At 41.8% G+C, this 461652-nt stretch overlaps 19 protein-coding genes, 1 long non-coding RNA gene, 1 other non-coding gene and 2 pseudogenes across 64 annotated transcripts in view; 10 read left to right on the forward strand and 13 right to left on the reverse strand.

Moving 5' to 3' along the window:
• LOC131136569 (sodium/potassium/calcium exchanger 3-like) overlaps positions 1–14539 on the forward strand; it is a 23400-nt gene extending 8861 nt beyond the window's left edge. For 2 of the 4 annotated variants that reach the window (XM_058083600.2, XM_058083621.2), the window contains exons 3-16: positions 1734–1810; positions 3855–3929; positions 4532–4616; positions 4692–4795; positions 7735–7809; positions 9120–9145; positions 9230–9283; positions 9365–9495; positions 9663–9823; positions 9915–10173; positions 10246–10412; positions 10495–10609; positions 11572–11637; positions 12392–14539. In XM_058083600.2, coding sequence (XP_057939583.2) covers positions 1734–1810; positions 3855–3929; positions 4532–4616; positions 4692–4795; positions 7735–7809; positions 9120–9145; positions 9230–9283; positions 9365–9495; positions 9663–9823; positions 9915–10173; positions 10246–10412; positions 10495–10609; positions 11572–11637; positions 12392–12681 — 1685 coding nt within the window. In that variant the 3' untranslated portion in view covers positions 12682–14539. Of the gene's footprint in view, positions 1–1733; positions 1811–3854; positions 3930–4531; positions 4617–4691; positions 4796–7734; positions 7810–9119; positions 9146–9229; positions 9284–9364; positions 9496–9662; positions 9824–9914; positions 10174–10245; positions 10413–10494; positions 10763–10864; positions 10986–11571; positions 11638–12391 lie in introns of those variants that run through there. The other 2 variants (XM_058083591.2, XR_009131763.2) reach the window with 2 other exon arrangements.
• A 1889-nt stretch (positions 14540–16428) lies between these two features.
• On the forward strand, positions 16429–74878 carry LOC131136562 (ras and Rab interactor 2-like). 3 transcript variants are annotated; one of them, XM_058083556.2, is made up of 13 exons: positions 16429–16647; positions 22080–22218; positions 39605–39699; positions 39956–40154; positions 41234–41348; positions 46005–46077; positions 46251–46342; positions 50832–52127; positions 55594–55676; positions 56779–57004; positions 57152–57283; positions 69769–69932; positions 72292–74873. In XM_058083556.2, exons 2-13 carry the CDS (start codon positions 22150–22152, stop codon positions 72598–72600), a joined length of 2853 nt encoding a protein of 950 aa, XP_057939539.2. In that variant the 5' UTR covers positions 16429–16647; positions 22080–22149; the 3' UTR covers positions 72601–74873. The 3 variants fall into 3 exon arrangements, with proteins under 3 accessions (XP_057939539.2, XP_057939549.2, XP_057939560.2); XM_058083566.2 differs by having other exon boundaries at positions 69769–69959; positions 72292–72437; XM_058083577.2 differs by lacking the exons at positions 39605–39699; positions 39956–40154 and having other exon boundaries at positions 72292–74878.
• LOC131101702 (small nucleolar RNA U3) lies at positions 26073–26279 on the reverse strand. Its single transcript, XR_009119279.2, has one exon. It is a non-coding gene; the product is annotated as a small nucleolar RNA U3 (small nucleolar RNA).
• LOC131108656 (uncharacterized) lies at positions 30452–34649 on the reverse strand. Of its 2 annotated transcripts, XR_013628122.1 has the most exons (5): positions 34597–34649; positions 34456–34514; positions 34093–34198; positions 31530–31657; positions 30452–30940 (listed from the first exon to the last, which is right to left on the reverse strand). It is a non-coding gene; the product is annotated as an uncharacterized LOC131108656 (long non-coding RNA). The 2 variants fall into 2 exon arrangements; XR_013628121.1 differs by having other exon boundaries at positions 34456–34638.
• LOC131101715 (small nucleolar RNA U3) lies at positions 35912–36106 on the forward strand (annotated as a pseudogene).
• LOC131136548 (potassium voltage-gated channel subfamily KQT member 5-like) lies at positions 73268–187667 on the reverse strand. Of its 4 annotated transcripts, none has more exons than XM_058083514.2 (15): positions 187124–187667; positions 117132–117222; positions 116627–116753; positions 114097–114272; positions 111358–111483; positions 106724–106834; positions 104994–105089; positions 100976–101070; positions 96528–96554; positions 91636–91859; positions 87770–87881; positions 83951–84082; positions 81082–81189; positions 79971–80097; positions 73268–79861 (listed from the first exon to the last, which is right to left on the reverse strand). In XM_058083514.2, the coding sequence occupies exons 1-15, from the start codon at positions 187462–187464 to the stop codon at positions 78620–78622; spliced, it is 3135 nt and encodes a 1044-aa protein (XP_057939497.2). In that variant the 5' UTR covers positions 187465–187667; the 3' UTR covers positions 73268–78619. The 4 variants fall into 4 exon arrangements, with proteins under 4 accessions (XP_057939497.2, XP_057939507.2, XP_057939526.2 ...); XM_058083524.2 differs by having other exon boundaries at positions 87770–87878; positions 187124–187585; XM_058083543.2 differs by lacking the exon at positions 81082–81189 and having other exon boundaries at positions 87770–87878.
• On the forward strand, positions 118769–127761 carry LOC131136588 (uncharacterized; annotated as a pseudogene).
• A 5317-nt stretch (positions 187668–192984) lies between the features above and the next one.
• Positions 192985–260413, reverse strand: rims1b (regulating synaptic membrane exocytosis 1b). Of its 27 annotated transcripts, XM_078793444.1 has the most exons (34): positions 259822–260413; positions 238408–238621; positions 235157–235177; positions 227804–228108; positions 225221–226044; positions 222681–222721; positions 222402–222512; positions 220828–220927; positions 218452–218575; positions 218009–218055; positions 217783–217898; positions 217398–217528; positions 216933–217104; positions 216567–216720; positions 216376–216432; positions 214594–214747; positions 214118–214234; positions 213667–213729; positions 213232–213309; positions 208792–208911; positions 208065–208151; positions 206983–207060; positions 206571–206636; positions 205846–205959; positions 205169–205275; positions 204961–205064; positions 203534–203694; positions 203207–203359; positions 201393–201610; positions 198563–198707; positions 197840–197952; positions 197217–197318; positions 196241–196380; positions 192985–196153 (listed from the first exon to the last, which is right to left on the reverse strand). In XM_078793444.1, the coding sequence occupies exons 1-34, from the start codon at positions 259986–259988 to the stop codon at positions 195935–195937; spliced, it is 4923 nt and encodes a 1640-aa protein (XP_078649570.1). In that variant the 5' UTR covers positions 259989–260413; the 3' UTR covers positions 192985–195934. The 27 variants fall into 27 exon arrangements, with proteins under 27 accessions (XP_078649570.1, XP_078649557.1, XP_078649556.1 ...); XM_078793431.1 differs by lacking the exon at positions 206983–207060 and having other exon boundaries at positions 205169–205278; positions 217783–217895; XM_078793430.1 differs by lacking the exon at positions 206983–207060.
• A 3089-nt stretch (positions 260414–263502) lies between these two features.
• krt97 (keratin 97) lies at positions 263503–266957 on the reverse strand. Its single transcript, XM_058091691.2, has 8 exons — positions 266487–266957; positions 266313–266395; positions 265572–265728; positions 264559–264723; positions 264341–264466; positions 264019–264239; positions 263865–263893; positions 263503–263790 (listed from the first exon to the last, which is right to left on the reverse strand). The coding sequence occupies exons 1-8, from the start codon at positions 266877–266879 to the stop codon at positions 263684–263686; spliced, it is 1281 nt and encodes a 426-aa protein (XP_057947674.2). The 5' UTR covers positions 266880–266957; the 3' UTR covers positions 263503–263683.
• Positions 266958–274662: 7705 nt separating this feature from the next.
• Positions 274663–295592, forward strand: krt222 (keratin 222). 2 transcript variants are annotated; one of them, XM_058089255.2, is made up of 10 exons: positions 274663–275059; positions 275142–275354; positions 277447–277529; positions 278053–278206; positions 279614–279892; positions 281269–281394; positions 282955–283175; positions 288701–288930; positions 289222–289324; positions 292358–295592. In XM_058089255.2, the coding sequence occupies exons 2-10, from the start codon at positions 275157–275159 to the stop codon at positions 292566–292568; spliced, it is 1605 nt and encodes a 534-aa protein (XP_057945238.2). In that variant the 5' UTR covers positions 274663–275059; positions 275142–275156; the 3' UTR covers positions 292569–295592. The 2 variants fall into 2 exon arrangements, with proteins under 2 accessions (XP_057945238.2, XP_057945247.2); XM_058089264.2 differs by having other exon boundaries at positions 274663–274953.
• An 815-nt stretch (positions 295593–296407) lies between these two features.
• Positions 296408–308560, reverse strand: LOC131139542 (tensin-4-like). Its single transcript, XM_058089243.2, has 13 exons — positions 308512–308560; positions 306343–306616; positions 305192–305468; positions 304510–304793; positions 304335–304430; positions 303718–303825; positions 302709–302804; positions 300251–300328; positions 300107–300169; positions 299079–299250; positions 298922–298990; positions 298561–298590; positions 296408–298086 (listed from the first exon to the last, which is right to left on the reverse strand). The coding sequence occupies exons 1-13, from the start codon at positions 308548–308550 to the stop codon at positions 297945–297947; spliced, it is 1728 nt and encodes a 575-aa protein (XP_057945226.2). The 5' UTR covers positions 308551–308560; the 3' UTR covers positions 296408–297944.
• Positions 308561–310659: 2099 nt separating this feature from the next.
• Positions 310660–315613, reverse strand: ccr7 (chemokine (C-C motif) receptor 7). Its single transcript, XM_058078465.2, has 3 exons — positions 315603–315613; positions 314522–314571; positions 310660–312739 (listed from the first exon to the last, which is right to left on the reverse strand). Exon 3 carries the CDS (start codon positions 312716–312718, stop codon positions 311693–311695), a length of 1026 nt encoding a protein of 341 aa, XP_057934448.2. The 5' UTR covers positions 312719–312739; positions 314522–314571; positions 315603–315613; the 3' UTR covers positions 310660–311692.
• A 2108-nt stretch (positions 315614–317721) lies between these two features.
• Positions 317722–329652, reverse strand: LOC131125264 (SWI/SNF-related matrix-associated actin-dependent regulator of chromatin subfamily E member 1-like). 3 transcript variants are annotated; one of them, XM_058066655.2, is made up of 11 exons: positions 329485–329652; positions 328831–328879; positions 325054–325097; positions 324754–324858; positions 322439–322519; positions 322012–322143; positions 321632–321803; positions 320176–320348; positions 319996–320097; positions 319196–319412; positions 317722–319093 (listed from the first exon to the last, which is right to left on the reverse strand). In XM_058066655.2, the coding sequence occupies exons 2-11, from the start codon at positions 328835–328837 to the stop codon at positions 318888–318890; spliced, it is 1239 nt and encodes a 412-aa protein (XP_057922638.2). In that variant the 5' UTR covers positions 328838–328879; positions 329485–329652; the 3' UTR covers positions 317722–318887. The 3 variants fall into 3 exon arrangements, with proteins under 3 accessions (XP_057922638.2, XP_057922629.2, XP_057922619.2); XM_058066646.2 differs by having other exon boundaries at positions 319166–319412; positions 324760–324858; positions 329485–329651; XM_058066636.2 differs by having other exon boundaries at positions 319166–319412; positions 329485–329651.
• A 5876-nt stretch (positions 329653–335528) lies between these two features.
• Positions 335529–359411, reverse strand: LOC131125276 (insulin-like growth factor-binding protein 4). The gene is made up of 4 exons (XM_058066668.2): positions 358783–359411; positions 341985–342148; positions 340206–340331; positions 335529–337586 (listed from the first exon to the last, which is right to left on the reverse strand). The coding sequence occupies exons 1-4, from the start codon at positions 359138–359140 to the stop codon at positions 337449–337451; spliced, it is 786 nt and encodes a 261-aa protein (XP_057922651.2). The 5' UTR covers positions 359141–359411; the 3' UTR covers positions 335529–337448.
• A 591-nt stretch (positions 359412–360002) lies between these two features.
• Positions 360003–375112, forward strand: LOC131125259 (zinc finger protein Aiolos-like). The gene is made up of 9 exons (XM_078793453.1): positions 360003–360085; positions 361390–361500; positions 362139–362206; positions 362297–362383; positions 364926–365318; positions 368132–368299; positions 368588–368695; positions 370171–370281; positions 373557–375112. Exons 1-9 carry the CDS (start codon positions 360057–360059, stop codon positions 374156–374158), a joined length of 1677 nt encoding a protein of 558 aa, XP_078649579.1. The 5' UTR covers positions 360003–360056; the 3' UTR covers positions 374159–375112.
• Positions 375113–375882: 770 nt separating this feature from the next.
• On the forward strand, positions 375883–399529 carry LOC131122301 (protein AF-17-like). Of its 5 annotated transcripts, none has more exons than XM_058065375.2 (20): positions 375883–376020; positions 380292–380371; positions 380450–380504; positions 380573–380682; positions 383507–383610; positions 384891–384984; positions 385632–385736; positions 386923–387012; positions 387910–388057; positions 388365–389144; positions 390733–390917; positions 391092–391191; positions 391311–391377; positions 391724–391860; positions 392704–392901; positions 393089–393165; positions 393295–393659; positions 395854–395944; positions 396145–396339; positions 398106–399529. In XM_058065375.2, the coding sequence occupies exons 4-20, from the start codon at positions 380635–380637 to the stop codon at positions 398139–398141; spliced, it is 2820 nt and encodes a 939-aa protein (XP_057921358.2). In that variant the 5' UTR covers positions 375883–376020; positions 380292–380371; positions 380450–380504; positions 380573–380634; the 3' UTR covers positions 398142–399529. The 5 variants fall into 5 exon arrangements, with proteins under 5 accessions (XP_057921358.2, XP_078649580.1, XP_057921357.2 ...); XM_058065372.2 differs by lacking the exon at positions 375883–376020 and adding an exon at positions 376532–376926; XM_078793454.1 differs by lacking the exons at positions 375883–376020; positions 386923–387012 and adding an exon at positions 376527–376926.
• A 2827-nt stretch (positions 399530–402356) lies between these two features.
• LOC131122374 (CDGSH iron-sulfur domain-containing protein 3, mitochondrial-like) lies at positions 402357–404654 on the forward strand. The gene is made up of 3 exons (XM_058065380.2): positions 402357–402454; positions 403932–404048; positions 404244–404654. Exons 1-3 carry the CDS (start codon positions 402446–402448, stop codon positions 404436–404438), a joined length of 321 nt encoding a protein of 106 aa, XP_057921363.1. The 5' UTR covers positions 402357–402445; the 3' UTR covers positions 404439–404654.
• A 145-nt stretch (positions 404655–404799) lies between these two features.
• LOC131122400 (CDGSH iron-sulfur domain-containing protein 3, mitochondrial-like) lies at positions 404800–406538 on the forward strand. The gene is made up of 3 exons (XM_058065381.2): positions 404800–405475; positions 405911–406027; positions 406131–406538. Exons 1-3 carry the CDS (start codon positions 405389–405391, stop codon positions 406314–406316), a joined length of 390 nt encoding a protein of 129 aa, XP_057921364.2. The 5' UTR covers positions 404800–405388; the 3' UTR covers positions 406317–406538.
• A 1528-nt stretch (positions 406539–408066) lies between these two features.
• LOC131122358 (polycomb group RING finger protein 2-like) lies at positions 408067–417200 on the reverse strand. The gene is made up of 9 exons (XM_058065377.2): positions 417044–417200; positions 416390–416517; positions 414650–414746; positions 414518–414573; positions 414321–414450; positions 412059–412098; positions 411875–411973; positions 410283–410363; positions 408067–409182 (listed from the first exon to the last, which is right to left on the reverse strand). The coding sequence occupies exons 2-9, from the start codon at positions 416505–416507 to the stop codon at positions 408799–408801; spliced, it is 1005 nt and encodes a 334-aa protein (XP_057921360.2). The 5' UTR covers positions 416508–416517; positions 417044–417200; the 3' UTR covers positions 408067–408798.
• A 1377-nt stretch (positions 417201–418577) lies between these two features.
• LOC131131492 (phosphatidylinositol 5-phosphate 4-kinase type-2 beta) lies at positions 418578–431090 on the forward strand. Its single transcript, XM_058076242.2, has 10 exons — positions 418578–419171; positions 422412–422509; positions 423822–423918; positions 424010–424162; positions 424260–424406; positions 425139–425177; positions 425328–425441; positions 428860–429121; positions 429188–429291; positions 430317–431090. Exons 1-10 carry the CDS (start codon positions 419028–419030, stop codon positions 430395–430397), a joined length of 1239 nt encoding a protein of 412 aa, XP_057932225.2. The 5' UTR covers positions 418578–419027; the 3' UTR covers positions 430398–431090.
• Positions 431091–431160: 70 nt separating this feature from the next.
• psmb3 (proteasome 20S subunit beta 3) lies at positions 431161–433488 on the reverse strand. Its single transcript, XM_058076231.2, has 6 exons — positions 433349–433488; positions 432546–432730; positions 432354–432461; positions 431739–431916; positions 431567–431661; positions 431161–431292 (listed from the first exon to the last, which is right to left on the reverse strand). The coding sequence occupies exons 1-6, from the start codon at positions 433349–433351 to the stop codon at positions 431244–431246; spliced, it is 618 nt and encodes a 205-aa protein (XP_057932214.1). The 5' UTR covers positions 433352–433488; the 3' UTR covers positions 431161–431243.
• Positions 433489–434768: 1280 nt separating this feature from the next.
• cwc25 (CWC25 spliceosome associated protein) lies at positions 434769–443823 on the reverse strand. Its single transcript, XM_058076218.2, has 9 exons — positions 443658–443823; positions 443191–443363; positions 442869–443105; positions 437283–437352; positions 436193–436317; positions 435972–436044; positions 435717–435904; positions 435477–435644; positions 434769–435395 (listed from the first exon to the last, which is right to left on the reverse strand). The coding sequence occupies exons 1-9, from the start codon at positions 443673–443675 to the stop codon at positions 435284–435286; spliced, it is 1164 nt and encodes a 387-aa protein (XP_057932201.2). The 5' UTR covers positions 443676–443823; the 3' UTR covers positions 434769–435283.
• Positions 443824–445133: 1310 nt separating this feature from the next.
• On the reverse strand, positions 445134–455144 carry sp6 (Sp6 transcription factor). Of its 2 annotated transcripts, none has more exons than XM_058091748.2 (2): positions 454936–455144; positions 445134–448268 (listed from the first exon to the last, which is right to left on the reverse strand). In XM_058091748.2, exon 2 carries the CDS (start codon positions 448174–448176, stop codon positions 447268–447270), a length of 909 nt encoding a protein of 302 aa, XP_057947731.2. In that variant the 5' UTR covers positions 448177–448268; positions 454936–455144; the 3' UTR covers positions 445134–447267. The 2 variants fall into 2 exon arrangements, with proteins under 2 accessions (XP_057947731.2, XP_078649208.1); XM_078793082.1 differs by lacking the exon at positions 454936–455144 and adding an exon at positions 448448–448548.
• Positions 455145–461652: the final 6508 nt, after the last annotated feature.

Here is a 461652-nt window from a genome sequence, read left to right on the forward strand (position 1 = left end):
ACCCTGGACTGGTCGCCAGCCAATCACAGTGCACATATAGACAAACAACCATTCACTCTCACATTCATACCTATGGACAATTTGGAGTCGGAATGTGGGAGGAAACCGGAGTACCCGGAGAAAACCCATGCGTGCACGGGGAGAACATGCAAACTCCACACAGAGATGGCCGAGGGTGGAATTGAACCCTGGTCTCCTAGCTGTGAGGTCTTGACTGCCGTGCCGCCCTAAATTCAAATTATAGTGTTGAATATTTTTAGGGGGTCTGTCAATTTTGTTAAAAGCCGAAAGAAACAAACAAACAAAAACAAGCAACAATATATCACAACAAAGACAAAGAAAGAAATAACACAAAACAGTGGAACTTGTGTTCCAGTTTCTATGATTCTATGACAACTCAGTGTGCATTTTGCTGCATCCAAAGCATGTGCTTGAAGTCAGCACACAATGTAGCTACCATTGAATTGAGGAAGACTATATGCAAATGAGCTGACCTCTGCCTGGAGATATTACAGCTGGCTGGGAACGCCTTTGGGTTGGTGGAACTGGAAGAGGCGGCCAGGAACTGGGAAGTCTGGACTTTCCTACTGAGATACCTTCATGTAGGAAAATAGAATGGAATGGACTATGAAGAGGGCTGCACGGCGGGAGAGTGGTTAGCGCGCAGACCTCACAGCTAGAAGGTCTAGGAGACCCGAGTCTCACCGGGTCTAGAAGATCTGAGTTCAATCCCACCCTCGGCCATCTCTGTGTGGAGTCTGCATGTTCTCCATGTGATTGCGTGGGTTTTCTCTGGGTACTCCCACGTTCCAAAAACATGCTAGGTTAATTGGCCACTCCAAATTGTCCATAGGTACATATGTGAGTGTGAATGGTTGTTTGTCTATATGTCTATATTTGCCCTGTGATTGGCTGGCCACCAGTCCAGGGTGTACCCTGCCTCTCGCCTGAAGACAGCTGGGATAGACTCCAGCACCCCCGTGACCCTCATGAGGATAAGCGGTAGAAAATGAATGAATGAATGAATGAAGACTCGGGTTTCACTGACTCAAGGGCATTCGACAAAGACTCGTGTTTCACCGACTCATGAGTGCTCAACGAAGACTCCCATTTCACTGACTCACATGTACGTGACAGAGACTCCAGTTTGGCTGACACACGTTTACTCGACGGATACTTGAGTTTCACTTATTCAAGGGTGCTCGACCAAGGTTCACTGAGTTGTGGGTACTTTACGAATATATGAGTTTCACTGACAAGAAAGGTAAGTTTCTGTGTATGATTACCTGATTCACTTTGGTGAGTGAACTCGAGTCAGTGAAAAGGAATCCCAAATTTCTTGTTAGTACTTGTTGCTATTTCTTCCCTGATCTGCATCACTGCCTTTCTTTTCCGCATTGACCGTCAGAGGACTGATGTTGTAAATCTAGTTCATCTCACCGCATCCAAACGCCAGCAAAGAGCACTGGCTTGCATGCAGGGATGTGATCGTCAAGAATGATGTTTGAGACAACTTTTTGAAGTTCACGCCACACATGAGGTGGCTTACAGGCGCTGCACGAGCACACAAATAAAACTGAAGTCAGCTAATAGGACAGAGGGAAGAAACTGGATCAGCCCCTCAAAGCCGGGGCACTTGATTTTAAAATGATGACATGGGAGTCTGAACCATACCCCTACATAACCATACACCTTTCCTATGTGTAACCTGGCTGAATGTTTCTTTCTTGCAGCTTTGCAGGAGTTCCCCGCAGACCTGTTCACCAACAGAGAGAGAACAGAAGGAGCGGTGGCCTTGCATGTCCTGTGTGTAAGTTAACCATGCATCTGTATAATTCAAGAGTCAGCTTTTATCAATTTATGAGAGCAGTACTTTCACATTTTTAAAATTAAGGCAGGTGTTATGCAATTAAGGAGAAGAGACACGAGGGATAGGCTTTCAAACTAAGGCCCCGTTTTCACAGAAATGTTTTCAGGTTAATATTAAAAAGCATTGTTGGAATGCACAATTAAATGCAATGACTCACAGGTAGCACAAAAGTAAATTTTACATGGTATAAAACATATTTTGCAGCAGTCTTTCAAAATCCGGTGGACCAAGAACTAATTGCATACAATAAAAAGAAAAGGTATCATAATAACAACTCAATGAATCAACAAATTGTAGAAAATCTGTAGACTTTAAAGCTACACATTACACTTTATCTTGTATTAATGTATTATTATTTCATATGGTATCGTCTGTATTTATTTATTCACTACAATGTTTCTGGGGGTTTTAGCCCACATAGTGTGTATTCTGTAAGTAATGTACATGGCGGTTTTTACTCCTTCAGTATTATTATTATTGAAATGATTTATTTATTTAATGAATTATATTGTTACCAAATAAACCTACCTATGATTAAATAGGTAGGTACCCTATTAAACCCTATTAAACATTATTTTCTCCCCCATTTAAGAATGGGACCACAGGATGTGAACAGAGAAACTTCATTGGCCAGTTGAGATTGTTAATTCCTTGCCTCCGAATGAAGTTATTGTATAACTGAAGCACAAAAAAGTGCACATAGAGTATGTTCACATAGCGGTACAAGATGCCATATTATTTTAAAAAATGCAACTATACAGAACAGTTAGCAATTTTTTTTTGCTAGCTCAAGGCTAACAGCTAATGGGCAACCCCACAGATTAGCTAATGGAATTTGTGATGATATTAGCTTTCAACAAGAGGGATTTGACCAGAAAAGACTTGGCATAAAAAAATATTTGTTGTGCCTAGAATTAGGGCCACAGTGAGAACAAAAAAATCAGAGATTTTGAGAATAAATTAATAAGTATATGAGAATGGAGTGGGTGGGGTAAGGAGGGCGGAAGTGGGAGCCTCATGTGTGGGTAATGGGCTACTGAGAACGGCTAATCTGTTTTTGCTCAACTGTTCTGTTTTGCTGCCACGTTATAAATAAACGCTTTCCTTCCTTTTGATGGTAGTTGCCGGGCCAAGAGAAACGAGAGCTATGCTCTATTTTCCTTCTGACACGTATGATACAATGACACGTAATCTTCTGACTTTATTCTTTATATCTGACTTTATTTATTATAATATTACAAGTATTTCTCATAAATTTACGAGAATATAGTTTAAAGAGTTGAATTCACTAACTTTAACAACAAAAATGCTCAGTTAAGAGAGTCTGTGCGATGCGCCAGCTTGGTGTTGGCTCACCTCTGCGCATCCCTTCCTGTACATTTTCGATGGTGCTTCCAAGCACTTGCCTTGTGTAGACTCCAGCAATGTTACGACTTTATTGTTGAGTTTTTCTCATAAGTTTCTTCGATTTCTTTCTCCCGTCAATGTAGCCCTAAGACTCTGTTGTAATGTGTATAGTTATTTACAGGTATAATTTATGAAGTTCTTTGGAAACAAAGTTATGCCTGATGACTTCTGAATACTAGGCCAGTATGCTGCTCTGCACTTGCTATCTACGGAAGCCTGCTGGTCGAAATGCAAACTCACAAAGAAGTGATGCAACAAATGTTAAGGAAACATGCTTACCAGGAGAAAGACTCTTCTGTCTTCAATGGCTACACTTCATTCAACGTGCAGTCGGACCTACAATGCATTATTTATCATTTTTCAGGAAACATTCTAACGTTAAATTCAACCAAAGAGAAAGTCAAAAGATTAAAAAGTCTTCAGATAAAATATCAGTCGCGAGTGCAAAACAGTTCCAGTCACTGATTCAGTTAAAGCTTTGAGACTTGGAGACTAAGATGCTTAAATAACATTTGGCAACACAGCCAAGTTTACTGATCCTTGTGTAACTTCTATCACTCTTTTTCTCTCTTCACAGACCATTTACATGTTCTGTGCTCTCGCTTTGGTCTGTGATGACTACTTTGTCCCCTCCCTGGAGAAGATATGTGAGGTACAGGATGGATGTGTACATGAGAAATATACTGTCCAGAGTGGTTGTTGTTACTTGTAGCCATAGATGGTTTGACAGTAGAGCTGTCTACATAAACACTCACATTAAATCAGATTTGAGAAAAAGTGTTGTCGATCCTTGGAATAGCCTTAATGCGAAAAAAGCTCAGGAATAGCACAGATCATTTTTCTTCGGTCAAAAGGGGACAAGATGCGCAATACTACAAGACGCATGCAATATTGTGCACTAATAGACAAATTCATGCAAGCCGAGGCAAAAATTGGGTGTAACTTTTTTACATTAACCCAAAAACACCAATTTGTCAAAAACAGTAAATGATCCAAAAGTCAGGCCCAAATCACCCGCAGCTACATTTGTTTGTTTGCTCTCGCAAAAATGATCGACAGTGGCAACTATGTACACAGAACCCCCCCAAATAAGACTGGAACAACTCCACAAAGTCATACAAACTGCAGTTACACACCAGAATAGAACCTGCCGTTTAGTGAACACTATCACAAAGTCAGAGGAACACATGCATCTCAGTCCAAGCTGCTCACATGGACAATAACAGTAACAGGTAGAGAATGGGTCTCTTGCAGCGTCTCCATCTAAGTGAGGACGTGGCAGGTGCAACCTTCATGGCCGCTGGCAGCTCAGCTCCTGAGCTCTTCACATCCATCATAGGTACAGTATGATGGTATTCAATCATGTACATTGGCATGTACATGAAACAATGCGTGCTGACCTTCTTCTCCCCAGGGGTGTTCATTACCAAAGGTGATGTTGGTGTGGGGACCATTGTGGGCTCAGCCGTCTTTAACATACTCTGCATTATTGGTGTGTGTGGCTTTTTTGCAGGACAGGTAGGATGTCATTGCTTTCAAAAAAATCTTTTTATACTCTTTGAACTTATTTCATGGTTATAGGTACACATTAAGGGTGTGGAAAATAATCGATATTAAACCATACATCATGCGCATGCGTGCGATGCGAGCGCATTGGCACATTCACTAGTTATGGATGCAATTGACGGTTGAAATCGAGATTCATCGCAATGCGTTTGTGGGTATCGGTAAAATCTGATGCAAGCGTTGTTTTATTAATGTTCAACTTCACTCCATATGCTGTTCCCCAGGTGCAATGAATGCACCATCATTATTTGGCGTTTTGTATTGAATACGGACGGAAGTCGTGAGGCACAGACAACTACTAGTAAAACAGCATGGACGTTCGCACGCAAGCAGCAGCGAGGAAGTTTCTATATTTAAAACCCCCCACTCCCCGCAACGTTTAAATGGTATGTTTGGAAACACTGCGGATTCTTAAAGAACAACGGAAAGCTCGACAAAACGTCCGTCATTTGCTAAGAATGCCGCGTTAAGAAGCCGTACAACGGCAGCACTGCAAACATGCAGACCCCCTTAAAAAGGGGACACCACAACACGGACAATTCTACCGTCGCCCCCTGTCTAGTTCCTCGTTGGACACCGGGGAAGAACCAAGCAAATCAGGTCAGAACAAGTGGATCTTCCTCTGCTTTCCAAATTGCCGCCACCCCCCGGAACGAGTGTTCAGCACAGCAGGTGACATTAGAACAGCAGGGCTTCTTCCTGAATTGTGAAACAATTTTAAAAGGGTATAAGTTGTTTTCCACTTTCTGCTCCTCGCTACTGTATTAGCCTAGCTGCTAGTGCATTCATATTAGCAGTATGTTTTGCAGACAGGAATATAAACAAACATTGATTGCACTGGTGAAAGTGTCACTTTAACTTTGTTGATGCAGTGTACTGTATTTTATACAGCAGTAATTATTGTTTAGTTGTTTTACTCCACCACTGAACCACTGCTATTGTAATTGCATAAAGATGCGAAAGTGCGAGGAAAGTTGTTTTTGAAAGGTGGTTGCCGTTTTAAGATGGCAAAAAGAATGATCAAGAAGTGGTGCCTAGTAAAAAAGACAAACAGCCCTTTAGTTGAATTTACTGCCAAGTGTCTAGAAGGAATAAAGCCAAATCCTTTGTGTATGACCATACTGAATTCTGTTTTTTCCCTTCGCTTATTTGCATCATGTTGAATTGCATCATATCGCAACAAATTGCACCATATCATATCAAGTTGCATTGATTTGAACTAAATGATTATCGTATATATTGCATCACATCGTATCGTATCGTGAAGAGGGTAAATCGTATTGCATTGTGTATCGCCAGAAAATTCCATGTATGGTTAAAGTATGGTATCGCTGGCAGTGCATGGAGATCTGTATCGAATCGTCCTCGGAGATTCACACCCCTAGTACACATACGTACGTATATATCTAAAAAAAAAAAAAAAGACTCCAAAAATGTAAATGGAACTATTCACGAGCATCACTGAAAGATGCAAGACAAAAGGCCTACTGTGTCTCTCTCAAATATTGTTCACAAATCTGTCTACATCTCTCAGTGAGCACTTAGTCACTTGATCAACCTCCATTTCTGCAGAACAGCTTTAAATTGTTGACCTGTTTTGTGGTTCCATAGTTTGATTTCACATACTGAAATGCTATGGCTTTTTAACGTAGTCCTAGCATATGTGTTTCAAATTTAGTTCTTCTCTGAGATCATATTTCTCCTCTCTGTACGTAGAGAAGTATTATTGGTTATCTTTAGCTGTATGCATTATTTTAGCTGTTTGAAGATGAACTATATCAGCAAGTTAAAGTATTTTAGAAATAAGGAGTTAGTATGTTCTCTGTAGGCGGCATTATGAATTATCCTTACTACCCTTTTAGTTATCTAGTTATTAGCCCATATTTCCACACAATATGTAAGATATGGTAGAACGAGAGAGCAATAAAGAGTGTGGAGTGATTTAAAATAAAGAACAGGCCGAATAGGTGTAAGATATGCTAACAGAATGGTTATTCAGCTACACCAAAGATAAACATGAACAGAAAAGGTGTTCCAGTGTTTATGTAACAAACAATTTTTTCATTTATAAGGAATCATACTTTGCTGAAATATATGTAACACGGTCGGGTCTGGAACCAATCAACTGTAATAAAGGACAGCCAAATTCTCTGAAACACCTTTAGAGACAGTTTATGGTGGAAACATGACCATTCAATTCACAGGCAAGAGTTCTGCTGGATATGCCTATTGCAGACTTCAACTTTTGCATGATCTGTGGAATTGTGCTATGTGATGAAACGCCACACTTTGGAGTCGCCTTTTTTTAAAGTGCACCTGTGCAATAATCATGCTGTGTAATCAGCATCTTGATATGTGTCAGACCTCTGAGGTGGATGGATTATCTCAGATCACCAAGACAAATTTAGACAGATTTTTGACCAATGTTTTAGAGAGATAGGTTGGCCTTTGGTGTACATAGAAAAAAAAGAATTTTTGAGTTCTGTCCATGAAAGATGGATGATGTATCAGCATGATTCAACAATATGTAGACTCAGACAGTATAGAGCCTCTGCTCCCTCAATCCATCTGACATGTGCCGGAGCCTTGCATTCAAATGAGCAGAGTTAGTACACGGATAAGCTCTTTCCTCTGACAAATACACACACACATACATGACTTCAAAGAGTGATGCAATCCCAGATTGCACATTATGTAATCATAGTGAGATAATGAGGCAGAGAACTGGTGATATGACAAGGCTAGGAGAGATGTTAGTGAATTCATCCTACAGTCAATGGACAAAGATTAACGTCAGGCATTTTTCCGCAAAGCACAGTGAGAATCTAATAAGAGTAAATATTTGAATGCAGTTTTTATACTGTTGTATCTGTTTGATGTGCTCCCTGCAGGCTGTGAAGCTCTCTCATTGGGCTGTCCTTCGTGATTCTGTTTACTATACCTTTTCTGTTATCGCCCTCATTGCGGTAAGAGACTCATTTTGACACCCTACACCGTGTGCATGAAAATATGAGAATATAGTAAAAACTCACAAGTATGCACCTTACTAATTGTCTATTTTCTATACAACATGCATATGACATGACAGCCTTCCAGCTGGCATTTAAAATAAATTGAAAATTTATATCCTCTATGGCTGCACGGTGACCAAGTGGTTAGCGCACAGGCCTCACAGCTAGGAGGCCTGAGTTCGAGTCCAGTCTCGGCCATCTTTGTGTGGAGTCTGCATGTTCTCCCCGTGCATGCGTGGGGTTTCTCTGGGGACTCCGGTTCCCTCCCCCATTCCAAAAACATGTGAGGTTAATTGGCCACTCCAAATTGTCCATAGGTATGAATGTGGGTGCGAAAGGTTGTTTGTCTATATGTGCCCTGTGATTGGCTGGCCACCAATTCAGGGTGTACCCCGCCTCTCGCCCGAAGACAGCTGGGATAGGCTCCAGCACCCCTCGTGCCCCTTGTGAGGATAAGCGGTAGAAAATTAATGAATGAATATCCTGTGTGCTAAGGGTGTCCAAACTGTGGATTGGGGCCATTTTCAGCTTTTTTTTTAATCTGTCCGTGGCATATTGTAAAATTACAGTGGATCCCTGCATACTTGCGAGTCAGAAGTGCTTTTTTTGTAAAAAAAAATCTATATTAAAAGAAAAAGAAACGGCACACAACTCTGATGCTTTCAAGGACCAACAAATAAAGTGTGAAATTTAAACACTTGATGAAAAAACATTATCAGTGAAGCATGAATACATGGACACATATCTGTTACTATTATTTTTTAATTATTACTGTTTTACTAGTGAATAAGATGTGTTTTCTCACAGGAAAAATAACATCATTATTTCCTGAGGAAAAATCTGAATTTGCGAGGATCCAATATATATTTGAAATAATATAATTAATCAAGTTAAAAAGTATTTAATATACTTTATATTATATAAAGTGGTCCAATTCAGAGTAAAATATGACTATTATTTAATACATTGGTGTCCTGGTGTGTCCTGGCATTTTTTGGGAGGGGTCAGTTAAAGAACAAAAATAACCTATAACCCAAAGCTGACATGCATGCTGTTTTTATTTACTTACATAACATAGCACATATAACATAGAAATAGCCCCGTGCCTTTTTATTTTTCAGCAGGTTTGGACACCCCTGATTGAATGGGTCAGGCTTCACAGGGTTCTATGAACAATACCAAACCTAACAATAACTGGTCCTCCTCCCAAGTGGGGACGTGCTTCCCACCTAATGCTCTCTGTCTGTACTGTCTTATCTTTCTAGTTCATCTATGATGAGAAGGTGTGCTGGTGAGAGAAAAATCAGTGTACTTTTTAAATCAGATTGAAAATGAGTGAACAAACTTGACTTATCATACGTGCTTGTGTGTCAAGGTGGGAGTCTCTGGTCCTGGTTCTGATGTATGCTATCTACATCCTCATCATGAAGTGAGTCCCCTTCTAATGTTTTACATCCTGTTAATGTCTGCAGATCATTCAGTCAAAACTTGGCCTGTCTTTGGAAATCAGGTTTAACAACAAGGTGCAGTGTTACCTCAACCAACAGAAGAAGAGCTCGGTGAAGCTGGTCAATGGCTTAACAGGAAGCGCTGACCTGGCAGATGTGACTTGTGATGCGACAGCAGTCCTGCTCAAGACAGGTAAGAAGAGAGATGTTTGTCTTTGCACTGGAACCTGTCTATGTGCCGTTTAACAATCAATATAGCCACTTGTTTGACTCTGATACTCTTGTATAAATAAATAAACCATGGGCTACAGTATTCCATACCCGTGCACCAGCTGGGGTAAGTGTTTCATGTCTTCCCAGCTAACATCCAAAGTAAGCCATCTGTGGTGATGGTGGATGAGCTTCTGTCTGCATACCCGCACCAACTGACTTTCTCCGAAGCTGGCATGAGGATCATGATCACCAGCCACTTCACCCCGAGAACCCGCCTCACCATGGCCTCCCGGATGCTTATCAATGAGGTATAAGTCCGCTTGCTTGACTATGAAAGGCAGTATTACTAAATAGCCAGGTGCCTCAACGTGGTTTATCATCATGTCTAATCCCTGCCAGAGACGAAGACTAATCAACACCACAGAGACCCGGGTCAACTGCATCACAAATGGTGACTCTGATTCAGCCGCCCAGGGAAGGTGGGGCTTGGAGAACGGCGTCAGCAGCGCCGAGCCAGGGTTTAACGGGAGGTGGACACTTGAGCAACTGGGGTCTGCAATGGAGAATGAAAGTGAGGATAATGACAACAATGGGAATGACGGGGAGGGAGAGGCAGATGATGGGAACGAAGGACCGCTGGTGCCGTTCAAAGCTCCAGGTACAGCACAGATGGTATAAAAACACCAGCCTTTTTGGTGAATTTCGATCCTTTCTGTCTGTTTTTCTCCAGACGGTGTGTGTAACAAGCTAAAGTGGTTAACCATGTGGCCATTGTCCTTGCTTCTGTTCTTCACTGTGCCCAACTGTGCCAAACGGCGCTGGGAGAACTGGTTTTTAGTCTCCTTCTTCACTGCGACCATCTGGATTGCTGGTCTGTCTTACATCATGGTCTGGATGGTCAGTCCTGGCAGCCTTACATGCCGAAAGCATTTGAGTGGCACATTTGTCAGCCTTTTGTGACCATCCCTACTGGTTTCAGGTGACCGTGATTGGCTTCACTCTTGGCATCCCTGATGTCATCATGGGCATCACCTTCCTGGCAGCAGGCACCAGTGTCCCAGACTGCATGGCCAGTGTAATAGTTGCTCGTCAGGGTATGTCCACATAAAGAGACGATACACACATACTGTCCATGGCTCACAAAAAGAAGTCCACCAAAGAGTGGCTCACAGTAAAATTCAAAGAGAAGCACCTGCTAGGATCCCAATTTGATGAGAGATGTTGTGAGTTCAGTTTTGACCTTACCAGTAAGACAAAGTCTAACCATTCTTTCTTGAAGAGGTTGCATGAGTACAGTTAGTAGAATGGTACACACACCTTGACAGTGTTACTTTACCTTACCTTCACAGGTCTGGGAGACATGGCCATCTCCAACTCCATAGGCAGCAATGTGTTTGACATCCTAGTGGGCCTGGGCCTGCCTTGGGCACTGCAAACACTCTGCATAGACTACGGCTCCATCGTGAGTGCCTGTCAAACCCCCAGAGTAGGACCAGAAGAGAACAAAGCTGTAAAGCGATGTTGCACCATTTATCACTGAAACAGAATTCTCTGTGTTCAGACGAGTTTGCCTTATATGTCAGAAGACACCAACAAATATGTAAATGAGATATAAAAATCGTGCATGTGGTAAGAAGTATGATGACACACTATAATATGTCTTAGTGTAAAAAATGGCGCAAAAGTGCGTGCCCTTACATGTCTTATTTCTATTTTAGTTCACTCATTTTTATGTGTGAATTTTGGCAGAACATATTAAACATTTGCTTAAATATGCAGATATTTGACCAATAATAGGCTGTATTCAAACACGAAACAGCATGACTTATTCATTTATTTTTGAAAAATGGTTTGGTGAAGCTCACCGCGATGTGGCGAGGGACAACTGCTGCCATCAGCATGACAGTGTGGCGTCTTCCATCATTTGGTCATATCAAACTTGTCTGAACACTAAAGGTACCTTTTCGGGCTAAGAAATGTAATATTAGGCCGTAACTGACTGAAATAAAAGATGACAAATGTCTGCTTTTGTTGAATGACACTCTCGTCTCTTCAGGTCCATCTGAACAGCAGGGGACTCATCTTCTCTGTCGGACTCTTACTGGCCTCAGTCTTCTTCACAGTAAGTCAACATTATCATTTATGCTCTTACATGACCTGGTCTGAGTCATAGAGAGAACAGATGAAATGCATTGTCAGGAAAATATGCTTAGTTATTGAACTTAAAAAGGTTTTGTGTCCATGATTCAATTTGGTTTAACTAATATTTAGTTCTAATTATGCACTCCCATACATAGGTACGTACGTAGTACGTACGTGTTCAAGCATAAGGGTGTCCACACTTGCCACCAGGACCCCCTGGACCGCAGTTTGATGATGGACTTTGTTGTTGTGTTGTCGGACTTGTGGCCATGTGTTCTTGCCGCTTGGGTGAAAGGAGATGCAGAGCTGTCAACCGATCACCACCCGCTGTTGGAGGATGCCAGTCAGACTTCGTAGACCTGGCGAGCCCCTTAAGGCCCTGTATGCTGTGGGGATTACTTTGTTCACACGAGTGTTCATTGGGGGCGGTGCCTCTGGATTGGCAGTGTGGGGTGGTGGTCCCTTCCTGGGAAGGTCTATTCTGGGGTTCTGGAGAGGAGGCTCCTCTGTAGAGTTGAATCTTGGATTCAGGAGGAGCAGTGTGGTTTTCGTCCTGGTCGTGGAAATGTGAACCCACTCTTGTCTTCGCCGACAGCTGCTCTGTGCCATTTGTTGCTTTTTCTTTAACCTAAACTGAAATGGAGAGATTCATAAATGGACTTGGCTTTTATGGTTTGGAGCAGTTTAATTCATTGACCAATCTATACGATTTTCCTTGTCTTTCCCTCTTGCAGGTCCTGGGAGTCCATTTGAACAAATGGACTCTGGACTGGAAATTGGGCTTGGTGTGCCTGGTGATGTACGCCATCTTTCTCTGTTTCTCTGTCCTCATCGAGTTCAACGTCTTCATCTTTGTCAACCTTCCTATGTGCCAAGACATCCACTGACGTCTGGGCTTTCTACTCCTCTGTGGACGGGAGGAGGGAACTCACTTTGCTTTCTTCTTTGTCTTGGCACCGTCAGACAAAGTCGCACTTTCTCCCTTGAGGAAGATTGCGTTGCCAGTGATTTATGGATGATGTAATCCACGCCAAAGAGGACCAGAAGCTCTGGGGGTCCTGGACAGGACGCGTAAAAATCAGCAGAGATGACTTATAATTGTTTTTATTGCACCAAAGGTTTGGCATAACTGAACTTAACTGGACTTCTGCTTGTGAAGAAGCTGCTACTGTACTTAAACTGATATTTTACAATGTGAAGTTTGGTCTGGTTCATACTCTTTTGAAGTTTTATATTGACATCCACACATGCACATAAAACCACCTTCATTAAGGTATTCCTCATGAAAAATCAAACCTATTTCTCTGTATATATTAAAACCAATATTAGCAGAAATACTCTTATGCAAGGATTGGAAGACGTGGGGCCATACTGCAGATTTTGGTATTGATGCAATACCAACTAAATACAGGGCCAGTATTGCAGATACAGGTATTTGTACTTTTTACTGAAAAATGTTCAAAGTCATTGAATGATTTTGTGATTTTGCCTTTAATTTGTTGATCATAATTCAAATTCTTAATAAAACACAAGACACAAGATTTTAGGCAAACAATTTTTTTTTTTTTTAGCAACGAACGTTGTTGATGAACAATGAAACAACAATGCAATGAATGCAACAATGTAAGTTGAACAACAACACTATTTATTTGATATTTGGATGGATCTTTCGTCCCTATCAAGTGGCCATCCGATTGCTGTGATGATGTTTTACTTGAGCCCAGTTTAGTGGTTTCTCCCTTGTTCATATGAAGACAAGCTGTACGAGGCACAATACAGCTCCAGCTTTGCGCTGACACAAAGACTATATGTGTTTTAAAATATGTGTACTGATTATGTATATCTGCAGGGAAATCTCTGTAGCGTCAAACTTGACATCTACAGTAGCTACCACGTGATTCACTGGATATTCGTTATTCTGTCACTGATAGCATAAACTGGAACGTTGTTGCACCGTATTGTGTAAAATTGCTGACATTTTTTTTGGTTTAGTTCTGTGAAACAACAGTTCACAGTAATCCCTCTAGGTGTCAGTAATGTTATATTGATGAGACCATTGATTGGCACTTTTGTATCCTAGTATTCATATCAGTCCAGAATTGATGCCGCTGAGATTATTATTTTTAGATTATCAGATGAGATTATTTTCTTGGTCATAGTTTTAGAAAACAATGTTGCTAAGTTTAAATCTCTGCTTTAAATGTATAAAATATATATTGTAATAGTAATAATTATAATAAATTGTAGTAATAATAATGTAAATACAAAGTGGCTTGGTTGCTGCATGTATTGGTCCAGCAGAGGGCGCTATCTCACTAGTCAATCCACTCAACATTTTCCAGCAGGAAGATGCTCTGACAAAATGTGATGTTAATGTGTAAAGCTTGAATGGCAAATGCTAACTGTGAGAGGCGTATTGTGGCGTTTAGAGTATCAAAAATATGGACTTCCCCCCCATTTTTATGAGTATATTCATTATTAGCCATTTTCACCTTTCACACAGATATAGTCTACATCCTCCTTGCGAACCAATGCAGTAAAATTCACAGTTGCGCTGGTCACCTTTGAGAGAAAAGGCGCATGCTTCTTTTTGTGTGTAATTTCTATGCATTTTCTAACTAAATGCAGAGTACTGTTGTGATGAATGTGTAGATTTCAAAGGGAGATGCTCTGATAAAGACAAGAAGCAGCTATATTTACAGTATTTTCAATGCACTTCTACAGCTATTTATGGATCATTCATGTTGTTAATGCTCTTTGTAATTCCACTATTTTGTTGGCACAAGTTTATAGCCAAAATCCTAAAGTCTTCCTGCAATAAACAAAGTTGCATACACTTGGACCACTAAAGTTGTGTTTTATTTGTGAAGAAGGTCGGTCATGGTCATTTGAAATTCCATGCAGGAGGTATGACTTCATAATTTTGAAATGAATAAAAATAAATGTTTCAAACTTGACTTTAAAAGAGCAAGGCTGTCATTTCTAAGCAGGTGTTTTTTTTTTAAAACTATTAAAAAAAAAAAAAGTAAACAAAACAAAATGCAAAATACCATTGCTCTAAAATGAGTAAGAACCCACTTCAAATGTACTGAAACGTGTCCTTCACAGTTTCAAACTCAAAAAAATCCTCAATGACCTAAATTGGGGGGTTTGGTCATGTGACTTTTCCAATATGTCTTCTCCAAAATGTTTTTTTAATGTATATTTTAATTATTCTTATTTATTTAATTATTTTTTAATTTAATTATATTACAAATATAATAATTGTATATTTATGTGTATTTTATTACAATAATAATTATAAATTATTTATATTTTTATATGATATTTATTTATTTATTTATTATTTTTTTATTTATATTTTATTTTATATTATATTTTTATAATTAGAATTATAAATATGATAAGAATAATCACAGGAACATAAAAGTGCAATTCTACAGAACAATATCAACATTGCTTGAATTCTCCAAAATGGTTGTGTGTCGGTAAACTAGCTAATTTCCGAAAGCTTTTCATTACATTAAAGTTTGTTTTAAACCCATTTCATCATGCTTTAATTGGGTGTCAACTCGTACAATTCTTAATAACCGTAATCTATATTTCTTGAGTTTATGAATTTAAAATGAGCTAAATATTGCTATCGGGATTTTAGCTATGCAAACTAAGCGTGACGTTTTCTCACAGTTCGATTGATTGAGTTGAGTTTGAGTTAAGTTGATAAGTCATGTTTGATGACGTCGGGTGTGCCGAGTTTTGCATGCCTGCCGACCGGCGCCCAAATTTCCGTTCCAGAAGAGTAAAAGTTGGATTTTCTGGTCAAGAGTCACATTGTCCTACACTGATTTACAACAAAAAATTGTCATAACATAGATTTTGAATTAATATATTGTGGCACTCAAGAGTCCTATGACAGGCAAACCCTTTTTTTTATTTATTGCTTTTTCTTTTTTTCTTAGTGCGGGTAAAGGTAAGCTCACATTCAACAACAACACAGACTGCAAGATTCCACCATATATAATCGCTCAGCATAGCAGTCTCAGTGATGGTGCGACAACAAGAAAACCTAAAAACATCACATAGCAATGCAACAGATAAATAAAACATACTACACGCTTACTGGTTGAGTTGAACAATAACAACTATGTGACTTTAAACTAGCAACTGAAGAGCTATTTACATAAACGGTGCCGCAAAGCACGCGGCGCTCCAATATGTTGTTCAATTCAATGGACATTTGTGGTGTTAAGCAAGTAACATCGCTGGCGTCCATTAGTAGTATTTTAAGGGAAATACGTCATGTTGTGGCTGCAGGGCCTCACAGCTAGGAGACACGAGTTCAATTCCACCCTCGGCCATCTCTGTGTGGCCATCTTCTCCCCGTGCATGCGTGGGTTTTCTTCTGGTACTCCGGTTTCCTCCCACATTCCAAAACACCATGCTAGGTTAATTGGCGATTCCAAATTGTCTATATGTGCCCTGTGATTGGCTGGCCACCAGTCCAGGGTGTACCCCGCCTCTCGTCCGAAGACAGCTGGGATAGGCTCCAGCACCCCCGCGACCCTGGTGAGGATAAGCGGTAGAAAATAAATGAGTGAAACATCATGTGCTCCATCTCAATTTTCCTTGACTACCTCGACTACACTAGTGTTACCATCTTTCGCCACCAGAAGTCAGAAGAGGACAATACAAGAACCGCACTAAGGCTTTAATAAGTAAAAAAAAAAAAATCACGCACGTATACGTCACTTTTTCTTTGTGTGCAAAAAGACGTAAAAACCCACAGTCGTCAATCAGCAAGCAACACTTACAACACTTACTTACTATCACTGACAAACAACACAAATACACACTTGGGTGAGGAAGCCTACTGGAAAATATGCAAGTTGTGTAAACAGGAGTGTGAACTGCTGAAGTTCCGAGACGTCCATTGTTTTCATGAAACGAAGACACACAGGACAACATTCGACGTTTAAAGACCGCTTTAAAGGTGAGGGACACTTTTTTGGACACAATTTTACCTGTCGGCAACATTTATGCCAAAAGTGTGATGGAGTCCAAAGTGTATTTTGTTTAATGTGATGTCACAGTATAAACTCACAATGTTTACTGTTGTTGCTTTCACATGGTGTATCATGTAGAAAGATGAATATTTGCTAGTGTGATTCTAGGATTTAGCTCATGACGTGCAGCAGCATCCATTGAAAAGTGACAGTTTTATGTTGTAAAACAACTCTTATTTATGGCCAGATGACAAAAGAAAAAGTCAAATTCCCTATTTGATGAAACTGAAAAAGCATAACCATCCTATTTAGTTTTTAATCCAGTGGAGGATAATGATGTCAAATTGCAGCACCCAGTTTGATTTTTGTTGGCCCACAGGGAAAAAGTATTATACAAGAAAATTAAACCTGAAACATGTTGAAAATGTTGTACGTTACAAAATATCACACTAACAATAATCATTGTTGAAATCTATCTAACAATTTCACATATCTTGGTCTACTCTAGAGTGTTTTTACAGTGTGTTTGACCCTCCTTGAAGCTTGATGATAGCATTCTCCGATTTCAGATCAACGTTTGCAATAAAAACACAATTATTAGTTTAGATTCAGCTCCAGAACCTTCCCTTTTCTCTCTTCAATTGCCATTGTTCACTTTTGACGCTATCCAGGTTTAAGGCTCACACATTTATAAACACATTTAAAGTATAAAATGTATTGCTACTCACCACTAATGAATGATAATGTAAGATGAAACATAGAACATATGTAGGTAACACAGGTAAGTTTCAGGCAAATATCAGTTCCCAACTAGAAAAGGGCGAAAACCAGCAAAGTTGCAACTGAACTATGTGCGTTCAAAAGCGTGCACATGTGTGTGCCCATGCATTAAAATGTCCTCAGCCTTTAAAAACATTTTTAAAAACATGTAACTACGTCTTTGCTAGTGAATGGGTTCATGTACTTTTGGAAACCCTTTTGGAAACCCGGCCAAATGTCAAGCGTGAACTAGTGAGGGATTGCTGTATTTCAGTTTGGTCAGCATGGGTGAGCTTTCTTGTGCCACCAAAGTAATTGTGCTGTTGACTTTTGGAAAGTACAGTGTGCGGCGGTATTGGCATGCCCCAGCTGCTCCCTTTCCATTCCACTCCACCACCAACATGTCAACTTGCCAAGCGTTTCAGCCCTGTCGGGTCCTGTCAGGACTCCCCACCCCCGGCCCCTTCTTTGTCAGCGATTGGAATAAATGAGCTGATTTGTCATTTAAGCTCCACTGGAATCTCTTAAGAAGGCCAATTTTGCTTTTCTGTGAGGTGCCCACTTCTATAGTGTTGTGTAACGGGAACTACTGCAATAACAACCATTAAAAACAAACTTTGCACAGCTGTCACTATCACAAATCATGATGCAACAGATTAATATCTATGTTCTACGTTCTTGGTGTCTAATGTGCCTCATATTGTAATGTTCAGCAAATAGCTAGCTAGCCTGGACTGTGGTCCTGTGTCTTAATTCCATTTGACCGATAGAAGAGTCAACCAGTTCACTGTTATGGAAGAGAATATAATGGAAGATAATATCCATTCACTGATATTATCTTTTCTCTGAGCAGACTTTCAACTATAGTAAAATTTGTGTATCTGCTGTATATTACAACATTTTACAGAGATGTAGGGAAGGCTGACTGTATTTGTTGTTGAAGAAAAAAACATCTGTTCAGAGTCAAATACCACCCAATCAAAATGCCTTTCCTGTCTAACCAAAACAACATGGACTAGCCAGTTCAGCTGAAAGTCGGTCAGAAACGCTCACCACATTCTGCTCTGTGGTCCACACTCACATCCTGTATGTAGTACTGTCAAAGTATCTGTTGGACAATCTTGGCATCTAAATGTTGTGTGTGTGTGCATAAAGAACACATGGCTGCACTCTTAAAGGACACTGTCGCTTGAATTGGACCAGTATGTCTGTGTCCATGCATGTGGATGTGTGTATATTAGGGGTGTAACAGTGTAACATGATCACGGTAATCATTCAACATTTTAACAATCAGTCTAAAGCTGCTGGGAGTTTTGCGCGTAGGCCACACAGCTAGCAGACCTGAGTTTGATTCCACCCTATGGCATCTCTGTGTGGAGTTTGCACGTTCTTCCATTTTCTCCGGGGACTCCGGTTTCCTCCCCCATTCCAAAAACATGCTACGTTAATTGGCCACTCCAAATTGTCCATAGGTATGAATGTGGGTGGGAATGGTTGTTTGTCTATATGTGCCCTGTGATTGGCTGGCCACCAGTGCAGCTGGGATAGGCTCCAACAGCCCCGCAACCCTCGTAAGGATAAGCGGTAGAAAATGAAAGAACAATCAGTTTCCATTTTCACATTTTTGTCCCCGTACTAGTACCACCCTTTTCAGCTGCTTAAAACCATCCATCCATTTTGTATTCCGTTCATCCTCACCCTCCCAATCGCAGACTTTAAACCATTCCAAAATCGTTCCAGCTCATGAACTCGTTCAATACCAAAGACAAGTTTATAAATTTTTCTAAACCTGAATGCCTGATCCCAACAAGGTATTTATACGTCTTGTATGATTTTTGCTCGAGAGGCTAAAAGAGGTGATGACGCAACTCCCCACAAATGCATTTGGCTTCAGAGCACTTTTAAGTCATAAAGGCAGCCACCAGATGGCAGAAGTGCATTTGATAAGAGCCTGGCAGAGATGATGTGGAAACATGTGTGCCAGGAAGGAGTGTAGCGTCCAGAAGGTTATGCATTGTAGGGAAATTTTAACGCATGTGCGCACACGCACGTGCATAATTCTGATCCAAATGGAAAAATTGTAAATAAATGAAATAAGTGCAAGTAAATAACAAAATGAATAGTTATTTAGAAATTGTTATCAAATGTTATTTTGATGTTTAACCAAAATTTTTTTGTTGTTAATGTTGGTATATTTGTTTATGTCTCAAAAGCAAAAAATATTTCTGTCAAAGACAAAGTCTTGGAATGTGTCTTTACACAAAAAGCTGTTTTCTCACTTTTCTAGTCGGGAACTGATATTTTCTTGAAACTTCCTGCTGATTACTAAAGAAAGGAAAAGGGTCGTTTGTTCAGATGAAAATCAGGAGTCTAATCCTTCTCTTGGTATGTTCCATTTTTATACAGTATAGCCATACAACACAATAATCTGTGTGCCTTGAAAGATCAGTCAAAATGGCCGGTACTGACTTTTGACAAATGGCTGGGATTGTTGGCTGTCTCTCATGACTTTTGTTGAAATCCCACATTTTTTATTATTCACTATTTTCCTTTGAATGAATGGACAATTTCAATGTCGCCCCAATCGGTAACACGGTACACGTAACATTCTGCTTATTTTGTGCACGGTGGCATGCAATCATCTCCCAATCTCATGGTTGCTGGTTCTCTCATCAGTTCAGCTTCAGCATTCACATTCCCACACAATTTCTACTGAAATCTAATTTTTTAGTCAGGTTCCTTATTGGTTGAAATGAATCACATTTGATGCAGTTCGCATTTGACATGATTGTGGCGATATCAAAACAAGTTAGTTCAGCTCTAGCCATGTAGGCGTTCACACTCACGTTCTATGAACATGGAAACTCCACACAGAGGTGCCTGAGTGGGGAATTGAACCCGGGTTCGGCTCCAGTCTCCCAGCTGTGTGGCCTGCGCACTAACCACTCGGTCACCATGCAGCCCGTTTAATAACATTTGTCCGAAAAAACAATCAGCAGTACTGGCAACACGGTACATGCATATTTTACAAGTTCACACTTTAGTGAGAAATGCACATTATGGGGTGACCTTTTTTTCTCTCTGGTTCAGAGAGGTTTTCTCTTCTGGCAGGAAGGGGTGGACTGACCTAATGATTTCAGCCTGGCTAGAGAGAAAGAGATGGGGGAGGAGGGCACGGCCCAAGTTAAAACATCTAAACCTTCATCCAAACAAAACAGAACCTCAGGGAATGTACTGGGAACAGTACAGGGAACATTCTGTGTAAAATATTGTGGTTCAGCATTTCAAATTGCTGGTGACACATAGTCATCATCTCCAAGTTTGGGGGCACAATAACGATAATAATAGTGGAATTCACTTCAACTAAAAGAAAAATGCATCCTCATTAAAGCTGACTCATACATTTAAAAAAGAGTGTGTGTGTGTGTGTGTATTTTTGCACCCCTTACACACCCCTTATATAGGATTTCAGTACAAAGTACTTACTATACAGTTGCTTTTATACACAGTGTTTATCTTCAGTCTTGACCCAATGAAATTCCCGGGCGAGGGCCACTGCAGTGTACATGTCTTAAACACATTTACACAATCTTGCTCTCTTTTTGCTTTTGTTGGCAGCCAATTAAGCCGTGCTTGACTTTAGTCTTTTTGATAATACACAATAGTTTTAAAGGAGAAATAAGATATAAATAGAGGGAATCTTACCATGCCGTAATAACTACTCATACATAATGTGAGAATGGTCGGCCATCAGCAGGACAATGATCCATAAGACCCAGCAAGTCCATCTCTGAATGGCTGAAGAGAAACCAAATGAAGACTTTGGAGTGGCCTAGTCCAATTCCTGACCTGAATCCTATTGAGATGCTGTGGCATGACCTCCAAAGGCTTCATGCTGGAAAAACCTCCAATGTGGCTGAATGACAACAATTCTGCAAAGATGAGTGGGCCAACATTCCTCCACAGCTGGAAGAGACTAATTGCAAATTATCACAAACACTTGATTGCAGTTGTTGCTGCTTAGGGCGGCCCAACCACTTATTAGCTTTGGGGGTGCAACCACTTTTTCACACCACTGTATGTGTTCATGTCTCACTTAACGATTGCGGATGATGGGCAATATATCCCCCCAAAACGTTGAGTTTTCCATTAATGGGCTTATGTAGTTATTTACCAGTCGTCGTCCAGGAAAGCAGGAATCTGCTGTCATCTCAGTCTGCCTGTTTGGAGAAAATGTCACATCTTTCAAGTCTAATCGATGAGAGGATGGGCAGTTTGAATGAAAGATTTATTGAAGGCCAGGAAGTTCTTGCTCAATATCAAGTGGAGCGCTAACATGTTTTGGAAGGACGATTGGGAAAGAAAGGCAGCTGTGCAGGAAGTGATGCTCACCTAAGTGGAAAAACAATTACAAATCAGGTCATGAAAACAGAATGGGAAGTAGAAAAATGTGGAGTGTACAACCATGAGAATGACCCAAAAGAAACCTGCAATCAGAAGGAAAAGGATGAATTCAGAGGTTGCAAGAAGAAGGCAGGACAGGTTGAGGCAGCAAAGTCTGCAAAAGGCAACGGAGAAAGATGATACAGAGAGAGACCTTAAAACTAGCAAAAGTGGAAATGTCTGTGTGTGCACTGATTTGTGTGTTTTCCACTTCCAGAACTCTGGCCTTTATGTAAACTCACAAGCGGTCATACGGCGGACTCAGACCACATCAAAAGGAAGACAAAATGGCTTCCTGCATGCCAAGAGAGACTCCTCGAAGTGGTCTGATGAACAGGAGCAGCAGCTTCTTCAAGGTAAGGACAGAGAAAAGGGATGGACAACAAAGGAGGTCATTTGGAGGTCAGGTGTACAGAAGACGAAGATTGTACTTCACCAACAGTACTATCTGTAACCAAAGACACAAATTCAATATGTTGCATTTAGGGCATGGAACGACACAGGAACCTGAGGTCAGATGCTTGTTAAGTTTTGGAATGGAATCAATATTTCTGGAAAAATGTGGCCTGACGATTTGCAAGAACTTGGAAATTTGAACCGCCGCTGTGCATGACGTCCCCAATCTTCAACTTGGCAAGCATCACAAGATTAACTCACCAATGCATATGGTTAGGTTTTTGTTTGGCTTTTTGCAGCTGTTTGGCAACACTATAGCAAAAAGCCTCCCATGCGGTAGCCTCTCAGGGATTATGTACATGGCATGTAGCAGAGTGCCCTAATGTCGCTCAACCAGGACATTTTCATTCCTTTTGGGGACAAAAACAGGACATGGAAAGAGAACACTTGGTCACCCTACCTTGGCAAGCCTGCTGGATAATGTTTAGCTTTCAGCTTATGAAATATGGACCAGCCCACCGCACTGCCTGGGCCCGACCCCGCTTGACTTAAGTCTCAATGAGTGGGGAGGCAGGAACCAACATTATTATTATTATTATTATTATTATTATTATTATTATTATTATTATTATCAATTACTTTATTTTAATTACTTTTGGAAGGCATGGGTGATATATGGGGACCGTGTGTTATCGTCCCACTCTGGCTGCGGCTGTTTCCCCGGGGGGGTGAGAGGTGGGGTCTTTGTTGTGCAGCTTGGGCTCTGGATGGGGGAGGTGCGGTGCTGAGGTGGGGGGTTGCCTGCTCTCCCTTTCAGTTGTGGTGGATGTTGGGCGGGTGGATGTTGGGTCTGGCTGTGGGTGTGCGGGCACCGGGGTGGGTGGTAGTTGGAGTGGTGCTCTGTGCAGCGCTGGCCGGGATTGGCGGGGGGCTTGCTTGGGGGCGGGGTGGTGGGCTCTGGGTCGTGGGGGAGCCTTGATCAAGGGTTTGGGGGCAGGTCTGGCCGGTGGCTCACGGGCGACCCCTGCTAATTGCCGATGTCAGGCTGGCCCCCTCTGTCTCCGGTCTTGTGGCGGTCTCGTGGTTGTGCTCTGCCTCATGCGGGTGCCGGTTCTCCTGCGGTCTCTGTGGTGTCACTCCCTGGGCTGCCATGGTGATGGAAGTGTCGCCGGGGCGCGGTCAATGCTGTTCTGGCGGTGTGGGAGCTGCCTCGGGGCGCGTGGTTTGTCCGCGGCTTCTGGTGGTCTGGGGGTGGCGTAGCTGGAACAATCTCTGGTGGGCCCCCCTTCGAGGGGTGGCCGGATGGGCTGGGTGGGGCCTGTGGCTGGTCCTGCAGCCCATGGCTTGCTCCAGGCGGTGCTGTGCTGGCTTGCACCGCTCGGTTGGTCGGTAGTGCGGGGTGGGCGTGTGTGGGCCCCGGTCGTCCCTGCTGCACTGCACCACCTCACATGTAGGACCTCGGTGGGTGATCTGCAATTGGTTGTGCCGGGGGTGAGGGGTTTCCTTGAGGATGCCCATTTGTCCTTGGCATTCCTCTGGCTTGGTCACCCTTCAATTTTAACCGCACCTTAGACACTCTGGGGGGGGGTCTGGGCAGGCATGGGACCCACCATCATCTTTCCTCCATTTTTAATTACTCCATACACAGATATACACCACACACAGGCCTATTTTTAATTGCACAATCTACACAATACCATCATTACACACACAGGCGTGGCGGGCTGGATCGGAGAGCCTTCTGCTTACCCCTGTGATTGGCCCGCTGGCTGCTGGGGCGTGGCGGCTCGCTCGGGGTTCCCTGCTGCAGGATGTTTTGGTCTGGTCTGCATAGCTGACAGGTGACGCTGGGGCTTGACCTATGGGCGCGGTTGGCGCTACCTCCCTTGGGCTGTCCTGGGTCCTGACACAGAGCAAATCTGTTTAGCATGTAAGGGCATTTAGATCAACAATACTATCTGCCCCAATGGCTGGACGGGACAAAAAAAAAAGGATTCCAGTTTCATGAATAAATGGCATAGAAAGCTTGTTTATAACTCTGTAAATATGGTTGTTAACATTATTAGAGCACTTTAGACATGAAATAACAACCCTAAGGCATCTTTACACTTATTACATTACCTAATATAATAGACATAATAATGCACACTTTAGCATTGGGAAAGTTCATTGTTGTTGTAGTATCACTAAAGATGGCATGGCATAATAAAACTGTTCAACGTCAGGCTAGCATTTACCACATAGCACAGCCTCCCCACTAGTTGGCATCCATTATGCTTTGTCCAGTTAGTAGTTTCTTCACACACCCCCAGCCCCTGCCTCTTGCCGAACATAAGCTGTGACAGGCTCCAGCACACCCTCACGACCCTAGTCAGGATAAGCGGCACAGAAAATAGATGAATGGATGGATAGTTTCTCTTTATAGATTTTGCTCTTTAAGAATAATGATTGGTCTGCATCATCGTGGGCATCGGTGGAAGTTGTTAACGTCTGCAAATGTTCCAGGCAGAAAGAAAAATCCAAGAGAGGAAAGTGGCAGTGATGTAAGTCAAAGTGAATGCTGTGAGGCTTTTAATTGACTTTGCAGCTTTTTCCATCCTCACCCGCCCTGTGGAAGCCCTCAGTGTGTGTTTAGTCTGGACCAGACACATATCATCTCTCTGACTGGATCCACGGCCATAATCGCTGGAACCATGCTGAAAATCACTTAGCATTTATACAAGTCTTAATGGAACAGACTTAATGAACATGATAAGTACTGTTCCTTCGTATTATTTAAGGCCTGTGAACTGGAGTCTTGCGTTCATGATGAGCAGGGCACATATTTTTCTCAGCAACAGTAGACATATACAGGACGTGTATATGCAGATGGAGTCCATGTTATCTCACTTACTGTATCTCATGATTGCATCCATTCCTGAGGCCATGTCCACACAAATGGTGGTATGTTCAAGCACCTATTTATTTTTTGTACACACTAACCTTGGGAAGCAACTGCTTGTCATAGAAGTCTTCACAATACACACACTCACCCTCGTTGATACACACACGCTTGGCAAAGTCAGAGTTGCACAACACTTACATTTACATTTTGCCCTGTTGGCAATTAAGGAGGTAGGAGGTAGGAGAGCTTGAAAAAGAAAGAGTAAAGGCAAAATATTTAGGAATGAGCAATTTATTGCCATGACTGTGTGGTTAGCACATAGGCCACAAAATCAGGACCTGGGTTCGAATCTCCGCTTGGCATCTCTGTGTGGAGTTTGCATGTTCTCCCCGTGCATGTGTGGCTTTTCTCTGGGTTCCGGTTTCCGCCCCCATTCCAAAAACATGCTAGGTTAATTGGCCACTCCAAATTGTCCATAGGTATGAATGTGGGTGGGAATGGTTGTATGTCTCTATGTGCTCTGTGATTGGCTGGCTACCAGTCCAGGGTGAACCCCGCGTCTCACCCGAAGACAGCTGGGATAGGCTCCAGCACCCCCGCGAACCTCGTGAGGATAAGCAGTAGAAGACGTTCTCAGGGAAGAACTAAATTTGAAACACGTCTATGTGAGGACAAGGTTAAAAAGCCAATAGCTTTTCAGTATGTGGAATCAAACTGTAGAATGGATTCAGTAAATAACTCAAAAAATGCACAGAAATGAGCAAATTCAAGAAATAATGCAATCAGTTGATGTGTGCTAAAGTAACAAGGAAAAGTCTTTTAAAAAGTAAATATCTAAAACTATGTTAAGGCATCAACAGGAGAACAACACAAAGAAAAGCATTATTATTACAGATTTGTTTCTAACAGTTCTTTTCTCCAACATCATCAACCACTCTGATTCTTTCCAGCAAAGCAAAGCAAAGCAAAGAACAGTCATCAATGACAGACAACATATGATAGAATCATTATTGTCTGTCAGGTTCATGTTCAGGAAGGAATATCACACTTCATCATTAGGGCTAGCGAGACCATACACTTTAGAAACACATTTCTCAAGGCAATAACTATAGAAATGATCCCTGAAAGTACAGTCTTAGTTTCATAACAAATGATGACAGGAATTATTCTATGAGACTACTATTTTCACTAAGGGGATGTACTTATTATTGCTTTATTTTTGCGGTCATTAATTCATTTTCATTGGAAATGCTAATGTTATGCTAAAGTTATGCTAATCTAATGCTAATGAGCAACATTTTCTTGAGCGATTATTAGAGAAATTCATGGCAAAAAAATAAATAACACATACAGCCCTTAAGTGAAAATAGTAGTCTCATAGAATAATTCCTGTCATCATTTGTTGTGAAGCCAAGACTGCAAGATTAATATGGAACATAGTTCCTAATTTTTGTATCACCTGACTCCTTCTGTTTCACAGCAGGAAAGTGAGTTAGTCCAACCAGGAGATTGGGTGCTCATCAGGCGCATCAAAAAGAAGCATTGGCATTCACTAAAGTGGGAAGGTCTATATTAGGTCTTATTGGCAACACTGACAGTGTTAAAAATAGCTGAGAGAATGACATGGTTACATATGACCCATTGTAAAAAGATCCTTTCTGCAGACAGTCCCGACGGGAAAAGTGAGCAAAAGTCTGACAGCAAGGTGGGTGCAGACATTTAGAGTCTGAAAACACCTGACGGTCAGTGAAGCCTTCCAAGACACCAATCCCAGTAGAGGAGGGCGACCTAAGACTTCTGCAGAAATGTTTATTGGAATGAAATACTGAGTGGGAGTATGGTTTTTACCCATGTTTCTGGTAGGAATAGGATTGATTACAAAATTGCTATTTGGACCACTGAATACCACGTAAGAAAAAATCAAACGAAATGTAAATACGGTCGTACAAACACCTTGGATAATTAAACAACTCCATATGTATGACCATAGCTCCGAATACGACCACTGAACTTCAAATACCCATATCATCGTTGAAAGGATGTCCAAACGGACATCAAGTATCAGGGAAGACGTATGCTAGTTATTGGTGGTATGTTACTGGACATGTGTTAGATCTAAGATGGGCCTCATTAATGCATAAGTCTTAGCTTTTTCTCTCTCCCCTCGTTAACCTTTCTCTTTCTCTTTTTATTTCCATCCTATTTATTATTTTGTTTTCATCTTTTTTCCACATTTTTTTTATTTTTATTTTAACTTTTACTTCCCTTTTCTTTATCTGTCCCAGTTATGATGGTAATTCGTAGGGAATTCTAATAACTGGGCTAATTTGTTGTCAGTGAGGTTGTGCCTTGCTGTGGTAAAATCTGAAGCTTCTACCCTGGTGAGAGGGTAGCGGAGAATTCTTGCCTGTTCTTCCACAACAAGTCACCACTTGCAATCCCACTGCTTTAATATGAGAGTGATCTCCAGTGAGACTCACTCTCCATTCACACACTCATTCACACAAACGGAATTTAAATGCGCATAGGACTGCGCCGTCCTCTCCTTTACGGAATTTCTCGGACTCCGCCGTCCATCAGTTACTCGGAATTTAAATGCATAGGACTCTGGCGTCCTTCTCTTTACGGAATTTCTCGGACTCCGCCGTCCATCAGTTACTTGCCATTGACTAGTATTCACAAGGCTTTATACACAGAATTTAAATGCAGAGGACTCAGCCGTCCTGTTCTCTACGGAATTTCTCGGACTCCGCCCTCCCTCAGTTACATGGAATTTAAATGCATAGGACTCTGCCATCCTTCTCTTGACGCGTCACTCACCTACTGTTGTCTTCTTTCTTCGAGGTATGCCGTCAACCGTCGAGGCGAAAGCTAGTCCCGAAAGGGTCTGTATGCCGTGGCCACGGTTTTTCTAGTTGTTGTTTCCTCAGCTGGAATCCTCAGGTATCTTGGCAGCCGGCTCAAAGGACCAAGGAAATGTCAGGTCCAAGCACCTTGACAATGAAAAGGAAGAAAGAAGGTAACAGTTATCAATTTTACTCGCGAGGAGAGCGGTTAGAGGTGGAGTATGCCGAGTACGTCTCTTTGTTGATAACTGTTGCCTTCTTTCTTCTTTTTCATTGTCAAGGTGCTTGGACCTGACACTTAGGTTCAAGGACAATCTATTATCATCAAACCATCTTTTTAGTGTGACCATTTCTTCTGTGACCTTTCCAATGATTTTGTCTGTCCTCCCTCCGGAACAAAAAGCAGTGGTATCATCCGCAAGTCAATTTTCAGTCTCAGATGTATTCAGTCTGCCGCCTGCATACAGTGAAGAAAATAAGTATTTGAACACCCTGCTATTTTGCTATTTCTCCCACTTAGAAATCATGGAGGGGTCTGAAATTTTCATCGTAGGTGCATGTCCACTGTGAGAGAGATAAACTAAAAAGAAAAATCCAGAAATCACAATGCATGATTTTTTAACAATGTATTTGTGTGATACAGCTGCTAATAAGTATTTGAACACCTGAGAAAATGAATGTTAATATTTGGTACAGTAGCCTTTGTTTGCTATTACAGAGGTCAAACGTTTCCTGTAGTTTTTCACCAGGTTTGCACACACTGCAGGAGGGATCTTGGCCCACTCCTCCACACAGATCTTCTCTAGATCAGTCAGGTTTCTGGGCTGTCGCTGAGAAACACGGAGTTTGAGCTCCCTCCAAAGATTTTCGATTGGGTTCAGGTCTGGAGACTGGCTGGGCCATGCTAGAACCTTGATATGCTTCTTACGGAGCCACTCCTTGGTTTTCCTGGCTGTGTGCTTCGGGTCGTTGTCGTGTTGGAAGACCCAGCCACGACCCATCTTCAATGCTCTGACAGAGGGAAGGAGGTTGTTCCCCAAAATCTCACAATACACGGCCCCAGTCATCCTCTCTTTAATGCAGTGCACTCGTCCTGTCCCATGTGCAGAAAAACACCCCCAAAGCATGATGCTACCACCCCCATGCTTCACAGTAGGGATGGTGTTCTTCGGATTGTACTCTTCATTCTTCTTCCTCCAAACACGCTTATTGGAATTATGACCAAAAAGTTCTATTTTGGTCTCATCTGACCATAAAACTTTCTCCCATGACTCCTCTGTATCATCCAAATGGTCATATGCAAACTTAAGACGGGCCTTGACATGTGCTGGTTTAAGCAGGGGAACCTTTCGTGCCATGCATGATTTCACATCATGACGTCTTAGTGTATTACCTACAGTAACCTTGGAAACGGTGGTCCCAGCTCTTTTCAGGTCATTGACCAAGTCCTGTCGTGTAGTTCTGGGCTGATTCCTCACCTTTCTTAGAATCATTGAGACCCCACGAGGTGATATCTTGCATGGGGCTCCACTCCGATTGAGATTGACCGTCATGTTTAGCTTCTTCCATTTTCTAATGATAGCTCCAACAGTGGACCTTTTTTCACCAAGCTGCTTGGTAATTGCTCCGTAGCCCTTTCCAGCCTTGTGGAGGTGTACAATTTTGTCTCTGGTGTCTTTGGACAGCTCTTTGGTCTTCGCCATGTTACAAGTTAAAGTCTTACTGATTGTATGGGGTGGACAGGTGTCTTTATGCAGCTAACGACCTCAAACAGGTGCATCTGATTCAGGATGATACATGGAGTGCAGGTGGACTTCTAATGGGCAGACTAACAGGTCTTTCAGGGTCAGAATTCTAGATGATACACAGGTGTTCAAATACTTATTTGCAGCTGTATCACACAAATAAATTGTTAAAAAATCATGCATTGTGATTTCTGGATTTTTCTTTTTAGTTTATCTCTCTCACAGTGGACATGCACCTACGATGAAAATTTCAGACCCCTCCATGATTTCTAAGTGGGAGAAATAGCAAAATAGCAGGGTGTTCAAATACTTATTTTCTTCACTGTAGATGTAATGATCAGTATGTACAAATTATTTTTAGGGATGTAGTGTGTATATTACATATGCATCTGTCGCTGCCTATTGGTTTTGAGTACATACTCTTAAAAATGGTGGGTTAAAAACAAACCAATTTGGGTATTTTCCCAAGCCAACACTGGTTAAATATTGGAGCGAACACATGCTGGGTTAATGTAACCCAACAAATTGGGTTGGTTCCCTTAATACAACAATTGGGTTGTTCATACAAACCAAGGTCAGGGTTCAGGGTTCATATTACTACACTGCTGGGTTCTTTAAACCCAGCAAGTCGGGTTGCTAATATACAATTATTACTTTAATATTATAATGATACTTATTATTTCTTGATTACATATATTCTCACACCAATAATGTAACAATAAATATTTATTAAAATTCAACATTTACAGAACACAAAAATATAAAAACTCACAGAACATTTCCATAAATTGTCTGCTCTAAAAGCTCCAAAACTTTAGCTTACAATTTTACTAACAAAAAGTATTGAAGAATGACCTTTGAAAGAACAAGAGGGAGAGGAGAGAGATGGGAAGGGCAGTCTACTCGCAAGAAAGTAACTGGGTTTTCTGGAACTTTACAGCTGGGGAAACAGTCCCCTCGAGTTCAAAAACCACGTTCTAGAAAAATTGCCAGGTAGTCGTACACTCATTCGATAGTTTAAGTCAAACACATAAAAACTTTTAAAACCGGTATCCACAGTTGCAAGAGTCGTCTCGGTTTCAACAGCCTTGCCTGAGATTACAGCAAAGGCTTGACAGCACACCATCCCGTCTGCAAGCAGCAGCACAAATGGGTAGGTCCTGGATGATTTGGCTTGCTCCAAATGCTCCACCATGTTAGTTCCGATCTATTATGAGAATTCAAAGAAAAAAGGGATCAGTACATCTCACATCACTATGAAGGAACAACTTACACAAGTTGTGAGAATAGTGCTTCATGAGATGAGTAACATGACCAGACGTTACGCCAGGGGTGGGCAAATATTTTGACTCGTGGGCCGCATTGAGTTAACAAAATTGTCCAGGGGGCCAGAACATGTATTTAACACACACATTTTCCTTGAATGATTTGTCTAATTGTAGCTGTATGTTCTCATGTGGCTTTTTTCAGGAGCACTTTAAACATCAAACTGTCACTAAATTTTACATTTAAAAAAAATGACTAAATAAGACATGTTGCCAGTTTGTATGTTAAAAGTTGAAATACTGAAAAAGCAACTGGCGGGCCGGATTCAAACACTTGGTGGGCCGCATGTGGCCCCCGGGCCGTAGTTTGCCCACCCCTGCGTTACGCTGTCACACATTCCACGAATACAATCTTTTCAAGTTGCCTCTCCTTGGAAAAAGAAACTTGCTTTCCAACTGTGTAAAAGAACAACTGGAGTTATTTCACAATTCATTTATATTTTAATTTCTGTTCAAAGGTAAATTACTTACAGGCTTAACATCAATGAAAGCTCTCTTGGACTCCTCAATACCAGCCCGGACTGATTTTCTGCCCTGTTTGTAAACAGGCGGCGAGAGCAGGACAGGTAGCAGCATCAAGGCGACTTCTCCCCTGGCATCTGTAGGACAATGATGGGTGTCATTACCAGTAATATGAGCCAATGTTTGATTTCACTTTTCCACTCTCAGCCATCTTTGTGTAGAGTTTGCATGTTCTGTCCGTGCATGCGTAGGTTTTCTGTCCATGAAAATTGTGAACAGGATCGGTGACAAAGGGCAGTCTTGGCAGAGACCACCGTTCACCGGAAACAGGCTGGCCTTACTCGCAATGCGAACAAATCTCCTGCCCTGTTTGTATAAGTTTCATAACAAACGATGACAGGATTTTTCTATGAGACAACTATTTTCACTAAGGGGCCATCCATAATTTTCAAAATTTTCACAAGAGTACAAACAGTACTCTTTTGAGCAACCCCCCCCCCCTAAAAAGAGTACAATCCCAAATGAAAAATGTTGATAGGTCCATGACCAACTGACCCAATACAGCCAGGAAATTCGAAAATATCCAATCCAATCCAATAGTGTTCTCTGGCTGTATTTTGGGACTCTGGTCAATCAGTCACTTCCCATCAACATTGTATTGAACATGAACAAGATAAAAAATTATATCAAATGCCTCTTTTTTGTACAGTAAACCTCGGATATATCGGAAATTCGCTCACAACGGACAGATAAAAAAGAACCAATTTTTCTGTCATGCATTTCCAATAAAAATTCATTGCATATATTGGATTTTTTATAACGGATTTCGCCTATTTCGGACAAAATCTCCAGTCCCGTTCCAATTTCCCTCGCATATATCGGATGGCCGCATCGTGGCCTTTGATCCATGTTCACAGCCAAAGCTGAAGATTATAACATCTTTGTATGAATTACAGACATGTACATGAGCATGTCCAACGAAAAAAAAAAAAAATTCTCAAATCTGTAGAAATGCCTTCCTGTTGCTATTAGCGAAGTTTAGAAACCAATTTTCAATAGCCTGTGACGTCATTATCGTTTGCGTTTACGTTTATCGTTTGGTTTCTAAACCTCCCTAATATATATCGGACAAAACCAGTGGGAACAATTGAATCCGATATATCCGAGGTTTACTGTATTTTTCTTTCAAGAAAATACAAATGTATTACAAATTTGGTCTTTTTGTATTGTTCTATCAAATGATACATGTAGAAAAGTCCTGATGCAACAACTGTTTTCCACAGGATTTTTTAAACTAGGGAATACTTCTTGTATACACACATGATTACTCAAGGAGCAGAAGAGTTGCCCCTGGTTTCCAAAAGCCTGAGGAGATAAAATTTTCTTTGAAATGATGGACAACCCTTGAACTCAACTCTATGCGAAGTATGCAATAAAGATGCCACAACTGTTTTGAAAAGGCTTAACAATCACACCTATAGTCTAGTCAGTGTATCACAGGAAGTGAAAATCACATTGATTGTTACTGCACTGTCCACAAAGTCAAATTCACCACCACAGAGTAATTCAGAAAATGGCAATCACAGCCAGGTCCATGCACAAATATAGAAAATAAACACAGAGCTGGCGAATAGATTCAGGATGGTCGGTTTAGTTTTGATCTTCTCCATTTTCGCAATGGCACTCCGGAACAAATCCGCCCTGCTCGATTTGTTCGATTTGGAACCTTTCCAAGCTGCCTGGTCAGCCGCTACAGCGTCCTTCCGCTTTCTTTCCGAACGCACAAAGCAGTAAACATTGATTTATTGTTCGTATGCATTGCTCGGTGAGCGATGAATGGCAGCAGTTCCGGGGTCGGCCATTGTCTGATTGTTGTGTTGGAATGCGAAGCACGCAGCGCTATGTGGAGTATCGCGTGGACTGGTACGCTCTCGCGCTAGCATACGACGACAGGGGACCAGTCTATTCGCGCTAAAATTTGACTGCGTCCCGCGGTTCGAACATACAGACATCGACATTTTCTGGTTTTCAAAAAAGCGTACGTTGATGTCTTAACCCCCTCCCCCCCTCGTACGGTTTGTACGCTCGTGAAAATGTTGAAAATTATGGATGGCCCCTAAGGGGATGTACTTATTATTACTTTTTTTGCGGTCAATTCATTTTCATTAAAAATGCTAATGTTATTGTAGCGTGTACAATGAGCTATTACATTTAACATTAGACACTTTAAATCGTAATTGTAATATCCAGGCTAGAATCAGAAAAATCCAGATTTCGGCTCTGGGAGTGAGATGGAAAAGAGGCGAGCACACAATTTGCAGCAGTGGTGGTACCATATATTATAAAGTGGAAAAACCAGAACAATACAAATTCACAACACTAATTTACAAATACATTTCAATGAGCTCAATTTACAAAACGCATTCATCTCATACTGAGAGTCCCAAAACATACGACAGTCCAGTGGTCCAGTAATCAAGTGTCCAGAGGTTCAGGAGTGGAGGAAAGGAGTGAAGTTTTTATGAAGGCCAAAGAGGGACAAAAGGGAAATGACGGCTGCAAAGCCTCCTACCAGCCCGGTCAGAGCAGAGCAGGTGGGTGACAGCTCATCAGTGAATCTGGGCTTCAAGCTTCCAGGTGTGTTGCCTCAATGCAAGGTTCCTAGCTTGCCATCAAACCTGGCCCATGTAAAATAGGACCAGCAGACGTCAATTCATGTGCACACATTCTAATTACATATATAATACAAGTCGTATCAGAACTTCAATTGTACAATATATTATCATTTATAATAAATAATTGCACTTATGTATTATTCATTATAATCAAACTAGTATTAATCTTACAATCTAATTAATCAATTGAGCAGGCTGACATACAAAAGGTACTAATAAAGGGTGCTAATGCCGTTTAGCAATGACATGTCAACACTCACCAATTCCATAGGATCGAACACTGCTCTTTTTAGTTCAGTGTTGCGTCGGTGGACGGCCCCTATATTCCGACCACGTGTGTAAAATGTTTAGACATTTTCCCCATGTATAAACTTCAACAACGAAACAAAACTTTTAAATACCTGCAGCGATTCTCTCCATGCGTCCCTCACCGCTACCGGTGTTTAGTCCCTTCCGGACTATATATATACGTCACTGATTGGCGGCGCACCGTCACGTGACTTGGTGAGACACCGTCACGTGACCTAATGACGTTGCACCCCGAAACATTGTACGCATGGTAAATTTAATTAATATTTATATTATTTATATAACTTTATTTTCCATCTTAAATACCACCCAAGACCACCCAAACATTTATAGGTTTTCATATTTTAATGAGGATAGCATGCAAACAATGACAGAAGGGGGAGGATTAAATAACTGAACCCTCTGCCTAAGGAGACTTAAAGAGCAATTGAAACCAATTTTTACCAAACAATTTAAGCCAGTCACTGATGAGTGGCTTAAAGCTGCCCTGCCCACTATAAAACACACACTTGGTAAGAATTGTCTTGATGAGAAGCATTGTCTGATGTGCACCATGGTTCGCTCAAAAGACCTGTCTGAAGACCTGCGATCAAGAATTGTTGATTTGTATAAAGCTGGGAAAGGATACAAAACCTCTCTAAAAGTCTGTATGTTCATCAATCGACAGTCAGAGAAGTTGTCTACAAATGGAGAGAGTTTGGCACTGTTAATTCTCTCCCAAGGAGTGGAAAAATGAATTCAAAAGTTTATCAGGATGTTTTGCAGGAAAACCTGAGGCCGTCAGACAGTTGAGGCTAAAAAGAGGATGGATGCTGCAACAAGACAATGATCCAAAACACAGAAGTAAATCAACTTCAGAATGGTTTCAGAAGAACAAAATACACGTTCTGGAGTGGACAAGTCAAAGTCCAGACTTGAAACTCATTGAGATGCTGTGACATGACCTCAAGACAGCGATTCATGCCAGACATCCCAGGAATCTGACTGAACTACAGCAGTTTCGTAAAGAAGAATGGGCCAAGATTAGTCCTGATCGATGTGCCAGACTGATCTGCAGCTACAGGAAGCGTCTGGTTGAAGTTATTGCTGCCAAAGAGGGGGCCACACAATATTAAATGTGATGGTTCAGTTACTTATCCCTCCCTTTTCTGTCATTGTTTGCATGCTATCCGCATTAAAATATGAAAGCCTATAAATGTTTGAGTGGTTTTAAAGCAGACACTGTTTTTTCATCTGTGTGATTTTGACAAAGATCAGATCACATTTGATGGTGATTTTATGCAGAAATGTGAGAAATTCCAAAAGGTTCAGATACTTTTTCATTTACCACTGTAAATAACACATACATCCCCTTCGTGAAAATAGTAGTCTCATAGAATAATTCCTGTCATCATATGTTATGAAGCTAAGATGGTACTTTCAGGGACCATTGCCTTCAGAAATGTGTTTCTAAAGTGTATGGTCTCGCTAACCATGATGATGAGATGTGATATTCCTTCCTGAACATGAACCTGACAGACAATAGTGATTCTATCATATGTTCTCTGTCATTAATGATTATTCTTGCTGAAGCTTTGATGGAAGGCATATGTTCAGAATGGTTTTACTTGTTGTGACTGTAGCACTGTCTGTGAAAAGAATTAATAAATTGATGGACACTGGTTTAGTGCTTACTGTTTGGTGTCAGCATGCCTGAGTCCTTCTATGGTGTAGACTTTTTTAAAACTAACTTGTCCCACATGTAAAGGAAATTAGTGAGAATGTGATTGGCTGATTGACTAGTGCTACTTGTCTCCTTCTTTAAACTCATTGAAATACTGTTATGTGTCCTTGAAAGGAAAGTGCCTTTATTTTAAAGTTCTTAACTTCTGAATTAGAAAACAACGGTCAACATAAATACTTCTGCTTTTCATCCTACTTACATTCTGTGTTTTCATCATTCATATTTATTTTGGAAAAATGAAAAACTCCTCATGTAAATGTCCCCTCCACCACCTCCACCATCATAGGGTGTTTTGACCACTCGTGTTACACGCACCGTACGTTGTCTTAGGGGAAACATATGAATCCTCTAGGCCAGGGGTGGGCAAACTACGGCCCGGGGGCCACTTCCGGCCCGCCAAGTGTTTGAATACGGCCCGCCCAATCTTTCCAAAGTATTTCATTTAAACTCAACATACAACCTGGCATCATGGCCTGAGCCAACCTTTTGATGGTTTTATCAATTTCGTTTTTTGACATGGTCTGTTGTTTACAAAGTGCTCCTGAAAAAAGGGACACAAGCACATAATAACAATTATTATTATTATTAGATTATTAGATTATTATAATTATTATTAGAACTATTATGATTATTATAATTATTATATTAACGCTAATTATTATATTAATTATATATAATATTGTTATATTTGCATATTTTATATAATAATAATATAATAATTATTATTTTAATTTTATTGTAATTATTATAATATTTTATTATTTTTAAAATATTTAAATATAAATATAAAATAATAAATAATAATAGCAGATTGCATGACAATTTTACAGATACAATAATACCAGGTGGACTGTTACGTGTAAAATATATAGTCTGCCCCCCTCCCCCCCGGAAATTTTGTCATATCAATGCGAGTCAAAAAGTTTGCCCACCCCTGCTCTAGGCTGTCCCCTCCTGCGATCCAGAGGTGTGCTTGCTCTCGTGCGCATGTGTTGATTACGCAATGAAATATAACATAATTAAATTATTTAGTTACCACCGTTAATAATTTTTGACATATATATCAGACCAACTACAATAAGGCAACAACCAATTGAACAAAACAGAAAAAGAACAGCAACAGTTGTCTACACATATGTTTCTAACAGTTCCTTTCTCCAACATCATCAACCACTCTGAACATATTCCTTCCATCAAAGCTTCACTATAGAAAATTGATGGAATTTAAACCCAGGAAGTAGGCAGTAGTAATCAAAAGAACATAAACAACCCCCCCAAAAAACATCTCCCCACCCCCTCCAAAAAGTGTTCCAAAAATAATTCAGTAATGAGTAGTTGTGTCATTCTAATTAATCACCTGAAATATTGGTGTGAAATAGTGATTATTTCCTCTACTACAGAGTCCGCTGCTAAATGCAAAGACCACAGAAAGTTCCTTTGCTGTTTAATTGGCTTTTAGTTCTCATAACATCTTGTGTCTGTTTTCACTTGAGTGAGCGAGCACATCATCCTGTGTTTGTACTACGCAGATTTCACAATCACTTGTTTGTGTTGTACTATGGTGTTTTGACCTGACAAAAACCTGGGGAGAGTGTGAGGCTTTAACAAGGCGGGCTCTGTAACTGGACTGGAGAGGAGGGGCTAATGGAACGCCTTAGTGCCAAGATATTGAAATGTCTTGGGAAATACTGCACTCTACTGGCCGAGATATGTAACATATTTTCTTAGACAAACCATACAGTCCAGTAGGATTTCCAATCCATGTTCTTCTGATGATTGCATAAAATGTACAGACATAAATATTGTTCTCCCATTGGAGAAGATTTGATTTTGATTTGGGGAGCAGAGTGGGAGAGTGGACAGGAGGTGATGTCCGGGACTCAGCGTTGAGTTTGATCTTGACACGGGTTACGGCCGCAACGGTAGCATTATTCGGTTGGCGTGTAATATGGCATCCATCTTGTTATTAATACTCTACTTCAATACATGTAGATTCTTATATGGCAACCGGACATGGAGGTTATGTCGCCCGTCTGTGATGTCATCAGCGCCTGACAAATGTTAATGCAAAACACATTTTGATAGTTTTACAATGCTAGCTTTGCATGCATAAAGCAATTCCAAATGCATATAAATGATGATTTAATGTACTTCTACTGAAGACTACTGTTCCCAAAATTTCAGTCATGTTTCTCACCTTCTTTATCGAAACGCTGGCACTTGCAACTTTCTTTGGCTCCATTATGGGTCGCAGTATTGAGGAGAGAAGCACTACTGAGTTCAAGAAACTACTTACGTCAAAACAAGAAGGTGGTGGTGGGTGATCTCGCTGCAACATTGTGTCTTTGGGAACAGTCACATCGTAAATCACGTCTTCAATGAAGGTAAAAGTAGCCTTAAATGTTCATTTAGTAGTATGTCTTTACTATAGTGTTTTGTGTTAATTTTGCCTTCTGAAGCAAATTAATTGTATTTATTTTTCTTTTTTTTCGTTTTTCATTTTTTTCAATTTTTTTATTAATTTTGTTATTTACATTATTTCTTGGGCTGCACGGCGGTCGAGTGGCGCGCAGACCTTACAGCTAGGAGACCCGAGTTCAATCCCACCCTCAGCCATCTCTGTGTTTGCATGTTGTCCTTGTGCATGTGTGGGTTTTCTCCGGGTTCCGGTTTCCTCCCCCATTCCAAAAACATGCTAGGTTAATTGGCCACTCCAAATTGTTCATAGGTATGAATGTGGGTGGGAATGTTTGTTTGTCTATATGTGCCCTGTGATTGGCTGGCCACCAGTCCAGGGTGTACCCCGCCTCTCGCTCGAAGACAGCTGGGATAGGCTCCAGCACCCCCCGCAACACTCGTGAGGATAAGCGGTCGAAAATGAATGAATTATTTCTTGTGGGAATTGTAGATTACAGTCAGACCTTCTGGAACAAATGAATTATGCTAACCATTGTTCCACTGCAAATAGGGCGAGGGTTAGGGTTACGGTTACGGTTAGGGTTCGGCTTTTGGCATCATTTTTCACCTGCCATGAAAATTCCGTCCCTTGGACTAAACTGAATACACAGAATCCTCATACATGTCTGACCTCCCCAAAGCTGAAGGGAAACAAGGTGTTGTCTTTGTCACACTTTAGATGTAAGTGTGCACAATACATTGTGTTGCCTTTTCTGTCTGGGGGAAATCACTCATACAGAAGGCTGACCAACCCTTCTTCTTGTTCCAGGCCTGATCAGTCTGTGTCTCCATCTTACAGTCAGAGTAACACTTTAACAATTCTCTTGGTTTCCTTTATCACTTTTCACCTTTATCGCCCCACCTGCCCGCTACTTTATGCTGGTTCATCAGTCAAATTTTAGCACTCTCTCCTCTTGCAGCTGATTGATGCATTTGCACTGGAGATAGGAGAGTTGAAGAAGGAGATGGTGCCCACCTCTCCAACAGTGGACCAGGACCCATTGGACGTTAAAGGGTAAAGGGCCCCGCTTTTAGCCTTGTTTTTAGCTCTGAATGAGTGTATGGATGTTGTATTTTAATGCATCTTTTACTCTGTTTTTTACTCAACTCTATTTTTCTTCACTGTAAAGCCTCTTTGAGTATTTTGAAAAGCGCTATGCAAATAAAATGTATTATTATTTATTATTATATCGCTTTAAAACATTTTCAAGAACATTTATCAATCTTAATGTGTTGTGAAAGTTCAACCACTCGTCTCTTTTCACTGCCAGACCGGAGAGCAAGGTGAGGGGCATTTACCTGGAGTCTCCCAAATGTGGCAGGGCGAGGTGTGAAAGGGATTTTGGGTATGACTCACTACGGAGGAGGATGAGCGTGTTGGACAGACTGAGTGAAACCCACCCAGTTTGGCTGCTGCGTGCAACCAGTGAAGAAGAGGCCACAAACATCCTGCTCAAACAGCCACCCGGGGTGAGGGCGGCTCACAATCTTAAGGAACAATCTTAAGATGTTCAGCACTGGTTCTCAATACACTGTATTGAATACAGTAAACCCCTGTTTATTGGGGTTTATTGTTTCCAGACCCGACTGTGAATGCCCGCCAAGTAGGATTCCTTATTATGAATGGAATATTTTCATAGTTAGAGCGTAGAAAACCGCTTTACAATCTTCTAAATAAGTTTTTTTAACATGATTAGAGCCCTCTAGATGTTAAATAACACTTATAGTCACCCTTACACTCCTATTACCCAATACAGTAGACAAATAAGAGAAAACACTTCCAGGCTTTTCTACTTCCTGTCCTGTACAGTACATCCTGAAGTGGCTATCGTCTCATCAATGTAAACATTACTGACACCTAGTGACCAGTCTAGAATCCTACATATCATCACAAAGTCTTTGAATCTACTAAAAATCTTCTTCTTCTGAAAGGCTTATGTTTGTATTTTACTTCATTTTACTTCCATTTTATTTACTTCCATCAAAATGCTTAATTTAGGCGAACAAATACATACAATTTGCATAATACATAGGGTACTTTTATTGTAGTAGAAAGAGACAGAATACAAAAAAGTGTCCTTCTTCCTACTGTTTTAAACACTTTCACAAGTTTATTATCCAGGAAATAAATTGGAGCCTAACTAGTTAGCTTGCTAATGTTTATAGCCTTGGCCGTCTCTTGTGTTCCTGCAGTGATGCTGCAGCCTGCGCATTACAGTTGAGGAATGTAGTATAAACAAAGGATACTGGGAGTGTCAATGTGATTATAGGGGTGTTATTTCATGTCTACAGGGCTCTAATAAAGGTATAGATTTTATTTAGAAAGTCATGAGCAGGTTTTTCATGTTCTAGCTACAAAAATGCTTCATTAATATTGAATCCGACTTGTTTAGAAACAAAAATGCGTTAGGGGTACTTGACTGACAAGAGAGGGTATTTCATTTAAAAAAGGGCGAGAACCAATGCTCTAGTTGACATATTTGCTATTTTATGGAGTTTCCTCTGATTGGTGTCTAAATTGTACCATCTTCCATGGCATCCTGGTGCAGGTATTCCTGGTCAGGAAGTCCGTGACTCTGCAGAAGAAGGTCCTTTCTGTGTGTCTGAACGAAGATCAGTCGAGACGTTCCATCAGCCACTTCTCTGTCAAAGAAAGCCAGTATAGTAAGTCATTTATGGAACGAAATAGATCAAAGTGTAAAAACTGTTTATTGGTGGCATACGCTACATACGCTTCATGCAGACGTTTCATACCGTTTTTGAGGGATTGTGCGATGTTCCTCCACTTGTGTCCGAATGTCCATCCAAGCTAGAGTTGCTGGGCTTGCATTTTGCACTAAACAGAACTGAAACTTTTTTTTCTACCTCATATGACACTAAGTGATAATAAATGAATCAGGCCCCGCCTCTGCATTGACTAATCTTTCTAAATATATTTAGCAGGCAATGGTTTCCATATATACCCATAAAAACTAGTAAAACAAAAGTACTGTATTCTTCCTGGCTCACTCAAACTCACGTCTACAAGAAGTGACGTCACACTAGATTAGAAAAAACCCCCAATTAATTACAATTATTAACAGCATGATAAAATTACAATTGATTAATTTTAATTAACAATGCTGTAATAATAATACATTACATGTATTGTGTTTTGAAGAAATAAATGATTTCTTTGTTTCTTTTTTAAAAAGTAATAAAAATAAAATATATATTACATGCATTATTATTTTTGAATGAACTGTTTTTTTATTATTCTCCTTCATGAATCACCACCTTGTCGTGGTGGAGGGGTTTGAGTGATCTAAGGAGGCAAACCAAGGCAAACCGGTCCGAGGTGACGGGACGGATTAAGAGTGATTCAGAAGACCCTTATGAACAACATCAAGAGGAGGAAACGTACCTCGCCCGGATGTGGGATACTGTGTCACGTCTTCGCTTCGGTATTGCGACACGACCCCAAGATGCAGAGAGCAGGAGATCCAAGTGCAGATCGAAAGTCAATTTAATATAAACTGAAATGGTTTACAGCAGCAGGATGCGAGCAAAGACGGTCGGAGTAGCGTGGAGAGCTACAACAAACAATGCAGCCACCAACTAGTGAGCACGCACCTGAACTAAATAGAAGGGTAACACAATTAGCAACAGGTGCGAGTGATAAGGGAACAGAAAAGCAGGCAGACAAAACAGGAAACGCTACCAAAACAAGAGCATGAAAACAGGAACCAAGGCATAGAAATATAAACCAAATAAACTGTCACACAGGCGAGCTTGCGGATCGTGACATACTGGGGCCTCACCCTGGAGCCAGGCTCAGGGGAGGGGCTCGCAGGCAAGCACCTGGTAGTCGGGCCTTCACCCGTGGGGCCCGGCCAGGCCCAGCCCAAAGAAGCCACACGGGATCTCCCCCTCGTAGACCTACCACCTACGGGGGCACGCATAAGGGTCCGGTGCATTGTGTGTTGGGTGGCGGTCAAGGGCGGGTGCCTGGGCGACCTGGTCTTTGGCGGCCACATCTGGTTCTTGGGACATGGTATGTCACTTCTCTGGTGGGGAAAGAACCTGAACTTGTGCGAGAGGTTGCAATATTCCGACTAGACATAGTCGGACTCACCTCGACCCACAGTTTGGGTTCTGGAACCAAACTCCTCGAGAGGGGCTGGACCTTGTTCTACTCTGGAGTTGCTGCAGGGGAGAGGCGACAGCTGGTGAGGGCTTATTAATAGCCCCCCCGGCTTGGTGCCTCTGTGTTGGAGTCAGCCCCGGTGAACGAGGGTCATTTCCCTACGCCTTCAGGCTGGGGAAAGGGTCACCACCTGGTGATGAGTTGGATTAGATGGCATGGGAGGATGCTGGACAGACCTGGAAGACCCAAACGAGTAGTGAGGGTGTGCTGGGAACGTCTGGCAGAGTCTCCCATTCGTCGAGTCTTCAACTCTCACCTCCGGCAGAGCTTCAGCTGCATCCCGAGGGAGGACCGGGATATTGAGTCCGAATGGGCCATATTCCGTGCCTCCATTGCTGAGGCAGCTAACTGGAGCTGCGGCCGCAAGGCGGTCGGTGCCAGTTGTGGCAGCAGGCCCCGAACCCGATGGTGGACACCAGGGGTCAGGGCCGCCGTCAAGCTGAAGAAGGAATCCTATCGAGCATGGATGGCTTGTGGGACTCCGGAAGCTGATGACAGGTACCGTCAGGCCAAACGGCGGCGGTTGTTGAGGAAAAAACTCGGGTGTGGGAGGAATTCGGTGAGGCCATGGAGCAGGACTTGGTCGGCCTCGAAGAGGTTCTGGCAAACCGTCCGGCGGAAGGGAAGGGAAGTTTTTACACCGTTTACAGTGGAGACGGGGGCCTGCTGACCTCAACTGGGGATGTAGTTGGACGGTGGAAGAAATACTTTGAGGCCCTTTTCAATTCCACTGACATACCTTCCATAGAGGACACATACATGGACAGTGCCATCACCATGGCTGGGGTGGTCAAAACGCAGTGGCAAAGCTCCGGGGGTGAACGAGTTCCGCCCAGAATTCCTCAAGGCTCTGGATGTTTTGGCTGGCACGTCTCTTCAACATTGCGTGGAAGTCGGGAACAGTACCTTTGGATTGGCAGATTGGTGGTCCCCCTTTTCAAGAAGGGTGACCGGAGGGTGTGTTCCAACTATAGGGCGATCACACTCCTCAGCCTCCCTGGGAAAGTCTCTTCCAGGGTGCTGGAGAGAAGGGTACGACCGTTGGTCGAACCTTTGTTACAAGAGGTCCAATGCAGTTTTCGTCCTGGTCGTGGAACACTAGACCAGCTCTACACCCTCACGAGGCTGCTTGATGGTGCATGGGAGTTTGCCCAAACAGTCTACATGTGCTTTGTGGACCTGGAAAAGGCATTCGACCGTGTCCCTCGTGGTGTCCTTTGGGGGGTGCTTCGGGAGTACGGGATTCGTGGCACGGTACTACGTGCTATCCGGTCCTTGTACAAACGGGGCAGGAGTCTGGTTCGCATTGCCAGTAGTAAGTCGAGCCTGTTTCCGGTAAACGTTGGCCTCCGCCAAGGCTGCCCTTTGTCACCAAGTCTGTTCACAATATTCATGGACAGAATTTCTAGGCACAGCCAAGGTGTTGAGGGAGTCCGGTTCGGGGGCCTTAGGGGCCATCCATAATTTTCAACATTTTCACGAGCGTACAAACCGTACGAGGGGGGGGAGGGGGTTAAGACATCAACGTACGCTTTTTTGAAAACCAGAAAATGTCGATGTCTGTATGTTCGAACCGCGGGACGCAGTCAAATTTTAGCGCGAATAGACTGGTCCCCTATCGTCGTATGCTAGCGAGAGAGCGTACCAGTCCACGCGATACTCCACGTAGCTCTGCGTGCTTCGCATTCCAACACAACAATCAGACAATGGCCGACCCCGGTGATTTCGATTACCTATTTTTGTTCATCAAAAAGAGAATTACTGCCATTCATCGCTCACCGAGCAATGCATACGAACAATAAATCAATGTTTACTGCTTTGTGCGTTCGGAAAGAAAGCGGAAGGACGCTGTCGCGGCTGGCCAGGCGGCTTGGAAAGGTTCCAAATCGAAGGAATCGAGCAGGGCGGATTTGTTCTGAAGTGCCGTTGCGAAAATGGAGAAGATCAAAACTAAACCGACCATCCTGAATCTATTCGCCAGCTCTGTGTTTATTTTCTATATTTGGGCATGGACCTGGCTGTGATTGCCATTTTCTGAATTACTCTGTGGTGGTGAATTTGACTTTGTGGACAGTGCAGTAACAATCAATGTGATTTTCACTTCCTGTGATACACTGACTAGACTATAGGTGTGATTGTTAAGCCTTTTCTAAACAGTTGTGGCATCTTTATTGCATACTTCGCATAGAGTTGAGTTCAAGGGTAGTGTCCATCATTTCAAAGAAGATTTTATCTCCTCAGGCTTTTGGAAACCAGGGGCAACTCTTCTGAAAAATGGATGGATGGATGGATGGATGGATGGATGATTTTTTATTTGTAACAATGCAGTTTATAATACTTTTCATTCATTGAATTGTAAACAATGAATAATATATATATAAGATATAATTCAATTAGGAAAATAACAACTATATCCTAAACGTATTATTAAATGCAGTATTAATTTTTAAAGAACTGCTTTTTTCATTAAAAGGCATTTAATAATACATTTTATTCAATGAATTTGAAACAATTATTACAACATTTGGCAAATATATAGAGTAAAATTATTCATTCATTCATTCTCTACCGCTTATCCTCACAAGTGTGGCGGGGGTGCTGGAGCCTATCCCAGCTTCCGGTGAGAGGCGGAGTAAAATTATATTAATTAAAAATATTATTAAATGCATTTTTCATTACTTGATTTTTAATTAACAATGAAATTAACAATACATTTAATTCACAGATTGAAACATTTAAGTATACATAATTAATTTTGGAAAATAAAATATTTACTGTATATATTATATTATTAAAATTACTAATAATTGCATTATTTCTTGAAATTGTTTTTTTATAAGAATGCAGGTCTTTCATTCGTTTATTTTCTACCGCTTATCCTCACGAGGGTCGTGGGGGTGCTGGAGCCGATCCCAGCTGTCTTGGGGCAGGTCTCCGGTCTCCTAGCTGTGTGGCCTGTGCGCTAACCACTCACGCTAACTCATTCAAACTATGAAGGATGTCATAGCAGATGTGAACTTTGTCTACTGACATGAATGCACACGTTTACATCTTTATCGCCTCACAAGTTGGCCTCCCACAGGTTATACTGCATTCATGTTGAATAACATCTGCATCTTTTATCCTTTTCTTAGCGTTTTCCCTTGATGGATCTGGGCTCAGTTTTGCAGATATTTTCCACCTGGTGGCCTTCTACTGTATAAGCAGGTACTTAACATCTATTTCTAAATAAAATTTTTTGGTCGAATCAGGCAACACGTTCATGCCATGCACACAAATGTCTACAACAAAAGCACCATGACATCAGGGAAGTACACAAGAGTAAGATATACAGTCCACCCGGATAAATTGCTTTAACACAAGTGCTTTGTTGTCTTTAGGGATGTCTTGCCCTTCCCGCTCAAACTCCCAGAGGCCATTGCATCAGCCAAGACGCAGAAAGACCTGGAGGAGGTGGCTCAGCTTGGACCAGGTAGTTTTAGAACGGCAGCATAGCTTTCTAAATAGTCAGGTTGGGTGTTGCAGCAGTCTGATAAATGACTTAATAAATAGATTGTGTTTACATGCTGGAAGGCTGGGTCGGTCAGACAACCTCGTTTAGATCATATATGTATATGTTATTTGAAGAGATCAGAATAATTGAATGAAACAGTCATAAAAAGAGCAAGTCCTTACTTTATCTCCGTGGTTGTCTGGCACAATGGAAGCTGTTGAAAGGTAGGGAGTGGCGGGCTTATTGGGAGGAGGAAGTATCAGCGGTTTGACCACTACGCAGCTTAGTGACTTATCACTGTCAATTTCATAGGAGCAGGTCCTTTCACATGTTCAAGGATACCATTTTTATCCATCACGATGGCCGGATGTTGATTTCTACACTTTCTGTGTTTTTCAATAATTTCACTTCACTTTTCACTTTCACTTTTCTTGGACACACTGCAATGAGAATAGTCTGATGCCTGATGCTCCAGAGTCACACTAAAGTTTAAATACTAATAATTTACAGGAGTGCGTCTTAACCATGAAACATCGTAAAATGAAGCAGCATAAAATGAGGACCACACAGGCAGCCCAAGAATATTCTACATTTTGATTTTTAGTTACCAGGCGAAGACCTTGTATGCACATGGTACGACAATAATACTAACAGAAATTCAAATCTATCATTTTGGATATAATTGTTTATGTTGTATTTTATTTTTACTTTAGTTGTTCAATGAATCCATCCATATGAATACCAACGGCCCCGTTCCATCCCTGGACACTGAGGGACAGACTTATGATAGCAGCTGTTCAGTAATGCAACAGTTAACTTTTCCATTTTTAGGCTGGAGTTCCTGTCATCACTCGGGCTAATTCTGCATGGGTGCACATGCGTACTCTGCACATGAACTCTTGCCTGTCCTTGTGTATCACTTTTATACTTACAGTCATCAGAAGAAATGAGGGCGGCTCATGGTGTAACCCTTCTTAAATGCACCAAGTGGCGGCACTGTTATTAGATGGTTTTTCAAGAATGACCACATACTTGGGTACACACCTTTAGGGGTCTGACAAGACCATTAAATGGAGGGTTGGGTAGAGTGTAAACGTTCTCAGTCAAGCTTCAAAATGTAAAAAGAAGAAATGGGGTTGAGCATGCTTGATGCCCGTGTGTTTCAAGGAAGCTAGTGGAAATATTGCTCCAGGTGGTGAAGATGGCTTCAGGGAGGGCATCCACTGTCTGGAACTGATGTCCAACTGGATTTAAGGGAAACATGCAGGATGGTTCTTTGTAGTGAGGTTATTCCTCCGGAAGAGTCCTTTATCAGGGGGCCAACTACAGCATTGTGCTGTGGAAAAGCCCAGTCATTGACGAGGGCCTTCAGACATGAGATGCCAGGAAAAAAAACAAAATTTACAGACTTTTCACAGCCTTGTATCTGAGCCATACAGTCATGTGGAAAGGTGATTAATGGCTGAAACTTCTCAACTCTCTCTGTGGCTAATTCATTTTTTGGATGTGTACTTTTGGCTAAGGACAGGAGGTGTGTGCGGGGCCGAAATCCACCTCGGCTCTCACTCTAGCGCTAGAGTGTAGGAGACTGAAAAATAACTTTGTTTTCCAAAGAACTCCTCCTCCTGGCCACACCGTTTTAGCTAGCTTGATTTCTTTTGGTGAAAACGTAGGAATCTTTGTCCCCTTTCCAAACATGTCACTTTTATGTCTGAGAGATGTACGGATTGCCTTTTTAGGCCCCTAGAAGCAACAATAGTCTAAAATTTCTTCAATTGAAGAACAATTGAATTTTGTTTTGAATTTAGTTTTCAATTGAAAACTCTTCAATAGTCTATGTTTTCGACCTGTCCTATTGCGTTCATTTCTCAACCGATTTGCAAGACAAGCAGATCAATGCGAAGCCCCAACCCTCGGGCCACTCATGGTTGTCTTGTGGTGTCAATATCTCGAATAGATTGGCCGCAAGAAGCTTCTGTTCAACATGATGGATTCAGACCTTTCAGTGATTTGTGCCCATTCATCGTCAATATGGCCGCCACCTGCTGCAGTAGAATGGAGTTTACACCTTTTCCCCTCCTACTCCCAGCCCCTCCCTTTGAAAACGACTGTGTGTAGTCATGTGCAATTACAATAGTCACGTATACATGGACCGAAATATTCCAATTCCATTCGGGTTATTTGCTCAAACGGAAAGAATGTAACCTTTGTATACACCTCATTCCGAAAGAATGAATGAATTGAATTCCGAATGAATATATAATCGGATTCACAGGGGTGGAATATTCCTTTCCCTAATCCGATTGAGGTATCTTGTGCCCGCTCAAATGGAAAGCTGTCAGACTGCGTTCTTCTTCTGTTGTTTATTGGCAGTTGGCAAGCAGCTTTCGTGTGCATTAGTGCCATCTGTGGAACAGAATCTAAACCCTTCTATATGCCATTCACAAGTCCAATTTTATTCATTCATTCATTTTCTACCGCTTTTCCTCACGAGGTGCTGGAGCCTATCCCAGCTGTCTTCGGGCGGGTCCTGGACTGGTCGCCAGCCAATCACAGGGCACATATTGACAAACAACCATTCACACTCACATTCATACCTATGGACAATTTGAAGTGGCCAATTAACCTAGCATGTTTTTGGAATGTGGGAGGAAACCGGAGTACCACGCATGCACGGGGAGAACATGCAAACTCCACACAGAGATGGCCAAGGGTGGGAATTGAACTAGCTGTGAGGTCTGTGCGCTAACCACTAGACCACTGTGCCGCCCTCCAATTTTATTAAAAAAGAAAATACATATCTATATAAAACATGTGCGAGCTTATTTATAAAATATTAGCAATATTGAACTTTACTTTTCCTGTTCCCGGGTGCGTTCTTTCAGCGAATGCTGAGATATGACGCAACACGCAGCTCGAGATGTTCTGCGATTTAAAAAAATGGAGGCGAGCAATCGGCACTGGACTGCTGCGGAAAGTTTGTTTTTGATCCAAACTAAATTTCAAGACTGGACAAACGAAAAACTAGCAATACGGAGTTATTCCAACAAGTGAAAGAAAAACTCGAGGAAGTCGGTATCACGTGATGTTGGTGTTTATGCTTTACGCTTATTGCTAGCATGTTAGCATTTAAGCTAATTTACTCATGTCTAAAGGCAAATACACACATTATGCATTATGAATTATGCAGGGAGGTTACAGGACAGCCTTGGCACTTTTGGTACTTGAGGCTCTCTTGCTAGATACTACCATGCTAACTGTTAGCATGTTAGCATTTTAGCTAATTTACTCATGTCTAAAGGCAAATACACACATGGCATTATATAGGGACGTTATAGGATAGCTTTGGCACACCGGTACTTGCGCTCTTGCTAGGTGCTAGCATGATACCATTAACATGTTAGCATTTTAGCTAATTTACTCATGTCTAAAGGCAAATACACACAATGCATGACATAGGGACACTATGGGACTCCCTTAACACTTTTGGGACTTGGTGCTTTCTTGATAGATGCTACCATGCTAACTGTTAGCATGTTAACATTTTAACTTTTTTATGCATATCTAAATGAAAATACACACATGGCAAATGTATGGACACTATGGAATTGCCTTGGCACTTTCTCCACTTAGTGTTATCTTGTAAGGGGTCACCATGCTAAATTTTAGCTATTTTACTCCTGCTTAAAGGCCTACATACACATGGCATAATGGAGGAATGCTTTCTCTGCACTTTAGGTGCTTGCATATTATCTGCTTCTGTGTTAAATTCCTCATGTAATGTACGCGCAGCATTGCATTATTATAATTATATTATATAGAAATTAGCAAATAATGGCCGGAAGTCCATAACCATTTTTGCTCATGACTATAAAACTTGGAAATGGCTGCATTCCGTGTCAAAAGGCTTGTCTTCCAACCCATAAAGGTGCCAAGAACGTCGTTACCTGTATGTAATTTGAAGTGGTGATATAAGAAAGTTAGAAGTTGGTTATTTGCAAGGTAAGCATGAGTAGAAGTGAAAAATTAAAGAGCATTGAATATAAAACAACAACCAACAATCCAGAAAGGACAAGGCAATGTGCTGGAGTTACTATAAACATCTGACAGTGGACAGAGCTGAAAGAGAGCATGGAGGAACTGGAAATGTGTGCGCTGTGTTGTTTGCTGAGTGCCCGCCCACTCTGTGAACACTGGCGACTCCCTCTCTGTGGCTGGATGACGCACCCAGTGGATCAGAGCACAGAGACACAGTACAGAATCACTGTGTCACAGCCACCAGCAAGAAGGGACGAGGAAACTCACATTTAATCCAGACAAAAGCTCAGAAAACTTGACAGAAAACATCCAAACTGGCGGTGAGAAATATATAAGAAGTACTTTCAGATGTGCTAACTCTTTTGGTGAATATTTTATTCACTGGTTAGTTGTGAGTGTTTATGTCCGAGTGTCTCTCTCTGTTTTACAGGTTTTTGGGACTCAGCCCTCTGCAGCCAGCAACACCCCCCCCACCCTCCCTATCGCCCTCTGAGTCGAACCCTCAGCCCCCAAAGGACAAGCAGGAATAGTGAGTACAAGGGGTCGCAGCAGAGCCACTGTGAAAGTGCACCGCCAACATTGCGCCCCCACGCGCCCTCCACGCCACACGAGGGAAGGCATTCCGGTCCGGTCTGCTTTGTACATCCACTTTTTCTCCAGACTCGACAGCACCTCGGTCAGGAAGAAGCTCCACTAGGGGATGTGAGAAAGGTGCCTGTGAAACCAACGAGCAGCAGTGAAGTGAACAAGATCAAAGTTAACCACAAATTAAAACCTCCCCCTCGACCACCCCCGCCTCGCTTGATGCCACGCCGGCGACCCGCTCCACCTCCACCAGGACACCCCACGCCTGTCACCAAAAGCATGCCAGTGGCTGTCTCTGTGGCTCCAAGGCAGCAGCAGCAGGCCCCCACCAGGCGTCCGGCCCCACCTCGACCAACAATGGGCGCCAAATACAGCAGCCCATCCAAAAGTGGAAACTCACCAATCTCTGTTCCCCCAAACCTACCCCCTCCGAGATCTAATAAGCCCGATCCAGAAGCCCAACGGTGCCACATTGCCCTTGATGATGAGACCATCGCTCAGGCCTTGTCTCGAGCCAAGATACCACCTACCATCCCTGATGGTGTTCCACAGGAGGACAACAGTGGGAGTCCAGCCATCCGGAAGGAGAGAGGGCTTCAACGCCTTAGTGACATGAGTGTGTCGACGTCTTCCTCAGATTCACTGGAATATTCCCAGTCACCTGGATTCATGGTAGAGGACTCCAGCGAGGAGGAGGAGGATGATGACGACGACGACGGGGAAGAGGAAGTAGAGGAGGATTATGGGGTGGGCTTAGAGACTGACTTAGAAATGCGTTTGCGTCCATCCTTCAAATCTCGAAGGCGCAGGGTAGGTGTGAGCCTGAGTGGGGGATCATTTATTCTGCCCCGTGCCTTGAAGGGACGCTTCCGCAAGGTGAGCGGGATGCTCACCTCCCTGATGACCCCAGAGAAACGTGCGGTGAAAAAGATAGCTGAGCTGTCCAAGGACAAAAGCTCGTATTTTGGCTCCCTGGTCCAGGACTACATTGGCTTTGTTCAGGAGAATCGTGGCTGTCACACATCAGGGATTGATTTTCTGCAGACGCTCAGGCAGTTTATGACACAGATGAAAGCGTACCTGTGCCAAAGCTCTGAGTTGGACCCTCCGATAGAGTCCCTCATCCCCGAACATCTGATCGGTAAGAGATTCATTCTTCTTTTGAATGGATTAGAGAAAAGAACCACTTGTGGTTGCATGGTGCAGTTTGTGGAGCCGAGTTGTTGCTCCACTGCCACAAGGTGTGCACCCAGCCACCTGCGTAACCATCGTGGACAGACCCTTTAAATTTTTAAAGTCAAAGAAGCAAAAGAAAAACAACCAGCCATGGATGACAAAATGACTTACTAATGCTTGCAAGAAGAAGAACACACACTATACAGGAAATTCATTGTTCAACAGACTAAAGAATCAGAAAGCACATATAAGACTCATAAAAATAAGTTGACTACAATAGAGCGTGTAAGAAGGAATATTACAACCAACTATTAGACAAGCACAAAAACAACATTCGAGCAACCTGGGGCATTCTAAATAGTATTATCAGGAAAAGTAAATTAGAAGAAGGGATTTCGAAACAAAGGCCAAGTGAGGAAAGGAATGAAACAAGAGGAAGGGATCCTAATTCTATGTTTCTGACAGATGTAACAAAAAAGGAAATCGACATGGACATTGTCAAAAATTGTGAAGCAAAAACATCAAGTGATTGTAATGGCATCGAAATGGACACTATAAAAATGGTAGTCAACGAGATCGTAGAATCGTAGAATCTTCAGACCGGACGATTTCCCCAAGAAATGAAAACAGCTAAGGTTGTTCCAATTTTTAAAAATGGCCACTCCAAATTGTCCATATGTATAAATGTGAGTGTGAATGGCTGTTTGTCTATATGTGCCCTGTGGTTGGCTGGCGACCAGTCCAGGGTGTACCCCGCCTCACGCCCGAAGACAGCTGGGATAGGCTCCAGCACCCCCCGCGACCCTCGTGAGGAAAAGCGGTAGAAAATGAATGAATGAATGAGGTGATAAACCAATTTACAAACTATCAGCCAGTCTCCTTACTACCACAATTCTCCCAAATTATTGAGAAGCTATTCAACAACAGGGTGGATAAATCTATTAATGCAAACAAATTACTTTCAGAAAGTAGGTGTGGATACAGAGCTAACATGCCACTGATCAATATTAGGGAGGAAATCCCTAACGCTATAGATCATAGGAAGTGTGCAGCCGCAGTATTCATGGATGTGACAAAAGCCTTTGATACAATCAATCATGACATCCTAATAACTAAATTAGAAAGGTACAGAATAAGAGGATTAGTTCTGAACTGGGTCAAAAGCTACTTAGTGGACAGGAAGCAATACGTAAAGCTAGGGGAATACACATCTGCAAGTTCATATATTACGTGCGGAGTTCCACAGGGGTCAATACTGGGGCCAATACTGTTCAACTATTCAATATCAATGATATCTCCAAAGTACCACTGCTTTTTGTTCTGGTGGGAGTACAGACAAAATCATTAGAAAGGTCAGAGAAGAAATGGTCACACTAAAAAGATGTTTTTTAGTTTGCTGATATAGTTTAGATTGCTGATATAGTTTAGATTGCTGATATAGTTAATCTTTAAATATGGTACCCATTATGTCATTGTATGGTCATATCACCTCGTACTTTGGTATGTGACAAAAACAAACAAACAAACAAGCAAACAAATAAAAAACTTAAACTATATTAGGAAAGCAGGAAGTGAACAAATATAACAGTTACTGATTGTAAAAGTACCAGATGGAGGGGTAGGATTTAATAAGCTTTGCTTCATCCTACTCCTTTTGGACATGAGGAACTGGGAACTGATTATGTGATGCACTCAATTGTAATCTGATGCATGTTCATGAAATATGAAATAAAACTATTACCATTACCATAAATATTTAAATAAATAAGCATATCTGAGAAATGTCACAATTTTTCGCAATTTGTCATGCAGGGGTGACGGTGGGTCTCACAACCGACTCAATTGAGAACCACTGGTATTGCAGTTTTGAAGGCGTCATGCTTGTGACAGTGATTCACTCTGTCTTCACTTCTCTCTATGGTGTCATCATTTAGGAAGTAAACCCTTCTGCCCATGTTTGGGTCCAGGCCTGCCGTTATCGTAGGATTGCAATGACTTCGAGTGTTCCATGTTAATGTGCCTCAAAGTTGGTGTTAAGTTACAGTCATCCCAGCGTGCCATGTCCAGTGACTTCTATTCTTAGCCTGCACTTGTTACCTTAGGCTTTCACCATGTTGCTAAGATCAGAGGATCATTTTTTAAGGCAGACATTATTGAAATAAAGGTTGTCCATGATGTCCGGCGGAAAATAGCTCATTTACAAACTTTACTTCAATTCACAAGGCTTTTTAAGGACTTTCACAAGACCTTGTAAGGATTGGATTAACATACCTACATTATGTGACTGGAAGTTCCTTCACAACAGAGATATGCACTACTTTAAAAAAAAAAAAAGCGACGATCACTCAACATTTTGAAGCGCCTTCACGGATGTTAGCTGTTATCGATTGGCAACAGGCTGCTAAGGTGCCATTTTTTTATGTGACCCATGCTCTAAGAGCATAAGCACCTTTTAGCGTTCAGCGTATGGCCAAGGACAGAATTAGTGCATGTAAACAGGGACTTCACAACTTGATTCATTTGAGGAATCCATAGTGATTATCTGATTAATTGATCACTGTCCACTGGACAGAATGGTTGCAGAGCTAGAGCAGCGGTTTTGCAGTGTAGATTGTGTGTACTTGTGTAAATTTAATGGTGGCCTAAAACAATTGAGTATCTCTACTAAATCTGTCCAAAAGTTGTAAAGTTATATCCCGGTTCTTGTTCCTTTTTTTTTTTTTATGGTTTTTTTTTTTTGAATGTCTACTACATTCATTCATATCCTGTGCATCTCCAGGGGGCTAAGCCCCGCCTGTCCTCAGAACCTAGTGACGCCCCTGACATACAAGTACATTCAAAGTATGTGCCAGGCTGCCTGGCGCCACGATCCAAACCCACAGAACTGGTGCAAAGGAAAACAGAAGTGAAGCTGAGCTTGTTTACCATGCTCCCAGTCACAAAAGGACAGGAGGCAATATGTTCAAACAATGGACCAAATTGTAAGTCAAAGTGTCATTTATGAATAAATGGAAAATCATTTAAAACACAGATTAAACATTGAATCAAACAAAGCTAGCTTTTAAATGCTATCTGTCCGTTGTATTATGGAAGCTTGAAGTTGATGAACCAAAGTTGGATTTGTGTCTATTACTTACTACACAATAACATGTCAGTCAGACCTAGACAATGGCTGCAGCTATACCTCACACCTACTCACACTGAATTCAGTTCATTTGCTGCTTGCCAAATAACCAACATGTCACATTAGTGCTATTGTGCCTTGTTGTTCTCCGTCCATTCTAACAAAAGTACCTTATTCAGACAGCACAATGGCCTCCAGCCAACATTAGGAACATACACTGCACAAATGTTAATACATCATATTCCCAGCTGTAATGAACATGCACATAAAATAACAAAGCATGTGTGTTTTGCTCTCTATTCAACAGATCAAGTGCTGGAAAAGTCCATGCACAAGTGTGTGTTGAAGCCTCTGAAAAGTGTCATTGATGTGGCGTTACATGACTTCCAGGTGAGAGATGAAAAGGATTACCCTTGCGGTATAATGAGACCGTCAAATAGAAATAGGACAGAAGGGTAATTGAAAAGGCTTTCAACTTAAAAGACCTTCCTTTCAGGATATCAGTGTGTAGTTAATCTTCCTAAGGTAGTCTCATTGCAACTTTAGCAATACTACACTATTAATGACATCATAAATTGCTCACAATTGACATCAGTGCAGATTTACTGACTCAAGTGCTTATAGTCTCTCGCTGTAGTAGTAAGTCTTTGTCTAGCAGCTGTGAGTCTGTGAAACTGGAGTCTTCGTCAGTGAGAGTCTAGTCAATGTCGAGGACTCATGAGTCAGTGAAACTCAAGTCTTCAGTGAGTACTTGCAAGTCATTGAACCTCGAGTCTTTGTCCAGTATGAGTCAGACAGTGAAACCCTGGTTTCGAGTCTTTGTTGAGTAATAGTGACTCATTTAAACTCAAACCCATGATCCGGTGAAACTTTAGTCTTTGTCAAACCACGAGTCTGTGAAACTTCAGCCTTCATTGAGCACCCGTGCTGCAGTATTCATCGAGTCAGTGAAATCCAAGGCTTCAGGTAGTACTCGTGACTCCATGAAACATGAGTCCCTATCGAGCACCCGTGAGTCAGTGAAATTGAAGTCTACTTGTGAGTCAGTGAAACGCTTGCCTTTGTCCACCACATGTGGGTCAGTGAAACCCGAGTTCTGAGTCATTCAAACTTGAGTCCTCATAGAGCATCCATTAGTCAGTGAAACTGAAATCATTGTCCACCAGAAAGTCAGTGCGACTTAAGTCTTTGTCAAACACATGAGTCAGTGAATCCTGAGGTTTCAGCAATCACTTCTTGTGTCATTGAAACTCGATTCCCCATAGAGCATCCGTGAGTCAGCAAAACTCAAGTCATTGTCAAACCTTGAGTCAGTGAAACTCAAGCCTTTGTCAACAGCTGTGAGTCAGTGAAACCCGAGTCTTCATCAGTTAATGAGTCTATGAAACTCGGGTATTCGTTGAGCATTTGTGAGTCAGTGAAAATTACGGACTGAGCAACTGAATCTTTTGTTTTGCAAAGTCTGTGATGCAGCATTTTGTGTACTCCTCAGGTGAACAGTGGAGAATGGCAGCAGATGAAGGAGAACCTGGCTCTGGCAAAGACCAAAAGGCCCCAGGAGCTGGGCGTGGATGGTGCCGTGCCCCCTGACCCCGTGGCTATTAAAAGGATTTGCCATAAGTTCCTTTCCATGAGGAAGATGTACTCACCTGAGAAAAAGGTGTCACTGCTGTTACGCGTGTGCAAGCTCATCTACACCATCATGCAGGACAACTCGGGTATGGAGAGCTTTTTGTTGCGAAAATCAACTTGTAACTCAACTGTATTTACTTTCAGCTTCAGAGCGTCAAGTCTGTTGCTCCTCTCCTGACCCGTGTTCCCACCACACATACTTTATTCTGTGCCGACTGTCTCCTTCCTTCCAGGAAGGATGTACGGTGCTGATGACTTCCTGCCCATGTTGACCTACGTGGTGGCGCAGTGTGACATGCCTCAGCTGGACGCGGACATCCAATACATGATGGAGCTGCTGGATCCATATCTGCTTCAAGGAGAAGGTACTTTCCTTTCAAGTTCTCAGCACTACTGCTTTCAATAAACTAGGGCTTTTTAAAATACATAACAGTGAACACACGATTAATGTTTAACTCTTATGTTATTATATATATATATATATATATATATATATATATATATATACATACATACATACATACATACATACATACATACATTACATGCATGTTTATGCAGGGGAAAATCATGCTGTGTATAATAACTTGAAAAGCATTCGGAGATCGCAGGCCTCTGCCAAGAGCCAGAGTTTTCCCCATATTGTGATTTACACATAAATATTAGTGCTACATTTATTTTATTTTTTACATATTTAGATTCCTTGACCATGAAAACATAGCATGGAAGGTTTTGAATGTCTTAAAGAATGCTAACAATGCTACCATGCTTTGCATTGTTAAGTGTTTGCCTACCTCTGAAAATTCCAAAATATTAGTATAATCATGTTAGCGCTAAGTGTCTGCTTAAGTTCATATTCATGAAAATTGCAAAAAAAAACACCACTATTCTCATTTTGGCGTTCTAGCAATGTTAACATGCTAACACCTAGCATAATGGTGTCTACCTACGAAAATGGCCAAAGGTGCTACAATGCTAATGTTAGCATGGTAACACCTATCATGATAGTGTTCATTTAATTGTCTACCCATGAAAAAATAAATGCTAGTATGATAATATTGTCTAGCAAGCATGATAATGGTAAATATTTATACATGTATGTGTCTGCCCATGAAAATAGCAAAAACTGCATACATAGCATAATCGATAACATGCTACTATTAGCATGTTGACACCTAGCATGATAGCCCAATTACCTTTAACTCTCATTGCCATCCTGGTGTCAGTTCATGTCTGATCACTATCATAGCGGAATATTGTAATAAACCCATAATTTCTTGATATTGAAATGTATCATGAGAATGCGATTGCAATCTACTGCCAGGTAATTTTATTTTATTTTAGTACCTGAAGTACTACTGAACAATAGCAGCATGCTGGCACTATGACTCACAAGAAGTCTTGCTCCGTTCGACCGCAGTTTTTATGGAACACTGTCATTCTGTGATGCGTCTAGGTGCTGAACCAATGCACACAGTCAGCAGTTTTCCTGCCTGTTTGGAGGCGAGAAACGGGGATCTTATGACACAAAATCTTGGGACACCCCTAGTAGATCTACAGTAGATGTCTGTTTACCGGTAATGAAATGAATACAACAGGCTATATTTTACTATTTGAGTTTGAGAGCTTGGGCAAAGAGTCCATGAAAGGGAGGAAATTCCAAATCAGTTGGATGTGAATGGGCTGGACCAGGTTCAGAGAAGAAAGGCCGATCCCTTCCGCCAACGTGTTTGCCTTTTATTCTCCCACAAACCTCAATACGTTAGGTGGAAAATACGATGTGATACAATCAAAACGTGTGAAACATGGTGTAATAGAAGCAGCGTTCGTAGTTTAGAAAGAAACAAAGCGACAATTGCCATAACAAACATGTTGAATAAGACATCATATGGTTACATTTGCACAAGAAAGGAGTAGGAAGAAGCAGACCTTTCTATACCTTCTCCACCTTTAGACAAATAATGACATTTTTTTCATATCTTTATAAAATGTTGACTTTTCATCAAAATAGTTTGCTAATTTGCATTTCAGTGTTTCCCACAGGGCTATGATGGATTTGTGGTGGGGATGTGTTAAAAAGTGAGTGAAAAAACAACCAAATTGTTTAGTACTACAAATGTCACTTCTTTTTGTTGTTGGTCTTTTGTAATTTTTAACCCATGTCAATAACAAAACGGGCTCATATCCATTGGAATATGTACGTATCTGTGGAGTTAGCATGCTCTCCATGTTCCATGTGCGTGCGTGGGTTCTCTCTGGGTACTCCTCCCACATTGCAAAAATATCCATGCGAGGATAATTTCAGCCTATAAATTGTCCAGAGGTGTGAATGTGGGGGAGAATGGTTGTTTGTCTATACTATGTGCCTTGTGATTGGCTGGCCACCAGTCCAGGGTGTACCCCAAGACAGCTGGGATAGACGACCTTAGTGAGGACATGCGGTGTAGAAAATGGATGGATGGAATAACAAAACGTAGCCACCAGGGAGGTCTTTTGGAAGGGTGCAAAGGCTTCTTGTAATTTGAGTTTTTGAAAATGGGTATCCATCTGGAGAGGTCTGATTGGCTGCTAAGTATAGCGACAACATAGCAACTGGTCAGGGACAGAGACCATAAAGTGCAGACTAAGGATTATATCGGCCGATATATCGGGCCGATATTTGCGTTCTTTACTTGAATCGGTATCGACCGATACTCACGTGGGTTCTCCGATGTATTTTTCCGCTGCATGGTTTACAGACAGGCATCCGCCAGGCAGCAGTGTGTTGCTTGAGGACCCTGCAACACATGCAGTCGCGGTACCCCTCCCACACTGCAACAGTGGTGTACGTGGTGTACTGAAAACAGTACGTTTTCAACTTTGAATTAGCCTCTAACAGTTAAGTTGAACACTTAGTTGAAATATTGCCACCTGCTTTTGAAATAGGAAACATGAACGCCAAGTGCATGCAATATACGTGCTTGAAAATATAGTTTAGTTTGTGGGTCTGAAAACCAGGAATGCCGCTGAATGCTTCATCTTTAAAAGTGCCTAACGTTGGAATTATGGAGCTGTTGATGTAGTTGTAGGCTAATATGTGCAGCTGTTACCAACACCGCGTTAATGTCAACGTTAGCAATTCAGTCCCATGGTGTTTGGAGGAGTTTCATTCAGCCAACGTCGGGCTGAGGTTAAATGCGTGTCTCACTGCGGAGGAGCAGTCTCGATAGATAAGTTCGATAAAACAAACAACGACAGAAATGTTTTGCACATGGTTGAATATTTATTCCATTTAAAAATGATAATGCCGTTTAAATGTGTGTTTAAGAAAGCTGATTCCTACTGTGTTCAGTGTTTACATTTCAATAAATATTTGTTTAAACTTGAGATCTGTAATATTTGTTATCATTGTCATTTTTTTATGTAAATTGAGGCAGCAAAAGCAGTATCGGCCCAAGCAAAACCGTCCATTGGCAAAGGGTGATGGAAAAAAATCGGTATCGATATCTGTCAGGTTCAAACTCCTGTGACACTTGTAAAAACCCTTAATTACATAAGAGACAGACAACAAAATACAAAGTTTTCTCGCAGCGAGGAGAATGAAACAACATACCCAGTGACATGCCACTCCACTCTCAATATGCCATTCATTCGCCTCTCTTTTTATTTTCTTTAGGTGGTCCCTGATTCGTGGTCGTACAACTGTAAGGGGAGGGGGGAGCAAACAGTTGCACGAGCTGTATTTGTTCGTCTGTGTGTGTGTGCGTGTGTGTATGTGAGAGTAATTACTTTTTGTGCATGTGTTCTTATTTTGGCACATTTTTGTATGATGACCAGGAACATCTTCAAGGTCACTGCTGGTGCTCCCAGGCACCTCCAAGATTAGTGGTGCTGGGAGTTACTGGTCAGGGTCACAGAATGTTCCTGCCTTAAAACACTCAAGACACTTTTTCTATTGTCTACACAAACGGATATAAGAGTGATAACGAACACTATAATAATTGGATTTACATTTTATTCCAACATTAACTAGCACTATAGTAATTGTATTTACATTTTATTCTAACATTTCCCTCCTGTTTATCACACATTTATCTGTTTGCAGTCGCTCCTAGGCTCTCCTCTCGCCTTTCACCTAGCAGGTCATCTATGTCAGAAAATGTGCTTACACCTAAACAGAAGTGTTCTTGTTGTCTGAGTCAAACTACTTGTCTTGGTCAGGAAACAAGTCAGGGGCATGTCCATGATGGCTATCTGAGTCGTCACTGTCATCGCTGCCACTTGCCACCAGTAGGGGGTACATTTCATTTACCTTTGTTGACATTGGTGCCATGGCTGAATCCGCAGTCCGTGTGATCATGACCTTCAGGATAGGGATACAACAACATCTACATAAGGCACACAAAAGAAGCACAGACATCACGTAAGGAGACCATTGCCCCCAAAATGCTCTCCGCAAGTCACCAAACATCTCAGTGTCAACACCAGAGTGTTCCTTCATCTTGGTGTTTAGCACCTTTAAACCAGAAATCGCACGCAACAGCATTCCTGTGGAATCTGTATTGTTGGGGATGAACGTGCAACATTGGTCGCCAAACATGGCGCACACTCCTTGCTGATGTGCCAGCAGTCCATCCAAGGCGATGTGATTATGGAAGGCCATGAGTGACGTGGCATGGAGTTGTTGATCCAATTGCTGTGAGTCTGGCCTTGGTGTTGTTCCCAAACTTCTGTATGTTATAGTGGAGGTAGTTAATCCCATCTACATTTTTGTTAATTGTTATCCATGGGATAATACTTTCAAAACCCGATGCAACCTGATTTACTAGTTTGTACTCGTCTGGTACCCCTCGTGGCACGCCGATGGCATCGATGTAGGTGGGATTGTCTTGCATCATCCAATCAGGGGCTGGAACTTCCCTTTTTGTTTGGAAGTAGTTCGGGAGGTGATGTTTATCTGGAATCAGTAATGTCACTACTGCACATGTTCCGGTCACATTATATACGATGTCATTGAGGTATTCGTCCCCGCACCACCACCACACGTCTGCTCTGGAGTACTTAGTTGAAGGGGGTGTGTTTCCTCCTGCTGTGTTGTAGGTATCTTCATTTATTACATGTATACAATATTTGGACTCAACGTGACCTGCATTTTTTGCGGTACCTTTTAGCTGTACAGAGGTGAAATTTGCTAGGGCTACTTTAGCAGAGAATGGTGGGGGCCTTTTTGTCTTATTGACTACTGGGAATATAGTGTTATATTCTGAACATGATGGTGACAGTGTGGACATTTTTGTCATTACTTCAAGGACGCAAGTAGCATTGATCAGTGCTGGTACAATCCGGAGAAGTGGGGTCATGGTCATACATGCAACACAACTACTGTTTTTAACATAGTTTGCTGCACTTTTTGCTGCTTGTCAATGGTTAGCAACGAGTTGTTGAATGTTCCTGAAAAACCTGTAGCCACTAACATTTTAACAAATCTGAACCGTGCCATCAGAGTGGCAAAGCGTGCCCACAGCCGGAAGATCCAAAGCTTCTTCCAGGACCCCGGCAACACCAGACAACTGTGGCAGGGCATCCAGACTGTCACTGACTACAAAGCCAGACCTGCACCCTGCCAGAATGACATCAGCTTCCTCAATGAGCTAAATAACTTCTTCGGAAGGTTTGAGGCTCTGAACAATAACCCTGCGAGGAAGGCTACCCCCCACCCCGATGAACAGGCAGTCAAGTTTGATACTGCTGCTGTGTGGAGAGTCCTGAGGAAGGTCAACGTGCAGAAAGCTGCAGGCCCCGACGCCATTCCAGGACGGGTGATCAAGGAATGTGCAGACCAGCTGGCCCACGTGCTCACAGACATCTTCAACACCTCACTGGCCCAAGCTGTAGTCCCCCCGTGTTTCAAGTCCGCCACAATAATTCCAGTGCCCAAGAAACCATCTATTACATGTCTGAACGACTTTCGGCCCGTTGCACTCACATCAACCATTATGAAATGTTTCGAAAGGGTGGTTAAGGACCATATCACCTCCATACTCCCCCCATCACTCGACCCTTTCCAATTCGCGTACCAGCCAAACCGCTCCACTGAAGACGCCATCACCACTGCTCTCCACCTGAGCCTGGAGCACCTGGAGAAGAAAAACACCCATGTACGGATGCTGTTCCTGGACTTCAGCTCAGCATTCAACACGATCATCCCCCAGGACCTGGTACGCAAGTTGGAGCCACTGGGCCTCAAGACCTCCCTGTGCAACTGGCTGCTTGACTTCCTCACAGATAGAACCCAGTATGTCAGAGTGGGCAACAACACATCCAGTGTCATCTCCCTGAACACCGGCTCACCCCAGGGATGTGTTCTGAGCCCCCTGTTGTTTACCCTAATGACCCATGACTGTCGCCCCAAGTACAGCAGCAACCATATCCTGAAGTACGCGGACGACACGACAGTTGTGGGCCTCATTCAGGACAACAACGAACTGGCTTACAGGGAGGAAGTGAAACATCTTGTGGATTGGTGCAAGGCGAACAACCTGATCCTGAATGTTGACAAAACAAAGGAGATCATCGTCGACTTCAGGAGATCCAGACCCAGCCACACTCCACTCAGCATCAACGACACAGCCGTAGAAGTTGTGAACACAACCAAGTACTTGGGGGTGCATATCACGGACAACCTCGGCTGGTCACGCCACACCTCCGCTCTGGCGAAGAAGGCACAGCAGCGACTGCACTTCCTGCGGCGGATGAGAAGAGCCTCCCTCTCCCCGCCTATCCTTACCACCTTCTACAGAGGGACCATCGAGAGCCTGCTGACCAACGGCATCTCCGTCTGGTCTGGGAGCTGCAAGGCCTCGGACTGGACGTTACTGCAGAGAGTGGTGAGGACAGCGGAGAAGATCATCGGGACCCCGCTCCCCCCCATTAAGGACATAGCAAACAGCCGGTGTGTATCTAGAGCCCATCGGATCTGCTCTGACCCCACACACCCCCAGCATGGACTGTTCTCTCGCCTGGCGTCTGGGAGAAGGCTCTGCAGCATCCGCTGTAGGACGACCAGGTTCAGAGACAGCTACTTCCCCCTGGCCATCAGACTGCTGAATGCCAAATAAGCCCCTCTACCCTTAATTACATTATTATTATTTATTTAAATTATTTGGGCAATTTACTGTTCACGCTGCACTTTACATTATGTTGTTCATATTTGGTGTCTATTCTATCTATTTATTCTCCACATTATTATTATTATTATTATTATTATTTATTATTACTTATCTTTTGTGTCTGTTATTATATGGGAGCCAGGCAACGACATTTCGTTGGCAATTTCACTACTGTGTTTTTGTGCAATGACAATAAAGGGAGTCTATCTATCTAACATCAACAGTTGTTTCTGTTTTTACTATAGTGATACCTTTCCTCTTCATTATTGGGTTCATTGTTATGATTACATTTGCATAGACACATATCGTTATCCTGAAGAAGGGGTCACTTCCTGGCGCTTGGGGAAATATGTACCATTCTGTGCAATTATGGATCAGGTAACCTGGGTTTAGGCCTCCACTACGGTTATGGAGAGACCCGTGGCTGTTTTAGTTGTAGTCACATTTTTACGCCACTTGGCCGCTGTCCCTGTGGACAACTTGTCCAATCTTCGTCTGGTTCGCCAATCAGGGAACTCCAAGATTGTGATTTTTTGGTTATGTACCAGTTGTGTCACGCTCTGTGTGGGTTTGCCCGTGACAGTTTGGTTATGTTCCCGGTCTAGGTTTTGGTTTCCGTTTTGAACTCTTTATTTTGTATTTAACTTCCTGTTTTGTCCTGTCGTCCTTGGTTGCCGTAATCATTCACACCTGTCCCTAATTTGTGTTTGTATTTAGTTCAGGTGTGTGCATCTCCCCTTTGTGGGATTATTGTTAGTTTGTCCGTCAGCAGTTGAGTTGCTTTTTCTGCCGCTGCTATAGCAAAAATAAATATTATTTACCTGCTATTGGTCCTGCTCTCTGCATCCTGGGGTCGCACCGCAACATCGACATGCCGCGCCGTGACAGAATAATCCCACCAAGTGACGACGACCTCGCGGAGAGCGACTTTCGGACCTGGCAGCTCCTCAAGGCTATGGAGGACGAGGAGATGGCGATGCCGCCATGGGAGATGGAGGACTTGGTGCGCGGTCCGGACGACATGTTCGTCGCTACGGCGTGGTTGTATCCCGGACCCACCGATGACACTCCAGATCCTCCGCGACGCCGCCGCAAGCCGCGGCGCCACAGAGCGAAGCCAAGCTCGTCTTCCCCTCCACGCCAAGTCGAGGTGCACCCGCCCTCATGCCCTGCCGGCTTCGACGAACCCGACGACGATCTCGCGGAGCTCGACGACTGGACCCGGCAGTTTTTCAAGGCGATGGAGCAGGAGTGTGCAAGGTACACCCCGGAGGAACTGGAGACCATGGTGTGGGGGCCGGACGGCACCCTAGTGCCCATGGCGTCGGTGTTCCCGGTACCCGCTGCACACCCTCCGACGCGGCGGCGTCGCCGACGCACGGCACGTCGCCAAGAGGTGTGGCCGCCCTCTTCCGCCTCGCCATGTCACGCCACGGCACAGCTCAATCCTCTCGCTGCTGCCGAGTTGCAGCCCGTCGTGCATTCCCCGACGGCTCCCGTGCCAAGTGGCGAGGCGCCCCGGATTCCTCCAGTGCCCAAGCCACGCAGCCCCAGGGGTTTCCAAGACCCGGCTCCCGTGCCAAGCTGCGTGGCGTCTCAGTTTCTTCCAGTGCCCAAGCCACGCAGCCCCAGGGGTTTCCAAGACCCGGCTCCCGTGCCAAGCTGCGTGGCGTCACAGATTCCTCCAGTTCCCAAGCCACGCAGCCCCAGGGGTTTCCAAGACCCGGCTCCCGTGTTAAGCTGCGTGGCCTCACAGATTCCTCCAGTCCCCAAGCCACGCAGCTTCAAGGTTCCTCAAACCCCGGCTCTTGCACCAAGCTGCGTGACTCCACAGATTCCTCCAGTCCCCAAGCCACGCAGCTTCAAGGTTCCTCAAACCCCGGCTCTCGCACCAAGCTGCGTGACTCCACAGATTCCTCCAGTCCCTAAGCCACGCAGCCCCAGGAGTTTCCAAGACCCGGCTCCCGTGCCAAGCTGCGTGGCATCCCGGATTCCGCCTGTGCCCAAGCCGCGCAGCCACTGGGTTTCCCAAGACCCGGCTCCCGTGCCAAGCTGCGTGGCATCCCGGATCCCGCCCGTGCCCAAGCCGCGCAGCCCGAGGGGTTCTCAAGACCCGGCTCCCATGCCAAGCTGCGCGGCGTCCCTGATCCCGCCCGTGCCCAAGCCGCGCAGCTTCAGGCCCAAACAAGTGGCTGTGGCCGGGACTGCTGACCTGGAGGAGCCAGTGACCCTCCTCCAAGCCTCCCTCCTCCCTGCCCTGGTTTCGGCTCCCTCGGATTACGGCGTCTGGGATCCGCCTTCGAGAGGGGGGGCTAGTACCACCTGCTGGGCTATGGTGGAAGCACAGCCCAGCCTGCCGATGGAAGGGGAGAATGGCGCCACCTGCTGGGGGAGTGAGGAGGCACAGCCCACTCCACCTGTAGGACGAGCAGCAGGGCTTGCTGGAGCAGATGGTCAGGCTCTGGCATGGACGACGCCTGCTGCTTCGCCGTCTCCGCGTCAGGGCCGGACTCCTGCTTCTTTGCCGTCTCCGCGTCAGGGCCGGACTCCTGCTTCTTCGCCATCTCCGCGTCAGGACCGGACTCCTGCTTCTTCGCCATCTCCGCGTCAGGACCGGACTCCTGCTTCTTCGCCATCTCCGCGTCAGGACCGGACACCTGCTTCTTCGCCGTCTCCGCGTCAGGGTCGGACGCCTGCTTCTTCGCCGTCTCCGCGTCAGGGTCGGACGCCTGCTTCTTCGCCGTCTCCGCGTCAGGGCCGGACGCCTGCTTCTTCGCCGTCTCCGCGTCAGGACCGGACTCCTGCTTCTTCGCCGTCTCCGCGTCAGGACCGGACTCCTGCTTCTTCGCCGTCTCCGCGTCAGGACCGGACTCCTGCTTCTTCGCCGTCTCCGCGTCGGGGCCGGACACCTGCATCTTCGCCGTTTCCGCGTCGGGGCCGGACGCCTGCATCCTTGCCGTCTCCGCGTCGGGGCCGGACGGCCTCTAGACTTTCGGCCGGAGACCTGGTTCTACACCCAGGGCGCCCCCCTGAGGATGCCTACCTCGCTCTTGGTCGAGGGCGCCCCCCGGAGGGTGCTTACCGACCCAACCATTCCCTCCGTCACGTGGAGGGGTCCGCCGGGCCTGCCGCCCCGGCCGGCCCCCTGAAGGGTCCCGTCGGCGACCCACCTCCGGTCCCCCCACCACCCTTCCCTCTGAACTGTTTCGGACATCTGGGATCCATCCTTGAGGGGGGTGTACTGTCACGCTCTGTGTGGGTTTGCCCGTGACAGTTTGGTTATGTTCCCGGTCTAGGTTTTGGTTTCCGTTTTGAACTCTTTATTTTGTATTTAACTTCCTGTTTTGTCCTGTCGTCCTTGGTTGCCGTAATCATTCACACCTGTCCCTAATTTGTGTTTGTATTTAGTTCAGGTGTGTGCATCTCCCCTTTGTGGGATTATTGTTAGTTTGTCCGTCAGCAGTTGAGTTGCTTTTTCTGCCGCTGCTATAGCAAAAATAAATATTATTTACCTGCTATTGGTCCTGCTCTCTGCATCCTGGGGTCGCACCGCAACATCGACATGCCGCGCCGTGACAAGTTGTATGCGGGTCCGTAGTCTGTTGCAGGTTGTCCATACTCATTATACAATCAGCTCCACGGGATGGTTATGGTGGTATTGTCACGGCGCGGCATGTCGATGTTGCGGTGCGACCCCAGGATGCAGAGAGCAGGACCAATAGCAGGTAAATAACATTTATTTTTTGCTATAATAGCAGCGGCAGAAAAAGCAACTCAACTGCTGACGGACAAACTAACAATAATCCCACAAAGGGGAGATGCGCACACCTGAACTAAATACAAACACAAATTAGGGACAGGTGTGAATGATTACGGCAACCAAGGACGACAGGACAAAACAGGAAGTTAAATACAAAATAAGAGTTCAAAACGGAAACCAAAACCTAGACCGGGTACATAACCAAACTGTCACGGGCAAACCCACACAGAGCGTGACAGGTATTTTGGTTTGCATGAATAAAGATGTGGTTCTGTGTATCCTGTGTATTGTTGGCCTTGTGTTGCATCTACATCTCTAATACACTCTACAGTGGGTGGTTTACTGCAGTCACTCACTTTCAGCGTGTTGTTATTGTTTTTGTTTGCGGATAGGCGCTCCCATGCAAGTACACTGCAACCTATTAGGAACACCAAGCCTGTTATAATAGCGATCTTAGAACCAGGATGCATTGTTCAGTTTTCTGGCCAAGGGTATGTGCTATAATCTTCACTGCTCGGCACGATGCCCCAGAGTCCAAGACTCTGAAGTCCCTGTGTCACAGACAGGTCTTTACCTTCCTTGTCAGACTCCTGAACAATGACTACTTTACAATGGGTTTGATGTATCCAAGTGTTTCTTTCTGCAATTTTTGTATGCGGTCGGTGTCGTTAATCATACTTGATAAGGCCCTTCCCACTTGGGAGAGTGCCAGTGTTTTCTTTTTACACTTTTAATCAAAACCCAGTCTCCTGGTTTCACAGATGTTGGTGATGCTTGGTTGTCGTCTTCTTCCAGTTCTGTTTGTACACCTTTAAGCCTTTGTAGCAACAGCATTGCCTGAAAAAAAAAACATATCAGTCGATCCCTAGTGCAGACTCACATGCCGAGACACCCATGGCTATTTGAATCAGGTGGTAAGCATGTGCAGGATATGTTTGCAGACAATAGACGTGAATATTTGGGAGATACTGCATATCATTCGGGCTGCATGGTGGACAAGTGGTTAGTGCAGGCCACACAGCTAGGAGACCCGAGTTCGATTCCACCCTCGGCCATCTCTGTGTGGAGTTTGCATGTTCTCACAGTGCATGCATGGGTTTTTTCCAGGTACTCCGGTTTCCTCCCCCGTTCCAAACACATGCTAGTTTAATTGGCCACTCCAAATTGTCCATAGGTATGAATGTGAGTGTGAATGGTTGTTTGTCTATATGTGCCCTGTGATTGGCTGGCCACCAGTCCAGGGTGTACCCCGCCTCTTGCCCGAAGACAGCTGGGATAGGCTCCAGCACGGCCACGACCCATGTGACGATAAGCGGTAGAAAATTAATGGATGGATGTATTGTTGACGGCACGGCGGTCTAGTGGTTAGCGCGCAGACCTCACAGCTAGGAGACCAGGGTTCAATTCCACCCTCGGGCATCTCTGTGTGGAGTTTGCATGTTCTCCCCGTGCATGCGTGGGTTTTCTCCGGGTACTCCGGTTTCCTCCCACATTCCAAAAACATGCTAGGTTAATTGACGATTCCAAATTGTCCATAGGTATGAATGTGAGTGTGAATGGTTGTTTGTCTACGTATATGTGCCCTGTGATTGGCTGGCGACCAGTCCAGGGTGTACCCCGCCTCTCGCCCGAAGACAGCTGGGATAGGCTCCAGCACCCCTGCGACCCTCGTGAGGAAAAAGCGGTAGAAAATGAATGAATGAATGTATTGTTGAATGTTGGAAGAGGTTCTGGGTTTAAATCTCAGATGGGCCTATCCGTAGAATTTGTATGTTCTCCCGTGGACTGCATGGATTTACTCTGGGAACTCTCACAGTCCAAAAACGTGTTAGATTCATGTTAGATTCATCTGACAGTGGTACATTCTGTGTAGACGTTGATATAAGTTATCTGGAGTAGGTTCTGGCTCACCTGTGATCCTTAGCAATCTCTTTTATCCTAGGGGGATACTACCTGACCAGTGCCTACGGTGCCATGGCCCTCATTAAGAACTTCCAGGAAGAGCAAGCAGCAAGGGTGCTGAGCTCTGAGACCAGAAACACGCTACACCAGTGGCACCGCCGCCGCACGGCGCAGCGTTCCGCCCCGACTGTGGACGACTTTCAGGTAGCACACCTGACCTGAGCCCAGGCTGTGAGTTGTAGCAATTTCCAATCCATCCGCTTATTTTCAGGCATTAAAGGTGCACGAAATGTATTGGACAAAAACATTGGGACACCTGCTCATTGTTATTTTTACTACACATAGGAACTGAGATCATAATAAGAGAAAATAAGGCATATATAACACGAATAAGACGCAAAATATAGGCTGACCCGTTGCATTGGGAGAATACCTTGAGTTGTTGTTCCAGTGTTTTCTGGGGTGGCTATTGTCTCATCGATGTAACATCAATGTACTGACACTAGTGAGCATATCATCACAAGGTCTTTGAATGCCTCTTCCGAATGCCTTATATTTGTATTTTACCTCATTTAGCCATTTTTACGCTTGAAGATAATGAATTTAGGCAAACACATATACGTACAGTGCATCCGGAAAGTATTCACAGCGCTTCACTTTTTCTACATTTTGTCATGTTACAGCCTCATTCCAAACTGAATTAAATTAATCTCTTACCTCAAAATTCTACACAAAATACTCCATTATGAGAATGTGAAAAAAGGGTTTTTTGACATGTTTTGAATTTATTAAAAATAGAAAACAAAAAAATCACATTTACATAAGTATTCACAGCCTTTGCCATGAAGCTCAAAATTGAGCTCAGGTGCATCTTTTTTCCACTGATCCTCCTTGAGATCTTTCTACAGCTTAATTGGAGTCCACCTGCAGTAAATTCAGTTGATTGGACATGATTTGTAAATATAATAACTGTCTATATAAGGTCCCACAGTTGACTGTGCATGTCAGAGCACAAACACCAAGCATGAAGTCGAAAGAACTGTCTGTAGACCTGCGAGACAGGATTGTCTTGAGGCACAAATCTGGGGAAGGATACAGAAAAATTTCTGCTGCTTTGAAGGTCCCAATGAGCACAGTGGCCTCCATTATTTGTAAATGGAAGACGTTTGGAACCACCAGGACTCTTCCTAGAGCTGGCCGGCCTTCTAAACTGAGCGATCGGGGAAGAAGGGCCTTAGTCAGGGAGGTGACCAAGGCCCCGATGGTCACTCTGTCAGAGCTCCAGCGTTCCTCTGTGGAGAGAGGAGAGCCTTCCAGAAGGACAACCATCTCTGCAGCAATCCACCAATCAGGCCTGTATGGTAGAGTGGCCAGACGAAAGCCACTCCTTAGTAAAAGGAACATGGCAGCCCGTCTGGAATTTGCCAAAAAGCACCTGAATGACTCTCAGACCATGAGAAACAAAATTCTCTGGTCTGATGAGACAAAGATTGAACTCTTTGGTGTGAATGCCAGGCGCCATGTTTGGAGGAAACCAGGCACTGCTCATCACCAGGCCAATACCATCCCTACAGTGAAGCATGGTGGTGGCAGCATCATGCTGTGGGGATGTTTTTCAGCAGCAGGAACTGGCAGACTAGTCAGGATAGAAGGAAAAATGAATGCAGCAATATATAGAGATATCCTGGATGAAAACCTGCTCCAGAGCGCTCTTGACCTCAGTAGACTGGTCATGTACCTTGGCCATATAGACAGTAGACATTAGCACACAGCCAAGATCTCAAAAGATTGGCTTCAGAACCACTCTGTGAATGTCCTGGAGTGGCCCAGCCAGAGTCCAGACTTGAATCCGATCGAACATCTCTGGAGAGATCTGAAAATGGCTGTGCACAGACGTCTCCCATCCAACCTGATGGAGCTTGAGACTTATTGCAAAGAAGAATGGGCAAAACTGCCTAAAGATAGGTGTGCTAAACTTGTGGGATCGTATTCAAAAAGACTTGAGGCTGTAATTGCTGCCAAAGGTGGATCAACAAAGTATTAAGCAAAGGCTGTGAATACTTATGTAAATGTGATTTTTTTGTTTTCTATTTTTAATAAATTCAAAACATGTCAAAAAAACCTTTTTTCACATTGTCATAATGGAGTATTTTGTGTAGAATTTTGAGGTAAGAGATTAAATTAATACAGTTTGGAATGAGGCTGTAACATGACAAAATGTAGAAAAAGTGAAGCGCTGTGAATACTTTCCGGATGCACTGTATAGTAGTTGACTAATAAGGGGCTGTAGCCAACCACAAAATATTCATTCAATCATTCTGTATCCGTCTGTTCATGGATCCTCTTACTTTATCGATCATTGGTGGTGATTAGCTATACACTTTATATGCTTTATGTTTACAGTAACATTAGAGTATTTGGAAGATTTCCTTTTCAAATCTGTGTTTTTATTTCCCAGGTGAGTGGTTTTCTTAACCACTCACCTGCCCTGCTTGCCCTGTGTGTGTGTGTGAATTTTCCATTTGGTGTTATAATACAATCTTCGGTCTGTTTTCGCCATTAGAACTACCTCCGAGTGGCCCTCCAAGAGGTGGACATCGACTGCACGGCTAAAACCTTGATGGTCCATCCGTACACCACCACGGAGGAGGTCTGCTCCCTCTGTGCTTCCAAATTAAAGGTCCCGCAGCCCGACAACTACGCACTCTTCCTGGTGACGGATGACACCAGCCAGCAACTGGCCCCTGACACACACCCTCAACAAATCAAAGCTGAGCTGCACAGTCGACCCCTAGCGAAGACTTTCCATTTTGTCTACAAAAGACTCCCTTATGGAAATCTTTGCATCTCCAATGTAACACATCATGGATGATTGACTATTTTTCACAAGCGATGCAAAGAATCACTTGATGACATTGGACTGCATTTGAAGAGGATGTGCCAAGTTGTAGGTTGGAATCTGCAAAGTGAGAGGATAATTATGGCAATTGTTGATATGTTAATAATGATAAAATGATAAGTGATAAATGATGATGACTTAAACGATAAGTCATATCATAGGTTATGTGCATGGTGTGATGTGAAGATGGTTAGTGCTATGAGTCTACATGGAGGAGAAAGCTTTTTGGGTTTAGCAGCGTAACTTTTTATGTGACTGCTGTAATCCTAATTGGAATTGGAATTGTAAACTACTGTTTTTTTTTCTGCTGTCATATTCTACAGAGTGACGAGCTAGCTTATATTGTATCAACATGAACCACATAAAACACAATCACGCAGACTGAGGTATTATACCTATAATTTATTTTTCGGCAATTGCTGGTCAATTGCAACTTGCATTTCAATGGATAAATATTTTTTATATTCAAATTGTTCTTTCTACATCTCTAAAGGGGTGAAAATGTGTGTTCCCAGTTAACATTTCTGCACTGTAGATAATACTGATCTGATTTTTTTATTTTTACAACTACAGTAATCCCTCGCCATTTTGTGCTTTGAATTTCTTGGCTGCATTCTATCACGCTTTACTAATACCACACTCATTTTCTAATATATTTTAGCTGATTCCTGGTTGAATACAGCCTTTTATTCGTTTAGATTTTGAAGCTAATTTCACATGTTTTCTGTCTAGAGCAAAAGCATTTCCAAGCATAAAAAGGCTAAACTATATAAAATACAAATAGAAGGCATTTAGAAAACGCATTGTGATTATATGGAGTAATCTACACTGGTCACTAGGTGTCAGTAATGATGAGACAAACAAGCACCAGACCTACGGCAGGTTTGAATGATCTCACAACAACCACATAATCCCAAACACAGGCTGCTGTTAGCGGCAAGCTAAAACTCAACTCGAGACGCCACTTCCTGTCCACCCATCACTCAACTCCCTTGGGGGACACATTTACAGCAATACACGAGCATGAGTCTTTCTCCATTACTAAATGTGACTATAGGGGTGTTATTTAATGTCAAGAAGGCTCTAATTTGTTTATTTCTTTCGGCTTTTTCTAATGTTTTTAACAAATGTATTCACAAGGTCATAAGCAGGTTTTTCTATGCTCTAACTACAAAAATATTTAATTTATAAATAAAGAATCCTACTTAGCAGAAATTCACTTATCACGGTCTGGTCTGGAACCACTTAACCGCAATAAACAAGAGATTACTGAGGTTCTCAAAGGGTGATACGTTTCAATTCAAGGATGCTATTTTCATTATACTATGGAAGTATTTAGGAAACCACAAAAATGCTTATTACAGGACAGAAGTACTTGTAATATCCAAGTAATTATTGTGTTTTGCAAATAAACACCAAATGTCTGAATTCAAGTTGTCAAGTAACGTGATGTTACTTTTGAAAATGTACAAACACAGTCCGTTCTTAGAGAACATGTTTTCAATAAACATGCTCTTAAACAAGCCAACATGTTTAAACGTAGAGTTGGTTCAACACAATACCTATCTAATCGCTAGTGTATTTGTTTTCTTTTTACCAGAATTATGAATATTACACATGTTATGCATTATATTTATGAGTTGACGGAAAAGATGGGGAACATCACACCTTGGTTTTGTCAACATAAAGATTGACAAAGCAAAACGTTTGATGTCTGCCTGTGAATTTTTTCATTTCATTTTTTGTGTAAACATTGGGTGGTGTTTTCCTGAGCTCACAAAACAATATTTAGTGGAAACCCTGGTGGGTGTGGAACATGCTTGTTGAAGCCTCCAGTGTCCTTTTCAGGAGGCACTTGTGTGGCCGACTAAAGTGCGTGGTTACGTCAGACGTTCCTACCGACTGTTGTCATGGGAACTGTCAAACAGAGAGGGATATGTCGCGTTTAATTTCAGGGTCCGTAAAAAAGGACCCAAACTTTTTTTTCAGGGGGTGAACGTTTTTCTTTCCATGTCAAAATATTCTCCAGCCAGTGGCGCCTCCTGTGTTGTTTCCTACCACGTGACACTCCAAACTAAAGAAAAACGCATGCGCATAACTCCATCATCTTCCGCCTTGGGAGACTGGCAAAAACAATATCTGAGGAGAATGGGATGAGTCATGTCAGTGGAAATATTGAGATCGCACATGCCAAGATCACTTTTGTTCACCAGGCGGGGGTGGGTTGATGACACCATCATTCCGAGTACCACTTCCTGTTTGTGATGTAAGGCGGAAATGTGGGCGCTTGTGTGATCCTTAAAGTGGCACTGTGTTTGGTACCTCTAAAGTTGTTGGAAGTGAAAAGCTGAAATTTGTTTTTGCTCCATGATGATTTAATAGCAGTTTGTGCGTGTACATTTTCCCCCACAAAGTTGCCCCAAGGTTGCAGAATTTCATCAGTTGAGAGTAAATGAGTTGACACTGCATTTTAATTTTTTTACTATAAAGAAAAGTCATGCACCAAGGTGAAACAGCAAAAATGATCACTAAATTTAAAAAAAGTTTGAGAAAAATGTACAAAATTGACAGAAGATAGCATAAGCATTAAATAAATTAAAAGAGAGAACACAATCATTAAGATTTTATGCCCAATAGCAAAATTATCTTTGGATTAAAAACAGCAAAAGAAATGTCAAACGTCTCAAATCAATAGAAGAAATAAAAATGAACCTTTTTTTCAAATTTTTCCAATAATCTGTTAAGAAAATAACCGCTTTGGAGATGAGTGACGATGTACCACAAAAGCAAGGCACCAATATCCTGTATGTACAGCGCGACTCAAGCAAACACATTAAACACAAATTCTTCTCAATTCTCCTCCTAACTCGGCATTCTTTCTCTCAAAAACATTTGGATATGACAGCCTCTTCATGCACAATACCTTCAAAAATGGACATACACTCTCGGTCCTTGGGTCACCTAGCAGTCTGGGACACGAAGGCCTTCTCTGCTGGCCTAACCAGAAACCAGAAGCACCGAGCAACATTTCTCTACTACAGTCTCCTTCAAAAGTATTGGAACAGTTTTGCTGTAGACTGGAAAGGTTTGGCTTTGACACCGAAAGATGAACATGAGAAAAAACATTTCAGCTATCATTTCCAGGTATTTACATCTGGATGTGATAAACAACTTAGAAGATTAAGTTGAATTAGAATTATCTGGAAAGGAACGCCACCTTTTTAGGCGAGCAAAAGTATTGGAACAGGCAGACTTAAAAGAAATGAAAGTGAATAAGACTTAATATTTTGTTGTAAATCCTTTGTTTGCAACAACAGCATCAATCCTGTGACATCCTACTGATGTCACCATTCTTCTTTGTGATGCTTGTCAAGGCCTTCACTGCTGCATCTTTCGGTTGTTGTTTGTTTTGGGGGGCTAATCCCTTTAGTCTCCTCCTGAGCTGGTAAAATGTCTGGACATTGACTTGGCCAGTCGAAAACCTCCCACTTCTTGCCCTGATGAACTCCTTTGTTTGTTTGCAGTGTTTTGGGGTCATTATCTTGCCGCATGATGAAGGATCACCCAATCAGTTTGGATCCTTCTTTCTTCAAATTTGCAGACAAAATGTTTCTGCCATTATGGGTTACATCGTCCGTAAGATGAATGAGCCCGTCCCAGAAGAAGCCATGCAAGCCCAGACCATAACGTTGCCCACCAGTTTCACAGATGAGTTTGAATATTTGGGGTCATGAGCAGATGCTTTCTTTCTCCAAACTTTAGCCTTTCCATCACTTTGGTAAGGGTTCACCTTTGTCTAATCAGTCCATAAAACTTTGTCCCAGAATTTTTGAGGCTTGTCTGTGTACTTTTTGCTAAAGAGTGGTTGGCCTCTTTTGGTGCAGGCTCTGTACTTGTGTTCATGAAGTCTTCTGTGACCAGTCAACGCTGATACCTTCACTCCTGCCCTCTTGACGTTGTTGCTGATTTCACCAACACTTGTTTTCGGGTCTTTCTTTGGAGCTCTTGCGATGTTCCCGAGGTCAACTGCTGTTGTTTTCCTTGGTCTAGCCATTGGATGTCTGCTATTTAGTACACCAGTGGTTTATTTCTTCCTCAGGACATTCCAAATGGTTGTACTGGCTACTGCCAATGTTTGATGATCTGATTGATCTTCCATCTTCTCTTAGCTTCACAACTGCTTTTTTTCACCCATAGACAACTCTCTTCTTTTCATGTTTGTTACACCTCTGATGTCTGCAAAGGAAAAACCCAAACCTGAAACTGAGTGTAGACATTCAGTGCTATTTATTGTTGAAATAATCAATGTGGTAGGGCACACCCGGGCATGAAAACACACCTGTCAGTCACATCTTCCAATACTTTTGCTCACCTAAAATGTGGTGTTCCTTTTCTTTTGTTGTTTTGTTGTTTATCACATCCAGATGTAAATACCTGGAAATAAAAGCTGAAATGTTGATCTCCTTTCTCATGTTCGTCGTTTGGCGTCAAAGCTAAACCTTTCCAGTGTACAGCCCAAATAACAGAATTGGCCTCACTGTTCCAATACTTTTGGAGGGGACTCTATCTCTCCAGCGAGTCAACATGAAGTTTGTAGTTAACACGGAACAGAACCGAGGACCACTTTAAAAGCTGGCTCAAACATTCTAGTCTGTGATATGGGTTTTCACTGAGGTGCTTTTCATGTAATACTCAATTAAGAGAAAATATTGTCCTGGCATTCCAAGATGCACCGGATTCGGTACCATGCAAAAGGAAGAGGAGAGTTCGAGCAACATACATGATTGAGGACATGTGCGTTATGACAATATCACATGTACATTCCGCAATGATGCCAATTGCGGTAACCCAAACACATGCTACACTAAACACGTAAACACAGATCAGGTTTTAAACAGGAGACTGTAAACTCGTTGCAAGCCTAAACAGCCAAATATAGAATTTTGACATTTTTGACATTTTAGAGATGTAGACATTGGCTGCTTGACCAACACCACATTAGATTGAATTTAATTGGTCACCTTTTGTCTAAATAATTTCAGTATAAAACATGATTGCATACATTTCCATGGGATGTTTCAATATAATACTAGCATGGTATGGCAGCCTGATTCCGATGTCATGTGACACAGGATGTTGGGATTTTTTTTCACTTATTGAGACAAGATATGAAATGAATGCTCTAAAAGGAATACAGTATCCCTCTTTTATCGTGTTTAACCGGCTCCAGGCCCCACTGTGACGAGTCATTTATCAATTGAATATTTTCGTAGTTACATAGTTCTAAATATGGTTTTGAACATTATAGGGACCGTAGACCTGAAATAACACCTCTACAGTCACCTTTACACTGATTTAGTTGACATAATAAAATTTTTACTTCTTGCGTCCTGCAGTGGCTATTGTCTCATCAATGTAACATTACTGACTCCTAGTGACCACTGTGGACTACTACACATCATCACATCTTTGAATGAGTCTTCTGAATGCCTTATATAAGACCTTATATTGCCTTATATTCAACTATGAAACAGCATAATTTATGAATGTATTTTGGGAAAAAACAGAGATAGAGAGATAGAGAGATAGAGAGATAGAGAGATAGAGAGGTAGGTAGGTAGGTAGGTAGGTAGGAAATTCAAAGCATGAAGTGGCAAGTGATTACTGTACGGAGTATAAACACAATTGCAAAACTGAAAACAAATGTACATGCTGTGAGACACTTTTACTTACGGAAAGATCGGTACAGGAAGTGAGTGTCTTCTGTAATGTCGTGGTTTGGAGCCAAACCAACGAAACAGCAAGTACCTTTGTTTTCAGTGTTGTGATTTTGTTCATGCTTCTCGGCTAATGTTCACATCGGTTCAGCCTGTGCGAAATACAAGCATCAGCATCATAAAAGCACTCCGGTATATGGCACCTTCACCCTCCCATTTAGAAATGACAAAAGCTGTCCTTGTATGAGGTGACACTTCCACGGCTCCTAAAGAGACTATTTTAAGCGTACACGCTGCATTTTCAGTAATTCAGTAGCGGCAGCAGCCGGCGAAGATGAGTGACCGGTGGCCAGGCTGTGGTTGGAGCCCCGTGGTCCTGCTCCTGCCTTGGCTTCTGTTCTCAGGCGTTCTGAGGAGTAGGAAGCAGCCTCGATTGTCCCATGTGACAGGAAATCAAATCCCTGCATCTCCATTTCCCTGTCACTGATAAAAAGGCCTTCTTCCCCCCAACCGGCCGTTCCGTTTCCCCCCATTCTACTCCCTCCACTGAGGTCTTGGCAACTTCTGCGGAATCCAGTGGGTGAGTAACTGATGTTACTGTGGCTTGGAGAAGATCCGCCGCAGTGGGAGTCCTGCACTTTGCCTGGGGCTGTCTGCATCAAGTCCTGCACTGACACAGACTTTCCCAGGCTCGGATCCGCTTGACTAGGACCTGAGCAGCAGCGAGGGGCCGACGGCACCAAGGGCTCCAGTTCAACACTCATATGCCTTCTCCAGGAGCCTTCCTCCTTCAGTCCGTCGTTGCTGTTGGCGCTTCCTGGCAGCTGCTGTCCCAGTGTGACGAGCGCCACGTCTGGGCCAAGTTCCTCCCCGATGCTGTTCTCCTTGATTTGCATTCCGAATCCTCCGCAAAAGTCCTCAATGTCAGGCGGAGTCTCATTGGAGGGTCCTCGCATCAAGCTGCTGAAACCTACGTTCCTGCTTGGAGGAGGTGGTGGCGGGAGCCTCGCCAGGAGGCAAAACCCTGAGTCTGCTCCCCCTCCACCCCCACCACTGCTAATGCTGTTAGGTGTGAGGATGGAGGGAGAGCTCCCCAGTGTTTCATCATTGCCACTTTCAGGCGTAGCGGGCTGATCCTGAAGGTGGTAAAGATGATGAGGATGTGGCAGCGTGGAAGGGCTGAAGGAAGAGGAAGCAGGGCCAGAGGGGGGTGTCGTGGTGGATGTATGGAGGTTGAGCTCATTGGGTGACGCTAAGATGAGATGGAGTTCTCCCTGGGACAAATGGGGGTTGGTAGAGGAGCGTGTGACACAGCCACCAGGCGGTGGTATCGCACTGCCGCTGACCTGACTGGAGCAGGATAGATCCTTGCTGAATACGGAGGACTGGTAGTCAGATATCTGTTCCAGCTCAAACAATGGAAAGGATGAAGGCGTGAGAGCTGTGGACGAGCCCTTGTGCAGGACCTGACGATAGATGTCCAGCAGGGAATCCAGCTTTGACTCGATGGACTGGACCTGGGTCGTGGAGAAATGACCATTTTATGGAAAGTATGTCATAATTGGACTTTTATTGAGTGAAATGTATTGGACATGTGGATTAACGACCAATAGACAAGAAGGGCACCTGTCGCTCCACTTTACAAACACGCCCCAACATGCTCATGTCCTCCAGTAGATCTCCTTCAGACAGCAACTTCTCACGGATCTTCTTGTCCAGATGGATCTGGCCTTTTCCAAGGATTTGGTCTACCCTTAACATCACAAAGGCATAGAACAACAGCATCGGACATCAATTTCATGACAAACTTGGGCTAAAACTAACTTGATTATTTTCTTGTCAATTAATCTGAAGCTTGTTGTTTCGATTAATCGAGTAATCTGCAGAGAAGAGGCAAAAATGCTGATCACTGTTTTCCAAAGTCAAAGCTATGTGTGTGAAGATGCAAACGATAATATGTCTGCTTTCATGGAGCACTAAGGACATTCAAATATTCACAATTGGCAGGCTGAGAGCATAATTGCATTTTTTAATTAAAAAAATGATTACGCCAATTCCGACTCCAAATTGTCCATAGGTATGAATGTGAGTGTGAATGGTTGTTTGTCTATATGTGCCCTGTGATTGGCTGTCCACCAGTCCAGGGTGTACCCCGCCTCTCGCCCGAAGACAGCTGGGATAGGCTACAGCACCCCCCGCTACCCTTGTGAGGAAAAAGCGGTAGAAAATGAATGAATGAAAGATTATGCCAATTCCAAACTAGATGCTGATTAATTGGATAACTGATTAATCATTGATTAATTGTTGCAGGTCTATTAAAAGCACCCCATAAGGCAGTCAATGAAAGATTTTTGTGATGTAAAATATGCACCTTGACTCAACAAAGCTTAGGGGTGTACTCACTTTGACTGCCAGTGGTTTGGACGCATGTTGACTTGGGTCATTTTGATATGACAGTATATGAATGTGGGCTATTGATTATTTGCTATGTGTGTATGTGTACAATTTAAAGAAGCAACAGCAAGAAACCGAACAAAAGCACTGAACAACACTGAGGCCAATCAATCTCTCCTGCGGAAGCTGAGGCGTATGACGACTTTCACGCTCTGGCCGGCAGATGGTAGCAAAGAGCAATGCATAGCCGGATGTCAGATGACAGACTGGGCTCAATTCACTTCCACCCCAAATTCGCTCCTAATCGTTATATATAATATCATTTGACAAGAGGCACTCTGACCCTTGGGTGGAGTTCTTTCTGCCCTGGCTGTAATAGAGGGGCAGGGAGGGGGAGGAAAAGGTCTTGGCTCGGCTGCTCAGGGGCTGTGGGCCTACAATCATGTCCAGCCTGTGAGGTAAGCAAAGGCAACACACACACACAAACACACACAAACACATGTGCATGAGGTATGGGTGCAGATGCATGCATGCATAATACACGCATGAAGAAGCACACCTATTCTATACATGTACAGTCACACTCACAATGATTCAACCCTAATGTAAGTTACAGTACGTTTATTTCAAATATGTGAAAAGCTTCTATAGCTTTATAATTGTGCTAATTACAACCCATCAAATAAAGCTCATTACGTGACTCATTTTGAGTGCTATATGTATCTACAGTATGTACAGTGCATCCGGAAAGTATTCACAGCGCTTCACTTTTTCTACATTTTGTCATGTTACAGCCTCATTCCAAACTGAATTAAATTAATCTCTTACCTCAAAATTCTACACAAAATACTCCATTATGACAATGTGAAAAAAGGTTTTTTTGACATGTTTTGAATTTATTAAAAATAGAAAACAAAAAAATCACATTTACATAAGTATTCACAGCCTTTGCCATGAAGCTCAAAATTGAGCTCAGGTGCATCTTTTTTCCACTGATCATCCTTGAGATCTTTCTACAGCTTAATTGGAGTCCACCTGCAGTAAATTCAGTTGATTGGACATGATTTGGAAATATAATAACTGTCTATATAAGGTCCCACAGTTGACTGTGCATGTCAGAGCACAAACACCAAGCATGAAGTCAAAAGAACTGTATGTAGACCTGCGAGACAGGATTGTCTTGAGGCACAAATCTGGGGAAGGATACAGAAAAATTTCTGCTGCTTTGAAGGTCCCAATGAGCACAGTGGCCTCCATTATTCGTAAATGGAAGACGTTTGGAACCACCAGGACTCTTCCTAGAGCTGGCCGGCCTTCTAAACTGAGCGATCGGGGAAGAAGGGCCTTAGTCGGGGAGGTGACCAAGGCCCCGATGGTCACTCTGTCAGAGCTCCAGCGTTCCTCTGTGGAGAGAGGAGATCCTTCCAGAAGGACAACCATCTCTGCAGCAATCCACCAATCAGGCCTGTATGGTAGAGTGGCCAGACGAAAGCCATCAGACCAGAGAATTTTGTTTCTCATGGTCTGAGAGTCATTCAGGTGCTTTTTGGCAAATTCCAGACGGGCTGCCATGTTCCTTTTACTAAGGAGTGGCTTTCGTCTGGCCACTCTACCAGACAGGACTGATTGGTGGATTGCTGCAGAGATGGTTGTCCTTCTGGAAGGCTCCCCTCTCTCCACAGAGGAACGCTGGAGCTCTGACAGAGTGACCATCGGGGCCTTGGTCACCTCCCTGACTAAGGCCCTTCTTCCCCGATCGCTCAGTTTAGAAGGCCGGCCATCTCTAGGAAGAGTCCTGGTGGTTCCAAACGTCTTCCATTTACGAATAATGGAGGCCACTGTGCTCATTGGGACCTTCAAAGCAGCAGAATTTTTTCTGTATCCTTCCCCAGATTTGTGCCTCAAGACAATCCTGTCTCGCAGGTCTACAGACAGTTCTTTTGACTTCATGCTTGGTGTTTGTGCTCTGACATGCACAGTCAACTGTGGGACCTTATATAGACAGTTATTATATTTCCAAATCATGTCCAATCAACTGAATTTACTGCAGGTGGACTCCAATTAAGCTGTAGAAAGATCTCAAGGATGATCAGTGGAAAAAAGATGCACCTGAGCTCAATTTTGAGCTTCATGGCAAAGGCTGTGAATACTTATGTAAATGTGATTTTTTTGTTTTCTATTTTTAATAAATTCAAAACATGTCAAAAAAACCCTTTTTTCACATTGTCATAATGGAGTATTTTGTGTAGAATTTTGAGGTAAGAGATTAATTTAATACAATTTGGAATGAGGCTGTAACATGACAAAATGTAGAAAAAGTGAAGCGCTGTGAATACTTTCCGGATGCACTGTAAATTGACAAACTTAGTTCATCCATGTCATTGGTATTGGCCGATCTTACTTGTGGATGATCAGTATCGGAATTGGCAGCATAAACCTTGATCAGAGCATCCTTAATATGTATCTATAAACATATGTATATACAATATAACACACACATATGTATATACAGTAGCAGTGACATGCAGTGAGGTTCATGGTTCTTGTTAATACTGGTTGCTCATTAAGAGGATAACACCTAAAGAAGAGAATAATTGGCTTTTCCTTACATTTTTCACATACCAACAGCAGTATACGATGTATGTACCATGTACTAGTATGTGCCTACGCTTCTCCAGGAAAAGCTCTGCTGCTGCTTGTTGTCAAGGTTTTTTGTGGATACGTTAGTGAGCTCCACTCTACAGCCACCTCCACCTGCCTCCCCTGACCGCTTGTCACTTTATACACGAAGGAAATACGTAATTATTTGATCCCCTGTTAACTTTACTCCCTAACAGAACCAGGTACAGTCCAGATTTGTATGGTTGGTTTATTTTAGCCAAACATACAGTAAACTGTAAAGTACTGCATTGTTTAAAAGTGTGTTCACCAACCAGGAAGATATCTGAACCTCACAGACCGGTTCTGTGTTCCATGAGGAACATTTGTCTTTGGGATGGTCGTACCAATCTGCACTCCTCATTGGTCATGGAATCTCTCCCACTGAACCTTCTCCACCACCGTGGGCAGGACCAAAGAGACCGTTAAAATACCAAACTGGGCCAAATCATCAGGGGATCGATACGTATTTCCACCACTGTATTATGAAATAAAGAAAAGAACATTTAACTCATCATGCTAACTATGTTGACAATAAACCAGGTCCTTCCTACCTGGTCTGCAGACTCTTGATGCGACACAACATGTCCAAGTGACCTGCGGAGTACTGCTCGATCACATCTTTAACATCATATGGACGCAATGTTTCCTTAAACTTCTTCTTTGCCACATGGAACTTCATTATCCTGGGGGGGGGGAGAGCTCACATATGGTAAATACAAATAACTTTGAAGGTGTAAATTCAAGCACAATGCAACACGGAAGACTCAATCAAACGTTTTCAACGAGTACGAAATTCAGCTATGAAAATGAAACATCCTGACAACTGCGCAGCTTGCTGTGCCCAATAAAGCTAAGCCTTATTAATTAATTAATTAGAATGACCAAAACTTGTGTGACCATAATTTGTGGCACCCTTCTTGACATCAATGTTTCGTGTTTGGCCCTGTCCACCTTATAAATACATTTTTTAAATTGTTAAGAGTCCTCTAGACATGAAATAACCCCCCTATTGTCACCTTTACACTCCGATTACCCAATATAGTAGACATAAAAACTGAAAATAGAATGTATAAGTCAATAATGAGACTAATATGACTCATACATTAACATTGGGAGAGTTCCTTCCTCCCTTTTCAGTGCCAATGTCTCAGCGTGTAACATTACTGACACAGAGTAACCAGTGCTGCGGCATTATTATAGCACTACCTTGAGCTTTGAATATGCTCATACAGGCACATGAATAATACACTGGGACAAGGCTGAAAGACGGGTCCATTCTTTGTGGCAGCTGCACGTCTCCAGACCGATACGAGAGTCAACAATAGCCCCTAGTGCTGGCAGTAGTAAATACAGTGCATCCGGAAAGTATTCACAGCGCTTCACTTTTTCTACATTTTGTCATGTTACAGCCTCATTCCAAACTATATTAAATTAATCTCTTACCTCAAAATTCTACACAAAATACTCCCTTATGACAATGTGAAAAAAGTTTTTTTGACATGTTTTGAATTTATTAAAAATAGAAAACAAAAAAATCACATTTACATAAGTATTCCCAGCCTTTGCTTAATACTTTGTTGATCCATCTTTGGCAGCAATTACAGCCTCAAGTCTTTTTGAATATGATCCCACAAGTTTAGCACACCTATCTTTAGGCAGTTTTGCCCATTCTTCTTTGCAATAAGTCTCAAGCTCCATCAGGTTGGATGGGAGACGTCTGTGCACAGCCATTTTCAGATCTCTCCAGAGATGTTCGATCGGATTCAAGTCTGGACTCTGGCTGGGCCACTCCAGGACATTCACGGAGTGGTTCTGAAGCCAATCTTTTGAGATCTTGGCTGTGTGCTAATGTCTACTGTCTATATGGTCAAGGTACATGACCAGTCTACTGAGGTCAAGAGCGCTCTGGAGAAGGTTTTCATCCAGGATATCTCTATATATTGCTGCATTCATTTTCCTTCTATCCTGACTAGTCTGCCAGTTCCTGCTGCTGAAAAACATCCCCACAGCATGATGCTGCCACCACCATGCTTCACTGTAGGGATGGTATTGGCCTGGTGATGATCAGTGCCTGGTTTCCTCCAAACATGGCGCCTGGCATTCACACCAAAGAGTTCAATCTTTGTCTCATCAGACCAGAGAATTTTGTTTCTCATGGTCTGAGAGTCATTCAGGTGCTTTTTGGCAAATTCCAGACGGCTGCCATGTTCCTTTTACTAAGGAGTGGCTTTCGTCTAGCCACTCTACCATACAGGCTTGATTGGTGGATTGCTGCAGAGATGGTTGTCCTTCTGGAAGGCTCTCCTCTCTCCACAGAGGAACGCTGGAGCTCTGACAGAGTGACCATCGGGGCCTTGGTCACCTCCCTGACTAAGGCCCTTCTTCCCCGATCGCTCAGTTTAGAAGGCCGGCCAGCTCTAGGAAGAGTCCTGGTGGTTCCAAACGTCTTCCATTTACGAATAATGGAGGCCACTGTGCTCATTGGGACCTTCAAAGCAGCAGAAATTTTTCTGTATCCTTCCCCAGATTTGTGCCTCAAGACAATCCTGTCTCGCAGGTCTACAGGTCTTTTGACTTCATGCTTGGTGTTTGTGCTCTGACATGCACAGTCAACTGTGGGACCTTATATAGACAGTTATTATATTTCCAAATCATGTCCAATCAACTGAATTTACTGCAGGTGGACTCCAATTAAGCTGTAGAAAGATCTCAAGGATGATCAGTGGAAAAAAGATGCACCTGAGCTCAATTTTGAGCTTCATGGCAAAGGCTGTGAATACTTATGTAAATGTGACTTTTTTGTTTTCTATTTTTAATAAATTCAAAAAAAGTCCAAAAAAAAAACTTTTTCACATTGTCATAATGGAGTATTTTGTGTAGAATTTTGAGGTAAGAGATTAAATTAATACAATTTGGAATGAGGCTGTAACATGACAAAATGTGGAAAAAGTGAAGCGCTGTGAATACTTTCCGGATGCACTGTACAATAATAGATATGATTGAGCACTGACAGATTGCACTACATATTATAAATTATATAGTCCTTGTTGAAAATGCTTAATTGAAGCCAAAAATCATTTGCCTGAATAATAGGCCACCTACCTACAACCAAGACATTCCAAAGAAAGAATGTTGGAAACCAGAACGATGTCCATGATGTCCCCAATTTTACGAGACTTCAATTTAGCAAGCGTCACAGGATTAACTGCATATGTTTTGCTTTTATTTTTGGCAACACTTCATCGAAAAAGCCGCCCACACGACAAATTCTCAGGGATTACGTCACATGCAGCAGAGTGCCCTCATGCCATGCAATTTAATGGCCCATTGAAACAATGAAAACTAGGACATCTTCATCACTCTGTAAAGGATGCTTGGTCACCCTACACTACGGGGAATAATAAATAACAACTATGTTAACTAGAAGAATGTAACGTCAGCAAGGCATGCTGGGAAGCACCGCCAGGAACCCTTCATGTTCTCAACTGTTCTTATTAAAGATTGAGAAGTTGTACTGAAGCAAATGTGTTAAAATGGCTAAATGAGGTCAAATACAAATATCAGGAATTTCGAAGACACGCAGTAGGGTGGAGTATTCTACACTGGTCAGTAGGTGTCAGTAATGTTACTGTAGTGTTGGGTGAGAGACACAATTACCAGACTTGCTCAATCGCTGGAACAACAGGTTTATTGCAGGTTTGAATGACCTCACAACAGGCGCAATAATCCTTAATATGGGATTAGTGTCGTAGCCCACGCCAGGCTAAACCTCACCCCCAAACCCCCCATGTCCCTTCCCCCACTCAGCTCCCTGAGTGCTGGAACACATTTACGGCAACACACAACACAACTCGTCTTATAATAAAAACTGTATTCAGATGTTATTCATGTCTCATTTTTAGATGGCCACCCTCTCCAAGGGTTCCATGGTGTAATAGTTAGCGCTCTGGACTCTCGGGAGCACTCCCGGTTCAAATCTTGGTGGAACCGTAATTTCTGGAGTTTTCCCTTGAAGGTATATCTTGTCCTATGCTCCAACTACAAAACTATTCCATTTATGGAAATGCACTTATCACAATGGTTTACTCCGGATGAGTGGGAAAAACATTTTTTGCTTTTGCTCAGCGCTTATTTTGCACACCAGGTGAGGATATGTGTGCTGGATGGGCGCCCCACTAAGAAGGTTAATATGTAAAGTCAATTACAACAGAAGCGGCTTAAAAATAAACAAAATGTCATTGTTAATATTGTATAATATTGACTATAACATACAAATACAAATAAAGACAACCTAAATCTTGTGCTGACTTCAAGCCCCATCTATCAGCAAGGTGGTCAAGGTATATTTTTTATCTTTAGTTATTGCTTACCTGACAGCCCTGATGGCAGACCTGACAGAGGGCAGCAAGTCTTCCACTGAGATATCGCAGTGACAACCCTTGTCATCAAAACCATCCTCTCCGGCCATGTTGGAGTCTGCTACTTGGAAAATAGCATAGAACAACACAAACGTTCCGATATTAACTCATATTATATACTATGGATCTCTGCATGCATGGCTTTTCTCTGAGTACTCCGGTTTCCTCCCCCATTCCAAAACATGTCAGCTTTATTGGCCACGCCAAATTGTCCATAGGTTCGAATGTGGGTGGTGCATTTAGATGGCTGCGTTTCCCAAGGGTTCCATGGCGCAATGGTTAGCACTCTAGACTCTGAATCCAGCAATCTGAGTTCAAATCTCGGTGGAATTTAAGGAATCCTCCTATCCTATTCTCCTGTTCCTAGGTCAGGGGTCAGCAACCTTTACTATGAAAACAGCCCTTTGCCCACTAAAGAAAAATAGCCTGGAGCGGAAAAACACAGGTTTAAAACAATATCTTACAAATAAAAGTACAGTGAGTGTCCGTGTGTAACGGATGCCAACTGGTAGGGAAATGTCAAATGGCTCTGGGAAAGTATGACTTTCCCCCTCCATGTCCATCTGTGTGAGAGAGAAATGAATAGCATCCTGTCTGCTCATTAGTCACTCCAGCTCACTGATTGGTCCTCGTCGGGCCAAAGCCATGAATAGTTGAACATTTTTCAGCTTAGGGGCCATCCATAATTTTCAACATTTTCACGAGCGTACAAACCGTCCGAGGGGGTTAGGGGGTTAAGACATCAACGTACGCTTTTTTGAAAACCAGAAAATGTCGATGTCTGTATGTTCGAACCGCGGGAAGCAGTCAAATTTTTGCGCGAGTAGACTGGTCCCCTGTCGTCGTATGCTAGCGCGAGAGCGTACCAGTCCACGCGATACTCCACGTAGCTCTGCGTGCTTCGCATTCCAACACAACAATCAGACAATGGCCGACCCCGGTGATTTTGATTACCTATTTTCGTTCATCAAAAAGAGAATTACTGCCATTCATCGCTCACCGAGCAATGCATACGAACAATAAATCAATGTTTACTGCTTTGTGCGTTCGGAAAGAAAGCGGAAGGACGCTGTAGCGGCTGGCCAGACGGCTTGGAAAGGTTCCAAATCCAAGGATTCGAGCAGGGCGGATTTGTTCCGAAGTGCCGTTGCGAAAATGGAGAAGATCAAAACTAAACCGACCATCCTGAATCTATTCGCCAGCTCTGTGTTTATTTTATATATTTGGGCATGGACCTGGCTGTGATTGCCATTTTCTGAATTACTCTGTGGTGGTGAATTTGACTTTGTGGACAGTGCAGTAACAATCAATGTGATTTTCACTTCCTGTGATACACTGACTAGACTATAGGTGTGATTGTTAAGCCTTTTCAAAACAGTTGTGGCATCTTTATTGCATACTTCGCATTGAGTTGAGTTCAAGGGTTGTGTCCATCATTTCAAAGAAGATTTGATCTCCTCAGGCTTTTGGAAACCAGGGGCAACTCTTCTGCTCCTTGAGTAATCATGTGTGTATACAAGAAGTATTCCCTTGTTTAAAAAATCCTGTGGAAAACAGTTGTTGCATCAGGACTTTTCTACATGTATCATTTGATAGAAAGAACAATACAAAAAGACCAAATTTGTAATACATTTGTATTTTCTTGAAAGAAAAATAAAAAAAGAGGCATTTGATATAATTTTTTATCTTGTTCGTGTTCAATACAATGTTGATGGGCAGTGACTGATTGACCAGAGTCCCAAAATACAGCCAGAGAACACTATTGGATTGGATTGGATATGTTCGAATTTCCTGGCTGTATTGGGTCAGTTGGTCATGGACCTATCAACATTTTTCATTTGGGATTGTACTCTTTTTAGAGGGGGGGGGGGGGGGGGGGTGCTCAAAAGAGTACTGTTTGTACTCTTTTGAAAATGTTGAAATTTATGGATGGCCCCTGAGTGGAATCGCATCATAAGCCAACGTGTGCATGATGACATGCACAAACAAAGGGTTGCTGACCCCTGTCCGAGGTGAATCTACTTGAATAAAGTTGTAAATTAATGAGAAAAAAAAACATAGATATATGAGAAAAATATAGAATATCATGAGGAAAAATGTATGAATTTATGAGAACTTGTCTTATTTATATCTCGGATGTCTTATGGCTTATAATAATAATATACTCTGATAATGTTAAAAAAAAACTTTAAAAAAATTTAGATGGCCAGTTTGCCCAAGGGTTCCATGGTGTAATGGTTAGCACTCTGCACTCCAGCAATCCGATTTCAAATCTCGGAGGAACCTGTATTCCTGGACTTTACCCCTTGTGGGAATATTGAAGGGTTTTCTTATCCTATTTATTCTCCAACTACAAAAATATTGGAAATGTACTCATCTCTGTATTCACTTTTTGTATTCCTAGGTCAGAGGCAGGGTCCACCATGTCATGACATTACAACAACAAAGTCGTAAATGTATGAGGAAAATAAAGTTGTGAATTTACTAGAATAAAGTTGTACATTTATGAGAAAAAAAATTCTAGATTTACAAGAAAAAAAGGCAGAGTATTACGACAATTTATTTATGTCTTATGTGTCTCATGTGTCTTATTAGAGGGCTCTGATGATGTTAAAAACTGTATTTAAATGGCCTCATTTCCCAAAGGTTCCATGGTGTAATGTTAGCACTCTGGACACTGAATCCAGTTATCCGAGTTCAAATCTCAGTGGAACCTGTATTTCTGGAAGTTTCCCTTGTGGGACGATTGAAGGAATATCTTATCCTATTTATTTCCAACTACAAAAATTTCCATTTGTGGAAATGTACTCATCACAAGGGGTTACTGTAATCGCTTTTTTATATTCCTAGGTCAAAGGCAGAGTACACATTGTCATAATATTACAATAAAGTCGTAAATGTATAAGGAAATAAAGTTGTGAATTTATGAGAAGAAAATCATAGATTTACGAAAAAAAGAGAAAAATGTCACAATTTTATGAGACCTTGTCTCATACAGAGGATACATTTGTAAATTCATAGCCGTCTCACACAATGCAAAGTTGTGTTTTTCTCAAAATGTACAACTTTATTCTCATAATATTACTTTTTTTTCTCATAAATTTTCAACTTTATTCTCAAACTCTCATATTATTTTCATACTCAGTCGAAACAGGCATTGCCTGAGACAGCTATGAACAGTTGGGGACCTTTGGCCTTGGGCAAAGGTAATATTACGACTTTTCCCATAAATATACCACTTGATTCTTGAAATCTCAGATACGTATTTTCCTTCCATGGAGCCCGAATACCCCATCTTTCATTGAAAAGCATAAATAAGGTGACAATACAGATCGAATGTACAGCATATGTATGTACACGTGCCGCTGTTAGAAAGCCCACAACTGTACATGTTTATGTTGTTATGCTTGCTTTTTTTCGATGGTCCTTGGATGCATCATGGTTGTTGTGAGATGCAAAAGTGAAACCGGTGCTTCTTGAACGCAAAAAACGGGGATCTGCTGCAGACTTGCACAATCAATAAGAATACTTTCTGGAATAATCCAGAAAGTCAAAGGAATTGTATGAATATAGCAGACTAGTCAGTGTTGGTTAATTAATGAGATGGCTCCTTGCAAGTAATTAGTGACAGCTGACATTTTGTACGACACAAATAAGCAGAAAGACTTGGAAATACGAATGGGAATAAACCATAAAGGTGTACAGCGGAAGAGAAGTGATTCAGTGTGCAATTGACTTGGCTGTGATATCATTTGTATTGACTGTGACATGCCGTGGGTAATAATAAATAAGAAACAATTAGTGTGACGGCCACTCACCATCAGTGGTGGATCGGGACTGGCTTTTCAGGCGTAGTGAGGGTCTGAAACGCGTGCGGTCATTGAAGCTCCAGCTCTTCTGTACCTTAGTAGGGCTGGTGCCGTCTCCACCAGGATCTGCCACTGGAGAGCGACGGTCATTCACCGAAGATGTCTGCCTGTTCTTGATGCTTTGGCCTCGTGGGCTCGCCATCCTCACCCTCTCCTTGAAACTCAGCTTCTGGCTGTAGAATACAACAGGAATGAATGGTGGTGCAAGGGAGCGCAAGGGTTGAGAGAAGGAATATTAATCCAAACATGAATTGATGTGAAGTGGGTATTTCTCGGGTAAAAATGCTTGTAAGGATGTTGAGGGGGCGAGCTGCACGGGGAAAGACCAGCATGCATTGCAGCAACAAGATGCAGGCTCAGATTGGGTTTGATGTTTCCAATCTGCCATTCCCCTGGGTAATCGTCTTGCTTTAGCCCCTTAAAACCTGGACCATCTTCCCCCCAAAACACCACTGTATACAAAATACATTTAATTGTCTGTAACTACAAGTCTACGCCAAGGTTGTCCTATTTTAAAAATGAAAGGATGCAGGTACCACATCGCTATGCTTCTCGCTTTTCTGATGTGTGCCAGCAGCCAACATTTTCCGTGGGGTTTGTTCATCCTGCTTTCTGTGTCACGAAATAAATTGACGTACCGTAGACTGTTTTAGCTTGTTTCATTGAAGTGGAAAAAGTCGCAAATATGTATGTTTATATGAAGGGATCTCAATTATATTTGCCCTTAAAAAACAAACAAACAAAAAAATCTGATATTAGTCGACTTTGGACAAAATTTAACATATCAAATTGGATGATAAAAATCCTGAGTTGAAGAACAGCATCATTAATTTATCTTGGAAAAACTGTGATAGAGTGAAGCCGTGACATTCGAAGTGCAAAGTGAAGAGGGATTACTATACAACTATCAAGTTGCTGAACACAGGAGTATCACGTTTTCTATAAATAACATAAAAAACGTAAACGCCCCAGGATGACAACACAATATCAAATCTATGAAGTCAGATCAGAAAAGGTGCATATTAGTGTCCAAGTACAGGTGGTCCTCGGCTTATGAAAGAGTCACAATCCTAGACTGTGAGACAACTGACTCTGTATGTAGAACACATGAAGTACATATACATTACAGTAATAATAAAAAACAGTATAAAAAATAGTATGAAAAAGTGTTTACCCCCTTTCTGATGTCACAGTTAAATGTTTCGGACCATTAAATAAAATTAAATATTAGTCAATGACATCCTAAATGAACACAAAATGCATTTGTGAAATGAAACCTTTATGAAATGAAAGTAAATCCAAACCCACATGGCCCCTTACCATCAGTCAAATATGGTGGTAGTGTGATGGTCTGGGCCTGTTTTGCTCCTTCAGGACCAGGAAGACTTACTGTGATAAATTGAAGCATGAATTCTGCTGTCTACCAAAAGATCTTATCTTGAAGGAGAATGTCAGGCTATCTGAAACCAACCTGGGTTGTGTAGCAGGACAATCATCCAAAACACCCAGCAAGTCCACCTCTGAATGGCTGAAGAAAAACCGAATGAAGACTTTGGGGTGGCCTAGTCCAAGTCCTGACCTGAATCCTATGGAGATGCTGTGGCATGACCTTCAAAAGGCTTCATGCTGGAAAAGCCTCCAATGTGGCTGAATGACAACAATTCTGCAAAGATGATGGGCCAACATTCCTCCACAGCTGGAAGAGACTCATTGCAAGTTATCACAAATGCAAAAGGGTCAAATACAAAAGGGTGGCCCAACCAGTTATTAGCTTTGGGGGGAAAACACTTTTTCACACAGGGTCATGTAGACTTGGATTTTTTCTCCCTTAATAATAAAAAGTTTCATTCAAAAACTACATTTTCCGTTCAGGCATGTCATCGATGACTAATATTTAAATTTAAGTGTAAGTCTAACATGCAAAAATATAAGCTATCAGGGAAGGGGCAAACACTGTCAATGAAATTACAATACCAGGCTAGTCTAGAAGGATAGAGCTTCTTGTAACAGTGGACAGACTCCATGACCCCTCTAGCATCCATTCATTCAATCATCTTCATCCTTAATGATGGTCGCGACACTCTGACCAAAAGAGTGGCCAATATTGGCGGGTGTGCCTCATCTCTCACAGCTTTTTATGATTATTTTCACTTCCATGGTGATGGCTTTCCTTTTCGTTGGCGCACCACCACATAGTGAAGTCCAACAGATATCTGTTGCTGCAGGCACCTGTGTGCGCGGTTGTGTTTAAGGTAGCACATCATAACTGAGGACCACCTTGTTAAGAAACCAGCATCCAAAGACTACGAAAACCAACATTTAGTCAGTACCGACTGTTCCAAATGGTACACCTCCTCAGTGGCCTGGGTTCATTACAATGCATTCCACTGAGAAAACAAGGGCAGATAGAAACAAAGGGATGGGTTAAGTGACGCGGAGAGAGTGAACCTGTCACGGTTCGGCTTGAGAGCTTTGCGATGCGACCCCAGAATGCAGAGAGCAGGATCAAATGCAGGTAAATAATATTTATTGTGTACAACAGCAGCAGAAGAAGAAAAAGCAACTCTAGTAGCTGACGGACAAACAACAATGATCCCACATAGGGAGAAGCACACACCTGAACTAAATAGACACTGAAATTAGGGACAGGTGTGGGTGACTATGACAACGGAGGCAGACGAGGCAAAACAGGAAGTCAAACACAAAATAAGAGCGTGCAAGAAGGAAACCAAAGCCCAGACCGGAAACTCAAACCCAAACTGTCACTTGGGAACCCACACAGGTCGTGACCGAACCAACGGCTTGTTGCTGTAAGGCATTTATTTGAATTGTAAAAACCTTCACCCTTTTCACGCTGACGCCTGTTCACCCTTTTTTGCCCGTAGACTGTTATTGGATCCACTGGGAAACTGAGGCGAATAAAGGCATATCTTAATCTTAATCTTAAAGGCGTCAAGCCATTCTTTGAAGGATGTTGTGCAAAGTGGCTATGACGTTTGAAGCAAAACACCACAGTTGCTGGGCCGGTGACATTTACAATAGCAGAAATGAGGCACTTCAGCTCAGAAGAGAGAAATCCACAGCCACATACAGGATGAGAAATAACACTGCAGCTTGGTGACTCACATACTTGATGTTGACGTCCCTCATTCAACTCTATAACTTCACTTGGTGACATTAATCCCTCGTCACTTTGCAACGTCACTATCACGGCCCCCTCCCCTCCAAAAAATCATAACTTGTGCCGTTTTGTTGTATACGCCCAGAAGATGCATTTAAAGACATAGAGATATGTAGTACTCTACACTGGTCACTCGGTGTCAGTAATGTCACTGTAATGTTTGGTGAAACACACAAGCACCAGACTTGATCGCCAGAACACAGGCTTTTATTGCAGGTTTGAATGAGTTCAGTACAAGCACAATAATCCCTAACACAGGCTACTGTTGCAGCTATACCCACGCCACGCTAGGTAGCGACTCGGAGTAGAGCTGCTGCCTCCCAGACGCCTCCGTGATGAGGTGAGCATGCCCACCTGAGAGAAGGCCATGCTAGAGGGATGATATCTCACAGCTGAATGTGTTATTTTCTCTTATTACGTTTAGTATATTGGGTAATGGGTGTTTAATAGTGATTATGGGGGTGTTATTTCATGTCAAGAGGGCTCTAATAATGGAAAAGGTTGTAAACAGATTTTCTATGCGCCATCTATGAAAAAATATTCAATTTCAATATTCAATATTCAAAGGAAATTCACTTATGGTCACATCAGGAACCAATTATCCACATTGCCACAGCTTTATAATAAAAAGGGGGTCCTGGTGTGCCTTTTTTCATGGGTCGCAGAATTCATAGCTGCAGTCATGCCATTGGCTATATGGTATGAAGTACGTTATGGGCATGCACTGCACTGCAAGCCCCCAATGACAGCTGCAGATATATATTTCCAAGAAAAACATAAAATCAGCTTATTCTTACAAAAACACATTTCACTCACTTTTTTCAAGAGAATATGTCTCTCAGGATGAGGCAGCTTCTTTAAGGAGGCTTTCCATGTGAGCATAAATTGTCTGGTGGGTCTCTAGCACGGGCTCATCTGTGAAATATTAGCACGTAGCAGGGTTCCAATTGACACAGCAGTCGCGGGACCCTGTGTCTTCCACCGCTGAGGAAGGCCGGTCATCTATTTTTTAGATTTTGCTTTGCCTTCCGATTGTCACACAAATATGGGCGAGTGTTGACTGACTGTTGCTGCTCCACGAGCTTCGAAAAAAATTCAAGCAATTTCACATGCTACCCCGGCAAGATATTTTTCATAGCATGTGTTTACATCACGCTCACAAATGGCATATACGTTTCACATGGCAGACATGTTGGGTTGGACAGGGGGTATTAGAGCAAAACACTACACTGCACACACAGGGATCAGTAGGAGCAGTACGAGCCATAGGTATCAGGAAGTTAAAGGCCATGGATCAGCATATACCCATCACATGTAAATGTAAATCTGCTGATACTTATCAGTAGCCGACTGATCCAAGTATGCCTACATTTTGTACCTTAAATGTTTGAATAAGCATGGGCTGCATGTTTAGGGGTTAAACCTGGAAAAAAACAGTATTCTTTGTTCACAAATACACAGAAAAAGATAATAAGCATCACATCTCTCCTACAACATACAGTAGAGTATTTACTGACTGCATCTCAAGTTGTTATTGCTCTTCAGCTAAATGGCTTCAATAATACAAATCATAATAATAATACCCACTCCTGTTTTCCTACATAATACTCTTACAATACAAAACTTACTGTATATACTGTACATACTGTATGTCACAAACCTTGTCGTCGATTCTCCTTGTTCTTTTCTGGAGAAAAAGACAAAGATCGTATTAGAGAGATCATCATCATCTGATTTAACAAGTACATTCTTAAAAACTACCACTCACATGCTTGTTCTTGTATTATTACATATTCTGCGTTTCATTAACTTGTTTTAACCCATTTATAAATCTTCAAGTTAAATTAACAAGGGAAGCCAATCCAGTAATCCCTCGTTTATCACAGTTAATTGCTCCAGACCCGACCATGATAAGTCAATTTCCACAAAGTAAGACTCCTTCTGAATATTTCTGTAGTTCTGAGCCAAACAATTACTTGACTTCCAATTCCGTAGTACGCCATGCACGGGTTTGGCTGCCATGATAAGCAGGTAAGAAGATGTCCTCGGCACACTGCTCAGCAATTAATTGTTGTAATAGACGGTCCAAAAGACCAGATTTGCCATTTTTTTTCAACTTGCCGCAATGGTTATTAATGGATCAATGGTTGGTAATGAATGATGCCACTTGGGGTCCTACCCACCACCACTTGCAGGTTTATAGACTAAAACTATGATGGTTCTGATATGTGTGTATGGCCTATTGGGGTGAAACATTTCCATCCACATGTCGGTCACACTTGCATAATGGATTCTTACACACACACACACAAACACACACACACACATATATATATACATACATATATTAAATAACATTCATTTGTGTCATCAAAGGCTGCACGATGGTTGAGTGGTTAGCGTGCAGGCCACACAGCTCGGATACCCGAGTTCGATTCCACCCTCGGCCATCTCTGTGTGGAGTTTACATGTTCTCCCCATGCATGCGTGAGTTTTCTCCGGGTACTCCGGTTTCCTCCCACATTCCAAAAACATGCTAGGTTAATTGGCCACTCCACATTGTCCATAGGTATGAATGTGGGTGGGAATGTTGTTTGTCTATGTGTGCCCTGTGATTGGCTGGCCACCAGTCCAGGGTGTACCTCGCCTCTTGCACCAAGACAGCTGGGATAGGCTCCAGCACCCTCGCGACCCTTGTGAGGATCAGTGGTAGAAAATGAATGAATGAATGAATTTCATCAAAGTGTGCATGCAGTGGATAACTTTGTTTTACACTCAGCCCAGAGCAAGCGTATACTATTTTGTACACTATTTCGTCAGCTCCCTTACTTACCATCATGGCGGACTTTCTGGTGGCATACTACATGGCTTAGTGCTGTAACATTATTAGAGCCCTCCAGACATGAAATAACACCCCTATAGTCACCTTTACACTTGTATTACACAATATAGTAGACATAGTATAAGAAAATAATACATTTAAGACATGAAGATGCTTGTGTGTGTTGCTGTAAATGTGTTCTGGTGCTGGGGGAGCTGAGAAGGGGTCGGACAGGAAGTGACTTCAAGGGTTGAGTGTTAAGTTTTAGCTTGGCGTGGGATTATTGTGCATGTTTTGAGATCATTCAAACCTGAAATAAAAGTCTGTTGTGCCAATCAAGTCATGTGCTTGTGTGTCCCAATTGTGTCCCATTGTGTGACCAATGTAGAGTACTACACATCATCGCAATGTTTTTGAATTTGTCTTCTAAATGCCAGATATCTGTGTTTTTATGCTTGAAAATTTTTAATTGAGGGAAAAATGGTAACATTTGCTTATATACATATATTTTTTTTGCTAATGGAAGGCTGTATTCAACCACAAAAAACCATTGGTGTTTTGTGGAGGAACATTATTGAATATTATCAGTAGTATTATTGAAAGACAAGTTATATGTATTTTTCTGGTCACTATAGGCATCTGTAATAATACATTGATGGGATATGACATGACATGCATCATGAAATAAATGTTCTCCCATTCCACGAGGAAGTGGTAAGTTTTTGGCTTCTTACTTTGTCCTTCTTCTCACTCCGTATAAAAGCCTCTCTTAAGCCTCTCTTTTGACTCCTACTTTGTAGAAATTCACGTATTAATTAGCCGTGATAAACAAAGGGCGACTGTATATAAAGCATTCCATAGACATATTCAAAGGTGTTGTCATATGTAGCATTCTACTCTGGTCACTAGGTGTCAGTATTGTTACATTAGCCACGTTTACATGAGGAGTTTTTCCTCTTTCCGAATGGCATCTTTCCAAATGACCTTTCAGAAAAAAATGGTATGCATGGAAAGGAATATTCCAATCTCCTGTCTACATGTGCCGCTACAATCAAACAGAATAGTCAATGGGGCATGCGCAGTAAAGCGTAAACATCAACATCACGTGATACCCCAAGTTTTTCTCCATATTGCGTTCATCCAGTCTTGAAATTTAGTTTGGATCAAAAACAAACATTCCGCAGCAGTCCAGTGCCGATTGCTTGCCTCCATTTTTAAAACTGAAGAACGTCTGGAGCTGCGTGTAACGTCATATCTGAGCATGTGCTGAAAGAACGCACCCGGGATAAATTTAAACAGGAAAAGATCAAATTCACTCTTGCTAATATTTTGTAATTAAACTCGGGACATGTTTTATATAGATATATATTTTCTTTTGAAAGAAAAACTGGATTTATGAATTAAGTATAGACAGGTTTAGATTCTGTTCCACAGATGGCGGTAATGCACACCTAAGCTGCTTGCCAACCGCCAATAAACAACAGAAGAAGAAAAACACCACGAAGAAGAACGCACCCTGACAACTTTCCGTTTGAGCGGGTACAAGATACCTCAATCGGATTTGGCAAAGGAATATTCCACCCCTGGGAATCCCATTATATGTTCATTCGGATTGACACTTTTCTATGGGAATGAGGTGTATCCAAAGGTTCAATTCTTTCCGTTGAGCAAATAAACCCACTCCATTGGAATATTTGGGTCCATGTATATGTGGCTACTGATGAGATCATAGCCACTACAGGAAGCACTGTACATACCAGGAAATAAAAAAAAAACTCTCACAATGCCAATATGTGTGAGTCTATATTATATCTTATTTATGTCTTATTTTCTCGCATTATGTCAACTATAATGGTTCTTACGGGTTCAAAAGTGACTATTAGGTTGTTGTTGTTGTTAATTATTGTTATTATTATTAGGTTGTTATATCTTATATTATCTATATTATCAAATATAGACCACTAATGTTTAAAAAAAATATTTAGTCGGTCGTAAACATGTTCTATTGTATGAAAACATTCAATTTATAAATATTAAAAAACAAATGACAACAATTTTGATATATTATAATCTTAATATTAAACAACAAATGACATGAATGATGTTTCAGGTCAGGCTATAAAGTGAGCTACATGCTTATTTGTGCAGAAACGTTTGGCATATTAAATGAGTCCACGCAGACGTCAAGCAAGATGCCTGACTGAAATAAAGTGCACTCTGGCAAAGCCGTGAAAGCTACCATCAAAGGTATCCATCATGACTCACAACAGCGCAATGCAGTTTAGTTGACTGACATCATAATTGGCGACATTATGGAGAACGAATGCCGCAATTGCTGTACTGGTTCTCCAAAGTGATGGCTGCTCGTTACAGAGCCTGTAAATTGTGCAGACTGTTTCTGTCTACTTTTAGTGGCTTTATTACATATATTCGTTTTCCATGTCTACTGTTATCAACAAAAACACTTTTTTAGGCTGAAGGTTGTATTCCAAACACAAGAACATTGGATAAAAACAATGTGAAACTATGTGAACATCACAAAGTACATGAAGGCCATTCCACCAAATCAGTAAACACATCCTTCTCTTTTCTGTGTTCGAATGATATAAAGAAAGCTAAAAAGAGGCAGCTAATTAATGCACATAATGGGACACTCCTACTGTATTCCACCGACAAAGCCTGCCATTAAAACACCTCATATCATTTTATATACATGCTGCGACCATGACACATTCTTGATAATGCAATACTTACAGTATTTTGCCACACCCTTAATCTGATTTTTAGGGGTACATATATTTCACATAGCAGCACAAAAAGGACTGCTACACCTAGCATGAACTTTTCCAAATTCCAAAATAAAAACAAAGTCTGCAGTGCTCTGAGCGAGTGTTTGGTGCAACTAGTCACAAGCTGGTGTGATGTCGCCAGGTGTCACTGTGTCGGGAAAGTAGTTCTTTGGCGTAACAATGTAATGATAATAATAACTTATTATTATGTAAACAGAGCATTGTTGGCTTTATAGTTGTGTCCCATTACACGCATTCTTAGCCGCCTCATTTACTCTGTTATAGTATTGTCTTTAAATATAAAGAGAGGTTGTGGATGATGGGCAAAATTTCCCCCAAAAGAGCAGTTTTCATTTAAAAAATGTATTTTACAGTTAATTTCCTGGGGATCCAAATGGCACCGATTGGGTGGGATGGCCCATAAGTAATCTTTAGCAAACAATAGGTACTGTAAATGACACCAAAAGCAGGCAACTTGGTTGCCATGGGTTTACCTACTTTGTGGGACTGCAGGTATGCAAGGCCTTCAAGTGAGGCTTCCAGGTTGCAATGGAAACCGAGTGTTCATCAGCCGCATAGCTACGCCAGACACACTGCATGCAGAATACACAAAACCAAGAGGAGTACAAAGAGAGACACATAACTATAAAGACACATTCAAATAGAAATGTAGAGAGCAGAAAAAAGGGAGTGAATGATCAAAAATAAGAAGTTGATCAGTGAAAACACAACAAGTGTTGGCTTGGGGCCTGTGGGAGGGCAGGAGGTTCTTACACTGCGGCCATGTGGCTTCCAGATATGGCCTTGTGCTGTCAGGGGAGCAATAACGCCACGTAGCCTGGTACACAATGGGAAGGGATAGGATGATGTGAAAATACAGCATCTACCTATCTATCAAATGCGGGGTGGAAGATCGAAGTAGGTCGGGAAAAAGAAGAAATATAGTACTATACTGTACAGCGGATCCCCCGCAAACTCATGGCATCATTCACGGCCCCACACATCTGTAGAATTTTGTTTAAAAAAGTATCTGTCTTCATCAATAAATAGGGTATTTTATGCAGAAAACACATCTCATTCACCTTAAGTTGTTCATAATAAAAAATATGTGTCAATACAGGTCAAATGTACGGTAACACTTACTTAATGAGGATCATACCTACCTAATCACTATTCATTAGTTCCTCATGAGTTCCTCAGTAACTACTCTAAATGGATGTGCCTTAGCCATTAGTTCCTCAGTAACTACTCAAAATGTAGGTGCCTTAGCCATTAATTTCTCATTAGTTCTTCCGTAACTACTCTAAATGATTGTGCCTTAGCCGTTAGTTCCTCATTAGTTCCTCATTAACTACTCTAAATGTATATGCCTTAGCCATTAGTACCTCAGTAACTACTCTAGATGATTGTGCCTGAGCCATTAGTTCCTCATGAGTTCCTCATTAACTACTCTAAATGTATGTGCCTTAGCCATCAGTTCCTCATTAGTTCTTCAGTAACTACTCTAAATGTAGGTGCCTTAGCCATTAGTTCCTCATTAGTTCTTCAGTAACTACTCTAAATGTATGTGCCTTAGCCATTAGTTCCTCATTAGTTCTTCAGTAACTATTTTAAATGTATATGCCTTTGTCATTAGTTCCTCATTAGCTCATCAGTAACTACTCTACTCATTCATTCTTCATTAGTTCTACAAGAACTAATCTAAATGTATGTGCCTTAGCCAACATTTCCTCATTAGTTTTCCATTAGTTCCTCAGTAACTACTCTAAATGGATGTGCTTTAGTCATTAGTTCCTCGGTGACTACTCTACTCATTCATTCTTTATTAGTTCCTAATTAGTTCTCCATTAGTTCCTCAGTAACTACTGTAAATGTATGTTCCTTAGCCGTTGGTTCCTCATTAGTTCTCCATTAGTTCCTCACTAACTACTCTAAATGGATGTGCTATAGCCATTAGTTCCTCATTAGTTCATGAGTAACTACTCTAAATGTAAGTGCCTTAGCCATTAGTTCCTCATTAGTTCTCCATTAGTTCCTCAGTAACTACTCTATATGTTTGTGCTATAGCCATTAGTTCATCATTAATTCTCCATTAGTTCCTCTCTAACTACTGTATTTTTGTGTACCTTGTTGCAAAGAGAGCCCAAATGTACCACTGTTAAAAAAGCCCACGGTTGTCTTATGTTTGTATTTGTCAAGCTTTGAGGTTTCACAGTTTGTTCACTGATCCTTGAACACATCACAAATCCTATTTATTTGTATTTTTTGCCTAAATTAAGCATTTTCAAGCATTAAAATGTATAACCAAAGTAAAATACAAATGTAAGTCATTCAGAAGACTAATTCAATGGACGTTGTGTTGATGTGTGGTATTCTGCATTGGTCACTAGGTGTCAGTAATGTTACTGCAATGCTGGGTGAGACACACAAGCACCAGATTTAATCACCCAAACAACAGGCTTCTTTTGCAGTTTTGAATGATCTCACAACAGGCACAATAATCCCTAACATGAGCTACTGTTGTTGCTGTAATCCACACCAAGCTCAAATTCAATAGCAGTAGCCCTGATGTCACTACCTGTCAACCCCCCCCAAACACTCAGCTCTCCCTCACAAGCAGCACAAGTCTTATTTTGTTCTTAAATTATTTATTTTCTCTTATTATTATGTACTACATAGGATAATACGAGTGTAAAAGGGACTATAGGGGTGTTAGTTCATGAGCCGATGGCTCTAATAATGTTAAAAAACATATTTAAAAGGTCATAAACAGGGTTTCTATGTTTATAACTACAAAAATGTGGTCTGGAAAGAACCAGACAGCCCTCCCAGGCCTCACAAGGTTGACATATTGTTGAATTGAATATAATGCATTGCAGAGACTTGCATTGCAGTGTTAGTCTGGAGATCAGGATTAGTGAAAGGAAAGCTGGAAAGTGAGGTACAGTCAGGTTCATAGTTCTTATAAAATGAAATGCTGTAATGATCGCAAGTATTTCTCAGGCTTTTGCTCACGTGAGTTGTACAATGCTACGTCGAGACGCTAATTGTTGCTGTACCCATTAGTGTCACAACAGATGTGTTGATTCCACAACAGGAGCTATGTGATGCTACAGATATCGTTATCGGCTAATATCGGAATTGAAATTGAGAGTTGGACAATATCAGCATATTGGTAAAAACGCCAATATCGGACATCCGTAGTAGTCAGAGAATTGAGACTTCTCAAGATTCTGTACTTCAAATAAACAAAGAGCAACAAATCTAGGGACGTTTTCTGGTCTTAGTAAACACTTTTGAAGACAAACATGAAAGCGCATATCACTCTTGTTGAAGAGCAGTGGCCGCTGTTGTCCTGCCACCCTCCCATCTGTCTCACAAAAACAAAAAGACCCAACTCTAAACTTAATTTTTGTCTTCGCAATCGAATTACAATAGATAAATGCGTAAGTTTTAATCAGTGATAACACCAGTCAACAAGAAAAATGCTTCCAGAACAAAAGTAGTGAAACTTGTCTTGTTTTAGGTCACTTTTAAAGAAAAAGTCAGAACTGTAGATTGGCTATCATATCCAAGATACAGTATTATTATTATTATTATTAAGATTTAGGATTGAAATTAAAGCAGGGGGACAAAGGAAGCCCAAACTTTTCACCTGTGGTGTACACACAAGACAGAATTAATTCTCAACTTTTTTTTCTCAACTGTGATCCATTTTTTCCCGCCACTACATGCCACGTGCTCCTATGTTAACGACCCCCTGGCATGATGACCAGAGAGCTAAACTGTATAAGGTTCCTCAAATATTGTGACAGGTCAATAACACTCAATAAGTTATTACTTATGTCTATACATATATTTTTTTATCATGCAATAAATATTTTACAATAAAAATAATGTAAAAAATATTTGCAAAAATGAATCATATTTTTAATGACCTCTCATGGCCCACCTGCAGTACCACCACAGCCCAACAGGGGGGCCCACATTTTGAGAATCACTGGTCTGTAGTTCTGACATCAAATGTTTTGTTGTTATTTGCAGAAATCTCTCTCTTAGAAGACAAAAAGCATGCATGTAGAGAAATTCCATGAATTAATTCTTGTAAACGACAAGGCAAATCATTATAAGCAGCAGGTGGCAAACCTTCCGAAGTCCTACATAGCCCTTGACTGCAATAAGTCCCTGAAGATACACTTTTTGCATTCTATCTACGTAGATCTCTTTACATTGAAGTGTGGAGAAGTAAGCGATGAGCACGGGGAAGGGATGGTCCTGCTGCTAAACAGATGCCATTTTGATGTCATGAAATATCTTGAATACATTAGCTAACCAGCATAGTTCAGTTCATCTTATCAAAATACAGGAAATGAGATTAACCACTTTTATTTCGGAAGCAGATCGAGACCAGTGATAAGTCATTGTTTCATTCAGAAACATTTGTGTCAATGTCTTCTGGATCTAACTGCATCATTGGTCACATAGAAAGATACTAGCCTTATGTAATGGAATGTACCTGAATGAGGTAGGCTGCAGGGTTTCTCCTCTTCTCAAAGTGCTTCTGTCTGTGCTGCTCTTGGACCTTCAGAGCAAAACCTGAGCCCAGAATACCCTAGTGTGATATCAAAAGGAGTAAAAAGACAGTCTTTTATGAGCTGGGACTAAAACGCTCAAGTATCACTATAAAATCACAATATTTTGATGATTGGAACGATATAAATGATACATTAAAGGTGTCCTCCTTTTAAATGAACACTTGTCCTTCCTTTCACTGTCGGTGAGACGTAACAAGGCCACTCTAAAAACCCAAATTCATCTTTAGTCATCTTAAATCTTTTAATCCAATGAATGAGAGATCACATAAAAACATAATACAGTACAGTGGACCCTGCGTATTCAACTTTTGATCAAAGCATTATTTTGTTTATTTGTGGGAGAACCCCTTATGTGCTTCTCATCTCCACAATCCGGTCATTTATGCTGCAGAAACCCAACCCATTCATACATTGCTCATCGTTTCTCAATGACAGGAATGCATGATGTAACATTGGCATAGTACGTACACCGACTGTATTGATTGGCTAGCTGGAATTGCGCAGCAAGCAGCAAAAGTGCTCCTTATATAATGTGGAGCAGCTGGACATTTACACCCTTACTCATGCAACACAAACCAATTGGTCAAAAGTCATCAAACACCTACTTCATTCACAGTGCAACACACAAAATAACAGTCAGTGACCGGTAAGTGAATTGATGCGAAGTATGATTCCTTATTTATGGATGGAATATTTTTGTGGGTAATCATAAAAAACCTGTTTACATCCTTCTAAATACAGTTTATTTTAACATTACAGCGCCCTAGACAATGAAATAACACACCTATAGTCATCTAACAATCGCATTAGCCAATATTGTAGACATAATAAGAAAAAATAAGAATTAATATGAAATATGTGTTAGCGCTGGGAGAGTTCCTTGTTGTTCATTTTTAACTTACTTCCTGGGGTGGCTGTTGTCTCATCAATGTAAAATTACTGACATCTAGTGACCAGTGTAGAATACTACATATCATCACAACGTCTTTGAATGTGTCTTCTGAATGTCTTTTGTTTACATTTTACTTAATTTAGCCACTTTTATACTTGGAAATGCTTCATTTAGGCAAAAAGATAACATAAATTGGCTTAAATACTGCTTTTAAAAAAACTAATAATATGCTGTATATCGCATGAAATCAAACTGGCCATATATATTTGGCCAACCATGATTGAGTGAAGCAGCGAAATTTGACATTATGATGGGTCTGTTTTGATTACATGGCCCAGTATGCCTTGCAGATTATGAATTTGTATAAAATGGTGTCAATTATTTTGCATGCATATTAGTGTGTAGGATTTTTATAATTTTGCTAAAATTGTTTGATTTTCCAATCCATTATTTCAGTTTGCAAATCTCTATTTTAGTTTGCAATTCTTTTTTTTTTCTTTCAAATCATCTATTTTTTGTTTGATTGGATAAAGAAAACACACATTTGTTCAATTATCAAATGACTTTATGGTTAATGAGGTGTGTTTTCTGTCGGAAAAACAGCCTATTTTCTGAAGAAAAGATTTTAAAAATAATTAGTTGGCCAAAAATGTGTGCACCCAAAAGTGCAGAATTTCGTGTGTGCGGATCCACTGTCCTGTTGAATGTAATTATAATAAAAATCCATTATTTATCTATTAATTATCTATTAGCACTTACTGCTGGCAAGGCAAAGAAAGAGATGCCGATCAAGGCAAACCCTGCAGACAACATCCGTCCTGTCCAAGTCTGTGGTGTCTTGTCCCCATAGCCAATGGTTGTTAGGGTGATCTGTGAAAACATTGGCGTCCTTGATTTAGGAAAGAAATACATCTCAGCGATCAAACACACTGAATAATGCATGCTTAGACACAATTGTTATAAGTTCAGGTCTAGCCAATTCTCCATTGTGTATGAAACATGTTTAATGTTCCGGGTCATGTGATTGTCATTAGCAGCGTTAACGGTTTATACCGCTTATCCTTGGCTTTTATATCGTTCTGATTCACATCTCCACATTTAGTGATGCTCGGTGTGAGACAGACGGCAGCGAGACAGAGGTGGCTCGGTGGTGCCTCCAGTCGTTAGCTATGGAAGCTAACGTAGCTAGCTAACTTTAGCTGCGACTCTTGGTACCACATTATGTGAACATTGGACGCTGCCGACTCACCGGGAAAGTTGGAACAAATGCTGAACAAAGCATACAAAAAGATCGCTAACCTAAACTCCAGAGGAAGGATTCACTGCTGATGACCCTCAGGACCCGTTTCCCGATGCTGACCAACTGGCTGGAGACCTCTCGAATCTGTGAGTTCGCTCCGCAGAACCCCACCCCCGCGCTCGGGCAAACGGTTCTCTGGGACCCGTCCTCTCCCTGTCGGCGGCCCGCCTGCTCCACTCCAAACAGGGGGACCCCCTGGGCCGAAGTGGCCATCCGCGGGCGGAAGAGGGCTCCGAGCGGGACTCACGGCGGGGCTGCTTCTCCTCCGTTACTGCTCTCCAACAAATACGCGGCTCTGTCCGTGAGTGAGAAGCCAGCGATCCGGGACCCACACTAATAGTCAACATCTATTCCTGTGGCCACAGACACCATGCCCCCGCTGACGAACACCAGAACCTTCCCTCCACTCACTGCCAGCTGCCCTCAGGCTGGTGGGTGTCAAACAGGGAGCCGTCTGCCGGCACCGGTGCCGACCGGCTCCTCAATTAGTGCAAGCAGCTTGTGAGGGATGCGGTGCGCCGCCACTCGTCCCGCTCTTCCCACCTGGCGAGGGATCATACACGGGGCCCTGGTTTGAGTGGTGGGGTGGCTGAGTTGGCTTGCTCCCCTGAAGACCGAGCGGCCGCTCCCACAACCCTGGTCATCGGGGACTCCATTGTGAGGCACGTCCGTATGAGAGAGGCGTTAACTTTGTCGTTCCCCGGAGCCACCGTTACCGACGTAACCGGGAAAATACCTGACATCCTGAACTCCCATCCGCAGGCGAAAAGGATTATTAACCACACAGGTACGAACGACATCGCCAGGCAACAGTCCGAAAACAGGATTTTAGACACCTTTTTAAGTCCATCTCACAGTCCCAAGTGACTGTTTTTATTTCTGGCCCCACTCCCACCTGTGGCATAGGCAGATTCAGCCGTCTGCTGAGTCTCAACACCTGGCTCTCCTCTACCTGCAACTCCCACCACGTCGGCTTCATCAACAACTTTGATGTTTTCTGAGAGAGACGACACCTCTTTGGGCCTGACGGGCTCCATCTTAATAGGGCAGGTGCCCGCATGCTCTCAGCCAACCTGGCATATGGCGTTCAGCATGGTATCATCCCCAAACCCACACCTGTTGCTCTGTCTCACACTGATTGATGTCCCCCAGGTCCATGCTCAGTTCCACCTCTGACCACCATACACACAATACCGGACTTGGACCTCAAATTTACACCAACACCACTTCCATTCCGGTAATCATTACACTGCATCAACACATCAGACACCGCCATACTCGCTCTGTGAACCCTCATATCCTTCGACCACTCAATAGACACCCATACCCGACCTCCATGATCAACAAGCCACCTGTCACTATCAATGTGGCACTTTTTAATGTTCGCTCTCTTTTAAATAGAACTTTTTTAATGAATGATGTGATTTTAGATAATAAGTTAGACTGTCTTCTTTTGACTGAGACATGGCTTGGCTCTGACGCATCTGTTTTCTCACCGAGGCCTGCCCACCAAACTGAATTTTTTTTATTCTACTAGAGAGGGTAGAAGAGGAGGTGGGACGGCATCCATCATAAATGACTCACTGACCTCAAATGGAGTGTCTTTTAACAGTTACAAGTCATTTGAGCACCATGCCTTTACTTTTAGCAGCCCTCCGATTCTGTGTATTACTGTATACAGACCACCCCATCACTCTAGTTCTTTTATCAGCGAATTCTCTGAACTTTTATCAATCATTCACACTTCTTATAACAGGATTTTATTAACTGGTGATTTTAATCTACATGTTGATGATACCTCAGATCCAATATCCAGAGAGTTTTTAAACCTTTTAAATTGTCTTGATTTTAAGCAGCACATCACACAGCCAACTCACAACAGAGGACACACCCTGGACCTGGTCATAACCCATGTCCTGTCCATCGGTGTGTCCTCTGTTGTCTCTGTTGTCTATCTGGCTATGTCCGACCACTACTGTATTTTTTTTAACTTCACCAGTTTTAACCAGGAGGAGGCCCCGGTGAGAGCAGTGAGGAGGTGCTATCTAACTTCTTAAAACGGCAGTGGTGAAACCCCTTCTGAAGAAGAGCAATCTAGACCCCAACGATCTTAACAATTACCGACCTGTATCCAACTTGCCGTTTTTAAGTAAAATTTTAGAAAAATTGTTTTTTTTTTACCAACTTAATGACTTTTCAAACAGAAAGAGCATTTTAGAGAAACACCAGTCTGGCTTTAGGAGGAACCACAGTACCGAGACAGCACTTTTAAAGATTTTAAACGACATCAGGTAGAATTTAGATAACAAAAAGCTCACAGTGTTGGTTCTACTGGATCTAAGCTCTGCTTTTGATACAGTGGACAATCACATTTCATTAAATAGAGTCAGACACCTAGTCGGCCTCTCCGGTACTGTTCTTAACTGGTTTTGTTCTTATCTCACAGACCGATGCTTTTATGTAAGTATGGATACATGTTCCTCAGGAACCCATGAAATTGAATGTGGGGTTCCCCAAGGCTCAATTTTAGGTCCACTCCTTTTTAATCTTTACATGCTTCCCCTTGGGGACGTCATCAGGAAGCACGGCATCAGCTTCCATAGTTATGCTGATGATACACAGCTATACATCACCGTGTCTCCTGATGACTCAGGGCCACTTGATGCCCTTTTTAACTGCACTGTAGACATCAAGTCATGGATGGCAGAGAATTTCCTCCAGCTCAACCAGGACAAAACTGAGGTTTTAGTTATAGGTCCTGAAGGCCAGAGAGAGAAACTTTTACCAAAACTACAGGATCTTAAACTAGCCGAATCAGTAAAAAATTTGGGCGTGATTTTTGACTCTGAGCTAAATTTTATCCCACATATCAAAAATATAGCAAAAATAGGTTTTCATCACCTTAAGAACATAGCCAGAGTCCGCCCGTTTCTCTCTCAGGCCAGTACGAAGGTGCTAATGCATGCTTTTATATCCTGCCGTTTAGATTACTGTAATGCCCTGCTCTCTGGTCTTCCCAAAAAAAGTAATTTAAATCTCCAATTATTACAGAACTCAGACGCACGTGTGCTGATGAGGACCAGAGGGCGTGAGCACATTACACCAGTTTTAAAGTCGCTACATTGGCTCCCTGTCCGCTTCAGGATCGATTTTAAGATTCTCTTACTGGTTTTTAAATGTCTTAACGGCCTTGCACCTTCTTATTTATCTGATCTGCTTTTATCATAACCCCCGCGGACCCTGCGGTCCTCCGGCACTGGCCTTTTAACAATACCAAAACCCAGGACGAAAACCCACAGTGAGGCAGCATTTAGCCACTATGGCCCCCACCTGTGGAACAGCCTGCCGGGGAGCCTCAGGACTACGGAGACTGTTGATATTTTTTTAAAAAAATTAAAGACACACCTTTTTAATCAGGCTTTTAACTAATATTTTTAAACTTTTCTTATGATTTTATCTTTTTAGTCCTATTTTAGCCTTTTAGTTTTTAGCTTTTAACTCCAGTATTTCCTTAGGGGGGTCCTCCACACTGGGGCCTGTGTCGGGTCTGCTGAGGGGGTGCCATCCTTGGGTCCCTTCGACCCGGCCGGCTGGAGGTTCCTCCCTTTAATGTGGGGGTCCGCCCGTCTGTCGGAGTCGGGGGGCCCGGGTGCTGGTCCCCTGATGGCACGGCCTGCGGCTCCTCCCAGTGCGGACGGCCCCAAAGGTGGTTTTCCCTTGATCCTCAGTGCCATGCCATGTCTCCCTACTGTGTGTGATTGTGTGATTGTGTGTGTGTGGGTGTGTGTGTGTGTGTGTGTGTGTGTCTAGTATGGAGGGTGGGAGGGAGGGGCTTTCTTAGCATTTGTTTTTCCTTTTAATTGTGGTAATTGTTTTTAATTCTGTAAAGCACTTTGTGTTGCATGTCTTTGCAGGAAAAGTGCTATACAAATAAAGTTTATTTGATTTGAAAATATAACCCTGTATCCCCGAGTATCATGAGTCAGGGGTTAGAAACGGATGGATAGAAATCCCATTCAGTTTAGAGTAAAATTGGAACTTCTCCTGTTTTTATACAACCCTGGAAAGACAGTTATTTTTTCATAAAACTCACCGTCCCCCACCACAAGGCATCGGCATATGTGGCAAACTGCTTGTTGAACTTATTCTCCACAAGGTAGACCAGGAATGAAGAAAAGATGAGGACCAAGAAACCAATGTACCAGGCAGTGATAAGCTCCTGTGGACAAACACCAAGTATTACGAGACAGTCATCAATAATAATTCAGCCATTCAGGCTGCATGACCGTATTTCCAGTATTTACTGTGTATACAGTATATAGAGTATATAGAGTATATACAGTACAAGAGGTGCAGCAATATGGTTGACCCTTGGTATTTGGCCTATAATTTTGGTGTGTTTTTGTGTGTGTAAAGAGAGCAACTTTTTTCTCCCCAAATTCTGTATTATAATTATGAAATTACGTTTAAAATGAAGCTATAAAAATAAACCCTTGTCCCGGAGGAGTATGTATCAAACCACAAGTTTTGATAGATACTGATTATATGTACTAGGAGTGCAACGGTACAGGTAACCAATGGGATGGTACAGATCTTGCTATTTGGGTATGGGTCTGGTTTCAACCCTTTTTTCGTTTTTGTCCTGTCCAGTCATTTGGGCAGACAGTATTGTTGAACTACATGCCCTTACATGCTAAACAGATTTGCTCTACCAGGGAAAAGTGTAAGTTCCACCTTCCCTGTTTATTTGGTATTTGAGTGTTATTTGGCTTTATTGGGTGTTTTTTTGTTATACAAATTTGGACCGGCCGGGCTGGAGCAGGACTCACCATTGTTGTTGGTTGGAAGGAGATCAAATTATGTCTCCATCTACCTCCGTTGAAATATTTAAGTCAAATGGTGTAATTTTTTCGGCAGACAGGAAAAGCTACATGCTCTTAACTCATTTAATAGTAAAGAAGTAGTTATTCTTCTTTATAAACTCTAACGCCTGATCCCAACAAACTCTTGTACGAGAGGCAAAAACAGATGATGATGCAACTCTCCACTAATGCAAAGTCCAGTGTTGTGCTAGCGTTAGCCATTTAGCATGGAACTACCACAATGATGCACATTAGCACTCAAAGTCATCAAAGCTTACCTTTATGCATTCCCACATAGTATCAGCATTCGGGAGCAAGGTGGTGGTGGTGAAAGAAAAAGGGGGGAAATACATCCAGATACATCCATACATCCCTTTGGGCATCGGAGAACGGTGCAGCGCTGCGTTCAATGACCACCAAAGTAGGACAAATCTACTAATCTAAATAATTCCAGTATTGTAGTAAAATAATATTTACTGTAATATAATGATTATTTCTATGTATTTTAATGTGTTTTAAAAGAGAAATGAAATGACATTGAGTTTGCAATTTGGATGAAATGTTTTATGATTATTGCCCTATGTTTTAGGTATTTGCATTTGTACATTTCATGAAGGAAAGGTGCATTGAGGCAAATCTTTAATAATAATCCTTTCTGAATGTTCCTAAATGGGCTTTTTACTAACAAACATTTAGAATTTAAAACCAGTATCATATATAAACAAATCTGAGCTGACGCAAATAAACAAACACATGTTAGTGTGAGAGGTCTCACTCGCTCACATTTTGTATTTGCTGAACATTTGTGGGCGAGTTTAAGAGCTAATAAGCAAATAATATGAAAATAGTAATAGTAAAATAGAAAAATAGTAATACAAAAATATGCTTGCTGACTGTATTGTTTTAAATAATGGCCCAGAGTTCTGAAATCCTTTCAAATGAACTTTGATGTAATTATCGTTGTAGTTGCACATCGTATCGTTTTGCCACAAAGAGATTTTCCCTACTTATTACAGGTAAAAAGGTATTTTTTTTATCTGCGATTAAATGTGATTAATTCCGAGTTGTAAGTGCAATTCATCGTGATCAAATATTTTAATCGATTGACAGCTCTAATTTTAATGCATGCACACACAGTAGTTCGGTTCCAAATGTGAAAATTAGTTCATGGTTCATGGTGTTATATTTGTAAATAAATTATTATTGTAATGGAAAACAACCACCTTTTTGTTTGTACAGTTGTTTAGATATTCACATCATAAAAGCGAAAAATATTTGTGTAAAAGTGAAATGCTGTTTTTTCCTCTCCTGAAACTTACTTATGTTCTATTGCTTATTACGAAAGAGTGCAGAAAGGCAGAAACAAACCTTTTTTTTTCATTTGACATAATTAAAAGTGGGCCGTGACTTAATGACCATTGGAAAATGTGACTCCCAGGTTGAGACAATTTGAGAACCTCTGATCGCTAACCTTTATATTATGTTCTGCATCTGTCTGTCCAAATATACCTTCAGCAGGGCTAACAGGACACAGAAATGTTCAGCAAAAAAACAAAACATGGCAACTAAAAATGGCTCTTTGATGACTAAAACGTAACGGGCCCCAACTGTAATGCGTTGTTATATTGCGCCATGATTGACTGACTGGTGGAAATGCAGCAAGGATTTTCAAAATTCCTCAAACGTTCCTGTGGTGGAAAAGGGTGCGTGTTTCCATGTGTGTGGCCTGGGTCTGTTCAGTCTGCAACACAATATGGTAAAGGCCCTCTCACTTTTTTACCTTCAAGCTGTTGGATTATAGGAAAATTTATTGGAGCCACTGGGGATTCAGCATCTTGCCAGGGGATATTTTGACATGGTTGCCGTAGGACAGAGAATTGAACCAGCAACCAGCATATACAGAGTTCAAATTGAATTGGCCCTTGAAGTAAAAAAAAGTATAATGCATGACATGACATAAAAAAGCTTACCTTGCTGTGTGCATAGACCACAGATCCTAGCAGCTTCCATGTTCCCCCTCTTCGGTCCATCCGCACCATGCGTAAGATCTGAAGAAATCGAAGGCTACGCAGGACTGAGGTGGCAAAGATGTTGCCCTGGCTGCCTGCCGACACCACTGCCACCGATGCAATCAGCACTATGATGTCTAAAGGATACACGAGAAATGAAAATGCATTCAGAACATTCATGCAATGCATTGACAAAACACGCATGTTGTACACTACCCGAAAAATGTACGTTAACCAAGGTTAACTGTACTACAGTATATAGTGATCCTGGGCTTTCCACTCTACCCAAGACTACATTGAAATAAAATTAATGTTATGATGTGTTCGAAATGATGAATTTCTAATACTGTAAATTCAATGCAATTTTTGAGCTTAAAAATAAATTCAATTCAGACTGCTCGGGCGTTTGGTCAACAGACTACCTGAGTAATGCTGATACAAGTACAGATTTTTCTTCATTTCTTTGCCGTCACACGCTCATATAACGTTAGAAAGTACCCTCCACCCATTTTACAGACACCCCCTTCTTTCCTGTTCCTCTGCCAACCCTTGAGGCATGACAAAAAATGCTGACCCTGTGCTCCATGGATTTTACTGTAATAATCATTGACAAGTTAAGAGTTGGGAAAAGAGTCACCTGAAACAGTTTTTTTTTGCAAGAAAGTGTAAAGAAAACATCATAAAAGTGTGACAGGATGCTGAATATGTTTTGGTCAAGGTTTGGTTACGTTTTTAGATGATTATATACTGGTAAATATTACATATCCAACGATTGGATTAGCTGATGATGAAGTTTCAACAAACTGTGAATTGTATTGCAAACTGCAGTAAAAATAAATAAAAAATTAAAAGGTAAATCATTAGTTTCTATTGATGCAGACTCCCATTGTATGATTAAAGACATACATCCTTTGAAAGTATGTAGAAAGACTTTGTTGATTTTCGTTACAATGAAGGTACAATGAAGGTCTATAAAACAATACCCTAATTTTGTCTTTTGTTGCCCGTATCACAATGTTAAAAATTGAGATGCATTTATTTAGTGTTAATAGACATCATGATTAAACTGTTCATTTCTTGATTCCTTATTTCTTCTGCCAAGGCTTGTCAGTCTAAAAGTGTACATTTCACCTTGTGTGTGTGAGGGTCTGTGGTCCTGATGCTCACCATTTTGCCCTGTGATTGGCGACCAGTTCAGGGTGTACCCGAGTTTCACCTAAGTCAGTGAATTGACTGATTGATTGAAGTGATTTAATGATTAGCGCTACCATGGTTCATCCATCTATTTTGTGCAGCGCCTAAGTCTACCCTGCGTCATGTCTGCCTTTTCAGCACCTGTTGATACCTCATTGGATGGGATACCTGTCAGCATCACTGATTGGTAGAATGCTGTCCCACAGTATGTCTGTATTTTGCGTCATTACATTAGCTTAAAATGGACCAGCTTTTTTTTTGTTTATTTTTTTCAATGCAATTTTAATTGACTTTAAGTGTGGTTCATGCTGCTGCCATGTACAGCAGGACACATGGGTTCAAGTTCCACTGTAGCTCAGGTTTTCGCTTCTTCTTTCGCCCCTGTGTTGTCTTGAACGGACTACCTTTGTTAATGAGGCATTCTTATTGTTCCACGAAAGTGTCTCTGTCTTTAGTCTGCTAGAAACTAACAAACAGTGGCCCCTACTTGTGACAAAACACTTTACATGTTCCATGACTGTAACATTTCACTTATTCTGCAAGGTCGCGCAACTCGGATGGTAGATTGATCGGATGTTGCTCAACACAATGGTTGCCGGGTCGATCGCCAGTCCAATAATTCCACATACACAATAATTTGAACAATCCTTTCAATACAAAATACAGTGATGTTCACACATTTTTCATAGTTCAATATTTTTTGTGACACTATTCACTCTGAAAATAACACTTTGAAACTTAAATGCTGCCTCCTGTTGGTGGAAATTCATGACATGTAACATTCTGCTTATTCACAGTTGTAGAGCGGTGATCTCCCGACTTCATGGCTGTTGGTTCGATCCTCAGGTTCAGGACATTTCAGCCTTCAATGTACATTTTATTTCAGGATTCACATTTCCCGTGACGTTGGTGTCAGGTTAGAACCTCCGTCTTGTGTCAATTCTTTCATTTCAGACATTCTAAATGACGATGATGTAACCATGAACAACATGATGTGTGACCAATGAGCTCTCCTTTCTTCAATCTTTCCAACTCAGCTTTTCAAGATCCACGTCTAAATATTGGAAAACTGAAATGCCGTTGATGCAAGCTCATTGCGTAAATGCATTCTTCTCTTATGAGCGTTGACCACATCTCTCAGTTACACACACAAATTCTCTTTAATGGCATGCAGTGGAATATTACATTCACTTGCTACTGTGCTTGAGAACGATACAGCAGGAATAAAAACAAGGGTGAAGAAACAGTAAGACTGATTTGAGTAATTATATTATTGGGAGAAATGGCCATTACTCACCAATGACGCAGAAAGGCTTTCTGGCAAAGCGGAGTCGCCCCTGCCATCCTCTGTAGCGACAGCAACATCCTGCTGACCAGATGCGGATGATGTACTCCAACCCAAACACCACAATCATGACAAACTCCTGCAGGATGTCGGATAAATAATGTGTAAATAGTCTGAGGAGAAGACACTATTTGCAGCGACAGTCATGAAATTACACATGAAGACAAATACTCTCCATCATTAGACGCGCTTTTTCATCCAAACTTTTTGCCAATCAATCACAGCACACACAGATTTACACACATTCGCACACCGTATGGAAAATCCAGCCAAGTTAACTTGCCCTAACAAAGAGACCTTCACACCACAGGCTCCATTGTGTGGCCTCTCAGTGAACTTAACCTTGTACATTGGAATCATCGTGGACAATTGTAACTGTTTAAGTACATAAAAAAAATCTTTTTTATCTGAATCATGTGTGTTGATGAAGAGAAATGTGCATCAAACCCGTTCTTACCAGAATGAGAAGGCAGTAAGAGGAGAAGTCCTGATGAGCTGGAATGGTAGAGAAGACAGAGAGGACCAGGCAGCTGAAGACCAAGATAAACCTGAAAGAGTGCATCAAACATTTCGGCTACAGTTTCAGTATTTTACTGGAGATTTACTGAGAATATTAAGAAAAATATTAAGATATTTTTTAAGAAAAAAAAACACCACCCAACCTACTTCCCAACCTACTTGACACGGGAGATATGGCTGAAGTCATGCCGGCAAAACAAATGATGTTGGTTTTTTTTTGTTTTTCGGGGGGGGGGGGGGGGGGGGCTTACAACAGTAATTGCTAAAAAATAAAACACATGTAATTGTTAATATAATGAAAATATAATATTAAGAAAATGAAAATGGGAGCGCCACAGTATCAATCTGCCCAGGGCGGAACCGCCACTGTGAACAGCAATGTTTAATTGGGCAGTCTTGCCTCAAGACTGTGTGGCCTCTACGCTAACCACTTGTCCGCCGCACAGACCCATTTGAATATTAATAATCCAAACTGCTTTGGATTTAAATCTGGATTATGCATTTTGCCTGTTAGCGTGTTAGCTTCCGTCACTAGTGAACAGTGGTAATTGCGCTAAGACTGCAAGGGAAACTCAGCTTCTCCTAAAATGTCAAAAAAGTTCTTCATTCTGTTGTTCTGAACTGATCCAGAGACTTTCCTGATCGACTAGTCTGTGTTAAAAATGACTAATGTTGCGTTTGCGACTCTCTTCTGTCATGCGGCAAGCAGTTGAAGCTGTGTAGCCTCTCCCGTCACTCGCAGCGGCCACACAGTAGCCTCGTGCAGCAGCTCCAGCTGCTAGCGAGCTGCACATGGCACAGCAGATACTAGAATTGTGAACACTGACAATTGACAGAGCGTTCTGGAAGTTCTACTAAACAGTGGCTTTTATTGGAAATGTTTATCAGAAACAGGAGAAGGTCAACGTTTAATTCGCAGGAGGGTTTGGAGTTGGAGGAGCGATCAATAGACGTTTTTATGGCCGCCATCAATTCCTCACAGGTTTCTGCCATTCACTGGTAATCATGGAATGTGTCCCCTAAGAAAGCAGAGATCTCTCGTACTCGACCCCCAGACACCATGAGATGGCCAAAGCTCAGTCGAACGCTGAAGGTTGAAATGTTCTGAGTTCAAATGTAGATTTTCCAAGAATCTCAAGATGGTCAATGGTTATTTAGCCCAGCAATTTGGGGACTCCTTGCTTGTTCACATTATTGTTATATTATTTTATTATATTAGTATTATCCACATATTGCAGACTAGAAAGGGTGGGTCTGTGTCCCGCAATACCGTCCGTCTCTGAAAACAGCGCTTTGGGCTATATCCTGTGCGTTACATCATAAAAAGTAGCTTACGCCAACATTGAGGCAGCAAACCAAGTATCCTACTTTAAGACTTTCATTGAGAAGTTCAGACGTTCCATCCAACTCTGGTTAGTGCCATCCTTTAAACCAGGGGTCCCCAAACTACAGCCCGCAGGCCGGATCCGTCCCGCCTCCACCTTTGGTCCGGCCCCCTGAGCAACACCAGCTAAATACCCCTCTCCCCTCCCAGAAAAAAAATCCTTGACTCACCCCGTCAAATAGAGCGGAACAATGGCGAAAAGATTAGGTAAGAGAAAAATTGATTCAGAATGCAGGGTATTTAACCTGCAGTGGACAAACGATTATTTTTTTGTTCAATGCAAAGAAAAAGCGGTTTGTCTCATCTGTCAAGAGACGGTGGCCGTATTTAAAGAATACAATCTGCGCCGACACTATGAATCCCGTCACAAAGACAGGTATGATAGCTATTTATAGTATATTTATTTCATAATTGTGTTGTTAAATATTTCCTGACTTTGTTTTTCTTTGAAGTCCCCAGAGAGTATTTGATTATTTATTTCATAATTGTTTTGTTAAATATTTCCTGACTTAGTTTTTTCTTTGAAGTCCCCAGAGAGAGTATTTGGTTATTATTTATTTCACAAATAGTATAATTTATTTTATTAATAGTGTTATTATTTATTTCCGACTTATTTTTTCCGTGAAGATCCCGGAAAGTGTTATTAATATTTGGTTTTATGTGGCTTTCTGGAAAACAATAAATGTTTATGTTTAGACACCCATGCAATCGTTACATTTTCTGCTACAAACTGACCCCGGCCCCCCATCAGAGCAGGGAAAAGTTATGTGGCCCTCACAGGAAAAAGTTTGGGGACCCCTGCTTTAAACCATGCAAGCATCTTTTAAAAGCAGCGTCATTGAGAATTGTTGGGAACCGGAATTGGAAGAAGGAATCGGTACCAGAATAGTTGACATTCAAACGACCATATTGCTGACATCACGAAAACGGCCAGTACGTTTCCACAGCCACCAGGAGCATTCTGAGGTTTTTTTGGACTGTTTGCTGTGTTGCTACGTCATAATATGGCAGGAAAGGCTACAGGTGGTAAAAGTAACAGTAAAGAAGTATCAACAGTTTTAGGGTGGCTCTGTTGACATTTTCAGACATTGGATGTGAATTTGACTGGAGGACATTATTTTGTGACAAGCATTGTGGAGCTGTCAGCTGAGCAGCAAGCTCTTTGTCAGGAACACACCTACGCCTCTTGCACTTGCACAAGGTTGACAGACCGAAATATAAGAGACAATCAAATCCTTCCAGCCACAGTCTCACTCATGTTTGCATGCAAAATATGCAGCATCTGGTTTGAGAGTATTACAATTCAACACTTTTATTACAGAGAGAAATGTGTGGAAATTCTTACAAAATGAGGATTACATATTGAAGGCTTTTTTCCTCCCTCATTTTATAGACTTCTTGGATGACATTGCACATCGAGATGGTCCTAGCATAACCTCATCAATGATGGTAATTGCATCAGTAATATTTTACTTCAGGTCGTTGATTTAGTTTTGATTGTACTTTTGTTGGATACAAACATCTAAAATACACTCTAAATGACCTTAGCACAAAATACAAATATTTGAAAGAAGTGCATAAATACTAATAACCAACAATCAACATAAAGAGGTACTCCGGTTTCCTCCCACATTCCAAAAACATGCCAGGTTAATTGGCCACTCCAAATTGTCCATAGGTATGAATGTGGGTGGGAATGCTTGTTTGTCTATATGTGCCCTGTGATTGGCTGGCCACCAGTGCAGGGTGTACCCCGCCTCTTGCCCCAAGACAGCTGGGACAGGCTCCGGCACCTCCATGACCCTCGTGAGGATAAGCAGTAGAAAATGGATAAATTAAATGATTGGTTCCAGAACTGACTTTTGCTAAGTAGGATTCCATATTTATAAATCAAATATTTTCATAGTTAAAACTTATAGAAAATCTGTTTACAAGCTTCTATAAAGGGTTTTTATAATTATTAGAGCCCCCTGGACATAGAATAAAATCCCTATTGTCCCTTTTACACCAAATATTACTTATTTTTATGCTTTAAAATGCTTAATTGTGCCAAGTATACGTCAAATTTGGCACAATAATCCTTAACACAGGCTACTCTTCCAGCTGCAACTCACGCCAAGCTAAAACTCAGCTCTGAAGCTCTGACATCACTAAGTCTTTTTTTCTCTTGTCATGGCTACACTGTAACGAATCTTTGTGATTTCAGTTTGGTACTGTATTATTGACAGTGCATTACTGTGATCTATGTTTACAATAAAGTATTGTGATTCTATTCTGGACGATTGTAGTATTGACACTAATTTACTGTAAATGTTTTCACATTAGAGTACTGTAAATTACACACACTTTCACAGTAAAACCAGTTCATAAATAATAAGTAATTTGCTGTTAATCGAATTACTATATTTTACTGCACTTTAACAATAGTTACTGTATTACGAGCCGTGCGTTACTGTGATTATGCAATGTGTTACTGTGAATGATATTCACAATACGTATATGACTGTAAATACGACTGTAAATTGTACCAAAATGGCGCTTTCAACAGTGCTTTGGAGATGTTCACAGTAATTTACATTAAAATTAGTGTAAATTACTGTAGGCTGCAGTGGATTGTGGGAAGAAGACTTTTGGAGGGAAAACAGCAGGACTTATTGTTCCTTTACAGAGCTGCAGTGCTGAATGCCCAGAGAGAGGAAATATATTGAAACTAGTAAGTATATTCTTCCATCTACAGATATGTAGATCTCATTCAGAGAAGTCAACACATGAAAATATAACAAGCTAGATTTGCAGATTGGATTGGATTAGATTTGACTTTTGTAGGTTTGGGTAAATGAGAGAAAGAAAGCTATTGTATAGACATAGCATACTACCTGGAAGTTAAAGTTGCTAGAACTCCTCTTTCAAAATGAACATCATTTATATTTTGTGTACTATTTTACTAGTTATACTGTAACTGTGATAGTCTTTTGTAATGTCAATTGTAATGTCTTTAGTAGGCTATAGCTCAGATGTGTATGATTACTATTAGAAACTCAGCAGCCCAGTGTGTGCTGTAGCTAGTTATATATAACTAGTTATAGCTGCTTATATTTTTGCTGTAGTTTTAATTAACCTTATCTTTTGTTGTCCATATATCATTTAATGTTCATTGTCTTTTATAATTCAGGGAAAGGCGGATCTTCTTACAAAGCTTACACCTTTTTGGTGAGTCAAAGAAGAAAATATATGTGACCATAGTGTGTACGTAACTGACTGCTAATATTAACTTTCATTCATAAAAGTCAACCTCTTGTTTTCTAAATAAGCTAAGATAAGCTAGTCCAAATGGAAAATGATGTGTTATTGCCTGATAATCCTGTCAGCGATGATTCAAGTAGGCCTGACACTGAAGCCAATGATGATAGCTGTGATAATGTACAACTTGATGCAAATCCTGACACATTTCTCACGAACCTGGCACTATTCTACTCGAGGATGCAAGGCAAAATGCTGCTACCAGCCAGCACTATCCAAAGTTTAATTGAGGATTTCCAAGTTGTCCATGACAGCAGTATGGACATAGTATTTTCCAAATTGAAGGATGAATTAACAAAGCAGAATATGCCAGAAAGTCAAATTGACAACATTATAACTGGGCTAAATAAGAATAACCTCATGCGACTGTATAACGAGGGAATGTTTAAATCTGATCAAACCAGGAAGACATATTTCAAGAGAAATTTTAACTATGTAGCACCCACAAAGGTTTATCTTGGTTTAGACTCCAATGGAAAGGATCGCTTTTTGCAATATGTTCCTGTAAAGGAGACGTTGAAGGCCCTATTGAATCACCGGTCTGTTAAAGAAGAGGTTACTGAAGCTCAGAAACAAAAATCAGATGATCCACTTTTACTCAAGGATGTAAGGGACGGCAGAAATTTTAAAGAAAAGATCATCTTTAAGCTGTGCACATCCTCAGTTTCCATTATCTTGTTCCCAGATGCATTTGAAGTGGCCAACCCTCTTGGCTCCGGGCGAAAAAAGCACAAACAACTTGCAGTCTACATGACACTGTCTGAAATCTCTGCTCACAACAGGTCCTCCATAGATCCTATACAGCTCGTGATGCTTTGCAGGGAGGAGGATTTTAAGTTTTTTGGGCAAGCTAAAGTGTTTGCCCCTCTTGTGAGAGATTTGAAGGACCTTGAGGAGTCTGGAATTGAGTTGGATAACAGTCAGATTGTGCAAACGGCAGTGATCGCATTTTGTGGAGATAACCTTGGGTCACACACCATTGGTGGCTTCACAGAAAATTTCAGCAGAATTAAACATTTTTGTCACTATTGTGTTATAGACAGAGACACTTTTACCCAGTGTCCCGCAGAAGTAGGCACTTAACGTACAAAGCAGAGTCACAAGAAGTCTGTGGATTTGCTTGCAATGAACCAGGGCTTAGCTGATGTTGATGGTGTTAAATTTGACTCTTTGTTCAACAGCCTGAAATACTTTCATGTGTGTGACCCGGGGCTCCCTCCATGCTTGGGCCATGACTTATTTGAAGGTGTTGTTTCAACAGATCTGGCTCTTTACATTAAACAGCTTGTCACTGTAGGGAAGCATTTTACGTACACTCAGTTGAATAGGATAATTTCTACTTTTAAGTATGTCCAAAATGATTCCTCCAGTAGACCATGTGAAGTACGTGCAGACAGTGAGAAGTTGGGGGGAAATGCTTCTCAGAACTGTTGTTTTCTCCGTCTACTCCCACTGCTTGTTGGTGACAGGATAAATAATCCTCTGGAAGATGAGGTCTGGCAGTTGTGCTTACAGCTACGAGAGATAGTGGCAATGATAAGTGCTCCAAAAATCCATGCCAACCAAGTAGCATATCTTAAAGTTTTACTGGACGACTATATTCATTCAAGAGCTACCCTCTTTCCAGATAAACCTCTGAAACCAAAACACCATTACTTGCTACACTACCCCGGACTCATACTACATTTTGGTCCACTCATTAGACTTTGGACTCTTCGTTTTGAAAGTAAGCACTGGTATTTTAAACAGTGCGCAAGAAAGCTTCACAATTTCAAAAACCTTAATAGCACACTGGCAGAGAGACATCAACTCCTACAAGCCTATCTTCAGGCTGGCAGCCTTTTCCCACCAATTGTGCAAATAGAGCATGCTGATGAATTTGATGGTCAGTTGTATAATCCTGGCATACAAGAAGCTGTGAGGATGGGAGGCATTAATGAGGGATCTGTAGTGACACCAGTTATCACGTACAAGGGCACCAAATACCACAAATCTATGATTATGGTTGTGGACCACAATGACATGGGATACACCTTTGGAAAAATTTTACTGATTTTGCTCAACTCATCTCAGGTGTATTTTGTGATAGAAAAACATCCCTCAGTACCTTTGGTGGATCTCGGTGTACACTGTCTGCTTGACTCAGGTGTTTCTTACATGTGTGTAAGGTTGGAGAGCCTGGCTGACTATTACCCATTGCCATTGTATAAGAGATTTGATGTTAATCTTGTTTCTTTTCATCACTCTGTTCATTCTAATTAAGAGAGATGGAGCAGTCATTTCATGATGTCATCAGAAAGGCCCTCCCCACACTTCAGGAAAGTGAATTCCAGAAACTGTTCAGCCACTTGGATGCCATTGGCGTGTGGAGCGACACTGATCTGCGGTTTGTTGCAGTAGAAGATGTCATAGAAGCTATTCCACTTATAGCTGCTAAAAGACTGGTACACTACTTAAAGAGTAGTGTGAGTCTTGCTGTATTTCGTTAGCATTACTGTCAATCGTGATATGTTGATTTAATCCACTGTTTAAAAGTTTGGAACAATCACTTATTCTATAAACTTTGCTATTTCCTAATATGCAGGACATCAAGACCAGACTACAAGCCAGCCAAGGAACTCCATTAGCACCCCCAACTCTTCAAGCACAACTCCAGTCTACGTGCCAATACAGATCACTGGGTGGGTCTCATCCTACCAAGTCCCATGGGAAAAGATGCCAGCAAGTTTAAGACAGTCTCTTGCACAGGGGCAGAAACCCAAGATGGGAGATAGATTAGCAATGATAAGAATCATTGTGGATTCAATCCGGGAGGTGTGCTTGAATCCAAAACTAAGCCAATGTTCAGAAATAGCCCAAAGAATCTGTGAAAAGTACCCGGCAAGCTTTGCTGAGATGTTTGATGGAGAGGTTATTGGAAATGGTTATTCCTCTTTGGAGTCTCAAATAAAGGCCAGGGTTTACTATGCCAATCGTGACAACACACTGGTTAGAGTTAGGAAACCTAGACGTCGTTCAGCAGTCATGGATGACAGCCAGTCTGAAACATCCAGCACACAGCCCACTACATCTAAATGTGCGAAAATAGACAGCTACGGATGCATCAACTGGCAACCACTTGACCTCCCTGAAGGTGAGACACCGGCATCTGCAGAAGCAAGGAGAGAAGAGATGGTGAGCCTTTTCTCAATAGAAGGTCCCCGGGCAGCAGAACGTGGCCGAGTGCATGAGCTGATGAAGATGACATAAACCACCCAACGCTATGCTATCAATAGAAACCCTCCACCCAGCATTGTGGAACTCAAGGAACAGTGGCCATTTCTGTTCTTTTCAAGATTTATGTGTGCTCACTTTAGCACATTGACAGGAATTGATGTTGACACCAGACTGCAGGATTCCCTGAATAGCAAAGGAAAGAAGCTGCTATATTTCTTTCAAAGTCAACGTACAAGGTGGACAAAGGATGTCAAGGCAGTCCTGAAAGACATCAGTGAGGTGGGCAACATCAACCATAGTGTTCCATCTCTACTTGTCACAATGGCCTACTTCAAAGAAAAAGAGGATTCACTCTTTCTTCTGGCTGATGTAAGTACATGGAACATGTGAACATGGGTGCTTTGTAAACATATTTGTCAACTGAATATTTATTGCACTTAGGGATAAATTATGGCCTACTTCACATTGTTCTTTCATACACACTTGCCATTAGCTGTTCAGGTCAATACAAGGCAAACCATGGTTTTATTGAATAACTGATGAGAAAGACATTATTATGTTAAATACTATAAAATTATGTTGTCTGATCTTTTGTGTTATTTAGGTGACAACCACCTCAGCAGACGCAGAGGCCAGTCTCTTACTCCCAAGCACACCAAGGTTGCTGGCACTTGGTAAGTGTAAAACTTACAAGTAAAAACCTGGATATACCATAACATGACAGCATGTTAATCTCTACACATGTATTTTAATTATAGATATAATTATTTGTCTACTTTGTCATATGCTAAACCATACACTATAACAATAATTGTTCTACCTGCTGTGTGTGTTATAGGGGACTCTGTTCTGGAGGCGCACAAATGGATGCTGGTCATGGAGGGAGCTGTACATATTCAGCCAGAGGACCTTCCTGACTTTTCCTCAGCAGCAGCTGTCCTAATGGCCTGCTACTGTTTTCAACATAGAGTACCTGTCACGCTGCGCTGTGACATGTGCTTATACCTTGTGTTGCTGTTTGGGGGTACGTCTGGGTTTTGGTGTCATTTGTACCTTTACTGCTCTCCTTGTGCATTTGCAGACGCGGATCTCCCTTGAGTGGGCGGAGCTACCTGACGGGTGCAGCTGTTGCCAATTCGTCCTCATTATCAGCCTCCTTCATTAGGCACTGAGCTGCTGCAGGAGGGTGCTGGATTATTCCTTGGTGGACGTGACAGACCAGCTCCGAACTGTTACCGTGCTCCTGTATCCCTTCAGCACTGCTTACGCCTCTGCCACGCACCCTCCTACCCGTCCGGTAGCCCGCGTGCCTTTCGGACTACTTATTGTTTCTTGAGGTAATTTGTGTTGTGCCTGCTGGCACTAAGTCACGGAGCCCCCTCTTTGTGCTCCGTCGCCTTCAGTTACTTGCGCCTCATTCACTGGACAATTAAAAGACTGTAAAACTGTGATGGAAAATTTTATATTTCACAGGTATAACATAGGTTACACATTGTGTGAATTACTTTACGGCCTTTTGTAGAGCTTCAACGTTTGCATCCGAGCACATCCTGCTGTTCCTTCAAGGATGGTGGCACAGCAGGAGGCTATCTGTAACCTGGGGTTAGGGGCAGTGTCGGAGGAGGTCATTCTTTGATCACAGCTCTACCTTCACGGGACAGGGGACATCAAGAGGTCCCACCAAATGGTTGACCCTAGGAGGTTATCTCACATGGGTGTGACAAACCGTGCCAGAGGAATGGGTGTGTAGGCTAACCCCCATACATGAGGGTGGCATCGGGGGAGTGACATGAATGTCTCTTTTCTATTGTAATGTAATTCATTTACATGCTATGGACTATAAAAGTTCCCGCCAAGAGACCACTCTTTGCCAGACACCTACAGACCACCATGCATACTGTGTGTTGTCTGACCCCTTTGTTTTGCAAAGGTAATAAAAACTGCTAGAGCTATGTATTTATTTCAGGCATTCTCTATCCTACTTAGGATGATAGAAAAAATTTCCACAACAAAAACCTTACCTGAGCCTGCTGTGTCCTGCATCTGGGGATCTAACCGCCGCTCCACGCGGCCTACTCCTGACAGTACCAGGAAGAGGCAGCCAGTACTTTGGAGTTCATTCAGAGGTTAGTCCATCATTTGCCTCTAAAGACTTGTTGGATTGCTGAATGGTTCACCCCCAAATAGTTTTTTTTCTTTTTTCTGATAATTACCCATGCCATGATGGCTTGAGTTCAGGAAACTCGGTCCCCATCCAGAATCAATTTCAGAATCTATTTTGTCATTTACCAAAGCTTTAGCAGAAATACAAGGATGGACATCTTGTATAGATCATTAGGGATACCCCTTCAAGAGTCTGTTCTTTTGTACAGGTGCATTATATTGTGCATGACATGGGACATTTAATGACAATGACACATTATAGTTATTTATATAGTCCATGTGTGTATAATGGTTAATAGATGTCATGCTTATTATCACCCACTAGGATATTTTGCATTTGCTGTGGCTGAGAATATCAGTGATGTAGCAAAAGACTATTTCTTCTGCTTGCAGGTTCTTCCTGAGGATTAACCCTGAAGGCTCAAAGTGAAGAAGACAAAAAGAAAGAACGGGTCTGAATCGCCGAGTGGCCACTTTAATTGGGGAAATTGTAGAGTTTGAATAGAAAAAGTATGATTGATGTTTACAGTTATACACTATACACAGTATGTTTACTGTGGTTTAATTTACAGTACTATTTTTATTACTGTAAAATAAATCACAATAATCATACTGTGAAATATATTACAGTAATTTACTGGCATCGTGCTGCCAGTAAATTACTGTAAATTTACAGGAAAATATTTTACAGTGTACTGTATTGGGCAATATGAGTGTAAAGGTGATTATTGGGGTGTTATTTCATTTCTAGAGGGCACTAATACTGTTCAAAAACTGCATTTAGAAGGTTGTAAACAGGTTTTCTATACTCCATATACCAATGAAATAATGTCCTTAAACCTTAATGAAATAAGGAATCCTACTTTTCACAGTCGGGTCTAGAACGAGTAATAAACTGTAGCCACTTCTGCCCTGTATATCACTTAAGAGGGATACTGAAAAGTGCAGGAATGTCATGAACTAGTCAATTAGTTCACTAATTACATGGAGTGTTCTTCGTTGGCCTTGTTCCCCGTGCGTTGTGATACGCCACTTTACTGGAGGGTACATTGGCTGTGGAGTTTCTCGTTCTGCACTTTTGGCAGGACAATTGGCACTTAACCTTTCAAACAAAAGCGCTACATGAATGCAGGCAAATCTCACACATTCACCGCATGGAGACCTTGCAGAAATCGTGCAATAATTCTCATTCTGGTTTGCATAATGTAATTGATTTATTTGGGAAATGAGTACTAAAAATGTCAGCATGATGGAACAACTTGGCATGTTATCTGCATTCATATGTTTTCAGACATCTGTAGCTTCAGAATAAAGCTTCCTTTTTGATACACTTAGATGGCAGTGCCTGGTCTTAGAACCATAGAGCTGTTTTGACGACCCTTCATTTTCTGCTGAAGTCCTCGGCTACGTTCACACTGTAGGGAATGATGAGACATTTTCTTAACCAAAGGATTCCATATAGGAGATGAAGAAGAAATAGGGATATGGATCTTTTGGAGGACCTGCTGTGATGTCTGTTCCGTGGAGCATGTTTCGGCTGACAAGAAGATCTTTGGTCTACATTGGTGAGCACCTTTATCTTGCATGGTAAGCCACGCATTGATGATGTACAGGTCCAAACTACCTGTATATGAAAACAATCAATCACGTAGTACCTCACTCCATGTTTATCTGGTCCAACCAACGCTACAAAAACAAAAAGGATAAAGTTGATGGCTCAAGTTGATCAGCGGCTCGCTCTCTTAGCTCTCCCTGTCCATTCCCAGGTTATGTTAATGTTATTGTGGTTGTTTCTGTCTTTTCTCTATCCTGTCTCTGTCTGCCCCCTTTAGCATGGACTCCCCAGGCTTTATGAACAAACTAAATTACAACCAGGACAGAAGGACTATTTCAGACTCTCCCATCTTAGAGCATATCTGCAGGATCTCGGCAGATTAACTGTTCAGCCAAAAATGATTTTATGCTCTGCTAATGTCAACAGACATTTCTTGTTTCATCCCCATTCATAGACGGGTTTATGGTTCCAGATTCCTGACTCACGGTTACAGTCCATCACCACGTGATGCCATTCGAGTTGAATTGTTGATATTTTGGAATCTGTGGATTCAACCAAATATGGGAAAACAGATAGAGGCATCCCTCATTGATTGCAGTTAATAATATATATATTGCTAAGTGAATTTCCGCAAAGTAGGATTCAATATTATAACCGGATTATTATACAAAGACTGTTTCAGACTTTGTAAATACTTTGAACATCAATAGAGCCCTGCAATCATTAAATAACACCTCTACAATTACGGCTACACTTCTATTATTCTTTGTTTACACCACATTACGCAGGCTACAGGATCACTACAAAGACATAAGACGGGCGCCGCTCGTATGGTAAGCGACCGAGCTAGCTAGTTAGCTTCCCCAATTTACTTATTCTAAACTTAAGAAAGTGTTTCAAACGGAGTGGGGAAGAACTAAGAAACCAATAACTTACCACTTCCACACGAAAAATGAGGATAACTTTTTTTTCCACTCTATCATGTCAAACATGCCGCACTATGTGCAGTGTGAAGATGCAACAAATGCAACATAACATTAGATTACCAGAATACTGCATATAACTTGTCCTTCATAGACCACAGTGACAATTTATGAACTCATTTTTGAAAAGCGGGATAGAGTGAGGGAGCGATGTCCAACTGCGATGTAGCGCGAGACAACTTTTGTCTGTTCCCAAAGCTCAGTGGTGTGGTGGAATTGGAGACACAGCCTCATTGGGGCTGTAACGCTAACTCTAGTTCTGAAGTCTGCTGTTAGGTTTTCACTTTGTACTGCTACTTTGCTCGTTTGTACATTTGCATTTATTTGCTTTTATCATGTCAAGCGTCTGAGTTGAAAAAGCGCTCTATAAATTAACTGCATGATGATGATCATTGTTAAGAGTTTATTGGCTGTGGCTTTACAGTCTTACAGAAAACGGGGAAAGAGCTACACGTGAGGAATTACCCACTACTTTTTTACGGATTCATTTCCACTCAAACCCAAAACAGGCAGCTTTGCAGAGCATGCCGTCCATCGGACGCACTGTAAGGACTGTGAGCCCATTTGACCTCACTTCTGGAACAAAGGCAATTGAAGAGAGAAGTATAGGATTCTGCTGCGAAATCGACTCTTATCATTACAAAGGTCCCTTTTATAGCATATGTTGATCTGAAGAGAACATTAACACCAAGCTAGCAGGACATGGAAGCTGTAACAATTATGAGCGTATCAATTAATCACAGATTTGTTGGCAGGCTAAGCAATGTTCTTGCTTAAAACGGAGACTGGATTCTCCATGTGCTTCCATTTTAAAGAAATCATTTTCCTATGATTGTTATTATTAGACTCTTCACTGTCTTGTTCTGCTTTTAAAGACATAGTTCCGGAAGGACGGGGGACTTAATAGAAACTGAAAATAATGGTCTTTAAAATACTCTACAAGCAATACAATTTCCTGCCACATATGAATAAATAGTCTAGTCTACATTTACACTGATAAAGACTTTGCAAGAGTTCATCCAATTATCTAGCAGACGGGCTATGAAAGACAAATTAAGCTCCCTATTTGCAAGTTAGTGAGGAAAGAAAAATAAAAATTGGATAAGTGTTAAATAACTGGATAAGTGTATTCGCATAAAGCGGTGTCGCATATGTTTAATGTCTTCCACTCTCTGTCAGCATGTAAAAAGCCTCTGCAAATTAAAAATCCATAACTAGAGCTGTAGGAGGTAAAAGCCCTTGAGCGGCACCACCTCCCACTTTGAAAAAGCTCGACGTAACACGTTGATGGTACCGCATGTTGCTCTCAGTGTTCACGCGGCAAACGTTGCCATAGGAAAATTTAGACTACTTTGGTCCGTAAATGCAGGAGTAGCTCACAAAAATAGTTCCAGTGATTCTGCGGAAGAATACAGTGTGCGCCTCATGTTTTCCTTGCTTTCTTCACCAAAATGCTGGCAATTGTTGCTCTCTTTGGCTCCACTTCAGGTTATTTTGCAAAGATGATCAAAAGAAAAACACACACTTCAGGCAAGAACTCATGGCAAAACATGAAGGTGTCTGTGTTGCTTTAATTTTGTGGCGCAGCGCAAGGTGGCGGTGCGATTTGGTCCAGCGCACCACTTGGGTAATTTGGTAGACTGGACTGCGCCGGGTTGGGTGTGGCGGCGCACCAGGTGAGTAGTGACAATTTTGTGAAAATCTGGCCTATTGGCGCAGGCGAAGCGCAGCCAATGTGAAGTGAGCGTAGAAAAAAAAACTGAGCGTCGTCTTTTTTTCTCTTCGGTTTATTGTCACTTTTTTCCTTGCCTCGGACATCTCCTTTGTTTTTCTTTTGGTTTCTGCCTGAAATCCATCAGCTTTGCACACCCACATTCCCATGTACTTCTTTTCCTGGGTGAGCAGGCAGCCTGTTGATTAGTTCGAGCACCGCTGTGACATAGCTGGAGGCTTGTGTATCGTTCATGCATGAGTACCATGCATGATGGCAACACATGTCCTCCAATACCTCCCCATGCTCCCTATTTGAGAAGCACAAGAGTCTGCATTATGCTTGGGAGACGTAATAAAGATGAGGCAAAAAGTAAAAAAAAAATAGGACAAAAACAACATCCTTCCTGAGCGCACCATCATGTGACAACTCCTTTAACGTCCACCCTGGTTAGCACATTTTTCATTTAACAACCCAATTTTTTAAAATAAATATTTGCCTTGACTTGGCCAAAATATCATCTGGTTTGTTTACACTGCCATCTTGGATCACAAGGCCAAGAGGAAACGTTGCAATACACAATGATTGTGGGCCACGGATGCCATTTTAGGTTGTTTAAATCAGTGCTGTAGAGCGATAAAAAATGGAGCAAACGCATGGACCGCATTTCGGCCATACCGAGACAAGGGTGCTAGACCTCCGACCTTTGTCATCTCAGAGGTTTGTAAATGTGATGAAAGTGGCTCCGGCTGCCCTGGAGATTCAAACCCAACTCAAACTCAACATGTGGTGTTTGGATAATAACTTGAGAAATAAAACACAATCAAATATCGGCTTAGCGCTACATTTTTGGTTCAGATGAATCCTAACCGCCAATAAGAGACATATGTTACAATTTTCAAGAAGGAGATGGGCCCTTCATCTTTATTGCTTTGATTTGAGTATTTCTCTCACACAATCTCCATTATCTCTGTTGTGTCCAGAGCACTCACTGCTAGGATTGAACTGTGTCATTTGCCAGCTTATTGATTTGATTCCACAGTTGAAAATACCCACAGTGACTTTCTCGTTCAACCACTTGACCATGCCGTGCTTAAAATTTAGAGATGACCCACTAGAGATTCTCTACATTGAACCGCTCCATTTGTTTGCTTGCTCTGGTCAGTGGTAAGTCAATAATTCAAAGAGCTCAGATTCCACCACTATGGCATTATAGCTGTGTCCTCATTTTGAGGCAGAACATAGATGTATGCAAACATAGATGTATTTTCATGTTTGTAATTAGCCATACTAGCATGCAATAATTAGCGTTGCATGCACAGGCACACGGCTCCCTCTCGCTCTCTCAACTTCTGCACTCTGCTCGCTCATGTTGTTTTTTCTATGCTTGCTCACATTTCTGCCCTGCGAGCGCACCATTTGGCTCTCAATTCAAACTTCTATTCAAACTTTGTGGAGTGCTGATTTCATGTTGTTGTTCAAAAAGGCTCCAAGGGTCCCTAAAATGCGGCAGACACATGATGTGTATCCTCCATGTGTTGGCCTGGACTATCCTTATTGTTTGTGCTGATTTCATATTCCAACATGGCAACGATACTTTAAAGGAAAACTTTTTGCCCATCGTCCACAATCCTTATTTGAGACATGAACACGTGTCTTTCTCTTTTGTGTGTTGTAAAGATGCAAAAACAGAAAAAGAGCTGAGAATGCACCAAATGGGAATCACCCATTACGTTTATAAAGCCTTCTGAAAAGAACTCTGAAAAACGGCAAAAACGCTCCATTTACATGAAGTGTCCTGCATATTAACCAGTGACAGTGGCATTGCCATTATTATGGACTATTGTATAACTAAGAATAAGAATACGACAGCTTTAGATATCAATGGACTCGTCATTTAAAAAAATACACATGTAGATCTCCATCTCCAACGTCCTCTTAACGCTCAAATCTACACATAAAGTAAATTTAAAAAATAACCATAATGGTGCCAGGGGAGGAAATAATGATGCACAGGCGGCACAAGGTTTGACATGGAAGAGGAGTCAAGATGTATTTTTGATTAACTCGAAATGATTGACTGGAATAGAATTTAAGATGAGGTTCTGCTCAAAGCACCATGGAACCATTACATCCACACTTGGTACATGAATCAGCGTATGATCATAATCAAGGGCTTTTTAAAAGCCTTGTCGATGCCAAAGGTCCCCAAAGTGAAGATATAGAGTTTCAGCGGAAGTGTTTTGAATGTAAAAACAGAATGATCATCAAGCAAAGATGTGCCCTGTGCCACCCGGCTTTGGAGACTTCCACTAAATCAAAAAGCACTTAGCAGACCGGGGGGCAAAGCCAACACAGGCAAAGGAATAAGAAAAAGACATGCAGAGCCAAGTGTCACTCTAAAAATGCATTTACTGGGATCTACACAGAAAAACTCATGTGACCTTCGAATAGCCGCATAGCCAAAGGCTGCATGAACCAACGGAGTTGCAGAGAGTATTTGACCACAAAATAATAAAAGGATTTCTGAATGTTAGTTTTAGACGTTCAGGACACCGGACACAGTCAAAAGCCTTTTCCCAGCACATGTGGACCGGTGGCACATGGACTCACGTGGACCCCCCCAGTACCTTTGCAAGGGTGATGAATAGACTTATAGACTATAGAATAGACTTTTCCAGGGAGAATGGAGTGTGAGCTCCCTATAGTTGGAACACACCCTCCTTGAAAACGGGGACCACCGCGGTTCACCAATGGAGAGGTACTGTTCCCGACTTCCACGCAACATTGAACAGGCGTGTCAACTAAGACAGTCCCATAACATCCAGAGCTTTCAAGAATTCCGGGTGAAGCCTCAGCCATGGTGATGCCTGTCCACGTTTGTGTCCTCAGACTCTTTGGAAGATATGTCAGTGGGACTGAGAAGGGAAAATGAATGAATTTTAGATTTGTTTAAATAATAATAATAAATGCCTTTTATGCAATATTAGCTATGCTATGATTTTAAATACACTACTTTTAAAAATGTACCAGGCACATTAAAATTAAACTAGAAAATTCCTGCAGAAATTTTGATGGGCTTGCCACCTGTGCTGTGAACCTCGGGCCCGGTGTGCCAATGGCCACCATGCTAGCACCTAGCAAGAAAGCCTCAAGTACCGAAAAGGTTGATGCAGTCCCATAGCGTCCCCACATCATGCCATGTGTCTATTTGCCTTTAGACATGAGTAAATTAGCTGAAATGCTGACATGCTAACGGCTACCATGCTAGCACCTAGCAAGACAGCCTCAGGTCCCAAAAAGTTTGGGGCAGTCCCATAGTGTCCCCACATCCACATGTGTGTATTTGCCTTGAGACATGAGTAAATTAGCTAAAATGCTAACATGCTAACAGTCATCATGCTAGCACCGAGCAAGACAGCCTCAAGTCCCAAAAGTGTCCAGGCAGTCCGATAGTGTCCCCACATCATACCATGTGTGTATTTGCCTTTAGACATGAGTAAATTAGCTAAAATGCTAACAGTCATCATGCTAGCACCTAGCAAGACAGCCTCAAGTATAGAAAGTGCCAAGGTTGTCCTATAACATCCCTGCATCATACCATGTGTGTATATTGTATTTTGAAGGGAGGGGCTGTGAGGACAGTGACTTGGCACAAATGACTGAAAAGGCTGAATCGCTCATGTCGAACAGAAGCTTCTTACGGGCAAACGATTCGAGATATTGACACCACAAGATAACCGTGAGCGGCCCGAGGGTCGGGGCTTCGCATAGATCTGATCGTTTTGCATATCGGTTGAGAAACGACCGCAAGAGGACGAGTCGAAAACATAGAAAATAGAAGATTTGGAGAAGGAAAAGATGCCGTCTTTAACATGGGAGTCTATGGGAGAAATTCTGGACTTTAGTCGCTTCTAGGCACCACAGAAGGAAAACCGTACATCTCTCATACATAAGGGTGACATTTTTGGAAAGGGGACAAATATTCCTACATTTTTACCAAAATAAATCAAGCTAGCTAAAACGGTGTGACCAGTAAGAGGAGTTGTGTGCAAAACAAAAAAGTTATCTTTTCGCCTCCCTTGCTACAGGGAGAGTCAGAGTGGGAGACGAGGGCCCTGCGCACACCTCCTTCTAACGAAGGTAGAGCGAAAAATAAACACCCAACGAAAAAACTAATTAGCCACAGAGAGAGTTGAGAAGTTTATCTAAAAAATGAGCTGTTAATCACGTTTCTACGTGGTCGTAGGGCTGAGCTACAAGGCTGTGAAAAGTCTGTAAATTCTCGTTTTCTCTGGAATGTGGCTGTTCTAAAAATAGCACAGGTGTACAGCACAGGTGGCCCATTTTTGAACGTTTTGGTTAATAGCGTCACCATGGTTACACAAAACGTTCCAAAAAATAAATACCACTGTAGTCCCGAGCGTCACGATTCCGGCGGTGTAACATGTGTGGGGGTGCTTCTTGCGGTTTTGGCCTCATTACGCGTGCAAAAATGGGAAGATTAAGATATAATAATAGCTAAATGCATTACTGAGCAAGCCCATAATTAAATGTGGAAATCCCAAAAAGGTTTTGCCAAGTTTATGGAACTTCACCATCAGTCTTTATGTGAACAGTGTTGGAAAACGGTCTCCCTTTACAATAAGGTAGACAAAAATACAGTACTTACTAATGGCTAACACGTATGCATTCAAAGCAGTTATTTAGGAACTCATGAGGAACTAATGAGGAACTTAGGTTTGGTCCTCAATAACTACTGTCATTTTCTTGTAAAATATCACAGAGAAAACATACTTTATATGAGAAATATAAGGAATTCCTGTATTTCATGAACCATCAGACAAAACAGCCTCAGACTTGATGGACTCTGAATAAAGTTCTGCAGAAAGAACTGAGCTGTGATGCTGTGGTGAGAGTGTACAATATTTCTCATACCTTTTGTGCCAAAGTACATCCTGTTCTATGAGGTTGTTGTTGTTGAGGTTGTCAGTTCAAAGGCACACACGTATGACGTACAGAGAATGTGGCAGCACAGCAATTCCGTCCCTCCAGCCGATCTCCTGGCTGCTCCAGACTGCAGAAGTCGTGAAATAAAGGTCGTAGCAGGTTTGGAAAGCTATCCCCTAACATTTTCCATTCATAAAATATCTGGAATCGATTCATTTGGGCTTCCGTCAGTCTTGTTATTTTCTTACGTTTCCTTTTTTATTGGCACTGTAAGTGGCAGGATAAGGAGTTAGCCATATGTTACCGCTTTTATGTTTCAATTGACAAGAGAGACTAAAAATAAAGTGGATTCTGTGTTCCCTCCAAGTGAAAAGCTTTGCAACAAGAACCTTTAACAACATGGAAAAAGTTTAATGTGTCAACACCCAACCAAGGGCCACTGGAAAATTCCATGTTGCTAGGTTTTCCAAAAAAAATAACATTCATGCATGAGATGGTGTTCAAACCCAGAGACACCTGAAAAAGTGCTCCAATGCTTGAGCAGGAAATGTTTGCATTTTTCATCAAATAGACAGATGTTGAGGGACTGTCTTGGCTGGCACGTCGGGAACCGTACCTTTGGATTGGCAGACCGGGGTGGTGGTCCCCCTTTTTAAGAAGGGTGACCGTAGGGTGTGTTCCAACCATAGGGGGATCACACTCCTCAGCCTCCCTGGGAAAGTCTATTCCCGGGTGCTGGAGAGAAGGGTACGACCGTTGGTCGAACCTTTGTTAAAGAGGTCCAATGCGGTTTTTCTTGTCGTGGACCACCAACACTGGACAAGCTCTACACCCTCACGAGGGTGCACGGGAGTTTGCCCAAGTAGTCTACATGTGCTTTGTACACTTGGAAAAGGCATTGGACCGTGTCGCTCGCGGTGTGCTCCAGGAGTACGGGATTGGTGGCGCCACTGCGTGCTATCCGGTCCTTGTACAAACGGGGCAGGAGTCTGGTTCGCATTGCCAGTAGTAAGTCAAGCTTGTTTGAATTTTGGCCTCCGCCAAGGCTGCCATTTGTCACCGATTCTGTTCACAATTTTCATGGACAGAATTTCTAGGCGCAGCCAAGGTGTTGAGGGAGTCCGGTTCGGGGGCCTTAGAATTTCATCTCTGCTATTTGCAGATGATGTGGTTCTTATGGCGTCTTCGGGCTGTGACCTTTAGCGTTTACTGGGACGGTTTGCGTCTGTGTGAAGCGTCTGAGATGAGACTCAGTACCTCCAAATCAGAGGCCATGGTTCTCAGTCAGAAAAGGGTGGAGTGCTCCCTCCGGGTTGGGAATGAGGTCCTGCCCCAGGTGGGGGAGTTAAAGTATCTTGGGGTCTTGTTCACAAGTGAGGGAAGGTGGGAGCGTGAGGTCGACAGACGGATTGGTGCAGCCCTGGCAGTAATGCGGTCGCTGTACCGGACTGTCATGGTGAAACGAGAGCGGAGCCGGAAGGCAAAGCTCTCAATTTACCGGTTGATCTATGTTCCCACCCTCACCTATGGTCATGAGCTTTGGGTCATGACCGAAAGAATGAGATCACAGATACAGGTGGCTGAAATGAGTTTCCTCCGTAGGGTAGCTGGACTCACACTAAGAGATAGGGTGAGGAGCTCAGCCATCCGGGTGGGGCTCAGAGTAGAGCCGCTTCTCCTTCACATCGAGAGGAGTCAGTTGAGGTGGCTCGGGCATCTAGTCCAAATGCCTCCCGGACGCCTCCCTGGTGAGGTGTTGTGGGCATGCCCAGCCGGGAAAAGCCCCCGGGGCAGACCGAGGACACGCTGGAGGGATTATGTCTCACAGCTGGCCTGGGAACACCTTGGTGTCCTCACGGTAGAGCTAGAGGAGATAGCCAGGGACCGTGAAGTCTGGGCTTCCCTACTGAGACTGCTGCCCCCGTGACCCGGACCCGGATAAGCGGAGGAAAATGGATGGATGGATGGATGGATGGATCAAATAGTCAGCTAGTACAGATGCAGGCAAATACACCAGAAGTACCAAAATTATTACTTTTCTTTATTTATGTTGTCTATCTGAAAATAATCTAGTGCATGCGTAGTTCAGCTATAGAAACCCAGTTAATACAATGAATTTGGTGTAAATATGAAACAGAAAACTAGTCAAATGACTGGAATGCCAACAGTTTGCATTTCAGCCATTCTGTTGGTAAAATTTCTTAAAATAATTCATACATACAATATATGTACATCAGCACATTTCCACAGCATTTCAGTCCAGTTTCAGCTCTTCAGTGAGTCGTATGGTCCTCTGTGTCTTTTAGTCCTTTCTTTTTGTTTTCATTGGTTTTAATTTTTATACTTTTATTGCTTTGTTTCTTGTCTTTAATATTTTACTGTCTTACATGTCTTTCTTCTTATTTGATCTTTTAATTCCTGAGTAAATTCTATTTGTAATTTTATTTTACTATTAGTACTACTAGTCTATGCAGCTCTTTGGAATCTCTGTTTATAAAATGTGCTATATAAATAAAGTGGATTGGATCCCTCCCCTGATGTACTGATTACATATTTGCAGCACAGCGGCTGCAACAGAAAGACAGCGATTTGTTGTTTTTCATACCTGAAACTTCCTTGTGTGTGCATGCACCTCCGTATGTTTATTTTTTGTTTTCACAGTTGTTTCACTCAGCTTTTGCATTGACGTCAAGAGTATTCACAGCCTCGCAAATTTGACCCAAATATATGTACCCTCTGTTAAAAAAAAAACTATTTTTTATATGTTTATGTCTATAAGCCTCACTGATATTTTTTGGGGTTGTTTTTTCATCAAGCTTTGCAGTTTCTCACTTTGTTCAGCTGTCCTTGAACGCATCATAGTTGAGTGAGCTTTGAGAAACTAAGGTTTGGAAGCACTAGCTTCCACATTCAATCCAAACTGGCAGCAAGGTGAACACAAGTTAAATATTATAGTTGTTAGTTATTCAATTAGAACAGTGTGTATTATGTGGACGCGACTTGGAAAAACGCCTTCTCTCACCTAAAGCAATATGAAATGCCACATATTTCGTTCCAGCGCTGGACTCCTTCATCAATGGGGAAACTTGACAAAGAGGCCAGAATGAAAAGATACAGTCTTCATAGCAGAGTTCATCGCGCCCCCTAAAAAGTGACACTTGTGTTTGATTTTATTCTTATGTGTAACAAACTGCTGAAAGCGACACCTTTGCAGTGTTTTGGTAACACAGGAGTCCAAGACCGAGGGAGTCTGCTCTCTCTTCCAAACACATTCTCTTCCATCTGTGATTTGTGTGGACTTGTGGTATGTGACATTCCTCACTGCACACCGCTGCTAATTGGGATTAGCCTATCACACGCCAAAACAATACTCCGGTGTTAAGAGTCCGCCAGGTCCGGTGGCCTCTATTCACCAAAGACCCAGTAATCCCTCTGTCTCTGAGAGTAAAGCGCATTAAATCTGACGGAATGGAGTCCTTTATGACCATCGTTGACTCTGGCACCGACTGCAAATCCAGCCATGGCACAGATTCTGGATCTGAGCAGCTGAGGTGGTGGCCACTGGACATCGACTCGTCAATTAACACTGCTTCTGATCCTTCGCCCGTTGGGTTCAATCAAGAGATCAACATTTGTGCTTTTCAATTGAAATTAGCTGTGACACAGTAAACAAATAGGCAGCCAAACAGCAATCATCAGCAAACAATGCGTGTTAGAATCTTCAACCCAGATACTTTCATTCATTAATTTTCTACCGCTTATCCTCATGAGGATAATCCCAGCTATCCCAGCTGTCTTGGGGCGAGAGGCGGGGTCCACCCTGGACTGGTGGCCAGCCAATCACAGGGCACATATAGACAAACAACCATTCCCACCCACATTCATACCTATGGACAATTTGGAGTGGCCAATTAACCTAGCATGTATTTGGAATGGGGGAGGACACCGAAGTACACGGACAACGGGAAGAACATGCAAACGCCTCACATAGATGGCCGGGGGTGGAATTGAACTCGAGTCTCCTCGCTGTGAGGCCTGCGTGCTAATCACTCGTGTGCAAATATTGACCACAACAAAATACTTTTACAACGCCACCCTTCATGCTCCATTTACTGTTTGTATCGGTTTTATTTGATCTTGTTTATGTCACGGCTTTAATAATGTCTTAAAGTCCCTTTGTTGCAATCCAAGGTTGTAAAGTCTACAGTTGGAAAGCTTTATTTAAGAGACCCCGGTGGGACACCAAAATAGATGCATGTTATTGCTTTGCTTGTACGGCGACAGAGAGATCATAATGAAAACGCAATTGCAAAACAGATTCAAACTCAACTAAATAAAAAGTTGGTTCCTTGGGCATGGGTTGCTGGGATTTCTTTTGTTGCGATTCATTGGACAATAGATTTAAAGTGAACCCTATGGTGACTGTAGGCCCGTGCTTTCGACTCCCAATGGCAAAAATCTGCAAGTAATTAATGGCAAAAATTTGGACACATTGCTCCCTCGCTATCCTTTTCCAACCCTCCCACGCAACGCAAAAACATTAGCATTACATTGATTTAAAAATGGTCAGACATTTGACGTGGCCTGCAAGAAGACAGTAGATTTGGTAGAGACCCAGTGTGTCGTCGTTCAACAAACAAACAAAAAACAGTAAAAACATAAGACACAAGTCAACTATTTTTTAACGGTGGTACAGTAGTTTATGCTGTACATTTGACCTGTATTATACTGTACTAATAACTTATTACTGACTATCGCTGAGTGAGATGTGTTTTCGGTGAAAAAAAACACTGAAAGGCCATTTGTGGCCAGCGGCTTTCTTTTTAATCGCTTGTGAGACATTGTACAAAATATAAACATGATCAGTCAGAATAATATAATAATATAATATATATATATATATATATATATATATATATATATAATATATACAGTGAAGAAAATAAGTATTTGAACACCCTGCTATTTTGCTATTTCTCCCACTTAGAAATCATGGAGGGGTCTGAAATTTTCATCGTAGGTGCATGTCCACTGTGAGAGAGATAAACTAAAAAGAAAAATCCAGAAATCACAATGCATGATTTTTTAACAATTTATTTGTGTGATACAGCTGCAAATAAGTATTTGAACACCTGTGTATCATCTAGAATTCTGACCCTGAAAGACCTGTTAGTCTGCCCATTAGAAGTCCACCTGCACTCCATGTATCATCCTGAATCAGATGCACCTGTTTGAGGTCGTTAGCTGCATAAAGACACCTGTCCACCCCATACAATCAGTAAGACTTTAACTTGTAACATGGCGAAGACCAAAGAGCTGTCCAAAGACACCAGAGACAAAATTGTACACCTCCACAAGGCTGGAAAGGGCTACGGAGCAATTACCAAGCAGCTTGGTGAAAAAAGGTCCACTGTTGGAGCTATCATTAGAAAATGGAAGAAGCTAAACATGACGGTCAATCTCAATCGGAGTGGAGCCCCATGCAAGATATCACCTCGTGGGGTCTCAATGATTCTAAGAAAGGTGAGGAATCAGCCCAGAACTACACGACAGGACTTGGTCAATGACCTGAAAAGAGCTGGGACCACCGTTTCCAAGGTTACTGTAGGTAATACACTAAGACGTCATGATGTGAAATCATGCATGGCACGAAAGGTTCCCCTGCTTAAACCAGCACATGTCAAGGCCCGTCTTAAGTTTGCATATGACCATTTGGATGATACAGAGGAGTCATGGGAGAAAGTTTTATGGTCAGATGAGACCAAAATAGAACTTTTTGGTCATAATTCCAATAAGCGTGTTTGGAGGAAGAAGAATGAAGAGTACAATCCGAAGAACACCATCCCTACTGTGAAGCATGGGGGTGGTAGCATCATGCTTTGGGGGTGTTTTTCTGCACATGGGACAGGACGAGTGCACTGCATTAAAGAGAGGATGACTGGGGCCGTGTATTGTGAGATTTTGGGGAACAACCTCCTTCCCTCTGTCAGAGCATTGAAGATGGGTCGTGGCTGGGTCTTCCAACACGACAACGACCCGAAGCACACAGCCAGGAAAACCAAGGAGTGGCTCCGTAAGAAGCATATCAAGGTTCTAGCATGGCCCAGCCAGTCTCCAGACCTGAACCCAATCGAAAATCTTTGGAGGGAGCTCAAACTCCGTGTTTCTCAGCGACAGCCCAGAAACCTGACTGATCTAGAGAAGATCTGTGTGGAGGAGTGGGCCAAGATCCCTCCTGCAGTGTGTGCAAACCTGGTGAAAAACTACAGGAAACGTTTGACCTCTGTAATAGCAAACAAAGGCTACTGTACCAAATATTAACATTCATTTTCTCAGGTGTTCAAATACTTATTAGCAGCTGTATCACACAAATAAATTGTTAAAAAATCATGCATTGTGATTTCTGGATTTTTCTTTTTAGTTTATCTCTCTCACAGTGGACATGCACCTACGATGAAAATTTCAGACCCCTCCATGATTTCTAAGTGGGAGAAATAGCAAAATAGCAGGGTGTTCAAATACTTATTTTCTTCACTGTATATATTATATAATATATATATATATATAATATATATATAATAATATATCAGAATAAAGTCAAAATATTAAGATGAAAAAACGTTGCCATCTAACAAGAAAGAAAACATGATTTTATGAGAATAACAGCGCAATTTTATGAGGAAAAATAACAGGTCTAAAAGCACAAAAATGGCTGAACCACCAGAGTCAGTTATTAAAAATAGGTTGTTAAAAACCTTTAAAGGTGCAGACTCGGTGCTGTAAAAGGCCCTGTAACCTGACTGGAAAGTGTCTAAAACCCCATTCACATCTAAAAAGGTTGCATCTGTGCAAGAACACTTCTTTGAAAATTCTTCGAGATAAAAGGTAGTTTAGAGATTGGCCGATAATTTGATAAGATTGAAGGATCCAGACTAGTTATTTTCAGTAAAGGTTCAACAGTAGGATGGCACGGTACCAGAGGCCAGGCTCCTGTTGATGATGGCACACACAGAAGGACCCACGGTTGGCCACACCTCCCTAAAAAAGCGAGGTGGGACTGGGTCGATGGGAGAAGAAGAAGGCTTAAGACCCTTTACCATCTCCGTAATAAAAGCCAGTGACACCAGTTCAAACTTATTAAAACCTTTAGAGCACTGTGTCAATGTGGGCATATTGAAAGATGGGGGTGATATATTACTTCGTACAGATGCAACCTTGTCCTTAAAAAAATGCTAGAAGTTTTCACACGTCTCATATGATTGTTCCAGTATAGTGTATGGGATGGACTGGGATTTAAAACAGAATCAATGGTTTTAAAAAGAACATGTGGGTTTTTAATATTGTCTGATATCAAGTCTGAGAGGTCGACATTCACGCCAGGCTGCTCGAGTGACATCGTTGAGTCACTCTTCCTGTATAGTTTTGGGGCGCATGGCTTTTAGAGGGGCTAGACTGTCCAAGACAGCACAGGTAGAAGTAAAGCAGTTCATTAGCTGCTTGGCAGCGTCGGAGGTCATACCAGCATGCGACGCCGTGGAGAGCAGAGAGCCAAAGGCAAAGGCCGAGGCCTCGTCAGGCTTGATAAAACGACCAAAGCGAACAGGAGCAGGCAGGGTGGTGTTACAGTGTGCGTCTAAATCAAACCTAACCGGACTGTGGTCCGAGAACACCTAATCTCCTACAGAGACGTTATAAACAGCAATACCATAAGACAAAACGAGGTCTGAAGTGTGTCCATATATTTGTGTAGTTCCTGTTACATTTTGCGTCAAATTAAAAGCTTCCATTAACTCTAAAAAGTCTTAGGCCATAAGCGTAGAAAAGCAGCAAACATAAATATTAAAATCACCCACAATTAAAATTCTGTCATACTTTATCAGCATTGCAGCGAAAGTCAGAAAAGTCCTGAATAAAATCCTTGTTGTGTTTGGGCGGTCCATAAATGACAGCACAAATCACCGGCTCATGTTGCCGCAGTTTGAAGCAGTTCACCTCAAATGACCCAAAGGACACCATTGACAATGGCTTATGGCGCAAAGACGCTTTTAAAATAATAGCAATACCTCATCCACGGCCAGTGGTTCTTGGCGTGTTGATGAAGGTACAATCAGGAGGCCCCAGCTCAGAGAAGGCAGCGGACTCACTGGCATTAATCCAGGTCTCCGTGATGAATAATAAACCCAAACCATGCGATTTGAAGAGGTCCTGGAGGATAAACGTCTTGCTTGAAACTGACCTCGCATTCACCAGTGCACATTTCGTTGGGAACTTAAGTGCCGCTGAAACTGCACGGTTTAGCGGCCGAAGGTTGACGCCGGCAGCGGCCCAATGAGGACGGCGAGGATGCAGTGCACAACGCTCGTTGTGTTGCCCAACGGTTGGCACCAGCCAGGCCCCAACGGAAGCGAGGAAAACAATAATTATAGTCGCTCGGAATATTATGTGGGGACGGTGCCACCTCAGGAGAGAATGCCAGCCAAGCTTTGAGTTTCACCAGTCTTCCACTCCGTGCCCCCCGGCGTCTACGTTTCCAGGGAAGCGACGGCTCTGCCCGCAGCAGAAAGTTTGGCACATTGGACACACATACTGCAATAATGTGCTGGATTTTAACTAATTCATGGCGGTTGTACACCAGCAGAGAGTCTATGGTCCTTAGTACAATTAAAAAAACAACAACAACAAAAGCGATTGCAGTGAGATGAGGGGGATGGCGAGCCAGACACACTATCTTTCCTTAATATGATATTTAGAGGTTATCACATGGTTTGTCTGGTATCAGGCCAGGTATCATGCCCCCAAGTGTCAGTATTCTAGCACGCGGGGGCATGATACTGGGCCTGATACCAGACAAACCATGTGATGATCTTATTATCACATACTATTTAATCATGAGCTTATTATCACGTACTTTTGTTTTTCCATCATGTAACGTGCCAGAGAGTTGAATTTTGATTTGAGAGAATCAGGCTCGTATTCATCTCCATTTTCTTTTCTGATTGATAAAATAATGTAGCGACCTGGGCCCCGTTTCACGAAGCAGGTTCAACCAACTCTGAGTCTAACCCTGAACTCTGAGTTGATCTACTCTGAGACAGGAAACTCTGAGTTACGGGTTTCAGAACAGGTGATTTCATTTGGTTCAATCAACACAGAGTTTGTTCACTGAGTTAAGCACGTGCACCACGACTTTAAAAAGCCCTCATCAATGGAGCCCGGTTCCCTCGATTCACCATCGGTGACCATGTAGTTGGTCTACATTTCTCAACACTTAAGACACCACATAAAAAGTAACTGGTTTTCAGGCAATTTTCACTTGTTTCACGCACATTTTCAATTGAAATAAGTAGAAATAACAAACTTGCTCCACTGACAGATTTTTCAAATTATTTTTTTAAGTGAAATGTGATTGAAACACGTGAACATTGTCTAAAAACAATTTACTTTTAGGTGTGATTCGTTTGGATCAGAAATTAGACATTTTGACAAAAAATAAGACAAATATTGTTGGCATGATTTTGAGTTTTTGCAGTTTGATGCAGTCTGACATTCAATCTACCTGCACATTGATGCTGTGAATGGATTTTCTGTTCACATAGTCTCCTTCATTTTCTGAAGGAGCAACGATGGGAATGTGCATCCCATCGATGCACCCTATCACACCAGGGAATCCTAAAATAAATTAAAATGACAAATCCCAGTGTGAGGTTGCAGCACCATGTCATTAACTGAATATGATTTATAATCATACATTTTAACTGATTTCTACATTCACCTGCAATTCTGTGGAATTCCTCCTTGATGACACCCACGGGTTTATGTCCCGGGAACACAACGAAGGAGTTGATTCATCTTTTTAGTGCTAGGGACACTTTTCTCACAGCTCTGCAGACGGTGGCCTTGCTAATGTTTTCTGCATCACCTATATTATATAAAAAACTTCTGTTGGCAAAAAACCGAAGAGCAACACACAGAATCTGGGTGGATGACAGTGGACGTCCACGGTTGGTGATGTTTTGAATGTCCTGACGGATGAGATTATGGATGGAAGTGATGGATGGTGAAGTGAAGCGGTACCGTTAGAAAAGAAAATTATCTGGAAATGATAGCGTGTCCAATCTCGGCCTGTGGATAACTTCCCTACGAATGCGGAGCTCTCTTATGAGTAGTAGTGCCTCTTCGTCTACGGGGTCTTCTACAAACGGACATGCCATGGTTCAAAAAACAATGCGACACACAGCACACCTTGAAGAAAAACGACCAAACTGGCTTTAAACACGCGCGACAATGAATGAATCACACCGTGTGTGTCACGGTTGGCTTGCGAGCTTAGCGATGCGACCCCAGGATGCAGAGAGCAGGACCAAAAAATGTAGGTAAAAGGAATTTAATGGCATTTAAGGAACGTAGACAGCACCTACGGCAAACCAAACACAAAGACACTGAAGCCACAAACGAAAAGAGCACACACCTGAACTAAATAGGGAGTGGAAATTAGAGACAGGTGTGTGAACTGAGTCAGAGAGCAGAAGGGAACAAGAAAGGAAGTTGAACCAAAATAAGGGCATGAAAACCGAACTGAGGCAAAGAAGGAAACTAAAGGAGCTGTCACGAGAGGGTGACGCCCACATCGTGACAGTGTGTAGCGTAAGAGGGCGGAGACAGAAAGAAACTCGAGGTTCATTGAAGAAAACCCGGTCCTGACCAGGTTATGTTTACAGAGTCTGTTGCCGTAGTAACTGACACCGAGGTTAAGTTACCTCTCTCTGTGAAACAGGTTGGAGTTACTCCTCTGTCTCTGGTTTGACTTACCTCCCTTTGTGAAACGGAAAACTCAGAGTTTCCCTCATTTCAGGGTTAACATAGTTTTCGCTAAACCTGCTTTGTGAAACGGGGCCCTGTTCATGTTGACATGTTGTGCTCTTGAGTTTCTGACTGTTCCGGGTGACTGTGAATGCACCAGGGGTGGGGGCGTGTCGTGGTGAGGAAGCACTGTTGCGTTGCTAGCGGTGGTTGCAACGGCGTGGTTACGGCCGACAGTAGCCAGTATTGTTGGGTAATAAAAGCTTGTTAGCGATCACAGTCGTGTCCTTTCCATAGCGTCGGCAACGACGTTACAATAAACATAGACACGTATTTGTCGAACTCAGGCGGGGGAATACTTTCTACCAGTCTTCGTTCGTTCTTGCAGTTGCAGTCGCCCTTGGTTTTCCGACTTGTATTTGCATTTTTAGTTTTTTCGATCATTTAAAGAGTGTCCTCCTCATTAATGGTGATAAAACGTTCCATTTCTAATATTGTGTTTGCTATTTTCCCTATTTGTCTTTCGCCGGGAGTGTCAACCGCTGACATGTTGACAGAGCACAGACGGCAGCAAAACAAACACTGTGTGTTCACGCTCGTGCGATGTTGTCTGATTGGTTGTTACACGGGCACGATACCAGAGCAGCGCGCTCTGAGTGGACAGCTATGGGGGCTGATACTGACATGGTTAAACTCTATAGTTTATCAGTATCACTGCCCTGGGCTTTGACACAGTATCAATTCGGCCTTTTCCCGTATCGTTCATGGGTGGTTTCTAGGGTACAGGGCCAATTAATACTGTAGTATGTGATAAGATGCAATTCAACATGATGTAAATAAGCAAAGGGAAAAATGGAATTCAGTATGGTCCTACAAAAAGTATTTGACTTTATTCCTTCAATTCAACTAACGTGCTGTTTGTTTTTATATTTAGGGACGGCCAAATAGCTCCTGGACAATTTGGGGGTTAAATATAAAAAATTCCTCTCTGCTGCTTGCGTGTGAACGTCCATGCTGCTTTACTAGTAGTTGTCTGTGCCTCACGGCTTCCATCCGTATTCAATACAAAACGCCAAATAATGATGGTGCATTCATTGCGCCTGGGGAACAGCATAAGGGGTGAAGTTGAACATTAATAAAACGGTGCTTGCATCGGATTTTACCAATACCCACAAACACATCGCGATGAATCTTGATTTCCCGTCAATTGCATCCATACAGTGAATGAGCCGATGCACTCGCATCGCGTGCTTGCGCATTGATTTTTCACACCCTTACATATTAAGAAAAAGATTAATTGCTGACCAAAAACAGTCGGTAAATTGGGTAATTGATTAACCATCAATTAATCAATCAACTTGTTTCAGCTCTAACCCAATTACACACTTAAGCAAAACAACGATTAATCTTCAGATTAATCCACCGAGAACATGATTGTTAGTTGCAGGCCTAGCATCATGTAAATAAACACTGTAATGTATGAATTTATTATCCTGAATATGTATGCCAATATGTCAGCGTACTTTTCAAGGACTTATACTGTAGGTCGCTAATTTAGCTTAATTTAATGACTTGGAGTGACTTGACTTTTGTGCCTCATTTTTCTCTTTTGTGATCACCACAGACACTGCTTGCTTTTTCAGTACATAATGTTTTCCTGGAAAATACTGAGGCAGCGCAGTTATTAAAACATCAAATTCAAGTTTCAAGTCGCGTTTGGGCATGACAGTACCCCTCATAACTCATCTTTTACCTCTATCATCAGCTTTTTTTCCAGCCTTCATTTTCATTAAGACCGCCTTAGATTTCCCATCGGTAGCTCCGGTTGCAATGTTGCTAAATACCCACTAGCAACTCCAGACTCAAATCTGCTTCATTCAACAACGATCAATCAAAAATGATTGCATTTGCTGAAGGATAAATGCCACACTCTTATGAAACCTCTTTCATTTACGCCACAAGTGGTTGTTTACACAAAGAAGTTGTTTTTAAACAATTTGATCAATGATGTCCTGTCCTGGTGCATGTACATTGTGAGTAATGGTGATGTGATGACAAAAGTTCTGATACAAAACAACTGTTTCAATACAGGATTATTACCAATTATTCTCATCCAGACGACTTGGTTTTATGACTAGACTCCAAAGGACTTGACAAAGCATCACACACCAATGTCTAGAATTCAAGAGGAAGGAGCCAAGGAAATGAGAGCAATTTACAAGTTCTATCAGACTGCAGCCTAATAGCTTTGCCCCCCCACATCCTGCTAGGTGTCTTGGGTCAGTTATGAGACCTCTGATTTTCTCTTTAAGTGTCCTCTTCTTACTAAGTCGGTCTGCATGCACTTAGTCCGGCTTTGACGGCCAGTTTGATGTCACACGGCAGTCCTGATGTTTATTTTAGTCTTACCTTTGAACATTGAGTTTACTTGTTTGTGAACCCAAATTCAATTCCTTATATGGGCTGCCTTAAATGAGCGTTTCCTACAGTGTTTCCTCATCCATCCATCTTCTACCGCTTATCCGAGGTCGGGTTGCGGGGGCAGCAGTCTAAGCAGGGAAGACCAGACTCTCCCTGGCCACTTTGTACAGCTCTTCCCAGCCGATCCTCTGGCGTTCCCAGGCCAGTTGAGGGACACGAAGGAGTCCGGGGTCTTCCCCGAGGCCTCCTACTGGTCCGATGTGCCAAGAACACCTCCCCACGAAGGCGTCCAGGATGCCACCTGATGTGCAGGTTGTGACGACAGGTGAGGCAAGGAATGTATATCGACTGGTAAATTGAGAGCTTTGCCTTTGGGCTCAGATCCCTCTTTATGGTTTCACAGCGTTTTCTACAGTATGACAATTACTAACAATCAGGCCCAATGCCTGATGCTTGGCCAGGGGTTTGACTTGGAAGAAAGACAGTAGGCTGGGGGAAATGTGCTGGAAGTGGAACGCTACAGAGAGCAGCAAGAAGAGATGATGCTTTGGCCAGACCACTGGGGCCTCTTACTGTGTGTGTCCGTGTCAGGGAAGGTAAAAACAACAAGAGAAAAAAGGAGCAGCCATCTGCTGCATTCAGTGTGTGCAGGGCAGACTGAAAGTTGAAGACTTTCCATCCAAACACGAGAGAAAGAAAGAGTGGGCTAGTGTCTGCCAGCAAGAGCAGCACACTCTTTTTCCACAAGGGAGAAGTTATGGCGTGATTTGCATGTCATCCAAAACCAACTCAATTTGGCAGGAAATGAGAGCGTATGCGTGTGTGTGTGTGTGTGTGTGTGTAAGACTGTCTAGTTCGCCGGGTCTACCTCACTGACGGCACACATTCACACACACGCACAGCGTTCATTCTCCCTTCGCAAAAAGTATTGTGATGCTGGTGGCGAAGAAGACACATTCAGCAAGTGGTGGCCCAAACGCATCAAAGCCTGGCTGGCAGAGTCTTTATTTTATATCTTCACAGCTGCCGCCACCGCCTATAATTTGATCCTCGCCAGTGAAGGGCTTTCATTCAACATTACTCTTCAGTTGTTCTTGGCATGCATGGTGGTCAGCACGCAGAGACGCAATGCAGCGGCACAGCGGCACAGCGGCATACGCGGTTCATGTTGACACAGCAAATAAATACGTTCAGATTGGATTATCTTTGCTAATGTGACTGCTAACCAGCAGGCTGTGGAGCTGCCAAATACAACAGTGCTTCATTCTAGAATTTATGGACCATGGCCAGTTGAGTGCTCTCTTGCTGCGTCTTAATATCACTCAATCGCATTAAACTTGCTGCCAGAGTGCCTCCGTCTGCGTGGCGGCGGGTGTAGACAGGTGGGAGGACCAAAGACCAAGACGGCGAATAAGACAAAACATCAGCCAAGGAGCTCCATTCATGAAACAATAAAAAGCTGAGAGAGGGAAGCAGTTGACAGAAGCCAATGGAGAATTCGGGGGTGCGAGATTGTGCACTGCTATAGCAATGTTTCTGTTTCACCACCCCTCCTTATTTTCCGTCTGAGTAACAAGGTTCTTTGGTGGTGAGACCACCGACGTGTTTCCATTCGGTCGTCTCGTCGTCTGCCTTGCTGCTTATCAGCCTGTCTGACTGACTGGAGATTTCCACTATCTCCTTGGTCCTCGGTCCTAACTATCTGTCATCTAGCTACAGCTAGCTCCATCCATCATCAAGTCTGTCCGTCTGTGTCGTGTGACTCATGTAAGGACAGAAGACACAACCGAAGGCGTTGCCTTGGTTTGTGTACAATAATAATTCATACACTGCATGAGGCCAACTGTATTCTTTATGTATTTGTATTACAAAAAGTCCTCGTTAGCATCCTATTAGCTTGCAAATACATGGAAACAGGAACCAGAAGTCACCCGTCTATCAGCGGTTGATTCTGTAGTCCTTTGCTAAATATTGCTCCATAAATGCTATTTGTAGTTTTTCTATTAGTTTTTACTATAAATAATCTTCGGGCAAGAGGCGGGGTACACCCTGGACTGGTGGACAGCCAATCCCAGGGACATGTTTGTCACATATAGACAAACAACCATTCACACTCAAATTCGTACCTATGGACAATTGGAGTGGCCAATTAACCTAGCATTTTTTTTGGAATGGGGGAGGAAACCGGAGTACCCGGAGAGAAAACCCACGCATGCACGGGAGAACATGCAAACTCCACGCCGAGATGGCCGAGGGTGGGATCAGGATCTCCTAGCTGTGAGGTCTATGCGCTAACCACTCCTCCAGCGTGCAGCCCTCCTTCATACATTTTATTTCATTTTTTGTGTCCATCAAAAACTCAGGCATGGTGAAAATATATGAGGGTACAGAACATGACCCCCAACAGTATAACTCCCTGAAATATTCAAATATTCGGTGGAATATTCGGTCAAAAAAGTCTCAAGAACCCATGCCTACATTTCTACCGGAAGACACCCAATTTCATTTCTAGTGGCCATTTTTGGCGACATCCAGGGGTCGTTCTTTGATGCACTCCTCCTCAGAGTTTGTCCAAATTAGCCCGAATCAGAATTAGGGCGAATTGACAGATGGTCACTGATTAATAGTTAAGGATTTGGGCCAAGCATGGCAGCTCTGATCCTAAATACTGGAATTCTTCTTGAGATGCTCCAATTGCTGTCAGGCTCAAGTTGCATTGTGGCGCGGGGGTTGCAGTTTCAATGTAAATTATTTTTCTTGTCATCCGTGGTCACCCCACTGATCATCCAGATATTTCAGGTATCAACTTATTGCCACCCCTATGTAATTAATGGTCTCACCCCATGAAACGTTTCTGGCTCCGCCACTGCACTAAAGAATAGAGAAGAAAAAGAATAGTGCCTGGAAATGCATGACTTACATAGAGATACAAACATAACGCATTTGTATGTATGCAGTCTATGTTTCTTGCATAAAAAAATAGAGTCACTGCCAAAGAAAGCAATACATTTTGGCCATAAGCCTGGGCCACATTCTTCAAGCAAAATGTGTTTTGTACAGTTATTAAAACAACATCAAATGTGCCTTGAAAACAAGGGCACACAGCCGACACACGCAACACACACGTCTGCCTAGGTGGAAAAAGCAAGAAAAAAAAAAGCTGCCATCGGTCTGGAGTCAGCGGCAGTGACTCCATTATGCTTTGGTCGATGGAGAAAGGGCAACTTGAAAAGCAACTCAAGTGGAAAGACTTTGTCAGGTCCAAAATTAGCTCATTATTACCCTCACGGGAGGAAGACTTCACATGCTGAATCAAAATCAGAAAAATATGGACCATAGAAAAAGTTTCCAATAGCAAAAGAAGACGTCATGCTTGCTAAGCTATGTCCAGTATATAAACCTAATGGCTGTTAATAATGGCTGTTTGATGCACTTCTACAGCATGTCACGTATTAGAGGTGTCTTCTTCAAGATTCAACATTGGGACATTTATTAAACAGGGCAGCTTTTATTGCATATGTATATGCTTAACAACTATGACTTATTTCAGCTTCGATAGCTTTAGTGTGTCTCATTGGCCCCGCCCGCTGGCTTTGACTAATTACCTTGTGAATTTAATCTTGTTAGGAGCAGCGCCATGACATTCCTAAACCAAAACCAGGTAAACAGATAACAGTTTTTAGATAAACACTAAAGGCCTGAGTTTGTGAAAATCTTCCCTGGCATTGATTTTCCAAAGGCTCAGTTTTAAGTCCGCCAAGTCCACATGTGGATGATTAGACCAAAGAAAATATAATGACGATAATCACGATGAATTATTCATTCATTCATTCATTTTCTACCGCTTTTCCTCACGAGGGTCGCGGGGTGCTGGAGCCTATCCCAGCTGTCTTCGGGCGAGAGGCGGGGTACACCCTGGACTGGTCGCCAGCCAATCACAGGGCACATATAGACAAACAACCATTCACACTCACATTCATACCTATGGACAATTTGGAGTCGCCAATTAACCTAGCATGTTTTTGGAATGTGGGAGGAAACCGGAGTACCCGGAGAAAACCCACGCATGCACGGGGAGACATGCAAACTCCACACAGAGATGGCCGAGGGTGGGAATTGAACCCTGGTCTCCTAGCTGTGAGGTCTGCACGCTAACCACTAGACCGCCATGCCGCAATCACGATGAAGGAAATTCCTTATTGATATATGGAATATTTTTGTAGTTAGAGCATAGCTAACCTCTCTACGACCTTATAAATTCAGTTTGCAATATTATTGGAGGCCTGTAGACATAAACTGACACTTCTACAGTGAATCAGCATTAGTGCTCCAATAACAGAAGCAGTAGCAGAGAACAGCTTACTTTAATTGTCTCTGAGGTGGAACAGCTGACTGTCGTAACTTGGCTTCAGAGCATGAATAACACAGATTGGGGGGGCTGAAAGAGGGATTTGCATCCATGGCCAGGGGTTGAGTCTTTGACGCAACTCCAACATGAAGCAACAACTGTCACATTGGATCAGACATCCGATAAGAATGTGTAACATTCAGTATCGGAATCCTCGGCTTTGGTTATTTTGCCGCAAAAGAAAAGTAAAGACTTGAGGTGAGAAACACTGGTGAATTTAAAAAATAACTCAAAGGTGGTCTCTATGTTGATCATAGAGACATCATGTCTTTTGCAACAATGACATCTTCAATGAAGGTAATAGTAACCTTCAATGTTCATTTATCCCCTTCATTCATACCTTTTTATGTATTTATATGCATTAAGAATTGTTTTCTGGATGTAAAACTGTACAGTAGTCCCCTGTCACAATGCTAATATAAGGCAGAAAATACATTATATTGATACTGATATGTAGGATTCTACACTGGTCACTAGGTGTCAGTAATGCACTGAAATACCAGACTTGATCGCTAGAACCACAGGCTTTTATGGCAGCTTTGAATTATGTCATAACAGGCACAATAATCCAGAATAAAAATCATGACTAAAAACATGGGTTATTGTTGCAGCTGAAACTCAACTCTGAACCCTCAACGTCACTTCCTGTCCATCTTGCCACTCAGTTCCTTTAGGGGACACATTTATAGCAGCACTTATTTTCTGTTATTACTTTATAGCAACTATATTGGGTAATAGGAGTGTAAAGGTGACTTCCGGGGTGTTATTTCATGTCTAAGGGCCTCTGATAATGTTAAAATCATACTGAAACAGGTTTTCTATGCTCTAACTACAAAAATATCATTGTATGTGTTATCCGAAACACACAGAAATGATGCTACAGCATTTCCCTTCTAGTGTGCCAAATGCATATTTAGCCTGATAAAGATGCAGTAGTGAATGTTCAATTTAGCTAAAATGAGCATAAATGTAATAGTTTATACCATTAGTATGGAATTATTCATTCTTTGGATTTCCAATACAATTGTTGTTTGGATGCTGCAAGAGTGACATGAGTAATACCTCCCCTACCTACTTGACATTGCCAACTACTCACTAGGTATGTGTGATGAAACTCTGCACGAGATGTGAATGGTGGTAACCAGAACGGAAAACCAGTCCACGGTGCTTCATTGCAGTGCTGAATGATGGCAGACTCAGCCACCAGCAACAAGTGTACATAATGTCTTGTCAGAGCCTGACAAAGGTAAAGCTGACCTTGAATCAAACTGCAGAAACACACTAACGTCTAGTACAGGGGTGGGCAAACTACGGCCCGGGGGCCACATCCGGCCCGCCAAGTGTTTGAATACGGCCCGCCCAATCTTTCCAAAGTATTTAATTTAACATACAACCTGGCATCATGGCCTGAGCCAACCTTTTGATGGTTTTATCAATTTTGTTTTTTGACATGGTGTGTTGTTTACAAAGTGCTCCTCAAAAAGGGACACAAGCACATAATAATAATAATTATTATTATTATTATTAATATTAGATTATTATTAGATTATTAGATTATTATTAGATTATTATTAGATTATTAGATTATTATAATTATTATTAGAACTATTATGATTATTATAATTATTATATTAATGCTAATTATTATATTAATTATATATAATATTATTGTTATGTTTGCATATTTTACATAATAATAATAATATAATAATTATTATTTTAATTTTATTGTAATTATTACAATATTTTATTATTTGTAAAATATTTAAATATAAATATAAAATAATAAATAATAATAGCAGATTGCATTACAGTTTTACAGATACAATAATACCAGGTGGACTGTTACGTGTAAAATATATAGTCTGCCCCCCCGTAAATTTTGTCATATCAATGCGGCCCCCGAGTCAAAAAGTTTGCCCACCCCTGGTCTAGTAAAAACTCACCAAGCATTGGCCTGAGCATGAGTCCACTTTATAACGACCAGTTGGAAATCTTGACAGATAAATTCATTGGAACCAACCGTTGGAGCGATTTTAGTTTCCTTCAGCAGCGAACCAAGTGACTTTGGGTGAGACTGGCCTGGACTGGTCACTAGTTCATCACATGGCACAATTTCCAGTATCCAATTAGCTACCAACTTGCATGTTTCTGGAATATGGGCTCAAACTGTCACGTCCATTTCCATGAGTGAGATTGGCCGATGCAGCTGCTGATACCAACTATGTTCCTCATCACCGAAATGCAACCAGAACACGGCTCATGAGATAAAGTGGGAGGTAAGTCACTTGTGATACACTACTACAATCTAATAATATGAATGCAGAATGATTCAAGTCAGCACTACAGGGGCTGTAGTAGAGGTGGGCGTGAAAGGTAAATTGCACTTTGGAACATTATGCTAATTCCAGGCCATTGTTTGATGTGTGCATGTTATGAATGTAGTCAGCCTGCCTTGGCATTCACTTTCAAGTCATAATCGCCTGTCCTTCATGTGTAATAACTGCAACAGCGCCAATCATATGGCGACAGCTGTCGGTCAAATCAAAGAAATGGGATCATCAGTATAGCGACTGCACTTAATTCAGGTGACAGCGCAGGTGAGGACACCAATTGTAATCGCCACTATCCTTGCACAATTACGCTGGGGTGAGGCGGCTGCAATATCCCCTCAGCAGGAAGTGCAGCACACTAAAATAAGAGCGCAGGACAGGAAGTGACAACTCCAATCCTGCAGAACATGACACTATTTTTTTTTATATCTTCTCCCCACGAAAAAAAGGAACTGAAAAATAAGTTCTGAAAACATACAGCATACAGCACAGAGTCAAAAAATGCAGGCAGATAAAAGTGTAACATCCACATCCCAGCATCCCTGAAGTCCCTGAGGTGGGAGGGGTAATGACCTGTGACTCAGCAGCATGGTCACACGCTGAGAGTTCATTAAAATGGCAACACATGCCGTTTCCCACCCACTGAAAGACTTATGATTTATCTTTTAAAGTGGGCTGGTGTGTGTGTGTGTAACAGGTAGACTGTTGCATTAGAGCCACAGATAGGGCTCTTCACTTCACACGGAGCACAGCTGAAGGGCAGCACTATCTGACTCACTGCACTCCGACCAAAAGAAACGTCCATCTGCTTTTATTACAACTTGTACACGACACCTACACTCTTGACTGAGAAGCTGCAGGGAGCAAAAAGACAAACTGAGAGTCAGGCAATTTATGTAAAATAGAAGGAACAATGAAGGACAAAAATTCCTGTAACATGATGGTGAAGACGAAGAAACGTTTGTCACTGAAGCGCTGTAATCAGTGTTAAGAGTTTGTAATGCAATCTCCTGCAGCCACACCAGCAGCAACACGAGGCTAACATCATTTGTGAGCATCAGAGAGAGCAATAAATAAACAACTGGTGAAGAAGCTCCGTTGAGCACTTTTGAGCATAAAATGGCTAAATGAACTAAAATACAAATACGAGGCATTCAGAGACGCATTCAGCGACGCATCTAAAGACGCATCCAAAGACGCATCCAAAAACGCATCCAAAGACGCATCCAAAGACGTGATGATTTGTGGTAGGGTTGTGAACGATAAACAGAGATGTAGTTGCAACCGTATCAGCCTCCTGGATCAATGCGAATCGGCCATAAATTCTTAGTAGATTGTAGAGACATAAGATAAGATATGCCTTTATTCGTCCCTCATTGGGGAAATTTGCATTGCACAGCAGCAAGGGTACAGAATCAGTTAAGCAGTACAAGGTACAAAATACACAATATAAAAAATAAACAATATAAACAACCCAAGTATTACATGCACCGGGTAACCCAGGACCATCAGCATGGTGCCAGTCCGTCTCTTCAACAAGGTGGGGGTCTTGAGGCATGCTCATTTTGATAACAATGGATACCTTTTAGGGCTGTCAATCGATTATTAAATATTTGATCGGGATTAATCAGGGTTTTGTCCATAGTTAACTCAGAATTAACCACATTTAATCGCAGATAGAAATAAGTTTCTATCTATAATAAGTAGGGGAAATCTCTTTGCTGTAAACGATTCCATGTGCAATTACAACAATTATTACATCACATATTATGTAAAAGGATATCAATTTCAGAACTTTGGGCCATTATTTAAAACAATACAGTCAGCAAGAATATTTTTGTCAGACTATTTTTCTATATTATTAGCATATTAGCTGTTCCTACATACTCCCATAGCCAGACCACCTTGAAAGACCAGCACTACGACTATGGATGTAGTAATGATAATAATAGGAGTAGTTGTTTGGCCTCATGTTGTGCAAACTCTCCTGCCATGGATAATTCAAAATGGAGGAAGAAGACAGAACATTCCGGTGTATGAGGATAAAACTGCATATTTGCACCAAGGCATATCTTTTACAGGTCCGGTCCACATAGGTTGTAATACATGTATGAAAGTACCATTAAATGGCATAAATTGGCCTGACAAACTCAGGCTGGTAGGTCAATATGTGCATAGGTTATGTGATATCATACAGCCAGAAGGAGTCATCCTACTCACGGAAAGACAATGACATCATCACCTCAGGGACCCATCAGGCGTCAGTGCCACAGCTTGGTCATTAAATGTAAAATAATGTTTCATCCTCACAATACACATAAACTCTTACAAGCCTCTTTTTGTCATAGCTAAATGTGTATTATGTCAGTAAAGTATGCACTTGCAAACTCAAAGGCTACAAATACAACTTAATAAGAGGGGTGTCACGAGACAAGAGGATGCACCAGATTGGGTCGACGGTACCAAGCCCCTAATTTGTACTATGTTACGTCGCATTGCCCTTCATGAAGCTCCACTTTTTTGCTGTGTGTGTATGCTCGTGGCCCCGCCTCCCCCAAAGAGACAAAGCAACGATAGGGCCGACAAGAGGTCTCACTCTTGAAGCATTCTATTAAGCATCTACTGTAGGTGCTGCATTAATGCAGGGTGAACATGCAAACTCTTACCTGGATTATAGTATTACTGTATTTATGAATTATTATTGACTCGTGGTGAATGAGATGTGTAACACGGCCAATTTTCATCTAAAGTGTGCCTTGCCGCTTGCCGGCAATGTTGCTGCGTGCGTATGCTGATAGCGGTGCATATTAATTGGACAATGTATCCTTCTAATTTCCCACTAGCGTATAGCAGAACTGCATATGAGAACAAATGTAGGCTTTTAGTCAATATTCCAACAGTAGCCACAAAGATGTGTTCACAGCAAGGGTGAGGCAATGAGCAGAGATTGTTGGGAGCGGAAGCTGACATCACTGTTTTTGCCCTGAGAAGGACACACAGAGGGCTACACACGGCTACAATGATATCTTAGGAATCAAGCTGGAGACCAAAGGCTCCCATTAACACCCCTTTTAATAATTAAAAGATGCTTTGGGGGAATACCTGGCTGTGTACTGAGTACGGGGTGCAAATGGACTTTGAACATGAAACATTGAAAATGACATTGAAATTCATTCATTCATTTTCTACCGCCTATCCCAGCTGTCTTGGGGAGAGAGGCGGGGCCAGCCAATCACAGGGCACATATAGAAAAACAACCATTCCTACCCACATTCATACCTATGGACAATTCGGAGTCCCCGGAAAAAAAACCCATGCATGCACGGGGAGAACATACAAACACCACACAGAGATGGCCGAGGGTGGACTCAAACTCTGGTCTCCTAGCTTGGTGGCCTGCGTGCTAACCACTCGACCGCCGTACAGCCCGACATTAAAATTGTCCATTCACAGGGCTTTACATTAAAAACAAAAATTACTTGCCCATGGGGAATCCTTAAGGTGAGAACTACTTGCCCAAACTTGCCCCATGTAAAATGAAAAGACTGCCATAATGATATCATCTAATTTTTGTGGCATGAGAATCTCACATAAAGATTAAATGATTTATTGTGGTTGTTTTCCTACATAGATCATGATGTTGCATGGATATCTGGATTGTCAAGAGACTTCTAGGCACTTTGCATGTATGTTAACATGGCATGCCATACTACCTACTACCATACTACTGCCTTACTACAATGCCTACACATCGTAGTAAGCGGTGATATTTATAAGTTGTGAACCACAATGAAACATTATTGAATAGACACATTTGTGTACTAGTAAAGTGTTTTTAATCCAGAAAAAAATGCTCAATGGTCAAACAATAATTTGTGAAGCAAAGGTGAGAAAAATACACAGAGAAACGGAAGCGCTAGATTTTGTAGCTTGTGCAAAATCAGCACTTGGTATTGGATCTAATCGGTGGTGTTTCATTGTGACCACTTCAAATTGTCACAGCAATGTGATTCACTCGCCTGTGCCATCATTTGATTTGCTGCCGCTAATAAAATACTTGTTTAGGAGGCAGTGTTTCATCACTTTTTGGTGTTTTCCTTCAGAAGTTGTTGAAGAATTAGACCATGTTGGCAGGGACGCCATGATAGATGTTTTCGTAGTCAAACGATCGCTGATTGGTTGATCCGAACAAGAATGGGTGTGGGTAAAACACGGACTGTGGACTGTGGACTGCGGACCGTGGTCTAAATAAACAATTCTGATTGGTCCATTTCAAGATTTGCAAGGATTGATTTGCAAATTACCACTGGAATTACGCGGTCCGTGTTTTACCAACACCCAACAAGAACTGCTTTTGAAAAAACTCTTCGCAGTATGGCATGCCAAAGTGCACTTGCCCGACGGGAATATCACTGATTGGATTTCCTTGCCCGGTACATCATTATTGTCGAGCCCTGATTCATTTTGAACGGGAACTATCACAGACTGTACTGAACTATGGAAAATTGTCACGACGCGGCATGTCTTTGTTGCGGTGCGACCCCAGGATGCAGAGAGCCGGACCAAATGCAGGTAAAATAATATTTATTTTAGCAATACTAGCAGCAGAAGAAAACACAACTCAACTTGCTGGCGGACAAACGACAATAATCCCACAAAGGGGAGATGCACACACCTGAACTAAATACAAACACAAATTAGGGACAGGTGTGAATGATTACGGCAACCAAGGACGACAGGACAAAACAGGAAGTTAAATACAAAATAAAGAGTTCAAAACGGAAACCAAAACCTAGACCGGGAACATAACCAAACTGTCACGCACGAACCCACACAGGGCGTGACAGAAAATGTCCTTATAGATAGCTTACACGTCCTGAATGAGATGAACATTTTGATGCTGGAATGTTTGGGAATGTTTTATAAATGAGGGAACAGTCATAGAACAAAAAAAACGGTGGAATTTGAAACGTTGAAATAGAAACATAAAGAATGCTTTATGAAATGTATAACTAACAGTTACATGAGGACTGAAGATGAAAGCAGCAACCATCGGTTGGGCGATGACCAATCTACTATGAATGAGTTGAATGTCCTAGCAATGGAAAATGGACGATTTAAGATGTCCATTTCTTTTGAGCAGATGAAAAAGGGTAGAATTTGAAATGTTTGAAAGTAAAAAGGGAGAGACATGCATTAATATATTGAATGATTACAATGGAATAGAGGCTTTAACCAGTAACCATCGAGTTGGGGAAACAACCCTTCAACCTCCTGACCCCCCTGTTGTGTAAACAGAATGTTAGAATTTATTTGCAATGGGAAAACCGTCACAAGAATATGAAAGGGCAGTATTTAATGTATATGGTAAATGGTCTTCCACATTGGTAGAGCTTTTCCACCTACAGGGCATTCAAAGCACTTTGACTGAACGTCAGGAGCAACCGGGGCTATCTTGCCCAACGATAATTCGAACCCGCAAACGACCACTCTACCACCTCAGCCACGTCGCCCCAATGCGATGCTATTCTCTGGCAGGATGATAATGTCTTGTCTTATCATGAATAGATCAGGCCAGTGTGACAGAGAACATTTAAGGTTATGTCCTGGATGGCCTGAATGAAGCTGTGTGACTTCCAATGCTCCATTTGGCAGCATCTACATCAGCTCTGTTTTGGTCTTCTGGTGGGCCACATGGTGCACGTGAGAAGACGTTTGACGATGAGGGAGAGGGTCTATTTTGAGGTCTTCCATTCTGCACCAAGAAGCCCTCCTCTCTATCGCTCGTCTCTTAATTCCCCCCTCTTCTTTCTCCTAACATCCAATTTCACTGTAATTAGGCATGTGATTATGGCTTTGGATGTTGAGAATATGCACGCCACCCCACCTCCCTCTCGTTTCCTCTCTCTGTGCTTAATACACAAACTAACAAAAAACACGATATTTCTCTGTATTATGAGTTCTTTTTTCCATGAACTTTTTTGACAATTTCTATAATTATTTCAATTATTATGTATGATTATGTATATTTACTCTATGTTTATAAATGTCACTGTAATTAGGTTTCAGATTTGTGAGTGCCATGACATACTGTATGTATACAGTCAATTGTATATACGTATATTTGAATCCATAAACAGGACTGTCTCTCTCCATCCGTCCATATTACTGGAGCTTATCCCAGCTGATGTCTGGTATAAAATCCTTTTCTCATTAGACTGTTATACTATATTCATGGCTTCAATACCGCCAGGTTGTGAGCCTTACACTCACACATACTGTACATGCATAACAGAGCTGACGGATGTCTATCCGGCATCTGGATATTTATACTCTCAGTCCTGCTTGACCCCCACCATTCACTTTGTTCACAGGCACATGCATAAACTGTATTGCGGCCATTGTCACTTTGTGCGCTATTGTCACACAAAGAATGTGCATGCAAAGGAAATGGATGAGTACTGGTGGATGAGTGGATTGTGGACAGATGGGTGGATGGACGTGTACATGAGTTGGCTGATGAGTGGGCATTAAGTATGTCCATGAGTGTGTATGCATGTGCCCGAGGGGGGCGTGGGTAAGTGCAATACCCAGTGTGACAGAGCATGAGCGGAGAAACATTCAAGGTTGCGTGGCCTTCCAGGACCAGCACTTCCATTCATTTTCAAATCGCACTTACAGTACAGGAAGCAATTCAAAAAAAGCTCCCTTTCATATTAGGCTAATTACAGTTGGTCCCCATGTTTATGTATTGTCATTAGGTACAATTATGCCCATCATAAATGGTTATTACATTATGAAAACTGTACAAAGAAAAAAAGACGGGTAGTTATGTGCATCACTTTTGCTCTTTTTAGTGAACCTTTTGCCCTTCCTGTCTCGCATGAGCGCATCAGTAAAAAGGAAAGGGAAAGTGAAGACTGAAGTAAAACTAGATGAAGCAATTTCAGTAGAAAGCATTTGAATGTTGAAATGCTGGAGCAGAACTGAAACGTAAAATGTACAAATATCGTTGTGATGTGTCGAAATCCATTCACCGAATCAAACCAGCCACCATCGATCAGGTTGCAGCTCTCAGCTGGGATAGGCTCCAACGTATCTGCAACCCTAATGAGGACAAGCATCGTATACTGTAGATTGAATTTCTACCATCTGGGGGCGTATTTGAAATTTATTTATTTACTATTTATTTAAACTTTTTATTACTGTGTTTCATGTCTATGTCTTCTTTGTACTGTGTGGGTGACTCAGGTGTTAATATACTGTACATATAACTTCCGACTTGTACTCTACTCTACTTGAATCACAGTGATTGGAACAAAACTTGTACGTAGACTGAGGACCTCATGTATTGTGTTCAGTCTTCTAGAGGACAGATTGGGACTGGATGACATTCAATGTTGGGCAACCAAGTGCCAGGTCTGAGAGCATGGGCAGTACCTTGCACAGTCTCAGGGAATGGTGCGTGACCTGCCCAATAATGGTCTCAAACACAAAGGCAAATAATCAGAAGGGTATGACATAGTGCTGAAATTACAATACAGTGCTGATGACACAAAGGCCGAGAAATGTTCAGTACATGTGTGGGTTGTGGATGTGCCTCTCTGCCCAAGGTATTGGAAACTGCAGCTCTTTTCACCCTCCTCCATTTATCATGCAGTACATGCCACATAATGACCATGTGGAGTACAAGTACTTTACATGCAGTGAAAGAGGCAGGCACACCACATGTGGGTGTCATGCTAATGTGTTGGAGCATTTGTACTGTTATTTGTTTCCAAGAAAAAAACGTTTACAATAGCTATAAAACATATAGCAACACTCGGACCACATATAAAACTGAAAGTATATGTAATGTCTGAGTGTATGTCCCAAAAGGCAACCTGGGGTATATATAAGGCTAGCAAAGGAAGTCAGAAAAACAGGAAATCCTGGTAAAATCCTGTTAAAACAGGAAAGTGTACAATATTTCCACAAAGCAGATATTTTGTGGCAGATGTTGAAATCAACATATATTCTTGGACATAAATTAGAACAGAAACTTTGCAAAACAGCTTGCAGGGTAAAAAGGCTTCCCCTTTGGCTGCTGATGTATGTGGTGACCATCCATCCATCCATCCATCCAGCCACCCATCCATCCACCCATCCATCCAAAACCCACCCACCCATCAATCCATCCACCCATCCATCCACCCACCCATCCATCCATCCATCCATCCATCCATCCATCCATCCATCCATCCATCCATCCATCCATCCATCCATCCAGCGACCCACCCACTCAACCATCCATCCAGACACCCATCCATCCATCCACCCACCCACTCATCCATCCATCCATCCAACAATGCAAACCGTCCCAGTAAACGCTGAAGGTCACAGCCTGGTGAGACAACTAGACCACATTGGCTGTGAAGAGCAGAGACGAGATCCTTAAGCCCCCAAACCAGGCCTTGGCTACGCCTAGAAATGATGTCTATGAAAATATTATCCTTGGCGGAGGCCAAGGGTCAACTTACTGCTGGCAATGCCAACCAGTCACCTGCTTTAGTTGAACAAGGACCGAATGGCACGTAGAATTGATGTATGTAGGTATGTAGGTATGGGTGACTATTGGGGGTGACTATAAGGGTGGCATGTTATTTCATGTCTAGAAGGTGGTAATATTGGCAACATCTGTATTTAGAAGGTCGTAAACAGGTTTTCTATGCTCTAACTACAAAATAATTGTGCTAAACGAGGGACCACTGTACTTTATGTTGTCACACTGGGCCACTTGGTCTCTGCGGACCATCATCCAGATGCACAGTGACCAAAATCCATGGTCTCTTGCTCTTCCCTATGATTTCTCTAGTTGAACAACATACTCGGGTAGTAATAACACATTCACCCGTCATTTCATTGAACACAGTAAAAGTCCTGCCAGGAGGCGGTCCTGCTTTGGAAAAAGCCTGACAACAACTACTGTCTGAGGCTGGTGCGAGGCCACACACCTATTTATAACGTGTTTTTTGTTGCCCGGTTCAATTAGAGACGTGAGCTCACTTCACACTGTGTTAACAGCATAATTAAAGGCCAAACTTTCACTCTGTGTCACTGATGTTTTCACTTGAAATTAGTCCTACCACTCATTATTCAAACCAAATCCCCAGCTTCTTAAGAAAGGCAGACACCACAACTGCGCATCATAAAAGTTTACACAAGTAAATTAGCGAACACCAGCTTGTCTTGAAGTTTAGAATTTATGTACGAGCAGAGTGTAAGTAGCACATTTTAACCACACAGTGGAAATGTTACAAGTGCAATCATCCTTGACAGTTCAGTCTTGTAGACCGTCTGGACGCCCACAAGTCAGAGCACTTCAATGCTTGTAAACGCGAGCAACAATCGTGGGTGGGACGCACTTCCAGAGGCTAAGTGAGAATGTGTGACAGCATGGAGCAGTCATTGAGTTGCAGGCCATAAGAAGGCCAAAATGGGTTGTCGTTTCATTCATTATTGCACTGATAGATGTTCAGCTGGCTGTGATTAGCACGGCTAAACAGCTGCTGTTCATCACACTGAAGTTGCAATGGAAGGTCATAACTCTGTTAACACCGGGGGAGACGTAGACTGTGAATCAGGACCGGATGCAGCTGATCCAGGATTGTCTGACCGGAATAGATACATTAATAGCCTGCTTATCCAGAGTGCTGCTTATGCCTCATGGTAGGGTACGGTTTGTTTCTTCCAGACATGCTTAACAAGTCACATTTTCAGCAGACCGTCCCACATTGGAAACATGTTCAGGACATTATTTCGCGGGGAGGGTCTGGACTGACGCACGCACAAATACACACTGCAAATACCATACCTTGATGTCTTTGACAGCAAGTACTTTGGCTTCTTCCAGTTCTTCGTTTAACCTGACGTAAATTTTGGCCCTCCAAGTGCTTTGAATCTCCCCCTGCTTCCTTAAGTGTACATTCAATACATTGATGGGGATGTTTGCTCTTTTCAGCATGCTTCTCTGTCTCATGTACAGAAGGTCTCACATCTGTCAAGATTTTGATGACTGAGCTTTGAATTTGTCGCTGGGGAAATATTCCTGCCCACCTGGGGGCCCAGGAGATGAGTTGGGCCAAGCAAATAAAGCAAAGGTCAGAAACCTTTCAGGGTGTCTATCAGAAGCAGATGGTTGACAGGGAATGTGCTTGGTATGCATTAATGTTCATCCAGATTCTAAGAAAAAGGAACAGACAAAGAGCAGGCAGGACCTCTTCTACTGAGGTGCTGCCTGCATGCATAGGCAGTGCAGTCTGTTCAAAGAGTCATTTTATGGTCCTATTCATGAGTCAGTAGGCAGAAGCCGAGGTACAGGATTACAGAGGCTGAAAGAATACGTTCATTAGGATTGAGACGGAAGGGTTTGAACAATTTGGATATAAAGGTAGAAATCTGGGCTGGAGCATCTGTGGGTGGAGTTTGCATGTTCCATGTTCTCCGGGTACTGGTGTCAACAGGTAGAAAATCTATATGAGTTAATGGGTCTGTAGCTTGATAATTGGATGAAAAATCATATTACAGTCATCCCTTGATTATCCCGGATAATTAATTCCAGATCTGACCATAAAACGCGAATTACTGTAGGATTGAATATTAAAAAATGACATATCAGACTAAATAAGATTCACAGGATAGCAGTTCCTTGTTTTTTTTTTTTTAATCTGGACAGCGTACATCCTGCGGTTGCTATTGTCTCATCATCATTATGATAATGGCAGCTGTAAATGCCTTTACACTGGTATTATCCATTATAGTAGACATAGTAAAAGTAAATACGACATTAAAAATGTCACCCCTGCTCGTGTGCATCACAATACATTTGTTCCTTCTGGGACCTTAGTGGCAAGCGGCCAGATGTGGAAAAGGAAGTGACATCAGAGGTTCAGAGTTGAGTTTTATTTAGCTTGTGGTGTGCTGTGGCCTTGACAGTGAGATCATTTCAAACCACGATATGTTGTTGCCACATATTGTCACTTTTGTTCTGTTTGGAGTCGCCAATTAGGAATGGGGGACAAAACCGGAGTACCTGGAGAAAACCCACGCATGCACAGGGAGAACATGCCAACTCCACACAGAGATGGCCAAGGGTGGAATCAGGTCTCCTAGCTGTGAGGCCTGCATGCTAACCACTCGTCTCCCGTGCAGCCACTTCCTTCAACATAAGTATTCTTTGAAAACTCTTTCATCTGTGATATGTGATCTGTACCCCAAACTAATCTTTTCTCGCGGCAGTCAAGCTTGCCTATTAAAAGCCCGAGTGGGTAATATGACCCATGTGGTGCAGCCGTTTCAGCCTCTGTTATTCCAACCAGCAGCTGTTGTCTTTTCCTGCCCAGCTTGACTCCCAAAATCAAAACCTCCCCTCCTCCCTCAACTGACACGCAGGCTGTCAGCTTATTTTGTGAAGACAAACATTTATGAGTTGATTTGTCAAGCGACTGTGGTATTGGGTGGTTGGACAGATTGCATTTATGTTGTCATCAAGTCAACTGGCTGCTAATGATTTAGAGCTTGGATGCAATAAAAGGCCACAAATATGCAGTTTAAATGTACTGTATTGCGCACACAATTGGGTCGTTAAGTTTTCCATAAACGATGCTGATTTTAAAGTAAAGGGCTATGCATTGATAATGAGCTTCATGTAATGACGGGGATGCGATTGCTACTTGCAGTTTTACAGTGACCTCCAAAAGTTTTGAACAGTGAGGTCAAGTCCATTATTTTGGCTGTAGAGCAAAAATATTGGGATTTGACATCAAAACATTTCACATTTTAAAACAGTGTCGCTTTTCAAGTTATCATTATCGTGAGGTACCCTGACATTCCCAAACCTAATGAGAACACCAACATCAGTCATAGCCAGCAGTACCATCAAACAGGTCAAACAGGTAGGCCAAGGAAAACATCAGCAGGTGATGACATTGTCATAGCTGTAGGACCCTGAAACAACTGTTAGTGAGCACCAACCTGCAGAGGTTTCTCAACTTCTTTCTGAAAATGCTGCCGCTTTCTTTGGCTCCGTTTTAGCTTAATATGGAGCTGTCATCAAAAGGAAAGCAGAGGCTTGAGGCGAGATATTAATGATTTCAAGAAATAACTCACAGCAAAACAGGAAGGAGTGCCACAACGCAACAATCAATCAAGGTAAAAGTGACCTTAAATGGATTGTTTCTTATTTTCTGCATATCTAACTATAGTTGTAAAACTATACAAAAACATGATGAAGGGATGAATTGGATTGACATTATTTCTTATGAAAAAATGTATTTAGTTAAAGTATGGTCTGGCCAGAGTTGGACCTTGTGGAATGGATTAATGATTAATGATTACTAACTGAGCACCGCTGTTGGCGTGTTAAGGTTGGCAATAAGGTTGAAAAAGAGCATCAGACTCTCAACGTGAGATGCACTTGTTGCAGGTGGGAGTCTGCATTCATTTAGCACCCATTTAGTACCGTTTCCATCGGGTGCGGTGCCTTCATGATATGGTATGCATCCCTACATTTGATTGGAAAAGTATATTTTTGTATTCCCCTGTTGTGAAGAGTGACTGTTATTATTGGAATATATTGACTTTGCAATATATTGATTATTAATAATAAATTGATTATTATTGGCCATGTTGTTATTGCAATGATGTTATATTGTCAGTTACTCCATGAATCTAAATCCCACCCCCAGTAAAAACCCTGTGGCCTCATCCTGCCTTACAGTCTTTGAGATGTTGATTGAAAATGGCAGACCAGCTGGTCAGCAAGACACTAGAAGACTTGGAACCGCGACTTTCTCGCTCTGTCACACATACACGCTCATTCACCATCCAATGAGAACAGCCTCCCTCTCCCCTCCTATCCTTACCACTTTCTACACAGGGACCATCGAGAGCCAGCTGACCAGCTGCATCTCTGTCCGGTCTGGGAGCTGCAAGACCTCGGACTGGATGCAGAGAGTGATGAGGACAGCGGAGAAGATGCCTCCCCCCACTCCCCTGTTAAGGACATAGCAAACAGCCGCTGCGTATCAAGAGCCCATCGGATCTACTCTGACCCCACACACCCCCAGCATGGACTGTTTTCTCGCCTGGCGTCAGGGAGAAGGCCTTCCCCTTGGCCATCAGACTGCTGAATGCCAAATAAGTCCCTCTACATGCCCGCACGCAAAACTTTAAATTATTATTATTCAATTATTAAAATTATTCAAAAAAACAGGGACATATTTACAGCAACACACAGCAGCATGCGTCTTATTTACAGTGAAGAAAATAAGTATTTGAACACCCTGCTATTTTGCTATTTCTCCCACTTAGAAATCATGGAGGGGTCTGAAATTTTCATCGTAGGTGCATGTCCACTGTGAGAGAGATAAACTAAAAAGAAAAATCCAGAAATCACAATGCATGATTTTTTAACAATTTATTTGTGTGATACAGCTGCAAATAAGTATTTGAACACCTGTGTATCATCTAGAATTCTGACCCTGAAAGACCTGTTAGTCTGCCCATTAGAAGTCCACCTGCACTCCATGTATCATCCTGAATCAGATGCACCTGTTTGAGGTCGTTAGCTGCATAAAGACACCTGTCCACCCCATACAATCAGTAAGACTTTAACTTGTAACATGGCGAAGACCAAAGAGCTGTCCAAAGACACCAGAGACAAAATTGTACACCTCCACAAGGCTGGAAAGGGCTACGGAGCAATTACCAAGCAGCTTGGTGAAAAAAGGTCCACTGTTGGAGCTATCATTAGAAAATGGAAGAAGCTAAACATGACGGTCAATCTCAATCGGAGTGGAGCCCCATGCAAGATATCACCTCGTGGGGTCTCAATGATTCTAAGAAAGGTGAGGAATCAGCCCAGAACTACACGACAGGACTTGGTCAATGACCTGAAAAGAGCTGGGACCACCGTTTCCAAGGTTACTGTAGGTAATACACTAAGACGTCATGATGTGAAATCATGCATGGCACGAAAGGTTCCCCTGCTTAAACCAGCACATGTCAAGGCCCGTCTTAAGTTTGCATATGACCATTTGGATGATACAGAGGAGTCATGGGAGAAAGTTTTATGGTCAGATGAGACCAAAATAGAACTTTTTGGTCATAATTCCAATAAGCGTGTTTGGAGGAAGAAGAATGAAGAGTACAATCCGAAGAACACCATCCCTACTGTGAAGCATGGGGGTGGTAGCATCATGCTTTGGGGGTGTTTTTCTGCACATGGGACAGGACGAGTGCACTGCATTAAAGAGAGGATGACTGGGGCCGTGTATTGTGAGATTTTGGGGAACAACCTCCTTCCCTCTGTCAGAGCATTGAAGATGGGTCGTGGCTGGGTCTTCCAACACGACAACGACCCGAAGCACACAGCCAGGAAAACCAAGGAGTGGCTCCGTAAGAAGCATATCAAGGTTCTAGCATGGCCCAGCCAGTCTCCAGACCTGAACCCAATCGAAAATCTTTGGAGGGAGCTCAAACTCCGTGTTTCTCAGCGACAGCCCAGAAACCTGACTGATCTAGAGAAGATCTGTGTGGAGGAGTGGGCCAAGATCCCTCCTGCAGTGTGTGCAAACCTGGTGAAAAACTACAGGAAACGTTTGACCTCTGTAATAGCAAACAAAGGCTACTGTACCAAATATTAACATTCATTTTCTCAGGTGTTCAAATACTTATTAGCAGCTGTATCACACAAATAAATTGTTAAAAAATCATGCATTGTGATTTCTGGATTTTTCTTTTTAGTTTATCTCTCTCACAGTGGACATGCACCTACGATGAAAATTTCAGACCCCTCCATGATTTCTAAGTGGGAGAAATAGCAAAATAGCAGGGTGTTCAAATACTTATTTTCTTCACTGTATGTCTTAATTGGCTTATTATGTCCAGTATATTAGTTCATAGTGTAAAGGGGACTATAAAAGTGTTAGTTCATGTCTAGAGAGTTCTATTAATGTTCAAAACCATATTTAGAAGGTGGACAACAGGATTTCTATGCTCTTACTAGAAAAATAAACAATGTATAAATCAGGACTGCAACTCACGGTTGGGTATGGAACCAGCTAGGTAGCCTTGCAATGACCGTAGTAGAAATTAGGAGGGAAAAAAGAGGATTACAAGGCAAAAAAAGAACATCAAGCCCCCATTAAGCCCATCAACATGGATGAGCCAGTAGGCTCAATTTGTTTGAAAGTGATGGCAACAAAACAAACATGTCCACTTCAAACATATCCACCCGACCCACTTTACCATTGGGAAGAAAGGCACACATGGAGATGCAGAGCCTTCATTACAGCAGTAAACTCTCATTGAGACGTTGGCCGTTGGTGGACAAGTCAATACAAATGGGATAGTCCAAAATTGTGTGCACTCACCGAAAGACATGACAAAAAGAAATGCTGCTCTTTAATACACTTGAAAGTAGCATTTTGGTGATTTGACAGAGAGGACGAATTGCTTGTGAAAACAACTATACAGAGTAAAAGATGACATATTAAAGGAAAGATTGCATTATTATGCTGTATAATTAATAAATATTGTTTTATTATATATTATCATAACATTAGTGATTTACCAAGAATTCTGCAACTATCTGTGCTATCCCGCATCATAATATCCAACGAAGTGACCATAAAATACTGCATCAGTGAGATCTGACAATAGACTAAATGGGGAAGACCCTTGAAAGACAGTTGAAACATCCAAAAAGCTTTTTATGTCAGCACTGTGAACAATCTGTTCCTTCTTATATCTCGTGACCCCTGCATCTCTGTAGTAATACTCTATCTCCATGACAGGCGACTTTGCCTACGGTGACCTCCAGAGCTAACTTGCCACTAATACGTTCTGACAAGTCAGAACGTATCAAAGTGCTAACAAAGCGGAACAACGGTTAAGGCCATTCATATCTCAGCAATTCAGCAAGTGCAAGAACTGATGATTTTCCAGTATACAGTATTTATACGCTGGATTTTACGAAGCAAACAAGAGCCATTGATACAAGCTACACTATATGACCAAAGGTATTTGCTCACCTGCCGTGACTCACATATGAACTTAAGTGCCATCCCATCCTAACCCATAGGCCTCAACTCTTCATGGAAGGCTGTCCACAAGGTTGAGGAGTGTTTATCGGAATCTAGGACCATTCTTCCAAAAGCACGTTGGTGAAGTCACACACTGATGTTGGTGGAGAAGGCCTGGCTCTAAGTCTTCGCTCCAATTCATCCCAAAGGTGCTATGGGGTTCAGGTCAGGACTCTGTGCAGGTCAGTCAAGTGCATCCACACCAGACTCTGTCATCCAGGTCATCTTTATGGACCTTGTTGTGTCCTGGTGCAAAGTCATGTTGGAAGAGGAAGGGGATGGGCGGCTCCAAACTGTTCCCACAAGGTTGGGAGCATGGAATTGCCCAAAATGTTTTGGTATCTTGGAGCATTCAAAGTTCCTATCACTGGAACTTAGGGCCCAAGCCCAATTCCTGAAAAACAACCCCACACCATAATTCCTCCTCCACTTCACACTAAGCACAATGCAGTCCCAAATGTACTGTTCTCCTGGCAACCTCCAAACCAGACTTGTCCATCAGATTGCCAGATGGAAAGGCATGATTCATCACTCCAGAGAAGGCGTCTCCACTGCGCTATAGTCCAGTGGCAGCGTGCTTTACAACACTGCATCCGGCGCTTTGTATCGCCTTGTGGATGTATGGCTTGGAAGCAGCTGCTCCATGGAAACCCATTCCATGAAGCTCTCTGCGTACTGTACTTGGGCAAATCTGAAGGCCACATGAAGTTTGGAGCTCTGTAGCAATTGACTGTGCAGGAAGTCGACAACCTCTTTGCACTATATGCCTCAGCATCCGCTGACCCCCAGTCAGTTTACATGGCCTACCACTTGGTGGCTGAGTTGCTGTTCTTTCATTTTTTATATTAATGCTGACAGTTGACTGTGGAATGTTTAGGAGCCAGGAAATTTCAGGAATGGATTTGTTGCACAGGTGGCATCTGATGACAGTTCCATGCTGGAATTGACTGAGCTCTGAGAGACTGAGAGCGGCCCATTCTTTCACAAATGTTTGTAGAAACAGTCTGCATGCCAAGGTGCTTGGTTTTATACACCTGTGGCCAGGCCAGGTCATTAGGATACCTGATTCTGGTCCTTTAGATGGGGGAGTAAATACTTTTTGTCATATAGTGTATTAAGAATCCTAAGTGACGCTGTGATTAGCTCCTCAATTATTAGACGAGCAATCTCAGAGTCCCTCACGATACATGGCTCATGATAGTACAGTCTGAGAAAGGCTTGTTCAAGTATGAATTATGTCTTCATTCAACCCAATGTCTGGTAATGTCTGCTTAAGTATGAGTAATGAACCAACTAAAACTGAAGTTTAGAACAGCGAGCCCCGTCTGGCAACAACTACACATATCTGTAAACCAGAGAACAAATTCCCCCCAACAACCAGACTCGAAGGTACAGTCCCCAGTTTGATCTACTGACCCAGGGTAAGGATCTACTGAATATCTTACCCTCCTATTATTATGAAAATTACCTCCCGAGTTAATTAAAGAAAGATCTGTCACATTTAAATCCTGCAAGATCTTGACAAAACCTCTGAGCAAATATATCGACATTCGAATACGTATCAGTCCAAAACAATCCAAATTATTGGCATGCCACAGGTGTCGATGTTTTGGGCGAAGCTTGACAATGTTTCATGCTGTGCTTGTATGGAATACAACCAAAATCAGAGCCTTATTTATACAGCCGAGGCCAAAACTATCAGCACCTTGGCCATGACTCTAACACAGGGGTGGGCAAACTACGGCCCGGGGGCCACATCCGGCCCGCCAAGTGTTTGAATACGGCCCGCCCAATCTTTCCAAAGTATTTCATTTAAACTCAACATACAACCTGGCATCATGGCCTGAGCCAACCTTTTGATGGTTTTATCAATTTCGTTTTTTGACATGGTCTGTTGTTTACAAAGTGCTCCTGAAAAAGGGACACAAGCACATAATAATAATAATAATTATTATGATTAGATTATTATAATTATTATTAGAACTACTATGATTATTATAATTATTATATTAATGCTAATTATTATATTAATTATATAGAATATTATTGTTATATTTGCATATTTTACATAATAATATAATAATAATTATTGTAATTTTATTGTAATTATTATAATATTTTATTATTTTTAAAATATTTAAATATAAATATAAAATAATAAATAATAATAGCAGATTGCATGACAATTTTACAGATACAAAAAATACCAGGTGGACTGTTACGTGTAAAATATATAGTCTGCCCCCCCCCCGTAAATTTTGTCATATCAATGCGGCCCGCGAGTCAAAAAGTTTGCCCACCCCTGCTCTAACAGGAAATATGCCTTTCAATGCAGAAATATCAAACTTAGCATATGTTTGGTGTCATGCGCACCTTAAATATATCATATATTTTCCACGTCCAGACTGATCAAGGCTGTGCAACACATGGATGTACAGACAAGCACATACTGTATTCTATTTGGAGTTGGAGGAGAGTGTGGCTGCCCTTCATCGCCGTTCCCACACTGAGCTTTTTATGTTCCAAAACAGAGGGGCTGTGTGAGGCTTCGCTGCCGCATGGGGTGATGCTTGGCTTGTTACATGGCAAAAGGGAACCTGGGGGGATATATAACTGTAGTTTTTCTTTCACATACGCCATGATTCCGACACATTAAAGTGCAGAAGTTACAGTGGATTACGATAAAAGAAACCTGAATAACCGATGCTCAAAGGTATTTTACAGCAATGTACAATACCTACAGGGAGGTCATTTGGGTTTGACATCAAAAGATGAATATGAGACCAAAGAGCAACATTTCAGCTGTCAAGGAAATTCACTTATCACAGTCAGGTCTGAAACCAATTAACTCTTATTAGCATTATATAAATACAATGATGCTAAAATATTACAGTAAACCTCGGATATATCGGATTCAATTGTTCCCACTGGTTTTGTCTGATATGAGCGAAATCCGTTATATGCGTATACCGGAAAATGTCCGTTTTTACGCATATATTGGATTAATATCCGGTATATGCGTAAATCGTATTTTATCCGTTATAAAAAGGCACTTCCTTGACTATGTTACCTGGACGTGCAGGCAACGCTGCAAATGACGTCGTATAGCGGCCTGTCACGATTCGACGAATCGGAGCGCCACGATGCGGCCATCCGATATATGCGAGGGAAATTTAATGGAAATGCATTGGAACGGGACTGGAGATTTTGTCCGAAATAGGCAAAATCCGTTATAAAAAATCCGATATTTGCAATGAATTTTTATTGGAAATGCATTACAGAAAAATTGGTTCTTTTTTATCTGTACGTTGTGAGCGAATTTCCGATATATCCGAGTCCGATATATCCGAGGTTTACAGTACTTACAATGTGGCTTATACACTGGCTGAATGCTTTTCAAGTTGAACTTGCCTCTCAGATTGTGGTTGACAAAGGTCTGCTTCCTTCACACTGGCATGTGAAAGGCATCATTCCGTATCGGCATTCACGGCGCAGAGCACACCAAAGGGGGACCAGGGACAGGCTGACTGTCCAGCTGCAGTCCCATCCCTGTGGGTAAGACAGGGAGGTCAGAGGACCTCTGGTCTTCTACCCTCCGCATTACACAGTTACCAGGCTTGTACCAGTTCCCAGCACCAGTGGCATGGCCTGGTAAATATCTCCTTCCTGTACAGCCAGACACCCCCATCCCTCCAGGACCAATCTCCAGGAAGTATGCTCGAGTTGGCTGTGAATGTGGGTGGTAATAAATCATGTGTCCTTGTGTAGTGCCCCCCTACATTATGACAACTGGAGTGCCACGACATCACACCAGATCACGGCATGGTGGAGCTATTTCTGAACCGGAGGGCAATATGGCCGAGGGCAATATTACACTGTGGATACTGCCTTGATCAACATTCTGCAATGTGTGGGTGTTACCTCTCATTTGGAGACAGGACTCTGTACTTGGGTTTTGGCATTCGAGAAAAAGATGCATTGACATAATACAGCCATTTACAAAGACAAGTTTTTACTTTGTTATATTATATATGATGTTGGGTGTACAGTTGGGTGTACATTTTCTTCTCATAATATTGTGACTTTATTCCCATAATATTTTGACCATATTCGCCTAACTTTTTACCCAGACCAACTTTCCACAAATTACTTTATTCTGTTTTTTTCCTTTTGTTTTTTTCTGTTTTCTTTATTCTTTATTCTGATTGTTTCTCATACAGTGAAGAAAATAAGTATTTGAACACCCTGCTATTTTGCTATTTCTCCCACTTAGAAATCATGGAGGGGTCTGAAATTTTCATCGTAGGTGCATGTCCACTGTGAGAGAGATAAACTAAAAAGAAAAATCCAGAAATCACAATGCATGATTTTTTAACAATTTATTTGTGTGATACAGCTGCAAATAAGTATTTGAACACCTGTGTATCATCTAGAATTCTGACCCTGAAAGACCTGTTAGTCTGCCCATTAGAAGTCCACCTGCACTCCATGTATCATCCTGAATCAGATGCACCTGTTTGAGGTCGTTAGCTGCATAAAGACACCTGTCCACCCCATACAATCAGTAAGACTTTAACTTGTAACATGGCGAAGACCAAAGAGCTGTCCAAAGACACCAGAGACAAAATTGTACACCTCCACAAGGCTGGAAAGGGCTACGGAGCAATTACCAAGCAGCTTGGTGAAAAAAGGTCCACTGTTGGAGCTATCATTAGAAAATGGAAGAAGCTAAACATGACGGTCAATCTCAATCGGAGTGGAGCCCCATGCAAGATATCACCTCGTGGGGTCTCAATGATTCTAAGAAAGGTGAGGAATCAGCCCAGAACTACACGACAGGACTTGGTCAATGACCTGAAAAGAGCTGGGACCACCGTTTCCAAGGTTACTGTAGGTAATACACTAAGACGTCATGATGTGAAATCATGCATGGCACGAAAGGTTCCCCTGCTTAAACCAGCACATGTCAAGGCCCGTCTTAAGTTTGCATATGACCATTTGGATGATACAGAGGAGTCATGGGAGAAAGTTTTATGGTCAGATGAGACCAAAATAGAACTTTTTGGTCATAATTCCAATAAGCGTGTTTGGAGGAAGAAGAATGAAGAGTACAATCCGAAGAACACCATCCCTACTGTGAAGCATGGGGGTGGTAGCATCATGCTTTGGGGGTGTTTTTCTGCACATGGGACAGGACGAGTGCACTGCATTAAAGAGAGGATGACTGGGGCCGTGTATTGTGAGATTTTGGGGAACAACCTCCTTCCCTCTGTCAGAGCATTGAAGATGGGTCGTGGCTGGGTCTTCCAACACGACAACGACCCGAAGCACACAGCCAGGAAAACCAAGGAGTGGCTCCGTAAGAAGCATATCAAGGTTCTAGCATGGCCCAGCCAGTCTCCAGACCTGAACCCAATCGAAAATCTTTGGAGGGAGCTCAAACTCCGTGTTTCTCAGCGACAGCCCAGAAACCTGACTGATCTAGAGAAGATCTGTGTGGAGGAGTGGGCCAAGATCCCTCCTGCAGTGTGTGCAAACCTGGTGAAAAACTACAGGAAACGTTTGACCTCTGTAATAGCAAACAAAGGCTACTGTACCAAATATTAACATTCATTTTCTCAGGTGTTCAAATACTTATTAGCAGCTGTATCACACAAATAAATTGTTAAAAAATCATGCATTGTGATTTCTGGATTTTTCTTTTTAGTTTATCTCTCTCACAGTGGACATGCACCTACGATGAAAATTTCAGACCCCTCCATGATTTCTAAGTGGGAGAAATAGCAAAATAGCAGGGTGTTCAAATACTTATTTTCTTCACTGTATTACTTAATACTTATAAACTCCATACTTAAAAAGTATTTCTTCACAGGGGACCTATGATGCTTTTTCCACTTTTCTGACTTATAAATGTAGTTAGAATGTTGTATTCTGGTGTTAAACCATGCCAACGTTTCAGATCATGACGTTTGCGCATTTGGAAGTGAGCCCTGAAAGAAGTTTGGGATGGTTCAAAACTTTGGGTTTCAGAAGGTGTGGTAAAACTGTTCCTTTGTGATGTCACAGAGGCGCAAACTTCTTGATATGGTTCATAGTTAGGAAGCACTTTGGCCATGCGACCAATCACAGTGGCGTGATTCCACAGCTGGAATAGGTGCAGATTTTGGAAATCTTTTCAAGTTTTCTGTGCGGGTTATTGTGTGTAGCTGCTCTATAGGAGACCACAATGAGCATAATAGGTTCCCTTTAATGTTTCAACTTTATGCTACTAAAATGACATTCAAAACATTATGTGAAATTATGACTTTATGATTATGATTTATTATGATTTATTTTTAATTATTAATTATGATTTTCTCAGTAGACTTTTTCCTTGTGATATTTTCACTTTATTCTTGTTAAAGTACTGCTGAATTTAATTATATTGAATTGTATCATTTTTAGAACGTGCCACAGGCTGCAAAAAGCCACCTGACCTACCGCATACATTGTTTAGTACAGATCCTGCATACGTAAATACATCATGTCAGTCGTGGCTCGCCATGGCCTAAAAGTCTCCTCATGAACTCATGTCCATGTTGGTACAACGTACGATCCAAATGGGTGCTATTTGGCTGTGTGTAGAGTACTGCGCATTGACGTGATACTTTTGTTTGATTCTAAACAATCGGAGGCGCATCTGACCAGTTTTCAATGCGATCAGGAATGCAGCATCAGTTGCCATGGTAACTCTGCAGTCTAATTTTGCTTCTCTTTTGTGTTTTTGTGTTGCACGGTCCCTACTCTGCATGCCACAGAGACAACCAGGTAATACCACAGATGGCGTACTCCTATGGAGGCAGGGTGTGTTAAACGCCCACTCAGCGACCATGAGAATGATGGTTGATCTCTACACATGTGCTGTGATTGAGAGCGGATCATTGTTCACCTCAATTGTTATTGTTGTCTTGATTTTTTCTTTCCGGCTGATGTCTTCAATGTGGCATGTTTTCTGCAGTTTGATGCGGCAGCATTTTGAAGTGGAAAAGCAACTCTGCGAATATGTAAAGCCTGAAGGTGTGATTCAGTATGTACCATTTTTAGTTATATTTTGGAGACCAGAGTACAAAATGACCAGTACGAACTAATAAGGCCATTCCCATTCATTTTCACTGCCAGTGGAATGAAGGCTCTTCAATGATTCCATCATACAGTACTGTAGATGGCCTTGGGTTGTCGGAACAAAACATGACAACAGGGAGAACAAACCCAAGCTTCTCTCTATACTAAAGTCAATGATATGTATACTGTTTATGTACAGCAAGGGTGCTCATTAAGTCGATCGCGATCTACCGGTCGATCGCGGAGGTGGTACTGGTCGATCGCTGGTCGATCGCGGCGTGACATTAAAAAAATATCATCCTAGCATCAATGCCGTCACTTGATTGATATACAGGGCAGCCATTCAGATGACAACCGAATGTTGCCCTTTCGGGTGACCAATCAATTCAAACAACGTCTCTAAGTGCAGCAGAACTTACGATGTCAGCCTATCATCCATCCCCGTTACTTGATTGACATACAGGACAACCAGTCAGATGATAACTGAATTTTGACCTTTAGGTCACCGCTCATGCGTAAACAACGATGCAAAGTGCTAAGCTAGTCGGCGAATTGCGTCAGATTTTAAGCCCTGGCTAAAGTTTATGGTCACTAAAATGAGTGAAGTAGCTGGAACAAGTAAAAAGGCAAAAACATATCACTTCCATACGGAATGGGAGGTGGACTTTTTTTTTCACAATGTCTTTTTCGAAGTGCGTTTGCCTGGCTAACCTGGCTATCAGCAGCTACTGTCCGGACTATGCATCCCTGGCTGATTCAATTCAGTGCAAGTCATCAAAGTAAACTCAGGTAATTACAAAAAATGTTAATAGTTAATTATGTGTGTTTTGCAATATTGGCTCATTTGGTTATGTAAGGTACATCAACATACATTGTACGTACAAATAATCCTCAATACATTTGAAAATAAATAGATGTTTTGCATTTTTGTAGTGGGTAGATCATTTTGACTCGGTCATTTTAAAAGTAGCTCGCATGCTGAAAAAGTATGAGCACCCCTGATGTACAGTAATCAGTCATTCATCACGGTTAAGTAGTTAACCCAACCGTGATAAGTGAATATCCGCAAAGTTGGATTAATTATTTATAAAGGAATAAATTCATAGCTAATAGAAAACTTATTAAGATCTTCTAAACACAGTCTTTACTCCGACATTATTAGAGCCCTTGAGTCATGAAATAACACCCCTGTAATCACCTTTACACTCCTATATTCCAATATAGGAGGCATAATAAGAGAAAATAAAACATATAACACATAAATAAGACTTGTACTCATGTGTTTCTCTAAATGTGCTGTGGTGTTCGGGGAGCTGAGTGTGTGTGGGGGAGGGGCTGGCAGGAATTGATGTCAGGGGTTCAGAGATTAATTTTAACCATATCATTAATAATTACTTTGATATTGTTTGACTTTGCAGAGGGCCAATAAAAAATTAGCTGAAGGACAAAAATGGCCCACAGGCCGTACTTTGGACGCCCCCGTCTTAAACATTACAATAGGCAATACAGATTCCATGTGTTGGTCACTGGTACTGTACACACACTGCCCCCTGGAGTAGAATCTAGTATTACCTAGAGAAATTAATTATTGAAGCTTTTATGACAAAGGGGCAAAATATATTTTCCACTCAAGGATGAAGACAGGGTCTGGATATAAGACAATGAAGACACCATGGCAAGGATGTATAATAGGGATGCTCCGTCAGCATTTTATGCTGCCAATTATCCAGGACTGAAATTGGCCAATACCAATACGGATCACATGGATTAATTATACATGTGTGTGAGTGCCATTGGCCAGGGGTGTCATATGAAGGAGAAAAGTCAGGACAATTCCACGGTACCTTGACTGCCAATAGACCCAAAAAATTGGTCATTACTAATAAAATTACTGGGCTTTTGCCTCCCCCATTCCAAAAACATGCTAGGATAATTGGCCACTCCAAATTGTCCATAGGTATGAATGTGGGTGGGAATGGTTGTTTGTCTATATGTGCCCTGTGATTGGCTGGCCACCAGTCCAGGGTGTACCCCGCCTCTCGCCCCAAGACACCTGGGATAGGCTCCAGCACCCCCTCCGACCCACGTGAAGATACTAAGCCGTAGAAAATGAATGAATTAATGAATATTACTTTTTGAAGAGATTACTGTATGTATCACTCATATATACACGCCTTCATTGGTGCAACTTCCAGGTATGTGAAAAAGGACTCGGCAAACTCTGTGTCTTCCACCGCTGACAAAGGCCGGTGACATCACAAGGTTGCAGGTGTGAATGTGGCGCAAGTGTATTAAATCTGGTGTTATCGCTCTCTCGCGCTCTCATACTGGTCACTTAGAGTTCACCGTGGCACGTCATAGCCAGGAACTCTCGAAGGATGTGAAAGTAAGAACTGTTACTTGAATGGACAAACAATTAACACTCACTGTTATGCGTAAGGAGAAGCGAGCACACTAGAGACAGAGCAAGAAGTTGTTCATTGTTCTGTGTCCATATCGTATGAACAAATAAGTACCATTTGTGACTGTTGACTGCTATTCAGTCCATGTTCTTTGGGGTTTTAGAGTATCAACCAGTGACCAGTAGTTGACACAGTCAAGAGATGATTCAGTCAACATCATGTCTCAGCTCTCTCTCTCTTCTCTCTCTCTCTCTCTCTCTCTCTCTCTCTGCCATGCAAACAAGGTCTCTGTCATTCTGGCTGCCACCTCATCCGGTTAAGCCTAGTTTGCACTTGCACACATTTTGCCCCCACTGAAATTGTGCGTGTCAATGAAGTACAGTATGTGGAAAACTGCATTATTTTTGTGAAGTAGTCTTGAATGAAACGTGTACGCACCCAGACGTATGTGCAAATGATGCGGGCAGTGTATCAAAGCGTGTCTCATTAACATTAACTTTTCCACCGCCATTTTCAATTGCTATTCCTTGTGAATTTCTGTTCATAATTGATAATTAATGCTAGTGTTGGTGTGTGGGCATCTGCTTCCCGGCATGCCTTCCAACCTCAGTGGCGTCTGGGAGACTTTTTACAGGATTTTAAAAACAGCCATCCCAAGTAAACATGCTGACAAATCAAAGAAATCACCATCTGACAGCAGGAAGTTTACTTTTCCATGCCAATGCCCACTGATTGTTGAGCATGCCAGACGGGAGTCTCGGAGGGCAACGTTTCCCCAAGCTTTCCTGCAACTCAACATACTTGCAAGGATAAGAGCTTGCTAATCCAGGTGGTGGGATGAATGGCACTACTGTGAACAAGTGCTAGGTCCAATCGCAACTCAACTCTGCACAAAGAGCGTCTCAGTTCTGCTGCTGACACACAAAGTTGAAATATTCACGTCTGAAAAACACTATATAAACTGTAGTTATCTGTATTTTTATGATAGAAGATGTTTACCACACCCTGTTATGTACCTCTAATACTACCTAATACTACTAATACTACTTGATACTAGAGGAGAGCTGCTTTGTAAATACAGTGGCATCTCAGCTTTTGTTATTAGTTCTTTCCAAGAGGTTAGACGAACAAACCGAAGCATTTTTTCACATCGGAAATAATATAAATCCAAGCAAAAGTACATTTTATAGATAATTATTGTTGCAATGTGAAGGAATCAAAATGCACATTTGACCTTTGAGGGCAAAGAGCGGTGGGGGCGAGGGGCATTTCTGTACTTTGCGATGAGTTAAATACAGTATTTTATCAGATGGCACTCATTTGGGCACTCACAACTTTTTTGGCCCCATTGTAGGTTGTTTTGCAGTCGCAGTCAATAAAGACAGTGAGTCCGTTTTTTCAATACATTGTGTGTCTTTGTGTGTGTGTTACATACTGTATTTCAAGTGAGGGACAGTCTGCCTAATTTCGGATGGATGAAAAGTACAGGTGACAATAGCTGCACCCCTGCCCATCTATGTCAACAATACAAAGAGATATACACACTAATGTGCTATGTTATCTATAACACAAAGTGTATATAGCTTACAATGCAATATACTGACCCACAAGGGCTTCCTGACAATTTGGGGAGAAAAAGTGAACTCTTACAGTGGGTTACTTGTACGTTTGCACCACTAGTGGATCCCAACATTTTATTATTCCGTTGCGTTGGGTTAAAATTGAAGTATCCAAAAATAGCAGCTCTCATCCCTTTCCGTTTTGTAAAAGTAGCTCGAAGATGAAAACCTTTTGGAGACCGCAGTACTAGACAATACACTTTTGAGGTCTGTTAGCCATGTTTTTTTTCACGTTCAACTAACGCATTCCCAGCTTACCACGGAAGCTCCAAGTGGGATATTTCCTACTTTCAAGCTGTCTGGAATGCAGGATTAATGCAGGAAAATGGAACAGCAAATAAGTTATGTCATTCCTTAAAAGAGTCTTTTCATACCTTACACATGTATTGGACACCTGCAGTGTGTGTGTGGGAGGGGGGGCGTGTGTGTGACAGAGAGTACAATGGAAGGTGACCTATAGCTTTAAAGCAAATGTGCTTATGTGAGCATGTCAAAGAGAGGATAACTGGCTGCAGCAAGGGCATGGTTGCTCTTCCGACTTGCTCCTCATGTCTTGTCTCGAGTGACAGCGAGAGAAGTTTCTTACTGCTTCTGCTGATTATTTCAGCATCACTTGAACTTGTCAAACAAAACATAAATGTAGTTCCTTTCTACGATTAATCTTATTGGAGTAATCGTGGTGGTGTCGTTAATTGGCTCCAGACCCGGCCTATGCTGCTCCTTTTCAGCCCTTTCTATTGATTGTGGACTCCTAAGGAGCAGCTACACACAATAACCCACACAGAAAGCTTTCAAGAGCTTCCAGAATCTGCCTCTATTCCAGCTGTATTTCCTTGGATTTCCACGGCAGTCTGTTTTAAATGATTCCACACACAGGCCACCTGCGGGCACGCCCACTCCGCTGTGATTGGTAACCCTCCCAAGCGCTCCAGAGGACTTCCGGACAAGTTGAACCCCACTTAAGATAAGATATGCCTTTATTCATCCCTCAGTGGGGAAATTTGCACTTTCTAATGTTGTTGGTACTCGAGTTGATAATAAATGAATAAAGCCTTGAGAGCGACTTAAAAAGTGGTTGTTCTTGCGGCCGCTGACTTACTGTGTATGAACTGAAAGCGTGCTAACATGTCGATTTTCTACATCAGTTGTAGAAAGCGGGTCATTACAAGTTTTTGTGGGACTTCCCCTGTTAAAAAAACGTGCGTAGACCACTGACTGTGGTGGAAAAAGGCTATTAGCAACGGCAGACATTGGTGAGCTTGTAATTTGCACCCCGTTCCCTGTATGCACACGCTATAATGCTACACAGACCACCACTTACTTACACAACGTAGACACAGTTGGAACGCTGATAAATTGTTGTTTCTGACTTTCAACATGACCGAGTAACATTGAAAAGGCATCCAACTTCATTAAGTTGGGTGGTTAGTCCAGCTTCGTCGCTCACAACATGCCAACATCGAGGAAGCAAAGAAATGATACGAGTGCGAATACGGTGGGTCAACTCAAGTATCCAGCTACCATTAGCTCACACAATGTAAAAAGCGGTAGAAAATGAATGAATGAATGAATGTTTCATGGACAAACTTCAGTTGTTTTTCTTTGTTTGTTTGGCATGTTTAACCAAGTTAGTGGGAGCTAACATGTTTCAGTGCCTGCAGCATCACACTCTCTCTAACACATGAATAAGATGTGGGGGAATGTTTTTTCATGAGCTTTTCAACAATAAACATCTTTTGTTGAAAGAAGGGGTGTTGTGGACCTCCCCCTCTGTTCAAGATGGCGTAGACGCCTCTCTCTCACCCCTGTTTCAAGCCATCCCTCTTTGAGGGCCCTTATTTGTGGACGACATAAACATTTGCTCACGTCATGACAACAGCAAGGCTGAGCAGCTAAAAGAAGCTAAAGTCAAAGCACCTTCCAAAGCACCTTAGTCGGAACAAGCATCATTCTTCCTTCTTTAAGGCATGTCAAACCACACGTGGAAAACATGGCAACGAGGAGGGGGCATTCAGTTTGGTGGAGGTGGCGATGTCCTTGAAAGAATAATGGCGAGGAGGATCATAGAACGTTAACACCATTTCCAGTCACCAGAGTCAGTGTCCTATTAATGGGGTGGAAAAAGAAAGTGGAAGAAGGAGAAAGTTCTCCACATAAAAACTCATGTCCTTCCAGTCACCGCCTGGCAACCTTTGCATATCACATTTAGAAAATTAAAGGGCAACTGCACTTTTTTTCACAATTCATTGTGAAATTCACATTCACAGTCATTCACAATCCTTATGTTTATCTTTTCACTGCATTCTAAAGATAAAAACATGTTGTTTGGATGAACTGACCTTAGACTAACCCTGACATGATAGCACATTTTTGCCAGTCGATAACTGTGCTACACATTATCATTGATAATCGGTATTATCATTATTTATCAATTTTAAGACAATTTTTCATGACTTATATGGCATAAAACATATGGTTGTGTTTCTTCTGCAGTGTGGCGAGCGACACTGTGTGTGAGTGTTTACCATTTAGCACCATTTTCTTTATAGTTACATGGCCGACCAAAGGTGTTGGTGGCATTTTCTTTTTCCCAGTTGGAAAAATTGAAAAGGACGTCGTGTTTCAGGTGGTTGTGTTTCCCGTGTTCCTCGTCACTAATTTCAAACAATCGCAACATTTTGGTTTGTCTGTGTTCATGCGCTCATCAAACCAAATTTCCCACATGCCATTAGCTTGCAGCCAGCGACTTGAGTTTTTAATCGTTTGATTAATTAGTCAATTATCATGACAGACCAAATCAATATGAAACAAACACTGACTGTTAGTGGTTTGGTCCCCAACGTATCAAAAAAGTCCATCATTGTTGATGCTGATGGATTAATGAATTACTGCAGCTCTAAAGTACTCCACTGCTCATTTCTACAGCCAAGTCAACCAAATTGTACATCATTTGACATGTCAACCAAACTAAACCAGTTGTTTCAGTCACATAATTGTGCACAGACACACACACACACACACACACACACAGATGGTGCTCAACAGCCGACATGTGCGTCAACTTCCTTCCTCTTAACAGCCATGAAGCTTGAACAACGGTTGCAAAGATGCTTGACGAAAAGACAGACAGAAGACACTCGATTAGTGCTTCTGAAATTGCTCTACTTCAAATTGGAATATAAAGTCTATAAAGTTGTACTTGCATCTTTATTAGAATCCCCAAAGAGGGCACTTCAACTTTACTTTTATGTTTGGAACCACTGCAGATGATATTTCTACGATTTGCTCAAGCAATCAGGTATTTTGTTGTGGCTTTGGAATGAAAAACAACGTTGGGATCCACTGATCCATGTAATAAACTCCCCGAAGAGATGAAAAAACAAGACGGAAGCTATTCCGCATGGGTGATGCTGTAGCAGCAGAAGCATCAACAGGTGTGACAAAAGAAGCAGAAACTCACACGAAGGCATGGTAGATGAAGGCCCAGGCTCTGGGTCTCTCCAGCACGTTGTACAGGTAGTTCTGCAGCCTCCGGTAGCGCACATTCCTGCGGCCGCTTTGCGCGCTGTATATGAGCGGCTTCCCCAGCAGGCTGAGCCGGGCTCCCTGTTTCCCTCGCAGGCAGTCGGAACCGCCGGCGGCGCCGACGGAGTTGGAGGCTGACAATAAGCCGTCGTTGTTCATCATCATCATCATCTTTCGTCCGGACTCAACATCCTTCACGCATTCGGTGCGGTGGCCCGGCGAGGTCCTCATCCAGAGCCCGGCGCCGCCTTCGTCTCCGCTGTGGTTCCGTGGCATGGCATCACAGAAGCGGGCTTCCAATGCGAGGAGGGGGTGTCCGGCATGGAGAAAAGCAGTGGCTGGAAGTGAAACAGAAGCTGCTTTGACCGCCCTCTTTCCTCTTGCACCAACCTCTCCTTCGGCGGTGCGCGCGCGACCATAAATGACTGCGTGCAAAAAACAGCGCTTTGCATGCACTTTGTGTCTTATTCTGTGTGCGCGGTGACTGAAAGCTGCTCAAGTTGACGCTGTGACCCATAGGTCGTATTCAATGAACCAATGAACCCCCGCTCCGTGAACGGTGCAAAACGTGCTGACGATGTCATTTCCAGACGAAAATCTCCAAATGACTTTACAGTCATGCATCCAATGAAAAGCCTATCAGGTAACACAGGTCGTGAGGAATTTTCCGCTTGCATGCCTGGAAAAGTCAGAACCCATCGTGGACTCACTCAACATCTGCAGAAAACATCATGGAATGCTTTGTGGGACTCATTCACAAACATGTTTTACTTCCCTTGGAAGGACTGAATGAGTTCAGCTAAATGAAGCAATAGTCAAACTATGGAGTTTCCCAACTAAGGGTCGGGGTTTCTTTGTGGCAAAACATGCAAAGCTGACGCACAAATGGCTTTGGGGTTTGACTTTTTGCGTAAAGTGAAAGTTTTGCTTCCTTCTGAGTCGCCAAGCCCGTACAGTAGTGTGTACTTCGCGGCCTCTGTCCTCTGGCACCGTCAGGACAAATGAGATTTAGGGGTGAGTGATACTGCAAATTTTGGCATTGGTCCGATACCAAGTACAGTGCATCCGGAAGTATTCACAGCGCTTCACTTTTTCTACATTTTGTCGTGTTACAGACTCATTCCAAACTGTATTAAATTAATCTCTTACCTCAAAATTCTACACAAAATACTCCATTATGACAATGTGAAAAAGGTTTTTTTTTTACTTTTTTTGAATTTATTAAAAATAGAAAACAAAAAAATCACATTTACATAAGTATTCACAGCCTTTGCCATGAAGCTCAAAATTGAGCTCAGGTGCATCTTTTTTCCACTGATCATCCTTGAGATCTTTCTACAGCTTAATTGGAGTCCACCTGCAGTAAATTCAGTTGATTGGACATGATTTGGAAATATAATAACTGTCTATATAAGGTCCCACAGTTGACTGTGCATGTCAGAGCACAAACACCAAGCATGAAGTCAAAAGAACTGTCTGTAGACCTGCGAGACAGGATTGTCTTGAGGCACAAATCTGGGGAAGGATACAGAAAAATTTCTGCTGCTTTGAAGGTCCCAATGAGCACAGTGGCCTCCATTATTCGTAAATGGAAGACGTTTGGAACCACCAGGACTCTTCCTAGAGCTGGCCGGCCTTCTAAACTGAGCGATCGGGGAAGAAGGGCCTTAGTCAGGGAGGTGACCAAGGCCCTGATGGTCACTCTGTCAGAGCTCCAGCGTTCCTCTGTGGAGAGAGGAGAGCCTTCCAGAAGGACAACCATCTCTGCAGCAATCCACCAATCAGGCCTGTATGGTAGAGTGGCCAGACGAAAGCCACTCCTTAGTAAAAGGAACATGGCAGCCCGTCTGGAATTTGCCAAAAAGCACCTGAATGACTCTCAGACCATGAGAAACTAAATTCTCTGGTCTGATGAGACAAAGATTGAACTCTTTGGTGTGAATGCCAGGTGCCATGTTTGGAGGAAACCAGGTACTGCTCATCACCAGGCCAATACCATCCCTACAGTGAAGCATGGTGGTGGCAGCATCATGCTGTGGGGATGTTTTTCAGCAGCAGGAACTGGCAGACTAGTCAGGATAGAAGGAAAATGAATGCAGCAATATATAGAGATATCCTGGATGAAAATATTGCTGCATTCATTTTTCCTTCTATCCGGACTAGTCGAATAATGGAGGCCACTGTGCTCATTGGGACCTTCAAAGCAGCAGAATTTTTTCTGTATCCTTCCCCAGATTTGTGCCTCAAGACAATCCCGTCTCGCAGGTCTACAGACAGTTCTTTTGACTTCATGCTTGGTGTTTGTGCTCTGACATGCACAGCCAACTGTGGGACCTTATATAGACAGTTATTATATTTCCAAATCATGTCCAATCAACTGAATTTACTGCAGGTGGACTCCAATTAAGCTGTAGAAAGATCTCAAGGATGATCAGTGGAAAAAAGATGCACCTGAGCTCAATTTTGAGCTTCATGGCAAAGGCTGTGAATACTTATGTAAATGTGATTTTTTTGTTTTCTATTTTTAATAAATTCAAAAAAAGTCAAAAAAAAAAACTTTTTCACATTGTCATAATGGAGTATTTTGTGTAGAATTTTGAGGTAAGAGATTAAATTAATACAATTTGGAATGAGGCTGTAACATGACAAAATGTGGAAAAAGTGAAGCGCTGTGAATACTTTCCGGATGCACTGTAAATACAGCCATGCCGAAACTGATAACAATACTCATGACTTTGAATCATTTTGTGATTTTTGCCATTAATTGAAGATTAATGAACTAAAAATACAACACAACTTGAGTATTTGCTAAAAAAAACTTTTTATCCAAGTTTAAGTTTGATGCCTCATTTTTTTGTGAAGCATTGAGAATTACCACCTTCTTCAGCAGTTTTTGAACACACCGTTGTTGCTGATATGCCAAAGTTCAATGCTTCTTACATGATCATTTTTTAGTGGTGAGTAGTTACACACGGTCCACTTGAAATGAGTTTAACAAGCGTGTGGTGCATATTTAGGGTTTTAACCTGGATTAAGCATTAACATTTAGCTTGTTAGCTTCCATTGGCGGCGAGCAACGGCAATTGAAGAGAGAAGTGGGGGTTTCTGGAGGTGAAAGTCACTATTCCTCGTGGTTTTTCACCATTCACTGGTGATCCCGGAAGGTAACCACTCAGAACAGGGGGACATTTTGCACTTCAAATGTTGTATCTTCACTAATTCATGGTTATTCCAAAATACATGAATGAATCAATCATGCTGTTCATTCATGCTGAATACGGCCTATTAATAGTCACAAATGATGCATATCTAAGCAAATGTAGAGCATTCGGGCTGCATGCAAAGATGATGATAGGTAGTATTCTTTGGGACGTTGGGGAATGAGAATATTTACAGGTTGATTGATGAGGAAGTACTGTACAAAACACAGAGTTAAAAGAACAAAAAGGAACTCGCACAAGGCTAATATGCATGCGTCCTATGTGTTTCTTATTATGTCTACTATATTGGGCAATACGAGTGACTATAGGGATGTTATTTCATGTCTAGAGGACTCTAATCATGATTTCTATGCTCTATGAAAATACATATGAAAATATTCCACTGATAAATAATGCCACAATTGACTTTAACTGTGATAAACGAGAGATTACTGATATCAGAGGATGCGACAAAAGCAACAAAATCACCCAATTTATTGCCTTTTATTACATACAGTAATACTTTACAATAAGGTGCACAAATTTACAGTGGTGAATGAAGTGCTAACAAACCCTAACCACCACTCATTAGTTCCTCAGTAACTACTCTATTTGAGTTCCAAGTAAAGAAAAGTAAAAGTAAAAGCCAGTGGAGCAAAATAATCAAAAAAAGCAATAATTACTTTTAGTTAGCTGTCATTCAAATTCTTCTTCCCCGAGTTAAAATAATCAACAATGTCAGAATACACAACAATGTGTGAATATAAACAGATGTTTCGACCCCAGCCTACTCTTGGTATCGATATCTTCCGCATTTGGCTTGAAAAGTCTTTAAGTTAACTTTAAGTCAACTAGAAAAGTTGAAGTACTGATCTTGTCCATCCTGTGTTTAAGGGATTAGCGTTACATTGAATTTGGTCATGTTGTGAGCGTCTGACAGCCTGAAAGGAGTCATTGTGTGCTACATCAATAGCGCCCTCTGTTGGTGGCCACTGTACTACACAAGTGGAAACGACTGTATGCCATTTCAGTGCCGCTGCTAGATATCACCAGTCCTGGATAGCTACAACTTGAAATGTATTTAACACTTGCTTCACTGTACGTTGGAACCTTGGTTAGCGTAGAAGGCGTGGCACGGTGCGTGGCATGTCAGCGTTGCGTCGCGACCCCAGAATGCAGAAAGCAGGACCGAAATGCAGATAAAAAGTATTTTCTTTAATGATAATTCGCCTGACAGCAGCAGGATGGCGGGAACAGGCCAAATCAAACAAATGATAGACAATGAACCAACGAGGTGAGAAGCGAATTAAATAGGGAACAGAAAATTTGAGGCACTAGTAAAGGTGGGAACAAACAGAAAGGAACAACACAGGAAGTGGCTACAAAATAAGGGCAGCAACTAAGGCATAGAAGGAAACTAAACAAGCTGTCACGGAGGCTAACTCCCACATCGTGGCAGAAGGTCTGATTCTGTAACCGAAACGGATGCTAACCACATTAACTTTTCCCATTAGAAACAATGTGAAACAAATGTATCTGTTACGCCCTGTGTTGGACCCTGTGTTTGTTTATGTTCCTTTTTGGTATTTTTGTTTCTGTTTGGACACTCTTACTTTGTATTTACTTCCTGCTTTGCCCTGGTCTGTTTTCCTGAGTTGCGCTTCTCACCCACACCTGTTCCTAATTTCTGTCGTGGCTATTTAGCTCAGGTTTGTGGTCTCCCTGCAGCACGGTGGTCGAGTGGTTAACGCACAGACCTCACAGCTAGGAGACCTGGGTTCAATTCCACCCTCGGCCATCTCTGTGTGGAGTTTGCATGTTCTCCCCGTGCATGTGTGGGTTTTCTCCGGGTACTCCGGCTTCCTCCCACATTCCAAAAACATGCTAGGTTAATTGGCGACTCCAAAAATTACCCCGCCTCTCGTCCGGAGACAGCTGGGATAGGCTCCAGCACCCCCCGCGACCCTCGTGAGGAAAAAGCGGTAGAAAATGAATGAATGTGGTCTCCCTTTTGTGGGATCAATGTCATTTGTTGGTTTGCTGTAATAATTAAAAATACATACAAAGATCTGCATCCTGGGGTCGCAACGCCAAATGTTAGCACAAAACACATGTTTATAGTTTCACAATTATAGTTTTACATGAACAACTTCATTGAGACAAGGGAGGCCTGCAGTTATTTGGATGTTGTGGGGTCTTTTGTGACCTCTTGGGTGAGTCATTTTGGTTGGCCGGCCACTCCTGGGAAGGTTCACCACTGTTTCATGTTTTGGCCATTTGTTGATAATGGCTCTCACTGTGGTTTGCTGGAGTCCCAAAGCTTTAGAAATGGCTTTATGACCTTTTCTACACTGATAGATTTTCACACAGGTTTGGATAAAAAAAAAGTTTCATTTAAAAAATGCATTTTGTGTTCAGTTGGGCGAACAGAATGTGATCGGATGTGAAGCGTTAATTGGTGAGGGATTACTGTACATGGAAAAAATTGTGGAGTCCAGCTCATGAAAGATGAGAGCAAAATGCAACACGTGATGCAATATTTATGTTGACTGTATAAACAAGAATGGATCAATGTTGAAAATAAGTAGAAAAAACATTTCTCTTCCACACATTCGTTTTATTTGTAAATAATAAAAATGAACTTTTTGAAATATAAAACATACACATCATCTGAGCCACATCTGCGATACAAGCAAGAATTGTTGAAATCAATGCTTGACTACTTTTTGTCAAATGTTCTTTCAGTGGAACACATACGTTGTAAACAATCAATGTTATCCGGTGAATACTGACAAAGAAAAAGACTGGATATGAGCAGGATTCAGACATTGGCTTCAAAACACAAACAATAACCAAAATAACTTTTACAGACTTGTTTGTTTTCATGGGTGACCATGATTGTGACCCAAGTCTGTTACATTTAGTTGTCTCACTGCATGGTGCGCTTATGTATTCATAACCCCCTCCTTGCATAACCGCATCTGCCTTTATACTTATTTGAGGTCTTTATGTTGAAACAGAACCAACTTCTAGTTCCATAGTTCCATCGTGGACCTGATGGGTACTGTACATGGATAAGCCAGTTCCTTGGGTGTGAGATCACAGACTACAGTACATTAGTAATGGGAAAAGCCATTCCTTTTAGTGACTCCGGTTCTAATGAGCCACTCTCTAAGTGAATCCAGTCCTCGATTGACCCTTGATTCAGTGAAACTCGAGTACGTGTTGAGCACCTGTGAGTCAGTGAAACTCAAGTCTTTGCCAACCAGTGAGTCAGAAAAGCGTGAGTCTTCGACGAGCACCCGAGAGTCACCGACACTCGAGTACTTGTTCAGCATGAGAGTCAGTGAGAGTCAGTCAAGGCTCAAGCACTCGTGAGTCAGTGAAACTGGAGTCTTCAAAGAGCTACGAGTCCTTGACAAGCATCAGTCAGTTAGTGAACCCCAAATACTTGTCCAGCACAAGGTGAGTCAGAGAAACTCTGGCATTTATAAAGCAACCACGAGTCAGTGTAATTCGAGTACTGCTTGAGCGTCCATGAGTCAGTGAAACGGGTATTTGTCAAGCACCTGCAAGTCAGCGAAACTCGCAGGATGAGAGAGTGGATTGTTTGCTTTGTGGCGTCTGTGATGCAGCTCGGGCAGGAAGAGTAAAGGAGCGGTGACTTGCGGCCAAGGACAGGATCTGAGGTTTTTTCCACGGTGGGTTACTCTATTTCTACAAATGCAGTTAGAGTTGCACAATTAGTGACTTGATAACTGGTTTACTTTTTGAATTTAGCCTGAGCACGGGTGAGCCAGTGACAGAGCTAATGCAGACGAGTACCCGTCAGTCAGTAAAAAAGAAAAAAAAAGGTGATTCAAGAACGACTCGTTTGTTACTTCATGACATGTCGACAGTACATCCGATACAGTAGAGGCACATCGTCGACATAATTTTGGGATTGTGTTTGAGACATCCGGCACCTGACTGAGACGTGGCGTAGACAAATGTATTTGTCATAATGGTGATGGCTTCAGTTTCTTGATTTATCTCTTTAATATTCATTTACAAGCAAAATGTACAACTGCATGCAACATACAAGCGTCCCTACAGTATGTGGAACAAACACACGTACCTAGTTCAGTATCTTATTTTCATTGATCTGATTCGCTTTACATAAAAAAAATCTGCATGCAGCTTGGAACAGGACATATTGGAACCCGCCCCCTACCGAGATGAGAGGGGTCTGTCGGCCGAACGGAGGATGAGCATCAGTGTTGTCTGATCGGTTACTTCCACATGAACAGTGCACAAGAAGAAACACTTTCTGTATTCTTATATCTACACCAAAACATAAGCAGGATGAGTGATTGTGTCATAATCTCTTTACATGTTTTTTGTTTTCGTTTTTGCAAAAAGCTCAATTTTGAAGTTGTACAAAAAGCAAGCTCTTGTGCTCGTGTCTCATCTGCAAAGACCGTCAACTAAAGGTCAACTAAAAGCTTGAAACGTGCTGGGGTGAGGGTGTTTTGACCAGGTGAACTTTTCCATATTTTGTACGGATGCTGCATTTCTGTGATATTTTATGGCGACATGAACGTTAATCAGACGTCCCCCTCCCAGGTCTCTTTTCACGCATCGATACTCCATACAAGGACAGCGGGGCAGCGGAACAAAGAAAACATTGCCGTACTTTAATGTCATTTCGTGTTTCAAACGCCAAGCTGTGTCTCCCGTACCTGCACAAGACTTGCAGACAATAAAATAGTTTTCATATCCTTTTTTTTTTTTCTTACTGCTTGTGTTTTTTTCTTTTCATGCACACATCAGACTGACAACATATCATGAGCATTTAAAGACACTATAAAACATTTTGTGGCAATAGAAACATAGGAAAAAAAAGAAACGAACAACAAAGCAAACACACTAAAAGAATATGGCTTCGAGCAGCCATGGTAAACATTTGAAAAGAGGATCTTTTGACAAAGAGAGGGACCAGTGATGCGGCTCCGGGGTCTAGGCACCAGTAGAAGGCCCTGTGCTTCCAGACTAAATACCCATGTGGAAGCACGCTGCCTGTGGGCAGAGATGCTGGCAGTCTGATGGGGTTCTGGAGGAGGACAGTGCAGATAGGACAGCGGTGTTCTACCTGCATGACCTCTGTCTGGAGTTCATACATTCCGACGCTTACATACAATGCATTGCTATTGTTAACTCAGCTAAAAACCACCCTGCCTCCTTGGTCACATGGCATTGATCTCGATCAACTTCATCACCTCTCCACTCAGACGCCACAGCTTGTCGTCTGCGGACAGCCTGACAGCCCCCCGGTCTTCAGTGTACTCAAAGAAAAACAGATGTTTCCTAAATGGTTATGAAACACTGAAACGCGGCGTCCCGAGAAGAGAGAGAAAATGAACCCCAATAGGAGTGATTGTCAGATCTCAACAAAGCTTTCTTGTGGTGGGCTGTTCTGATTGTTGCTGCCGAACATTTCTGCATCTCTTCTTACAGTACATGTCGGGAGTTCCTTACTCACAGAGCGGTGTTGAGCTGTTGGTCCACTAAGATCGGACCCCGGGGGGGCCGGAGGAGCTGTCCAGTGACGACTGAGAAGCTCGACGTGTGAGGGAGGCCAGAGTCGGATCCACCAAAGAAGAAGGCGGGAACAACTTGTACCAACCAATGACTGTGCTTGATAAGTCCAGTTCCTCCAGGAGGATTTGTGCAACTCCCATAAAGCTTTTATGGTCCATGCGGCCGTAGTCTCCCCATACAATTACCTGAACGTGGCAGTAAAAATGGTTTGATGCTCTGGTCTGGCTCAACCTCCAGAACATTAAGAGGAAATAAGCATCTCTTCCACTTACCTGTAAGACTTTACCCTGTGGACTTTCCTCGAAGAGCAATGCTTGCTGATAGAGCGGGTCGAGTGTTTTCCGTGCAATCTTGGTTTTCTTTTTGGCTACGTACGTGCCGTTGTTCAGCAGATAGACCTTGACATATGGCGCTGAGGGCAGAAGCGAGACCACAAATGAGCCACTGAGGTTAGTGGGCAGGCATGGATAGTAGTCTAATAGAATGAACTGTACATCTATACGTTTTTACATTTGACATGAAATAAGAACAGTGACAAGACCTAGCCACTCGAGATATAATGGTCTTTACGCTAATCATAGAGACTACTTCACAGCAGGTCCAGGAAAACAAGGTTTGATCAATCAACATCTCCTTTAAATGTAAGAAAACAATTGGTCAAATAATCATTGTTCAACTTGAATGTGTAAACTACATTAAAATAGTAGATATTACATACAAAACTACATTTAAAGTGCGCTAGAATTTCACAAGAATGCTGAGAATGAATCTGCTGTTGAGAGAGTTGGCTTTCAGAAACCATCGCTCCTCCTTCGACAAAGGCACGGAGCACAGTGAACTTCAGTTTACAGAAGCTCACAGAAGCTCACTTTGGGCTCTGCTAGGTAGCGGGGTTGATTTTGACTGACGGCTACCAGTCTCCTTTCTCTATGTGACGAAGTCACGCAGATTCGACCTTTTCTGTATTGTGTAGTTCTGAGCTGCTGTTCGTGGTGTGGACCATTAGTTGACATGGACTAAGGAATCACGTTTGTCAATGAAAACATAATACATAATCCCAGCATTATTGACCATTGTTTGTCCCATGGTTCGCAATGTTAGACATTTTGGACTACGAATGCCAATACAAAGTTTATCCATCCTCTGTGAGCCACAGCCAATCCAATCCAACTAGTGTGTAGTTTCTGGTGTTGCAATGTGAAAAGAATCATTAATTGTCATTTCATACAAGAAACGTGTAGTCTTTACCTGGGAGAGATTTCGATCCTGGCTTTTGGACAAGTCCACGGGCTCTGATAACTTCCACTTCCAGCTGACCCTTTTTCTCCATCATACCTATCTGAATGTCACCTGAAACATGAGGATGATAATCGTATGATAATGATAATGACCACACTTCACTCGTATTTACATGTTTTTTTAAAAACCCAATTAAAAAAACGTATAAATACGTATTTTACCTTCTTTTACGCGAGAGGTAAGAAGAGGTGATGACGCAATAGCAGACTAAAAGAAGTCTCCATTCAAGCAGTCACAAAAACGTCCACAAGGTGACGGAAGTGCATTTCACAAATGACTGACATGGATGTTCTGCATGTATTTACAGATTCCATAGCAAGGGGTATGTGGGAGAGCATGGAGGAGTGTAGCGTGCAGGTCACGCATTACAGCCAAATTTTAATGCATGCACACGCACACAGTTTAGTTCCAAATGAGAAAATTGTAAATAGTTCACAGTGTTAAATTGTTATTGTCATGTAAAAAAATGTTTTTTGCGTTGTTGATATAGTTGTTCAGATATTTGAACTGTCACAAAAGCAAAGCAATTGTGCCTGAAAAGACAGAAACCGCTCCAAGAGGGTACAGCATACCTATGGCTGGTGTCGCCAGTGTTTGCCTGCCTACTAACTGAGCTGGACCCAACCCATCCAGGAAGTCACTGAGCTGGCTGCTGGCTCCCAGGTTCACCCCGGGGAAGATCAAACTAGAGAGACACACAGACGTTCCACTCATGGTAAGTTGGACAACACACACCGGTAGCTACCCTTCGACAACGTTATCGTCGTCATCATTTCCAGATACAGAAGAAGTCTACGTGTTTACATGAAATAAGCAGAATGCTAAGGAGCACAGTGTCATTATCCTGAATTCATTCTTTTATTATTTATTTCATACTTTGGTGTCAGAGATCATTTACCCTGAATTTGTTCATTATTTAAAGAATATCAGAGTGTGTGCTTGTATGTATGTATTTTCAGTTCTGCATTGATGCCACACAGTGTGATCATCATAAAAGCAAGGCATGCTGGGAAGCCCGCGCTCACACTTCCCCAACACATGCACAGAAACCCAGCATGCCTTGTGTGTGTGATGACCCTTTTGTTTTTTGGAGTAATTGATAACCTGTTAGCTGCAAATAAGCAAGATGACGTTTATCTCTGATCCTGATTCTGCGTTTACCGAGGCCCCCATAGTCCTTATAAAGTATGCATGAAGAGTTTTTAAAGCCCTAACTTTTAAAACTGAGGTGATATTACATCAATTGACAAAAAATATTTGGTGTAGGCTAGTGAGGATGAGGAAACGTTACTCACTTCCCCTCAGAGTTGTAGCTGTTCATGCTACCATTGTTGGACTCCCTGCTGGGCTGCCTGCTCATGTTCCTGGTCAGCTCCACTGCCATCCCCGTCTCTGTGCTCCTCTGGATGGGGGCACCTTTCTCTTTCTTAGTCTTTGCTTCTGCGTACAAAGTCACGCATGATTGTTATCAACAAAAACGTGACTCAGTTTCCTTGGACGCTTTTCAGCAGTAGTATATTTCAAAACATCATAGCTTTCACTAAATGTTTCATGCCACGCATGAAAAACCACAGAACATGAGACTCACATTTGATGGTTGATGTGACCTTTATCCTTGACTCATCCTATGTAAACACCGAGAAATTATAAATATATTTGAAAACCACAGCGGCTTTCAGAAGCAGTTAAAAGTCTGTGATGTGTCCGTTTGATGCACTGCCAAAAGTACACAGTATTTTTGTGTTTTACTCTCCCCTCCAGTGGTCAGTAGTAAACAGGAAATTGTTGGGGAGAAAAACAAGCCAAAAGAGCTGACCGAGGTGTGTCCACCCTATGATTCATTATGTTCCTGCAAGACCAGAAAAAGCACAACAGTTTGACGGACTTGAATGTAGTACCTTACCTGTCTTTGCTCTCATCCATGACGGTCAGAGAGGCTTTTTCCAACTGAGCTACAGCTCCCTATGTCTCTACTTCTTATCTCTCCACTCAGCTTCGGTGATAATGACAGGGCCAGACACACCCCTCCAGGCCGAATTAGCTTTTTAGGTCTGGGAACGCAGTCAGTGTCTGAATGAGGAGTGGCAAGGCTTTCGGCAGCCTACCAGGTTCTTTCAAGTTTCCACAACATATCATGTGGCTGTTTGTCTTCATAACATCCACTGAGATGGGTCTTTTAGAGAATGAAAGGAACATTTGCAGTGTATGGGCTTTGGTACAGGCTGCTCCCTAGGACAAATCCTTTTTAATGTGTAACATTGTATGAACATTGTATGGGGCACACAATTTAACTTTGCGACACAGAATAAATGATTCTGTTTTAATCTTGAAAAAGCACTTCAAAATATGCAGGATTTGGAATGAACATTTGATTAGCCTCAACAGCACTAACAGCACAAATACTCCTCCTTGTTTTACACCACAATGTTTACATGCCTTGGGAATACAATATTTCACTGCAGTAATAATCATTACCAGTGAATGGCGAGCAATTGATATGCCCATAAAAATACACCCCTTTTCCAAACCCTCCTGCTCGCTTGACGATGTTCTCCTCCAATTTTGGTTCAGATTCAGCAGCATGACCCACCTCTTCTCGCTTCACTTGCCATTGTTCACCCAATCCAGGCTAAAGCCCTAAAGATGCCTCACATGCTCATGAACTCATTTAATACCAAAGATGTAGTTATGCGTTTTTATAAAGCCAAAGGCCCTTTTACATTTTTGGGGGGCCCGAGCGTCTAAAGCAGGGGTGGGCAAACTACGGCCCGGGGGCCACATGCGGCCCACCAAGCGTTTGAATCCGGCCCGCCAGTTGCTTTCTAAGTATTTCAACTTTTAACATACAAACTGGCAACATGACTTGCAAGTCTTATTTAGTAAAAAAAAAACAACAAAACTGTCAAATTAAATGACGTAGTTAGATGTGGTGTGATGTTTAAAGTGCTCCTGAAAAAAAGGGACATGAAAACATACAGCTAACACTTACAGATAAAATTAGACAAAAAAAAATTCAAGGAAAATTATAAGTATAAAATAGTGTGTGTGTTAAATATATATATATATATATATATATATATATATATATATATATGTTCTGGCCCCCCCGGACAATTTTGTTTCCTCAATGCGGCCCACAAGTGAAAGTATTTGCCCACCCCTGGTCTAAAGGAAGGATGATGCAACTCTTCACCAATGGATTCGGTTTGAGAGCAATCTTAATGCCATGGAAACCGCAACTAGGTGGCAGAAGTGCATCATGGGAGAAAGGCGTCTGTTTTTACGCATGCACACTCACAAACATAAAAGCATGTGCACACACATAGTCCAGTTCCAACTCCCAAGTCCAATTCCAAATGTGAACATTTTAAATAGTTCATGGTAAATTTAGCTAAGTACTACTGCTAATTACTAAAAACTGGAAAAAGGTCAGAACAATTTTTTTTCTGATGAAAGACGGGAGTCCACTCTTTCTTTTGGTAGGGTCCATGTTTTTCTAGCCATAAAAGACAACATTCTGTGTGCCTGGAAAAATGGTCAAATTAGTCTAAAATGGCCGATACTGAAGGAGTTGTTATTGAAGTGACTGGTATCGAATGTGTTAAATGCATTTAAAGTATAAAATGTATAAGCGGCCATCACTAATGAATGACTGTTGAAGCTGATACTTCCGTAGCCAAACAAACACAACTCCCGGAACACAACTATGATGTGTTCAGGGCAAAAAGGGCAAAATCTCAACGCTTGCCGAAAAAACATAGGAGTCAATCCTTGTACAGTCATTCGTTCACACATGTTAGCATTCGGTGAGTTGCTCTGTTTACTTCCTGTTTCTGTATGGTACTTCCTGTGGTGGCTATTGTCTCATCAATGTACCTCAACTGAGACTTTGTGACCGGTGTAGACAACAACAGCTTTGAATGCTGTATATCTGCAGTTATTTTATGCCAAAAGTATATACATTTTTGAAAATACGCATATTTTATGATTAATAATACGTTCATAATATGTAATAAGTTCAACCAGGAATTAGATTAATATATTTAAAAATCCTGAGAGTGAGGTTGGAGGATTCCAAGTGTGACGCGGTACAACTGTCTTTGTGAAGCATAAAGACCAACTCACCAGGGCCGCTGATTTGAGAAGTGCTACGACTCCTGCGGTTGCCAACGATGGCCACCACACGTGCGCTGAGACTGGATCGTCTCTTCTTGCTGCCTCCACCCACGGTGCCCAGCGCTGTGTCTGATTGGCTGCCATCGGTGCGCTCCTGGGTGTAGATCTCACCACTCACGCTGGAGCTCTTCAGCATGTTGCGTCCTGCCGATGCTCGCATCTGCCGACTAGAGAAAGAATATGCTCAGCCTAGCATGATAGGAGTTATCATCACTGTACTGCATCTTTACTGACCACACGTGAGTTTAATGCCATGTAGTGATAACAAATGTTAACAACTTTACAATCATTAATATCGACTCACTCTGTCATCATACAAAAATGCTAAAATCATCACACGGCATCTTAACACTCAATAACTAGGTAAGAAATATATAAGACTGTTACCAATATGAGTAAAAAAAAACAACAATCCTTATCCTCACGAGGGTCCCGGGGGTGCTGGAGCGAGAGGCGGGGTCCACCCTGGACTGGTGGCCAGCCAATCACACGGCACATGTAGACAAACAAGCATTCCCACCCACATTCATACCTATGGACAATTTGGAGTGGCCAATTAACCTAGCATGTTTTTGGAATGGGGGAGGAAACTGGACTCCCGGGGGAGAACATGCAAACTCCACACAGAGATGTCCGAGGGTGGAATTGAACTCAGGTCTCCTAGCTGTGTGGCCATTCATTATTGCTGCTGGGGTGCTGCAATGTTGCCTCTGTCCACCAGAGGGAACCAGAGGACCGGCAGCAACCTGGTGGCAATATGCTGTATAGATTTTTTGTGGAGTTATCCATCATGCCCTGCAGGTGTTTAACATACGCATAGTGTGTGTGGTCAAGCTGTCCATGTGTTACTTGTTTTTTTTGGTTGCACCATGAGTGAGGTAGGCTTTGTGTTGTTGGCAACATTTTTATGGCCACCTCACTATCAGTTACTTGGTTTTTGCCGCTCGCAGGGTGGCCTTAGAACAGCCTTCAGCACCAGTTATTCAAGTATTTAACTGACCTCAGTACAGTATATGTTATTTATATGAGCCTGCATGTAATAAATACATAACCTTATCCTCACTAGAGTCACAGGTATGCGTGACTTGTCAATAAATGCCAAATATGAACTAAGCAATAACCTGTTAATTATGATCATAAAAGTTGTAGTTAATACTGTTGAAATTGGCATGCATGCGTCTGCTATTGAGATGAATAATTCAGTATTTATTCTTAAGGTTTCTATTGCTGCTGTATTGTTCCAGCATTTAGGAAACGCACCTACTGCTAAAATGCTAAAACAAATGAGTGTACGAGTTAGTAGTCAAGTACCAAAGGAACAAGTTATTGTTGGTTGAAGTTGATTCTTGTCAAACCAGCAGCTACACAGGGAGAAAAGTGACTTGCTTGCCTCCTGGTGGTTGGGCTGAGCCACTGCATACAGATTTGCTACAGGACAGGGAGGACGGGGGGATGGAGGGAATGGCGGGATCTGGGTTGTCACAGCACAGGATGCATGCAAGGAGGGATATGAGGCATGCAGTGAACCTCCCTGATCCGACTTACACTACAACCCCACTTATGTCACAGCCCTGTTACATAACTCCTTCCTGACCCCAGGGACACCCATATATAATTTTAGGTTCATCCTAAAATTTCCCCTGAAAGCCGAACATCCCTACCTTTTCCCTAACATATTTCTATACTTCTATACCTATATTTCTAACATATATTTCCTGTCATTGCCAGTGAGTTGACTTTGTTTGGGATCCATTGATCTTTACCTGGACTCCCCCGTATCTCCAGCAACAGTGTGTCGCCTGCGCTTCAACTCCTCAGAGAAACGTCTCTTTCCTGCCGCCCGCTTCCTCTCCTCTTCTTCTGTAATCCCCCAGGAGATCCGCCTGTCTTTTTTCTCCTCCTCTAATGACTTAGATCTGACCCCCACCGTTCATGTGTGTATTTGCATGCGTGTGTGTGGCAGACGGAAGGGAAAACGCAGCAGTAGGCATGCAAAGAACAAAACAAAAAACAAAACATACACAGTTGTTAGCATGCACAAGCACGGCTAAATTCTTAAACAAACACCATGACAACAAGAAAGGACTAACCTGAGACGGCCACCTGGGCGTTCTGACTGGATGGACATGTAGCTGGTGCTACTGAGGCGAGAGGCACTGCTGGCACGGGAGAGCGCCGACATATCGCTCATATCGCTGTCTGACGACCTGGCCGACATGTTGTCGCTGCTACGGCGCTGTTCCGCAAACATCTAGGGACAGGAATAGTAGAGGATCACTCCAAACTCAACACAACACAATTTGTTCTGTTCACAAAGGGACAGTAGCTAATGAGGAAGGAACCTACCTAACCCTAATCACTACTCATTGTCACGCTTCGGCATGTCTGTGTTGCGGTGCGACCCCAGGATGCAGAGAGCAGGACCGAATGCAGGTAAATAATATTTATTTTATGCATTAATTGCAGCAGCAGGAAAAGGCAACTCAGGCAGCAGGACGACAAACGATAATGATCCCACAAAGGGGAGATGCACACACCTGAACTAAATACAAGGACAAATTAGGGACAGGTGTGGGTATCCATGGCAACAAAGGCAAATGAGGCAAAAGAGGAAGTCCAATACAGAAACCAAACAAACTGTCACGCACAAACCCGCACAGGGCGTGACACTCATGACTTACTCATAAGTTCTGCATTAGGCCCTCAGTAAACACTCTAAATGTATGTACTTTAGTCATTAGATCCTCACTAGTTCTTCATTAGTTTCTCCATAACTACTCTAAACATATGCGCCTTCCCCAGTAACTATTCTACTCATTAGACTTAATTAGCTCCTCAGTAACTACTCTAAATGTATGTGCCTGTCATTAGCTCCTCACTCGTTCTTCATTGTTCCTCAGGAACTACTCATTAGTTTGCCATTACCTCTTCATTGTTCCTCAGTAACTACTCTAAGTGTGTATGCCTGTTGTTAGTTCTTCATTAGTTCCACCGTAACTCATTTAAAATGAATGTCCCTTAGTTCCTTGTTAGTTCATCATTAGTTCCTCCTTAGTAACTACTTCAAAAGTATGTGCCATAGTCATTGGCTCCTCATTAGTTCCTCAGTAACTACTCCAAAAGTATGTGCCTTAGTCATTACCTCCTTATTAGTTCCTCAGTAACTACTCCAAAAGTATGTGCCTTAGCCATCAGCTCCTCATTCGTTCCTCAGTAACTACTCGAAAAGTATGTGCCTTAGCCATTAGCTCCTCATTCGTTCCTCAGTAACTACTGTATTTTTGTGTACCTTATTGTAAAGTGATATCATTTGTTCCACAGGGCTGGTCGACCTACAGCCAGGCCAATTTGCAGCCGCTCTCTAGTTCCTTGTTGTTCCTGACTCTACTGTAGTGGACAGCATTCCTTGTACTCTGTTGCCTGTCCTAGTTCTTCCAGTAAGTCCTAGAGCAGCTTATTCCCTCAAAGGTTGAGGGTCCACAATCACAGGAAAATCAAAGACAAAAGTGGTGCTCACCTCCCGTTTGGTCCTGAGGTCCGACTCAGGGTCATGGGAAGCTGAAGGCCGGTAGGAATGTACTTTACAATGCAACTGTCGGGCTCGCTCTTCAACTGCAAGTGCTGCAACAAACGCAAGAAATGTGATGATGTAAGGCATAACTAAATGGTTGACTTTTGACTTCACGTTCACCTCAAACATCCAGAGAAACATCCACACACCAAACCTTGTTCTATGCTGCTGCTCTTAGCAGGAAGTTGTGGCAACTGCCTACCCCTGCGACCGGATGATGGCGTCCCTGTGGGAGATGGGGGCCCACCGTAAGGGTGTGTTCTGCCGGACATACAAACACAAAACTGATGAGGGAGGGGGGATACAAAGTAACTTTTTCACAAAATCAACAAAGTGTGTGGGGGGGGAGGGGATACAAGAACACTGAGTGTGTACAGCATTTGTATCAAAACAAATTCATATTGAATCAGTGTATGTTATTCAAGAAATTTCTATGAATACTTTCAGAAGTTGTACAGTAGATCCTCTCTTACTCACCTCCCTGCGATAATGGCATACATCCATCCATTTTCTATGCTGGAGTCTACCCCAGCTGAGTCCTGAATGGTTTCATTATTTGGGTGATTTTTGGTAGAAAATGCATTTTGATTTTGGGCTTTTGATGGGTATATTTTGGTATATTTGATTGGTATATTTGTCCAGGAGGAATTGTGGAATGTAACACCCACAACTGACAGGGATCTACTGTACAGTACTGGAAGTGGTTGAAAATTGTTCATCTATGCAAAATGTGGTGGTGTGGTGACGACATGAGCTGAATACTACGGAGTCACACTCAGTGGAAAAGGACCACGAGGCGAGTCAGGGCCTCCTGTTGACAATAGCATGCACCTGTCTGTCTGTGGAGAGGCCGGACCGGATCCAGCCAAAGCTGTCTGGCCAAATGGCCTCAGTGGTCCCCCTCTTCCCCTACTGCCCCTCAGGATAGAGGTGGGCTGGATGCGACTGCCGTTTGTGAAATAATGACAATTTTAAAAAGAAATGTGGAGAAATATATTCTAAATAAACGTTGCTGCTAAATCTGTTTTCCACAAGGGGTGTCCAAAGTGCAGCCCAGGAGCCATTTGTAGCCCGCAGCTGTTTTTTAAAAATACAATTTAAAAAAGAATTAAAAAAATACACAAGTATTTACGAGAATAATGTAAGAATATCATGAGAAAAAAACAACTTAACCATAAAAATGTAATACAAAGGCAAATAAATTTGGGGGGTAAAATAAGGAAAGAACAAAATGAACAATACATAAAGTTGGAGTGTAACGTTGCTGAAAAAGAATACAAGAATAAAGTGAAAGATGATGGGAATGAAGTCATACAGTTGAAATAGTTGGAAAATGTAAACAGCAGAAATGAAAACAAAAATTCCTGGGCCTACGTTGGCCTTGGTTTGGACACCCCTGTTTTACACAAACAATGTATCCATAAACATTTATTGATAGCAGCATATACAACAGTGCAATATGAATCAATATTCAACATTCAGTTGTTAGAATGATGCTTTTCAAACGGGAGACAACATGGATATGGAATCCTGAGTGTGTATGGATGAACTCTTACCTGTCGCCCTCCAGGGCTTTTTTGCTGCCCTTTAGACAGTTTGGACTTGATGTATTGCTACACTGCCTGTTAGGGTGAACAGTGACAGCCCAGCGAGAGAGAAGGAGAGAAACAGACATGATATGGCAATGAGAAATGATAAAATTAAAGAATGATTATTTGCTGGTATATATACATATGCTGGTTTCGTGAGAGCAGAATTAGCTGGTCATTGCACAATTCGGCCACACATTCAGAACAAGTACACAGCAGAAAGGTCAGGTGCAAAAGATGGAAGGTCAAACAGCCTTGGTCCACATAGGCTCACAAGAAAAGAGGTGAAATCACCACTGTGATGTCCTATCATGAAGCCTCGTCCACAGGTCAGTGTCAACATGTTGGGCGGGGACAGCAAAGGGGCCAGGTCTGATACCTGTCTTCCTCAGGGACCACGTGTTCTACTAAGATCCTGGGAATTGTGGGGATCTTGCAGGGCAAAGAATTGTCACACCTGGGGATGTGGATTTGTGTGGGAGAGGCATTTACTGAGTGGGTATTTGCTGAGTAATTCATAAAAGCAAAAGAAACAAGCTCAAACCCTAAATGCAAACTCACTTTGGAGGCTTAGTAAGGGAGGTTTGGGACGTTAACATTTTCAGCCAGTCCAACTGTGAGTAAAAACAAAGACTTGGAAATTGAAAATCCATAAAAACAGTTTAACCCTTTATTGCTGGGTTCCAAACCCATCATGATAAGTAGCATTTTGTATTTATAAATGGAATATTTTTGTAGTGCTTTTTTAACATTAGAGCTCTTCAGACATGAAATAACTCCCCTATAGTCACCTTTGTACTCCTGTTGCCCAATGTAGTAGACATAAGAGGATATAAGAAAACATAATATAGACTCACACATGACTTTTGGGAAAGTTTTCTTGTTGTACTTTTGTTTTTACTTCCTGTTATGGATAGTATTTCCTGTGGTGCATACTGCCTCATTAATGTGACATTACTGACACCTGTAGAATACTACATATCACAGCATCTTTGAATGTGTCTTCTAAATGCCTTATATCTGTATTTTACTTCATTTTGCTTTTAAAAAAAGCTTCATTTAGGCAAATAAAATGTGTATATTTTGGATGATGACAGGCACTATCCTCACTGACATGGACACCAAACTATAGTATAGGTGATACAGTTAGCAGTAAGAATGAAATGGCTATGTTGTGTTGGTTGCTGCTGTTGTTGTTTCACACTTCTAAGAAGGAGTGTTCATAGTCGGCTATGAACTGATAAACTGATAAACTGATGGACTGATAAACTGATAACCATAACCGTGATGTGGCCCATGGTGAAAATGAGTTTGACGGCCCTGATTTTTGATGATGAATTATGTACAGCTTGCAGAACACAAGAACTGGTGACAAATGAACAAGTGTAAAAAGTCATGCAGATTTAAAAAACTGCTTGAGTAAGGTCCAGTTGGCGTGCCGACGTGGATGCTCTTCAATACCTGTCTCTGTCTGAAGAGTGAAAGTTGTCTGGTCGGAGACATGTAGTGCTGGCACTCCTCACTCTGTCCAACGCTGGCTGCAGGTCGCTGCACCGCCGTGACGTCGCAGCAGAGAGATGTAAGAAGGAAATGGACATGGAGACAGTGGAGAGGCGTGGACAGGATTGGAACCAGAGTCAAATTGGAAAAGGAACCAAATCATGCAGGAGGGTGAGGAAGGTAAGGATGGTGAGAGAAAGGGCATGGAGCGACATAAGCAGGAGACAAAGAGAGAATAAGGAAGGCCATCAGACGGTGCCGTAATATGTACTCTCCATTTATCATAGCCATTCATCCCTCACGGCCATACACACTCAGATGGGAGGCTGGTGAGTTGCCATGGGAACCAGGCCTAAGTGTTGATGTGAAGGGGGAGAGGACAGAAGCCACATTACTATCCAACGTTTTGTTTCCCGTCATGTGATGCTGCACAGGGACGGCAGTTTTTTCCAACAGATGGTTGGCTCGGTACCGTGGCATGACATTGCACATTGTGGTTTCAAATCCTGGCATGGATGATGACAAGGGCTTAAGATTTCACGACTTGTTTAATGCTCTACATTTGCCAGTGCGGGCTTAAGCCTCTGTGCGTTGCCGCCCGCAAAAGGAAGGAAGGAAGGACACGTCGGGGGGTGCTTAGAAGGAAGGGAATGTGACGGGTGAGGGGGCGTGTTCTTACCTAACTTACCTAACTCTGACCTCGTCAGTGAACCTGAGCACACGGTGTGCAAAGATGTTAGGATGCACGTCGTTGCCCCCCTCGTGCCTTTTGGGCAGCTTGCTCTTTAGGCATGCAGGGAGGGTGGAGCTGTGTGCCACGCATGTGCAAAAAAAGGCAAGGAAAGACAAGATGACTCATGCACTTATCACATGCGGGCAGAAAGAGAAGAAATGAAGGGACCCACACAGGTTTGAGCACCATTCACATTCACAGGCATGGCTACTTTCACCTCTCTGTTACAGCTACGTAACATTACATAAGAGTTGCATATACTTCCACTGACTGACCGTATAGGAGGAGATTACACGTAATGCTGATTGCATAACACAATCAAAATATCTCAAGCTGCTGAGTCAGCATGTGTTGAGAAAACAATCTGCAGCCGTGAAACCTTCGGAGCAGCCATGAATTGGATTAGAGCTCATCAGATAAAATTGCTAATGCATTTCTGTCTGACCGGAGGTCATGCCACCAGGGATGAGATATTACAGTAAATACAACTTAAATGCTGCTACGGAGATATCTAAAGTTACTAAAATGTTATTCCCATACTATTTGGACTACCAATTCAATAGGAAAATCTGCTCCTGGCTCTAAACTAGAGGAGCGACAAGAGAGGTTCTTTGACAGTAATGAGAAGTACAATTTAGTACAGCCGGCATGCAAGGAGACAATCTGTACATCCTGAACAGACAGCCTCCAGAGATTCAGGCTAAGGTGTTAGCTCATATATGAGACCGCATATGTAAGGGTAGGGGTAATCTCCCCCTCTTGTGAAGGCCAGACTCACATGCCGAGGCTTATAGCCTCCAGTAGATAATGACAGCAAGTCGATGTGACACTGATGTGCATCTTAGCAGAAATACACTATATGACCAAAAGTATTTGCTCACCTGCGTGACTCACATGTGAACTTAAGTGCCATCCCATCCTAACCCATAGGGTTCAATATGATGCCGGTCCACCTTTTGCAGCTATTACGGCTTCAACTCTTCATGGAAGGCTGTCCACAAGGTTGAGGAGTGTTTATCGGAATCTTGGACCATTCTTCCAAGAGCATGTTGGTGACGTCACACACTCATGTTGGTGGGGAAGGCCTGGCTCTAAGTTTCCGTTCCAGTTCATCCCAAAGATGTTCTATGGGGTTCAGGTCAGGACTCTGTGCAGGCCAGTCAAGTTCATCCACACCAGACTCTTGTCATCCAGGTCTTTATGGACCTTGTTGTGTCCTGGTGCATAGTCATGTTGGAAGAGGAAGGGGATGGGCGGCTCCAAACTGTTCCTACAAGGTTGGGAGCATGGAATTGCTCAAAATGTTTTGGAGCATTCAAAGTTCCTATCACTGGAACTTAGGGCCCAAGCCCAACTCCTGAAAAACAACCCCACACCATAATTCCTCCTCCACCAAATTTCACACTAAGCACAATGTAGTCCCAAATGTACTGTTCTCCTGGCAACCTCCAAACCAGACTTGTCCATCAGATTGCCAGATGGAAAGGCGTGATTCGTCACTCCAGAGAAGGCGTCTCCACTGCGCTATAGTCCAGTGGCGGCGTGCTTTACAACACTGCATCCGGCGCTTTGTATCGCCTTGGTGATGTATGGCTTGGAAGCAGCTGCTCCATGGAAACCCATTCCATGAAGCTCTCTGCGTACTGTACTTGGGCAAATCTGAAGGCCACATGAAGTTTGGAGCTCTGTAGCAATTGACTGTGCAGGAAGTCGACAACCTCTTTGCACTATATGCCTCAGCATCCGCTGACCCCTCTCTATCAGTTTACATGGCCTACCATTTGGTGGCTGAGTTGCTGTTCTTCCCAAACTCTTCCATTTCTTATATTAAAGCTGACAGTTGACTGTGGAATGTTTAGGAGCCAGGAAATTTCACGACTGGATTTGCTGCACAGGTGGCATCCGATGACAGTTCCATGATGGAATTGACTGAGCTCCTGAGAGCGGCCCATTGTTTCACAAATGTTTGTAGAAACAGTCTGCATGCCGAGGTGCTTGGTTTTATACACCTGTGGCCAGGCCAGGTCATTAGGATACCTGGTTCTGGTCATTTGGATGGGGGAGCAATACTTTTGGTCATATAGTGTATAGTGTATAGGACAGTATGTTAGTGCATAATTAGAACTAATATTAGTATAATCTAATGGAATAATGGACACAAAACATTTGATAAGTGCAAATAAAAGACAACTAAAAACATTCTAAAAACAACAGCATATTCTGTCATGAGGTCTCATGTGGTAGAATGGCTGCCTCCCAACCTAAAGGTTGCTGGTTCGATCATCAGTCCGTGAATAGGTTCAAAAACATTTCTAACATTCATTCTATATTTCAGTTCAGCTTCAGCATTCTAATGAGATTGCCTCCTCTAGCTTTATGATTATTCTTTAGATTACAATTGAGTGCATCACATAATCAGTTCCCAGTTCCACATGCCCAAAAGGAGTAGGAAGAAGCAAAGCTTATTAAAACCTACCCCTTTTACAATCAGTAACTGTTACATTTGTTCACTTTCCATAATACAGTTTGAGGTTTTTTTTTGTTTTTGTTTTTTTTTTAATAATGCACCTCGTACCAAAGTACGAGGTCATATGACCATACAATGACATAATGGGTACCATAGTAAGTGTCAATATAGTGATATATATAGCACATCATGACTGGTTCAAGACTCTTCATCCTTGTATTTTGCAAACATCAACTGCTTGTATTGTTTCTTGAATTGGTTCATCGTTGTGCATTGTTTGAGGTCCTTACTCAATCCATTCCATAGTTTGATTCCACATACTGAAATGCTATGGCTTTTTAACGTAGTCCTAGCATATAAGTGTTTCAAATGTAGTTCTTCCCTGAGATCATATTTCTCCTCTCTTGTAGAGAAGTATTGGATGACATTTTTAGGTAATTGGTTGGTTTTAGCCTTATGCATTATTTTAGCTGTTTGAAGATGAACTATATCAGCAAGTTTAAGTATTTTTTATTTTAAAAATAAGGAGTTAGTATGTTCTCTGTAGGCGGCATTGTGAATTATCCTGACTGACCTTTTTTGCAGTACATTTAGAGTGAAGATTGCTTTTATAGTTATTACCCAATATTTCCACACAATAAGTAAGATATGGTAGAACCAGACATTTCTGATTGAGAACAAGTTTTGCTTTGTTCAATACTGAAATATTTCTGGCCACCTTATGTTGTATATTTGTAATATGAGGTTTCCAGCTCATATTTTCATCTATTGTGATCCCCAGAAATTTATTTTCATTCACCCTTTCGTTTTACTTAGGTTCAAGGACAATCTCTTATCATCAAACCATCTTTTTAGTGTGATGATTTCGTCTGTACTCCCTCCAGAACAAAAAGCAGTGGTACCATCCGCAAATAATACCAGCTTTAAGTCTTTCGTTACTTTGGAGATATCATTGATGTACAAGTTGAACAATTTTGGCCCCAGTATTGACCCTTGGGGAACTCCGCACCTAATATATGAACTTGCAGATGTGTATTCTCCTAGATGTACGTATTACTTCCTGTCAGCTAGGTAGCTTTTGACCCAGTTCAGAACTAATCCTCTTATTCCGTACCTTTCTAATTTAGTTATTAGGATATCATGATTGATTGTATCAAAGGCTTTTGTCAGATCCATGAATACTGCAGCTGTACACTTCCTCTGATCTATAGCGTTAGTGATTTCCTACGTAATTTTAATCAGTGGCAAGGAGGTAGAAATATTAGCTCTTTATCCATATTGATTTTCTGATAGTAATTCGTTCGCATTAATAAATTAATCCAGCCTGTTGTTGAATAGCTTCTCAATAATTTTGGAGAATTGTGGTAGTAAGGAGACTGTAATTTCTATAGAAAGTGTATTTTATTATTTACAGTACTGATTATTTATACTATTTGCTATATAGTTGTACAGTTAATTATATAGTTATACTAGTTGTCCCCCAGTTGTTGCTGATAAACAAATCTCCCTTCACAGCGGTATCCTTGTTTAATAACCAAATTCTGCAAATGAGCATGTACGGGTCAGAATGGCTTATGTTGCTAATTACTGATAATTCATGATACCATGTTCAAATAATCCCTCTCCTTAGTTTGGTGATGGTGCTAAAGCAAACAAATGCTGTCAAAGCCCGGCATGAACATTTGGGGAAAGACGTAAAGCAATCCATGTGCACATTCATTCGGTGAAATGGGCCTTACGTTCTATACACACTGGGTCAAACGGGGAGCACATCCACAGGGAAGCAGCACAGAAGCACAGTGAATGGCATTAGCACAAGCAGGCTGACAGAAATATGGGCGTTTCACGTGTTGCTGCACAAGTGCACAAATGTGAACAAAAGTGGACAGGAAAGGAAAAATGAAAGTACGACTACCCTTCTCGCTTACCTGTACATGTCTTTATGGATACCGTTTACTAACAGGGGCATTTTGGGGGGGAGTGTGTTGCTATGTCTATATGCGCCCCTGGTTGTATGAGCGGAGATCATGCACATAAAGACAAAAAAGTATACAACTGCAGTGAGTGACAAGGTAAAGCACAAACATAAATCCAATTAATGCTTCTTTAAGAAAAACTTGCATAGCACGGTGACCAGTGTGTCTGTTTGTGCTTATGTGTGCCTCTTATTGCCGATGTAACTGGAATATTTAGTGGTAAAGCTGTTGCAGACACATCACATTCGAAATAATCCACACATACCCTTTTGCATCAAAAATACCAACAGTGAGTGTTAAATGTTGTTGTTAGAATATATTGACGATGAAAATGATTATAAAATGACACATAGATCCAAATAATAAGAACAGGATGGTGATTTTTACCTGTTTGTGTGTAGGCACTCTGCACTCCCGCCTTGGATTGGCCTGTGCATCTCCACGACTTCACTGTCAGTGCCATGACGATGGGTGAACAAATGAAAAAGCACCCGAGAAAACACAACAGAAGAGGATGGCAACTCAGAAAGGCATGGGATTTTATGAATGCAAAAAACCGTGAAAGAAATCATTCTGACATACCAGAATTAAGTCAAGTCTTCATTAAACAAAATACAGTAGACTGACATCAAAATGCATCGCTAGTTTCACAATGTTAGTAGTATTAGTAAATGGTAGTTATGTAAAATCATATACTGCAGTACACATAAGCATTTTTTCAGAAATGTATATGTAAATGAAATCTTGTCTTCTGCTTTTACGAAACCAAACACAGTAGTAATCTATATTGTCAATCAGCGTGATCGCGTGATCGGCGGGTCGCCATACTCAGTGTTACCTGTCTTCAGAGTACTCGTAGTCTGAATCACCAGAGCGTTGGTGCTCCAAATGGGGCTCATGGTAGTGGGACGGGGACTGGGAGTGGTGTCGGTTCTGGTGGATCTCATCCAGGCTCCTGGTAGTAAAAATACTGAATTATTACAATATTCAGACACAGAAGAATGATATCTATCAAGCTTGTTGAGGATGAATTTACTATTTCTATGAAGACTATATGAATAACTTGTGCTGTTTTGTGTTTGAAAACGTCCTATTATTAGTTATTATGAGTATTCTACACTAGTTACTAGTTGTCTGAGTAATGTTAGCAAGTTAGCAGACCAGAATTGTTTAATCTTTGACAATGAAAAAGTGAGTACTCGACAAAACATGACCTACGTGCAAAATACCAGCATGGTTGATGCAATAATGGGTTAGTTAATTATTTACCCACATTTACCTACAACTTTCAACAGTGGTGGACGTGATGCTCACCTCTGCATGGGCACATGTGCAGGTCTTGACCTCGCCCTACACGAGTCCTCTCTGTGGGGGGATACGGAGCGAGAGCGGTACTGCATGGCACGCTGCTGCTCAGGGACGGCCAACGTACTACCTCGCTCCCTTTCCCTGGAACTACGCTCTCCTCCTACACACATCCAAACACACACATCCAGAGTCGTGAGATACAAACACATCAGTTGTGTGCGTTGCATGACTAACTACACTTCAAGTGTTATTCCTTTGCAGAACACCACATCTCCAGTTGATGTTCCACAGGCAAACGGCCAGCCAGCAAGCAAGACTGAATTGCTGTTTCTGCAGTGTTCTGTCAGACCCGTGTCCTTAGACTTGAACTGAGGTTATATAGTATGAAGTAGCATATTTAACTCTCACGTGAACTTCAATTCACTTAGAGCAGTGAAAAGAAAGGTTGCCCTACTTTGCAGAGTATAAGTCACACTTTTTTTGTAGTTTGGATGGTCCTGCAACTTACAGTCACGTGCGACTTAGTGCTGCTTTTAAGTTAAAATGGGGTGGTGGTGTTTTTTTGGTGACACCTGATGGCCGGACTAATTCACTAAGTTGAGACTGTGACGCAGACGTGGATGACAGAGCGCATACCGGGTGTTTTGTTACAAAATACAGACTCTGTGTCTGGAAGTAATGTGCAACTACAATGACTTGATACCTGTGTGGACTGACAATTGTGGTATTTTATACAGCAGTGTTGTCTAATTTGGACACTAATTATGTCTTGCTTGGAGAGTGCAGCTGCTGCGTCAGCCGCTAACTAAATACACAAGTATGATTTCATTTATTTGTGAATACAGAGATGCAATACAGGTGATGCAATACCGCTGTTTGCGTTTGTACACACCGGGATGCATCCAGGTGTCATGTCACATATTCATTTATTTATTTATTATAACAGGTAAGGCTTTATTGTAGACGTATGTCCAAAACAATGTGACTTACGTATTTCAGCTTTTAGAGCTTTAGTTTGTATCCTTGTTGGTGTAAACACCCTCTGTCTTCTTCTCTTGTGAGTTGAATGGTGTTAGGAGCGACGACATGACACACATAAATACCACTAAATGCTTTATGTATTTTGAATGATGTGATTTATACTCCAGAGTGACTTTTGTCTGGAAGATACTGTATATACAAGATATCATATTTAGGAATATGTGGTAGAGTAGATGATGTAGTCATGGTGTATACAGTATAATAATGTGAATGTATGGAGGAATACACGTGCATCACTTGCGTGTGCAGTTTTCATTCTGAGGAAACTGTATCAGGGACAACCAAATATAAACACGTGTGTGCATATGCAGTTCAACATGACTGACAGGTAATCAGGTCACAGCAGAAACAGTCCAACAACAAAGCAGTTGTAGTGATTTAACTCAGCCGTTGCTGCATTTGAATGTTGGCGTCGGACTAAGGAGAACTATTTCATGCAGAATAATGTCTGAGGACTGAGTGGAATGGCACTGAATGACTAAAGCTACAGTCCTGCATGCACTCAATGCCAGCAGAGGAGGAGAACTTTGACTGCAGCCCCTGAGGTGCAGTATGCCAAAAATACTGTACACCGCAGTATTACAATTCCACACCTGAAGTCCAATAGCAATATAATGACTTGTTCTTGACATTTGGGTGCAAGCTGTCGGGTTTCAGCAGTCTAGGGGCGAGATGATGTCCTCTCACCCAGTGCTGGATGCCCAAAGGCTCCTACAAGGCAACGTATTAACCATGCCCCCTACCCACCTTTAGTCATTATCATCAAACCATCATCAAACTCTGTATCAATGATGCGATGAGACCCTGCACTCACGCACACATACAAAAGAGGATCAAATTGGGAAGTTCTGTATCTTGTACACCAAGGAAGAAAACAGCGCTATGTACAAAGAGTTAGAAGCCCCTCTCAAGCCAAGAGAACATGCAAACAGACATACTCTGGAGTTTCTTGCTGGGGCTGTCTCCGTGGACATGTCTGCGTGGGAGGTATGGAGAAGGCTGCGGCAAAGGCATAGAGGACGCATCATGTGTCTGGAGTTTATACCAATGGGGAATGTCGTCCAGCAAAGCGGTCTCCAACTCTATAAGGATCTGAGAGAACACGGGGAACAGAAGGGATGTCAGAAGAAGTTTGTTGGACAGTGACATGAACAGGGAGGCGTCACTAAATAGAACACTATTTGCAATCACGGTGTAACACAAAAATGACAGCAATTTACCGGGTAAGCAGAAACACAAAAGGCAACTACTAATACTATGGGAACCGTTCATGATGTGAACTGGACTGGAATTGTCAAACCTACCTCTCCCATGAATTCACTTTCCTCTTCCTGGACTCTGGGCTGGTCCCAGACGGTGATCTCGAGCATACGCTCCCGGAAGTCACGTCGGTGAACATGTGAATATATGAAGGTCTGATTCCACTTGGGCTCAGCGCTCTTCTTCACGGTTTTTGTACGACGTTTACTCTTATCGCTGGAAAAGAGAAATTGATGTTACCTATAGTAGTTGAAGTATGAGAGATGGCCGGACGTTCTTATTGCATTAACATGTGTTTATATATGTCAAGCTTCACTGCCTCGTGGATTGACAAAGAACACACCACATATACTGTTGGACTTTTTCCAAAAGTTTTTCCCTGCCTTTTCACCAAGAGCTTGCTGATGTGTGGGGTTCACTGTGTTTCCCTTCCTGCTCAATGTGTAAAGTGCATGGAGACAACGTCTGTTATGAATTGATGCTGTCGAAACCAAATTGACTTGAGTTACCTTCGGTCAGGAAGGAAGTACATTTTGACATATGGGTTCCGGGGTCGTCCATCTGGTCGGGCTGGCAGGTCTATGGCTTGAAGGACGTTGACGATAAGTTGATGACCTACTTTGTCATACCACAGCTTCACCTGTAATGTTTATTTAAGGCAGTTAACCTCTGTCTGTGTACAGTATATCCGTCTTCCAGGCAGTTCACATTACACACATTCATCATGTGCTTTGTGCTTCTTACTGATTTTGGGGCCTTGAGCACTTATTTATTTTTCTCTCCCTAATAACAATCTTATTTATAACAGTAATAAAACATGTAGACATTTTCATCTACCAGTACATTTTAAAAACAATAGCAACTAGCATAGAGCTTCTTCTTTTAAGTACTCACAGAGAGCTGTCCACGAAGCTCCAGAGGAAGGTCTTTGAGGGTTCCTGGACTTGTTGGGGACATCACTGATATTGAGGGTCGGTCCATTTTCTGTGACTCGAAGGAACTGGAGCCTGCTGAAGGATAGGAGGACAACAGTCAATGAATCAATAACAGAACAGTCCAAGTTTTCTTCAGGAAGCCTCTGGCAAAAAGCTGTTAAGTGCACGGGAAAAAGGATCCCTACTTGATTCTAGAGGAGGGTGAGATGACTCTGGAATTCTTGGGACGTCCCTGTAAAAAAAACATCAACACAGAACTCATTCATTTTGCCCAACTTGTGTGATCTATGAATCTTTTAAAGACCGAGTACTCGGAAGAAGCCCTTAAGAGAATATACATTATGTATGGAATGTACAGTATGTGTATTTAAGGTGGTGAATAGTCGAAGGGACCACAATAAAAAGGGGGATCTTATGGAAAGGATTTGAGGGAAGTTGTGGGGCAGGGGTTCCACCAATTCAATTGATACTACTTACTGATATGCTTTATAAACTTTTCTCAAGAGGTTTTTGGACATAATTCGATGAATGGAGCTTTTAAATAAAGGAAGGACAAATTCAAATGGTCTGTCAGAAAAGAAAGTGGACACTTAGGATCATTCTTACACATGAATGAGGCCAAGCTTACCCTATGGGTCTGGAGACAACCAGTTCCACTTGAGGCTCTGCCTTGGATTCAAGAATGATGTTGTACACCTCTTTCTTGGTTGCTCCTGGCAATGACTTCCCGTTCCACTGTAACACCTCATCACCTGGAACAAAGATGGCAGCAACGTATTGATTTCCTCAGGACAATTATTGGAAGTGTGACTATTGTAGTCATTGTTTTTGGTTTGTTACTTTATTTTATTCTTATTCTTCAGGGATGTCAAAAACAACATGTTAACGACACAAACACATTGCTATTTACACATCAATGTGTGGTCTAAATAAACATATTCCTGTCACTCACCGTGTGAAGTACCATTTGCTGCATTTCAGTATGCTCCAAAATTCCACAAGATACACTGAAAACATGTGAAATCCACTTAAATTATGTGGCGTGTCTTTGAACGCAACCCGTTATTGCTCATAATAACATGCTTAAAGTGTGATTCAAATACATTTTCAGACATGTGTGGTATCTTTTAGCTATATTAAAATTTTTTGTTCATATGGAGCTGTTAATACATAAAAATATCTAGTCAAGTCAAGTTTATTTATACAGCCCTTAATCGCAAAAGAGCCTCAAATGGCTTAACAAGCAGGTAACAGTACTTAACAGTAGATGATCCACAATAGACGACATCCCTGATCTGAACCCCCCATCAGGGCAAGGAAAAACTCAAAACTCATTAGGGAAAAAGAAACCTTGAGAAGGGGCCGCAGATGGGGGGATCCCCCTTCTAGGATGACCAGGCTGCAATGGATGTTGAGAGGTTAACATGTGACAGTTAAATATAAACAGAGCGTATATATAGAGCGCATATATATATATATATATATATATATATAATCCTGTCCTGTCAGTCATCTTTCTTTGAAAAAAATAAGCTAAAAATTGGCATATTTCAAACTTAGTTGCAAATAGTGATTAATCATGATTAATTAAATTGAAAACTGGTATTAATTAGGTTTACATGTTGTAATCATTTGACAGCCTTTGGCAGGTTATGTTATGTTATTTATTTTATAGCATAAATATACATTACTAAGATTGTCAATTAATTAATATATTTGATCACGATTAATCACATTTTGGGGCCCATGGTTAACTAAGAATTAATTGCATTTAATCGCAGATAGAAATACGTTTATATCCATAATAAGCAGGGGAAAATTTTTGTGGTAAACGATTCAATGTTCAACTGCAAAGATAATTACATCAAATTTTATGTAAAGGAACTATGGCGCATTTTTTAAAACAATACAATCAGCAAGCATATTGTATTTTTTCTTTATTACTAGCATATTAGCCCCACAAACATTCAGCAAATACAAAATGTGACCAAGTGAGACCTCTCACCCTGACACAAACATGTTTTTTTGATGACAGTGTCAGCTCAAAATAAGATAATTAAATTCTAAATGTTTGTGAGTAAACATTTCATCCAAATTGCAAACTCAATATCATATCATTTCTCTTTTAAAACACATTAAAATACATTATATTACAGTTCATATTATTTTACTACAATACTGTATTTATTTGTACTATGTGTACTTATGTGTACTGTATTAATTAGAAATCGAATTTAATGCAAGCTGTATTTGTAAGACTTTTTGACAAATTTTTGTCATTGAATGCAGTATCTACTGTTCTCCGATGCAAAGAAGGCTGTATGGTTGTATTTTGATGTATTTTCCCCCTTTTTCGTTCACCCCATACTTGCTTCTGAATGCTGATACTATGTGGGAATGCATACAAGTAAGACTTCATGACTTTGAGTACTAATGTGCATCATTGTGGTAGTTCCATGCTGAATGGCTAATGCTAGCACAACACTGGACTTCAGCCACGGTCATCACATTGACAGCAGCTGGAACTCCGATTTAGCTGGTAGTTCAATGCCACAGTCATCAGAGAGATGTAAAAATGTGAAAAGCACTGGTTAGTTGGGCCACTCTTATGTCAAGGTAGCACTGTACATGACAATAAAAACAATAACTGGAATCTGTGATAAGTCAAACATAGCGACAGTAGATACAAATAACTTTGGTCTTTCTACAAGAGCCATCTGCCAGGGCTTTGAAGCTAACTTTACCAACATTACCAATCTAAATACTCTTTTCTTTCTCAGTTTCCTATCAACTTGTTCCAGCTTGTGGCTACAGAGTTACCATACTTCAACCACACTACGGTGGGGGGCGAGGGTCAAACCGGAGGAGTGTACATTAATCATGCGTCAAAAAAATATTAAAATTGATTTTATTTTGTTCATCATGTATACCAGTCTCAGGCTTGAGGTGTAATTTGACTAACTGAAATGCCTGTGCTGTATGTGAAATGTGTAAAGCTGCTGACCTGCTCTTAAATGTCCCACGACATCTGCCAGGCTTCCTTTCTTGACTTTGGTGATAAAGGCCCCAAGTCTTCCTGTTTCCGTCATCTTCCCACCTATAACCTATACGGTACACATAAAAAAGCACAAAGGACAAATAGAGGAATAGAAGAGTGGTTTGTCAAGGGTTGTTGTTGGTGGAATGAAAAGGTATATTGTTCTCTGTGTCTTTGTAACCACTGAACCGTAAAAAATCTATAAGACTGTAAAATACTGCTCATTACTGTAATCATTAAAGACAGTTATCCCTCAGGTCTGTTAGCCTGGCTTCCGTCTTGTTCTGTAAAGTTGCAGCATTTTCCCTTTGCATGTGTTTTATTTTGTGACTTCACACTATCACAAATAAAAAATATAAATACAAATGAATACAATAACGCTGTTTTATGATTGAATATGACTTATTATTAGCCAAAAAATACACTTATTTCAGCAAATTTTACTTATTTGCCTGAAGGAAGATTTTTCAGGTATAAAAATGTCTCAATGCAGTACAACACAAATATAAGGCATTCAGAAGATGCATTCAAAGACGTTGTGATGAGACGTAGTATTCCACACTGGTCATTAGGTATCAGTAATGTTACTGTAATGTTTGGTGGGAGTTTTGGGGGGCTTTTATTCCAGGTTTGAAAGATCTCACAACAGGCACAATAATCCCCAACAGGGGCTACTATTGCGTCCATAAGCCATGCCCAGCCAAAATTCAACTCTGAGGCTCCAAAATCACTTCCTGTCCACATGCACGATAGTCTTATTCATGTCATAAATGGCTTATTTTTTAATCATTTCTACTATATCGGGTAATTCAAGTGAAAACGTGACTATAAAATTCGTATTTTCAAGATTATAAAATTTGTATTTACAAGAGCCTAAGCAGGTTTCCAATGCTCTAACTACAAAAATAGTCTATTTATATACTGTATAAGGAATCCTACTTCAGATTCACTCATTACGGTCAGGTCTGGAACCAATTAATCGTGATAAATGAGGGAATTTAAAAAGGGCAAATAGGATTACATAGGCAAGCTGCATGTTGACTTGTGTTTGCATGTGTGTTCACAACAGAGTTAATTCACTCCCATCTGCTGACTTAGTCTTGTCAGAGTGCATGCTGCTGATTGCAGTCAGAAAGTGTAATTAGGTGCAAAATGCAAGTGACATTTTTGTCTATTTTGAGGGTTTGGGACCCACAAAAGGGGGGGCATTATACTGTAGAATCAACATGCAGTCAAGATTACGTAAACTCCACCTGAAGTTGTTTAACAGTTGTTTTTTCGTAACATGTGTTGCTAAATTTCCTTAGTGTGTTTTCCTTATATAAGCTCGACTGCCTGCCAAAAGCCGCACTCAAGTAGATGGAAGAATGCCTTGTTAAGGATCAATTTCTGGTAATGTCACACCATCGTTATTGTTTACAGCTCTATTTGACTGTTGTTGAATAAACAAGTGCAGATGACAAGCTGGTGGACATGGACATGTTGTCAACATAAGCGGCCAGTGTGGTCATATATGCTACTGTCAGTGTTGGTCTGCTTACTTTTAAGCCAAGGAGGGACCCAGCTTCTCGAGGCATGGCTGATCGCTTGCTTAACGTGATGCGTCCAATCAGATGATCACCCTCTTTAGAAGGCTGCCACGTTACTGGATGCTACAGGGACGACATTGAGAAACATTTCTGATTAAAGGTAAGCCGATGAGAATGTAGGGTAAAAAAGGAGAGGGTGATACCATTACTATTAAATGACATGATTCTAATCAGTGGCTTTATTGGAAAGATAGGCATTACCTCACACATGACAAGAGAGAAAAAGCTTACATGCCACATGGCAGGGTCGAGTGGATGACAATCCCAGTCACCTGCACATAAACATTGAGTTGAAGGATTAATGGTTTTAGTGCTGCAGCCACATTCTGGAAGGTTGCAGTACATAAAGGAAATGGAAGGCTCATGCATTTCTCTTAGTAACTGTGTTAATTGTTTGGAGAGGATAATCTCAGGTGGAGGACGTTGATGGCTATAGTAATATTGGAGTTCCATTATCAGTACCTCACTATATTATGTTTTTTTCAGAAGTGAGTTAATAATACATGATTGCTGTTTTGTGGTCGATATATTGAAATACAAGTGATATGTATTATTGCCACCTTAACAAAGTCAGCCATGGCATGTCCAACTGTGGTGTGAAAAAAGAGAGCGAAAAAAGGTTATCCTCCCATCACGTGAGGAAGTGGTACATTTTTGGCTTCTTAAGTTTGGAAGACTTAATCATTTGAGGCTAACTGGTTCGCTCACTGCACGGCCGGCAAGTGGTTAGCACGCAGGCCTCACAGCTAGGAGACCTGAGTTCCATTCCACCCTCGGCCATCTCTGTGTGGAACAAAAAAAAATGCTAGGTTAATTGGCCACTCCAAATTGTCCGTAGGTATGAATGTGGATGGGAATGTTTGTTTGTCTATATGTGCCCTGGGATTGGCTGGCCACCAGTCCAGGGTGTACCCCGCCTCTCGCCCGAAGACAGCTGGGATAGGCTCCAGCACCCCTGCGACCCTTGTGTGGATAAGCGGTAGAAAATGAATGAATGAATGGTTAGCTCGCTTGCCAGCCATAACAGTTGAGCAATGTGTGGAGTGTAAAGGTGACTACAGTATATGGGTGTTCTTTCATGTCTACAGGGCTCTAATCATATTAAAAAACAAATTTAGTAAGTCTATGCTTTTAGTGCTATTAAATTTTAATATTATATCGTGGAAATTCATTTATCATGGTCAGTTCTGGTACCGATTAACTGCAATTAACAAAGTATTAATGTGCATAATTAACCCATTTATCCCATTTATCACTCATACATATTTTTTGTTTGGTGGTGTTTCTATTGTAAAATATATGCCTCAATTCAATACAGGTAAACAAATAAAACTAATTAACACTGGTGGAAGTGATTGAAACAGGATAGTCTCCACAGTTTTCTACAAGAAAACATATCCTTGCACATTCAGTGGTGAACAAATATCTTCTGAGTTGACACAAATGACCTAGTGCTGTTAATCTGAAAAAGTCCCATGAGAATGAGTGAGAGGATAAATGCTGACTGGACACTCCGTGCTGCTGAATTGACTGCTTTGGTTGGTCTGGGCTGCTCCTCTGACTGACACCACATGAAATCATCAGTTTCAGAAGGTATATTCATAAACACTACAACATACATGCTTTATGTTATGTCATTTATGTACATTCTGATCCCAAGTCTGATCTCGTCTGTACTGTTGTACTGTTTTCTGCAGCTTCCTCCAATAGCTCCACCTGAAACTCGAAGAGATACTCAAAAGAATATGCCGAAAATGAATCCAATAAAGGTGACCACTTCATTCGAATCAAAATATTTTGTCAAGACTTTCTCAACAAATGTGTAGATGCTACTAATCTGTGGATCTGCTTTGTTCAGTGAAGCCGTATAGAATGTTCAGTCATCAAAACACATAGCACATAGAGTGTAAATGTCAGGATAAAGATAAAGATAAAGTTTAAAATAGATAATAGTCCCAATCCACACCATCTACACGTTACCAGTCCCCGAGTTACAGTAATCTGGATTAAAACATCTGGAATTTAACCTACTGAGACTGGTGAGAGCGGTGAGCTATTACAGCCCAGCTACAGGATCTCTACCTGCTGCCTGCACAGAAGTCAGTACAGTTTGTGACACCACAGTCAGACATCACTTGCACAGCTGTAAAATACTGGAATGGATACTCAAAACAGGTAGCAAAAAATCAAGACTGACCATGCATCATGCACAAGTCTTAGCTAGATTTGTATCTTTTGCAGCTGGATGTTTGTCAAGCATTAGGCAGCAACAGAAACACTGACCCAATTCCACAAATCTGCTGGCCTAAATCACAGGGTCTCTCCAAATAAAAGAGTGCTGTCTTTCGATTAGAAGTAGCCACAGCACAGAGGTGCAAATGACACAGCATGAATTGTAATCTATTGTGTGGACGCCTCCTGTCATAATTGAACATAATTGGCTCTCCAATTTTACACAGATGGTTTTGCTCAAGAATCCACTATAGCTGCATATGTGCCGGAGTCAGGATGCCAAATTTTTATTCAAATGCATCAAAGGACTTGTAGTATGATAACTAATTCATCTTTTAAATATCAGTCTTGAAGGGGTGGGCAGTATGTCAATGACAAACAAATGAGAGTTTTTGGTGATTCGGCAAGACAGGATGAAGGGGTACTTGATGGGAAGAAATGCAGAAAGATTGAAATGTCGTGCAGGAAGTGCGTGAAACCAAACATGAAAAGATTAACCTAGCTAAAACTACTGGCGGGGGCCCATCCATGTGACTGACCTTTCTCGCTGACACTTTCCATGTCCACGTCCTCACAGCTGGTGTACTCAGGCGTCGAGCCGCCCTCCTCCTCTGAGCTGCTGATGGACATCTGCCTCTTGTTCACTCCGCGCTTGCTCTTGTACGGCCGTGAAGGGGGCGGACACAACGACTCCGACTGTTCCGAACTCTGAGAGTCCTTCCTCAGCAGGTTGTCCCCACCTTTTTCTCTTGGTGTGTGCACCATACCTGGCTCCAAGCAGGCTTTGTTATCTGGCGGCACCGGTCGCACAGCTTCCCCCATGGTCCGTTCCACAGAGTACGCTCGGTGGTTTTCCGATTGGGCTTTGCGGTTTGCTCTCCTGGTCAGACGGTTTTCAGGCACCTGTACTCCACTGCCTCCTCCTTCACCAGGCCCTAGTCCCACTTCGTTGATTGCAAGATCACTGTGTCTGCGTTCATGGCGGACTTTGGATACCTTGGCATGCATGCGCATCTCCTGTTCCTCTTTCTGTGGTTTCACAGGGTATCGAGCAAGGTTGGGGTCACTACGATAGCGGTTCTGGAACTCCTCTTCACGTCGCTGGCGTTCCCTCTGTTCGTCATCCTCTGGTCGTCTGCGATTTCTTTCCAAGCGACCCAAGCCGTCCTGCTCGTCATCATAGTCTTGAGAGTGGATCTTCTCCAGTCTGTGACCATCGGCAAACTGTCTGTCCCTTCGTTCGCTCAAACCGACCCTTTCATCCAATGATGACTGAGATGGCAACTTTCCAGCCGTCCTCCGACTGCTACCACATCCCAAGCTTCCCTTGCCATTTTGTTCATGGTAAGAAAGTGGCCTTTTCCTGGATGGGAAGGATAGACTATTTTAAAAACACAGTAGTGTACGGACAAACAAGCTTAAATCCATGAGCGTGTCAAGAAGGTCATGGGTGTCACTCGTTCTGTCCGTCTGTAAGCAGGATTATACTGACACTACCAAGCAAATTAACTTTTTAGCCCAATAGAGTGGGGGAGCTGGGATCAACAGGGAACCTAAAAAAAACACTAATATCGTGAATGGAGTGGAGTTACTGGGGATGAATTCATGTACAGTGGAACCCATCTATGTCAACATCTCTCATATTCCACATAAGTCAACATCAGCACTTAGATAACTGACACCAGCCATTGCTTGCTCACTGGCTTGCGGCTTTGTCCAGAGACATAAGAAGAATGGGCAATAATGAAAGATTCTTTTAGGAATATTCCCACTCATCAAAGTCATTATATTCACAGGACCTTGAATTTATCACAACTGGACTGTTCAGATTGTTGAGAAGACATTTCGCCTCTCATTTGGGCTTCATCTGTGACATCATCTTTGACAACATACAATTTCATGCCTTCTGAAAATATGTAATACTTTAGCTTCTAACAAACAAACAAAGGCACAGCCACCTTGGTTTTCAGGCCAATGGCCATTGTTACATCTGAATGGAATGGTAAAAAGTAAGCATGCACTGATCAATCGAATCAGCGTTGTTTTCTTTAATTTTCAAATCAAGCTGAGGCTAAAGCTAAAGCCGGAGCAAGCCACTATGAAAATTTTTTTACTATGACTGTCATTTGACACCACACAAGATCGAAACCGTTATTGTTTGGACAGGCCTCTACTTGCGGAGGATAAATATTTTGGATCTTGTGCCCACTCCTCTGACAAGAGCTGTCCTACCTAGTCAGACAAGTGGTCGTCCCACCGAGTCATTGAGCATGAACTGATGAAGCCTGCTCAAAATGTGAATGGCCCAGTTGCAATCAATTCAATGGCCTGATGAGGATCAAATGAAATGTCTATTTCTAAGTGCTATTTCCAATTGAAATGTGTGCATTTTGTTAATTTGCAGAAAGGCTGAGGAAGGAACAAATGAGATATCTACCACCAAAGAAGAAAGAAGAGGCTTTTAAGTGTGTGGCCGTTCCTTCCCCGTTGCCATTTTTGATATAACCACAATTATGCTTTGCAAAAACGAACAAGCAATATTGATGAAGTTAACAAAACTACAACAAACATCGACATGAACAGACCAATTTTTCGATATAAGTGATTAAATTTGTTGTCCACTAATAAGAGCAAAGTTTATCTACTCAAGTTAGGTATCATTCGTAACAACGACATTAATGTAAACTGGTCTCCTTTAAACTGTAAACATTCCGATATGTCCGTCACAGTTGTACTAGTACACAGTCAGTACTAGGGCTGTCACAGTACACAGTAAAACCGTGCCTCTTGGCACGCGGGCAAGGTGCTGTGCTCCTGGTTTTGAACACTTCACCTCCGTAATCGGACATAGACGAGTGCTGCCGTTGTTCAGTAGATGAGAACAGTTCTGCATGCTGCACCTTTTAACCCTGCACTTTAGGTAAGGAACTTTACTCAAATGAAAGAATCATCACCACCCTGTTCAAACTTGTACTGTTACACTTGCACCTTCCCTAAAAGAAACACTGTAAACATTGAGTGTCCATTGTGCAGTCCAGGGGCCGTTTGTCCTGCAGAACAGTCACTCCTTGAAATTTAGAGTGTATGTACAGTAAATATATGCCGGTGACAGGACATCTTACTTTTCTCTCGGTGGTTCACTGTGGGAGCGGGTACCAGGCACGGTGTCGAGACCCTGATTGGCAGCAGTTCCACCAGCCGACGCCTGCGTCCTGTGCGGCAGCATGGTGTTGCTGTTCGTTGTGGACGACGGGGCTTGAGACTTGGAGCGGAGAAGCTTCCTATCCCGTTGGACCTCACCCCCCGTGGTTGGCTCGTTGAAGGTAGAGCCCAGGCTCCCAGGCCGCGCCCCTGTCTCTGAAAACCATTCTCCTGATTTAGTGAGAATCTCTTGCTGCTTACGGCATAGGTTGCAAACCCACATTACCTGCAAGAGGTGAAAGGACAAATGTGTTTGGCATTGGCTTCATGCTTGTGAAAAACAAAACCAAACACAGCCAAGTTTAAATGCTCTGAGAAGACATCCTTTGACTGTGGTCATTTCAAATTTGGGTTTAATTTAACTATTTAACTATTTACATAAAACATGTCGTTAGGATTATGCTGATGCTGGCCATCTATTTAGACAATAGGTTTATTATGAATAGGTTGGGATTTATGATTTGTGTGATTTAGCTTCAAACACCATCACAAGTGATGACTGATTACCACAAGCAGTGAAAATGATAACATTTGAATTATCATCCTCTCAATCAGTCCCCAAGACACTGTCAAATACTCACATGGAAGCATTGTTACAGGATACTCGTCACTTCCCCAGCATAGTGTTTACAATCCCAACATTTATTCCTCAGGAAAATAATCCACGGCACCAGCGAAGCTTGGTGGTCTCTGAATTCCAGGACCATAAGTTAAAAACAGGGTTTTTAACAACTTCCTCCACCGACAGTGGGATGGGCTTGTAAGTGGTCAGTTTAGTCGTTAGTATCCAACATTCATTATGACTCCAACTTGGCGCATGTCCAGACTAATCTAAAATAAATCAGCTGCCGACACAACCCACACCACCGTCCCTCTCTATGTCTCTCTCCACCTCTTTACGTCAGCCGAGAGCTTGCAGATTATCAGCGGCCAGTAATCCTTTGGGCTCCTCGCTATTTTCCAACTCATCATCAGATGACAATACAAGCTTCCTGTTCTCACTTCTAATGTATATCCCCTTATCCCGCCATTCTTCCTCTCAGGCGCAACCATAAAGGTCAGAGATTAAGGCTCCAATATGCTCTCTCTCTCTCTCTCCCTCTCTCTCTCTCTCTCTCTCTCTCTCTCTCTATATATATATATATATATATATATATATAATATATATATATATATAATATATATAATATATAAAATAACTCAAGTATAATCCCGAAATCCCAAAAATGGACCAAGCTGACACATGAGACATTTGGGAATGGGTATGTTGACCTACTTACTTGGTGATCCAGCCATCCTACTAGGTCAAATATTTATTTATTTATTTTCAACTATTGTATCATGGTTTATTTCATTTGAACATGCATCAGATTACAATTGAGTGCATCACATAATCAGTTCACAGTTCCACATGTCCAAAAGGAGTAGGAAGAAGCAAAGCTTATTAAATCCTACCCTTCCATCTGGTACTTTTACAATCAGTAACTGTTACATTTGTTCACTTCCTGCTTTCCATAATACAATTTAAGGTTTTTTTTAATAATGTACCTCGTACCGAAGTACGAGGTGATATGACCATATAATGACATTATGTGTACCATAGTAACTGTCAATATAGTGACAGTATCATATAGTATCATATCCGTTCATGATTTACCAGACACCATAATTTAGTATTTCTTGCAACTGTATGATAACGCACTGAACTTGATTTTCAGTGACGCTTGCCAACTGCAGTACAGTGTGTCCCAGCACATTCACACTTCAGCATTCATGGCCCCAAAAATGTGCAGATTTTTGGTCATAATGAATTTTTTTCCGCAGAAAACACGTCTCGTTCACCAAAAGTCAATACTAATTTATAAATACAGGATAATACAGGCGAAATACACAGCACACAATGTACCACTGTTAGAAAGTTTGTCTTTATGCGTCAATGATGTATTTCACTGAAATGCTTTCTTTTCAAGCATTGAGTTTTTGGTCTTTAAATGCATCATGAAACAACTTCAAAAGCCAATATATCCTATCTTGTGTATCTTGTGTCTTGTGAGGACCATAATTCCGAATCCATCACAACTGGAAAGATGAGACTGGACAGTTCTAGTCTGATCTGTTGGGTTCATGCTAAAAGACTTGATAGGACAGCTCAGACTACAGCTGTTTCACACCTCATCCAAGTCGGCTCCATAGGACTAGACACATGAGACTGGAAAGTCTCTAGTCTAGTCTAGTTCAAACAGCTTGTTGATTTATGCTAAAACGACTAGATAGGACAGCTCTACACAGTTCAAACTGCCCAGCAGTGTTCTTAGGGCATTGAATCCACTGAAACAAGGCTGTCCAGGTTGTCTTAGAATATGTTTTGCCACTCATCCGAGCAGGATGAGTTCAAGCTCCAAGACTAGATAGGACAGCTTGAGTCTGAGCTGTGTCACAGACAATTTAGAGTCTCCAATCAGTTGTTTTTGTATGTTTGTGGAATTTGGGAAGAAGCCAGAGTACCCACAGGAATTCTACATCCATGGCCAACAAGTTGACCCCTCGCCTACCATGCCCCCCCCCAAACCCAACGCTTTATTATTTAGCTTTTTTAATGTCTTTTTCATCATTACAGTAATCTGAATTGATCATTACTTGAATTGATTTCACCCTTTAGTTACCACTCTCAGTTGTCTATACATATCTATACCTTCCCTCCTTTCACTTTTATGATGGTTCCTTCCATCCATTCTATCTCCAGTCCTTTTTCACTATTTCATCTTGCCACGCCGTCCATCTCAACTGAATCCCTGGCAGCATTGAATTGAAGTCACAACACACCTGTCACTCATACTGTTTAATCTCAGCCCCACGATGCTCCTCCATCCATCTGCTGCCTGCAAAATGCTGAAGGCATGTGTTGCTGGCACAGCTTTGCAGAGAACGGCTTCAATGTGAACCTGAATGAATCTAGGTGGGATTTCTGAGAACATCAGCTTTTCCTTAAACAAGAAAAATGTATGGGGAGTGTCAGGGGTTGAGTGACCCGTCGTGAAAAGGTTGTTCAACACTGGATTATTTTGGTGTCTTATCATTGCCCCTCATCAAGAACTATACTGATTCTCAAAATGCAATACAATTTGTCAGAGCGCAGTCAATCATTGGCTTTTGACATTTAAGAAGTAATCCGTGCCAGACTCTTGCTCTGGCATTATTGAACTGAATGTATAGATGTATTTGTTGTTCACATTTTTTTCATATTTGTTGTCTTGGGAATGTTTTGCAAGTGCGTTCCACTGCATGCTGTGTGGTGCATATGAAAAGCATGGGAAAATATCTTCAACCATCCCTTGACTGATTCCTTTCAACAACTTTCAGCAACTTTTTTATCCGTTGATGTACGTTTCCATTAACCAGAGGGGGGTGTGCTGTTTTTACCTTTTTCCAAATGATGGCCCTTGATGAAGAGCAATGTATGTTTGAAAGCTTTCTCTGACAAGCCTCCCTGCTGTTAATGCTGCCATAGCTTGTTAATAGTCTGTGTTTGTTTATGTTTATATCAGCTCCAGATGGCTGCCAGAAAGTGAACAAACCGCTGACACTGTCTTCTTTTTCGAGGAGCACCGCCTACCTGTGGAGAACAGTCAGGCTCAGGTCGCTAACACACACATTCGAACATGCGGATTAGGAAGTGCTCATATAATCCTAACTTATTATCTTTGATAGAAAGATGAGAAAGATGAGAAAGATACAATGAGAAAAACCCCAAAATATGTCTCCAGGCTGTTACAATACGTATGTTGATACAATGCGATGCATATGAATATGATACTTCCAATGTGATACAGTATACTCGAATTAAGATGTGATAAGATTTGAAAGAATTTGGTATACCACCATATGGTATGATGCAATGCAAATAATGTACTAATGTAATTAATGTAATAATGTAAAACTGTACTTTATATCACTGTGTTGTTTTAACTTTGGGTTATATCTACTGTATGTTTATGCTATTTAAATACTTCACATTCAACAGCAGAGTGAATTGTATCCCCTTCGGAGTATTACATGACATGGATTACATGAGAGAACAGGTCAGGAAGGAAGCCAAAGTGGCATATGGATAAATTCAATTGGTGTGGTCATTTGGAACAGCCCTGTAGAATGTGTGTGTGTGTGTGTGTGTGTGTGCATCTGAGGGAAAACTGTTACTATTACATTTTGGACCACAGGATGTCATTGTTAAAACTGGTGATGAGCGTTTATTGTGTTTTGCTTCTTATGCAGATAACCAACACTTAAAAGGACATTTGCAGCGAATGTATTATTTATACAGATTCATCTAACCTTGTCTTTACATCTTTACAGTGCAAGGTCTCAAGCAGGGGAAGCATGCACAGGCATGGATGTGAATTACATATTTGTAGAAAATCTTCTACAATTTGGAGGCCAGCCCAAGTGCCAATCTCCCATCCCAGTTCGGACAGTTTTCCGAACTGATGTCAACCTCCGTAGCCCCACCCTGGCACAGCCATGCCCATAGCATTCAGAAAAAGGGTCAACATTTGTCAAAAAAGTCATTTCCCCGAAGAGGTCCTTCATCATTGCTCATGCTCACTGGGTTTGATTATTTTCAAGGTCTGCATTCATTCTCAGAATTAGATCCCTGATGCAGAATCACAGGCCAGCGATCTTGTCCATAACATTCTGTGACAGCAATTCTCAACTGGGTTGCAGGACATCTTGCTCATTTATTCTGAATGAAATTTTTTATGCCGTCTATTCATACTCCCAGGGCTATTCTGTCATTGAAAAAGGCCTATAACATTTGCGAATCATCGATTGGTGTGGAATGTGTTGAATGAGACACACAAGCACCAGACTTGACCGCCGCAATAATAGGCTTTTATTGAAGCAAGGCTCTACATTAAAAACCAAAATGACTTGCCCATAGGGAATCCTTAAGGTGAGAACTACTTGCCCGAACTTGCCCCATGTAAAATGAAAAGACTGCCATAATGATATCATGTAATTTTTTGTGGCATTACATGAGAATCTCAAATAAATAAAATAATAAAATAAATAATACCTTACACATCATAGTCGTAGTAAGCAGTGATATTTATAAGTTGTGCACCACAATGAAACATTATTGAATAGACACATTTGTGTACTAGTAATGTGTTTTTAATCCAGAAAAAAAAGCTCAACGGTCAAACAATAATTTGTGAAGAAAAGGTGAGAAAAATACACAGAGAAATGGAAGCGCTAGATTTTGTAGCTTGTGCAAAATCAGCACTTGGTATTGGATCTAATCGGTGGTGTTTCATTGTGACCACTTCAAATTGTCACAGCAATGTGATTCACTCACCTGTGCTGTGCTGTGATTTGCTGCCGCTAATAAAATACTTGTTTTGGGGGCACTGGTTCATCACTATTTGCTGTTTCCTTCAGAATTAGACGATGTTGGCAGTGACGCCATGATGGATGTTTTCGTAGTCAAACGATCGCTGATTGGTTGATCGCGAACAACGGGTGTGGGTAAAACGCGGACTGTGGATTACGGACCGCGGTCTAAATAAACGATTCTGATTGGTCCATTGCAAGGATTGCTTTGCAAATTACCACCGGAATTACGCAGTCCGTGTTTTACCAACACCCAACAAGAACCGCTTTTAAAAAAAACTCTTGGCAGTATGGCATGCCAAAGTGCACTTGCTCGACGGGAATATCACTGATTAGATTTACTTGCCCGAATTTTGTTTTAACTTGCCCCGGGCCATCGGTACATCGTTATTGTCGAGGCCTGTGAAGGTTTGAATGATCTCACAACAGGCACAATCCTGACCACAGGATACTGCTGTGGGCGTAACCCAAGCCAAAACTCAATTCTGAACCCTCAACCTCACTTCCTGTCATACTCCCACTCACCTCCCCTAGCACCGTAACTCATTTACAGCAACATGCACAAGTCTAATATGTCTTAAATCCTCATATTATATCTATTAGATTTGGTAATACGAATTTAAAGGTGACTATAGGGGTGTTATTACATATCTTGAGGTGTCTAATCATGTTTAAAAAAAACATTAGATGGTTGTAAACAGATTTTCAATGCTGTAACTGCTGGGGTCCGATCAGTATCGGCCCATTTGTGTAAAAAACATGTCTTCACCATATGCTGACAAACGACGTTCACAAAAAACCATCGGCATGTGGCATCAAACCCTACATCACATCACATGCCAACTAAGGGTGTGGAAAAACATCGATCGAGTGCATCGGCACAGTGTAAACACTACGTATTCTCAAAGAACAACAGAAAGCTCTACAAAATGTCCGTTATTTGCAAAGAATGCCACTTTAAGAAGCCGTACAACGGCAGCACTGCAAACATGCTGACCCCCTTAAAAAGGGGACACCACAACACGGACAATTCTACCGCCCCCTCCTCCCGGTCTAGTTCCTCATCGGCCACCGGGGGAAAACCAAGCAAATCAGGTCAGAACAAGTGGATCTTCCGCTGCTTCTTCCAAATTGTCCAGGAGCTATTCGTCCGCTCCCCCCCCGAACAAGTGTTCAGCACAGCAGGTGACATTAGAACAGCAGGGCTTCTTCCTGAATTTTGAAACAATTTTAAGAAGGTAGAAGTTGTTTTACACTTTCTGCTCCTCACTACTGTATTAGCCTAGCTGCAAGTGCATTCATATTACTACCAAGTGCCTAAAAGGAATAAAGCCAAATACTTTTTGTAGGACCACACAGAATTCCATTTTTTCCCTTCACTTATTTGCACCATGTTGAATTGCATCATATCGCAAGAAATTGCACCATATCATATCGTATTGCATTAATGTGAACTAAATGATTAGAAAATTCCATGTATCGCGAAAACTATCGTATCGCTGGCAGTGCATCAAGATGTGTATGGAATCGTCCTCTGTGCTGAGATTCACACCCCTAATGCCAACGAAATGGTTTGCCTTGTATTGAGCCAACACATTGGTGGCACGCTTTGTCACCCAAACACCTAGCTTCTGGCCTTTGGACCACAAATGTAACTTTTTACCACAGAACTTTGTATCCATTTGGTGTGACTCTGGTTGGCCAGATTGTGATTAAGGAGTGTTGGGCAGCTCTGCAGCCAAACCAGTTGAGAACCACTGTTCTATCAGACTCGTGGACTGGCTTTTTGTTCCCATGTCTGTGAATGAATACAGATCCAAAAGTAGAGGGGAGGGACAATTGTAGTGACCCATGCAGCAAATCCATCACCCAGGAAACCTTACCCTGTCCTTCACTATGATACACTTCGAAGGGGGAGGAGACAGACAATGAACGCAGTATTAGTCATTTGTTAAACGTCTTGGTTATGGGTGCAGGAGGCGCTACAGAAATAACACAAACTGTAGTAGAGTATTGTTATTTCAACACACAATGACTCTGCTCTATTCTGTTATTTTTTTCCCACTTTGGATTCCACTTTGATGAGTAAACCTCTAAATGATGTGATCGCACCATGACGATATTCCATCCAGATTCAATGCAGTCGATGGGTTAACTTTGAGGCGTCAACATCACAGTCACATCACACAGAGTACACAAAAAAGATGCTAACCACTTTGTCCTCCTTTGTGGCATGCAGTCCAGGTTGCAGTGAGAATTAAGAGAAGTGATGAAGAAAGTGTAACAAGAAAGGAAAGGGTGAGCAAAATGATCATGAACAGAAAAGTCAGGAGTAGAGGGTGAATGTGGAGTGATTGAGTGGAAATTATGGAGGAAGGAAAGTAGGAAAGTAAGGAAGAAAATGGGGAGAAAAGGTGTTGCAAACATTTGTTAATTCCATTCTGCACGTACATCAGAGGCTGGTGGACAATAGATCGTATGACCACGGACATGAATGGCTGCAGCGACATGCATGATTGTGAAGACTTGTGACCTTGGTTTGATATCATTGCGGCGTGCCAAAAGACTCTGAAAACGCTCATCTCACTTTATCATATGTGACCGTTTGAAAGGTTGACTTGAATAGCTTTCCTTGTTGGTGTAATTGGTCAACACCGTATAAGCTGACGTCATCAACAGACAGTCTGTGTGGCACAGGGCAACACTTTACATTTCTCTTTATCACTGTCAATAAAGAAATGGACTTATAGTGAGAAAAAACAGAAGAATGAATGGATGTGTGCTGCAGTGACTTCTCCCTACCACAAGATGGCCTTGTTGTTATCGTGCCTGGAGATCCAAGCATGATCACGGTTGTGTGATCACTGTGTGTAATCTAGGCTTGAATTATTTCAACCCAAATGTGAAAGGAAGTGTCCGGGTTGTTTGTCTGTTTGCGGCCTGCAGTCGCCTGGAATCAGTCCAAGTTGTAACCCGACTCTTGCCCAAAGTCAGCGGAGCGGGGGTGCGCTCCTCAGCGATCCGAATGAGGACAAGGGGTGTAGAAAATGGATGGCAACCAATCATCAGTACACATATTTGACATTGTCATTGCCAGTTGAGTACATATATGGCGATGCTGCAGTAGTGTCCGCTACTCCGTGGTTTGACTTTTGCTGCTTCACTCTGTCACAGATTTTTCAAATGCGGTAATCCCTGGTTTATCGAGGTTAATTGCTAGGATTCTTTCTTTATTAATGGAATATTTTTGGATCAAGTCTGGTGCTTGTCTCACCAAACCATTATGACACCAGGTGACAAAAATACAGTACTACTAATTTGAATGTGAAATTAATTCCTTGATGTGTATTTTAGTTCATTAGCAGCTTTACAAGGCTGAATTAATCCATCTGTAGCCATATCTGGCCCAACCTTTGTCCAATTTCTGGACAACTTGCTCTCCCACCCTGCGGCTTGTGTGACTGTGTTTCATAAAAGTTTGCGATGAAACGTGACTCAATGTGCATTTCAACAACATGTGACTGAATTTTTATCACACAGTGACAATTAGAATTCTATTGAAAAGTCTATTAGTGTGAAACTCTTGTTTAATTCATCAACTTCACAGTCTCATCCACTGGCTGGCATGCAACAGCCGCTGCGGAAGATGTAACAGCTTCACCAACCCAGCCTACTATATTTATCATCTAATCTTCACTCTAGCCTACATTTGGTCGCACTGTGAGTGAAGGCCAGCTTGGTTGCTTGGTTCCTGAGCAGATTGGGCAACAGCAGGGCTTGGGTGGAGGGATCGGGGACAGCTAAGACACTCAGAACTCTCTGGTTGGAGGAAAGATTAGCCAAGACTTGAATGGAAATGAAAACAGCACTAGCATGTTTGCTGTATGGCCCTACCGTCACGCATATAACACGTGTGTCCATCAGGATAGAGATATTTTTGTCACAATCTGCATCGCCTCCGGTGTGACAGTTTTGTTTTTCATGTTGTTTGCCTTAGTTCCTGCTTTCATGCTCTTATTTTGTAGTATTTCCTGTGTTGGTCTGTTCTGTGTCCCGTCACTTTTACTTTCCCTTTCTACGCGCACCTGTTTCTAATTTGATTGTCTTATTTAGTTCAGCCGGCTGCATCTGTTTTTTGTCGGTTCATTGTTTGTTATTTCCTACGTGTCGTGTGCCAGTGCTGCACTTGCCTGTGTTCAAAAAATAAAGTTAAGCTTTTACCTGCACCATTCGCTCCTTCTCTGCATCCTGGGGTCACATCGCAACACCCGCATGACGAACCGTGACAATTTTAGAATTACAATGACGTATATTACCCCACTGACCCAGGAAATATCAGGAGTTAATTTCGCTATCACAAAAGTATTACACTTAAACTCCACTTACGTTGTAGTCTCGCAACAGAAACATTGGTCATCTTTTCCTTCAATCATCCTCTGCTCAAAGTATTGGTGCCAAACCAACCCTGACATTTCCTGAAACATCTGTATCCTATTTTACTTCATTTAGGCATTTAATGCTTGACAATGCTTGGTTTAGGACATGAATAAGTCAAATGTGCTTAGATATGCATTTTTAAACCAATAATAGATCATGTTAAACCACCAGACAGTGGCATGAGGTATTAATTAGTATATATTTTTTGAAAACCCGTAATAGAGTGAAGCCACAAAATTCAAAGTGCGGAGTGGCGAGGAATTTGTTTTTTGCAGTCAATTTGTGAAGGCATTACTTGGAGCCGGTGGCATAGATGTTTCCGGAATCGTCATTTTTGAGGATTGCTGTTTTTGCATGGTGTCACCCTCGTAGAATAGTGTTTTGCTGAGCTTGTGAGTCGCAGCCACTGTCTGACATGCTTGCATGATGGCAGAGTGCATTCACGCATTCAGGTAACAGTCAGTGTTGCATTTCAACCATTCCACAACACCATATCTTTACGGTAAAAGAAACAAGCATTAAGGATCGCCAGTTGGACTGGTCCAAAGACATTCTTCCGATACACTTTGGTGTCCCCAAAGTGTGACCAGGAAGAACGTAAGCAGATGATCAACTCACAGCCGTAGCAGCTAAAGCAGATATGGTGAGTACGTGAGCGGGGGTATGAAAGTGGGAGGAGTGTTGTTTGGTTTCTCACATTGTTGGAACGCAGGGACACTCGGCCTCCGCAACGGGCACAGAACTTGGTTTGGCAGTAGGAGCACAGGTGACCGCAGCCGTCTGCAAACTTGGTCTTGCGGCAGATGCCACAGGTGGGGGCGTCGTCCTTCTGCTGGGTCTGCTGACGCCGTGTCTCCACCCCGATGCGCCGGACCTCCTGTTTATAGCTCTCAAACTGCTGGTGCAGTGTTCTGTCGGAAGAGGAGAGAAACTTTTTTTGTTTTGTTTTGTACAGTTGACGTTGAGCACACACCCTTGTGAATAAAAGGTAAAGGATGATCACTGAAAGCTTCTAACACACACATATAAGACAGGTCATCAAATACAGTGGAACCGTGGTTAGCGTTATTCCTCTAGAAAGCCAAACACGTGTTTATACTTTTACAAAGATGCGACTACACCACCTTTGTGTGATTTCTTCAATTCCATAGTCGAGTCTAACTGCTGCAAAATAACCCAAAACGCAACCAAAGAATGTGCCAGTGTCCACCTTTTGACAAAGAATTCTAGAAATAACTCATAGCAATACAAAAAAGTTGTGTCTGTGTTCATTCCACAGTCACATCGTGTCTTTGGCAACAGTCCTGACTTCAATGAAGCTAAGAGTCACCTTAAATTTTAATTAATGCCTTTCATTCATCATTTATATGCATTTAGAACTTTATCTTTGTGTAAAATAGCTATAAAAACTATAAAGCTATATAAATATATAATAAAAGCTATATATAGAAGCTATAAAAACATTTTTGCACTGTGTGGCATAATTGTGTAAGCTAGCAAAGAACTGCAGCATCAACCGCTAACGACATCATGAAAGGGTGACGGTTCCGCTTCCGCTTCTGTTTCCATGTATTAGCAAATTAACAGGAGGCTAACAAGGATGTTTTGCCATTAAAAAGACATTAAGAACACAGTTGGATGCACGCACCGCAAGACGGACGTCATGTCGTACACCAAACGCAAAAAGTGTGCAAACCGAGGCAACATTTTGGCTGCATTTTGTTCACGTTAACCGAAAACCATGCTAACCAAGGTTCCACTGTATTTTGTTGATAACATTTTACTTATCGCCATTTAATGACCGTTCCGGGGGAAGGACAAACGTATTACTCCAAAAACTTTGCTCTTCCAAGTATATTTGGGGTAGAGTCGCACATCTGGAGCGGATTAATGATGCTAACCAAGGTGCCACATAGTTTGCTATGGAGATGCTAAATGGGAAACTCATCCACTCCTAAGCTTTATTTGTTTTTTCATCCAATGATTCCTACCAACATACTCACAAAATAATGGTTGCTATCACAAAACTGTGTTGGCATCATTGATCCATATATCAATCAATCATCTTCCATTATCATTCATTAGTGGTGAGTAGCTATACTTTTATACTGTTTAGTACGTGTGTGGGCATAGTTAGCGATTCAATATGGATATGGAGTGAACAATGGCAATTGAAGAGAGAAAGGGAGGGGTTCCAGAGCAGAATGTACTGTAATAATTACATTTACAGTAATTTAATTGCAAATGTCAATCCAAAATCGGAGCAGAACTTCAACGTCAGGCTTGCAGAAGGTTTGTCAAAAATAGACATGTATGGAAACCGAGAATCTCCTGTCCTACATGAGGGCATCTCAATGTAGTTTGAATGGAAAACCAACATGGTAGCAACGTCATAACCTCTGACCACAAGGCGTTATCTGTCCTGCCAATGGGGACCGGGGGCTCAGCCAAGCCCAAGCGCCATGGGAACAGCTGTCACAAACAGAGGGTTCACAGCCGGTTGTCATGGCAACATGGTGGCATCTACTGCTAGGTGTCAGCGGGTGTCAGCGCACCAGCTGTTCTTGTTCTTAGTGCCACATTTTCATCATTCTTTTCCGCTGCTTACAGCGGACACGGCGGCTAAAGCTGCACTAAGCAACTGTTTTAGTCCAAAAATCTCTTCACACACGCACCATCACATGAGCTCCACAGCAATCCTCTAAAAACCGGTGGATTTAGTGAAAACTAATTCTAATGTTCGCTCTCCATCCACGGGACTTCATAGGTATGTTTAAGACGTCCTGATTTGGCTGAATTTGGAGGATGTTTGTAGAATGTGACATTTATACCATACTGTATATGTACTGGGCGGCACGGTGGACAAGTGGTTAGCGCGCAGGCCTCACAGGTAGGAGACCAGGGTTCAATTCCACCCGTGGCCATCGCTTTTTCTTTTCTCCGGGTACTCCAGTTTCCTCCCCCATTCCAAAAACATGCTAGGTTAATTGGCCACTCCGAATTGTCCATAGGCATGAATGTGGGTGGGAATGGTTGTCAAAATGTGCCCAGTGATTGGCTGGCCACCAGTCCAGGGTGTACCTCGCCTCTCGCCCCAAGACAGCTGGGATAGGCTCCAGCACCCCCCGCGACCCTCGTGAGGAAAAAGCAGTAGTAAATGAATGAATGAATGAATTAATGTATATGTACAATAGGAAAGCGTGAATAGGAGAGGAAGAGAGTGCATGTGTGTCAATGCACGGACCCATGTGTAAAGTCATCCCTCACTTACTGCGGTAAATTGGTTCCACACCATATCGTGATGAGCCAAGGAGGATTCCTTACTTATAAATCATATATTTCTGTAGTTAGGACAAAGAAAACATCTTTAAAACTTCCTAAATAAGTTTTTAACATTATTAGAGCCCTCTTGACATGAAATAACACCCCTACAGTCACTTTTACACTCACTATACAATTAAAAAGACGTATGAGGCATAAATAATACATAACAGACTCACGTTAACACTAGCTTTCTTGTCGGTAGATATTGTCTCAACAAAGTAACAATGTACTGACACCTCGTGACCAGTGTAGAATACTAGTCCTACAGAATAAACTTTTATTCAGTTTCTACCGCTTATCCTCACGAAGGTCGCGGGAGTGCTGGAGCCCCACCCTTCGGGCGAGAGGCGGGATCCACCCTGGACTGGTGGCCAGCCAATCACAGGGCACATATAGACAAACAACCATTCCCACCCACATTCATTTTCGTTTTTGGAATGGGGGAGGAAAGCGGTGTACCCGGAGAAAACCCATGCAAACTCCACACAGAGATGGCCGAGCGGAGATTCAAACCCAATGTCCTGTCTGTGTGGCCTACATGCAAACCACTCCACCGCCATGCGGCCCGCTCTACAAAATACTAGTCTGAGTAAGAAATTACATTCCAAACAAATACAGTGGAGTAAGCAGCATGGAAAACTGCACTTTTTCCTTCTGTTAGACATGAACACATACATATGTCCTTCTCTATACTGCACATTCTAGATGTAATCCAGTGAAAAATAAACGGTTTATGGTGCAGTTTCATGTGACACCGCTAGGGGTCAGTGTGCTGTTTGTGAGGGGTTGTTGGGCGGTTAGATGAACAGAAGAAGTGAGGGTTGGACGGGAGCCAAGTAGAAGCAACGTGTGTGTGTGTGTGTGTGTGTGTGTGTGCATGAGTCAACTGTTAATTCCAGAAGGTAAATATTCTAAATATTATGCATTCTTCAGCATAACAAATAGTTTGTCGTGGAATGGTAATAGTTTGTCCTTACAGTGTGTGTCTTTTTATGTTTACGTGATCTTTTGGTTGCTGCTAGCCAAACAGCAAGGAGAGCTGTTCTTTGAACACAGATTCTGTTGTCCAACGTTTATTTCATCGGTTAGTAATGTATGCAGACTTTAATTCTCTTTCTAGAAATTGTACATTTTTATGATTTATAACCATACATTTGTACATAGTGTTGAGTATATATCTCAATGTGCCAACTTTTGTTACAGAAATTAAAAACATTGTTGTTGCTACCATTTCTGAAGATATTGAGGTATTTAGGTAGTATTTTTGTTGTATTCAAATGAAATGTGTAACAAGGTATTTAGAGGATGCTCTTTATGTGACAGGATATAGAGCCACTGCAGTTATTTTACAGAGATTTCTTTCTTGACTTTGATACCTTTTCTGAAAATAGTAGTCAACCACCTAATTCTAAATTCCAGAATAAAAAAACCCACAATAATTTTGTGTCCTGTGCTTAATAAAATTTTGCCAGGCAACATAAAGATATAAAAACAGCAATAAAGACTAAGAATTCATGTGATGGGCAACACCTATTCTGCCTATTTGAAGCCTCCTGGAAGAAAAGTCCAAAAAGCCTCAACAATGCTCCATTTACATCTAATGTGACATGTATATTACATATATATTATTATTATTATTATTATTATTATTATATCACAAACTGGATTTTCAGAGCCAAACACATTGCTCGTTGAGAAGAGTGATACATGCTTACGTGTGTTTCTCCAAAAGTGTCCAATAAGACCATAAAATGAGTTTAGTCTGATAATGAACATAAATCCATTTGATGGAAAACACTGGATGAACAAGGTCAAGATGGAAACATGGGCGGGGGCCAGAGACCAGCTGAAGAGAGTGCCAATACATCAGATGTATGATCTATAAATAACACTTGAAAAGAGGAGGGGATGATGGAAAGAGCAGAGACAGCATGATGGAAAAGGGAATGGAAAGGAACACAAGTAAACTGCATTGTGGGTAATCAACAGAAGACAGAAGTGAAGAAGTGAAAGCGAAGGGGAACAGATGGCTCACCAAACACCAACATCACAGGGTTTTTGTTTGCCTGCCATGACGCCGTGGTGACTTTTATACATCCTCTCCTATACAATCCGTCTCCTGTCTGACGGATTTCCAAAGTTAACCTCGGAATGCAAGTGAAAATAAGCAACCAGATGGCCGATGTGTGTCTGTGCTGCAGGCAGGAGTTTCTCAAACATTCTGTTCTGTCCTTCCCTGTCCTGATGGGGCCTTGGTTCCCAAATGTCGCACTTCAAATATCCCAACTGTAACTAACGTTCTAATCATATAAACCCGCTGCTACTCAAAGCTGTGTTCACTTGATACTGACGATACTGGAACTTCATGCAACGCTCTGTGACTCAAACATGCTAGAAATGTTTTTAAAAACAAATACAGTCAATTACAGTTATAATTGGGGATGTCCGATATAGGCTTTTTACCAAAAAACAATGTGCCGATATTGTCCAACTCTCAATCGGATACCAATATCATCCGACACCGATATGTGTCACATGACACACTGCATCTCCTTTGGTGAAATGGACACATATGTGTTGGATACAGCGGTTATTAGATATAGCTTTTCATAATTGGGAAAACATCCGATACTTATATCAACCTTATATCAATATTGTATTTTTATGCTGATATCGGGCCATTAATTATCGGTAGCGATAACATTACAGTTACAATGTACATTGACTACATCCACTACATCTTTGTTCACCACGGTTAGGCCTGTCAAGACAATGGATATATCCATTTATCAAACGATAAAAAAAAAGACAGATCGGTGATTGACATATACGTAGAGTGAGTACACGCGTCTGCGCCATCTGTTAGCCTCTCTGTGCAACACAGGCTGGATGACAAGAGGGTTCACTCTGCATGTGTCTGTGTGCATTGCCTCTATATGAAATCTGGTCAGCTATTAAGCCTCTTTATTAACGTCCTTGAATGCATCTTCTGAATGCCTTATATTTACTTAGCCATGAAGTTGCTTGAAAATGCTTTGTTTAGGCCACATATACGTAGTATGTAGAATTTACTTACATTTGTAATAATAGTCCTAATTCAAACACTCAACAACATGATGTATTCATATATTTTTGCCAAGTGGAGAGGGACTACTACACATTAAAAATTCAAATTGATGGTATCAGTGTCTAATTTGCATAATTGGCCATCACACGTGTGCTTGTCATTTTTATGCACAATGTGGGAGACAAAAAGTGAGCAAGAAACCTAATAAGCAAAACAAATGTTTAAAAATACAAATGAACTTTCTTCTGTTTTTTATGTCAAAAACAAGACGAAGCCCTGTGAGTGCCTTCACAAGTCTTGTGAATGCCTCATATATTATTTTGGTTTATTTAACTATTGTTACGCTTGAAAATGCTTCATTTAGGCCAAACTAACATCTGCTTAATTTGCATATTTTGTGAATATTCAACCACGAAAGAGTGGTTATTTCTTAATGAATATTAAAAAAAAACCAAGTCCCATAAGTCAAAAGGCGAAGTGGCGAGGGAGGGAAGACTGTATTATGCAATACATTATTTATATGTACACAAAGGGGACAAAATGGCTCTCAGCACGATACACAATCAGGAATAAATCCATTGTCGTCAAAATGGTCATTCCCGTGTTTGTAAAGGCATCTTGTGGCATCACAATTTGTACCGATTTTGTACAAACGGAGTTGTGCAGATTTGTAATGAAATGGGTGTCATGTTTCTCTGTGCGCCGTCCTTCCAGTGTGTCCCTGCACCAGACTACATCGGTCTCTACCGCGACTGAGTGATTTACCCGTATTTATGGTGCAAAGTGCTTTTTTGGCATAGACTCATGCGCCCTGAGTCTGTTTTTTTCTTGCATCTATGGCTCCATCTCCCTCCCTGTCAGGCATGTTTTTATTTATTGACCATTTATAAAGCTCGTCCCCCACCTACATAAACATTATACTATATTTGCCTTCTCATCTTCAACTGAATCCTGTTTGTCAAGGACTGGTAAGCATGAAAATAACATCTCTTCTACAGTATAGATGATTCGATAGCAATACCCGCAGACACACATGGGCACCTCCAGTATATAAATCTGTGTACTATATAAATCCTCTGACCTCACACAGCCAGCTGGGTGACGTATAAGCCATGAGTGGAGTGAAGGGGAGTGTTTGTGGAGTAATCACAAGCAATGTATAATCCCCACACTCACATCTCAGCCATGGAAATCTGTGTTGAACCAAGCCTACACAATACACATATAGTCCTCCTATATGGTTCATCTTCAAAATTACCAGGAAACACAAACTTATGGATGATATAGTATGCAAACCTCAGATAAATACTTGTAACAAACACTTGTCCAAGGCTACCACTTAAAAAGTTGTATATCGTAGAAGTCAAACCTGTGTAGTCATGGTAAAGTGAACCTAATAGACAGGTAAAGAAAAAACAACGCTGACTAAAATCTTCAATCAAAAAATCCATTCCTACAGGTGCTGCACACACTACTTTTTAGTTATTTTAATTCAAACAAGGTTATATCCTATTTACGCTGCTCAACAATACACGCACATGTACACACACACACACATACAGTATATATACAGTATTACAGGGGTGGGCGAACTTTTTGACTCATAGGCTGCATTGAGTTAACAAAATTGGCCAGGAGGCCAGACTAAATATTTGATACATGCACGCTGTTTTACACTCATAATTCTAACAGTCCACCAGGAATTATTTGTCTTATTATTTGTCTTATTTTATCAGTAGGGCTGCACAGTGGTTGAGTGGTTAGCGTGCAGGCCTCAAAGCTAGGAGACCTGAGCTCGATTCACCCTCAGCCATCTCTGTGTGGAGTTTGCCTGTTCTCACCGTGCATGCGTGGGTTTTCCAGTTTCCTCCCCCATTCCAAAAACATGCAAGGTTAATTGGCCACTCCAAATTGTCCATAGGTATGAATGTGGGTGGGAATGGTTGTTTGTCTATATGTGCCAATCTGTGATTGGCTGGCCACTAGTCCAGGGTGGACCCCACCTCTCGCCCCAAGGCAGCTGGGATAGGCTCCAGCACCCCCGCGACCCTCGTGAGGATAAGCGGTAGAAAATGAATGAATGAATGAATGAATGAATTTTATCAGTAAAAGGGTCATACAATCTGATAAATGTGAAATGTGAACGAGCACTGTGAGCTCCTCCCGGATGACTATACACACACACACACATATATATATATATATATATATATGTATATATATACGTATATATATATATACATATATACTACTGCTCAAAAGTGTTTGGGATCACTTGAAAATGTCTTTGTTTTCCAAAGAAAAACATTTTCATGCATTCATTCATTTTCTACCGCTTATCGTCACGAGGGTCACAGGGGTGCTGAAGCTTATCCCAGCTGTCTTGGTGGGAGAGGCGGGGTACACCCTGGACTGGTCGCCAGCCAATCACAGAGCACATTTAACCTAGCATGTTTTTGTAATGTGGGAGGAAACCAGAGTACCTGGAGAAAACCCACGCATTCACGGGGAGTACATGCAAACTCCACACAGAGATGGCCAATGTGGGATTTGAACTCGGGTCTCCTCAGTCTCCTAGCTGTGTTTGCGCCCTAACCACTCGACCACCAGCCCTATTTCACAAACAATTAAAATGAATCAGATGATTTTCAAAGAAGGATGTACATTTTTGCATAGAGGCCTACTATCAATCTCCTGGTATGGCTGCTAATCCAAGTTCATCATTTTAGGCTAATAGATTATTAGAAAACCCATCTAAAATCTCTTATCATGCTGTTAACTCGTCCCTTCAGAGAGCAACACAAACTGGGTCTAACAAGGACAGAAAAAGGAGTGGGAGCTCCCGATGCAAAACTGTGCAAGAAGACAAATATCTGAGAGTGTATAGTTTAAGACAGAGATGCCTCACAGGTCGTCACCTGGCAGCTGCACTAAATAGTAGCCGTCCAACACCAGTGTCATTATCAACAGTGAAGCGGCAACTTCTGGATACTGGACTTCATAACAGGACTGCCAAAAAAAAGCCATAACTCAGACTGGCCAATAACATTCCCAAGTGATCCCAAACTTTTGAGTGGTACTGTATACATATATGCATTAAATTAATTGCACACGCATTACAAAATGAGAAAATCTGTCCACTAACTCTCCATTGGAGCTCAGCTTTAATATCATTCATTCAGTAATCATGTTATAACATCCATCCATCCATCCATTTTCGCTGCTTATCCTCACTACTGTTGCGGGTATGCTGGAGCCTAACCCAGCTGACTTGGGGCTAGAGCCGGGGTACATCGGGGCACATATAAACAAACAAGCATTCCCACCCACATTCATACCTATGGAAAATTTGGAGTGGCCAATTATCCTAGCATGTTTTTGGAATGGGGGAGGAAACTGGAGTACCCGGAGAAAACCCACGCATGCACGGGGAGAACATGCAAACTCCACACAGAGATGGACGAGCTGAGAATGGAACGCTATCATATACAAAGTAGTTCCAAACTGTATTTAATGACATACTGTGGACATGAAATCGAAAGGTTAACATGGGGGAAGAAAGATCGAGAGCAACAATGGCAGCCAGTGAACTGGATATTTAAATATTTCAGGAGCCGCTTCCAAGTGTGTGCTATTTTTATGACTTGATCCATAATTCAACATTAACATTTTTCTCCTCAAAATCTTCAAACGCTATAGGTTCGCTTTGGAAATTGTTTTTCCTTCATCTCCAGTGTGACACAGACACACAATATACTGTAAATGTTTATAAAATGCAAACTAAGAAAATGGTCTGAAATTGGCAATAGATTGTGTTTTATATTCTTCATATTCTTTATATTCTCCAGGTATGAAGAAAGTATTCAGTCATGTAGCACCCCCAGTGTTAAGACATATGCGTTCTTGTCATCCAGCCTGTTTGGAAGAGAGAGAGAAGGAAGACATGCATGCATATGGCGATATATAGAGGCCGGCAACATTATGGAGTTTTGAATTGATTGTGCAGTCCATTGATTTATTGATTATCGTGGCAAGCCTAGCTGTAGTTAAAATGAGGGAATAGTAATCGTAATAGTTCACACACACACATACACACACATACAGTATATATACAGTATTATGGGGTGGGCAAACCTTTTGACTCATAGGCTGCATTGAGTTAACAAAATTGGCCAGGGGGCCAGACTAAATATTTGATACATGCACACTGTTTTACACTCATAATTCTAACAGTCCACCAGGAATTATTTGTCTTATTTTATCAATAGGGCTGCACGGTGCTTGGGTGGTTAGCGCGCAGGCCACACAGCTAGAAGACCCAAGTTCAATTCCACCCTCAGCCATCTCTGTGTGGAGTTTGCATGTTTTCCCCGTGCATGCGTGGGTTTTCTCAGAGTACTCCGATTTCCTCCCCCGTTCCAAACACATGCTAGGTTAATTGGCCACTCCAAATTGTCCATAGGTATGAATGTGGGTGGGAATGGTTGTTTGTTTATATGTGCCCTGTGATTGGCTGGCCACCAGTCCAGGGTGTATAGTAGCTTGGATAGGTTGCAGCACCCCCCTTGACCCTCTTGAGGATAAGCGGTAGAAAATGAATGAATGTCTGGCAAATCTGGCACCCTTATGGGCCATCCATAATTTTCAACATTTTCACAAGAGTACAAAGAGTACTCTTTTGAGCACCCCCCCCCCCCCCCAAAAAAGAGTACAATCCCAAATGAAAAATGTTGATAGGTCCATGACCAACTGACCCAATACAGCCAGGAAATTCGAACATATCCAATCCAATCCAATAGTGTTCTCTGGCTGTATTTTGGGACTCTGGTCAATCAGTCACTGTCCATCAACATTGTATTGAACACGAACAAGATAAAAAATTATATCAAATGCCTCTTTTTTGTACAGTAAACCTCGGATATATCGGACTCGGATATATCGGAAATTCGCTCACAACGGACAGATAAAAAAGAACCAATTTTTCTGTAATGCATTTCCAATAAAAAATCATTGCATATATCGGATTTTTTATAACGGATTTCGCCTATTTCGGACAAAATCTCCAGTCCCGTTCCAATTTCCCTCGCATATATCGGATGGCCGCATCGTGGCCTTTGATCCATCTTTCATCCATGTTCACAGCCAAAGATGAAGATTATAACATTTTTGTATGAATTACAGACATGTACATGAGCATGTACAACGAAAAAAAATAATTCTCAAATCTGTAGAAATGCCTTCTTGTTGCTATTAGCGAGGTTTAGAAACCAAACGATAAACGTAAGTGCAAACGATAATGACGTCACAGGCTATTGAAATGTATGGGAACTTGCCGACTTGTCAATAGCCTGTGACGTCATTATCGTTTGCGTTTACGTTTATCGTTTGGTTTCTAAACCTCACTAATAGCAACAAGAAGGCATTTCTACAGATTTGAGATTTTTTTTTTATTTCGTTGTACATGCTCATGTACATGTCTCTAATTCATACAAAGATGTTATAATCTTCAGCTTTGGCTGTGAACATGGATCAAAGAAAGTTCCCCCATGGCATTGCGCGTCCGTGTAATGAATGTGGCGGACATTTTCCGGTATACTCATATAACGGATTTCGCTTATATCGGACAAAACCAGTGGGAACAATTGAATCCGATATATCCGAGGTTTACTGTATTTTTCTTTCAAGAAAATACAAATGTATTACAAATTTGGTCTTTTTGTATTGTTCTTTCTATCAAATGATACATGTAGAAAGGTCCTGATGCAACAACTGTTTTCCACAGGATTTTTTAAACAAGGGAATACTTCTTGTATACACACATGATTACTCAAGGAGCAGAAGAGTTGCCCCTGGTTTCCAAAAGCCTGAGGAGATAAAATCTTCTTAGAAATGATGGACACCACCCTTGAACTCAACTAAATGCGAAGTACGCAATAAAGATGCCACAACTGTTTTGAAAAGGCTTAACAATCACACCTATAGTCTAGTCAGTGTATCACAGGAAGTGACAATCACATTGATTGTTACTGCACTGTCCACAAAGTCAAATTCACCACCACAGAGTAATTCAGAAAATGGCAATCACAGCCAGGTCCATGCCCAAATATACAAAATAAACACAGAGCTGGCGAATAGATTCAGGATTATCTTCTCCATTTTCGCAACGGCACTTCGGAACAAATCCGCCCTGCTCGATTCCTTCGATTTGGAACCTTTCCAAGCCGCCTGGCCAGCCGTGACAGCGCCCTTCCGCTTTCTTTCCGAACGCACAAAGCAGTAAACATTGATTTATTGTTCGTATGCATTTCTCAGTGAGCGATGAATGGCAGTAATTCTCTTTTTGATGAACGAAAATAGGTAATCGAAATCACCGGGGTCGGCCATTGTCTGATTGTTGTGTTGGAATGCGAAGCACGCAGAGCTACGTGGAGTATCGCGTGGACTGGTACGCTCTCACGCGAGCATGCGACGACAGGGGACCAGTCTATTTGCGCTAAAATTTTACTGCGTCCCGCTGTTCGAACATACAGACATCGACATTTTCTGGTTTTCAAAAAAGCGTACGTTGATGTCTTAACCCCCCCCCCCATACGGTTTGTACGCTCGTGAAAATGTTGAAAATTATGGATGGCCCCTTAGTAAGAATGATTGTGCAATTTATTCTATATATGCTTGTGGTCCATTATAATGTACATTATAGTGGAAAAAGTACCAGATTCCATAGATGGTTCTAAACACTTGGTTGGGGTCCATAATGGGGGCCAACTCAATGCTATTATCCAAGTTCCATGGGCAAGACTATTCCCTGGTTTACTGCATAAATAAATTGGTAATCTGGTTCCATACCAATCCATAAGTGAATTTCTGGGAAGTAGGGTTCCTTAAACTAATTGGAATAGTCTTACAGTGCATAGAAAACCTGTTTACAACCTGCTAAATGCAATTTCTAACAGTATTAGAGCCCACATGAAATAACACCCCTATAGTCACTTTTATACTCTGATAATAAGAGAAAATAAAACAGAAATAAGACTTGTGCTCATGTGTGCTGATGTAAATGTGTTCTGGTGCTAGGGGAGCTGAGTGAGGGGCAAACAGGAAGCAACTTAAGCACAGGAAGAACATGCCATGTTCAGGCCAGACAGACCGCAGATCCACCTGTCTGTGAGACAGAAGTATATTCCTAAATGTAAACATATTATTTCTGTTGTGTATTTATATATCGCTCCCAGAGGTGGATGGAAACTTTCACTGTTGGGACGCCAAGACTGACAACCTGTGGATAGGGTTGTGGTTCATTGTAGAGGGGTATCACCGAATTGCACGATACATGGGCAACATGTGCCTGAGAATGACTAAGAGAGGTTCAGAAGCACACGTTTCAAGGCCTGACAGCAAATTATTATCCCAAAAACAGCTCTCCGAGATTACAAACTTGAGTCATGACAATGCAATGCAACCAGGGTACACCCCGGACTGGTTGGCAATCGATCCCGAGGTACAACAGACAATCAACCATCAACATCTATGAGGAATGCATCGTCTCTGATGAAGGTTACATATTGTTATGTCCTTCCCCTTGGGGAGGACTGCATACTGAAATCTGCATGCCCATGTGCTAAGATGCTGCTAAAAGTAATAGACTGAACATGTTAGCATGATTCTAAACCATTTATATTAACATTTGAAGGAGGGATTAGCAAGTTATTTTGTATATCAGCTAACTGTGGAAGTTATCTTTCTTTCTTTTTTTTAGGTCCAGTCTGTTGTGACAATAAATCACTGACGAGCATCTTGTTCAGCGCCCAGCCAGCTGTGGTGTGGGAAAAGAGAGAACGTCCCTGTGCTTAAACCTGCCCACATATAGCTCAAGTAGCCAGTATGGAGCACAACTTCACACTTGACTGTAGAAAAACATCAGCGTTATTCCTCATGCAGCTGAGTCACAGGATGTGATCAAGCCGTTTGCAAGCTTACACCAAATATTTACAGTCTATCATTGCGGATATGAAACTTTGATGGACGCCTGTCACTGTGAGTAGACTCCCCATGTTATGTGCGCTGGAGAATACGCTGCCAAACCCAAAGTGTGGTGTAGGGGCCGCTTTCGTGGCCATCAGAAATTGAGAAAAACCTTGTCAACAAACAAAAGTACTTTATTGCCCAGGGGCCCGATGAAAACTGGTTACTTTTTACCAAAATTCTGTTTTATTGTTTTCCAAATTCATTTTTTTCATTTTCATTTTTAAAAATATATTTTTTTACCTGATTTACCTTTATTCATTCATTCATTTTCTACCGCTTATCCTCACGAGTGTCGCAGGGGTGCTGGGCTCCAGGGTCAGCTCTATCCCAGCTGTCTTGGGGCGAGAGGCGGGGTACACCCTGGACTGGTCGCCAACCAATCACAGGGCACATATGGACAAACAACCATTCCCACCCACATTCATACCTATGGACAATTTGGAGTGGCCAATTAACCTAGCATGTATTTGGAATGGGGGAAGAAACCAGAGTACCCGGAGAAAACCCACGCATGCACAGGGAGAACATGCAAACTCCACACAGAGATGGCTGAGGGTGGGACTGAACTCGGGTCTCCTAGCTGTGAGGTCTGCGTGCTAATCACTCACCTGCCGTGCAGCCCACCTTATACATTTATTTTACCTAAAATCACAAATACTTAAACTTGCTGATATAGTTAATCTTCAAATAGCTAAAATAATGCATAAGGCTAAAAACAACCAATTAGCTAAAAATGTCATCCAATACTTCTCTACAAGAGAGGAGAAATATGATATCAGGGAAGAACTACATTTGCAACACTTATATGCTAGGGCTACATTGAAAAGCCATTGCATTTCAGTATGTGGAATCAAACTATGGAATGGATTGCGTAAGGAAGTCAAACAATGCACAACGATGAGCCAATTCAAGAAACAATACAAGCAGTTGATGTTTGCTAAATACAAGGATGAAGAGTCTTAAACCAGTCATGATGTGCTATATATATCACTACATTGACACTTACTATGGTACCCATTATGTCATTGTATGGTCATATCACATCGTACTTCGGTACGTGACAAAACAATTTAAACATTTAAAAAAATGTAAAAATTAATAAAATAACTTTTTAAAAAAAATTAAATTATATTCAGAAAACAGGAAGTGAACAAATGTAACAGTTACTGATTGTAAAAGTATGAGATGGAGGGGTAGGATTTAATAAGCTTTGCTTCTTCCTACTCCTTTTGGACATGTGGAACTGGGAACTGATTACGGTAATGGTAATGGTTTTATTTCATTTGAACATGCATCAGATTACAATTGAGTGCATCCCATAATCAGTTCACAGTTCCACATGTCCAAAAGGAGTAGGAGGAAGCAAAGCTTATTAAATCCTACCCCTCCATCTCATACTTTTACAATCAGTAACTGTTACAGTTGTTCTTCACTTCCTGCTTTCCATAATACAGTTTAAGTTTTGTTTGTTTTTTTATTTTTAAATTTTGTAATTTTTTGTCCCGTACTGAAGTACGAGGTAATATGACCATACAATGACATAATGGGTACCATAGTAAGTGTCAATATAGTGATATCTATAGCACATCATGACTCGTTCAAGACTCTTCATCCTTGTATTTAGCAAACATCAACTGTTTGTATTGTTTCTTGAATTCACTCATCGTTGTGCATTGTTTGAGGGTGTTACTCAATCCATTCCATAGTTTGATTCCACATACTGAAATGCTTTTTAATGTAATCCTATCATATAGTAGGTGTTTCAAATGTAGTTCTTCCCTGAGATCATATTTCTTCTCCCTTGTAGAGAAGTATTGGATGACATTTTTAGCTAATTGGTTATTTTTAGCCTTATGCATTATTTTAGCTGTTTGAAGATGAACTATATCAGCAAGTTGAAGTATTTGTGATTTTAGAAATAAGGAGTTAGTATGTTCTCTACAGGCGGCATTATGAATTATCCTTACTGACCTTTTTTGCAGTACATTTAGCGAGTGAAGATTGCTTTTATAGTTATTAGCCCATATTTCCACACAATAAGTAAGATATGGTAGAACCAGAGAGCAATAAAGAGTGTGGAGTGATTTCTAATTGAGAACAAATTTTGCTTTGTTCAATATTGAAATATTCCTGGCCACCTTATGTCGTATATTTGTAATATGAGGTTTCCAGCTCATATTTTCATCTATTGTGATCCCCAGAAATTTATTTTCGTTCACCCTTTCAATGTCCACACCGTCTATTTGTATTTGCTGGTGCGTGTCCTTTCTGCTGTTACCATTCATTCATTTATTTTCTACCACTTTTTCCTCACAAGGGTCCAAACAGCATGATTTTAGTTTTACTTAGGTTCAAGGACAATCACAATTATCATCAAACCATCTTTTTAGTGTGACCATTTCTTCTCTGACCTTTCTATTTCGTCTGTACTCCCTCCAGGACAAAAAGCAGTGGTATCATTTGCAAATAATAGCAGCTTTAAGTCTTTCGTTACTTTGGAGATATCATTGATGTACAAGTTGAACAGTTTTGGCCCCAGTATTAACCCCTGGGGAACTCCGCACGTAATATATGAACTTGCAGATGTGTATTCTCCTAGCTATATGTACGTATTGCTTCCTGTCATCTAAGTAGTTTTTGACCCAGTTCAGAACTAATCCTCTTATTCCGTACCTTTCTAATTTAGTTATTAGGATGTCATGATTGATTGTATCAAAGGCTTTTGTCAGATCCATGAATACTGCGGCTGCACACTGTTGAATGATGAATTTCCTGTATAGTGTGTTCTTCTTCTTGCAAGCTTAGTAAGGCCTTTTGTCATCCATGGCTGGTTGTTTTTCTTTTGCTTCTTTGACCTTTCTCTCCAGGGACAGTTCTTATCGTACAGCTTCATATAAGTATGTAGAAAGTGTTCGTATGCTTCATCCACATCTTTGGCACTGTACACACTCTCCCATTTTTGTTCTTCTAGATCAGGAGGAGTGCTCACACTTTTCAGCATGCGAGCTACTTTTAAAATGACCGAGTTAAAATGATCTACCCACTACAAAAATGCAAAACATCTATTTATTTTCAAATGTATTGAGGATTATTTGTACGTACAATGTATGTTGATGTACCTTACATAACCAAATGAGCCAATATTGCAAAACACACATAATTAACTATTAACATTTTTTGTAATTACCTGAGTTTACTTTGATGACTTGCACTGAATTGAATCAGCCAGGGATGCATAGTCCGGACAGTAGCTGCTGATAGCCAGGTTAGCCAGGCAAACGCACTTCGAAAAAGACATTGTGAAAAAAAAAGTCCACCTCCCATTCCGTATGGAAGTGATATGTTTTTGCCTTTTTACTTGGTCCAGCTCCTTCACTCATTTTAGTGACCATAAACTTTAGCGAGGGCTTAAAATCTGACGCAATTCGCCGACTAGCTTAGCACTTTGCATCGTTGTTTACGCATGAGCGGTGACCTAAAGGTCAAAATTCAGTTGTCATCTGACTGGTTGTCCTGTATGTCAATCAAGTAACGAGGATGGATGATAGGCTGACATCGTAAGTTCTGCTGCACTTAAAGACGTTGTTTGATTTGATTGGTCACCCGAAGAACAACATTCACTTGTCATCTGAATGGCTGCCCTGTATATCAATCAAGTGACGGCATTGATGCTAGGATGATATTTTTTTAATGTCATGCCGCGATCGACCACGATCGACCAGTTCCACCTCCGCGATCGACTGGTAGATCGCGATCGACTTAATGAGCACCCCTGTTCTAGATCCTTCTTGAAAGCGTTGACTCTGTCCTCTGAACGTAGTTTCTGGACAGTCTTTGTAGTTTCCATTGGTCTGTTATTGTAATGATGGTTATAAATTGTAAACACTGGAAGATGATCGCTGATGTCTTTGATTAGCAGACCACTAGTGGTTTTGTTATCAAAGTCATTGGTGATTATATTGTCAATGAGAGTGGCACAATGGTCTGTCTACTTGGTCTGGTGATTTTGGGAAAAAAACTTAAGCTGTACATTGTATCTATAAAATCGTCAATTACCTTGTTCTTGTGTGGATTCAGCAGATCAATATTGAAGTCTCCACATGTGAAAATAGTTTTTTGATTCTTATCTGAAAAGGTTGTTTTGATCCAATCTTCAAACATTTCTGTCCTTGAGTGTGGCGTTCTGTATAAACAACTTATGTACACGTTTTTGCTTTGTTCTTTACAGATTTCAATTGTTATGCTTTCTAGGATATTGTCAATAGCAACTGACATATTCTTTACCACTTTGTAATGTAGTTGTTTGTCCATATACAGGGCGACTCCTCCTCCCCTCGTGTTGCTCCTGTTGATGCAGGTCATCTCATAACCTTCCAACTCAAAGTCCGTGCCTTTATCCTCGTTCAGCCAGGTTTCCGAGATTGCAATTACTTTGAAAGGTTCCTTGAACACATTCAAATATTGTTTGATGTTGTCATAATTTGCATGCATGCTTCTGCAGTTTATATGTATGATTGACAACTTGTCGCCAATATTTAAATTGTTGTTGTACTCCTCTTCTGTATAATAACAACAGTCAATTCTCATGTGTGGAAAAAAAATTGTGTCCGGCTCTATGTCCTTTTCCAATTCCAATTGTTTGGGATTTGTAAAGCCAAAGATCTCCAGTTGCAGATCTTCTTGTGTCGTAATGGTAATGTTTAAAACGTTTTCCATTTTCAAGTTGAAGTAATCTTAGAATTGATCCAGATCCGCAATATTTTTGACAATGAGCACACTGGCTTCCGGTCCTCCATTTAACTTTATGAAAATTTTGCAGTTGGCACTCCAAGTAGCTTGAATCTTTCCCGGCTTTCTCAGGTCATGTGCTTTCTTCGCGATTTCAGCATTACGTTTGGTCAGGTGGTCATTCATGTAGACATTTGTACCTTTCAGCTTCTTTCCTTGTTTTAGTACAGCGGTCTTGGATTTCCTGTTAGTGAACTTGACGATGACGACGGGTGTGCATCTGTTCCTGCCATACAGTGGGATGCAAGTGTCGATGGATTCAATGTCACCATCGACCTCTTTAGATATTAAGAAATCCACTACTTGTTGCTCCGTTCAGGCGACGTCCATTTTGTCTGCTTCATCACTGTTCCTGACTGCCCTGGCATAAGACCTGGGTTTTGATCCCCGTCACTATTATGTCATTCATCTTTGCATTCTGATCCATGTCGTTGATTGTATTTTTCAGCTCCTGAATTATTTTGTCTTTCTCCGCATTATCTTTTTTGATGTTGGTATGACTCTAATTATGGGATGCACTCAATTGTAATCTGATGCATCTTCAAATGAAATAAAACCATTACCATTACCAGCAAAGACTGGATGCTAAATCCTTACATTTTTTTAATGCAATTCATCATTGGCCATGGCTGGCGACCAGTCCGGGGTGTACCCCGCCCCCACCCAAAGACAGCTGGGATAGGCTCCAGCATACCTGCGACCCTAGTGAGGATAAGCAGCATAGAAAAAGGATAGATTTTGCCCCATAATTGAGAAATTGATGTATAGTAGCTTTGCTATCTTTTCCACTGTGATGTCAGCCTCCGCACTTATTGCTACAAAATCCTCAACAAAACAAACTGTGATGCCCCATCCTTGTGGTTAAGCAAGACATAGTCTCTGATTCAATTTCAATATCGTTATTAATGAAATCAATATAAATGTATTAATGTTACAAAATAAATGTAATGTATTATTTAGGACTTTAAGATGAGCTGGGTGTAAGAATAAATGTGACTCTTGTCTCATTTCACTCAGAACTTACAGGACGTCAGCCGGCATCATAAAATGATCACTTATACAAACTAGCAGTAAAACACATATACACACAGCCTGACTAGCATGCTCTGCTAAACTAAACTGTCTTCACGCTCCGTAGGAGAGGAGTTTTGAAGTTTCTTCTCCAACTTCGCTGAGGTTTGAGGCCCGTGTTTCCACATGTTTAGTCCGGGAGGGGGCCGGTGTGTGTTTGTGATAAGATTCTGCCACGATTAAGCAGAAATACTTTAAAACACAAAAGATGACAGTATTTCATTCTCATAATGTCAATTTTCGTAAGATTCGGCATTTAACAGTAAATTCTGCGTTTAGTGGCCAATTCCGCGATTCCGTTCACACAGAAAACACATGCCCATATCCTTATGTCTTTGGCCAAAGTCACAAGAAAATCACTTGCAATTCCGGTTATGTCAGCAACTGTGACAGGCAGCCACTGTATAATGGGGATGTAACAGTACACAAACTTCCCGGTTCGGTACGTACCTCGCTACATACTTTGTCAGCAGCATAGTGCTTCCCGTTATGTGGAGCAATAAGCTGTCTCTTTATATCTGTTTGTATATCTTTAGGATGGCCAGAAACGAGAAAGATGTGTTTGTGGATTGTGGATGCTGGGCAAAATTCCAAAATTCCTTGAAATCCTGCTTTTTGCACTACATCATATTTTTGTATTGTTGCAGAAATATTGGAGATTTCTTTGATAAATCAATGATTTCCCAAATGATGAGGTCGATATTGGCTGAACTTGAGCTTTGCCCCATGGAACATTAAATACATCACTTCCTCTCAAGGGGCTCGAAGCTGCATTATGCCCCGAAGGCTGCAGCCAGGAAATGAAAAAAACGATTAAGATCGAAGCGAGCCAGAATGCTGCGATGCTGCATTGGCAAGACTCTTCATTAGGCTTTTTAGAAGAAAATCAGGGCACTCGTGTTCCATGGTAACCTGGCTTGATGAGCACACTATTCATGCCCACACTCATGGAGGCTCAGGCTCCAGCTCGGTGCAGGTAAAAAAAAAAAATCAGCAAATAGTGTTATATCGATGTCGGTAGTGTAGAAGAAGTAGCATGATGTGGTTTATAGAAAAGCACTCAACCATCCCTTTGACTTGAACAGATAAAAGTGACCCATAGAATAATTTCCCATCACGCTCCTTTTGTGGTTTATGCTTGGTGGCTTTGCATCAATCTGCATGATACGCCACCTGAAAATCCATCGGGCTTCAGGTGACAAACAGCCATTTCATCAACGACAAAGCTGTGACAACACACCAGATCCCATCTCTAATCTGTGCGCCGTCCAGGCGACTCAGGCCTGCTAATATTCCCAACCACACCCCATCTCCTTCTGTCCGCTGAGAGCAGCACAAACGGTTGCGCACGCCACCTCCCCGAGATCTTTGTGAAAGGGGCCCGTGACAGCGATCATATCATTGTTGTCACCATTATCATCATAGCAATTACTCTCGGGGTCTCCAAAAATCACTCTCACCAGCATGCACGGGGATCGGGGTGCAACCCCCGTTGATGACAAACAAGCAGGATTGATGACGCTATGATTCATCTGCCGTCACACCCCATCATATCATGGAGTCGTGTACCTGGAAGGGGGTGACCCTGCTTCAGGTCATCTATTGATGCTGACACTGTGTTGTTTTAACGTATCGATCCAGGCAGTGAAGCATCACACTCCATCTGCAAACATGTGACTAGCTGTCGGGACTGCATGGGAGGGGGCACACATCCCATATGGAACATATGCATACATATATGCATAATACATACACTAAAAATGAGGTCACAGTGTGGTTGATGAGGAGGGGATTGGTCAAATGAGTCTTCACACAGCAACACGCACAACTTCTTACTTTAACATGGCTTCTTCTTTCTCCTCTTCCTCCTTTTGCCGAGCCATCACGGCCATGATGATCTTCCTCTCCTCCTCGGTGAGATGGCTCAAGTCCGGCAGGTCCGGCATGGATGGCGGCACGGTGGGTGGGCGAGGGCCGCTCTGTGGCCCCATCGAGGCGGACATATTTTCCACCAGCACTCCACCACCACCACCACCACCACCCCCTCTTCCTCGTCGTGTCGTTTCGGCTGACAGGATTCTCGGAGCGTTTACCGAGCAACGCCTCAAGAAAAGCTTCTCCGCTGGCGAGGCGGCGGCGGCGGCGGCGGCGGCCGCAGCCCTGGCGAATAGTCCGCGCGGGTCATGATGGTAGGCACCCTCGGTTGTGCTTTTCGCGGTCGGGCTTTTCCGCTACGGTCGTCGGCCCCCCCACCCCCACCTGCCCACCTCCAAAGTGGCCTCACGAGGACCCCATTCCGTGACGCTTGGTTGCTTTGTGCTTCTTCCGCCGTCTTTTGCTGGAGCTGGAGCCTCGGTATGCTGAAGTGGTTTAGGCGGAGTCCCCTGTTCTTTCTCACTGGTACGCTCTCTGGATATGTGGATGCTGGTCGTGGGCGATACTGACTGTATTGGTATCGATCCGATACCAATACTGGCGATACCGAAATGTTTACCATCATTGACGATACTGATACGGAATCTTTGTACTTTCCATATCATTGAATGATTTTGGCCGTTAATTTATGGATCAGGATTCATAATCATCATGATTATAATCTAGGGGTGTCCAAAGTGCAATTAAGCAATTTTATGACAATAGTCAAAATATTCGGAGAATAAAGTTCTAACATTCAGTGACAGCGCTCTTCTGAGGAAAAAAATGCAAAACTTTGCCACAATAAACGCGCAATGCCATGAGAAATAAAACACAGATGAAAAAGAATGTGGTTGAAACATTGTTGTGAAACACTAACACTGGTTGGGTTCCCAAATGGAACATATGTAAGTGCCCTCCGCTTCCTTTGATTTTGTGAAACTAACATTGGCACCCATGTTATCATGAGAATAACACACAGGACAAAGATTTTAGGCAAACATAAAATATATTTATGTATTTGGGAATAATTTTACAATATATGAATACAACACAGAGAGCGATGTTCAAGGCTTAACTATTAAAAATCTCTTTTCACCCCGAAACACCCAATTTTCTTTTCTTTCCTGGTGCCCTCCCATGTTAATAGTTCAGTGTTTTCCTCATATTTCATGAAAAAAACACTCCTAAAAATAAACATAAATATCAGCTGATCTCAGTCCGATACTGATTAACTAAAGCAAAAAACATAACTACACACAAGTACACATCTTCCTAAAAAGACGCATAAGATAGCATTACCGATTCAATACTGATACAACATTTGGTATCGACACGATGGATGCTTGACACGACCTCCCCACCCGGAGTGGATGCAGCCCTCCCCTTTCGCTCTTTTTGCCGAGGCGCGCTTACTCATGTGAGACTTCTTACCGCCATCGCCGCCACAGGCGGGCGGGGTGCAGCCTTCTACCGAGAGAACCGAGCGTGATTCCGTCACCGATTCGCCTGCACCAGACCTGACGCTTCAGACAGATTTGTCCCTGTCGGAAGGCAATTCAGCACCAAGGACAGCATCAAGAATCCAAGTTGGTGGACCCCCTCAATTGGGGGGTGTCTCCTTAGTAGCCACCAAACTTATGGTAATGGTAATGGTTTTATTTCATTTGAACATGTTCTCTGTAGGCGGCATTGTGAATTATCCTTACTGATCTTTTTTTGCAGTACATTTAGCGAGTGAAGATTGCTTTTATAGTTATATAAAAGTATACTATAGGTAGAACCAGGAGGCAACTTAGGAAGCAGCTATCATTTGCCATTTGCAAAGAATGATGACTGAGGGGCGCTGATGTCGCTTTTACACGAGCAAGTGACGTCACCGATGAGGTGCCGTGATGACGCCAACTTCCGTGGTGCATTATTTTTTACCCCCGTCCCTAAAAAATAATAAAAGGTCGTAACGAGATGCAATTGGCCGCATCGCCAGGAAGGTGAACACTGCACGTACTGTAGGTGTACTCTACAAATACTGGACAAGCTTCACTTTTCACCACACTGTCAACCAATGGCTGAGGCTGCAATACATTAATCACCACATGGTGGCACTGTCATCCAATGGCTGGGGCTGCAATACGTTACTCACCACTGACGAGCTATATTACATTTCATACACTTTTTGTTTAAAACTACACTCTGTGAGGGGCCTCTGTGTCTCTGATACATTGGGTATCGGTCACGTCTAACTATACGGCCAAAGGTTTGGACAACACAACACAATGATGGTGATAAGGCAAGAAATCACGAAGTGAGCCTGACAAGGCACACCTGGGAAGTCAAAACCATTTCAGGTGACTTTAAGCTCATTGAGAGAACGCAGCGCTGAAAAATACGCAACTAAATATGCAAATATATACAACTCCAAACAGAGATTGCCGAGGGTGTTCATATGTTCATTCACAGTTTTGAGAAAACCATTGTACGTATCTGTAGTACTTGAGAATATACTGACATCTAGAGGACAGATTGAAACACTGCGAGCTCACATCAAACATAGAAGAATGTGGCTCTAAATACAAATACTGTATAATAATAATAACGTGTATGCCGACTTGACGGCTTTGGATTACAGCTGCAACAAGTCGAGCAATTAGTCGAGTAGCCAATTCATTGACGCCTGTTTTGATATTTGATTCATCATTTTTTATTTAAAAACATACATAAATGATTTGCGTATGCACCGAGATGACAGACTGTCACTGGCAACAATTCACGGTTGCTGGGAGCTGTAGCGTAGCCCAGGTGATGACCGGCCAATCACAGGGCAGACTGACTGAGACTGACAAACATCATACTGTCACAGAACAGACGACTTTGTCGTATGTTGTCCACATTCAGTACCATTCAACAAATGTCCCAGAACAAATGTCCCAGAAAAAAATGACTTTTTTTCCATTTTGTGAATGGTATGTGGGGGCAGGGAATGTGGAGTCTGTCCAGACAGGTTTGGTCCACCCTGGACTGATCAGTTAATGACTGACACTTAAAGAGACAGACAGCCACTCATTCATGCTTATCCCTGTGGCCATTTTAGATTCTTCAATCAAGCTAACTTGCATTTTTAATGATGATGCTAACCTAGAAAGTGGAGTATACTGATTCCACGATCCCTCCCCCTCCCCGTGCATACGTGGGTTTTCTCCGGGTACTCCGGTTTTCTCCCCCATTCCAAAAACCTGCTAGGTTAATTGGCCACTCCAAATTGTCCATAGGTATGAATGTGAGTGGGAATGGTTGTTTGTCTTAAAAAAGTATGTGCAGTGTGATTGACTGGCTACCAGTCCGGGGTGCACGCCGCTTCTCGCCCCAAGACAGCTGGGATAGGCTCCAGCACCCCGCGTGAGGATAAGCGTCAGAAAATGAATGAAAGGCACCACTTTTATGGGTTATGGCCTGCCACCGAAGGCTTGCTGGTGCTTCGATTACCTCCCGAACTGGCTGCATCTTCCCTCCATTTGATGACTGAAAATGATGAGAACCCCAAATATACAATACAATCGTGCTGCTGTTTATATAATTTTCATCAAAAACACAAATAACATCAAACCCAGTAGTCTTTATCTTTATTGGCACTTAATAAAGTCACAAATTTTAGACCCAAATTGGTGAAGTTTAGCATTTAAAATGTGGAGTTTATATCAATCAGCTTCATATTAGCACGAGACAGCTACAATAATTACCATACATTCGTTAACTTATTATTGGACCAGATCTGTTGGACTCTCCTCTACTTTGAGATGACCTGTGAATCCACATCTTCTGTGCGAGATACCACTTTTCCATCAATAATCTCCTCAATCACCACTCTCTTTCTCTGGGTGATGACTGGTTGCGCTGCAGAAGGAAAGAAAACAATAAATGAATATGTCATGTACTACATGTCACTAAAAGTGATGCCAACAACTTACTTTTGACTTCTTTGACGATTTGAATGGTCCTGCAAGTAAGGAAAAAGTCAATGTTACCATTTCTGCATCTTTCACTTTGATTTCTGGATATCAGAAGATTATATTCATTTGCTTTCTGCGTGGCAGGGTTTTATCCCTCTGTCTTATCTCTTACTTTACATCCTCTCCGTCCAACAATCTTCTGTACTCGGCGATCTCCATCTCCAGCCTGGTCTTGATGTCCAGCAACATCTGGTAGTCTGCCGCCTGCCTCTCAATCTCCACCCTCATCTGGCTGAGCTCAGACTCCAGGTTGTTGACGATGGCTTGGAGCTGGCTCAGCTGCAAGCTGTAGCGGGACTCTGTCTCTGTCAGCTGACTCTCCACAGCAGATTTCTGTCAAGAGAAAAGCCAAAAGATAGGATATTTGAGGGCTTGCTTTATAGTTCACTCAAGTTGCAGCTATTTGAACGTGTTTGTGCAATATCTATTCTTACCAGGCTAAGCTGAGACTGCAGTTCAATCTGCAGGGCCTGCAAAGTCCTCTGAAGCTCACTAATTTCAGTGCGGGAGGTCTGGAGGATCTGTGTGCTGTTTGCAACCTGCTTGTTCAGCTCATCAAACTAGAGGATGCGATTAAAATGCAGTTACTCCAAAAGTTGGAAATATTTGCCATTCATATCAAAAGGCACACGACCCATGTCGCCCTGCTAACCTTGGCCTTGTACCAGTTATCCATATCACGGCGGTTCTTCTCAGTGATGGCTTCATACTGTCTTCTGATTTCATCAAGGGTCCTGGACATGTCCTCCTGGGGTCTGGCATCCACTTCCACATTTACAGAGCTGGAGTTGACTTGACTTCGCAATGCTGCAAGCTCCTACGAGCACAGCAGACTCACGGTAAAAGACAGGGAAAGCAAAGAACTGAAGCCGCGAGAACCGGAGCAAGTTCGGACTGAAGTGAAACAAGATTTTAAACTAATCATAACAGAGTCATAGTCATTTCATTTTTTCAGACCCAGATTCTCAGCCATCCAGGTCATGATAATCGCCAAAGGTTGAATCAACGGCAGTGGACGCTTCTTGTTCGTGGAGGCATGGAGTCTCCCTGTCTGGCGGGTAAAAGGGTTGCTATTGGGACACACCCACCACAGACACAAATAGGGAGATGCCACACCCAAATTTTAGAACTGTGGAAGCCTTTTGGATGAAACATCAAATGTCCTCAACAAAGAACAGTCAAAACTTGTGGATCTGACATGGTTCTTTGCGTTCCTCAAGAGAGCAACCATCCCTCTGCGCCCGAGACTGTGGAAAAATGTAAACTAAGCTAATTTTACCATAACATTCCCAACTTGTCAATATTAGCTTGTTTCCAAGGGGACTATGAAATGTCATTTCCTCTTAAACAAATACCATCCGTAATGGCGGTCCCTATTGTCTGAGTGCCCATACAGCATATGGATTTTCTTTAGCGTCACCATAAATGACCATTATGTCTTATCAATCGTTGGCTTGTAAAGGAACACTCTGGCTGGAGTCCAAATGAAGGTACACAACTTGTAGACACAGTAACAGGACTTGTTAGTTTAAGCAAACTTCAACTTTTCTAGGAGGTGTGAGAGCAAACAGTTGAGTTTGTCATGTGATCTCTCTGACTGCAGCTAGGACCATACACTGGGAAAACCCCAAAGAAAAGCCCACATGTTGCAGTTGATGGGGTCACCTCAGCGTGGTTCTTCTTCAGGTAGACCAGCTCTTCCTTCAGACCCTCCACTTGCATCTCCAGGTCAGTGCGAGCAACAGTCAGGTCATCCACGACTTTGCGCAGTCCTGAGATGTCCGCCTCCACTGACATGCGCACGGCCAACTCGTTCTCATACCTGATCAAACACATCAAGCTCAATTACTCGTCTACCTACAAAGGAAAACAGGTTCCACCGGTTTGTCCACCTTTAACTTCTGTGTGGCAAAACTGGATGACTCAGCAGATACCTTCACCAATGACTATTTTAGACACGTCTAATGATATAGGCAGCAATGCTCGCTTTGGATGGATGCTGGATAGAACATCTGATATTGTACGAGGGGGGCGACAAACGGTCGCCAAACAGTTGCAACCACAACTACAACAGTCCACACTGTTAATTTAGTATATATTATTAGCACAGGGCAGCATTTTAATACGGAGTAAAACGATAACGCTGCGCTGCTTTGAATCATATTTGCTGAGAACGTTATTATTATTTTTACTGAATCATAGTGCATTGTGAAGAACATTCATTTTACATGTAAAGAACATTTGGTTTCATGTTTATGCCCAATTACAATGTGCATAACCTCCACCCATCATTCTTCCCTACTGTATATGGATTCAATATATCCGTTTTATGCAAATATATAACATGGTGGAGCAGAGAAATGATTTTTATCATTACAATAAAAAAAGAAAAGAAAAATCACTGACTTGATTCTGAAGTCCTCCCCTGCCAGTCTGGCGTTGTCAATCTGCAGCATCAACCTGGCATTGTCCTGGGCAGCAAGGCTAATCTAAAGCAGAGACAAGAGAAGACATGATGGTGAAGCTATCACAATAATAATAATAAATGATATCAATCATAATAACACATTGGCCACTCACCTTCTTGCGCAGATCGGCAATGATGGCCTCGTACTTGCTGTAATCTCTCACCGTGGGGGTCTGTTTATCGTACCACTCGCGGATTTGGCGCTCCAGCTTGGCGTTGGCGCTCTCCAGGGAGCGCACCTTGTCCAGGTAAGCGGCCAGACGGTCGTTCAGGTTCTGCAGAGTGATTTTCTCGCTGCCGGTGACGCTGAAGTTGCTGCCATCCAGTACCCCCCCGCCGAGCGACCATGCCAGGTCCAGGCCGGAGGCGAGACCACCGGAGCCGTAGGACGACATCTGCACATTTTTACCCACGGAACCGGCGTACACGCTGGTGGCCCGCCGGGAGCCGGCCACCGGCAGGGACGAGAGGGACAAGGCGGATAATCCAGTGCGGATTGAGGACATGGTGATTTGCGGCTGGACGCTTCCCTGAAACCTGTCAGACCCTGAGAAAGGCGAGGCGAGGAGGAGATGGCTCCGAGGGGCCCGGACGCTGCATTTATAGGCCTCTGGTGGTGGGAGGGGCTGGCCCACCAGGTGGGTGAGAAGATGCTGTTCGCCACCTGTGCTGTGACGTCACACCGAATGTGGAATCCACCTTCACTCTTCTCGTGTCGTAGCTGCCAGGCCACATTTCCCCGAGGACGAGTACAGGCGTGTGAGACGCCCATTGTCGTGAAATGAGGCCCGTCTGCTCCGCCTCGTCATACAACGTAGTTCCAAGTGGAAATATTTCCTTTCTGCGACGTCTGCTGGCTATTTAACAAGGAATCCAACAAAAGAAAACAGCTCCCTTTTTCTAAACCCAAACATATTCCCATAATGCTTAACACAGTTACCTGACTCATACAACAATATACAATTTCTAATAGCATAATTACATCCTGACATGATCACAAGCATTTAGTTGAAGACAAATTCATCCATTACATGTGCATATCAATCAAAATGATTTATAGTTCAATTTTATGATGTTATTGCATTTTTATTTTATTTTTATTGATTTCCACCCACAAACTGATATGCACATTTGAAAGCATCGTTTGATGGGTTAAAAAAATAGATGGGGGGTCTGGAGCTCACTCTAATCTAAAAATTAGAATGGGTGCTTTTATTGCAAATTTTGACCTGAAGTCGGAAGAGAATGAAATATTTGAATAATGTGGTCGTGAGTGATTATGATTGACTGCAGCTCCTCGGCAGCATAAAAGAATTCATTGGATTGACCAATACTCAGAACAAACAGAAAGGTCCAAGGAACTCTGTGAGGAGCTAAGAAGAGTCTAAGAATCTAAGAACAGCCAAGAAACAACCAAGACTGAAGCCTGCCATCTCTGGAAGGTGCTGGACCCTGAGGTCCACTGTTTGTCTCCCAGTGGAGACCTTACTCCCAATGGACACATTGAAGCTGGACTGAACAAGCCACTATATTCTGGACGGAAATTTTATGGTTGGACGTGGCAACAAGTCCAACCTACAGAGACTCTAACAACTGTCAGGCCCGGTGGTGGTTGCATCATGATCTGAGGCTGTTTTGCTGCCAGCGGAACTTTGCTAACATCAAGCTTCTGAAGCGGGTCTTCCCAAAGCTCCAGACTCAACCCTATTGCACATTCTTGGATGAGGCTTAATTCCCAGGCAGGCGTGCAACCGATGTAAATGAACTTTTCCCAAGTAAAGGATTAGATCAAAGCGAACCACAACAGCAGCAATACGTGTTTGAGCTGCGTCTTTGTATCCAAACTGTTAGATGACGCCTGTGATTGTTTCTCAGCCTGATAAACTGGTGGAATTAGTTACTATCTCTCGCCCTTTCTCCCTGGTCAGTCAGGTTTCTTTTGTGTTCCGGTTAACTTTTATATTTTTATTATTTCCTATTACAACCTCACAGTCCTCCATCGCAGAAACCAAATGACTTTAAAACATTTGGATTGTTTTAACCTTGTCACGGCGTGGAGTGGTGGAGTTGTGGCGAGACGGGTAATGCTCTGACAATGGGAGACGCCACCAGCTGAACTAAACATGGAGAAACTCCTTATTTATTTTTAGCGGGAGGTGTGTAAGAACAACCGTGTTCTTAATGTATCTTTATCAAAAAAATGTCCTTGTTAGCATCCTGTTAGCTTGCTAACACATGGGAACAGGAAGCAGAAGTCAGCTTTGTCCCCGTTCGATGATGTCATCAGCAACTGACTCTGCAGTCCTAAGTCTAGAAAATGCTAACACGTGAAAAACAGACAGGATTGTTGACAAAGACACAATGTGGCAGTGAGAGCAACACGGACACCATTTTTATGTTCCACTATGAGTTACTTCAATTCAGTTCTTCAATTGAAGCGTCTTTCTCACTTTCGTCATTAAAATGCTGGCACTTGCATCTTTGGCTTGGTTTTGGGTTGTTTTGCAGCTGTGATCAAAAGAAAAGCAAAAACTTGAAGTGAGAAAAAACGTTGACTTCAAGAAATATCGCATTGCAAAACACAAAGGCTGTGTCCGTGTTTGTCTCGCTGCTACATTGTGTCTCTGGCAACGATCCTGTCTTCAGGGAAGGTAAAGATAACCATAAATGTTCACTTATCCCTTTCAGTCATTATTTATATGAACGGAACGGCTGAATTGGATTGACATTATTTCATATGGAAAAATGTGGTTACATTATGTTTTGGTTAGAGTCAGATCTTCTGGAACAGATTAATGCTAACCAGGGTTCCACTGCATTTGTTTTTTGGTTTCAAACCACGTTTCAGTGGTACCTGGGTTGTCGTACACCTGTTCAGTTTTCAATGAAAAATATTACCATATATGCAGTTTTTTGTACGGAGAAAACTTTGCGGCAAACTAACTAGTCTGCATGAATCTGCTATTATATTTTGGGTGCCATCCTGAAACAGATGAATTGGATTAAAATGTTTTGGTTTTTGGTATGATTTGGTTTTTGATGGACCCTTTGGGAAGGATTAATCACAAAAGCTGAGCTATCATGGTACCACAAACTGCCAACAGTAGAAACGCATTGCTTAAGTGTCGCTGTAGCTGCCAAGTAGTTTAGTTGTGTAAAAAGCTGGCCAACTGCCATGAAACTTGCTCGTTCTCATGACTGCAAACCTTCTCTTAAATGTGTGTTGGGGTATAATTAATAGTCTGGACGATTTGTTGATGCTGCCTCGCAGTTAATGAATATACAACGACAAGCATGCAGACTAACTGATCTGACAGGTATCCTCTGTCTTGTGCTGGGTTGAATTTGTGATAGAAAGCCAGTTTTTGTGTCTTGACAGTTGCATATCCCCACCTAGGAGGAACAAGTGGGGCAACATACTGTATCCTCACACAGCCAGCCTTCCTGGTCTCAAGAGATTGGTCCTAACTTGTTTGGCCCAAAACTTGTTTGCCCATCCCCATTTGACATAACATTCGATGGCAGTGAGACAGTGGCACTCCTATTTTAATTGTTTTGTGAAAAGCAGGGCTTATGTAACCCTGGGGTACTGAGCCAGATCAAGGTGTGATGAAGATAACAGTTTTACGCTAGTGTGTAAGGAGTCATCAAAACGCCTGCTGGTCATGACTTTGCCTTTTCCAACTGAATTTAAATGGGGAGTCATTTACTTAGTACAAAGGGAGACACTGTTGTACAATGCATTGCTTGGACAAGAGTTGTACTTCTTTGTGGCGCCAGCTCCCCATCAATCAGGTGGAAACACCCGACACGGTCCACGCATAAGTGTCAGGACCACTCCCTGACTAGTTAGTCTTTTCATTTCTTGTGTACGTTCAAGGTATTTCTTTCATTATTAGGTGACATTTGTCTTCTTCACTGATCTAGGAAATGCAAGGAATGATGTGTTCATGTTGAAAACAATGTGGTTTATCCCTACCGGTATGATCTGAGCACAAATCTAAGGCGTGGTTGTTTTGTTTTGTAAGATGCAATCTGAAAAGTGAACTTCCTGGTGTCTGTGTTTTATCCCCCAAGGTTTTTATCATTTTCAGCACTCTCTCGTATGCCAGAAACTCAAAAAGACAAAAGTCATGTTGAAAGCATAAGCTACTTGGCTGAAGAACTCAGTACACACAGATGCCCAAACAATCCTAACAGCATCCATTCAATAGATGCCTGTTTTTGGTGGGAGTTTGGTTCCAGACCCATCCGTAATTGGCATAAATCTGCAAGTAAAGGCCATAGAAATGTTTATTATAACCCTCCTGCCATTGTTCACTCACAACACAACCCAGGTTTAAGTCCTAAATATGCCAAACACCAACAGGGGGGCTCACACTTTGTCAGCCTACAATCTACTTTTAAAAGGACCAAGTCCCAAAATGTTCCACCTACTATAAAAACTAAATATATATATTTACTATATTGACAAATATGAGTATTTATGTACATGTACTGTATATCAGTGGTGCACACAAGCAAGATAGACCTCGACATGATCTATCTCAACATATATAAAATCTAAACTTCAAAACTGCTATACTAAATACTAATAATTTGTGTTTCACATTCACAGTTTCCAAGTAATCAAAGTAGTTTATATTATTCACAAATATTTCACAGTTCAATTCAACACGGCAATAAAGATAATGACACATAATTCCTCCATAGTTGTGTACATAACTTGAGTACCAGTAAAGTCAGTCAAAATAGCTCTGCAGCGTTCATAAGAGGCACACTTCATGTTTTAGCTCAGTTAGCACTTGCTATCGAACATGACTGATATACAACAACTGAAAACGACGATGCAGCCGAAGTCAAGGCAACACATTAAAAAGGTTCCAGCAGGGTGCACATTTTCCAGTTAATAATTCAGTAAGTGTTTAACAAAGGGAAGGGTTTCAGGCATTTCTATAGTGGAGTTCATGACGCCAAGCAAAGCCATCAAACAAATCTTTCTGCATAACGAGCTGCTTCAAATAAACCGTTTGTTATGGATACAGGCATCTTACAGTTGAGTTAGTTTATCCCAAATCTGAATAATAAAGATCTGTGTGTAGACTTCTGGTCATCATTGCTGCGGGGGAGCAAGAGCAAATCAGGAGAGGAGCCTGATGTCGGCTGACTGTTCTACAAAGTGATGTTCATGCAATCGACCCAAACTACCTTTGTGATAGACAGGTAGCTTGCGATCAATGCAATGGGCCCCCTGACACACGTACAGTGCAACCTTGGTTAGCATCATTCATCTGTTCCAGTAGGTCTGATTCTGTCCGAAACATCCTCTACTACCAGACCACTACTAAGTGTGGATGCACCCTAATAGCAGTTTAGCGTTTTTGGGGGGAGGTTTGAGCATTATTAATAAAGTACATGCAAGTGGCATCTGGCCTTTGAAAGCACGCCAGTCACCCGATGGGCAGTACCAATATACAGCACTGAGATCATTTTGGCTACCACCGTAAAGGTCAGCTAGCGGCTTTCTGCTCCCAAGACTCGTGCACTTTGACCTTTGGTGCTGGACTGCATTTCAGCATTCAGTTTATCCTCTCTTTAATGGTAGAGTAGCGCAGACACAAGAAACGTCTAAGGTTTGGGTGACTTGTTTGATAGCATCAAAAAGATAAGGAAAGATAAGTTCTTGCCTGAGAAAGTGAACTTTCTGGTTCTGCGTAGGTCGACCAACTCAATCCCGCTCGTCTGTCTTGTCCTGTCTACCATGTGACCCAACTTTAGTAGGACATTTACAGTATTTAGTTCTGAAATGGCTTATACTCTCATTCGTTCTCCTTTTTGCAAGTGTAATATAAGACGAGTGAAAAGCCATTTAAAGCTGCCATGGCAATACATTGATGTACATATTTGGTAATACAAATGGGTGACTACAAGGGTGTTATTACATGTCTTTAGGGTTCTAATAATGGCAAAACCCATATTTAGAAGCTCATAATCTGGTTGTTGATGCCATGACTCCCAAAATATTAAATTTTTAAATACTGAATCCGAATTCACTAATCGCGGTCAAGTCTGGAACCAAATAAGCGCAAAGATGAGGGTCGACTGGACATACTATTCTCCATGGGAGTCTGTTTCCTATGTCCGCACCTCGCCCGGATGTGGGATACCGGGGCCTCACCCTGGAGCCAGGCCCGGGGGAGGGGCTCCCAGGCGAGTGCCTGGTGGTTGGGCCTTCACCCGTGGGGCCCGGCCGGGCCCAGCCCGGAGAAGCCACACAGGATCTCCCCCTCATAGACCCACCATCTACAGGGGCAAGCATAAGGGTTGGGTGTATTGTGTGTTGGGTGGCGGTCAAGGGCGGGCACTTGGGCGACCTGGTCTTCGGCGACCAAATCTGGTTCTTGGGACATGGAACGTCACTTCTCTGGTGGGGAAAGAGCCTGAACTTGTGTGAGAGCCAAACGGCAGCTCAGAGTACCCGACCTTCTTGGAGTCCATCAGTGGGGTGCTGGAGAGCACCCCAGCTGGTGACTCCGTCGTTCTACTGGGAGACTTCTATGCCCTCCCTCTGGTTTGGGAATGAGGTCGTGCCCCAGGTAGAGGAGTTTAAGTATCTCGGGGTCTTGTTCACGAGTGAGGGAAGGTGGGAGCGCGAGGTCGACAGACGGATCGGCGCAGCCTCGGCAGTAATGCGGTCGCTGTACTGGACCGTCGTGGTGAAAAGAGAGCTGAGCCAGAAGGCAAAGCTCTCAATTTACCCGTCTCTCTATGTTCCCACCCTCACCTATGGTCATGAGCTTTGGGTCCACACCGAAAGAATGAGATCGCGGATACAGGCGGCTGAAATGAGTTTCCTCCGTAGGGTAGCTGGACTCACCCTAAGAGATAGGGTGAGGAGCTCAGTCATCCGGGAGGGGCTCAGAGTAGAGCCGCTTCTCCCTCACATCAAGAGGAGTCAGTTGAGGTGGCTCTGGCATCTACTCCGGATGCCTCCATGACGCCTCCCTGGTGAGGTGTTCCTCGCATGCCCAGTTGGGAAAAGGCCCCAGGGCAGACCGAGGACACGCTGGAAAGATTATGTCTCACAGCTGGCCTGGGAACGCCTTGGTGTCCTCCCGGTGGAGCTGGAGGAGGTGGCCGGTGACCGGGAAGTCTGGGCTTCCCGACAGAGACTGCTGCTCCCCTGCTGGGACACGTCCAATAGCGGAGAAGGCAGCAGTAAAAGATCCCGCCGTAAATAATGATGATGGCTCGGGTTGCTTGAGAGATGAGGAAAAATACCACAAGTGGATCCGACATTTTGTTGAGCTTTTCGGCTATCGTTGAGACAGGGATCTGACGATTTCTGAGCCTGGTGATGTCATAATAATATGCAAATCAGATTAGTGGATTTACTCCCATCACAAATCTTGGGTTATCCTGATGATTTGTATCATTTACAGGATGCCTTTATCTCTAACCATTTTCAAGTTACAACCAAAAGTAATACTAAAACAGGATATTTTCTTGAATATATTCTTGCTCCCCGCTGCACAGCGGTAGAGTGGTTAGTGCACAGGCCTCACAGCTAGGAGACCCGGGTTCATTTCCACCGTCCGCCATCTTTGTGTGGAGTTTGCATGTTCTCCCCGTGAATGCGTGGGTTTTCTCCGGGTACTCCGGTTTCCTCCCACATTCCAAAAACATGCTAGGTTAATTGGCCACTCCAAATTGTCCATAGGTATGAATGTGAGTGTGAATGGTTGTTTGTCTGTATGTGTCCTGTGATTGGCTGGCCACCAGTCCAGGGTGTACCCTGCTTTTGGCCCGAAAACAACTGGGATAGGCTCCAGCACCCCCGTGACCCTCGTGAGGAAGTGGTAGAAAATGAATGAATATTCTGGCTCAATATTCTCATGAGATCTTGTGACACCCCTAATGTCTAAAATGTTGGGTAATATGAGTGTAAAAGTGACTATAGTGGTGTAATTTTATGTCTAGAGGGGTCTAATCTTAAACACAATGTTAAGTATTTAGACTGTTGTAACAGGTTTTATATGCTCCAACTATGAAAATATTCCATTGGTCAATAAGGAATCCTACTTTGCAGAAATTCACTTATCACGGTCGGGTCTTCAACAAATTAACCACAATAAACGAGGGATTACTGTACCCACCTTCGTGTTGATACCATCGAATTGTTATTCGGATTGTTCGACCCGCCTCTAACACACAGTTTCAGCGCCCCGCATGAATTGTCATGTCACTGCGTTTGAAAGCGGCTCAGTAATCCTGGATCAGAGGGTACAAAGGGCCCCAGAGTGCTGGTGATGTAAGCACCATGCTTGAGCCCCACAACTCTCCACTCTACCATTTGTTTGCTGACAGACCAAAACAGCACCGATTGCATGTCTCAGGGGCCAGCTAATGATGACCCCAGACACAGTGGGAAGAAGAACGTGTTGACCAGCTCTCTGGCCAGAAATGTGGCTCAGCTGTGGGGAGAGTTTGTTTGGATCTTTGCTTGGACCATTAGACTCTCGCTTTCTTTTTTAAACCACATTTATTGTGCTTTTTTCTTGGAAGGCCACATTAGCTCACGTGAGTATCCCTGGGTAAACATTGACATAGTTCACGCCTCTGAAAGCCCTAAAAAGAGTGTTAGACTGCAGCTGTATATCAGTGTTGGCTTCCTTCAAGGAACTCTGTAAGTACATGTGTTATTTCTAAAGAGTTCTGACAATGGCCCAACCATCATTCTATGGCATCATGTGACTTCTTGTTTGCAGACAACGAAGTTCACCATGGATTTGCTACAGAACTCGGGTCAGATCATGTGGGGACTGAACACTCGTTTAAAGGGCTTCCTGGACCAGGTCAACAGGCTGCAGGAAACCAACCAGCAGCTGGAGGCCCATATCGTCCAAGTGGGCATGAGAAACAGTTGGTGTTCTCAGGACTGGTCCGAGCAGGAAGACGCTGTGAAGGAACTCCGTGCTCAGGTAAGAGTCATTAATGATTATTTCAGAGGGAGTCATTCTGTGAGATCCAGTTTAACAACATTGTCTGCCAATCATGCTAAGGTAATTCAAGCAGAACATTAACATGCAGCCGCTTAAGGCCACCGTAAATAATCTTCACCTGAGACTGTGTGACTCTGTAATAACTGCTGTCATACAAGGGACAGTCCTTCGAGCTGCCATTTCTTAGTACGTGTGTGACAAGGACCGGTGCAGAACATGCTTTCTTACAAACAACATTCTCGTATTAAGTTAAAGGCACGATGCAGTGACAACTTTCCAGGGGCATACCGTAAGATAACCTTGTAAGGAGGTACGTGAGTTTAACATGGGGTGACCAAACATCCTTTTTTCCCAGGACTCTTGTATGTGCAACCAATCCAGGGTGTACCCCGCCTCTGTTGCCCAAAGTCAGCTGGGATAGGCTCCAGCATACCCCCGACCCTTGTGAAGATAAGCGGTACAGAAAATGGCGACAATTTGGAGTTGCCAGTGAAGCTAACATGCATGTTTTTGGAATGTGGGAGGAAACCGGAGTTCTCAGAGAAAACCCACAAATGCACGCAAACTCCATGCAGAGATGCCCAGGCGGAGAATGGAACCCAGGTTTATATAAAACAATTTTCCAATGAAATAATAATAAATACAAATAATAAAAGTAAATGTTTACAAAGTGTCTTTTTGACACCTCTGATTTGAAACGACAAGGCCCCTTTGATTAACTTAACTTTGAGTATCTCATTGCTGGGTCCTGATTTTCGGTCATCACAATATGGTCACTCTAAAATGTGAAACTGGCCTACGAGCACTCCAGTATATAACAGTAATCGTTCAAATTGAGAACCTGAAGCTACTGTGGACAAAGTAAACAATTATAAGTCTCCTTATCCACTCAGACCTGAGCCAAAGGAAAGAGTTCATGGTGTTCCCTTTATGGTGTTTATGGTATGGTGATCACATGACTCAATAGGAGCTGATTATCCCTTTTCACAGCCTCTGCAAGAAAGGCCGAGGAGATAGATTTGCATTATTGTAGTATAACTTCCCTCCAAGGTTTCCCAGCGCAAACAAAGAGAATGTTTTTTATGTCAAGAGCATCCGATTATTTAGCTTTCATTCCAGCCTGAATGAAACCTTAAGCTGCTACTAAAACATGAAGTCGTTTTGATCCGTGGCTCTTAAGAAGGCTCAGCAGTAATGGGTGTTTGAAACCCACGCAAAATACGTCTACTGTGTTGTTTTAATCCTGTCAATGTTTAGAGACAATTCCCTGATATATAAACATGGGTGTGCCTTGGGCAGGAAATGTTCTCTACGCATGCTAAGGCAAATGGAAAGAATATTGACACGAGATGCTAATGTGTACAATGAAGTCGAGGACACACCCTTTTTTCTCCATTTTCTTAAACAATTGTTGCTTTTACTTTCCTGGGCCACAAATGACAAAAGTAATTCATACAGCCATAATAATGTCTATTTTGGACATATGACTTGACTGATAAGTTGAAAAGTTGAAGAGCTTCAAAGGCTTTCTCCTTCAGTGGAACAATGGTTGTGTCAAACGGTTTACCATATGAAGATGTTGGCATCTGACTGGCATACAACTGTTTAACGGTGCTCAAAAAGAATGACACAGCTGCTCATAACCTTTTTTGAGTATTTTATTTCTCTTTTGGGGGGGGGTAGCTATGTTGTTAAACTGTTGATCAGCTGATGAACAGCCTAGTTTGTTTGCAATAAAGTCTCATTCCTTTTGAAGCTCGACTTAAAACTTCCTTAAGATCCTACAATGCAAAATGGGAATTATTGCAAATGTTCAACTGGTCTAACAATTTAATCAGAAGTGTAAGTACGGTAACCCAGTGCCTTGAGTGCAGCTCTCAGCCATCCTGGTTTCTAGAAATTCCTCGGGTTTGACAACATTTACTACTCAAATGTGTTCATTTGTCATGCTAATATTTTCGGAGGCTAAAGGTTTGTTGGTGTTTAGGTCAATGCATCGAGCAATGCATCAAGCACTTGGAGTCCATTTAAGTCCTTACAATGTATGTTTTTTTTTGCTATGCTTTGATAGGTTGGCCAACTCCTGATGGAGAATGCCAAGTTGGCGCTGCAGTCTGACACCATGAAGTCCAGAGCTGCTGTCATCCAGGCCAGGTCAGTTGTATGTGCCTGTACCGTTCTTGGAAGTTATCAGTCACTTGTGAAACAAAATAGAAACTAGAACAGAACTTAATATTGCACCGGGGCAATATTTGTTGCATGCAGACATTGCTTAAAGCTGTAAGCAGTGTTAACTGGGCCCTCGCATCAAGTGTATCCACCATATTGTTCATCATACCAGGATATCATCATCATCACACATTATTGTCAGCATTGTCACCAAATCCCCCAATAGAGAGGACCTATCGTCTCCCCCAAAGATGACCTCATTCCACTCATCAATTGACCCATTATTCATAATAATACTATTGTAAATCTCCCGGTATTTGCACTGGTTAGGTATCTGGTCTGAGTATCCAAAATGCTCCCAATGAGCCCCCCAGTATCTAACCCTTGATATTGATAACCACCTTTTCCTACTTCGTTAATGCATTTTTATATCCCCTGCTGTTTTTATTTATTGATCATGAGTTATTGCGTGATTGTTGGCTACTAATCGCCTCTGTACCTGTTGCAGATGTGAGACAGAAGAGTGTAACACCATGCTTCTGGAGCAACAGGTGGCTGCGCTGAGGGAGTCAAAGAAGAAGACGGAGCAGAGCAGCATGGAGCTGCAGGCCGACATTGGTCACTCAATGACAGAGCTGCAGGATGTACGCCATGAATATCAGGTTGCTACAGCTGTGCAAATTAATAACATCTGGAGTTTTTGGGTGAAAGGATTGAATGAGGAATTGTACACAATTATACGAGTGTATACAATAGATCCCGCTTTTGGCACTTTGCCAGCAAATGGCAAATATTGGAGTGTAATGTATACGTCCATAAAAACGTCTCCTTGCAAGCCCTCCTGCTAGCTTGATGTAGACGTTCTCCTCTGATTTGGGATCAACATTTAGAATAAAACTGTCTGCTGTAATTACATTCAGCTCCAGAACCTTCCCCCTCTCTCTTCAATTGCCATTGTTCAGTCACAATTGAAGCTAAACAAGCTGAATGCTAAATCATCCAGGTTTGCCTCACACACTTATTAAAAACATTTCATATTATAAAACGTACACGTACTCACAGATGGAATGATGCATGAAATTCCTATTTTTACATATTCATCAATTATTATTATTATTATTATTGTTGTTGTTGTTGTTGTTATAGGGCAAAATAAACAGCCTATTTTTGGAGTGCAAGATAAAATGCAAATTCGACCAAAAATCTGCACATTTGCAGGGATTTGCAAAGATCCATTGTATATCATTTATGTCTTTACCTTAAATGTGGAAAATGACTTGAGGTCCAAAAGTCTTGATGTATCTACAATCAGGATGCCATTGAACACATTTTACGGCACATACCACAGACTACCTCGGTCTTCAGTCGGTCTTCCATCACTAATATGGTCACCCTTTATATGAAGGTGCTGTAACAAGCCTTAATAAGTAGTAATTAAAGCTAATAAGACTCTTAGTATATTAGGGTGAGATACTATAATACATACCATCAATCTGGCATTCATTATGCATTATTGATATTATTGATATTATATATTATGTCCTCATCTTAAGGAGATACTTATCCCACAGCATTTTTAATTGTTAATAAGTGCACAATCTTTTTTATGCATCCTAAGCAATGATCCAGAGTTGCAGAGCAGTATTGTTGATGCTTAATAAGTATGTAATAAAGTTATGATATTTTTTCAGTGAGTAATTTCTCCAAACACGGAAAATGGTGGCACTGGTTGTAATTCCCAAATGGTAAATGCCACATCTGCACTTGAATAAAATCGTCATCCGAATATTATCTAATCGCTAATGGGTCACTGATATCACTGTGCATCCAACAGATGGACTTTTGCATCTCTGGTGATGATTCTTCTCCTTTTTTTCCCCCAAATGAGTAACACCTCAGTCACTCTTCCAATGACTTTGCATGTCCACTCTGGACTCAGACGCCTTTTGAACGCAAGGCATCTCCCAGACATGCATATTTACAGTATGTCCTCTCTGTACTCTATGTACTATTTCTGTGTCCCTCCATCTCACCCTCCCTCCCCCTCCCCTGTGGTTGGCTGTGTGCAGGCAGCCAGAGATCTGCAACTGCAGCGGGCCGCCTCATGTGATGCTCTGTTAGCCACAATCCCGGCAGCAGGCAAACAGAAGGAGGATGGCGCAGGGATGGAGCTTCCCAAACTCCACCACCGAATCAAAGCTCAGTGCAACCCTGACAGATTTCCCGATCCGAGTGAGAGACACCTCAGCCAGGGTACGGGCTCGCAATCAATCCGTTTTGTCGGGCCAAGGCCATCTGAAGCTGGAGCGACAGCCGCATCAACAGCACACAGAGCAGCTCTCAGTGAGGTACGCCTCTTCTTGCATCCTCACAAACAAATTGCTTTTGTGCTATGTTGTTTTGGCTCACGGCTCGCTAGACGTTCTCTTAAGGGCTAACTCTGCCTCTACCTGCAATGTAGCATCTATCCGAGTAGCAGACAGTATGTTTGTGAAAGTGTCTAAAGGGAGGATCGTGTTAAGGAAGGATCAGACCTCCTCAGCTCAATTTCCGATTGACCATGTTAGGTTCATGCAGCAAGCAAACAAACCCTTACAGGCTCTCGGCTGTTTCAACAAGTCAAATGTATGACCGAATAATGAATAAAATTTCAGACCTTTTCACATCCATATAGTATGATAGGCTCACACGAGCTGGATGAGCTTGATAAATTCTGAACGGTTTGCACAGGTACTCGAATTCCATTTTGTAGTTATGTTATGCATTTGCTTGAAATCAGTGGTTCCCAAACCTTCTCTACCACTACACCTTTTTATCTTTTATCTTAACCAACCTGAAATACAGAAGACTTTGGTCCACTGATGATGGTCATGGTGTAACAAGGAATCTGAGTGGGAACTGGAATGGCTCAAATCAAACGATGCCCAACCCCAGTTGTGAGTGAATAATGGTAATTGAAGAGAGAAGTGAATCTAGTGGAAGTCAACGTCAAGCTAGCAGGAGGATTTGGAGGGGGCCGAGCGAACCATGTGTCAAAGAAAAATTTTTTTATGGACGTCTCAATTACTTTCTTGGCATCTGAGGGTGGTCACGGAATGGAATCCTTGCTAATAGCTGTATTTATTATATTACTTCATGTTAAGCATTTGGTCACATGATCATTAACTAAAACGGTGCAAATAAGCCATGCTTCTTATCTTATCTACAGTATATGGCATCTTTTGTTTGATAGCGCTGTTTGCTGTTGTAACCTAGCGTTCCTGTGCACAATGCCAATGCACAAAGGTGGCATAGCCAGGATTTGCAGCTATCTAGCATTGCATCGTCTAATTTGACCAAACAAACCTACAACAGAAAGTCACACTGACAATAAAAATCCATATAATATGTGTAACTCTGAACTGTTATGATTTTACTGTGAAATGTTGTGACAACGGAGACACGGCGAGGGTGAGGATGATTAGTGTGAAACACCTAACCGCTGTAAAGTGTGTCAACACAGCTGGCCCGACTTTGTGTATCTTCAAACTGGAGGGTGTTTACACAATGAAAAATGTACACAATCAGGAGCAGAACCTGTGACAACTTGCTCTTTTGACTCTGTTTCAGAGGGAATTGTATGGTTTACTTGTTTAAATTCTTTCAGATCTCTTCAAAGAATCCCCGCCACAAGCGAATATATGGTTTGCTTACCTTTCATCTTATTTACTTCCATGTGACGCAGGAGGAAGCAGCATGGGCACACATTAGCCTCGGCAGCAATGCACTGAGGGATGCTCGGGCCGAGTTGGCCGAGGCCCGGCGGCAGTGGCACTCTCTACAGGTGGAGATTGAGACCCTGCATGCTTTGGTAAGGAAACACAAGCACACGTTTTCATTGTGGGTAACTCACCGGAGGGGGTTTTACACCTGGTCATAATAGATACTGTAAACACTGTAAACGCTGTACACGCTAAGAATATACATACATGTGTCAATAAAAACTACTGTTCGATTTATATTAATTAAAATGTATATAATTTAATTGCTATAATTTACATACATACATTTATATCATATACATTTTATACAAGTTAAGAATAAATTTAAGAATGCAAGCAAGACTAACATGCTAATGTTAGCATGCTAACACAGTAATCCCTCCCTCGTATTGCCTTTAAATGGTTCCACACCCGACAGTTATAAGTCAATTCACACAATTTATTTTAGAGCAACCTTCTAAATACAGATTTTTAACATTACTAGAGACCTCTTGACATCATGATTCCCTACCAAAAGAAGTCGATTCCCCGTCAAGCATTTGCCCACAAGTATGGCAAGTCGTTTCCCCATCAGACTACAAGACACAAATTTAAATAAATCGAACAGTACATTCCTCTGCACCTGCAACAATGTGGGGGGGGCTGGCACCGCCGCTTCAATAACCAGGCTTGCTGTGACAGACTACCCTTCTACCTTCTGGTGAAGCTACATAGAGATGAAAACGACACAAGCTCGAGTTACGCCTTTGTAAGAATGTACGTACATATATGTGTCAATAAAACCTACATTTTTTATACAAGTTAAGAATAAATTTAAGAATGCAAGCAAGGCTAACATGCTGTTAGCATGCTAACACAGATCATGATAACACTAAGTGTTTGTATAAATGTCTACCAATGAAACAGCTGAAATGCTATCCAAATATTAGCATTCTAGCAATGTTAACGTGCTAAAGTTAGCACGCTAATACCTATTCACCTATAACACCATTCCTAACATTCCCATGCTTGGAATGCTAACATGTTAGCATTAGCATGCTAACACATACATAGCAGCTTAGTGGTAAGTGTTTAGAAATGTGTCTACTCATGACAATAGCAAAAAATGCTACTATGCTAACATTCCCATGCTTGCAATGCTGACATGTTAACATTAGCATGCTAACACATAGGAGCATAGTGGTAAGTGTTTAGAAATGTGTCTACTCATGACAATAGCAGAAAATGCTACTATGCTAACATTCCCATGCTTGCAATGCTAACAAGTTAACATCAGCATGCTAACCGGGAAGGCTAAATGTCCCAAACAAGTTTTTGTTCTGTGGCGTTACAAGCACAATTGCTGAAAATTGACCTATTTTGCAATGAAAAAGAACCCTTGAAAAAAGTTCCTGGATCCAGACGGTGATACCCAAAATGTAATCAATTTCCGACAATTCCTGAAAATGTCGTCCCGATCCATTCAGAACTTTGCAAGTTATTCTGAACACAGACAAACAGACAAAAAACATAACCTCTGTGCTGTGCTTGCCGAAGGTGATCATATTGAAAGAATACAATAGTGAGGGAGTGATGCTGGAACCATGACGTAGGGATGACTATACGCTCCAAAAATAGCATTTTTTTATTGTCTCTTTGTGTTTGTCCAGGAGAAAGGTCTGGAAAACACCCTCCAGCACACCCAGCAGCTGTACTCCAGCCAGCTGCAGGAACTTTCCCAGGTGATCACCGGGCTGGAGAGTGAGCTGGAACAAGTGAGAGGCGGGCTGGCCACTCAGCGTCAGCGCCACGGCCAGATGCTCGACACAAAGATTAGACTGGAGCGAGAGATTGCCACTTACAGAAGACTACTGGAACAGGAGGAGTGCAGGTAAGGGATGACAGTGGTAGAAGAAAAAAATGACTCAGCTGTGAAACACATCTGGACTCTTTTATAGGCTGACACCTCGTACAAAATACCCAATGTATTTTTCCCATAACAAATAACATAAATGCAATGAATATGCTCCATTCGCCCCCAAATATTGACACAAAACACATTTTATAGATATAATTACAGTTTTACATGTAACAGATAACAACAACAAGGAGGACAGCAAGGAGTGGTGAGGAAGGAGGTGCCACACAAACAATGCCTTTGTCTTTTGCTGAGTTATTTCTTGATTTAGTCGGGTTTCTCACCTTCTTTGTAAAAATGCTGGCATTTGCAACTTTCTTTAGCTTCATTTTGGTTATTTTGCAGACATGTATTTTGCGTTAGTTTGCAAAGAAGTACAAGTCACCCCATGATGACGTCTTAGATGGACGATGGAGGGCGGGGAGAATGACTTACGGGTGTACTTACGTCGTTTTGTAATGAATTATTAACTCATTCAATCCCAGACGTTTTAGAGCTTCAGTACCGGCCATTTGAGAAGATTTCAAGGCAAAAAGAATATTCTGTTTCTATGGCTTTATAAACATGGAACATGGAAAAAAAAACAAAAAAAGTTTGTTTCTACCTTTTCCGGTCTTTACTACTCAGCAGTAGAACATGGGTAGGTTTCAGGAAAATATCAGTTCCTGACTAAAAAAGGGAGCTTTTGTGAAATGATACATTTCAAGCATAACTTTCACTTTGACTCGAATATTTTGTGCTCTCTTAAATACCCAAACAACCATAACAACAATGAATTAATTATTGCTGTTTCCTGGTCAACTATTGCCCATTATCAGTCAAAAAATATTGGAAAACAAGTGATATGTAGAACATTAGATTATCAGTTCTCCATCCCAGTTTTCGCTACTTTGTCTTAGTCCCCACTCCGATTAAAACCCTTTCTTAAGGGTGGTCGTGTTTTGTGTCTCTCCTGTGATCCCGTGGCCTGCGCATTAGCAATGTGGTGTAAACAAAGAATAATTGGAGGGTAAATGTTGTGGTGCGTGCAGTGTGGACCACAGAATGCAGAAGCAGATGGAGCAATTTACCATCTTTAATTATCAGGGTGACTCACTCAAACAGATGGAAGTAGATTTTTTTTAAAAAGGACAAAAAAGACACAGACTCGGGAGATACCAGTGAGCAACAAGAGAGATGGTTGGAGTGCAGACAATGCAGCTTGGATGATAGTTGAGTAACCGGCAACTGCCAGCTGCCTCCAATCAGACTTAGCAGCAAGCGAGTCTGATTAGGAACAGGTGTGCCCAGCTGAGCGAAACCACAGCACACAGCAGCAGGTGATCGTAACAGTGCAGGTAAGTAAGGGGCCATCCATAATTTTCAACATTTTCACAAGAGTACAAAGAGTACTCTTTTGAGCAACCCCCCCTCCCCCTAAAAAGAGTACAATCCCAAATAAATATGTTGATAGGTCCATGACCAACTGACCCAATACAGCCAGGAAATTCGAACATATCCAATCCAATAGTGTTCTCTGGCTGTATTTTGGGACTCTGGTCAATCAGTCACTTCCCATCAACATTGTATTGAACATGAACAAGATAAAAAATTATATCAAATGCCTCTTTTTTGTACAGTAAACCTCGGATATATTGGACTTGGATATATCGGAAATTCGCTCACAACGGACAGATAAAAAAGAACCAATTTTTCTGTAATGCATTTCCAATAAAAATTCATTGCATATATCGGATTTTTTATAACGGATTTCGCCTATTTCGGACTAAATCACCAGTCCCGTTCCAATTTCCCTCGCACATATCAGATGGCCGCATCGTGGCCTTTGATCCATCTTTGATCCATGTTCACAGCCAAAGCTGAAGATTATAACATCTTTGTATGAATTACAGACATGTACATGAGCATGTACAACGAAATTAAAAAAAAAAATCTCAAATCTGTAGAAATGCCTTCTTGTTGCTATTAGCGAGGTTTAGAAACCAAACGATAAACGTAAGTGCAAACGATAATGACGTCACAGGCTATTGAAATGTATGGGAACTTGCCGACTTGACAATAGCCTGTGACGTCATTATCGTTTGCGTTTACGTTTATCGTTTGGTTTCTAAACCTCCCTAATATATATCGGACAAAACCAGTGGGAACAATTGAATCCGATATATCCGAGGTTTACTGTATTTTTCTTTCAAGAAAATACAAATGTATTACAAATTTGGTCTTTTTGTATTGTTCTTTCTATCAAATGATACATGTAGAAAAGTCCTGATGCAACAACTGTTTTCCACAGGATTTTTTAAACAAGGGAATACTTCTTGTATACACACATGATTACTCAAGGAGTAGAAGAGTTGCCCCTGGTTTCCAAAAGCCTGAGGAGATAAAATCTTCTTTGAAATGATGGACACCACCCTTGAACTCAACTCTATGCGAAGTATGCAACGGCAGTTGGGAACAAATCCGCCCTGCTTGATTCCTTCGATTTGGAACCTTTCCAAGCCGCCTGGTCAGCCGCTACAGCGTCCTTCCGCTTTCTTTCCGAACGCACAAAGCAGTAAACATTGATTTATTGTTCGTATGCATTGCTCGGTGAGCGATGAATGGCAGCAGTTCTCTTTTTGATGAACGAAAATAGGTAATCGAAATGACCGGGGTTGGCCATTGTCTGATTGTTAGAGCTACGTGGAGTATCGCGTGGACTGGTACGCTCTCGCGCTAGCATACGACGACAGGGGACCACTCTATTTGCGCTAAAATTTGACTGCGTCCCGCGGTTCGAACATACAGACATCGACATTTTCTGGTTTTCAAAAAAGCGTACGTTGATGTCTTAACCCCTCCCCCCTCGTACGGTTTGTATGCTTGTGAAAATGTTGAAAATTATGGATGGCCCCTAAGTAAGTAAAGTTTATTGATATAGCACCTTTCACAGACAGGAGGTCACAAAGTGTTTCACAATCAAAGTAAAAATTTGAACAGTATAACAGTAAAAACAATGCATACAGTTAAGACAGCCCCAAAATAAAACAACAGTGGTTATATCAGCCCAATCAGAAGGCCTTACGGAATAAAAATTATTTAAGTTGGGTTTTAAAAACATCAACTGAGTCTAATGAACGCAGAGAGAGAGGAAGATCATTCCAAAGCCTAGGAGCAGCAGCCTGGAAGGATCAGTCCCCTCTGGTCGGGAAACAGGTATGTGGAACCATCAGTAAGTTCTGGTCCACAGACCTGAGTGATCGAGTGTGGGTGTAGGGCAGGGGCATTTTTAAATATTTCCAATAGGAGACTGGCAGCCAATGCAGAGTTTTTAAAATAGGTGATATGTGTGTACTCCTATTTGTGAGTCAGAATCCTTGCTGCAGAATTTTGCACCAATCAGCGAGACATCTCTTTCTTACCTCGGGAAGAGAAAAGACCATTGCAATAGTCTAATCGTGAGGACACAAAGGCATGAATGATTAGCTCCAAATCATCATACGACGCCATATTCCTGACTTTGGAGATATTTCTTAGTTGAAAGAAACAATTTCTTGTCAGTTGTTTGCAATGCTGCTATAGTGACATGTCCTTGTCAAAGATAACACCCACATTTCTGAGGGATGTCTTGGATGACTGGCCCATGTCACCCAAGTACTGCTTCATTCTTGGGATAGAGTCATCAGGAGCAACAACCTCTGAGTCTCTGTTTTATTTATGTTTTCGCTGCAGGGAGTTAGCACTCAACCAGTTCTTGATGTCCACTAAGCAGCTTTTCAGGGAGTCTAACTTGTCAAATTCAGATAGCGATGTCATCGGCATATAAATGATAAGAAATATGCCGAACCTTTGAATTATCGTTCCCAAAGGAAGCAAGTACAGTATAAACAGGGTAGGCCCCAGAACAGAACCATGGGGGACTCCACACAGGAGTTTTGCAGAGTCAGACTCTACTTGGTTCACTGTGACACTAAAACTACAACCAGATAAATATGAAGTAAACCAATCAAAGACTGACCCTGACAAACCTACTTAGTGTCCCAACCTTCCTAACAGAATATGATGTGGAGTGACATTTTGAGAGGTTTACCATTTTTGTAATCCAGGGACCAATAACCCCAAACACTTTTTGAAAAAGCCTGAATTGAAGGACATTGGATGATCACGAGGAGGGTCAAGTGTCACCAACAGCAGAGGTACCACATGATGGGGGTGAGATTTTACTCTTAGTCGTCTTTATTTTGTCAATAAAAAATCTTAGGAAGGCATTGCTGTGCCTTTAGGGGTGTTATTTCATATCTACAGAGCTCTAAAAAGTCAGAAACATGCTATAACTATGAAAATATTCTATTCATTAATATTGAATACCACATTTTCAGGAACCTCATCCTGAAGGAATAAACAAAGAGTACGGTATACACAAACTGAACAAAGCAGGCGCCATGTACACAAGTGTGGTCAATTAGTGCTGTAAACCTGTGTGCTTCTTTGGACAATAAGCTGTGGAAAAACAGAAGGATTATGTTAGCTTCCATTCTATGAAGTCATCTGACACAGTGAGGAGCTTGTATAATCTTGCAAGGTGTTTCGTGATTACAGAATGTCCCTGACATGCCAAAGCAAGCCTAATTAATGGAGGAAGATAATTGTCACAATGCTTGTACCGGTGGTTTTTGCATTGTGGGTGTAAAAAGGCATGCACTTGTGCAAGGTAATTATACTGGCTTCTCTTAAGTGTCTTGATAAAGTGGAAGTGGGTGGTCTGGCATTCACAGCTGCTAGCAAGGGGGCAAATACATAAAAACTGGCAGATGCTAGCACGGAAAGTTGAAAAGGTACTCCGAGGTAACAGGCCTTTGTTTTTGTACAGACTTGTTTGGACTTGGTGTTAAGCTTTGCAGCAGTCCTATTCCAGCTGTATTTCCTTGGATTTCTGCTTCCTGCCAAAACGGTCACGCCCCTAAAGTGTTTCCTAACAATGACCCATATAAGGAAGTCCACCCTCTGTGACATCACAAAGGGGCAGTTTTACCACGCCTTCTGAAACCCAGCGTTTTGAGCCATCCCAAACTTCTTGCAGGGTTCACTTCTCAATGAGCAAACCTCATTATCTGAAACTCTGGCATGGTTTAACACCAGAATACAACATTCTAACTACATTTATAGGTCAGAAACATGGGAAAAGCATTATAGGTCCCCCTTTAAAACAAACATCCATTAAAAATAATCTTTGGGATTCTAAGTTCATGTCATTTTCATTTCATTTCATTTGAAGAAAAGGGATGGATGTATTGTTTTTCCTGCAGTTGGTGGGCTATCCGTCCAGGGTGTACTCCTTCTCTCGCCAACTGAGATAGGCTTCCTCTTATCCATGACCGTCATGGGGAAAAGCAGCATAGAAAATGAATGGAGTGATTGGTTTTATCTGTTTTCATGCACAAAATGTATCAAAGTGCATCACTTCATTTGTCTGTAAGTGGACACCCACGTCCTCATCACTTGGTTATGTGATTTTGCAGGTACACAGGTCGGAGTGGGCAGCCGACCTGTTTGCAGGCCTGGAGATCTTCTTTGGTGGCGTCAAAGGAAAGCGGCCTGGACAAGGACAACAGCTTTAGTGACCCTGCAGTCACCCCAGATGAACCAAAGTCAGAGCCCCTGCCTGAAACGATGTCACTCCTCCCAGGAAACCACAAGCCAAAGGAAGTCTCCATACTCCACCGGCCCCAGAGTCTTGTCATACTCTCAGGTAGGACCCGGTGACATGTGGTGAGATTGGTGGGGGATTCCTTTGGGTTTAATTTTTTTGTGTTGGTTCTTGATTGCTCGTTAACATAACAAGACTTACCTTTGATTTGTATTCCAGTGTATGCACAATCGTTTCTGCAACATTATATTATTGGCCTCATACTGACACACAGACATTGCCATTCAGCTCATGGTACAGTGAGTGCAGTGAACTCCAAGGGTCACTAATCTAACTACACACAATTATTACTGTCATGTATGGCCATGATTCAACGTTCGTGTCTTGTTTCAGAGCCAGAGCAAGATAGAGATTTACCCATCTCCACCGTGAAGACTCAGGAGATTCTCCAGGGCAATGTGGTGCAGGAAAGTGCAGAGGGCCACGGCACTATTGAGTAAGTCCTGCTGTTGAACTGTCATCAGCCCCTTTCACCATGGTTCATCTTCTGGCACCAACTGCCAACAAATCTCTTTAAAAAGACAGTCATCCCTCGTTTATCGTATTTAATTGGTTCCAGGTCCAGTAAATTTTCACGAAGTAGGACTCAATATTAATAAATGAAATACTTTCATTGTTAAAACACAGAAAACCAGTTTATTCATTCATTCATTCATTTTCTACCGCTTATCCTCACAAGGGTTGCAGGGGTGCTGGAGCCTATCTCAGTTGTCTTCAGGCGAGAGGTGGGGTACACCCTGAACTGGTGGCCAGCCAATTACAGGGCATATTTCGACAAACAGCCATTCCCACCCACATTCATACCTATGGACAATTTGGAGTGGCCAATTAACCTAGCATGTTTTTGGAATGGGGGAGGAAGAAAACTCAGAGAAAACCCACGCATGCACAGGGAGAACATGCAAACTCCACACAGAGATGGCCGAGGGTGGAATTGAACTCTGGTCTTCTTGCTGTGAGGCCTGCGCGCTAACCACTAACCACCTTGCAGCCGAGAGAAAACCTGTTGAGGACTTTCTAAATATGGTTTTCACCATTATTAGAGCCCCATAGACATGGAATAACACCTTTATATTCATCTTTAATCTTTGTTTACACCACATTGTGCAGCCTCCTGGATCTGCAGGGACATAAGAGGCGGCTGCTGCTAGCATAGCAAGCTACCAAAACTAACTAGTTAGCCTCTCCAATTTAGTTATTTTACAGGACAAAATGAGGCAACAAAAATGTACCACTTTCACAAGGAATGGGAAGAAAATGTGTCGTGACTATGTCATGTCTGACATGGCATGGCTGGCTCCATGCAGGTCATGCAACGTCAGGTAAGGTCTCTTCAGTCTAAGAGGCTTTCAGGTCAAAATGACGCACATGTAATTCCACTTCGTTGTAAGTCTAGGCCAACCTTGGCAAGCGGCAACTTATGCGCACGAGTCCTGTCTTCTTCTACAGTATTGTATTTCATGAAATGAAGACGTGGTTGCGTCTGTTCACCGCACCACACGTAGGTGTGCCTTGTGTATTACATCGCATTACTTAGCCATCCGTTCCCATCTGGGTGCAACCGCTGACTAATCCAGGACAGAGTGGTCGCAAACAGAAAGATCTCAGGAGCGTTCTCATGACACGACTGATGCCAAGCGAGCCGAATACTACATATGACTTGTCTATGACTTGTCAATATTTTTGGATGAATAATAGGCCATAGTTTTAATTTTTGGGAAGGTACGACTGTACGGCTTTTCCACTTAAAGCATTGTTTCCCGCCTCACACGCTAAGGTCCTAAACCTTCACACCTCCACCTGTCAAACATGAATAGATGAACTCACCAGCCAACAACATGACAACCACCAATGTCCTCCCCACCCCGTTGCATACACCTTGAACTATTCACGAGGCGTGCAGACGTCTGCTGCTTGAGATTCTCAAGGGTGATTCATCTTCGACCTGCATGGGAACTTTTCCCTTCTTTAATGACTTTTGTTTGATGTTTAGCTACCCGCCTGCTGTGCTGTCTTCGGGGTGGGGCACCTATTGTTGTCACACCAGACATGGGTGGAATGTTTTTGAGTAAATGCCTCTGGCATCGAGCCGTGTGCAGACGTTTGCCAGTGGATTCACATGACCGCACAAGTTCTCACCTTGACAAGTCCTAATGTTTATATTCTGTATGCTGTTGGCTGAGCTCTCACTCCAGGGGCTGACAGCTTCTTGTCCGTAAGAATTTCATTACGCTGCACAGACATCAGATAAGCATGTGCAGCACTCCCTGCTGATTAACACCAACAATTTGCAAATCAATCCTAAATAATACTTGCTTACTTAATAGCAAAGACTGAAAAATGACTTTTATAAAATGAAGCACTTCCAGTATGCTTGAACCCTGCAGCATAGTAACAGCAACTCGATAGAGGCGTATGATTCGTCAACCATTTGTTGCTGGTTTTTTACTGGTACTCGTCTCCGTTCACGCTTACTCCCCCAGGAAATGAAATGACATGTTACTAATTGTGCAACTGTTACTAAAGCTGCATTAGTATAAATGTATCGAACTTGCAGAAGAAGCAACAGATCTTGTCCTTCCCACAAAGCCTCGCTGACTCCTGGGTGCGCGACGTGCCCGCGATTGTTCCCAACTCCCGAGTCATGGCAGACAAAGTTAGCAATGAAACATTAAAACTCAACCTAACATATTCTTAAGTCCCTGTTGTGGCTTCTCTTTAGACGATGTCTGTAATGATGTCTGAGTCATGTTGGACAATTTGGGGGCAATTGCAATTGAGTGAAAATTCTGTATACTTAAATTTCCACACGTTACAATTCCTTATTCCTAATTGGAATGTTTTTGTAGTTAGAGCATTGAAAACCGGTTTACGACGGCTTTCCATTATTAGGCATTATTAGAGCCCTTTGGACATGAAATAACACCCCCATAGTCACCATTACCTGCACATGAACTAATATAGTAGAAGTAGTTTTGTAATAAGAGAAAATAAAACATATACATATTGTTTTACTCCTGTCCAGTACTTCAATGTAACATTAATGACCCCAAGTGACCAGTGTAGAATTTATCGTTGTTCATTGCTTCCACACCTGACAGCAAAGTAGGACTCAAGTGAAAGGTTTTGTAATTAGAGCATGGAAAACCTGTTCATGACTAATAAATACGGCTTTTAAGATTATTTCAGCCCTGTAGACACTAAATAATACCTCATTGTCACCTTTACACTCCTATTATTCTTTGTTTGCTACACTAATAAATCATTTTCGCCAAAGTTAATGAGATTCTTCCATGATATGTGAAACTATTCAACCTGCAGACAGTTCATGCATCCTTGGGTCATGAATGCACTCCCATTGTAGAAGAATTAATGGGTGACGATTGGTCAAATGCAGCTCATCTAATTCCCTGATTCCAGCATCCGTCATATTTGATTGACATTTGTGTGTGTGTGTGTGTGTGTGTAGGACGGAAAAGATTGACAAGGTGATTAAGCAGTGGGAGAGCTCTTTCTTCAGAGGAAACCCAAAGCTCCGAAAGAAGTCTGTGTCCCTGCGCTTCGACCTGCACATGGCTGCAGCAGATGAAGGCTGCGCCCAGACCAAACAAGACAGCCTTCCCGACGTCGAAGTTCGTCTCATCATGAAAAGATCCCGCAGCGCTGCAATCACACCTTAACCGCGGGAACGCTGGATTTGGTTGAAGGTTGGATGTGGTTCCTTTCAACGAACCGTCACATAAGTTGGAATGCCGGTGGCACTCGGTGTAGACGTTCTGTTTTCCATTTCCAATCATGTTTTGACATTGACAGTACAGTAGATCCTAGTAGATCCCTGCTTGTCACACGTGTTACATTCCAGGGCCAACAACAATTGGCAAAAAACAAGTCGATTCAGCTGCAGAATCCAGGTGATGAACATGCATCACACACTTAAACACTTATTAAATATATAAATATAATATATAGCTACTATTAAATATATAGCTACTCAGCACTGATGAATGATAATGTAAGACAGGGGTGGGAAAACTGCAACCTGCGGGCCCCATCAGGCCCGCCAAGCATCTTCATCCGGCCCACCGGACTTTTCCAAATTCCTTTTCCAAAAGCTTTATAATGGTAATGCTAATGGTTTTATTTCATTTGAACATGCATCAGGTTACAATTGAGTGCATCACCTAATCAGTTCCCAGTTCCACATGTCCAAAAGGAGAAGGAAGATTATGGGTAGGATCCTACCCATCCATCTGGTACTTTTACAATCAGTAACTGTTAGTCAAGTCAAGTTTATTTGTATAGACCTTGATCACAAAAGAGCCTCAAAGGGCTTAACAAGCAGGCAACAGTAGATGCAGTAGATGATACTGTTGCAGCTCCACTACCCAGCATGCCTTGCAGGCATTGAGGGCATATGTTGAGCACTTAGTAGTTGATTTATGTAATGCGTAAGCAAGTTTTTCATTCTGTTTGATGCCCTCTAACTCTCCACCTAACTTTTGAACCCAGTGTGACCTCCAAGTTAAAGCATTTGCCCACCCCTGATGTAAGACAATCCACCAACAGATGGAGTTTGTTCACTTCCTGCTTTCCGAATATAATTGAAGTCATCTTTTATTAATTTTTATTATTTTTTTTAATTTTTAATTTTTAGACGATCCACCAACAGATGGAGTCACGGTGTAAACGTGACTTTGAACTTTCACATTTGCATCTCACTGCAGCTGCAGTGCCTTCAAGGACCAAAAGTGCAGAATCTTTGTCAAACACTAGACCCCTTGGGGTGACAGAGTTGTGTTTGCAGTGGAAAAGCAAACCCTGGGTGTGCCCCTTCTCTCGCCCGAGGTCGGCTGGGATAGGCTCCAGCATGCGTGAGGATAAGCAGCATAGAAGGTTTTCAGAGCAAAAATCTGTCAACGTGTGGGGTCGTAAATGCTGAATCACAAATAAATGGGAGTAACACCAATGCATGGGAAACAAATAATAATTGAATATTTTTAATGCAAAATAACACATTGTAAGAAAACGAAATATAATATATTCTAATAATATCTTATTTTGATTTTAATGATATTGATTATTTTCTTTTACAAATTTGCGGGACTGCGGTTGCTGTATTGCAAATGTAAAAGTTATCTGTACTAGATGTACTGCATGTTGCCATGTTTAATAACTTGGATGTTTTTACATGGCTTCATTTCATAGTTTATTTTACCACATACGACACATTAGGGAGGACTATTCTTATGGCGGTTGTCCTGGTTGTCTGGGCGCCTCCAGAGAAAACAAAGGAACGTCCCTTCCTTGTGCAATTATTGTCATAGATATATAGATAGTTCCTGAATGTTTGCGCAGCTAAAACATACAGCACTTGGGATCATGTCACGACAAAGCACTGACGTGCACTTTGCAGCGTTACAGTTGATTTGAAAATGTGCCGCTTAATGCTACATGCTACATGCTACATGCTACATGCTACATGCTACATGCGATGGCAGGACTCACCCTGGAAACAATGAATGGAATACAGCTGTCCTATCTAGTCCATGAGCATAAACTGAGAATACAATTACGTGAATTTGGCCTTTTACCAAAATTAAAAACCAGATGTTTGATTGGCCGTACTTCTGTGCAGGTACTACGTGTTCAACCCCCACATTTGAACATTTGTCTCTTTTTGCATCCTGTGATGGCGACCAGTCCAGACTGTCTTTGGCCGGAACTCTTCTGGGGTAGGCTCAAGCGCCCCAGGATAGGTGGTAAACAGGAAAAGTGGTGTAAAATGATTGGATAAATTTTATTTTTTTTACATACAATACCTGTTGTAACCACACGATGGCAACATTTGTAAATAGTCGATGATACAGCAGCCTTTATGCTTTTTGGTTGCTCCTGCTCTTGACACCAAATATAAATATATAATAACTAGAAATACTGTGTAGTCATCATTGTACATGTTTGGAATATTTGTTGATATATTATCTACGCAGTTTGAGTCCGCTCTGCGTTCACTCTTCAGTAATATCCACATGGTATGTAGTTTTGACCAACAATGTGTGATTTCAAATTTCAATTCAAGAGCTTGTGCTGACACTTTGGTTGTTTTCAGTCCAACCCAAATCTCAACCCGAAACGCCATCATTACAACAAGCCTCTGTCAGAAACGACAGTACATTCAGTGTACTACTTTGTAAAACTCTGACTACATCTGAGAATGAAGCATTTCCACAAGCTCAACGTGTTTATTCTTCATCGTGACAAAAGACACGGCAACAAGATTTTTATAGTACAATAACTATCTGGATCTGGACCGTGCACCGAGGGCCAGGGTGTCCAAAGTGCGGCCTGCTGCTCATTTTTATTGGCCCAAGGCATATTGTGAAGTAGTAATCACATGATTATCTTACACTAATTAGCTTTGTCAAACAAAGTCTATAAGAAAGCTGAGCTGTGCATGGCATCACAACACCGGGTACATACTTAGGGTACATCAGCATAGCTTTAGCTAGCTAAAACTGATATGTCGATATTGTCCGACTCTCAATTTCCGATACCAATACCAATACCGATATGTGAAACATGACATATCTCCCGTGGTGGAATGAACACATTTGTTTTTTAACATTGGTTTTGATGAAAAATATCGCATTTTCATGCTGATATCGGGATGATAATTATCGGTCGAACATCCCAAAATATAACAATACTCCATCACATCTTTTAATCCTAATTTGAAAAGAAAATCTGGAACCAGTCCTGTGTATCTTTACACACAAATCCATGTTGGCTAGTTTTAAAAAAAAAATCTGAAATGTACGACTTTATTTTCCAAAATATACAACCTTTTTTCTCGTAAATATACCACTTTTTTCTCATAAATTTATGACTTTATTCTCCTTAATGTTACAACTTTATTCTTGTAAATGTAAAACATTTTTTCCTTGTAAATGTACAACTTTTTTCTCATCAATTTATGACTTTATTCTCCTTAAATGTACAACTTTATTCTTGTAAATGTACAACTTTTTTTCCTCGTAAATGTGCAACTTTTTTCTCGTGAATTTATGACTTTATTTTTATATATGTATTAATTTATTCTCATAAATGTATGACTTTTTTGTTGTAAATTTATGACGTTATTCTTATAAATGTACAACTTTATTTTCCTTAAATTTACAACTTTATTCTCGTAAATGTAAATTTTTTTCTCGTAAATTTATGACTTTATTCTCCTTAAATTTACAACTTTATTCTTGTAAATGTACGACTTTTTTCCTCGCAAATGTACAACTTTTTTCTCGTGAATTTATGACTTTATTTTTATATATGTATTTCTTTATTCTCATAAATGTATGACTTTTTGGTCGTAAATTTATGACATAATTCTTAGAAATGTACAACTTAATTCTCATAAAAGTACAACTTTTTTTCTCTTGTAAATTTATGACTTTTACAACTTTATTCTCATGAATGTACAACTTTTTTTCTTGTAAATTTATGATTTTATTCTCCTTAAATTTACAACTTTATTCTCGTAAATGTACAACTTTTTTCTTGTGAATTTATGACTTTATTTTTATATATGTATTACTTTATTCTCATAAATGTATGACTTTTTTGTCGTAAATTTATGACTTTATTCTTAAAAATTTACAACTTTATTCTCCATAAATTTACAACTTTATTCTCATAAATGTACAACTTTTTTCTCGTAAATTTATGACTTCATTCTCCTTAAATGTACAACTTCATTCTCGTAAATGTACAACTTTTTTCCTCATAAATTTATGACTTTAGTCTTGTACATTTATGACTTTATTTACTTTATGACTATGTCTCCAAATCTCTGATTTTTTTTCAGTGTGGCCCTAATATTCCATTGTATTTTTAAATCTTAATAAACAAAAAAACAATTCTCATTGGCAACGAGTCCTGTGTATCTTTACACACAAATCTACTGTGACCTGTTTTTATTCTCGTAAATGTACAACTTTTGTTTGTGTAAATGTACAACTTTATTCTCGTAATTAACAGCATTTTCCTCATCAATTTACGACTTTATTCTTGTACATTTAAGACTTTTTCCCGAAATCTCTATTTGTTTTTCAACGTGGCCCTAATTCTCCCTTGTATTTTAAGTCTAAAATGGAGTCGCGTGTATATTTACACACAGCGTGCAGCAACATCCAACCACAGAAATGATCCAAAACCAAAAACACAGAAAGGCCAAAAAAGGTCATGCTGCAAATTAGTCAAAATCTTCTCAAACTGGGGAGCACACAAATAAAACCTCCAAACAACCAGACTAGCAGCCAGGGACGTTGCTGCATGCCATGAATACAACATCAGCATCGCCTGCCCTCTAGTGGTGAGTCAGTTCAGTGCATGGACACGTAAAGACTATGAGAAGTTACTAGCAGCACCACACCGACTCCACGGCTATCTAAATAAATGCTTACCACTTTAAGACAGCAAAATGTGGTTGTTTTCTTGGTGATATGTACTGACCGCAATAATTCACTGATTTCAGTCAGTCACACAAATGGATATATATATAATTGATATGAATACATTCAAATAGGCTCTGTCTGTAAGTGATGTGCAACTCTAAGGATATGACACCCGTGTGGACTGAGAAATGCAGCAGCCTTGTTTCATTAGGACTGGAATTATGTTGAGATTGTAGCTGCTGTGTCAGGCACTGACTAACTACGTAAATACACATGATGATTTCCAGTCCGTTTTCATCGCCCCAGAGCGCCGCCTACAGTCGTGTACGTGTCAGTACACATCAACGTGTGAAGCCAATGGATTTATACAGGACACCTGATGACGTGAGCGTGTTTGATGTTGACGTCCCAGCACTAACAACACGAGCTTTGCTGTGATGGTCGTCTTAAAGCAGGGTTGCCACAGCGACGACACCCGAGCTATTCTGTTACACACAAGCCAGTGTCAACACTGTAAAATGATGACTCATGTTGCTGTGAGAAAACGAGAGTCCTGCCGAAGTGTGGCGTGGCGTGGCGTGGCGTTTGAGTGCGTTTGAGTGCGGTTCAGTGCGCCGCTGACGTTGCTATGACAGCCTGAATAACCTTGACAGCTGTGCTGCACGGCTGCAGGGGGTCATATTCCGCAAAGACGTGGCACACGTTCTCCATGCCGGCTTCCACGCCTTTCGCCACAAAGCCAAACATCCTGCCAGGCAAAAGCAGTCACCATAAATGCTTGGAAGATAAGAGATACAGTCTAAACAGCATCTAAGCGCTACAGCCATCCCCTGCTGATAATGACCTCAGTTTTGATTGTAACACACAATAACAATCAACTCATTTGTAACTGATTGAATGAAATACATACAGTAGGATTCCTTCTTTATAAATAGAATGTTCTTGGAGTTAGTTATCAAAGAAAACAACCTTCTAAATATGGTTTTTCATACTAAGCCCGCTATAACACCCCTATAGTCGAGTACCTTCACACTCCGGATTAGCCCTCTTAACAAGGGATTACTGTGCCGTTACAACATGTATTTCATGTTTTTTTATTTGTTAATGCAAGTTATGGGCAAAATCAGCAGGGGATGAAATCATTCTACCCACTAGTACACCATCAACGGTGAAAGTAGTGTAGTACAGTGTATACATTTAAAACATTCAACAGCTCCCTTACTTTGCGCCAAAGCTTGAACCTTTCCTCCACCTGGAACAGTCACAAAGGCAAAATGACAAAAGGGATGTTACTGTATTTTGTACTGCATATTAGCTGTGCAGGTAGATGAGCAATGCAATGACATTTACTGTTTTTTTTAAATTTCATATATGAATCAATACATTTTTGATCTGCTACTTCATTGACTTTGTAGTAATAAGAAGACTTGGCGGACCAGTGCTTAATGAGTTGGTCCACATAGAGGGGTTGGCGACATTTAAGCACTTTCCACTGTAGTCAGCGTTTTATGCTATCAATAACAACAATCTAATCATCACTGCATGTCTGAATTCCCATTTTCCCATTTTTTCCCATTCCTCACCTTCGATCTTCTGGATCATCTCCACTATAGCTAAGCAGGTGAGCAGGGTAATGACGGCGGAAAAAATGCCTGAAAGAAAATACATACGTGGATTTCAGGGTCTTTCATCTGCATCCTGGTTTGCCCACAAAACATGACAGGGTGTGTCCGCTCTTACTTCCTGTTGACGTCTGTCAGTGTGATACCCTTCTGGGACACTTTCAGGTTGACGATGGTGGGTTCGAAGGAACCGGAAAGCAGTTGGAGTGTGCAGGAAACCGCCCGGTCGACGGCACAAGGTCCTGTCAGCCGCTCAGTGGGGACGGCATTCAGGTAGATGAAGTTGGAAGCTGCATTACATTACATTGCATTACATTGTTGCTGTGAAAACAGGCCATTTTGTTTCCACATAAAACGCCATCCATCATTTGCTACACCACCTCGGGTCACGGGGAAGTGGGTGATCATTTATAAATACTTGATAATTCAGGTCACATCCATAGCATACACTAAAATTGTGTGTCACTACTCCGATTCCGTCTCTTCATCATTCAATAGCGGTTAGCCGCTGTACATTTGATTACCTTAAGCCAGGGGTCGGCAACCTTTACTATCAAAAGAGCCATTTTATCCCCTGGCTCACTAAAGAAAAATAGACTGGAGCCACAAAACATAATTTAAAAAAAGCAGTGACGTGCTCACATTCAGAGCAAATTGCGAGTCTCCCAAAATTTTAATTAACTGCCAGATTTGGAGGGAATTTTGGTCAGATTTTTTTCAAAGATGCGTATTTTCCTCATTTGGGTGTTAAAAAAAATACTTCAGCATTGTGAAGGGAGCCACAACAAAGAGGTTAAAGAGCCACATGCGGCTCTGGAGCCGTGGGTTGCTGACCCCTGCCTTAAGCTAATCTAATCATTACAACAGTCGCTTTTATTGCAAATGTTGTTCTAAAATCAGATGAGAACATGAAGGTCAGGCTAGTAGGAAGGTCTGGAGGCGGGAGGAGAGAGCCGTTTCTAAGGGTGCATCACCATTAGCAACCTGTACATACAAATAAGGTTGTCTAGGCATGCGAGTCTGCCCTTCATCGACCCATCGACAAGATGCGGTTTCCTATGTTAACGTTCTGTTCAGGTGGTGTCCATCTGTTTCCTTATTCAACCGTACCGCCCATTCTTCTAATGCATGACTTTCCGAGCTTACCTGATCCTTGCTTGTTGTCTGAGGCCAAGATGTCTTTGCTTTTTTCTTCTACTCCACCCAACTCTGTGTGAGTACCCAGTCATTAATTCATCTCATCTCTCTCTCTCTCTCTCTCTCACATGCACTTCCACTCTCTGTAATTACCTTGGGAGTGGAGGAGTAATTTGCAGGGTAAAGCGAAAGGTGAAATAGTGTGCTGGTACACAAGGGCGGAAAGGCTTCCTGTAAATACATGAAGAATATATGGGAATTTAGAATCATATCATAATGATTGAAGTCTGAAAATATCTTTTTCATGTCGACACTTACAATAAGTCATGTGTTTATATTCTGTCTGTTCCACCATTTTCTAATTAATGGAGAAAAGAATACAGATTGTCCAGCAATAGTTACATAGCTCATCGTTATGTCCTGTAGTGGGTGTAGTGGGTGTGGCTGTGTGGGTGTTTTTATCCCTTTTGGAGAGTGGTGACACGCCAAGAAGTTTCATCTCAGGTGTGTGGGGGGGTAAGCAGCTCTTAGACTCGCTCTCAATCTTGGCCGAGTTGTTTGAAGCGTGAACCTGGGTGTGTTTAGTTTCAGAGACACTCTGCCCTTTTCCTGGTGAGTCTTTTGTGTTTCCGCTTTATGTATTTTGGAGTATTTTAGCTTCACTGGCTGTTTTACATCCTGCTTTTGAAGATTATTTTTTGCAGAGATAGAAGAAAGCAAGGAAGCAAAACAAAACAAAAATAAAATGATCATAAAAAGACAATAGCGAATTGCCAATAAAAGTAAAACAAGTAAGTCACATTTTGGGGCGGAATTTACTTTCTAAAATCCGAGTCCAAGAATAGACATTTAGGGGGTATTTGTGCTCAAGACACAACTCGACTAAACCTAACATCCGCAATCAGACTTACCTAAATTGGTCCCGCGACGGTGGTTATCAATTACTTTGCCAAGTCTGCTTTTTGGCTTTGTGCTAAGTACGTGTTCCCATGAACGTCATATCATCCTGCTTCCACTCAACAGTGAAGCCATCCCAGCCAGTGTATACAAGATGGGCTAGTAGTTCCCAGTGCAGGCGATATTAAGGTCACACAATTAAGGTCAGTATTGCGGTTTCTGAAACTTTGGGAATAATCCGTTTCCATGCCTGAGCAAACAGGGTTATCCATGTATACATGGTAGTTGTAAACAATCAGGATATCCCGATCAAAACAGCGACGCACAGAGAACATTATGACGCTTCTTCCTGTTTACAAAAACAACACCTGCAAGGCGTCTATACCATCTGTAAGGACATAAACATTTTTCTGTCTTTAACCACATGAATGAGATGGTTACTTTCATCCTCGCTCCAAAAATGTGCACTTTTGCTTGCCGCCATGTTTTCAAATTCGTTCACATGAGCCAATAATCTGGTTAGAAAAGGTGTGACCCAGGGGTAATATTCTGGTTTTTCAAAAGGGTTATTGGAGTTTACATGGCAATGCTCAACTGGTTTATTGCTAATATTCTGGTTATGATAGGGTTATTTGACTACATGTAAACGTAGCCACTGTCACCGCCAATAGAGCGAGGGAGGACCGCTGACAGAATAATGGAGAATACCCTACTAGCCTTTTCATTTGTCCACCCTCAACAGAGCACAACTTTGACGTTGAACACTTACCCATTCAAAACAAAAAATCAATTGAAGCAAAAACGTACTTTAAAAAATCTTGTCATGACCACTAGATGGCAGTGTTCAGTACATCAGTACTCACGCAAGGACTCCTGTGACATTTAATATGCTAATGTTGGCCTAATTATTCATATTTCGTATTGCATTTCATTCCAGGTGCTCGTGTGACCATTCCATATCCCCACTTATGGATGGATAATATCATCAAGTAATGCTCTTTAGTAGTGACAATAAATGGAGGTGTTAGCCTAACACCAATAGGTGGCATGTTAAGTTCTCGGGGTAACTATAGCCTAAACATAATCCGCAGAATATGATTTTCTTGTTGGAGGCATTTGTGCTCCGCCTTTCTCAGTTGTCTTTAAAAGTTGATGTTTGCAGTGGTACAGGAATGGTAGGAGTAGTAGATTCTGATACGCAAACCTAGAGTGTCCTCTAGTGGCTGTCAGTGTGGGGGAAAAAAAACCATAAAAACTAATTGTCAACATTTCTCCTCACATTATGCCTTTTCTTATATTTTGATCAATTTTTTCAAATTGTACTTTTACAAAATGCTCCCAGGCTGCAGCGTGGACACCGTACCCCTCTGGTTGATGATCGTATCAAGAAGAACTCTGCCCAGCAACAGTGGCCAAGGCAAACTTGTACTTTAACAAGAAAGGACATGAACAATTCATGGTATTGTTTTTTTGCAGATATATTTTGCATGGAATCCGGCCAAAGGAGTTCCACTCCACCAAGCATTCAGGCTGAGACATTTGCACCTACATAATCGCTAATTGCAGTGGGTGTGTGGTCATGGTTGATTAGACTCCTACCTTTGAGTCATGTCTAAGAGGCAGTCACGGTCTATTACGCTGGGGTGTGCCAGAAAGAATTTGCCATTGCAAAGCAAACTTGAAATAATTCCAAGGAAAGTGTTGTTGACATTACCGAAGTATGGCTCCTCAGAGGATCCTTTGAGGCGAACACCTTTTGCTGATGATTCAATAAGAAAGTGCTTGACAACCTGGGAACTTCTCGCTCCTCCTGAGAATAAAATAACACCAACAATAAATTCATTCATTCAATCATTCATTTTCTACCGCTGATCCTCATCAGGCAATAAATGAGTTTTTCTGCTGAAACCACATTTATATCATCCACAATCCTTATGCGAGACATGAACATGTATGTTTTTCACAGATCATTACTGCACGTAATGGGAAAACACTAATTCCACCTGTGAAGACTCCAAAAATGGCAGACAACACTCCATTTGCATATAATGTGACAGGCATACTAACCAAACTACATTGATATTTTTAGTACGCTCACAATGCCTCAGACACTACTAAAAGCTAAGGCTACTGTACATACTGTAACATACCTGTATACATACATACATATACATATACGTATATACATACATATATAAAACCTTTTGGGGGTGTTTTAATAGCGGCCTTTGTAGGCAGTGTAGTTGTATCCCATTATGTGCAGTAATGAGCTGTCTCTTTTTATCTCTTTTTTATATCTTTACAACGCAGATATATTTCTCTCAAATGCAATGACTTAACTTCCTGAGGCCTGAGAAAGGAACATTGCAGTGGTCAACAGTCAACAGCCTTGTGTTGAGATTTGCAAAACAGTGACTTTCTGCCACCTTGGGTTGGGACACGTTTGAAGACGTTTGATGACTCCACATTTGATACTTACAATTGTTATTAAATGTGTTTCTTTTTTTGATACTATAAAAATAAAGCTCCTGCCTCGCCACAGGCTCGGTGTGCATGGACGTGTCCAATCTCATCCGTTGGGTTGGGTAAGTGAGTCCCGAGGCCATTGGGCATGCCTGGCGAAGACGCTTGACAACATGATTCCTTTTGGCAAGGCATTGTGTCTGCATCTCGTCAAATGTTTCCATCGTCTAAAATAGCCACAGAGCGCAAATGAAACCTACCTGTTGCCGTTAGATCCACCTTCATGGCCAGACCAAAACTTCCCCTGTAGGTGGTGCTGTCTCTCACCACAAATGTTCCTGGTTCTTCGTCCATTACCAGGGCCTCAGCTGAGGTGGACCAAACATCACAATATCATCATAGTTAGGAATCTGGAGTTGTTATTGCATAATAATTTTATCAGCATCATTCATTACCAGAAGGTCTAAGTCTCACCGAAAACCAAATCAATCCAAATCAATTTTTCCAGTAAGGAATCATGTAAATTCAAAGAATGGGTTCCAGAAAGCCAACCATGTTAACATACATACAACATAGTCAGTAAAGAACGCTAGAGTCAACTGCTGATTATATCATAGACAGCTGGTTCCTGTTTCTATGTATTTGCAAGCTACTAACAAGGATATTTTCTGATAAAAATACATTAAGAACACGACAAGACCGCAAGCCATATTGTACCATATTGTACATATTGTAACCTGAAAATGCACTCAAACCGAGGAAATACTTTGCTGTAATTTATCAACGTTATCTGAAAAACTATGCTTGTTGTATGCTAACCAAGGTTCCACTGTATCGGTTTTAGCTTGACGACGCCTTATTAAGTAAAGATTCTCACCTTCTGCTCTGCTGATATGTGGACAGAACCAAAATTTGGATGAGGCCATAACAAATTTCATTGACGTCTGATTGCCATTCAAAGAGGCTTGCGAGCCTAAAAGGGGAATGGTATTTATTACACAGAGCCAAGTGTTCAAACAAAGTACTCTATAGACACACCAACAAGCCCTCACCGTGGGGAGTGAGTGGCTTCTCCTCTGAGCCACTTCCTGATACAGGAGACGTGTTGACCTGTAAGTCTTGGTGCGGTACGCCATTGATCAGCAACATAGGAATGTCAGTAAAAGATCCAGACAGTGATTGGTCAGGACTGCTGAGTGAGCAGTTGGTGGGTTGGTGATATGAGCTGTGATGGGTGTCATAGGGCCTCATCCTGCATCCGTCACCGTAGGCTCCGGATGGAGAAGAGTGGGTAGACTCTAGACAGCCGGTGTCTTCACTGGCCAAAGACAATGTGCTATGCAAAGGAAATAAGGATACGTTGTGTTTGAACCAGACGGTATCCTTGAAAGACAGAGATACTAGACAGATGGATGTTGACAAACTGCTAACATTTTAGCCCACATCACAGGATGTGTGGGGCACAGTGTCAAACTCTAATGGTCATTCTGACGATTCCAAAATGACCAAAATGTAAAAATATAGCTCAGCTCGAAAACGTCAGCATGTCTGCCGAAAGTATGTATTGGTCACTTCCTGAATTAGCCCCATCAATTTGCCTCTCCAGTGGCAACAGAAAGTGTCAATAAAAGCTGTGTGGGGGTGGAGGGCCCATTCACGGTCTCAGTTGAGCATTGTTACGTTTGTAAGCAATAGATTGGGCAAGTGTAGCAAATGTGCTAGCATATGTTGTACCTGCCAAGGATGTAGCTGGTGTCCGAGCATGTTGATGTGGAGAGCAGTGAGGCAGCACTGTTTCGATTGGGGTAGGATAAGCGGAAGGATCCTTGAGAGCCTGATACATCGGGCCTCATTGGGGCATTCTGTCGGGGTGCACTCCCACACGGCAGCCGGGGCCTGGAAGAGGAAGGGGATCCAGAAAAGACGACTGTACCCGGGGGACTGAAGCTGAGACTAGCTGGTCTGGGAATGGGGATACTGGGGGACACCGTGGGCGAGGGGCAGCATCCATCTGGGAAGGACGGGAAAACATTCATGGTTAGTGCAGTCAAGATAAAACGTGACAGACCCCTCGGTGTGCTGCCATGCTCGTGCTTCATGCTTGAGTTTTCTCAAAAAGGGCTTGGCCCATGTAAACACACAAACGTCTGCTAAAGTTTCTCATGCAGGTACCTGCCTGCACAGCTCAGGGTAATCCTTCCGAACTGGATGGCTGTATTAAATGTTGTGTCACAACCTCCTTGCGAGGGGTTCCAACTTGTTTTGTTCACTTCAGGTTACGTCTGCCTCGCTGTGTCGATGGAAACTATGGGTTCAGTTGATGCACTCAGTGAAATAAAACATTGTGGTCAGAGAAGGAGCCACACCAAAACCTCTGCAGTTACATAACATGGGTGATGTTCCTGCATGTGATAGCTGCTGTTTCTTGTACATTCACAGGAAATCCTGTGTTTAGCACACAAACGTTCACTGCTTTAACACCATCCGTTCTTTCTAGTTTTTTTGGTTCACAAAATGAGATCCACAGACTTGCACGTCCATATGATCCATAATATGATCCATAATATGATCCATAATATGATCCATTTAAGGGAAAGTCAAAGCAACATTGCACCATTATTATCTGCCTTTTCTTTGTATCGGTAGCCTGAGATGTTTCAGGTGTGGTTCATAGTCTGGGCAGAAGTCCCAGAGTCGCTAAAGTGGTGCAATTACTCTTAGAATAAAGTGTGGCTGCATTTCCAAAGCTCTCTGCTATTGAAAAATAGGTTTAAAAGACCAAATAGGATGGATCCGTCCCTTTGTTGGCTTTAAAGATGTAATACGTATGAACTCAAATCTCCGTTGCTTCATTCATGATCTTTTTGCATGCCGTCATACTGTACCTGTAGCAGGGCTGATGCATGGATGGCTTTTGTTGACCTGGATGGGTTCGAATGTTGGATCCAGTTCTATCATGAGCTGGTTGAGATTATCCAGGGAAATGTCAAGGTCCAGGCCGCTGCGGTGACTGCTGGGCTTGCTTGGACTGGAACACTGAGTGAGGGTCTCCTGTTCCGGGGTCAGACATATAGTCTGACCCACTCTCAGAACGTGATTGGGTATGACATGTGACATGCCCTCAGCAATAGGCTTCATGTTTGAGGGAGCGCTCACAATCTTGTGGAACGACAAAAGACATGGACACAATGGAGAAAAGATCAGTTACGCTCGATCGGACAAAAAAATATATTATTTAGTAATCACCATTTATTCATTCATATTCTACCGCTTATCCTCACGAGGGTCGCAGGGGTGCTGGAGCCTATCCCAGCTGTCTTGGGGCGAGAAGCGGGGTCCACCCTGGACTGGTGGCCAGCCAATCACAGGGCACATTTAGACAAACAACCATTCACACTCACATTCATACCTGTGGACAATTTGGAGTGGCCAATTAACCTAGCATGTTTTTGGAATGGGGGAGGAAACCGGAGTACCCGGAGAACATGCAAACTCCAAGGGTCCAATTTCGGGTCCAAATTCGGGTCTCCTAGCTGTGTGGCCTGTGCGCTAACCACTCAACCGCCATGTACCTATAACAACCATTCACAGTCATATTCCTACACATTGGCAGTTGGCAATAACCTAAAACATCCAATCCACTTTATTTATAGAGCACATTTTATAAACAGAGTTTCCAAAGTGCTGCACAGACTAGTAAAATAAAAAGTAAAAATAAAATACAATATATAAAGGTACAAATTGAATTTAATCCAAAACTAAAAGATCAAATAAGAAATAAAATAGTAAAATAGATACATATTAAAATATTAAAAACAAGAAGCAAAGCAATAAAACCAATTAAAATAAAAAGAAAGAACTAAAAGACACAGGACCATACGACTCACTCCGAGTTAAAAGCCAGAGAATAAAAGTGGGTTTTAAGACGAGACTTAAAGCTTTCGATGTTGGGGGCCTTTTTTACATGGGAGGGGAGAGAGTTCCATAGCTTGGGGTCAACCACAGAAAAGGCTCGGTCTGCCCTGGTCTTAAGTCTCGTCTTGGGCACCACAAGTTGGAGCTGGCCCTCGGACCTCAGTGACCCCGCTGGAGAGTAAATTTGGATGAGGTCCGAGATGTATTTGGGGGCCAGCCCATTCAACGCCTTAAAAACAAACAATGAAATCTTAAAATCAATCTAAAGCAAACAGGCAACCAATGCAGGGAGCCCAGAATTGGGGTGATGTGCTCCCCCTTTTTGGTTCCTGTTAAAAGCCGTGCCGCAGAGTCAGCTGTGGAACCAATTAACTGCGATAAATGAGGGATTACTAAAACGGGGGAAAATGTTTGCAGGAAACAAAGGAAAAAAATATTTTTAAAGAAAAAAATGAGAATTTGTGCATCTCTGAAAGTTGAATTGTCTCCTTGGTATTACTATAAACAATAGTTTAATAAATAATTCACATTTTACACGGTGGTTAACTTCTTTAAGGTTGTCCACTTGGCTTTTCCTGCTTTGTGGTCCTTATTCAAAAAAAGATATTTGATGGCATTTACAGTAAGAATGTTGTTTGAAACATTGCTTGTACTCTTATAAATATTGAGGTTTCACTTTGAAGAGGATTATTTCTAGATCCATTTTTTTCCACCTTGTGTTTCCAACTCAGAGGTTTGACTGTTCTACGTCATCCATGCATGCAAGTCTGAGTAAATAATCGACTACGCGAATACAAAGAGGAAACGTGTGTAATATTTGGAGTCATCGCCTGAGTTTATCCAACGTCTCGCTTGGCCTTTCAAGATAAGGAGTGGTTCTGAATGAGTCATTAGTGATATATGGCTGTTGCCATGACTACACGACATGTTCTCCAACAATACATTTGGTGATTACCGCAATAAATGACAAATATTTTCATCACATTTTGTGAGGACTGATATAGAAAACCCCTTTTTTAAAGATGGCAAAGCCAGCAATAGATTGAAGAAAGATGAAACATCAACATTTGATGTTAACATTTGTTTGTACAATGCCAATGAAGAACCACTGACATCTTAACATCTTAACATGGTCTTACCTTAGTTTCCTGTGTGTGATGACTCCAGGTGGGACACATGCAAAGCTGGTGTGACCGAGGCTTTCTAACTTGGACTCGACGTGTGTTCATGCTTTTATTGTCGAATCCCAACCCCTTTCCTGACAGCCTATCCACACTCAGTTCCAGGTAAGAAAGCCCCGCAGCTATAAAGTTATGATGTCAGATGAGCTGTGGAAATGTTATGTCTCCACGTGCATCAAATAGCAAAAGAGGAAAACTCAGAACATACTACTAATAGTACCACTTGAGATTATTTTAGTGTTTATGCTTCACTGCTTTTGCTGCTTCACGACTTTTGCTAACTTTTGCTTTTGTTAATTGGCCACTCCAAATTGTCCATAGGTATGAATGTGAGTGGGAATGGTGGTTTGTCTATATGTGCCCTGTGATTGGCTGGCCAACAGTCCAGGGTGTACCCCACCTCTCGCCCCAAGACAGCTGGGATAGGCTCCAGCACCTCTGCGACCCTCGTGAGGATAAGCGGTAGAAAATGAATGAATGAATGAAGGGGGGACTCATTTGCAGTTGGAAGCTGTTTATGGTATATGTATTAGGGATGCCGAAAACCGATTTGTCCAACTCATACCAATATTAGCCGATCCCGATATGTCTTTTGATGTTTTCTGCTCCAGATCCTTACTGTGTTTAGAGCAGGGGTGGGCAAACCACGACCTGGGGGCCACATCTGGCCCGTCAAGTGTTTGAATATGGCCCGTCTGTTCTTTCCAAAGTATTTCATTTAAACTCAACATACAACGTAGCATCATGGCTTGAGCCAACCTTTTGATGGTTTAAGTAGCTGTTTTATCAATTTCGTTATTTGATGTGGTCTGTTGTTTACAAAATGCTCCTGAAATAATAATAATAATATAATAAATTTAATTTATAACGCACTTTAATGTTTTATCAATGGTGTTATTTAATGTGGTCTGTTGTTTACAAAATGCTCCTGAAAAAAGGGACACAAGCACACAATAATAATAATAATAATAATAATAATAATAATAATAAATTTAATTTATAACACACTTTAAAGTTTTATCAAATTTGTTATTTGATGTGGTCTACTGTTTCCAAAATGCTCCTGAAAAAGGGGACACAAGCACATAATAATAACAATAATAATAATAATAATCAATAATAATCAATAATAATTAAATAAATGCGGCCCATTAGTAAAAAATTTGCCCACCCCTGGTTTAGAACGTTTGGATGTCACTGCCCTTGTAATGCCCGCCAATCGTCATTTTTACCTGTAAATGGCACATTGTAGAAAAAGTAAGAGTTGGTACTGAAAAGGAATACGTCTGACAGATCACAGTACACGTTTACCTGAATAATAACCAATAAATCTATGAACTTCTCATCAATCCATGTCCATTTCAGACTTGCCTGTAAAGTTAGTTGCACCCTCGGGCCGTGCTTTGGACACCCTACCACATCATGGTAGGTTTGGTCTCAAGTTCCCTATCAAAGTACCCTTCAGCAAGATTGCTCCCACAAGTGTGTTGATGAGTCACAAGCCTTCCTGGATTGCAACATACTGGATATCAGTCAATGCATGAGTGAAAAAGCATTCTAGCATAAAAATGACACTGCATGAATAGTTGATAATATTGAATAAAGTGTACAATACAGATTGAAATATTTGTTATATAAGTTGAATGTATTATGGGTGAGTTAGTATTTGTATATATATTAAACATGTTGAGAACTGTCAAAGATGAGGTTATCCCCCATTTATAGCAGCAGGATTGTCCTGCTGCGCTGTGAGTTGTGCCTCTTACCTTTTATTTCTGTTCGGGGTTGTGTCCGGGTTTGGTTGCTATTTGGACCCTTACTGCTTTTTTTATGCACTTGCAGATGCAGACCTCCTTGGGTCGGGCACAGCTGTCAATCTACCTCATTCCCTCTCTCCTTCTTAACGCCCTCAGCTGCTATATTTGCATTTTACTTAATTTAGCTGATTTTCATGAATGGAAATGCAGCATTTCAGCAAAAAATAAATGTTAGCTTGAATATGCAGAGGTTTTGAATAAAAGTTTTGTCTGTATTCAGCAACAAAAGTCCACATTGTGAAAGGGATATTTAGTATACAGAAAGATGTTACACAGGAAGATTTGTCAACTTTTAATTAAAGTCAATGTTTTTTCCCAAACACTACCAAACAGTACATGTAAAGCCAATAAACCGGAGCCTAGTAGAAGAGTCATTCATCACTGTCACCTCCCTCAGTGTCAGAATTAAACAGCCTCATAATTCCTTCATCACACACTTTGTCAGTCTCTCTCTTTCTTTTTTGTTGTCACTCTGTGTCACTTTTGTCTCGTTGGTGACAGTGGATTTTTTGACACTGTTCAACAAAAGTTAAAGATTGTTCTGGATTAACTTAACGCTGCCTCAAATGCATTTCATTCTGTTTTTTATGAAGTGCATTCTATTTTACTATGCATGAAGTGCAAAATAAGTGTTTTGAAGCATACAAAATGTTGGAAGACATGACTGTACAAGCCGCAAGGTTCAAAGCATGAAAAGTAGCGTCTTATAAGATGGAAATGATGGTAATATATTTTTGAAAACCGTGACAGAGCAAAGCCAGGAAAGGTAGGAGAAAGCAAAACAACCCAAAACAGCTGACATGCTGTAATCATATTGCTGTTATGCACAGTCCAGGTGGTCCTCAGGGTCCCGCATTTCCCACCATTAAAAACTTAATTATGTCTCTGCTTTTTGCAGATGATGTGGTCCTGCTGTTCTCGCCCAGAAAGGGTGGGGTGCCATCTCCGGATTGGGGAGTAGTATAAGTACCTCAGGGTCTCTCTCACCTTCATCTACGGTCTTGAGCTTTGAATAGTGACCAAAAGGACAAGAGTCCGGGTGAGTTTCCTCCAGAGGGTGACTGAGCTCTCCATTAGAGATAAGGTGGGAAGCCTCCCTGTGGGGGGTGTGTTCAGGGCACATTCGACCGGTAGAAGGCCTTGAGGAAGACCCGGGAGTGGCCTGAGAGAGGGTCTGGGCTTCCCTGCTTAGGTCCGACCCAACCTCGCATAATCTGTAGAAGATGGATGGAACTTAATTTTTGTACAACTACAGTATATACAGTGTCAGTGTAATGTCAGCCTTAAATGGTGATGTCTGCAGGTGGAGGTTTAGTTCAGGGTCAGAAGGTGGTGGTGGTGTCGGTGTCTAAGGCGGAACTACTCTTCCTGTTGTACGTATAGTTGACGAACCTCTCCTGGCTCAAGCAACCCAATTTCTTCATTAGCTTCAGGAGGTCATGGCGAAATTTAACACCGATAAAGGCATAGACGAACGGGTTGAAGGTGCACCGGAGGAAGGCCACGCACTGAGTGATGTCGGTAACGTAGAGGAGATTATTCTCATATGCGCAGTCTTCGGTTCCTCCCTTTGCAACGACAACTGTGGTCCAAAACAAGACCGCGTTGTAAGGCGCCTGGCAGACCACGAAGACAACAACAACAACCAGAATCACTTTGACTGCCTTGTTGCGCTCAAAGTTGTGAGTCTGGCAGAGGGTGCGGACTATTCTACTGTAACAGAAGCTCATTACCAATAGCGGCAGCACAAACGCCAGAACAAGCTGGCTCGTCTGGAGGTCCAAGCGAAGCGGATCTGAATAACTGGAGAAGGGGCTACAGCTGTTGTTGATGACTTTGGTGTATTTCATTTCTGGCGTGGAGACGATCAGAGACAGGACCCAGACAGCGATGGATGACGCCTTGCTGAACAACACAGCTTGGGAGCGGAGGCGGTGAGCGGAAACCGCCTTGGCGACAGCAAAGTAGCGGTCCACGCTGATAAAACACAGGAGGAACATGCTGCTGTAAGTCGTGACCTTGTAAACGGTGTGCATGATCTTGCACGCAGCGAGGCCCAGCGTCCACTCGGCCATGGAGCCGACTGCCCAAAGAGGGAGCGATAGCGCAAAAAACAGATCTGCAAAGGCCAAGTTGAGCAGGTACACGTCTGTCATGGTCTTTAGGCGGTTAAAGTAGATGAAGGTGAAGATGACCAGGAGGTTCCCCACCAGTCCAGTGAAGCTGGTGATGGAGAAAAAGGGAGACATGAACCACAGGCGGAACTGGTGGTTGTTGACTTTGTCACAAAACTCTGGAATGCCGCTGTAATCGAAGGTGGAATCCACGTAGTCTGTCACGTTCTCCATCCCATTTTGGCATACACAAGGCTGCAATCAAAGTCACACCAAAATTAGTACATAATGTATGGAACTTACATAAACACTTCATGACACACACAAGAGATCCCCGCTTTTCCCGAGGGTTGCATTCACCAGCCAATGTTCTCCCCAAAGTGTAAATAATAATCAATAAAAGGGATAAATCATAGGTTAGCATTTTCGCCACACAGGCAGGAGATTGGGATGGATTCTCCGCTGTGTGGAGATTGCATGTTTCTCCCCCGTGCATGCATGGGTTTTCTCCGGGTACGCCGGTCCCCCCCCCGGCGTGAATGTGAGTGGGAATGGTTGTTTGTCTATATGTGCCCTGTGATTGGCTGGCCACCAGTCCAGGGTGTACCCCGCCTCTCACCCCAAGACAGCTGGGATAGGCTCCAGCACCCCCGCGACCCTCGTGAGCATAGAAAATGAATGAATGAATGAAAAAAGGGATAAATTGTTGGCCACAAAGTCAGGTGATCGGGTTGGATTCGATGGGGGGGGTGGAATCCCCACCCACATCCCAGTGTAGAGCGGGCCCGGTAGGCATCATACTTTCTGCTGCCGTCAGGTTGACTTCCCATTATGTCTTTGATCTTCCCATTAGATCAAAGACGTCACGTCACGTCTTTTGATCTGATGTGATAAGACAATGAATACAAAAGTGCACATGCTGGTTCACACATTAAACTACACAACTACTACATTAAACAGTGGCTGCTGTCATTGATTTTGAACACTGAAATGTTTTGCTTTTTGGTTTTGGTGACGTGTCTGCACTGTGAGCACGTCAGCCAATTTACCATAACGCAGGTGTGCTTTGCCTGCGCCAAGAGTAGACCAGGTCGGATCTGGCGAGCTCGTCACAAAATTGTCACTGCGCCAAGCTGAAAATGTGGACACCTCCCCTGGTGCGCCACCATGCCCATCCCGGCGCACTCCAGTCTACCAAATGACCACATTGGCTGCGCTGCACCAAATGACTTTAGATTAGATTGTTGTCTCACTGCCACATTGTGTCTTTAATTGAGAACAGTTACGTCAAAAATCCAGAATTTGTGGGGCCGTGAATGTTGACATGTGAATGTCCGGGGATCTACTGTATACTACAACTTGTAAATGTATTTATTTACATGACATTTGGTGTAGGGCTAAACCCTACTCAATGAAGCAGACGGACAGAGGAATTTATACTTTGTATTCTTTGTTTGAGTCGCAATGGAACTGCCGAGGGGGTGGGCGGAGGGGTGCAAATGAAGATAGCATCAATATCAATAGTAGGATGGCACCGGTACCGTGCCAAACATGAAGTGCTCGCAGTCATTTATTGAACAAACTAGGAGGATTGTGATGTGATTGTGGCACTGTATTGACAGCTCACATTATCAATATCACATTGGCACTAGCATGAAAACTGCCATTGGCTGGCAGCCCAAAGTCAGCTGGGATAAGCTCCAGCATAAGCGGCATAGAAGATGGATGGATGGATGGACTAGCATGATAAAATAGATATTCTCCAGTTGTGTTTATTTGCACAACTACCTGGGTTGTGTTTCTTGTTCCCAATTAAGTTTGTTGATTCGCATATTTTCTGGCAATTTTTTTCTTAATTTTCAAAATTTTTCTTATATTATTCTGGCAAAATCACAAAGGAAAAAGCATCAGTATCGGTTATCATTAATACTGGTTGTCTATTTACTCAAATATATAGTATTGCCCACCCCGAGTGCAAATGTGAGATACATGAATAAACATGTTAAAAATAATGGTGATCTTTGGAACCTTACTTACCTTGTAAATAATGGACCATAAGAGGAAAACTGGCAGAAAACCTTGAACATCTGAAAATAGATCATTAAATCAACATACAGTAAACCATATCAACGGATCATGTACTGTTTATAAACAAATCATGATAGTCATTCTTAGTGATGAATGACCATAATAAGAATATACTCCGATGTTCTTTATGAGTAGCATAGTATGCCACTGATAATACCCCCCCCCCTTCCAAAAACATGCTAGGTTAATTGGCGACTCCAAATTGTCCATAGGTATGAATGTGGGTGGGAATGGTTGTTTGTCTATATGTGCCCTGTGATTGGCTGGCCACCAGTTCAGGGTGTACCCCGCCTCTCGCCCCAAGACAGCCGGTATAGGCTCCAGCACCCCAGCGACCCCAATGAGAATATAAAAAATGGATGGATGGATGGATGGATGTCAACTCTATATTACTAAAATGACATTTTTCCTCATAATATTACAAGTTAATTCTTAATATTGTGACTTTACTAGTGTCAAATTCTGGCAGATTTTTCCAGTTTCACTGTTGTTTTTATTTTTTTTTCAACTATTTCAACTTGCTACTTAAAAAAAATTCTCCTAATTATGACCTTATTTGCATAATATTTTGACTTCTCATATCATTATGACTTCTTCCGCAGCCTAATTTTGCCCCAAATTGCTACATTCTTTGTTCTTTGTTTGTTCCTCATAATATTACAAATAAATTTAACAAAACTTAATGACAAAATTTTTCTTTGACATTTAAACTTTATACTATAAAAATTGTGTTATTTTTCCTCAACTTTATTCTCATGATATTACATTTTTCTATGAAAATATTTACTTTAATTGTGTATAATTACAGCAGTACAAATGGCCCCCAAACCACACTTTGTACACCACTGTTTTAACTAATCTGGTAATGCAGAAATCCATGTCTGTGTGTGACTTTGAAGCTCGTGCTAACCTTTCAACTAAAACTGATATGATATTTTACGACACATGTTCTGCAGCTACCCTTGTTTCCTACACATGCACAACAAGAAAAAATGTGTTATTCTAGCAGCTTACTAGTTAGGTTACTCACCGCGGGGAAGCCTCATGTTGGCTGGGAGCTGCAGATAAATGCACTAAGGCAGAAGTGCTGTATGTCATTGCTGGTGGTTTCCCTTGGTAAAAAAAAAAGCGTTTTCATTAACCCTAAAGTATCATGTTATTGAACAAGATGATATCACTGAAACAGAAAATATAAAGGCTATAAGAGTACGTTCATTATCATCAAGTGATAATATATTTTCAGGTTGACGCGGCTGTATGCTTATTTTTTTAAAAATAATTTCAACAAATATAATGTGAGTAATGAGTAGCTCCACTGTTCTTGTTGATCCCCTCAGACATTGGTTTGGGCATGTTGGTGGAATGTTTCCAGGGGCCTATTGGGAACATTGGCTTCATCAAAGGCCTCCACTGTCTGGAACTGATGCCATCCATCCCCAAATGTTCTCTATGGGATGCCATTCAGGGGAAGATGCGGGGTGGTCCAAAAGAGTGATGTTATTCTCCCTGAAGAAGACCTCAGTCAAGCCAGCATTGGGAACAGGTGAAGAACCCAGCTGTTACCACACAGACCAGGACCCTTGGCCATGTAACCGTCCACCGCTTGACGACCCCGCACCGTCTGAAGCTCCAGTGTTCCACTGAATGACAAGGCACCCGGAGTCATGACGGACCCCCCCTCCGCTATGCCAGTAAACGTTGGAAGCCATCTGGACCTTTTTTCCACCTTTCAATGTCCCACGTTTGATGCTCCCGAGAAAAGTCGAAACGGGCAGTTTGGTGGCGTTGAAGGAGAGGATGTCAATCCACCATCTGATTACGCTGCAGTCGGCCCCAGTAAGGACCTTCATTTAGGTCCAGGACCACCCTGTGTATTGTCGGACAGCCAATGGGATGCTGTGTCATTTTTAGGTGTCTACCACTTGATTTTTTTGTTCGGTAATGCTGAGGATCTTTCACAACATGTAGAATGACTTACTGTCTTAATGACTTAATGTCTTACTGCGTCCAACCTCAGCAGCAACGGCCTGCTGCCAGAGTCCTGGCCCATGCAGCTGGACGATCGACTAGTTAGCTTTAGCCATCATGGGGGCATGACCATGTGAGTGCCTGACAAAAAGTAAGAATTTTGAGCAACCTTTCCAGCCTGTGGTCTTAAACTTTTGATCAGGTGAAAAAAGTTTATTTCAGTTTAATAAAGTTCAAAATGTTTTTTGTCTCTCACCCCCCCCCCTCTTGCATATTGTAGCTCTCCTTAAAACCTCACTAAGGTTTCAACTGATATATATACGTACTGTATATGCATATGCTTGCATGCATATAGCACAGAAAGCAAAGCATACCAACAGTTCCTACGAGCCAACAACCTGTGATTGTGGTTGCTTTTGTCTTTCACTTTCCACAGTGTTAACCACAAGGTACAAAGCAGGTGCACTGCACTGCTGCCTTTCCACAACTCTACATGTTACCGGTAAGTTCCCTTTCTTCAGTTCTTGAGGGGACCATGAGTTAGACAGGTACATAGGTACATAGGTACATGCACTGGTCAGAATTGTCATACACACTCCACACACGTTTCCGTTGTGAAAACAGGAAATGTGAACAATCCACTATGATTTCAACTCACTTCCTCATGACAAAGGCTGAACAAGAGCAACATATATTGTGTATGTTTCATAATGCCTCTGCACTCCAGCTTGGAGAATTGGAAGTAAGTTGTGTCGTATGGCTTGCACCAGAAAATCTGTCTTTATTAGTCCCACAGGGGGAAATTTTAGGTTTACACCCAAGCGCAGAATCAGAAGGTATATCCAGCTGTATGGATGTTGACCAAGTCACAGTTTTATTGCAGTTTATTGTACAGGATTGCTTTTTGGAGCAGTTTGTATTAGTCTGACAGCTGCAGGAAGGTTTGGATGTATCAACCTGTCACTAATGGAGCTCCTTGGTGCAGTAATTGGGTGGGAGTCCCCCTCTTGCCCACCTCCTCCAGAGGACAACCCAGGACTGAGCCGTCCTTTATCAGTTTGTCCGGCCTCTTCCTGTCAGCTGCTTTGATGGCCACCAGTCATAGAAGACAGCCGAGGCCATGACACAGTCATAAGGCCTTTGTTCACAAACCCAGAAGATAAGTCGTTGGACATAAAGGCTCCAGGATAGAAAAGTTTATTGGTAAAAAATGTGCACAAGAAAATTCACTTTAAGACTGCAAGTTCTGGACGGTTCTTCAAGCTGCTGTTGTGAACACCTATATTCATATTCAAGCAATACAGTGTATGCACAACTACGGCACAAACAACACACACTGCTGTGGCTTTGATTGACAGCTAGCAAAGTTGACAACACTGGTTGTTGAGCATATGGGTGGACTGAGCATACTCCAGGGTAATCAAAAGACCGATAAAATGTTGAAAATAAATAACATTACCATACTAAAATGGACTAAAATCTCCTGAGACAAAATAATAGTCACTGTGGTACTAACACGGGTAGTAAACAAGGAGACCGCATGCCTCCTCACAACTACTACAAAACATGCAAAAATAACAGTTACGCTACAATACACTGTTACATACAGTATAACACTGAACTATCTTTCCACCCATATTACCAGGCATGGATTGCAATAGCAGAAAGGGTACAGTGGAACCCGTTTAAGTGGACATCCCTCTAATTGGCCAACGTAAGTGGGGATGGCCATAATGGAAAATAGCCACTGCGTGCACGTTTACTTGTGACTTTGACTGTCACAAATCTGCTTTTTCTAAAAACATGTGATAATGAAGTCGACAATACCACAACATAAATGGCCCAATTTTCCATAGAAATGACCCCCATTGGGTAGAGGCTACTTAGACATGATGAACCAGGACTTGAGCTGGTCGATATAGACGGGTTCCACTGTAATCCAAGAGGAGGCCTGTACAGTACTGATATGACACTGGAACGGTCACAAATCTGCTTTTGCACTGATTGATCATGGTATCATTGATGACGTCAGCAATACTACAGCACATGCCGACACAAACAGACCCATTTTTTCATTCATAAATCACCCTGTTGGGTTGACCAAAGTGGTCAACATTGGCAGGGATTTTTTTTAGTAATAACACCGTGGGTCAGGACTTGAGTTGGTCATGTTGAACGGTTCCGCTGTAATCAGACGAGAGGCCTGCACTGATATGAGAAAACATGTCCATTCATGTGCCGTTTTTGCTTCAGGCTTGATCCTCTTGATTGGCTCGCTTTGTCAGAATGAGTTGACAGAAGATGGTCACGTGAAAAAGCAGTCTGATATCAGAAACAGGAGTCTGACTTAATGGGCCGGTCTCGCCCTGCTGGTGCTCTCTGGTGGGTCACTTGTCAGAGCGTCTTCGGTCTGAGCAGACGTGGTCTCAGAGCCTGTGTTGCTGTCGCTGGTTCCCTCCTCCATGGCTCCCTCCAGGACACTCTCCTTGTCCTCCGAGGCCCCCTCTTCACTGCCTGGCTGAGCCTCCAGTTCTTCAGAGGCCTTCCGCTTCCCTGCATCAGTCAAAGATGATTCAAAGAGCAGTTATTTTAAATAGAAATATGAATCCTGGTGGTATGGCTCACCTGGTGCGTCTTTGGCGGCGGCGTCCTCACCTTCCTTGTTCGTGCTTTCACCGAGAGGATTTTGTTGGGATTTGCCATGAGTCGTACAGACGTGTTTTTCTTCTTCGGCTAAGACACAGTTGGGTGCCTCTTTAGCGCCTCCCGCATCCTTCTCCCGTTCAGCCATGCGTTTGCGGGCTGCCTCTTCTGCTGCCGATATATCTGCAGATATCTTCTCCATGTCCACTTCCACTTTCATACAACAAAGCTGGCCAAAAAAGGAGAATGTTTTATTAGTTAATTTATCAATTCATCATTGCGAGTCAACTTCATTATATTTAGTTTATGTATTTGGAAGGGCGACACTATAGTGAAAGCCTTTCCGTACGTTGGATTGTTCACCCACTAATAGGAAAGGTGCGCTGGGTTTAGACCGTCGTGAGGCAGGTTAGTTTTACCCTACTGATGTGTCGTCGCATACACACGCATACAGATGGCAATACTGTATGTAGAGGTTGGTAAAATTCTCGCTTTCATTTTCATTTCATTCATTTATTGCGTGACATTTTTATTCCTGCCACACAATTTTGCATGTGCTTGTGACACCCCTATCGTTTTATAGCCCTGCCCTGAGTGCATAACAGGCTTTATCAAAGACAAATGGCAACATGGACATTTCATTTCAACACCTCCGCTACTGCCAAGACATGGATGCAGTTAACAGCAGCAGATGTAGACTGGCATTTTACGACACGTTCAGTCTGCCTTTGACATGCACAATAAGCCTTCCGTGAGAGCAGGTGGCGGCTTTGTTCGAGGTGGAAAAATGTAATTTCAAAAAAAGGCCGTACTCTCTTGAGCTCGTTTGTGAAGGACTCTGTGGCTTCAATGAACTTTCTTTTCTTATCCTGGTGGCGGTCTTCAATCTGAAGCAACTCCGCTTCCAACTTTCTCTGCAACAGGAGACACAAAGTTAGGGGTAATTCTGCCATGGTTGTGTGACGATGACCTAAAAAAAAAGGTGATTATACCTGGTGAACCATCAAAGACTGAACCTGCCGTTTGAGGACTTGCATACGGGCCGTTGTAACGACAGACCGCACGTCAGGGACCACGCTCTCGCTGAGAATCTCACTTATCAGACGGTGGTTGCGCTGGAAACGGGCCGCCGCAGAGTGCTTTACTGAAAATCCATCATCATAATCTAGGGGAGTGTTGAGAAGTTTGGATGTAACTGCAGCCCTCACAGGTATACTTTTGCATTAATTACATTCAAGCGTCCCCAAAAAGGTTGAGGGATATTCTGCTTATGGGTGACATTTCAGGATGAAGCTTTCCACTTTTCAATCACATGTCCAACCTACTCAAGATTTCACTACTTTTTGAACAAGCTGCTGTTTTCTAACAAGGACTGGCAAAAAATGTAGACGTGCCCTGGGTTTTGGGACAGCTTGATTTCAGTTTTCCAGGAGACTAGTGGGAATGTTGCTCCATGTGGTAAAGATGGCTTCATGGAGGCCATCGACCGTCTTCAGTCATGAGGGATGCCCCCTGCAACATCTCCACATAGCCAGCTGCCATTTGACACCCCTGCTGGATTTTGTGGGTCGACCACTTTATTTGTTGTTCAATAACACTCAGGATCTTTGAAGTTTCAGATGACTTGTCTTACTGCATCCAATATGCAAGATGGCCTACTTATGCAGCTCAACAATTAGACAATTTTGAGGCTCCCGGTGTGCTCATGAGTCCAACGGCAGCTAATGAAGCCAAAACACGAGACACTATTGACCTGTATGTGTGTGACAGTTAGAATGCTAAGCAAATAACCCGAAAAATAACTAAATGGATGAAACAATTGGACGAGATGACCAGCCTTTGTCAGCGGTGGAAGACACCCAGTGAGCCAACTGGGACTGGCAGCCCAGCAACATGCTGGGAATGTACTCCCAAGAGTTTCACGAGTCATATGTTCTCTTGACAAACAAAACAAAAGTCAAATGTTTTTGTCTGAAATAAGGTGACTTTATGTTTCCTTTTTATCATATTGCCAATGTGGTACGGGTGCGGTAAGGAATTCTAGGTCCCCCTTGGGACCATGGAATTTTCCTGACTTTTCCCCCTTATACGGCGCCCCTGGCCAATAGCGCTCATCAGAAATATAATGAAGAATGTATAATTAATCCATGTGTTGGGTATCAGTTGATCTCATTCATGGATGATGGTATCACAATCGGCAGCATAAAGCCTGCATAAAACATCAAAGCAGCCTTTGTATCCTTTTATTTTTCAGTATGTGGCTTTCAGGGGAAAACATTTGGACACCCTTAAAGACGGACAGGAAAAAAAGTTCATTTTGCAGAGTGTGCGAGTGAAAGCACTAGATTTGCATGCAAACGTTGTACCTGGGAGGAAACCCTATTGAAGTCATTACAGCACTGTCAGAGAACTGTCAGTCTGGTAGAGAATGAAGCTGAGTGGCCTTACCATCTGGATCCTCAGCTGGCTGAATACTCATGTACGGCTCGCCTTTGTCAAGTCTGGACTGCCTCTGGCGGCTCTCCTCTTCGAGTGCTGCCTCGGCACGGCTTTTTGCATTGACGTAGGCCAGGTAGGCTGGTGAGTTGTGATAGGCCTTCATGCTTTCATTATATTCAATCTACGTTGGAGGAGATGACAGGAATGACAAGAAAAGAGAGAAGGCAAGCGGGCACACATGTGGACCCTTGTTTCCATCGACTAGGTCAACATAAGGGAAGGGGTTAGAGAGGAAGCAATGATAATTGGAGGGACCCACATCTGCTGGAGACACGTAATGGTGGTCCGTCAGAAAAGACCCATACACATCCCTTTGTAAAACAACCAACCTTCTCTGCTTCGTAGTCATTCAAATAATCCTGTTTCTCCTCATCAGTGAGGTCCCTCCACATGCCACCGATTATCTTCCCAATTTCCCATAGCTTCAGATCAGGATTGGAGGCTTTTACTTGATCCCAAACCTGGTGATGAGAACCAGACATGGGGGTGGGATTGGGTTGGGTTGGAGGGGCTATACGTGGTTATCTCTTTGCAGAGAGGTCACAAACCAGAGGAGGCCGTGTGCTTTAAGCTCCATCTCCAAGTTGATAAAGCCCACTAAAGAAAGTGGACTGTCCTACCTGTTTCCTGGCATAATTTAGCAACATCTACATTGGCATGGAAAAACTAGCATTTCAAACAAAGTTGACATATGGCTGTACGGATTCATTGTCTTCCAACAGTGCATGATGGTGCCAAATACATATGCGCTCTTACCTTTCGACTGTATCTCATATACGGCATCAGCGGCTTATCGGGTGGCTTGGGTGGTTTGGGGATGTTTATTCCAGAGGAATTCTGACATGAAAAAGAAAGAGACCTTTCACAATTGGCTGTGGAACCAGGAAATAGCTAAAGCAAGGAGGGTCACAAAATGAAAGGGCCACTTTGATATTTTTGTAATGCTAAGAAGTTGTGTCAAAGTTAACACGTTAATAACGAGTCAACGCAAATTCCCTTTGATGCCCCAGATTTTTTGACATGCGCACGTCCAGCACACACGCCGTAGTTTGAGAAATCTCAACTGTGTAGCATTTGTTGTCGAGCCCCAAGCAGGACCAGATATTGTAGACATAAATAAATAAAAGTGTGTTTGAATTGTAAGTTGAGCTTCAAAGCACTGGCAGATGGCTGTCTCCACAAGACCAAAGTTATCTACTGGCACTGTGAGCTCAGATGTCAGAGGGCAGGTTGTTTTTATTGTCATTTATACAGTGGTACCTTGGCATACGAGCATCCAAGCTAACGACTGTTTCTTAGATACAAGACGTCTCTCGGTTGATTTGTTTGCTTTGAACTGCGAGCTAAAATTGGGTTAAGGGCTGCAAGTTACCAGCAGGCATAGCCGAAGACAGCTATTTGGAGGGCTTGTGTCAATGTGACAAAGATCTAGCACACGACAGAGCTCTCAATGAGATGCCAGTAAAGGCTTGCGAGGGAATTTAGTAGCGTTATTATTATGATTCAGCAATTTGTTAACATTTGTGCATGGACTGCACATCGTCAGATAGCCTATAGACACAGCCTGAGTTCTGTAAACTACTGACTGTTCTTCACCACTTTATTTTCTGTAACTTGTAAATATTTATTTGTATTATATTTATTATGACACCCTGCTTTCATTTCACATAGTTTGCAAACATTTATTGATAAAGTGAGATCATCTGCTTGTAAAGAATGATATTTGATTGATGGATCATTTACCTTACCAATGTCTACTTGTTATATACTGTGTTTTTTTATACATTAAGGTCCATTTTAAGTTGAACTGCTGAAAAAAAAAACTTAATTACTTTGGACAACATGCGATTCAATATTTTTCCACATTTTTGCTGCCATTTTTTTTATTTTTACAAATTTCTTCTTAAATGTTTGTTCCAAAATTTTGTACTTTATTCCCATAATATAACTTTTTGCCCAACCTTATTTGCCAAAAATCCACAATTTTGTTTGTTTCTCATAACAACGACTTTTGTATTTCATATTTCAACCCCATTAGTAAAATGAAAATTTCCCTCATATCTTGACTTTATTCTCATAAAATTACAGCTATTTTTTTCCAATTCCATTGCCCCCCCCAACTTTGACCTTTTACTTTTTCCCCGCAACATAAATTTCCCAAAAAATACAACTTTGTTTTGTTTGTTTCTTAGAATATTATGACTAAAGAAAAAAATGGTAACATATGACAATATTCCCGTAAAATTCAACCTCCCTCGTCTATCACAACCTCTTTTTCTTATATAACAACTTTTTTCTCCTAATATTTTAACTTATGTGTTGTAAAATTAGTGATGTTTTTGTATTCTTGTCAAAATGTATTTTTAGAATGTGCCGCAGGTCAATAAAAAAAAAAAACAGCCACGGGCTGCACTTGATCTGGAGACACCTAATCTAAACCTCTGTTGAATATTATCTTTATTATTACTATGATGGAAAATAGATTGAGACAAGCTATTATAGATATATAAGATGACATATAAGATATTCTCATTGAATAAACTATAATAGAGAAGCCATTTAGAGTTTAGCACCGTACAACAGAGTACCACTGATGTTGACAAAAAGCTTAGAAAAAGCTGATATTTGCCTGCTGTGAGATATAATGCCTTGATCAGAGTTAGCCAAGCGGCGCTTGCATGCAGTGACTGAATTACTGTTTGGCAGCCCGAGTCATGCCAAGCGACGAGTGTGTAATTCCATGGCAACAGGGACGGCATGCGTTACTTAGCAAGGCCGTCATAAATGCAGATTTTGCAGGCAGGTGGCGTCTGAACACACAGATGGATGCTAAACTAGCCTGCACTGTGATGAAATCAGCAAAAGCACTTTGGAATGAGCCTGTTTTGCCTTCTCACGCTAATGCTCTTTGATGCAAAAATACATTTCACATTCAAACAAAGCCAAGGGATTGCTGGAGGGTTTTTTTTGTATTTTCACAATGCTTTGACTGGAACAAGGCAGTTAATTACCAGTTTACTACATGTACTGCGATACACCTGGTTTTGTTTTTGCTAGGATAATATTCATACCGTTACCCGACTGTTGCTGCTTTGGCTCCCTCCCAGTCTGTAGTTGTTGTAGGCCAGATGGCTGTAGGGATTGTACCCCACAAACCCTGTATTGTTGGGCATTTGCTAATGGACACAAATGAGACACAGATGAGAAATGATACACACAAAAAAGCAAACAAAACAACTTGTCGATTAATGGGGCTGGTGGGAAATAAGATCTACGAAGGCAGTGAAGTCTATGTATCATAAACATCTGCATAAAGAGAGAATGCAAGTCAATGTTTGAAGTTATAATACTGTATGTTGACTTGTACTTACAGTTGTCGGGGCGGGGGGAGGTGGAGGGGCATAGGATGGCCTCTCTGGTATAGGAAAGGGGGGGGGCAGAAGTTAGGGTTGAATTTTCAATGTAGGTCTCACTGATACTGGCAAATATTTACCTGAACCTTTTCAAGATCATTGAATGATTGTCTCATTTTGATAATAATATCGAGAGTAAAACACAAATCAAAGCTTTAGGCCATTTCTCATTCAGAAAAAAACTGTCCCCTGGGCACTGCGCCTGTGATTATAGTAATCACACAATAAATGAAAATGAACTAAATTTTGCCATTTTCAGTATACTGCCATGTGTAGCATGTCAGTTTTCCTCATGTCCAGCCTTCAAACAGGCAGTAAGAGGGGCATAGGACTGTGCATTGGTTTAAGCACTTTCCCGCATTTGTTCCATTGAACGGAGTGAGACGGTATGACTGCCAAAAGGTTGGCAGTCATACCGTCTCATTGTCTCAGTGAGTGGAGGCGGGGCCGCGAGCATACACACAGGGTACAGAAGAGTAATGTAGTAGAAATTAAATTAGTAGATTGTAATATTCATTCATTTTCTGCTTATCCTCACAAGGGTCACGGGCGTGCTGGAGCCTATCTCAGCTGTCTTCGGGCGAGCAGCGGGTACACCCGGGACTGGTGGCCAGCCAATCACAGGGCACATATAGACAAACAACTATTCCCACCCACATTCATACCTATGGACAATTTGGAGTGGCCAATTAACCTAGCATGTTGTTGGAATGGGGGAGGACACCGAAGTACCCGGAGAAAACCCACGGATGCAAGGGGAGAACATGCAAACTGGTGGAATCGAACTCAGCACTTCCAGCTGCCTGCACTCTAACCACTCATTCACCGTGCAGCTGAGATTGTAATATACAGTGCATCCGGAAAGTATTCACAGCGCTTCACTTTTTCTACATTTTGTCATGTTACAGCCTCATTCCAAACTGAATTAAATTAATCTCTTACCTCAAAATTCTACACAAAATACTCCATTATGACAATGTGAAAAAAGGTTTTTTTGACATGTTTTGAATTTATTAAAAATAGAAAACAAAAAAAATCACATTTACATAAGTATTCACAGCCTTTGCCATGAAGCTCAAAATTGAGCTCAGGTGCATCTTTTTTCCACTGATCATCCTTGAGATCTTTCTACAGCTTAATTGGAGTCCACCTGCAGTAAATTCAGTTGATTGGACATGATTTGGAAATATAATAACTGTCTATATAAGGTCCCACAGTTGACTGTGCATGTCAGAGCACAAACACCAAGCATGAAGTCAAAAGAACTGTCTGTAGACCTGCGAGACAGGATTGTCTTGAGGCACAAATCTGGGGAAGGATACAGAAAAATTTCTGCTGCTTTGAAGGTCCCAATGAGCACAGTGGCCTCCATTATTCGTAAATGGAAGACGTTTGGAACCACCAGGACTCTTCCTAGAGCTGGCCGGCCTTCTAAACTGAGCGATCGGGGAAGAAGGGCCTTAGTCAGGGAGGTGACCAAGGCCCCGATGGTCACTCTGTCAGAGCTCCAGCTTTCCTCTGTGGAGAGAGGAGAGCCTTCCAGAAGGACAACCATCTCTGCAGCAATCCACCAATCAGGCCTGTATGGTAGAGTGGCCAGACGAAAGCCACTCCTTAGTAAAAGGAACATGGCAGCCCGTCTGGAATTTGCCAAAAAACACCTGAATGACTCTCAGACCATGAGAAACAAAATTCTCTGGTCTGATGAGACAAAGATTGAACTCTTTGGTGTGAATGCCAGGCGCCATGTTTGGAGGAAACCAGGTACTGCTCATCACCAGGCCAATACCATCCCTACAGTGAAGCATGGTGGTGGCAGCATCATGCTGTGGGGATGTTTTTCAGCAGCAGGAACTGGCAGACTAGTCATGATAGAAGGAAAAATGAATGCAGCAATATATAGAGATATCCTGGATGAAAACCTGCTCCAGAGCGCTCTTGACGTCAGTAGACTGGTCATGTACCTTGACCATTTAGACAGTAGACATTAGCACACAGCCATGATCTCAAAAGATTGGCTTCAGAACCACTCCGTGAATGTCCTGGAGTGGCCCAGCCAGAGTCCAGACTTGAATCTGATCGAACATCTCTGGAGAGATCTCGTCTCCCATCCAACCTGATGGAGCTTGAGACTTATTGCAAAGAAGAATGGGCAAAACTGCCTAAAGATAGGTGTGCTAAACTTGTGGGATCATATTCAAAAAGACTTGAGGCTGTAATTGCTGCCAAAGATGGATCAACAAAGTATTAAGCAAAGGCTGTGAATACTTATGTAAATGTGATTTTTTTGTTTGCTATTTTTAATAAATTCAAAACATGTCAAAAAAACCTTTTTTCACATTGTCATAATGGAGTATTTTGTGTAGAATTTTGAGGTAAGAGATTAATTTAATACAGTTTGGAATGAGGCTGTAACATGACAAAATGTAGAAAAAGTGAAGGGCTGTGAATACTTTCCGGATGCACTGTATGTATTGTCATACATTTTTTCATTGTGCTTTTTTTATAAAGTCATGGTTTTTTAAGTAATCTTGTCTATCGTCATGTCTCTATTGGAGTGTCATATGACATCCCCGTAATAAAGCAAAGGCACAAAAATTCAAAGCAGCAAGGGATTACTATTACAATAAATATAACAATATCAACAAGTGACTGAGTGACTTTTGAGGGTTGGTTTGGGACCCTTGAAGTACCAAATTTGTTAACAGACGTAGGGCTGGGCGACCAGGTTGAATATCGATATACTATATCCCCATTTTTTTTTCCACAAAGTGGGTTTAGACAAAAGTCAAAGCCAAATATGGATGCTCACGTTTGATTAAAATGTAAATATTATAGAACAATAGCCGCTGAAATAAAATTGTATATTATCTTTAAATAAATATACAAAAAGTTAAATACATTGAATACAAATTGAATTTTCAGTGCAATCATGCTGCACTCATGGTAGTCCCTGCAGTCGGTTTAGCGTCATGAGTGCTTCCATCTCACGTTCCCCATGACGACAGACGGTAAACATGGTTGATACTGTCTTTATCCCGCAACCTTTATACTGTCTTTTTTGCTGTTCACTCCAGCTATGCACTCCCGCTCCTTCATATATCCACAGGGATCTTCGACCGCTATGCGTAGCAAAATGGTGCTCAAAGCTAACAGCTGCTCCTGAGTGTAAACAATGGAGCAAACTGCAAACTACAACCATAACAAGATGAACATCCATCCCTGAACCCTTGATTAACGGGTCGGCATGGCACAAAAAACAACATGGAAGTAATAAATAAAGCCCTATTAAACACTAAAAACGCAGCAGAAGACAAAGCTGCATTACCTAGATGGCACATGGCCATACATTGAAACATGAAACCTTCTTGTCAAATGCAGTCTATATTGATATTAACAGTATGCCTGTTTTTGATGTCGTGCTTAACAGAAATATCGTTATTTTTAAAAATATCGATATTATCCCCCAGACTTAACCAGGCCTGTTACAAACTTTTGTGAGCTTTCATGCTAATTATATCACCCTAACATGCGAGGACACACACTAATTATAATAGACATTGCAGATCCAACAAGACATAACAATAATAAACTATAATAACACACATATTGCACAGTACACCAGAAAACGACTGCACTATACACTACTACAACCACCATTGATATAAACAAAATAGATACTTGAATTGATATAAACAAAATAGATACTTGAATCAGACATGATCAATTCCTTACTTGACATCTTGGCATAGGCAGCGGGTTCACTCCAATCCAGTCATCAATACTGCAACACACACAGGAATAATGATAGATAGTATTACATACCAGAAATGATTGGACAAAAGAGTTTGCAAAGCAAAGTTTTCAATAAGGTTGAGGGTTGAGTGTGTGTCTCAATTTACGCGCTTGCATACTTAATATTTTGAGTGCTAAGTGCGTTCTGTTGTATGCACTCTGAGCCGTCAATGCAATGGTGACAGGCCCAAGGTAAAATCCTGCTGATGACTGCGCCCAGTGTATAGTAATACACATTAACGTGAGAAACGGAGGTGCTGAGAGCAGAACTGGACTACAGCTGGTTAAGATTAACCATGCTAGGCTAACCAACTAGCAGTGGTGTGAATGAGGGATCGATGAGTCCCGCCTGGCTTTAAAGGGGTTTTACGTAGCACCAGAAAGCGGCAATGTGGTAATGGTGCTTCGCGTAAGTGAATATTTAGTTTGTGCAATTGTAATTATTCAGGGATAATGGAGGTTTGCAAGCCGATGAGGCACTAGCTAGCTAGACAGCTAAGTAGCACCTTTGAGACACTAGCATGCCCAACCGAGACAATTCTCGTCCTTTTAATAATACTTCGACTCTCAAATATAGTACAATACAAAACCTACCACAGGCGCTTAGTCCCCACCACAGTATGGAATATGTTGTGGCTTTAACTGGGATGCTAGCCGGCTAGGTAGTCTCCACAATAAAGGAATGAATAGGGGGCGAACTCGGAGGGACGCTGTAGAATCTTCTAGAAGAGCGCATCCCTCACACAATGGCACCCGCCCCCCTCTTGTTTTTGTTTTGGGTTTTTTTTGCCTCCCCTCTCTTTGCTATTGAATTATACTGTTTTATTCAGTTGCCGCCGAATGTTGCATCATATAAACATTTGTCTCCAACAATGTATACTGGTATTTTAAAAGGGTTTGGGTGATAAAGCACATAATGGTATTGATCAGATAATCCGAATAATTTGTTTACTTGACATTAATCAAGCTCTGTGAAAGATTTTGAGATTTGCCTTTAATCTGAATTCGAATATAATACAGACTCTTCTTGGGCAGTAAAATAAACAAACTCATACTATATGTGAATAATATTTTGTTAAAAATGTATACCTAGCTGGCAAATATCAGTGGATAGAAATCCAGGTTGGTATGTTATGAGAAGTGAAATGCTTTGCATTCTTTCTTTGTTGCCGGGTGTGTAGTTGTAATAGTGTGTTCCCCAAATATAAACAACCCAAAGCCCTCTGGGTTTACCCTTCATCTCTGTCCATTCAAGCTGAATTGGGCTTGTTTTACTTAAGTTAATTGATTGTGATCATTGTGGCCCCGTGCCTTTCTGGTATACTGAACACTTTCAGGTAATGCAATGGCTCTTTGCGGGTTCATCAGGATAATCGACAGAACAATAAATAATTATAATCCAAAAATCCAAGGAAATTGCAGTAATACAGTGGATCCTCACACAGTGATGACGCCACATATTTACAGATTTTTGGTCAATGTTTGAAGAGAAACCGTATCTTCATGTCTTCATAGTCATCATTGGTTGGTAATAATTTTGAATTACGTGATAACACAGGTAAAATGTACATGTACCACCAATATGTTTACATATTTACTAGGGCTATCAAAATTAACGCATTAAATTAATTTAATTACGTTACATTTTTAGCATATGGCATTGGGAAAGCCACCACTCTGTTATGATGACGGACAGCACAGTGTAGCTCACCACAGAGTCACACAGACTCTGTGGCCTCTTCATAACTTTATTCTGAAATGAACACATCAACAGCAGTGCAATTCAAACACCATTTATGTATCTCAACTCGAAAACAAACACGTCTCTCAAACACTTCCTCACGAGATGCTTTCACTGACACCCCGAACATCACAACCACCAAGCGGCATCTCATTTTTTTGTTGTTATTTTTGTTTAAATCACAATTACATGTAAATTGGAAATGACAATATATTTTAAAATACTTTAAATATTTTCTACAAAAGACTGGTTTACTTCAATGCAAGATGCTGTTTGCACAGTCATATTGGAATGTGTTGGGATTCAGCCACCAAGCTGGTCGCTAACTGCTGAGCTAAGTTAGCCATTGCTACTAATGGATATTGTTGGCATGCTATTTCGGTGTTTAGTGTACTGCTTACAGCTGAGATGTTACGTTGCCAACTGCTAGCTTTATAAGCATTGCAGGGTAGATGATCATCAATTATTCATAATAGCCTATCGTTAAAGGCAAATCGTCAGCATTGCCACAATTATGCACGGAGGCAGGAGTTGGTAGCAAATAAAAATGTAAGTCTTTTATTGCTACAAGTGGCAAGTGGAATGGTGACAACAAAAAACAATGGTGCAAAGTGACGAAACAGAAATGGCACCACGAGAGAGGCTAGCAAGGTCCTACAAAACTGAAAAATAGCTACCAATGAATGAAGGTAGGGAGCAGCTACCTGGCTGGTAGGAGGGCATTGAGCTGCAGGAGAGAAAACAACGCTACAGCAGAAAGAAGGTGGCAGAAGGTCAGGTCTGTCTAGCGCAGGGGTGGGCAAACTACGGCCCGGGGGCCACATGCGGCCCACCAAGTGTTTGAATCCGGCCCGCCAGTTGCTTTCTAAGTTTTAACATACAAACTGGCAACATGACCTGCAAGTCGGATGTCTTATTTAGTAAAAAAAAAACCAACAAAACTGTAAAATTAAATTACATAGTTTGATAGTATAACACTTTTATAGATAAAATAAAAGGAAAAGTATAAGCATAAAATATTGTGTCTGTGTTAAATATATATTCTGGCCCCCCAAACAATTTTATTAACTTAATGTGGCCCACGAGTCAAAATATTTGCCCACCTCTGGTCTAGCGTGTGGCGTGCGCCCAGAAGGAACAATACTACAACGCCCTCCTGCTGCCATAGGTGTGCTTAAATGGGAGAGGAGGTGATTGGGAACACCTGTGGTTAGCCGGGGAGCGCCTCCCATCAGGGCGAACCAGGGCCTGAATGGAGAAAGAGAGAGCATGAGGCAAAAGACAACAGAGGAGAAACCGGTGGGCGGCTCCCAGGAGCAGTCAGGTGGTGTCACGGTGTGGCGTGACAAATTCATCATACTGTTAGCATGCTATTTCAGTGTGTTTAATACTGTACTGCTTACAGCTGAGATGTTATGTTGCTGTGCATTTCTTTATGTTGCTAACTGCTAGCTTTATAAGCATTGCAGGGTAGATGAATTTGGGTAGGGTAGACAAATATGACATTCAGTCTAAATGGGGTTGTTTTTGCATTTGATTTCCAGCTGGATGGCTAACAGTGACATCAGCATTTTTTCAGCATTCCTCTGATGGTTGATTTGAGCAAAACAAGCCAATTCACAACAAGAATAGCTGACTGAGGAGGAGAAATTGACATCTCTGGTGAGCAGATGTATTTACTTAAATGTTGTAGATTTTTGTCACATTTGTCACAAGTTGTAGCTGCTGATGCTCAAGGTTACAAGCAGAAATGTATGTTGGGTATTTTGGTGAATATGTATTTGAAGATAAGGGGGTTTTGCTTATCAGTAATGGTATCATATGGTAATGGTAATTTTGTGAGCGTTGCTGTTGTAGACGGCTAGACAGTCCAGTGGGAGACGACGACGGTGCAGGTTACAGTGATAATGTACTATTATTAGCATCAACCGAGCAGCCCTCCCAGGTAGAATAAAAATATTGGCATGACCCAGGGGATGCATGGATGATGAATATAGTAGAAAGGTGCATTAGTGTAAGGGTGAGGGTTTCATGCCTAAGCGACGGTGCTGTCTTGGCACAGACACACACAAAGGGCCTCACAGGCACAGCTGTGGATGCCTGGAGGCAGAAACCGGGCCTGTGACATTGTGAGTCAATCAGAGGAAAACCCATCAAGCTGTTCTTGCAATGAAGATACAAACCCGGTTGTTAAGCCTCTGGAGCGCCCCAAAATGGACTCAGCTACTGGAACTAAGCAGATTTGAAAGTTTACTCTGGTGCGAGCCAATGGAGGTATTTTTAGAAGCTGCTGAGGTCAGGTTATTATGATGTATCATTCCAGGGGGGTTTCTTGGACACATGCCGTGAGTATAATTAAACGGTCCTCACAATGCAGGGCATATGATCGGACATTTTGAAGTACGTATAAACCCTTGAAGGTGTGAATGAAACCACTAATTTCGGACAAACAGCCATTCACACCCAAGGACCATATAGAGTCTCCAATGAGTCTAACTCTACACAGAGCGGTTCCAACAATGTAGATATGATGACTGCAACACATGCTAACATGCTAACCACTACCTGGATTAAACCGTGCTGCCCTGTTTGTGTTGAGCTCGCTGCCACATTGTGTCCACCTAATTATCCGAAAGTGATTTACTTTTCTTTGTTTCTCATAATATTATGAGTTTTAAAAAATAACATATTTGTCCTTTAACATTTCAAATCTACGTGAGTAAAATGACAATATTTTACCTCAAAGTACTACAAGTTTATTCTCTGACAATTTTGACTTAATTTTGACTTAATTCCATATTTTGTTTTTTTAAATTTCAAATTAGTTCAACTTTCTTCTTGTAAATGTTCTTACTATAATTATTATTTTATTAATGTTTTGACTTTATTAGAACTTTGTTTGTTTCCCATATTGTTCTGATTTGAAAAAGTAAAATTTTTTTTACAATTTCAACTTTATGTGAGTAAAATTATATTTTTCTTCATAATATATTACAGTGTTATTCATCTTTTATATTTTGACTTTGTTCTTCTAAAGCGACAGCTGTTTTTTCAATTTTAGCTGTTGTTAATAAAAAAAAATTCTTGCGCAATTATGTTTTGGCCGTGGGCCAAAATAAAACAGCCACGGGTCTCTAATGACCCCCCCAGGCATCTCTTTGGACACCCCTGATTTAACAACACTTTTACCTTTATTGAAGACTCTTGGTGAAGACGACAAGGCGCAACAAGGGAGGAAAGTACGGGGCGCCAGCTTCGTAATATGAGTTCTTGGATTCAACAGTGTTTCTTAAAAATCAAAACCAAATCGTGCAAAAACCGGGCTATGATTTGACCGTATATAATTATTAAAGCATAATTATACCATACAGGCGCATGACATGAAAGTCAAAGCCATGACAACAACAGCAATGTAGTTTCTAAAAGGTTTTATTGAATGCATTACAATGTTTACATTTCTATTAAATAAATCATCTAACTACTCCTTTCATTGGATGCAAATCTCGCTTTCAGTTCACTGATCATTTCAGTGTTGGAATATAAATGTCCCGGACAAGACACATTAGATCGTTGACATAGTAGTTACCAATAATAAGCTGTCATGGTTGCATGTGCGGAAATGTCCTAGTTCTTTGTTAGTAATCTTTGGAAAAACATGTGTTTTTTGTCAAGTAATATTCCTATACTGTCAGTGTCTTGGTGAGCCCCCTTTTTTACTACTTTCACACAGGAAAAAGTGTGTTATTTGGCGAGTTAATACTGCAACTTACGACACTGAAACTGTCTTCCTCGGGCGTCCTGGTGTATTTTTTTTTGCAATATATATATACGTATAAATATTTTTTTTCTTAGAGCTCTGAATGCATCGCAACTGGGCTGTTGAGGTTGGCTCAGGCGACATTTTACATCTCATCCCATCAGGCTTCCATCAGTACACTGTTACCACATTTACCTACTGCCTACGTCCTGAGGATGCTTCGACATGGTGATGAGACGACCGAGGATCGAACCAGCAACCAGCAACAAATCTAGAGCCACAAGAATGTTCATTTGTCATTTATGATTATGTCACATTGATTTCTGCATGTAAAACTATAATTATCTCGATAAAATGTCTTTTTTTATTCATAATTTTGGGTGTCTAGAAGGAATTAATTGGATCAGCATTTTTTTTCTGAGGGGAAAAATTGCTTTGGTTTTCATATGTTTTGTTTTTAGTCTTGACTTTCAGTCCTATCTTGTCTTTGAGCATGACCTTCATTGGTACAGCTCTAGACCAGAGCACCAGAATAGGACAGCCCTAGACCGGAGCATGAACTCCATCAATTCATGCTCACAGACTAGATAGAACAGCTCTAACATGAACAGATGAAGTTCATGCTAAAAAACTAGATATGGCAACTCTAGACCAGAGCACCAGAATAGGACAGCCCTAGACCAGAGCATGAATGGCATCTATTTATGCTCAAAGACAAGATAGGACAGCTCCATACCAAAGCTCTAGAACAGGACTGATCTGGAGTCTGTAGAATAGGCCACATGCTTAAAGACAGACAGGACAGTTTAGACCAGAAGTTCAGAATAGGACAGCGCAAGGCCGGAGCATGAACTAAGGATTTGACAGGATAGCTTTTGAATCAACTCATTAAGGTCATGCTCAAATACTGGATAAGACAGCTCGAGACCAGTGCTCTAGAATAAAGCCCAAATGTCATGCTCAAAAACTAGATAGGACTGCTCTAGACCAGAGCTTTAGAAAAAACTGTCCTATCCAGCCTTTGAGCATGACCTTAATCAGTTTATGCCAGGACTGTCCTTTCTAGTCTTTCAGCTTGAACTACATCAGTTCATGTTCTCGCCTCTATGAGAAATGATGAAGCAGTTCAGTTGCAATGGATTGAATGCCTCAAGAACCCTTGAGTTGTGTTTATTGTTGTACAGACAAGTTCTTTAACATTTTTCCACATGCGTAGAATTACGTTGTTAGGCTTTTAGCAACTTGACTGGAATTATACTAATGTCCAAAAACTAGAAAAAGTCATCATCTAGTGAGAAGTGGCTGTTATTCCCTGTCATGTATCTTTACAGCAACAAGTTGGTTTCTCTTTCTCTTTATCATAAAACTTTACTGCACTCTCTGGTTGTGTTTGTGTCCAGCAGGGGTGTCCAAAGGGCGGCCTGGCGATGATTCCGCAGATCGTTTTTATAATGACCCTCGGTAGATTCTAAAAATAATGATTGAATTATTCAGGAGATACAAAGTTAGACAGAGACACTATTTTTTTTTGTCACCTGCAACACACAAAGCTAAAATGTGGATACCTCAGTGGTGCCTCGGTATTTGTTCGACAAAAAACAAAATGGTTTTTAGCAAAAATTTTCAACAAACATACGATTCATTTTAGAATGAATAAACTGGGACATATGAAAAGCAAGAAGAGTGTACAAAACTCAAGGCAAAATTGCGAAAACAAACAAATCATACAAAACTTGGGCATAAGAAAAAGAAAATATATATATATATATTCCATATACGAAACCAAAGGCAAAGTCTTTGATGAAAATTTACAAATCACACAAAACTCACAACAATTGACACAGTATACAAAAGCAGAGGCACAATTCTGGCTAAATTTTTGTCAAACACATACAAAACTGGGGCATACAAAAACCAAGACAGTATAGAAAACCGAGGCGAAATTTTTGTGAAAACATCCAAATCATATGAAACAAGGGCGTACGAAAATCGAGACAGTAGACAAAAACCAAAGCAAAATTTTTGTGAAAATTTTCAACAAAAACATCCAAATCTTACGACACTGGACAATACAAAGACCAAGGTTTGACCGTATTGACCTCAATTGGTTTTAGCATCTTTAATTTACAAAATGGATTAAAGTGCTTCACCCCCTTTCCTTCCGGTTTTCTCTATGGACACCCCTGGTGTAAAGCGTGTTGAATTTATAGATTTGGAGTATATAACACTGGGCAATGAAATACTCAGTCAGGTATTAAAACTAATGTACTAAGTTGCAGTAGCCTATTGAAAAATTTCTTCTAGAAAGTCAAACAATGGCCAAAAAGTATACTTGTGTGTTGCCCCAGTCAGTAAATAGCACCAGTACAGTTGTTGACGAAAGGGTATATGTATAAATGCAAAAAAGCCACATAGCTATGGCAGCTATAGCAGGCACAATTGTGGTATTTACCAGGATTTTTCAGTCCTTTGAGACCAGTGTACGAGAGACAAGTCGTTGGGAAATAGAAGGGGTTGCAGATTTATCGTTTGGTGATAAAGTAAATCTTTTCTGGGCTCTCGCTGACTGATAGTTTAGTGTTTTAGAATTTTTTTTACAGACTGTTGCAGAGATGTTGTAAAAAATTTAATCATCCGGTCGTATAAGAGGATTTTGGCGTTACCCTTTTTTTGTTTTCATCTTCATTTTTTTTATTGCTGGCTGAAGTGGACTGAACTGTTGTTACTTTGCAATCTCTGCTTTGTTGCTGGACCTTTTATCTACATCATACAACATTTAGTATATTTTTACTGCCACTTGTTCAAGCACCTATTTCTACGACTATGGGCGTGACGTTCACATAGTAGAAACAATACCTGGCAAGTGCTCAAAAGACTTACAAAGTAACAAAACAACAACAAAAAAACTCATTTCCATTTCAAACTTCCCTTTGTTGCATGAGCTCAAGTACCGTTAGCCCCAAATGACGTGAGACTGCGTGGGGATTCCATGTTTGGATCAGCTCATGAGCACCAATAGAACTTAGCTGCTCCAGTACCCTCAACGCAACTCCCTGTTTTTCAATCCCTCAGCGTCGCAGTCATTAACTGGTGGCAGTCCAGTTCTCCTCGCAGCTCCAGCGGGCCTGGAAGCCTCATGCCCGTCTTCTGATCCACACACCAGCACTTTCCTCGCTGACCGTCACGTGCAGGATGGCACTGTTGGAACAAAGTAGAGAAATTCCTAACAATCTTCTGCATTAGCTACGGGTCACAAATCCCTCATTTTTTTGCGGTTAATCAGTTCCAACGATAAGTGAATTTCCACAAAGTAGGATTCCTTATTTATAAATTAAATATATTTGGACCATAGCACCTGTTTAAGACCTGTTAAATATGTTTTTAATATTGTTACAGCACTCTAGACATAGTAATAGTAATAACACCCCTATAGTCACCTTTGCAATTGTATTACCCAATAGAATAGGTGAAAGAGAACATAAGACTTGTGCTGATGAGTGTTCTGGTAAATATGTTCTGGTGAAGTGATGCAACTGTATCGTGCCTGTCGTGAGGTCATGCCAACCTGCAATATAAAATAAAAACCTAAGTCTGGTCTGGTGGTAATTACAGTAACATTACTGACACCTAGATAGAATACTACATGGCATTGCAACGTTTTTGAACACATCTTCAGAATGCCTTATATTTTTAGTTAATCTTGCCATTTTTATGCTTGAAAATGCTTCCTTTGGCAAAAAATGAGCTTAAATTTTGACTAATTTTCTGATCACTTCTAGTTTCCTTTAACAGCAGTATTTTATTTTATTTTTTTTGATGCGCGATTAACGTACACTCCTCCTGTTTGACCCTCGGCACCCACCATAGTTTGGTTGAAGCACGGAAACTCTGTAGCCACAAGCTGGAACAAATATTGATGGGAAACGGGGAAAGAAAAGAGTATTTAAATTGGTAAAGTTAGCTTCAAAGCCCCGGCAGATGGCTCTTGTAACGAGACCAAATTTGCAGGTGCAGGAATTGTTTTTATGTACAGTGTACAGTGCTTCCTTGACATAAGAGTGGCCCAACTAACCAGTGCTTTTCACATTTTTACATCTCTCTGATGATTGTGGCATTGAACTGCCAGCTAAATCGGAGTTCCAGCTGCTGTCAATGTGATGACCGTGGCTGAAGTCCAGTGTTGTGCTAGCGTTAGCCATTCAGCATGGAACTACCACAATGATGCACATTAACACACAAAGTCATCAAAACTTCCATTTATGCATTCCCACATAGTATCAGCATTCGGTAGCAAGTATGGGGTGAAAGAAAAAGGAGGGAAATACATCCAAATACAACCATACAGCCCTCTTTGCATCGGAGAAGGTAGATGTTGCATTCAATGATCGTCAAAAAGTAGGACAAACTGCAGCTTGCATTAAACATGAATTAATTCTGAGTTGACTATGGACAAAAAATGTGATTAATTAATTGATTGACAGCCCTAATGCAAATATATCTTATATAATTTATCGTTATTCATTAAATACAGTAAGAATGTGCATATTACAAACATAATTATTAATGGATTGCATTAATGCAACGGTCTAACCAAGACTTGTTAGTTAAAACAGTGATTCATCTGATAAAAATGTTCAATAATTTCACAGCTTTATTAATGAATATATTTTTGATGGTGTGAAGCCGCAAAATTCTAAATGCAAAATGTTCACTGTGTTATCACATAGTATTTATAAATTATTACTGACTTCGGGTGAATGAGATTTCTGAAGAAAAACGGCCCCGTTTAAGGGAAAAAAAGTTTTTGGCTCAATTATCTGCGGATTTGTGAGGCCATGAATGCTGAATGGCAAATGTGCGTGGATCCGCATCTTGTTATTCACATTGGTAGAACCCTCCTTCTCACAATGTGAATACTGATAATGCGTATCAGGAAACCACTGATCATATTGGTGAAACAGTCTCTAGAGATGTTAAAACAAAAAGAAACTTGTATTTTTTTTTTGCTGAAACTAAGAGGTTGTGGTAGAATAACTGTAGAATCGATTTATTGGATCAATCATTACTAAACTATTTCTGTTGACCATTTTATTCAAGTCACTGGCGATTGTGTCTAAGCTTCCCACAGTACAAGCTCCATTTGTGTATTCAGTGGTGCACATTTTCATAGGGCCTTTACAGGCCAGTTAACAAGCCTGCAACTCTTCCATAAAATGATCTAAGTTGTCCCTCATGACCCGAGCTTTATTTCCCGATAGTTTTTATCACAGTTTCTAACACTCAACAGATTTCTCTAAATTTCTGCAGACAGATACTTGACGTTGCACAATAAGTCAGTCATTTGAGGACTTTGCAGGGCTTTGCCTTTATCACCGCATCTCCTGCTTTGATTGCATACACAGCTCGGAGCAATCTAATCTCTCCTTTCCCTCTCTGTCTCGTGCGGCTTATCTGCATAGTTGCCGAATCCTGGAAAAACGTAATAAACTAAAAGAGACGACATCCAAAGGCTAATTGCATCCATCGTTGCAATGCAGTGCTTATTGTCCGCAGCTGAGCAGTGCATTTTATATGCATACTTCCACTCTTCATTTCTCAAAGTAAATCATTTTCCGTGTGACCTTAAAAAACAAGAACTTAGTGATCTCAAAGGGGTGGCTACTTGGACGGGTTCTTGTTGATCATATTTAATCTGCTGCAGGCATGTTTTGTATTTTGGCTCAGATGTTGTTTGAAAGGACCTACTTCAAGTCCAAACATCATCATTTTTCTAGGAGATGAATAACAGCCACGGATTGTGCCCTTGATGCCACATACCTGTTTAGCATGGAAATCTCCGTTCTTGTCGCAGTTGGGAATGGGAATTGTGAAGAGATCATCGTGTGTGCGGGAATTGGATGCCAATCTGTCCAGCGCTCTCTGTAGCTCGGCACGACATGGAGCCTGAAGGCGATATTGTTGACAATGAGAATTGAAGTCATGTGCAGCGGGACCCTTATGTCCACAACCAGTTTATGTCGACCAACGCATTAGGTCTGCTTATTACTGAAAAGTACCCACTTAAGTCAACATACAGCGCCCTCCAAAAGTAATGAAAAATGTGACTGGTGGCTTTGTTTTGTTGCCCGGGTTTGTCCTATTACGTTACTTATTCAAATCAACAATTACAAATGAATGTCTATACTCAGTTTCACATTGGGTAGGATAGGTTTTCCTTGTGTAGATTGTATTTAGAGGTGAAAACAACATGAAAGCCAATTGGGATGAAGAAGAAATAAACCATTGGTGTAATACGTAACAGATGTGGAACACATAGACCAATCAGCAGTTAGTGACATCAGTTAGTGACATCAACCTGTATCATCTTGAACAGAAGTGGAAAGGCTACACCAAAAGATTGTAATAATAATAATGATGGATTTGATTCTTTCTAGCGCTAGCCAAAGCACTTCACAACGAAGTGAACCCATTATTCATTCACACCACCGGTGGTCATCTACATCTGTGGCACAGCTACCCTAGGGTAGTCTATGGCACAGCTACCCTAGGGTAGTCTATGGCACAGCGACCCTGGGGTAGTATATGGCACAGCGACCCTGGGGTAGTATATGGCACAGCGACCCTAGGGTAGTCTGTGGCAGAGACACAACAACAGTGACTGGGTGACAGGAGCTAGCATCCAATCGCCAACCTTCCTGCTATACCTACTGAGCCACTGACTCCCTATTGAGGCTCATCCTTCCTGTTCTTCTTGCAAACGAGTGGTTTACATTTTCTCTACCTGAGGCCTGGGAGTTTAATAGTTCTGTTTATGATCTCGGGATTTCTTCCCGGCAATGCGCTCTTCTGGACAGAGATAGATGTTGTTCCTGCTGGTACCATCCACTCAGTTTAGGGGCTATTATAGAATAATATTTTGGTACTTGTCCATTCTCATTACAGACACACCCATAGTTCTTACACACACACACTAACCTGTGAAAACACTGTTGTTTGATGATGATGATGTTACGTTAGAGTCGCATGCCCAGGCCTTTTTCTGTGAATTCTTGCGAATGCCTCATGCCATTTTTATGCTTAATTTAGGCCACAAACACGTAACATTTACTTAAATATGTTTGACTAATAATAGGCTGTAGTCGACTGCATAACTGCAAGGAACCACAATAGGATTCTTAAATAAAGATATTCGGGAAACCAGCGATGGAGTGAAGCCACGAAGGTGAGGGACGACTGTACAGTATTTTTTTAGAGATTTATTGTATATAAGTGAGCCAACTGTCTGTGATGTTTTGTGTGAAAGTGCCTCTAGAGGTTCTATTTAATCGATACAGTGTTTACACACCGGTAAATGCATATTTTGTAGTCCTTTGTGAAACAACCTCTTTTCCGTGTTTACTTTCCTGCTGTCTTCTTCTTCTGTTGCCTCATTGTGACACGTACCCCTAGCTATTCCCCCCCTGCAGAGCAAAGGAAGTACTGCATGAACAAGCACTTCTCGCGTTGGACTGAATGCTTTGCATTATGTGGGTGAAGTTTGGCGGACTGGATTACTGGTTGCCGATTGAGGGCTGTGCAGTATATCGTTTCTCTCACCAGTGCTGCCTTGGCTTCCTCCCGTGCCGTGTTGCTTCTCTGATTTGTGGATTTTGGTGGGTGTCGTGCCAGGGTCTTCTGTATGCACCACTTGTCTTGTGGACTGCATCGGATGTTGCTGTTGTTGGGATGCTCAGGGATGATTTCATCCTGCTGCTCCATCACTGAAGGCAACAAGAAGTAGGTAGAAGTGAAACATTCATCTGTAGGGTGTATGTGAGGAACAGTATTTTTATATCTTGGACTTTCAAAAACACCATACGTGTTTTTTAAAATGGCATTCTTCTTGTACGGCGAGGGTTAGTGCAGTGCACCCTTGTTGTGCCACATTCACCTCTGTGTATGGAGTTTTGCAGCCCTGCAGACAGCCAGCTGCTTCCTGAGGAAACGCCACCTCCCTCTTCATCTTCCATCCCTCCACATGGAGCTCGTTAAAGGGTATTTGCATTGTCATAAGTGGGCACTGCTGTGTATATGTGTGTGTACTGTGTACTCCTCCATGCTGCATTTCACCTGTGTCTCGTGAAAGTTGGCAGGGTTTTTTTTTCCTCCAGCTTATTACCTGTAGCATTTTATAGACTGGCACTGGAATCAAAGCAGCCTGAACTATTAAAGCTCCGCTGACTCTGCAAAGGCACTGCCAGGCATCCAATTAAACACTGTCGGCACACAGACAAGAGGGGATGGTTCTGTTTCCTGTGTAAATGGTTGCATGCTGATTCTACCTTGCCTCAAAACGTGCAGCAAGGTAAACAGAAAGTTAAGATATACAACAGAGTATTAGGGCCACATTGGAAAATAAATTATACCATAAATAAATAAATAAAAGTTGTACATTTACAAGAAAAAAGTCGTAATAATATGTGTTATACATGTCGGAGGGAAAATAGGGCTTTCCTCTTGCGTCAGGCAGGCTTTTATTTATAACGTGGCTGCAAAAAACAAACAAACATGTGAGCATGTATACCCCTTCTCACTTCCACCTTCCTTACCTGCCCAAGGCCAAAAGTCACATAAGCTGTCTCAGGCAACCCCTGTAACATAAAGTTATGAGTTTTTTCTTGTAAATTTACAACTTTATTTTCAAGTTCTTCTGGTACATTTATGACTGGAATTCTGGAATGTCTGATTACTTTCATACTCTGTCCTAACAGGCATTGCCAGAGAGGGGGGAACTTATCTGACCTTTGGCCTTGGGCAAAGATAATGTTGCAACTTTTTTACACAGAAATTTTATCACAAATGTACATCTTTATTCTGGAAATCTCATCTTTTCTTTTTCAAGATGGCCCTTATGCTCCGTTATAAGGCATGGAACGCTTACTCTGCGCTTACTCCAGTGTTACATACTGTTGCCTTTCATGCAGACGTTTGATTCTCGGACAGCGCCCTGACACCCTGCCATTGCAGATGCCCCACAGCCAGATAGATGCGAATGTGGTAGTGTCACAAATCTGGTGTAAAAACGATGATAATTCATGAATTAATAACACAATAAATTAAAAGGAACTCAATAATTTGAGTATATCGTCTGCCCTCCTCATCTCCCGCCTCCAAGCAGACAGCAGAGGAATTTCAACTCCTTGGCGTGTTAATTCCTTAACGGCATGAACGGAGTGAGCCCTTTTATCAGACATACATTCTCTTTGCCTCGTGGGCGGAGGCGGGGGCGCTAGCATGCACACAGAGTGCCAAAGAGTATCACATAGTAGTAATTAGTACAATATATTATCATATATTTTTTCATTGTAGTTTTCTTAAAATAAATATTCAAATCTTGTCACAACTTGTCTTCCGACATCCCTTGTCTGCAATTCTGCCTACTGAAATCTGCACAGGATGGAGAAACCTCATGCCAATGTTGCAGTCAGCTGTCCCGACCCTTTTCGTGTCAAGATTTTCTAAACTTAAGCGTCTCTCTTGGCATGTCTGGAGAGGAAATGTGTCTTTTCTGTTTATTTTCAGTCATTAATCTTTGCTCATCAGCACTTCCTGCCACAAGAGCCAACATTGTTTCAGCTGTTTCCTTCGTCCAAACGTGTTCATTCCCTTCTTTTGTCTGTTCACACTCTTCTGATTGCGTGCACCCTGGCTGGAAAAAGGACCAACGTGATTTGGGAGTGTGTCAGGGGTGAAATGTCTTGTTTGTTGCTTCTATAGCTGTTTTGGAGGGAAAGTCATTACTTCTGGATGGCGCTTCCTTTCATTTGGATAATGAGTTCTTGGCTGCAATAAATACTTATGGCGTTGTTATGTCCCCCCCCGCTGCCGATGAAATGGCATGATATAATGATGTGCTTTTATACCCATTCTCTGGGAAACAACCTCCATATTTGCATCAGGTTGTTGTCATGTCACTAGATGTTCTCCAGTATTCATCCAATTCTCTTTTTCTGATAACCATGAACATGTAAGCCATTGGGAGTGTGGGGGTGGGGGGGGGGTAGTGGTCGGAGGTGGGTGGCTGGAGCTGACCATCGACCTATAACAACAGAGTGGGCGTGGTCGCGATAAGAGAGGACTGTAAAATGCCAACGTTTCGACCAAGAGGAGAAGAATGCAGATTTACCCTGCACACAAGATTTATGGCGTGTTTTATGAAAATAAACTAACAATGGTGCCTCACTGGGATCCAGTATCATTGAAAAAACTGGAATGAGCAGGAAGGGCCCCTTTAACATCTAGGATTTGTAGTCATCCAGGAGAGTGCAAACACGTAAACACGAAATGAAATATGAAAAATGCAAGGGCTACTTTGTAAAGCAAGTAGAACATGCTAATGCAAGTTATATATATATATAAACACACACACATATATGCAGATTTCGGGAACAACTGCATCTCAGCTTAGCTTTGTCATATAGGGGAAAATGTCATTTAATTATTTAAAAAAATATTAAATATTTAAAAAATTGGTATTTGCTTTAAAATTTCAACTTACTTTTTTTCCTAATAATATGAATAATTTATTCTTGTAAAATTACATCCTTTTTCTTTTCATATTTTGACTTTGTTCTGGTGATTACTGCCAAATGTTCACATTTTTCTGTTGCATAATAATGCTGTTTTTTTCCATTTTTGCTGACTTTTCCTGTTAAATGATATTTTTAGAATGTACCGTGGGCCAATAAAGAGACACACTTTGGGCACCTCTATATTAATCAATTTTTACAGCTTCACACTGTCATAGTTTTCAAAAATATATTCATGATTAAATCATCGTTGTTATTAGTCCAAAAATTATTTTTCTAAAGCAAATTTTACATATTTTGCTGTATAAAGCATTTTCAAGCATGAAGGAAGACGCGCATCCAAAGACATTGTGATGATATGTAGTATTGTACACTGTCACTAGGTGGCAGTCATGTTACATTGATGAGACAACACGTGTGTGTTTATATTGTGTCTACATTGTGTATTGTAGCATTACCATTTAAATAAAAACTCTTTACTTTAATGTTTCAAGCTTACACAAAAAAATAACATTTATTTTTGTTTTCTTGTTAAATTTTATTTTTAGAATGCAGCACGGGCCAACGAAAAAACAGCCGCGGGCCGCGCTTTGGACACCCATGCCCTACATAGCTTGAGTGATATGTGACACAGGAGAGCAGAGGTCAAAGGTCAGCGTGTGTTTGTTTTCAGGTCTGCCAGACACTTTGCTGACATCTGACATTTATAACCAAAGTGTTGATTTAAAACCAAGATGGCTAAAGGCTCTGAAGATATGCTCTGTGAAATTCTAACTTCTGCAAGAAGATCTTGATGCAATCTGCAGCTTGCTCTCAGCTTGGGTTGTCTTGCCCTTAACGCATTGAAGTAACGTTTCAAATTCCTTCCGTCCAATCTTGCCGTTTTTAATGTTCCTCACACCTGTTCCTGAAGGCACCCTACTTATTCCCCCATGCTCACTTTTTCCTGCCCTTCCTTTTTCTGCATTTGCTTTTGTTCCAAAGCATGACTCAGCATATTGTCGGACATATTTTTAAGCAGCAGAGCTATAACGCGGCTTTGAGCGTCTTGAATGCATGTATTTAGAATTGGCATAAAAACATCAGTGGCCACTAGACTGCCTCCAGCATGCTTCAAATGCAATGTGGTTTGCTCTGGATTCTCTCTTTACTTCCCTTCAGTGTGGTCCAATTTAATCCTGGTTCCTTCTTCAAAGAACCTCATTCCAGCGCTGTGAGGACGTTTGAAGACTTTGTGGTGAGACGTCTGCATTTATATGAAGCTCAATGAAGGTGTTTCTTGGTTTTAGATTTAGACCATGGGATGTCACGCAAACACATATTCTCATCAACTGCCAATTCCTCATTTCAAGTCGAAAAGAAATGACAAATCCGCTATGTTGTAGGCAAAATGGCACGAATGATGTAATTATCTATACTGTACTTTGAAACCACTATGAAGGACAGAAGGACAGCTGGTCTGTTCAGTATGCTCCGCAAGTGACATTCATGGATATTCAGCATCATTTGTGGATTTTGTTTGGTCAAAGCATCTCATTTAGTACAAGTCAGTAATATTTATAAATACCGTACGGTTTCCACACAGTGTTTCATTTAAAAAATGCATTTTGTGTTCAGCTGTGTTGTCAAACACCTTTACAATTGGGATCATTTGGGATGACGACCTTTCACATTTCAACCCATACAGTACTGGTACCTGGGAATCAATACCTGGACCACTTTTGGCTACTTTACTTTAGTGTGCGTTATTGTGATAATAAATGTTAATTTACTAATTAAATGTATTTGCTCTCTATAAACATATACGTATATACTATTACTACTTTTCTCTTCAGATTTTCACTTTATACTATTTTTTATATATATATAAAATAGTATAGTATATATATTTATATATATGTATATACTATATATAGTGTGTATATATGTGTGTGTGCATATATATATGTATTTATGTATATGTATAAACATTGCAGTTATTTGACAAAATTCTCCAACATGTAAACTGTGTCATGCTTCCTCTTAATGACGCACACATTTAAACCCAGCCTGACATACTCCTATATCTTTAAATATACCTCTACCTTTACACATTGAAGGACTACAAAGTGAAAAAGAAAGTGAAGCGAACTTTTCCGTGAACTACATTTACATCTTCTGTCTCACAAACACTAGGGGGCGATGGTGGTCATTGAATTGCTTTGAGCTTAGAAGATTTCATTTCCGATCCGATTGTGAGACAAATTCAGGCTGGTATCGGTGATATCGGCAATCTGATGCTGATAGTTGGTGTAAATACACCTAACGTGTTGGGTAAATTTGAAAAAAGCAGTGTATTTCAAATCATAGCAAAACTCATAAAATAAAGAATATAAGACACCAGAGTAATTCATTCATTTCTATTCAACAACAGCATGCCGTTTAGTCAATATTTCAAATGACAGTATCACAGTATCTGTATTTTTGGAGAATTGATTTTATAGCCTGAAGCTCTGCTATCGGAGGTGTCAGAGGTCTGTATCAGTCCGCTCATTGCTTGTGGTTAGCTAGTTAGCCACATGCTATTAGCTGTGAAGCCTTTCCTTACAGAAGCTACCAGCCGGATAATACAACTTTCTTCAGCTCTTTCCTGTTGTAGGTAATGTTTTAATATATGTTTAAATGACTTCTCGTTTTGTTCTTGTGTTTACACTGCTCATCAGAGGCATAGAGAAAAATATCTCGATTGTGGGGTAGATTAGCTTTCACACAATGTGCCCTTTTCTGCTTTCATTTGTCCCTTTGTTGGTTTAAAAATGGCATCGCACACGGCTTCGTCTTCTTCGCGTGTGAATTGAATGTTGTTAGCAGTGGCACCATGACACTCCACAGGGACAGGCCTTTAGGAACCAAAACCTAGAAAAGTACCGTTATCATTACCTATCGCTAGTGATAATACAGGAGCAACATACACTGTTGTGGGCTTTCCCACCATTTCATTTACGCTACCGTTCAAAAGTTTGGGATCACTTGGACATTTTTTGGGCTAGTCTGAGATACGGCTTTTTCTTGGCAGTCCTGCCATGAAGTCCAGCATCCTGAAGTCGCCGCTTCACTGTTGATACTGACCCTGTTGATACTGGACGGGTACTCTTTAGTGCCGCTGCCAGGTGACAACCTGTGAGGCGTCTCCGTCTTAAACTGCACACTCTCAGATATTTGTCTTCTTGCACAGTTATGCATCATTTTTCTGTCCTTGTTAGACCCAGTTTGTGCTGCTCTCTGAAGAGAGTAGTTAACAGCATGGTAAGAGATTTTAGTTTTTGTTTAGATTTTAGATGGCTTTTCTCATAATCTATTAGCCTTATAAAATGATTAACTTGGATTGGCAGCTATATGAGGAGATTGATGCAGAGGACTGACAGTTGTTGATAGTAGGCCTCTGTGCAAAAATGTAGATCCTTCTTTGAAAATCATCTGATTCATTTTCATTGTTTGTGAAATGGATAAAAATTGTTTGTGAAATGCATGAAAATGTGTTTTTCTTTGGAAAACAAAGAAATTTGCAAGTGATCCCAAACTTTTGAGCGGTAGTGTACATGTTCATGTCTTTATGCCTCACTGATAATGTTTTTTCACCAAGATTCCACCACAGTTAATGTGTTTTGAAAATGCTAAACAGAAACACTTGATTTGACAGTAAGTCCAGCCTCAAAACATGTAGCAAGTTGAACACAAGTACGGTGAAACCTGGGTTTGTGAACACCACAATTATTATTAACTGTCAATATAGTGATACTATATATAGCACATCATGACTGGTTCAAGACTCTTCATCCTTGTATTTAGCAAACATCAACTGCTTGTATTGTTTCTTGAATTGGCTCATCGTTGTGCATTGTTTGACTTCCTTACTCAATCCATTCCATATTGATTCCACATACTGAAATGCTATGGCTTTTTAACGTAGTCCTAGCATAGAAGTGTTTCAAATGTAGTTCTTCCCTGAGATCATATTTCTCCTCCCTTGTAGAGAAGTATTGGATGACATTTTTAGCTAATTGGTTGTTTTTAGCCTTATGCATTATTTTAGCTGTTTGAAGATGAACTATATCAGCAAGTTGAAGTATTTGTGATTTTAGAAATAAGGAGTTAGTATGTTCTCTGTAGGCGGCATTCGTATGAATTATCCTTACTGACCTTTTTTGCAGTACATTTAGAGAGTGAAGATTGCTTTTATAGTTATTAGCCCATATTTCCACACAGTAAGTAAGATATGGTAGAACCAGAGAGCAATAAAGAGTGTGGAGTGATTTCTGATTGAGAACAAGTTTTGCTTTGTTCAATACTGAAATATTCCTGGCCACCTTATGTCGTATATTTGTAATATGAGGTTTCCAGCTCATATTTTCATCTATTGTGATCCCCAGAAATGTATTTTCGTTCACCCTTTCAATGCCCACACCGTCTATTTGTATTTGCTGGTGCGTGTCCTTTCTGCTGTTACCAAACAGCATGATTTTAGTTTTACTTAGGTTCAAGGACAATCTATTATCATCATAATGATTTCGTCTGTACTCCCTCCAGAACAAAAAGCAGTGGTATCATCCGCAAATAATACCAGCTTTAAGTCTTTTGTAACTTTGATGATATCATTGATGTACAAGTTGAACAGTTTTGGCCCCAGTATTAACCCCTGGGGAACGCCGCACGTAATATATGAACTTGCAGATGTGTATTCTCCTAGTTGTGCGTTTTGGTTCCTGTCAGCTAAGTAGCTTTTGACCCAGTTCAGAACTAATCCTCTTATTCCGTACCTTTCTAATTTAGTTATTAGGATGTCATGATTGATTGTATCAAAGGCTTTTGTCAGATCCATGAATACTGCGGCTGCACACTTCCTCTGATCTATAGCGTTAGGGATTTCCTCCGTAATTTTTATCAGTGGCATGGAGGTAGAAATGTTAGCTCTGTGTCCATACTGACTTTCTGATGGTAGTTTGTTCGCATTAATAAATGTATACAGCCTGTTGTTGAATAGCTTCTCAATAATTTTGGAGAATTGTGGGAGTAAGGAGACTGGCCGATGGTTTGTAAATTGGTGTTTATCACCATTTTTAAATATTGGAACAACCTTTGCTGTTTTCATTTCTTGGGGAAATCTTCCGGTCTGAAAAGATAAATTACTGATGTATCTCGTTAACTACCGTTTTTATAGTGTCCATTTCGATTCCATTACAATCAGTTGATGTTTTTGCTTTACAATTTTTGACAATTTCTATGATTTCCTTTTTTATTACATCTGTCAGAAACAGAAATAGGATTCCTTTCTATTGTTTCATTCCTTTCCTTCCTTGTCCTTTGTTTCGGAATCTCTTCTTCTACTTTGGGACCAATATTGACAGTGGTAATAATAATGTTGCAATAATACTTAATAATAATTAAGTAGTAATATTGAACTTTTCAACTGTCTCATACATATCATCATTATAGGTGTTTCCCACCATTAAATAATTATGTAGGGTAGTCTGTCTTCTTGTTACTTTTCCTGATAATACTATTTAGTATGCCCCAGGTTGCTCGAATATTGTTTTTGTGCTTGTCTAGTAGTTTTGGGCTAGTTATTAATCACAAAATTTCACTGTTAGCATCCTATTAGCCGTTTTAGTTGTTGCACAGCATTGTAAAGTTGTCCACACTTTCTTTAAAAAAGCAGAAATGTTGTCACTCAACACCAGTTGCCCGCCAAGTAACGCAGATCCAAGTCTGGTGTAAAGTCTATGTTGTGTAAAAAGCCGGTGAAACATGGGCGTTCACTCTGTTATTTATCAATGTCAAAACACAACATTACATCAACAGCAACTCCCAAAAGGCAAGAAACCCGCTGCTGCATTGCCCCACGCTGCTCCGGACACCTCTCATCCAACTGATGTCAAAACAGAAATGCAGGTGTATAATGTGTTTTTAGTCGGGAATCCACGGAGAACAGGGCAGGGATGGTTTATTTGGTAGAGGTGCAATACAGTACAGTACATCTGAAAAGAATTAGAAGGCACATGCCGCCGGTCTTTTCAACTTGTTATCGAAGCTGAACATAAAAGGATTTATCATGCTAGAGCTGTAGATATTGTGTGTGAATGCTGAACTGAAATATATGAACTGAAATGAAATGTTGAAATATCATAGAAATGTGATGAAATCTATTCCTCAACCGATGATCAGGTCATACAAACTGAGCCATGCTGGACAAGGGATTGAACCCTTGGGTCCGGAGACGACCAGTCTCACACCTGAATAAGTGGAATGTAATGGTAATGGTTTTATTTCATTGAACATGCATCAGATTACAATTGAGTGCATCCCATAATCAGTTCCCAGTTCCACATGTCCAAAAGGAGTGGGAGGAAGCAAAGCTTATTAAATCCTACCCCTCCATCTCGTACTTTTACAATCAGTTGCTGTTATATTTCAGAATCAGAATCAGAAATGGTTTTATTGCCAGGTATGATTAAACACATACTAGGAATTTGTTTTGGTGAAGTAGGTGCAGACACATCTATTAAAAAATGAAAATACAAAATATATAGAATAACTATATGTAACAGTATAACTATATATACACAGTCTGTTTTTTGTTTGTTATTCCGGAAGTGCAGTCTGATTGTTTTTCCTAAGAGTCCAAACTGAGCGTTTATGTAATGCATATAGTGAGTGACAAAGTGGCAGGATGAGGCAGAGGTGGGGTGTGAAGAGTGTCAGGCGAGGGTTCCGGGTTTGTTCGCTTCCTGCCTTTCTAATATAATTTAAGTTTAATTTTTTTATCTTATTAATTCATTTATTTTTAAAATTGTTTTATTTATTTATTTATTTATTTATTTATTTATTTATTTATTTATTTATTTATTTATTTATTTATTTATTTATTTATTTATTTATATTATTTGTCACGTACCAAAGTACTGCGGTAATGGAAAATGTCAAAATTATTTTTCGCTATTGAAGGCACCCTTTAATCTGTCTATTTGTATTTAGCAGACTAAAAATGGTGGCATTTGAAACAGCGGGATTGATAATAACTAAGAACCATCAGATTGGGAAACAGCCACCCGATCCTGTCCAATGAGCAGAATAAGACTCAGGAAGGAGAGATGGAAGGGATTACAGCTGCAGCAGTGAAAATTTTCCTTGCGGCCTTTCACAAGCTAATGATGGACAAGCTATTCCAGAGATAACAAAGGAGAAATTGGAGGAACGAAAAGAGATTTCAGAGTAACAAAGGGAGATTGCAGAGCAAGCCAAAAAAAGTCCACAGACAGATGTAAAAGATTGCATGACAAAGAATAAACATCATTTTATTTTTAAAATCATCAAAAAAATTTTTTTATTGACAAACAAAACAAATTGTTGGGAAAATCAGTGCCAGGATTTTTAAGAAATTCATCTCTCAAGAAGGAAGAAAAAGAAGAGATAAAATGTAGTGGATGAGTCAGATCCAAGCACATGCATGAATGATGGTGACTGGGCTCCAATTTAAACCCGTGGAGATTAATACCTAAAAGCTGAGAAGCAGATGAACTGGATGTTGTCTTGACAAAGCAACTGATGGCTGGCTTTTTGCAATCAAACGAGGTGGAAGTGGATGTAAACATGGTGCCATGCACTGTATGGAAGAAATACCAACACCGTATTAAAATGAAAGGTGTGGCATGAAGAAGCTAAAGTTGTTTGCTATCAAAGAATTGGACATTATTGAAGGTCCAACCAACTGGACTGTAAAGCACATGGAATACATAACGGACATACACTAAGTTTTCTACATCCGAGAACAGCAGCACAACAATAAAAAGAACACAAAGCTCTGGAACTGGAAACCTTCCACTACACTGACTATAAATATGTAACTATTACATTTATAACAGAACAAGGCTAAGGCTAGTTTAAGAAACAGTATGAGCATATGTTTGTATTTAGTTTTTACAAGGTAAGATGAGGAAGCAGAATGCTGAGAAGCATCATTAAAAGTGTTCATTCAGTATACTGTGCAGTGGACTCCTTCCTAAGAAGGAGTGAACTATCTTCCAGGAATGAAGTCAATGAGAACAGTATGGCATCAGTGGTTGCTTTTCTACCACTTAACAAACTGGAAGCAGTGCATCATCATGCTTGGAAATAGTTTGCGGTGTACTGTGACCATTTTTATAAAATGTCTATATAAACTAGTTGAAGCACTTGTGAATTTGCGTGAGAATTCTGAAGTGCAATGTAGCAATATTCGAGAAATGTGTGGAGCTCTATTCATCAGCAACCATCTGGTTGGGAGACGACCACTCCACAACCTGAATCATGTACACATGCACAGAAAAGCAGGTGTAATAATAATAAGAAGAAGTAGAGGACTAAATAGATGGAAAATTCACACAATGGCATCTGGTAGGCTAGAAAATCTAAGTGTTTCCTGGTCTTGCAGATGTCATTGTGTGAATGTTAGTCTTATTTTCTGATGACACTAACGCATTTCAGGGGAGAACTAATGACCGCAGTGGAAATGAACAAAGAAAAAGCTGCTTTTCATTTAACTTAAATAAAACCAAAGAACCGCTATTACTCCAACACAAATAAATATAGATGTGGTGTAGACATCGACAGGGCATATGAAAACAGATCAATTTTTAGGAGTCATTGTAGATCAAATGATTAAATCTCACATCGAAACAATACAACACAAAGTGACAAGAAGCACTTGAATAATGACTAAAGCACAGCCCGTTCTGGGCCACAAATCCCTCCACAGCCTAAACTGTTCAGTGGTCTTACAAATTTTGATTGGTGTGTGGGGATATCTGGAAATAAGTATCAAACACACACTTCATTCACAAACCACACCACAAAAGCAGGCAATTGGGACAATACATAACGTCAGCTCATAGAACACACAAACCCTCTGTTCCTTGAATCGTAAATATAGAAATGTACCCATCTGGTAAATACAATCAAACATCATTTTCCACAAGGTCCCGAATTCCATTAATCAGCTCCATACACCCAATGATATAAACACGTAGCACTTTTACAATAGAACAATTAGTTTTATTTATTCATTCATTTTCTAGGAGGAGCCTATCCCAGCTGTCTTGGTGCGAGAGGCGGGGTACACCCTGGACTGGTTGCCAGCCAATCACAGAGCACATATAGACAAACAACCATTCACACTCACATTCATACCTATGGACAATTTGGAGTGGCCACTTAACCTGGCATGTTTTTGGAATGGGGGAGGAAACCGGAGTACCAATGCACAGAGAGAATATGCAAGGCCCGTACAGAGATGGAATTGAACTCGGATCTTCTAGCTGTGAGGCCTGCACACTAGCCACCCGCCCACCATGCAGCCAAAATAAAAATTAAATGAAGGAAATTTAGTAAATATTGAATGCTGAAGCTGAAATGAAATGTAGAAATATCCTAGAAATAAATTGCCTCCATCTCAGAATTGAACCAGCACCCATGAGGTTGGGAGATGGCCACTCTGAGCCATGTCTCCATGCTCAGAATAGGCAAGATGTTACATCTATTATGTTATGTCTATTTTCTATAGCGCTTTTCCTCACCAGGGTCGTGGCAGTATGCTGGAGCCTATCCCAGCTGACTTTGAAAAAGAGGCGGGGTCCACCCTGGACTGTTGGCCAAAATGTTACATGTAATGTTACATATAAAATGGATTTCCACCAATAGGAGGTGACATTGAAAATGTCCATTCATTTTCAATGGGGAAAATTTCAGTCATGTTGAATTGGGGAAAATGTGGGAATATTTAGGAAAGTCCTGATAGATGTCCTGACTGAGCTGAACATTTTGCTGTTGGAATGGTTTGAAGCGGATAAATGCCTCAGATCAACTTTTCGGAATGTGTATATAATTCATGTTTGGTTTTTTTCCCCTGTATTGTTTTTGTAGCGAGTTCATGGCTGACCTCCCGACTCCTGGGGATTCACTGTGTTCCTGAGAGTTCAATGTTGGATTGTTTGTGGATCTCCCAGCTCCAACCATAGACGGGGGTCCAATCGTAGCAAAGGACAGCAAGTAGCTGATCACACTTACTTCACCATAAGAGCCACAGCTGTGTAAATGCGCTGCACAACCCAAAGTTAAGCAAATACACAAGACACTGAGAGGCTTATGAAACCTTCGATCAATATCAGGAGAATACACCCAAGTGGTTATCCTACATCAAGTAAATGCTTGAAGCTATCTTCTTCTATGCTTTTCTCAGAATGTTCAACTTTTCACCCAATGACCTCTGGATCGATGTGGAAATACAGGTGGTCCTCGGTTTACGAGGACACGCTCTCATAATTAAATTGAAAATGCAAATTTGCTTGGTAGACATGAGTCTCGCTCGGGAACTAGTTACAGTCGAATACATGCGGCACAAGAACGTGCTAAGGAAAAACAACATCACTTATCAGTTAATTTTTTATACCTCATTAAGTGAATGTTAATATATCGGAGTTAATCTAGGTATCTGGACCACCTGTATAATAATATGACAGCAGTGAAGACTCGGATGCCAACACACACTTATTGACTTGTTGATTCCAAGTCCTCAGAATGACAGACTTTCAAAGAGAGAAGATGCTGTCACACATCTGTTTTAAACATTAGTCCCGGGAAGCAGATGGTGCTTGGAAATTGGTTACAATGCAAATTGGGTGGAATTTATGAACTGATGGTCAGCATGTGAAGGAGAGAAACGTGTTTCTGTCAAAGGTGTATAACAAAGTGTTGTGACTGAGCCTGACAACCCTTTATTATGGGATGTTGTGACCTGCTTCTATCCATACCTGTCAACACTCCTTTGCCATTCTTTCCCCTCGCCTTCCTGTTGAAACAGTTTTCCATACATTTCCAGTATTTTAACTTTGAGCCAAAAAGAAGAAAAGAGAGGCTCCACTGCAGAAATTGCCTTTTTTTTGGACAAGTATTTTCCAGGACCTCAGTTTTTGTCTTTGTTCCAAAAGGTCAGCTATAAACAAAAATGGACAATAACGGAAGCAGTTTTTTCCCATCGAAAATAATGTCAATCCAATTAATCCATTCGCGACACCAAAAATAGGAACAAAAATAAATGTCATGTATAAACTGGATGCGATTGCTAAAATGAAATGTACTCATTGACTGAGCATGGAACCAGCAACCACCAGGTTGGGAGACAACTCTTTGGCCTGCGTCATGCCACCATGTGCAGATTTTTTTTTGCACCAATTTGGGGTAGCACTGAAATTGTCCATTCATTTTCAATGGGAAAAATATCACAGAAAATATTGAATTATGGAATTTTTCTGATATAGAGCCTACATGTTCTGAATGAACTGAACATTTTGACGCTGCAATGGTCTGAAGCGGTTCACATAAAAAATTCCGAATTTGAAATGCTGAAATGCATAAATAAGTTGAATCATTACAGCGGGATCAGGGACTGAACTAGCAACCATCAGGTTGAGAAACAACCACTCCTCCTAGTAAATGAGTGGCCAATTTATTTGGTACCCAGTACCCAGTACAAAAAAACTTTCCACTACTGTGACATTCTGCTTATACGACAGGATCGCATGGCTCAGAAAGTAGAGCGGTCATTTCCAAACCTATGGTTGCTGGTTCGATCCTCAATCCAGCTGTAATCATTCAACTTGTTGGTACATTTGAAAATTCAGTTTGCAGTTTCCAACATTTCAAATACTGCCTGTTTGTTTTTTTTTTTGTTTTTTTGTCCTCTCAACAGGACAGGTAGTCCATCAGGACTTATCTAAAAACTCCCCCACTTTCCATAATTCAATATTTTCTGTGACATTTTCTCCCATTGAAAATGAATGGACAATTTCAATGTCGCCCCCTGTTGGTGGAAATTAATTGTAGATTTAACATTACAGGAGACATTCTGGTTATTCGGGGAGTAGCGTGGTTGTCTCCCAACCTGATGGTTGCTGGTTCCATCCTCAGTCGGTGAATAGGTTTCAGCACAGTTCTAGGATATTTCAGTTTAGCTTTAGCATTTACACACAATGTCTTTGCTTTTATTCATTTTCTGCAGGTAAAAATATTTTAATATTTTTGGGTGTCTGGGGCGAATTATTTGGATTTACATAGTTTCTTAAGGAAACAAAATTATTTTAGAGGTACTTTGGGCAACAGATTAAGAAAACTGTATTTGACTATGTTCATTAATTTTCTACCGCTTAACCTCACAAGGGTTGCGGGGGTGCTGGAGCCTATCCCAGCTGTTTTGGGGCGAGAGGCGGGGTCCACCCTGGACTGGTGGCCAGCCAATCACAGGGCACATATAGACAAACAACCATTCACACTCACATTCATACCTATGGACAATTTGGTGTCGCCAATTAACCTAGCATGTTTTTGGGAGGAAACCGGAGTACCCGGAGAAAACCCAGAGGGTGGAATTGAACTCGGGTCTCCTAGCTGTGAGGCAGCGTGCAGCCTATTTGACCATGTTCCCAAATGCAAATGCTGACGAGTATGCATTTATGGCAAAATAGTTTTGTTTTGTCCTTCTACTTTGAACCAGTGTGTTAGTAAGAGCAAGGTAATGTCAGACGCTTGTGTTCAATAATGCATGAAGTAGTCTCTTTTTGACTGCAGTTGCTTTTTCTTCCTCTCGTGCTTTTTGTTTTGTTGTTGATTGTCTCTCTCTACCGCTGTGATTTATACAAACCATTCCTGTGCGGTGGATCTGAGCTGCTGCCCAGAAGAATTGATTTACAGTGTATCAGGCACAGCTTTGTTATGACAGGCTCCAAGGGTAAGGAAAAGCGTGGTGGAGCCTCGCAGAACAAAGTAGTCGGATTACAGAACATCAAAAACTGAACTTTTGAACTCAGCAAACGATCCCTTCAAGGTAGAGGTCAGCCCTCCGCGTGTACAATATCCCACTCAAGTTAAATTTGCCATTTCTCTACAGCGATCTGGGCAGTGCTTTTTTTCATCCTCTAACAGCTCTGCTCTCCTTTCTGATTCCATTTAGTCACGCTATGTGCCGGCCTAACCTACGCTGGCCGTGCACTGAGAGCACAAGGCTCTCATTTCAGCTCTGGCAGAAAGAGTGCCGATGAGCTCATCCTCCTGCAGGAGCTGGACGCGGTGGGCGATGCACTCGAAGGCTTGTTAGGGCTTCGAGGTGGGGAGTGGGGAGGGGGGGCAGTGGAAACAGATGCTGCACTGGAGATGAGTGTCCTGGGAGTTTTATAATGACTGATCTAACTCTTTGTTGTTCTGGCTGGAGCTGAGAGCCTGTACCTTTTACCAGTCCATCATCGGAGGGGGTGGCCTGGCTCCAATAAAAGTATGTGACACTTGCACGGAATAATGGAAATGGACGTCACACGGTTTGTTTGGTTTGAGGACCACAAACAGTAGAGACTATTACATCAGGAGGGAGGCATTAAAGTCCACTGAACTGGGGCTGGGTTTGTAGATAAGGCCCTGCGTAAAACTGCAACAACAAATACAAATGGAAATGTATCATGAACGGGAATTTAGCTAGGAGGGAAGAAAAAGCAGCAAGTGACATACTGATTGCAATGAGCTCTTACAGTCTCCATTACAGTCTTGCTGTTGTTGCCTCCTCCCGCTAGGCACACATGCATCCTCACACACTCGCTACCACCAGCCTGCGTATATTAACACAAATAAAGGGCAAAAGGAGCACAGAGCGCACTCTTGAGCTCTCACGCCCACCCCAGCTATGACCTGCTGCTGGGGCCCCTTTCCCGGCAACGGGGGGTCTGTGTGTGTAGATATCACGACTACGGGTAAAGTAAACCCCATCAGCTTACCTGAGTTTTCCTCCACCTCTCTCTCATCGGTGCACACGCCCTGGCCGTGCATGAGCGAGTGCAGCGGCCTCTCGATGCCCCGCGGGGGGTAGCAGCGCAGGCCGGTGCCGCAACGTGGCGAGTAGACGCCACAGTGCGCCCCTTTGAGGAGGGCACACGTGGGGCAGCAGCCGCAGCCAGGCTCTCGCACTGTCTCCTCGCAGTTGTCCGGCAGTTGACAGCTGGCCAGCCTCTCCTCGGAACACACTGGGCAGCGGATGGCCTGGTCGGATAAGCACAGCGCCGCCAACGTCAAAGTTGAGAGAGCCCACAGGCCCCAACGGGATGGAGCGGCTGCCACGCCGCCACCACGCACCATGGCAGCACCTGGATCTGCGGTCCCTTTACGCTTCTTTGTTCAGAGTGGGGTGCAGATTGGAGAACAACAGTGGGGGTCTGACAGAAACTCCTTGTCCAGGATGGTCTTTGATATTTTCAATTGCAGGGACACAATGCCTCGTCTGTACTGATTCAGTGGAACATGGCAGAAATAGAAAGAAGCGTGCTCTTGGTCTGCTTTGTTGAGAAGAAAATGAATATCCACTTGAGTCTTGAGTCTTGTTGCCGAAACGACCTAAAAGCCAGGTGTAGAAAGTGAACAACAGCTGCAGACTCTTGCTACTGCTTGGTCTGCAATGCAAAGAATGGCTCAAGTTGAGTGGCTCTCTTTGGACTTTATACTGGCCAGTGGACACGCCTCTTTCTACAGTGAGAGAGGAGCTGAAAGGCTTAGCAGAGAAAAGCTCTCTCGCCCTCGCTCACCCTCGCTCGCTCTCTCGCTCTCACTCTCCTGCTCACAAACACAATTTGACTCTCTTCGCTGGTCCTTTCCTCCTTTCCTTGACAACAGCACAGAGAAGCGAATGACAGAACGCTCTCACATTGGCCCCATCGTTTGCAAGAGTCTGCAGGCCTCAGACCACATGCTGTCCTTTGCTGGTGGAAGCAATAAAAGGGAAATTGACAGTCTGAACGCCCACCCCCACCCCCAGTAAGTGCATGGTAAGTTTGAACAACCCAAGCCAGTTTGTTAAAAGTGTGTTTTGGATGATGAACGACTCGGTTAAGAAGGTTTTAAAAGATAGATTCGGTATGCATCAATTTGTCCCTTCCAATTCACCACCCCCCGCCCCACCCCACCCCCGCCTCCATTTTGCCATGGAAACCTTGCATGTCTTCTACTTGCCTTTGTGAGTTTCTTCCTCCAGGCGGGTGGCTACTTGCCACAGTGGGCCATGGGCGGCCGCCAACACTTACATCTCAGGTGGGTGCTTCAAAGTGTTTGCTTCATACAATTCATGTGCACCAAGCCATCCAAATTTCCCCAGCATCAATATCTATAGATACTATAGATATACTAGGGTAATGGATTGATACTCATCTCTTCATTTTCTCAAATATATAGTGGCTACTGTGCACAAATATAGCCACAAACTCAAGAAAGAAGGCACAGGATTCCAATGTGAGCCAGAGTAGTTGTTTCTAATGACTTATTTTGCACTATTGACAAGGGAATGTTTCACCATCTGTTCACCATCTTGCATTATGGTTGATTACTGGTGTGTAGCTATGCACATTATACGTTCAAATGTGGTACATAACAGTGTGAGCTTTCTCAGGTCCCTTTTATTGCAAATGTGTTGATCCAGAATCGGAGGACAACGTCCTTGTCAAGGTATGCAGGAGGCTTTGGTGGTCCTTTCAATTACGTCTTTTTGCCATTTGGTCAATGCCTTTCATAACCAATCACCTCTAGCTCGTACCATTGCAGCATGCGACCTGTGGCGAGCATCTCCTGCCCACTTTCCTTTCCTTCACTGCACAGGCATGCCAAACAGGAAACAGTCATGTCTGCCGTGTGGGGCTTGCCTGTCGTTTGTTAGAGCGATATCAATTTTGCACAACACGCCTTGGAAAATATTTTGTCGGGGTAGCACGCTGAACTCATTCAATACCAAAAATGTAGTTTTTATGATTCCAAACACCCAATCTCAACAACATATGTTTTTGTTGCACAAAAGGCCAATAAATTAGTCTTGAGAGCAATTATCATGCCATAAAAACGGCCACTAGGTGGAGGAAATGCAGGGATGACGAGATGAAGGGGGAAACGCCCATGACAGGAAGAGGAAGCCCTTTACAGTGTAATACAGTGGTTAAAAAAATACAAATAAAAAACTGGTTACATTGTCTACCTATTGTAAATGTTGTGGTATAGTAACATGTACTTGAACTTGAGTTAGTGAGTACAAGTACAGTATGCATGGGCTTTTTTGTCTATATGGTATCCTGGTTAAGTTTGTTCATAATACAGCTTTAAAACCCCTCTTACGTCTTACGTGAAGGAGTTGGTGTGAACCACAAGATGGCGGTGTTGCTCCTTGTGAGGCACACACCGTTGCAACCACGTTACGTTTTGTTACAATTGCCGGTCGACAAAATGTGTTATGCTGCAAATGTTTGTATATTCACTATGGAAAAGTCTATGGGTTATTTAAATATACATTTAAATGTGAGTTTGAATGTTGTCGGACCACCTCGTTTGAAACGTGCTCTTGCCCCTTTAAGGGATCTCTCCCGGACCCTGCGTGGTGATGTTGCATTCATTCCTTCTTCGCAGAAAGTGGTGGAAGGTGGAATCTTCCCCTGCAATATCTCCGGGTGCACACCGTACAGCAGGTAAGACTTGGACTTGCTCATGCTTTCCAACCAAATTGATGCAGTATTTAAGTGGCATTTTTAGGGTCAGCTTTTTGGTCATTCGCAAAAAAGTAATATAATTTCACCATGTCACCATTGAGGATTGTATAATTCATTTAAATATATATATATTTATATGAATATTTTTATATTATTTTATATATATATTATATATATATTTTATAAATATATATTTTTATTTTATATTTTAGAGTATTGTATTTTAATCATATTGAAAAGCTGTCATTGAGACTATAACACACAACTTTTGTGACATGTTATTAATTCAAACAAAATTGTGTAAAAGCGTCTGAAATCATAAATTATTTGACACGCGTTGGTGGCTGATGGCGTGGAAAGTTATTTTACACATTTGGGTGCAAGCACAGCAGGAAATACTTGTGCAGTGAACTTCATCTACATGTGGTGACAGGGTCGAGCAATCAACCATGATCTTTCTACCATCTTAGTTATGCTGAAAATAAGCTTTTTTTAGGCTTTCACACCAGTCAGAACAATGTTCCTTATTTTTGCTGAGTGAAAATGAAACACCAAACTACCTGGACTGGATCTACTTGATCTCTTTTGAATCCAACATGGTGTACTTCTCTTTACAGAGCAACGTTTTCCATCATGAACACAGACAAGAATCCTGGATGTATCCCCCCGGACAGAAATGGGATGAGTGAGTGTCTTGTTCCTTCCGTTTAGTGCTGAAGTGGACTAACATCGTCATATTTGTGGGTATTATGTCTGTTATGTGTGTATTTTTCAGACAGATACACTGCCAGTGCAGATGCAGAGCCGCTGGAGGAGAAAGAGAACAGCACCTTGGCGGAGAACGTCTTGCAGTGCGTTGAAGGTGGGCTCTATCATACATTTCAGTGCCATGACATTTCTGAGAGTTTGGATGGATCATTATAAAACATTTAACAGAGCTTTTACTCATTCAATACCAAAAATAATTGTATATTTTTATAACCACCAACGGGCTGCACGGCGGAGGAGTGGTTAGCGCATAGACCTCACAGCGAGGAGACCCGAGATCAATCCCAATCTCTGTGTGGAGTTTGCATGTTCCCCTCGTGCATGCATGGCTTTTCTCCAGGTACTCCGGTTTCCTCCCACATTCCAAAAACATGCTAGGTTAATTGGCCACTCCAAATTGTCCATAGGTATGAATGTGAGTGTGAATGGTTGTTAGTCTATATGTGCCCTGGGATTGGCTGGCCACCAGGGGTGGACCCCGCCTCTCGCCCAAGACAGCTGGAATAGGCTCCAGCACCCCCATGACCCTGGTGAGGATAAGCGGTAGAAAACGAATGAATGAATGAATAATCACGAACGGCGGATCCCGGAAAATCCCCAAACCTGTTATTTGAACGTTTTTTGCACGAGAGGCCAACAGAGGTGATGATGCAACTCCAAACTCCAACTTAATGAATTTCACTTCAGAGCAATTTCAAGACATAAAAACGACCACAAGGTGGCAGAAGTGCACCTGATGACAGCTCAGCAGAGAAGGAGAAAGTAAGAGAGTGTGGAAGACCCCAAATTCACGTCACGTCACGTCAGCGTAGCGTTGTATATGCATGTAGATTTCAAAGGCTCACTTCTCATTAGCGTCGTCAGTGCGGCGTCGCCGATCCCACAGCCTATCGCTCTTACATTTAGGTTACAACTCAGTGATGCAACAAAACAAGACAGACGTGGCATTGGCTACTTGTGCTCCCGAAACAAAAGGACTCGTGATTATGTGTGCTTCATTAACTTCCTGTCCATATCGAAAGTCGACACAAGCTTTTCTTAAAAGGCTAATGCTCTACTTCAAAGAATAATATTTGGTCATCTGTCATCTTTGTTGCAATGAGCGCTGGTTACATAACGCGGTTTTTCTTTTGTTAAAAAGCAGAAGCTTATTTTGACACCAAAAGCTGATCTCCGGTGTTTCTCCTGCTGGTACGCTGCTGAATTTACACAGAAACGCATCAAAAAAGACTTGAGGTCTTTGGACCGAAACGCTAGGTGAATGTTTATGGAGTTTCATTTTAAAAATCCAGCTTCCGAAAGCCGTGCTCAACTTGTGCATCATAGATGTGGTTGACTGCGCTGAGGCACTGCAAAGTTTCCGTAGCACCTCTGAGCGTTTACCACAGAGCGAGGGGCCGCTCGGTCGCTCGTTGCCTGTCGCTGCAGAGACCACGCTGTGGTTTTTGGATGGAACGTGGTTGATGCACGGGTTGCTCATAGAGAGATCATACAAATGCTTCCTCTGGGCCTGGCGCATCTGTCAAGTTTGTGTGACCGGATCCTAAGTTTGGTGCTACCAGATTGGTGCCATTTGCTTGTCTTGTCGTCCTTTTCCAGCTCTAAATCTGATAACACAAAACATGTATTGGCCTCTCCCAGGAAACATCATTTACTTTTGCATAAGTTTCCTAAAGCAAGGTGATTTGAGCAACAGGACTACCACATCTTAAGTGTTTTTTGTTGTATCTGTGCTGCTGTTGTTGATGGAAGACGTTTGGGTAGTGTTTTTAATCCTCAAAATACAGCCAGATGACATGTTATCATCAGTATACGTGTTCATGCATGATCCCGGCATGGATATCAAACCATGCAAACTTGGTAGAGGTTTTTTTAGAGGACTTGGTAGTCCAAATAGGTGTGTCCCAATGACATGTATTGTTAGCTAACTCATATTAACTTGTTTTCTCCTGTTGTAATGGACAGACAAGGGAAATAAATATGTGTTCAAATATACTGTTTTACTCTTTGAAAAAGTGTGAATGATGCATAAAATTCAGTTCCTCATTAAGTGCACCTTATAGTGTGGAAAATACAGTAATCTTGTATATTGTATTTCTCATGCACAAGTGGTTAGACTTGAGTTTAATTCTGTGTGGAGTCTGCATGTTCTCCCCGTGCATGCATGGGTTTTCTCTGGGTACTCCGGTTTCCACCCCCATTCCAAAACCATGCTAGGTTAATTGGCCACTCCAAATTGTCCATAGGTATAGGAATAGGCTCCAGCACCCCCGCGGCCCTGGTGAGGATAAGCGGTAGAAAATTAATGGATGGATGAATGTTTTTTTACTCCTAATATTCCAACGACATATTTTTCTTGTAATATTGTGACTTTATTCTATTTCATGTTCATTCTCATAAAATAATGTCTTTTTTCATTTTCTTGTTTATTCGTATTTCTTAAACGAACGACCATAAAAAAAAAACAGTCATGGCCTGCAAATGCCCAGGCCATTCTCATAGGCCACACTTTGGACAACACTGCTGAAGCATAATCATAGGCCAACTTATGTCATTTCTATTGCATATTCCCAGAAGGGATGATTTGAACCCTTTAAAATATTAATTATGTCTCACTTGTGTTTTTTTTCCTTCAGGTACGATAAAGGTGGAGTCTGAAGAGACTGAAAGCAATGAGATGTATCCCCGGGCTGAGAAAGAAGGAGCGATTTTTGTGAACGAGGTGCGAGACGGGGCCATCGAGGAAGGAATGGAGGAAGGATACGACGGAGACAGGACAGAGGATGATGACGAGAATGATGAAGAGAAGGATTACATGAACGAACCGGAGGACCTGTCACTGGTTGACTATTCTCGCTACAACAGCGCAGCGATGCAGGACGCCTCTGTGGGGGCGCCGCCAGACAGGCCTTGCATGACTGGAACGATGAGTCCCCATTTGCAGTCGTCGGGGAAGCTCAGCTGTGACATCTGCGGCCTGTCGTGCGTCAGCATCAACGTGCTGCTGGTGCACAAGCGCAGCCACACAGGTGAGCACAGGAAAAGCCTCAAATGTAAACGCGAACCATTGCAAGTATTGCACTTGATGTCTTGGCGTTCCTTTGGTCAATGGTTGGTATCATAGAACTTCATGGCAACACATACGTTGAGCTACAGAAGTAGAAGAAGAGCGCATGGTTACACTCCCGACTACATGATGCACACTTGGCGTCACAAATACATTTGGACCGCCACAAATACATTTGGACCGCCACAAATACATTTGGACCGCCACAAATACATTTGGTGCTACCTGTTGGCCCTTGCGAATAAACACATTATAGTAGAACACCCCCGTTTTCTTATCCGTTTTTGTTGAATAGTTTCACCAAGGTTTCACTGAGAGTCTCAGTTTTTGCTTCTGTCATATGATTTGGTTTTTGTCTCACGTGTTCACCAGATTCGACCTCAATCTTTGTACTGTCTTGCTTTATGTTTGCCCCAGTTTTTGTATTATTTGGCTTTTGTTGACGATTTTTCCCCCAAAATGTGCCTCAGCTTTTGTGAACTGTCTTGGTTTTTTGAACAAAAACCTTTTTAACAAATGTTTCCTAAGTTTTTGTTTTTCGTGCAAAAAAACTTTTTTAAACACGTCAGTTGTTGGTAGTCTCGGTTTTAGTGCAAAAACATTAGGATTTTTGTTCACCGTGTTAGTTTTTGTGCAAAATCCTTGTTTTTTAAACGCCTCAATTGTCATATAATTGTTTTTTGTTCAATATCCATCCATCCATTTTCTATGCCGCTTATCCTCACTAGGGTCATGGGTATGCTGGGGCCTATCCCAGTTGTCTTTGGGCGAGAGGCGGGGTACGCCCTGGACTGGTGTTGTTAATATGGCCCATTTTTTGTTGAATGTTTTTGCCTCAGTATTTGTACACAAATCCATTTCATGGATTTTTTTCACTTTCTTGGTTATTGAGCAAAAACCTTGTTCTTTTTACGCCCCAGTTTCTGTGCGATTCGTTTTTTTGTCGCTCAATTATTCTCACTTTTTGCACACTGTCTTGGTTTTCATACACGCAACAATCTCGTTTGTTTGCCAATTAGTCTGTGCATTTTTTAATTGAGTGTGACTGCTAAATGGGTGATGACTAATTCTGCATATTAGATTATGATACCATCCAGCCCATCCAAAAATCCCCACCCACGACCCACTGCCACAGGTGGATTGCAGCCCTGTGAACAACTGCAAGGAGAGATAGAGTACATACTTTATCAAAGCTTTGCTGACCCAGAAGCAGACTCATACCTAGAAGATACACACAACATACGTCCGACTCACTCGACTAAGAAAAGACTTTTGGGGTTTGTGACAATGTGGACGGCGCTTTGTTCCCTTTTCCAAGATGGTGACCGATACTGGTTTTTGCAAGTCACTCGGAACAGGCAAAGGCTGACATTTGGCTAATGAAGTTTCATTTTTGAAAGATGCTGATCTTTTTACACGATTTCAACATGAAAAGGAACCCGCAACCCTCGTGAGGAAAAGCAGTAGAAAATGAATGAATGAATGAATGAATGAATGAACATGAAAAGGAGTAGGAAGATGCTAATCTTATTTCACCCTACCCTTTCTCCATGTCTATTTTGATTGTTGAATCACACCATATCTTTTACAAGTTAGGCTAACATCTTTGCGCTTGCATTTTGTTTGCCTCACGGGTCAAGAAAAGACAGGACTGTTGTGAAAAAGATTAACAACAGTATGCAAGTAGTACATGAAAAAAATTACACTATATAGCTTGTGCAATGTTGAGGCCAAAGAAGGGTGAAAAGAGGATGAAAATACATATTTAATAGGAGTAATAAAATAGTAATTAATTGTTGTTAATAAATAGAAAATAAGTTTAAAAATTAATAAAAAATGTATAAGTTAAATGTATAGACAATAATAACAAAATGTATAATTTACTACATGTATGTATATGTATAAATTAAAAGTTTCAATAAAAATAAAAGTAAAAATGGAACAGGAATAATAAAATCATAATAAATTGTTCATAATGAACCACAAATAAATACATTTAAAAATGAATAATGAACAGTATTATGTATAAATAAAAAATACACCATATAGCCTGTGCAGTATTAAGGAGAATGAAGAAATGAAAATGTTTTTTTTAAATAAGGATAAAAATGAAAAGCAAAAATGTAATAGGAGTAATAAAATGGTAATAGGGTGTAAATAATAAATCAATTTGAAAAAATACATGTAAACAGAGCCACTGACAATAATTACATAAGTACTGGAATAAAGTTAGATGGAATCACTGGTGATCCTCAGGTCACGAGTTCCATTCCTTGACTGTGATGAAGTGGAGTTGTAGTGTAAATGGAACTTAAACCTAAACAATACCTGAATGAACTCCGCGGTCACTCACAATGGACACACATGAGGACATAGAAAATACAGTTCTAAAAATTCCTTACTTGTCTTTCTACTTTCCCTGAAATATTGTCCCAGTTTTCCTTGGAACCTTTCCTCGGCGCATGGAATCCATAACCCCTGTAGCAGTTATTAGCAATCATTAGCATTCATTATCCTTAATGATGGTCGCATCAGCTGAGCAGTTGGGACCAAAAGAGCGGCCAATATTGGTGGGCATGTCGCCTCTCTCTGAGTGTTTGACTTCCATGGTGGTGGCTTTCCTTTTCTTTGGTGCACTGCGATGAGACATAATGAAATGTAAAACGTGAAGAAATAATCAATGTCATTCTTTTATCATAAAAAATGACATTTCATGAATTTCATGTTGAATATTGTTGCCTAAGCGCGCACTTTGAATGTTTTTGCCGCTGCCAGGTGAGAGACCATTCCACTGCACTCAGTGTGGAGCTTCCTTCACCCAGAAGGGGAACCTTCTTCGCCACATAAAACTGCACTCCGGGGAGAAGCCTTTCAAATGTCCCATGTGTAACTACGCTTGCCGCCGTCGTGACGCCTTGAGCGGCCACCTGCGCACGCACTCTGGTACACACACACACACACACACCTGCAGTGATACCGCACGCACCTGTCTTGTCTCAAACCTGCACACGTGATTTCTGCTATCCGTGCGTCTTTTCCAGTTAGCAAGTAAGCATGCATGATTGCACACATCACACACGACCTTTCTCTCATTCACTTTCACTTTACGCCTCGTGCCTTTGAGGCAGGCGCATAAGCTCTTCAGAGACATTGTCCCAGAGCTTCTGCTGGATAAAAATAGTACACACATGCTCTACCTCTCCGTTGTTAACGGGAAACTCCTGCCCACAGTCGAGAAGCCCTTCAAGTGCAACCTGTGCAGTCGCAGTTACAAGCAGCGTAGCTCCCTGGAGGAGCACAGGGAGCGATGCCACGTGTACGCTCACGGCAATGACAATGGTAAGAAACTCTTCATTGTGCATTCAACTTCATTTTTTTTTTTGCATCTTTGTCACACTTAAATGATTCACATCATTGAACAAATTTAAAGGCAACACAAAAACAAAACTATGTGAAAAAGTGATTGACCCCCCGTTAAAACATCACTGCGATGAATTGAGCTCTATCAGTCTGGAAAAGGTTACAAAGTTGTTTATAAAGCTTTGGGACTCCTGCACACCACAGTGAGAGCCATTATCCACCAATGGCAAAAGCATGGAACAGTGGTGAATCTTGCCAGGTGTGGCCGGCCAACAATCATGACCCAAAGGGAGCTGCGACTACTCATCCAAGAGGTCACAAAAGACGCCACAACACATCCAAAGAACTGCAGGCCTCCTTTGCCTCGGTTAAGGTCAGTGTTCATGACTCCACCATAAGAATGACAGGGGCAAAAAGAGTTCCAAGACCAAAATGCTGCTGAACAAAAAGGCTCGTCTCAATTTAACCAGAAAACATCTTGATGATCCTCAAGACCATTGGGAAAATACAAGACAAGACAAAAGTTCAACTTTTGGGGATTTGTGTGTCCCATTACATCTGGTGTAAGAGCAACACCACATTACAGAAACAGAATATGATAGCAACAGTAAAATATGGTGGTCGTGTGATGGTCTGGGGCTGTTTTGCTGCTTCGGGACCTGCAAGACTTGGAACCATGGATTCTGCTGTCCAAAACATCCTGAAGGATAGTGACCTCAAGCTAAAACCAACTTGGGTTCTGCAGCAGGACGATGATCCAAAAGACCCAGCAAGTCCACCTCTGAATGGCTGAGATGCTGAGATATTGAGATGCTGTGGCATGACCTTCAAAAGGCTTCATGCTGGAAAAGCCTCAATGGTGGCTGAATGACAACAATTGTGCAAAGATGATGGACCAACATTCCTCCACAGCTGGAAGAGACGCTTGATGGCAGTTGTTGCCGCTTTATTGTGTTGTCGTTGACTAATATTTACATGAGTTTGATGTTCTGAAACATTTAAGTGTGACAACCATGCAAAGAAATCAATCCCTTTTTCACAGCACTGTAGGTTATTTAGGCTGTGATGTTTACAGACCACTTCCCTTGCCAGTCATGTAGGACACGTTTCAAGCAGCAAAAAGCGTTCTAATAGGAGCACAGTACACCACACACACACCATGTTGTGCTTATGTGGTCACTGAATGTCGTACGTTTGTGCCTGATAGTGTGTTGGTGGTGAGGAAGTACATCCTCATCCTGCACGGTAGAGCACACATGCACCAGGAAGTGAGGTCAAAGGAACTTTTTATCTTATATCAATATCTTCTTCCTCTTGGTGTGACATCCAGCACCTGAGGTGAGATTCTCACAATTGGACATCGAAGGTAGGGTTCCACGTGGATGATGTACGGTGGCCTGATATACTATGTTACCTTCTCTATCTTCTGACTGGATCGTCTTTCTGTCAAACAGACGACAGCCAACCATCACAGACTCAGATGGGCAGCAAGCGTGCTTTGCTGCTTGACAGGCTTGCCAGCAACGTTGCCAGACGCAAGAGTTCAATGCCTCAGAAGTTCACTGGTGAGTGTCCTTCCTTGACACTTCAAAGCTGTCCCATTTGAACCCTTTCATTACTTTTAAAAACTATTTAGTTTGTTTAGTGATATCATATTGACACTTAAAGGGGCCCCATCTTACATTTCCAACTTTACAGACTTATTTACAGTGGACCCCGACTTTTTGTGGGGGTTACGCTCCAAAAAGAAAATTTGTTGGCTTGACGTTGGCGTTCTCCTTCAATTTCAGATCAACATTTGCAATAAAAGTGACTGTCGATAGATTAGATTCAGCTTCAGGACCCTGCCTTTGTCTCCTCAGTTTGCCTCATACATTGGATTGGTGTCACGGTGTAGAACAGAGGTGTCCACTAAAGGTGTCCACACCTTTCCACTAGTGCTCAAAAGATGCACTGGTCTGGGTTTTGGTCTGGGTTTTTTCATATATATTATGTAATATTTTTTTAAAGTATGTTATAATTCTATCACTTTGTGGAGTTTGCATGTTCTCCCGTGCATGCGTGGGTTTTCTCCGGGTACTCCGCTTTCCTCCCCCATTCCAAAAACATGCTAGGTTAATTGGCCACTCCAAATTGTCCATAGGTATGAATGTGGGTGGGAATGGTTGTTTGTCTATATGTGCCCTGTGATTGGCTTCAGCCCCCCCTAAATAATTTGATATTTTTTATAGAGATTTTTTTGTAAAAAAAAAATCTGACAAATTTTTTATAATGGGGCAAGAATAGGAGTTAAAATAAATATTCACATTACCTGTCATTAATTTATAATCACAATGATAATAATAAGAAAAATAATGATGATAGTAACAATAATAGGCTAATTAATAATATTATAATGATTATTATATAATATGATATGTGATATGTGATTTATGATTCATGATTTATGGTTTACGATTTATGATTTATGAGTTATGATTTATGATTTGATTTATGGTTTATGGTTTATGATGTATGATGTATGGTTTATGATTTATGATGTATGATGTATGATGTATGATGTATGATATATCCCGGTTCTTGGTTCTTGTTTGGATTTCCTAATGTCTTCTACATTCATTCATATCCTGTGCATGTCCAGGGCGCACCCCTGTCCTCAGAACCTAGTGACGCCTCTGGCCGTGGCCCAATAAAAAAAGAAGCTACAAACTGCAAACCGCTCTATTCACGTTAAAAGCCATATTTAGAAGATGGTAAGCGATACATAATGCAATACGAAAATATTCAATATAGGAAAAAGGAATCCTATTTTGTGGAAATTCCCTGAACCGCGACACACAAGGGATTATTACATATAACCCGATATTAGTATCAGAATGTGATATGAGTCGATATCGATATCAGATTTTTTCCCGATCATGAAAACGGATATTAACAAATGCTGTTTGCAACACATATGTGTTCATTCCACCACAAGAGATATGTCATGTTACACATATCGGTATCGGAAAATGAGAGTTTTCAGCGAAAAAGCCAATATCAAGCATCCCTATTATGCCCCATTATTTGATCTTGTATTTTATGAGAAGAAGCATTTTTAAAACGAGCAGGATGGGACCCCTTTAATGAAGTTCAGAATATTTCCTTTCAACCCTCTCTGCTCCACTACGCCGCTCTCTCTGAAATGTATGCAATACTGTGTGTGTATTGTGTGTGTATATGTGCCCTTTGCTACTCTATATGGACAAAAGTACTGAGCGACATGTCTTTGTCAAACGATGACAGGATGGAACTGGATTTCAATCATTCATCTTACCAAGACATGTTGTCATCAACTTCACAACGTATGTTTTGTCCATGAAGCGTAGTTTGGAATTTTTCTGTCTGAGCTTCTTCGTCTGTTTGTCAGTCTGTCGCTGGCCTCCGTGTCTTCACAGAGTGGTCTCGGCATCAGCGGTGTCATGGGCGGGTACTGCAAAGCATCTGTGGATGAATGCATGGATGCAAGGAAGGAAGGAAGCCCCTCCGTATGTACGTTTTAATGCATGGACAAATCATGTCCATTTCACGCACTCCATGTGCACCATATTTCCAGGAGTGTAAGTGGCATCAAAAATATAGTAAGGGGCATTTACTTGGAAATGTATTTCCCAAAATTAATTTCTTCAACTACACACACACACACATAGCACACAGAACAACAGGATAAGATAAAGTGACATAACAAGACAGCCGGTAAGCAACCCCTAGGCAAGTTCACCGAGCTCCCGATCTCATTCCACATCGATCAATCCACTGAATTGAAGCCAACAGTGCCCTATCATGGCTCCCGACGGTTTGAGTCAGTCAGTGTTAATCTAACAACATGAATATTTCAGCAAATCATTCATATTGTTGCTGTCAATGAAGCATAAGTCGAAATGAACTAAATAATAGAATAGAAATTCAAGGCATCCAGAAGGCGCTTTCAAAGATGTGATGTGCAGTATTCTACACTGGTCACTGGATGTCAGTAATGCTACATTGTAGAGACAATAGCCACTGCAGAAAGTGGAAGTAAAAAAGGAAGATTGCTAACGTGTGAGTCTTATGTCTTATTTGTGTCTTATTTCCTCTTATTATGTGACCCTTGTGTTGGGTAATAGGAGCGTAAAGGTGACGATAGGGGTGTTATTTCAACTTTAGAGGGCTCCTATAATGTAGAAGAGCTTATTTCAAGGTCCTAAGCATGTTTTCTTTGCTCGAACTGTGAATAGAATCCATTTCTAAATAAGGAATCCTACTTCCTGGAACGTCATGGTAGGGTCCGGAACTGATTAACAAGACTGTACATTTATTTTGACATATAAGACGCACTCGACAAGCCAAACTATGAAAAAACAGTGTGACTTTGAGAAAATACGGTACATACATTTGAGTTGCGGTTTCGCATTCTTTCTTGTTACAGTCTCACAATCAGGCCTGAAGCTGCCTGTAAAATGAGGATGTATCAGCAAAACGCTTCCTACGTCCTTATCGGGCTGACAAATGATAAAAGCCAAGTAACCGCAGGCAAGCAGGAGAGAAACATGAGCAGGTGCTTCTCTGGTCTGTGCTGCAGCTGCAAAAGAAGGACTTGTCATGCGCTTCCTCTCTGCTCGCTGCTCTTTGCCTTCAAGCGCCACCGCTTCCATGGGATTCTGCAGCGCTTGAAATCTTTTGACTTTGGGAACCTGGCGTGCTCTCTGCGGGGTTCTCGCCAGCGGACCCTGAAGGATCTGTCTCTATTTTTAAGAAGTGCTCCGTGGATTGCGTGTTTCTGAAGTTGGAGCTTTGCTTTGCTTCTGTGGCGCTGGTCTAGGTGATAATGGCGTCTGTCTGGACTTGAGCTTTAACAAGGAACACGCGGATGACCTTCCGTTTAGCTCGGCAGCATCTGAAGCCCAACACCAGCAGCCGTTAATGCACGTGGGTCATCCCCAACGGCCGTACGCCACCCTGTTGAGCCGCGATGACGTCAGTCCAATGAGCCTCGCCAACGGCCACAGGATGACCATGCAACTGCCGGGCCCCCCTCACGCGCCCCAAGCACCTCTTGGCATGGATGCCTTCCACCCAGATGGCTCCCAGATCTCCCAACCCCTCATATACGGCTCAGGGCACCTGCTGGGTGGGCTCAACCATCAGAATGGGATCTCACCCTCCCAGCCCGTTTCCTTCTCCTGCCTGGAAGCTTTGCGGGAATTGTGGTCCGACAGAAAGGCCGGAGCCCTGCCCGGGGCGGTGTACCCTTGCAGCCACTGCAAGGTGATCTTTCTTGACTACGTCATGTTCACCATCCACATGGGTTGCCATGGCTTCCGAGACCCGCTTGAGTGCAACGTGTGCGGCCACCGCAGTCGGGACCGTTATGAGTTCTCCTCACACATAGTCCGCGGGGAGCACCGGCTGGACATGAAGTAGCACACACACACTCTCTCTTACAGTCAAGTGACCAAAATAAGAGATCCCATGGGGTAACCCATGTACTGTATGTACGGGGGAACCCTTTTATGTAGACAACCTAGCTATGTCAGTCCTGGTCTTCTCCGTTCTTATTGCTTATTATTCAATACCAAAATAGTTTTTGATTAATTGGATAATGGATTCATCGATTAATTGTTGCAGCTCTTAAATTGTGAGAGCCGTAGGGGTCGTTTCTATTGAAAAATGTGGACATGTAGTATTGCTCGCTTCATCATTATCCCTACAGCAACTTAACTATTGTTGAGTTATCTTCGGAAATGTTCACCTTTTTTCTTGACTTTTTTATCATTAATTTACAACTTAGTCCCGTAACATTACCAATTTTTATTGTAAATTGCTGACTTTTTCCTTGTTAATTTACACCATTATTCTCGTAATATTAGGACTTTTTTCTTGTACATTTACGACTTTATTTTCATTGATGTACAATTTTTTTTCTTGTTAATTTACGGCTTTATTCTTGTAATATTACAACTTTTTTCTCTAAAAGTGATGACTTTTTTAATCGTTAATGTACGACTTTAGTCCTGTAACATTAACCCGTTTTTTCATAAATTTACGACTTTTTCTTGTTAATTTACAACATTATTCTCATAATATTACCACTTTTTTCTCATTAATTAACAACTTTATCCTCGTAAATTTAGGACTTTATCATTGAAATCTCAGATTTTAAATATTTTTTTCCAATGTGGCCCTAATACGCCGTCATACTTACAACATATCACACTAATGCTCAGGAATTATTTGTTCACATTGAGATGTAGTTTTCCAGTATCACCACATCGAGACCTACCCTGCATTGGTTTTAGCCTTATCAAGTAATAAAGGGTGAAGAATATGCATTTTTCCCCCGCTTAAGAATAAAATGCAAATGTATTTCTGCTGTGTTTGTATGTGAAACTAAAAATCACTTTTCTACAACTGTGTCTGTTTGTCATATTTCATTGCAGCTTGTCAACAAAAGCCAAAATGGTATTTTGAAAATTGCCAATGTGTAGCACCCCCCCACTACATGATACCCCCCTCCATCCATTTTAAATTATTATATTTAATACATTATGAATTTTAACTATTTTTGCCTCAAGCACTCAAAATTGTCTCATGACTCATGTCATTAAAAAAATCATATTGTTTAGTATTACAAACTAGTTTTAGTTTGTAATTACGTTGTATTTAATTAATAATAATATGCCAATGAATTAGCTTATAATTTTAAAGATACGTGAATTTGTATTATTCATATTCCATCTATTATATTTATAATAGATGGAATATGTCTAATGTTAAAACTTAGACACGCTGTGCAATTGCACTCAAAATATTCCAACCTCATGTAAACGTTATGAACATGCCAAGTTGACAAGCTTGCACTTGCAACAAACCAAAGAACACGATTGAAGCATCTCAACACATCCGATATTTTTTTTGTAAGACTTTTACAAGCGACCATTTACTCAGGTTGTGTGCCCTCCTCCGGTTAAAGCGAGTACTGCATGGCACAGCATCCTCCACCGCAGTGACCTTCTTATCATCCTAATTGTTGCTACCACAGACTAAAAATGATAAGGAAACATTTCTTAGCACGTGTGCGTTATTGACCCAATGTTTTCATTATTGGTTATCAGGCACAACGTGTGCATTGAAAAACACATATGCGCCGAGACTGTTTCACTTCGCTGCCTTTTGTGATTAGAAGAGGGTGTCGTCTTGTTCCAGCTGCCACCACCACAATATCTATCCATCAGCAGCGGTTCCCTTTTCTCACTTTGGGTCTGAAGAGAAGTGACGCATGTGAGGTAATTGTCCATATGTTAGATCAGATATTCAGCCATCCTTTTCAAAAGTGCAACCGCAAAGCTTCTCTTTTCCTGAAATTATATTTTTGCGTAGGAAACATAGAAAAAAGATGTAATAGTTTACAATATATACCATGCACATGTCCAGCTTAGAATAACGTATGTAAACAGTAATATGCACCGCATTTGTCTTAATATTCTTAATTTCGACACTATGACTATACAAATGTGAATAATTACATATGATGTTATTTGCTGACACTGAAAATAAGTAAACACATTGGCTGGTGAAATCGCTTGTAATTGTTATCGGTTGGTCTTCTGACATCCTGAGGGGGGCGCTGTTGAAACACATTTTAAGAAGCAACGCATCCAGTGTTTCTGACCGAGTCGCCCACATTGTAATAAAAGTAACAACATCCTTGATAATAGTTGTAAAATGGATGAATAAACGTATTAAACGTGTTTGAGTGGTGTGGGAGGAGTGAAAATAACGATCATTTGCCACCTTTGCTGTGACATTTCTCCCACTCGGAGAAGCCGATGTGAGCATGCGCACTGCATCGCCTCTATGGGGACTGGGAGGACATCACGAAAAAAAAACGTAACGGCGGCACCACCACAAACCCCTACGCCGAGATTGCGTCTCTCCGCTGCGCCGAGCCCGCGCCACCATAGCGGCCCACGACTATGCCCGGTGCGGCGCCAGAGAGCGGGACGACCACTTGAAGGGCCTACGGCGAGGTCCGCGTCGCTGCCGGGAGGGGGGGAAATACATTTGTTCGTATGGGAGCAGCATGCGGGAAATGGTCGGAGGTTGCTGCGTGTGTTCCGACGAGCGAGGCTGGGCAGAGAATCCGCTGGTTTACTGCGACGGACACGGCTGCAACGTCGCCGTCCATCAAGGTAACGTTAGCTGCTAGCGTGGAAGGAGCGTACAGCTGTGGCGGCCGAGCCGGCGGCTGGGGGCGCCCGTGGGGGGCTGCTCGTTCAGCCTGTCTGCGTGTTTGGTGTGTACGTGCGTGTTTGTGTGGGAGGGGTTGGTAGGCGTGCGATTTGTTGTTTCCTGGCCAAGTAGGTTGTGTGTGTGTGCGTGTGTGTGTGCCCTTCTTGTACACGACTATGAGACAAAACATGGCCCTTCCTGATGGACACTGTAGCCTTGCCGTGTCCACTTGCTTTACCGCACTGAGGGGTACAGTATTCCGGAGAACTGGTCAAGTCAAAACTGCGTATGTTAACCCTGAAATGACGGAAACTCTCGGGTTTTCCATTCCAAAAAAGAGAGTTTACGGGTCCCTGACACGATTCATCAACTTTGCTTGGACTTGTGTTCTACATTGTTCGATTTTGTAAAGCGGACAGTAAAGTCGTAAAAATGACACTATTGCTCGCAGTTCAGGCTCATTCCGAAAATGATGTCTCCTGGGTGACACCTCTCAGCTAAACATCTCTCTTCATTCTGTATATTTTTCATCAAAATAATTGTCACGCCATAATGTTGTGTTGCTGACGGATGTTCACAGTATCCCAGTGATGCTGTATGTTGATTTTCTTTTCCAAAAGTGGAAGGTTTGAGACGAAAATGGGGGAAGCAAGTAGTGATGTGTCGGTCATTAACTAAAACTATTGACCCATTGCTCATATTTTCGCTATAATTGCTGTAAACATCCTGTGTTTGTTTACCTGAGCGATAGTACTCCAATCGCATGACGTCCGGAAATGAGACTGAACAGCGAGAGCTAGCTCGAGAACTATAAGTGTCATTTTTGGCAAAGTTACCGTTCGTTTTTAAAAATCGTCTTTATGACCTTCTAAATATGCTTTTTTAACATAATTTGAGCCCTTGAGACATGGAACAACACCCCTATTGTCACCTTTATACTTTTGGTAGCTAATTATAGTAAACATAATAGGAGAAAATAAGACTCACACATGTTAGCATTTGAAGAGTTCCTTTTTTAACTTCTTGTTGTGTGCAGTACTTCCTGGGGTGGTTATTGTCTCACCAATGTAACATTACTGATACATATAGTCAAAATGTCCTTCGATGCCTTATATTTGTATTTTTATGACATTTTTGTGCTTGAAACAGCTTCATTGCGCCATGCTTCAGGCAAAAAATATGTCAAATTTGCTTAAATGTGCATATTTTTTGACTAAACAGCATGACTTGGCAATGACATGAATATGAAAAAAACATGATAGAGTGAAATTTAAGGATCGACCGATATGGTTTTTTGGGGGCCAATGCCGATACCGATTTTTTTCCATCACCTTTAGCCAATGGCCGATTTTGCTTGGGCCAATATTTGTGGCCGATACTGCTTCTGCTCCCTCAATTTACATGAACAAATGACAATGATAACAAATATTACAGGTCTCAAGTTTAAACAAATATTTATTGAAATGTAAACACTGAACACAGTAGGATTCATCTTTCTTAAACACGCATTTAAACGGCATTATCAACTTTAAAAGGAATAAATATTCAACCATGTGCAAAACATTTCTGTCGTAGTTTAAGTTTTATCTAGCATCGATGTGATGACTGCACCTCCGCAGTGTGATGCGCACACCCCCGCCCGCCCGCCTCCACACACAAACACATCACACTGACACAATTTAGTACAATGTATAAAACATTTCTCTCATCATTAAAGTTTGTGTTGTGCACGCTAAAGACCTCTCAGAAGCAGACACGGCTGCTACAATTCCTTCTGTGCATGTGCGTGCATGCTCGGAAAGAGCGCACACACATAACACGACACGCATTTAACCTCAGCCCGACGTTCGCTGAATGAAACTCCTCCAAACACCATGGGACTGAATTGCCAACGTTGACATTAAAGCAGTGTTGGTAACAGCTGTACATATTAGCCTCCAACTACATCAACAGCTCCCTAATTCCAACGGTAGGAACTTTTAAAGATGAAGCATTCAGCAGCATTCCTGGTTTTCAGACCCACAAACTAAACTATATTGTAGCGTCGCTGGCAGCACGTCCTGGTCCCAGCGTGCTTTGCGGCACCGTCAATGTAAATAGTTCGTCAGTTTGTAGTTAAAGATGCATAGTTGTTCATTCTTGGTCTGCTCAACTAGTGAGAGTGCTTTTATTTGTCTGTCGCGTTGGTATGTGATGTTTTTGGGATTTGTTGTTGTCACACCGTGAGTTAAACTGTTATGCCTAGCGGTCACCCAGTGAAACGTGATAGGCTGTGTATGGTGTAAAAGGCAAGCTTATTCTTTTACTTGTGGCATAAAAATAGCTCTCTGCTTAAGAGACCCTCGAGTGCCCCAATATTTTCAAGCACGTATATTGCATGCACTTGGCGTTCATGGTACCTATTTCAGTGCAGGTGGCAGTATTTAAACTAAGTTTAGCTGAAAGAGGCTAATTTTTTTCTACCGTCTTAATTTTCTACCGTTTATCCTCATGAGGTGCTGGAGACTATCCCAGCTGTCTCTCAGGGACAGGCCTTGAGAGGCGGGGTCCACCCTGGACTGCTGGCCAGCCAATTACAGGGCACACATTCCCACAACCATTCCCACCCACATTCATACCTATGGACAATTTGGAGTGGCCAATCAACCTAGCATGTTTTTGGAATGGGGGGAGGAAACCGGAGTACATGGAGAAAAGGGAGAACATGCAAACTCCACACAGAGATGCCCGAGAGTGGAATCGAACTCGGGTGTCCTCGCTGTGTGGCCTGCAGGCTAACCACTCAAGCTACTCTGCAGCCCATGCAGTGAAATTAATAACACAATAAAATGAAATAATAAAATAACATTTTAATCATTATTATAAGCTAAAACTCAACTCTGAACCCCAAATGTCACTTCCTGTCCACCGCCCATTCTTCTCCCCTATATTTACTGCGACACACACAAGCACATGTTTTATTTCTGTCTTAATTTAATCTAAAGGAACTATAGGGGTGTTATTTTATGTTCTGGACTGCTCTAATAATGTTCAAAATGTTATTTAGAAGGTCATGGTGTCAAGAAGGTCAACTATAAAAATATTTCATTTCACAGCCAGGTCTGGAAACAATTAACCACAATAACTGGGGTATTGCTGTGTCTCATTCATCTCGTATTCATTTCTTTTAACACAATACCAATGAAAAGAAGCAATAAAAACTATAAAGAAAAGTTTTTGTATATTTATTTTACATTTTGCAGACAAAATGCTCTTTTCTGTGCTGTGATCTTCTGTTGAGTTGTGGATGGGTATGGTGCTAAGTGTGCGTCTACATGTGTGCCAGCATGCTACGGCATCGTCCAGGTGCCCACCGGCCCGTGGTTCTGTCGAAAGTGTGAGTCACAGGAGAGGGCTGCGCGAGTGGTGAGTGTATCGCCACAGCACACATCACACACCGAAGTCATCCCACACTCAGATCATCGTAACTGTGTGCTTCGACAGAGGTGTGAGCTGTGCCCCCATAAAGATGGTGCACTGAAGAGGACGGACAGTGGAGGTAAGGTGGGAGTAGCTGCCCCCCCCCAAACACACACACCCTTTGTGATTTGTTTGTGTCACCCTTAGGTTGGGCTCACGTTGTGTGTGCACTCTACATCCCCGAGGTGCAGTTCGCCAACGTCCTTACCATGGAGCCCATCATCCTTCAGTTCGTTCCACATGAGAGATACATGAAGGTACTGACACACGTCAAAAGAGCAAAAATTGCCACAAAATATTTGTCCAAATTAGGAGAGTGTTTTAAACGGACTGGGGAAGAAGGACAAAATAATAAAAACTATTTATAAAACATACCACTTCCACATGCAATAGGAGGAGTACGTCTTTTCACTCCAATGCCTTGCAGTGGTTCCCAAACTTTTCACAGTCCTGTACCCCTTCGGACATCTGACTGGAAGTCATGTAGCCCCTCCTCCTGCAAAATCATAAACCAGACAATGAAACATTATTAATACAGTATATATTATGATATCATACTTAAAATCATGTGTCATATTCACATTGAGAGAGATTGCGATGATATGTAGTATTCAACACTGGTCACCAGGTGTCAGTACTATTCTCAGTGAGACACACAAGCACCAGACTAGATCGCCGGAACAACAGGCTTTTATTGCAGGTTTGAATGATCTCATAGCAGGTACTATAATCCCTAACACTCTGAAGCCCCAGCGTCGTATTCTTAATGTCTTATTTTCTCTTATTATGTCTAGAATATTGGGTAGTACCAACGTAAAGGTGGCTATAAGGGTGATATTTCATGTCTTGAAGGCTCTAGTAATGTTAAAAACTGTATTTAGAATGCAGTGAAAAAGGTTTTCAATGCCCTAACGATGAGAATATTTCATTTATAAATCCTACTTCATAGAAACGAACTTATCACAGTCGGGTCTGGAACCAATTAACACCACTAAACAAAGGCTTGGTACGGACTTTTTGTTTGTGTTTGTGGGGTTTTTTTGCAGATTGCAGGCCAAAAAGTCCAGCATGTCAAAACTCTCCCTTTAAACATTGCATAGAAACGGGTCCTTTGTGTGTCAGCATGTAAATGCACACATGTGAGCATTCAGTGGGTTTCATATTACCATGTCAGCTACAATGAACTGCATGCAGCTTTCCCTTGTCACAACCATTCATCCATCGCTTGCAGCTCGCATTCCTCCACAGCGTCAACGTTGGATGGGGAAAACCTGAGAAGCCACTCTTCCTTCTGCACGGCCCACGCGGCTCTGTCCGCGTCCTACTTCCATTTCAAAGCTGATGTCCTTTGAGGGTAACATAAGCCCCCTTTAGCCCTGTGCAAGGCGGGAATATTGAGCCATTATTAAGCCTCCCCGCTTTTGTCCCGAACACACCGAGACCGAAAAAGGGGGCCAAATGTTAAGCCGACACTGGAAGTATTCAAAGCGGTGAATCAGCCACACACTGATGTGGTCATTTTTATGGCAGTCTGGCAGGATCTATCATGTGTCAACCTGGCGAGAAAGCAGTGTGGGGTTGGGAGATTGGGGTCCAAAGGGAGAAACAGGCTGAGGTAAAAAGGTTTTTTTGTCCCACCCCTGTTGCTCAGCCTCCTTAGCGCACACATCCCGTCGCAACAAGCACACACACCGTCAGTTACACACATACTGTATATGACACCAATTTCATTGCTAAAGCTCAAAGTTAGCCACTGTATTTCTAACACTTTCTTTAAAGAACAGGATACAGGTTTGCTGGTGCTGAGAAGAGTGATACCATAAAGTATCCTGTAAGACCAGCCATGGATCTCTGTCCCGTGGGTGTCCATAGAGGCGTCCACAAATATTCTGTGATGCCATCTAGCAATTCTCTCTTGGGTCAGCCACCTTTGTTGTTGCCTTCGATGACGCCAAAGACCGCAGATTTGTGCAGATGTGGTCAAAACATTTCAGCTTTCTCTGCATGGCAGTTCGTTGGAGTAAAGTTTTGCTTTATGCTGTCCATCATGCTCACCCTCTGCCATACTTAATTGTTCCATATTTCGTGGAACCAACTAATGCTCAACAATATTTCCTTATCTATAAATAGAAAACCTGTTTACAACCATCTAAATAGGGTTTTGAACATTATTAGAGCCCTCTAGGCATGAATTAGCACCCAATAATCCCAATATAGTAGACATAATAGGAGAAAATAAAACATTTGAGGCATAAATAAGACCTGTGCTCATGTGTGTTGCTGTAAATGTGTTCTGGTGGAGCAGACAGAAAGTGTCTTTGAATGCGCCTTCTGAATGCCTAACTTTCCTTCATTTTGCCATTTTTATGCTTCATGCAAAAAAATAGTTAATTAGAGCTTAATTAGCTTAAATGTGCATATTTTTGACTGATATTAGGCCGTATTCAACTACAAAGCAGCATGATTTACATATTGACAGTGAAGCTGCAAAATTGGAAGCAGAAAGTGGTGAGGGTTTACTGTAGGGTTTCCCATGTTAGGAAAGAGCACAGTCGGTTGGTTACCCAGCATGCCTTGTGGTATGTTTGTGTCATTTTGCATGCATCTTCGTGCTTTGGTGCTTATATTGCTTCCGTGGGGGGCATGAGATAAGGCTGTGTGTTAACTTTCTCTTGTTATTGTTCTACACATCATGAGAGGCATTCGTGTGTTTGGGTTCATGACCTCCTTTTCCTTTGTGCGTATTTGCTAGGCTGATAAAGAGTGCTTCCTGAAGCAAGAATGACTATGCATGCTTCCGACTAGCTCCTGTGCGGCGCACGCTTGCCAAAATATCAAGTGTGTCAAGAAGCGTCCGTATGATACATACCAACGCTGCATTCAAAGACAGTCCCATTATTTTGGGTTTATGAGCGAGGGCAAACAGACCACCAAATCTTTTTGTGGCAGTCCAAAGGTACCAGTGGTGGGCCGCCACAAGTAAAATGAACGTATGCAATTCTGCAGCGTTTTCCTTTCAGATGTCAGACTTGATGGAACTGTAACGGATATCCGACCAATCATTCCTCCTTCTTTCACCAGACATGTTACATCTGTGAGGACCACGGCCGAGAGAGCAAGGCGGCATGCGGCGCGTGCATGGCCTGCAACAGGCAGGGCTGCCGACAGGCATTCCATGTCACCTGGTAGGTGTTGTGTGTTCGTGTGGCCCTAGAGCAGGGGTGGGCAAACTACAGCCTGGGGCCACATCCGGCCCGCCAAGTGTTTGAATATGTCCCGCCCATTCTTTCCAAAGTATTTCATTCAAAAATAAACATAATTTTTTTAAATAATTAAATTATATTAGGAAAGCAGGAAGTGAACAAATGTAACAGTTACTGATTGTAAAAGTACCAGATGGAGGGGTAGGATTTAATATGCTTTGCTTCTTCCTACTCCTTTTGGACATGTGGAACTGTGAACTGATTATGTGATGCGCTCAATTGTAATCTGATGCATGTTCAAATGAAATAAAACCATTACCATTTAAACTCAACATACGACCTGGGATCATGGCTTGAGCCAACATTTTCATGGTTTAAGTCGCTGCAATTTTGTTATTTGATGTGGTCTGTTGTTTACAAAGTGCTCCTGACAAAAGGGACACAAGCACATTATAATAATAATAATAATAAAAAATAAATAATATAAAATAATAATACATTTATTATTATTATTATAAACTTATAACACACTTTACATCAAATAAATGATCTCAAAGTGCACATACAGCAGATTGCATTGCACTTTTACAGATACAATAATTCCAGGTGGACTGTTACATGTAAAATATAGAGTATGGCACCCCATCAAATTTGTTAAATCGATGCGGCCCGCCAGTCAAACGTTTGCCCACCCCTGCCCAAGAGGAAACATCTTGTATTCTTTTCACATATCGTCTCAGCTCAAAGTTGCAGAGACTCTACAAAACTCTGCTACAGATGTATAATATTAGTTATCAGCACTATAGCTGTTTTACCAACAGCTTTGTAAACGTGCTTTAACACTGGAGCATTGGTGGAGTCGTCTGCATGACTCCCCCTTCTGGGATTCAGAAATGCAAATCCTGCTATCCTGATATAAGGATCAGACAAGGTTTATTTTTCAGACAAGTCTTTTTAAAGCGGAATTATTAGACATTCTAATAGTGGAAGATATTTTTGCAGAGGTCAAAGGTGTTTTGTTGTGTGGGGTTTTTTTTGCTGTGGATTGCTATGGAAGTTATTTTCATCCTGCCATTCAGTCTGACGTGGAATCAGAAAGAAGATCTAAATGTGCAATAATGACTGTTAAGGTTTACGTTTACGTTTATATCAAAGTCTACTGTAAAGATAAAGACAAAATCAGTCACGGGTTGGTGTGTGCATGTCTTTATGTGCATGTCTTGTCTTTTCTCCTGTCTGACCTGCTGCCTGGTTGTGTGTAGTGCTCAGATGGCAGGTCTGCTGTGTGAGGAGGAAGGCCCAGAAGCCGACAATGTCAAATATTGTGGCTACTGCAAACATCACTACAACAAAATGGTAAGAGGCACGGCCATTTCTTAATATCTAATTCAAATGAACTGTGTGTGGTACTTTATGGCTAAATTCAAATCTCATGACATCTCCTTTACTTCAGAACTACTACTGATTCTTTAAATACTGTGTCGCAAACACCTCGTTCTTTGGCAGGAGCCAATCATGAGCTATCAGTGCATTCCAAAAAAGCTTATCAGCCCATTGGGATTTTTGAACAAATTTAGTGGGTGCATGTGCAGAATGACTGTAGAAATATCCTAGAAAAGTGTTGAAATCTATTCACTGGCTGAGGATTGAACCAGCAACCATCAGGTTGGCAGATGATCACGCTACGACCCGAGCCGTGCCACAGAACAAACACAATGTTACATGTCGTGTTAAATGTAAAATTGGTTTCCACCAATAGGGGGCGACATTGAAATGGCACATTTATTTTCAATGGGGGGGGGGGGTTGTCCTGAAGATTGTAGCAACAAGCTACACTGACGGCACCATTACTATCATCGTTATCATCACCGTTATTGTCACCATTATTATCATGTGTTTATGAGGGAGCGCCAAATCTATTTGTAGCAGACTGCCACAAATAAATGAATGTATCGGGGAGGCTGGGAGAAAATAATTCGATCCCATTTATTTTTTATTCATAGCAAAAGAAACTGCGATCCAGTGAAAATAGTAGTGCCTTCAGTCACTCCAGGGGGCGCTCAACTTCTCCAACGCAGGACAAACACCACCACCACCGGCAAAGGAAGGTCAGCACCTGTCTCAGTTGCTGTGTGTTTTGTTTTTGTTTTTACATTTTTTGGGCCCAGCCTCGCCCATCTCTGTGTGGAGTTTGCATGTTCTCCCCGTGCATGCATGGCTTTTCTCCGGGTACTCCGGTTTCCTCCCCCATTCCAAAAACATGCTAGATTAATTGGCCACTCCAGATTGGTTGTTTGTCTATATGTGCCTTGTGATTGGCTGGCCACCAGTTCAGGGTGTCCCTGTGACCCTCGTTAGGATAAGCGATAGAAAATGAATAAATTAATGAATTTATTAGGTCTGTCAAATGATTCACATTTTTAATCAGATTAATCACGGTTTTCAAATTAATTAGTCGTGATTCATCACCATGTCACATTATGTCTGAAATATGCCCATTTTTATTGTATTTTATTGAAAAGAAAGATAAATGACACTCGGGATAATATACTGTATATTTGTAAGTAGAGACAAATTCTGTGGCAATTTAAATTTAAAGTTAAGCGATGGCACAAAGATCACTTTAACACTGGTTTCTTCAAAAGCAGAATATTTGAATCAAACTTTAACAGTGTTATTATGAGCAATGAGGAGTTGCGTTCAAAGACACCGCGTCATTTAAGTTGAGTTCACATGTTTTGAGTGAATGTTCTGGGATTTCCAAGCATACTCAAAAGCAGCAAATTGTACTTCCACATTAGGAGTCACAAAGTGAGTAGAAAGAATATATTTACATTTTGGTTTATTTAGACCACACATACACGCATGATAGAGACGTTGCTGTGATGTTTGGAGTGTCCGTGAATGCATCCAGTTATCTGTCTGGTGACAATGAGGAAGTGTTGTTGCAAGGACGACTGGATGTCGCTTGTGTGCAGTTGGAGGTACACACTTTATGCTGTTGGAACTGCACTGTTGTTGATGCGTTTGGGTCAGAATTCAGTTTGAAAAGACAACACTGTGCCGCTTTCTGAGCCGTGGCTTACCGTATGACTTAATTACGCTAAAAGATTTGACATAATTCATGAAATTATTTAGATACTGACATTAAACTGGCTATTTTTGACAGGCCTAATATTTATTAGTTATCCAAAAACTTGCAAATGGTCTTTGCTGCTTTGTATGTCTGAGTCGAAGTGGGGGAGTGGAAGCTGTACACCTGATGCCCGTGTTACATGTGTTATATGTATTCAGAGTCATAAGGACAAGATTCGTCAGAAGGAGCGCCACAAGAAGACCTCAGACAGCTTGGTACCTTCCGTCATGCCGAGCAGTATAGACCCGGTATGAGCAGCAGGAGTGACAAGTGAAGTACACAGCTTCTGTCCACAATGCTTTATTTCAAATGTTTGGAAGTGAATGTTTGTCCTTATATGCACCAATTTTGAAACATGGCTGGTCCTCAGGTTATGAACAGGTTCTGTTCTTAGACTGTGATGTTTTAGAGGAAGTCGGAACTTATACAAACTGAACACGTAAGTCACAGAACACATGAAGGACATATAAAAAGATGAAATACAAAAATTAAAGCAAAGAGTGATACTTTTTCAGTGGCTGACTTTCAGACCTTTCCACCTTATTACAACATTGTGCCAGACTCGTCTGAAAGGACATCTTCTTGTAACAGCGCACCGAATCCATGACCCCTCAAGCAGTCATTATCCTTCATGGTATTAAAAATGTCTGTGAACACGGGACAGCTGATCAGCGTAGTGCTTCAAGGCGGTGGGGGCCCAGAGTCTGGTCCAGCTGCTTTCCGGGGGTTCTGCTCCTGAAGAGTTTGTTGACGTCTCTCTCATGGATGGAAAGAGTCGTCACTGAGGTGGATGAGGAGGGGGAAGGGAGGTCCTTTAAGGCGGGTTTTGGTGGAGGTGACTGGAGCTGGAGCTATTGGGAGGTGTCGAGGGGGATGGTTGCTGGACTGTCCTTTTGTCTTTCAAAGGGGCAGTAGAACTCATTCAGGTTGTTGGCTAGGCGTTGATCGTTGATGGAGTGGGGGGGGTAGGCTTGTAGTTGGTGATCTGCCTGAGCCCTTTCCAGACAGACGCAGAGTCGTTAGCTGAGAATAATGATGAATATTAGCTGATGAATTAGGAGGCATGTTGTTGGGGCAGGGGTCTATTATCTTATTCTTATTGCTGCTGACAATGTGTTTGTGTGTGCATGTCTGTTTTGGGATAGATCTCTTCCAGCCATCACAGCTCCAAAGACAGTGAGGGAAAGTCCAAGAAGCCAAACTCACACGGTCACGGTCATCACAGCAAGAAAACAGGAAGTACCGGCAAGAGTTGCTCCTCCTCTTCCTCTTCATCCAGTCCATTCAATCCAGGTATCACATCAACGATTAACAGTATTTCCCATATTGTTTTTTTTTCTGAAAAAAATATTTATTTGAAAGCTTTCCAATAACACACTGCATCTGAGCAATGGTGTCCATTGGGGAGCTGTAATGACGTCAGCCTCCCTCTGGGCTCATCTGGCTCCCTCTGGTGGACAGTGGCAGCATTGCAGCGCCGTCCACCCATTTTCTATGCTGCTCGTCCTCCAATGAAATGCTTTGCACAGACGAAACTTTAAAATGTTTGTTTGTTTTTTCCACTCTAAACTCATATTGGTACATGTTTTTTCTCATGAAGGTGGATCCCTGTCTTCGGCTCAAGATTTTCATCAGTTCACCTCATCCCGTCTGGAGCGTGACCACAGTAGTGAGGATCGCAAAGTGCGTCACAGGAGGCCAACAGTCCAGGAGGACAAAGGGGCGCACGAAAAGGAAGAAGATAAAGATGAGAAGGAGGAAGAGGATCGCAAATATCATAAGCCGCCAGCATTGACTCCCGCTGAAGGCCCACCTTCAGCGTCACAGGGTCATGATCGCTCAGATGGAAACTCGAGCCCTTTCGAGAACAAGGTGACAATTTCCACTTTTGGATCCATCATGCGTATCACGTCCACGTCCGCTCTGGGGAGCAGCAGTAAGATCCGCAAGATCTCCACGGGGGACTACAAACCCTCCAAGTCACTGTGCAAGCTCTCTCAGCTGAGCACACCGCCCATCCCGGAAGAGGCAGACCTGGAGAGCAAAACCACCCCCCAGCCTCTGCCGCGAGAGAGAAGGCACCGCGGCAACAAAAGGAGTCGCCACGGTCCCGGTCGTCCTCGGGGCAGCAAGAACCAAGAGAGGAGAGATGATGCGTATCACCACCATCATCACGATGCCACGCCGCCGCCTCCGCCTCCTCCTCCTCCTCCTCCTCCAGTCTACACCTCCTCGCTCTACCCGAGCCCGTCACCCATTCCACACCCCGCCTTCCCTTCCGCACTGCCTACCACCACCACCGCCCCTTCGTCCTCGTCACTCCTGTCCTCCTCGGCGAGCAGTTTTTCCACGAGCCGTGGCAACTCGTTGCTTGGCTCAGGTGAGTGGGTGTGTGTGGTTGGCCTCAAGCTTCCTGTGTGTGTGTTGAGCAGAAGGTGCTTGCACTTTAGCTTATTCGTTTGCAGACACATGTACACAATATGGTAATGGTTTAATTTCATTTGCATCAGGTTACAATTGAATGCATCCCATAATCAGTTCACAGTTCCACATGTCCAAAAGGAGTAGGAAGAAGCAAAGCTTATTAAATCCTACCCCTCCATCTGGTACTTTTACAATCAGTAACTGTTACATTTGTTCACTTCCTGCTTTCCTAATATAGTTTATTTATATTTATATTTTGTTTTTTGTTTATTTTATTTATTTATTTTTTGTCACATACCAACGTACGAGGTGATATGACCATACAATGACATAATGGGTACCATAGTAACTGTCAATATAGTGATATATATAGCACATCGGGACTGGTTCAAGACTCTTCATCCTTGTATTTAGCAAACATCAACTGCTTGTATTGTTTCTTGAATTGGCTCATCGTTGTGCATTGTTTGACTTCCTTACTCAATCCATTCCATAGTTTGATTAGATTAAATTAGCATTAATTGCTATATAGGTAAAATTATGGGCGATAATCGAATCGAAATCGAATCAAATGGGATTTTAAAATGAATCGCTATTTTCTAGATTAATCGATTACAAAAATAATTGTTTAACCCAGCCCTTATGCTCATGTATGTCTGGTGTCTGGCACTTTAGAGGGGTGTCTGTCTGTGCTACAGATTCATCTCAGTACAGTAAAACTGCATGTTTCGGGTGGCCTTTTATTGGGTCCATCCTCAGGCACACCATGCTATGATAGATAGAAGATTGAGCAGTATTTGAGAGAGAGAGAGAGAGTCCTTTTGTGAAAGATACCATACATTACATACAGTACATGGAGTTTGTATTTGATACATTTTTGTAGAGTTTAGTGTAGTCTGTCGCAGTGATTGCTAAGAGAATATACTTCTGCCATTACCGTAAATTCCTGGATATATTTCACACATGTCCAGATCATAAAATTACATATTTCGGCATGCACGTGTCCATGAGGACCATACAGCGCTTTATTTAATGTGAGATAATTTAAAAACTTTTTGTCAGACCATTGGAAATTGCAGGAGGTCGTTACATGTCATTACTCAATATAACATCTGACTCACTGTTTAATCTCATAAACAACATTAAACTCACCAGTTCATTCATTGGAAGTGAAGCAGCATAGACGGATGGTGCTGCAGTGCTGTCTTTGTCCACCAGATGGAGCCAGAACATCTCAGAGGGAGGCTGATGTCATTGCAGCGCCCCAGTGAATTTGTTACTCAGATGAAAAGCTTAATGGGAAAACTTTAAAATGTTGGGTTCTTTTCATTTCTGAGGTATACTTTAGGAATTAGTGTGTGACCAATTTTGTGTTGTTTGTGAGACGGCACCGTCATTCAGGCTGTAAAGTTGTCATACTGTTGTATATAAAGACTTTCTGCGAATTCCAATATGGAACAACAAGCTTGTTGTGAGTGCATAGACAGTTTGTGATTGGCTCCTGTCAAACATAAATGATGACTTGTTCTGTCTTTCTCACTCAGGTATCTATTCCAGCCTTAAGAACCCTCTCACGCCATGCGGAGGCATCTGCAGCACCTCTGTCTCTCTGGGTGGGGGGGTGTGTAGCACCTCTTTGTCCCTGGTAGGGGGCATGTGTAGCACTTCTCTATCATCAGGAGTACTCCCGTCCCATGCGCTCGCAGCCACCGCTGTTACAAACACACAGGTGCAATAAAAAGAGTCAAGACTCTGTAACCCTGCACAGTCTCACAATGACATAATTCATTGTGTTATGTTACTTGCATAACTCAAGATTAGCGCATTTATGAAAATGTTCAACAGTGTGTATTGTGGACATCCACACTAACACAACCCATTGTCTTTTAAAATCAACTCCCAGGTGCATCCAAGTTTCAGCAATGTGACCTCCACACAACATTTCACCAGTGGTCTCTCCACACTGCCACCTCTCCTCAGCCAAGCCCCGATCACACGACCAGGTACGACCAGGGCATCAAAAGTGGCCTGTTACTGTTTTTTTTTGTCATCTCTCAGTCAAATCTGGACATCATACGTCGTGACACTAAGTTTCACATTTAAATATTGTCCCCTTTCATAGAGTCAGACCTTGATGACTGTCACTTCCCATGTCAGGGCAACTCGCCGAGGGAGAGTCTTTCATCACAGTATGTCTCTTTGTGTTTACCTTTCTCTTATGTTATCAGATTGTTGAATAACACAGGTGAAACAATATTTTGGTTCAGATATACAGTAGATCCCTGCTAGTCCGCCATCCAGAAAAAGTGAAGGGGAAAAAAAAAGCCAAATACATGGAAAATAATCTATTTTCAAAGAGAAAAAGGCATGTTTTTTTACATCAAAAATCCACAAACTTTATGTGCAACCATGAATATGCGGGGATTCACTTTAATCGGAGTAGTATCAGTAATCCATCGGTTAACTACCCACATGACTGGGTGACTATGAGACATTGGCTTCTCCTTTTGACACATCTTTTCTCCACACACATAGGTCTCCTATGAGCTCCCTTCCCCTTCTGTTTGACCAGAGAGACGGAGTTCGAGCATGTCCCGAGAACGTCCCCCAGGCGAGCTCCCACATTGAGCTCCTCCTGGAGAAACATGGCAATGGAGAGATGGGAGTCAACAGTGAGTACCATCACTCCTCAGCCACTCCGCAGTGTTTTTTATTCTTATCTCCCGAATGTTAAATCGAAAACATTTCAACAGTACAATCGTGACGTCATGATGGCCATCCCGTCCACCGGGGGGGAGTCTGCCTCCTGCCCCAAAGTTAGAATCGTCACTCCTCTGGGACCTGAAACAGTATTAGCTGAAAATGGATAGTTGGATATTGTTCACTATTGTTTTAAGTCAGGAGGTGTCCAAAGTGCGGCCCCACGCCATTTGCAGCATATTCTCCAATATAACTTAACAATATATTTTTTTAATAAGCAAAAATTAGAAAAATCAACAATACATTGAAAATATTTGGAGGAAAAAATGTGTACTCTAACGTAATGTATAGTTTCAGATTTTCGAAAATAATGTAATAGTATGAGGAAAAATAATGTCATTTTAGTCAAATAAAATTAAAATATTAAAGAAAAAAGATTTTGTAACATTATGAAACACAATTTTCTTGTATATTTCTTAGCTACCCTTTTGAGTGTTAAGTTGTTGTGTGATGAGATTAGCACTTTGTAAGGCGACACTGTGAGTCAGACTGTTACAGTATATTTAGCAACGACTTCCTGCAACTTCCGATGGGTTGACAAGCTCGCTGCAAGTTGCCTTACAGCCTGTGATTGGCTCCTGCCAAAGTAAGAGCTTGCTATTCTTCACTCGAGACCGGCACAGTATTCAAACAATTAGTATTAGTTCTGAAGTAAAGGTGATGTCACCAGACTACAACATAAATTAGCCGCTGGTCATAAACGAACACCCTTATTATAAGTGGTACAATAACTGCTTGTCTCCTGTGTTCACAAGTCGTGGAGATGCTCCAGTCCCTTCACTCGCTGCAGCAGGAGAACCAGCGCCTCCAAGACCAGATCCTCAGTCTGACCGCCAAGAGGGAGCGGATGCAGCTGCTCAACACAGAGCTGGCGGTACCTTTCCCTCGTGGTCATTCTGTCCAAGGCTTTTTGCACACCGCTCCCCAGATCAGCTTCCTGTCCTCCAGTCCAGGTCAGATTCTTCATGCGTACTCAGCACAAATGAATGTCGCTACTGCGTCTGCTCTTTCATCTGTCCCCCTTTTTTGTCAGCCAGCTGCTGCATGTTGCATCCCTAAACATAAATGCACGATTGGGTCAAATATTATGAACTGGTATGAAAGTCTTACAGTTGTCCCTGTGTCCACTGTCTTTCTCAGACCCACTTATCAGCAGTAACAGTGCGCTGTCCAAGAGCTGTTTCCTTAACGACACTTCCTTTGTTACCTCTTCTGAGGTGAGAACTGAAGTTTATTAACCAATCTCTGCACTTTCCTGCATGGGTTTGAGCCTCTGAGTGTCTGAAATGAAGTGAGATGAACAGCCAAATATGCTGAGAGGGGAAAATGTTTGTGTATCTCCTCAGGACCTCCACTCTGGTAGTCCGTCCCGCAGTAGCTCTTCCCTCTCCTTCCAGAGTACCCCTCCTCCTCAGCAAAGCCCCGCCTCCTTAAGTCAGCCCGTGCCAAACGGGCGAGCTGCGAGCGAGAGTTTGGGGACAATCAGTCAGGCTGGCAGCTCCACTCAGCCTGTGGTGGGTGGGCTGCTGGCATCCCTCGTAGGGAGTCCTCAGCTGAGCGTGAACGGAGCGCTCAGCATTCTAAACGGGGTGATACAGTCTGCCGTCCAGAGCACGTCCCAGTCCACGCTCCCTGCTCTGCACCCCCAGCCGCCTCCACTCAACCCCCAGTCACTGGCACAGAGCTTTCAGCTTCCCAAGAGTGCCAGCCCGTATGTAGCTACCTTGTGTTTTATGTCAGGCTTAACTTTCTAACCTGACACTTTCATTTAGTTATTATCCAAAAGTTCCATTTTTACAGGGCCTCAAAGCAGTGCTGTTTCTTGCTATAGGCCAGGACGCTATAGGCCAAACCTTTTCTGCCGACTTTATACAGCGATGTGACTAATTTATGGCTATGTTCTATTCTCATGACATCTCCAATACTTCAGAACTACGACTAAGTATTTAGATACTGTGCCAGTCAGTGAGGAGTGAATTGAACTCACAACGAGCTTGTCAACCCACTGGAAATTGCAGGAGGTCGTGAACTCATCACACAGCAACTTAACACTTAAAGTAACAATACGAAAAATATCCAGCTGCATTGATATCAGCCTCCCTCTGATGGACAGAGGCAGCATTGCAGCACCTCGACAGGCATATCCAATGAGCTGCTTTGCTGGGCTGAAATGCACTATGGGAAAATGTTTTTATTTTAAAGTTGTTCTACCTTTCGAGTGTTCTGAGTGATGACATGGCCTCCTGCAATTTCCAATGGGTTGACAAGCTCGTGAGTTTTCTTATGACTCATGATTGGCTCCTGTCCAATAAAGAGCTGCCATTTTATGATGTGGACGGTCTGGTGGGACAAATCTAATTTTCTCCCTAAATTTAGTGGGTGTGGCTTAAAAGTTGGAGCATCTCATCGGACATTACAGTAGATATTCTAAGATATTATGTTCTGTATACAGTAAAGTCTCGTTATATCGATATCGGTTATAACGAATTACTGCTTATTACGATACTATTTTCATTTCCCGGCAAATTTCTATTCTTTTATGATATAATTAGTTCCGTTAGTACGATACCCGGTTATTATGATAATCCGGTTACTACGATGCCCTTTTAATCTCCCGCCAGCCAATTTGGTCTGCTTATATCGATACAAAAGCAGCTTAAATCAATCTTTGCTTAAGGATTTCTATGTATACCAAAAAAGAACAACGGCTGCTTCCAGTCAACTTTATTTTTCACACTTCCACCACCAGAGCGCAGCACACACACCGATTCCCGCACTTCCTGGTTGACAGGTCATGCTCAACCCGCCCCACATAGCTGGCCAAACACATGCCTGCAACAGAAGAACCAACTGACATAGCACACACACCTATTCTTACGAAGACACAAGCGTACAAATACATGTATTTAATTGTGTTGTATTCAGATATCTTTTTATCGCTTGCAATAATCACTGTTTTTCATATGTACATGCTGGCGTTCGTGGTTCGTGTGTATAGAATCTATACACACGAGAGAAACCACGAACGCAGTTGGTTCTTCTGTTGCAGGCATGTGTTTGGCCAGCTATATGGGGCGGGTTGAGCATGACCTGTGAACCAGGAAGCGCAGGAATCGGTGTGTGTGCTGTGCTCCGGTGGTGGAAGTGTGAAAAATAAAGTTAACTGGAAGCAGCCGTTCGCCGTGTTCTTTTTTGGTATTGAAATCCTTAAGCAAAGATTGATTTAAGCTGCTCACTTTTAATGCCCACTTTTAATGCAGTTCGGCACAGGATCGGACATATCGACAGTCCGGTTATATCGATATTTTTTATATATTTTTTATATATATATTATATATATATTTTTAAAATATATTTTATAATATCGATATAACGAGACTTTACTGTATTTAAAGAAAAAACAGCCAATGATGACGTTTTTCTATTTTTGCTGCATTTTTTTTTAATTTTACAAATATCAACTTTCGGCACACATTTTTTTCGCTCTAACATGACTTACCGTGTTAGTTAAACTTTTTTCTTGGTCTGTTTCAACTTTTTATTATAAATTTATTATTTTACTTTGTTCTTTTGTGTGGATTGTTTTGCATAGTACTATGACTTTTAGGGTTAGGGTCATACTGCATAGCTGTACATTTGTATTGGTTCTTGGGACCATTTCCCCACCAGTGGCATTGTCTGTGTTTAACTTCAATGCTACATTGACCTGCTCTTGATGCATAATGAAGTATTATGTGTGAGATCGTCATGTTGATGGATGGATGGATGCTTTATTCATCTCCAAGAGAAATTCACAGATCAAATATTTTAGATTTTTATAAATTCTCAAAATTGTTTTTTATTTATACATCTTTCATATGCATTCATATTTATCATCCGTGTCACTGTTGATGTTTGTCTCCCAGGTCTTCTCTCCTAACCGAGCAGCAAAAGCAGCTGATTCTGGAGCAGCAGCAACAACTCCAACAGTTCCTGACGTCACAGAACTTCACTCCGGTAATGTACCGTTAGAAAACGATTTCACGATTTACCCTACCATTAAATTAATAAGGTCAAGTTCTTTAAGCTTCCGTATTTGTACATAACCACTTTTTTTGCAGTGTAATTCATCTGCAAGTACAGCTATGATTCCACACAAAATCAACTCCTACATGTCTTGAACGCACCATAACATGGCGGTCTTGTCCACACTGTAGGAGCAGCAGGCGGCACTTTACCAAATGCTCCTGCAGCAAAGGCACAGGGAGCTGCAGCGCCTCACGCTGGCAGGAGCCCTGACGTCCACGTCAAGCTCGCCCAACCTCGTCCAGTCCTCAGTGACGACCTCCCCACTGCAGGGCAGCCAAGGAGGAAACCACTTCGGTCTGCAGGAGGGGGCGCTTCACAAGCCTGTGAGTGAGAGCACATGTCATACTTGGGGTGTGGGGGGATGGGTAATGATCCACTGTAATTTGACACAAAAAAAAATCAAAAAATACAGCACTTCCTTATTATCTACCGCTAACAGTGAGGTGCATTCATGAACACCCGGATTCTGAACATCAATGCATAACACAAGCAGATCGCTATCTATCCATCCTCACTATTATCACATTATCCTCACTCGGGTGGCATGGGTATGCTGGAGCCTATCCCAGCTGACTGGGCAAGAGGCAGGGTACACCCTGGACTGGTGGCCAGCCAATCACAGGGCACATATAGACAAACATTTCTAACACGCATGTTTTTGGAATGTGAAGGAGAAGAAGCTCTGCAGCTGCCGGTCCTCGTTTGGGAAAGAAGAGAGTACCAGAAGGAAGCGAGTTGGCAAACACAACGCTAGTCGTTTTTAACAAAGTTAAAGTCGCCAGGGTCCAGTAAAGTCACCAGCTCCGGTGGAGTTTTACACTTTAAGATCGCTGATTCGCTCATTTCACTGTCAATCAAAAAGGGGTTCCGCCTCAGCCAAATCATCCCAATCCCCGAGCAAAGACAGCATTTATCCAATCCGTGGCCCTGTGGGGATGAATGGCAAGGAAGTGGCGTCAAATACCTGTGATAAGTAGCTTATTCTGAACAAAAGGTGAAGGTGTTTTAACTGCGGCTGTCAATCAATTCAAATATCCCATTGCGATTAATCATATTAGTTCATAGTTAACTCTGATTAATCACGGATAGAAATAAGTATAGTAAGTAGGGGAAATCTCTTTGTGGTAAACGATTTGATGTGCAACTACAACGATAATTACGTCTAATTTTATGTTTAAAGGATATAAATTTTGGGCCATTATTTAAACCAATACAGTCAGCAAGCATATTTTTGTATGTCTATTTTTCTTTATTACTAGCATGTTAGCTCTTAAACTTGCCCGCAAACGTTCAGCAAATACAAAATGTGAGCAAGTGAGACATCTCACACTGACAAAAACATGTTTTTGTTTATTTGTGTCAGCTCAAAATAAGATTTGTTTATTTATGATATTGGTTTTAAATTCTAAATGTTTATTAATAAAAAGCCTATGTAGGAACATTCAGAAGGGATTATTATTAAAGATTTGCCTCAATGCACCTTTCCTTCATGAAATGTACAAATGAATTTTCATTTCTCCTTTAAAACACATTCAAATACATAGAAATAATCATTATATTACAGTAAATATTTTATTACAATACTGTAACTATCCCACAGTTTTTTAATGTTTAATGCAAGCTGCGGTTTGTCATACTTTTTTGACGGTCATTGAACGCAGCATCTACAATTCTCCGGTGCCCTGAGGATGTATGGATGTATTTTCCCCCATTTTTCTTTCACCTCATACTTGCTCCCGAATGCTTTGATGAATTTGAGTGCTAATGTGCATCATTGTGGTAGTTCCATGCTAAATGGCTAATGCTAGCACAACATTGGACTTCAGCCACGGTCATCACATTGACAGCCCGTCAATAGCAGCTGGAACTCTGATTTCCGCGTTAACTTTGACAGCACTAGTATTAATGCATATTTAGTCAATGAAATGTACACACAGCAGTACATATTTCAACACTTTTTAAGACATTTTAGGTGAAGTTGAGCTTGGCTTGCAGTCCTAGAACAATCACCACAGATACACATGCATATAACATACACATACTGGATATATGTGTATGAAGTGTATGTGTTTTCATCGTGTGCTTCCAGGCTGCAGGAGAGAAGGGTGGAGACAAGAATGGGTGAAATCTCCCAATGCTCCCGACATCAAAGGAAGAACTGAGGTCATGTGACATTAGGACGGTGTTTCTTTTATGAATGTACAACAGGATGGACTCAAGGGTGAGATTTTTGCGTGCAAGTCGTCTCTGATGTTTTTCTACAGGCAGCTTTCAGAGAGCACCGATCCGACGCGCTCTTCCCCAATTGCACTAATTTGTTAGCCCCAGCGACCTGCTTGTGTGGCCCGGGCTCAACTTTTATTTTGAAGTATAATCTCGAGCACTGATCCTTCCTGTATATTTTGCGTTCTCATTGCGGGGGGTTTCTCTTTGCAGCCTCGTACGTCTTCCTGAACGTCCGTTTTTCCCTATATGTTGCATTTCAACGTGAACTAGCTATTACCTCAACTTTTCCTGCCACCTTTTTTATGGTGATGTGTGGTTTCCTTTTTGGGAAAGCGTGTTTTACTACTGGATGGAAACAGACGCCAAAAACGGCAGAGTCAAAGCACGCGGTTTTCCAGTTGCTATGGAGATTAACAGGATGAAACCAAACATTTAGAAGTGTGCACTTTGCATGTTGGTAGCTGACTGAGCGACAGTATTTAGTCATGAATGCATAGGCCGCTCAGTGCAGTTTGGATTTACACAGCGATTAGGCACTTAGGTTTTTATGTTTCTGTCCAACATAATCTTTTCATGTCTTGTTGTTCCTTTAGCAATATTGATAGATAATGCCTTAATGATGCTAGATACGCAGAGAAAACATTGGAAATCTTTCACTGTCTATACTTTGGTCGTGTGTTTTTTTTATCCAGGGTACACAGAGACATCTTCTCAGCCCGTTGTTACGTTTGATAGATTTATCCGGGTGTAATGTGTGAAGAACCTGATAGTGATAAGAGAACGTGTATTTTCTATGGTATTTTGTGTTCAGATGCAATGTTCTTTAGTTGTACGTGCTTTTGAGACGGACACGATGAAGCCTAGCCTTAGCAAAGGCTGGAAAGCATAAGGGACATGTGTGTCATTGCTTTTGGGTGGGTGAGGATGCTTAAAGGGGTCCTATCCTATGTTTGCGTGCAAATGTTGTACAAATAGACCCCTGCACAATCACAATTCAGTGTTTGTGACCTTGCAAATTTGCCCATTTTTGGTCAACAACAAAAAAAATCTCATTCACCATAAGTGGGTAATTATAAGTATGTGATTACCATAAATACTTTTTTCTTAAACTTACACCACGGTTCGGTTAAGCTCTTTTACTACTAATTGTTTAAATACTGTGCCGCTCATGAGTCAATGAGGAAACGGTAGTTATTTATTTCTATGGCAGGAGCCAATCATGAGCGATCAGTGCACTCACAAAAGGCTGGTCAACACACTGTAGTCAGTGGAGGTCAGTATAAGTATATACATTCATTGGGGCGCTGCAGTGACGTCAGGATCCATGTTTTTGCTTTGGGTTTGGTGTCCTCCAGCTCTCTCTGGTGGATAGAAACAGCGTTGTAGCACAGTTTTCTATGCTCTCCTCCAATGAAATTGTTTCCTAATTAAATGCATTTTGGGAACACTTTTTTTTTACATATAAAACTTGTATTGATACATTTTTCTACATTATAAGGCATTCAGAAGACACGCTCCAGTCACTAGGTGTCAGTAATGTTACTGCAATGTTGGTTGAGATACAGATGATCACCAATGGTCTCAAAACAGTAATCCTTTAACACAGGCTAATGTTGCAGTTGTTACCCACGCCGAGTTAACACTAAACTCCGATCCCCCGATGTCACTGGCTGCCCGCCCCCCATCGGAACCCATTTGCAGCAACACACACGACACAAATGGGTTATTTATGTCTTATATACTATTATGTGTACTATATTTGGTATTGTTAGTGTAAATGTGAGTATAGGAGTGTTATATTATGTCTGGAGGGCCCTAATAATTTTTAAAATGGCTCATTTATAAATAAAGAATTCTACGTTGCGGAAATTCACTTGATCAGGTCAGGAACCAATTCATCATGATAAACGAGGTATTGCTGTATTCATGAAAACAAACATACTATAGTGTCCCACTGGGATCCAAATATTTTTAAAAGCCGCTGACATGAGCAGGATAGGACCCCTTTGAAGGAAACATTGCAGTGGGCCTATATTGGCATCTTTGCTTACACCTTGCTCACATGTTGCTTCCATTCCAGTAAGCATCACAGGAAGTGATTGTTTTCTGTCTTTTTCTGTTTTGTGTAGCAATCTCTCGTTTTTCTCACCTGTCCAGCTTTGAGTATGATCTCCTGCCGTGCTAGCTTAGTGGATGTCAGAAAGCAACTCGTAGGCGATAAATACAGGAGGAGAATGTTAAACGTAGTGAAGCAGATATGAGCCAATGTGGCAAACATTGATCAACAATTTATGTGTTTTTGGAATTCTGACAAGACAGTGGCTGTGTTCGACAGCGCATACTCACCTAGTACTCATACTAACTCTGAGTATGCAGTGTGCCATTTCTGAGTATGCGAGAAGTTCCCGGATGCATACTGCATTCGGCAGAAATGTTGAGTATGTATCATCAGCTTACGAAAAGTAAGGGGGAGGGGGTATTTTTGTGAAAACAACCGGAGAAGTGCTTTGTTCACTTTGGCTAGCTTAAATTTTGCCGAATTCGTATGAACGAAATTGTAAACAGTTGGTATTTAATAATCATAATACATTTCAGAGATGCTATACGGTGAAGAAAAAAGTATAAAAGGTATAAAAGGAATAAAAGTATAGAATTGAGTAAAAACATAGTAAACGATGCATTAAAATACAATATCCAAACATTCATTCAGAGCTAAAAGGCTAAAAGCGGGGTGGGGCACAGCAGTCAGGTATAAAAAATTAGACATTAAAAACGGATATAAACAGGTGGGTTTTGTACAAATAAATGGCATACTCGGGCTCTAAACGGCCACTTTCTCACCTGATAAAAAAAAATCTCAATAAAGTGATATATTTAAAGAGTTCAGAGCTTTAGAGTGAAATCAGCTTCAGCCTGTCGATTTCGGCACGGGTTGGAGCGCAATGCATTGTGCGTTATGTAGGACACTGTCGTGTAAACGCTTTGCATACTGTCTGATGGATTGGGTATGCAGTATGGAGTGTGGATAGTATGGGCATGGAAGTATGTAGTAGTTAGTATGCAGTTTCGAACACAGCCATCGTCCACTGGAAGGAGTTATTTTTCTTTCCTATGTTGCACTGGGGCACTGTGGGCCCACTTAATCATTTAATCATGTAAACAAATGATTTCTTGTTTAATGTGTAGGACACATGGTTCTTCAAAGCTTTGACATAATGAAGATAAACCATGCTATGAATGTCGTAGTGTGTATCTTACGTGTTACAATCTCACAATGAGGTATGATGGAGAACAAGTTACTTATTGGAATCAGAATTGCATATGATGCAGTGAGGTTTCTCAAATGTATTGATGAATACAAAGTTATCGCTATGCATGATTTTAAATGCATTATTCCCTGGAGAAAGAAAAAAGTAAACATTTTGAATTAAATGAGCACTTAATTTGAAGAAGGTTGTCATTGTACAGTGTATTTGCTTGAGAGAATTGATCGAAAATGAATTTGACAATATTCAGATTAAATCCCTGTAAAGTATTTTGATATTTTTGTGTGTAAAGTTAAATGGATGGATGAATACAGTTTTTTGTCAATAAATGTATTTTACTGATTTGTTTGACATTGTCTCTTGCCTTTTATTTTAACATTAATATTAAACAAAATGCCGGTAAATGCATTCAGTAGGGTTACACGAGAACGGGAGAACGGAAGCACATGTGTGCCCGTTTCCGGTTGTGTGCTTTGCATTTGCTAGCTTTTAAATGTACAGTACAGAACTTGAACAATGTAAGCTAACAAACATGGCGGTGTTTATTCGTCTGTGTTTTATAGAATACTGTAGGAATAGGCTGAATTTCACATTGAATGCTTCGGCACACTTAAGTATGTATGCTCAGCTATTGCTGAGGGTGCGAGCCGGCGAGGACTTACCGGGAATAACGAATGACTTTCAATATGTTGTCTTCCGTTCTCCCCTCCGTCCACAGCTGCTCACGCTCACCATTTCGGGCGCGTGAAGTGCAACATCCGGGTACTTCACCGCCCTCTGTACTTTTCTAACACAACATCCGGGTACGGGCAGCGCACTGCGTTTTGCTGTACACGTACGGAAGTGAGGTAGTTGTAGATGACTTTTCAGGGTCCGTGTTGAAATAGTCGCCGCTGAATACATTTTCAAGTTGACCACACCATACTTCAAAGACGACATGACCACAGTGAGTTTCATGGCGTCTTCGGGAAGGTCATTCATGCACACTTTGAGACGATCTCCACCCCTTTTACCAGCTACTTCATGGATGGTGAGATGTGCTTTAAAACTTTTCTAAAATAAAGTGTTCTTTTCAGAAGTATGCGAGCTGAATTTTAATCATTGTGTGTAAAAGTGTATGTTTTAAACAAAGGTTTTGCTTGTGTAGTTCAAACGGCGCCTAGTCATAAAATGAGCCACTCCCATATACTCACCAGTGTTGGTGCAGATTGAATCGAGTAGCGTCGTGTGACAATAAAGGGGACCCATGAGGCTCATTTTCCCTTTGTATTATTTTGTGGAATCCTAGCTACACACAGCTACATATGATAACCCATGCAGAAAGCATTCTAGATCTTTCCGAATCGGCAACGATTCCAGCTGTATTTCCTTGGATTTCAGAAAAGGTCTGTTTTAATTTATTCCGTCCAAGGCCCGCCTGTGGGCACGCCCACTACACTGTGATTGGTCCCACTCAGTTTGTATAGCGAGCAGCTTGTGCCCGGGTATGCCCATATAACGGACCTAAAAGAAAACTGAAACTGCGCTTTTTACGAGACATTTGGGGGCCATAGTGTTTGCCTAATGGTTAGTTCTCTCAAGAATACCGAGGTACTTGTATATTGTCCATATTAACCACTTTGTGGTGCCCTCGGAATGCAATTGTTAATCCTTTTTCCATCGTTCTTGCTTTACCAGATGGAATAATTGACATAATTGTAACTGAAGCTTATTGTATTTTGAGTGAAACTGTCATACATACATGCAATAGTAAACATTACCACATGCCGTGCATAGTACAGCTTATGATGCAGATATATCTTCAAATGAACCAACAAGCACTCGGAAAAAAACACTGGCAAAACGGCACCCTCGCCTGGTTGTAAAGTGCCAATGCACAATTTCAGGCACTTCGGGAATTATTCTGTTTGTGTTTGCTAATAGGCATGCAGTGGCATCATCAGGCCTATTTTAGGGGGGCTAATATGTTCTTAAGGCCCCCTAAATAATCTGATATTTTTAAATTATTTTTTTACAAAAGACATCTCTGACAAATTTCATATAATAGGGCACAAGCAGGCTAATAAGCAAGCCAATAAGCAGGCTAATACTAGCCTACTACTACTAGTAGTAATAATCAGAAGAAGAATAATGATGATAGTAATAATAATAGGCAAATGAAAAAAGAAATAATGATTATTATATAATTGATTACTGTCCACTGGACAGAATGGTTGCAGAGCTTGAGCAGCAGTTTTCCAGTGTTAGATTGTGCGTACTTGTGTGAATTTAATGGTGGCCCCCACATCCTAAGAGAGTTCACTGCCATGAGGTGCCATGTTAAATCTCCAGTGACCAGTATGTTAGAGTGATGAACTAAAGTAGTGAAAATGAAAAATACAAACAATACTGCTGTTGCTAAGCATAGCTGTCATCCATTGCAGGTGCAACGATGTCTGCAGTCCACGCAGCCCGTCCGTGCAGCCCGACTGCCATACAGGGTCAAAATGTGTGCCGGGAAACGCTATTCCTGGTGTGCATGTGGACACAGCAAGAAACAGGTTTCTCTGAATGCACAGACTATTTCAAGGGCTTTTATTACTAGCTACATATACAGTAGGTTACCCAGCATGCCTTGCGGTGTGTAGATAGGGGTGTCATTTTGCATGTATGTATATTATTATTAATAAATGTTACAAAATGGATGGATGCAAATGATTCAAAATGCAATTTCCATGGTTTCCTCTTTTCCGTAGCCTTACTGCGACGGCGCTCACAAGACTAAAGCACCAGGCATCTCTCCTCTCCGCTTCACTCCCAACAAAGACAAGACGGTCATGCTGTGTGGCTGCAAGCAGACTAAAGATGCTCCTTATTGCGACGGCACACACATTAAAGTCATCTTCAGTGATGTGGCTGAGGCAGTAAAAGGCGTGTTTAAAAGAATATGATTTGCCAGGCACTGTCCTGTACCATACCACTGCAGCCATTGCTGTGAGGATAAGATTGTCCCAACCAGAAGGTTTGCTGTTTGAAAACTAAACCTTGGATGATATCCACACAGGCATTGGGCACTGGTACAATTTTTGTATCATTTTTTTGGTATGAATTTTAAAACAATTTGTTGTTTATTATTTAATATATATTATATGTGGAATTGTTGCCGACACTTTGTTTGTTTGTTTTTTCATTGAATTCAACACTAGGCCTGTGCGTAATTTGTGTGTAATGAATACAACTTTGTCACTGTTATAAGGAACAATGAAAATCAGTTTGGCAGCTCTTCATATTTAGCACCATTGAAGCTAAAAATATGGACAGTAAGGCTTGTCGTACAGCGCGACATTTAGATTAATACATCGTTTATCTTTTTGTATCGTTCACATTGATTTGTTTTGAGTAGTTATTTTGAAGAATGGTGTAGTGTATGATACTCATCCTGTAACTTGTTGACGATGTGTCGACTGACAGGTGTCTTGTTTTGATCGCACTCGATATTTGTATGGCGCAATAAAAGGGGGAAACTTGACTGCTTCCCAGACCCGCGCTTCCGGTAACCGTGAACCAATCACACCAATGGGCGTTCCTTTGCCGCGCCTATTGGTTTCTCGACCTGCCGCTTCAACTTTATCCGCCTTGTGATTGGTTTGGTTTGGAAACACGTGCTCCTTAGGAAGCGATCCTCACAAGGTCCAATCACCTTGTCCAGAATACATCAGTGTATGTATATGTAAAGTCGTAGTTCCGCTCGTATGGGATAAGTCTTACGTTTTCCTCTTAATGTCGCTGTATCCGACATAGACCCTGTCCTTGGTTACCTATTAACATTATAACTAGTGTTGTGTTGCGTAGATTGAAGGGTCAGATATTGCCAGCAGTGGTTAACTGTGAATTTAAAAAAATGAACACCCTGACGGCGAAAGTGGACCATAAATGGATTTCTTTCACTTTGAGACGTTCATGGATGGCAACTATGGTAGCTTCCAAGGTAACAACAAACAACAAATACTACAAACATTGTAGTATTTATGCTTTGTCGCTAATACGCTGACGTTTGTAAACTTGTTATTTACATTGACTAACTAATGGTGGCAGAAAGTAAGGGGGAGAAGAGCGATACAAATATCGGTGGCACCGATACTAAGAGCAGTGTCAGTATCGGGTTGATAAAGCGTTACAGCTTCATTGTGTTCAGTTGTAATTCTCGTTTATGTCTCTAATGTCATTGTAAACTCTCCTGAAGGGGGTCAAAGGAATGTTACGATATTCTCTCAAAGTGTGTTTTGGTGTTTTTATTTGGTGTCAACTTCATTAGTTCCGTGTCAAAAACCGATGTGATTGATTGTGATGTGATTTGTACTCTCAAAATAAGGAATTTCAGTACGTATATTGCTTTAAAAATGATATGTGCTCCTGTCATCAGGCCCATTTTTCCACAATTCCCCCTCAACCCGTCATCCCGTCTAAGAAGCCTTTCAAAGTGGATCTTGTTGGTGGAAAGCGTTATTCCTGGTGCACCTGTGGACACAGCAAGAAACAGGTAAGTCACATGGAGTGGTGTGAAAAAGACACTGATCCCATTTGATTATGTACCTAATCAGCAATTTGCAGCATTTTCTCTGTTTTTTTTGTCTTTTGTCTAGCCTTTTTGCGACGGATCGCACAAGTCCAAAGCCCAAGGCCTGTCCCCACTGCGCTTCCTCCCGGAGAAAGATGCCACGGTTTGGTTGTGTGGCTGCAAGTACACTAGCAACCCGCCATATTGCGACGGCACACACAAGCAGGACTTCATACAATCAGCTCCTCTCCATACACACACTAACAGTTAAACTGCAGAGTAACTGTGACCGAACACAAGCTGGAGAAGCATTAATATGACCTGTGGTTGATAAGGCGAAACGTCAACATTTGTGTACTTTGTGTGTCTGTACTGCCCTCTGCAGTATGCACCCTGAATAACAGCTCACAACTTTCACCTGAGCCATTCATTAAATTGTTAACAAAAGTCAAGAGGCTCAAATGATGTGAGCGTTCTTTTTCTACCACCGATTCCAAATGTGACTTGGACGTAATGCAAACGATGGTGGTTGGGTGGGTGGGCGGATGGCAATACTGTATAGCAGTGGTTCCCAAAGTGGGGTAGGGCACGTAATATTACGTGAGTGGAGATTTGAAAATTAGGCTTTATTGATGGTTGTATGTATTTTGGTATTTTAGATTTTTTTTTTAAGTGGGTAGTGGTTCTTTTAGAGCGGGGAGATCATGGAAATATTCCAGTTATACATATAATGGACACTTCATACTCAACAGGCAGGATCAAAACTAGCTGGCATGCAAGTTGCCGCTGCATTCAGGTGCACTTGAAAATCACAGCAAACACAGCCACACATGCACATGCAGTCCAAAGTAGGTGATATTTAAAGCCAGCACTGGTTGGTCATACAACAATAAGACAGAAAGTTCTAACAGACATCAATGTTAAACCTTTGGACAGATACTGCTTTATCATGATCACCTTTTCTCTTTGATTTGCTATGACTTGAATATGCTGACATAAGCCTTCTGAATCCTGAATCCTGAATGGACAAAATAGAGAAGCTCTATTCAAATGGAATGGATTGAGAGGGAAGGATGCCTACATCAGAGTGGAATAAAAGATATATAGGATGATCATTTATCTATTTAGCAGTTCTCATGGCAAACTTTAATTTTGCTATGCTAAATACACATTTTTCACCCGGAATTACATTACAAAATGAATGAACCAACAAATTATTGTCAATATTTCAAATGAATGAACATAACAAGGTTTATGTTTTTGAAGTGTGCAGTAGTAGGGGGTACGTGGCTTCAGGTGAAATGTCTAAAGAGGTTCATGACTGTACAGTTTGGGAACCACTGGTAAAATCTTTTCTTGCCTCGTGAGCTGAGTGTCTCATGACAGCTCTAATGTTGGGTTATTCTACCAATGTGCAAAATGAAGGCGTCAACCAGCAGCAATTAGGCAGAGAGTCCAAAACGCAGCAAGATTCCCCCCTAGTAACCTCGGAAAAAAACACAAATAAAACTACCAATAACTCCCTGAAGCTGGAAAATAGTCGGAAATAGTGTCCAAACGTGTCCAAAGTTTGGACAACTACATACATCTGTACCAAGAAAAACAAATACAAATTAAAATGTAAGAAATGCCCACATTTGTTGTTCAGGTGGAACAGAGCCTTAAACAAGGGGGAGAGTGTTTAGCACAGTGATAGATGCTTTCATGTCACGAGATTTGTCAAGGAGCCTCCAGAGGTCCGATTACTGGCTAAACATAGTGACAATGGGGCTAAGTTGGCAACACCGATCCCTCCTGCGACATCATCTTATTCTCTGGCAAGCCAGGTGTGTTATGTATGAGGTAGTGGCAAATGAATTTGTTTGGGGCTGTCTTACGTACGTATATAAATGCGTGTTAGTCCCACGCTTTTAAGTGTTGTCAGTACTACGTGAGAGTTTACGAGCTTGGTGGTTGAGTTTTTCCAGTTCGATTCCCAACGTCCCGGTGTTCCTCAGGAAATGATGAATTGGACACTTGGATCAGAATACCTATTAAGTAAACGTTTTATTGACCTAAAACATGCACATATGGCTGATCAAAGCATTTTGTTTTTGTTGGAACAGACCAAACAAAAGGAATGTTGAATTTGATAAAAGAACATGGCCAAGTATTGAAAATCCCTTTGGAGTTCTCGTGACGGACGTGAGAGAAGGCATCCAGCGAGCGGGCGTGGTAGTGCTTAGAAAAGTGACAAATACTTGTTGGTTGGGACTGTGGAAAGTGCATCAACAGTTCAGTCATGAGAGTGGTGCCTGATGATTGCTTTTCCTGGACACGTACAGCAGTAGATCCTTCGTTCTTCATATTTAAATCGTGCATTGACTCGCACTGCAATGCTTCACAGCATTTTGTCCCATTTTACTGAAGCCAAATGAAAAGTAGAAATGGAACGAACCACTGCATATACAATACAAAATGATTACAATGTCTTGTATAAAAGATAAGTTTATACATATGTATGCACACATGGTCACATTTGATACATACTGTACAGTCTGTATGTGTGCACTGTTCTAGTCTAACACACATGAGGCGCGCACGCACACGCACGCACACACACACACACACACACACACACACACACAGTTTCTATTTGGCTGCACTTCAGTCTGTCACGGTGAAAACTGCCTCTTAAGTCCCAAAGGCAGAAGGCTCCAGTGTTTTTGCTCTGCACAAATCCAAACACTGTCCTCCCTCCTGTCATGCAGACATTAGGTCGGAGGAGGCAAACCGCTTTTGTCTCCACCCTTGGCGTCCTCCTTGCTAGCCGCCGAGCTTGTGCCATTGACTGTCAGCTTCCGGGCGGAGGACACGCCCTGTTTGGAGGAGAGGGCGTGTCGCTGAGTGTTGCTGGGCACAGTGGTACCGTTGGAGTTCTGGATGGCAGGAGAGAGGTTGTGAGGCGCGGGGCTGGACTGCGAGGAGGCTCGTGTCGGCTGCGCCGATGAGGGACTGTGGACTTTGTCACTCTGAGAGTCGCTCTCTGAGGTCGGGCTGGTGTTGACGCCGTCGGAGTGGCCCTGGGCCGCAGACTGGGCTGGCCTCCTGCGCTTCCTTGTGGGCTTCACCAAGTACTGTAGCGGGATGGGGCCGGTCTGCACACACAGAACCACCATCATGTATTACATTCTACACAGTACAGGGGTGGACAAAGCGTGGCCTGGGTGCCTTTTCCAACCACGTATCCTCACTAGGGTCACGGGTATGCTGGAACCTATCCCAGCTGAAAAAAATATTTTCAAGAAAAAAGATGCTATTTTTTAAAGAATAAAACACAACAGAAAAGGTAATTTTTTGGAAAATATGGTTGCTGAAAACGTTATAGGAATATAGTCAAAATATTATAATAAAGTCATAATTATGCAAGAAGAAAATGTACAGGAAGAAAGACAAAAAACAGCAGCAGAAATTGAATAAACCTGTAAGAAGAATGTCAAAATATTGAAAAAAAAAGTCCCAATTTAATTATAATGAGGAAACATTGTCAGTTCAGCAGCTGTAATATATTAAAGTTGTAGTTGAAATATTAAAGAAAACGGGTATTTTATAGCAAAGGCTGTGTTTCATACTAATAATAAGCGTGTGGTCCCGTACTGTAGACCACAAAAGGTTTTCTTGAGATGTATCTACAACTTGTTAGCATTACATTTTTCAGTATGTGGCCATGGCTGGCCAAGGTACCCTTCTTGTGACTAAAAGGTGCCCACATTTGCAAAAAAAAAAAGAAAAAGTAATTTCCTTTACATCGACATTGTATTGCTAACTTCAGCATTGTCACAGAATTGCCATCTATTTGTGGCAGGGGATGCCGTAATGATGTAACTGATTTGCATAATTGGCCATTTAATAAAATCTGGAAAAGCAAAACAAATATGTAATTGGAATTGCGCAATCTAGTGGAAACAATAATAGGTGTAATGGTGACTATAGGGCTGTTATTTTATGTCTAGAGGGCTCTGATGTTATGTTTTTAACTATAGAAATATTCCATCCATTAATTTATCGTGGTTGGGTCTCACAACAATTAACAATTAGGGACAACTGTACAGCTTTATACGCCAATACTGACTATATAAAGTTTAGTTGTGTGATTCCGTCAACAACGCTAGTGAGTCTCTGTCTTGTTTTACCTGTTAAACTTTTGTAAATGATGATGGTGAATATAGCCAGTAAGACAAGCAGGATGAACACTCACCCGTCTCCACTCATAGAAGTAGGCAATATCCATTAGTGTGTAGTAGTCTTTGAGAGGCTCATCTCCATACAGCACTTCTACCTGTTACGCACACACACACAAATAACAATGTATTTCAAGAACAATACTGCATCATGTCACACTACATAGATGACTACATTTAGTAGGACATACAAGCCATATAATTTCAAGTAGTATGAAGAAACAGTAGTAAACCCCACTGGAAAGGGAGATAGATTATCCATAAAAATGCAGAATTTAACTATATATATACGGCATTTTGGGATGCATATGCAAAGATGTTGTGATGATATATTGTATTGTCCGCTCGTCAATCACAAAAGCACCACAAGCACCAGACTTGATCACTGGAACAACAACAGCAGGCTTTTATTGCACGTTTGGAATGATCTCACATCAGGCACACATCACTTCTTGGACGCCCCTCCCACTCATTTATTATTATTATATTATATTATTCATTCATTTTCTACCGCTTATCCTCACGAGGGTCGCGGGGGGTGCTGGAGCCTATCCCAGCTGTCTTTGAGCGAGAAGCGGGGTACACCCTGGACTGGTCGCCAGCCAATCACAGGGCACATATAGACAAACAACCATTCACACTCACATTCATACCTATGGACAATTTGGAGTGGCCAATTAACCTAGCATGTTTTTGGAATGGGGGAGGAAACCGGAGTACCCGGAGAAAACCCACGCATGCACGGGGAGAACATGCAAACTCCACACAGAGATGGCCGAGGGTGGAATTGAACCCTGGTCTCCTAGCTGTGAGGTCTGCACGCTAACCACTAGACCGCCGTGCCGCTATATTATATTATTATAAAATTATTTTAATTAAAAGCTCTTGACATTCCAATTGCAATGCTAAATACTCATGCAAAATTCAAGTTTATTGTTTTTGATTTGGGGCTGCACGGCGTGATCATGGTTAGCACGCAGGCCTCACAGCTAGGAGACCCGAGTTCAATTCCACCCTCGCCCATCTCTGTGTGGAGTTTGCATGTTCTCCCAGTGCATGCATGGGTTTTCTCCAGGGACTCCGATTTCCTCCCCCATTGGGAGACTCCAAATTGTCCATAGGTATGAATGTGAGTGTGAATGGTTGTTTGTCTATATGTGCCCTGTGATTGGCTGGCTACCAGTCCAGGGTGTACCCCGCCTCTCACCCAAAGACAGCTGGAATAGGCTCCAGCACCCCTGTGACCCTCGTGAGGATAAGCGGTAGAAAATGAATGAATGAATGAATGTTTTTGATACAGTGTATTCACATTGCTATGCCATATATTATTATTATATTACATATTGTTACATTAGCCACATGCTCAGCCTCAGAAAGACCTGGAAGAGCAAGGGTTTCCAAAGTGTGGCTGAGGGGCTCAAGGTAGCCCATGGCTTGTTTGTTATTGGCCTACAGCACATTGTGGGCTGAAATGATGAGGATAATGATTATAACAAGCCTTTTCACTTAAACAAAATACGTACTTGTACAACAAAACACTGATCTTGCTCACAAGTAATCTACTTTCTCCTGATCGTCTTGTTGTAAGAGGTGTGTGTGTGTAATTTACCCTATAGTTGCTGGGTATGTCCATCTTACTTCTGAGGAACTTGGCTAAGTGCATGACTGACATGGCTGCCGGGCACTGCAGGAAGCGTTTACCGTTGGACTGACAACAAAGCAGAAATACAGGGTGACGACCAGAGCCATGAAAACTGCATTCCAAATCCCACCAAATCTTATCTGCTTTTTACCTTGTCCCCCTCAACCTCTGCACGCTCCCTCTCATTCGTTCTGCAGGAAAATACACAAAGGATTATTTTCTTAGTCGATTAATCTGAAGATGTTTCTATGAGTGGAATATAGTTAGGCCCTAGACGGTTTTCCGTCTGGTCCACAACATATATTTTGCTGAAACGCATCTATCTTCCATTGCTGATTACCAAAAACTAATGTGTTTGTGTTTATATAGTCACGGCCCGTATTCAGAGGAATGCCTTTAGAAAAACAGCTGGAAGCTGACAAAAGCCATCAGACCAGAGAATTTAGTTTCTCATGGTCTGAGAGTCATTCAGGTGCTTTTTGGCAAATTCCAGACGGGCTGCCATGTTCCTTTTACTAAGGAGTGGCTTTCGTCTGGCCACTCTACCATACAGGCCTGATTGGTGGATTGCTGCAGAGATGGTTGTCCTTCTGGAAGGCTCTCCTCTCTCCACAGAGGAACGCTGGAGCTCTGACAGAGTGACCATCGGGGCCTTGGTCACCTCCCTGACTAAGGCCCTTCTTCCCCGATCGCTCAGTTTAGAAGGCCGGCCAGCTCTAGGAAGAGTCCTGGTGGTTCCAAACGTCTTCCATTTACGAATAATGGAGGCCACTGTGCTCATTGGGACCTTCAAAGCAGCAGAAATTTTTCTGTATCCTTCCCCAGATTTGTGCCTCAAGACAATCCTGTCTCGCAGGTCTACAGACAGTTCTTTTGACTTCATGCTTGGTGTTTGTGCTCTGACATGCACAGTCAACTGTGGGACCTTATATAGACAGTTATTATATTTCCAAATCATGTCCAATCAACTGAATTTACTGCAGGTGGACTCCAATTAAGCTGTAGAAAGATCTCAAGGATGATCAGTGGAAAAAAGATGCACCTGAGCTCAATTTTGAGCTTCATGGCAAAGGCTGTAAATACTTATGTAAATGTGATTTTTTTGTTTTCTATTTTTAATAAATTCCAAACATGTCAAAAAAACCTTTTTTCACATTGTCATAATGGAGTATTTTGTGTAGAATTTTGAGGTAAGAGATTAAATTAATACAATTTGGAATGAGGCTGTAACATGACAAAATGTAGAAAAAGTGAAGCGCTGTGAATACTTTCCGGATGCACTGTACACCTTTTCCCGACTTGTCTTGAACGCAGCATAATAGTACGATTGGACAGTAGCGGTTTGGGGGCGAGGCTTGGCAATAGCTGCATTCAGAGCCCTACCGCATGGCGACAATGAGTTTGTGTTTGTCTTAGTGGCGGGCAAAACCGTTCATTTCAGTGAACTGGATCATTCCGGTTCATTCCGTAAAAAGAGCCGTTCATTTAGGTCAATTGGTCATTAGCCTGTGATCTCCCCCTGTACATAGACCTGGTCAGCCGTGTCGAGTCAGTCCGTTCACTCATGTCCACATTTGTTCCGACTCAATAGCGCAACACGTGATGACGTACCCTGAAATCTGACGTATTATGACAGGCCTCCGGATCCGAGCGTCTCAGCTCCCTGGTCCGGCGTTACGACCCCACCCCATGACCGCGTGACTCCCCCACCCCTCACACTCGGTCCGACACTGCGATCACACTGCACTCATTGAAATATAAAATTCTAGTAGAAATAACAACAATTATAAGGTTTTTACTATCTTGAGGTGCATTACAAACAATAATAAAAATACTGCTGTGTCGGTCATGAATGAACGCCTGACGAATCAAATTGACCGACACACCACTATTGCCTGAGATTGACTCGGTCAATCTCTCGGTCTCGGTCTTTCAGTCAGCTAACCCCACCCACAGAGCAAGGTGTGACGATAGGATAAGACAGGCAAGCACGCAGATAGTCCCACCCTACAAAAGGAATGGTGAACTGACTCTCCAGCCAATCAAAAAAAAGCATTTGCAACTGAATGGACTGAATGGGTATTTTAGGGGCGGTGACCTCGTTTATTCCATTCACAAAAAAAAAAGTTATTTTGACCCGTTCGTTCATGACCGATACACCACTAGTTTGTCTGGGTACGGTCCGGCACATTCTTTTTTTTTTCTGTTGGTCATATTGAAACGCCGGAGATCCGGCACGGTGCTGGAATACTTTAAGCCCTGGAAATGTATTTGAATAATTATTTAAATCATTTTCATCATAATATTACAGCTTTTTTCCTCCTGATATTTCAACTTTATTCCTGTTTTTTGCATTACACTCCCAGCATTTCTGTCACAGTGTGATGGTGATAACCCAAAAAGAGACACTCACTTGTTCCTCTCGTAGAACTGTATGGACAGACTGATGATTTCGTCCTCTGCGATGTTGAACGTCTCCACCACTTCACCTGGCTCCAGCACACGACTCTCCGAGTAGAAATCTCGTCTCCGCTTCATCTCGTCTGTGAGCGACACAGACAAGGATCTATTATAGAAAATCAGGTTCACAAGGAAGAGGTTTTGTCTCACCTTTGAATAACCCCGGAACAAGCTTATAAACTATGTCTTGGAGAGTTTTGTCCGCTCTAAACAGCAAAAGAAAGAGGATGATGATGTTATTGGGTTATAAACGTGATGAAGAAATGATCTGGGATGGCTGACCTGATGCTGAGCTGTGGACACGTCTTGTGAACCTGAACGTCACATCGAGGGCAGAACTTGTTTGTCTCCAAGAAGGCGACGATGCATGTTTTACAAACTATACAGAGCAGCACAACACAGACGGGAATTATCAGTATACAGTGGAACCTGCTAAAGACAACATAAGTCAACCTAGCCATTGCAGGTGACATAATGGCATCGTGGACCATGTGTGCCGACATCGACTTTTCAGTAATTGGTCCGCGACTTGATGAGCTGCTGTCAACATGAACAGGATCAGCTGTAAGACTAAGTGATATGACATTTAACTCTTGACATAAACTGACCCAGTTTCAAAAGTTATGTCAACAAAAGCGGTCGACCATACATGGCAACTTCAACGGGCACTTTGAGCTGGTCGACATAAGCAGGACCAACTGACATAAGCCTCGTATGATGTTTGATTTGAACATAAACCAATTTAGAACAATTTCTCATAGGAACTAACTCAATTCTATGTCGACAAAAGCGGTCGACCATGGATGTTGACATCGACTAGAGTGGGCACTTTCTATTACGAAGTAAAAACAATGAGCTCGTCTGCATGAATTGACAATTTCTCGTCGTCTTCAGCAGGCACTTTCTAGTGTCAACAAAAAACATGAGCTTGGTCAACATAAACGGACTAATAATTTTTCTAATGTTAGCTCAACAAAAGTGGTTGACAAGCACTTTTTAATATTAAAAAGTTTGTTGTCAACATAAACAGGTGCCACGGAATGTACTCTACTATAATACACTATTTATGTTTAAGCACGTTTGAATGTGGCGTGAGTAATACATTTGACTGTCAACATAAACGGAATCAAGACCGAAGCGGACACTTTTTTTGGAAAATAACACAGTGGACTGGGACTTGGGTCAGTCAGCATAGACATATTGTCGACATAAACGACTGATGTCAACCATGTATTTCCACATCGACTTAAGTGGACACTTTTATGTAATAAAAACAACAAGGTGGACCAGGACTTAAGTCGGTCGACATAAACAGACTGATTATTTTTCAAATATCACATCGATAAAAGTGGTTGCCATGTATGTCGACCTAAGCAGGCACTTTTTTAGTAATCAAAACATCAAGGCGAACCAGGGCTTGATGGGTCAGTCAACAAACGGACCAATTATTTTTCCAACGTTTTGTCAACAAAATCATTTAACCATGCATGTTGACATCGACCAAAGCGGACACTTTTATAGTAATAAAAAACAAGGTGGACCAGGACTCAAGTCGGTCAACAGACGGGTTGTCGACATAAACAGACCGATTATTTTTCAAATAATATGTCAACAAAACCAGTGCACCACATATGTTGATGTCACATAGTCACACAGTGGGCCGAAATTGACGGTTTGTTGACAACCCAGAAACGGACGGATTATTCTTCAAATGTTATGTCAACAGAAGTGGTCAACCATGTACGTCTGTCGGCGTACGCGGGCACTTTTTTAAAATAATCAAAACAAAACGGGTGACCATTGGGTGATATAGACGGGTTGTGGACATGAACGGCGTCCCACTTTACCACGCTAATCATTGACCATTCACATTTAAGCACTCATTCATCAATGCGATTGGTAGTTTGAGATCAATCGGCTGAACAGCACCACATGGAAAAGTGGAAAATGCCCAGTGAGGGACATTGTAGTTATCGTCTACGACCATGCAAGTCCAACGCAATAGAGGAGGATTGTACTTACAGGAATGGAGGCATTCTACTATGGTGGTAGCATCAACCAAATAACCAGCGCACAGCGGACAAGTCAGATGCAGATTCAGATCTGTGATTTTAATCCCATCGGGCTGCATTTTGTCCATCAGGATAGATCTGCAAAAAGAATGACATGGCAACGTGAATTCGGCTTATATGCTTCATGAGACTGTCCGTCGTCCCTCATGGAATCAGTGAAAGCCTTTCCCACACGCAGTCGTGAGTGCAGCTCGTCCCTGGGACACAATAGCAGCACCAATGCATATTGTAGCGATAAATAAATACGGCTTTGTGGGGGCCAGCCGTGCAGCTCGGTGCACAGCAGCCCACTTGAATGGCTCCTGCGTGGCCTCCTCTCGGGCATCAGCGCCGCGGATCGGCCGGGAGCAGCAACAAAGGAGGGAATCCGTTCGCGCGGAGCTCCGCCGCTCGATCCCGGAGCCCGGAGCACAAGTGAACGCACCACAGCCTCCCAGCAAGAGAAAGCGGTGTGAGGGAAAAGCCCACTGGTACACAAAGCAGCCATCTTAAATCCACTGACAGGGCTTGTGTGAGGAGGCGAACATGAAAGGCTGAAAATGTGACACGGTGTACTGGGATTGAACCAGCGAGCAAATAAATGCTGGCCGAGCCTCGTTCGTACCTGATTTGACATCGACGCTTCCCTTTTCGCTCGTACCTTCTTCTTACACTTGGACGCAGTTTGCAGCAGCGCCAGAAAATGGCTTTTTTTTCAGCACCGTCGGAGGACTGCCCATTTTCTGTCACGTGATATTATTTTGTCGCCTCGTTCACCGGGCACGGGTGGGGGGTGGTGATGAGGGGGCGATACTGCACTTTTTGGTATCAATCCGATACCAAGTAAATACAAGGCCGGTGTTGCCGATGCCGATACTTTTTCGTTTTTTATTTGGTGACATTGCGTTTAATTAATTGCCTTTAAAAATAAACAAATTTGTAAGTATGTATATGACAATGTACCAATATCAATTACACCAATATCCCTTTCATTAGTTCCTTTATTACCTGCAAACATATGTAACTGAAAACGTTGATATCGATAAAGAAACACGTAAATAGTAAATACAGAGCCTGTATTGCCGATACTACTACCGACATTTGATGTAAGTCTGTTACCTTGGGTACACCCGTATCGTTCCTCAAACCTAGAACCCTCAAAGAGACCCCAGCTTTGTTTAGGGCCCCATTGTCATAAATACTATTTAATATAATCATGACATTTCAGAGGATGAACTCAAATTCCATAATTGTTTAATGACAGAAATAAAGCAGAAGGATTAGAAGATATTTCATGTAATATTACATAAAAGATTACACATTCAGTTTGCTTACGCCCATTTGTGTATTCATTTCACAGAATGTAATGCAATATGATTTTAAGCAAATTGGCCATGAAAGTTGTTTCATCTAAGGCTTTGAAAAAAAGCCTTTGATGCTGGAATGCTTTGGAAATAAACACAAATTTTAGCACTCGGGGACCCGTGTTTAAGAATACATACTGCATGTCAGGGGCCTGGCTCCTAGGTGAGGCCCTGCTATCCCACATCCAGGCAAGTTGCGGCCCCTTCTCTTGTGTTTAGTCATAGGGTCTTGTGAATCACTCTTTGTATGATGCCTCCCAGACCCCTCCTTGGTGAGGCGTTCCGAGCATGCCCAGCTGGGAGAAGGCCGTGGGGCAGACCTGGGGCACACTGGAGGGAGTATGTCGATCAGCTGGCCTGGGAATGCCTTGGCGTCTTCCGGGTGGAACAGTATAATTATGCACTCTGATTTCAGGGTTTCATTATGGAGAAAAGAATCTATACAATTTGTCATTTTTAAAGTTTGTGAATTGTTTGCTGATGAAAAAATTGTGAATTTTTGTATTTTTCATGGAAAAAAACACCCTTACACCAAACTTATGACCAAAACTGAACAAAAAATTACCTGATTGGACAAAAATGTCTCCTCCCATGAGTATATCCGCATGTTAGATTTGTGATGACAAAGCATATTATTAGTAATAGTATTTACATTTCAGCTTTCATTACATTGCACGTTTTTGGTAGTTTTTCACCTTTTACTGGGGTTCTTAGTGGACACATGGACACAGCCGTCCCGGGTGATTCAGGTGCTAAGGTGGGCGAGCCTGTAATTCACCAAGAGGCCTAAGGAGGGCGCTGTTGCCTTTGAAGTGCAGCAAGACGCCATCTTGAGGAGACATCCAACTCTGGTTGGTGATGACTGACAACAATTTTAGGCGCATCAGGATGGAATTACCGGAGTCCATGTGAAACTGTGTCACATCGGCAGTGCTCTATAAATAAGAGGAGGTGGAAACAAGAGCTGCTGGACTAATATTCGACTTTTAAGGGACGGACCGTGCTGTAGCCCGATGGCCGGCTAGCTGCTCCGTGGATTCGCCGCGGCCTGTTGGGGAGGAGGAAGGGAGGTGACGGCGCAAAATGCTCGACAACCCCTGACTCCCGACCGGACAGCCACCCCAGAGAACTCTAGCTTCGAGTCGGAGGACGAGCACAATGCACTTATAATTTTTTAAATCACACAACTTTCTTATTTTCACGGTGGCGTTTAGACTGTGAACGACAGTGAATACAGCAGGAGAAATGTCAGCCAACTGCACCAGCGCAGCGCCTGTCAGCGCTAGCAAAACCAAGACGAAAAAGAAGCATTTTATAGGGCAGAAATTCAAATTGTTCCGTGCAAGCGAGCCCATCCTCAGCGTTTTAATGTGGGGTGTGAATCACACGGTAACTACTGTTTTCCTTAATGTATTTATGTCGACTCCCGAGTGTTTACCTTATGTGTTTTGATTTAGCTCGTCTGTTAGCATATCTGTCAAAACACAGTTGGTGTTGTTCATGTGTTAGCATGTATGCTACGTGTGTGTGTGTGTGTGTGTGTGCGCGCGTGCGCGTGTGTGGGATATCCAAGCACGTGTGTCGTCATACGTGTGGTAACGTGTTGTATTGTGGAGCCAAGCTGAGACACGATGGAAGGGGTGTGACCCGCAGCTGGAGTAGCAGGTTTCAGATCTGCTTCTGCAGATGGGAGGCACCCGGGGTGCGCTCACACTAACGAACTCGAGTCCGTTCGCTCTGCTGGTCAAGTGTAAACACAGTCCACCAAATCCAGGACCAGACCAAGCAGGCCAACTGAGGATGTGAAGTGTGGACGCACACCAATATTATTTATTAAAGTTCTGGTTCAGCATGCACGGCTCCCAAAATGTGCATATATACATAGTATAGGAAATAACACCCCTATAGGTAACTTCACAGTCATATTAATCAATACATAAGACTTAATGCACTCATACATCCGCATAGGGAGTTCTTTGTTGCTTTTTTACCTCCAGTTTCTGTACAGTAAATTCTGCGATGGCAATTGTCACAATCGTTTGATTGTATATATATATATATATATATATATATATTATCCCCCCCACCGAAATAGGATTTTTTTTCATCATAGACTGGTAATAATTTCTAAACACACTAAATAATGTCTATATTTATTTATTTATTTATTTACTATCCCCCCCACCGAAAATTGGAATTTCTTTCATCGTAAATTGGTAATAATTTCTAAACACCGTAATCCCTTGCCACTTCGCTCTTTGAATTTCGCAAATTGACGCTATCACGCTTTTTATACAAATATATTAAATAATCATTGCTGTTTTGTGGTTGAATACGGCCCATTATTAGTTTAAAAATTAAGCATGTTTAAGTAGGATTAAAACACAAATGTTAGGCAATCAAATGATTTAGACAATCGCCACCTCAGAATTTACTGTACACAAACTGGAGGTAAAAAAGCAACAAAGATCTCTCCCTGTGGTGACACATGAGTGTATTTATGTCTTATTTACTCTTTATTATATCTAATGTATTGATTAATATGACTGTGAAGTTAACTATTGGGGTGTTATTTCCTGTCTAGAGGGTTCTAATGATGTTAAAAACCACATCTAGAGGTTGCAAACAGGATTTTATTGTCGAACTGCAAAAATATTTCATATATATAAATAAGGAGTCCTACACGGTCGCACCCACATGTTCATGACATCGACCTTCACAGATAGTGGTTTTTTTGTCAAATGTTGAGATTTCACAGTTTGTTCTGTGGTCCTTGAAGGCACCATAGTTGAATGCTGTGACTGACATATTTCTGCAAGAAGCTACATATTTGTTAGCCCATTTATTGCATTCAAACATAGATAGAATGGTAATTTTTTGCTGTGTTTGTGTTCTTCAGTGGGTGAACTTTGGCAGGGGGTGTGTGGGTGCAGCTCACAGGCAACTCAGATTTGTGGTGTGGGCGGGAAGCCATCAGACAGACAAGCCTTCTTCCTTTTATCAGGCCGTTAGATGCGTTTTTAACAGTGCCTGAAGCTCAAAGACGGTGTTGGTGAGCTTGTGGATAGCTCTAGCAAATCCTCAGAAATCTCAGATAACTTCATTTTTATCTTAGTGATAAAAACCCATCCACATACTGAAGGGATGTTTGCATTTCATTGCTCTGCTCAGTCAGTCTTGTTTCATGAATTTTTCAGATCGTGCGATGCTTCTAAATGGTGCTCCTCCGCTTCCGGAAGCGTTTTGTGTTCCCACCCAGCAGTACACTTCATTTCTGCTCGCCAAAGAACAGATTGGAGCAACACACCCTAATTTGGCTTGTGTTTACCGCACCGCAGTGTATGTAGGCGGCATAGCAAAGTAGTGTTACCAACGTAAATAGTGTGACATCATGCCAGTGCAAAACTGTGCAACCTTTCAATGAATGCAAAGCATAGCAGGGGAGGACAGCCAGCATTTATTCTGCTTTTCACGTGGTTACGTTATAGGTCCACCAGCAAAAGGCGAATTATTGAGACGCCCAAATATCCATTAAGGACACTCTGCTCTAGCCTGGGCTTTGCTGCTGCATTCAGGCTCTACTGTACATTACAACAATTTAAAGTACAGTAGTACCTCGCTACTTGGCGCTTTGAATTTCAAGGCTGAACTTGTCTCATGGTTGAATACAGCCTATCGTTCCAAAAATCATATTTAAGCATATTAAATATTTACAAGTGTAATAAAACTTGCTCAATGAATTAGATTACAAATATGAAGCATTCAGAAGACTCAGATGTGATGATGTGTAGTATTCTACACTGGTCACCAGGTGTCACTAATGTTATATTGATGAGATAATAGCTTCTGCAGGAAGTACTGTACGAAACTGTAAGTGAAAGATCAAGAAGTCTATGTTATTTTATTTATATACGTATATATTTCTCTTAGTATGTCTATAGGGGTGTTATTTCACGTGGAGAGGGCTCAAGTAATGTTAAATAACTTATTCAGGAGGTCATAAAAAGGTCTTCTATGAAAATATTAAATTTAGAAATAAGAAATCCTACTTAGCAGAAATTCATTTATCATGAGCGGGGCTGGCATCAATTAACCGTGATAAACGAGGGATTACTGTACTCTACAATGATTTAGCTCGACATTTACGCCCTAACTTACACAACATAGACCAACAGGAGTTCATGAAACACCTACCTTAATGATGCAAAACACGTTATAAGAACTTCCTCTTGGGAAATTATGCCAATTAAAAAGACAAAAGAGCCAGTTTTTCCCACAACAAAAAAAAAATGACTTGATCAAAAATTTGCCAATGGACGGGGTTGTGAATGCAGTTAAATATACCTTTATCATATTGGCACACAACCAATCATTGAGAAAGATTACAGTGATTATTAGATAATTCATATTAAAAAGTACAGCATCAAGAAGAGACTTGAGCACAGCCATCTGCCGTTTGACGGCCCTGCACAACCTGAAGCGCTCTCCTTGCTCTTCCAGTTAATGATTGCTGCTGGCAAACGCGTGGACAGATTTTGCAGTGATGGTTGCACCCATCTGAATGTTTTTTCTGTATTTTATGTTGTGGATGGTATTTTCTCTGATCAACTGCTTTTCCCCCTCCTTCAGATTAATGAGTTAAGTAATGTGCCTGTTCCAGTAATGCTGATGCCGGATGATTTTAAAGCCTACAGCAAAATCAAAGTGGACAACCACCTATTTAACAAGTAGGTCCTTTAACATTCTCACCATAAAGACTCACCTTTCTAACAGGATTATGTCATAATGTATTTCATATTAAAGTGTGTGACTGTTTCATGCGTTGTCATCCATGAAAGCAAACCTACGAGGCAAAACAAGATATTCACACATATTAGCTTTGACTCAAGATTGACATATTTGCCCCTTTGCAGCCCAAAGCACTAACGGTATTTGGTTCATGTTGATTTGGGCCATTTTATATGGCCCGCAAAACCCTGGGTACAACGTGTCAATAATGCTTCACCTTTTTCCTTCTAAATATTCTTTCAAGGTGACCTATTATGCTTGTCTGACCCATAAATGACGTTACAATGTTTCTATGTATTCTCGTGTTAAAGGATGCCAACATGTCAGATAATGAGGTTTGCGCACTTGGAAGTGAGCCTGAAAGCAGGCTCATAAAGTTCTACTGACATCACTACAACCCAGTCTTCCTTGAGTAATGGATACCAGGAAAAAAAAATCCCGGTGTGAGGTAAAGCTAAAATAAGAGGCAGCAAAAGCATGGAAACACTGCAGGGACAGGTGTAGATTCTGGAAGATTGAGAAAGCTTTTTGTGTGGGTTATTGTGTGTAGCTGCTCTACAGGAGTCTACAACTCAATACAAAGGCCTGAAAATAAATATTATAGGTCCCCTTTAATTTTGACGGAAAAATGACACTGCATGCAGTACAGTAATTCTTCTAAACTTTAATATTATCTAATCATACAACAAGCTATTCCAATCATTTTTATGTTCTCATTCTCCTTTCACTTTCCATTTCAAAGCAACTTATCCATCCATTTGTTATCGAATATGATCATCAAATGCATAGGCATTTGTGTAATAATATTATGAGGGTATGTTTATATATTTATTTATTATAGTTACACATGGCCCTCTGAAGGCAGCCGTAACTGGTCCGCAATGAAAACGAGTTTGGCATCCCAGTTTGAGATCCGAACCAAACACTTGTTGCTTCAGACTAATAATGAACATAGTGGACCGAGACTTGATGGGCTGGTCGACATAGACGAGATGGTTCCACCCCCAATAGTAAACGTAGTGTTTCATGTATAGCTCAGTGACCATCAAGGGTAGCCATTATTGTGTTTGACACAGCTCTTCTCTTGGATGTCATTCGCTTGTGCAGGTGTGTCCGGTGTGTGTACTTGTGTGAACGAAAGCGTGTTGCTTCCTCGTAAAAGTGTGAATGTCTGATATACAATCATGCGCTCATCCAAAAGGAGCAAAGGTCAAACAAATGGCGCTTGACTGTGTGACTCTCCCTTCTCAGAGAAAACCTTCCTAGTCGCTTTAAGTTCAAGGAATATTGTCCCATGGTGTTCCGGAACCTGAGAGAGAGGTTTTGCATCGATGACCAGGACTACCAGGTAAGCTCATCATAATGAGAAGTAGTACTGCGATTGAATGAGAATCAGAATAGTCCTTGATGTATTCTGATGTTTTTTTGTCCACTTGCAGAACTCCCTGACACGGAGTGCGCCGCTCAACAGCGACTCCCAGGGTCGCTTTGGCAACCGCTTCCTCTCCAGCTATGACCACCGATTTGTAATCAAAACTGTATCTAGTGAGGATATCGCTGAGATGCACAACATCTTGAAAAAATATCACCAGGTGGAATTCTCACACTTCAATATTTATTATATTGTACAATACTTTGTTGACACGTGTAGTGATATTTATTTTTTCCCTCTTTGTGTCCGTCCTTCAGTTCATAGTGGAATGTCATGGCAACACACTGCTCCCTCAGTTCCTGGGCATGTACAGGTTAACAGTGGACGGGGTGGAGACATACATGGTCGTGACCCGGAATGTATTCAGTCATCACCTCACTGTGCATCGCAAATATGACCTGAAGGTATTTCTGCCAGCGGGCCAATGTGTGTCTGCGTGATCCGTCTAATGCAGCAGTAATAGGTCAGCCGATGTGTGTAGATTTGGGTCACACGCCTGTCTGATGTCTAGATGGATAGCTTGGGTCCATCAAGAAGTTACACGGGAGCGACATGTCACGTTTTCAATCATCCACACAGTTTTGGAAGAGTATTGTAGTTTACACTGAAAACGACAGCAAAAGATGAATTTGTGAGAAAAAGTACTGAATGTCTACAGTCAGTTTTAGATCGGCTACGGTAGTTTTTGCCTGTGTAGAATGCATTTAGAGGTGAAAACAACATGAAAGCCAGGCAGCTGTGTATGGCTGGAAAACGTGAATCTGAGAGAAGATGGATCAATCAGAAGTGTGGCACAAACATTGGACACAACCAGTATCACTATTTGGAATGATGTCCTGACCAAGAAAGAAACCACTGGTGTACTACGTAGCAGACCTGGAACAGGTAGACTAAAGGAAAGGTCAGCAGTTGGTGACAAAACATTGTGAGCGCTGATAGGACAGCTGTTCTAGAATGAACTAGACTAGAGCTGTCCTACCTAGTCTGACTGGTGTGTGTCCCACCTAGTCTCTGAGCACGAACTAGACTAGAGCTGTCCTACTGAGTCTGACTGGTGTGTCCCATCATCCATCACACCATTCAAGCATCCAATTATCCATCTCCTTTCTATTTATACTGGAATGTTCCTCTTTTAGGGTTCTACGGTCTCAAGGGAAGCCAGCGACAAGGAGAAGGTATGACAAAAGACAAAAATAAACGGCCTTAGTTTACTTATTTTCTGTGCCACTACTTTGTGTTAACGACGTATTGACGGGTTTATTGTTATGACATTTGAATCATGTTATGTAAATAAGCCGTGTCCTGACATTTTCCACTCTGCTTAGGCCAAAGAGCTCCCCACTTTTAAAGACAACGACTTCCTCAATGAAGGCCATAAGCTGCAAATAGGAGACGACAACAAGAAATACTTTTTGGAGAAGTTAAAACGTGATGTTGAGGTAACATTATTTTCTGTTCTGCAGTGGATTCCCGCACCGTCACGGTTCGACATTCACAGCCATGCAAATTCACAAAAATAGATATTTCTTTACTATATTGCTCCAGAAACATGCATTTTTACCCACAGAAAACACTTCTCATTCACCATTTACAATAAAATGTACAGCATACGCGTAGCATTGTTCGAACCCTCCTGCTATTATGTTGATGTCTGTGTGTGTACTAGTCCTTCTCAAAAAATGAGCATATTGTGATAAAGTTCATTATTTTCTGTACTGTTCTCATAAACATTAGCCTTTCATATATTTTCGATTCATTACACACAACTGAAGTAGTTCAAGCCTTATTGTTTTAATATTGATGATTTTGGCAAAAAAGTAAAGACAAACCAAAAATCCCCATCTGAAAATGAGCATATCATGAAAAGGTCATCTAAACGAGCTATTAACCTGAATCAACAAATGACCTCTAAACACCTACAAAAGATTCCTGAGGCTTTTAAAAACTCCCAGCCTGGGTCATGACTCAAAACCGCAATCATGGGTAAGACTGCCGACCTGTCTGGACTGGACCCGGCTGTCCAGAAGGCCATCATCGACATGCTCAAGCAAGAGGGTAAGACCCGTGCAGGAAATGGGCTAGAGATGCCCCATTCCCCAGGTCAAGCCACTTTTGAACCAGAAACAGCGGCAGAGCGCCTGACCCGGACTACAGAGAAGCAGCACTGGACTGTTGCTCAGTGAGCAGCAAATTTTGCATGTCATTCGGAAATCAAGGTGCCAGAGTCTGGAGGAAGACTGGGGAGAAGGAAATGTCAAAATGCCTGAAGCCCAGTGTCAAGTACCCACAGTCAGTGATGGTCTGGGGTGACATGTCGGCTGCTGGTGCTGGTGGTGGTCCACTGTGTTTTTCCAAGGGCAGGGTCAATGCAGCGAGCTATCAGGGGATTTTGGCGCACTTGATGCTTCCATCTGCTGAAAAGCTTTGTGGAGATGAAGATTTCATTTTTCAGCACAACCTGGCACCCGCTCACAGTGCCAAAGCCACAGGTCAATGGTTTACTGACCATGATATTACTGTGCTCAATTGGCCTGGCAACCCCCTGACCTGAACCCCATATTGTGAAGAGGAATTGGGAGTCGCCAGACCCAACACTGGATGAGCGTAAGGTTGCTATGGAAGCATCCTGGGCCTCCATAACACCAGCAGTGCCGCAGGCTGATGGCCTCCATGCCACGCAGCATTGAAGCAGTCGTTTCTGCAAAAGGATTCCCGACCAAGTATTGAGTGCATAACTGAACATAATTATTTGAAAAACACTTTTCTTTTATTGGTCGGATGGATTATGCTCATTTATTGAGATGGGGATTTTTGCTTTTTCTTTACTTTTTGCCAAAATCATCAATATTAAAACAATAAAAGGCTTGAACTACTTCAGTTATGTGTAATGGTAATGGTTTAATTTCATTTGAACATGCATCAGATTACAATTGAGTGCATCCCATAATCAGTTCACAGTATCACGTGTCCAAAAGGAGTAGGAAGAAGCAAAGCTTATTAAATCCTACTCCTCCACCTGGTACTTTTACAATCAGTAACTGTTATATTTGTGTGTAGCACATCATGACTGGTTCAAGACTCTTCATCCTTGTATTTAGCAAACATCAACTGCTTGTATTGTTTCTTGAATCTGCTCATCGTAGTGCATTGTTTGACTTCCTTACTCAATCCATTCCATAGTTTGATTCCACATACTGAAATGCTATGGCTTTTTAACCTTGTCCTAATGAAGCTAAAATATATGAAAGTCTAATGTTGATCAGTACATTACAGAAAATAATGAATTTTATCACAATATGCTCATTTTTTGAGGACTAGTATTTATATATATATATATATACACGTGTGTGTATATATATCTATATGTGTGTGTATATACATGTGTTTATGTATATATATATGTGTGTATGTATATGTGTATGTGCATGTATGTGTGTGTGTATGTATATATGTGTATACAGTGCATCCGGAAAGTATTCACAACGCTTCACTTTTTCTACATTTTGTCATGTTACAGCCTCATTCCAAACTGTATTAAATTAATCTCTTACCTCAAAATTCTACACAAAATACTCCATTGTGACAATGTGAAAAAAGGTTTTTTTGACATGTTTTGAATTTATTAAAAATAGAAAACAAAAAAATCACATTTACATAAGTATTCACAGCCTTTGCTTAATACTTTGTTGATCCACCTTTGGCAGCAATTACAGCCTCAAGTCTTTTTGAATATGATCCCACAAGTTTAGCACACCTATCTTTAGGCAGTTTTGCCCATTCTTCTTTGCAATAAGTCTCAAGCTCCATCAGGTTGGATGGGAGACGTCTGCACAGCCATTTTCAGATCTCTCCAGAGATGTTCCATCGGATTCAAGTCTGGACTCTGGCTGGGCCACTCCAGGACATTCACGGAGTGGTTCTGAAGCCAATCTTTTGAGATCTTGGCTGTGTGCTAATGTAGGTGGACTCCAATTAAGCTGTAGAAAGATCTCAAGGATGATCAGTGGAAAAAAAATGCACCTGAGCTCAATTTTGAGCTTCATGGCAAAGGCTGTGAATGTGATTTTTTTGTTTTCTATTTTTAATAAATTCCAAACATGTCAAAAAAACCTTTTTTCACATTGTCATAATGGAGTATTTTGTGTAGAATTTTGAGGTAAGAGGTTTATTTAATACAGTTTGGAATGAGGCTGTAACATGACAAAATGTAGAAAAAGTGAAGCGCTGTGAATACTTTCCGGATGCACTGTATATGTATGTGTGTGTATACTATATGTATGTATGTATGTACGTGTGTGTATGTGTATATATATAAGATAATTGGTTCAAAGCAGGATTCCTTATTTGTAAATTGAATAGAAAAGCTGTGTATAACCTTCTAAATATGTTTATCATTATTAGAGGCCACTAGACATGAAATACCACCCATATTCCCCAATATCGTAGACCTATTGAGGGTAAATAAGTCTTGTGTGCTGCTGTAAATATGTTCCAGTGTCGACCAGGAAGTGGCAGAGTTGGCGACCCAGAGTTGAGTTAGCTTGGCATGGTTACGGCCGTAGAGTAGAACAGTAGCCTGTTAGGGATTATCGTTATCATCCAAAGATGCCTGTCTCACCCAACATTACAGGAACATTACTGACACCTGGCGACCAGTGGAGAATATGACATCTCACGTCTTTGAATGCATCTTCTTCAAAAAACAACATAAACATGCTCAAATTTGCATATTTGTTGACTCCAAGAGGCCGTATCAACCACAGTCATCAGGATTTATTCATATATTTTTGAGAAAACGTGAGAAGGCGTTTTTGGGACGACCCTGAGTTGAATGTGGTGGATTGTTGTATGTTTCAGTTCTTGGCCACTCTGAAGATCATGGACTACAGTCTTCTCGTGGGGATCCACGATGTGGATCGAGCGGAGCAGGAGGAGATGGATGTGGAGGGTGCTGTGGAGGAAGAAGAGTACGAGACCGATGGGATGGGCGCCGGCGTGCTCACCGGCTCGTTCGGCACACCTCCGGACAGCCCAGGAAACCCCCTGAACTGCGGAGGCTTCTTTGGCCCCGGGGACTTTGACCCTTCTGTTGATGTTTACGCAATCAAGAGCCATGATGGTGAGAATAGCGTAGCCTCTTGGTCCACGCCTTTCACAGACCTTTCTCTTCACCTGTCTTGGCTAGGTGCTGCCAAGAAGGAGGTGTACTTCATGGCCATCATCGACATCCTCACACATTATGATGCGAAGAAAAAAGCTGCACATGCTGCCAAAACTGTGAAACACGGGGTGAGTGTCAAGTTTCATCAAGTCCTGCTACGCCTTTTCTTCCAACATCAACATGGACACGTAGGCTGGCTAGCAGGACTTTAAACACATCTTTTCTCTGACTGTTTTACCAATGAAAATGAACGCCCCTTATTTGGCGCCCCCCTGTGGTGGGAAAGAGTTTCACGTATTCAATTCCTGTGACATTCTGCTTATTATCCAGCAGGCATGCTTTATTTTTATTCTAAAAATACAATTTAACAAGAAAACTACAAAGGAACAGAAATAAATGAAAAATCTGCAGTAATTGTACAAGAATAAAGTCAAAAATAGAGAAAGAAAAATGTCATTAACAGTTGAAAGATAAGACACTTTCACAAAAAAAAATTAATATTTAGAAGAAATTGGAATGTTTTGAGAATACAGTCAAATATGGCAAAGTCCTGTTTTTATGAGAAGAACATTTACCAGAACAAGAAGGTTGAAATAGTTGGAAAATAACAGAAAAAAGCTGTTATTTTAAGACTATTCTAACATAAAAAATATATTTTTCAAGAATAAACTGGTAATATTATGTAATAATTCATAATTTAGCATGGTGCCAGGTGCCTTCCTTTTAATTGGTCGTCGTTGTTAATGACTTTTTTTCCCCAAGACAAAATCTAGAAATTATAATGCAGTATTTGTAAAAGTGGCATTTTTTGCCCCTTTTTTGGTCCCCATGGTTTCATGACAGCTGCAGGCCTGGAAAAATGACATAATGATGCTGCATAAAATGAAACCAGTACCCCTAAGTCAACCACTGCGTGGTCCTGACTGTTGTCAAGTCAGGAGGCCAAAATCTATGTGTAAAAGTGTTTATATGTCAAAACATTTGAATTGTACTATAGGGGTGTTAATTCATGACCAGAGGGCTCTAGTAATCTTTAAAAACATATTTAGAAGGTCATAAACAGGTTTTTTTTATGTAACTACCAAAATACTGCATTGATAAATGAGGAATTGTGGAAATTCGCTCATATTTTGTTGAACTTTTTGTTCTTCAGGCGGGGGCCGAGATCTCAACGGTGAACCCGGAGCAGTATTCCAAGCGCTTCTACGAATTCATGTCCAATATCTTGTCATAGACACTTCACCACTCGACTGAGAGGAATGACAGCAACCCTCCTTGGTTTTCTATCGTTTTTGTTTTAGCCGTTACTCTTCCCTTACCCAACTTCACAATTCTCTCGCCAGCACAGAAAAGTGTCTCAATAACAAATGCCTTGAACGCTTCCACAGTCTCAGCACGCCCCTCTCACCTTTTCTACTCATGTTCTTAGTCCACACAAGCAAGACTGCATGGTGTTCACTTTCCTGTCGTACGGAGAGAAAATCCACCCCCGCTGCTGACCATTTGGACTCACAGGAGATGATTGTGTCGTTGATGTATTACGTAAATGAATGCAGTTGTCAAAGATGCATGGCTGACGTGCACACGAGCCTCCACCAAACCACTGAACTTAACATCTGCGTGTTATAACAAAAAAGAAATAATTGGTGTTTGAATGTTACGTTGCCATATTGTATTTTTTAATACTTTTGGAATATTACCTGTGAGCTTGGTGAAGGTTGGTCAAAGACGCATTAAAAAAAAGGGGGAATCCAGCAGCAAATACTTGTTTTAGCACAGTAAGACTCATTTTTTATATCTTGTTTACATGGATGTAGCAATTTTGTGTTTGTATACAGTATTGTTTTGTTACCAACAGACATTAGGGGGGAAAAACTTGAAAATGAATCATTACATATTAAAGGGAGTTTTATCTTGTTTTTGCCGATTTATTTGTCATTGGGGCCGGGGGGGGGGGGGGGGGATAAGGCCTGAAATGCAAAAACATGCAGCTTACCTTTACCTCAGAGTGTTTATTGTACAATGGCAAGAAAAATCAGTACAAGCGTTTTCATACAAAAGCAGAGTTGATGGTGCGGTTTTAATCCATCCGGGCCTTCAGTGTTCTTGAGGTGATCTTATCTTTCTCACTGCCAAAGACAAGAAACGGGAAGCTGGCATGAATGATGACGCCCATCAATTTGGTCTTTCCATTTTTATTGTTTTTAAGGTTTCCTTCTTGAATCCAATTTTTTGATTGTGCTACAGGCCAATAATGGGCCGTAAATGGCCCCTAGGCTCCACTTTGGACAGCCCTGTAGTGGCTCAAAGTCACGAGTAGTAGTGCAATGCCAAATTGTGCAGGCAATAGGGTGTAAAATATGTACAATGAAAAGTAATTTGGTAGCAATGGGCCGTACTTACATGACGTGTACTACAACACCCATTCCAGACACTGCATCACGGTCAACTGCATTCAGCATGGCCTGGGAGATGGTCTCAAACAGATCTTCCGGCTCCTGTGTACAAAACACACACATACTTCACTCAGGTGTGGACGACGTGGCATCGATTCATCACATGACGTGCCGCTTACCATGTCGGGCTCCCACAGAGACTCACACATGCCGTACATCTGCTCCGAGCAGGTCCCGCTCACCACAAAGTCCTCCGTCACCATGGGACAGCCGATCAGATCCAGGGAGCAGATGAACGGCTCAAAGGTTTTCGGATCCAGTCCGGCGATGACGGGCTCGATGTAGTATGGCCCGAACCTGAAAAAGGGGAATACCGTCATCCCTCGCCAGTTGTCACAGCAAATTTCATGGCTGTCCAAAATACATGAATGCATCACGGTTGAGTAAGGCCTGTTAACAGTTTTTCAAAAGCATAAAAATGATGTGAGGTAATGTAGCAGGGTGTCCCACACCAGCACTTACTTATGTCTTATTTTCTCTTATGTCTACAGCATTGTATATATAAAAAGAGTGTCAAGATGATTATAGAGTGGTATTTCCTGTCTAGAGGGCTCTAATGATGTTAAAAACCATACTTAGAAGGTTGGAAAGCAGTTTTCTGTGCTGTAACAAAAATATTTGCTTAAGGAGTAGAAATCCTACTTGAGGGAACTTTACTTATCACTAATTAACCTCGATAAACGAGGTTACGCTGTAAATGTCTGCATCTTTTCATGCCAATGAAGAACACTCACCTTCTTTCATACAACAGGTTGGACACCATGCTCATGAAGGTCTTGGGTTTGATCTGGCGACCCTCCTTCAGCTCGTACAGATTCAATCGGAATTTCAGCCTCTGGGATCTACGTGCGGGATAACGACAGCAATCGTACGTGTGTCAGAGAGAGCGAGGGAGCAGAGAGAAAAGGCAGGTTGTGCACACTTACACCGTCTGAACATCTGTGGCAAGCCCGGCTAGACCAATGTAGAGCCTCTCACCCATGGGGAAGATCTTCTGGAAATCCGTTGTGACCGTCTGAGCCTGTATGCCAAACCTCCGGTCCGATGCGATGGCCACACAGTTCTTGCCCCGCATGGCCATGACAGCCCCGCCATTGTATGACATAATAGACTGTATGGAGAAGGCATTCATTTGTTATTGAATCTGATATCATATTGTCTCCTGTACAAAAAGGCGATCAAGTCAGGGAATCATATGACACATTAAATGCTGAGAATATTGAATGGGGAATATGAAGTAGACCCAAATACTTGACGTCAGTCCTCATAAAACACACAGAACTGCCTTATTAGCAGATAAGGGCTGAATGTAAGTAACCGACAGACAGTAATAATTGACTAATAAAACTAAGTAAATAATAATGAATCAATAAGTCATTCATCATGTCCCGCTGTTCCTAGCTTAGCGATGTGTAGCATCAATACGTGTAAATAAAGCTAGGTTTGACAACACGCCATGTATTGGTAAGCTAACATGACATAGCTTGTTGTGAGTAGCAGCCTAAGCACACCTTCCACTCATTGCCAGAAACGTGATTAATTTAACATGTATAACAAATATTACCAATAATGTATACAACTAAACCCATGATGGGCAGTGTTTTGTTTCATGCTAACACATGCTAAAGTTTTCGCCATTAGCTTAGCCAGCTCTCGATATCGGAAGAAGTGCCCTAACGTTTCAACATTAGCTCCATACGAAAGTGCTGTGTGTGTGTAGGGCTCCTACCATTGCGAAGACGTTGAAGTAGAATTGTCACAAAATAAAACTTTAAATGACACTTCACTGGTGAACGGCCGGTTTCTAGTGTAGGGTGACTACACAATTTAGTGGAATCACTGAACTCATACAATGCTGCTCGACTGCGTCAGCGGATACTCAAATATGATTGGCTGAGGACAACGATCTCATAGTTTGCTTGACGCGTGTTAAAGTGATAGTTTCACTTTCGCCAGTCTCGTCTACGCCTGGTTCCTCCTCCTGTATCAACCGTTTAAAAAATATTTTAGCCTTGGCTCACGAATGGTTATTTCATTCATTCATTTTCTACCGCTTTTTCCTCATGAGGGTCGCGGGGGGTGCTGGAACCTATCCCAGCTGTCTTTGGGCGAGAGGCGGGGTACACCCTGGTCTGCTCGCCAGCCAATCACAGGGCACATATAGACAAACAACCATTCACACTATACCTATGGACAATTTGGAGTGGCCAATTAACCTAGCATGTTTTTGGAATGTGGGAGTACCCGGAGAAAACCCATGCATGCATGGGGAGTACATGCAAACTCCACACAGAGATGGCCGAGGGTGGAATTGAACCCTGGTCTCCTAGCTGTGAGGTCTGCGCGCTAACCACTTGACTGCCATGCTGCCACGAATGGTTATTTAGTAAGTATAATTTAGTATATAATCAAACCATGTTTTACTGTTGTATTTGACGACCGTCACATTTGTCTTAGGTGTCGCAAAGTTGTCAACATGTACATACAAACAAGGCAAATATCTCTGACAAATGAGGGAAAATAAAGAAAATTGCGACCTTCCACAATATTTTCACCAGTATTTCATGTTTTAATTAGTATTGTGGTGCATCTTTTATTTTGAAGGTCAGTCTTTCCTGGCTACAGGATAAGTTGATGTTATTAGGTCAATTTTGCCGGGTGGACCGGACGCATTTCAGTACAACACACAACTTCCATTTTGGCGGAGCGGTCAATAAAACCGCGTCTTGCATGGACTGCAAGCGGTAAATAAGTTTTCTCACTATGTTGACTTCGACTTAAATTCTGAAACGCGATTCAGCACATGGAAGCTCTGTAGCGGCTTGAGTGGGCGTGTAAAGCAAGGAACCGAGAGTGGGGTGTCATACTCATGCCACAGAGGGCCGAGACACGGCAGGCTTTATTTCCAGTCGGTCACTAAAGCAGGTGATTTTCATGATAAACACTTCCTTCAGTTTGAGGCAAGGAGCCCATCAGTAACATGACTTGTGGAGAGAAAGCCTACAGCGGTTCAGCACTCCATTGACTCAGTCCTGTTACTCAAAGGAGTCATCTTTGGCTCAGGAAACATATACAAGAATGACACAAATTGCCTGAGATGGGCCAGTACACATTTGGAGTGGCTCAGTATGTTTGTTATCAGATGTAGGGTTGAAAAAAGACGGAAATGTACGTTTATTTTGACAATAACAACAAGGAAATGACACCGATTTGGTGGAATGGGCACTACTAAATCTATATTCTATATAGGACTATGCACATGATGCCAAATAGGCCCCATAGTAACTGCAGATCCGATTAGCACCCAAAAAATGAAATGGCGTCCTCAAAATTGAAACTACATCGAGCCAATGCCAAATTAAAGTACTTTCATTTTGAGACAACAAACAACCTAGGATTTCAGGATTTTTTTCCAACTGGGTTTTTTGCAGGTGTACATGACATTTATGAGAAAAACATCAAAATGAGCCCTATTGAGTTTAAAAACTAAAAACCAAAAATAAAACAACATATAATTACAAAGTTTACACAGTAATAGTTTTCTGTGAAGTCATTTTTACAGGCGACTGACATGGAACCTTTTCATTTCCTGTTTACACACCACGGAACTTCTCTCTGTCAATGTGTATGCCCAATGTGTGTGTGTGTGTGTGTGTGTCTGTCTTCATCTCTTCATGAAGTTGTCCAGGGAAGCTGGTGTCCTTTGAATGGAGTGGATATTCCTCTTCACTCTGTCCTCTAGAGAAGACGTGGCAGCGCTTTCCAGCTTCATGTCGCTGCCAGAAAGAAAGGCGAGTGTTACTGGATAACCACTTCATTGTTGATAATTCATGTCAAAATTAAATCAATAAACGTACTGGATAAAGCCAGCATGGCGGTCACGTTTGGAATTTTGTTCCCGCTGTTTTTCTTGCTCGTCTTGCTTCCTGTATCTTCTCACATTGTTCTCCCTGTCCTCGTCTCTCTGCTTGGCCTGGTCCATCATCTCCTTTCTCTTCTGCTCAAGCTCCTCTGCAGAGAGCTTCCTGCGGAAAAACCAAGACAGGTGATTCAGAAGACCAGCATCCCATGTAGTAGCAAACATCTTCATCTCTTACTTGGACACGTGGTTCCGCTGCCTTTGGTATCGTTCCCTCTGTGGGCTGCAAGCTCTGACCTCCACTTTGTTGTTTCGGAGTGAGGAAGAAGAGTCCCTGTTTTTTCTGGGAGGAGATCGGCTTGGACTCCTCTCCTTGCGTCTTGTGTGATTGAAAGCAGATGACTGGTGGTGTTTGCCGGCAGGGAGCTACGGTACAAAGCAAGTAGCAAACATAAGAGCTGCGTGACATCATACTTTCATGCTTCTTACTGACCTGGAGGCCGTAGCCTGGAATGTGACGAGAATAAGATTTGGTGTGTGTGGGCATTTCTTCCTGTGAGTGCGGCCTGAAAAGCATAGTGTTAATATGCATTTTTTTCAATCACAAGTATCCTAGTATACATACAGTATCCATACAGTATCGTTAGCACCTGTTGAGGGTTGTTTTGCTGGTCCAACCAAGGATAGAGTACTTTCATGATGAAACAACCTTACCTGTGTGTTTTCTCATCTCCCTCATCTGAGCTACAACTCGAGTGTCTCCTGTGCTTCTTCTCCTTTCTCCTCTCTTTTTCCTTCTTCCTCTTCTTTTTTTCTTTCTTGTCAAGATTCTGGCGCAGCTGCACGAGATGGAATATTTCACACCATCGGTAATGTGCTCTATTGCTGTCTGAAGTGGCACTATTTGGAATTTGGCTGACATTTTCTGGAGAAATACGCATCTATGATCGCACAGGACTCATGTTGCATCATCAGGTCTCTGTCCTGGCTGCTCAGTACAATACCATATGGCTCTGGCACCAATTTGACAACCAGTGCATCCAGCTAATTATGTTAAAATGTTACTTCAAACATAGCCCAGACTATAATGACAAAAATTTGACTGTGGGACGGATTGTACAGTGGCAACCATTTGGGTTGATGGTCCTCAGACAGCCTGACTGACGTCCACGTAGCCCAAACCAGCCATGGCTTGCACATTCACTTGTGACTTTACAGAAATGGACCCATTTCTCATGGAAACAACCTCTTTGGCTCTCAAACTTTGATGTCGACAAAAGTGACCAACCATGTACTTTTTAGTAATGTAATCCCTCGTTTATCATGGCTAAGTGGTTCCAGACCTGACCGTTATAAGTTAGTATTTACCAAATACAATCCTTATTTATAAAAGATCATTTATAAAATGAACATTTTCATAGTTATAGCACATAGAAAACCTTTCAACATAAGTATGCGGCTCAAAATATCCGCTGTGGTGACTTCGAAATCAGGAAAAGCCAAAAGAAAAACAAATAAAGCATACACAACATATACTTTGTAATGTGTCTTCTGAATGCGTTGTATTTGTATTTTACTTCATTTAGCCATTTTTATGCTTGAAATGCATCATTTAGGCAGGATATACCCAAACTTTGCTGAAATGTGTATATTGTTTTGAATGGCCACATGAAACATATTTTGGAAAAACCATGACAGTGAAGCTGCAAAATTGAAAGCACTAAGTGGTGAGGGATTACGATGATAAGAAGAATACAGTGGACATGACATGAGTATACAGATAATATATATGAGACAATTTTACCATTTCTTTGATTTTCTTCATCTTAACAGGATTTGTCAAGACTTCTCTCTTCTTTTCTTCCTCCCGTTTCCTACAAACAAACACAAGATGTATTTGTTTTGAGCCTGTGCCTCAAATGCAACACTTCCATTGATACGCTTCAATGCAGACACTGAAGACACAAGGGCGCCAAGTTTCCACGGTGTAGTGCTGTCCCACATCCATCACTGGAATTGTATTACTGGAAATGTATGAAATGACAATGAAATAACAATACAGTGCATCCGGAAAGTATTCACAGCCCTTCACTTTTTCTACATTTTGTCATGTTACAGCCTCATTCCAAACTATTAAATTAATCTCTTACCTCAAAATTCTACACAAAATACTCCATTATGACAATGTGAAAAAAGGTTTTTTTGACATGTTTTGAATTTATTAAAAATAGAAAACAAAAAAATCACATTTACATAAGTATTCACAGCCTTTGCTTAATACTTTGTTGATCCACCTTTGGCAGCAATTACAGCCTCAAGTCTTTTTGAATATGATCCCACAAGTTTAGCACACCTATCTTTAGGCAGTTTTGCCCATTCTTCTTTGCAATAAGTCTCAAGCTCCATCAGGTTGGATGGGAGACGTCTGTGCACAGCCATTTTCAGATCTCTCCAGAGATGTTCGATCGGATTCAAGTCTGGACTCTGGCTGGGCCACTCCAGGACATTCACGGAGTGGTTCTGAAGCCAATCTTTTGAGATCTTGGCTGTGTGCTTCGGGTCGTTGTCCTGCTGAAAAATGAACCTTCGCCCCAGCCTGAGGTCAAGAGCACTCTGGAGCAGGTTTTCATCCAGGATATCTCTATATATTGCTGCATTCGTTTTTCCTTCTATCCTGACTAGTCTGCCAGTTCCTGCTGCTGAAAAACATCCCCACAGCATGATGCTGCCACCACCATGCTTCACTGTAGGGATGGTATTGGCCTGGTGATGAGCAGTGCCTGGTTTCCTCCAAACATGGCGCCTGGCATTCACACCAAAGAGTTAAATCTTTGTCTCGTCAGACCAGAGAATGTTGTTTCTCGTGGTCTGAGAGTCATTCAGGTGCTTTTTGGCAAATTCCAGACGGGCTGCCATGTTCCTTTTACTAAGGAGTGGCTTTCGTCTGGCCACTCTACCATACAGGCCTGATTGGTGGATTGCTGCAGAGATGGTTGTCCTTCTGGAAGGCTCTCCTCTCTCCACAGAGGAACGCTGGAGCTCTGACAGAGTGACCATCGGGGCCTTGGTCACCTCCCTGACTAAGGCCCTTCTTCCCCGATCGCTCAGTTTAGAAGGCCGGCCAGCTCTAGGAAGAGTCCTGGTGGTTCCAAACGTCTTCCATTTACGAATAATGGAGGCCACTGTGCTCATTGGGACCTTCAAAGCAGCAGAAATTTTTCTGTATCCTTCCCCAGATTTGTGCCTCAAGACAATCCTGTCTCGCAGGTCTACAGACAGTTCTTTTGACTTCATGCTTGGTGTTTGTGCTCTGACATGCACAGTCAACTGTGGGACCTTATATAGACAGTTATTATATTTACAAATCATGTCCAATCAACTGAATTTACTGCAGGTGGACTCCAATTAAGCTGTAGAAAGATCTCAAGGATGATCAGTGGAAAAAAGATGCACCTGAGCTCAATTTTGAGCTTCATGGCAAAGGCTGTGAATACTTACAGTGAAGAAAATAAGTATTTGAACACCCTGCTATTTTGCTATTTCTCCCACTTAGAAATCATGGAGGGGTCTGAAATTTTCATCGTAGGTGCATGTCCACTGTGAGAGAGATAAACTAAAAAGAAAAATCCAGAAATCACAATGCATGATTTTTTAACAATTTATTTGTGTGATACAGCTGCAAATAAGTATTTGAACACCTGTGTATCATCTAGAATTCTGACCCTGAAAGACCTGTTAGTCTGCCCATTAGAAGTCCACCTGCACTCCATGTATCATCCTGAATCAGATGCACCTGTTTGAGGTCGTTAGCTGCATAAAGACACCTGTCCACCCCATACAATCAGTAAGACTTTAACTTGTAACATGGCGAAGACCAAAGAGCTGTCCAAAGACACCAGAGACAAAATTGTACACCTCCACAAGGCTGGAAAGGGCTACGGAGCAATTACCAAGCAGCTTGGTGAAAAAAGGTCCACTGTTGGAGCTATCATTAGAAAATGGAAGAAGCTAAACATGACGGTCAATCTCAATCGGAGTGGAGCCCCATGCAAGATATCACCTCGTGGGGTCTCAATGATTCTAAGAAAGGTGAGGAATCAGCCCAGAACTACACGACAGGACTTGGTCAATGACCTGAAAAGAGCTGGGACCACCGTTTCCAAGGTTACTGTAGGTAATACACTAAGACGTCATGATGTGAAATCATGCATGGCACGAAAGGTTCCCCTGCTTAAACCAGCACATGTCAAGGCCCGTCTTAAGTTTGCATATGACCATTTGGATGATACAGAGGAGTCATGGGAGAAAGTTTTATGGTCAGATGAGACCAAAATAGAACTTTTTGGTCATAATTCCAATAAGCGTGTTTGGAGGAAGAAGAATGAAGAGTACAATCCGAAGAACACCATCCCTACTGTGAAGCATGGGGGTGGTAGCATCATGCTTTGGGGGTGTTTTTCTGCACATGGGACAGGACGAGTGCACTGCATTAAAGAGAGGATGACTGGGGCCGTGTATTGTGAGATTTTGGGGAACAACCTCCTTCCCTCTGTCAGAGCATTGAAGATGGGTCGTGGCTGGGTCTTCCAACACGACAACGACCCGAAGCACACAGCCAGGAAAACCAAGGAGTGGCTCCGTAAGAAGCATATCAAGGTTCTAGCATGGCCCAGCCAGTCTCCAGACCTGAACCCAATCGAAAATCTTTGGAGGGAGCTCAAACTCCGTGTTTCTCAGCGACAGCCCAGAAACCTGACTGATCTAGAAAAGATCTGTGTGGAGGAGTGGGCCAAGATCCCTCCTGCAGTGTGTGCAAACCTGGTGAAAAACTACAGGAAACGTTTGACCTCTGTAATAGCAAACAAAGGCTACTGTACCAAATATTAACATTCATTTTCTCAGGTGTTCAAATACTTATTAGCAGCTGTATCACACAAATAAATTGTTAAAAAATCATGCATTGTGATTTCTGGATTTTTCTTTTTAGTTTATCTCTCTCACAGTGGACATGCACCTACGATGAAAATTTCAGACCCCTCCATGATTTCTAAGTGGGAGAAATAGCAAAATAGCAGGGTGTTCAAATACTTATTTTCTTCACTGTATGTCATTTAATTTTACAGTTTTGATGTTGTTTTTTAAGAAGTCATGTTGCCAGTTTGTATGTAAAAAAAGTTGAAATACTTAGAAACCAACTGGTGGGCCGGATTCAACCACTTGGTGGGCTGCATGTGGCCCCTGGGCCATAGTTTGCCCACCCCTGATTTAGAGTGTCCAAAGTGCAGTCATGGGGCCATTTGTACCACACAGGTGATTTTTATTGGTGACATTCGTGACATTCTGAAAATACAATTCAGCATGAAAACTACAAAAAAACGACAATACCATCCATCCATCTATTTTCTATGGCACTGATCCTCAGTAGGGTCGCAGGTATGCTGGACCAGCTGACTTTGGGCGAGAGGCGGGGTACACCCTGGACTGGTCACCAATGCCAGGGCTCATATAGAGAAATAACCATTCTTACCCACATTCATACCCATGAACAATTTGGAGTGGCCAATGAAGCTAACATGCACATGGAGAATAAGGGTGTGGAAAAGAATCGATATTAATCGATGCCAGTGCATCGGCAAATTCACTGTATGGATGCAATTGACGCGTGAAATGTAGATTCATTGCGATGCGTTTGTGGGTATCAGTAAAATCCGATGCAAGCTCCATTTTATTAATGTTCAACTTCCCCCCCATATGCGGTTCCCCAGGTGCAATGAATGCACCATCATTACTTTGCGTTTTGTATTGCATATGGACGGAAGCCGTGAGGCACAGACAACTACTTGTAAAACAGCATGGACGTTCGCAGGCAAACAGCAGCGAGGAAGTTTCTATATTTAAAACCCCCCACCTCCCCCGCAACGTTTAAATGGTATGTTTGGAAACACTACAGATTCTCAAAAAAAACGTCCGTCATTTGTAAAGAATGCTGCGTTAAGAGGCGTTAAGAAACATGCAGACCCCCTTAAAAAGGGGACACCACAACACGGACAAGTCTACACCCCCACCCCCCGTCTAGTTCCTCGTCGGACACCGGGGAAAAACAAAGCAAATCAGGTCAGAACAAGTGGATCTTCCGCTGCTTTCCAAATTGTCCAGGAGCTATTTGCCCGTCCCTGCAACAAGTGCCCCCCCCGAACGAGTGTTCAGCACAGCAGGCGACATTAGAACAGCAGAGCAGTTAGCTTCTTCCTGAATTGTGAAACAATTTTAAAGGGGGTAGAAGTTGTTTTCCACTTTCTGCTCCTCGCTACTGTATTAGCCTAGCTGCTAGTGCATTCATATTAGCAGTATGTTTTGCAGACAGGAATATAAACAAACATTGATTCCACTGTTGAAAGTGTCACTTTGACTTTGTTGTTGCTGCGTACTGTATTTTTTACAGCAGTGATTGCTTAATTGTTTTACTCCACCACTGAACCAGTGCCATTGTAATTGCTTAGCCGATGTGAAAGTTGTTTTTCAAAAGTTGTTGAAGATTGATGAGTTTTAAATGGCAAAAAGAATGATCAAGAAGTGGTGCCTAGTAAAAAAGACATACAGTCCTTGAATTTACTGCCAAGTGCCTATAAGGAATAAAGCCAAATCCTTTGTGTATGACCATACTGAATTCCATTTTTTCCCTTTGCTTATTTGCATCATGTTGAATTGCATCATATCGGCAATTAGGCAAAAACAGAAGTTCATACTAATAATATGCCTTTTCACCTATAGTATGTCACATATATATATATTTTTGAATATCTACATCTCTTGGTTCACAAACTGAAGTGACCCTTTAATGCTTTCATTAGTATGTGGCCCTCACTTGAAAAATGTTTGGTCTAGGGCCTATCCGGTTACTCAATTGATCAAAACAACAGGCTTCAGATAAGTCGGCTGCAAAATATAACTGTTGGTTGCAGCCCTACTGCCAGCACTGATACAATAAAAATACCAGAGCTCTGTTTGCTTTAATATGCAACCACGACAAGAATATCAGTGTACATAACCGTCTTCACAAATGCAGTGTCTGACACGCTCATGGTGTTCCCTTCCCGGTCGCTACATTCTCATTATTGTTGTTTTGATATGAAGCACCCTCACTACCAGCAAAGTATGATATTGGAGTGACTCCTAAGTTGTGGAGTATAGATGTTGTGTGGCCATGAAAACGCAGGCACAGCGGTAGCCACGTCTTGGCCACGTTTGTTCATAACATGAAAGCACAGATTGATAGGTGATATCTGCAATTTCCCATATGTTTTGCCGTACTTGTCAGTGTGAGCACACACAAGCCTACGTTGCTGAAATAAAATATAATCAACAAGGAAGCACGGAGACGGTCACTCACCGAATTTGAAAGAGAGGGTCTTCCCGGATCTTGGCGGCCATATCGAGGCTTGACGCAGCCGTGACAGGGCTGAAGATGGAGCCGGGCAGAAGGCCAGTCTCTGCTGAGGGACCACTCTCAGGCTCCTCGTACTGATCAGTGATCTGCTTGTCAATGGGACGTCCCATGAGATACTCCTCTCTGGACACCTGATTACAAGCGCCCTGGTACATCCAGTCCAGACGATCATCCTTCTTTCTGTCAATTGTACAAACAAATACATGTCACAACATGACTGACGGTGTAAATGTGTCTTTACATGACAAATATCTTGATAACTGACTTGATGGCACCCGTTTCCACTGCGTATCGTGTAATTTCTTCACGGGCTCTTTCATTCTTCAACTCCTTCTGGAGCTCCTCAATCTTCTTGCGTTCGGATTCATATTTTTGCTCAGCTTTCCAAACGCGTTCGATGTTTTTCATAGTCTGGGGGTGCCAGCTCTTCTTTAAGTTCTGGGGCAAAGACAATGTGGAGACATTCAAGACATACAGCGTTGTTTTTGAACTGCGCCGTCACCATACACCAGGGACTTGCAAAGTAAAACCCACAGCTAGCATATATATACATTTTTATTTTTGTCAAAATAATACATGTGTATTGCCTTCACTATGTGGGAAAAGTTTGAAAACCCCAGGTGTATCATAATATATTTACAAAAACAAGAGGTCATCGTAGGCATTAGCATGATAGACAACTAGCATAACACAAGCTGTTTTGTCTTTCGTGTGAGGCCAGATAACACTTACCAGATCACCACCTCCCATTTTTAAGTCGTTTAGATTGCCAAATAAGAACGGAATTGATATAGTCCTTCGCCAAAAGTTCGGTGAAAACGACACTCAGGCACAGTGGCCGACGTATTTACCCTACGCGTAGTCACTGTTGGACTTCCTGGTTGCTACATTCCACTTCCGGGTGCCTTGTCTTTGTACTTGTCATGTCAGTTGATCAGTTGCTCACGCCGTTGTGTAACATTTGTATCTTTTGTATGTCATTTTTGTCTAAATTGTGAGAAATATAAAATAACTATACAGTACTATATATGTGTGGGCGACGTCACGTCCGGTTTATGTCGTCACGTTGTAACTGAAGTTCTTTTAGTTGTCTGAAATGCAACTTCCTGGACAGTATAATTCTCCACAATATATCCTGGCAACTGATAATTGGGACACTTTATTTCAAATATTGAGGGGAAGCGACTAGGTACTCTGCACCTAGAGTGGCCAAAGTATTAGTGGAGGTGTATGTATCATTTTTAATAATTGTGTGACTGCTGAGAGGCATTTATTTGGTGCCCCCTACTGGCAGAAAATCATTTTTCATCTTTCATTACTGTAACATTCTGCTTATGCTACAGCGTGACATAGCTCAGGAGGTAGAGTGGTTGTTGGTTCCATCCTTGATGTCCCTGTGTTCATTCAATCTTTTTTTATATATTTCACTGCCCAACATTTCAAATTCAGCAATTTTTAGTCTGCTAAAAACCAAAGGCCAAATTGAATGGTGCCCTCTATTGGATTACAAATATTTACATTGTCCATTGTAACGTCCTACCTGGGGTAGGCAAATATTTTAACTCGTGGGCCGCATTGAGTTAACAAAATTGTCCGGGGGGCCAGAACATGTATTTAACACACACACACACACTACTTTATGCTTATATTTTTCTTTGAATTATTTGTCTAATTTTATCTGTAAAAGTGTTATACTATCATGTCCCATGTCCCTTTTTTCAGGAGCACTTAAAACATCAAACTACATCAAAAACTATATAATTTCATTTCACAGTTTTGTTTTTTTACTAAATATGACATCCGACTTGCAAGTCATTTTGCCAGTTTGTATGTTAAAATTTGAAATACTTAGAAATTCAAACACTTGCTGGGCCGCATGTGGCCCCCGGGCCGTAGCTTGCCCACCCCTGACCTCTAGGGTGCCGTGGCTCAGGTGGTACATTGGTCGTTTCCCATGATCGTTGCTGGTTTGATCCTCAATGCTTGTGGAGAACACTCGGAATATTTTATGGCTCCTTCCCAGATGGAGTGACATTCCATGTGCCAAAAAGCAGATTTGGCTGCCAAAGATCATGTTGCCCAGGCACAATGGAAGAGAGGTTTTCTCCCCACCTGATGGTTGTGAACAGGTTTAATGGCTATAGGATATTTCTACATTTCAGTCCAGCATGTTGGAAGGACTGCAATGAAACCACAAACTACTACTACTGAATCCAACAGCTGTTTTTATTTTATATACAACAATAATAGATTAAGTAAACATCATAGACCATCATCATCACCATCACTTTTTTACAATCTCTACAAGTTAAAAATGACTAGCAAAATTAGTAAAAAAAAAAATGCATCTCATCCTACTGATCAACATATATGGTAACATCCAAAACAATTACAATATTATAAACTACCTAATTACAGTGTGCTGCTTTAGTTATCACAAGTGTACTTATTAACTTGTCAATGACACAAAGTGATGATTAATTTCGTACACGTATGGCCTGAACTATGTGTGAGACATTGTTAATGGGCAGTGGTGTCATTAGCCAATGTTGTAATTATGATCTACTTAATTTCAAACAAATAAGTGAGTGAAGTGCTGTCAAAAGCTGTAATAATAAATAATAATGCCCTGTATTTGTTAGCAATTTCACTTATAGTAGCCAGGTAAAACAGGTAAAAAGTGAACCCAGCAGCACAGTTCAGCCAACTTCCACGTATTATCAGACATTGACAGGATAAGATGTTTTTTGACTGCATGCTGTTTGCCTGTAATCGTTTAATGTGTCTAATAACTGTGACTGTGTGTAATAACTGCACATTACAGGGTTTAGAGCAGGGGTGCCCAATGGGTAGCTCACCAACTGATCCAAGAATATAAGCATCAACTTTGTGCTACCTTTTAATACCTTTTAAATATTGACAATTATACAATAAATGAAACTCCTTTCACTTTGTCAAAGTAGCTCTAATAGTGGTGAATGTTGGACACGTGGTTTAGAGCATGAAAAACAGGCAGTTTTCGGACTTTTTATGGGTGCATCCATTCATTGACATTGGTAAACAGTGCGTAAAATAGAGGAGCTCTACCATTGCTGTTCTCCACGAACGTATTTACTTGTGTGGAGCATTTTCTTCCATTTACATCGAGATGGAACTCGAGCGGCAACAATGAATCAATGAAGTGATGATTCATCAATTATGCTATTTTGGATATTCAATCAAAAGGTTTTGGATTCAGCCTCTCAAGTGTGGATATTTTTAAATTTCCATAACCTATTAGCTTTGTGTCTTGGGCAAAACAAGGTATTCACACACACATCACACATCAACAGAACGATGCAACGAACCGAAAACACAACACAGCCACAGCAATGCATCACATAAACTAACTACTACTAGTGGGTGATAAACAACAACTATAAGAGCTAAAAATAACATGTAACGTCAAACTTTTATTTGCAAAATGCCCGCAAGGCTTGCTGGGTAGTGCAGCTGCAACAACAATATGAACTATGAGCAATAAAACATGACATATCAAGAGTATGTTAACTCCTAGTTTACTTCTCTGATGAACTCCTCAAGAAACACAGCAAAATGATGTGAGAAAGAGCACAAGCTACCCAGCATGCCTTGCGGTGGGAATATATATGTGTTCTTTTGGAATGGGTATTATGCATAGTTGAGCAGTGGGTAGGTTGCTTTGTGCGTCATGTGTTGTTTGGATGGCTTTTTTGTCCAAGCCCATCACGCTACTACCTGAGGTGTGCCTGAATTAAGCATTTTCAAGCCTAAAAAATGAAGTAAAATACAAATATAATGCATTATCAGTGTCAATAATCATACGCCGATGAGACCATTGTCAGGAAGTACAAAAACTGGATTAACAAAGGAACTTTCCCATTGCTAACGTGTGTGAATCTATGTTACATCTTCTTATATCTACTATATTGGGTAATACAAGTGTAAAGGTGACTATAGGGGTGTTATTTCTTGTCTAGAGGTTTAAAAAATATCTGTTTAAAAAACTTCCCAAGAAGGTTGTAAACAGTTTTTTATGCGCTAACTGCAAAAATATTCAATTTATAAATAAGGAATTGTGGAATCTTTGCGGAAATTCACTCATCACTGCCCAAATAGTCGTGATAAACGAGGGATTACTGTTACACCACAATTTAATTTCTCCTGGCAGGAGTCTGTGCTCCACTGAGTGTTATCACAGAGTTAAAGCAGGGTGAAATCATTTCTTTGGGTTTCTCGCGCTCAAGCGCTCAATCGTAACAGTCTTATGACCGAAAGTGCAACGGATGGCAACCCTTACAATAAAGCGGTGAAAGGAGCTGCGCTAGCCAGTCACACTGGAGACCGAGGGGTCTGGCTCACATTTCAACTTCCGTTGAGACTCCGAGGTGTCAGGCGCTGACATGTTTGGGGACGACTGAGGAGTTTTGGAGGAATCAAAGATCTTCCCCTCTCCGTTCAGCTTCTCCTCCCCGTGCCCTGCCGGGGACTCGTGCGTACGCATGTGCTTGGCCAGGTGATCGTTGCGCATAAACACCCGAGGGCATAACGCGCAGCTAAACTTCTTGGTGCCGGTGTGCGTCTGCAGGTGGCGCTGCAGTTCATCCGAGCGTGTGAAACGTTTGCCGCAGAAGAGCCAGTTGCAGACAAACGGCCGATCCCCGCTGTGCCAGCGCAGGTGAGCCTTCAGATGCGAGGTCTTGGCGTAGGCTTTGCCACAGCCGGGGATGTGGCAGTTATGCATGTGCTTCCTCCTGCTGTCGTCCGTGCTCTGACCCAGTTGCTCGGCGTGAACGCAGTTGGGGCAGCGACACACCGCCTGGCCGCCACCTCTGGAGGAACGCCGCTGGGACTTTGGACGGGACGGGGCGGCGTTCTCCTGTGGCTCCTCCAGTGAGAAAGGGTCCTGTTGTAGGATTTCGGGAGGCAGAGGCTCCATCTTGAAGCCATCCGGAGGGAAAAGGTGGGGGGAGTGCGGAGGCGGAACGTGTTGCGGTAGAGCCAAGGAGCACAAGTGCGGGTCAGAACCGTAGGAGGCTAAAGACGACTGCACACCCATGGAGCTCCCTGGACTCACGGAGGGCAAGCCAGCACCTTGTCCTGTGTGGAGATCAATCCAGTTCCCCGGTTGAACATCACGCTGGAGATCCCACCAGGAAGGGATGTTGTTAATGTCTTCGGAGCTGCCACTAGATGGTGCTGTCCGTAACCAAGACTCATAATGGTGGGCCATTGCAGGTGTAACGTTGTGGATGAGCTCAGAATGTCTTCTGGGTGATGTTCAGATGATTACCACATGGCGGGGAGATGATGCACTATAAAAACCTGCAGACAGAACCAAGACAAATTCCATCAATGACTTCACAGGACCATGTGCAATGATCTCATTCTTCTTCCGGGCGATGAAGCCGCCTTTGTGGCGCTGACATTTCTATACTATGCACAACAAATCCTCTTTAATATTTGAATAACACCCCACCCCCCACATATACGAGGATTCTCACACTCCATGGCCGTGCAGACAGAAGAGAGGGGGAGACGGACGTGTCCAGACAGAGGCCTGCCACATGCATCCGCTGCCAGGTACTTCCCATGGAGGACAGTCAAAGGCAAGCTTAAAGAAAACAACATCATTGGCCCTGTGCGGGAGGGGGGGTGGGGGGGGGTGGACCGGAGCTGTTGACAGGGGCGCAGTTGGTAAAGGAAGAAGTTGCAGGGAGGTATGGCTGCGGGCCAAAATCTATTTGTACGTCTCTGTGGCTTGTGAAGATGAGATGAAACCTGGCAGACAGGAGAACCTGTTTTCATGAATCACACTTGATTTACAACCACAAGCCCTCAGGCGACACACAAAGAAGCCCCGTAAAACACTTGGCCTCAAACACACCGGAGGCACCAGTCTGATGACAAACAGCAGCCGGAGAATGAAAGTCCAGCCGTAGCATGACGACAACATCCTCGTGTTCAGGCGCAGATTTTATGCTCAAGTTTTGCCTCATCTCAAGTTGGTACATACATACAATCCACATATGATTTTTCATAAAGTGTTGAGATTTCGCACTTTGTTCGGTGGTCCCTGAAGGCATCATAGTTGTTGTGAGACATAACTATAAGGCCCATCAGTCAAAAACAGCGCCATGTTTTGAACAACATTCAATTCACAAAGAGAAGAAGACTAAGCCAAAGAGAGGGGCCAGCGTTTACACCAAGGACACAAACTAAAGCTACACAAGTCTATGGATCCAATAGAAACCTACCTTTTATTACAGACCATGATGCCCGGATGCATACTGGGGCGTGGAAAGCCATCAAATGCTCCTATTTTTAACACCAAAACTTGTGTCTATTGAATGAAAATAGACTGAAAATCATACATGTGTACTTAGGTAGTCAGTATCTGACACAGCAGCTACAAGCTTTACATAATTAGCGTCCTAATGAAAACAACACTGCTGTATTTCTCAATTCACACAGGTATCATCAAGTTGCACATTACTTACAGACAAGGCAGAAGTGTATTAGAAAATATTCCAACATTTAGTAAAGTAACATGATATATATATATATATTTTATTTTTTATTTTTTTTTTTGATATGTAAGTCACATCAGTTGTAGGAACGGACAACCTATGAAAAAAAGTGTGACATACTCAATGCTCTGTTTTTTTATGATTCGGTTTTTATCGAACATTCTCTCTTTTTGGACAATAAATATGATCTCAGGGAAGAACTACATTTGAAACACTTCTGTGCTAGGACAAGGTTAAAAAGCATTTCAGTCTGTGGAATCAAACTATGGAATGGATTGAGTAAGGACCTCAAACAATGCACAACGATGAGCCAATTCAAGAAACAATACAAGCAGTTGATGTTTGCTAAATACAAGGATGAAGAGTCTTAAACCAGTCATGATGTGCTATATATATCACTATATTGACATTTACTATGGTACCCATTATGTCATTGGATGGTCATTTCACCTCGTACTTTGGTACGTGATAAAAAAATAATTCATTCATTATTTAAAAAAAACAACTTGAATTATATTGGGAAAGCAGGAAGTGAACAAATGTAACAGTTAGATTGTAAAAATACCATATGGAGGGATAGGATTTAATAAGCTTTGCTTCTTCCTGCTGCTTTTGGACATGTGGAACTGGGAACTGATTATGGGATGCACTCAATTGTAATCTGATGCATGTTCAAATGAAATTAAACCATTACCATTACCATCACAATACTGCACATAACAAACTCCTGTGTACTGTATAGTACCCTAATAAAGCAACCTTATGCGTTGCTGACTCACCTTCCATGCATTTTCTTACTGCATGCAACTGCAAAATAACCCACAATGGGGCTAAGGAAAGCTACAAGTGCTACAAATTTCAGAAAGAAACACGATTGATCTCGCCAGGATGTACGTACGCTAAATTCTGATCAGCAGGTTCCAACCATTCCTCATTTATAATTATTTTGTTTTTTTCATTGTTTTTTGCAGGTAAAACTATACACCTTACAAAACATATGTTTTGTTCATGTTTTTGGGTGTTTGGCTTAACATTATTTCTTGTACATTCTAGTTTTAGTTTAACCTTTTGGTACCAATTAATGATGAGAACAGAGGTTCAGTTGTGTTGTATTATCATATATTATTACTAAATACAAGTATTTATTGGTGTTGATTATAAATTTTGCATTTTTTGCAATTTTGTGTGCCAAAGCTGAAAGGAATACAGACTTTTAAATCTCATGTAATAGTAATCACAAGAAGCAAGAAGGTTAGGAGCGTGGAGAAGTGACATTTTTATGGACGTAATACTGTAATTATTCATCCATGGTCCTGGATCATAACCCCCATGAAAAAGGTCCACCTACTGTATGTCAATACGAACATGACATTCTAAAATTCCACTCTGCCCCGGGCAACATTCCGTCTATGTAAAGGCCGATACGCCTTAAAAGGCGTCAATCAGCGGCAGGAGGATGAGCTGTGATTTCTAAAGGTGCCAAGCCAAGCTTGTTAAAGGTGCAACATGTTTGTGGGAATGGACGAGAAGCCCAAAGCTGGCGTGTGCACGACTCCGAACAATAAAGTCCTCGCCCCAAACCATCTTGTTGACTCCCCCTCCCCAACCCCTTTCCTTCTAGATCTGCAATTATCTTTACAGCAGGAAACAGTAAAAGAGTCTGAAGCTTTAGAAGGTAAGTATCTTGAGCTGAAGATGGCTTGGAATGATACCATATCTGACACGGGGAGACGTCCAGCAAGTCAGCCTGACTGACAGCCCAATTATTCCCTCCGTATTACTCCGTATTAGTCAATATCAGTCAATAACAGTAAAGCATTTCTCTTCCTTCTTGAAGGTAAAGTCAGTCAGGGATGGATGGCAGGGATCAATACAAATATCGATACTGAGCAGGCGATTGATACTAGCAGCATAACGGATCATTTCAGTCATGTGTGAGAGCAAATTGTTTCTTTATTTTTCTACAGAAAATGTTGTTGGTATTATTGTTGACATTTCAATAAAATCATATCTGTAAATATCTGTAAAAGTCATTTAGTCGTTTAATTCAGACCAATTCTTTTTTTTAATTACAGTGTGAACCAGTAGTTGACAATGTTGAACTTTTGGACAATTCTTATTTTTATTTCATGAGATGCTGATTTGGGGGGGGTTCTCATCATTTTTCTAATTTACCATGTATTATACTATGAAGCAGTTGGTTTTTATTGGTCCCACATCACAAAATCTATCAATGGGTCTGCTAAATTTCAAAGTATCAGTAAGGTTGTCCCCTGCTACATCACCGTTTACCCTTCCGCCATTGCTGTTTTGCATTTTTTTTGGTGCAATTTTGCACGTTTTTTTACAGTGTAGGCGCACTGTGTTTTGGATTGGCTAAGGAAGAACGTGCATTGTGTTCTGCGTCCTGATTGGCTAAGGAAGAACCCACGCTTTGTGTTCTGCATCCTGATTGGCTAAGAAAGAACCCGTGCATTGTGTTCTGCGTCCATATTGGCTAAGAAAGAACCTGTAAATTGTGTTCTGCGTTCTGATTGGCTAAGGAAGGACCCGCGCTGTGTGTTCTGCATCCTGATTGGCTAAGAAAGCACCTGGGCATTGTGTTCTGCATGCTGATTGGCTAAGGAAGGACCCGCGCTGTGTGTTCTGCATCCTGAGTGGCTAAGAAAGAACCTGTGCATTGTGTTCTGCGTTCTGATTGGGTAAGAAAGGACCCGCGCTGTGTGTTCTGTATCCTGGTTGACTAAGAAAGAACCTGTTCATTGTGTTCTGTGTTCTGATTGGCTAAGGAAGAACCCGCGCTTTGTGTTCTGCATCCTGATTGGCTAAAGAAGAACCCGCGCATTGTGTTTTGCGTTCTGATTGGCTAAGGAAAAACCCAGTGTGTTCTGGATCCTGATTGGCTGAAGAGGAAGCCGTGCATTGTGTCCTACCCTCCCCCATAAACGAAGGATCACTGTACTTGGTATGGAATCCATACCGAGATGGCCCACCCCTGATGGATTGTAAAGGCAATGAAATTGTAAAGCAATTAGTTTGGAATTCCCTAATGAAAGGTGCAGTGTTTAAGGTCCAGCAAATTTATTTCACGTCGGCCTGGAGCCAAACGACTGCTCTGTAATTTTGGGGGAATGTGACTCAGACGTACGTGGAAGTAGTCGCCCCGCACTCCGCTGTCACTGACCGTAAACAACCGACGCGTCCTCCTCCTCCATTCTCCAAAGCGCTAGGAGCACTGATGGAAACAGCTGGCACAGGGAGAGGGGGTGGGGTCGGCAGGGTCGAGCCTGGGAAGAAGGGGATGCGGCAACGCAATGACAGACCTGGGACCATAAAACCTGCCTGGCCAAGACCCGGCACGGCCCCCGCTTTACAAGCCATTGGAAGAAAGACGGAACTGCGTGCAATGAAAGGTGGAAATATTTGTGTCACTTCAACCTGCTGGGAGCCAACATGCAGTTTTGTCCTTATTTCCAATGCAAAACTCTACAGTTTTTGAAAGCAGTTGTGGTTTGAGGAGGACATCACGGCCTTTGTTGGGGTTTGTCCAATGAAATTGAAGATCTGTCGTCTTTTAGGTTATTTATTTATGCAGTTGCAGTAGTCTCTATCTTGGTTAAATTATTTCTATTAAGTAGAATTCCTTATTTAGAAGTGGAATATTTTCCTAGCTAAGGAAAAGCTTGGAAAACCTGTTGACTACCTTGTACATACAGGTTTTACCATTATTAGAGCCACCTAGACATGAAATAACAGCCCTATAGTCACATTTACACTTGTATTAGCTAATATAGCAAACAAAATAAGACATAAATAAGACTTGTGCTCATGTTTGTTGCTGTAAGTGTGTTCCTGTGCTGGACAGTTCTGAGTTGAGTTTTAGCTTGGCGTGGGTTACGGCCACAGCAGTAGCCTGTGTTATGTAATGTTCTGCATGACAGACTGGACTCTAGTTTTAGTTGTCTTTATTTTTCTCGTCATTTTTTTCTCGTTTGGGGCTCTTATTTTGGTTTATTTTGGAGCAAGAATGCTGCTCAGTGGTGCACGCCATTCTGGTCGGGAGAAACATTGATATAAATATGACCCGGTGTCTTAGTTTTACGCCAATATTGGCCGATAACATCCGACATCCTTGTATAAAATAATAAATAAACACATTTCCTTGCCAAAACAACTAGAACTAACAAAGTGCAACTTGCATTTTCCGGGGTCTCTGAAGGTTAATACTGTATGAAAAATAGTATAGGGAATAAAATTTAAAAGAAAAAACATATAATAAATATAGAAAAACTGAAATAAATCATAAAAATACAATAAATAAATAAATGATATAAATATAATATGTTATCAGCTCTGTAGGTAGTTTGTTTAAACCACACAGGGGGAGGAGTTGAACACGGTATTCTAGCAGGGGTCGGGTCCTGCCTGTGATTACCCTTCAAGCGCTTGTCTATCAAAATGAAATCTTTTGGGCCTCTTGCAAATAGTTGTCTTTATAGCCAGAAAAGAAGTCAAAGAAGAATTGTTACACTTGACAGTCAAAATGCTGTTCCTCCATGATGGAGTGAAGGCAGTTTAGATGATATCTTCAGTGATTTAGCGTGCATAAAATGTTGCAGCAGTTGTCAGGAGAGGACATTTTTTTTCGTCCTTCTCACCTGCCTGTGGAGAAATATACAGTATATATTGATTCATAGGCTGCATACAGTGTCCAAAGTGCCACCCGGGGCCCATTTGTGGCCTGCGGAGTCGTTTTTATATTTCATTTTCAAAGAATACAACAGAATGGTTAGCATAAACACTGAAATGAAAATAAAAACTTTTGTTGTTTCCCTTTACTTACCAAATAAATACCTTTTCATCAATTGAGTGGACAATGCTGGCATAATGAATGAGAACAATGAGAACAAGACTAATCAAAACGGCAATATTGACATTGACTTTCTTCTCATACGTTTTGTGTATTTAAGTTCTCATCAAAATATTAACAAAATACTGCACATATATTGTAATCATATTGTACCGTAAAATGGGAATATAAGGGACGACGGGGTAATAAGGGACAATTTTCAGGAAAATGTTTTTTGAACGATTTGTTCAAGGATATATGCTTCTTTGGAAGAAAAAAAAACAACTCAAAGCAGCTTCCTGTTTAACATGAAAAGGCAGAATTACATTTCGAAAATTTTCCTGAAAAGTGTCCCTTTTGTCCCCTCGTTTTACGGTAATGATATTTTTGTGTTTTAAGTGGCAAAGCAAATTAGCAAAACAAGCTGCGGACTAATTTGGCCCCTGAGCCGCATTTTAGAAACTGCCAGCGAACTTCCTTCTGACAGCGGTCAGTAAAAGAGTTTTATATAGTAACCGTCGACTTCCGTGACAACGTATTGCGCTCTTTATCAAGTAAAAGTGAATGATTGCAGTAGAGATGCGTGTCATTGCATCTTATTGCAATGAGTTACCTGTTTGCTCTCTGAAGCCGCGTCTCGCCGCTCTTATTTTGGAAACCGTCACATTGGCCGGAAAAGCCTCGCTGTCTCTCTTCCCTCAGTCGCGAAATGTCCGCAGAAGAGCGCGTTATCCCCAGCCGGATAAACGCGATGAGGATTCCTCATTCTAGTGTCTTCATGACGCAAGGCGATGACGCACTTATGGTCCGTCCACGGATGTGGCAAACTTTACAGCAGCGCGTGGGTCTTCAGCGAGTCTAGACCCCGCCCCCTCTGATGTCACATCACCGCCTACTCTTGAGGATGGATGGCTTTCCTCATTCCTTCTGTATTTGGTTTCTTGTATTGCTGAATCATACAGTACATTGAGCATTTTTTCTCATTGAACACAAGGTTTCTCAAACTTGGCCCAATTTGTATATGTAAAAGGAATATGGTGCTAACGTTTCTCGTTTGTTTTTTTCATATTGAAAGGTCAGGAAAACCCTTAATGGTTGATTTATATATATTTCATATGCATAACAAGATTACATGTGTATAGACTGTGTCACTTAGCAAAGAACTACAGTGTTAACTGTAGTTATGTCTATGACATCATGGGCTTCTTGTTTCCATGTATTAGCAAGCTAATAGGCAGCGAACAAGGACGTTTTGTGATAAAAATACATTAAAACACAGTTCACACAGTGTATTAATACAAAATGTGTGCCATATTGTACTCTAATTGGAGAATGTACGCAATTTGGATGGACATTTTTAACCGAAAAACACACTAACCGAGGCTCCACTGTATATTAATTTTGAGGGTAATACGTCAATTCAGTACAAACTAGACGAACTCAGTGCAGAGTTATGCCAAGCGCCATAATTCCATCCATATTGTGATTTACATATTATGCCTACATTTATTTTATCTACTTATTTGGATTCCTTGACCTTGAAACATATAAACATATCATGGAAGGGCTTGAATTACTTAAAGAATGCTAACAATGCTAACATGCTTACATTAGCATGCCCAACACCTCAAATAATAGTGTTTGTATAAGTGCCTACTTCTGAAAATGATTAAAATGTTTGTATAATTACATTAACATGCTAACATCTAGCATGATAGCGCTAAGTGTCTGCTTAACTGCTTATATTCATGAACATCACAAAAAATGCTTGTATGGTTATGTTAGCATGCTAGCAATAGTAACATGCCTATCTTAGCATGCTAACACCTAGCATCATAATGTCTACCTATGAAAATGGATACAAATGATACTATTCAAATATTAGCATGCTATTATGCTAACGATTGTGGTGTTTATACATATATGTGTGCAACTGTATACTGTATGAAAATAGCAAAAACTGCTTGTATGCTAACATTAGCATGTTAGCATTGCTAGCATTGCTAGCATGGCGATGGATCGTCATGGTGTTTCTTTACAGAACAATCCAATGTGAAGTCATAGGAAGGCTTCCATGATGGCCCAAAGATGTTGACAGTGATCCGTTTCTTCAATATTGCTTTGTGGTCTAATAGAACAAGCCTGTGGTAACAATTCACTGCAATGTATTATGGTATGAAGTACAGTCATGATAGCGAGTACTGTGTTATGCATAATTACAGCCATCATACCATTATTAAAATCACTCTTGTTGTTTAGAATTGAAGCAATTAGTCGGGAACAGGTTTTCAGGTCGTGCACATGAAAGCAGTGTCTATGTATTTTGTAGACGTTCATGATGAATGAGCTATATGATAGTAGATATTACATTCATTTGCTACACATGTCTGATGTAACACAAACACAAATATTATAACACAAAGATGCATCAGTTGGGGCCCAACAGCACAGAATTTCAACAAGTCTAACCAAATAGGCTTTATTTGCATGTTAAACTCACGTGTTTCAAACAGCCCCCCTGCCCCAAGACTTTTTTGAGATGCCTAATTTTCCCCCGAAATTACAATGGAAGTTGCAGTGTTTTATTTCTGGTGTTTATTGTGCTAAAATTGCAGAAAAAAGCAAAAGTTGCAAGAAATCATTGTGATTTTCCCTTTGTGTAATTATAATAGGGAAATTTGTTGACCAATAAATAATTATGTTGCAAATGCAACTAACAAAAAGACTGCGAAAGCATCTTACCACCATGGAACACAAACACGTGCCAAATACAGCAGACTTTATTCAGCCACAACATTAATACAAATACCAGAAAAGCTTTCACAGTTGAAAATCTACTATCAAGGTACATTACTATAGAAATGGCACATTCTAGGCCAGCTGTACACTGACTCATTTTTTATTTACGAACGGAATGTTTTCGCAGTTATTGCATCTGATACGTTTTTTAACATTCAGCCCACTAGACATGAACTAACACGGCTATGGTCACTTTTACACTCCTATTACCTGATATAGTAGACATCATAAAATAAAATAAAACATACTATAGACTCAAACATGTTTGGGAAACTTCCTTTTTGTGTTTTTTTAAACTTTTTTTTAAACTGTTGAAAATGCTTAATTTAGGCAACGGGCCTAAAGATGCTTCCTGATTCCCTACAAGCAAAATAAATGCATTTTAATTTGGAATGTTTTGTGAACATGGGCCGGTTTGTACCTGGACTAGCCCACAAACTTTCTGAAGCTCGACACCTTTCCAACGTGACTTGGTGGTGTGGAAGAGTAAGTAACAATGTACCAGTGTCCTAACTGTCTTTATTTTGTGTAAGTTATGGAGCAAAAGCGCTTGTCTGTGTAGCATTATAGCGTGTCCATACAGGAAGCGGTGTTGCTCATAGCCATCATAGCTTCATAGTCTCGCAAAAAACACATTAGTCGTTACCAATGCTGTAGGTGCCGATTCTGGAAGAACTAGAAAACTTTCTGTGCTGGTTATTGTGTGTAGCTGCTCTATAGGAGTCCACAACTCAACACAAAGGGGCGTAAAATGAGTATACTAGTGGGTCCCCTTTAAGGGAAGCGGTGAATGCTGCTGGTAAAAAATCATCACACACATCCACATCTACGTCAATGTAAACAAGGAAGTGAGATTGTGGGTGGGCCATGCAAATTCGATTGCAGGGATTGGATGAATTTGAGTGAATTGGCATGATTGCAACATCACACAGAGGCTCTAAAAGCTAGGATGTGACAGTGTTCTTGAGATAGCTGGTCTTGTTTTTTCAACCAGTCGGAAATAGCAGGAGGTCATTACTCAATATGACAGTCTGACTCACGGTGTCATCTTCACTAAAATCATCACACAGCAACTTTACACCCGAAAGGTACCTTAGAAATATACGACAAGTACCGAGTTTAATTTTTATTAAAAAAAAAAAAAAGCGATAGCTGGTCTACATTGGTTTTAGCACCAGTCCCGGGTGGACCCCACCTCTCGCCCGCATCCCAAAGTTGAGCTCTCACTCACAAAGGACTACCCTCAGACTTTGTGAAGTCCCACAGGAACGTTCCCTCATGTCGCCTTCCAAAATGGCAGCTCTGAAAGATCGAGGTTAAAGCCTTACTTGTTACTTACTCATTGATAAGCACTAGTAACCACCAGAGATATCCATTATCTTATCCTTGTTAATGATTTCCAATCCCATAGGGCAGCCTGGCTACAGTTGTCTTAAGTAAGGTACTTTTTTCTCAAACAGGCCCTCACTCATCGCAACCCCCCCCCCGTCTCCTCCTGCCTCCTCTTTCAACTTCAAACCAGTCATTTCGGCAAGCTGCGCTTTGATTGAAGCAAACACCTGTATTTTCCCAGAAGAGACTTCCTTGCGAGCCTCCACCTCCCATCTTTGATTGTTAAACAGCGGTGGCGCCGTCATTACTCGTCTGCGCGACTGATGCCGCCCATCTTCTCCTCACATCTTCCTCCTCTTCTGCCTTTTAACCACAACTTTAATTGCCGGGAGATTTCCAATTGCTTTAATGCGTCTTGTTTTCTTAATCATTTTTCTTGGCTTTAAAGTTATGATGATTTGATGATAAGCAAAGCATGATTTTTTCATTTTTTGATATGAGATGCAGGTGCAGTATATCGGAACAACTGAAAATATAACGTTTGTGCACGCCAGATGCATATCGATACCATACATTTTACTTAGCTTACCATTAATCCTCCAGGAAGACACACGCACATTTACACAAAATAATATACATAATATTATTTTGTGTAAAATCATAATTTATAATATTCATATAAATATAATTTCAATAATTTAATGAGTCTGGTCTGTCGGTGCTGCTGCTGTTTTTGAAATACAGGAAACAAAACGAGAGGGCGCCAGGGAGAAATACGTGACTTTCCCCGCTGACAGCTCTGGCTTTTCTTCTCTATGGAAGGACAGCAGCACTTTCCAGCCCACGCATGCCTCCACCCCTTCAGGATGAGGAGAGTACTGCAAGTGCCTCCCTTATCGGTCTGTCACAATAACGAATAAATCGACTGATCGAAAATGTGCTATATAAATAATATAGATTGCATTGAAAACATATTTACAACCTTCTAAATATGGTTTTATTAGAGCCCTGTTATTCAAGCAATGTTAGAGCCCTCTAGACATGAAATAACGCCCCTATAGTCACCCTTACACTTGGATTATCCAATATAGTAGACATAATAAGAGAAAATATGATATAACATTGACTCACACATGTTACTATTGGGAGAGTCCCTTCTTATTGTTCCTTTTGTACTTCCTGTTTCTGCACAGTACTTCCTGTGGTGGCTATTGTCTCAACAATGTAACATTACAGCCGCCTAGTGACCAGTGTACAGTACTACATGTCATCACAAGGTCTTTCAATGGGTCCTCTGAATGCTTTACATTTGTAAAGGAGAGTACTGCAAGTGCCTCCCTTATCCATCTGTCACAATAACGGATAAATTGACGGATCGAACAAACAAAAAAACAGGTCAATAATTATGACGTCCTGGATAAATTGCTATGCATGCATTATACGTATGTGTGTTCGCGAGTCTGCTCTTCTCTCTGTTCTCTCATTTCTCACTAGACTGTTTTGTGAACATGGACCAGTATGCAGCTGGACTAGCCGACGCCTATCTAACGTTACTTGGTGGTGTGGACTGAACATGCAGTAAGTAACAATTTACCAGTGTCCTAACCGCAGGGCTTGACAATAACGATGTACCGATGGCCCGGGGCAAGTTAAAACAAAATTTGGGCAAATAAATTCAATCAGTGGTATTCCTGTCGGGCAAGTGCACTTTGACATGCCATACTGCCAAGAGTTTTTTTAAAAGCAGTTCTTGTTGGGTGTTGGTAAAACACGGATTGCGTAATTCCGGTGGTAATTTGCAAACCAATCCTTGCAAATCTTGAAATGGACCAATAGGAATCGTTTATTTAGACCGCGGTTCCCACTCAACAGTTTGCGTTTTACCCACACCCGTTCTTGTTCGCGATCAACCAATCAGCGATCGTTTGACTACGAAAACATCTATCATGGCGTCCCTGCCAACATCGTCTAATTCTTCAACAACTTCTGAAGGAAAACACCAAAAAGTGATGAAACAGTGCTGATTTTGCACAAGCTACAAAATCTAGCGCTTCCGTTTCTCTGTGTATTTTTCTCACCTTTGCTTCACAAATTATTGTTTGACCATTGAGCATTTTTTTCTGGATTAAAAACACTTTACTAGTACACAAATGTGTCTATGTTTCATTGTGGTGCACAACTTATAAATATCACTGCTTACTACGATGTGTAAGGTAGTATGGCATGCCATGTTAACATACATCTCCACAATTTTTCAGACATTCCTCCAAATACAATGCGTCAGTACTATTATCTGATGAATTATCAGCATATATTGATGCTAAATATATATATGTACATATATATGTACTTTTATTTATCAAGGCAAAGTGCCTAGAACTCTCTTGACAATCCAGATTTCCATGCAACGTCATGATCTATGTAGGAAAACAACCACAAGAAATGATAATCATTTCATCTTTATTTGAGATTCTCATGTGATGCCACAAAAATTAGATGATATCATTATGGCAGTCTTTTCATTTTACATGGGGCAAGTTTGGGCAAGTAGTTCTCACCTTAAGGATTCCCCATGGGCAAGTCATTTTTGTTTTTAATGTAGAGCCCTGAACTGTGTTTATTTTATGGAGCAAAAGTGCTTGCTTACAGGGAGCCGGGTTCCTAATATCCCGCCACATTCAGTTACCATGCTGTAAAAAACGCTAAAATGCTAAAGCTACCATTGAGAGACGTCTTGAGAAACTTCGGACCGTACAGTCTCTACTTCCCAATTGGATTCAGGATACAACACATATTTTAAAAGCCCATATTTTAAAAAGATAAATAGTCGTTTATTATCAATTCCTTTTCAGTTTAACCACAGAGGAGTGGGCGTGCCTGGAGGCGGGCTGTGGGTGGAATACATTAAAACAGACCGTTTTCACGGGAACCATGAATTCCAAAGAAATACAATGAATGGGTGCAGATTCTGGTAGAACTATAAAGTCTTCTGTGCTGGTTATTGTGTGTAGCTGCTCTATAGGAGTACACAACTCAATACAAAGGGCCGAACAGCATAATAGATATCCTTTAACATTATTAGAGCCCTGTAGAGTTGAAATAACACGTCTATAGTCACCTTTACACTCCTGGCATTCTTTGTTTACATTGCATTTCGCATGCCACAAGGTCACTGCATTCATTCATTCATTTTCTACCG

Source organism: Doryrhamphus excisus, linkage group LG9 (assembly GCF_037039965.1).
Source record: "Doryrhamphus excisus strain RoL-2023G ecotype Guam linkage group LG9, RoL_Dexc_Guam_v1.1, whole genome shotgun sequence".
Classification (NCBI taxonomy): Eukaryota; Metazoa; Chordata; class Actinopteri; order Syngnathiformes; family Syngnathidae; genus Doryrhamphus; species Doryrhamphus excisus.

What these genes read in the sequence shown, in the direction of transcription:
- LOC131131492 (XM_058076242.2), top strand. Translation starts at nt 419,028, where the DNA reads ATGTCAGCCAACTGCACCAGCGCAGCGCCTGTCAGCGCTAGCAAAACC. An exon ending in TGTGGGGTGTGAATCACACG is followed by an intron (nt 419,172 to 422,411) that starts GTAACTACTGTT and finishes CCCCTCCTTCAG; the next exon opens with ATTAATGAGTTAAGTAATGT. An exon ending in TCTTGAAAAAATATCACCAG is followed by an intron (nt 424,163 to 424,259) that starts GTGGAATTCTCA and finishes TCCGTCCTTCAG; the next exon opens with TTCATAGTGGAATGTCATGG.
- LOC131139542 (XM_058089243.2), bottom strand. Translation starts at nt 308,550, where the DNA reads ATGTGTCCCACCTGGAGTCATCACACACAGGAAACTAAG. An exon ending in ACCAGCTACATCCTTGGCAG is followed by an intron (nt 304,794 to 305,191) that starts GTACAACATATG and finishes TCCTTTGCATAG; the next exon opens with CACATTGTCTTTGGCCAGTG. An exon ending in GGTGGATCTAACGGCAACAG is followed by an intron (nt 302,805 to 303,717) that starts GTAGGTTTCATT and finishes TTTTATTCTCAG; the next exon opens with GAGGAGCGAGAAGTTCCCAG.
- LOC131125264 (XM_058066636.2), bottom strand. An exon ending in CTCCCCCCGCCCCGACAACT is followed by an intron (nt 324,859 to 325,053) that starts GTAAGTACAAGT and finishes TGTGTCCATTAG; the next exon opens with CAAATGCCCAACAATACAGG. An exon ending in GCAGCAACAGTCGGGTAACG is followed by an intron (nt 322,520 to 324,753) that starts GTATGAATATTA and finishes TTTTCATGTCAG; the next exon opens with AATTCCTCTGGAATAAACAT.
- LOC131125259 (XM_078793453.1), top strand. Translation starts at nt 360,057, where the DNA reads ATGGGCGGCCGCCAACACTTACATCTCAG. An exon ending in CCACCTGCGCACGCACTCTG is followed by an intron (nt 368,300 to 368,587) that starts GTACACACACAC and finishes TCCTGCCCACAG; the next exon opens with TCGAGAAGCCCTTCAAGTGC. An exon ending in AATGCCTCAGAAGTTCACTG is followed by an intron (nt 370,282 to 373,556) that starts GTGAGTGTCCTT and finishes GCGCTGGTCTAG; the next exon opens with GTGATAATGGCGTCTGTCTG.
- LOC131122400 (XM_058065381.2), top strand. Translation starts at nt 405,389, where the DNA reads ATGAACACCCTGACGGCGAAAGTGGACCATAAATGGATTTCTTTCACT. An exon ending in CAACTATGGTAGCTTCCAAG is followed by an intron (nt 405,476 to 405,910) that starts GTAACAACAAAC and finishes TCCTGTCATCAG; the next exon opens with GCCCATTTTTCCACAATTCC. An exon ending in GTGGACACAGCAAGAAACAG is followed by an intron (nt 406,028 to 406,130) that starts GTAAGTCACATG and finishes TCTTTTGTCTAG; the next exon opens with CCTTTTTGCGACGGATCGCA.
- sp6 (XM_058091748.2), bottom strand. Translation starts at nt 448,176, where the DNA reads ATGGCCCACCATTATGAGTCTTGGTTACGGACAGCACCATCTAGTGGC.
- LOC131136548 (XM_058083514.2), bottom strand. Translation starts at nt 187,464, where the DNA reads ATGCCACGGAACCACAGCGGAGACGAAGGCGGCGCCGGGCTCTGGATG. An exon ending in GTCCCGATCCACCACTGATG is followed by an intron (nt 87,882 to 91,635) that starts GTGAGTGGCCGT and finishes CTATTTTCCAAG; the next exon opens with TAGCAGACTCCAACATGGCC. An exon ending in TTTGTAAAGTGGAGCGACAG is followed by an intron (nt 79,862 to 79,970) that starts GTGCCCTTCTTG and finishes TCCACGACCCAG; the next exon opens with GTCCAGTCCATCGAGTCAAA.
- LOC131122301 (XM_058065372.2), top strand. Translation starts at nt 376,818, where the DNA reads ATGCGGGAAATGGTCGGAGGTTGCTGCGTGTGTTCCGACGAGCGAGGC. An exon ending in CACATGAGAGATACATGAAG is followed by an intron (nt 380,683 to 383,506) that starts GTACTGACACAC and finishes TTCTTTCACCAG; the next exon opens with ACATGTTACATCTGTGAGGA. An exon ending in CTTCCTGTCCTCCAGTCCAG is followed by an intron (nt 392,902 to 393,088) that starts GTCAGATTCTTC and finishes TGTCTTTCTCAG; the next exon opens with ACCCACTTATCAGCAGTAAC.
- cwc25 (XM_058076218.2), bottom strand. An exon ending in GGAGATGAGAAAACACACAG is followed by an intron (nt 436,045 to 436,192) that starts GTAAGGTTGTTT and finishes TATGCTTTTCAG; the next exon opens with GCCGCACTCACAGGAAGAAA. An exon ending in CAGCGGAACCACGTGTCCAA is followed by an intron (nt 435,645 to 435,716) that starts GTAAGAGATGAA and finishes GTTTTTCCGCAG; the next exon opens with GAAGCTCTCTGCAGAGGAGC.
- LOC131136562 (XM_058083556.2), top strand. Translation starts at nt 22,150, where the DNA reads ATGGCTTCCTGCATGCCAAGAGAGACTCCTCGAAGTGGTCTGATGAAC. An exon ending in GGAGCAGCAGCTTCTTCAAG is followed by an intron (nt 22,219 to 39,604) that starts GTAAGGACAGAG and finishes CTCCTCTTGCAG; the next exon opens with CTGATTGATGCATTTGCACT. An exon ending in CATCCCCGAACATCTGATCG is followed by an intron (nt 52,128 to 55,593) that starts GTAAGAGATTCA and finishes TCTATTCAACAG; the next exon opens with ATCAAGTGCTGGAAAAGTCC.
- krt222 (XM_058089255.2), top strand. Translation starts at nt 275,157, where the DNA reads ATGGATTTGCTACAGAACTCGGGTCAGATCATGTGGGGACTGAACACT. An exon ending in GCTGCTGTCATCCAGGCCAG is followed by an intron (nt 277,530 to 278,052) that starts GTCAGTTGTATG and finishes TACCTGTTGCAG; the next exon opens with ATGTGAGACAGAAGAGTGTA. An exon ending in ATGTACGCCATGAATATCAG is followed by an intron (nt 278,207 to 279,613) that starts GTTGCTACAGCT and finishes GGCTGTGTGCAG; the next exon opens with GCAGCCAGAGATCTGCAACT.
- krt97 (XM_058091691.2), bottom strand. Translation starts at nt 266,879, where the DNA reads ATGTCCTCAATCCGCACTGGATTATCCGCCTTGTCCCTCTCGTCCCTG. An exon ending in TGCAGTCTCAGCTTAGCCTG is followed by an intron (nt 264,240 to 264,340) that starts GTAAGAATAGAT and finishes TTCTCTTGACAG; the next exon opens with AAATCTGCTGTGGAGAGTCA. An exon ending in TTGGACGGAGAGGATGTAAA is followed by an intron (nt 263,894 to 264,018) that starts GTAAGAGATAAG and finishes CCTTACTTGCAG; the next exon opens with GACCATTCAAATCGTCAAAG.
- LOC131122358 (XM_058065377.2), bottom strand. Translation starts at nt 416,507, where the DNA reads ATGGACAAAATGCAGCCCGATGGGATTAAAATCACAGATCTGAATCTG. An exon ending in AGTAGAATGCCTCCATTCCT is followed by an intron (nt 414,747 to 416,389) that starts GTAAGTACAATC and finishes TGCTCTGTATAG; the next exon opens with TTTGTAAAACATGCATCGTC. An exon ending in CAGTTCTACGAGAGGAACAA is followed by an intron (nt 412,099 to 414,320) that starts GTGAGTGTCTCT and finishes ATTTTCCTGCAG; the next exon opens with AACGAATGAGAGGGAGCGTG.
- rims1b (XM_078793444.1), bottom strand. Translation starts at nt 259,988, where the DNA reads ATGTCCGCCTCGATGGGGCCACAGAGCGGCCCTCGCCCACCCACCGTG. An exon ending in CCCCAGCAAGAAACTCCAGA is followed by an intron (nt 216,433 to 216,566) that starts GTATGTCTGTTT and finishes GCGTGAGTGCAG; the next exon opens with GGTCTCATCGCATCATTGAT. An exon ending in CGCCCAGGTGGCCGTCTCAG is followed by an intron (nt 203,360 to 203,533) that starts GTTAGTCCTTTC and finishes GGTGGGGGTCAG; the next exon opens with ATCTAAGTCATTAGAGGAGG.
- ccr7 (XM_058078465.2), bottom strand. Translation starts at nt 312,718, where the DNA reads ATGGAGAACGTGACAGACTACGTGGATTCCACCTTCGATTACAGCGGC.
- LOC131125276 (XM_058066668.2), bottom strand. Translation starts at nt 359,140, where the DNA reads ATGGTGCGTGGTGGCGGCGTGGCAGCCGCTCCATCCCGTTGGGGCCTG. An exon ending in AGAGGTGGAGGAAAACTCAG is followed by an intron (nt 342,149 to 358,782) that starts GTAAGCTGATGG and finishes TGTTGCCTTCAG; the next exon opens with TGATGGAGCAGCAGGATGAA. An exon ending in GAGATTTCCATGCTAAACAG is followed by an intron (nt 337,587 to 340,205) that starts GTATGTGGCATC and finishes TTGTTCCAACAG; the next exon opens with TGCCATCCTGCACGTGACGG.
- psmb3 (XM_058076231.2), bottom strand. An exon ending in GCCACAGATGTTCAGACGGT is followed by an intron (nt 432,462 to 432,545) that starts GTAAGTGTGCAC and finishes TCCCGCACGTAG; the next exon opens with ATCCCAGAGGCTGAAATTCC. An exon ending in CTCTGTGGGAGCCCGACATG is followed by an intron (nt 431,662 to 431,738) that starts GTAAGCGGCACG and finishes TTTTGTACACAG; the next exon opens with GAGCCGGAAGATCTGTTTGA.
- LOC131122374 (XM_058065380.2), top strand. An exon ending in GTGGACACAGCAAGAAACAG is followed by an intron (nt 404,049 to 404,243) that starts GTTTCTCTGAAT and finishes TCTTTTCCGTAG; the next exon opens with CCTTACTGCGACGGCGCTCA.